Genomic DNA, 576,716 nt, shown 5'->3' with positions numbered 1-576,716 from the left:
CATCCCTGATCTTAAGTTGTACTATAGAGCAACAGTTTTAAAAACTGCATGGTACTGGCATAGAAACTGAATGGTGGATCAATGGAACCGAACAGAGGACCCAGAAATAAACCCACACACTTATGGACACCTGATCTTTGACAAAGATGCCAAAACCATTCAGTGGAAAAAAGATAGCATCTTCAACAAATGGTGCTGGTCCAACTGGATGTCTACATATTGAAAAATGAAAATAGATCCAGACATACCATCCTGCACAAAATCGAAGTCCAAGTGGAACAAAGACTTCAACATAAAACCAGACACATTAAATCGGCTTGAAAAAAAAGCGGGAAATACGCTAGAACTCATTGGTACAGGAGACAACTTCCTGAACAGAACACCAACAGCACAGGCTCTAAGAGCAACAATCAATAAATGGGACCTCATGAAACTGAAAAGCTTCTGCAAAGGAAAGGACACCGTCATCAAAACAAAGCAACCGCCTACAGATTGGGAAAGAATCTTCACCAACCCTGTATCTGACAGAGGATTCATATCCAGTATATATAAAGAACTAAAGAAGCTGAAAAGCAGCAAACCAAGTAATCCACTTAAAAAATGGGGAACAGAGCTAAACAGAGAATTCTCTGTAGAGGAATACCAAATGGCAGAGAAGCACTTAAAGAAATGCTCAACCTCACTAGCCATTAGGGAAGTGCAAATCAAAACAACCCTGAGATTTCACCTTACACCCATGAGAATGGCCAAGATCAAAAACTCAAGTGAAAACACATGCTGGAGAGGTTGTGGAGAAAGGGGAACCCTTCTCCACTGCTGGTGGGAATGTAAACTTGTACAACCACTCTGGAAATCAATCTGGTGCTTTCTCAGACAACTAGGAATAGCGCTTCCTCAAGATCCAGCCATACCATTCCTGGGCATATATCTAAAAGAGGCTCAAGTACACAAAAAGGACATTTGCTCAACCATGTTTGTAGCAGCTTTATTTGTAATAGCCAGAAGCTGGAAAAAACCCAGATGCCCCTCAACTGAAGAATGGATGCAGAAATTGTGGTACATCTACACAATGGAATATTACTCAGCAATGAAAAATAAGGAAATCATGAAATTTGCAGGTAAATGGTGGGACCTGTAAAGGATCATCCTCAGTGAGTTGTTGCAGAAGCAAAAAGACACACACGGTATATACTCACTCATATAGACATACAACATAGGACAAACCCACTAAAACCTGTGCATCTAAAGAAACTAAGCAAGAGAGAGGACCCTAACTAAAATGTCCAATCCCCATCCAGAAAGGCAAAGAGGATGGACATCAGAAGAAGAATAAAACAGGAAACAACCTAGGAACCTACCACAGAGGGCCTCTGAAAGCCTCTGCCCTACAGACTATCAAAGCAGATGCTGAGCCTGATGGGCAACTCTTGGGCAGAGTGAATGGAATTTTAGGTAGGAACTGGGAAATAGTAAGAGCTGGAGAGGACAGGGTCTCCACAAGGAGAGCAACAGAACAAGAAAAGTTGAACACAGGGAACTTCCCAGAGACTCATACTCCAATCAAGGACTATTCATAGAGATAATCCAGAACCCCTGCACAGATGTAGCCCAGGGCAGTTCAGAGTCCAATTGGGTTACATAGTAATGTGAAGAGGGACTGCCTCTGACATAACCTGATTGGCCTGCTCTTTGATCACCTCCCCCTGGGGGGGAGCAGCCTTACCAGGCCATAGTAGAGGACAATGCAGCCACTTTTGATGTGAACTGATGGACTAAGGTCAGAAAGGAGAGGAGAATCTCCCCTATCAGTGGACTTGGGGAGTGGCATGCATGCAGAGGGAGGAGCGAGGGTGAGATCAGGAGGGGAGGAGGGAGGCGCTTATGGGGGGGATGCAGAATGAATAAAGTGTAATTGATGAAAAATTAAAAAAAAGAATAAATGGATACTTCAACAGCAATATATATATATATATAAAGAACCGCTCTGACTGTTTTTCCAGTCCCAGGAAATCTGGCATCCTCCTTATGGTCTCTGTGGGCATCAGGTATGCTCAAGTAGTTCACAGACAGATAGAGACACTTCCAAGGACACATGTGCCCACATGCCATATACATACACAAACAAACACACGCAGAGGAGTGAGGTGAGAGACAGGCAGTAGTAAAAATCAAAGGAATTAGCTCAGAGAGAAGTACAAATAAATAAACAGCTAGAAACTTCACGGTCATTCATTTATTCACTTTATTTCATTGAAATAAAATAAATAAATAAAGTGAATAAATAATAAATAATAAATAAACAAAATAATAAATAAATAAATAAAGTGAAAAGGGGCAAATGGGCTGTGCGCCAAGAGGAAGAGTAAGAGCCAACTTCTTATGCTGTAATGATGAAGTTTCTTCTTTTGTATATGTGATTCCCACCTTGGGAAGGAGGGCAGTCCAGCTTGCCTGGGGTACAGCAGTCCCATGGCTTTACTCCATTTTCTGGCCTGGCTTTGATTCTCACCTCCTTCTTGATTGCAAGGGTGGTCAGGAAACCCTGCATGAATAGGAAAAGGAAAACATGTCAAAGCAAGTGAGCAAGCAAGCAAGCAAAGCAAAAAACAAACAAACATCCAAACCAAACCAAAACAAAACAAAACAACAACAACAAAAAAAAAACATTAGGTTGGGCCCTGCAAAGCAAAGCAAAGCAAATGCTTTATTTGAATGAACGATTATAATTTTTAGGGAACACCATGCTTCCTAATGTTCATCTCCTCAGTGTGCCCTCCTGGACACCTCCTATCCCTCCATGCCCCAACCCTTGGGCAGACAGACAGTGTGCAAGCAGGCTGACGAGGGCCAATTGCACACAAGTATGTACACACAAACCATGCACACTCAAGTTATGAGGATGGAGAGAAGTTGGCCACAGTCAGCATAGCAGACAGGCAATCTAATCTTAAATCAAGAAAAATGATAATGACAGACGTCCATTTTAAAAGAACAATAAATCTATATAACAAATAACAAAACAAAAAAGTAAAAATAAATATGCTCAACCTTTACCTAGACATTCAACATTAGTTTAAAAAAAATCAAAGTGGAGGCAGATCTTGGCTCTGGGACAGCCAAGGAAATATAAAGATGAATGGATAGATAAATAAAGACTGGAGAGATGGCTCACAACCATCTATCATGAGGACTGGTGCCCTCTTCTGCTGGTGCATGCATGCAGACAGACAGACAAACAGACAAGGAAAAGTCGATAGCAGATAGCAGATAGATCTCTTCTGGTCAATTCATTATCTATTTATCCATCCATCCATCTATTTCTTTACTTATCTATCTATTTATTTATCTACTATATATCTATTTATTTATTTAAAAGAGACTACTGGTTGACCTCTTCTCTTGTGTTGAAACAGAGAAAAGTGACCAACTGGCCAGTCTCTTCTATGCTGGTGTGTACATGCAGGCAGACAGACACACAGACAAGGAAAAGTCGGTATTAGAGCTCTCTTGGTCAATTCATTATTTATTTCCTCACCCACCTTTCTTTCTTTCTTTCTTTCTTTCTTTCTTTCTTTCTTTCTTTCTTTCTTTCTTTCCCTCCCTCCCTCCCTCCCTCTCTCTTTCCCTCTCTCTCTCTCTTTCTTTCTCCCTCTCTCTTTCTATAAAAAGGGACAACTGGTCAACCTCCTCTCTTGTGGTGTTGAAACAGAGAGAAGTGACCAACTGGTCGACCTCATCTATGGAAAGAAGACAGAGAGAGAGAGAGAGCGAAAGAGAGAGAGAAGGAACAACTGGTCGACCTTTTTGTATATGATGGTGTGGGTGTTTATGTGTGTGTATCTATGTATGTATTATGTAAATATGTATGTATATGTGTGTATATATATACACATATATATGTATAGTTGGTGAGTTAGGCAGGGACACAGCATTCTCTCTGGCTTAGGATCCAGAGTTCTGCCACAGGGTACAGAGGGCTCGTGGAGAAAAGGCAGGGAAAAAAACAACAAGCTCTGAAGCTCCACAGAGTTGGAGCTGGGCCAGGGCCAGTAGGCCATTTAGCCATGGATACAGCATTCTCTTGGGCTTAGGATAGAGTCTGGGTGATGGGGGAGCTCCAAAAAGAAGCCTGGGTCAACCCAAGTTCCACAGGTAGAAGCCTTCTGGTGTTGTTCCCAATTCAAGAGACCCCCAAAAGACTACCAGGAGTCACGTCCATTGCAAATCACACAAGTATCTTTATTCAAGCTTAAGCTCAGGCCACCCAATCTTCCCTGGCATAGCATGTTAGAAAGTGAGAGCCTGATTCTCGGGGGGTGGGGGACAGAATTTTTAAAGGGAAAAACCACAGGGAGGAATTCCAAGCCTTGGGTGGTACAGGGAAAGGTAAGATTGGGTGGGTTTTCGGGGAGGTTCAGCAAGGGAGGTGACCTTTAGGCTAATTGTTCCAAGCTACCTGGCCAAACTACAAGATATCTAAGACATCTGATAGTCTGCTGGATGGAGGACGCATTAATACTGTGGTATTTGTGACAACCTGTGAAATAGAGGCCTGATTATAGTTATCCATTAACATATTCTGACAACCTTCAGGGTGGAGGGCCAGGTGTCCTTTCACAGAACCCAGAGGTGGGGGCCAAGTCACTCCAAGGACAGTCAACTTAAGATAGAGTCTGAGCAACAAAATGGAGCCACCTCTGCCATCCTTAACTCCTTCACTGGTCCACCTGCCCACGCCTCCCCTGTACCCCTGATTTGGCCTATCACTGGCAAACAGCACCTACCACCCCCAACAGTACTCTCCGAATACAACACTGTACACTCAGATCTTTACGACACACCCTCCAGGACATAGCCTGCTCTCAAGGTCACCCTGCACTCTTGTCACCCTGGCTGGCTCCTAGCAGGCACTTTGCTCTCCTTGAGGTCTACCGGAATAACAGACACACACGTTGCAGAAAACTGTTACCACTAGGTGTCACCCGACAACCATCTCAATTGTCCAAGAAAGCAACAATACAGATTTGCACACACTCAGAGCTCCAGATGGTCCTGCCTATCTCTGGGAGACACACAGGCAAAGCAGAGAGGCATACCTATCACCTGCCTCTCAGGAGTGGCACAAACGGTGGCCGTTGTCCCTCCCAAACATAGCGAAGGAGGGCTGTTCTCGGGTGGACCCCTCCGGCTACAAAACCGGATGTAGGACAGGAAGCTGTGAAAACAAGGCAAATCATTCGCTTCCTCTCTAAGGCTGAGGGAGGCCCCAGAGAAAGCAGAAAGTATGTGACTGACGATTCCTTTAGTGGGGCAGAGGACAGGCACAATTAGGGGAAGGTGACATCCCACCTTCAGGTGGGCGAGGTAAGAGGCGGCCTCAGTTCCATACCACTTAGAAACCTTTTAAAAAACCTTTTAAAAAACAAACACACCAAAGCAAACCACTTCGCCAATCAGGGTTTGTTGCTGCTGTGTTTGTTTCCACTACCGCCGCTCACCATGTTCGTTCTCAGACTAAACACAGAATTAGAACAAATTAAAATAACAGTGAAATGGTTAAAATTCCCGTTTTTGTTTTATCTCCAGGAATTCGCTTTAAATTGTGCTTTGTTTTACACGTTTGCATTTTGGTAAGGAAAAAAAAAAAAAAAAACTAGTTAATTTCATCTCATTTTCAGGAGAGGGTCTCTTTTTGCCCAGGATGACTACTACTTGCGATGTTGCTGGAGATATTCTGATCTTTTTCTTTCCAGCTCCTGGGTGCTGCAATCGCAGGCATGGCCAGCACCCCAAGTTTATGCGGTACTGAAAGGATGGCGCGCAGGGGCTTTTGAAGAACCTTAGGCCAGAGCTTCCCTTTCCCCTCATGTCCCTGGATACCTGAGGCTTACTGGCTACCAGATAAATTTAAACCAAATCTAAAAATGAAGTAAAATCGAATAAGCTAAAAGATACGTGAGCATGGAGTTTGCAAAAAAGCTTTAAAGCGCCAGCATTGGAAAGCAACATGGAAGCAACTTCTCATCACACACACCTAAACCTGACCAACCCTCCACACATCTGCTTAGTTCCAGCTCCTTAGTGCTAGTGGGGTTATAGACATGGGCAGCATTCCGAGTTTATGCAGTACATACAGAGTTGGGAGCACCCTAGCCCAGTACTCTCCACTCTCCCATAAGCCAGGGTCCCATTGATGCCTTCCCTTATTTGTTTGTTTTATCCCAAGTTAATATATATAATCAAATATATGTGTGTATACATGTATATATATTTGGAGGGATAGTTAGGACTGGGGTCTCTTTATGTAGATCTGGAAATCATGGATTTACAGAAGAAAAACATATGGTCAGGGAGACCCTATGGAGCAGCAATGAATTAATCCTTTTAAATTAAATTTTGTTATTTATTTGTAACTAAAACCTAAAATAAAAGGTGATTAACTGTGGTGAAACTCCTTCTGAATGCCAGGCAGACTTAGGATGTAAGTTATTTATTTATTTATTTAGTTCTGGCTTATTTGAGAGGAGGATTTTCTGTGTAGATTTGGTAGGTAGACACAAATACACATACACACACAGAGAGACACAGACAGAAAACAGAGTAAAGAAAAGAGAGAAACAAGGAGAGAGAGAGAGCGAGAGAGAGAGAGAGAGAGGAAGGAAGGAAGGAAAGAAAGAAAGAAAGAAAGAAAGGAAAGAAAGAAAGAAAGAAAGAAAGAAAGAAAGAAAGAAAGAAAGAAAGAGAAAGAGAGAAAGAGAAAGAAACGCATACAGAGGCGGGTAGGAAGGTACACATACACATACATACATACACATACACAGTCGATTACTAAGAAAGGACAACATGAAAAGGAAAGAGAATAGCTCTTGGGTGTAAATTTCCTCTGGTATAAAGAATGAAGATCTATTACATATCCCTCAACAATCTTGATTTTTTTTCCAGCAGCACACTAGTGAAGCGCTCTTACAAACTGTGGTTGAATATGACTCTCTGCTCATTTGGCATGTCCTCAGTGTCTTCTTTCTGTCGTTAAGGATCCCTGAACTTAGAACTCAGTGAATTGCAAAAAAAAAAAAAAAAAAAAAAAAGCCCATCTGTATGTGGAAATAACAGGTCACTGCTTTCTGAGTTCTTTAATATTTTGTGGGTGCATTGGTGTAAAAATAGGCACCTGTATGCTTGAATGTAAGATAGAACATGCAAGTGTTAAAGGCAGGATGTGTAGGTGTCATCTAAACTATGTGTGGGTGTGGATTCAGCAAAGGCAGCTTCATGCCATTCACTTCTCATTATTTCTTTATTTTATTCATGTACTTACTTACTTACATACTTAAGTTTTAGTTATTTGAAACAAGGATTCTCAATAAAGCTTACCATCTGAGACGCAAACTTCACAGATGTACCTGCCTTTAGGGTGCTGGGATTAAAAGAGTGCACCTCCACACCCAGCTTAGCTTACTTTTATTTCCTGATTCCAGGCAGGCCTTTTCTTTTCTTTTCTTTTCTTTTCTTTTCTTTTCTTTTCTTTTCTTTTCTTTTCTTTTCTTTTCTTTTTTTTTTTACTTTTTCTTCTGCTTTTATAGTCTTTATTCTATATTTATTCTTTATTACATATTTAGTTTAATTTTCAAAATCTCTCTCTTTCTCTAATGTGTGCATGTCTGTATATGTGTGTGAGAGAGAGACAGAGGATCTATGTGTGATTTGTGTCTTTCTTTCTCTTCTCCCCTCCCTCCTCTCTATGTGGGGGTGTTCAAATCACAGTTCAAAATGTTTCAGTACCTCTTTGGCCTAGGGTTTGGTTGTTGACCTCATCAAAATGACACCACCATGAGGATGGCAGCCATCATGGCTCATGTGACATACTTTTTAAGGCCTTTTTTTTTGTTCTCTGTTTACTAGCCTTTCTATAGGATCAGAAGTTAAATCCAATTTGTATGTGCAGAACTCTGAGGATGCACTCAAATTCTACACAGTACCCTCTCTACATGAAAAGTAAACCACCATAAATGTTTAACTTCCTGTCTTAAAAAAATAAATTAAAGACACAAAAGGAAAAAGAACTAAGAGAAACTAAGAGAAACCCTTGACTTCACAGGAGAAAAAAAACAAAAACAAAACAGATTTCCAGCACTTGGGAGGCAGAGGCCAGTCAATCTCTGAGTTTGAATCCAGCCTAGTCTACAGAATGATTTCCAGGACAGCCAGGACTACACAAGCACTGCCCTTGCTTGACTGTATAGGGAAGGAATAAAACAAACAAAAAAGGCAGGAAAACAACCACAAGAAAAAAAGGGCAGAAACAGTCCTTATTTTTGTTTCAAGGCCAGACTTGTCTACAGAGCATGTTGCATGACAAAGAAACCCTGTGCCACACTAACTCCAGAGTCTATGTGAGCATAAAAAAAGTGCTATATAAGCATAAAATTATGCTGCTAAGACTAGGAGACACGTTTCCTATGGGAATCTGCTCCCTAGAAGTCACTGGATGTTCCCCCGGGCCATCTACGCCAAAAAGATGTACTCTGAAAATCCTGCTTTCTCAGATGAAGGATTGAATTAATGAGCCTTTTGATTTTTCTCTATGATTCCTGGTACAGCACAACTAACTATTCAAGGAAATATCTTTTTGATAGATTATTAAAAGCTTTAATAAAAATAAAATGGAAGAAAAATAATTTTAAAAGAAGTAATGAATCAGATTTGGTATCAGAAAGCATTATAAGAATAGAAAAAGAAATAATGGGCTCCTTCTTAGGAAAAGATAGCATAAGAAAGTACAGCTGGCTCGAGCATGCCTCCCTTTAGCGTCTTGTTTCTAAGGAAGATTATAACTCTTTAGCAAGACATATGGGAGGATGGTTGACCAAGGTGTATTTAGACTTTAATGTAGAAAAAAAACTTTGGCAGGTATTTGACTTGGCTTGGAGGACTATTACAGCTCCTGACTTTCCCCTTCACTAGTCAGTGATAATGAAACCACAGTTCGAGGTTTTTGTTTCTTGTTTGCAATGATCAGAAAGTTTCTAGGCCAAGATTTCTTGTGGGCATTGCTTTATGCTTAGCTGCACTTTCGAGTTAAAACATAAACTTTGTATCCTTGGTAAAAGTTTGAATGTTCTGGAAAGCATGCCAACTTTAAGGTGCTTCATAAGAAATCACTATAAATTTAGTAGCCTGACTTCAGTAAAATTACAACAGAGTCAAAGCGATCTTGGTGTCGTCTCTGTCTGTCAACTCTCCTGAAACTGTGCCTTCCTGATATCCAAATACTCTGATTCTCCCGCAGACGCAGGGAACCTGATTGGGCTGGTCTGTGGCAACCCTGTCTGAAGAGAAAAAGAAAAATGGAAAATCAAAGCTTGTTTGTTTTTAATTTCTTGTTACTTTATTGTCCGTTTAATTTACTTTTAAAATATAGTTCTCTGTCTCTCTGTCTTTCTATCTCTGTCTCTCTGTCTTTGACAGACACCTACACACACAGAGAGACAGAAAGAGAGATATTATGTAGAAAGTGACTTTGTCTCAAATAAATAAATAACTAGATAGTTAATAACTTAACAAATAAACACATAATAAATAAATTTGGGGGCTCAGTGATTAAGAACACTGTGTGCTCTCCCAAAGGTCCCAGATTCAACTCCCAGCACCCTTATGACTGCCAGTACCTCCAGTTCCAGGTCATCGGACACCCTCACATCAACACACATAAAATAAAAATAGATAAGCAAATAAATTCAAAACAAACTAGAGAAATATCTAAGGCATGAGAAAAAATGTGTAGTGGCAACTACTCAATATAAAAACAGCCAGCACTACAGCAGAACATAGAGAGAGAGACATTGTCTCAAAATCTTGTCTCAACCAAACAGGAAATAAAATTAAAATATAGGCCAGGCACATGACTGTAATCCCAGAATTCAGGGGGTCAGAGGCAAGTGGATCTCTGTGAGTTCCAGGCCAACCTGGTCTACAAAACCAAGGCTACACGGAGAAACCCTATCTCCAAAAAACAAACAACGAAACAGACCAAAAAAAAAAAAAAAAAAAAAAACCAAAACAACAACAACAAAAAAAACCCCACAAACAAATCAATCAATCAACGGATGGATAAATAAATAAAATAAAATAAACATTGAATAAGAGTTTGTCTGTGCTGGTGGTGGCTGTGCAGGCCTGCAGGTAATCTATCTCTATGAAAAAATTCTAACTCTAAATGTGAAACTTACACACTGGAACTATAAGAATACCAGCAGGCAGGTAGGCAGGCAAGCAGGCGGGCAAATCATCAACACTCCCAATAAAAATAATAAAGTCAAAATCAACCAAACAAGAACAATTCAACAACAAGCTAGAGAGAGACAAGAAGGCTAACAGCAAACTCACCACCATTGCACAGACCCAAGGACTGAGATCAAGATCAGGGTTAGGGAGAAGCCACTGCAGCACCACAACAGTAGTAATAACAGTTTAAGAAATGCACATTAAATATAAAAGTACACAAGCAGTGACTCAACACCAATCTATGTAAATCCCCAGTTCCAGAGAAGTCTCCTTTGCTCTTTGACACTGTAAATTTCCTTGTAGGTCTCCCTGTTTCTGCTATATAAAAACAACAGCAACAACAATTTAAAATAATTTGGAGTAGCTCATTACTGTCATGGCAGTACTCAGAAAGAAGTCCTGGAGTCAGGCAGTAAGATAATATGTCTGGAGGTCAGAATGTAAGGATATCAAATGGGTTTTTGAAGTCAGCTCAGAAGTGTTTCTAACTCCAGCTCCAGGAGATATACTACCCTGACACAGACCTACTGCATGTAAAAGAAAAACAAAAAAATAAAAATAAAAATAAAAATAAATGAAATGTGCATTCATAGATAGAAAAAAATAGAAATGAAAAAAAAAAAACCAGAAATACATATTGGCATAACAAAACGAACCTAAGTCAGAGCAGCAATGAAATGATGAATCACTCATCTTAATTTTAATCTTTATTATTTTAATTAAAACATAAAATAAAATTAAAAATACAATTGTGCTGTAACTCTTTCTATATGTATTTACTTTATGTATTTAGTTAGTTTTTGCTTATTTGGGACACGGTTTCTCTGTGTAGCTTTTGATAGAAAGACAAAAAGGCAGACAGTAAAAGTAAGATTAAATAAATATAATTGTGTTTGAAAGTCTTCTGTATGCCAGGCAGACTTATTTTTTGTTTTGGCTTATTTGAGATGGGTTTTCTCTGTGTAGGTTTGGTAGACACACATGCACAGAGGGAGAGAGAGAGGGAAAGAGAGAGGATTGGAAGAAAGAAAGAGAAAGAAAGAGTTCCTAGCTCTACTATCTTGAGTGAACTTTTCTGATTCTCTCTCTCTCTCTCTCTCTATATATATATATATATGTATATATATACATAAAATATTCATAAAATCATATTATATATATATAGTTGGTATTGTTGGTAGTTCTTCGAAAATCTGGTAGAATTCTGGGCTAAAACCGTATGGTCCAAGTCTCTTTTTGGTTGGGGGATTTTGATGACTACTTCTATTTCCTTAGGGGTTATAGGTCTATTTAGATTGTTAGCCTGATCTTGATTTAACTTTGGCAAGTAATATCTATCAAGAAAATAATTAATTTCATTTAGATTTTCCAGTTTTTTGGTATACAGGTTTTGACATATGATCTAATCATTCTTTGGATTTGCTCAGTGTCTGTTGTTATATTCCCCTTTTCATTTCTGATTTTATGAATTTGGATATTCCCCCTCTGTCTTTTAGTTAGTTTGACTAAAGTTTTTGTCTGTTAATTTTGTTGATTCTTTGTATTGTTCTAGTTATTGATTTCAGCCCTGAGTTTAATTATTTCATGCCCTCAACTCCTCTTGTGTGTGCTTGCTTCCTTTTTTTCTTGAGCTTTCAAGGGAGCTGTCAAGTTGCTACTATGAGCTCTTCCACTTTCTTTTTTCTTTTTCTTTATTAATTACACTTTACTCACTTTGTATCCCCCCCTTTGGTTCCCTCCCTCCTCCCTTCCCAATCCCTCTCTTCCTCCACCCTCTGCATGCATGCCCCTCCCCAAGTCCACTGATAGGGGAGGACTTCTTTTCCTTCCTTCTGATCATAGTCAATTAGGTATCATCAGGAGTGGCTGCCTTGTCCTCTTCTGTGGCCTGGTAATGCTGTTTCGCCCTCAGGGGGAGGTAATTAAAGAGCAGGCCAATCAGTTCATGTCAGAGACAGTCCCTGTTGGATACTGAACTGCCATGGGCTACATCTGTGCAGGGGTCTTAGGTTATCTTCATGCATAGTCCTTGGTTGGAATAGAAGTCTCAGGAAAGACCCCTGTGCTCAGATTTTTTGGTTCTGTTGCTCTTCTTAGGGAGTTCTTGTCCTCTCCAGATCTTACTGTTTCCCACTTCTTTCCTAAGATTCCCTGCACTCTGCCCAAAGGTTGCCCATAAGTCTCAGTATCTACATTGATAGTCTGCAGGGTAGAGCTTTTCAGAGGTCCTCTGTGTCAGGCTCCTGACTTGTTCCCTCTTTTCTCCTTCTTCTGATGTCTAGCCTCTTTGCCTTTCTGGGTAGGAATTGAGCATTTTAGCAAGAGTCCTCCCTCTTGATTAGTTTCTTTAGATGTACAGATTTTAGTAGGTTTATCCTATATTATATGTCTATATGAGTGAGTATATACCGTGTGCATCCTTCTGCTGCTGGGATAGCTCACTCAGGATGATCTTTTCCAGATCCCTCCATTTACCTGCAAATTTCATGATTTCCTTGTTTTTTTATTGCTGAGTAATATTCCATTGTGTAGCTATACCACCAATTGTGCATCCATTCCTCCACTGAGGGGCATCCGGGCTGTATCCAGCTTCTGGCTATTACAAATAAGGCTGCTACAAACATGGTTGAGCAAATGTCCTTTTTGTGTACTTGAGAATATTTTGGATATATGCCTAGGAGTGGTATAGCTGGATCTTGGGGAAGCACTATTCCTAGGTGTCTGAGAAAGCGCCAAATTGCTTTCCAGAGTGGTTGTACAAGTTTACATTCCCACCAGCAGTGGAGGAGGGTTCTCCTTTCTCCACAACCTCTCCAGCATGTGTTCTCTCTTGAGTTTTTGATCTTAGCCATTCTGATGGCTGTAAGGTGAAATCTTAGGGTTGTTTTGATTTGCATTTCCCTAATGGCTAATGAGGTTGAGCATTTCTTTAAGTGTTTCTCTGTCATTCGATATTCCTCTGCAGAGAATTCTCTGTTTAGCTCTGTACCCCATTTTTAATTGGATTACTTGATTTGTTGCTGTTTAACTTCTTTATTTCTTTATATATACTGGATATTAGCCCTCTGTCAGATATAGGGTTGGTGAAGATCTTTTCCCAATCTGTACTGTCATTTTGTTCTGAGGATAGTATCCTTTGCTTTACAGAAGCTTTTCAGTTTCATGAGGTCCCATTTATTAATTGTTGCTCTTAGAACCTGTGCTGTTGGTGTTCTGTTCAGGAAATTGTCTCCTGTGCCAATGAGTTCAAGGGTATTCCCCACTTTTTCTTCTAAGCAGTTTAGTTGTCTATTTTTATGTTGAGGTCTTTGATCCACTTGGACTTTAGTTTGGTGCAAGGTGATAAGTATGGATCTATTTCTATTTTTCTACATGTAGACTTCCAGTTAGACCAGCACCATTTTTTGCAGATGCTGTCTTTTTTTCCATTGAGTGGATTTGGCATCTTTGTCAAAAATCAGGTGTCCATAAGTGTGTGGATTTATGTCAGGGTCTTCTATTTGATTCCATTGATCCACCATTCTGTTTCTATGCCAGTACCATGCAGTTTTTAGTATGACTGCTCTATAGTACAGCTTTAGATCAGGGATGGAGATACCTCCTGAAGATCTCTTACTGTAGAGAATTGTTTTAGCAATTTTGGGTTTCTTGCTGTTCCATATGAAGGTGAGAATTTTTCTTTCAAGGTCTGTAAAGAATTGTGTTGGTAGTTTGATGGGAATTGCATTGAATCTGTAGATTGCTTTTGGTAAGATGGCCATTTTTACTATGTTAATCCTGCCAAGCCATGAGCATGGGAGATCTTTCCATCTTCTCATATCTTCTTCCAATTCTTTCTTCAGAGACTGGAAATTTTTTTCATACAAGTCTTTGACTTGCTTGGTTAGGTTCAAACCAATTTACCTTATGTCATTTGTGGCTATTGTGAAAGGTGTTGTTTCCCTAATTTCTTTCTCAGCCCTTTTGTCCTTTGTATATAGGAAGGCTACTGATTTTTTTGAGTTAATTTTGTATCCAGCCACTTTGATGAAGGTGTTTATCAGCTGTAGGAGTTCCCTGGTAGAGTTTTTGGGGTCACTCATGTATACTATCATATCATCTGCAAATAGTGATAATTTGACTTCTTCCTTTCCAATTTGTATCCCCTTGATCTCCTTCAATTGCCTTATTGCTCTAGCTAGGACTTCAAGAACAATGTTGAAAAGATATTGAGGGAGTGGACAACCTTGCCTTGTCCCTGATTTCACTGGGAATGATTTAAGTTTCTCTCCTTTGAGTTTGATGTTGGCTATAGGCTTGCTGTAAATCGCATTTACTATGTTAAGGTATGTGCCTTTTATCCCTGATCTCTCCAATACTTTAAAGATAAATGGATGTTGGATTTTGTCAAATGCCTTTTCAGCATCTAAGGAGATGATCGTGTGGTTTTTCTCCTTCAGTTTGTTTATGTGGTGGATCACATTGATGGATTTCCGTATATTGAACCACCCCTGCATGTCTGGGATGAAGCCTACTTGGTCGTAGTGGATGATGTCTTTGATGTGTTCTTGGATTCAGTTTGCAAGTATTTTGTTGAGCATTTTTGCATCAATGTTCATGAGGGAGATTGGCCTGAAATTCTCTTTCTTTGTTGGGTCTTTGTGAGGTTTAGATACCAGGGTGACTGTAGCTTCATAGAATGAGTTTGGTAGTGTTCCTTCTGTTTCTATTTTGTGGAATAGTTTGAAGAGTATTGGTGTTAGCTCTTCTTTGAAGGTCTGGTAGAATTCAGCGCTGAAACCATCTGGCCCTGGGCTTTTTTTTTTTTTTTTCATGGTAGACTTTTGATGACAGCTTCTATTTCCTTAGGGGATATATGATGATTTAATTGGTTTACCTGGTCTTGATTCAGCTTTGGCATGTAGAATCGGTCAAGAAAATTTTCCATTTCATTTAGATTTTCAAACTTTGTGGCATATAGACTTTGGAAGTAAAACCTAATTATTGTTTGGATATCTTCAGTGTCTGTGGTTATGTCCCCCTTTTTTTGTTTCAGATTTTGTTGATTTGGATAGTTTCTCTCTGCCTTTTAGTTAGTTTGGCTAAGGGTTTGTCTATCTTGTTGATTTTCTCAAAGAACCAGCTCTTGGTTTCATTGATTCTTTGAATTGTTTTATTTGTTTCTAATTTATTGATTTCAGCCCTGAGTTTGATTATTTCCAGCTGTCTATTCCTCTTTGGTGTGTCTGCTTCTTTTTTTTTTCTAGGGCTCTTAAATGAGCAATTACATTGCTTGCATGATATGTTTCGAATTTCTTTTTGAAGGCACTTAGTGCTATGAACTTTCCTCTTAGCACTGCTTTCATTGTGTCCCATAAGTTTGGGTATATTGTGCCTTCATTTTCATTGAATTCTAGGAAGTCTTTAATTTCTTTCTTTCTTTATTCTCTGACCTAGCTGTCATTTAGAAGCAAGTTGTTCAGTTTCCATGTGTGTGTAGGCCTTTTGCTATTTTTGTTATTGAGGTCCAGTTTTAGTCCATGGTGATTAAATAGGATACAAGGGATTATTTCAATCTTCTTGTATCTGTTGAGGCTTGCTTTGTGACCAACTATATTCTCTATTTTGGAGAAGGTTCCATGAGGTGCTAAGAAGAAGGTAAATTCTTTTGAGTTTGGGTGAAAGGTTCTGTAGATGTCTCTGAGGTCCATTTGATTCTTGACCTCTGTCAGAGTTATTGTTTCTTTGTTTAATTTCTGTTTTGTTGACCTGTCCTTTGTTGAGAGTGGGGTGTTGAAGTCTCCCACTATTAATGTGTGGGAGTCTATGCGTGGTTTAAGTTTTATTAAAGTTTCTTTTACAAATGTGGGTGCCCTTGCATTTGGGACATAGATGTTCAGAATTGTGATATCTTCCTGGTGGATTTTTCCCTTGATGTGTATGAAGTGTCCTTCTCTATCTCTTTTGATTGATTTTGGTTGAAAATCTACTTTATTAGATATTAGGATGGCTACTCATGTTTGCTTCTTGGGTTCATTTGCTTTCTTTCCACTTTCTTTATGAAGGCACTTAGTGCTATGAACTGTCCTCTTAGCATTGCTTTCATTGTATCTGATAAGTTTGGATATGTGGATATGTTATTCCTTCATTTTCTTTGAATTATAGAAAGTTTAATTTCTTTCTTTATTTCCTTCCTGACCCAGTGGTCATTAAGTAAAGAGTTGTTCAGTTTCTATGAGTTTGTAGGCATTCTATTGTTTTTTGTTGTTATTGAAGTCTAGCTTTAATCCACAGTGGTCTGATAATAACAAGGTGTTATTTCAATTTGCTTGTATTTGTTGAGGCTTGCTTTGTGTCTGAGTATGTGTTCAGTGTTGGAGAGTGTTCCATGAGGTGCTAAGAAGAAGGTATATTCTTTTATGTTGGGGTGGAATGTTCTTTAGATATCTGTTAGGTCCAATTTACTCATAACTTTGGTTAGTTTCATTATCTCTTTGTTTAGTTTCTGTCTGCATGATCTGTCTCTTGGTGAGAGAGGGGTTTTGAAGTCTGCTACTGTTAACACGAGGTTTGGTATGATTTACACTTTAGCAATGTTTCTTTCACAAATGTGGCTGCCTTTGCATTTGGGTCATATATGTTTCAAATTGAGACATCATCTTGGTCGATTTTTACTTTGATGTGTATGAAGTGCCCTTTCCCATATCTTTTGATTAATTTTGGTTGAAAGTCTATTTTATTAGATATTAGAATAGCTACTCCAGCTTGCTCCTTGTGCCTGTTTCCTTGGAAAAACTTGATTCCAGCCCTTTATTCTCAGATAATGTCTATCATTGTTGCTGAAGTGTGTTTCTTGTATGGAACAGAATGATGGGTCCTCTTTATGCATTCATTCTGTTAGCCTTTGTCCTTCTACTGGGGAGTTGAGGACATTGATGTTGAAAGATATTAATGACAGTGATTTTTAATTCCTGTTATTTTGATATTGGTCGTGGTAGTGTGCCTGTGGTGCCTCCCCTCTTTCAGAGTTGCTGCTGTGGGGTTATTTATTTCCTGTGTTTTCCTTGGTGTGATTAGCCCCCTGTGATTGGAGTTTTCCCTCTAATATCCTCTGTAGGACTAAGTTTGTGGATAAGTATTATTTAATTTTTTTTTGTCTCAGAATATCTTGTTTTCTCCATCTATGGTGATTAAAAATTTTGTTGGGTATAGTGGTCAGGGTTGATAGCTATGGTCTCTTAGTGTATGTAAGATATCTGCCCAAGCCTTCCATGCTTTTAGAGTTTCCAGTGAGAAGTCAGATGTAATTCTGATAGCTCTGCCTTTATATGTAACTTGGCCTTTTCCCCTTGAAGCTTTTAATATTCTTTCTTTGTTCTGTACAATTAGTGTTTTGATTATTATCATATGACTGGAGGATTTTGTTTTCTGGTACAATCTATTCTGTGTTCTGTAGGCTTCTTGTATTTTTATAGGCATTGAGGTTGAGGAAGTTTTTTCTATGATCTTTTTGAAAATATTTTTTGGGTCTTGGAGCTTGGAGTCTTCTTCTTTTATTCCTATTACTCTTAGGTTTGGTCTTTTCATAGTGTCCCAGATTTCTTGTATGTTTTGTGTCAGGAACTTTTTAGATTTAGTATTTTCTTTGACTGATGTATTGATTTCTTCAATTGTATATTTTACACCTGAGATTCTCTCCTTCTTGTATTCTGTGGGTGATGCTTTTATCTGTAGTTCCTATTCTCTTCCCTAGGTTTTCCATTTTTCACGATTACTTCAGATTGTGTTTTCTTTATTATTTCTATTTCCATTTTTAGGTCTTGGACAACTTTTTTCATTTTCTTTACCCATTTGGTTAGATTTTTCTGTATTTCTTTAAGGTATTTATTCAATTCCTTCACCTGTTTGATTGCATTTTGCTGCATTTATTTTCTTCTTTTAAGGCCCAGATCATTTTTATAACCTCGGATTTAAGAATGTTTTCCTGTGCTTCTGGTACGATAGTATCCTCATCTTACTTACTTGCTTACTGTGGTAGGATAGCTGGGTTTTGGAGGTGTTATATGGTCCTGAGTTTTGTTGCTTGTGTACTTGAGCCATTTGGTTGACTCTGATATTAGCAGGCCTAGTGGTTTCTGATGGTAGTGGGTCTCTGGGGTTGTAGGTATAGCTGGTGGTCTCAGATGACCACAGTCCTCTGGTTTTCTTTCTGCTCTCTGGCTTGTGTTGGTCTGCTGCTCCCTGATCCATGCTGGTCTCCTGAGTCATATATCAGGAAGGGTCCAGGAAAACTGCACATGTCCCAAGAACTTGGGTGTGGGCCATACAGGGGAAGTAGATCATGGAGGGCCCTGGGTAGAACTTGCCACTGTTGCTGGTGGACTGTTCCAGGCCAGTGTATGGGGGTGGGGTGGTCTCACCTGCTGCTCCCTTATTCATGCTGGTCTCCAGAGCCACAGATTGGGTGACAAAACTTTCCTATCCATTAAATGATGCAGATTGCATCTCTGCCTTCTAACCTAGGGTTACCAGTAATCCATCTTTCCCTTACCTTAATATGACATTGCCAAATGTCCCGTGGAAGAGATGTGGGAGAATACTACCCTCAGTAGAAACTCACTGGGTAGAAATATCCCCATAACATTTTCAGCTGCAAACACGGAAGTGAACTTGCTAAAATATGCATGCCTATGGACTTTATATTATATTATTTTATAGAGAATCATTTCAATTACTAAAATAATTAGAAAAGATACTTCATTAAAGGATGAAGAAGCCAATTGGAAAAGGTGGAATGTTACATCCCTAGCAGGAGTATGTAGTAGAGAGACAAGTAGGTTTGACTGACACCACTTGGAGTTGCAGAAATTCCACAAGGGTTTGTCAGTTCCCTTCCATGAGACAGGCACTGCTTGAATTAGCAAACACCATGAAAAAAATATCCCATTTCTGTTCTCAAGAGACACACAAGGTAATGAATATTAAAAAACCATATTAACACAATTTTATTGTCATTAATTAAGCTGAGTGTTGTGGTAGAAAGGCTCTCAGTATTTCAGAGACACGTACTTCATCCACAGCATATTCATCAAAGCAACAGAAATACCTTAGTACAAAGGAAAGGTCATGGGGAAAGTGGAACTTTTCAGAAAGCATGCTGAATTTTATTTCTGAGTTACTGTAAAAAGTGAACTGAAATATCGAGAACTGTGGGGCATATCAAGAGGAGAAGAAACTGATATTCTGATTCAAAAGCATTATGAGAAGAATTATGAAAAGGCTGCCAAGTCCTGAACATGCAGACAGAGGTGGAGTCATAAAATTCTATTCTTTTTTTTTTTTTTTTTTTTTGAAACTAAACAACTCTTTACTCAATGAGAGCTGGATCAGGTAAAAAACAAACAAACAAACAAAGTATTTAGAGACTTCCTAAAAGTCAATGAAAATGAAGGCACAACTTACCCAAACTTATGGGACACAATGAAAGCAGTGCTAAGAGGAAAGCTCATAGCACTAAGTGCCTTCAGAAAGAAGTTTCAGACATCTTATACAAGCAACTTAACTGCACACCTAAAAGCCCTAGAAAAAAAGAAGCACACACACACGTTTTATAATATCACTAGTAGAAATAAATACTGTTTTTCTATCATGAGTTACCTATACAATATCAAATTTAATAAAGTTTATGTTTAGAAATTGAATAAAATTTTAATATGCAGATATATGGTGATGGTTCAAGCAGTCTTTGATCACCTTCCCCTGAGGTGATCTTACCAGGCCACAGAAGAAGACAATGCAGCCACTCCTATTGAGACCTGATAGACAAGGATCAGAGGGAAGGGGAGGAAGATTTCCCTTATCAGTGGACTAGGAGAGGGACACAGGTGGGGAGGAGGGAGGATGGGATTGGGAGGGGAGAAGGGAGGGAGGTACAAAATGAATAAACTGTAATTAATAAAAATAAAAAATAAAAACAAAACAACAACAAAATGAAAGAGAGAAAAAGTGAAAGAAATGATACAGTCTGAGGAATCCTTTGAATTTTCAGCCCATCCTCATCTTGGACGAACAATGACTGGTTGCTTGTACATATATCAGTTGATAGATATGCCTAGAATCATCACACAAAGTTCATGGAAGAGGAAACTGCATGCTGTACTGAATACATACACTGAAATTATCTGTTATAACCTGAAATCTTGAAACTTCTACTCTTAATGGTATTCTAAGCATTGAAGTTCAATGGCTCTCATCCATGAGCAGGAGAAATGTATTAAGAGTAAGAAAATCAGCTCAAATTATATGCATCCAAATTAGAATAAAGCAAATGGACAGGACTTGTGTGTGTGTGTGTGTGTGTGTGTGTGTGTGCATGTATGTGGTGTGTGTGTGGTATGAGTATGTATACGTGGGTTGTATGTTTGTGTGTGGGCATGTGTGTGTGTGTGGGATGCACATATGTGTGAATGTTTGTGTGGTATGTGTGCATGTGGTGTGTGTTAAATGCATATTTTCTTATAAATATGAAATCTTTCCACAGGCTCATGTGTTTGAAAACATAGCCCTTAGTTGTTTGTGGATCAGTCAGTTCTGTTTATCTAATAAGGTATACAAAGAAGGGAGACAAAGGGGGGAGCAGAAGAATGAAAAGGAGGAGAAATAGGAAGGTGAGATGGTAAGAGTTGCACAGACACCAGGTATGGTGGTGAAAGCCTTGATTCTCAGCACTTGGGAGACAGAGGCAGATCTCTGAGTGCTATGCCAGTCAGGTCTAGAGAATGAGTTCCAGGACAACCAAGGTTACACAGAGAAACCTTGTCTCACCTTACACCCCCAAAGTTGTGCAAACAGAACACACTTTATAGCTGATCATCACAACATTGAACTAACTGTTTACTCACTTTTTTCAACAATATGTAAGAGAAACAAACGAGACCAAAAGGACCTGAAGTCCACCTTTTCAGTGTTTACTGTGTGTTATCAGAAACTCTCACCTTCACTGTTTGTTGCTGATGCAGCTGTTATGCAGTGCTTCCAGAAGTCTGTTTTGCCTCACTAATGTTCTGCTTCCCTCTATCCAATTTCTTACTCAGTTGCTACTTTGTATCTTTCCTTTCTTTCTCTTTGTTAAAAACAACAAAAAACAAATTCAGATTGGTCTTATGATTTTCTCAGGTCATCTTTTCCTTCCCTCTATTGTAGAAATAACAGAGATCCTCCATGCTTTGCTCTGAGTGCTCCACCCAGCAGACCTAGCTCCATCCTTACAGCAAGAAAGCACACCCTGCTTGGGGGCATCCCTTCTCTTTTTCCCAGATTAGCTTTCTGGCTCTGATCCTCTCTATATGGTTGCACTTTCTTCATTTTCAAAGTTTTTCAACTCAGGGCAAATACAAAGTCCTTACCAAAGCCTATAGTTTCCACGCGATCTGGGCCCTTGCTGTCCCTCTGACTCCCCCTCTGTGCCCGTTCTCTTTTCTGAGCTTGCTCTGGGCACAACAGCCTCCTTGCTTTTTTCCAGTACTTGATAAGCATTCACAGCAGACAACTTCAGCAGATTTAGTTAGTTCACGGTTTCCATTTTTTATGACTTCTCTAAAATATCATATTGAGGAAGACTTCCTTGGTCTTAGTGGTAAAATAACATCCATTCCTTCCTCACTCTCTCTATGCTTTTTTCCTATACCATACATGTATGTAGTATGTGTGCATGCATATATATGTATTTGTGTATGTATGTCTGCATGCATATATATATGTGTGCATATATATGTGTGTGTGTGTGTGTGTGTGTGTGTGTGTGCGCGCGCGAATGTGTGCATGTATGTATGTATGGATGCATGTGTGTGTGTCTGTATGTGTGCTGTTCATTTTGGCAGTCTCTCCATTTTTATCCCATGTCCTTGACGAATTTGGTTACTGCCACATTCGCCTTTTCTAGAGCAGTGCCTAGCAAATGTTATGCAATCAACAGATATATATTGAGCTATTTCTAAGCCTGAAATTCCATAATTTGGAAATAAAGGCCTTTTGGGGAGGGTGTCCATTTATGAGTGGGCTAACTCTAAAGTGTGTCATTTGTTGATCTGAAGCAAGGAAACTGCATATCCCAGTGACTTCATTATCACCCTTTTTATCCAAGTGAGGTGTAAACTTCCAAGTCAAAAAATGAAGTACTACTTCCCTCTGCTGTGAGTAGTTTAAAGCATCTGCTAAAGTATTAAACACAAAGAGCCTGATGTAAACACGCACTTACACAGCTCTTCAGATAGAATGCACCTAAATAGCCTTTTGTAGTTTATGGCTACGTAAATTAATCACTTCACAATTAGGGCATGTGTGTAAACTATGAAATTGAACTTATGTGAGAAATCACTTTGATCCTTAGACAATAAACTATGCTGGACAGCATTCCAGGGTACTATGCAGAATTAGAGTAGTGAGGGAATCATGGCTAAAAAGAATCTGTACACAAATTATCAGAAAAGTTAGCTTGGGGGCCATGAAAACAATAACTTATAGGGCACACTGAGAATGCATGCCAAAAGAGCCCCAGGACCACACATACTGTTGTTAGCAGACTTCCACCTCTACTCCTCACTCCATACCAGCTGTGACGAGCATTTTGACATTTACCCAGAACACTCCACATCTGACTTTCGCATGCACTTTTGTCTGCTTGACAAGGCCTTGCCCTGTAACCTATGCACAGCCAGTTCTCTCATTCAGTCTTTATAATCCGTTGCAAATACCAACTTGACTGAATTTTCCTTGATTCCCTTGATGAGTATACTTCTTCATATGTAAACAGATCTTGATGCATGATTGTCCTCTGCATTAATTTGTCTGTAGTTTTTTATTTCACCTGTGGCAACTCAGAGAGGATAATAGGTATTTCAATTATTGCTGGTCCTCCAGAATCAAGCTTAACATTTCCTTTTAGTGAAGTATATTCTCATAAGTTTATATGAAAAAAAAAATGCATTCTCTGCTTGAATTAGAAAATAGAGCATTATACAGTATATTTTAAACTTCTAGAGATGTGAGAACGCTATCAGATTCTTGTTCAACTAAGATGGAATATACCAGAGAAATTGACACAGACAAGTATAAAACATACTCTTACCCCCAGTACTAGGGATGAAATACATGACCTTATGCTCCTTGGACACTTATTCTCAAGAGAGCCACATTCCCAGCTGGATAACATATGTTCAGCTCAAGTCTTCTTTTGTTTAAGAAAGGTTCAACAGTACAACATGTTTTAAATCACATTTTCTGATGCATATTTCCAGATACCAGGTCCACTAGTATGAGTTTATTTATCCTCATAAAACTCTCCATTAATTGAAAGGAAATAAGTTGTTTTTCATTTTGCTTTCATTCTTTTGTGGGGTTCACAAATGAAAGAATTACAGCACAAGTAAATAGGCTTATTCAGTCACTCACTGTGGTGTAGTTAGACAATAAGCCTTGTATTTTTTATTTTCTTTATAATAAAATTCCCAGTTTTTGTACATCCCAAATAATAGGTAGTGAAAAAAGAGTTCCATTGAAAAACTCAGTGATTCCTTGTTAACCATTGTGATGTCTTAGAGGAAACCAAACACATTTGTTCTGACAGTTTACTATGCTCCTTTCCTTTTTCCTTCTCAACAACGGCCAAATTCTGCTTTTTTTTTTTATTACAGTTCTTTTGATATTTTTCAAATCTTGCTCATCTGATTGCTCTTACTAATAATTATTAATGGGCTCAAGACCATTATTCATTTTTGTAAACCCAAGATCTTGGAAAGTGTTTAGGCTTGTATGTGTTTCCTGTGAGTATGTCTGGCTATAGAAACTTTGGTAATGAAATAGAAATCGCAAAATGTAAGGAGATGTATTCTTTGCTTTTATGTCCATGAAGAACAGCGCTCAACACTCCAGAGCCAGTCTCCTGCCTCAGGTGACATTCCTTAATACCCATGTGCTTCTACATCACAGGAATTAGTGGAGCTACCTTGGAGAAAAAGGTATTGTTGTGTTTGGATGTATAGTTACACACACACACAGACACACACACACACACACACACACACACACCCTTGCCAGGGAAACCTACATACTGGTCCAGCTGGGAAAGGGTGTTCTCGTCATTTCTATTTACATTCTCCTGGCTAGAATCTGGGTGTCCATGGTAGCACCAAAATTTAATTTCTTCCTGCTGTATTTTGTATGTAAGGGAACTAGCCTTTTCCTGGTATACCCATAGAAAAGTGAAATACCAGCAAGCATGATTTCTCAACAAAAGCTATTTAAACAGCTTTGTCAGCATCTATTTTTCTTCACTGTCAGGTGGCTGGTCTGGGAAGTGGTGCACGGATGTTAGTACATGACTGCTTTCTGTTGCTGTCCAAAGAACCTTCAGTCTTCATGTGCTAGAATCCCACCTTTCTGTAATAACTTGATAACTAGTTATTGAATTAAATTTTTTCTTTTAGTATTCTTTGTTTTTGTTTTTCTTTAAATTTTGTATATTAATTACAGTTCATTCACTTTGTATCCTAGCTGTAGCCCCTTCCCTCATTCCCTCCCAATCCCACCCTCCCTCCAGCATCTCCTTCCATGTCCCTCTCCAAGTCCACTGAGAAGGGAGGTCCTCCTCCCCCTCCACCTGACCCTAGCCTATCAGGTCTCATCAGGACAGGCTGCATTGTCTTCCTCTCTGGCCTGGTAAGGCTGCTCCCCACTGAGGGGGAAGTGATCAGAGAGCCAGCCACTGAGTTCATTTCAGAGACAGTGAAAATTAATATTCTTTTTATTTTTTAATTTTTATTATTAGTTACATTTTATTAACTCTGTATCCCAGCTGTATCCCACTCCCTCATTTCCTCCCAATCCACCCCCCCATCTTCTCCCTGCCCCTTTCCAAGTCCACTGATTGGGGAGGACCTCCTTCCCTTTCTTCTGATCCTGTTTTATCAGGTATCTTCAGAACTGGCTGCAAAGTCCTCCCCTGTGGCCTAGCAGGATTGCTCCTCCCTTGGGGTGTGGGGAGGTCAAAGAGCCTGCCATTGAGTTTCTGTCAGAAATAATCTCTGTTCCCCTTACTATGGGAAATCAATTGGTTACTGAGCTACCATGGGCTACATCTGAGCAGAGGTTCTAGGTTATATTCATACATGGTCCTTGAATTAAATTATTAATCTTTGCATTGTTTTCTTCTTTTTTATCCAAATTAACCATAGCACATAGCTCAAGTGCTTAAATATTAATTTGTTAATTTCATTTAGTTATATCTTCTAAAGAGGCATTGGAGTTAATGACTAGAATTAACATTTTTATCCTTCTGACATTTTAGTAAGCCTATTGGGTCATAAATTTTGAGTTTATTGTGATTTTCTGATGGCTTAGGCAAAGAGAAACAAACTAACTAACTAACAAGCAAACAGAAATCCCCCAAACCAACCCCATCAGGTATTTGATGTATCTCAGATTTTTTTTAACCTTCCCTCTTGAAGATCCACATTCTATCAATAACATTTAGATACATTGTGCTTTTACCTTTGAATTTTATTCATGTTTCCCATAGCAGGTAAAATAAAACAACAATTATTTCAAGGGCTAATACTTCTAGGGAGAACTTAATTACTTTTAAGTGGTGAAACTAAATAGAATTTTATATCACAGCTTGGGAATAGGTACTCTAGACTGGGCAGGAATTACATCCCTTTAAATGATCAGAATGAGATGGTCATGTTGGGATATGTTGAGATTGCTTGTGCCACCAGTAATTCTTTTTTTTTAAATCTTGCATAATATTTTATTATGTATTATGTGAAACTGTCCCTAGTGAGATATTAATAAATGTCTTCGCTTCCCAAATAGAGTATTAATGAGAGACCAAAGTAAAGATACTATCAAATTCCAACTGTTGAACCAGTAGGTTTTATCAGGGTTTCTTACAAGAATTTCAGTGAGTCACCAGTAATTCTTAATAGTGTTTCCTGAACCATTAACTATGCTACTGACATAAAGCTGCTGGGATGGTTCCTTTTGGATAAAGCTTTCAAAACCTGCCAATCAGTGATCATTCCTTGACTAACTTTGAAACTCTGACTCAATGTTTTTTAAAAAAACACATTTATTCTTTATAAGCAGATCATTGATTAAAAATAAATCTTCACTATTTGGTGGAATATGGATTTCTTTCTTCCTATACAAAATGATGATGGTGATAATGATGACAAGTGATTCATAGGGTATGATTTAAAGTAGAATATGGGAGTATTTATATATCAGTTTAGATCTTAATACAATATAAAATGGATAGTAAGTCCTGAAATGATGTTCTAGGACAGTAGTGACAAGTGAAATGTATTTATGGTAAGAACGTTTCGAAACACAAGTTCAAATCAATTTATAAAGTTGGGAAGGGAATTTCATTTTCATTTTTAAAATTCCAAGTTAAGATCCCCCAAAATCATTGTTACTGGATTGAAAAGTTTGCTCTTAGATGTACTTTTCCAAATTTAAAATTAAAGTTTCAAAATAAAATTAACTTGAGGATTAGTTAACTTGAAAAATTTCCTGAACTAAAATGTATTACTTACTTTTCTCATTGCTGTTAAAAAATAACTGACAAAAGAGGCTTATGGAGAAAGGGTTTATGTAGACTCATAGCTGAAATGTTTAGTTCATCACAGTGGGGAAGACATGGTAGCAGGAATGGGACACTTCTGGTCACATTGTATCAACAATGTGTTAAGGAACAGTGAGTGGAACCAAGCCCATTTTCTCTTTTTTATTTAGCCTGAGATTCCAGTCCATGGCCTAATGGTACCTACGCCTAGGGTAGGTCTTCACACTCACTTAAGCCAACCTAGAAACTCCTCACCGATGTGCCCAGATGTTTGACTCTAAATCCCCTGACCTTGATAATCAAGATTCACCACACCTATTGTAACTTCAAAAGTCATCAGAATTCATCCTTTCCAGAAAAGGTCAGAGATTAGAATGAGGTACTCTTCAAGTTGAGGCTGTCACATTTCATATCTACTGCTCAAAACACTCATTTATTTTATTGATTATATGCTTGATTAATGGTAGCTGGTACTCCTTACCTAGACCTTGGTGTGTAGCTTGACAATAAAGCATCTGGCTAGCAGGCATAAGACTCTCAGATCAATGCTCAACACCACACATACTCTATACACACACACACACACACACACACAGACACACAAATGCATGTACACTTATACACATATACAACACACATCACTGCACAATCACACACAGATATACACATACACACAGGCACACACACAGACACACATGCACAGGCACACAATATGCATGCACACTCACAAACATACACAGATGAACACACATAGACACACACTCACACATATACATGCTTCACAATGAACAAAGAAAAGGCTGTAAACACTTTTCAACTGTTGTAATATGATGATGAGCCAAGGGGTTTGTGTGCTGAGAAGACCCAGAATGGTTGTTTGGTTGTTGTTTTCAGAAACTGTGACACTAATTCCCATGGTAAAGTGTTTTGTTTTTGTTTTTTTTTCCTTATTCTTTATGGCATACTAATTAAACTTTTCTTAACTGTTCTCCCTACCTACAGAAATAAGATTCAATTGATAATGAATCTTATACAATTTCTCTAAATATTTTCAATGTAACAGTTGTCTGACTTTTTATTTAACTTTAAGGTTTCCTAGATCCTCTTTGAGGATCCATTTGATGCCTTTGTTTCTGCACCAAGTCATTTGACAGGCAACATGGGAGAAAACTAGGCAGGAAAAGGGTGTTTCTCCCATCAGCTCTGGCAGTCATTTTTTAAATGACATTATTCTTTTTTATATTATTTTTTTTTATTTTTAAATAATTTCATACAGTCACTTGTATCCCAGCTGTAGCCCACTCCCTCTTTCTGTCCAATCCTCCCCTCCCTCCCTCATCTCCTCCCTGCCCCCTTCTGAGTCCACTGAGAAGGGGTGTCCTCCTCTCCTTCCATCTGGCCCTAGCTTATCAGGTATCTTCAGGATGGTTGCAATGTCCTTTTCTGTGGCCTAGCAGGGCTACTCCTCCCTCAGGGGGGAGGGGAAACTCATGAGTTCATGTCAGAAGCAATTCCTGTCCCCCTTACTAGGCAACCCACTTGGATACTGAGCTACCATGGGCTATGTCTGAGCAGGGGTTGTAGATTATATCCATGCATGGTCCTTGGTTGGATAAACAGTCCAAGACCCCTGTGCTCGGATATATTTGGACCTTGTGGGGCTCCCTGTTCCCTCTAGGATATACCAATTCCTCCCTTCATATGATTCCCTACATTCTGCCGAAGGCTTGGTTATGGGTCTCAGCATCTGCTTTGATACACTGCTAGGTAGATTCTTTCAGGTGCCTTCTGTGGTAGGCTAGTGTCCTGTTACTTGTTTCTCCTATTTCCAATGTCTTTCTCTTTTGTCTTTCTAGATGAGGAGTGATCATCTTACCCCTGGACCTCTTTCTAGTTTATCTTCTTTAGGTGTACATATTTTAGTATGTTTATCCTATCTTATAGGTCTATATAAGTGAGTATATACCATGTGTGTCTTTCTGCTTTTGGGATAACTCACTCAGGATGATTTTTTCTAGATCCCACCATTTGCCTGCAAAAATTCATGATTTCCTTGTTTTTAATTGCTGAGTAGTATTACATTGGGTAAAAGTACCACAATTTCTGTATCCATTCCTCTGTTGATGGACATCTGGGTTTTTTCCAGGTTTTCGTTATTACAAATAAGGCTGCTACAAATATGGTTGAGCAAATGTCCTTGTTGTGTACTTGAACATCTTTTGGATATATGCCTAGGAGTGGTATAGCTGGATCTTGAAGTAACACTATTCCTAATTATCTGAGAAAGCTCTGGCAGTCATTTTGATCTCTTTTCCCTACTGACTTTTTCTGAAATCTCAGCTGCAAACATTCTCTTCCTTCTTGCATTGCATTTCTCAGAGTATTACTCACTATTTGTCTCAGGAGCCACATTATTTTTAGCAGCTCCATCAGGAGTTTAGCGAGACAGTTTGAACATATGAGACAACTCAAGGAAAAAAAAAAACTTGACTATCTTAGGCTACTTGACTTCTGACATCATAGCTAAGAGGCAAACGGAATCACACACCAATGTGAAGTGTGCATGGTCCAGGTGAGTCCATGTTAGAAGGTCTCTCATAAGCACACAATGAAAAAGACCCCTGTCATTTTTGCTGCAAGGTTATTTCCTCCTTATGAGTTACATGTGCAGAATGGAACATCTTCAGTACAGTGGGTTTTCTTGCACAACTGCCAGGTGTGTGGAGGCGGTAGTAAAAGGAATCTGACTCCCAAAAAGCAGTTTGTCAGAGGGAGTATTACAAAGGCAGAGGAATCTTCCTCTTCCTGCTGAGCTGCTTTGTCTTATAAAATAGAAGCATTTCCACTGGAAGCTGATTCCAACCCACTCCAGGGATTCCCCTCAAACTTGTTATGGAGCAGAAACAGTGTGAGCTAAAGTGATGGAGGGCAATGGGTTACTATTAGCTTTCCTTGGGGATATAAACAATCATTGCCTGTAGCTACAACATGGGGGACACAGCATTCTGAAACCCAGAGGCTACTGCTGCCTGTGTTGGGAAAGGATAGTTTCATGTCCCACATATCTTAATATTACTAGAAAATAACAAATGGCTAAATACTAACAGCCTGGCCACATATTTGTTTCTCTCTCTCTCCCCTCACTTCTTTCTGTCTCCATCTCTCTCTTACACACACATGCACACACACATAATTTCCACATAACAATACTCTTTAATATTTTCTATTCATAAAAAATGATATTTAGTGATGAGTGATCACTTAAGGGAAGCATGAAAAGAGCTCCCTTTAGCACTGTACTTTCCCCTGTTATGTGTTGAAGCCAAGTATTAATAAAGTCTTACTGAGAGGAATGCACTTCATTCTCCACCCATCTCATACCTCTAATAGGTCTGCTGATTCTGAAGCAACCAGTTGCTATACTGTTTTGATACTGTAACCACATGCAAACATTAATATAGAATGAATTTATACCATCCTGTTCATATTTCTTGAACCACAAAAATGACAAGACTATCATCCACCATGGTACCCATCTTGGTTACTGTTCTATTGTTGTGAAGGGAAAACATGACAGAGGCAACTTATAAAAGAAACATTTAATTGGAGATTTGCTTATACTTATAAAGGGTGAATCTATGATCATCATAGTAGGGAGCATGGCAAGAAGGCATGGTGGTGGCGCAGTAGATGAGAGTCCATATATGAGTTACAAACAGAAGGCAGAGAGACTGAGACTAGCCCTGGAATGGGCTCTTGAACCCTCAAAGCTCACTACCATTGATACACCTCCTCCAACAAAGCTACAGTTTCTAATCCTTCTTGAGCCATTCCAACAACTGGGAACCAAACATTCAAATATATGAGCCTACAGAGGCCATTCTCATTCAAACCACCACCGTGCCATACTTGAATATAGACTGTAGAGTCAATAAACTATCATAGAAAGTAGTGAAGGTTATAAATAGAAGACAATGAGGAATTGAGTTGCTCATTACACATCAAGTATTTCTGGTTATAAAGCTCAGTTTATTATTTTTAACCTTATTTTCTTCTTAATTGCTATAAATGATGAGATAAAGAACTCTTGGATGGGTTCAAGGGACGGGTACAGTTGTAGACTGCATGCATCCTGGGTGCAATGCATTTTTAAAGACACGCTAACAATTATTCCACCTAATTAAGGTGTATCAAGCATCTGGGCAAGTCTTTACTGCTGGAGTCTGCAGGCAGAGTCAAACAGTTCTTGAGTGGGGAGTGAGGATTGAAAAAAATAAAAAAGCAACAACACACATGGGATTAAAGAGAGATGCCAGTAGAAACTGTTGTACCAGTGTATTCCACAATCCCTTTCTATAGCCAGAGCAAAGCACCTCAAAATAATGAAGGAGTTCATCAAGAAGTCAATTTTGTTTACCTTGACCACTTGTCTATGTGATTCTCACACAAACAAAAGGAAGTGAACTTGTGTTGGGAGCCACGACTCAGCGGCCTGCTTTGATATTTAAATCTCAGCAGAGAGGTGGCTTTTAGGAGGCCTTTTACTAATGGCAGAGGAGAACTTGCAAGTCCATCTCCTTTTGTTTGTGACAACAGATGGGATAGCTTGTGAGGGTTACACCTCTTCCTCAGGCTCCTTGTGCAAATTAACCTATTGTTCTGAGATGTTTTACTGGCTAAAGTAACTCCTCAAAAAATAAAGTGGTCAGAAGGCTGGAAGCAGAGGAGGAGGCAGAGTCTTGAGACTTGCTGCAGTAGTCTGCCTTTTGCAAAAGCTGTAAGTCTGGACCTTTAAAAAGTTTCCTGTGTGCTGTGTGTTTATTTTATTAATTTTAATCCTCACACCCAACTCAAGAACCGTTCGACTCTGCCCGGCTGGCTCCGGCAAACTTGGAAAAACATCCTGCTCATACCTGTTTCCAGGTAAAGGCCACAGTGAAAAAATGTTTTTCGCAGAGAGCTCAATAACAAAGCAGCCTGACAAATAAGCAGCTCTCCACACTTTCCCATTTTAGAATAAGCTTTCCCCTTAATTAATAGATTGACTCATTGGTTTCTCCCCTGCCTTTGCTTCTTTCTCTATAGGTCTTTAAGAAAAGATGATAGTATCATTACTTTTGCTAATTATTTTAGTAGAAAATGGAAAATGTATTTCATTAAAATCAGGATACTGATAACTTTTTCAGTGTTAAATATTGATGGTAAAATATCTAGACAAGTCACTGAAGACACATGGGAACTGGAAAGTAATGAGAGTGGAGAATTGTTGAAGGTTTCTTTCAAACTGTAGCACAAAAATGAAAATATATTTCAAAATTGAAATGCTTCAATATATGGGCTTGTACAGGTCAGTGTGCATAGGGTGCGTTTTCAAACTTCCCCATTTTGTTCATATGTCTTTTCACTGAAAAATTAAGCTTATATCCATTTCTCTTGCGTATAATTACCTTTTTGACCATTAATTCTATTTTATATTGCTACTAATATCTACTCCTATAAGAATCTATATACAACACTGTAATTTCATGTTAGTATTAACAATTTTTAACTAATTATACAGGCTCTTATTACATAAACACAAAGTGCTTCTTCTGTGCCTGCTAATTTGCTTCTCAAATTAAAAAAGAATCATGTAAGAAACCCAGGATGTAACAGAACCAAATTATCTGGGCACAGGGGTCTTTTCTGAGACTGATACTCCAACTAAGGACCATTCATGGATATAACCTAGGACCCCTGCTTAGATGTAGCCAATGGCAGCTCAGCATCCGAGTGGGTTCCCTAGTAAGGGGAACAGGAACTGTCTCTGACAGGAACTCAGTGGCTAGCTCTTTGACCCCCCTGCCATGGATGGGGGAGCAACCTTGCCAGGCCACAGAGGAGGACAATGCATTCAGTTCTGATGAGACCTGATAAGCTAGGGTCAGATCAAAGGAGAGGAGGACCTCCTCTATCCGTGGATTTGGAGAAGGGCATAGTAAGAGATTAGCAAGGGAGGATGGGATTGGGAGGGAGGGGACTACAGCTGGGATACAAAGTGAATAACCTGTAATTAATATAAAAAATAAAAAATTTATTAAAAATAAAAATAAATTAATCAAAATGAAAAAATTCAAATGTGGCATATGGCAGATATGTTACATTCATGTTTTTAGTTGTTGATACAGAATTATTTTTCTTAGAAGACATATTTTTATTTTATTTTATGTGTAGGAGTATTTGCCTTAATGAGTATATGTGTGTTACATGTTTTCTGGTACCCAAGGAATCCAAAAGAGGTCTCTGGAGTTCTTGGAACTGGAGTTTTGAATGGTTGTATGCTGCAGTATGAGTGCTGGAAACCAAAAACCAGGTCCTCTGCAAGAGATGTATATTCCTTTTTGTCCTCCAACCTTCTTTCTCACCTATCTAGTGTTGGGGATTGGGTTGGAAGGGATTGAATTATTGATGGTTGGGTTGGAAGAGATTGAGGTGGAGAAGGGTGATAGATATAAAGAAGCAAAATAAAATAGCTAAAAAATAAGCCTACATATATTTGAGCTTTATTAGAATGGCTTGCAGGCTGTGGTCTGATCCAGCTAGTCCAACAGTGCCTGTCTCTAGACAGAATGTCTGAGAATTTATTGGTTTTTCAGTTCCCAAGACTGAGGTCTCAGCTAGTCTTCATTGTAGGAAAGAAGTCAGAGGAAGTAGGCTCTAATGCCAGTGAAAGAATGAACTTGCCAATGAGTCAAAGAGCAAAAGCTTCTTCATTCCCTCTTTCACATAAGCAACTGGAAGAAGGTGTGGCTCAGATTTAGGGTGGGTCCTCTGACCTCACATGATCTGAACTTAATATGGGTCTTCCTACCTGAGATGATCCAATTAGTTAAAAATCCCTCACAGCTGTGCACAGTAGCTTGAATTTCTAGTTATTCCATATATAGCCAAGCTGACAATCAAGAAGATCCATCACAAATATTCTCCCAAGAAGTTTACTTAGAAAACACAGTTTGCCTTAAACAAGGTCAGGTCAGATAGCCCCCATTCTCGTGTTTATGGTCAAATGTAACTGGAGTACAAATGATGGACTATGTCCATCATTGTTAAGGGGTAAGAAACTCATTCCATTGTTTGAAATAGAATACACATGAAGCTCAATGAATGTGGGAGCCCTAGGTTGCCAAGAGGTTGCTAAATGTATAGTTAGAAGAGGGTTGAAAGTACATAGTACGTGTAGATGAAGGCCCTAGGTCATTAAGCTATTCCCAATGCTTTCATGCCTCAAAAGCTATGCTTGGAGCTAAGGAGTCCATAGCTTATCATGCATAGGTGGCTTCTGATGTCAAGGAAGAGGACAAGAATGACTAGCAATGCAACACAATGAGGCAGGCTTGTAACAAAGCTTAATGACATCATCAACTGGAAAGAGACTAAAAATGAGTGTTTGGGGAGCCACTTAGTTGTAGGATATTTGCTACATAAAAAAATGAAAGTCTTTAAGTTTTATTCTTAGGTTTGTCATTAAGTGGTCTCAAATATCCCTCCTTCCATTATCTAAACAGGCAGCAATTGTGCTGTATATTTTTTACTTTAATTTTCTGTAGTGTCTTTTGTTGTTGTAAGTACTAATTAAAAGGAATGTTTTAGGATTGGTTCATTCTAATGGGAACCTAAGTATTTTTTTAAATTTACTTCTTTATTTGTGATAATAATATAATTATATAATTTCCCCCTCCCTTTCCCTGACAAGTCCTCCCATATACCATTCTCCCTGCCTCACCACTCTCTCCTTATTTATCATTCACATGATAGATGATATTTAGTTGGCTTCTGGAAATACACAATTACTCTCGAGCAAAACACTCACAAAGGGGGTAGTTATTTTACAAGAAAATCATAGAAAGGTAGTCTCTCTTCATTTCACTATGCAAAAATTTGGCAGACTACAGCCTGGAAGGGAGCCTTCACCAGAATCTCACTGATGTTGGAACTTCCAGTGTAGACTCCCAATTGCCAGCATGTGTAAAAACAAGCTTGCTTATATGTTACCTGGTGAAATGCCGAGGCTCTTACTGAAAACTCAGCAAGCCCAGCAACCAAGTGCAACATGGACAAGAGAATGTAAAGACCCCTTACAAATATTTGGAAATTTTAAGAAAGTTGCTAAAGTTTTCATAGAACTTTAATTGATGTGGCAGTGTTTTTGAATGTTAGAAAAAAAAATAACACAGGGTCCTCTGAGGATATTCTAGTCAAAGAAAGGTTTAAAAGGTTTAGACTCGTAGTAAATCGGAACTAATGCAGAGATACACAATCAGGAGCTGTATAAAGAATGAGAGATTCTGGGATGCTAAGTCCTAAACACGATTCATGGAACCCCCTCCTACTACAATTCAGGGAGCTATGCAGGAGAGGAGGTGGAAAGATTGTAAGAGACAGAGGGAATGGATGACTGCAAGGAAACAGTTTCTTCCAAACTCAACTGATGCACACATAAACTCAGAGATTTTGGCAGTGAGCACAGGGCCAGAAAGGCTCCCATTGCTAGAGACTTCTACCCCTAAACAAGATCTCCAATTGACGTTCACTTGCAAGGAGAATTTAATTTTTTCGAATAGAAGCTCACTGTGTATACTAACAACACTCTCCCAGATAGCCAACACAAACAAACCCAATCTTATTTTTCTGCAAACTTGCTGTTCTATGTTGCTTTGTTTGGGAATTTTTTCTTGTCTTACTATTTTTTGCTTGTATTTTGTATTTTATCATTTCTGATTTTGTGTTTTCATGGGTTTTGGTATGGGTGTGTGTCTATCTGTTGCATTTTGCATTTTTTCTTTTATTTCTTATTCTTGTTTGTTTTTTTTTTTCTAAAGAGAGAGAGAAAGAAAGGGAATAGAGTGGAGTTAGGTGAGTGGAGAGATGGAGAGGGTCTGGGAGGAATTGGGGGAGTGATTAGAATATATAATATAAAAATATTTTCAATACATTATTTTCAACAAAACAAAAAGAAAAAAATTCAAAAATTAAAATTGAAAGGAATGTATTAAATTCTCTTTTCTGACATGCTCATATAACATCTTGCATGCACTTCAACCTTTTCCTATGTAAGAGGAGGCGAGGGTGCTTTTGAGAAAGACATGGAAAGCAATGTGTTTCTACAGGAAGAGTTCTTGTTCAAACACATGCTGTAAAGTAAGGCCATGTATTCTCATGAACCTCCAATAAATTATTTAAGCACACTCAGAAGCTTTTTGCTCTGTTGTTTATGAAGAGATGGAAATCATGTGAGAAAAAAATGTATCCATATACCCAAGAATCAAATGTGATCAAAGAAAAAAATTGAAAGGGGCCAGAGGCAATATTCAGGCACTTGGCCTCTCAGAGATTTCAGTTAATACTAGTATGATTCTAGAGTCTTTTTAAGGATCCTATGTTCTTTTGAAGAATATGAAAATGTGCATCATTGCATTTGTATTTGTTTTAATATTTTCAAATATATTATATTCAAATGTACATTTGGATATCTTTAAATATGTATGTATCTTAAGATAAATATTTAATGGCTTTTGATTCCATCATTAATATTAAAATTAAACATGTTTTGCTATGAATATTGGCTCAGCCCACTGGCAGCCTTTTTCAAGAAAACTGCCTATTCAAATCTGTTGCCACTTTTTTTTCATCCTAAATTTTCTGCCTTTTACTGTTGTTTATGATGGATGCAAGTATTCTGATGGATCACCTAGTTAAAATTATTCAGTATTTGCACATTATATATTTTGATGTGATGGTACTTTTAAGCTTCATGTATTCATATGTTTCTATTATAGCTTTTATTCTGTTTGAAAATTTGTTTCAGTGTGGTGACAATTACTTCTTCATGTTATTATAAAGAACAGAAAGAAATTTTGTAGTGAAAGTTTTGGGTTCTTTTATTTGTCTTTTGTTTTGGTCGCAAATGTCGGATGTGGAGATGTTTTTAGTTCATCATCAATTGAAAACAAACTCTTGAGAGGGCATGTGATCTTGGTCAGATGAAAAGGGACACATGACAGGGTATGTGATGTTTTTCTGGAAGCTTTCTTGTGCAAGGGGCATGGTTTTTTTTATTAATTTATTCATTTTACATCCAAATTGTAGCCTCCTCCCACATCTCCTTCTGGTTCTACCTTCCTGACCACGTAGTTCTCAGAAGCGGGGAGTCCGCTTCCCTTACCAACTTACCCAGACTATCAAGCCTCTTCAGGACTGTCTGCATTGAGGGCATGTTTTTTTAAAGAGCCTGTGTAGACTCTGAGAAGGGATAAATAGAAGCCCACAGACAGGGAGAAAATGCTATCGGATTTGCAAAGGTGCAAATAGCTTCACTGGTCTTCGTTTTTGGACAGTTCACTTCGCAAAGGGAAGCACTTCAGAGAACTTATCATGGCACTCTGGCTGAGTATTGCTGCTTTTGCTGAAGTTGACTTGTGCCAATTCGTTTGCTGATTCTCCTGAATCTTGCCGCTGCTGTTGATTCATGTTGATGTTTGGTGTTGGTCATTTGACTGGACTGCTGGTATCTGGACAATGAAGAATGAAATAGCCCCCTATCTAAAAAAGTTCAAACCCCCTTTCTCTCTGACTTCTGGTTGGTGGGTTGAAAGGGAGGTAGAAGCATTTAAGAAACTTAAATAAAGTAGGTTTTTGGAAATTTTTAGAATTTTTTTTTAAAAATGATTTTTTTTAGAAAAACAGATTTTTTTTAGAAAAAATTGTAACAAAAGCGCTCCCTCCACTCTTTGCTTAATAATGGTTTGTAAGCTGCCAGTCACAGTAATAGCATCCACTTATTAGTGTACAGTTTTGTACACTAATAATAAATAATAAACAGTAGAATGTTTATTCTAAAACATGCACACCATAAACAATTAAACAAGTTCTTATTTATTTTAATAGTAAAAATATAAAAGTTTACATTTATTGTGTCTTATTTATATGTGCCACATTTCTAACAAAATGAATCTAAGTGAAACGAAATACTTAAAATAACTACCTAAGAAATGCTTCAAGACTGCCAGAAGGCATATTATGTAATAAGACAAAAAATAATTATTTTCAAATGTGTTATTTTCCAACCATTCCCTAAATGGTTGATTGTGAAGCTCTGGATCCATGGCAATTATCAGAAGTCTAGAAATGTGGATATTATAGTTTACAGACTTAAAAATAACCAACACACTTTATTTTAATTGTTTATCCATTAGTTATATATCCTGCAAATCTATACTTAATTATTATCACTATGGATTTCTGAGTTAACCAATGCAATACCCATGACTTTCATTATGAAATGTTCTGTGATATTTTTATGTTTTTGAAACAGTTCTTACCTGCTGAGCCATCTTTCCAGCCCTTGAAACAGTTCCTATAATTGAAAAGCTTCAGAACTTATTAACATATTGGTGCTTCTTTTCCTCCTTGGATCCAGGAATTTTCCAACTAAGAGTGGAAAATTTGATACAAGGAGTAAGTGCTAACTGATTTTAAAAGTGCTAACTTTCTTACCTATCTTTCTCCCATATGTATCAAAATCACAGTTTTACTTTATAAGAAAAAAAATTGTCAAGTTAAAATTAAATTTATTATTCTTCATGTTCTTATAATTATTTTCTAAACAAATCATCAGGGAGAGAAACAACAAAAAGAGTCAAATTGATAATCAGAAATTACTGTTGGGGAGGATAGTAGAATCTAAATATTTTATTAGACCTTTCTTTAATCCATTTAGCAAACATTTTCTAATATATACTACTTTCCTATTAGTATGTATTACATTTATACTAATATTCTATTGTATATTTTATATATTTTAATATATATACTAATATATGTTATGATAATGTATACTATTAACATTCCCATTTTAAAGATGAGCTAACTGAGTATAATGGTTAACATTGATTGTCAACTTGACAGGATATAGATTTATCTAAACAACTAATCTTTCAGCACATCTGTGTAGGAATTTCTAGAGTGAGTTAATTGTTGTGTGAAGAGTGGGCAGCATCATTCTTAAGCTATAGTCTGGATTAAAAAAGGAAATTTTGTACCAGCGTTCACCTCTTCTTCCTGAATGTAAATTCAGTGTAACCAGCTGCCACAAAATCCTGCACCATGGCCTTCTCTACCATGCTGGTCTGTATCCTCTTAAACTGTAAGCCAATACAATCCCTTTCACCCTTCTGTTGTTTCTTGTTGGGTATGTTGTAACAGCAAGAGAGGAGAAATGTACTGAAATACAAGAATGCTGTTATATTTCATATTTTTATAAAATCATTGTGGGAGAGGAAAATCTTCTAGCTAGTTAAAAAGACTTCTAAGGCATATTTCCCCTTGTTCTCAGAGGTCAAATTGGTATGTGTGATAAAGTGCTATAATTGATGGCAAGCATCTTGTTAATTTCCTTGGAACATGTCAGTTGGATAGCCTGATCTGTAAAATGCAAGTTAACAGAGTGAAGGCTAATGAGGCCTAAACTTTCAGTTGTTTCTTCATTTACTATCTGCTTAGTTGTCACTGTCAAATAGGGATCCATGCTCAGTGGTGGAGGGCTATATTATTGTATTATTCTTGATGACACATCCTTATCTTGAGCAAATTACTGCTCAATAGAGCCAAATATGGCTATTTTTGTGAACATTGTTAAGTACATTCATCCAGCATCATGCATATGCAGTGCTTTAATAAATACAATGATGTCAAGGGACAAATACTACCCACAGGCAAAGTATTTCCAGAAAAGACTTTAAAATAGCTACTATTTCAGATAAGACTTTCAGAAGGTGTGTTCTTCCATGTCCTCCATCACAGGTCCAGGTGAGATTAGACTCTTGGAATACCTTAGGACACATTAGTAGATATGAGAGAGCCTCTGAGACTGAGTTACTTAAAAATGAAGTAGTTTTCTAGTTTTTAAAGCTGTGATGTCATTTCTGATGAAGCTCTTATCCTACTTCATAACCTCAAGGAACTTAGAGGTAGAGAGATGGCAGGCACACCAATGAGAAAAAGAAGGGGGCCAAATTCACTCAGTGTTTATCCATTCCTTTAAGAAAGGCATTAATTCATTCCTGAGAGTTCTGTCAATATGATCTAATGCCTCTTAATAGGCTTTTCTGAAATCACTACTGGATTGTATTCAAAAACTAATGTTTTAACACATGAAGCTTGGTGCAGGGAATACACTCAAATTATATCATCAGAAACACTGCTGGAAATGGATGCTGTTGAGAGAAATCTTTTCTTCATAATGTAAGTGATCTCCTCTAGGCTGGAAATTGGTAGGAAGAATCTCTACCTTTAAACCCTCTTGTTATTGAGGAAAATTGAAGCAGCATGCAAAGATATAAATAAAATAAAAACAGAAAATGAGAAAAGTGTTTCCCATACATTTTTATGAACACTGACATGAGTCCCCATTTTCCAGATCTTATATTCAGACTCTAAGCAAACAAATTGTTGTGAAGGAAAAACTAACTGGGTTTAAATAAGTATAGGTATTATACTTCTTATTCATTAAAACTTTCCCTAGGACAGGCTAAATTTAAAAAAAAATCACACAACAGAAATCACTTCAAGGCAAAGGTATAAATCTGAATGAAAGGAATATTACTAAGTTGATTTTTCAGATACCTGTTACTATGATTAAATGTGGAAAGACAAATTTTACTAAAAATTGTATGGTATCTATAAAGATCTGTTTGGATTTGGAATATAATGAGCAAAGGCACAACTTTTACAACTTCAAGATATACTAAAACAAACAAACAAACAAAAACCAGATCAATTCTTGAAATACTTTCAATAGAAAAGAAAACACTATCATGAATAAGAGTAGAGAAAACAAACACCCTGTCTTATTTCTGATCTTAGTAAGAATTAATTCTTTGTGTTAGCATGATATTGGCTATAGTTTTGTTAAAATTCCCTCCATCACTACTATCTTCTCCATGACTTTGATCATGAAGGGTGTTGGAATTTTGTCAAAGGCTATTTCTGATTCTAAGAGATAATCATGTGGCTTCTGTTTTTGAGTTCATTTATGCAATTAATTACATTTATTGAATTTTGTATATTGAGTTATCCTTGAATATTTGGAATGAAGTCAGCTTGGTCATGACGCATCATCTTTTTTATGTAATCTTGAATTTTGTTTGAGAGTATTTCATTAAAAGTTTTGAACCTATGTTCTTCATTGATATAAGTCTATAATTTTTGTGTATGTGTGTGTAAAAGTGTGGTACATACATACAATTAAGTTGTTCAGCTGTAAAGAAAAATAAAATGTTTAGGAAAATCAGTGGAATTAAAAATTTTTATACTAAGTGAGGTAATTCAAGAACAGAAAGGCAAACACATATAGAGTTACAAATCATCTATCTATCTATCTATCTATCTATCTATCTATCTATCTATCTATCTATCAGTTTTGCTTAATCTGGAGTATCTGGAGAGAACTGTAAGTGGGAGAGAAAGAACCTTTAATAGTGGGTAAGGATAGTAGAACACACATGTGAAAATACTGGTAGTAGAAAGGTTTAAGATGGGATGAAAGTGGGGAATGGGGTTGAGGGAGTTAGGGGGGAGAGCTAACCAAAAAAAAAAAAAAAAAACAGATGTAGAAGGGAGGCACATTAAAACTTACAACTTTATAAGCTAATTAATGCACATAATTTAAAAAGAGTTTGGGTGGTTACCTTATTCATGAGTAAATAACGTTGATCACCGGAAACCATGGATTATCAAATGAAAATTTTAGTGGCAAGTATGAAACATCTTACTAGAAGTTGTTGACCAGAAATTTTCCAGAGGACAACAAAGCAATACAGATTATGGACATTGCCCTTGATTACCCACCAGAACCATATGGTAAGACTCCATTGTTGAAAACAACACACACGTTAGTTGCAGAATATAAAAGAAACCATGCTGAAACCAAAGTGGAAATTTCCTCCCTGCCAAAGTAGTTTTCATAGTGCCAAAAATTGGTGTGCAAAGAGCTGGCGAGAAAACCCAGTCATCCATCTTTCCTAGATATTAATCTTACATGCTACAATACCACCTTGCCAGGAAAGATGTTCATACAGATGCAGAAGTGGAAGTAGCACATATGTAAGAGCTGGATGGTGACAAGGATAGGTGTTATGCGATCTTGTGGGCATGCATGGTTGTGGCACATACCCATTAACATTAGATCATAGATGGGGAGGTGTTAATGGGTCTGAGCCTGGCCCATGGGAGTTAGTGGCAGAGGATGGTCTGCTATAGTGAATAATGTCATTGGCTTCAGTAATGGAGTAACTGTTGAGTTCCACTGAATAGCTCTAAACCAATATTCATGCAGGCAACATGGCTAAACCCAGAGGTTCCTAAATCAGAAACAAAATAAAAATACCATCATAAACAAAACCCCACAAAAATGGGATGGGAGGAGTGGGTAATGGATGGGGCTGAGAGGAAGATAAACAAGAATAGGAGATGTGATGGGGGTACTGGGAAAGAGAATGGAACTTGGTGGGTGTTCATCTCTGGGACAGGGGAGTTTTCCAGGCATCTATAGGGGTGGGAGGCTCCTAGCAGCAGGTATACAGAGCCTGAACTCACCACCTCCTGTAACAAGGTAGGACCCACACATAAAACTTTGGATCCAAAATTAGACTAGCCTAGAACAAGTTTAAGGATGAAGAAAGAGCAGAGGTTGAGGGTATGGTCAACCAATGACTGGCCCAACTTTCAACCCACCCCATTGGAAAGAGCCAACCCCTGACACTATTAGTGATACTTTGCTATGTTTGCAGACAGGAGCCTGGCTTAATGGTCTTCTGAGAAGCTTCATTCAGCCAGAAGCTGATGGAAACAGATGCAGAGATCCATAGGCCAAGCTCAGGGAGTTTCATATAAGAATTGGGGAAATGATAGAGGGAGAAGGAAGGGGTCAAGAACACCACAAGAAGACATACAAAGTCAAGTAACCTGGACTCATGGGGGCTTACAGAGGTTGAATCACCAACCAAAGAGTATGCATGGAGTGGACCTAGACTCTTTACACATATGTAGCAGATATGTAGCTTGGCCATCATGTGGGTTCCCTAACAATGGAAGTAAGGGCTCTTACTCTGTTGCCTGTTTCTGGATCCCTTCCCCCTAGCTGGGCTGCCTTTTCAGGACTCAGTGGGAGAGGATGTGCTTAGTCCTGCTGTGACTTTAGGTGTTAGGGTGGGTTGGTACCCCTTGGGAATCACCCCTTTTCTGAGAAAAAAGAGAGGGGGTAAGGGGAGAACAAGGCATGAGAATGGAACTAGGAGGAGAGGAGGTAAGGAACTGGGATCAGGCTGTAAAGGGATTAAACAAACAAATAAACAAATAAATAAATGAGCAAATAAATAAGTGAGAAAAGCATAGAAGCTGTATATGATTGGAATATATTATATACATGTATGAAACTGTCAAAGAAGAAATTAATAAAAAGGAAAACATATCGAAACCAGTATAGCACAACATTCATATATATACTATTCAAAGTCAAACACACATATATGTGTATATATATATAGCTATACACACATATATTATTCAAAGTCAAACTTCAGTTTTATTCTTGTTGGCAGATGCGGCTCAAAGAATTCTCTTACCCACAGGATCAGGCAATGGAAGAAGCGGCAAGATATTCTACTTTGTTTTCCTAGGTTCCTAGGCTTGTTCAGAAAATATCTTATATATTCTTGTCTTGTCTCTTCTGGAGAAGCCAGCACATATCCTCATCTTTGAATCATCAAATACAGTACTCTCAGCAATGACATACTGACACACTCAGCTTTGGGGGATAATCACTTGATTCGTTTAGATGGCATTCCTCAGTACTGAGAAATATAGCCAGCAGAAAATGTGAAGTTTTCCTTAATTAAAAAATAGCTGTATATTGTCTCTATTATGTTTAGGTATGTGCCTTGTATCCCTGATCCCTCCAAGACTTTAAACATGAAGGGCTGTTGTATTTTGTCAAATGCTTTTTCACCATCTGAGGAGATGATTCATGTGGTTTTTCTCCTTTAGTTTGTTTATATGGCTTATGACACTGATGGATTTCTGTATATTGAATCACCCCTGCATGCCTTGGGATGAAGCCTACTTGGTCATGGTGGATGATATCTTTTATGTGTTCTTGGATTCTGTTTGCAAGTATTTTATTGAGTAATTTTGCATCAATGTTCATAAGAGAGATATGTCTGATGTTCTCTTTTTTTTGGTAAGGGTTTTTGTGTGGTTTAGGTATCAAGGTGACTGTGGCTTCATAGAATGAGTTTAGTAATGTTCCTTCCATTTCTATTTTGTGGAATAGTTTGAAGAGAATTGGAGCTCTTCTTTGAAGGTCTTGTAGAATTCTGCCCTGAAACCATCTGGCCCTAGGCTTTTTTTTTTTTTTTTTTTTTTTTTTTTTTGAAAGGGAGACTTTTGATGACTGCTTCTATTTCCTTGGGTGATATAGGGCTATTCAATCTAATTACCTGATCTTACTTTAGAAAAACCCAGAATTGCCAAAATGATCCTGTACAACAAATCATCTGGAGGTATCTCCATCCCTGATCTCAAGCAATAGTAATAAAAATTGCATAGTATTGGCATAGAAACAGAATAGTGGATGAATGGAATTGAACAGAAGACCCTGAAATAAACTTGATTTATGACAAAGAAGCCAAAACCATACAATGGAAAAAAGACAGCATCTTCAACAAATGGTGTTGCTCTAACTGGATATCTACATGTAGAAAAATGCAAATAGATCCATATTTATCATCCTGTACAAAACTAAAGTCCAAGTGGATCAAAGACCTCAACATAAAACCAGACACACTAAATAGGTTAGCAGAAAAAGTGGGGAAGAGCCTAGAACTCACTGGCACAGGAGACAGCTTCCTGAACAGAACACCAACAGCACAGGCTCTAAAATCAACAATCAATAACTGGGGCTTCATGAAACTGAAAAGCTTCTGTAAAGCAAAGGACACTGTCATCACAACAAAAAGATAGCCTACAATTGGGAAAGATTCTTCAGCAACTCTATACAGAAGGCTAATATCCAGAATATATAAAGAACTAAAGAAGTTAAACAGCAACAAATCAAGTAATCCAATTAAAAAATGGGTTACAGAGCTAAACAGAGAATTCTCTGTAGAGGAATATTGAATGGCAGAGAAACACTTAAAGAAATGTTCAATGCCCTTAGTCATCAGGGAAATGCAAATCAAAACGACCTTGAGATTTCACCTTACACTCATCAGAATGGCTAAGATCAAAAACTCAAGTGACAGTACATGCTGGAGAGGCTGTAGAAAAAAGAGAACCCTCCTCCATTGCTGGTGGGAATGTAAAATTATACAAACACTTTGGAAATCAGTCTGGCACTTTCTCAGACAGGAATAGTGCTTCCTCAAGATCCAATTATACCACTCCTAGGCATATATCCAAAATATGTTCAAGTACACACAAGGACATTTGCTCAACCATGTTTGTAGCGGCTTTATCTGTAATAGCCAGAAGCTGGAAACAACCCAGATGTCCTTAAACTGAGGAATGGATACAGAAATTGTGTACATTTACACAATGGAATACTACTCAGCAATTAAAACCAAAGAAATCATGAAATTTGCAGGCAAATGGTGGGATCTCGAAAAGATCATCCTGAGTGAGGTTTCCCAGAAACAGAAAGACACACATGATATATACTCATTTATAAGTGGATTTTAGATATATAATATAGGATAAACATACTAAATTCTGTACACCTGAAGAAGCTAAGCAAGAAGAAATACAATATGAATAATCTACACTCAGAAAGGCAAAAAGGACAGAAATTGGAAGAGGGAGAAAACAGGAAGCAGGACAGGAGACTACCACAGAGGGCCTCTGAAAGACTCTACTCAGCAGTGTATCAAAGCAGATGATAACCAAACTTTGGACAGAGTACAGGGAATCTTATGAAAGAAGGGTGATTTAGAAAGATCTGGAGGGGACAGGAGCTCCACAAGGAGAGCAACAGAACCAAAAACTCTGGGCCCAGCGTTCTTTTCTAAGACTGATACTGCAACCATGGACCACACATGGAGATAACCTAGAACCCTTGCTCAGATGTAGCCCATGGCAGCTCAGTCTCCAAGTGGGTACCCTAAGGAGAACAGGGACTGTCTCTGACATGAACTCAGTGGCTGGCTCTTTGATCAACTCTCTCCTGAGTGAGGGAGCAACCTTACCAGGCCACAGAGGAAGACAATGCAGTCAGTCCTGATGAGACCTGATAGGTTAGGATCAGAAGGAAAGGGAGGAGGACTTCCCCTAACAGTAGCATCAAGGAGGGGTATGGGAGGAAATGAAGGCAGGTGGGTTAGGAGGGAATGAGGGAAGGGGCTACAGCTGGGATACAAATTGAATAAACTGTGATTAATATAAAAAAGAAAAAGAAAAAATGGTCTGAACTGAAGGATTCACTTAACCAAGTGGAACTAAATAAAGAGACCACAGTGTGATTATTCCCAGCAGAGTATCAAATTGCAAGTGAATGCAAAGCATTTCAAAGCATGGTTACACCAAGAATCATCTTATGAAATAATATAAAAGGATCGTGTTTCATAAGTAATATCTATGTTGTTAGTTATAGCCTCTTATAATCTCCAGGAAATCCATTTGAATTCTCTACATCTATTTGTTCAAGCATACAAACTTGCCATGTAGCCTAAAACTGACAATTTGTAAAAACTGAGGGTATATCTCTCACAGCCAATGGTAGTGAATTTGTCTTCTAAAATGTTAGAAATATAGTTTACACTGACTTCTACATTTGTGAGTGTTCCCATAAATGAAAATGAATAAATATTGACTAAAATAAAAAGTGTTCTGAAGGGAAGTAGCTTCTTGGAAATGAAAACTTATTAAGGAGAAAACTATTCTCATAAATGTATCTACTCATAGCCACTTTGTCATCCTAATAACCTACACCATGTGTCCTCAGGAAATCCTTTTACTAAGCCCAGGTGAATATAGTACAAGAAATTGATTCATTAACATTTTTTATGCCATTCTGCTTGCTAGTCTTCTTGTTATGAGAGCTTTTCACTTGTTACTTAGAGTTACATGTATACCATACTTGCCATCCTATGATTGTTTCAGTGAAAAAAGAGAGAAGTAAAAATTGAGGAATGGTTCTTTTACAAGGCCTCCATAGAAAGCTCAGATAGAATGGCTTCTGTTATAAGGTAGAAACTAGTAGAGATGTAAATCTCATTTATTGTACCATCAATGGCATGAATCTAAACTCTGTAAAATAAGGCGAATTAAAAGTCACAAATGGTAGATAATAGTGACCAATGCATGTTAGTTCCTTTTGTAATGGAACCCTGTTTCATTGCTTGTTTTCTTTTCATTTTTGTTGGGACATTATCTGTATGCCCTATTTTCTTGGGTGAATTTGTTTTCGTTGGATTTAAGTTTTCCTTCTACTATCTTCTGTAGGGTTGGTTTGCTGTTTAGATATTGCGTAAATTTAGTTTTGTCATGGAATATTTTGTTTTCTCCATCTAGTTGATTGAAAGCTTTGCAGGGTATAGTAGTCTGGGTTGACATTTGTGATCTCTTAGAGTCTCCATGCTACTTTCCCAGGCCCTTCTGGCTTTCATAGTTTCTGATGAGAAGTCCTGTGTGATTCTGATAGGTCTACCTTCATATGTTACTTGGCCTTTTTCCCTTGCTGCTTTTAATATCTTTCTTTGTTCTGTAGATTTAGTGTTTTGACTATGATGTGACGTGACATGTTTCTTTTCTGGTCTAGTCTATTTGGAGTTCTGTAGGCCTCTTGTATATTTATGGACATCTCTTTCTTTAAGTTGGGAAAATTTTCTTCTATGATTTTCTTGAAAATATTTTTGACAAAGAAGCCAAATCCATTCAATTAAAAAAAGATAGCATCTTCAACAAATGGTGCTGGACCAACTGGATGTCTACATGCAGAAAAATGAAAATAGATCCATATTTATCACCCTGCACAAAACTAAAGTCAAAGTGGATCAAGGACCTCAACATAAAACTAGATACTCTAAATCAGTTGGGAAAAAAAGTGGGGAACAGCCTAGAACTCATTGGCACAGGAGACAACTTCCTGAACATAACACCAACAGCAAAGGCTCTAAGAGCAACAATCAATAAATGGGACCTCAGGAAACTGAAAAGTTTCTGTAAAGCAAAGGACACTGTCATCAAAACAAAATGACTGCCTACAGATTGGGAAAGAATCTTCACCAACCCTTTATCTGACAGAGGGCTAATATCCAGTATATATAAAGAACTAAAGAAGCAGAAAAGCAACAAACCAAGTAATCCCATTAAAAAATGGGGAACGGAGCTAAACAGAGAATTCTTGAAAGAGGAACATCGAATGGCAGAGAAACACTTAAAGAAATGCTCAACCTCATTAGCCATTAGGGAAATGCAAATCAAAACGACCCTGAGATTTCACCTTACACCCATCAGAATGGCCAAGATCAAAAACTCAAGTGATAACACATGCTGGAGAGGTTGTGGAGAAAGGGGAACCCTTCTCCATTGCTGGTGGGAATGTAAACTGGTACAACCACTTTGGAAGTCAATCTGGCGCTTTCTTAGACAATTAGGAGTAGTGTTACCTTAAGACCCAGCTATACCACTCCTAGGTATATACCCAAAATTTGCTCAAGTACACAACAAGGACATTTGTTCAACCATGTTTGTAGCAGCTTTATTTGTAATAGCCAGAACTTAGAAACAACCCAGATGTCCATCAACGGAGGAATGGATACAGAAATTGTGGTATTTTTACACAATGGAATACTACTCAGCAATCAAAAAGGAGGAAATCATGAAATTTGCAGGCAAGTGGTGGGATCTAGAAAAGATCATTCTGAGTGAAGTATCCCAAAAGGAGAAAGACAAACATGATATATACTCGCTTATATAGACCTACAAGATATGATAAACATAATGAAATCTACACACCTAAAGAAGATAATCAAGAAAGTGGACACGGGTGAAGATGATCAATCCTCATTTAGAAAGACAAATGGGATGTGCTTTTAAAGTATGACAGGAATCTACCGCAAAAGGCATTTGAAAGACTCTACCTAGCAGTGTTTCAAAGCAGACACTAAGACTCATAACCAAACCCTCGGCAGAGTGCAGGGAATCATATGAAAAAGGGGAGTTAGGATGATATGGAAAGGATAGGAGCTCTACAAGGACCAAATATATCCAGGCACAGGGTCTTTTCTGAGACTGACACTCAACCAAGGACCATCTATGGATATAACCTAGAACTTCTGCTTGGATGTGGCCCATGGTAGCTCAGTAACCAAATAGTTTTCCAAAGTAAGGGGAACAAGGACCATTTCTAACAGGATCTCAAGGTCAGGCTCCTTGACTCCGCCCCACACAGGGGAGGAGCAGTCCTGTTAGGTCACAGAGGAGGACTCTACAGCCAGCCCTGAAGATACCTGATAAAACAGGGTCAAATGAAAGGGGAGGAGGTCCTTCCCTATCAGTGGACTTGGAAAGGGGCAGCGAGGAGGCCAGGGAGGGAGTATGGGGTTGGGGAAGGAATGAGGGAGCGGGATACAGCGGGGACACAGAGTTAACAAAATGTAACTAAAAAGAAAAATAAAATTAAAAAAAAAAGTCACAAATGGAGTTGCTGATGAAACCATGATGTCCTGATATTTGTTGGATGTGTTCTTTTCTTTTCTTTTCTTTTCTTTTCTTTTCTTTTCTTTTCTTTTCTTTTCTTTTCTTTTCTTTTCTTTTCTTTTCCTTTCCTTTTCTTCTCTTCTCTTTTCTTTTTTCTTTTATTAATTACACTTATTCACTTTGTATCCCCCCATAAGCCCCTCCTTCCTCCCCTCCTGGTCCCACTCTCCCTCCCCTTTCTTCATGCAAGCCCCTCTCTAAGTCCACTGATAGAGGAGGTCCTCCTCTCCTTCCTTCTGATCTTAATCTATCAGATCACATTAGGACTGGCTGCATTGTCATCTTCTGTGGCCTGGTAAGGCTGCTCTCCCCTCAGGGGGAGGTGATCAAAGAGCAGGCCAATCAGATTATGTCAGGGGCAGTCCCTATTCCCATTACTATGTAACCCACTTGGACACTAAACTGCCATGGGCTACATCTGTGCAGGGGTTCTAGGTTATCTCCATGCCTGGTACTTGGTTGGAGTATGAGTCTCTGAAAAGACCCCTGTGTTCGAGTTTTCTTGTTCTGTTTCTCTCCTTGTGGGGTTCCTGTCCTCTCCAGATCTTACTATTCCCACTTCTTTCATAAGATTCCTTGCACTCTGCCCAACAGTTGGCCATAAGTCTCAGCATCTGCTTTGATAGTCTGCAGGGCAGAGCCTTTCAGAGACCCTCTGTGACAGGTTCCTAACTTATTTTCTCTTTTTTAATTCTTCTGATGTCCATCCTCTTTGCCATTCGGGATGGGGATTGAACATTTTAGTCAGGGTCCTCTCTCTTGATTAGTTTCATTATATGTACAGATTTTAGTAGGTTTATCCTATATTATATGTTTATATGAGTGAGTATATACTGTGTGTGTCTTTCTGCTTCTGGGACAGCTCACTCAGGATGATCTTTTCCAGTTCCCACCATTTTCCTGCACATTTCATGATCTCCTTATTTTTCATTGCAGAGTAATACTCCATTGTGTAGATGTGCCACAATTTCTGCATCCATTCTTCAGTTGAGGGGCATCTGGGCTGTTTCCAGCTTCTGGCTATGACAAATAAAGCTGCTACAAACATGGTAGAGCAAATACCGACCTCTACCTATCTGCTTATCTGTTACCTTTGCTGTTTGCTCTTGGAGTCTGCACTTCATATTGGGTCCGTCTGTTTCTGAAGTCTAGAGTATTCTTCAGGAAGATGAGAGAGGTTCACTGGTTTGAAAGTGGATGTTGGTGTTTCAGCTGTAGTTAAGGGAGGAAGGTTGCAGGTGCATGTGTGCAAGCATGGGAATGTGCATGGAAGTGTGCATTGAAGGGCAGGGTGCTGGAGCATGTAATGCCTTGAAGGGTAGAGTGTAAGCATAGGTGGAGGTGCTGAGGCCATTTGTAGGAGCAATGCACATGTTTAGGTGTCCTGACTACCTCAGTGGCTCACTGAACTGTCATACTGTCCTCCAGGCATTCAGATCTGTCTGGATTGCACCATCTTGGGGAGTCCACAAGGAGAACAACAAAATAAAAATATCTGGGCCCAGGGTTCTTTCCTGAGATTGATACTCCAACCATGGACCATGCGTGGAGATAACTTAGAACCCCTGCACAGATGTAGCTCATGGCAGTTCAGTCTCCAAGTGGGTTCCCTAGTTTCTGATCTGAACTCAGTGTCTGGCTCTTTGAGTACCCCCCCTGAGGAGGGTGCAGCCTTTCCAGGAGGACAATACAGGCAGTCATGATGAGACCTGATAGGTTAGGGTCAGATGGAGGGGGGAGGACCTCCATTATCAGTGGACTGGGGAAAGGGCATGGATGGAGAAGGGGAGGGGGGTGAGTTTGGGAGGGCATGAGGTGAGGGACTATAGCTGGAATTCAAACTGAAGAGATTGTAATAAATAATAAACAAATAAAAATTAAAAAGTCACAAATGACATTTATATCAGTGCTAGAATAACTTCAAATCTTACATGGAGCACAGCTGTGTTTTTACTATAAGAATAAATAATAAAATAATATAGCATATAAAATGAAAAAGAAAAGTTAGACTGATGGAATTTGTGTATTGGGATCAAAATAGAATAATAAAAGATAATAACTAAAGATAATAACTTAAAATTCAACTATCCCACAAGTCATGTGTTATTGTGTGAATTCTCAATAATATAGTTATTTACCAGTATACAACCTGAAATTACATTTTCTAATTACTTGTTAGAGATAAGTCATAAATACCTATTGTAGAATAGATCTATTTATTGACCAACAGTTGTGTCTAGTTTTATATGGACTTATGTTATTTAATGTCATAAAATAGTAAGTGGTAACTTGCATTATTTGTCTAGCTTCAACATGTACTATTGGTTAATCCACGTTATAGCCTTTGCCATCCAGTTGAGAGGTTCATTATACATTTTTTAGAAATATGTAAATAAAATTTAGGTCTTAATTAACCCCTAATCAGAAGAAAATACTGAATGTCAAGATCAGAATTTTTCCACATTAAAATTTATTTTCTAAAGCATTTGACAAAATCCAACATCCATTCATGTTTAAAATATTGGAGAGATCAGGGATACAAGGCACATATCTAAACATAGTAAAGGCAATATACAGCAAGCCTATAGCCAACATCAGACTAAATGGAGAGAAATTTAAATCAATCCCACTGAAATCAGACTTCCTGACAAGGCAAGGCTGCCCACTCTCTCCATATCTCTTCAACATAGTTCTGGAAGTCCTTGCTAGAGCAATAAGACAGTTGAAGGAGATCAAGGGGATACAAATTGGAAAGGAAGAAGTAAAATTATCACTATTTGCAGACAATATGATAGTATACCTGAGTGATCCCAAAAATTCTACCAGGGAACTCCTACACATAATAAATACCTTCAGCAAAGTGACTGGATACTGAATAAACTAAAAAAAAAATCAGTAGCCCTCTTGTATACAAAAGACAAAAGGGCTGAGAAAGAAATTAGGGAAACAACGCCCTTTACAATAGCCACAAATGACAAAACGTTCCTTGGTGTAACCCTAACCAAGCAAGTCAAAGACTTGTATGAAAAAAATTTCAAGTCTCTGAAGAAAGAATTAGAAGAAGATATGAGAAGATGGAAAGCTCTCCCATGATCATGGCTTGGCAGGATTAGCATAGTAAAAATGGTCATCTTACCAAAAGCAATCTACAGATTGAATGCAATTCCCATCAAAATAACCAACACAATTTTTTACAGACCTTGAAAGAAAAAGTCTCACCTTCATATGGAGCAACAAGTAACACAGAATTGCTAAAAAAATATCCTCTACAGTAAAAGATCTTCAGGAGATATCTCCATCTCTGATCCCAAGCTGTACAATAGAGTAACAATAGTAAAAACTGCTTGGTCCTGATATAGAAACTGACTGGTGGATCAATGGAATCGAATAGAAGACCCAGAAATAAACCCACACACTTATGGACACCTGATCTTTGCCAAAGATGCCAAAAGCACACAATGGAACAAAGATAGCATCTTCAACAAATGGTACTGGTCTAACTGGATATCTACATGTAGAAAAATGCAAATAGATCCATATTTATCACCCTGCACAAAACTAAAGTCCAAGTGGATCAAAGACCTCAACATAAAACCAAACACATTAAATCGGTTAGAAGAAAAAGTGGGGAATACCCTAGAACTCATTGGTACAGGAGACAACTTCCTGAACATAACACCAACAGCACAGGCTCTAAGATCAACAATCAATAAATGGGACCTCATTAAACTGAAAAGCTTCTGTAAAGTAAAGGACACCATCATCAAAACAAAGCGACTGCCTACAGATTGGGAAAGAATCTTCACCAACCCTTTGTCTGACAGAAGGCTAATATCCAGTATATAAATAAAGAACTAAAGAAGCTGAAAAGCAACAAACCAAGAAATCCAATTAAAAAATGAGGAACAGAGCTCAACAGAGAATTCTCGATAAAGGAATATCAAATGTCAGAGAAACACTTAAAGAAATGTTCAACCTAATTAGCCATCAGGGAGATGCAAATCAAAACGATCCTGAGATTTCACCTTACACCCATCAGAATGGCCAAGATGAAAAACTCAAGTGACAACACATGCTGGAGAGGTTGTGGAGAAAGGGGAACCCTCCTCCACTGCTGGTGGGAATGTAAACTTGTACAACCACTCTGGAAAGCAATCTGGCGCTTTCTCAGACAACTAGGAATAGTACTTCCTAAAGATCCAGCCATACCACTCCTAGGCATATATCCAAAGAGGCTCAAGTACATAATAAGGACATTTGCCCAACCATGTTTGTAGCAGCTTTATTTGTAATAGCCAGAAGCTGGAAAAAACCCAGATGCCCCTCAACTGAAGAATGGATGTAGAAATTGTGGTACATCTACATAATGGAATATTACTCAGCAATGAAAAATAAGGAAATTATGAAATTTGCAGGAAAATGGTGGGAAGTGGAAAAAATCATCCTGAGTGAGCTGTCCCAGAAGCAGAAAGACACACATGGTATATACTCACTCATATAAACATATAATAGGATAAACCTACTAAAATCTGTATATCTAAAGAAACTAATCAAGAGGAAGGACCCTGACTAAAATGCTCAATCCCCATCCCGAATGGCAAAGAGGATGGACATCAGAAGAATTAAAAAAGAGAAAATAAGTTAGGAACCTGTCACAGAGGGTCTCTGAAAGGCTCTGCCCTGCAGACTATCAAAGCAGATGCTGAGACTTATGGCCAACTGTTGGGCAGAGTGCAAGGAATCTTATGAAAGAAGTGGGAAATAGTAAAATATGGAGAGGACAGGAACTCCACAAGGAGAACAACAGAATCAAAAACTCTGAGTACAGGGGTCTTTTCAGAGACTCATACTCCAACCAAGTACCATGCATGGAGATAACCTAGAACCCCTACACAGATGTAGCCCATGGCAGTTCAGTGTCCAAGTGGGTTCCATAGTAATGGGAACAGGGACTGCCTCTGACATAAACTGATTGGCCTGCTCTTTGATAACCTCCCCCTGAGGGGGGAGCAACCTTACCAGGCCACAGAAGATGACAATGCAGCCAGTCCTGATGTGATCTGATAGACTAGGATCAGAAGGAAGGAGAGAGGGACCTCCCCTATCAGTGGACTTGGGGAGGGGCATGCATGAAGAAGGAGGAGGGAAGGTGGGATTAGGAGGGGAGGAAGAAAAAGTTTATGGGGGGGATACAAAGTGAATAAAGTGCAATTAATAAAAAAATAAAATAAACAAATAAATTGATTTTCTAATTTTTTTAATGCCATGTAATAAATCATGCATACTATATCATTTGATACCATCTTCTATGTTGGGTAGCTAAGGCTTCATGAGATAGCCATGTTTTTTTATTGCTACAGTTTTTGGAGAAGCAACATAGAGTTCTATTAGGGAAAAACCTTCTATTTTTTTGAAGAAAAGCATAGTGCAAATGTGGAACGAATTCCAACAAGCCAACTCCATTTCCCTGCACACCATGCTCATTAGATAAAAGCACTTTGGTTGAGCTGAGAACTAAAAAATTAAACACTTGGGCAGTGACATGTGCTGCAATGAAAGAATGTGGTGAAATCTGCTGCTTTGATAACATTTACATGCCAATATACATGTCCAAATCTACTTCCAAGTCGCCCTGAGTGTTTCTTCAACCTCATTGTGTTTCTGGGCTTCAAATCTCCACATTCTAATTTCCTGTTTAGACATTGTTCAGCCATCATCTTAAAATCAATGTAACGATACTGAATTATCTTCTATGAGGATGAGTTTATTTTCTTAGTTGTCTCTTTTTGTGGGAGCTGTGCCAGCCACCCCACTAACTACAAACCTCAAACCCTGGCGTTTAAGAGCTTTAACATTGTGGCCCAACCTGTTCCTCTTTCTTTGTAGAAATTATGTACTCTTTTGCTCGACTCCATCCACCCATTCACTGTTTTTTTTTCCAGATTTGTCCTTTACTACCAGCATTTTCCAGAATCTATTGACTCTACTCCTCAACCTTTAAAAGGTCTCTACATACCCATACACCCAGTATTTGCTATGTAGTTTGGGGCTCAACATTATGTAAAAAATAACATCAACAGCAAAAATACTTCATAAATAAGCCAATATGAGTAGCCATCTCTAGCTGAAGTGATCTAATATTTGCTGCAGAAGTGTTATTTTCTCCTGAACCTGAGTTTTTGATCATATGACTCCTCCAGAACACTCCCTTTCTTCACACGTGAAGAATGCTCTTAATGGTTCTTGTAAATTGAAACTCTGCAGCATTGATTCTTCATACTCTGACAATAACACCTTGGCTAAAATATTACTCCTCCTTTATACAGTCCATTCTCCTTTCCCAGGAACAGTTCTGGAGGACTTAGACTAGCAAGCATTTCCAACCATTTGGCTGTAGAGACTGACCTATGAATGGCATAGGAAAAATGCTGGAAAATCTTCTCTGGCAACATCTCTGGAAGTAGTTTCATTACTCTGCAATAGAGACTATCTCAGTCTCTTGAGAATGAGAAATGGAAGCAGGTGTAACTCTTTGCAGCTATTTCTGCAATCTACAACTGTGATGACTAGGCTTAAGCAAAAAGAAGGAGTTAAGAGAAGCTAGGACTTGGGAGACATTAATGAACCAGAGACTATTCTTGCTTAGATTTTTACATTAATAATAATGAAACATTTTTAGTCTGAGTTTTGTTTTTTTTTTTTTCAATGCAGTTTATTCAGGAACCTTGAACAATCATCTGACCCTGGGGAAAGCCAGCCCACAGCTTAAATAGCCTCTGGGTAGCCAACCCCAGCATGCCACGTGGGCAATGCAGATAGGTCCACATACATGGAAGCAAGCCAGATCTTCAGCTTAGCCAAATGTGGAGTTGTTTGTGACAGAGAGCACTCACCATCAGGAAGGTGGAAGGCGGAAACCAGCTCTATCTTTAAGGCACGGCATTACACAGCTCTCTACAGTTCCCTCTTTTTGTTTTAGACGCATCAGGCAAGAGTAGAGTTCTGATCTATGATATTAGAAATAAATTGGGACTTTGTACCGATGTTCATTTAGGTGTCATCCACCCAAAGAGCATCAGACCCGTCTGATACCTTTTTCTCAGAGGCGGGACCTGGGGCATCAACCCGCATGCAATCAGACATGCTCTTCTCTGGGTCGAAAGCGGCTGACCCTGAGTGCAGTGCTTAGCCTTGCATCCTGAGCAAAACATTTTAGCTTTTTATGGTAGCCAACCATGCTTGGGGAGACTGTCCTGCTTCAATGGCTGTAAAGGCCTGAATGATCATGGCTGCATTACACTGTTATGAGACTCTAATCTTGCATATACACCACAGGCAAACCAAGGAGACCAACACCAGAAGGCCTTCTAATGCTCCCATGCCTGCCCATTCCTTCAGATGATTCATGGCTGCAGCAATCAAATGATGACAATCCTGTGGCTAGTCCTGCGTCCACTCTGGTAGAATTTACAGTGATAATGGCCACTCTCAGCTGCTCCATCGTAGTATCGAATTCTCCAGTCCAATTACCTAAAATATAGCTAGACAATTGTTTAAACAGATTTGCAGCACAGGAAAAATTCTCATGTTGTATGCTAGTGACACAAAGTCCAGCATACTTTCATTGACAGCCAAGTTGAGCAATTTGCCATAGGGTATCAATTTGCTCCTGCAGAGGTCAATCCTCTGATTGAACACCATCAAGCTTCCTTTTAGTTGAGCATTAATTCCTTTTTGTACATCTAAAGCATGAGCTACATTGGCTAAAAGATTATTTGGGGTCTGAGCAGTCTGCACAGTCTGACTCATGGCTAATGCCGCGGTGGTAGCTCCAACAGCCACCAATGAGATGGCAGTAACAGTGGCGGCTGTAGTTCCAAGATCCCTTTTCTGTCTGAAGAGAGTCATAGCGTGAGGGGCATCAACGGGCACAGGCACCCAGCGAGGCATGCGAGTAACCAGGGCATACCTAAATTCACTAGCATTCCAGCATTGGGCAAAAAAGCAAGTATCATCACCACAATTACTTGGCTCTATCTGGCTAATAATGAATAAAAATGGGGGATATAAACAAACAGGTTTGGGCTTATAGGAAATATTATGAGAAGCCTTAACCCTCTCGATGGAACATCCTGCATCAGTTCTAGAACTAGCAGTGTTGGTGTCCGAGGTCTGAGTAGGTTCAGGAGACCATTGCCCCCAGGGACAAGACATGCTCCATGTAAATTGACTAACTCCATGTTTTCCTCCACTTTTGAAAGTCATTTAAGGTTCCTAAATTATTTTTTTCCTTTTTTTTTTAATTTTTCATCTATTACACTTTATTCATTCTGGATCCCCCCATAAGCCCCTCCCTCCTCCCCTCCCAATCCCACTCCCTCCTCCCTCTGCATGCATGCCACTCCCCAAGTCCACTGATAGGGGAGGTTCTCCTCTCCTTTCTGATCTTAGTCCATCAGTTCACATCAAAAGTGGCTGCATTGTCCTCTACTATGGCCTGGTAAGGTTGTTCCGCCCCAGGGGGAGGTGATCAAAGAGCAGGCCAATCAGATTATGTCAGAGGCAGTCCCTCTTCACATTACTATGTAACCCAATTGGACTCTGAACTGCCCTGGGCTACATCTGTGCAGGGGTTCTGGGTTATCTCCATGAATAGTCCTTGGTTGGAGTATGAGTCTCTGGGAAGTTCCCTGTGTCCAAATTTTCTTGTTCTGTTGCTCTCCTTGTGGAGACCCTGTCCTCTCCAGTCTGAGTTTAAGTTGTCTTTTTTTTCCAACCCAACACTCCTGAAGTATGTATAATTTAGAAAATCATTAGCATTGCAGTAACAAAATATTTTTAAATAGTGCATGTTGGTTCTTAGGCACAATGATACTATATACTAATAAACTATGTAAGTTTTGTTAATTTTTATTTTTTATTACAAATTCTATCTGATATAGTCTTTTCCATCCCCATTTCCCTCCAGATACTTCTTTACTCATCCAACTTCACTTTATTTCTTTCCCTCAAAACTTTGTAACCTTTATATGTACACAGAAAGTAAAAAAAAAAAATGTGCTTATTACTTTATTGTGATATTTGTTTATTGCAGTGATTTTGAACTGAGCCCATGACATCTCTCAGGTATCACTCTACATTAAATGATAACTTCAACATCAGTATGGCTCTCATAGGTTGAAAATTCAAGATCACACCAATAGACTCACTTTCTAAGCCAGGAGCAACAGACTCAAATTTCTCCTGACGCTAAACTTTATGTTGATCTGCACTGAGCCACATTCCTGGTCTACTTCTGCATACTTCTGCAGATGTATGCTTCATGCTTATGTTAGCTTTCTATTGTAAACCTTGTCAAAAACAATCTTCTTATGAAGGTTTATTTTTGATGGTTTAATGTTTGATGGCACTGGAGGTTTTAATTTGATAAATCAGATTCATTGATTTGAGGTTGTAGTGAGAAAGCACTTCATGGATACCAGTGCAAGAAAAACAATTTAGTCATGGCTGAGGCAACAAAGAAAGGATAAGAAAGGAGGTCCAATATCCCTTTCTAGGGCATCCTCTCATTGATTTGATGATGTTTCACTAGGCTCTATTTGTGAAAAGTACCACCAGCCATAGCCTAAAGAGAAAGACTTTAATGCACAGAGTTCTCAAATAACATCCAAATCATAGCACTGCTCACTTCCATATATCCCTATGCCAGGTGCACTGCAAAAAATGTACTAGCAGCCATACCCATTCACTATACCAAAAGCCAAGGCAACCAGCCTGAGTGAGCCCCAGTGATAAATCTGTGTAAGTACCACAACAGAGATGCCCTTTCCTCTCTTGAGACAATCTGTGAATACAGGAAAAGGTGGCTACTTATTCAGGTGTGTAGACACAAATGTAAAGCCACAAAGATTACTCAGAGAAATGAGGGGATCAAAGAAAATCAACAACAGCTTTCTTAAAATTTAGAGAATTGTAAGTTGCAGTTGACAATAAAAAAAAAAAAAACAACTCACATTAAAGAAGCCCAGTGAACAGGAAGAGAATTGATACAGATTGCTGAATAAAATCAGAAGGTAGTTCTTAAAGAGATAGAGATAGAAAGCGATCATGGAGGTGAAGAAAGCAGCAGCAGCTGAAGCCTCAATAAGTGGAAGTGAACTTGAAGACAGGTCATCTTAAGTTCCTTGAAGAAAGAAATAAACAAAGGAATGAAAAGAGCAAAGCAACACTGTGGGATTAAAGGGATGATCTCAAGTGAAACAATATGAAAAGAGACTATTGACACTAGGGCAAAGAGAAATGGTAAGAAACCTTATTTAAGGAAATGATATCAAAAGACGTTCCAAGTTTATAAGGGGGGACAAACACTTGTATTCATGAATTATTAAGAATTCATATTATTCATGAATAACTGAGACCATCAGGTAGATTCCACACAGACTTTTACTAAGATGAACTGTAATCAAATTCTCAAAAGCCGAAGAGAACTTTGATATAAAGAAAGACTGATATTTGTAGAAACATTCCATAAGGCTATAGGCAGAACTCTCAGCAGAAGCCTTGCAGGTGAAGGGAGCTCTGAATAATCTATAGGTGGATTATGTTTTGGATTGAACTATGGTCCCCAAACTTCATGTGCTAAATTCCTAAGGCCTGATGTGAAGATAGAGATGTTGTTTCTAGGAGGGTCATTAATGTTAAGTGAGCTCACAAGGTGGGCTAATTCAACAGAATTAAGTGACTCATTAAGTTCTGTAGACAGATAGGAACACACACACATGCACACAGAGCCTTGTGAGAACATTATAAGGAAACAACTATTTACAAGACAGGGAGAGAGGCTTCACCAGGATGCCTTAACGATGCCCCAAATATTGGACTTGTATCATCCAGAACTATGAAACAATTTCTGTTACTCAAATCACTTTGCTATGATAGCCTGAGCAGGCTAAGATAAAGAAACATGATAGATGAAAGATGTATGAATAGATGGATTTATAGATTATAGATACAGAGACTGCTGAACAGACAGACATGCAGCATGTCCCACCAAGTCACTCTCTAAGCTCACAGAAAGGCTGTCAGATAGCAGAACTCCAAGAGACTCAGTCACAAAGGACAATGAGACTCCTGAGGTGGCGGTAAATGGAAATTCCAGAGGAAAATTCTGAAAATTTGATCAAGTCATCCACCAAAAGAATTGAAGAAACCATTCCAAGGAGGATGGAATGTCTTATGTGAAATATAGTTATGTGAAGCAAGTGTGCCATCTTCAAAAATCCACAGGTTATTTGCAAAGGTGAGAGAATGGTATTTATGTAGTGAGTAACTATGAAGCAAACAGACTCACATGAGATTAAAGGTCTAGTTCTGTACAAAATAAAACAATCAAAACCCTTCCTTAACCCAAACTCCTTTCTTTTACTCTGTATGCTGTTAATCTCTAAGCCTTATCATCTATTGCTTCCTATTATCTGTTGTTGTGTTCTGTTGTTCTCCTACTTTCTATTCCCATCAGAAATTGTTGTGTACCTTGGCAACACTGTTCTAACTCCTAAGCAAACAATACTTCCTCCATCTGAGTCCTTACTTTGGCCCATATTCAAAGAATGCAATACATTTAATTGAGAATTTTTTCAAAAAGTGTTTGGGCAATTGAAGGGATTATGTTTTTTTTTTTTTTAAAGTGGACTAATCAAAGTGATATAATTTACAAGGGTTTGAATGAAAAGTAAGTTTTAGAGCAGAAGAGGATTTAAGAGGGGTTTTCTTTGCTTGAAAGAATTAAATTTAGCATTAAATGGATTTGATTTAATTACGTTTTAAAAAGTAAGAACCAATGAAATGCATTTTTAAACTTTTATTAATCACACTTTATTCACTTTGTATCCCCCCATAAACTTTTCCCTCCTCCCCTCTTAATCCTTCTTTCCCTCCTCCTTCTTCATGCATGCCCCTCCCCAAGTCCACTGATAGGGGAGGTCCCTCTCTCCTTCCTTCTGATCCTAGTCTATCAGATCACATCAGGACTGGCTGCATTGTCATCTTCTGTGGCCTGGTAAGGCTGCTCCCCCCTCAGGGGGAGGTGATCAAAGAGCAGGCCAATCAGTTTATGTCAGAGGCAGTCCCTGTTCCCATTACTATGGAACCCACTTGGACACTGAACTGCCATGGGCTACATCTGTGTAGGGGTTCTAGGTTATCTCCATGCATGGTACTTGGTTGGAGTATGAGTCTCTGGAAAGACCCCCGTGTTCAAATTTTTTGATTCTGTTGTTCTCCTTGTGGAGCTCCTGTCCTTTCCAGATCTTACTATTTCCCACTTCTTTCATAGGATTCCCTGCACTCTGCCCAACAGTTGGCCATAAATCTCAGAGTCTGCTTTGATAGTCTGCAGGGCAGAGCCTGTCGAGTGCAATTTTGGTTCCACAAAAATGAGACCATTTCTCTAAAACATTTCTTATTTTGTATTCTAAACACCATGGAACAGGTAATTACACTATTATCTTTCAGCAGAAAACAGATATCCCCACACTCTATGCTCTTTTGTTTTGTTGGGGCTGGTCCTTTGGAAACTTTATTTTGCTTTGCTGGCTCTGTTTTGGTTAGGTTCCTATCATAGGGAGCATTAGAAGGACAGCGGACAGTTGCAGGAGGCAGAAAAGCCAATCCCATGTCTGTTTGCTTCCCATCTGGCTGCTTTTGGTTCCTCTAAACATAAGCCAGCCTACTTCACACTGGTCCACACAATGCCTTCATATAGCACAATGTTTCTAAGCCTTCCTAATGCTGTGACTCTTTAATATAGTTCCTAATGATGTGGTAACCTCAACTATAAAGTTATTTTCATTGTTAGTTCATAACTGTACTTTTGCTACTGTTATGAATCATATACAAGATATCTGATATTCGATCCTTGGGAAAGGATCATTAAATCCTCAAAGGATCATGACCTACAGGTTGAGAACTGCTGCTATAGCAGGAAGACAAAGAAATATGCAGAGTAGCCATACCAGAATTAATTAGCCCTATCTCCTCAGAGCACTCTTGGGCACTCTTCTCCAAGTTTATACATTTTACTAATTATAACCTCTGATCCTTTGTGCTCTGAGCACTGTGGGTGCTAGCTGCCTGTTACAATTGGTAACTATGTGACATCTTACACTTTTGTTTTATCCTCTCAGTTACATACTTAATATGTTCACACTTAGTTACCAGTTATTTATGTTAACATCTCATTATTCTAAGAACTAATAATGGGTCATGATTCAACCAACAAGGCAGAACCTTCTACTTATCCATTTATTTTTCATCTATCTATCTATCTATCTATCTATCTATCTATCTATCTATCTATCAGCTATCTGTCTAATTATCTATCACCTTTCTATGTATCCATTTATCTCATTACATATATTATACCAGTGTGTGGGTTTGTATATAAGTTATATATATCCACATATATTTACTTATATGTATATAGTAAATTCATATGTCCATGTATATATGTCTCTTGGAATCTGCAAGAGATTGATTCTAATATTCTTCATCCACCACGAATGTGAAAAAAAAAACTCATGAAGATTCAAAGTCTCTTATATGAAATACACTAATATTACAGATAAAATAGGTTTTTCTGATTCTTTGATTGAATCCCAAGAGATGGAAAGCCAATGTGAATATGAATTGGCTTGTATTATTTTGGGCACTAAGTAGACATGTCCAGAATTTATAGAATATAACAAGAGGAAGGGTAAGTTTGAACATGTGGTAGCAGGCTACAGCTGCTGTCCACAGTTGGGATTTCATTAAGAAAGCCCAACTTGGCTCTTAACATCTTTCAGGGTTTTAAAACAGGCCACACATTCCATTTAGAATAATATATGGTTAAGGTTAGTTGATTATGAACACTAATTATATCTTCAAAATACTTTCACAACAATAGAAGTAATCAATGTTTGGAATAACCAGGGACTTCAGCTTGGTCAAATGTACACACCCAAAGACCTTTACAGTTGATCTCCTCACCTGCCAAAAATTCATATAGACTCTAACCTATATGTTATATACTCTTCACTTTTTCAGACTGAATGGATGTCAAGAAAAAAAAGGACTTGGTGAGTTTCTCATTGTAACTCCCTAAAGAGATTATAAAGCTAGACCACTTGTGGACCTAAAAGTTCTCTAGCTCCTCACTATGTAAACCAGGCTGGCCTCAAACTTGGAGCTCCATTGGCCTCTGCCTTCCAAGTGCTGGGGTTAAAGCACAAGCCACCACCACCTGACTCTAGCTCATTATGTATGCATTTTCCCAAAAAGGACATATTAAAGGGAACTTGCTTATATCCTGCCTCTGAATTCTTGCATTCAACTCTGTCAGTAAATTAGGAGGAATACATGTTAAAGTTGTATGTATGTTAGTAAAAAAACTGCATCATGTCAAGTCCTCTTGACTGGTAAAACTTTGACCATCCAGAGCCTCACTGATTGTGCTCTTTCTGGACCTTTCCAGTTGTCTGTATATGCAACTGTATAAAACATGATACCTATACTCTGACCACTTGCTTTTATTTGAGACAAAATGCTTATTGAGCTCTCTGGCAGGAAGCAACATACTGTTGGTATTTTTGAGGCTCAAATGAGAGAATCCAAAGAGCCGTGCATGTGTACAGTAAAAGACCCATTGCTTCAGGAACATGAACTTATAATTTTACAAAAAGAGTCACAGAGCAGTTCTATTTTCTACGCTCTCATATGTTAACTCATTTTCTATTTCCATTTAGAAAAGCTTTATCATGTCTCTGGATATATTTGCTGAGTTTTCTATTCCAACAGAAATTGTTTTAAAATAGTTTCTTTTAGAAGGCAGATAGAAAGAGATTTATTTATTTATTGTTTATATGCATTTTTAAATTTTATTTTATTTTTCTTATTAGTTACATTTTGTTAACGCTGTATCCCAGCTGTATCCCACTCTCTCATTCCTTCCCCAATCCCACCCTCCTTCCCTCATCTCCTCTCTGCCCCTTTACAAATCCACTGATAGAGAAGGACCTCCTCCCCTTTTCATCTGACCCTGTTTAATCAGGTATTTTCAGGACTGGCTGCAAAGTCCTCCTTTGTGGCCTAACAGGACTGCTCCTCCCTTGGGAGGTGGGGAGATCAAAGAGCCTGCCATTGAGTTCCTGTTAGAAATAGTCCTTGTTCCCCTTACTATGGGAAACCAATTAGTTACTGAGCTACCATGGGCCACATCTGAGCAGAGGTTCTAGGTTATATCCATTCATGGTCTTTGGTTGAGTGTCAGTCTCAGAAAAGAGCCTGTGCCCAGATATGTTTGGTCCTTGTGGAGCTCCTATCCTTTCTACATCATACTAACTCCCCTTCTTTCTTATGATTCCCTGTATTCATTTTGTATCCCAGCTGTAGCCCCTTCCCTCATTCCCTCCCAGTCCCACCCTCCCTTCCTCAAATCCTCCCATACCCCTACCTAAGTCCCTGATAGGGGAGGTCCTCCTTGACTTCCATCTGACCCTAGCCTATCAGGTCTCATCAGAACTGGCTGCATTGTCTTCCTCTGTGGCCTGGTGAGGTTGCTCCCCTGTCAAGAGAGAGATGATCAAAGAGCCAGTCACTGAATTCATGTCAGAGACAGTCCCTGTTTTCTTTACTAGGGTACCTACTTGGAGACTGAGCTGCAATGGGTTGTTTCCAGCTTCTGGCTATTACAAATAAAGCTACTAAAAACATGGTTAAGCAAATGTCCTTGCTGTGTACTTGAGCATATTTTGGATATATGCTTAGGAGTGGTATAGCTGGATCTTGAGGAAGCACTATTCCTAATTGTCTGAGAAAGCACCAGATTGATTTCCAGAGTGGTTGTACAAGTTTACATTCCCACCAGCAGTGGACGAGGGTTCCTCTTTCTCTACAGCTTCTCCAGCTTGTATTATCACTTGAGTTTTTAATCTTAGCCATTCTGATGGGTGTAAGGTGAAATGCCAGGGTTGTTTTGATTTGCATTTCCCTGATGAACTAGGATGCTGAACATTTCTTTAAGTAGCTTTTACAGATCCTATATCCCAAATTGGAGCCCAGAGGCCATAGAGTGAAGTATCCTTCACTCCACCCCACCCTTTACAAATGCTCTGAAAAATAAATGCACTTGGATCCTGTTTGTATGCCATCTGGTCCTCATGCTGAGAAGGCTGTGGTCTCTGGGTATAGACTTGAGAATAATTTCCTGCCTGCTGAGAACATAGTGCTAGGGAATGTGGAATGAGTCTATTTAATATGTTTTTCTGCACATACTGGTCCATTATGTTCTAAGGCATGCTTTTGAAATACCCAACCCAGCAAGCACAGACCAATCTGAAGACAGGATTTGATTCTGACATATAGCTATCTGCATGTTGATTTCCAGGAATGGATATCAGAATGAGAAATGAAGGACATGAGTTTTAACATGCATATAAATTAATTGCCTAAGGACAATATAGGAAGATACCACAGATTTTTGTGACTTAAATAAGAAATTTACTTTCTCATAGTTCTGATACCTAAGAAATCCAAGGGCAACGTGAAATTTGTTTCCTCCTAAGACCCCTCTCTTTTCTTTGCAATGGCTATTTTCTAGCTATGTTTCAGAGTCTTTTCTTTGCAAGCATTTCTGTTGTCTTCCAGGATCCAGACTTCTTCCTATAAAAAGACAAGTCAGATCAGATGAAGCCAATGCAAATGAATTAACTTTAACCTAATCACATCCCCAGAGAATTCCTTTCAAATACAGTTTCGGACATGGAGAGGTAGGACATCATCTTATGAGTTGAGAGGAAGCTGATTTCAACCCCTATCAGTACGCAAATGTGTCAGTATACAGTACTGTGGTAATGAGTTTTTCATTCAATTTTAAGGCAACTTACTAGTAAAAGCTGAGGTATCTTTTCCATTGTATGCAAAGGAAAGATATGCAACAAGAAGTTGACTTGGTTGGGGAAGCAAACTCAAAGTATCAAGGCATTTGGGTAGAGAAATGGTTTCTGAAATTAAAAGATGTCCAAGAAAAGTCAGATTTGGGGGAGTTTCTATTTATGGAAAACAAGGAAATAAAATACATTCCACTTCAATTTCACATTACTCCAGAGAGGTCTTTCTTACAGAAGGTCTTTCTGACCTTCAAGTTTCCATTCAGGAAAAGGTGATCACACTTGAATGAAACCTGGCATGGCTGCTCTAATTTGACTTTCTATAGCAAAAGCTGTCCGTGTTCTCATGTTTTTTTTCTGAGAGGAGTTTCCTTGAGTTAGTGGAGTGACTCATCTTTCATACTTGTAGAAGAACTAGATAGTTTTGGGAATGCACAGTCCTTTAGATCAAGATACTCTAACTGGTAGCAGATGCTTGGAATATGACCGCAATACATCCTGGTAAGAAGCAAAGCACAAAATTTGATACAGAACAACCTTGAGAATTGGGTTGAAGGTGAAACTTTTCTGAAAATGCTGTACTAGGTTAGCTTCTTGTTTTGTTTTGCTTTGTTTTGTTTTTCTCTGCTAAATCACTCTCAGTTACTATTTGACAATATGTGCATAGTAAATTACATGTTTGTTTGCATAACCCTTAAATCCAAGAGCAGATCTGACTTTAGGTACGACTGACATCATTTGAAGCTTCTCTCATTTTTTTTTTGACTTCTCCATGTGCAAGACAATCATAATGAGCTCCACATTTTACAACTTGCCAGTTCATCAACCTCCAGAGAAGTGTGCTGAGACTCTGACTAGCCATGCTCTTATTATCACAATAAAATCTTGGAGCTAGTTCATAAAGAAAAACTGTTTTGAATGGTCCATGATTTGGGAAGTTCTAGTCCAAGATGAAGTAGTGTAATGGAAGTTTTGGTTTCTTTATAAACTCTGTTATGTTATATAAATATGTTTTTGTTTTAATTCCAAGTGTGGATTTTAGTTGGGTGTTAGTTTGTCCACAGCTGATAACTGTCATGTGTGAGGCATGACATTTGGCAGCTGGTAACCGCTGCCATGTGTGGCATGGAGAGGATTGTGGCCTAGGGCTCTGAGGATATGAGAACCCAGAAAGAGAAGGGATAGCATGAGGTGTGTGGAGAGTGGAGTTTGGCGAGACTAGAGACTTATGATGCAGTGGTTTGGAGCAGACAGATAGAGAGAAACACTTCAGGGTGCTGCAAAATGAAGGAGACTACTAGCTGCATTTCCTGTTGATGGAGATTGGTATATCCCCCAAAGACCCATTGACCCTAAACAGCAGGGAGAAGTAAAGGAGTCTGCCCTCCCTTTCCCTACTAACCTTCTCTCTCTTACCTAAGGTTAAAGGCTCGGTGGAAGGGGGATAGAGGCCTAAACACTCCAAATAAAGTAGAGTTCAAAAATGAGCACTACAAAGTAGATTTATTAACTTGAGCCTGTGTTGGATTAAATGAGAGTGGTTCCCTATAGAATCTGTAGACTTGGTCCTCAGTTGGTGAAACTGTTGGAGAATGATTAGGAGGTATGAAGAAGATATCACTAGGGACAGGCTGTGAGGTTTTAAAAAACTCATACCATTTCCAATTAGCTTACTTTTGTGGTTGTAGATCAAGATATGAGCTCTCAGCTATTCCTTAACTCTGTCATAATGGACTCTAAACCTCTGCAACCATAAGCCAATTAGATACTATCTTTTTTTATTTTATTATTTTTTTTTATCAGTTACATTTTATTAACTCTGTATCCCAGCCGTGTCCCGATCCCTCATTCCCTCCCAGTCCCTCCCTCCCTCCCTCATCTCCACCGTGCCCCTTTCCAAGTCCACTGATAGGGGGGACCTCCTCCCCATTCATCTGATCCTGTTTTATCAGGTATCTTCAGGACTGGCTGCAAAGCCCTCCTCTGTGGCCTAACAGGATTGCTCCTCCCTTCGGGGGTGGGGAGACCAAAGAGCCAGTCATTGAGTTCCTGTTAGAAATAGTCCCTGTTCCCCTCACTTTGGGAAACCAATTGGTTACTGAGCTACCACAGGCTACATCTGAGTGGAGGTTCTAGGTTATATCCATACATGGTCCTTGGTTGAATGTCAGTCTCAGAAAAGACCCTGTGCCCAGATATATTTGGTCCTTGTGGAGCGCCTATCCTTTCCCCATCAGACTAACTCCCCTTCTTTCTTATGATTCCCTGTACTCTGCCAAAGGTTTGGTCATGAGTCTTTGCTTTGAAAACACTGCTAGTTAGAGTCTTTCAGATGCGCTCAGTAGACTCCTGTCATACGTTCAATGCACATCCATCTTACCCCATGTCCGCTCAATTGATTATCTTTTTTAGGTGTATAGATTTCATTATGTTTATCATATCTTATAGGTCTATATAAGTGAGTATATCCCATGTTTGTCTTTCTCCTTCTGGGATATTTCACTCAGAATGATCTTTTCTAGATCCCACCATTTGCCTGCAAATTTCATGATTTCCTCCTTTTTGATTGCTGAGTAGTATTCCATTGTGTAAAAATACCACAATTTCTGTACCCATTGCTCTGTTGATGGACATCTGGGTTGTTTCCAGGTTCTGGCTATTACAAATAAAGCTGCTATAAACATGGTTGAGCAAGTTAGATACTATCTTTTATAAGCTGTATTGGTATTGGTGTTATCAGAGCAACTAAGACAAGGTAACTAAGTAACTAAAAACAAGGTTTGGTGAAGATGGCAATTACAGAGAGAGATACCATGGAAAGGCAATGTACTCAATAATGAGTAACTAATATTAGTATGCATTGGTCATCTTGTACCCTTACACATAAAGAATTTCACTATCTTTCTTTATATTTTTGAATAGTGAAATAAGATGTGAGGAAACAAGCCATAAGCAATGTCTTCTGGTCCTGTGTTTGGTATAACAAAGGCTTCCAAGAGGAAAAGAGTGTGTAAGACAGAGTTAGCTTTGACTGCTTTATAAATTCAGTTGTAATTATTACTTCATTGTAAATAACAATAAGCTTGCTTTATTTTTGAGAATGGGGGAGTTGTTAGAAAGACATGGTTAGAGAATTTTGGAAATTGACCTTTTACATTTCTTCTTCACAAAATTGTTGCTGAATTGTGGAGTAGACAGGAGGACACTAAAAGAAGCAGAGTTCTTCTTTCTGCAATTTTCATATGAATTTGGGGTGGTTAAGGATGTGGTCATTAAAAGGAAAAACAAGATTTATTTATTTATTTCTATTATTTTTGCATTATAGTAAAGGCCAATTTTATCATTTCACGCAGACATTTGCTAAGCAATACTAAAACACACATGCATTATTTCTGGTTGAATTCTTAGGTGCCATTTATTCATATCCTGATTGAATGTAAATCTATTCAAATTAAACTGTACATGTTTTTTACATTTAATTATTTGGACTTGTTTTTAAAGGTATTTTTTTAATATCCATGGTTTCTTGTTATTTAGACATACACAAAAGGAAAGAAAGATTTAAATAGTGATGCTAGTTTTACCTTTATTGTCTTATTTTCAGTCTCTGAAAAATCAGTGTTTCATTCTGAAAGTTACTTTAAACTTACAATTTTTTGTATAATATGTTTCTTTTAAGGTTACATCTTTATTACCTTGATAAAAATTATTTTCAGTTCTGAAAAGTTTCTTTTCTTTTCAACTGTTAATGTTATACATTCATTTTAAAATAAAAGGAAACTATCCAGACATACCCGTTAGTGTTCTATGTGAACCAAGACAAACCAAGAGTGAGTGAAAATCTGATTTAATCATTAGTGGTGGAGTTAATGGCTAAATAGACCCTCTTTCTCCCTGTGGTCATGCATGTACCATTGAAAAGTAGAGAAATATTGGTGGTGATTATTTTGGATCCCAGGAGCCATTTTCTCTATCAAGAATAGAAACAGATAAAGCAAAGTTCATTGAAACTGTTTGTGATATGGAACCACACCCAGACATTAAGAAGCATGAATAAGGGGGGCGGAGCCAAGATGGCGACTAGCACACACAGTTTCTGAGCAGCGGGATACCTGATCTTCTGAGTTGGAGAATGGAAGGACCCCCAACCCAGGAAAACCACAGCGAGGCTTTCTGAACAACAGGGAACATTGCAGGAGTTGAAAACTTTGGCCTCCAGTCACCCGGGGACTTGCTTGGGGAAGGAGAGAAACGATCCTTTGTTCTTGAGGCACTCCCTTCCCCCAGACCTCCTTCCTCCTCGGCACAGCGGCACAGCAGACTCATCTTTCTCAGCGCAGACCTAACTGTCTGGGGTATACGGCCGCTGAGACAGAGCTCCAAGCACTTTAGCGGCAAACAAAAGCCAGCAGTACGTGTCCCGGAGTCCCAGATTCGCGCAGCGGCTGCACCATCCTCCCAGGACGCGAATCTGCTAGACACCATACTAGCTCCGCAGGATCGCCATCACTGACGGTACTGCCCGCCCAATCCCACAGTGACAGAGAATACGCTATATACTCACCAAAACCAGGCAGAAACGTCATACAACCTGGACACACCAGGCGCTGGGCTTCCCAAGCTTGGAGAGCACAACGAAGAGATCCCAGGACTTCCCAGAAAGCATTGGGACTAGCAACCCAGTCTCCAGTTACAGCGGGACGTGGCGGCGGAGCAGCACTGAACTGGCGGGGCACCACAGCCCTCCAGTTTAAGACTAACCAGGGCCAAACCAGAGAACAGAGAGCCTGGTTACCCCATCCCTGCTGAAGTGACCACCCTGAAATCTCCAGCTGCAGCAAGACCTCAGAAGCTGGCAGTGACAGCAGCACAGAACTGGCGGAACACATCAAAGAAGCAGGGCCAAACCAGAGAGCAGAGAGCCCCGGATACCACGATCTCGGCCAAGAGACCTGCCTGTAAGTGAGTGCACCCTTGAGAATCTGCAGTTCCCCAGATCCTGGGTCCTTCTAAATCAGAAGCCAGGCATCGAACCCCCCTCCCACCCACATACCCACTTTGGGAAACAGGGGCACTGAGGACATTGAAGTTCCTGCCCTGTGGGCCCGATTGAGGAGTTAAGACAGTTAATGCCAGAAATTGCGTTGCGATCATCATTAGCTCCTGCGACATATACAGTGCAGAGCCCCTCCCACACACTCAAGAGTTCAACATTAGCCATCACTCTGTCCCTCGAGAAACTCATCCACGCACACTTACACACACAGACACACACACACACACACGTGCGCGCGCACACACGCTTTCATTTGCCCCATTTGCACCTGCGTACTTTCCTCCCACAGGTACAGCTAGTCCTCAGCACATGCTGAGAGTGCTCAGCTTCCTGAAGAACTCTCCAGATACCAGAAAGAGACAGCACCAGTCTGATCTGCAGAATCCAAAAACAAACAGGGAAGGTTTCAGATAAGCCAATGGCCAGGGGTAGGCGAAAGAACACTTCCAACATAAATCAGGACATCATGACTTCACCAGCAAACCCCAAAATCGATGGATACTCCAATTCAGCAGAAGCACAGGAAAATGATTTTAAAGCCATGCTTGCCCAATTATTTCAGGCTCATACAGAGGAAATGAACAAGTCTTTCAAAGAGATGGCCAGTCAATTGGAGGCAAAGAAAGAAGAAATAGACAATATCCTTAAAGAAACACAGGCAAACATAGCCAAACAAATAGATACACAAGTAGAGGAAAAATTAGTGGCATATAAGAAGGAAATGAAAAAAGAAATAGAGGCCATCGTAGAGAGACAGGAATCCAAATTCAAACACATGAAAGAAATGGTGCAAGGCATGAAAACAGAATTAGAATCCATAAAGAAAACACAAAATGAGAAAACCCTTGAGCTGGAGAACTTGGAGAAAAGATCAGGAACCACAAAAGTAAGCATCACCAACAGAATACAAGAGATGGAAGAGAGAATCTCTGGAGCTGAAGACACACTTGCAGAAATGGATACTTCTCTCAAAGAAAAAGTAAAATCAGAAAAGTTCCAATCACAAAATATCCAAGAAATCAAGGATGCTATGAAAAGACAAAATCTAAGAATAATAGGAATTCACGAAAAAGAAGACTCCAGACTCCAAGGTCCAGAAAATATTTTCAAGAAAATCATAGAAGAAAATTTTCCCAATTTAAAGAAAGAGATGTCCATAAATATACAAGAGGCCTACAGAACTCCAAATAGACTAGACCAGAAAAGAAACACATCACATCACATCATAGTCAAAACACTAAATCTAAAGAACAAAGAAAAGATATTAAAAGCAGCAAGGGAAAAAGACCAAGTAACATATGACGGTAGACCTATCAGAATCACATCGGACTTCTCATCAGAAACTATGAAAGCCAGAAGGGCCTGGGCAAGTATCATGGAGACTCTAAGAGATCACAAATGTCAACCCAGACTACTATACCCTGCAACGCTTTCAATCAACATAGATGGAGAAAACAAAATATTCCATGACAAAACTAAATTTACACAATATCTACACAGCAAACCATCCCTACAGAAGATACTAGAAGGAAAACTCCAATCCAATGAAAACAAATTCACCCAAGAAAACAGGGCATACAGATAATGTCCCAACAAAAATGAAAAGAAAACAAGCAATGAAACAGGGTTAGATCATCGACTCCATTACAAAAGGAACTAACATGCATTGGTCACTATTATCTATCAATATCAATGGACTCAACTCACCAATAAAAAGACACAGGCTAACAGAATGGTTAAGGAAACAGGATCCAACATTCTGTTGCATCCAAGAAACACACCTATGCAACAAAGACAAACACTACCTCAGAGTAAAGGGCTGGAAAACTGTTTTTCAAACAAATGGTTCCAGAAAACAAGCTGGAGTAGCCATCCTAATAGCTAATAAAATAGACTTTCAACCCAAATTAATCAAAAAAGATAAGGAGGGCCACTATATTCTCATCAAAGGAAAAATCCACCAAGAGGACATGACAATCTTGAATATCTATGCCCCAAATACAAGAGCACCGACATTCGTAAGTGTAACATTAGATCCATATTTATCACCCTGCACAAAACTAAAGTCAAAGTGGATCAAGGACCTCAACATAAAACCAGATACCCTAAATCAATTGGAAAAAAAGTGGGGAACAGCCTAGAACTCATTGGCACAGGAGACAACTTCCTGAACATAACACCAACAGCACAGGCTCTAAGAGCAACAATCAATAAATGGGACCTCATGAAACTGAAAAGTTTCTGTAAAGCAAAGGATACCGTCATCAAAACAAAACTACTGCCTACAGATTGGGAAAGAATCTTCACTAACCCTTTATCTGACAGAGGACTAATATCCAGTATATACAAAGAACTAAAGAAGCTGAAAAGCAGCAATACAAGTAATCCAATTTAAAAATGGGGAACGGAGCTAAACAGAATTCTCGACAGAGGAATATCAAATGGCAGAAAAACACTTAAAGAAATGCTCATCCTCATTAGCCATCAGGGAAATGCAAATCAAAACGACCCTGAGATATCACCTTACACCCATCAGAATGGCCAAAATGAAAAACTCAAGCGATAACACATGCTGGAGAGGTTGTGGAGAAAGGGGAACCCTCCTCCACTGCTGGTGGGAATGTAAACTGGTACAACCACTCTGGAAATCTATCTGGCGCTTTCTAAGACAAATAGGAATAGTGCTTCCTCCAGACCCAGCTATACCACTCCTAGGTATATACCCAAAGTTTGTTCAAGTACACAAAAAGGACACTTGCTCAACCATGTTTATAGCAGCTCTATTTGTAATAGCCAGAACCTGGAAACAACCCAGATGTCCATCAACAGTGGAATGGGTACAAAAATTGTGGTATTTTTATACAATGGAATACTACTCAGCAATCAAAAAGGAGGAAATCATGAAATTTGCAGGCAAATGGTGGGATCTAGAAAAGATCATTCTGAGTGAAATATCCCAGAAGGAGAAAGACAAACATGGGATATACTCACTTATATAGACCTATAAGATATGATAAACATAATGAAATCTATACACCTAAAAAAGATAATCAATTGAGCGGACATGTGGTAAGATGATCAATCCTCATTTAGAAAGACAGATGGGATGTGCATTGAACGTATGACAGGAGTCTACAGAGCGCATCTGAAAGACTCTAACTAGCAGTGTTTTCAAAGCAAAGACTCATGACCAAACCTTTGGCAGAGTACAGGGAATCATAAGAAAGAAGGGGAGTTAGTCTGATGGGGAAAGGATAGGAGCTCCACAAGGACCAAATATATCTGGGCACAGGGTCTTTTCTGAGACTGACATTCAACCAAGGACCATGTATGGATATAACCTAGAACCTCCACTCAGATGTAGCCTGTGGTAGCTCAGTAACCAATTGGTTTCCCAAAGTGAGGGGAACAGGGACTATTTCTAACAGGAACTCAATGACTGGCTCTTTGGTCTCCCCACCCCGAAGGGAGGAGCAGTCCTGTTAGGCCACAGAGGACGCTTTGCAGCCAGTCCTGAAGATACCTGATAAAACAGGATCAGATGAATGGGGAGGAGGTCCCCCCTATCAGTGGACTTGGAAAGGGGCACGGTGGAGATGAGGGAGGGAGGGAGGGACTGGGAGGGAATGAGGGATTGGGACACGGCTGGGATACAGAGTTAATAAAATGTAACTGATAAAAAAAATAAAAAATAAATAAAAAAAGAAAAATAAATAAAAATAAAATAGAATTTTATGAAGTAAAAAAAAAAGAAGCATGAATAAATTGTATTTGTAATACTGCTCAAGTCTCCAAGATAAAGAAAATACAAAATAAAGGTAAATATATTGCCCATAAATAGAACACATTGATTTATAATTGTTAATACACAGAAAAATTCTGAAAGCTCATCAGATCCCTAGCAAAATTGATGACTGTCAGGGAGATTTATAATTTTAAACTTTCAACAGGGTGTTTTTCTTTGTTAGTAAAAATGTCTGTATAAAAAAGCAAAGAGAGTAACATAATTACACTCACATAATCCTCACTACTAATCAACAGTTTTCAGAATTTTCTGTAGTTGCCTCTCATTTTGGTTTCATCATATTTTGTTTTTTGAAGTGCTTTAAATAAATGTTTCACTATACATGTCTAAAATTATGTCAGAATTTACTTGTGAGCACACGTGACATTGTTAGCCTTAACACAGTTGACAAGGACCAATTATTTTCCCTCCATGCCTCCCAATGTTGAGTAAAGCTTTAGTGCCAACATCATGGTATTCATAAGCAGAGCTTCTCAGAGGTAAGTAGTTTAAAGAATGTAAGTCTCTTAAATGTGGTTTGAGCCTATAGTAGAAGAGAGCAGAGAACCCCTGAGCTTCTGTCTGCCAGTTGAGATTACAATAAGATTTTAGGTGTATGAAAATCAGAGCATAACCCCCTTAACATTTGATTTTCTAGCACCTTGGTCTTGAACTTTTTGGACTCCACAACTGTGAAGGTAAATGTTTATTGCTTAAGCCATCTACTCTTTGTTAGGAAGCTTGAACTGACAAGGACAACAAATAGAAACTTTTTATTATTATAAAAGTAAAGTTGTCATGAAATATACAACTCCTTTCTAAATTTCTTCAGTCATTTTAGAAAAAGTCTTTGAAACGCTTCCATTTTTGCTGTAGTTTGCAGTGACTATTGCATTGTGCAATTATTATATTTAAGTGTTTTAATCATAAACAGGGTCCTTCACTTTAGATATTTCAGCCATTAACTTGGGGAAGAAGCACACTTGCTTTTCTATAGAGTGTTACATACTCTGAATTTATCATTGTGCCTGTTCATGGTTTAATTTAATTTGTTTTTCTCTCTCCATGATTTCTGGAAACTGACCTATGCTTGAGTAGATTCAAGTATGTTTACTACTAATATGCTATGTAACTGATATTGGAACATATTACTTTTTCAAAAACTGAATTTATTAAAGGTATGGTTCGGCCAGCTTCATATTAGAATGCCTGGCATTTAAAAATATGCTGAATTTTTTTTTTCAGGAAGTTTCATGATCATGGTTTGGAAAAGTTGAATCTCCTTAACTAAAAGTATGGGGTTAGACAGTAGGGACTTTGAAGGTCTAGAAGTTCCTTTGTCAAAAAATATCAGCCTGAGTTGGGCTATAAGAAGAAAATCCCTAGAAAAATACTACAGTATTTAACACTAACCCATTAAAAATAATTTTTGAGATTATAATTTAATCACATTTATTCCTTCCCTATCCTTCCTTCAAGCCCCTCCCTGCCCACAATGTACTCCTCCCTGCTTTCCTTTATTCATGGCCTCATTTTTTTTTACTCACTGTTATTGCATGCATATATGTATTTGTATGTACATACATGTTCCTAAGATAACCTGTTCTGTCTGTACAATGCTATTTGTACATAGTTTTCATGGAAACCATTTGGACTGGACAACCAATTGGAGTTCTTTTCTATGGGGAAGGCCATCTTTTCTGTCTCCAGATTTACTCAGTTAATTATAGATCCTTGTGTAGGTTACTGTCTCATGCTAAATACTTTTTTTTTTACACCATGGAAACTCTAGTACTTTGTAAATGTTAATGTTTTTTAATTTTCTAGCTTTGTTAAATAAATGATGTTCTTTGAAAATGCATTCACTTAAAATTTTTGTTGTACATAGCAATGGATTTCATAAAGAAAATTTCTTTTAAGTAGATTTGGTATGTTGACCATGTTATGTCCATTTCCACTTCTTTCACTTTGTCCACCTCTATTTTTTTCCTATTAGTCTCCTTCCTCCTCTCAACTTCCATTCTGATATATTTATATATATGAATATACATAAAAATTTAATTACTCAATATATTCATTCAATTATTACTTTACTTATTAATAATTGCTAAATACCCACCCAATGCTAACCATGTGAAACATTGAAAGAGAGATAAAAAAATCTCTATTATTTAATTTCCAACTTAGTGTAATCTAAACAAAATTTAATATCCATACTTGACATACAGAGCCTCAATAAGGTTTCACTATGATGCAAATAAGCATTAGACCTTTCACCTGCCAGCCTGGTATCTTCATCTAGAGTTGAGATAAACATATCAATGTTATGTTGGAACAAGTTATGTGATGTTAGAAAGACAAGATGCTACTGATGTACAGGAGTGAAAAAAATCACTTTTAACTAAGGATTTTAACTAACAAGTTTTTGATTTCGCTAAAACCTCCAGTCTGCACTAAAATGCTGTAAGCAACCAAGCTTCAGATGCTTTATTGTCATGTCCTTAAAAGTGGGTTTTGGGTAGGGTTCACAGAGTTATCCATCATGGATTCCTGAACAAAGTCTTGGTAGGTAGTTTGATCAAACTTGCTTTATTATTACCCTTTTGAAAGTGATTGGGAGACAAGGTCCTCTTTATAATTTATTTTGTTTTTCTACTATATATGGGTAAAGCACTTTCAGTCCCTTTGTCCTGCAGTGTATTTAATGAGAGTTGGCAGGCTGAGTGGGTTTGTGGGAAACAGATATATGTCAGGTCAAGGACATGGTCAGGACACCATTATCCAGGAAAATATCGAAAAAAAATTTGCTCATAAATCTGACTTTAAACTAGCCATTTCTCAATAAAGTAAGTGGAAAGACTAAGATAAAAGGAAGACCCAGAAGTCTATTTTTTGTCTAATTGAGAATTTCTGCATGTTTGATGCAGTCGCCACTGCCAATTTGCCTTCCTGACATAATTATGTGAAGACAGAAGCAAGTACTGCACACAGCAGCTCTGCTTGGAGCCATCACCTGACACTGATTTGTGCAATCAACACCATGTTCTTTATGTTCTTTCTGATGTGAAGGCTGGTAGTATGAAGCAGCTCATGTATTTTAGAGAGGAAGTTTAAAAATATGGTTCAGCTACTTTTTAGCTCTACAGACATAGGCAACCTGTTTGGCTTCTCTGATCCTCATTTTGAATACTAAAAAGGTGTTTAGAAACCTTTAAAGAGACACAGTGGGAACTGTGTGTGATCGTGAAATCTGTACAAGGACTCACAATCCTTTTGCTTAATAATAAGTGTTTTAAAAACTTTTCTTTCATTTTAAAGCTTTTTAATTTGTTATGTCTAGAAATTTTCACTTAAAAGAGTTAAGATAAAATAGTGTAAATTCTTCCTTTTAGCTGATTTTAAAATAGAGGACATAAATGTGTTTTTGTGATAAAAATACATCTTGGGTAACCATAGAGATGGGACCCAGGTAGGAAGTGACAAGAGGCAAACAATGACTTGGCCTAACCTCTTCCTAATAGGCATTGGGTTTCAGATTCTGAATGCAAGCAAGTTCGAAGGCAGAATAAAGAGATGAACTGAAGAAGGAAAACAGTCTGACTGTAGAACAGGAGACAAGAGCATAGGGAAAGAGATTGGAAGAGAGGGAGGTGAAAAGAGGTGAGAAGGGTAGAAAAGAAAGGAAGGGGTAGAGGATACTAAGGATGTTAAGGATGTTGGAGACTCTTGATTGACTTGAGTTCTAAGCCAAAGTTTGTGCCCTTAGTTGAGTTTTGGAATCATCCAAGAAAGTAAATTTTTAAATGATTTCTACCATGCAACGAGGGGTAAGAAAAAACAAGCCAGGGAAATGTCTGACTAAAATACACATGCAATTCCTCCTGAAATTATAATGCAATTTTAAGGTGGAATGGGAGATTCCATGCCCTTAATAAACTCTTAGCTAATGTGGCTTCTGCCGAGCTCAACTCTCTCTTCCTGCCAGGGATGTCAAGTGACACAGAAAGAAACAAAATAATGTGAGCTTCAACATAGTGCTGGAAGTCCCTGCTAGAGCAATAAGACAGTTGAAGGAGATCAAGGGAATACAGATGGGAAAGGAAGAAGTCAAATTATCACTATTTGCAGATGATATGATAGTATACATGAGTGACCCCAAAAACTCTACCAGGGAACTCCTACAGCTGATAAAAACCTTCCGCAAAGTGGCTGGATACAAAATTAACTCAAAAAAAATTAGTAGCACTCCTGTATACAAAAGACAAAAGGGCTGAGAAAGAAATTAGGGAAACAACACCCTTCACAATAGCCACAAATGACAAAAAGTACCTCAGAGTAACCCTAACCAAAGAAGTCAAAGACTTGTATGAAAAAATTTCCAGTCTCTGAAGAAAGAATTAGAAGAAGATATGAGAAGATGGAAAGATCTGCCATGCTCATGGCTTAGCAGGATTAACATAGTAAAAATGGCCATCTTACCAAAAGCAATCTACAGATTTAATGCAATTCCCTCAAATTGCCAACACAATTCTTTACAGACCTGAAAAGAAAAATTCTCAACTTCATATGGAATAACAAGAAACCAAGAATTGCTAAAACAATAAAAGATCTTCTGGAGGTATCTCCATCCCTGATCTCAAGCTGTACTATAGAGCAACAGTTATAAAAACTGCATGGTACTGGCATAGAAACAGAATGGTGGATCAATGGAACTGAACAGAAGACCCAATAATAAACCCACACACTTATGGACACCTGATTTTTGACAAAGATGCCAAAACCATACAATGGAAAAAAGATAGCATCTTCAACAAATGGTGCTGGTCCAACTGGATGTCTACATGTAGAAAAATGCAAATAGATCCATACTTATCACCCTGCACAAAACTGAACTCCAAGTGGATCAAAGACCTCAACATAAAACCAGACACATTAAATCGGCTGGAAAAAAAGTGGGGAATAGCCTAGAACTCATTGGCACAAGAGAGAACTTCCTGAACAAAACCCCAACAGCACAGGCTCTAAGAGCAACAATCAATAAATGGGACCTCATGAAACTGAAAAGCTTCTGTAAAGCAAAGGACACCGTCATCAAAACAAAGCAACTGCCTACAGATTGGGAAAGAATCTTCACCAACCCTTTATCTGACAGAGGACTCATATTCAGTATATATAAAGAACTAAAGAAGCTGAAAAGCAGCAAACCAAGCAATCCACTTAAAAAATGGGGAACAGAGCTAAAAAGAGAACTGTCAGTAGAGGAATATCCAATGGCAGAGAAGCATTTAAAGAAATGCTCAACCTCATTAGCCATTAGGGAAATGCAAATCAAAACAACCCTGAGATTTCACCTTACACCCATGAGAATGGCCAAGATCAAAAACTCAAGTGACAACACACGCTGGAGAGGTTGTGGAGAAAGGGGAACCCTTCTCCACTGCTGGTGGGAATGTAAACTTGTACAACCACTCTGGAAATCAATCTGGTGCTTTCTCAGACAACTAGGAATAGCGCTTCCTCAAGATCCAGCCATACCACTCCTAGGCATATATCCAAAAGAGGCTCAAGTACACAACAAGGACATTTGCTCAACCATGTTTGTAGCAGCTTTATTTGTAATAGCCAGAAGCTGGAAACAGCCCAGATGCCCCTCAACTGAAGAATGGATGCAGAAACTGTGGTACATCTATACAATGGAGTATTACTCAGCAATGAAAAATTAGGAGATCATGAAATTTGCAGTTAAATGGTGGGACCTGGAAAGAATCATCCTGAGTGAGTTGTCCCAGAAGCAAAAAGACACACACGGTATATCCTCACTCATATAAACATACAACATAGGATAATCCCACTAAAATCTGTACATGTAAACATACTAAGCAAAAGAGAAGACCCTTTCTAAAATGTTCAATATCCATCCTGAAAGGCAAAGAGGATGGACATCCGAAGAAAAAGTAAACAGGAAACAACCTAGGAACCTGCTACAGAGGGCCTATGAAAGCCAGAAGAAGAAAACAGGAAACAATCTAGGAACCTGCCACAGAGGGCCTCTGAAAGCCTCTGCTCTGCACACTATCAAAGCAGATGCTGAGCCTGATGGCCAACTGATGGGCAGAGTGAATGGAATTTTATGTATGAAGTGGGAAATAGTAAGAGCGGGAGAGGACAGAAACCCCACAAGGAGAGCAAGAGAACAAGAAAATTTGAACACAGGGAACTTCCCAGAGACTTACACTCCAACCAAGGACTATTCATGGAGATAATCTAGAACCCTGACAATGCAGCCACTTCTGATGAGAACTGATAGACTAAGATCAGAAAGAAGGAGAGGAGGACCTCCCCTATCAGTGGACTTGGGGAGGGGCATGCATGCAGAAGGGGGGGAGGGTGGGACCAAGAGGGGAGGAGAGAGGGTCGTACAGGGGATACAAAATGAATAAAGTGGAATTAATAAAAGTTAAATAAAAAATTTTAAAAATGATTTTTTGTAGTAAAGTATTTTTGAATTTAGTTTCTCTAAGAGTTCTAAAAATTATTTAAATAAACCACTCTTTTTTATTTTAAAATGCAATTATGTTGAAGGGAATTCTAATTGTTGAAAGAGAATGGTCTTAGTCTGGCTACAGACTCAAGGAATCAAATAATAATTAAGAAGGAAGACAATGACACTCAACCAGATAGGGTTGTTGAGAAGTTTTGAGTGATATTATAAATACTAAATATAGTTAGTACAAATTAAATGACATGATTTCTATAACAAATTTGTTACAGTCCTCAAATTGATGCTTCCTTCCTTGTCTGTGACATGAATCTCATGTTAAACACACACATACAAATGAGTATCGCAGAACCCACTTACACACAGGTACTGTTCTGCTGGCCCAGCAGAGGGGGAGCATTGAACTTCACAACTATCAGATCCAACCTTTCTTGTTTAGGTCATTTGTTTCTGTGTCTGTTGTTAGACTTTCCTGTGAATTGACAAGCAGGACACAATACCTGGGGCTCTGTTGGTACTTGTACCTGGTTATCTAATAGATCAAATATGAGTTCCTTTGTAGATAGTAGAAAGCACAAGGAGAATAGAGCTGGAGCACCAATTAAGATGAAAGCCTGCCCTTGTCTATCCTGACACACCATTTTTTCTTTTGAAGTGATAAAATGTGAGTTTGATCAAAGGGTAGGCCAATCAGTTCATGTCAGAGATAGTCCCTGTCCCCATTACTATGGAACCTACTTGGACACTGAACTGCCATAGGCTACCTCTGTGCAGGGGTTCCAGGCCATCTCCATGAGAGGTCGTTGGCTGGAGTATCAGTTTCAGAAAAGACCCCTGTGTCTAGACTTTTAGGATCTGTTGCTGTCCTTGTGGAGCTCTTGTCCTCGAAGCTTTGAGAGTCATGGAGGGCACAGAGCTCTCAACTGTCTCTTCCACATCTTTCACATTCATTTTGAGATAAAAGCCAACTCTTTGTGGATGATATGGCTTGTTTTCTTCTAATTTTATTTGAGAGAGAGAGAGAGAGAGATAAGAAGAGAGAATAATAGTGAATATGTGTGTATAGTTCACCTGTGGGGGTCAGAGAACAATTTTTGGGAGTCAGGTCTCTCCTGCATGGGATCCTATGATCAAACTCATGTCACCAGACTTGGTGGCAAAAGCCTTTTACCCACTGAGCCATCTTGTGTGCCCCAAAAACTTCTGGTACTCCTACTTAAATGCCTTGAGAAGACTTTCCAACAGTTGTCTAGGCAAAGATAGTCTTTTTTAACTTTATTTTTTAATATAAAAAGCAGCAATATTTGCTAAAGAGTTAAATTCACCAACATTTAAGGCTTTATTTTTCACTATTCATTGTAGCTCTGATTTATGATTTCTAAAATGGGAGAAAGTTTTTTTCTTAAACCTTCCATTAACTTAGAATGAGACAGTTTATTTTCATTTTAAATATTTAACTGAGGTCAAGACTCTTCTAGATCTCAGCTTAATAAATGGCTTGAAATGTTATTTTTCATTTTAAATATATGGGGAAATTTTTATAAGCCTTGTTAAACAACTTGAGACAAAATAAAACATTCCCATTTTTATGTATCAGTTTTGCTTTTGAGAAAAAGGAATGTAGATGCTTTTGTTTATAGGTAAACCTACTTTATACACTGTACTCATGATTTTTTTTTGTATCAGTGCTTATCCAATAACTGGACAAAACTGAAGTTTCTTGTCCTGGTTTCTGCTGTATGCTAGCAGAAATGGCAAACAGAAAGATGAGATTCAGGGAAGAGTAAAATCTCTAACAAGTGACTATTTCCCCTTTGGCTTAGCCTCTGCAAATTGAACAAATATTAAGGTGGGTGTACAGGAAAAGGAGAGGTGAATAATATGTACAGTTTCTCAGACTTCAGATTTAGAGATTCAAAACAATGCTGTTTTTGAAGATAGACCATTCCTTACAGCCAACGAATGGGTGAAGTGAAGATAAGGACTTTTGTAAATGACCATTTCAAACACATTGTGCAACTTCACATCTCATATCAACACCTCTTGCCCCAGACTTAGAGAACACCTGATTCATGTGGAATTGTCACAACTGTGACTTCCTGTGAGAATGAAGTAAGTTGCTGATATTTCCTCTTATTCCTCTCTTCCCTCCTTCATTTTTTCCTACTCATCTTTCCATCCCCAATGTAACCTAGGCTATCATGAGTCACAGACTAGATCATATCTCCTTCATTCATTATAGTATGGATCAAAAACATCAAGGATTCACTGCTAGGGATACAGCAAACGTTAAGTCCTCAATAGGTCCTAGAATTCATCATTTAGATGATTAAAAAATGTTGAGACATAAAGAAGTTTCATGATATACCTAAGACCAAAACTGCTAACTCTAAGTGCAGCTGAATATCTTCAGCCTCCATTGCAAAAATCTTTATATATTGAGCCTATGAAATGAGATCGTTCTATTAAAAGCAGGAGTTTATCTTAGTTATAAAAGATAGCTAATTGGCTGAGAGTTTAATGATAATCTGCACAATTGTGGCCTCCAGCTGAGAGTTGCTAGGTAGTTTTTATTAAGAATTTTGGTGACTATTTTTGGATCTCCCATGAAAATTTTCATATTCTTGAGGAGAGAAATAATTTCCTCTGATGTTCCCCCTCTTTCAAACTACAAAGCCTTTTTAATGAATATTGTGGAATTCACAGTGTGCTATTAAATAAAAGTAATCCTTTCTGAAGTTCTAAGTAGACATGTTAGTTTTAGATAGCATAAACATCATTCAAATTTAAAACTATAAGAGGAAATTGTTATTATAAATCTTTATTCAAGTATTTTTTGTGTGTTATCACAAATTACTGAACTATGATATTAAGAAGCTTTCATCTTGAGTTAATATAAGGGAGTAATTCAGCCTATGTAGTCAGAAATTTTTAAGCATAGTTTTTTTTTTTATCATGATGTGTTTTGTATGTGAACAGGGTTTGGAATATTAGGGTAACTTTCCATCTTTGAGGTTCCATTTTCAAATTTCTGAATTGAATCCTATCATCCAGGATGTTGTCATGTCTAAGATAGTGTAAAATGTATATTATTTAGCATGGATTAGATAACAATTGTTAGATAACAATTGTGCCTGGAAAATAGTGTAACAAAAGCAGCAGCTCACTAAATTCAGAATGAGAAACCCAGCAGCAGGGCAACTGTTTCTAGGACTTCTATGGGTGAGAGAAGAACCCCCTGACTAACAAGGACCACAGCTACCACTCAGGTCTATACGCCTGAGGTGAGCAGTGACAATTCCTGAGAAACATTGGCCATTCAGTGACCATACCCAAAAAGGGGGAAGGCCTCCTTCAGAAAAAATCATCTTCATGCCAAGGGGATTCTCCCTACCCCAGTATTCCAGGAAGCACCAGAAACTAACAGCCAACACCTAAAATAGCCCAATGGGTAGAGGTCAGCATAAAAGCTCAACCAAAAAAAGACAGAGCAATATGGCATCTCCAGAACCCAGTCATCCAGGGGCAAGTAGCCCTGGACACCCCAGCATAATTGAAATTCAAGAGGACCTTACATCTATGCTGATGAAGAGGATAGTAGAGGAAACAAATACGATATGTAAAGAATAAGAGGAAGATAAAATCAAACAGATTATGGCCATCTGTAAAGAAATATGGGAAGATGCAGCCAAACAGTTAGTGGCCTTCAGAGAGGAAATTAATTAAATCATTGAAAGATAAAAGAAACAGAGGAGGAATGTTCAAATAAACAGTTAAAGGAACTAAAAGAAAAACAGGAAAATACAATCAGACAGATGAAAGGAATAAACAAAACAACTTAAGATCTGAAGATAGAATTGGAAAAATTAAAGAAAACGCAAATGGAGGAAATTATGGAGAGGAAGAATTTAAGGAGGAAAACAGGAACTACAGAGGTAAGCATAACCAAGACTACAAGAGATGGAAGAAAGAATCTCAGGTGTAGAAGATACAATGGAAGAAATCAATGTATCTGTTAAAGAAAATGATAAATCCAAAAAATTCCTGACACAGACCATCCAAGAAATCTGAGACAATAATAAAAGACAAAACCTAAGAATATAAAAATAAAAAATAAAAAACAAGCAAAAAAAAAAAAACACCTAAGAATAATAGGAATAGAGGAAAAAGAAGATTCCCTCCTTTAAGGCCCAGAAAATATTTTCAACAAAATCATAGAAGTAAATTTCCCCAATTTAAAGGAGAGGCCTATAAGACTAAAAGAGGCCTACAGAACACCTAGTAAATTACAACAGAAAAGAAAATCCTCCTGCCACATAATAATCAAAACAGTAAGTACACAGAACAAAGAAAAAAACATACTAAAAGCTGCAAGGGAAAAAGACCAAGTAACATATAATGGCAAACCCATTAGAATCACACCTGACTTCTCACCAGAGACTATGAAAGCAAGAAGGGCCTGGATGGATATAATGCAGACCATAAGAGAACAGTAAACATGTCTGGTTTTATGTTGAGGTCTTTGATCCACTTGGACTTCAGTTTTGTGCAGGGTGATAAGTATGGATCTATTTTCATTTTTCTACATGTAGACATCCAGTTAGGCCAGCACAATTTGTTGAAGATGCTATCTTTTTTCCATTGTATGTTTTTGGCATCTTTGTCAAAGATCAGGTGTCCATAAGTGTGTGGGTTTATTTCTGGGTCTTCTGTTCAGTTCCATTGATCCACCATTCTGTTTCTATGCCAGTACCATGCAGTTTTTATAACTGTTACTCTATATTACAGCTTGAGATCAGGGATGGACATACCTCCAGAAGATTTTTTATTGTAGAGGATTGTTTTAGCAATTCTTGGTTTCTTGTTATTCCATACGAAGTTGAGAATTTTTCTTTCCAGGTCTGTAAAGAATTGTGTTCGCAATTTGATGGCATTAAATCTGTAGATTGCTTTTGGTAAGATGGCCATTTTTACTATGTTAATCCTGCCAAGCCATAAGCATGGCAGATCTTTCCAGCTTCTCATATCTTCTTCTAATTCTTTCTTCAGAGACTGGAAATTTTTTCATACAAGTCTTTGACTTCTTTGGTTAGGGTTACTCTGAGGTACTTTTTGTCATTTGTGGCTATTGTGAAGGGTGTTGTTTCCCTAATTTCTTTCTCAGCCCTTTTGTCTTTTGTATACAGGAGTGCTACTGATTTTTTTGAGTTAATTTTGTATCCAGCCACTTTGCTGAAGGTATTTGTCAGCTGTAGGATTTCTCTGGTAGAATTTTTGGGGTCACTCATGTATACTATCATATCATCTGCAAATAGTGATAATTTGACTTCTTTTTTCCAATCTGTATTCCCTTGATCTCCTTCAACTGTCTTATTGCTCTAGCAAGGACTTCCAGCACTATGTTGAAGAGATATGGAGAGAGTGGGCAGCCTTGTCTTGTCCCTGATTTCAGTGGGATTGCTTTAAGTTTCTCTCCGTTCAGTTTGATGTTGGCTATAGACTTGCTGTATATCGCCTTTACTATGTTTAGATATGTGCCTTGTATCCATGATGTCTCTAATACTTTAAACATGAATGGATGTTGGATTTTGTCAAATGCTTTTTCAGCATCTAGGGAGATTATCATGTGGTTTTTTTCTTTCATTTTGTTAATATGGTGGATCACATTGATGGATTTCCGTATATTGAACCACCCCTGCATACCTGGGATGAAGCCTACTTGGTCATAGTGGATGATATCTTTGATGTGTTCTTGGATTCGGTTTGCAAGTATTTTGTTAAGTATTTTTGCATCAATGTTCATAAGGGATATTGGCCTGAATTTCTCTTTCTTTGTTGAGTCTTTGTGAGGTTTAGGTACCAAGGTGACTGTGGCTTTATAGAATGAGTTTGGTAATATTCCTTCTGTTTCTATTTTGTGGAATAGTTTGAAGAGAATTGGAGTTAGCTCTTCTTTGAAGGTCTGGTAGAATTCTGCTCTGAAGCCATCTGGTCCTGGGCTTTTTTTGGATGGGAGACTTTTGATGACCGCTTCTATTTCTTTGGGGGATATAGTACAATTTAATTTATTTACCTGGTCCTGATTAAGCTTTGGTAAGTCAAATCTATCAAGAAAATTGTCCATTTCATTTAGATTTTCAAAATTTGTGACATATAGTCTTTTGAAGTAAGTCCCAATGTTTGTTTGGATTTCCTCAGTGTCTGTAGTATGTCCCCCTTTTCATTTCTGATTTTGTTGATTTGGGTGGTGTCTTTCTGCCTTTTAGTTAGCTTGGCTAAGGGTTTGTCGATCTTGCTGATTTTCTCAAAGAACCAGCTCTTGGTTTCATTGATTCTTTGAATTGTTTTATTTGTTTCCAATTGATTGATTTCAGCCCTGAGTTTGATTATTTCCAGCTGTCTACTCTTTCTTGGTGTGTCTGTTTCTTCTTTTTCTAGGGTTTTTAAGTGAGCCATTAAGTTGCTTGAATGAGCTGTCTCGAATTTCTTCTTGAAGGCACTTAGTGCTATGAACCTTCCTCTTAGCACTGCTTTCATTGTGTCCCACAAGTTTGGGTATGTTGTGTCTTCATTTTCATTGAATTCTAGGAAGACTTTAATATCTTTCTTTATTTCTTCCCTGACCCAGCTGTCATTTAGTAACAAGTTGTTCAGTTTCCATGTGTGTGTAGGCTTTTTGCTATTTCTGTTATTGTTGAGGTCAAGCTTTATTCCATGGTGATCAGACAAGATACAAGGGATTATTTCAATCTTCTTGTATCTGTTGGGGCTTGCTTCGTGACCAACTATATGATCTGTTTTGGAGAAGGTTCCATGAGGTGCTGAGAAGAAGGTAAATTCTTTTGTTTTTGGGCGTTAAGTTCTGTAAATGTCTGTTAGGTCCATTTGACTCATGACCTCTGTTAGAGACATTGTTTCTTTGTTTAATTTCTGTTTTGTTGACCTGTCCTTTGTTGAGAGTGGGGTGTTGAAGTCTCCCACTATTAGTGTGTGGGGATCTATATGTGGTTTAAGTTTTATCAATGTTTCTTTACAAATGTGGATACTCTGGTATTTGGGGCATAGATGTTCAGGATTGTGATGTCTTCCTGGTGGAATTTTCCTTTGATGAATATGAAGTGTCCTTCCCCATCTCTTTTTATTAATTTTGGTCGAAAGTCTATTTTATCAGATATTAAAATGGCTACTCCTGCTTGCTTCTTGGGTCCATTTGCTTGGAAAATCGTCTTCCAACCCTTTACCTTCAGGTAATGTCTATCTTTGTGCCTTAGGTGTGTTTCTTGTATGCAACAGATTGCTGGGTTTTGTTTACGTATCCATTCTGTTAATCTGTGTCTTTTTATTGGAGAGTTGAGTCCATTGATGTTGAGAGAGATTAATGCCAGTGGCTGATAGATCCCTTGATTTTGATGTTGGCTGTGTTCATAAGGTTGTGTGCTTGGTTGCTTTTTGTTTTACTGTAGTATGGTTAGTTATTTCCTATGTTTTCTTGAAAAAAGCTAATTTTTTTGGGTTGTATTTTCCCTTCCAGTGTCTTCTGTAATGCTGGATTTGTGTGTAGGTATTGTTGAAATTTGTTTTGTCATTGAATACTTGTTTTCTCCGTCTATGAGGACTGAGAGCTTTGCAGGGTATAGTAGCCTGGGCTAACATCTGTGTTCTCTTAGGGTCTACATGATATCCATCCAGGCCCTTCTGGCTTTCATAGTCTCTGTTGAAAAGTCAGGTGTGATTCTAATGGGTTTGCCATTATATGTTACTTGGCCTTTTTCCCTTGCAGCTTTTAGTATTTTTTTGTTGTTGTTGTTCTGTATACTTACTGTTTTGATTATTATGTGGCGGGAGGATTTTCTTTTCTGGTCAAATTTGTTGGGTGTTTTGTAGGCCTCATATATTCTTATTGGCCTCTCCTTTAACTTGGGGAAATTTTCTTCAATAATTTTGTTGAAAATATTTTCTGGGCCTTGGAGAAGGGAGTCTTCTTTTCCCTCTATACCTATTATTCTTAGGTTTTGTCTTTTCATATTGTCTTGGATTTCTTGGACGGTCTGTGTCAAGAATTTTTTTGGATTTAACATTTTCTTTGACAGATACATCAATTTCTTCCATTGTATCTTTTACACCTGAGATTCTTTCTTCCATCTCTTGTAGTTTGTTGGTTATGCTTACCTCTGTAGTTCCTGTTTTCTTCCCTAGATTTTTCCTCTCCATTATTTCCTCCATTTGTGTTTTCTTTAATTTTTCCAGTTCTATCTTCAGGTCTTGAGTTGTTTTGTTTACTTCCTTCACCTGTCTGATTGTACTTTCCTGTTTTTCTTTTAGTTCCTTCAACTCTGTTTCTTTTATTTCATTCAGTGCTTTAAGCATTTCCTTTCTAAGGGCCATAAACTGTTTGGGTGCAACTTTTTCTATTTCTTAGGGATGGCAATATTCTGTTTGAGTTTATCTTCCTCTATGTCTTTACGAATCTTATTTGTTTCCTGTGTTATCATCTTCATGAGCATACTTGTTAGGTCATCTTCTTGGATTTCAGTTATGCTGGGGTGTCCAGGGCTACTTGCCCCTGGGTAACTTGGTTCTGGAAATGCCATATTGCTCTGTTTTGTTGCTTGAGCATTTACACTGGCCTCTACCCATTGTGCTATCTTCGGTGTTTGGGGTTATTTTCTGGTGGTTCCTGGGGATCCTGTGGTGGAGAGAATCCCCTTTGCAGAAAGCTGGTTTTTCCTGAAGGAAGTCTTCTCAGCTTTTTGGGTATAGTCCCTGGATGGCTGGCATTTTTTTCAGGAGTTGCTGCTGTTCACCTCAAGGATAGAGACCTCAGTGGTAACTGTGGTCTTTGTTAGTTGAGAGGGTTCTCTCACCCAGGGAAGTCCTGAAGACAGCTGCCCTGTTTCTGGTTTTCTTGCTGTAAATTTAATGATCAGCTGCTGTGACCCAGTTGGACATCTGGTGTGCAGCAACTGTTTGTGCCTGTGTCTGGAGCACAGCTGAGTGATGGTGGCTCGGCCCCACTGGTCTGTGAGACTTTTTCCAGGGAAGGACTGGGTGATTTAAGTCATTACAGTTTCCTTCCTTCCCTGTGGATTCTCTGGAGACAGGGACTCCCAGTCTTTTTTTTTTTGCCCTGGGGCACAGCGTTCAGTCTCTGCCAGCTAGCTGGCACGCAGAAACTGCCTGTGTCTGCCTTTCCGGCCTTTGGGAGCCTGGGCGTCTGTCTAAACTGGGTGATTTTCCAGAGTCCTTTTCAGGGTGGGGTTGTCAGCTGAGTGCTCTGAGATCAGACCAGCCGTTTCCCTCCCTGTGTGTTTGCACCAGACAGTAAAACTCAGTCTCTGGTGCCCTGGTGCCCACAGTTCTATCTGAGGCGGCATATCAGGTGCGCAGGCAGGGCTCTGTGTCCCCTGCTCTGGCTCCAGGCTGGCTCCTGGGGCGCTGCGGGCACCGAGTCTTTTCCAGGGGATGTCTGGGTGACCTAAGGTCAGTCCCATTCGTTTCTTGCACCGTTGGGTTATCTCTTGACTGAAAATTCCAGTCTCTGATAGTGTGGTGAGCATGGTTCAGTCTGGGACCATGACCAGAGACACTGGCATGTGGCTCTGGGCTGTGGACCAAGTGCCAGCCGGAACCGGGATCTCTTCCGAGGTTTAGCTGGGTGAGTTAAAAGCTGATTGAATTCCCCACCTTGGGGTATCCTCTCACCTGGGAAACACAATTGCCTGTGTTTTATGGCCACGAGTTCTGATTGCTGGTCACTGTGCCAATCCTGCTGTGCTGCTGGTCAGAATGAGAGTCCTCCCGGCGCCGCCACCTTGCCCCACCTCCAGATGGGAGACTTTTAATGACCACTTCTATTTTCTTAGGGGATATAGGATTATTTAATTGATTTACCTGGTCTTGATTCAGTTTTGGTGAGTGGAATTGATCAAGAAAATTGTCAATTCATTTAGATTTTCAAATTTTGTGGCATATAGGCTTTTGTAGTAAGACCTAATGATTGTTTGGATTTCCTCATTGTCTGTCATTATGTCCCCCTTTTCATTTCTGATTTTGTTGATTTGGATAGTTCGGCTAATGGTTTGTCTATCTTGTTGACTTTCTCAAAGAACCAGCTCTTGGTTTCATTGATTCTTTGAATTGTTTTATTTGTTTCTAATTGATTGATTTCAGCTCTGAGTTTGATTATTTCCAGCCATTTAGTCCTCTTTGGTGTGTCTGCTTCTTTTTTTCAAGGTTTTTAGGTGAGCCATTAAGTCGCTTGCATGAGATGTTTTGAATTTCTTCTTGAAGGCACTCTTAACTTTCCTCTTAGCACTGCTTTCATTGTGTCCCACAAGTTTGGGTATGTTGTGCCTTCATTTTCATTGAATTCTAGGAATACTTTAATATCTTTCCTTATTTCTTCCCTGACCCAGCTGTCAATGAGTAGCAAATTTTTCAGTTTCCATATGTGTGTAGGTTTTTTGTTATTTCTGTTGTCATTGCTATCCAGCTTTAGTCCATGATGGTCATGTAGGATACATGGGATTATTTCAATCTTTTTGTATCTGTTGAGATTTATTTTGTGACCAACTACATGATCTATTTTGGAGAGGGCTCCATGAGGTGTTTAGAAGAAAGTAAATTCTTTTGTGTTTGGGTGAATGTTCTATTGATGTCTGTTAGGTCCATTTGATTCATGACCTCTTTTAGAGTCATTGTTTCTTTGTTTAATTTCTGTTTTGTTGACCTGTCCTTTGTTTAGAGTGGAGTATTGAGGTCTCCCACTATTAATGTGTGGGGATCTATGTGTGGTTTCAGTTTTATTAATGTTTCTTTTACAAATGTGGGTGCTCTTGTATTTGGGGCATAGATGTTAAGAATTGAGGTGTCTTCTTGGTGGAGTTATCCTTTGATGAGTATGAAATGACCTTCCCCATCTCTTTTGATTAATTTTGGTTGAAAATCTATTTTAGTAGATATTAGAATGGCTACTCCTGCTTGCTTCTTGGGCCCATTTGCCTGGAAAACTGTCTTCCAGTCATTTACTCTCAGGTAATATCTATCTTTGTGATTTAGTTGTGTTTCTTGTATGCATCAGATAGTTGGGTCTTGTTTCCATATCCATTCTGTTAGTTTGTGTCTTTTTATTGGAGAGTTGAGTCCATTGGTAGATATAACATTGGTCCATTGGGAGATATAACGTTTTTTTTTTTTTAAATTTAGAGTATTAGCACAATGTTCTGATTAGGGGTCATACTCACAACAACTAAGACAATAAACAATAAAGGTAGAACTCTTTGGCTTCTAGACTAAGCCACAAAACATTGACATAACCACTCAATCAAAGTAGCTAAAAGGAACCCATGAGTGCAATGGACTAATTTTGTTCACTCCCCTTCTAGCAGCCAGAGCACTGAGGGAATGGCAGATAAAAGTATTTCCAGCCTAATGAAAATGCGAAGTTTTCTGATAGTTACAGCTTTCCTTTATGAAATGCAAGATCTCAGTCTCTAGGAATACTTCCCAGGAAGACAAAAATTGCAAAGCATAAACCCTATTGTGATAGACCTCTAGAAAGAAATCTTGAGTAGCAGGGCAGTCATCACACTTCTCTCCCAAAGCTCACTTAGCAACACTTCATATCTGGATCTCTTCAGACACTGCCATGCTGCCCATCTTTGCTTGTGGTGCTTCTGGTTCCTGTGATTTCTTCTCTTTGCTGCTGCACCTGAGTTCTCTTCTTTCATCATCTTCATGGACTAACAGGTGGCTTTGGATATGTCCTGCCCCTGTCCACCTTTTTTTTTAATTTAGTTTTTACAATTTATTCATTATATATCTTGATTTAAGCCCCTGCCCTCAAGTCTTCCCAGTTCCACCCTCCTTTCCCTTCCCCCCATTTCCTTCCCCTAGTCCACTGAAAGGAGGAGTTCTCCTCCTCTGACATCTGCCCATGTCTTATCAAGTCTCATCAGGACTGCCTAGATCCTCTTCCTCCCACAAGGAGACAAACAAAGCTTAAAAATCTGAGCCCAGGATATCCTTCAGAGACTGATGCACCAACCAAGGACCATGCATAGACAGGGCCTACATCCCCTGCTCAGATGTCTGCCTTCTTTTTTGGCACAACAGATGCAGGCAGAAAGCACTGCACTGCAGCCCACACCAGGAAACAAAGGAAGAGATTACAAACAAAGTAGGAACTAATTTTAAATGCTTTCTAGGTTTACTTCCATGTCTACACTCTAGGGTTCCTCTTTGGAAGTGTGTCCTAAGCAAATCAAACTGTTGGGATTATTTGTTACATTAGCCTATTTCTGCTACTGTTATGCTTAGAAAGTCCAGAGAATGAATATACACATTTAATAAATAGAAAATATTTATTATGACACAGCATTATCAAGATTACTTGACAAAAGGCAGTAACAAGCCAAATGAAAACAATTTTACAGGAAGCAAAACACCTCTTATAAGCACATACATTACAGTGAAGATATTTTGCCCTTTAGGTACAGGATATGTAGTGTACATCTCCAGTTCTGAGCAATTATTTGAGCTAATATTCTATTTATTCTGGAAAATTTGTAGTCATGATAAGAATAGGCATTCAGTAATATTTTAATCATTGTTGAAGGTGTTCACCAAATGTCTCAGACCAAAACCCCTGAACAAACTCACCTGTTACAGCATTTGAATAGGAAACATTGCCTTATCTATTTTGGCAAAAAAACAAACACAACAACAAAACCCCCAAATACATACATCCTCATAGTAATGAAGCCTATGCAGGTGTTTCAAGATTAAAAGCATGGTGTTTTGTCCTACTGTTTCCCATCTCTTCAGCATTGAATCACCTGTGTTGTTGTGTTTTCTTTGAGACAGGGTCTCTCTACGTAGGCCTGGAATTCATTGTGCAGACCATGCTGACCTCAGAGTCACAGAGATCCACCTGCCTCTGCCTCCCAAATACTGAGCTTAAAGATATGTACCACTTAGGCCAGCTATGCACCATCTATTGGTTTCTCATTTTGTTTCCTCACAATAAAAACACAGAATCTAACATTTTAATTCTTGAGGCCTTTGCAATAAAGATGCTTAAAAATAATTTTAAAAGGAAAGATAGATGGTCTTGATAAAGAACTCACTAAACTGGGCGGTAGAATATGGGAACACCTAAGAAACACAGCTTTGACATGGGAGTTCATGGTAAATTCTGAGCAAATGATGCTTTGGGGATTCGGAGATTTTAAGTTAATGCCTTTTGGCTGATACATCAGCAGCTTTGACGTGAAGGAAACAAATTAAAGTGACCAAACATAAGGCATAAAAATGTTTAAAGGGATTAGATTCCTTTCACAAATAACAGAAGGAAAAAAAATAACAAGAACAACACCTTTTCTTTTGGGTTCAAAAAGGCAGGGACAAGATGGAGTAATTGGATCACATGTATGTAGATATTACATACTAGTAAATGTGAGGTTCATAAGAAAGAGACACTAGCAAAAATATGAAAATAAAATGCATGAAAATAAAAAATGAGAAAGATTGAGAAGCAGATAGTTGAGACTCTAAGTGGACTTGAGTACACACTGAAAGACCATGAAACTCAAGTAGCTGTGGAAAATAATTTTAAAAATATATCTGAAATATTCTAAATATTGCCCTTTCAACCTTACATTTTAATAACAATGTGCTCAAGTTTATAAAAATGTACTTTTTATTGTCACAACCATTTGGTGACCTTTTTATACAATCCACTTTCAGAGTACTTCATTAATAACATTCTCATATCATAAAATATCTGAAAAAGAAATTCCACTTAGAAGAATTTCCATCACAGCTGCATGTAAGAAACATCAGACCACAGACCCAACCTTCAGAGAGACACTGATGACTGTGATGACGTGAACATCACTGTAACATAAAGATATTTGTACTATATCTGAAAGATGATTTCTCAGTTGCAGCTAGATTGACATTAAATGGCATGAATTTCAAAATCATCTGTATACAAGGAACACAGGAAAACACATTCGATTGCTAGTTCCAGGGACTCCAGTGACAATAGGAAAGAATTTAAACCAATAATAGTTGCTATGAGTACAGCACTAGGTTCAAAGATAGATTTGTTTCCATAGCACATGGGAGAAACAGTGGCACCACATTGTACTTATACTGAATCTTAGGAGTCCAACTGGTTGGTATTATTTGCTACAATAAATGGAAGGTAAAACTTGGCAGAGCGGTTTGTCCTCTTGCTGAAGGCAATGGAAAACCTGGTTGGCACAGCACAAGTGAGTCCACAAAAGGTCTCTGCCACTCCTTGTCATCCTTCTCCTTTCCAAAGTTTTCAATAAACATGTAAAGAATCTGTGAAGCTGATTGTGCTCACCTTGCTCAAGAACCTGTGCACAGACATTGTCTTGCTTCCCTCAGCTCCCCATCCCCCACATAGCACTTCTGATGAAGCTCGTTTTGTTGATAATACTGTTCATACTTTTATCTTCCTAAAAGAAGGAATCACAAAAATTCAAGGTGTTATTGTGCCTCTATAACAGGGTGACTACCAACTGGCATGGCTGAGAAAAGGGACCCTCATAAGGTCAGTTTCTGGGTTTCCCATGGTCCAGAAGTCTGCAGGCTCAACCCAGAAAAGGGCTTTTTAGACAGGAGCTGTTGTCCTATTCTCTCTTTATTCACTCATTAGGAATCTTGTGAGATGAAGTAATGATTCAGCTGGTACCATCACAGGGGATGCTCCTTTTCTAGTTTCTCCAAGAGAATGTGGGCAGATACATATATGCACGATTGAGCAAAAGACGAGATTATTTTTGTTGATTTTATTTTTATGCTTAGTTTTTTTTTTTTTTTCGATAAAAGTTACATACCATATGGAATTGTGCTTTGTCATTATTCCCTTTCTTCCTAGAGTCGGTTTGTGAATAATTTTAGAGTCACAATCCTGGCTGGAATCACTGTTCACTCTTCCTCTTTAAGGTAGCCTCAGCATTCTCTCTCCCCTGCAGACTGTGGTCCTCCATCCCCAGGCTTCTCTGGCTATCTACACATTTCCAGAGGGGTTAACAATCTTGGGCATCTCTGGCTTCTCCATGCATACTTCCCTCCTACCAGCTACAGAGTGGAAGAGCTTTGCTTGTAGTCCCTCAGGATGACAGAGGCGTAGGTCACATTTGGAGGGGTGCAGAGCACGGACTCAGACACAGGGGAGCTGGGCACTGAGCTGCCAGAGGCCACCGAGTCTCGGAAAGGAGAAGGAGGCGTCAGGGCGGGTGAATCCTGCGGGGTCAGCTTGCTGGCTGCAGGCAGCTCCTCCTCCTCTTCCAGTTCATCTTCCTCCGTGTTCCCTTCTCGCTCATACACGAACTCCTGCAGGAGCTTGAACCCCTCGCTGTCATCATCATCGTCCTCCCCTGCAGGGGAGATAGGCTCCTCATGGAAGGTACTCAGCTGCAGGGGCAGCATCTGCAGGTGTTGCGGAGGAGGCGGGGGTGTATACAGAGAGTGAAGCCCGTTCCCATGTGTCCCGGAGCCTGCCAGCATCGCATGGTAGTCCGGAATCCCCGTGCCAAAGTTGGTGACCACGCCTTGCAGCTGGTTCATCAGGGATTTGGGCTGCTGCGGGGACTGCTGAGTGGACTGCTGTTGCTGCTGTGGGAGAGGAGGAGACAAGCTCTTGGGGATGACAGGATCAGCTAGGAACAAAGGTGTCTCCTCTGCCGTCAGGTGTGGTGGCAGAGGTGGCGTGGTGGCCACTGGTGGCCCTCGTTGGTGCACCACCATAGAGGGACTGCTGGGAGGGCTGAACCGAGCCGAAGGCGTGTTGTCCTCTTCCTCCACATTGTAAAGGGTCTTGGTGCTGGCATCTGAGAAGGTCAGGCTTTTGCCAGAACCTTGGTAGCTTTTAGTGAGGGGTTTGATTACGGCCGTTTGGTTGCAGGCCGACTCGTTGGTCTTCACGTGCACAGAGAGGCGCTGCCACACATGCTGTCCCTTGGGCGCCTGTCTTCCACCTGGTTCAGACCATGACACAGACTTGCCATTAGAACTATGAATAAAATAGAGATGGGTTTATTTACATATGGATCCTGCACAGAGGTTAAGAAGCTTCTGAATTCTGCCTATCCCAAAGCGGCACAAGCCAACTGCACCCTCTACCTTCCCAACTTCCTCTTACAGTAAATGAAAAGCTGGCAAACTCTAGCTACCATGGGCTACCTCTGAAGAGGCAGCAAGGACAGTGTACTCATGCCAAGGAAAGAAGCATTGATCCAGGAAACGTTACAGGTGAGAATGCTGTTATGAAAACAGCCATTTTCATAGTTTCACAAAGTATGGCTGCCCCTCACCACCACACAACACACTAATATTGAAACAGTCCCACTAATAGCAGTTAGTGAAATGGTTAATAAATAATAAAAATTCAAATTGCCTTTGACTGAAAGACTGAATCATTATCAAACTAAAGGAAGAAAAAATTGAAACACAAACACGTGCACACAAGCACTGAAGTTTCCCAAAGACAACACAACACAGGGATTTTTTTCTTTGAAAGAAGTTAAGGTCCACATATAAATCTCCTCTCACTGTGCTGTGGGGTGTGTAAACTAGAAACTCTCAGTTGCCCATTTTGATTTGTATTTTCCATTGACCATAGCCATGACATTGGCACAAATGAAGCAAGAACAGATGACCAGGAAAAAAAAATACACATGAGTGGCTGAAGGTTTTCCTAATTTCCCCTTTTCTTTTCTTTTTCTTTTAGTCTTAAAACACTATTCTTGACACATACAATGCATGGCAGTTAACACAAAGGCTCAGATTCTTAGCTGTTAATTATGAGTTTCACCCTAGGAAAACTCAAATAGGAGCATTGGAAAAGAGAGAGACTAGGTCAGGTTAACAAACACAGTGCTCACAGCTTGTATTAATTCTCCTGCCAGCTTTGATGCAAGTGAGTAAAAATTAAAATTCTAAAAAAGCAATGGTCACCAAGACAAAGGACCCTGTGTTGGTCTTTCTCCACTTATCCTTGCTAAAGAAAAATTCTAGAACACCTTCCTCCTTAAACCTTCTCAATTGTTATGACTTGGTTAGTAAGTGACCCTCAAAATCTCATGTACTAAAAATTTGCTTTTTAGAGCAGCAGCACTGAAGAGAAAGAAAATTTTGAAGGTGATTGAATTATGAGACTTCTGACCTCATTAAAGGATGAAGACATTACAAACTCATACCTTTTGGTGGGAAGGGGAGAGGCCTTGCAATTAAAATCAGCCCTTCCTCTTTGCTTCCTGGACACCATTATGTGAGCAGCTTTGATCTGCCATGTGCTCTGTGTCTAGATTCTTCACTTTGGCACAGGCACAGAAATGACAGAGCCAAGTAAACATGGACTGAAATCCTTGAATCCATGAGCTAAAATAAATTATCTATCCTTTCAATTGGTTTTCTCAGACACTTTGCCACAGGAATGTAAGTATAACACATCAACTTTAATCCGCATAAAGCCCTAACAAATCAAACAAGGAGAAAGTTTCCCAGAAAAAGAAAATAAAAAATGTTCTATGTCAGTCAGAAATTCTATTCATTCTGCATATTGTTTCTACATAATTTTTAGCAGATGGTAATACCTAGTCATTGCATTCTGTTAATAAAAGCAGTGTTAATACTTAAGAAATTGTTTTCTTCTGCTTATTTTTTTATGAGTAACAATAAGAACAAAATTGTGACATTAAAAGAAATTGGAAAATGAACATTCTTCTTAGGTGGAGGTGTGAAATAGATTGTCCCACATTGCAGTCTTTAGTTTGAAGGGGGGGGAATAGAAAAAGTATCACTAAGACAATGATTTATTGGATCGTTTTGAAATACAAGAATAAAGGCTTCAAAACTTGCATGTGGTTCTTGGAATATTTATGGTGAGGGTAATGTTTAACATTTCATATTTTATAACCTTGAAAAGTAAAATGAGCATAAGAAGTTGAAATTCATTTTAATCTGATACTATACAAAAAGCTCAAAAACAGCTAAAATGCTGACCTTCTTATTTATGGGAAAAGGTGATTCCCAACAAAACATTGCTCAGTCTTCCCATAAAACTAGCCACAAGGTATCCTTGCATTCTTGGAAAACACTGAGGTAGGGGCTCCACTTGTTCTACTTATCTCACTGAGTACACCATCATCTGTTTTTGTTTTGTTTTGTTTTGTTTTTGTTTTTGTTTTTAACACTGCCCAAGGATCTACCCAGAGCCTCAGCTTGGACCATACCCAATGTTAACAGTATTTTTGATGATCAGGCTTTCAGCTATAATCACAACTTAGCTCTGTTTTAACTGAACACAATTTTTAATTCTTGTGATGGGAGATTTTTCACTATCACTGTTAAAATTAGCAGTGTTCTTTCCCCTCAGAGTCTTGCTCTAAATTATCTAAAAAGTCCTGTTTAATTAGGAAACAGATATAATGCCCCAGGACATTTGGTTGATTATAAAAATTAGACTAACCTTTTTTCCCCCAAGGACAAAATAAATTGCTTTTAAAAAATCAGAGATAGTGGGGGAAATGCATCATGCATAGACACGGCAGCACAGGGTAGTAACTGCTCTTTCAGGATAAGTCACTTCTCATCCATGGTCTACAGACGGTCTAAAGGGTCTATGGATCTTTATACTCACTAAGCAGTGTTTATATATTGAATAAATAAAATTTTATAGGAAAAAATGTACCACTGTTTTTAAATGCTTGTGGTTGGTACTGTAGTAAACTACCATTAAATACAAATGAAACTACATTGTGAGATGTTTTCATTGTGTTCTGTAGTCCAGTAAACACTAATTAAGGTAGTTACAGTCAGGTAAAGGTAGTTAGATTCAGGTAAAGACCCAATCCTGTTGCATGTGTAAAGGGGGCATTCTATATGAAAAGGCTGGAAACTTACTGGTATTCAGAAGAGAAAATACACAAACTTTAGGGTATTGCAAGATAATAAAATACATTCAAAACAGAATAGTTCTGTGAAATAAAAGCTTTAAGTCCAAAGAGATTTAATGCTTTGGGGTTTGGCCACTAGTTTCTTGCTTCTATTTTTTTTTTTACCTTTATTCAATTTCTTAATCTTAAGAAAAAGCTGGGGGTGTAGTTCACAGGTAGTAGAATCCTTGCTTGCCAAGTGTGCAGGAATTCCCAGATCTAATCCCTGCCACTGCATAAACCAGGCATGGTGGTACATACCAGTCATCTCAGCATGAGGGGGTTGAGGCAGGAGAATCAGAAGTTCAAGGGTGATATTCAGCTACATGGCAAATTCCAGGTCACCCTGGGCTCCATGTGACTCTGTCTCAAAAAGAAGAAGAAAAAAAGCAAGCAAAATAATCTGACTTAGAAACCTCTATGTAATGTCTCAAAGCACTCTAACTTTGATGTAACTTTCAAAGATAGACCTCAGGCCCAAAGTAACCTATTTCTTGAACATAAGACGCTGTGGGTCAGGGTTAATTTAGCTTAGGTAGTTAAATATATTTATTAATATTACAGTTACTGGAATGGTTGGTGGTGCAACCAACCTACTTTGAGCCTCTTTGGTTATCAGACTATAAAATAATGGGCCCCCAAAACATAGAGTTGTCCCAGGCTTTTCTCCTTGAGATTAGAGAAGTCTGAAATCTCAAGGGCTACACAACTTCTCAGACAACCTTAAAGGAGAGATTTGGAGCTGAGCCAGTGGTGGGCAGAAGCACACTTTGGTCTGATTGCTTAGCTTTGCATACCTTCTGCTTTCTATTTAAGCCATAACCATAAATTAGTACAAGAATATGGACTTGGGGAGTCCCTTAATCTTTGTCTCTCAATGTGGCATAACCAATTAAATCTCCTTCTCTTTCACTATTAAATTGGCTTTTTTGTTTGGCTTATCTAGAACAAGTAGCTGAACCTGATTTGTTGGGAGCACCAGCTGTGACCTTAAGTCTATAAGAAAAGAGTCAATGGGGGGAAGTTATGTTTCATTTTCCCATATAGAACTGACATGTCTGTGGCTGTGATCCTGGAGTCAACAGGTTGAGGTTTTTGCTTTGATTGTACTTCCATTAGGTCAGTGTCACAATTCCCCAAAATAAAATCCCAATATTTACAACACTTTAGTGCATAGTTGGGAGTGGGTAGTATAAACAGATTAGCATATCGTTGTCGTTCAAAGTGAGCCTGTCTGTTTTATTTGTTTCTGTCCATGGTTTTGTAATGGTTACATCTGTAGAGTATATGTTCTCTGTTACAGAGATCTCTGAAATGATAACAGTGGGTGGAAGCTGGAGATAGGAGGAAAGTATCCTGCAGAAGTGGCCTGAAGTGGAGGCTGACAACCAGGCACGCCTCTGTTCCCAGTTTTAAGAACTTTCAGAGAGCCATAGGCAAGACAAAATCTCCCCACAAAGAAGAAAAGTTCCTCCACAGAATCTGAAGAGCCAAGCACTCATTTTATATACAATGGGAAATAGTATCATTGAGATGTTCCACTGGGTGATGGCACTTGCTGCTAAATCTAAGAACCTGAGAATAAACTCAAATGGTGGAAGGAAAGAACTGGTTCCTATGAGTTGTTGTCTGACTCAGACATATACATACTTCCCCCACACACACCTTTCTTTCTCCATAATCAATCAACTACTAAACCAACACAATGAAATGAGCAAGGAGCATAAGGAAATGCCATGGAGTTCCAGTGGCATGGGTGGGGAGTGGGAGGTGGGAAGGCTCACCAAGAACAGGATTCATGAACCACCAGCACAGGGGTAGCATAGTATCGTCCTGCTGCTGCTGCTTGGAGTCTGGCCCAAGTCTCATGGAGCTGTCCAACCTCTTACTTCTATATGCATCTATTAGCTGGTGTCAGCGTGCAGTCTAGAAGGTGACTCTTCCATATTATTAGGCATAGGAACTATTTAAAATCATTTGAGTTAGGTTTCTGTTCCCCCAGGAAACCCTAAGGTAGTTTTCCATACTGACACTTGTTCCACTATTTGAAAATATTCCAGGAAAAGAATCTGCATATTTAGCATATTCTCTCCACCTTGGAAGGCTCAGAACATAGCTCACCATCACTTGTGATACAGAGAATCTCAAATGTATTTTTGATGAAAGATGGACTCATTATGTGAGAGAGTTTCTGTAGATAGTTAATCTTAAACAGCATTATGAAGTTCTTCCTTCCCCTCCAAATTCTAACCTTAACATCGGTTAGTCACAGAACCATTGTCTGAATGAAATACACAATTTACAAAGTCAAAATATTTGACCCTTATTTAGTAATATTTAGAGGAACAGATTTCTACATCTTCAAACTACATGATACAAGATAAAAGATAACACACACAAACACACATCACTTTGCTTTTCTATAACTTCATGATTTTTTTTAATGAACCAATAAAGTAAACTTTGGATAAAGTTTAATTTTCTTATTGAAGTCAACGAAGCATGGACATCTCTAAAGCTTTGTTCTCAGCATGTGGTCTGCTCTTCTGAGAAAATTACCAAATAATTTTCAAATTAGAAGAGAATCCTGATGATTATTAAACCTTTCCAAGAAAGTTTTAAATGGCCTTTGTTTTTTAATCATTTACAACCTGATAGAAGTTCTTATGTTGATGTTCATATAAGCTATTATGCTATGAGCTGGAAAGCTGGCCTGAAGCACTGTTCTCACAGAAAACCTGAGTTTAGTTTCCAGAACCCACTTGGAGCAGCTCACAACCTTTTGTAACTCCAGGTCCAGGTGAGCCAATACCCTCTTCTGGCCTTCATGGGTATCTGTGTTTATACATATGAACAAACACATATACATATAATCACAAATTATTATAAAATCTTAAAAAGATATTATGCTGGTACCAGATATTGTCCTAATAGTGGTACTCTGAGTACTGCTAGAATCATCTAGGAAACAAAGGTAGGAATACATTGTGTTACTTCTGAACAAAGTTCAAGTCAAACAATTTCTTCTATGTTCCCTTCTGCCAGATTTGGAATTTAATTGCCAGTCACTTGATGCCCTTCGGTCCTCACAGTTTGCCCTGCAGATATAGGGCAGTTGCTTTGTTCTGCCTAGACTCTTCATCAAGGGTAAGAGAGACAGAGACAAACCATAATGATCCAGTTTATTTCTTATGTTAGTTCCTTTGTATGTTCTTTACAAAAAACCAGTGGGAAGTGAAGGTTACAGAAAGAACATTTTCTTATTTACATTTTGCCAGGACAACCATGACTAAAAATATCTGGTCTTAGTCTAAGGAATACATGTTTAAAGCTACTGATCTCTCCATGTTCCTTCCTAGTGTGAAGACAGGAGGCTTGACTAGCCTGTTCTTAAAGTTCTCAAGATCCCACCGGTTAGCTTTGGTGACACATGTATTTTTTTCTTCTTTAATCATCACTAAAGAAGTGTATTTGGGTTTTAATTTTGTTCTTAGAAACTCACCTTTAATATATGAACTGTCAGTTGATTCTCCTCTTTCTTTGGTCTTGCTGTCATGGGAGGACAAACACATCCATCCCTATCAATCCCCTTTGACAGGCAGCCAGCAGCTGTTATAAATTAGGATCTCCTTTCTGTGTCCTTGGTCAGATTCACCCATAATGTAAGAAACATTTAATGCCTTTGGACTTGGAAGAGCTGCAAGGAGGGCATCCAGCTATGGTACTTAGGGGCTTCCAAAATGCCATGTTAAACACACTGGCATGACTAACCCAATGTGTCCTTTCTATGTCTGGGTGATTTGGTGGAGACTGAAGTGTTTGTATACAAGATTCTACAGGGAAGTATAGCAAAACGAAGCTACAGACTTCCTGGTACACTTCACTAAGTAAAGGGAAGAGACACCAAGGCTCCGTTTACCAGCCTCTGCTGCCAGTCAGTAGCAAACACGGGAACAAATTGGGCTCTTCTATCTGAAGAGCTAGTCAAGCCACAGACACCTCATCAGTGGGCTCCCTCCTGCTGCAGGAATGTGTACCTTTGACTCTCCCAGGAGTTTGGAAGGCTGTAAAGGAACAGCTGAGAAAAACCACAGACTCCATGCACAATGAACATGGTCTAGGTGCTTTGTTTAACTTAAAGAGACACTGTCAAGAGCTAAAGGTCAAAAATCAGACCAAACATGCACTATTTTTATCAGACTTGAACATCTGATAAAAATCATATAGAAGGTTGGGAAAATTGTTTTTGCTTGTTTATTTGTAAAATTTGCTTTAAATGGGACTCACAAAACTTTTGTTTGTGTTCCTCAGGGTGTGGGAGACACCCAGAAGAAAGGTTCATGTTGGTACCCACCCTTATACACCCACATTGCGGAACTTTTTCATAAAATTCAGCTATGGTTTTTACTTCAATGAAGACAGGATCATTTCAAATATTTGTCAATAGCAAAAAAAAAAAGAAAAGAAAAAGAAAAGAAAAGAAAAATAAAAAGAAAGGTAAAAGGAAAAGAGAAGAAAAAAAGAAAAGGCTCTGTTTGCCAAGGAGAAGCTGACAAATTTGTTGAGGGAAAGATTCACTTTCGAGCTCATGAGTGGGAGTCACAGACCAAAGTGAATCTTTAAAGCTGGGGACAGTGCTGCAGAAAAAAAAAGCAGAAAAACTAACAGCTTGACAGTGTCCTTTTAAGAACGATGGACAATTGGATAAGACACTCGTGCAAACCACGGCATGTCCATAAGTCCCTCATTCTTGATGGCATGCACCACATTTGGTTCCATGTTAGAAAGTGGAAATACCCAGGAGAGAAAAAGCAAGGGGCAAAACACTACATTTCCATGCAGCTTCTCTTACACATTCACTGCAGTGTGGGGGTTTTCAAAGCTGCACATGTGCCGACGGACACTGGCTGCTGGGCGAGAATTCTGGCTGCCTCTTCCTGAAGAGTGAAAAGAAAAAGCAAGGGGTTAAACAACAGGTGTGCAGCTATGGTGATGACACCACTCAGGAGGTGCCTGCTCCAGGGCAGGGCCTGGCCTGGCTCCTGAATCTTTCTGCTTGTCTCTGCTTTAGGGTCCTGCTTGGAATTTGCAACAGTAGCTGTTTCCTGCTTCTGGGGCTTCTTTCTGAAAATAACATCAGTGAAGTCACTTTTCACATCATGGGTATACCTCTTTTCAACACTCTGTGGATCTCTGCTAGATAGACTCTTTCCCTTTACTGTTTGACTCACTATGTTGGGAGACAGTGGACTGTCATGTAGGTTGTCTTTCTACCACATGTCTCTTAATGGAAGCTCATGAATTTATATCTGAAACCACAGCTTTCCTTTGCACTGTGCATTGTCGACCATTTTATTCCATCATGATGGCTTCATTTATATTCACATTTCTTTCTTGTACTCACAAGATTTGGTATGTAATAGTGGACTATAAAAAGAGCCACCTGTTGAGGTTGGAGGAATATGCCACAAGGCGACAGAAGTGTCATTTCATTCCCTAGATAATGATTCTTTATAAAGCACAGAGGGTGATCTACCCACTATATAATTCTTGGCAAGAGAGAAGAACATCAGCAAGGCTGATGGGGCAGTCATGGGAAGTAGACTAAGGATAAGTGGTTCCCCATAGTACTGAGAAAGGACAGTAACACTTAGAGAGCCCTGGTAGAAATACTTACCATCTTGCTGTCATGTCACACAAGAAGGCTATCTACCTTGGAAAAGACTTTCAGGCATAAGATACAAGTGCTCATTCTTTGCTGTGTGGACAGTGGTAGAGTTTGGGGGAAGTTTCTCACATTAGGAAATTCTATGTGGATTCACTTTTCTGTATGTTTCCCCAATGAACTCACATATGTCTTCTGTTAATTAAGTCTGTATTTGGCCATCTACTCCCATCTTTAGTGATAGCCCTGTAAGAGAGAGAGCCCTGGCAGTTCTTTATTCCATTAAAACAGAAGAGTGGAACCCAGGAAGAGGAAGAAGAGGAAGAAGTAGAAGAATGGAAAGAGGAGAGGGTGCCAAGAACAAATGCTCATGGCTCTTCCAATATTCTAAATCTCTCAGGATGCTGCCTAGCCCAGCAGGTGCTGAGAAGAAAGTCTCTGAGTCTTAAACCTCCATGTAAAATTCTCTATGGTCATTTCTCACCTTCTGGAGGCAAGGATTCTGATTTGAGTTTATGTGATGGGGAAAGATTTTTCTACGCAAAGTTCAATATGATAGAGAAAAAGCAAAAGCCATCAATGAATAGACTGCTGTCAAATCACAAACCATTTGAAAGCCCATGCTGAGCTCTACAATTTTAAATTCTTGTCCAGAAATGGGGAATGGAGACAAGTTGGTGTAAGTTCGTGTTTACTGAGATAACCAATTTATTTTAAAAAAAATTAAACGGAGACCATATTTGCTATAAAGCTTGTTAAACTAAACTAACACTGACATCCACCATGTGAACCTGAAATCACAAATACCATGTAAAAAATGAACAGCATAGAGGGGGAATAAAGAGAAAATCATGCTTGAATATATAAATAAAAGTAGGAAAGAACATTTATCTTGTAAAATAGTGCTAAAACTTTCCTTCCTGAGAAAGAAGCTTTGGAGAGCAGCTAAAAACTTCCTGCATTCATTTGACTTTACAATCAACTCAACTTTGCAGAAATGTCTAGGCATTGCCTGGTTAAATGGTGTGAGACACTAGGGGCCCTGGCAGGACTAGTTTCAGAAGCCCTATACCAACATAGTCCCACACTTGCTGTTTAGTATTCTGGGATCCACCTCTTAAAACCTTTTCAATTTTATTTTAAAATCTGTGTTCTGTAAGGGAAAGGGGATAAGAAAATGGAACATGTCTTAGCACCAACTCACAGATGGTCCCATATCAACAGTCTCCCTACTTTACTTGCATGGATCTTTGGCTATCTGCTCTCTTGTCCTATGGGTCCCAGTCATTTCAGCCTCCCATCCTTGTATATAACAAGGTATCACCATAGGCCTATACTGCAAGGATCTTGAGCACAAGCCCCAGAATAACCAAGGTGTGCTACCATAGCCCCGTGGTATGTATAAGCAGTGAGGAGTATTCTCAATCTCTCTCTCTCTTTCTCTCTGTCTCTCTCTTTTCCTGTATGTCTCTGAACACTGGCACAATTACTACTTAGTTGCCAGGCTATAGGGGAGAATGGCCTCTTACTCATCCTGATTCAGATGCTTCAGATGTCTCTGAAATAGTGGAATACTCTGGGTTCATATCTCTGTCATGGCTCAGGTAGGAAACACATGGAAGAAGGCAGCAAATTACTTTGAGTTTGCCCTGGTACATGAATGGTAGAATTTTGGATCTTGGAGGGTACACATGTAAGTCCCAATAAATATCTGGGATAACATCTGAAATGAGTGGTTTTCACCTGAGAATGTCTTTCTGCACAAGTGAAGATGACATTAAATGGCAACTATAAAACTGAGAGAGAATATGCAGCTGAGAGGTAATAGGTTTGCCTCATATCATAAACACTTTTCCAGTTTTCAAGCCAAGGACTTCATGTTTTAGTTTTGCACTGGACCTTGCAAGTGATGTAGCAAGTCCTGTGCTAGAAATGTATAGCAGCTGTCCTTTGCACAGATGCATTGATTTGTTTACTGGGGCACAATCTGCATTTCTATGGTCCTTAGGGTTGTTGTGATAAAAAGCTCTACGATCACTGTAGCTGGCTCTCTCTTTTGGAGCTATATCTGCATTTACTGAACAGTCTGTGGTTGCTTTTGGGTTTCAGTCAGATTTACAGCTTTACCTAGTAACTGCAAGAATTTCAAAGCCACACTAATTAGCTGTTGAACAATGCAGTTGAGAGGAATGCACTTGAAAGGAATCTTCTTCATGAGCTTGAGGTTTTTGGTCTCTGACTTTCTTTTTGTCTTAAAGTAAGACACTTGGGCTTTGAGTTTATGAAAAGAGTATATACTAAAATTATTGGCCAAGGCTTGGAAACTCTGATGCCTAACTGGCCATTTTACCAGGTACAAAAATACTGAGAGAAGGAGCTTGGCTTTAGTGTATTTTTAGCAATTGGAGAACCACATATTCAAACAACTACAGATTCAGCAAGTCAGAGTAAGAGCTTGGAGGGAAAAGGCAGCATATGGGGGCTTGTCAAATGTAATTCCCAAAGCTGTGCTGGAGTCTTTTGGCACAAACTGTGGATTTAAAGAAACCCCAGAATTTTAGTTAGAAAAATCTTTTGAAAGTACAAGGGATCTCCCTTCTTTCCCTCTATCTTCTTCCCTTTCTTTCTTCTGTCCTTTTTATATTAAGTTTTTCTTTGCCACAGGCCAATGAATGAATTGTTTATAACTCTCTCCATCTGATTCTATTTTCCAAATAATATTTCTTTGTATAGTATCATACATCTCTTTGAGGGTATTTTGCTCCAAATGGTTTTGTTTTATTGTGTTATTTTTATTTATATTGAACAGCCCCTATATTAGTAAATAATTTATCTTTTACATGAATTTGAGAAATTTCAGCAGGTTTTTTTTTTTTTTCAATAAGGGTGAAATGACAATGATCATTGGAACAGGAGTCCAGGGCACTTGATATCTTTAGTGAAGTCATTGTTTCTTTCAAATTTACTTTTATCCAGAAAGGGCTGATGGAATAGTATTTGTAAAAGTAGCTCCAGGAAGCAATGCATTGTTCTAGTGTCAGCCATCACTGAAAGAGAAAGTCCCCACAGGAAAAGCAGACAGTCTCAACCTCAGTGTATTTAGATTATACTAATTCACATGTCTTAAAATTCACCTTCACTTCACTGACTTCAGCCGTCTTTCTTACTCAAGAATTTCAATAGATATAGTACCAACTCAGCTAATTTTATTTTAGGCTGCATCAGTGACATCAAGTGGGTATGTGTCAGGCAAAGGTAAATAGGTAGAGTTGGTTCAGTTGCCCTTGACTGAAACTGCATGTCTGTAGTAGAGTTCAAGGTGAATCTACTTTTAGCAGATAAAGAATGTTCTAGACAATTCTAGATGGTCAGTCTTAAGGATAGATAAGGCTCACCATGGAAATAATGTGGCAGGTGTCCATGAAGAATGATAGCAACTACTTAAGACATGTTAGTAGACTGAGGTCTATTTTTTTGATTGTCACCACCATAGATAAGTGAATTCATGTGTATCTCTGATTGATTTCCAGAGGAAAAACCCATTTTTCCTGTTATCTAAATTTGATATTTATTTCTCTGTGTACACATCTCAGAATGGAGAGTGGAACACTGCATGAATGCATGTAACTTCTGTGAATCTTAATTTCTTCCACTTTTCTTTATAATATAGTGTATTAAACTTTTTAATAAACACAAATGTAGCCTCCCTGTTACAGTCATAAAACATTGCTCCATTACAAAAATCCTTAATTACTAAGATTTTTAAGCTAATAAGAGACTATGGAAGATGATTTAATAAAACGTAATTTATTTACTACCACAGACCAATAACACATTAAAACCCATTTATTTTGGAAACATTAGGGATATGTTAAATATTTCGATATAGTAGTCTACATACTAATCACATTTTTAATGAGAAAATTTGTTTCATTTCATCGCTTAGAACATTTTAAGCTGTCTATAACATTTCTATATATATGTATTAGCAAATAATATGTGAATGTTTTTATTTAGTTGAATTTTGCATGTAGGGCCTCATGCTACATTCTAATTCAACAGTTACCCTTTTCACATGGTATGTGCACACAGAAAACTAATCCATTCACTACTTAAACTAAACTGAATAAATGTAATCCACAACAATATCCATTCTTCTATGAATGTCATTTTGGTTGTTTCCCATATTTTGCTCTTTTGAATGAGTGATTTTCAGCACATCTTCTTGCATATGAATGGCATGTTTTTTTTAGAGCAGGTACCCAGAGGTTGAACCAGTGGGTTGTTTCTTATGTTACCAGTGCTCTCTGAAAAGTGCTGTGTGTTACACTGGTTTGTGAAAACCCATATTGTTATTTCTGATTCTATTTACATTTTAAAAATTACCCCTGATTATGAAAAAAATTAACAAAAGCATAATACTCCTCTTGCTAGTGTCACCTACTGATTTTTAATTAAATTTTTATTTTTTATATTAATTACAGTTTATTTACTTTGTATCCCAGCTGTAGCCCCCTCCTTCATTCCCTCCCAATCCCACCCTTCATCTCTCAACTTCTCCCTGCCCCTCTCTAAGTACACTGATAGGGGAGGTCTTCCTCCCCTTCCATCTGACCCTAGCTTATCAGTTCTCATCAGGATTGGCTGCAATGTCCTCCTCTGTGGCCTAGCAAGTCTGCTCCTCCCACAGGGGGTGGGGAGGTCAAAAAGCTAGCCACAGAATTCATGCCAGCGACAGTCCCTGTTCCCCTTACTAGGTGACCCACTTGGATACTGAGCTGCCGTGGGCTACAGTCGAGCAGGGGTTCTAGGTTATATCATGCATGGTCCTTGGTTGGAGAATCAGTCTCAGACAAGATCCTGTGCCCAGATATATTTGGTCCTTGTGGAGGTACTGTCCTCTCCAGGTTTTACTAACTCCCCCTTCTTTCATATGATTCCCTGCACTCTGCCCAAAGTTTGGCCATGAGTCTCAGCATCTGCTTTGATACACTGCTATCACCTACTGAGTTTAATAGTTGATGATGATCAAAGGAAAGGTCATTTCTTTTATTATGAGATTACAAAGTGTTGACAGAATTCCACCACCATTTAAGTATTTGTCACTTAAATTTCTTTCCTAAAGAAATTTTCCTTATCAGCTATTTGGCTTCTTTAAATTATAGCTTAGACACAAAAGTTCAACACAGATTTATAATCACTTTGCACTCCCTTACCCAGTGGGATGAAACTATGAACCAGAGTAAAAATTTATTTCTCTTAAGAGGTTCTGTCAGACATTTTAATTGTGGTAATGAAAAAGTGACTAATGTGGAGTACTGGTACCAGAGAAGTAAGATCATTGCCTTGACCATAACTATGTCATGTTTTTTGTTAGAACTGGTTTGTGGGAGAAATTTGGAGTGTTTATAGATATGAGCTAGAGACATCCAGAAAGCTGTAAGCCGAGCTTTAGAGGCAGAGAATTTCAAACTACATGCAAGAAAAACATGCAGGTGGCAAAGTTAGTCTATACTAGTAAAATCTTAGGTGGAACAAACATTCAATATGGAGAACTGCATTAGAAATGATTTATACTTAATTTTGTTGAAATGTTTGCCTACATTTTATCTATAATCTTAAAATTTGAAGGAAGTTGAATACTAAAGTAATGGACTAATAAATTTTGTAGAAGAAATTTCAAGAAAGCGTTACTTGTATGCTATGGTTTAGCTATCACTAGCTGCTTTTAACCACATTTATAGTGAAAAAAATTTGGAGCAAATTGAAGAGTGGAAACATTTATAAAAGTGACTATTATCCAGAAAAGTTGTTTTAAAAGTTTCACTCAAAGAGCATGCATTTGTTAAGGATATGAATGTCATTAAAGAAATGCTGGTCTGTCTGCACTAGAGCTATAGAAAACACTGAGGGCATTTCATGAGTTGATGAGAATCTGCTTATCAAAGACTATGTGTAAAACTTAAACCATATTTGGCTTTCCTTTGAAAAGAGAATGTCACTGGATGCTCCACCCAAAAAAAGGACCTAGAAGAAAAATTTTCCAGGTTCCACCTTCCAGACACTTAGAATAAACTAAAGCTCTGGTCCAAGGGGGCTCAGTAACTGCTCAGATGGCAGGAGAACAAGTTTGGTTTTATCTACCTGGTTGTGAAGGCATACACAACCAGTTAGAGAGAATTGTACCAAAGCCCCACAAAAAAAAAAAAAAAAAAAAAAAAAAAAAAAAAAAAAAAACCACAAAAAACCTACAGGGAGAGGCAGTATAGAACAGGGTCAAATTCTCTACAGGTTTTCCACTAAAAGGCTGTGTATGGAACTGTTGGGAAGGTAAAGCATAAGCTAAAGCAGAGACCTAAAATATTGCACATAGTAGAAATGTGTGCTAAGAACAGCTGCAGGCACCAAATGGAAGCATACCAAAAAGATATAGGCCATTAATGGTAAGTCTACAAGGGTGGGATTGTAGAATTCCTTTAACATGTATCATAATATATTCTTCACACACTGGACTTAGAAGTATATGTAGAATTTAATGGTTCCCTTCCTGAGTTTAGTCTTGCTCTTGGCTTATCCTTCTATGCTCCATTTCTCCTTCTTAAATGGAAATGTTTACTCTGTGACATTGTATATCAGAAGCTTGTAACTCTTTTTTTTTTTTTTTTGATTTTCCAGGGGCTCACAGCTAAGAAATTGGTTTGAGACTCAGTAGAAATTACACACTGAAATTTTTGAACAATGTTGAAAGTGTTGAGACTTTGGAGACTGTTAGAGAGTGTAATTTAAATTTATAAAGATAACTTACAAAGAGGGAGAATATTGAAATTTTCAGCTATCACACTAACATTATATTTTTAGCATTATATTTTTATTTTCACTAAGACTTATTTTATGATATTATTTATCTTATGCAGAGGCATACTAATCACAACTTTTGTGTCATCACTGCAAAAAGAACCATTATGCAACTCTCATAACGTTAAGAACATAGTCACCATAGGTCCCAAATAATCATAGTTGCATCAGAGCCTACTGAAAAAGATTAAAGGGAGATATTTAGCCAGTATAATGAGTCTTCAGTTTTTAGAGAAAAGAGAATACCTTGGGGAAAATCAGCTTTTATGCTGAAAACAAAGAGAAAAATGGAATAAAATGAAACCAAAACCACTTGCAGATATTGGGACAATGTCATGACAACCAGAATCCAAGGGATCAAATAAGTCAGAGGAAGAGATTTTCATCAGAAAAGCAGATAATCTTCAAGCTATTTTTACTCTCAGGATATTTCATGATTCTAGGTATAGAACAAAAAAAATAGGGAATTCTGGGAGAAGAACACATACATTCGCATTTAAGTCCCCCAAAGTGGTCCTGGAAGATCCAGAAAGGCATGAAGAAAAGATTGGTAGGGCTTGACAAGTTCTATAAAATTACAATCTACATTCATTTCACTTTAGCTTATCATGGGATGATACATAGAAGAAAAAATGAACCCCTAAGCAAGTACCTGCAATCTCTGACTTACGATGATTTGACTGATGATCTTTTGACTTTATGGCAGTGTGAACACATTATACACTCAGTAGAAACTTTATTTTGAAATTTGAGTTAGGATTATCCTTTATAAATGAGGCCATTGCCAGTATAAATATGGAATTATCTAGTTTGTTTTTCTGTTACATGAAGATACACAAAATCTTTATCCAAGAAGAGCAGCTTCAGTAAAAATCACCAAGCAGCCCTCTCATTTCAAATGTGGAGTCTACAGAACCTTGAGAAATCAGTGTGGTTATAGAAGAAACTGAATGAAGACAGCTTCCTTAAACCATACATAGAAATTAGTCAAGAGGTATTATAGCACAAAAGCTGACTTGCCAAACCTCATAAATAAAACAATGAATGCCCTGAGGACCTGGTAACTGGAAAATATACTTTATACTGGATATAAAAATAATTAACCAACAAAAGAAACATTACCAAACTCATTCTATGAAGCCACAGTCACCTTGATACCTAAACCACACAAAGACCCAACTAAAAAAGAGAATTTCAGACCTATTTCTCTTATGGACATTGATGCAAAAAAATGCTCAATAAAATACTGGCAAACCTAATCCAAGAACATATAAAAGATATCATCCACCATGACCAAGTAGGCTTCATCCCAGGCATACAGGGATGGTTCAATCCATCAATATAATCCACCATACAAACAAACTGAAGGAGAAAAACCACATGATCATCTCCTTAGAAGCCGAAAAAGCACTTGACAAAATCCAACACCCATTCATGTTTAAAGTCTTGGAGAGATCAGGGATACAGGTACATACCTAAACATAGTAAAGGCAATATACAGCAAGCCTATAGCCAACATAAAACTCAATGGAGAAAAACCTAAATCAATCCCACTGAAATCAGGGACAAGACAAGGCTGCCCACTCTCTCCACATCTCTTCAACATAGTTGTGGAAGTCCTTGCTAGAGCAATAAGACAATTAAAGAAGACCAAGGGGATACAAATTAGAAAGGAAGAAGTCAAATTATCACTATTTGCAGATGATATGATAGTATACATGAGTGACCCCCAAAATTCTACCAGGGAACTCCTACAGCTGATAAACACCTTCAGCAAAGTGGCTTGAAACAAAATTAACTCAAAAAATTAGAAGCCTTCCTGTATACCAAACGTTGGGCAGAGTGCAGGGAATCTTATGAAAGAAGGGGGATTTAGAAAGACCTGAAGGGGACAGGAGCTCCACAAGGAGAACAACAGAACCAAAATATCTGGGCACAGGAGTCTTTTCTGAGACTGATACTCCAACCATGGGCTATTCATGGATATAACCTAGAACCCCTGCTCAGATGTAACCCATGTCAGCTCAGTCTCCAAGTGGGTACCCTAGAAAGTGGAACAGGGATTGTCTCTGACATGAACTCAGTGGCTAGCTCTTTGACTGCTTCCCCCTGATTGGGGGAGCAGCCTTGCCAGGCTACAGAGGAGGACAATGCAGCCAGTCCTGATAAGACCTGATAAGGTAGGGTCAGATGAAAGAGGAGGAGGAGGACCTCCCCTATCAGTGGACTTGGAGAGGGGCATGGGAGGACATAATAGAGGGAGGGAGGGAATGAGGGAGGGGACTACAGCTGGGATACAAAGTGAAAAAACTGTAATTAATATAAAAAATAAAATTTAATTAAAAATAATAATTAACCATAAAAGTGATCATTCTAGCTTCATCAAAATTAGTAACTCTCACTCATCAAAAGATATGAACCAATAATATATAGCATCAACTCAGAGACACAGGAAAAATGTATAATATATATTATCATTTGCTTGTTTTGGTATCTGGACTTTTCAATTTTTTTATTAATTTAGTTCATGGCCTTTTACATAAAATACTAATACACATAACATGCATAGATTTTAATCATGGTTGATATGTTTTACATAAACATGTAGCATTTCTATATATTCAACATAAAAACTAATTACAGAAATAATGATTGGGTGGGGTGAAGAAACTGTTCAACAAAACTACAAAGATCTTCACACATGTACGTACAAATGCATACACACAAAATAAATAAATAAATTCATAAAATAAGAATGGTTTTGTCAAACTTAACTGCAGAACTAAAACTAAATGAGATTTAAAATTAAAAATTCTAGTTCATAGTGACTGCACAGTCAGAAAATGTAGATATACTAAAACTTTTATAAAAGGAGAAAACAAAAGTATGTGAGAAAACATTTTCTTTAAAGTCTTATTACTACTGAGTTGGTAGTAATGAAGGCAAGTATTCCAGAACACTTATATGGCTATTGTAAGAATACATAAATATATAATTTTGAGTTAGACTGATCCCTTGTATTCCTATTGTGGTAGAAAGAGAATGTGTTTACAAACATGATACATGTACAGTATCATGATAATACATGAAGTGTCTCTGAATTTCTGGGCTGAATTAGGTGAGAACAAATAGGGTACAAGATACCAATTTTCAGTTGATGCTTAAACATAATTTTCTGTGTTAGAGTAATATGTTTTCATAAAACTATTGCATGTTACTAATAAGTAGAGAGTGGTAAACAGAACATAAATATTACTAGCTCTGCTGTAGAGATAAGACAACAACAACCATCCTAAATTCTTTAAAAAGTAAATGTGAAAGCAAGGCATGCTGCTGTGGCCGCAGTAAGCATCATTCCTGAAGCACTGGGAATCATCCCATTGCCTTCAGCCATCCATATTATATTCTACCCTGTGCCTTTGCATTCTGATTGCTGGACAATAATCTCCCTTTCTCTGCCTGGAAGCTGCTTCTCCACTGGTCAGCTTCCATAATGCCAGAAGCTGCTATGTAGGCACATAGAAGAGAAAGGTCAGCAGTGTTTCTAACCAACTTTTGGCCTTACATGCTATGACGGGTAACCAATTGATTTATGACTGGATCTAAGGCCCAAAGAGTTCATGTCTGGTATTGTGGACCTGGCCAAAGGCTTAGAAGGTTGTAGTCTCTTGAAATGATCCTTCTACTTTCATTCTATAATTGGTCATATTGAGCTGCCTCTTAAAATTTTTTATAGCCATAGACTATAAAAGGTAAATATCTAAGAAATTTACCTTTCAGCAAACAGCAGTTAATGTAGTGACTTATGGCTGGTCAAAGTGCTAAGAACAAGTGATTACTGACTGCTCAACCTTCAATGGGACACCCATACTACTCCATGTACATTATGGAAGAGGTGATGGAAAGAATGCAAAATCCAGATGATAAGTAGGCCCGTTAAACACTGTCTTAATGGGTATGATCTGGCAAGGATACTCATACTCACAGCAGCTGAAGAAGTCTGCTTCAAGGCTGTACAAGACTGATTCTTAGATGAGCAAGAAGTTTAGGGATCCCTATCTTGAGTATCTACTACTGGCAACTGAGGGGATTCTGATGTGCTGTGACCACCGAGATAGTAAAAAACTTCAGATTTATGCCCATGTGAGTAGCACTGGTTAAATCCAGTGAGTCACAGAACAAAACAAAATAACATGAAAGTCTGATGGTAACTTGGTGGCAGAAGGAGAAGGCACTGATATGAATGAGAGGATGGGTAAGAGAAGGTGAGGGGATGAATGTGACCAGAATGTACTTTATACATGTAAGAATTTGTCAAAGAACAAATTAATAAAAACAAGCCCCAGCTTACATAATACTGGCAACATTTCCACACCTTTGGATTAGTTAAATGTCTCACAGTGTTCTGTAACACCGCAACACCTGCACTTCTCCCTGTCATTAACCTTTCAACATGTGATCTCTGGTTAGATATCACTTTCCACATAAGGAAGGGCTAAATCTTTTTTCCCCACCACTGCATTCATTATATTTGTCCTAGTGTCTAGTAGAGAGCGGGCACTTGAAAGTCAACCTTTGGGCAGAGTGCAGGGAATCTTAGGAAAGAAGTGGAAAACAGTAAGATCTGGAGAGGACAGGAACTCCACAAGGAGAGCAACAAAACCAAAAAATCTGAGCACAAGGGTCTTTCCTGAGACTGATATTCCAACCAAGGACTATGCACGGAAATAACCTAAGACCCCTGCACAGATGTAGCCCATGGCAGTTCAGTATCCATGTGTGTTCCATTGTAATAGGAAGAGGGACTCTCTCTGACATGAACTGATTGGCCTGCTCTTTAATTACCTCCCCCTGAGGGGGAAGCAGCATTACCAGGCCACAGAAGAAGACAAGGCAGCCACTCCTGATGAGACCTAATTGACTAGGATCAGAAGGAAGGAAAAGAAGTCCTCCCCTATCAGTGGACTTGGGGAGGGGCATGCATGCAGAGGGTGGAGGAAGGGAGGGATTGGGACAGGAGGAGGGAGAGAACCACAGGGGGGATACAAAGTGAATAAAGTGTAATTAATAAAGAAAACACACACACACACACAAAGTCATTATTGAGTAAATGAGGTGCCATTGTTCCTTTCCAGATTTGAAGGGTGTATATATCCAGCCTCGAAACTATTCTAACATCCTGAGAAAAACTGACTACATCCTGGAACCATTCCTAGATGAACTCTTAGCTCTGCATATTTAGAGGCAGACCAATCTTCCTTGTCAGAAATTGTCCCCAGACCTGTTGCTATGCTTCATATGTATTTGTTCCTCTCAGTGTTTGTGTCCTGAATAATTTGTCGTGTGTGAGAACATTAAGAGGTTATGGAAGCTCTAAGAGGTAGCTCCTCATGGGGAATGATTAGGTCATAGTAGATGCTATGTTAGGGAATGGTGCTGGTCTTTCATATGAGTTGGCTCTTGAGGGAGTGAATTGATATAAAGTAACCTACTCTATGCATATGTCCCATCCTGTACTCACCTAGATCCCTTCCCTTTCCTCTCTTATATTGTGATGAAGTCAAAAAAGCCTTTATCCTAAGCTAGCCAGATGGGGCCTCTCAATCTTGGAATGTGGGCTTTCAAAACTGTGAGCTAAGTAAATATCTTAAATTATAAGTAACCAGCTTCGAGTGTTTTATTATAATTACAGAAAACAAAAATATTGTAATTATTGGAAATATCCTTTCTTGTGTGATGACAGAGGTATGCATGTGTGTACACATGAATCTGTGGACGGGGGCATGTGCACATATAAGATCTAGTTTTGCTGGCAGCTGATTTTTCATAGATCTCAAAGAAAATCTGCATAGAAACTGTTGTTCAATAATCTTTGGTCATCAAAAGATTCCTTTGGGCCTTTGAAATAAAATTATAAATTATAAATATGTTATAAAACTATAAATATATTTGGAGTGAACCTGAATAAATTGTTATTATTTTATCTATTTTATTTTGTTACTTTACTGTTTGACTTTACTGCACATAGTGCAGGCTGGTCTTGAGGCTTGTTTGTAGTGGGGAATGACCTTGAACTCCTGATCCTTCTCTCTCTACTTCTCAGTTGCTGGGATTACAAGAATGAATCACTGCACATAGTTTATATTGTGTTAGAGATAAAACCCAGGGCCTTAGACACGGTAGACAGCACTTTACAAACCCAGATAAATCCTCAACCTCTTGGTTTTCTATTTTATTTAGTTGACATTAATAATAAACTTTTATTTTTGATGGGCAATTTAGGTGGCCTGATTTTACTATGAAGCAAAGAAAAACAAAACAAAACTTCCTTTCTTTCTTCAGTCTGAAGGAACTGGTAGGCATTTTATAGCCTAGAACCCACATAATAAAATTAGCAGTAAGACCTGGTTTTATCTGTGCTTCATCCTGCTCCCCACATCTTACAAACCTGTGCTATGTTCATGCTTGGAAATTTCCATTCCCTTGCATTGCTAGCGTTTTTCTACATGTTATGCAGAATTGTGTAGGCAGAGGGAACTGCATAGCTGGACATGTAACAAAATGCAGTCTAAGGAAGCTTAATATGGCTACTCATAGTCTAACCATGAGCACTGCTAAAACAGAAAATGGAAAGAAGAAGAGAAAATATACACATTCAACCTTTCTACATAGGAGCTCAGTACTCCATGTGTCCCAAAAATATTCTGAATCTCAATGCATGAGCTATTCGGTGTGACTTTTTCATATTCTGCATAAAAAATACACCACTCATATTTGCTTAGGCTGCATTAAGTTGGTGTCTAGAACTTGCATCCACAGAGTTCTAATTAACAAGCCCACAAGCTCTGTCTACCTGAGCCAACACTTCTAATCCTAACGGGACCTTTTTCGTGAGTGCTCAGTTTACAAACTACCCATATTCATGCTTGGTGACTACCTTTACAAACACAATCCCAGGGTTTGCTTCCCCTGTGAGCTGGTAACACTTTATACTGGATGGTAAGGTGAACAGATGGAATGCGAATAACTTCATCATTCTTTATCTGGGCCAAGCATGGACAAGATGCAAAGCTGTGCCAAATAGGGCATCCTTTCTCATACACATCTCATACTGAGTAGCATTTTGTGTCCCCATTTTCAGCATATCTACAGCTTTTCTATTCCATGCAGTGTCCATAGAATGAGTTGGTGGTGATGGTACTCACTTTTTCCAGAACACTCTTTCATTGAAGGTATCATAAGGAATTTTGTATTGAAATATAGACTTCCATCCATCCATATTTTCATGTTAATGTTACTAGATAACAGTCACTGATAGCAATTCTGCTAGACACTGCAGTATACCCTTTGAAGAAATATCCTCATTTAATTCCAGTAACTCTCTTAGATCAGAATAGTTATTGCTCTATTTTCAAAACAAATATGTAGATTTAAAGTAATCTCCTTGACTAAGAGCTTAAAAATAACAAGATTACTCAATGTTAGCTACCAATTTTTTATATTCTCCCAAAATATGAATGATGAAGTTCTGCTTTAATGTGATGTTAAGTGGTAGTTTTCAAAGAGGTAATGAGGTCATGAGGTGAAGCCTCACAAGTAGGATCAAAGCCCTTATAAAAATACAGAAGAGAGTCTGCTTCCCTTTTTCTCTGCCCTCAGTTCTGTGACAGTATGACGAAACAGCCTTATTGGAAACCCAACAATACTGGCATTTCACAATGAGAACTAAATTCTCACTTGTCTATGATACATTTGCTGTGGAAGCCACAGCTAAGATAACATTTAATTCTGTAGTTACCTGTCCACATAAATCACCACATTCTATTTGTTTTTGTTGTGCCTACTTTTATTGTAATGCTGTTACCTCAATAAAGCATAAATTCATGTAGGGCATGCTCCACAGTTTATCTATTTTGTTAAATTCATGAACAAATAAATATATGATTAAAGTATCAGACACAGAAGTTTATGAATGATGAAAATAAATAACTATTTTCTTATTTACAAAGTGAGGTTATAAACATGCCTACCTTGGACCATTATGAGTAATATCATGAGGATATTTCTATATTCATTTTAAGCTACAAGAATTGTTGACAAAAAAGGCTAAAATCTTACATTGGAGAAGCACAATACATCTAAACCACACAAGTTCATTCAAGTTTGAAAGAATTGTAAAAGTGGTATTTATTTAAAAAGGATTATTCTCTGCTTAAAAGTCAAGCATAATGTACTCACTGCCTTATTTTAAAGCTTAACATTTAAGAATTACAATACTTTTAAAGAGTAAGAGATCCTTGTACTCTCATAAAACACTAGAGAAGCCAGAAAGACTGGTCTCTTCAATGAAAAGATATTTTCCTGTCTTTCTCCTGGAATGCTGGGTAGGAATTTGGTTTACAACCTGATGATCCTTTGCTATCTGTAGGGTCAGGCTTTACTGGTATCCCCCAGAACATTAAGTTTGCTTATCCCAGACTTCTGCCCTAAAACTTCAGCAGTTCTTCCAGGCCATAAAACCCATCCTTGTGAGAGATGCCATTTCTATGTCATCTTATACCAGACCAGTCTTGACTCCCATGGGCATTATGTTTATCTCATTTGTTCTCCCTGGACCCTAAATCTTGAACACTGTTTCCAAGTCAATAGTACTCAATTTTATGAAAAAGTCAGATGTTCTTTGTAAAGAATTTCAATGTAAATATGTCTTAAGCTTTGTTATACCCACAGGACTGAGTTAATAGTCATCAGAAAGCTTTTTTTCCAAGATTCCTTTTCTGTCTGAAGAGAGTCATAGAGTGAGGGGCATCAATGGGCACAGGCACCCAGCGAGGCATGCGAGTAACCAGGGCATACTTAAATTCACTAGCATTCCAGCATTGGGCAAAAAAGAAAGTATCATCACCACAATTACTTGGCTCTATCTGGCTAATAAATAAAAATGGGGGATATAAACAAAGAAGTGTGGGCTTATAGGAAATATTATGAGAAGCCTTAACCCCCTCGTTGGAACATCCTGCATCAGTTCTAGAACTAGCAGTGTTGGTGTCCGAGGTCTGAGTAGGTTCAGGAGACCATTGCCCCCAGGGGCAAAACGTGCTCCATGTAAATTGACTAACTCCATGTTTTCCTCCACTTTTGAAAGTCATTTAAGGTTCTGTTGGAGCTACCACCGCAGCATTAGCCATGAGTCATACTGTGCAGACTGCTCAGACCCTGAATAATCTTTTAGCCAATGTAGCTCATGCCTTAGATGTACAAAAAGGAATTAATGCTCCTTTTAAGGAGGCTTGATGGTGTTCAATCAGAGCATTGACCTCGTGCAGGAGCAAATTGATACCCTATGGCAAATCGCTCAATGTGGCTGTCAATGGAAGTATGCTGGACTTTGTGTCACTAGCACAAAGAGAATTTTTCCTGTGCTGCAAATCTGTCTAAACAATTGTCTACCTATATTTTAGGTAATTGGACTGGAGAATTCGATACTACGATGGAGCAGCTGAGAGTGGCCATTGTCACGGTAAATTCTACCAGAGTGGACGCAGGACTAGCCACAGGATTATCATCATGGATTGCTGCAGCCATGAATCATCTGAAGGAATGGGCGGGCATGGGAGCATTAGCAGGCCTTCTGGTGTTGGTCTCCTTTGTTTGCCTGTGGTGTATATGCAAGATTAGAGTCTCATAACAGTGTAATGCAGCCATGATCATTCAGGCCTTTACAGCCATTGAAGCAGGACAGTCTCCCCAAGCATGGGAGCTAAGATGTTATGCTCAGAATGCGAGGCTAAGCACTACACTCAGGGTCAGCCACTTTCGACCCAGAGAAGAGCATGTCTGATTGCATGCGGGTTGATGCCCCAGGTCCCGCCTCTGAGAAAAAGGTATCAGACGGGTCTGATGCTCTTTGGGTGGATGACACCTAAATGAACATCGGTACAAAGTCCCAATTTATTTCTAATAACATAGATCAGACCTCTACTCTTGCCTGATGGGTCTAAAACAAAAAGGGGGAACTGTAGAGAGCTGTGTAATGCCGTGCCTTAAAGATGGAGCTGGTTTCCGCCTTCTACCTTCCCGATGGTGAGTGCTCTCTGTCACAAACAACTCCATATTTGGCTAAGGCTGAAGATCTGGCTTGCTTCCGTGTATGTGGACCTATCTGCATTGCCAACGTGGCACGCTGGGGTTGGCTACCCAGAGGCTATTTAAGCTGTGGGCTGGCTTTCCCCAGGGTCAGATGATTGTTCAAGGTTCCTGAATAAACTGCATTGAAAAAAAAAAAGAAGGAAACAAACCAAAAAAAAAAAAAAGAAAGCTTTTTTCCAAAATTGTGCTGTGCTTTTTTTTATTTTTTTATTTTTTTTTTATCAGTTACATTTTATTAACTCTGTATCCCAGCCGTGTCCCGATCCCTCATTCCCTCCAAGTCCCTCCCTCCCTCCCTCATCTCCACCGTGCCCCTTTCCAAGTCCACTGATAGGGGGGACCTCCTCCCCATTCATCTGATCCTGTTTTATCAGATATCTTCAGGACTGGCTGCAAAGCCCTCCTCTGTGGCCTAACAGGACTGCTCCTCCCTTCGGGGGTGGGGAGACCAAAGAGCCAGTCATTGAGTTCCTGTTAGAAATAGTCCCTGTTCCCCTCATTTTGGGAAACCAATTGGTTACTGAGCTACCACAGGCTACATCTGAGTGGAGGTTCTAGGTTATATCCATACATGGTCCTTGGTTGAATGTCAGTCTCAGAAAGACCCTGTGCCCAGATATATTTGGTCCTTGTGGAGCTCCTATCCTTTCCCCATCAGACTAACTCCCCTTCTTTCTTATGATTCCCTGTACTCTGCCAAAGGTTTGGTCATGAGTCTTTGCTTTGAAAACACTGCTAGTTAGAGTCTTTCAGATGCGCTCAGTAGACTCCTGTCATACGTTCAATGCACATCCCATCTGTCTTTCTAAATGAGGATTGATCATCTTACCACATGTCTGCTCAATTGATTATCTTTTTTAGGTGTATAGATTTCATTATGTTTATCATATCTTATAGGTCTATATAAGTGAGTATATCCCATGTTTGTCTTTCTCCTTCTGGGATATTTCACTCAGAATGATCTTTTCTAGATCCCACCATTTGCCTGCAAATTTCATGATTTCCTCCTTTTTGATTGCTGAGTAGTATTCCATTGTATAAAAATACCACAATTTCTGTACCCATTCCACCGTTGATGGACATCTGGGTTGTTTCCAGGTTCTGGCTATTACAAATAGAGCTGCTATAAACATGGTTGAGCAAGTGTCCTTTTTGTGTACTTGAACAAACTTTGGGTATATACCTAGCAGTGGTATAGCTGGGTCTGGAGGAAGCACTATTCCTATTTGTCTTAGAAAGCGCCAGATAGCTTTCCAGAGTGGTTGTACCAGTTTACATTCCCACCAGCAGTGGAGGAGGGTTCCCCTTTCTCCACAACCTCTCCAGCATGTGTTATCGCTTGAGTTTTTCATCTTGGCCATTCTGAGGGGTGCAAGGTGATATCTCAGGGTCGTTTTGATTTGCATTTCCCTGATGGCTAATGAGGATGAGCATTTCTTTAAGTGTTTTTCTGCCATTTGATATTCCTCTGTCGAGAATTCTCTGTTTAGCTCTGTTCCCCATTTTTTAATTGGTTTACTTGGTTTGCTGCTTTTCAGCTTCTTTAGTTCTTTGTATATACTGGATATTAGTCCTCTGTCAGATAAAGGGTTAGGGAAGATTCTTTCCCAATCTGTAGGCAGTTGTTTTGTTTTGATGACAGTATCCTTTGCTTTACAGAAACTTTTCAGTTTCATGAGGTCCCATTTATTAATTGTTGCTCTTAGAGCCTGTGCTGTTGGTGTTCTGTTCAGGAAGTTGTCTCCTGTGCCAATGAGTTCTAGGCTGTTCCCCACTTTTTTTTCCAATTGATTTAGGGTATCTGGTTTTATGTTGAGGTCCTTGATCCACTTTGACTTTAGTTTTGTGCAGGGTGATAAATTTGGATCTATTTTCATTTTTCTGCATGTAGACATCCAGTTGGTCCAGCACCATTTGTTGAAGATGCTGTCTTTTTTCCATTGAATGGAATTGGCTTCTTTGTCGAATATCGAGTATTCATAGGTGTGTGGATTTATTTCTGGGTCTTCTATGCGGTTCCATTGATCCTCCTTTCTGTTTCTATGCCAATACCATGCAGTTTTTATTACTGTTGCCCTCTAGTACAGCTTGAGATCAGGAATGGAGATACCTCCAGATGATCTGTTGTCGTACAGGATCGTTTTGGAGATTCTGGCTTTTTTGTTTCTCCATATGAAGCTGAGAATCTTTTTTTCAAGGTCTGTAAAGAATTGAGTTGGTATTTTGATGGGAATTGCATTGAATCTGTAGATTGCTTTTGGCAGTATGGCCATTTTCACAATGTTAATCCTACCAATCCATGAGCAGGGGAGATCTTTCCATCTTCTGATATCTTCTTCGATTTCTTTCTTCAGAGACTTGAAGTTTTTCTCAAACAGGTCTTTCACTTGCTTGGTTAGAGTCACCCCAAGGTACTTTATGTTATTAGTGGCTATTGTGAAGGGTGATGTTTCCCTGATTTCTTTCTTTCCCTTTTGTCTTTGGTATACAGGAGGGCTTCTGATTTTTTTGAGTTGATTTTGTATCCTGCCACTTTGCTGAAGCTGTTTATCAGCTGAAGGAGTTCTCTGGTTGAATTATTGGGGTCGCTCATGTATACTATCATATCATCTGCAAATAGTGACACTTTGACCTCTTCCTTTCCGATTTGTATCCCCTTGATCTCCTTTAGTTGTCTTATTGCTCTGGCTAGGACTTCAAGTACTATGTTGAAGATATATGGGGACAATGGACAGCCTTGTCTTGTCCCTGATTTCAGTGGGTTTGATTTAAGTTTCTCTCCATTGAGTTTGATGTTTGTGCTGTGCTTTAATATAGCTAAAATAAAGGACCTGGGGTCAAACTCCAGAAGTTTGGCTCAGCGCCTGCTAACTAAGCTAAGCCGAGTATCATTCTTACCTCACGTGGATCATTTTCCTGCCAGCTTTATGCTTGCAGTGACTCCCATAAAAATAATCTCAGAATATCAAGACTTTTTATCATGAGCCACAATAGGGTATATGTTCATATCAGAGCTGAGATGCTTCTACCATTTCATTACTGTGTCTGTTGGCTCACTGTCATTTTTTTTTTTTAAATCAAAGTAAGACAGAGAAACTAACTGCTGACTACAATGGAGACTTATTGACCTATGACTGAAGACAAATAAGATCCTTGTAGAGAGCTATTTAAATTTGATTTCTGTTGCTGTGATAAAATATCTTGACAAAAGCAACTCAGAGGAGAAAGGGTTTATGTAATCTACCAGTTCCAGGTTGCCGTTCATCATAGCAGGGAAGTTACCTTGGCAGAAGCTTGAGATTTGGTTACATCATATCCCTAACTAGGAACAGAGAGTAATGAACGAAAGCAAGTTTTTACTCCTCCCAAGGCCTGGCCCATGAAATGGTGCTATCCACACTCAGAGTGGGTTATCTCACTCAAATAACCAAATTAAGAAAATCTCTCACATCCCAACTCATTCCAGACAATTCTTCATTGAAACTATCTCCCTTGGTAATTTTATATTGTGTCAAGTCCTCAATCAAACTAACCACTACAGAATATTGTTGAAGGATGTTCTCTTAGTTCCAGTCTAACCAGTACTTCAGTTGGCTCTTCAATTAAACAAAATCAAAACAAAACAACAAAAAATCCATGCAAATATCATAGTAGCATAATAATTAGCTCACATAAGAGTCATGCATTGATATTACTCTTATATCAACTTCATATTTTTCTTGTAGTTATAATTCACTGTTATACACAAGTATGAGTGTAGCAGCTCAGAGGTGTGTGTTGTAACTTTTCAGCTCCATAAACTACCAAACTGGCCCTCAGTTTAATTAGTCTTATGTCAACTTGACGCAAAGTATAGTCACGAGAGAGGAGGGAATGTCAATTAACAAAATGCTTCTTAAATCAGGCTACAGCCCGTAAGGTATTTTCTTAATTAGTGATTGAAGGGAAAGGGCCTAGATCATTGTGGTCCCACCATTGGGTTGGTGGTCTTGGGTTCTATAAGAAAGGATTCTATGAGCAAGCCATGAGGAATAAGCCATTAAGCAGCACCCCTTCATGGTCTCCAGGTTCTTGCTCTACTTGAATTCCTTACCTGATTTCCTCCAGTAATAAACAGTAGCAGTTAAGCCAAATACATCCTTTTCTTTCCAAGTTGCTTTGGTCACTAATTCACCATAATACTAACCCTAACCAGGACAGTTAGTTAACTTCAGTTTATTTATAAAATAACTTGAGATGTTATTCTGACAGTGCTATTAGTATATGTTTTTTTTAAATTATGCCATTTACATAGTAGTTTCACTTTTAGTTAAGTAATGTCAAATAATTATTGCTTTAATAGGAAGCCATACCTAATTTGTGTTTAAATAATCATTTCCATACTAAACTGCCAAAAAGGAGAAAATCTCGGATATCTTTTATATTAGTTTAGGACTAAATATTTTCTGATATGAATAAATATGCAGGACACAGCTAAAGAAAGTAGAGTTACAAAAAGTGAATATACTTTAGTTGGCTTTTTAAAGTTAGGCTATGACTCAAAGACTCAAATGACTCAAAAAAAATGAAAATAAGAACATGTGACTAAACAGCTAAACACAAATGCCAAATTAACTGATTAAACTCTTCCCAATGCTTTTATTTTATTTTTCCAGACTTAGGCACAGCAAGTGTTCAGACCTTCAATTCTATCAGACATATTATTATAACTAAAATTAAAAGTATTTAAATAAATTTGGCAAAATCAACCATGTGCCACAAGCTCCCCCATGTACTGGGAAAGAGGCTGCTAAGAGAATGTCTCTGGACTTGTGACCCCCCAGAACAACTATGCACCAAGTGGAAGATGTTCATTATGGTGTCTGAACAGACTGCTGAACACACTCAATGCACCATAAATGTAGGAACTGCACATCCAGAATGGCAATAAACTCACTCGGTGACACATTAGCTAGAGTTCCCAACCCCTTGTTTAGCTGAAAAACTCTGCCAGATTTTTGTTGCTGCAGAATATATTAGATTGGTGTGTTTTTTGTAAATTTGGAGACAAACCAATTGAGGAAAATGCAATAAAAAAGGTGAAAAAAAAAAAAACACCATAGGCTCCAAGGTTATTGTTATATTTCAAAATTACAGCATTGTGGAGAGTAACAACAGAAGCAAAAGGGAAAAAAGTAAGAAATTTGAGTAATTAAATTACTGTTTTTCACAGAAACTTAGCCCCATATACCCACTGTGGGTCAGCTTATTTGTTTGGAAAATATTGAAGAAGCTACACATTATGATAAGAAAGCTATGAGTTATCATTATTAATTGGAACTAAATTTATCAACATACTACTCTACTAAAGCTTGATAAATTATATCTAATAGACAACTTACTGGAGAAAGCATGTCTTCTATGACTATTAAACGGTAAACTCAGATCACATTGAACTTTCCTTTGAATGACAAATCCCAAATGAATTAATTTCTAAATTCATAATTGGAAAAGAAGGCTTCTCAAATTGTAGGGAAAGCAGTTTGGGTGTGGGAGGCTGGTCCAAATGTACAGTGATTCTGGCTGCTCAGGAAGTGCCAGGTATCACCTACATAATGTGAAAGAACTCTTTTGTATCTTAGGCATAAGGCTCATCACTTACAGTTCTCTTGGACAGTGTTCTTATCCATCCATGGAAAATTATATTCCCAGACCACTGCATGAGACATCTCAATCCCACTGGCTTTCAGAATAACTTTGAAAAATGACACATGACAAAAATTGCTGCCTGTGAATATTCAACTAAAGTGCACATCTTCCAGTGTGTGTGTGAGAGAGAGAGAAAAAGAGAGAGGGGGAGGGAAGGAGGGATAGAGAGGGGAGAGACAGAGAAAGAAAGAAAATGAATGCAGGTCTGTGTTTGTGTATACATGTAAATATGTGTATATGAGTGTGTTTAGCACCATGTACATGTGTATTTAAGGGGCTACTCATACCTGTCAGACCATGTGGGGACCAGAGGGGCAGAGGGACTGCTATGGTGTTTACACTTTATACCCTTGTTGGGGGTCTCTCCCTGAAGTTGGAGCTAGGCTGGCAGCCAGAAAGCCCTAGCTACCATAGTACTTAATACCTTTCTCCATCTGTCAGAGTTCTAGGGTTATAAGAGCTCAGCCATGCCTGTTTTTTGTTTGTTTGTTTGTTTGTTTTTTCAGGTGCTGGGTTTTAACTTCAGGCCTTCATGTTTGTGCAGCAAATGTTCTTACCCACCAAGCTGCTACCTAGGTGCATGGATATCTTCTTTCATACTGTTTCACTTTTCTCACCCCTGCCCTTTCTTAGTGAAACTGCTATAATGCTGTTTCACAACTGTGTACTGTGGCTCATGGTTTATTTTTTTTCCTCGTGTCATGGATCTATAGGTTTGCTGTCACACTAAGAACTCTCTGGAAGTTGTTATTGATGGAACACTGGCTAGAAGAAAAATCATGATAAGGAAAAATTGTGAGTAGGCATCTTTTATGACCAATAACTTATGAAGTTCTTAAAATGAGAAATAAGCACAAATTGTTGGCTTCGTTCTAATGCTGCCAAGTGTTAGGAATGTTTTTATTTGAACTAATGACTATGGATTTCAAAGACTTTTCCCCTAAACACCTGTACATCACAGCCACAAATTATATGGTGTCTGTAAGATGTCTCCAATGTGTGGCTTAAAAAATATGGAACTTAGTGCATATAGATTTTTAGATATACACTAAAAATTTTATACCAATTTAATTCAGGCAAAGACAGGATAAAGGGAATTACTCTAAAAGCTGCATAAATTTGTAGAGGCTCCATTTCTTTAGCTATAGGGGAGAAAAGTGCCATCCATCATTCTTACCTACTAGCTGACTTACGTGGATGTAATAGCTATAAAATGTTGTATCTGATGTAATGGTTGCTATTAACATTCATTTTTAAGAGCCATCCTAAAAAGCAAAAGTAGTCCTGCTCATGGTGAAATTACTACTTAATAGAAAATTCTGTTTTCTTCAGAATTTTAAGTATCCATGTCATTATTTTTAATTATAAATATTGCATGAAATGTGTTTTCATGAACCTCAGCAAGATGGTATGTGAAGAATTTTAACAGAATGAGGGAAGAAAATATAGGAAAATAATTATCATGGAAACTTTATTACCCAGAAGTACCAGAATATAAACATTTGGACTTGATGTTCAAGTTTAGGGCTCCTTATTTATGTTTTGCTTTGTGACAAACAAAACAAAACTAAACAAAAAACCCTATTTTGATCATGATCATGAAGAAGAGACAGGACAATTCATGTGTAACACTGTGAAACACGTTCATCATGATATGTGTTAAAGTTTAATAAATAAGAGGTCTATGATACAGCTGATGCTTCAGGGACATCATAACAGGACATGTTTCATGGTCTATTACAATCCAATTTTGAAGTGACAATCTCCTTAGGGAGCTTAGTGTCTTACCACACACCTCAGATTGCTAAAAGCCTGGTTTCAGAATAAAAATAAATTGGAAGCTGTCTTCAACCATGGTCTAAACATTCATTCAGAACTAGTATTTGCCCCTTTGACCCGGTAAAGGACCGTATTGATTCTCCATAGACTAGGAACCTACACCACAAGAAGGATGCTCCTGTCAGAATTGCAGCCTCTCGAAAAAGCTCTGAGCTCTTGTCAGCATTGCTCGGTGGTGACGCCTGCTATATCAAAGGAATGAAAACAAAACAAAAATAACTTTTAAGTTTATATCCCTATTCTGACAGTGAGATTTGAAAAACTTTGAGTGGAAGAAAACAATAAACAGTTTAGACAAATGGAGGGAGGCTAAAAAGGGGGCGGGGGATGAAGCAGGAGAGGAGGGAGAGACAGAAACAGAAACAGAAAAAAAAAAAACACAGAGAAAGAAACAGAGAGACTGAGAATCCCAGATTGAACGACTCACTTGGCATTTCCTGCCCCAGGCTTCTTTCTCCGGAAAATGTTTAGGAAGGTGTTGGAGCGGCAGGGCAGCTTGCCATCACCAACGTGCATGCGGACTACATCGGAGGTGGTAAAGGCACTGCGGACATTCCTCTCTGGCTTGGCAATAATGATGTACATCTTGGGAGTGAACATGCATCCCAGGGCCACTGTCACACTGAGGCTCACTGCGAAGCAGGTGGTGATGATCTTGTAGTTGCTCCCAAAGTAAATGGGCACAAAAGCCAGCCAGATGATGCAGGTAGTGTACATGGTGAAGGCGATGTATTTGGCCTCGTTGAAGTTGGCGGGCACGTTGCGGGTCTTGAAGGCATAGTAGGTACAGCTCATGATGAGAAGTCCATTGTAGCCCACAGGGGCCACTACACCCAGGTTGCTGGTATTGCAGATAAGGTAGACTTCCTTGATACTTGGGTAGGACAAAATGGGCATGGGAGGCTCCATGATGATCAAGGTCACCACTAGAGTCAGCTGTACACTAATCAGAATGGAGGCTATGATCACCTGAGCCCAAGCGCTCATGAACCTGGGCTTCCGTGTACAGATCTTCTTCTTGCTGCCAGCTAGGATGCGTGCAATACGATTGGTTTTAGTCACTAAAGCAGAGTAGCACATGGCGGAAGAAAGGCCGACCAGGAGGCGCTGGAGGTAGCAGGATGTGGTGGTAGGTTTGGCGATGAGGGTGAAAGGGCACACATAGCCAAGAAAAATGCCAGCCAGAATGATATAGCAGAGTTCCCTACTGGAGGATTTGACCACGGGTGTGTCCCGATACAGCACAAAGATAAGGGTGACAAACAGGGTCACCAGGATGCCCAGGCAAGAAAAGGCGATGGCTATGATAGCTTCTATGTCACTCCACTCCAGGTAACGGACAGGAATGGGTTTACAGCCTGCAAGGAGAAAAACGATTTTAATCAGTCTCTGATTTCTTTTGGGCAATTGTGTAGGTGCTTCCTATGGTCACATCTTTTATGATTTATGGTATCTGTTACAAAATTCTTCCATGTTACTCAGAGATACTCCTTGGCCTTCTGTGGATAATCATATCTCCAACTTAGTCTCATTACAGTCTGATATGACTTAATTGAACTTGAAGGGAAATAATCTTTTCCATCAGGCCCTACATTGTAAGTTGTCACTGCATTGATGAAATTTAATTCTACATTTTTTTAAAAGAGAGGAAGTAAAAATAGCATGATAACAAAATAGAATGTTAATAAGAAGTAAACTCATTAAGTTTTAATAAGTTTTTATAACTTTTAATCTTATAAAGAAATAAGATTTCTTTATTTTATGCAGTCCTTATACATAGCACGTAGGACTCATAGAAAAATCTTAGCTAACCGAGTGTTTTATACATATATAATTTAAATTTTGTAGAAAAATTCACATTTTCTTGTCTACCATACCTTTTTATATTGCTTAACCATCTATGTAATCTTTGGGTCTGCAAGTTGGAGCTTTGAGTTAATAGCCTTAGATTGACATGCCAAAGAATGAAAGTGCTCTCTGCTCCTCTCTGGAGTGCTAGCAATTATGTTTTTATTACCACTTATGTTTTCCCTCTTGGTGGAGAATGAAATTTGTTTTGCATTTCATAGTGAAAATAAATATGTTGTCATGGTTAGGAGACAATTCTTTCTCAAGAATTTATGTTTGGTATGGACTAGTATTTCCCAAAACGGTGATATTGGAATTATCTTAATGATTCCAGAAAAAAAAATCACTGTTTTATAGCCCTAGACAGGGACCCCCCACAGGGACCAGTTTAATTTTCTTCAGTCTATCAACACCAGCCCACCTCAGTGAACATGACTCCTCACATCAACCATTGAGTGTTAGCCCTGAATTCTGATACTCATCTTGCTAGGGAAAAACTCACATCAATTCAGGTGTGCCAATCAACCAACCAACCACAGTCTCACAGGATGTCTTCAGATGGCCACAAGCATATGCTCTGGAAGCTTATTGATCCCTAAACTCAACATTTTTTAACACACTGTAGACCATTTGTGTGTCATCTACTCAGAGAAAACTTATCTCTCAGGAGTAGCCATCTCTTGTGTGTAAAGTTGACAGAAGATTTAGCTTTTCTGTTTTCCCTGGTTTTTTGTTCTTTAATTCATATATAGTTGATTCTCAGAATCCATGAGGAATTGGCTCTTTTCTCCCAATGATATCAAATCTTGGAGAAGCTCAAGTCCTTTGTCTGAGAATACATTTGCATAGAACTATTTGGCCTCAGTACACTCCAGTGGTACCAAATATGTGGATACCTAGTGCTTTATCTTGGATGGCATATTCTTTGTATGTAACCTATAGACTCTCTCATATGTGCTTTCAATCATGCCTAGCTTACTTATAATCCCCAGCATAATGTAAATGCAAGGTAAATAGTTACTGTGCCATATTGTTTAAGAAATCATGAGGAAAATGTCTGGATATGGATATGTCATGTATATCTATACATATACATATGTTATATACTGTATACACACACACACACACACACACACACACACACACACTTGTAATCTTGTAGAACTGACAACTGTAACCAGCATAGAGTTAAAAGTGTACTAGTCACAGTGAAATGCCTTTGCTTCATGCTTCTCCCCTGAGCATGTGGGATGTGTAATACAGAGCTGATAGACACAATGGCTGGCTGACTATCATGAGCCTTAGAGGTGGTTTTTAGGATTTTAAGAAATTTGAAGAACAGAAGACAGGAAAGAATGCAGTGAGTGAACCTATTGGTCACAGCACCTCCAATATTTTTGCAAATGAAGATCTTCAAAGAAATTTTGACTCTGTTAGGCCACAGAGGAGGGCTTTGCAGCCAGTCCTGAAGATACCTGATAAAACAGGATCAGATGAATGGGGAGGAGGTCCCCCCTATCAGTGGACTTGGAAAGGGGCACGGTGGAGATGAGGGAGGGAGGGAGGGACTGGGAGGGAATGAGGGATCGGGACACAGCTGGGATACAGAGTTAATAAAATGTAACTGATAAAAAAAATAATAATAAAATAAAAAAAAGAAATTTTGATGAAATTTCTAGAAACATAAATGATGGAAACACCAAATATAGATTCTTGAAGAGGGAGAATCATTGTCTAAACTACATACCCACTGTTAGCCCAACCAGGTTTTAATGAATAGTTCCAAACCCATAGCCATACAAGGAAAGCTCTGGTTAAGATCAGTGGATCATGAAAACAAGCACACAAGCAAGCAAACAAACAAAAAAGAATGTGAGAAAGGAATTTATAGGAAGGTGTACAGGGCCAGGAAGGCGATGAGAGTGAGAGTCATTAGACTGCACTGTATACAAGTATGAAACTATCAAAGAACAACTTTAACATAATTTCTAAAGATTATTATACATGTCATATTTCTGTATTCTCTACTTGTTGGGTTTCAGAACCAACACAACTGGCTAAGATACTTAGTTAACACATCAAAGCATGTCTAGCCTCCAGGTTCTCCCAGAATCCCTTAGTCCCTAGTTGTTGTAAGGTGTGGTTGCTATTCCCTGAACTTTTCAGCCCAGTGACTGGGCTTCTCCTCCCCCAGAGGCTTCCCTATATAATCCCGACACTTTGGTCTCTCCCTCTCCCTCTTCTTCCCCCTTCCCTCCCCTTCCTTTCCTCTCTCCCCTTCTCTTCTCCTCCCCCTCATCGAGTCCCACTTCCTGTATTTCTCTCTCCCGTCTGTGCTGCCTCTCTCCCCCTTGTCTGCATGGCAATTGCCCTGGTCTGGTTCCTTGGGACTGGTGAACCCACCCTGAAGCTACCCTCAATAAACCTGCCTTTTTTGTTTGTTTGTTTTTACTTTTGCTTCGGTTTGAATTGGCTTATTTTATAGCCAGAGAAAACCTAATTCATTTACAGTTTCCTTTACTGATTTGAAATTATACAAATCTTACTTCATCTTTACTGTTTCTCTTAACAGTAATAGGAATCTATTTGAACTAAGGCTTTTCTACTCAGTCAGCATCTCTAACAAGTTAATGATAGCTAGCAATACTGTTAGTTTAGATCATTTGAGAAATGGTATGCAGGCAAGTCACACTTCACTTTTCTAATATATTTCACAAGTGCAAGGATTTCACGAGTTCACATATCTAAAAAATTTTCAGAAGCTCACAAAACACATTCGTGTAATGTTTTCATTTAAAATAAAAATGTGTACTGCAGCAAAAGACAGGCAGCATGTCACTGCCACCAATTAAGAGAGATCCAGCTCCAAGCTCTTATTCATCCACAGATATGATGCATTGCATTTAGAGTGTGCACTGCTGCTGTGATCTGCCTGATGAACACTAGCTTTGAGACAGCTCAAGTCAGAAAAATCAGTCATGCCTTTCACTGAGGGCTGGCATTGGCTGTCACCAGGGACATTTCAAAGTCTGCCTCTTACAAATTCCAGCTCATATAACATTGTCAAAAGTCAAAGACTAATACAGAGAGTGGCATCCCCACAAAAGACCATAAAATTGTCCAAACTAGCTGTGCATCTGTCCTGAACAGTAAACTGCAGAGTTAAAGCAAAATGTCTTTGTCCTAGAGAAAGACCAGACATTCCTGTGCACTAACAGAGGGCAGTTTAAATAATAAAAACCCATGGCACAGACTCCATGGTGACCACTTTTCCTACTAGCAAGATGCTAGACTCTTCTTAAGCAGAAGTTAGGCTCTTCCATGTCAGTCAAACCCACCCCAAGCCCAGTCACTTATGCCTTGAATACAGTTTGTAAAGATTTGCATTTTCCTCCTTCACTTTCCCTTGTGTCAGACATCTTAGATTTGAGAAGCTCTAGATTTGCCATCTTGAGGAAATTGATGCTATTGTCCAAGTCAGTCATGAAACTTCTGAATGAGGGCATCTCAAGGCTGGAAGAGGGGATATCTCCTGTAACGGTAAGTAGTAATCCACTATACTTTACTCCCACATACAACAGAAGACTTAAAAACAGTTGTTTGTATGGCATCTAGAGCTCTGAAAATAGGGCAGCTTGGCAAATGTCCATGGCCATTCATTCGGAGAGCTAGCGGCAAAATGAACAAGTTAGCCCTCAAGCAGGCTAAAAATTACTCAGTGAACTCAGACAAGTAATAATAACTCTAGTTCCAAGACCAGAGGCTACTTCTCATCTTGAACCAGATATCTCAGAGTTTATAATATCCAAGTGCATTTGCAGGCTAAAATAGAATATCATATTTCCTTCTAACTAGGTCAAATCACACATAACACAGATCAGGAAATAGAGGCGATAATTATTTTGCCCCAATTATCTTAGTGGAATTCTTAACATTTATAACATTATTTCATGATAATATTACCAAAAGAGGCCTTCTTCAGTGTATTTTCTTAATATCAGCTACCTACAAAATGGATATGTACTTATAATTCAATGTACAACTTAAATATTCATTCTATGATTGTTTTCCTTCCAGGAAACAATAGTTGCTTATTGCCCTATATCTATGTGACACAGTACATAGGGATTTGGTTCACTGTTTACATATCTAGTATCATATGATGCTTCTTATGTGTTTACCTCAGTTTCTTCAAACATCTCTGAGCACAAGACAGTTGATAAAGATTCTCTCTTCTCAAAGATCAAGAAGATTTTAACCATGATCTGCCCATGCAGACCTCTCCCCACTGCTGCCTGTTCAGTGACATCATCACCCATGAATTCTACAGTTGTGTCCCACAACTGTAACCACAAATGAACCGGGGACTCTATTTTCTTTCAGCTTCTTGATCTTTGAGGAGAGAGAATATTTACCATCTAGCATTCATATATCATTTTTTAAATGCAATATATACAAAAAGGCATGTAATACTCTTCATTCCAAGCTGTAAGTTCTTCCAAATTTCTTATACCGAATTTTATATTTTTACATACTTTTTGGGATTTGATCATTAAGAAATAAGGTTTTATTGGCAAATAAATATGGTATTTCAGAAAAAAGATAGTTGCTAAGGTATATTGTAGAATCACATGAATAAATAGATAATAGTGTGGAGGTCATGGCGATTGACAAAATAGAGAACTTAAGTAAAGCTAGTTAATTTTTTTTGCTTTTAATGACATTTAGTACAGGGTGCCTTTTTGAGAAGTCCTTATACTATTTGATATTTTAGAACAAATAAACATTATTGCATGACTTTTAATTGGTCCATGAATTATTGAGTCACTGTCAAGTCTTATATCATCATGGAAAAGAATCATGTTTACTAATCATAAGCACTGAAGCATGAAATTTATGTGCAGAATTAAAATGTACATATCCTAGAAGAAAACACAAAAAGCCCAATAGCTTCCAAATGCACTGACTCTGAGAATTCACCAATATTTTCTCAGATCTAGAAAAAAAACATGAAAATGTAAATTACTTATAAATATTGATTTCATTAATGAGAATCTTTAACACATTTAAAGTTGATTTCAGTACATTTCTTACAAACCTTACCTCCAACAACAACAACCATGTCTCAGAGAAAATCACTCTTTGTTCTAACAGAAATCTTACATTAAAAACAAAACAAAACAAACAAACAAACAAAAAAAAACACATCAAAACACCCACTGAAAAACACTGTCATCACTCCTGTAATTATTTACTGATTTTTGGTATTCTTTACTAAAAGAATACCAAAAGAGGTTTTTCTTTTCACTACTACTACTATGGCAACACCAAAACACATTTCCCTTGCTCTGGATTTGATATGGCGCCAAGTAAGTGACAAAAGGGATCTAACTTTCCACTCGTGAGTGAAAAAATAGGCATCAATAACACATAAATATAAATTAGTATGAGAGATGTATGTTCTGAAGATATTGAGGATATGTTTGCAAAATAGTCTGTATATATAACGGAATAGTAGCTGACTGGTGGAGAGACGGGCAGCATGAGCTGTTACAAGGCTCAACTCATTTGAATGTGAAGGTAACCTTGATGTGAATCACATTTAACATGATCAATCTTTAGAAAGGCAATTGTACTAGTATTCATCTAGTATATGGTAATAGAGATTTTTCCCATGTTTTGTCAAGATAAAATCCTAACTAATAAGAAGAATTATTTGATAGTTAGGTAATACACTCACCGTGGGAGAATACAAGAAGTTAAGTATATGACTGGGTTCCATTGTGATGGCTGGGTGTAGTGGTATACCCCTATAATTCCAGAACTCATGTGGGAAGCTGAGATGGGAGGATCTTTATTTCAAAGCCAGTCTGGGCTACCTAGTCAGGGCTGTACAAGGGAAGAAGAGTGTGATTTGGTCTCAAAAAATGGTCAGAAACTATCACAACACACTATATTTTTCTTTTTTTAATGTAAATGTATGTTTTAAAATTTCAGTGTGTGTGTGTGTGTGTGTGTGTGTGTGTGTGTGTGTCTGTAAGATCTAAGTTTTGGCACCAATCACCTTCACCTACTGAAGCAGCTTACCAGCCATTTAACATGTATTTGAAAGTATAAATAGAAGTTCTTTCTCATGTGTGAACTAAGTCCTAATTCATGTGAAAATAGAGCAGCAGGGAAGGATGTAGAAAATTCAAAAGAATGCACAGAAAAACAAAACCCTCTTGTCTCTCAAAGCCAGTATTTCTGACTTCTAAGGACAACCTCAGAAAAGTGTCTGCACTTGGTTTTCTTCTTAGTCAGCTGAGAGCTCGCTCAAATAGCTGGAAGAAGGAGATGGATGTTAGGTCAACTCCAGATCTTTGAGGGACTTGCTTATGAGAGAAAAGTGGATGAGCAGGAAGAACTCACTGTGGAGGAGGAGAAAACTAGAGAGAGACATATGAGTGGCAGTGGAGGCCTGAGTACAAAAGAAGACTAGCATACGTGTGTATGGTATCCAGTCCATACTACCTGAACTGTATGTGACAGCCATTAGGCCCAGCAGGGAAATACATGGATTCATAAGGTGGCTTTTCTTTTGACAACTGCATTGGTCTTCTAATTCTCTAAATTGAACAGACATGGATCTTGACACAGTTATTATGCCCAAATCACCAGGCTCCGAGCCCAAGAATGGTCTTTCCCAATAGGACAGGAAGTAGCTTTGAAAGCACCGATGCAGTTTACTTATACTTATCTGACAAATAATGAAGTTGAGATTCAGAGTTATTAAGTCATTAGATTAAGCTTCAGAGTTGGCAAGGGAAAAAAAAAGACTCAATATTTGCTTGCATGTTCTGCATATCCAGGTAGATAGTCTAAAATTACACACACCCTTTACTTTGTGGCTTCATTTGAATTACTGCTTCCTATGTGGTAGGTAAGCTTCATAAAGTGATATATGTTTTGTCCTTTTCTGCTTTTGTTGTCACTGTTTTGGGGGAATTACCCAGAAATTCTTAGCCTACAACAGCTAGTGTGTTGAAGTGTTTCACCTGTGCTTCTTCTACAAGTTTCATTATATGAGATCTTACGCTTGGGAACTTTGATCCACTTTGGGGTAGTTTCTACTTAAGATGAATGATAGGAGTCATTTTCAATCTTTTCAGCATTCCTAATAGTGCGAGCAGAGGCTGTCTTTGACTCCTTTGGCTGCTTTTGAGACAATTTTCCTCATACTTGGTTGCCCTGTCCAGCCTTATTATGAGGAGAGGTTCTTAGTCTTTATTTATTTTATTTTTAAAATATTAGTTACAGTTTATTAACGTTGTATTCCAGCTGTACCCCACTCCCTCATTCTCTCCCAATTCCCCCTCCCTCCCTCCCTCATCTCCTCCCTGCCCCTTTCCAATACTACAGAGAGAAGGGAGGAGACCTCTCTTCCATCTGACCCTAGCTTCCTAGGTTTCTTCAGGACTGCAATGTCCATCTCTGTGGCCTAGCAAGGCTGCTCCTCCCTTGAAGGGGGAAGGTCAAAGAGCCAGCCACTGAGTACATGTCAGAAATAGTCCCTGTTCCCCTTACTAGGGTACCCACTTGGATACTGAGCTACCCTGGGCTACATCCAAGCAGAGGTTCTAGGTTATATCCATACATGGTCCTTGGTGGGGAATACAGTCTCATAAAAGACCCCTGTGCCCAGATATATTTGGTTATTGTGGACCTCCTGTCCTCTTCACATCTTACTGACTCCCCCTTCTATATGATTCCCTGCACTCTGCCCAAGGTTTGGTTATGAGTCTCAGCATCGGCTTTGATACACTGCTAGGTAGAGTCTTTCAGAGGCCCTCTATGGTGAGCTCCTGTCCTGTTTCTTGTTTTCTCCTACTTCCAATCCCCATCCCATTTGTCTTTATAAGTGAGGATTGATCATCTTACCCCGGGTGCTCTTTCTTGTTTAGCTTCTTTAGGTGTAGAGATTTTAGCATGTTTATCCTGACTTTTAGGCCTAGTATCCACTTATCAGTGGGTATATACCATGTGTGTCTTTCTGCTTCTGGGATACCTCACTCAGGATGATCTTTGCTAGATCCAGCCATTTGCCTACAAATTTCATGATTTCCTTGTTTTTAATTGTTGAGTAGTATTCAATTGTGTAAATGTACCACAATTTCGGTATCCATTCCTCAGTTGAGGGACATCTGGGTTATTTCCAGGTCCTGGCTATTACAAATAAAGCTGCTAAGTAAATGGTTGAACAAATGTCTTTCTTGTGTACTTGAGCATATTTTGGATGTATGCCTAGGAGTGGTATAGCTGGATTTTGAGAAGGTGCTAGTCCTATTTGTCTGAGAAAGCACCAGATTGATTTCCAAAGTGGTTGTACAAGTTTACATTCCCACCAGCAAAACAGGTGTTGTCACTTGAGTTTTTGATCTTAGCCATTCTGAGGGGTTTAAGGTGATATCTCAGGGTAGTTTTGATTTGCATCTCCCTGGTGGCTAAGGACAGTGAACAATTCTTTAGGTGTTTCTCTGCCATTCTATATTCCTCTACAGAGAAGTCTCTGTTTAGCTCTATATCCCATTTTTAACTAGATTACATGGTTTGTTGCTTTTTAACTTCTTTAGTTCTTTATACATTCTGGATATAGGGTTGGTGAAGATCCTTTCCCGATCTGTAGGTAGTCATTTTGTTCTGACAAAAGTGTCCTTTGCTTTACAGAAGCTTTTCAGTTTCATGAGGTCCCACTTATTGATTGTTGATCTTAGAGCCTGGGCTGTTGCTGTTCTATTCAGGAAATTGTCTCTTGTGCCCATGAGTTCTAGGCTCTTTCCCACTTTTTCTTCTAACCGATTTAGTGTGTCTAGTTTTATGTTGAAATCTTTGATCCACTTGGACTTTAGTTTTGTGCAGGATGATAAATATGGATCTATTTGAATTTTTCTGCATGTAGACATCCAGTTGGACCAGCACCATTTGTTGAAGATGCTGTCTTTTTTTCCATTGAATGATTTTTTGACTTCTTTGTCAAAAATCAAATATCCATAGGTGTGTGGATTTATTTCTGGGTCTTCTATTCGGTTCCTTGATCTACCATCCTGTTTCTATGCCAATGTCATGCAGTTTTTATTACTATTGATCTGTAGTACAGCTTGAGATCAGGGATGCAGATACCTCCAGATAAACTGTTGTTGTACAGGATCGTTTTGGAAATTCTGTTTTTTTTGTGTGTGTGTGTGTTTTTCCACATGAAATTGAAAATTTTTCTTTCAAGGTCTGTAAAGAATTGTGTTGGTATTTTGATGGGAATTGCATTGAATCTGTAGATTGATTTTGGCAGGATGGTCATTTTCACTATGTTAACCGTTCAGTTTCATGAGCACGGGAGATCTTTCCATCTTCTGATATCTTCTTCAATTTCTTTCTTCAGAGACTTAAAGTTTTTTTCTTTTTTTTAAATTTTTTATTTTTTATATTAATCACAGGTTATTTACTTTGTATCCCAGCCGTAGCCCCCTCTCTCATTCCCTCCCAATCCCAATCTCCGACCCTCCCTTCTTCATCTCCTTCCTGCCCCTTTCCAAGTCCACTAACTAGGGAGGACCTCCTCCCCCTCCATCTGACCCTAGCTTATCAAGTCTCCTCAGGACTGACTGCAATGTCCTCTTCTGTGGCCTAGCCAAGCTGCTTTTCCCTCATGGGAGGGGAGTGGAAGAGCTCGCTATTGAGTTCATGTCAGAAATAGTCCCTGTTCCCCTTATTAGAGAACTTATTTGGACACTGAGCTACCATGGGCTATATCCGAGCAGGGGTTCTAGGTTATATCCATACATGGTCCTTGGTTGGAGGATCAGTCTCGTGAAAGACCCCTGTGCCCTGGTATATTTGGTCCTTGTGGCACTCCTGTACTCTCCAGGTTTTACTAACTTAAAGAAATGCTCAATGTCCTTCGCCATCAGGGAGATGCAAATCAAAACGACCCTGAGATTTCACCTTACACCCATCAAGTGACAACACATGCTGGAGAGGATGCAGAGAAAGGGGAACCCTCCTCCATTCCTGGTGGGAATGCAAACTTGTACAACCACTTTGGAAATCAATCTGACTCTTTCTCAGACAAATAGGAATAGTGATTCCTCAAGATCCAGCTATACCACTCCTAGGCATATATCCAAAAGATGCTCAAGTACACAACAAGGACATTTGCTCAACCATGTTTATAGCAGCTTTATTCATAATAGCCAGAAAATGGAAACAACCCAGATGCCCCTCAGTTGAGGAATGGATTGTGGTACTTAAAGTTTTTTTTCAATCAGGTCCTTTACTTGCTTGGTTAGAGTCACACCAAGATACTTTATGTTATTAGTGGCTACTGTGAAAGGTGTTGTTTCCTTAATTTCTTTCTTGGCCCTTTTGTCTTTGGTATACAGGAAGGCTTCTAATTTTTTTTTTTTGAGTTAATTTTGTATCCAGCCACTTTGCTGAAGTTGTTTATCAGCTGAAGGAGTTTTCTGGTTGAATTTTTGGAGTCACTCATGTATACTATCATATCATCTGCAACTAGTGATACTTTGACTTCTTCCTTTCCGATTTGTATCCCCTTGATATCCTTTAGTTCTCTTCTTGCTCTAGCTAGGACTTCACGTACTATGTTGAAGTGATATGGAGAGAGTGGGCAGCCTTGCCTTATCCCTGATTTTAGTGGAACTAATTTAAGTTTCTCTCCATTGAGTTGATCTTGGCTATTGGCTTGCTGTATATTGCCTTTACTATGTTTATATAGGTGCCTTGTATTCCTGATATCTCCAAGACTTTAAACATGAATGGGTGTTGGACTTTGTCAAATACTTTTTCAGCATCTAAGAAGATGATCATGTGGTTTTTCTCCTTCAGTTTCTTTATATGGTGGATTACATTGATGGATTTCCGTATATTGAACCATCCCTGCATGCCTGGGATGAAGCCGACTTGGTCATGGTGGATGATATCTTCTATATGTTCTTGGATTCGGTTTGCCAGTATTTTATTAAGTATTTTTGCATCAATGTTCATAAGAGAGATAGGTCTGAAGTTCTCTCTTTTGGTTGGGTCTTTGTATGGTTTAGGTATCAAGGTGATGGTACTTCATAGAATGAGTTTAGTAATGTTATTTTTGTTGGTTAATTATTTTTATGTCCAGTATTAAGTGCTTTTTCCAGTCACCAGGTCCTCAGGGCATTCCTTGTTTTATTTATGAGCTTTGTGAATTTGGCTCCTACCTTTCTCTAATATGTATTCTTAAAAAAAATTCTCTCTTTTCCTGTAAGCCAGCTATAAAAGTGGGTCAGTACTCACTTGACAAAGAAAGCCCTAAAAAATGATTTTAAATAAGAAGTTTAAATGTTCACATTCACCTTAAGGATATCCATGAAACTAGGCCATATAGGGCATTCATATCTAAAAAGAAAACAAATTATTGAAAGAAGTCACTGCCACTTTAAAGGAGTGATGTGTGAGCTGCTCCAGCTGTGTAATGGTGGAGTTGATGGGCATGCCCCTGCCAAAGAGTGGAGCTGGACACATGATCAGTGTTGAATTCTGGTTGTACATGTTTAAAAATGCTGAGAATAGGTTCAAGCTGAAGATTTTAGATTTAGGTTCTCTATACCCCAAACATATCCATGTGAGAAAGCACCCAGGGTGTGCTGCTGAGCAAAAGGAGTGCATGGTGGGCTAACCCATGCATGAGCTTGCCCTTACCCTTACCACATTACAATGATTCTCACTCTACAGGAACTCATTGCTCCTGAGCCCAAAATGGAGGCTGCAAAGAAGAAAACGCTATCTTGGAAGACACCGAGAAAATGAAAAACTTAAGGTGCCAGGACAAACTTGGCAAGTCCAAATATAAGTTACAAATATAAGTCCAAATATAAGTTACAAGCCATTCTTTCATCATTTCCTGTCTATGGCACTCTTTGGTCAAAGTGTCCTTAATTTTCCTCTTATTTCTTTTCATCTTTTGTTCCTCTTCTTTCTAAGCCCTTTTCTATAACGTAGTTTTGTGTGTGTGACCCACTACATTTAATTAAGGTTGCCTTCATGCACATGGGCATTAAGTGTGTTCAAATATGCTAGGTCCCATTCCAAAAACTGAGAACAAGAATATGGAGGTGAGCATTCATTTGTTGGATGGCATTTAAGTATATGAAAACTTTCAAGCTAGCTTTTAGCTAGAGTATTAAAAAAAAAAAGAAAGAACGAGTGTGGTTAATGTAGTTGGTAATCTCAAAAATATATTACAATCTAATTTGCTTTCTTTGGAAAGGGTTTTTGCATTGGGTGATTTCTCATAGTCATTTAAATTTGGCTCTAACAGGACTAACATTTCACAAGGTTGTGCCATTTAAGTATAATTTTAGCTATATGACCTAGTTCTACTTATCTAACCATTTTAAAATCTATATTTGGATAAAACCATGTGTTTTACTTTCACATTTTTCTTCAGAATAAATCAAAAGCAAGAAACTAGCAGCATTATCACCTTTCCTGGAGATTTTCAAAGGCATCCAGGGAGTCATGGGATCGGGGTTTGTGGCTTGGGTTCCGTCACCTTGTGTATACAGTTTTGTTCCTCCAGGCTTCTGCTTCCTCTAAGATGAATGGTCCATACACCAAGCCTGTATTTATTTACATGCTAAGGTTCCTAAGACTTTAGACTTAAAATTTTTGTGGAGCATTTCTTAAAAGTTTCTCTCCTGTGAGTGTATACCAGGGACTATAAAAAAAAACTAAATTATATATATGAACATTGCTTTTTAGAATATATATATAGAGAGAGAATATATACATACATATATATACTACATATATGTATATATATAGTGTGTATGTATGTATGTGCATATATTTACATAATAAGTACATCCCAGCTCCCTTGATTTTATTCCTAAGTAGTTTCTTACATCTAATTCTTTCCCTTCCTTCTCTCTGCAGCTGGTCTAGACATTTCCTTTTGAAATGTCTCATTAGGATGAAGGTGGCTGTCTCCAATGTGCATTCCACATTGCCCCCAGATTCATCTACCTACAAACTGGTTTCATGATGTCATTCCCTACCTTAAAACTCTCCAGTGCTAAAAGCCAAAAGCCAAGGTCTAAGCACAGAGAAGGGCTGAGAGAAATATCACCATGAGTCTTATTTCTCAACACTGTGGTGTCTATCAACCAAGCCCATGTACTTATTCCTTGGTTTGCCCAAGTCTATTATAAGCTTCAACTGTCCTGTGTTTGACTTGCTATCATTCTTTTCATCTTCTTGCTTTCATGAAAAGCTTCTTGTTCTGTATAATCATCTCTTTATATTAATTGTTATACTATAGTTCCTTTCCTTTTCTTTCTTAACAAATTTTAAGCAAAATGAAAGCTAAGATTAGAAGTAGGCCTTGTGGTTCATACCTGTAATCTAAGTATCATATTATCTGTAAGGCAGGACCAGGAGACTAGCCACAAGAACAGTGCCAAGACTGACATACATGACCATGTGCTCATGCATACATGTACACCCACATACACAGGAACACACACACATGCATGCACATGCACACACACATACAAGTGCACATAAATGCCAAAAAAAAGAAGTTAGGATTGTGATTCATTTATGTGTGTATCTTTAGGGATGTAGTGGTAACTTAGATACACACAGAAGATGTCCAGGAAATGTTAGCAAATATAAATTCAGTTGGCTTGAAACGCCTCCAAGTAAAATTTTGAGAAGAAGAAATAGAAAATATATCTGTAACAGAATATCTAACCACATATCAACTCACTTGTGCTTGGATGGAAATGAACTTCATTTTCAATACAGGGCATTTAAACTTCAAAAGTTTGTATGTACTGTCAGGCACAAGCTCTACCAAGTGTGTAGCATAGCAAAAGGCCATGGAGAAAAGCCAGGAGCTAATTCATAAATAACCTCAGAGGGGCAATGCTACAAGAGAGCTGGCTCCTACCTGTCAGGTCTGCATTGGGCCACCACCCAAGGTCACAGGCTCTGCAGGTGAACTCATCTTGCACAAACTCGTTCTCCTTGCAGGCAGTACAGATCCAGCAGCAGCTGACCTCCCCTTTCCGTATGACCTGCAAGACACAGAGGTGTCACTTACTGTGTAGTTGGTTTCCCACACAAGCTTTGGGTGAGGACTTGTCTTCACAGTAACTTTGAAAAATCTGCTGCCTGCTAAAGGGACCCTGGAAGGTTTGAAAACCCCATGAGTTCAGAGATCAGGTCTGGTTGTCAACTCGTTCTGTCCTGAGTTTGGAAGCTGTTTGGTAACATGTTCATACAATGAATTGACAACATTATTTCTGTAGCATTTTTAAGAAATAAGAATTCAAGCATTTTTTAAGAAATAGGAATTCAAACATAATGACACATGCCTTTAATCCCAGCACTCGGGAGGCAGAGGCAAGTGGATCTCTGTGAGTTCAAGTCCAGTCTGGTCTACATAGTGAATTCCAGGACACTCAGAGCTACATAGTGAGACTCCATCTCAAATAAACAAAACAAAATTTAACTTTATCCTTATTTATGTTAACATTTATTAATTACTTTTAAGAGAAAAAAACAATATATTTTTTTTCTCTGAAAGTTTTTCCATTCTTTAAATATACTTAAACAATGCTGTGGGAAAGGGAAAATGGGGCCATAATCGCTGGCTACATCCCAGGTTCGACCCATGCTTTTTCATTTTGTATATTTTGTTGGTTTTCTCTCAATGTGGATGAGTGGCTGGATGAAAGTGAAAGTGGTGAAAGAAGCCACTTGGTGAAAGTGGCTTCTTTCATCAAGATGTCAGAAACAGTATCATTTGATGTTCTTCCTGATAATGTATTGTTAAGTTTTCCAAATTTCTCACCAATGTCTAAGAAGTTTTGACCAGATGCTGGGCATGATGTATGTGAAGGCACAACATGCTGCTTTTCTTCTCTCACTCTCTTTCATTAAGAAATTTTCAACCTTGTCTAGCAAGCAGGTAGTTTTTTACACCCAGTTCTCTCCCTTCTGGACCTTGTCCTTTAACTGGGACTATTTAACCTACCCTTTGACACTTTGATGTCTCCTTTCATCTACAAATGTGTTGGGCCACAATCACCTCTCCTATGATGAATGTATTGAATATATTTGTTATAGAACAAACCTAGAATGCTCTATTTTAGAAGCTGTTTATCTTGTTAATAATTTCTGATTCTTCTTGACCTTTATTCAATTGCATGTATGTTCAATAAGACATCTGCATTTTGGCTGATGAAAACTGGAACAGTTCCCTGACTATGTCAGCTTTGAAACTCACGTCCTAGTCATTTTCTTTGCCTGGACCCTTCAGACTTTTCACATGTGAATTGATGTTCAAATACTCAAGGAAACTCCTGTGCTAAGTCCCAGGACTATTTATTTATTTCCTGCAGAGATCCATCTTACCACTTCACTGTGCTGCAAACTGTGGCTTTCCAAAATCTGATTCTGTCTTCTTGAATTAACAAGATGGTCAAATTCTGTGTTCTGTGTAGCTGAACAACCAGGAGATTGCTTCCAGGCAGGAAGCCTGAGTGGTTTTAGGGTTTTCCTTGCACATTTTTTTTTCACTTCCCTGGCATCAAGGTCAAAAACTATCTACCGATGTTGGAACACATTGGCTTCAAATATTTTATCAAGCTTTTCTATTGTTTATGGCAGAGAGCAGTCTGCACTCTGTTATTTCCTCATGAAGAGTAGAAGTCCTTCGCTAGCACATTAAAAATACCACAAATTCCATATGTAAAGTCAGAATTAAGCTGTAAATATTACCATAATTTAAAATGACAGATACCCCAGCCTTCATAAATCTGAAATTATTTTCTGGCTGAGTTGAAATTTATACCGTCATTTTAGAATAATGAGAAAAGATTAAATGACAGGATATTCCAACCAAATGTAAAACGTTTTTCTTTTCTATTTTACTTTTACATGATGTTTAAGAGTACAGAAAAAATTTAGTGTTTTTTTTTTTTTTTTTTTTTTTTTTTTTTTTAGTGGTTTTATTTCAGATAGCCTCAGAGTAGGTATGGGAATTTTACATTTCAAACAATCATTGTTTTCTAAATGGTAAGTTAAAATTTTAATTAATAAATGAATATTACTTCCTTATTTTAATTAAGCCTATATGTGTGACTGGACTTTTATCTACAGGGGAAAAATAGCATAGCTTTACTGCAGAACAAATGGTCATGTGTAATGAAGAAATATTTGCAGTTCATACCGTGATCAGAACAAGTGAGGATAAGAGGGAACCTCTTCCTTCCTTACCAAAGCCTCCATTCCAAACTCAGAATTTTGACAAAAAGACTATAGAACAACTTAAAGGAAGAAGGTGTGTGTGTGTATGTGTGTGGATGTGGTGGGGTGAGAGAGAAAAAGAGAGGGAACAGACACTCTGAAAGCAATCTGTAAATTTGTAAAGATTTGTACATTCTCTAGTACTTTCTTTGTCTCTGTTAAACATTCCCTCCCTCTCCCCACCTCACAAAAAAATGTTTTTCCTTGATTCTGGACACTCTTCCCTTTACATTTTTAAAGTGGATCACTATTTATGTTTTTATTGTGAACTGTTGAAAATCCAGTGCTTGGAAATTGAAATCTGCACTTAGAGGAAACATGCCAGTTCACATAATAACAGAACTGAACAACATTTGGCCGTGGGATAAGAGCTTGGGGCTGGCTCTCACCCCAGTTTTGCTACATTCTGAATGCAGGAATTGAGAAGGAAGAGACTCAACCCCTCTGCATCTCAGATCCATCACCTATAAAGCAGGGTCAGTAGGGCAACACCTTCTATGGAAGAGTCACTTCAAGAAGTAACTTGTAAGGGATCCATTGTCCTTAGACAAGGACCTGCTGGGTGATTCTAGGTCTTCCACTTCATTCCTTCTTTCTTCCTCCTTCTTTCCTCTAATCTTCTTCCTGCCCATTCTTATTCCTTCAGTTCTCTCTTCCTCTCTTCCTTTGTTCTCACTTGTCTGGGGTAGAATTACAATTAAAGGCTTGTGTAGTGTAGTTTTGTAGTTCAGGAAAACCTGTGAGATCTCTTGCCTACTCTCGTCTGGGTCTACTTGTCAAATAAGAAGTACAAAGAGCAAGAACACAGAAGACAGGGTATCATTTTCCCAGTGTACATGAGCATCTTAGAACAAGGCTCTGAATTCTTTCATTATCCTTCTATTCTAAGAGTGGGAATAGAATTATACTATTTCTCATCTTTGGTTTGCCTCGGCATCCCCTTTTATGTTTATAACCAGTAACTTATATTAAATGCCCTCTATTAAACTGTGTGGCATTATTTATCTTGTCCAGAATTGGCTCTACCAATAAAGCATTGGCATCATAAGATATTATTTTTATTAGTTGTATATCTCTAAAAATAACTAGCAGAAAAATGTGCTTTTAATAGCATCAAAAGAAATTATCATAAAGTTTCATAGATTCTCAGAAAAGAAATCAAATTATTACTTTAGCATCTATGGCATTTTATGTTTAGAAGGGGTTCCTTTTGAAGGCTCTACTCCCCAGTTAATACAAACACATGTACTTCTCAGGCTGACTGTTTTCACGGTGGCTACTGAAAGCTAGATTTCTATTCTACACCTGGTAGGTGGCAAATTAGTGGTGTTAGAATGTAAGTGTTATTATTTGGTAATGTGATTCAGATTTCATTTGTTTCTCCACCTCCCAAAGTATTTATGGGAAAAAAAAACAAATACATCTCCCATCCAGGAGCTACTGAGAGCAGAATATTTTTATCTTGCAGAATGCAGAATATTTCTAAAATTGGCCCCTGAGAGATTTGCATTTATACTGAGTACACTATAATGCCTCAACAATGATTACTGGGATTTCCTATGATAGCATCATATGGATGTAACAGACATGCTTGAAGAAACACTTCAGGATCAAGGCAGACAGATATATGCAAGCAGCCTTGCCTCTAAACTTGGGGAGAAAAAAGGCCTCTCCTCTGGGATGAACAATGGAAATGCACATGCTGTGTGAGCACCCAGTTACAGCCTGCCAATGACAGAATGACAGGAGGTGCTGCACAGGTTTTGGAATGTGGTGATTTCCTGGGGAAAAATGTTTTTCATGCCCATTTTCTCCCCAACTCTGTATCCTGAAAATTAAAACCATTGCATTAGCTGTTCTGTAGTGGTCATCTGTATAGCCAACTCAGTATCACTGAGACTGGGAAAGAGTCAGGATAACATTGTGCTAGGGTATCTCTGTTCTCCCCACATGTGACTTGAGTTATCCAATGTTCTGTTTTGTTTTGTTTTTTTCTCTCTACCTACAAAAACAACTAACTAAACAAACAAAAGATCCCAATGTATACTATGAGAGCCCAATCTCATAGTAAGGTGTCAGTCAGAAGGAAGTTTGATACCTCTGGATCTCAGAGGACATACTCCTAAGTGCCACCAGATGGCCTCATGTGGAAGAGTTCCATCTAGACAGGAAGTCGATGTCCAGTGAGAAGCACCACTGTTGGTAGCAGTTTAGGAGTCACTCTTACACAACTGAAATACCTACATAGCCTGAAACTAACATCATATCTGTATCTTCTTTGCCCTACGCTACCCAGGACATGATCAGAATCCTTTACAAATGTGTTCCACTGAATTAGCCCACGTTCTGTTGCCAAAACCAAATACTAGAAGCTACAGGATCTATAAGCAAAAGAGATTTATTTAGTTCACAGTTTTGATGACTGGAAGTCCAAGATTAAACAGCATGATTTGGTTGCACACGAGGGCTTCTTTGGGCTACAGCACGATGAGGAGAACTGGTTTGCTTGCAGAACAGTCTAAGCTTTGTAACACACTATTGCCATGATAAATCACTGAAGGAGACAAGTGATGAATATTAATCTCTTTTGGGAGTGATATCCCAAATGACTTACTTTCCCATAGGTCCTACCTCTTAAAAGTCCTGCCACCTCTCTGCAAGGTCACCCTGAGGGCTAAGTTTCAGTACAAAAATCTCTGTGGCACACACACAAACTATAATACTCACAAACCAAGTGGCTAACCATGGCCACAGTCATCATAGTAAGAGCACATTAGCACCCAGTCAATCTAGCTGTCATGAGTATAGTTGGTTTCAGTGTAACTTCTTCAGAGAAGGTGCAAGATAATTAAAACTTCACTTTGTCTCAGAACTTAATTATTTCCTTAAAATGGCTACAGCTACCAACAGTTTTTTTTTTTCTCTTTTTTTTTTTCCACCCTAACAACTTCTCTCAGTGGCTTCATGCTCTTTTGTTGTTGTGGTTGTTTTCTTCTTATTATTTTTTTTATTTATTACAATGTATTCATTTTGCATCTCAGCTGTAGAACCTTGCTTGTATCTTCCCAACCCCACTGTCCCTCCCTCCCTCTTCTCCTCCCATGCCCCTTCCCAAGTTCACTGATAACGTAGGTCCTCCTCTTCTTCCATCTGACACTAGCCTATCAGGTCTCATCAGGACTGGCTGCATTGTCTTCCTCTGTGGCCTGGTAAGGCTGACCCCCACACACACTCAGGGGGAAGTGATCAAACAGCCAGCCACTAAGTTCATGTCAGAGACAGCCCCTGTTCCCCTTACTAGGGTACCCACTTGGAGACTGAGTTGACATGGGCTACATCTGAGCAGGGGTTCTAGGTTATCTCCATGCATGGTCCTTGGTTGGAGAATCAGTCTCAGTTGGGCGCAGATTTTTTGGCTCTGTTGCTCTCCTTGTGGAGCTCCAGTCCCTTCCAGGTCTTTCTATCTCCCCATTCTTTCATATGATTCCCTGTAATCTGTCCAAAGTTTGGCTATGAGACTCAGCATCTGCTTTAATACCCTGCTGGGTAGAGTTTTTCAGAGGACCTCTGTGGTAAGCTCCTGTTTTGTTCCTTGTTTTCACCCTCTTCTGATGTCTATCCCATTTGCCTTTCTGAATGAGAATTGAGCATCTTACCCAGGGTCCTCCTTCTTGCTTAGCTTCTTTAGATGTACATATTTTAGTATGTGTATCCTCTGTTATATGTCTAATATCCACTTAAAAGTGAGTATATACCATGTGTGTCTTTCTGGTTCTGGGATACCTCACTCAGGATGATCTTTTCTAGAGCCCACCATTTGCCTACAGATCATTTTCTTGTTTTTAATTGCTGAGTAATATTCCATTGTGTAAATGTACCACAATTTCTGTATCCATTCCTCAGTTGAGAGACATCTGGGTTGTTTCCATGTTCTAGCTATTATGAATAAAGCTACTATGGACAATGTTGAGTAAATGTCCTTGTTGTATACTTGAGCATCTTTTGGATATATGCCTAGGAGTGGTATAGCTGGATGTTCAGGTAGCACTATTCCTAATTGTCTGAGAAAGCACCAGATTGATTTCCAAAGTGGTTGTACAAGTTTACATTCCCACCAACAATGGAGGAGGGTTCTCCTTTCTCCACATCCTCTCTAGCATGTGTTGTCACTTGAGTTTTTGATCTTAGCCATTCTGATGGGTGTAAGATGAAATCTCAGGGTCGTTTTGATTTGCATCTCCCTGATGACTAATGATGTTGAGCATTTCTTTAAGTGTTTCTCAGCCATTCTATATTCCTCCACAGAGAATTCTCTGTTTAGCTCTGTATCCCATTTTTAATTGAATTACTTGATTTTTTGCTGTTTAACTTTTTGAGATATATATATATATATATATATATATATATATACATATATATATATATCCTGGATATTAGTTTTCTGTCAGATATAAGGTTCCAACATTTGTTTATTTTAAAGTCCTGGAGAGATCAGGAATACATGGCACTTTTCTAAACATAGTAAAGACAATATAAAGCCAACATCAAACTAAACAGAGAGAAACAAATCAATTCCACTGAAATCAGGGAAAAGGAAAGACTGCCCACTCTCTCCTTATCTCTTCAACATAATTCTTGAAGTCCTTGTGAGAGCAATAAGACAATTAAAGGAGATCAAGGGGATTCAATTTGGAAAGGAAGAAGTCAAAGTATCACTATTTGCAGATGATATGATAGTATACATGAGTGACCCCAAAAATCCTAACTCCTACATCTGATAAACACCTTCTGCAAAGTGGCTAGATTCAAAATTGACTCAAAAAAAATCAGTAGCCCTCCTGGATACAAAAGACTTCATGCTCTTAGAGGAGCCAAACCTCCTAACTTTTGTAGTAGTTCATATAAAGGCATCTCAATCCTCCACAGAAAAGCTTAGGTTATGCTTCAACCTCAGGAGACATAAGTCTCCTGAGTGCTCTTCTGTATGCTTTGGGCTTCCTCTCCATTTAGGGAGAGGGTTCGAAGCTCCCAGGGAGAGCAAGGCATCATTATAGCACAGAAAGTGGTCCAGAGCTTTACAAGAGATCCACTCCAGCCCCAATTGTGCTGTACAACATCTACGTGACAACTTGTCTGCTCCTTGAGATGAATCACAGCAAATTAGAGCTAGGGAAGACCTATTAGTTTATCTGAGCTTGATGCCTGCCTGCTTACCACCCCTGCCCTATACAACACTGCTGCAATAGCCTGGACCTAAATAAATGTTACCCAGCCTTCTTCCATGACTATCATCCCCAACACATCCAGCAAGAAACCTGGTGTCTAGCATTTTCTACATATGGTATTATCACCAGCTATTCACTTCTTCTTTCCTGAAAGTCCTGGATATAATTAAAGTTGGAGACTCATTTTGTTTAAAAAAATACTTTTTTCAGGAGGACCGAAGTACTTCATAGGGAAAGAGCAATGCTATTCACAGATTCTGTATTGTTTTGGTTTTCCTTCTTCCCAGACTGATTGTTACTTTAGCTATATTCTTGGCATTGTACAGCTTTTCCCTTCTTTAACAATAGCTGGAACTATGACTAAGTGATTTTATTGGCTTTGATTTCCACATTTACTCTTGCTCCTAAGTTTTTAATTTTAAAATAATTGACAAAACATTATATCAAGTTGGGCAACATGGAGGTTTGATATATGTGTGCATTGTGTAATGATTGCCACAGTGAAATTTATTAATACATCCATCACAATCCATGCTGTGCATTAGGTTCCCAGAGCTTTCTTTAGTAATAGATGCCACTATGATTTAGCACAATTACTGGTTTCCACATGTACTTCTGTTTAGATTTTTAATGCAATTATTCATCGCTTTGCTGCCTACAGTATATGTAAGTTCCCAGCCTATCTCTCCTATTAAAATATAAACTTAAACTATTTAAATAATTTACATACTTCCCAATGGAATATCTAGATATCTCAAATCATTGAAATGCCTATATAAATATCTAAAACCCTTGCTTTTCAGTTGTAGCTAAACATAAGGGCAACAATATCCTTTCTGAAGTCTTGCTTTAAAAATATCTGTTTTTCTTCACTACTGCACAGGTGGGGATCTCTTTGTGAATAATGTCTAGTGATGCATTTGTGCCTTACCTTAATCTGACCCTTTAAGCAAGGCTCACTGCACACAGACCGTACCATTCCACTTTTGTTCATCTGGATTTTGTAATCATCGATATTCAGCACGCCTTCATGCCAGGTTCCCACATGGACATAGTCATAGCGGTTAGCTTCAGTGTACTGCAGATTCATGATGTCATATCTACAAAGAAAATAAATGCACAAAACTCTTATTGGATATTTTCCTGATGAAGAAAATAAGTGAAATTTGTAAGTGGATTTTAGTGGGAGAAGAGAGGTCAAAGCTTGGATCATCACATCCCAGCACCAGTGACTGTCATATTCAGTTTATTCTGAATACTTCCTTTGATTCTCTAGAAAATATTTGTATACCATCTGTTTTTTATAAATAACATATTCCTATAATTTTTCTCTGCTTGAACTTCAAAAGGTAATGTTATGTGAGTATAGTTGATCAACTCATTAAAACCATGTAGTGCACCTTAAACAATTAACAATCCATAAGAACATTAATTTCCTTGCAATTTGTTACTTTTACTTTATATTCCCTTTTTATACTCAGTTGCCATTTTCATTACAATGAATATTTTAAATGTAGGAGGTTTTTACAAAGCTTAGAACAATTACTAAGTACAAATACAGCATGGAACCTGAAAAGGTTATCTTTAGTTAGTAAAGAGATTAAGGACTTAATGTGTGTATCATGTGATATGTGTATGTATTATATGTTGTATGTGTGTCATATGTGTGTGCTGCATGCACATAAATGCTAGATTACAGTGGTGCCTATGTGCACTGATAGAGTCTGGAAGATGACATTTGGCATTCTCTTTTAATCTTTACCTTGCTATCTTGTGCTAGGTTTTTTCATTAACTCAGAAGCTCATTATTTTGGCTAGGTTGGTTGACCAGTGAGCTCCCTGGATCTTTCTGTTTCTAAACCCTCAATTTTTGGAGATAGAGTTATGAGTGTTTCTGGTATTCTCTATGTGTGCGAGGAATTTAAACTCAGGTTCTCTTGCTTATTGAGCACTCTTACCAATAAAACCATCTTGTCAGCCAATTTAGTATTTTGTACGTCGACATTTAAAGAGATCTCTTCCCTGACTGAGAGAAACATTTGTGGAACTGAACAACTGGTGTCAGCTATTTCAGTAGCTTCAAATGCTGTACAAAGACAGAGTCGACATCTGAAATCTACTGTAGTATGGATGGCACCAAGTATCTTTCTATTTTTCTTTCTCTCATGAAATAGTTACTGAAGCCAAAATACCTTCTGAATTCCGGAAGACATTTTTCCCCCAGGGCTACAGTGGAAGACAGTTGACAGTATAATGAATAGAACAGAGGACTTGTCATCAGGATGTGTGAGCTGGGCCCTTGTCTCGCATATTAATAGTAAGTTACACTGCTTAGGACTGAATCTCTGCAAGACTTTTCAGGGTCTCATCTGGATTTGGGAAACTAAGACACATCAGAAGCTACTTTAAAATTGGGACACATACATTTATATCTGAATATATACATTTTCCCCAAATTCCTGTGCTGAGACCCTTACTCCAAAGTGACTGAGCAGTGATAAGTTCAGGAGAAAGGAGTCCTCAGGGTTAAAATTCTTGCCTATGCAAAAGCAGCTTTAGGAATCACTCCTGCCTTTCTAGCACAGATGGACACCATTAGAAGGGACCATCCATGAGTAAGAAAGCAGGTCCTTGTCAGACAGCAAACTTTATCTTAGGTTTTCCAGCCTCCTGAATTGGGTCCACCAAATGGCCACTACGGGTCACATGGTACCTTGTAGCCCCACTTTGCATGTGAAGCATTGCCTAAGATTATTAATATTTCTATTCCTAGGAACATGATAACATACTAACTAGTTCTATTACATAAAATACTTGGGAAGATATTGTGTTAGTATAGCCATTCATTTCCAACAATCTCCAGTGTTCATTCCTTTTTATTCTTGCTTTAACATACAGTAGTTTGTCTAAGCTCAGTGCTTGGCTTCTTACTGCATCTGCAGAGGAATTATCTTTTTCAGCTATGCACAGTCCTTAACTCCTGTCTATAACAGGAGTCATCATGGTCCTCTTCATGTTTGGCCCAAGGAACTAGATGTCAATTGATCAGCACAGCTTCCTCTTTCTGAGCAGTCCTCTACCCCTACTACACCCTGATGCCCCTGCTTTATCCATTCTGGAACACTTTTTTCTTTGAAACTTTGTAATTCTCATTCTCATTACTAGAGACATCTGCTGTCTAACTGCCTGAAGTTGGCTTCTAAAATCTACTGGGTGTACCTGGCCTACCTCCTTATCTAGATAATAACTATTCATTTACTGGTATTGTTTCTCCTGTTCTTACTTTGTAAATGTGTGCTGTCACCTGTGGGGTATCTCAAGGCTTCTTCACATGCGGATTCTAACAATAGCAGTTAGAATTTGCTTTCTACAAATAGCAGTTTCCTTAAAATCTGACTTATGGAAAATAAAGGACTTTCCCCTTGGCTAGTGGAGAAAACTTATAGTGTGCCCAGAGCTCGTTATTTATCATTTTGCTGTTCTGGCTTTGGCTAATAATTATTATCCCCCTTGTTGCTGTGGCTTATCAGAATATTTCAGAGTAGCTCTGAGTGAAAGTTAAGTGGCTATTAATTGTGAGCTTGTAACAATCATCTGGGGATTAATGAGCAGTTTATGCCTCCAAAATCTTTCATTTTGAACACTCACTGCAGTGATCCTGTTGTGACTGTTCAATACAAGTCTTTCTCTGTTTTTCTTTTCATTAATTCCTACTCTTTACTCCATATTAGGATATGACACTTCCTTACAAGTATCAATAATGTCATATTTGCAAACTGCCAGATTAAACCATCTTCTCCCTAAAAGTCATTTTCCCAAGACTCTTGTTAGCACCTCCTCATTCACTCTCTCATAATGAAAACTGGTTTATACTTCATTAGCATTTAGAAACAGAAAATTTCACAATATTTTCTTATGAAAACACTTTTTAAAAAAATATTCAAATGAAGGAAGAAAAATAACAACAACAAAATCTAAGAATATCAAAGAAGGAATTCAAGGTTACTAAAAAACAGCTTCCAGTACTGGCACATAAATCATAAATCAGCTTCCCCCATGCCATTTTTTTTAACACCAGTGTTTCTTCCCAGAATGTTGTTGTAGTTTATTTGAAATGTCCTTATGTAAATCATATCCACACAAAATCTTCTCACTGCATTCAGTTTATGTTATGTGATGAATAACTGAAAAAATTACCAGAGGGACCAAGAACATGTGATGTTATGACAGGAGCTAGAAGCCAAAGGGAAGTAGTGAGAAAAAAAAAATTGGACTAAGTTGACCAGTTTCATAGAAGAGCAAATGATTCCTGAAAAAGGATGCAGAGGAAGACACAGAAGTTAAAATGTAATTAGAGATGAAAGAGACAAAAGCTGATAATCTGGATGATGTATAAATAGAAAAAGAGGAAGGAAATGTGCATTTGCTAAGTGTGAAAATGCTCCATCCCTGTGCTAATCAAACATGTGTAAGTTCCTCATGTGTTTTGAAGTTCTGTTATTGCTATATATTATTATTATTGTTGTTGTTGTTGTTGTTTTATTTACTGCTGTTTGGAATTATGAAGGAAAGTTTTACAGGGCAAGCCTGAACCTCTACTAAACCCCATTTCCAGTGCACTCAGTATTACAATAGTGGGATTAGATGGTTGGGTGATCTCTCTTCTAAATCTCAAGCTGTTTTATTCCTCCTGATGCCAATTTCTAAGGTACTTAAGGCCCCACATTCCCTGGCTCTGAATCATCCATTCCACGCAGATTCCAATCACCTAACTGCCATCTTGCATTGAATCCTGTAGTACATGGTTTTAATTGTTGATAAAGACATATCATTTATCCTGTACAAAGCTGTTCGATTTTTATGGGGAGACTCCACTTAGCCCCCATAAGGGATTCTCCACAGGTGGAACTTGACACCTCCATGCAAAGTCTCTCACAGTACTTGTATCATGACACAAAGAAAACTTTCAGCAATTTTGCCTAATTTTAGGATTAGATAAAAAGCAGCATGGTGTGGCAAAGTGATAACAAGCCCCAGATCACACTGCTTCTACCACTTGCTCTCTGTGTGATTCTTAGTAACAGGCTAACTGTGACACTCTTTCATTATGTGTCAGAGAAGGAAATCAATGCACCAAGTCATAAGACATAACTAATCTAATGTTTCATCTTAGCATAAAACATTTGTCCCTTGGAATCTCTAAGTCTATAGAACCACACTATGGAAGATAGCAGGATCTGTGTAATGGAAACACTGGGTATCATCTATGGGTTCAGGGTCTTTTGTCTTCATGCTACAGATTTCAATTCCTTTGCCATTTTTATTATTTCTTTCCTAGGAAATGTGTATGAATGAATGCAGCTAATCTTAACACAGACCATATTCAATATGTACCAGCTATATATGAACTCACTGATGGCATCAAAACAAATGTTACAGAACTGAATGTATGTAAAATGACTCAAATAAAAATTATATATAATATGCATATTATGTATAATTTCCCTTTTCTATTTGCTTAATTTTTTGAAAACTACTATAAATCAAATTCCATTTCCCAGAGCCTCAAGTCTTTCTTCTTTTGAGGCATATAAACAAAAACTTGTTAGCCTGAGAAATAAGGATGTACATATAGGATTTTGTTGTTGTCACATAGTATTAATCTGGTGGAATATGCATGAGGAGAGTGGCATGTGTCCATCAATGTGACTGTTGCTGCCTGGTGCATACAGTGCTTGGCAAGGCTCTGCTATTCAGCTGTAAAGCCTTCATGGAGATCTCAGACATCCTGAGAGAAAGCACAGGTGATTTCTTAGTATGAGAGTAGCTAGCAGGGTGTGGTATTCTTAGAGTTAAAGACTAAGTATTTTGGCCTTTGCAGAAGTGGTATGGTCTTAGTTTCAGCTGTATTTTTTTCTGTCTAGGTGTTATCTTCAACATTCCCAAACCACAGAAATAAACAGAACCCTAGTTGTTGCTCCTGTCGGTTCAGGGGTCACAAAGATAGAGATTCTTTACCTTCCAGGAGCATCTCCCTTCTCATCGAACCACACCTCCTCTCCAGACACACCAACAAAAGAGGATTTGATGAGGAAATCCAGGAGCTTCCTGCCATCAATAGGCTTCATGGCATCACACAGGCCCACATGGCCAGGACACAGAGCATGGTGCATGTTCTGCAGACCGTGTGCCATGGCGTAGATGGCATTGATGACAAACCCCATTTTACTGTCTTGGACGTAGTTCTCTTCTAAGCTCTCATTCCCTGTAACAATAAAAACAGATCACCACCAACGTCACAGCATGAATCTAGTCAGGGCTACCCAATATTCAGTGATTGATGTTTTCAGGGTTTCAGACCCTGAAAGGGATCATGACATTGGCAAAAACAAGGTCACTTTGTAATTATGACCAACTGTAGTATATTCTGTCTGAAAACAATGTTTTTCTCTTTATTTTTCCCTTTATTCCGTAAATATTTTATGTTGTGAAGTAAACAGCATAGAGGTGAAGATAAAGAATTTTCATATAAGTAGATCATCAGGGAACAATGGAAAGAATTCTTTTCACTTTAAATTTTTTTAAAATTTTTTTAATATTAGTTAAAGTTCATTAACTTTGTATCCCAGCTGTATCTTGCTCCCTCATTCCCTCCCAATCCCACCCACCCTCCCTCATCTCCTCCTGCCCCCCTCCAAGTTCACCTGTAAGGAAGAACCCCCTCCACCCTCATCCAATCCTGGTCCATCAGGTATCTTCAGGACTGGCTGAAAAGTCCTTCTCTGTGGCCGAGCAGGGCCGCTCCTCGCTCCCCCCCACACAGGGGGGGGGAGTCAAAGAGCCAGCCATTGAGTTCATGTCAGAAACAGTCCCTGTTCCCCTTACCAGGGTACCCACTTGGACAATGAGCCACCATGGGCTACATCTGAGCAGAGGTTCTAGGTTATTTTCATACAATGGAATACTACTCAGCAATTAAAAACAAGGAAATCATGAAATTTGCAGGCAAATGGTGGAACCTAGGAAAGATTATCCTCAGTGAGGTATCCCAAAAGCAGAAAGACATACAGGGTATATACTCACTCATAAGTGGATACTAGACATATAACATAGGATAAACAAACTAAAATCTGTACACCCGAGGAAGCTAATCAGGAAGGAGGACTCTGGTTAAGAATGGAGATGCTCAATCTCCATTCAGAAAGGCAAAGAGGATGGACATTGGAGAAGGGAGAGAGGGCCTCTGAAAAGCTCTACCCTGCAGGCTGAGACTCATAGCCAAACTTTGGGCAGAGTACAGGGAATCTTATAAAAAAAAGTGGAGATAGTAAGACCTGGAAAGGACAGGAGCTCCACAAGGACAGTGACAGATCCTAAAATTCTGGGCACACGGTTCTTTTCTGAAACTGATACTCCAGCCAAGGACCACTCATAGGGATGGCCTGGAACCCCTGTACCGAGGTAGCCTATGGCAGTTCAGTATCCAAGTGGCCTACATAGTAATGGGGACAGGGATTGTCTCTGACAGGAACTGATTGGCCTGCCCTTTGATCACCTCCCTCTGAGGGGGGAGCAGCCTTACCAGGCCACAGAAGAAGACAATGCAGCCACTCCTGATGAGTCCTGATAGACTGGGGTCAGATGGAAGGAGAGGAGGACCTCCGTTTTCAGTGGACTGGGAGAGGGACACAGGTGGGGAAGAGGGAGGGTGGGATTGGGAGGGGAGGAGGGAGGAAGGTACAGGGGGGATACAAAGTGAATAAACTGTAATTAATAAAAATAAAAATAATTAAATAAAAAACACAAAATTAAAAAAAGGAACAGTAAAGAATTGTGGCTTTGATGTTGAATTTGGAATGAAAATAAAAAATGTCTAGAGCTCTATTTAAAGAATGGTTTATTTAGATGAACTTGTAAACTGAGGTAGATACTTGTGTATCAGTCCTGAGAGTGAGGTGCAAATTATGGAATCAATTTGAATCCATCTTCCAGATTTACTTGTCAGGTCAGTGTTTGGAGTGAGATTTGCTAAAGTACTGTTTGTCAGACTGGAAGAAAAATTTCAAGAGGAAAACAAGAGTAAGAAAGGCCAAGAAGACATTTGAAAAATCAAACCACACAAAATCAATGCACAATGATATACTAAACAGAAAGCAGAAACACTCCTTGAAAAAGTTGCCAAGGCTTTGAAGTAAAATGAGTGAAGTCTTTTGGTATCTGCAGGAAGACCTGTGCTAACCCAGTGATTGTCTAGCAATACTTCATTCATCAGCACCAAGGCAGAATCTATTCCTGGATGTCTGTGAAATCAGTGCTCTCCTTTTTATCTTTATTTAGGGCAATCATATAACTTTTCCAAAATGGGTCATATTTTCAGGATGAAAGTGAGTGAGGATCATAATTGTTCCTGAATGGAAATGTGAACAAGGCAAGCTGGGGAAACTGATGCACATTCTAAAGACTGCGACCTCCAACTGTACCTATTTACTGATTGTAATATGGGTAGGATTTATGTATATACATAGGTAAATATAAGCATATGTATACTATACAGTCAGTAGAACACTTTCACTAATTTTACATTTATGTAATTTTAATGACAGGTATATAATGATATAATAGTTACTGATTTTGCATTTATGTTATAATAACATTCAGCAAATGAGGTAGACATCAACCTTCCCACTTTATGGGTGAAAAAGAATCAGGGTGTAATATGGATTCAATGCTTTTCCTTTTTAAGTTACACTCAGTGGCTACATGATGCAGATACAGGAGTTTACACAGCAGGCAAGAGGCCTGTGTACAATATCATTTCAAGTCCAGTTTAGTGTGTGTCCTTTGGGTTATTCCAGATGTGCACAGATGTCTCACTAGTGAGTAGTCCTGACCTTGATCCACTAGCACAGAGAACCCCAGCCTGATAGTATTTGTCATAGAGAGACCTAGGCACTTTGACAATGTTTCTAAGCAATTATCGTAAGGTAAATTAGCCAAGCTCTTCCAAATTACTTGCTAGCACACACACAGGGCTCCCTAATTTTTCTAGTAATCTGGCTCTGAACATGAAAGGGCAGTTGCAATCAATGAGAACTCTTTCCAGCTTCTATCCTAGTCTCAACTCTATTGGTTCCCATATAGTGAGCAAATATTTAGACTGTAAAACATTTGCTTTGTCACAGCAACTGCCCTAGATCATATTGCACAGATGTATTATCTGGGATACAAAGTAAATAAACTGTAATTAATATAAAAAATAAAAATTAAAAATTATGGTGTGTTTACATATCCTGAAGATCAGGTAATACCATTCCATTGAACTTGGGACTCTGTGTCTCTCTAAAGAGAAGAAACAGGGCAACCCTGCAGCTTCTTTGCTTTCACAATTGATAGGGCCCAGAACAACACCAGAGTTGCAAACCACAACCCCTGGAGTAAAATCTTTGCAGATTTGCAGTAAGTACTTGGCAGCTAATTGTAGAGACTGAGCAGATTATAGAGGGCTGGTGGCTTTTGTTGAGTGTGGGAAGTTGTAGTTAACCAACTCCTTCATCAACAAATGGCTGCCCTGGAACCATTTAAACGTAGACTTAATGACTTAAATAGTGTGACAAACAATGGCTTTTGCTAAAACATAAGCTCTTTGGGAAACATTCTACTAATCTGTCACTGATTTACTTTTGTTTATTTGTTTTTGTCTTTTTAAAATTATTTGTTTTATAACTTTTTTACTTTATATCCCAATTGTAGCTCCCTCCCTTGTCTCTTCCCCCCTATTCCCCTTCCCTAGTCCACAGAAAGGGGAAACCTTTTTCCTCTACTATCTGACCATAGCCTATCAAGTCTCATCAGAACTGCCTGCATCCTCTTCCTCTGTAGCCTGACATAGCCTCTCTCCCAGGGGAAGGTGATCAAAGAGTGAGCAACATAGCCTATGTCAGAGACAGCCCGTGCTCACCTTACCAGGGAACCCACATATAGACTGAGTTGCCTATGGCTACATCTGAGCTGGAGGTCTGGCTCCTCTCCATACATGGTCCTTGGTTGGTTACTGCTTTACTTTTGGTGAACAGTTTTGCTAACTAATATTCATGTGACATTGGCATTCTAAATCTAGAGTGGCTTTTGACCAACACAATACAGTATTTATAAAGTGATTGATCCTTATACATAAAAAATAAATGGGATATATTAATACATTCATATACTTTAGGGTTTTTCCCCCTGTAATTCATAAGTGAGGTGCATGAAACAGAAGCACAGAAGGCTGCCATTTACTGAAGAGGTTTTGATATATAAACACAGGGCATGTGGATTAGTACACGCCTGTGACATCTGGGAGTAAGCTATATTGTGACTTTTTATTTTAGATTGACTGCTAGAGGAGACTATTTGCTGATGTTTTACATTGATATTATAGTAGATTTATCAGTCTAGGTAAACAATGACATCACCTTGTCCCCATATCACAACTCACGGGATTTCTTGAAATCCAAATTCCCTTTTCTGTGATGTCTCCTAACAACATCTCTTGAACAAATCAAATCTGGAATACCCAAGGGCCTAATAAAAACTCATTGCTAGTAAGATTTAGTCAATAACTGTCACAGAAATTAAAAGAGTAGCTTCTAGAATCAATATTGTCAAGAATACGTAGACAAATAGCTCTTAGCAGAAACTATCAATAAAAGACATGCAGGGTCTAGACTTCATGCAAATCGATTTAGATATGCCAACAGGATCAGGCTGTGAGGAGAATATTTACACAATCGAGAAAGCCAAATATAATTCTATATTAGGAAGGATCACCTTGAGAGGTCATGAGGCTGATCCAAAGCTGTTCAAATTATACTCAGAAAAGGAATGTAAGCAATATTCTACTCTAGTAGAAAATTGCTTCTCATGGGATATGCATTAACAAATCTGAAATAGCTGCCCACACATATAACAAGGTTAAACAAACAAATAAATAAATGGCAGATGTTATAAGCACAGTGTATCACTGGTATAATGGGAGGTTATAGAAAAGCAAACAATACAGTTAGAATAAATCATGTAACATGAGACTAGATCTGGAGATATCAACATGAATTTAACATAGGCTAATCAGTTTATAGATAAATGTCTAAATGTGGTTTTAAATACTTTAAAATTCTTATGTACCTGTGTGTTTCTGTGTCTAGGTATAAGTACCTACAGAAGCCAGAAGAGGTTGTCCAGTCCTCTGGAACTAAAGATGCAGCTGATTGGGGGCAACCTGCTATGGTTGTTGGGAACTGAAGCCTGGTCCTCTGTGAGAGTAGCAAAAATACTTAACCCCCAAGCCCTATGCATGGCTGTATACATTCCCTAGTTATGCACACTAAAGAATAAGGAGTTGGAGGGGCGGCTGGAGAGATATATCCGTAGGTAAGAGCACTGGCAACAATTCCAGAGGACCTGGGTTTGATTCTTAGCACTCACTTGGTGGCTCACAACCATCTGTAACTTCAGCTCCATGGCATCCTACACTCCCTTCTCTCCTCCGCAATCATCAGGCACACACATGGTACACAGACATACGTGCAGACCAAACTCCTAAAACAAAACTTTAAATACTTTTTAGAAGAGTTACATAGAAATGGATAGTAAATATACATAGTGAGCCTGGGGATCTTGTAGTCTCCACAAGTGGAAAATCTCAAAACAACACAATAAAAGACTTCCAGTGGCCAAACCCAAAGCAATTGGAACAACCAAACCATCAATTTTATATGATCCAAGTTATATGATTCAAGAATATGATCCAAGTTATAAAATAACTGATCATACTGATACAAAGTGTCAATAAAGATAAATGGGGAGAAAATAAAACTCTTCCATACACGATGCTTGCAAATAATGTGGTTTGTTTTCTTTTTCCTCAGCAAGGTGAAACATGACTCTGTACTGCCTAATGTGGCATGCAATTAGTGAACTGCTTCCATAGGTTCCGGCAAGAGAAAGGCTTTAGGTAAATTCATGGTAGACAGGTTTGGTAAACACAACCTTAACTTTACCCACATGATCAGTGCTGGCCCAGTGTGTGCTAGACTCTTTGGTAAGTGTTTGTCTTCTACCAGTCACAGAGTTGAACTGTCAGGCACATATCAGCTAAGGCCAAATTTAGGGGTGTTCTATTAAACAAATACCTAAGTGCTACTCTTAAAAATGGTCATGGTCATTATACGAAATGTTTAAGAACTGTTTCAAACAAAGAGGGAGCTCAAAAAGACAGGCGAAAAGGAATAGGATGTAATATTCTAAATGGAATTCTGAGGTGGAAAATAAAAGAAAGGGAAAGTTGGCAAAATCTAAGAGGGTTTGAAGTTTAAGTGATAATAATGTAATGATGTTGATTTTGTTGAAACTGTGTCAAATGTCAGGCAGAAACAACAGAAAAGGTAGGAGCCAGCTCTGTGAGCTTATAACACTTTCTTTGCAGCTTTTCTTTAAAAGGACTTTTTTTAAAAATGCCAGTTTCTTATGTGTCCGGAGCCAACTCCAGTGGCCTGCTTTGATATTTAAATCTCAGCAGAGAGATGGCTTTTAGGAGGCCTTTACTAATGGCAGAGGAAAACTTGCAAGTCCATCTCCTTTTGTTTGTGACAGCAGGTGGGACAGCTTGTGAGGGTCACACCTGTTCCTCAGACTCCTTGTGCAAATTAACCTATTGTTCTTAGATGTTTTACTGGCTGAAAGTAACTCCTCAAAAAATAAAGTGGTCAGAAGGCTGGAGGCAGAGGAGGAGGCAGAGACTTGAGACTTGCTGCTGGCACTGCTTGCTGTAGCAGCCTGCCTTTTGCTGTGGCTGTCGAGTCTAGACCTTTAAAAAGTTTCCAGTGTGCTGTGTGTTTATTTTATTAATTTTAATCCTCACTCCCAACTCAAGAACCATTCGACTCTGCTTGTGGCTCCGGCAGATTTGCGTCCGGACATGGGACTTGAGATACAGGGATTCAGTGAAGGACACCGCAGTGTTTGTCAAGCTCGCGTTAAGTAGAAGGGGTGCGGTGAGTAAATCCCAGAATAAAAATGGGACAAGGCATTAGCCTAGCGTTTTCTTTATGTAACTTAATTAAAAGTAGTCTGTATAAGCAGCAGGAAACTGAGAAAGCTAAACTTTCAGGTTCAGAGAGAAGGAAGTTAGAAAGATGGCAAGCTTCAAGAGAAAATGTTATTATACCATCAGCTCCTCCAGAGGAATTGTATTGCCCTTCTGATGACAATAATTTCTTGCTAGAAGGAGACTTTGAGGAAGACTTGCAACCTAATGAGGTTGCAGAGTTGGAGGAAGAACCAGATCAGCACGTTATGCATGTTAAAAAGTGTAAGCCTTGGCAAAAAGAAATTAAAAGACTGGTGTATGGCTTGGAGGAAATAAACAAAAAAAAAAATGGAGAATTAACTACTAAGGAAAATGAGGCTCAATCTCCCACTCCAACTCCATCATTGGTGGAAGGCTTAGGCCCTCCTCCTGGGAATACTACAGTTTCAATGGTCCAGAAGACAAGGGGACCTTTCCCTTTGTCCACTGTACAAACATCTGTATCTGCTTTACAAGCTTCTTTAGAAGAAGCCAGGCAGAATGGAGAAGACGTATCTGAGGTTTATAGTTTTCCAGTTTTGGAGCAACCTGATGGACACGGTAATATGGTGAGAGTCCATGCTCCTATACCTTTTAAACAGATAAGAGAATTAAAATCTGCATGCTCCCAATATGGACCTACAGTGCCTTTCACCCTGGCTCTGCTGGAATCCATGTCTACTGAAGCTCTCTGTCCAGGGGACTGGAAACAGTTAGCAAGAGCATGCTTACCAGGAGGAGATAATTTATTATGGAAGTCAGATTTTGCAGAGCATTGTCAAGCTACAGCTGAACTTATTCGAGCCCAGTAAATTCCTATAACTTATGACATGCTTGCTGGAGAAGGAATCTACAGGGAAATAGGACAGCAATTGGATTTTGATGTGGCCGTTTATTCTCAGGTCAATACTGCTGCCCGGAGGGCCTAGAATAAGTTTACACAAGCAGGTAGACAGGTGGAGGATTTGTCTAAAATCTGTCAGGGACATGATAAGTTATTTCAAGATTTTGTGGTAAGATTAATGCAAGCAGCAAACAGACTTATAAGTGATAAAAAGTCTGGATTGTTATTAGTGAAACAATTGGCTTATGAGAATGCTAACAGTGCTTGCCAAGCAGCCTTGAGACCTGTTAGAAAGAAAGGAGAAAATAGGGAAAAGGCCAAGGATTGGGGTACTAAGTTACAGACAATAGTACTAATCCAAATAATTAGGTTAATAACAGCTAAAATTCAAAGCTCTCTGGCTGCAAGGTATTTGTCAGCTCTTTCTGGTAAGGGCCCACCAATTTATTGAAACTTCAACTAAAATAACTAACTGGGCTTTGTTTGTTACAGTGTAAATTGGCTAAGACCCCATTTAAAATTAACAACAGGAGAACTAAAACCACTTTTTGACATTTTAAAAGGAGAGGCTAATCCTTTGTCAAAAAGGGAACTTACCAAAAAGCTCGTGATGCTTTGCAAAAGATAGAATTAGTTATTGAAAAGCAGCATGTTCAATATATTGATTATTCAAAAGAATGGGGCACATATATTTTGGCTACTGTTCATACTCCAACTGCTGTATTGTGGCAAGAAGGACCATTATTATGGTTGCACCTGCCTGTGTCTCCTGTTCAAGTTCTGACACCATATTATGAAGCAGTGGCTAGTTTAGTTTTAATGGCTCGCACAGAATCTCGTAAATATTTTGGTAGAGAGCCCTCCTTAATCGGAGTCCCTTTTACCAAACAACAAGTAGATTGGTTATTTCAAAATGTAGATTGTTGGGCGATAGCTTTTGCTCATTACTTAGGACATACTGATAATCATTATCCAAAAGATAAATTACTTCAATTTGTCAATGAGCATGCTTTTGTATTTCCTAAAATAATTAAACAAAAGCCATTACCTCAAGTTCCAACAGTATCATACACTGATGGATCTTCAAATGGAAAAGCTGTTTATGTACTAGAAGGACAAACTTTTGTTTTGCAAACATTGCCAGCCTCAGCTCAAGTTGTAGAATTATGAGCTGTTGCTGCAGTCTTTAAAAATTTGGTTTCTACCTCTTTCAACTTGTATACTGATAGCCATTATATAGCTAAAGCTTTACAAGTCCTAGAGACTGTAACATATGTTAATACAGCTAATAAACAAATACAAGTTCTATTTAGAGAGATTCAACAAAGTATTTGGAGCCATGTGCAGCCTTGTTACATAGGGCATATTAGAGCTCATTCAGGGCTTCCTGGACCTTTAACTTTAGGAAATGATTTGGTAGATCTAGCCACACATTTGGTTGGATTAACTAAACAAGAATTGGCTCAAAATTCTCTTGCATTACATCATCAAAATAGCAAGAGCTTAAGAAAACAATTTAATATTACTAGAGAAGCTGCTAGACAAATTGTAAGATCATGTTCCTCTTGCCCTGAACATTTTAATGTACCTCATTATGGTGTCAATCCTAGAGGTTTGACTCCCAATCATTTGTGGCAAATGGATGTAACTCATGTCCCAGAATTTGGGAAACTAAAATATGTTCATGTAACAATAGACACTTTTTCAGGATTTATCATGGCAACTCCCTTAACAGGGGAAGCCACCAAACATATTATAAGTCATTGCTTGAAGTGTTTTGCTGCAATTGATATTCCTTCCATTATAAAAACTGACAATGGATCGGGATATACAAGTCTAGCTTTTCAGCGTTTTTGTGTACAAATTAATATAAGTCATAAAACTGGCATTCCATGTAATCCCCAAAGCCAAAAAATTATGGAACAAGCCCATGGATCTCTTAATAACCAATTGGAAAAAATAAAAAAGGGGGGAGTCATATCCCCAAATATTAATCATGCTCTCTTTATTTTAAATTTTTTAAATGTGGATACACAAGGCTGTTCTGTGGCGGATCGATTGTGGCATCCTAATACCAAAGATAATTTTGCCCAAGTAAAATGGAAAGATCCAATTACTGGATTATGACAGGGCCCCGACCCTGTATTAATATGGGGAAGAGGGCATGTCTGTGTTTTTCCACAGGACGCAGAGGGAGCCAGGTGGATCCAGAGAGGCTGGTACGGTTTGCAGTTGTTCCCCAGAAAGATGTTCCCGCTGCAGACAACCGTAAACTCTGCCCTGACCTAGACTGAAAAGCTGCGTTAGACCTAAGCTCCTGACCTGCCTTTGTTTCATTCTGCTTCTGGGAGAAGACATCATGAAGAAAAACCTCTTATATAATAAACTAGACTTGACTGTTTAGTTAATAAGGACAAACCTCAACAAAATCAAAAAAGAACTAACTGTGAAACTTTAATCTGGCTCTGGTTTTCAGCAGAGCAAAACAGACTTGCTTCAGGAACTATTGGGAGGCCCTGTAACTGCCTACGTAAATGCTCCTTTTGTTTTGCTGTTTGGAGATGTTAAGCTTTCAAATGGTTCTGTTTGCTCGACAGCCTTTTACTATGGTTCCTCTAACTGTTTCTCAGACTTGGTAATTTACAAAGGGAGTCACCTGCTAGTCACTTTTGGAGTGTTACTTTGGACTTGGCTTGTGATAGGAGACCACTCCTATCAGTGACAACTAAAATCTGCCTGAAGGCCTTTTGGTGTGTCAAAGCTGAGCTGATCTGCACAAGATCATATCACAGTGTCCACCCTAGCAGAGGTTGGTAGTCGGAGACGGGTAAGTTTTCTCTGGGGTGTATGAAAATTCATGTACAAATATTGACTGAAAAATGGGGACATGAATAAAAAATATATACCTTTTGAGAGAAACAACCTAAGACAGGCACAATCTTCTGCTCTATAACTCTTAAGTTATGGCAAAATTTAAAAATATAAAAAAGGAGGACATGTCAGGAGCTGACTCCAGCGGCCTGCTTTGATATTTAAATCCCAGCGGAGAGATGGTTTTTAGGAGGCCTTTACTAATGGCAGAGGAAAACTTGCAAGTCCATCTCCTTTTGTTTGTGACAGCAAGTGAGATAGCTTATGAGGGTCACACCTGTTCCTCAGGCTCCTTGTGCAAATTAACCTATTGTTCTTAGATGTTTTACTGGCTGAAAGTAACTCCTCAAAAAATAAAGTGGTCAGAAGGCAGAGGAGGAGGCAGAGACTTGAGACTTGCTGCTGGCACTGCTTGCAGCAGCAGGCTGCCTTTTGCTGTGGCTGTCGAGTCTAGACCTTTAAAAAGTTTCCAGTGTGCTGTGTGTTTATTTTATTAATTTTAATCCTCACTCCCAACTCAAGAACCGTTCGACTCTGCTGGCTGGCTCCGGCACTTATGTGTCTAAGAATTAGCGTCTTATCTCAGTCCAGCAACAGAGATAGCATTCTCCAATGCTCTGTGGTAGGAACTTAAGTGGTTTTAAAATGTTATCTAATTCATCTCATAAGAACTGATAGAATAAATGACATTGGTAAACTCAGTCTCCACCCTGCCATCTTGTCCTAGTTTTTCCCACCACCCCTTTCAGCTTTTCCTTCTAGTTCATTTCCTTTTCTTTGTTAATCCTGCCAACCCCACAGAACCACTCTCTATCAGGAACCTCCAGCGGCCACACTAGCCTGGAATTCAGGTAACTGACCTTCATTGTCTTCTTTCCTATCCTCTATTCCAGTCTCACCAAATGCTTTAATCTCAGTCTAGCAAAAGCCTGTGTACAGGACTCTGTTTCTCACCTACCTCTATCTGCTAGGGACTAGGGATTGCAGACCCAGAGTCTCTCTAATTCCTTTTTGTTGCCCCTGTCATCCTTTCTTTCTAATCTGTCTTCTTTCGTTTGTGACACCAGGTGATCCACTTAAACACTATCTACCAGGGATCCCACAACCATAACACTTGGCTGGAAACACAGAGTGAGGAGTGAACAACAGCAACCAAAGAAGGAAACACCACTCAATAAAGATGAGACCAGATAGCTTTGCCAAAAAACACTTCAATCACCATAAACCCACATGCCTGGATCCAATTGCAATAGCACAAATATGAACAACTAAGACAGTAAACCTCCTCAAGAAGTCAGTAATCTATGGCCATAGGCCCCAAGGAAAGTAATGTAGCTGAAGCAAAAGACAGGGAATGGGTCTTACTTCCCTGGGATTAATGATGAAAATCAGAGGTCTTGTGAGCCAAATAAGTTTTCCAAGGTCTCACAAATGGATAGTCTTACTAGTTGCTTCATTAATACCCAGCCTATCTGATTTCAGAACTGTCCATCCTAAGTGCCTCATTCCCCTCTCTCTTGGCTTGTTGCAGCCACAAAGCATATTATACTTGGCAATACGTGGAAAGACATGACATTTGTCACCGTAAACAAGTAGTTGGTGTACAAAATGAAATTTGTCCTATATTTTAGACCATATGAAACTTAAGAAACCATCTATACATTTCATCTCAGGATGAGGTTGTCATGATTTGATTCCCATAAATTATATATCTATAGAGATAAGACTATTTTCATGCCCATTGTATATAGGTACTCTATTAATTTCTATGTAAAGTTAAGGTTAATGCTGCAAAACAAGAATAATTTGAAAAGAAACTCAACATGAAGAATCAGTTTTCTTCATTCTATGAGCCTTGGACTAACCTAGCCACAAGATGCTTATAAATTTATTTTCCAAGGCTTGGTGGGAGTTCCCAGACTGCCATGTGTGTTCCTGCTGAATGTAGCTGTCCATGTGCTTGAAAAACCTTCTGTTTTAAAAACACATATCCACAGAAGGCTAACTGAACAATAAAATTAATCAAGTGTTCTTTGGACATTTATACAACCAAGCTGTTAATAATTTGGGGGCTAAATGGACAGAAAATTCCTTGAAGAAGTTCTAGGGCATCACAATGGGCCCCCCAAGCATTTTTCCACACTTCATTAATGGAATGAAAATAAGCTATCTACAAACTGACCTTACTTAAGATTACCAAAAACTCAAAAGGTGTTCATCAAGCAAATGAAATTTAGCATCACTGAGTCAATATTTCTGCTGATTGGGGTCCTTTTTCTTTTCTTCCTTCTTTCCTTCCTTTTTTCATTCCTTCCTCTCTTCCTCTCTCCTCCCTCTCTTTCTTCCTTCCATCTCCTCTTTCTTTCTTTCTTTCTTTCTTTCTTTCTTTCTTTCTTCCCTTTTGCTTTCCTCCTTCCCTTCCTTTTTTCCTTCCTTTCTTCTTCCCTTACTTTTTTCCTTCCATCCATTTTTCTTCCTTCCTTCCTTCCTTCCTTCCTTCCTTCCTTCCTTCCTTCCTTCCTTCCTTCCTTCCCTCCTTCCCTCCTTCCCAGTGCTTTGTGGAAATGCTAATTTCTGACATGCCATGTGGTCACCTGTTTAGAATAATGTCTCCATCACAGGATGCTATCTTGTGGAATAGATACATTCATGTTCTTATTACATCATGTCAGTCTTTATCCTGCTGTCTTCTAGGTAGTCTTAGGAAGAGAAATTCACAAAATGGTCAAGGGCTACTTTGTTTACATGTATTCTCTTTTCACTTTGGCAAAGGTAAACTTGTTCCAATATAATAAGAAAACCTTTTTTTTTAAATTATATTTTATGTACTTTGTATCTCCCCTCTAGTTCCCTCCCTCCTCCCCTCCCAATTCCTTCTTTTCTCCCCCTTATCCACACACTCCCCTCCCAAAGTCCACTGGTAGGGGAGGGTTTCTTTTTCTTCCTTCTGATCCTACTCTATCAGGTCTCATCAGGAGTGGCTGCATTGTCTTCCTCTGTGGCCTGGTAAGGCTGCTCCCCCCTCAGGGGGAGGTGATCAAAGAGCAGGCCAATCAGTTCATGTCAGAAGCAGTCCCTGTTCCCATTACTATGGAACCCACTTGGACATTGAACTGCCATGGGTTACATCTGTGCAGGGGTTCTAGGTTATCTCCAAGCATGGTACTTGGTTGGAGTATGAGTCTCAGGACTCCTAGGCATATATCCAAAAGAGGCTCAAGTACACAATAAGGACATTTGCTCAACCATGTTTGTAGCACCTTTATTTGTAATAGCCAGGAGCTGGAAACAACCCAGATGCCCCTCAACTGAAGAATGGATACAGACATTGTGGGTACATCTACACAATGGAATATTACTCAGCAATGAAAAACAAGGAAATCATGAAATTTGCAGGTAAATGGTGGGATCTGGAAAGGATCATCCTGAGTGAGCTATCCCAGAAGCAGAAAGACACACATGGTATATACTTACTCATTTAGACATATAATATAGGATAAACCTATATTATATGTACACCTAAAGAAACTAATGAAGAGAGAGGACTCTGGCTAAAATGTTCAATCCCCACCCTGAAAGGCAAAGAGGATGGACACAGGAAGAAGGAGAAAAGAGGGAACAAGTCAGGAGCCTGACACAGAGGACCTCTGAAAAGCTCTGCCTTGCAGACTATCAAAGCAAATGTTGAGACTTTTGGGCAATCTTTGGGCAGAATGCAGGGAATCTTATGAAAGAAGTGGGAAATAATAGTTAGATCTGGAGAGGACAGAAGGTCTACAAGGAGAGCAACAGAACCAAGAAAACCATTTTTAATTATGGTATATATTAAACAGGAGTCCTTTCCCGATAGCTACAAATGCACTCATTTGAATCCCAAAACCAGACACATAAGATTCTGTAGAGAATGAAGAGAGTAAAGGAAGCTGATTATTAAATTTCAAAAATGAGAAATCAAAGTTAGTGATAGGAAGGCAGGTATGAAATAATCAATCGCAGATACCAGTAACTTATCATCCTACTTCCAGGTTTAAAATAGACTGATAATGGATTTATCTTACTATGTATATGTTTTCTTGCATGTGACTTGAGTTAAACAGGTATGTGCAGGTATTCAAGGCACTGTGCTGTCTGGGGATTTGGTGCTCTACAACTTCCTCCAAGTGAACTTACAGAGGAAGAGGAAACCTCATTAGCACTGGCACTCTGAGCTGTCTAAACATTGTGGCTGAGGTTAGTGAAAAGGCCCTGGTCCAACCTCTCTGATTTCTTACATAACTACAAACCAAATAGGAGCAGAGACAACTTGTATCCTTAGCTGTCAATAATAAGGACCTTACAGAAATAATTTCTACCAAGCATGTGTCTCTCATCAGGAATATTTTGAAAGGAAATGCAGAGAAAGTGGTGGTAAATATGGCAGTGACACACTGATCAACAATGACAGGCTTTACTAGCTGTGAGGTCAATAGAATATCCATTAGAATCCTCTTCTCAGAGGATAAACTTGGCATTGATTTCCCAGCTCTTCCCTGAACACTCACAGTACTGTAAAGTATAATTGGCAAGCTTTCCTCTGGTCTTATATGCAAGTGGATGACAATAACCAGGCATGCTTGCAGCGCTCATGAGAGTTAAAACACCATGCAAGAGGAAAGGCCTACTCTATGAGCAAAGGATATTATGGTGTAGTGCGTGTTTCTATTGTCCTGGATTCCTGTGGTTTGTTGTTATCCTGGTACCAGGAATAGAAGGTCAGAATAGCTTGAATACAAAGGGGAAAGATATTCTGTGAGTCATTTTGAGATGAGAACTCTTTCTTCTAATTCTAGTGACAACAGTAAAACCTACCACTGTAAGGTCATAGTGGACACTGCCTGTCTTGATATGTGTGGTTTGAATTGTTGTAGAAGTTACTCAAATAACCACCTCCTACTATCTCAGTTGTTCTTCTGCAGAATAACTGACTGCTCAGGAGTAGAAATGATGATCTAATTGAGCATGGTTATTACTGATGGTTACTACAGCATATTTCATAACATTCTAATAAAACCTAATATGATTACTATAAGCTATCATTTGAGATTGATGATTAAAGCTGTAATAGAAAATGAAGTCTCTGTTTAATATACTAGTCAAATTAGGAGCTCTTCATGTCTGTAGGGATAATAATAAGGAGCTGTATAAAAATGGGGAAAATGGAAAATGGGAAATTTTGGCAATTCTTTCAGTCTAAGTAGTAGGAGCTGCTTGGCAATAAAATGTAGACAGATCCAAAACCACAGGAAATATGAGATGAACATGGAAGATCTGTGTTTTAATGAGTGGGGTTAGTAGAGGCAACAATAACAAAGATCGTTATTCATTGAATTCTGCATAGTGGGTCAGCAAACCTTGGGTTTTAAGCAGTAGGTGAAAGAGAACTCCTGACATCTTCAGCACAGGGCTTTCAGGACACTTTGTTACACTTTCACTTGTCTTCAAACCCTGTCTCCTGAATGTGCCTGGCTGCCATGATTATAGCAGCTATGCTGACAACTGTGACACTTTAAAAATTTTTTTTATTAATTAGAGTTTATTCACTTTGCATCCCAGCTGCAGCCCCACTCCCACCCCCTCCCATTTCCACCCTACTTCCCTCCACCTCTTCCATACCCCTCCCCCAGTCCAATGACAGGGTAGGTCCTCCCTCCTTCCTTCCAACCCCAGTCCATCAGGTCTCATCAGGACCGGCTTCTCTGTCTTTCTTTGTGGACTGGCAAGGCTGCTCTCCTCTCAGGTGGAGGTGATCAAAGAGCCAGCCCATGAGTTCATGTCAAAGAAGGTCCCTGTTCCCACTACCAGGGAAACTCCCTTGGACACTGAGCTGCCACGGGCTGCTTCTGTGCAGGGGTTCTAAGTTATCTCCATGCATGGTCTTTGTTTGGAGTATCAGTCTCACAAAAGACCACTGTGTCCAGATTTTTTGGTTCTGTGCTCTCCTTGTGGAGCATCTATTCCCTCCAAGTCCCTCTGTCTCCCCCTTCCTCCACAAAATTCCCTGCACTCTGCAAAAAGTTTGGCTATGGATCTCACCATGAAGATGGCAACTAGCATGCACAGTTTCTGAGCTGCAGAATAGCTGAATGCCTGAGTTGTTGAGTGGAAGGACTTCTGAAGCCAGGAAAATGAGAGTGAGGCTTTCTAAAGGACAGGGAACATCACAGGAGGTGAGAACTTTGGTCTCGGTTCACCCGTGGACTTGTTTGGGGAAGGAGAGAAATGATCCTTTGATCTCCTGGCACTCCCCTTTCTTAGACATCCCTCCTCCTTGGCACAGCCGGCTCACTGAGATTCTCAGCTCAGAGATCACTGCCTGGGGTCTACAGTGGCTGAGGCGGCACCCCTAGCCCCTTAGCAGCAACTGCCAGTTGTACCTGTCTTGGAGTACCAGATCCAGGGCACCATCCTCCCAGGGTCCCAGGTCTTCTGGCAGCCAGACTAACTCCACAGGGTCTCTCAGCCACTGACTGTACGGCCCGCCCAAACCCTTGGTGACAAATAATATGCTATATAACTTCCAAAGTGCAGCAGACCCACCATACAAGCCAGGAACACCAGGCCTCCCAGGCCTGGAGAGCACAGTGCGGGGCCCCCAGAACTTCCCAGAAGGTATCTAGACCAGCATCCCACTCTCCAGCTGCGGCTGGACTTCCTAACCTAGCGGCTGCGGAGTGCGTCGGTCCTCCTGCATAATACCAAGCAGGGCCAAACCAGAGAGCAGAGAGCCTGGATAGCCCGATCCTTGCTGACGTGACCTACTTGAGAGTGAGTGTGCCCTTGAGTGTCTACAGAGCCCCAGATACAGGGTCCTCCTAAACTAGAAGCAAGGAATCAGACCCCTCCCACTCACATACCCACTGTAGGAAACAGAGGGTCATTTGGGATATTGAAGCCCCTATTCCGTGGGTCCAACTAAGGAATTAAGGTGGATAACGCTGGAAATTGTACTGTGACCATCACCAGTGCCTGCTACGTATACAGTGCATACACAAATAACCCCCTAGAAGCCTCCAAGGCAGAATCCCTCCCACACATTCAAGGGTTCAACAGTCTCTATCACTCTGTCCTTCATGGCACACTTCCAAACACACATGCACACACCTGCACACACGCGCCTGCACTTGCCCATTTGGGCCTGCATACTTTCCTCCCACAGGTACAGCTAGTGTGCCAATGCACACAATGAGGTCACGGAACCACTCTCTGCTTCCTGAAGAACTCTCCAAATGCCAGAGAGAGATAATACCAATCTGAACTGCAGAATCCAGAAACAAACAGGGAAGGCTTCAGATAAGCCAATGTCCAGGGGTAGGTTAAAGAACATATCCAACATAAATCAGGACATCATGGCTTCACCAGCAACCCCCAAAACTGATCGACAATCCAGTTCATTAGAAGCACAGGAAAATGACCTTAAAGCTATTCTTACCCAATTATTTGAGGCTCATAAATAGGAAACAAACAAAGCTCTCAGAGCAATAGCCATGCAAAATCAGACAGTTAAAGAGGAAATGAACAAATCTAACAAAGATTTGGCCAGTCAATTGGAGGCAAAGAAAGAGGAAATGAACAAAATTCCTAAAGAAACACAGGCAAATATAGCCAAACAAATAGAGGCACAAGTAGAGATACAATTAGTGGCATATAGAAAGGAAATGAACAAAAAAATAGACCACCAAAGAGACACAAATCCACGATGATGAAGGAAATGGTGCAAGGCATGAAAACAGAATTAGAATCAATAAAGAAAACACAAACTGAGAAAACCTTGGAGAACTTAGAAAAAAGAACAGGAACCAAAAAGGTAAGCATCACCAACAGAATACAAGAAATGGAAGAGAGACTCTCTGGTGCTGAACATATACTCGAAGAAATTGATACTTTCTCAAAGAAAAAGTAATATCAGAAAAGTGCCAAACACAAAATATTTGAGAAATCAAAGACACCATGAAAAGACAAAAATCTAAGAATAGTAGGAATTGATGAAAAAGAAGACTCCAGGATCCAAGGTCCAGAAAATATTTTCAAGAAAATTATAGAAGAAAATTTTCCCAACTTAAAGAAAGAGATGTCCATAAATATAGAAGAGACCTACAGAACACCAAATAGACTAGACCAGAAAAGAAACACATCATGTCATATCATAGTCAAAACACTAAATCTACAGAACAAAGAAAATATATTAAAAGCAGCAAGGGAAAAATGCCAAGTAACAAATAAAAGTAAACCTATCATAATCATACTGGACTTCTCATCAGAAACCTTGAAAGCCAGAAGGGCCTGGACAAATGTCATGCAGACTCTAAGAGACCACAGATGCGAACCCAGACTACTATACCCTGCAAAGCTTTCAATCAACATAGATGGAGAAAACAAAACATTCCATGACAAAACTAAATTAATGCAATATCTACACAGCAAACCATTCCTACAGAAGATACTAGAAGGAAAACTCCAATCCAATGAAAACAACTTGACCCAAGAAAACATAGCATACAGATAATATCCCAACAAAAATTAAAAGAAAACAAGCAATGAAACACAGTAAGACCACCAATTCCACAATAAAAGGAACTAATGTTCATTGGCCACTATTATCTATCAGCATCAATGAAAAGACACAGACTAACAGAATGGGTGCAGAAACAGGATCCAACATTCTGCTGCATCCAAGAAACACACCTCTGCAACAAAGATAAACACTACCTCAGAGTAAAGGGCTGGATAAATGTCTTTCAAGCAAACAAACCCAGCAAACAAGGTGGGGTCGCTATCTTAATATCTAATAAAATAGACGTTCAACCAACATTAATAAAAAAAAAATGAGGAGTGACACTACATTCTAATCAAAAGAAAAATCCACCAAGAGGACATCACAATTCTGAACATCTATGCAACAAATACAAGAGTGCCTACATTCATAAATGAAACATTATTAAAACTTAAATCACACATCGATCCCAACACCTTAATAGTGGAAGACTTCAACACCCCATTTTCACCAAGGGACAGAACATCTAGACAGAAACCAAATAGGGAAATAAAGGCACATATAGAGGTCCTAAACCAAATTGACCTAATAGATGTCTATAGAACTTTCCACCCAAACTCAAAAGAGTATACCTTCTTTTCAGCACCTCATGGAACCTTCTCCAAAATAGACCATATATTTGGTCATAAAGAAAGCCTCAATAGATACAAGAAGATTGAAATAATCCCCTGTATTCTATCTGACCACCATGGACTAAAGCTGGACCTCAACAACAATGGAATTAGAAAAAAGGCTATGAGCAATCAAAACTGAACAACTTGCTGCTCAATGACTGCTGGGTTAATGAAGAAATAAAGAAAGAAATTAAAGACTTCCTAGAATTCAATGAAAATGAAGGTACAACATACCCTAATTTATGTGACACAATGAAAGCAGTGCTCAGAGGAAAATTCATAGCACTAAGTGCTTTCAAGAAGAAATTTTTGACATCTCATATAAGTGGCTTAACGGCCCAATTGAAAGCCCTAGAAAAAAAAGAAGCAAGTACACCCAAGAGGAGCAGGTGGCTGGAAATACTCAAATTCAGGGCAGAAATCAATCAATTAGAAACAAATAAAACTATTAAAAGAATCAATAAAACCAAGAGGTGGTTCTTTGAGAAAATCAACAAGATAGACAAACTTTAGCCAAACTAACTAAAAGGCAGAGAGAAACTATCCAAATCAGCAAAATCAGAAATGAAAAGGGGGACATAACTACAGACACTGAGGAAATCCAAACAATCATTAGGTCATACTACAAAAGCCTATATGCCATAAAATTTGAAAATCTAAAAGAAATGGACAATTTTTTTGATAGATTCCACCTACCAAAATTAAGATCAGGTAGAAAGATTGAATAGTCCTATATCCCCCACGGAAATAGAAGCAGTTATCAACAGTCTCCCTTCCAAAAAACTCACTGGGCCAGATGGATTCAGTGCAGGATTCTACCAGACCATCAAAGAAGTGCTAACTTCAATTCTCTCCAAACTATTACACAAAATAGAAACAGAAGGAATGTTACCAAACTCATTCTATGAAGCCAGTCACCTTGACATCTAAACCACAGAAAGATACAACAAAAAAAGAGAACTTCAGACCTATGTCTCTTATGAACATTGATGCAAAAATACTCAATAAAATCTTGCAAACTGAATCCAAGAACACATAAAAGATATCATCCACCATGAACAAGGAGACTTCATCCCAGGCATGCAAGAGTGGTTCAACATAAGAAAACAATCAATGTAATCCAGCACATAAAAAAAACGGAAGGAAAAAAAAAACCCATGATCATCTCCGTAGATGCCAAAAAAGCATTTGACAAAGTCCAACACCCATTCATGTTTAAAGTCTTGGAGAGATTAGGGATACAATGCACATACCTAAACATAGTAAAGGCAATATACAGCAAGACAATAGCCAACATCAAACTAAACAGAGAGAAACTTAAATAAATGCCACTCAGGGAGAAGGCAAGGCTGCCCACTCTCTCCATGTCTCTTCAACATCCTATTAGAAGTCCTAGCTAAAGCAATAAGATAACTAAAGGAGATCAAGAGGATACAAATCAGAAAGGAAGAGATCAAAGTGTCACTATTTACAGATGATATGATAGTATACATGAGTGACCCCAAAAATTCAACCAGGGAACTCCTTCAGCTGACAAACACCTTCAGCAAAGTGGCAGGATACAAAATCAACTCAAAAAAGTCACAAGCCCTCCTGTATACCAAACACAAAAGGGAAAGAAAGAAATCAGGGAAACAACACCCTTCACAATAGGCACTAATAACATAAAGTACCTTGCTGTGACCCTAACCAACAAAGGGAAAGACCTGTTAGAAAAAAACTTTAAGTCTCTGAAGAAAGAAATTGAAGAAGATATCAGAATATGGAAAGATCTCCCGTGCTCATGAATTGGTAGGATTAACATTGTGAAAATGGCCATCCTGCCAAAAGCAATCTACAGATTCAATGCAATTCCCATCAAAATATCAACTCAGTTCTTTACAGACCTTGAAACAAAGAGTCTCAGCTTCATATGGACAAACAAAAAACCCAGAATCTCCAAAATGTTCAACTGGAGGTATGTCCATACTTGATCTCAAGCTGTACTACAGAGCAATAGTAATAAAAAAAAAATGCATGGTATTGGCATAAAAACAGAAAGGAGGATCAATGGAACCAAATAGAAGACCCAGAAATAAACCCACACACCTATTAATACTTGATTTTTGACAAAGAAGCCAAAACCATTCAATGGAAAAAAGACAGCATCTTCAACAAATGGTGCTGGTCCAATTCGATGTCTAAATACAGAAAAATGAAAATAGATACATTTTTCTTACCCTGCACAAAACTAAAGTCCAAGTGGATCAAAGACCTCAACATAAACCAGATACTCTAAATCTGTTAGAAGAAAAGTGGGGAATGTCCTAGAGCTCATTGGCAAAGGAGACAACTTCCTGAACAGAACACCAACAGCACAGGCTCTAAGATCAACAGTCAATAAATGGGAGCTCATGAAGTGGAAAAGCTTTTGTAAAGCAAAAGAAACTTTTGTCAGAACAAAACAACAGCCTGTAGACTGGGAAAGAATCTTCACCAACACTATATCTGACAGAGGGTTGATATCCAGAGTATGTAAACAACTAAAGTAGTTAAAAAGCAATAAATCAAAGAGCAGGCCAATCAGATTATGTCAGAGGCAGTCCCTCTTCCCATTACTGTGTAACCCACTTGGACACTAAACTGCCATGGGCTACATCTGTGCAGGGGCTCTAGGTTATCTCCATGCATGGTACTTGGTTGGAGTATGAGTCTCTGAGAAGAACCCTGTGTTCAAATTTCTGGTTCTTTTGCTCTCCTTGTGGAATTCCTGTCCTCTCCAGACCTTACTATTTCCCACTTCTTACATAAGATTCCTTGCACACTGCCCAACAGTTGGCCATGATCACCTCCCACTGAGTGGGGAGCAGACTTAGCAGGCCACAGGACATGACAATGCAGCCTCTCCAGGTGAGATCTGATAGACTAAGATCAGAAGAAAGGAGAGGAGGACCTCCCCTATGAGTGGACTTGGGGAGGGGCATGCATGAAGAGGAGGGAGGAAGGGTAGGTTTGGGAGGGGAGGAAGGAGGGGCTTATGGGGGGATACAAAGTGAGTAAAGTATAATTAATAAAAAATTAAAAATAAATAAAAACAAATAAATAAATAAGCAATAAATCAAGTAATCTAATTAAGAAATGGGATAAAGAGCTAAACAGAGAATTCTCTGTAGAGGAATATAGAATGGCAGAGAAACACTTAAAGAGATGCTCAACATCCTGAGCCATCAGGCAGATGCAAATCAAAATGACCCTGAGATTTCACCTGACACCCATCAGAATGGCTAAGTTCAAAAATTCAAGTGACAACACATACTGGAGCGGATGTGGAGAAAGAGGAACCCTATTCCCTTGCTGGTAGGAATGTAAACTTGTACAACCACTTTGGAAATCAATCTGGTGCTTTCTCAGACAATTAGGAATAGTGCTACCTCAACATCCAGCTAGATATACCACTCCTAGGCATATATCCAAAAGATGTTCAAGTACACATCAAGGACATTTGCTTAACCATGTTCATAGCAGCTTTATTTGTAATAACCAGAACCTGAAAACAACCCAGATGTCCCTCAGTTGAGGTATGGATACAGAAATTGTGGTACATTTACAAAATGGAATACTACTCAGCAATTAAAAACAAAGAAATCATGAAATTTGCAGGCAAATGGTGGGATGCAGAAATTATCATGCTGAGAGATGTATCCCAGAAACAGAAAGACACACATGGTATATACTCACTTATAAGTGGATATTAGACATATAATATAGAATATTCATACTAAAATTTGTATATCTAAGAAGTCGATCAAGAGGGAGGACCCTGGTAAAATGCTCAATCTTCATTCAGAAAGGCAACTGTGACACTTTATGTCTTAGGTACTCACTGGGTTCTGAGGGAGAGACTGAATAGTGAAGCTGAAGCTCAAATTTTTCTACCAGTTGGAGATTAGGCTCAAACCACATTCAAAATTCCAACAGGATGGGGCAGTGCACTATTGTTAGTTGTTGTTAGTTATTGTTGCTAGATACTTAATGATTATAGTCCATTGTGGTATGCAATGAATGGTAGTAAAAGTGGTGTTAGTTATAGCTGTAGGAGCATGGAGCGGCTAGTTAAATCTGTCAGCAGTCAGGAAGCAGAAAGAGGTGAATGCTGCTCTCTACTTTTTCTACCTTTCATTTTTGAGTCTGGGACCCTCGCCATGTGATGCTCATATTCAAGATGGCTCTTCTCTCTTCAGTCACTAACACATCTAAAAGTGTGTCTCTTAGATGATGTTAAATTCAGTCAGGTTAGCAACTCAAATTAGCAATCACAGCCCCATAAGTATCCATTAGATAAAAACTTCTTAGACAGGAGTATCATCAACCTTAGTCCTTTGAACACTAATTGGACCAGTCCTGCATTTAGGAAACTTTGTGTTTAGGGTAGATTAGGTCTGATGCTCTTTGGGTGGATGACACCTAAACGAACATCGGTACAAAGTCCCAATTTATTTCTAGTATCAGAGATCAGACCTCTACTCTTGCCTGATGCATCTAAAACAAAAAGGGGAAACTGTAGAGAGCTGCGGAATGCTATGCCTTAAAGATGGAGCTGGTTTCCGCCTTCCACCTTCCCGATGGTGAGTGCTCTCTGTCACGAACAATTCCACGTTTGGCTAAGGCTGAGGATCTGGCTTGCTTCCATGTATGTGGACCTATCTGCATTGCCCACGTGGCATGCCTGGTTTGGCTACCCAGAGGCTATTTAAGCTGTGGGCTGGCTTTCCCAGGGTCCGAGGATTGTTCAAGGTTCCTGAATAAACTGCATTGAAAAAAAAAAAAGAAAAAACATACCAAACACAGCCCAATAACACGGATTCATTATGCTTTATAATTTATGAAATATCTGTCATATTGGACTTTAGGAATATAGGAGGTTAATATTTTGCAGTTTTACATGAATATTTATGTCAGACAGATATTGTTTCTTTGGATCAATTCACTGAAGTAAAGTTACTCAATTAAAATATTCTCTTAGAGTAGTGCTTCTCAAACTTCCTAATGTTGTGACCTTTTGATATAGTTCCTCATGTTGTGGTAACCCCCAACCATAAAATTATATTCATTGCTATTTCATAACTGTAACTTTGATCCCATTATAAATCATAATGTCAATATCTATGTTTCCTGATGCTTGAGGTGATGCTCTCAAAAGGTCATAGACTACCCAAAGGTGTCGTGACCCTCAGGTTGATAAGCATTGCTTCATTGTCATAGCATATTGAAAGATTTCTTCTAGGAATACAAGTTCATTCTTACTTCCTTCAGCTAAACATCTGATCTACTTCATCGCATCTTGGCAAATATTAGATCCTACACTTTTGCTTACTATAGGCCTATTTGATATGTGAACAATTATTAATGTTTTTGCCTTTTTGTTATTAGGAGTGACCTCTTTTTTCCTTTCTGGTATATTTATACTGTTGACTGTTCCCTCACTATTTTGAAATTAATATTGATAAAAGTTATTATGGTAGAATATTTTAAGTAGGTATTTTTTTTTTGCTTTTGTTAATCCTACTGTAAGTAAACACAAAATGTTTGTGATTTATCAAAGCATGTCAATAAGCTATATCTCACAAACAGGAACTTCTTGGCAGAAAGCAGCTGGGAGTAATGCATCTGGATTTCTGCTATGACATGCAGAGCTTAAGTTCCTTGTGAAAGCAAAGCCATGAGCAGGCAGCAATCCCAGGAACTAGAAAGCTGGCTTAATATTTTTACCCATTTCTGTGTTTAGTTTAGGGTTTTTGTTTACTTTTTTAGTAACTATTTTACCAACATCTCTCTCAAGTGAAATCTTTTTTTAAATAAAGAATTAATGTTATTAGTTTACCAAACATGTTATAACACTTTATAGACTCTTCTTCCATCCCAAGAAGTGATGGAAAAGCTACACACATGTCTACACCTGGTGTTGACCAGGGTAATCGCCTTTTTAATGGGCAAGCTCCAGAGAGTAAACAACTGTTTAAACCAAACTTTGTAAGAAAGCAGAGTTCTATAAAAGCTATTAAGAAGAAATGCATGCATAGAAGATGTATAAAGACATGGATTAGGACTGAATTATTATGACACTGTGCTTTAGAATCAAAATAGAAGCCTGATCATGCCTAGGAAAAGGGTAAAGATGAGAGGACAAGACTAAACGTTTCAAAGGTGTTGGCCCTTAGCTGTAGAGACAGGGTGGGTATGATTGGATCCTTGTTCCTATTACCTTTACCTGATGCATTCTAGGTGGCAGAATATTATTGAGAGTAAGCAACAGCTGCCACTTCTGTCCCCCAGCTCATTTCTCATAAAATAAAACAGAAATTGCTTAGTTTATTCCCCAGCTCAATTCTGTCTCCTTCCTTCTTTTTTGAGAGCACACTTCAATAACCCAGTAGGCAATGGATCCAGCTTGCAGCTTCTCCATAAAACTTTAAAAGGATGGTGTAGAAACTGCCACATTTGGTCCATAAACTCAGCTTTCTAACACTTTGCCCAACTTTCCTTTTCCACAACATTTCTCAATGACTGTCATCACATACTTCTCACTGGACCAAGAGTCACATTCTTACTTGTTGGGAGTAAGGAGAATTTGTTGACAGAAGTCATGTGAGCAGGCACATGAAAAAAGAGGGACATGGGAGTTGATTGACTGCTGAATCAGAAGTTGATACTGAATGCAGAGGTAGCACAATAGAGTGCAAATAAATGACATCTAGGCAGTAAACACAACTTTCTCTGCAAGAAATTTAGAGCACAAAGACTCACCTTTGTTAGCTCATGTCACTTCTTTGACACTTTGGGCTTCTACTTATAAAATGGTCATAGTAAGACTTCCACTCAAGTGGAGAGAGAAAAACAATGAGGCAGAGGCTTCAAACCAAGTGGAAGAAAGAGCATGGCAGAAGCACAAGTTATTACACTATTAGGACTTTCCTGGCTGACTTTCAAATCCACAGCTAACTCTTGAAGTCTTCCAATATTCATGAAGTTATAATGAAGTTCAAGAGGCCACAGACTTCATTTGCAAAATGTCAGTCAATGAAGGAGATCTTGTATTCCACTTTTAAATTATTTCTAAGTGAAGGAAGATAGGATCTGTAAGACTACTCACCACTATCTATGAGAATCATATTTAACAACGAGACAGCAAAAAAGTGGACAATTTTTTCTTATTAAATTTTACCTGAATTCAAAAGGAAAAGACTCAAATGAAGAGAAATTATTTAGATAAGTTCATGTAAGAATAAGGTCTGTCCATACGTCACCAGAAACAAAGGGACCGTCCTGAACAGGGAGAAAATGAGATTGTCAAGACAGAAGCCTCAAGCTTATAGTGATTTATCAGTAGAAAACAAGGGATCAAGACACACTAATAATAACCTGTGAAGATGTAGATGATAATCAATCAGATTTCCATCCAGTGTATAAACTCCACACAGTGTACCTGCTGCCTTGCAAGACTCCAAACTTCACTGATAACAAGCTGTTGAGAATTATATATGGAGAAAGAATTTTGATTCTGCTTAGTGTATCTATATTGACTATTGCAGCTGCAAGTCAGCCATAAATTCTGCCCTCAGTTTTCTCACACATACCAGGAGAATGTGGTAGTAGAATCATTTTTTCTAGATACTGGATGACTTAGTTTATCTCATACCTGGGTTATACGACCACATACATACGATAAGCCTTCTTAGGGCCAGGTTCTTTATCTTATAAAAGGATTTTATGTTTAAGGTAGGGCTACAACTCTCCCAGTTTGGATTCTATGTTCAGACATAAATTCAAAATAGGCCATCTACCACTTAGTAAGGGAGACATTTCATTCCCCCAAGTTAAGGCCCTACAAATTGGTAAAGAGAAGTCAAGAGCCCTACTCTTCCTGGTCACTGGTATTCACCTTTTTTCCATATATCTTACAATAAGACTGTTAATTAAGTTCAGGTCTAACTTTTTTCTACATCTTTGCCACTGTTGATTTTCTCAGAGAAATACTAATTAGCAGCAAATGGCTGAAGGCAAAAAGAACAAAAATCAGCCTGAAGAATAAAATAAGGATGTTACAGTAATCACGTCTGACATACTTCTCAATTTATCTGTTTTGATTTAAGAAAAACTGATACTGAACAAGAAAAGAATTCAAGACTTTACCTGAGCTATGCAAAGGAAAATATGTTACTAAGGATAAAATGGGCAAACTTACTTCCTACAGAATTTGACTTATTTCCTGTCCTGGAAGTGACCTCTTGTATATCAGTGTTCATCCTTCTATCATATGTATGGAGAAGAGCTATCCCCATCTCAGGAACAATACTTTCTCTGTGTCTCTTTCCAGGGATACAAAGCTTTGCTTATTAGATGACAACAGACAATTCTGCATTTACATTTCCCTATGTAACTGCCAGAAAATGAAGTCAAATCTGCTCAAGCACTTTGGGATTTAATTACAGTATTTATTTATATGTATGTAGAATACATGTGCAAGTGAACGTTTCCATGTTTATGGATGCAGCATGTGCATGTGTACATGCCTGAGGAAGTGACATCAGCTGTCCAGCTCTCCAGTCTGTGCTTGCATGTATGTGTGTGTGTGAGAGAGAGAGAGTGAGAGAAGAGAGTGAGTGCCTGTGCATGTGTATGTTAATGCAGGGTCTCTCACTGAATTTGCAGCTCACAGATTCTGGCTAGTTTAGCTAGTTAGCTCGTTCCATGTATCCTTAGACAGGTGGCCGCCACACTTTCAAGGTTTGATTTGAGATACAGGGATCTGAACGCCAGTGTTCATACTTGTGGCAAGCACTTTACCCCCTGATTCATCTTCTCAAACTTTCAAATCTGTTTTAAATTCCTTTCTTGACCATTGTCTCAAATGACATGTAAAGATGAGGGCTAATGAAGAAGAGTTATTAATAAACAATCTCCACATGAGGGTTACTCGTGTTATGATAGAATCAAAAAAGGAAGCACCTATACAAAGCACATAAAGTTAGTGTCATTTAAGCACCAAGAACAGCCCCTCTGAAAGGTTACACTCATCCACATCAGATGAAAGCAGCCACCTACTCCATTTCTTTGGAATAGGAAAGCTCCTTTTGGGGCAGCAGTATGCTCTGGAAATGGAATCAGTCTGGGAATAGATTCCTCCCCAGACTGGTAAGATACTAAATAAACTTTAGCTGTCCCATGCTGGGCTGCACCTCATGACCCACAAAGCCATTACATAACCAAGGGTGTTATTTCAAGCTTCTAACTTTGCCATGATATGCTTAGGCAGTGGTAGAAAAGTAGCACATCCCTCACTAGCTAATCTGCATGGGGCATGAATTTTTAGACAGCCCCAGAAGGCAGATAAGAGGCTATCCTAAAGGCAATTGGAATTCATACTTCATGGAATCTGAACCATAGTGCCCTTGGGGCACTTTCCTCCAATAGATAAGAAATAAAGCGATGGCAAGTATCGAGTATATTGTCTCTATTCAAGTCTAGTGAGTCATTCTGATTTTCATGGTATTTCATAATCTACAAGCTGCTTTTCCTAACCAGCCAGCTGACCTTAAGGCCATCCGTCAAAGGCATTTTTTCACCAGACTATGATTTTTTACAAACTCCAAGTTATAAAAAGAAAGCAAATATTCCACTGAGGATAACAGCAGGATAACCATGCAGTCTGTACACTTGGGAAAGAGGTGAGATACAGAGATAATAAAAAATGAATGTCTGAAGCAGAAAGATACACATGGCATATACTCACTTATAAGTAGGTACTAGACATAATATAGGATAAACATACTAAAATCTGTACACTTAAAGAAGCTAAGCAAGAAGGAGGATCCTAGGTAAGATGATCCATCCTCACTCAGAAAGACAAATGGAATGGATATTTGAAGAAGGAGAAAGTGGGAAACAGGACAGGAGTCTACCACAGAGGGCCTCTGAAAGACTCTACCCAGCAGTATATCAAAGCAGAAGCTGAGACTCATAACCAAACTTTGGGCAGAGTGCAGGGAATCTTATGAGAGAAGGGAGAGATAGTAAGACATGGAGAGGACAGGAGCTCCACAAAGAGAGAAACAGAACTGAAATATCTGGGGTCTTTTCTGAGGCTGATACTCCAACCAAGGTCCATTCATGGATATAACCTAGAACGCCTGTAGCCCATGGCAGCTCAAGTGGGTAACCTAGTAAGGGAAACAGGGACTGCCTTTGACATGAACTCAGTGGCTGGCTCTTTGACCACCCACGCCCTGCCTCTGATGGGGGAGCAGCCTTGTCAGGCCACAGAGGAGGACATTGTAGGCAGTCCTGAAAAGACCTGATAAGCTAAGGTCAGATGGAAGGGAGGAGGACTTCCCTTATCAGTGGACTTGGAAAGGGGCAGGGGAGGAGATGAGGGAGGAAGGGTAGGATTGGAAGGGGATGAGGAAAGGGACTACAGCTGGGATACAAAGTGAATAAACTGTGTAATTAATATAAAAATAAAAATTTAATTAAAAAACAAATGTCACGTTTATTTATTTGTTTGTTTTTGTTTGTTTGTTTAATTACTGTTTGCTGGTTAAGACAGAGTCTCTCTATGTAGATCTGGCTGGCTTGGAACTTGCTACATAGATCAGGCTAGTCTCAAACTCAGATATTTATCTGCCTCCACCTCACAAACACTGCAATTAAAGTGTGTGCTACCAAAATGGCTCATCCTAGGAAATGCCATTTTTAAGCCCAAGTTAAAATTCAAGTTTTCTTTCATGTTATTGGACCAATAATATTGCTATAACATAGCAAAATCTACACTATGAGGTATGATAAGTAACAACAAATTTTCTAAGTGATGGACATGTAGGAGAATCATCACTTTTTGTGACTATTGTAGTATTAGTAGAAAACAGCTACTAAACTTTTAAATCAGTTATCTGGAGGAACTTTCTATTTTGTCTTTTGCCTTATTGTACAAGCTAAATAAAATGTCAATTAACAACATCTATTCAGGAAAAATGATAGCCAGTGCTCCACGAATCTTCTAAGTCTTTTCATCTGTCCTGGAACTCTCAGGCATGCTCAGGGTTCCTCTAGCTGCTTGACAATGACTCCTACATTGGCAAGCTCCTTACGATTCAAGAAACTTGTTCCTGCCAGCTTTGGTCAACTAAAATTTTAGTTGATTTATTTTTATAAGAATTTTCCCCTCAGAGCTAACATAAATCTTTAACCCAGGTATGTTAAGCCAGTTCTTAAGAACTCCAGAGAAATTATTTGTGAGAAATCAGAAAAAAAAATAGGCATAAAATTTTCAGACTGGTCATCTTGGGTACCTTGTTGCTTTGCCTCTATCTCTGAACACTCTCTCCAATGTACCAGAATCATGTCATTGCCATCCCTGCATCCTCATTTCACAGCAATACATTTTCATCAAGAAGGAAGGGCATCACAGGATATTAATCACTTGAGATCCCCCAAATCTCACAAAACGTGAGCTCATTCTTCAGAGTATTGAACTCTACTCTGTATTGAAGCTATATGATCTATTCAAGGAATTCTGAGGCAGTTAACTTTGGCCAGAGACATCAAAAAATGTTCAATGCCACCAATAACTTATACTTTCAATACACACACGCACACACACATATACACAAAAATACACACACATTCTTGTCATTTTATCTGGGAATGATAGGATAAAAGCTATAGCATACATTCCTAACCTTTAAGGTTCTCAACCTTCCTAATGCTGCAACCCTTTAATACAGTTTCTCATTTTGTGGTGACTCCCAACCATAGATTTTTTTGGGCGTTACTTTATAGATGTAATTTTGTTACTGCTATGAATTGTAATGTAAATATCTGTGTTTTCCAATGGTCTTAGGCAACCCTTGTGAAAGGACCATTTTATTCCCAAAAGGTTTGTGACTCACAGTTTGAAAACCACTGCAAGTTTAAGTAAATTAGGATCTGAGAGAGAAGTCTGTCACTGGCTGATGGATGTTTAGGCTTTTCTTGGGGAAAGACCAAAGATGACAGTAAGTAATAGGTAGGGAACCAATGGTAACAAGTGGTCCAAATGTGAAAAGAAAGAGAGTTTTGGTTGGGAGAACAAATATAAAACCAATGACATGGCATTTACCTACAGATGGAGAGATGAGAGTGCCCCATGGCCTACCAGAGTCAAGAATAAATAAGGGTCAGAGCAGTAGCATTTTGAAGGTATAGAATCTTTTTTCCTCAGGTAAAGCATTGAATGAAGTTTGGAACAGATTTTCTGTCTTCTCCGAAGCACAATAGTTTCTTGAACTGAGTCTGAGAATATTTTTTTGGTATGAGATGATAAAAAACAAACAACAACAACAAAAACCTATGAAAGGGGAGTGAGAGACAGAGATATTAAGCAACTTATACATACATCATGAGAATGTGTGTGTATGTTTTCCTTCACATATCTCTCTTGTAGAGAGGGACATGGGTCTCTCATGCACCGTGGGGAAAAAAAATACCTCATTTTGTTTTGTCAGTCATCATAGGTGGAACAAGGAAGTAGAACATCTCCATACGGACAAGTTTGCTGTGTCAGGAGCCCTTTTCCATGTGGTCTTCCAAGAAGATGGAAGAACTTACTCGAGATTTTCTCAAAGCCTCTAAGCAAAGAAAATTTCAGTAGTGAAGACTTGAGAACCTCAATACAGAATTAGCTGATTGCTTACTTGTAGCATGACCAGAAAGTAGGGGTACATTGTTGACAAATCCTCTGACCCTGGGAATTCTGAATCTCCCATTCACTCCCTTAAAAATTAATATAACGGCACTCAATCAAGGAAAAGGGGAACTTCTTTCAGTATTTTGCAAAGAATTTCTAAAGAACATTTCTATACAGAGATTCTGCTGGTCCAGTCTTAAATTCAAAATGAAAAAAAAATGTAACCATGTATTATAAACTTATATGGTTCTCTATCTTTCGCATAAAGAGCTACCAAAATAATTCTGGTTACATCTGGTTAAACTGCAGTATTTCTCGGTAATACTAGGGGCTTCTTCCCTAAGGGAACTTCTCTCTAGTTGCTTGACCATGGCCTTTGCATTAGTCATTATTCAGTGAAGTTTTAGTGGGAGAAACACAGGTCTTGTTTGCTTGTTTTTCTTTCTTTCTTTCTTTCTTTCTTTCTTTCTTTCTTTCTTTCTTTCTTTCTTTCTTTTTTTCTTTCTTGGCACAATTGGCCATGTTCATTTCTCCTCACCACAACTATCAAGATTCCAGATACAATCTTTCTATGTTTGGCATCCAGAACACACAGGACACAGAGAAGATTTTGTAACCAAGATATAATAAATACATAGCAGAAGTAAAACCTGTTATGTATTATTCTAAGACATTAAGAGTTATTATTTATTGCAGCATATACTACATGAACACATACATATATAGTATATACTATATTGTAATATATACTGTCCTAATTCAGAAATTGCTCCTAAAGGTGGAGGGGATCCTTTAATGATGCAACCAACCATGAAACATAAAATATAGAAATGAGTAGCAAATGATAAGCTATGCAATTATAAAATGGTCTGCAACATTGTCACCTGCTAAAACTTGATGATAGACACTTTGTCAAAAGAGTTTGCATGATTAGGCAAGGAATTCAGAAGGTTAAATATACAGAAATGAAGATGAAATTGATTCTTATTTCTATCTGGAGAAGATTACACCTACAAGCTTTTGTGCTACAAACAAAAATCCAATCCACCATCCCTTAAACCCCTAAAAAAGACAGTAAGTATTCAGGTCTATAGCTCAGACTAAGAAAACATATTTTTTTTTGTTACAATCCAAGAAATTATTAATTTGGCATCCATAAATCTCTGAGGTGAAGTAAGCAGTTAAGAAAAAAAGGAACCTGTGACATTTATTAGAAATTAAGCTCAATGCAACTAAAATTAAGGCTACAAAGAGAAGCACATCTATAAGGAATTTTAAGCATGACTAATAAACTAGTTAAAAAGAAACTACATAATTTGACAATTTTAGTAAGAAAATTAGGAACCTAAAATCTAATAGTCTAAACTAAAAATGACAGCGACAACTCAAGATTTAACATTCTTCTGGTTTTCTAACTGTCTGGGACTAGAAAAAATGTAAGAAAGCCAGACCAGAAAAATAGCCTCTAACAGCTCATCACATGGAGCTGAAGAAGATGATAGAAAATAGGGAGCCTTCCTGAGATTAAACACAGGAGCCACATGAATAATGAACTGAAGATGATATAGCTTCACTTTCAGAGAAATACAATAAAAATAACTTCTGGGTTTTTTTTTTTTTTTTTTTTTTTTTTTTTTTCAAGACAGGGTTTCTATTTGTAGCTCCAGCTGTCCTGGAACTCACTCTGTAGACTAAGCTGACCTCTGCCTCTTGAATGCTGGTATTAAAGGCTTGCACTACCATCTTCCAGTAGAAATAAATTTTAAAGCCCCATCCCTAACTCATACTCTCATATGCTGGCAACATAGGTGGGTCTACAGCTCAAGAGGCCAATAGAAAATAGTCAATAGAAACTGGAACAACCAAATGCAGATTAGCAGAACAGTGTTTGCTTAATGTGTATAAGGCTTTGGGTTTAAGCCCTAACAACACAAACAAAAAAAATAGTTTAGAGAATCCAATCTTTGCTCTGTCTAGACATTTTGTCTAGACACCTAGGATAAAACGAACATCCCTCAAAGACAGCCACAGCCTCACCCCTGAATATGCAGAAAAATTAGATTACACAGTAAATGGGACTTTAGAATGACACAATTAATCTCCTGAGACAGGAATTCTGAAAAGCCAGAAAATGTTCCCTGCCCATGTTCACAGAAAGGTGTGACTAAGAAAGAAAGTCAGATTAATGTGACATTCCTCTCTTTGAATGTGAAACAGGACTGCAAACCCAGGAATGCAGGTGGCTGCCAGAGAAAGCAAGGTAACAGATTCCCACCTAGGTACTTCATCACAAAATGCATTCTTTAGACCACTGAGTTTGCAGTCAATTTCTTAATATTCATATTACAAAAATAATTACCATCTCTACTAACTGTCCAAAGTAGACATAGAAAACATGATGTTTGGCAGTGACTTACTAGATTGGGAATTCCAATATGCAAAACAAGCCTGCCTAACAATGAACACAGCCAAAAGGAAAGGTTGTCTCAGTATCTGCAATGGTGAAGCTCTTGTCAGCTAACACAGTAGCTACAGCCAGAACCAAAACACTAGCAAAGCATTCAACTTGGATAGAAGTGTCCAGATTTTTAAGTGTATTTAAAAAGTGCTAAGTAGCTTTAGCAGAGATAAAGCTCAAGAACAGAGACAAGGCAATTACCCTACTCCCTGCCACCCTGACTCTAAATCATCACCTAGACTCCATCATCTATAAAACGTCCCACAGCCTCCCCAAACATCAGTCCCATCCATTGACACATGTTCCAAATTCATGAGTCTGTGAAAGCCATTTTGCATCCAAATCATTGCAGGGTGAATTTGATGAGCAGCTCCTGATGTATACAAATGATGCTTCAGTTCTTTACTGTGAAAGAGAGGGAGACACTACACCGTAAGTCTAACTGGCGCACTTATTACTCAGGGCCACCTTCCACTCCTCAGAGGAGAAAAGCAACCCATGGTACTAGATCTTTCAGAAAGCAACCGCTGGAGAATTTATTGCTTTGGAATCTATTTAGGATAGAGATGTGGAAATCTTGATTCCACAGAGTCCATAAAGACTCATGTTAGATTGCTACTAGGATCAAAGAGTTGGCTTATAATAATAGACATAAAATATTCTCCTCACCCTTAACAGCAGTCTCCATGTAGCAAAAATAATGGAACAGTGGGACTAAGTAAGATATGGTCCAGAATTGTCATGGATATATATATATATAATTTTATTTTTTATATTTTTGAATATTTGAAAGTCACCCATCTTCCCTATGAAAATCCTTTGAGGTTTCTTTTACCCAATCATCTATCTCCATCATAAAGGAAAGGACCAGAAGAGCATGAAAAGAAATTAAACATGTACCTACCATTTAATCCAGCCATTCCAGTCATCAATATTTTAAAACTTTTTTTTACTTGTCATTATTCTGTATACACATGTGAGCATGCATGTCATGGTGCATGTATGGAAGATAAAGGATAACTTTGTAGGATTGATTCTTTCCTTCCTCCTTACATGCATTCCAAGAATGGAACTCAGGATGTCTGGTTTACATAGCCAGAGCCTTTACCTGCTGAGCCATCCTGCCAGTCCATGGCTTTTCTATTTCTAAAAATTAACCCAAGAGAATAAAAGCATATGCCTGAGATTACACATCTGTTTACATACACTTTAAGTAAAATAACGCGAAATGGTAAACAACCCAAATTCGCATTACTAGATGACTAGATAAATGATGATCAACACAAGCAAAAGGACACTCAGCAAATACAGTAATTATTAATATACACGAGGTAATGATGATTCCCAAAGCAATTGTGCTGAAGAAACAAATGCAGACAGGAAGGCTTATGCAATGTACAATTATATTGCCTTAATAAAATTGAAAATCAGAATAAAAGAACAAAAATGGCAGGACTCAAATAGCCATACCCATCCTGAGAGAATTATCACTTCTTATTTATTTCTTACTTCTGTGGTGGTGGGGAATGAACCTAGGGCCTGAAGCATATCAGGCAAGGACTTTATCACTGAGCTATGTCTCTGGTTACATCTTATAGTGTCTGCAATTAGGACTTTAGTTCACATTAATTTCAACAGCAGCAGACAAGTAGAAGACATTAAATAATTTATGTTGTGAGAATCAGATGTAGCCCATGGCAGTTCAGTGTCCAAGTGGGTTCCATAGTAATGGGAAGAGGCACTGCCTCTGACATAAACTGATTGGCCTGCTCTTTGATTACCTCCCCCTGAGAATTATCACACCTTACATTCTATAGGGCAGTTGCCTCATGTGCAGCCATCTGAGACTATGATAAATATATACTAGCCAATCATGCTAGAAATCTTTAGAACAGCCATGGCTTTTAAACATGAGAACTCCTACCCTCTAAATTGTTCATAACACATTCTGGACTACATGAGATAGTATTCTAGTTTATGAATATGTAACTTGTTTATTAAGAAGAATAATTAACCTAGTTAACAAATCTATTTGTGGTTTTAGCCAAATTCTGCCAATAATTGTGGTGTGTGGACCTTAGTCAGTCTCTAGGTAACTAGCTGTAGAAATGTGCGAGTGTGCACTAGTGTACCCAAGAATACACAACTGTGAATTTAAGTTCCTGGAAAAGATAAAATAAGAATTCACTGTGGCAATATATAATTTTCACATTTATCCCTCAAGTCTGTGTAGTTGTGTAAACTGAATGGAAGGCTGAAGCACAGCTCATCAGTAAAGCTCTTGCCCAGCAAGCGTGAGACGCTGGGTTCCATCCCCAGCCCTGTAAACATAGACAAGTCAATAATAAACAGATATTTTAAAAACCATCATATCCATACATTAACTTTTATGATTTGGGGGTAACAAAACATGTATGTTTCTTTAAGTTAATCATCAAGAGACAATAAATCATGCACATGGAAAGGACATATGTGAGGGTGAGAGGATTTGCTAGGGCAGAAGGGTGATAAAGTGAAGTAAGAATAATTAGGATGTATTATATGCATGTATGGAATTGTGAAAGAGTAATTATATTAAATAAAAATCTAACATGGAATAAAGTATAAACTGACACCAGATAACTTGAATAGTCCAAGGAGAACTTGTCTCATTGTTGTGTGAGCCAGCTCAACCTCTCTGGGGTTGTAGCTCAATAGAAAAAGAAGTTTGGAAGGTTGGCAGTTGACTTTGGACAACATTCAGATCACCAACTGGCCTATCAATGTCACTGAGTTTTATGTAAGGATCTCCCAGAAAAAAAATCTGCAACCTGGGCTCCCATAATAAAATTACATCTCTGTAGCCACATACACTAATACTTAGAGTTCTCTATTGTGACAGACATATCCGTGTCAAGGTAAAAGCCTGAGCTTGCTTAATTAGCACAGCAGGAAGCGACATCTACACACATGCACACACTCTTCTTGACTGTGCTTAGAAACCTTTATTAAGCACTATTTCAAATTTTGCAATGTAAACAGAGTTTGCATACATTAGATTGCTGATTTGAAGACGAAGGGTATTGAACTAAGGCTGAGTAATTTGGAAATCACTGAGACTAATTAAAAAGTGCTTTATGCAAAGTCCACATCACTGCTTAATTAGTTGACTACACCAAGGGATTTGAAGATGTGTTGGAAAAGCACTAACATAACCTAACTTCTGAAATGTTAATGATTTCGAGGACAGTGGAAAGAGTGACATTATTCAAGTCAGTCATTCTCATGCAGCAAGCAACTTCACCACAGAAGGGATTTGTATCACATTTGCAGTGGTGGATACTTGCAAGCAGGGATCTGGGCTAGAATGTACCTGTGAATGAATTACACTTCTGTTAATCGATGGATGACCTAACTTATCCACAGAATCTCAGGTTCAACAACTGTAAAATAATAATAATAATATCTACTGCACATGGATGCTTAGCGAATTGAATGAAATAATGCTTTCCAAGGAAATAATAAACCTGAAAATACAGTTGTCTCCTGCTCACCTCAAGGGAATAGATTAAGGACAACCCCCTCTAGACACACTAGAGCCTAAGGATAGTCAGGTCTTTTTTATATAAGATGGAGGAAATTTGCAATATAAAATAAGCATATCCTCCTATATGTTAATATTAAGTCTCCAGATTAGCTATAATGTTGAAAACAGTTTACATTCTATGATAGAGTTGCATGGTTAAGGATAATTACAAGGGAGAAATCTGTATATAGTATTGATGCAACATTTCTCAAGTAGTTTCATCCCACATTTGGTTGAATGTGCAAATGTGGAACCCATGAGTAGAGGAGTTGACTGTATTTACACAAATCCAAGTTTTAGTGCTTAGTGTCATGTCTAACCAGAGCAAGACAGCAATATTGATCATCTCACAGAAATACAGAACATTAACTATATTCAAAGGTAGGAAAACTAGAAAAAACAAACATATAATTCTCAATCACCTATACACTGTGCTAAAAGACATTTACTTTTCATTACTATAGATGCTCTTACATATATATTTTTTTCTGATTTTAAAAACAATGCACTACCAGGTGTGGTGGCACACACCATTAGTCCCAGAATTAAAGAGACAGAGGCAGGTGGATCTCTGTGAGGTTGAGGCCAGTCTGGTCCGTATAATTACATAATGAATTCCAGGCCAGTTAGAAGTACATAGTAACCCTGGCTCAAAAATTTAAAAAAAAAAAGAAGGGAAAGTAAAAAAAAATGCTTGTAATATTTATCTAATGTAGTTTGTCTACCCACTAATAATTACTGTTAAATTTTTTGAATATTTTAATCTTTTAATTTAATTTTAAGTCATATACTTGTTATATATATTGTATTTCTCACTCTTTCTGTATATTTGAAGTTCTGGAACATCAAAAAAATAAGCAAAATGCTTTGGTGAAATAACAAAAAAATCTTTCAAATGCAAACTTTTTCTTTTTTTTTTTTAAGAATAATCTTTTTTTTATTTTATTTTATTTTATTTTATTTTTTTTTATCAGTTACATTTTATTAACTCTGTATCCCAGCCGTGTCCCGATCCCTCATTCCCTCCCAGTCCCTCCCTCCCTCCCTCCCTCATCTCCACCGTGCCCCTTTCCAAGTCCACTGATGGGGGGGACCTCCTCCCCATTCATCTGATCCTGTTTTATCAGGTATCTTCAGGACTGGCTGCAAAGCCCTCCTCTGTGGCCTAACAGGACTGCTCTTCCCTTCGGGGGTGGGGAGGAAAGAAGGGGAGTTAGTCTGATGGGGAAAGGATAGGAGCTCCACAAGGACCAAATATATCTGGGCACAGGGTCTTTTCTGAGACTGACATTCAACCAAGGACCATGTATGGATATAACCTAGAACCTCCACTCAGATGTAGCCTGTGGTAGCTCAGTAACCAATTGGTTTCCCAAAGTGAGGGGAACAGGGACTATTTCTAACAGGAAATGCAAACTTTTTCATTTTAGAAACTTTTCTTGAGTTTTGTTTCCAGAAGTAGAACTAATTTTCCAGAAGATCACTCAGAAGATATGAGAATTTCTTAAGCTTTTGAAAATAAAATGTTTCAATAAAGTGTAATTAATAAAATAAAATTAAATTAAAAAAAGTTTCAAAAGTCAACTCCCAGCAGCACTGCATGAGATACTCAGTGTTTTTTTCAGTTTTGATTGCATTGTGACAATCACAGTGTGTTCAGTATCTTGCATTAAGCAGGATTACACTTCCTATGCTTTTGATATTGCAGCTTGGCTTCATAACCCCCATTTAATACCTCTGTAATATTCTTTCCCATAATTATTTAGGCATTCTTATCTTATTGTTAGACATTTAGGATGCTTCTACTTTTTCTTATTAAAAAAAAAGAAGACAGGGATTTTCTTGGCTGTTTCTCTTACTGTTTTTAGATTGTTCCTTTATAATAGATTCCTAAACATGTAATTACTAACCTAAAAGCATTAAAAGATTGGGCTCTCTTAGAAACACATATTATAATTATGAGTTAGGGCAATGCATTAATTAAGTGCATAAGTTTACTGGACCCACTAAGTCCTCAGCCTCTTTTTATTTTTATTATTTTTTAAGTAATTAATTTATTTTTTATTTTATTTTTATTAATTACAGTTTATTCACTTTATATTCCAACTGTAGCATCCTCCCCTATCTCCTCCCAATCCCATTCTCCCTCCCTCTTCTTCTCCTATGCCCCTCTCCCGGTCCAATGATAGGGTAGGTCCTCCTCCCCTTTCATTTTACCCTAGCCTATCAGGTTTTATCAGTACTGGCTGCATTGTCTTCCTCTGTGGATTAATAAGGCTGCTCTACCTTCAGGTGGAGGTGATCAAAGAGCTAGCCCATGAGTTCATGTCAGAGATGGTCCCTGTTCCTATTATTGGGGAACCTCTTGGACTCAGCCTTTTTTTAAGTCTACTCCATTTATAGTCATAACTTTGTTTCTTTTTCTCTTTCATTTTCATTCCTACCAATTGGAAACAAATGAGAACAACAGTTTTTAATTTAGTGTACATTTGTATTTGTCTATTGTCCAAGGTATAATGAAATAATTTGGTGATGTTTATGACTTAAATTTGTGACTTGTATGGTATTGATGGCTACTTCTGTGCTACAATACAATTGTCCCCTCCAAATACACATTGAATTTTAATTATAACTGATGGTGTTAAGAAAATGGACCTTTTAGATTTTCAGACCAGGTGTTGGCATGCCTTTAATCCCAGCACTGGAAAGGCAGAGGCAGAAGGATCTCTATGAGTTCAAGGCCAGCCAAAGCTATACAGAGAAACCTTGACTCAAAAAAATAAAGAAGATAGTGAAAGAAAAGCCGGAAACAGCCCAGATGCCCCTCAACTGAAGAATGGATACAGAAACTGTGGTACATCTATACAATGGAGTATTACTCAACAATGAAAAATAAGGAAATCATGAAATTTGCAGGTAAATGGTGGGACCTGGAAAGGATCATCCTGAGTGAGTTGTCCCAAAAGCAAAAAGACACACACAGTATATACTCACTCATATAGACATACAACATAGGATAAACCACTAAAATCTGCGCATCTAAATAAACTAAGCAAGAGAGAGGACCCTAACTAAAACAGTCAATCCTCATCCTGAAAGGCAAAGAGGATGGACATCAGCAGAAGAAGTAAACAGGAAACAACCTAGGAACCTTCTACAGAGGGCTTCTGAAAGCCAGAAGAAGAAAACAGGAAACAAACTAGGAACCTACCACAGAGGGTGTCTGAAAGCCTCTGCCCTACAGACTATCAAAGCAGATGCTGAACCTGATGGTCAACTGTTGGGCAGAGTGAATGGAATTTTATGTAAGAACTGGGAAATAGTAAGAGCTGGAGAGGACAGGGTCTCCACAAGGAGAGCAACAGAACAAGGAAATTTGAACACAGGGAACTTCCCAGAGACTCATACTCCAACCAAGGACTATTCATGGAGATAACCTAGAACCCGTGCACAGATGTAGCCCGTGGCAGTTCAGTGTCCAAGTGGGTTACATAGTAATGGGAAGAGGGACTGCCTCTGACATAATCTGATTGGCCTGCTCCTTGATCACCTCCCCCTGGGGGGGGGGAGCAGCTTTACCAGGCCACAGTAGAGGACAATGCAGCCACTTTTGATGTGAACTGATAGACTAAGATCAGAAAGGAGAGGAGAACCTCCCCTATCAGTGGACTTGGGGAGTGGCATGCATGCAGAAAGGGGAGGGAGGGTGGGATCGGGAGGGGAGGAGGGAGGGGCTTATGGGGGGATAAAAAATGAATAAAGTGTAATTAATAAAAAAACAAAAAAAACAAAAAAAAAGAAAAGCAAAAGGAAGGAAGAAAGAAACAGAAAAAGAGAGAGGGAGAGAGAAACTGGATCTTCAGGAGACTTTAAGAAAAGGTTATTGCCTATATTGCAAAAGAGGGTTGATAAAAGGCATTAAGGCCAGCCTTCTTGTTCCTTACACCATGCACAGGGTGATGTAGCTCACAGGGAGGAATTGGATGTACTACTTGTAGACTTCCAGCCTCTAGAACAATGAAAAAATGAACATTGCTCACTGGAAATTTGCACCATTTCTAGTATTCTATAGCAAAAAAACCCAACAAAAACAGCATATTTTTTATCTGGTAAGCTAGCATTTCAAGACTCCTGGCAAGAAGAGTTGCACCATAGTGGCTTGGAGACTGTCATTAGTTTTTTACACTGTACTATTTTAAATAATAAGTTTGCTTTATTATTAGTTTGTCAATTTTGTAGAGTTTCCACTTTGGGCTAACTTGTCATGTAATGAAGATCAGAGAAAACTATCCAAATTCACTTTCATCCACATTAGTGTGGTCTATGAGCTGTGAGAGGTCCTAATTTACTTTTGTCCATTGTGTCCTAAGGTATAACATCTCTTTTTCCTTTTTGGAAGTTTGGCCCAAATTCACAATCCTGAAGATGAACCAAAGCTGACTGTCAATCAGGGTTGAAAATATTATGTCTGTCCATTGCTGCTCTACATCTGTTCTTGGAAACAAGCTGGCTTAGAATTCATGCTAGAATTTTGGTGGTCCTACCACCCCAGTTTTTCTCTACTTCTTAAATCTCAACTGACCTTAAACATATTATTTCCAAGCTCAACCTTCTTGGGCCTTAACCTACTCCCATCACGCTTCTTGGAACCCTGTTTCCACAGTATGAAGTGAGCTAAACCCTCCTCCAGAAAAGACACAGCATTTATCAGAAGGAGGCAAGTTCTCTGTTGAAAATCTCTGAGATCAGCCAATCTGCAGTCTACTCCAGCCTAGGGACATGAGCCATGTCCAATCCAGAGCAACAAAACCTCTCAAGTGACCCCTAGAATTACAAACTAAACAAATTATCATTATTTGGGCCATCAAGTCTTAGTGGTGGCTTGTTATGAAGGTGTACTATAATAGCAGATAACTGAAGAACATTCTCTATAACTTTGAAGTCTATGACCCAGACAAAACAATAGTTTAATTCAATTAAGGACAGAACTCCCCAGCCTAGGGAACAAGTCTGTGCATTTTTTTCTCTTGAGAGGAATGATACAATATTACACAGGAATCTCACAGAACAAAGTCAAATATTTGTATAGTTCCTGCTGTAAAGAGGATTTTTTTTTTCATCTAAGACAGTGAAGCCACACTACTTAGGAATTCTGGTATGCACAGAAGTGAAGTTGAGAATGGAACCCATTTACAGTCAATTTACAGTCAATTGTGTTAATTGGGCAATGCTAAGATCTATGGGGTTTGTTGTTTTGTGGAAATGTATATCAAAGTTTAGCTGGAAGAATAAAATTTCTCTGGCCTTGTGTGTGTATATAGATACTGTAATTTCTCAAATGTTATTGTCACATAGAGATGAAGCTCTGACAATAATTTCATGCAATAAGCACATAATTCATTTGCTGCCTATTTCCTATTTTTGCTAGCATTGTTAATTTGTCCTTTTAGGATTTTTGTTATTTTAAAATTGTGTGTATGTGTGTGTGCTTGCAAGAGCTGGAGTTACAAATGGGTCCTTTACAAGAACAATATGCTCTCTAAACTGCTCCAGTTTCCTAAGATTTATTTTTTATATTTCTGTGAATTTATGTGAGTATATGCACATGCACATTCTGATGCGCATACCTGTTCTTTTTGTTCATTTGTATAGAGGCCAAAAGAGGGTAGTAGGTGTCTTATCTCATCATTTCTACCTATTTCTATCCAGGCAGGGTCTCCTTTAATTAGGTTGGAAGCCATCAAACTTTAGTGATCTCACTGTCTTACCCCACTCAGAGCTTGAGTTGTGATCATTTGTAGGGGTACCCAGTTTGTAATTTGAATTCTGGAATTTGAACTTTGGTCTTCACAATTGCAGAAAAAGTGTCTTAACTGCTGAGTGTCAAGCCTCAATTTGTCTTTGTTTTTGTTTTTTTTTTTTTTGTTTTTTTTTTTTTTTTTTTGAGACACAGTTTTTCTGTATATCTCTTGTTCTGTAACTCATTTGCAGACCAGAATGGCCTCAAACTCACAGAGATTCACCTGCTTCTGCCTTGCAAGCACTGAGATTAAAGGTGTGTGATTTGTCTTATTTTTAAGACAGTGTCTCACTATGTAGCCCAAGCTGGCTTTAAACTCTCAATCTTTCTGCCTCAGATTCCTGAATGCTGGAATTAGAAGCCTGAGCCTTTATGGTAGGTTCCTTCTTGACACAGTTAATTAGCACTATCAAATGTAACAGCCACATGTGCCCTAAACATGCTTAAATTAAAATTAACTAAATGCAAATGAAACTAATTTTTTGTTCCTCTGTCTCACAGTCATTGTTATGTGTCAATAACCACATGTGGCTAGAAGCAACCCTTAGTGAACACCAAAGAAAGAGAAGATTTCCACTACTGTATAAAGCTCTACTTCTCAGTACTGTTCTATACCGTGTTCTAGTCTACTAACACGATAAATGCAAATTTAATTTTCTTCCTAGTTATTTTAAAGTAATTCACAAGTTAGTATTTTGTATGACTTGTTGAATACTCTAACTGAAGTTGACAACTACAAGTCTATCCACTTTTTTGTATGTTTTTTAAATTAATTAATTTATTTAATTGTGTATTACAATTTATTCACTTTGTATCCTAGCTGTATCCCCCTCCCTCTATAACTATGATTTTATTTTCTTAATAATGTTTATTTTTTTATATTAATCATAGGTTATTTACTTTGTATCCCAGCAGTAGCTCCCTCCTAATCCTACCCTCCCTCCCTCATCTCCTCTCTGCCCCTTTCCACAGAGGAGGACATGTCAGCCAGACCTGAAGATAGCTGATAAGCTAGGGTCAGATGGAAGGGGAAGAGGACCTCCCCTATCAGTGGACTTGGAAAGGGTTCAGGGAGTCGATCTACTTTTATTGTGTGATCCCAAACTGACAGATTCCTGTCATTTCTGAAGGTCTTGTTCAGCGATATCCAGCTCCTCAAAGTAGAATCTGTTGGCAGTCTGTCAGCCAATCTCTTTAGCTCATTCAGGATCAACTCAGAAGTGATTCTCCATGTTCTCCCCATTGCTGTGGTCTAGTCCCCATACTCTCAGCTGCACTGTCAGGACCTTCTCAGTAATTCCTTTTGTTGGGTCCTTCTCTCTTTCCTCCATGCTTGTCTCATTGGTTCCAACAACCTGGGCTTTGCTGCTGTCCTACCAGGCTAGTGTTTGTTCTTATTTTCATGTGTTCTTCCTTCTTCTAGGGAAGTTCGTGCCTAATGGTAACACAGGTGACACCCCCCACTTTCACATCTGTAGCTGTCTTCCCAGTGAAGGATTTTCTGCACGTCCTTTCTAAATTGTAATTCTCCTATTCCATTGGTTCTTACCTTTGCCATAGCTCATATGATCACACCCTTCCTCTGCTGCTGCTGAGCTCCTCCTTCTCTACTGTTGTTCCTTCTCCACCTTCCTCCTCAGTCTCTTCTTCAGTCTAACTTCTTAAATTAAGTTGTAAAGCCCTTCCATGTAGTAGGTATTTACTAAACATTTATTAATTGAAAGAAATATATTTTATATTAAAATAATAGTCTTCAGCCTTTCTTTTAAAGACAAGAAGAACATTTCCATAACTTAAGAAAATATAAGTTAAATGATTCTTTAGTTAGGAATAGCCTAAGCATTCAGAGATTCAAGACCTGTCTTCGTGGATGTTAAAAAGTAAGTAAGTAAGAAAGCATTTCTTGTAACAGTGAAAGGTAATACAGCATTAGGTGCCAATTAAAAAGATTCAGGCACTGTTCTAATTGAGAGACATGGGCACTAATTCTATTGTTTCTGTTTACTACAGAAAAGTACTGCCACTGGTCATTCTAAATATCTTGGGTTTGTAAATTAGGACGTGCTGAGACAATTTACAGGACTTCTGGAGTTATTACCCTCCATGAGTCTATTTTAGAAAAAAGAAAAGTCAAACGTTAGACCTGCCTTACTCTTTATATATCACCATTATAAAATGTTCTTACACCAAATATAAGCATTTATTAAAAATAGACTATTCCATGTAAGAAATATAGTTGTTAGCCTGTCTTGTAAAAACTCATTGTATTGGGTTATTTATCTGTTTCACTTTGATTTATCCCAAGAGAATACATGCTTACAGGTTATGCCTCATAGATGATACCCTTTTGTCTCCAATTGCTTTTATATACAAATTCTATACATGCATGTGATATGAATAATTAATTTCTGTGCTGTTCTAATTATCTGCTAGCCTAAACCCAGAAAACCCACACCTTTGTTAGGCAATAAAAACATGAGGCCATTAGTCGAGTACAATCCATCATTGTGGGAAAATCCTTATGCTATATCAGCTTGGTATCAACAATTGACTTGGAATGGCACTATGACAGGGCAGAGACAATTTATTTGCTTCTGCCTCATAGACCATACTGGACAATGACAGGAGGCAGCAATGTCCTTATGCAATAATGATAATTCCTGTAATAGTTGAAGTGATATGGAATGTAAGTTAAGTAATTCCTAGGGTCCACCAAGCCCTACAGGAAAGACATGCTACCCTTCCTGCTGTCTTGAGTGAGCAGTGCTCAAGCAGCAGCCTTCTAGCTGTAAGCTACCATCTCACTGACATACAAAATCTTGGCTCCTGTGGCCACAAACATCATATTGGTTGTGTAGCCTGAGATCATGTCACCCACACCTCTCCTGACCCATTTTAGAGCAGTCACAGAGGAAAGGACCAAATAAATGTCGCATATATGTGCCTGTGGCTACCATCACCTACACGTGCAAAAACATCTCTTCTCTCTAGCTCAAATACTGGATGTCTGATTGTTCTGTTTGCTTGTCATTTACTTTATTAGCTCTTTCTGTGGAGACCAGCCTTCTTAATGTACATGAACATAAATTTATGGTGGGAGGGGAATATATACATTCATTTTATTTAAGCTATCTTATAAGCTAAGCTTTTATTTTTCCCCATTTAGATACTGTTCCCTTAACAGCTTGTTACTTTATCAACAGTTACCTGTGCAGATTTTTTTGAAGTTGGGGTTTTCTAAGAGATGTCCAGGTAGGCGACACTGGAAGCGATGTTGCCAGAATTCAGGGAACCAAGGGTTTCTCGTGTTGGTGTCCAGCCTCAGTTTTAGGAAGTAGTCATCAAATGACCTAACCTCTGGAGACTGGAGCTTTATCGTGATTCCTCCATTGGCTTCAACTTCATAGCCTTCAATAACTTCATCTCTGTCTGCCCAGCCGTCACTAAAACAATATAGGGATCAGGGTAAAGAAAGAAGACAATGTCTCACAAATGTGTTAAAAAAATATCAACAAGCAAAGCTACCCAGAGAAGTTAAAGTCTAATTTAAGGCACTATAACCACCTGTTAATGGGGGTCCCCTTTATGAGGAAGGAGCAAGCTATGGAAAGAAAACCTCCTGTTTATCTATCTGCAAAGGAAAAAGTATGATAACAATGATGATATTATCAGAAGCTACAGATAAAGTTCACTGAGCCATTCTTAGAAGATTTTGTTAATCACTTTCATGAACAGATGAAATAATTTTCAGAAATTACACAAAGTTTTGTTGGGTCCAGGCAATCTGGCTCCCATCTCTAGTTCTCCTAATGCTAAATAATAAAAACATCTCATAATCACTGTCCACACCAGATACAATAAAGCCCAAGTGTTCTGGTTCTTCATAAGAAGTATGCAGTGCATGAGGAGAACCCTGCAGGTGATCTTCTCAGTGAAACAAACTGTGAAGAGGTGAGAATGAAAAATCAGAAAGATTTACATTTAACTTATGGCCTTACCAAAAAACAAGCCAAAAAATTGTTAAAAAATTATAACAATTGTAATGTTTTCTGTCTAGTACCTCATCTTGGGGTTAACCCATGGAAGCTGACCCCATGTCAGCTATAGCAAATGGATATGACCCATTTTATAAAATTAAAAAAATTAAAATTTATTCATGTAACAATTAATACCTGTACAGGATTTATTTTTGCTACCTTGCATTCTAGAGAAGCTGCACGCCTTATTATAGATCATTGTGTGGCTGCATTCGCTGTTCTTGGCATGCCACGCCAAATTAAGACTGATAATGGAACAGCTTATACCAATAAGCCCTTTCAATTTTTTTGTAAAAAATTAAATATTAAGCATGTAACAGGTATTCCTTATAATCCTATGGGCTAAGTCATGGTTAAACGTGCCCACGCCACCATTAAGGTATATTTACAAAAGACAAAAAAGGGAGAATTATGTCCTCCTTGTTCATCCAGAGCTCAATTTAAATTTTTTAACTTTGGACAAACATGGCAAATCTGCAGTTAAACATTTTTGGCACCCTAAAACCTCCATGGTTAAATGGAGGGACCCCTTGAATAATACATGTCATGGACCCGACCGCATTTTAATTTGGGGACGAGGATATGTTTGTGGGTTTTTTTGCAGGTTAAAGATGCTGCTTGATGGCTGCCAGAGAGACTGGTGCAACAAGTGGATTACTTCAAGGAACAAGATCATTCTCCAAGTGACGATATTGCTGATCCTACTGCAGCTGATTCATCCAGTGAAGGCTAAACTACACTTTTAGGCCTTAGTACCCAATCCCCCTCTTGTTCTCCCTGTACATGTTAGCACACCTTTGTTTGGCTGGTCTGGTACTATTCATCTTTGTTATTGCCAGATGTGTCCACTTAGCTCAACAGCGCCAAGCTAGATTTAATGCCATTGAAACAGCAGCATGCTATGACTCCCTCGCCCCAGGTAAGGGCTTGGCTTGCCCAGCTCAAACGTCAGCTTTAACATCTCCTTTTCTGTGTGATGGGTCAGTTAGTTAATGATGGGTTCTGGGTGATCGGATATTTATCAACCTAAGACAAGGAAATCCCCCTATAAGCGGGATTCTCCCATGATGGGAAGATATTTATCAGGAATCACCCCCACCTAAGACAGGCACGGCCCCTTTGTTTTAATTCGAAAGGGAGGAATTGTGCCTGCCTTTTTGGAGTTAATGGCACATTTGGAGTTAATGGCATCTGAGCAGCGGAATTCAGCCTCTCGGCTTTGGCTATTTTCCAAAGTCCAGTTTCTCATAAACTGACCTTGGTGGTCCTACAGTGGACTGCTCTGACCCTAAGAAACTCTGTGCACCCATAGTAACCAGACAGCAGGCTCTGTGTAACCTTGAGTGAGCTCTCCTATGTTTTAACCAAGTAAAGCTCCTACATGAGAAATTGCTTGTACTTTTTTGCCTAGTTAAGTGTTAACCTGATGTCCATTAAATTGACACCTGGATCAGCATGTAGACTTGGTGTCCTTCTCTGTGTCGCCCTCTCTCTCTCTCTCTCTCTCTCTCTCTCTCTCGCTCTCTCTCTCTCTCTCTCTCTCCCAGCCCTCTCTCAGGTGGTATTCAGGTGTCACTGCTGGCCGGTGACAAAGTTGTACATCTTTGCCATTTGAAAAAATAATCCTGCAGGTTTAACAACCCTGGTCTTGCTGGAGATCTGTAGGTGCAAGGATCTTTGTGTGCTGTGTTCCCAACAAATGCAATTTCAATATTATAATCAAAACATTACAAGAGATTGTATGTTGTGAAGTAACAGATTAATTTAGCAGTGTTTGCTCCTGGGAAATTATTCTCATTGGCTTCCACAGAAGTGCCCAGAATATTTTCTCAGTGCTTTCCCCAAATAATAACATCTATGGAAAACCATCTCACTTTCAAATATAAAAGTCATCCTATTCACTAAGTGGAAGCCACTGATGTTTCATCTACAGGGTTGGGTTTTTAAAGTGTGCTCATCTTCTAGGACATTCTCATCTTCCATGAGTATCTAGAAAATTCAAGTGTTCATATGAGCTAGGCTAAGATAGTGTCACTGAAATATGGTACCAAGAGCTGAGCACACCATAAGATGTCCCTTTTAATTGATTAATTAACTTTACATCCCAATTGTAACTTCCCCTTCCTCCTCTCTTCTGAGTTCCTCTCCTTCCCTAACCCTCCCATGTACCCCCTGCCTTTCTCTCAGAGAAGGGGAGACCTCTCATGGATATAAACCTGCCTTGGCATATCAAGATGTAGCAGGACTGTGTGCATTTTCTTCTATTGAGGGTAGACAAGGCAGTTCAGTTAAGGGAACAGGATCCAAAGACAGGCAACAGAGTCATAGACAGACTATGTGCTCTTGCTGTTAGAGGTCCCACATGAGGAACAAGCTGTATATCTGTTACATAAGTGTAGGGAGCCTAGGTATGTCCCATGGATGCTTTTTAGTTGGTGGTTCAGTTTCTGTGAGCCCCTATGGGCCCAGGTTAGTTGATTTTTATAGGTTTTTCTTGTAATGTCCTTGACCTCTCTGGCTCTTTCAATCCCTCTTCTCCTTCTTCTATAAGATTATCCAAGCTCTGCCTAATGTTTGACTGTGGGTCTCTGTTTCCATAAGCTGCTGGGTGAAGCCTGTCAGATGTCAGTTATGGTAGGCTGTATGCAAGTATAGAAAAATATTAATAGTATCGGGTGGGCACTTATAGCATGGACTCAAGTTGGGCCAGTCATTCATTGGCTATTTTCTCACTTCCTGCTCCCTCTTTATCATTTACCCTTTAGTAAGCACAAATAAATTGTGAGTTGATGGCTTTGTGGCTGGATTGTTATCCTCATCCCTCCACTGAAAGTCTTGCCAAGTTACAGGAGGTGACTATTTCTTTTTTTTATTATTTTTCTTTATTAATTACACTTTATTCACTTTGTATCCCCCCCATGGTTCCCTCCTTCCTCCCGTCCCAATCCCTCCCTTCCTCCACCCTTTGCATGCATGCCCCTCCCCAAGTTCACCTATAGGGGAGGACCTCTTTTCCTTCCTTCTAATCCTAGTCAATTAGGTCTCATCAGGAGTGGCTGAGTTGTCTTCTGTGGCCTCCTAATGCTGCTTCCCCCTCAGGGGGAGGTAATTAAAGAGCAGGCCAATCAGTTCATGTCAGAGACAGTCCCTGTTCCTATTACAATGGAACCCACTTGGATACTGAACTGCCATGGGCTATATCTGTGCAGGGGTCTTAGGTTATATCCATGCATGATCCTTGGTTGGAATAGCAGTCTCAGGAAAGACCCCTGTGCTCAGATTTTTTGGTTTTGTTGCTCTCCTTGTGGAGTTCCTGTCCTCTCCAGATCTTACTGTTTCCCATTTCTTTCCTAAGATTCCCTGCACTCTGCCCAAAGGTTGCCCATAAGTCTCAGCATCTGCATTGATAGTCTGCAGGACAGAGCCTTTCAGAGGTCCTATGTAAGGCTCCTGACTTGTTCCCTCTTTTCTCCTTCTTCTGATGTCCAGCCTCTTTGCCTTTCTGGATAGGAATTGAGCAAGAGGTGACTATTTCATGTTCTATATCTCCTGTTGCTAGGAGTCTTAGCTAGGTTCACCCTTATAGATTCTAGGAGTTCCCATTATTCTATACTTGTAGCTTGTCCCAGAGGTACTCCCCTACCACTAATTCCAGTTTTCGCTCCCTCTATCTGCCACATACTTAATCCCTTCTGTTCCAAGTCCCACCCCCTCTCACACCCAGTTCCCTCCCCCATCTACTTCAGATGTCTATTTTATTTTCCTTTCTGAGTTATATTCAAACACTCTCCCTTGAGCCATCCTTGTTACTTAGCTTTTTTGTGTCTATGGATTGTAGCATGCTTATCCTGTACTTTATGGCTAAAATCCACTTATAAGTGAGTATATACCATGTTGGTTTTTCTGGGTCTGGATTATCTCACTCAAGATAATCTTTTCTAGTTCCATACATTTGCCTGTAAATTTCATAATGTTATTGTTTTTAATAAGTAATATTAATAAGTAATGAGTAATATTCCACTGTATATATGTGCCATATTTTATCCATTCTTTATTTGAGGGACATTTAGGTTATTTCCAGTTTCTGGCTCTTACAAATATAGCTTCTATGAACATACCTGAGCAAGTGTCCTTGTGGAACATCTTTAGGGTTTATGCTCAGGAGTGGTATAGCTGTGTTTTGAGGTAGAAATATTACCAGTTTTCTGAGAAATTGCCAAATTGTTTTGCAAATTGGTTGTACAAGTTTTCACTCCCACCAGCAATGGAGGAGTGTTCTCAGTACTCCATATCATTGCCAGCATGAGCTGTCTGATAGGTGTAAGATGAAATATCAGAGCTGTTTTGATTTGCATTTTTTGATGAGACATCAAGCATTTCTTTAAGTGCTTCTTGGCCATTAGAGATTCCTCTGTTGAGAATTCTCTTTATCTCTGTATTCCATTTTTTAACCGGACTGTTTGGTTTGTTGCTGTTTAATTTATTGAGTTCTTTATATATTTCAGATATCAGCCCTCTGTTAAATCTAAGATTGGTAAAGATCTGTTCCCAATTTATAGGCTGCCATTTGTACTATTGATGGTATCCTTTGTCTTGCAGAAACTTTTCAGTTTTTTTCATGAGGTCCTATTTATTGTTTAATTTGTTTATCTTAGTTTGTTTATTGTTTAGCTTAGTGTTCAGGAAATTGTCTCCTGTGCTGATGTAGTCAAGGTTCTTCCCCACTTCCTCTTCTACCAGATTTAGTGTATCTGGTTTTATGCTGAAGTCTTTAAGACATTTGGATTTAAGTTTTGTGCAAGATGATAAATGTAGATCTATTTTACTTCTTCTACATGCAGAAATCCAGTTAGACCAGCACCATTTGCTGAAGATACTTTCTTTGTTCCATTGTATAGTTTTGGCTTCTTTGTCAAAAATCAAGTGTCAGTAGGTTTTGTTTGTGTGTGTTTACTTCTGTGTCTTCAATTTTACTTTATTGATTAACCAGTGATTTTTCTATGCCAATATCATGCAGTTTTTATTACTATTGCTCTGTACAATAGCTTGAAGTCAGGGATGGAGGTTTCTCCAGAAGTTCTTTTATTGTACAGTAATGTTTTAGCTATTTTGAGTTTTTTGGTTTTCCATATGAAATTGAGAATTGTTCCTTCAAGGTTTGTAAAGACTTGTATTGGAATTTTTATAAGAATTTCATTGAGAAAAAGCGGGGGCAAGATGGCGGCACCAGGAGGACTCTCATTCTGAGCAGCAGCACAGCAGGATCAGCACAGTGACCAGCAATCAGAACTCTCGGCCATAAAACACAGTCATTGTGTTTCCCAGGTGAGAGGATACCCCACGGTGGGGGATTCAATCAGCTTTTAACTAACCCGGCTAAACCTCAGAAGAGATCCAGTTCTGCCAGACGCTTGGCTGCTGGCCGCCAGCCCCAGCCCCAGCGCAGAGCCACAAGCCAGTGTCTCTGGTCATGGTCCCAGACTGAACCCTGTGCACCACACTATCAGAGACTGGAATTTTCAGTTGAGAGATAACCCCAGGGTACAGGAAACGATTGGGACCGGCCTTAGGTCACCCAGACATCTCCTGGAAAAGACTCGGGCGGGTTCCACGAGCACCCCAAGAGCCAGCCCGGAGCAAGAGCCAGGGACCCAGGTTCCGGCACAGAGCCCTGCCTGCCTGCGCGCCTGATTCGCCGCCAGACATAGAAACGGCGGGTCTGATCTCAGAGCACTCAGCTCACCCTCAACCTGAAAAGGTCCCCGGAAAATTACCCATCTTAGGGAGGCAATCAGGCTCCCAAAAGCCGCAAAGGCAGACACAGGCAGTTTCTGCGCACCAGACAGCTGGCAGAGACTGAGCCGCCACCACACAGCTGTGCTCCAGGCACAGGCAGTTACTGCGGCCAGCCAGCTGGCGGACACTGAGCAGTGTGCACCAGGGCAAAAAAAGACACTGGGAGTCCGTGTCTCCAGAGAATCCACGGGGAAGGAAGGAAACTACTGACCTAAATCACCCATTCCTTCCCTAGAAAAAGTCTAGCAGTCTAGTGGGGCCGAGGCGCCAGCACTCAGCTGTGCTCCAGACACAGGCACAAACAGTTGAGGCACGCCTGATATCCAACTGGGTCATAGCAGCTGATCATTAAATCTACAACAAGAAACCCAGAAACAGGGCAGCTGCCCTCAGGACTTCCCTGGGTGAGATGAGAACCCTCTCGACTAACAAAGACCACAGTTACCACTCAGGTCTATATTCCTGAGGTGAGCAACTCCTGAAAAAACACCAGCCATCCAGGGACTATACCCAAAAAGCTGAGAAGACATCCTTCAGGAAAAACCAGCTTTCTGCAAAGGGGATTCTCTCCACCACAGGATCCCCAGGAACTACCAGAAAATAACCCCAAACACCTAAGATAACACAATGGGTAGAGGCCAGCGTAAAAGCTCAAGCAACAAAAGACAGAGCAATATGGCATCTCCAGAACCCAGTTACCCAGGGGCAAGTAGCCCTGGATACCCCACCATAACTGAAATCCAAGAAGATGACCTAACAAGTATGCTCATGAAGATGATAACAGAGGAAACAAATAAGATTCGTAAAGATATAGAGGAAGATAAACTCAAACAGAATATTGCCATCCGTAAAGAAATAGAGGAAGCTGCAACCAAACAGTTTATGGCCTTTAGAAAGGAAATGCTTAAAACACTGAATGAAATGAAAGAAACAGAGTTGAAGGAACTAAAAGAAAAACAGGAAAGTACAATCAGACAGGTGAAGGAAGTAAACAAAACAACTCAAGACCTGAAGATAGAATTGGAAAAATTAAAGAAAACACAAATGGAAGAAATAATGGAAAGGAAGAATCTAGGGAAGAAAACAGGAACTACAGAGATAAGCATAACCAACAGACTACAAGAGATGGAAGAAAGAATCTCAGGTGTAGAAGATACAATGGAAGAAATCGATGTATCTGTCAAAGAAAATGTTAAATCCGAAAAATTCCTGACACAGACCGTCCAAGAAATGCAAGACAATATGAAAAGACAAAACCTAAGAATAATAGGTATAGAGGAAAAAGAAGATTCCCTGCTCCAAGGCCCAGAAAATATTTTCAACAAAATCATTGAAGAAAATTTCCCCAAGCTAAAGGAGAGGCCAATTAGAATACATGAGGCCTACAGAACACCCAACAAATTTGACCAGAAAAGAAAATCCTCCCGCCACATAATAACCAAAACAGTAAGTATACAGAACAAAGAAAAAATACTAAAAGCTGCAAGGGAAAAAGGCCAAGTAACATATAATGGCAAACCCATTAGAATCACACCTGACTTTTCAACAGAGACTATGAAAGCCAGAAGGGCCTGGACGGATATCATGCAGACCCTAAGAGAACACAGATGTCAGCCAAGGCTACTATACCCCGCAAAACTCTCAGTTCTCATAGATGGAGAAAACAAGATATTCAATGACAAAAACAAATTTCAACAATACCTACAAACAAATCCAGCATTACAGAAGACACTGGAAGGGAAAATACAACCCAAGAAAGCTAGCTACATTCAAGAAAACACAGGAAATAAATAACCTCACTTCAGTAAAACAAAAAGCAACCAAGCACACAACAGTATGACCACAGCCAACATCAAAATCAAGGGATCTAGCAGCCACTGGTCATTAATCTCTCTCAACATCAATGGACTCAACTCTCCAATAAAAAGACACAGATTAACAGAATGGATACATAAACTAAACCCAGCAATCTGTTGCATACAAGAAACACACCTAAGACACAAAGATAGACATTAACTGAGGGTAAAGGTTTGGAAGACGAATTTCCAAGCAAACGGACCCAAGAAGCAAGCAGGAATAGCCATTCTAATATCTGATAAAATAGACTTTCAACCAAAATTAATCAAAAGAGATGGGGAAGGACACTTCATACTCATCAAGGGAAAATTCCACCAGGAAGACATCACAATCCTGAACATCTATGCCCCAAATACAAGGGCACCCACATTTGTGAAAGAAACATTGATAAAATTTAAAGCACATATAGATCCCCACACATTAATAGTGGGAGACTTCAACACCCCACTCTCAACAAAGGACAGGTCAACAAAACAGAAATTAAACAAAGAAACAATGTCTCTGACAGAGGTCATGAATCAAATGGACCTAACAGACATTTACAGAACTTTACACCCAAAAACAAAAGAATTTACCTTCTTCTCAGCACCTCATGGAACCTTCTCCAAAATAGACCATATAGTGGGTCACAAAGCAGCCTCAACAGATACAAGAAGATTGAAATAATCCCATGTATCTTGTCTGATCACCATGGAATAAAGCTGGACCTCAACAATAACAGAAATAACAAAAAGCCTACACACACATGGAAACTGAACAACTTGTTACTAAATGACAGCTGGGTCAGGGAAGAAATAAAGAAAGAAATTAAAGTCTTTCTAGAAATCAATGAAAATGAAGACACAACATACCCGAAATTGTGGGACACAATGAAAGCAGTGCTAAGAGGAAAGTTCATAGCACTAAGTGCCTTCAAGAAGAAATTCGAGACAGCTCATTCAAGCACCCTAATGGCTCACTTAAAAACCCTAGAAAAAGAAGAAGCAGACACACCGAGAAGGAGTAGACCGCTGGAAATAATCAAACTCAGGGCTGAAATCAATCAATTGGAAACAAATAAAACAATTCAAAGAATCAATGAAACCAAGAGCTGGTTCTTTGAGAAAATCAACAAGATCAACAAACCCTTAGCCAGGCTAACTAAACGGCAGAGAGACACCACCCAAATCAACAAAATCAGAAATGAAAAGGGGGATATAACTACAGCCACTGAGGAAATCCAAACAATCATTAGGACTTACTTCAAAAGTCTATATGCCACAAAATTTGAAAATCTAAATGAAATGGACAATTTTCTTGATCGATTTGACTTACCAAAGCTGAATCAGGACCAGGTAAATCAACTAAATAGTCCTATATCCCCCAAAGAAATACAAGCAGTCATCAAAAGTCTCCCATCCAAAAAAAGCCCAGGACCAGATGGCTTCAGCGCAGAATTCTACCAGACCTTCAAAGAAGAGCTAACACCAATTCTCTTCAAACTATTCCACAAAATAGAAACAGAAGGAATATTACCAAATTCATTCTATGAAGCCACAGTCACGTTGGTACCTAAACCTCACAAAGACTCAACAAAGAAAGAGAATTTCCGGCCAATCTCCCTTATGAACATTGATGCAAAAATACTTAATAAAATACTTGCAAACCGAATCCAAGAACACATCAAAGATATTATCCACTATGACCAAGTAGGCTTCATCCCAGGTATGCAGGGGTGGTTCAATACACGGAAATCCATCAATGTGATCCACCATATTAACAAAATGAAAGAAAAAATCCACATGATAATCTCCCTAGATGCTGAAAAAGCCTTTGACAAAATCCAACATCCATTCATGTTCAAAGTATTGGAGAGATCAGGGATACAAGGCACATATCTAAACATAGTAAAGGCGATATACAGCAAGCCTATAGCCAACATCAAACTGAATGGAGAGAAACTTAAAGCAATCCCACTGAAATCAGGGACAAGACAAGGCTGCCCACTCTCTCCATATCTCTTCAACATAGTACTGGAAGTCCTTGCTAGAGCAATAAGACAGTTGAAGGAGATCAAGAGGATACAAATTGGAAAGGAAGAAGTCAAATTATCACTATTTGCAGATGATATGATAGTATACGTGAGTGACCCCAAAAACTCTACCAGGGAACTCCTACAGCTAATAAACACCTTCAGCAAAGTGGCCGGATACAAAATTAACTCAAAAAAATCAGTAGCCCTCCTGTATACAAAAGACAAAAGGGCTGAGAAAGAAATTAGGGAAACAACACCCTTCACAATAGCCGCAAATGACATAAGGTACCTCGGAGTAACCCTAACCAAGGAAGTCAAAGACTTGTATGAAAAAAATTTCAAATCTCTGAAGAAAGAATTAGAAGAAGATATGAGAAGATGGAAAGATCTGCCATGCTCATGGCTTGGCAAGATTAACATAGTAAAAATGGCCATCTTACCAAAAGCAATCTACAGATTCAATGCAATGCCCATCAAATTACCAACACAATTCTTTACAGACCTGGAAAGAAAAATTCTCAACTTCATGTGGAATAACAAGAAACCCAGAATTGCTAAAACAATCCTCTACAATAAAAGATCTTCCGGAGGTATCTCCATCCCTGATCTTAAGTTATACTATAGAGCAACAGTTTTAAAAACTGCATGGTACTGGCATAGAAACAGAATGGTGGATCAATGGAACCGAACAGAGGACCCAGAAATAAACCCATACACTTATGGACACCTGATCTTTGACAAAGACGCCAAAACCATACAATGGAAAAAATATAGAATCTTCAACAAATGGTGCTGGTCTAACTGGATGTCTACATGTAGAAAAATGCAAATAGATCCATACTTATCACCCTGCACAAAACTGAAGTCCAAGTGGATCAAAGACCTCAACATAAAACCAGACACATTAAATCAGCTTGAAAAAAAAGTGGGAAATACCCTAGAACTCATTGGTACAGGGGAAAACTTCCTGAACAGAACACCAACAGCAAGGCTCTAAGAGCAACAGTCAATAAATGGGACCTCATGAAATTGAAAAGATTCTGCAAAGCAAAGGACACCGTCATCAAAACAAAGCGACCACCTACAGATTGGGAAAGAATCTTCACCAACCCTTTATCTGACAGAGGACTCATATCCAGTATATATAAAGAACTAAAGAAGCTGAAAAGCAGCAAACCAAGTAATCCACTTAAAAAATGGGGAACAGAGCTAAACAGAGAATTCTCTAGAGAGGAATACCGAATGGCAGAGAAGCACTTAAAGAAATGCTCAACCTCACTAGCCATTAGGGAAATGCAAATCAAAACAACCCTGAGATTTCACCTTACACCCATGAGAATGGCCAAGATCAAAAACTCAAGTGACAACACATGCTGGAGAGGTTGTGGAGAAAGGGGAACCCTTCTTCACTGCTGGTGGGAATGTAAACTTGTACAACCACTCTGGAAATCAATCTGGCGCTTTCTTAGACAACTAGGAATAGCGCTTCCTCAAGATCCAGCCATACCACTACTGGGCATATATCCAAGAGAGGCTCAAGTACACAAAAAGGACATTTGCCCAACCATGTTTGTAGCAGCTTTATTTGTAATAGCCAGAAGCTGGAAACAACCCAGATGCCCCTCAACTGAAGAATGGATGCAGAAATTGTGGTACATCTACACAATGGAATATTACTCAGCAATCAAAAATAAGGAAATCATGAAATTCGCAGGTAAATGGTGGGATCTGGAAAGGATCATCCTGAGTGAGTTGTCCCAGAAGCAAAAAGACACACATGGTATATACTCACTCATATAGACATACAACATAGGACAAACCCACTAAAACCTGTGCATCTAAAGAAACTAAGCAAGAGAGAGGACCCTAACTAAAATGTCCAATCCCCATCCGGAAAGGCAAAGAGGATGGACATCAGAAGAAGAAGAAAACAGGAAACAACCTAGGAACCTACCACAGAGGGCCTCTGAAAGCCTCTGCCCTTCAGACTATCAAAGCAGATGCTGAGCCTGATGGGCAACTGTTGGGCAGAGTGAATGGAATTTTAGGTAAGAACTGGGAAATAGTAAGAGCTGGAGAGGACAGGGTCTCCACAAGGAGAGCAACAGAACAGGAAAATTTGAACACAGGGAACTTCCCAGAGACTCATACTCCAACCAAGGACTATTCATGGAGATAACCCAGAATCCCTGCACAGATGTAGCCCAGGGCAGTTCAGAGTCCAATTGCGTTACATAGTAATGTGAAGAGGGACTGCCTCTGACATAATCTGATTGGCCTGCTCTTTGATCACCTCCCTCTGGGGGGGGGGGAGCAGCCTTACCAGGCCATAGTAGAGGACAATGCAGCCACTTTTGATGTGAACTGACAGACTAAGATCAGAAAGGAAAGGAAAACCTCCCCTATTAGTGGACTTGGGGAGTGGCATGCAAGCAGAGGGAGGAGAGAGGGTGGGATTGGGAGGGGAGGAGGGAGGGGCTTATGGGGGGATGCAGAATGAATAAAGTGTAATTGATGAAAAATTTTAAAAAAAGGGAAAAAATAATTTAAGAACCTTAAATGACTTTCAAAAGTGGAGGAAAACATGGAGTTAGTCAATTGGCATGGAGCACGTCTCGCCCCTGGGGGCAATGGTCTCCTGAACCTACTCAGACCTCGGACACCACCACTGCTAGTTCTAGAACTGCTGCAGGATGTTCCAACGAGGGGGTTAAGGCTTCTCATAATATTTCCTATAAGCCCACACCTGTTTGTCTATATCCCCCATTTTTATTCATTATTAGCCAGATAGAGCCAAGTAATTGTGGTGATGATACTTGCTTTTTTGCCCAATGCTGGAATGCTAGTAAATTTAGGTATGCCCTGGTTTTTCGCATGCCTCACTGCGTGCCTGTGCCCGTTGATGCCCCTCACGCTATGACTCTCTTCAGACAGAAAAGGGATCTTGGAACTACAGCCACCATTGTTACTACCATCTCATTGGAGGCTGTTGGAGCTACCACCGGGGCATTAGCCATGAGTCATACTGGGCAGACTGCTCAGACCCTGAACAATCATTTAGCCAACGTAGCTCATGCCTTAGTTGTACATAAAGGAATTAATGCTCAACTAAAAGGAAGCTTGATGGTGTTCAATCAGAGGATTGACCTCGTGCAGGAGCAAATTGATACCCTATGGCAAATCGCTCAACTTGGCTGTCAATGAAAATATGCTGGACTTTGAGTCACTAGCATATAACATGAGAATTTTTCCTGTGCTGCAAATCTGTCTAAACAATTGTCGAGCTATATTTTAGGTAATTGGACTGGAGAATTCGATACTACGATGGAGCAGCTGAGAGTGGCCATTGTCACAGTAAATTCTACCAGAGTGGACGCAGGACTAGCCACAGGATTATCATCATGGATTGCTGCAGCCATGAATCATCTGAAGGAATGGGCGGGCATGGGAGCGTTAGCAGGCCTTCTGGTGTTGGTCTTCTTGGTTTGCCTGTGGTGTATATGCAAGATTAGAGTCTCACAACAGTGTGATGCAGCCTTGATCATTCCGGCCTTTACAGCCATTGAAGCAGGACATTCTCCCCAAGCATGGTTGGATACCATAAAAAGCTAAAATGTTACGCTCAGGATGCGAGGCTAAGCACTGCACTCAGGGTCAGCCGCTTTGGACCCAGAGAAGAGCATGTCTGGTTGCATGCGGGTTGATGCCCCAGGTCCCGTACATCGGACGGGTCTGATGCTCTTTGGGTGGATGACACCTAAAGGAACATCGGTACAAAGTCCCAATTTACTTCTAATATCAGAGATCAGACCTCTACTCTTGCCTGATGCGTCTAAAACAAAAAGGGGGAACTGTAGAGAGCTGCGGAATGCTATGCCTTAAAGATGGAGCTGGTTTCCGCTTTCCACCTTCCCGATGGTGAGTGCTCTTTGTCATGAACAATTCCACATTTGGCTAAGGCTGAGGATCTGGCTTGCTTCCATGTATGTGGACCTATCTGCATTGCCCACGTGGCACACCTGGGTTGGCTACCCAGAGGCTATTTAAGCTGTGAGCTGGCTTTCCCCAGGGTCCGAGGATTGTTCAAGGTTTCTGAATAAACTGCATTGAAAAAAAAAACAAAACAAAGAATGTAAAGCATCTTGGAGACTTAAAAAAAAGAATTTCATTGAATCTGTAGATTGATTCTCATAAGATGACCATTACAAAAAACGTGTACTTAATTCAAGATTATTATGATATGTGAAAAACACTGAACTCAACTGGATAGAAATAAAAGAAAGTAGGTTTTTAAGTGCCAAGAGAAACACTGGGAAAATACTGTAGGGCAGCAATGGGAGGTTAGTCTTGATGACTAAGCCATCTGGGTTTGTTTATTTTCACTTACATAAATTAGTTTATAACTTCTCATAGAAACTGGGAAGCAAAGTTCTACATACATTTCAAAAAGATCCTCTCAGACCCAGAAAGAAGGATATCCTAAGGTTATAAAAACTGGCAAGCAGTTGAGAGATTTATATCTCAAAGAGGCAACAAAATAATGTACAAGTTTACCAAAGTAAATGTGTGGCTAAAGGAAGTCGGGACATGCCACAGCGCTTAGTAAATCTAATGGGCATGTTATGACCATTTTGGCCATAGAGTAGATATGTCCCTAAACACACAGACACACAGTGTGGCTCCCTGAAGTTAATAAAATGTAATGATATAGTCTCTGCTACAGAAAGTGTCTTGTATGATTTTAAGGGAGCTGGGCTCAATGCATTTAACTGAAGACAGCTCACCCTTAATACCTGGAAAATGTGTTATCTCCTTCACTGAGCTAATTGGTTCAGTTCCTCTCTAGAGCTTCCTAGTAAACCACTGTGAGCTAAGTTTTCTACAGATCTAGTTGTGATAGAGAATAGGACAGAAAATCTGTTGCTGAATTTAAGGAACCTTAATAAAACCTTTGGTTGTATCCTAACCAAACCAGAGCATGTCAACATGTTTCTAACACCACAAGGGGAGATACTTCCTAGCCCTGCACACACTTCTTTCTTTTAGGTGCATTTACATCATGGTCATCATGATGCTTGTCTTTAGCTGAGAAGAAGATACATTATTTCTTGCCTACTTTATTATCACAAATTTATGTTATATATTTAAAGGTAATTTAAATAAAAAGGTTTAAATATAAAACCACATATTTAACAAGAATTACAAATCCTATGAGGTTAAGAATTACAAATCCTATGAAGTTAAGCATCACCATGAAGGGCAGCTTGGGAGAGCAGTATGGTATGCCTGTGTGTGTGTGTGTGTGTGTGTGTGTGTGTGTGTGTGTGTGTTAGAGAGAGAGAGAGAGAGAGAGAGAGAGAGAGAGAGAGAGAGAGAGTGGTGTGTTAATCTGATTGGCCTGCTCTATGATCACCTCTCCCTGAGGGGCGAGCAGCCTTACCAGGCCACAGAAGATGACAATGCAGCCACTCCTGATGTGATCTGATAGACTAAGATCAGAAGGAAGGAGAAGAGGACCTCCCCTATCAGTGGACTTGGGGAAGGGCATGCGTGAAGAAAGGGGAGGGAAGGTGGGATCCGGAGGAGAGGAGGGAGGCACTTATGGGAAGATACAAAGTGAATAAAGTGTAATTAACAATAAAATAAATAAATAAATGAGTGGGTGTGTATGAATATGTGTCTGTGTGTCTCTCTGTGTGTGGGTGTGGGTGTGTGTCTATATGTGTGTCTTTGTGTATCTATATTTCTCTCTTTTTTATGTGTGTGTTAGTATGTGACTGTATATGTATCTCTCTTTCTGTGTATGTTTGTGTGTCTATATATGAGTCTATGTCTCTATGAGTGTGTTTATATGTTTGTGAGTGTATGTCTCCCTGTGTGGGGGGTGTGGACTTCTGTAAGAAGGTTATTACTGACCTAAGGAGTCAGCATTAGTCAGATAAAGAGTGAGGAGAGAGGCCAGTGTTATCTGGAAGAGACAATCTGCGCAGCTGGAGTAAGCGAGTGTGGCATACAGATGACTGTGGCATACAGATGACTTATTCACCTTTCTTTTCGCTCAGTCTACTAGAAAAGTCATACTCTTTAAATGTACATTTAATTAATTGTCTGCTGGAAATAAATGCAAATCATGAAGAAAGGCAATAGGAATACATTAAATTCATACTAATAATTCATATTTACATCTTCACTACATCCACAACATCAAAAGATTTGAACCATATTTCATGTCATGTTCAAAAGCAGAGCAAATTGAAACCAGTTAGACTTTCCAGGACTTCTATCTAGAGTTAAGATTTGAATTCAAGGAGAAGATCCAAGATGGCAATGCCAATCATGCACTGTATCTAATCAGTAGGACAGCAGTGATTGCAGAGCAACCTACAAACCAAAATGTGGGCCCCCAAACAGTAGCACTTGTGTTTCCCAGATGAGAAGAGAATCTGTGGTAAGGGAAATAAGCAGATCCAACCTCAGGTCATCCAGAAAAGTTCCTGGGATCCTGTTGGCTCTTCATTTCATCTCTAGCCACTCTCATACATCCTGTGAATACCTTCTGGGTACCAGGGCAAGGCTCTAACCTCAGGCCTCCTGTCACCTGGGAGCTACAGAAATAACCCAAGACACTGCTCCAAAGCTTAATCCATCTCCCTAGGGAGACCAACCAGACCTCTGGCTCACAGATTCTCCAAGATGGCTATGCTCAGCAAGCACTGTGTCTGAGCAGTGTCTGGGATGCTCCAGCTCATTAACCTCAGAGCAAGAAAGACAGTGGCAGAGCAGCTGTCTCTGGGACTTTTGCTTGTGAGAGGAGAGCTGTTGGGCTCCTGAGGAATTCAGTTGGTACACAAGATCATACATCTGAGAAGAACTGAGATGTTCCAAAGCTCAACCCATCTCCCTAGGGAGATCAACCAGATCTCTGGACTTTAAGGTTCTCAAAAAAAAAAAAAAAAAAAAAAAAAAAAAGGTAAAGAAATTAAACAAATCATTAAAGAAATTATTTAAAGAAATGCAGGCAATCAAACAAACAGGTGAAGGAAATCAATAAAATGGTTCAAGATCTGAAGATGGAAGTAGAAATAATAAGGATAACACATACTGCAATTCAAGGTGTGCACCACCACTCCTGGAAATGGAGAACTTAAAGAAGAAAACAGAAACTACAGTGGTAAGTATCCTACATTTTTGATCACGAGTTGAAGATTTTCACCCTTCCAAAAATTACAGCTGGTGTTATATTCAAGAGGTCATAAAATAAAAGCAAAAGAGAATGTAGTAGCAAAGCCTTTCAGACAAGATTACTGGTTGGATATCAATTTAAGTGGTAAATGGTTGGAGTATTATATGTGAGCTTAAATCTGCTACCAATAATGTACAAGGAACTTTTGTTGTTGTTGACCAAAAAAAAAAAAAAATCCAAAACCAACCGACCAAACAAACAAATAAAAACAAAACAAACAGGGTCTCATTAAGCAGCCTTCACTGACCTGGAACTTACTACTAGGCCAGCCTTGACCTCATAGAGATCTATGTGCCTCTTCTGCAATTCAAGGTGTGCACCACCACTCCTAGCACATATAAAAAAATTAATAAAACAGTTTATTTAGAAACACTGGTAAGTCTTCATTTTCATACTTTAAACTATTTTATCTGTATATTCCTTGCCAAATACACTTGCAAGGTACACAGAAGGTTAAGGTAAATTTCCTATTTAGTTGTGTTAGGATTTTGGGTGACAACATTTCTTGGTGGATTATCTATGAAGTATGTTTTAATAGGAAGCCAGCAGCATGTTTTCTGTTGTGGATTGTACTTGATCTGAGATGACTTCTATCACCTGGTCACCCCTGAAGTGTTGGGAGTGCATTCAGCCTGCTGGGAGAGGTGATGACACTGTTGCAGACATCGCTGGACTCTACAAGGCACATTTACAGCCTCTGGCAGCTTCTGTATCAACTGCTTCCTAATGAGTTTCTTTTCCTATCTGGGATCTGAAAATAAGAGTACACCATGGAGGAACAGGGCAATTGTCTAAAAGAAAACTCAATTCCTTAAGGATTTCTCAAAAAACTACAAGAATTCCCGGGGGGGGGGGTGTTTGTTTTCAGTTATTTGATGTGTACATGTGTGTGTCTGCATGTCCATGTGTATGTGTTTGCATGTGAATCCTGGAAAGTGACATTAAAAGTCTTCCTTTGTCTACTAACTTATTTTTTGAACTGTGGTCTCTCACTGGAACATAACAGTTTGAATATGCTAGCCAGCCAGTGAGCTCCAGGAAGCCTCAGTGCTGGGATTGCAGGCACCTGGCTCTTCTTACATGGGTGCTGGAGATCAAACTAAGGTCCTCATGCTAGTTTGGCAAGCACTTTACTGACTGAGACATCTCCCCAGCCCCCCTCCACTCTCAAAATTTTTATTCAGCAATTCTTCAATATGTTATTCTCTTCCCACCAAACCATCATCCTCTTCCCTGTGAAATTTCATGTTTAAAACGTGAATAATTAGCCAGGTTTGGTGGTGCACACCTGTAATCCCAGAACTTGGGGAGGCAAAGGCAGTTGATTCTCTGTGAGTTCAAGGACAGTCTGGTATACAAAGTGAGTCCAGCAAAGACTGCACAGAGAAATCTTTTCTTGATAAACAACAAAAAAACTTGAAAAATTATATTATTTCTTCTACCAAACAAATCCTGAAAAATGCTGTTTCTTCAAAGTCTATTAGCAACTTCATACAAGTTTCACAGATATTACTTTTGCAAGAAATGAATACTAAACAATGAAATTTATAAAACATATCAATGTTCTTTAAATATGCAAATATTTTAGATAATATATTTTGTGAATTTCAATTTTTATGGCAAACAAATTATTAAAGTGTTATTAATTCAAGAAACTGTATTCTTGAATTAATAAAATTAATAAAATTATAACTACTTTAAAATATTCTAAGGATTTTAGGCCAGGGTCTCTCACTGAACCTACAGCTTGTTAATTTAGCTATGAAAACCAGAAGAACAGGATAAAACAGTATCATCAGAACACATCTAGGAGTGAGAAGATACCTCAGTCAGCAAAGTGAGAGCTCCAGAAACCATGAAAAAAAAAAAAAAAGCTGGGAGTAGTGATACAGGCTTGCAGTCCCAGAACTGGAGAGATGGAGACAGAAGAATCCATGGAGCTTGCTGACTAAACATCCAGCCTACTTAGCAAATTCCAGGCCAATAAGAGACTCTGTCTAAGAAAAAAATTAGGTGAAATACTAGGTGAATCTGAGGAAAAACATAATTGTTCTCTAGCCTACATATACATACACACATACACGTGCACACATGCGCGCAAGCACATACACTGCACATACAAACAAACATAAGAGTCTATAATTTACAATACGAAGCATATTCATAGAGGGTGAAGAAATGTATCATCATGTAATTTATGTGAGGTGTTGGAAAATAAAATAAAATAAGTTTGATCATTTAGACTGTTGTAAGTCACTAGAGTTTTATCAAAATAAATACATTCACCCATTCATTGAACAAAAAAATAAGATCTACTTTTATTTTTACATTTACTGCTTAGATGTTTCCAGATCTTGACTCAAGAAAATAAGGTGAGAAGCATCTCTTCCACCTACTTGATTTGCTAAGATGAGCTGCAAGTCTGTCAACACCAATGTGGTCAAATATCCCATCTAAAAACACTGGAGAAGTCAGAACTATTAGGAGAACAGCATGGAATACATCTCCCTCCACACCATGCCTAAATGAATGTTAAAAGTCCTTAAGGTGAGGTCCCCAGTGGACTTGGGGAGGGGCATGCTTGAAGAAGGGGGAGAAAGGGTGGGATCAGGAAGGGAGGACGGAGGGGCTTATGGAGGGATACAAAGTGAATAAAGTGTAATTAATAAAAATTAAAAAAAAATTTAAAAAGTTCTTAAGGTGAGAAAATAACCATCCAAAAGACTTCAAAGGACTGGCATGTGGATAGCACAGACTCCAGGGCTAGGAACAGTAAGTATTCTCAGAATAGAAAACTTTATATTTCTGTGTAGTCTTCTCTGAATACTGAGGAAAACTTGCTCCTTAGCTCAATCCTGCTTGACAAAGCCAAAAAAACAAGATTAAAACAGGGTCAAAGAAGTCTAACTCCCTTCTAGAACTATTTTAAGAAACGTGGATGTCCCAGTGCCCAAAGACATAGCATATCTTGGATCAAATGAAAACCATCAGATATTTATCTCCATGTGCAGGACAGCAGGGGAAGAAATAGGAAGGTGATAATTCTAAAGAATGACTACATTGTAATGTAGGTCAAGTAGAGGGTTCCAGACTCATGTGATGGGATGACAAAGGGTATATTTTAGATTGATGAAAGCTCTGAGTAGTCAGGAGGCAACTTTGAAAGAGAAAACACTAGACCTTGGTAAGTCCTGAGCACTCATAGGAGATTCCCGTAGCACAAGATGGGCTTCGCAGTATCTCAGAATATGGTTTCCAGGTTTTCATGGTGAGGCACATGGGATGTCACCCTGAGCTGTCTCATAGTGAGATGTTTCTGCCCTTATAATGACATAGAAATAGCCTTCTGTTTGCAGTGCTATCTGGGCTTCAATTGACACTGTCACGTGTAAAAGAAGCATGTGAACATGCATGGAGGCATGGATGATGGGCAGCATGGGTGACAATAGGCCAGGGGGGTTGAAGATGAAAGAAGAGAGTAAATGAACTATGGCTGAGTTGTGAGAGTACCCAGCATCTTCCTGACTGTAGCTGGACAGGACCATTGTGGGATCTGATGAAAACCTCACCGGAGTGTTAGGCAACAGGGACACGTTTTTAAAAGTTACAACAGAAACTAACTTTTGCTTATAGGTGACTTGTATGAGGAAGGGAAGAAGAAAGGAAAGGATTGAGGGAGGGGAGGAGGTGGGAGAAAGGAATGGATGAGGGTGGTGGAAAGAAGGACTAAGCTAGAGCTTATCAAGTCTACATTTCAGGGAAGTCAGCATTTATCACAAAGGACTGATTTTCAAGGGCCACTTTTTAATGCTCTTAGATGGCAATAAGCATGTCAGCATCTCTTTAAGTTCTTTGTAAAACAGATTTATTTTTCTGACTTGAACAAAAGGTCAAAGCACATCAATTTGTAGGTTTCTAAAAGCAAATCCAATGGTTTAGTAACTTCATTAATGAATTCCCCTAACAGACACAGTACAGCTTATTCTAACCTCACATTTCTAGGTCCTACTGTTAAAAGAAAGAAAATTTCCTTACCAGTTTGGGGTCAATAGTCATATGGCTTGTTAACACATTCTAAAAGGCCAAGTGAGTTCAGTTTTTTTTGTCATTTGAAGTAATTTTTTTTTAATTATTCAAGTTTCTTAGACACTGGTCAAATAAATTTATATTGTGGTTTCTCTTAATATGGTAACACAAAAATAAAAAATTAAATATAATTAAGAACCAACAAGTGGTGCTTAGAGGCTAGAAACAGTGAGAAATCAAGACTAAATATGAGAGGATTCACCAAAAGTCCAAGCTTTTATGTCTCCTGACCTCTATAGGTTCCTGTATGGCACACATTATTTCACACAGGCACACACATACACATACACACAAATCTTGTAAAAAATTGTTCAGAGCCCTCATATGAAAGAGAGTGTGAGATGACAGATATGTACATTATGCACATTAAACACTTAATCACAATGTGTGTGTGTAGATATATGTGCGCTATATATATGTACCATAGTATGATGGTGGACCCCAAACATATACAATTATACAATAATTGTTTGTCAATTAAAGCCTACAAAGATGTACAAGGTCCCAATTTATTTCTAAGATCAGAGATCAGACCTCTACTCTTGCCTGATGCGTCTAAAACAAAAAGGGGGAACTGTAGAGAGCTGCGGAATGCTGTGCCTTAAAGATGGAGCTGGTTTCCGCCTTCCACCTTCCCGATGGTGAGTGCTCTCTGTCACGAACAACTCCACATTTGGCTAAGGCCGAGGATCTGGCTTGCTTCCATGTATGTGGACCTATCTGCATTTCCCCCCTGGCACGCCTGGGTTGGCTACCCAGAGGCTATTTAAGCTGTGGGCTGGCTTTCCCCGGGGTCCGAGGATTGTTCAATGTTCCCTGAATAAACTGCATTGAAAAAAAAAAAACCTACAAAGAAAAACCTACTGTCATGCATGAATGCACACATGTACATGCGCTCGCATGTGCATATATACACACAAGCAGAGTAAACTAACAACATTCACAAAATGATTAAACTTTGTTTTAAAAAGTCTTACTATGTATTTTCTGAATGAAGACTGAGCATCTTACTCAGAGTCCTCCTTCTTAATTAGCTTCATTAGATGTACAGATCCTATATTATATGTCAAGTATCAACTTATAAGTGAGTATATATCATGTGTGTCTTTCTGCTCCTGGGATACCTCACTCAGGATGATCTTTTCTAGATCCCACCAATTGCCTGCAAATTTCATGATTTCCTTGTTTTCAATTGCTGAGTAATATTCCATTATGTAATCTGTATCCATTCCTCAACTGAGAGGCATATAGGTTGTTTTCAGCTTCTGGCTATTACAAATAAAGCTACTACAAACATGGTTGAGCAAATGTCCTTGTTGTATACTTCAGCATCTTTTGGATATATGCCTAGGAGTGGTATAGTTGGGTCTTGAGGAAGCACTATTCCTAATTGTCTGAGAAAATGCCAGATATTTCTGAAGTGGTTGTACAAGTATACATTCCCACCAGCAATGGAGGAGGGTTCCCCTTTCTCCACATCCTCTCCAGTATGTGTTGTCACTTGAGTTTTTTAACTTAGCCATTCTGATAGATGTAAGGGGAAATCTCAGGGTTGTTCTGATTTGCATCTCCCTGATGACTAAGGACAGTGAGCATTTCTATAAGAATTTCTCTGCCATTCGATGTTCCTCTATCAAGAATTCTCTGTTTAGCTCTGTACCCTATTTTTTAATTTGGTTACTTGATTTGTTGCTCTTTACCTTCTTAAGTTCTTTACATATTCTGGATATTAGCCCTCTGTGAGATATAGGGTTGGTAAAGATCCTTTTTCAGTCTGTAGGCTGTCGTTTTGTTCTGGCTACAGTGTCCTTTGCTTTACAGAAGCTTTCCAGTTTCATGAGGTCCCATTTATTGATTATTGATCTTAGAGCCTGTGCTGTTGGTGTTCTGTTCAGGAAGTTGTCTCCTGTGCTAATGAGTTCTAGGCTCTACCCCACTTTTTATTCTAACAGGTTTAGTTTGTCTGGTTTTATATAGAGATCTTTGATCCACTTGGATTTTAGTTTTGTGCAGGGTGATAAATATGGATCTATTTGCATTTTTCTACATGTAGATATTCAGTTAGGCCAGCACCATTTGTTGAAGATGTTGTCTTTTTTCCATTGTGTGGTTTTGGCATGTTTGTCAAAAATCAGGTGTCCATAATTGTGTGGGTTTATTTTAGGGTCTCTATTCAATCCCATTGATCCACCATTCTTTTTCTATGCCAGTAGCATGGAGTTTTTATTACTATTGCTCTGTAGTACAGCTTGAGATCAGGGATGGAGATACCGCCAGAAGATCTTTTACTGTAGAGAATTGTTTTAGCAATTCTGGGTTTCTTGTTATTCCAAATGAAGTTGAGAATTGTTCATTCAAGGTCTGTAAAGAATTGTGTTGGTAATTTGATGGGAATTGCGTTGAATCTGTAGATTGCTTTTGGTAAATTTTTCCTATGTTAATCCTGCCAAGCCATGAGCATGGGAGATCTTTCTATCTTCTTATTTCTTCCTCTATTTCTTTCTTCAGAGACTGAAAGTTTTTTTCATACCAGTCTTTGACTTACTTAGTTAGAGTTATACCAAGCTACTTTATATCTTTTGTGGTTATTGTTAAAGGTGTTGTTTCCCTAATTTCTTTCTCTGCCCTTTTGTTTTTTGTATACAGGAGGACTTCTGATTTTTTTTTTAATTAATTTTGTATTCAGCCACTTTGCTGAAGGTGTTTATCAGCTGAAGGAGTTCTCCAGTAGAAAATTTAAGGTCACTCATGTGTCCTATCATATCATCTGCAAATAGCGATGCTTTGACTCCTTGCTTTCTGATTTGTATCCCCTTGATCTCTTTTAGACTTGTGGATCAATGTAATCTAATCAAAGATCCAGAAATAAACCCATACACCTAAGGATACTTGATGAAAAAAGCCAAAACCATACACTGGAAAAAAAGATAGCATCTTCAACAATTGGTGCTGGTCTAACTGGATGTCTAATTGCAGAAAAATGCAAATAGATCCATATCTATCACCATGCACAAAAATAAAGTCCATGTGTATCAAAGAACTTAACATAAAACCAGACACACTAAATTTGTTGGTAGTGCCTTGAACTCATTGGCACAGGAGAAAACTTCCTGAACAGAACACCGATAGCACAGGCTGTAAGATCTATAATCAATAAATGAGACCTCATATTACTGAAAAGCTTCTGTAAAGCAGAGGACACTTTGCCTTACAGAACAAAACAACAGCTTACAGACTGGGGAAAGATCTTCACCAAGCCTACATCTGACAGGGCTAATATCCAGATTATATAAAGAACTTAAGAAGTTAAATATCCACAAACCAACTAATCTAATTTAAAAAATGGGGTGCAGAGCTAAACAAAGAAGTCTCAACAGAGAAATATCAAATCCAGTGAAACACTTAAAGAAATAATCAACATTTTCAGTCATCAGGAAAATAAAATCAAAATGACCTGAGATTTCACCTTAAACCCATCATAATGGCTAAGATCAAAAACTCAATTGACAACACATGCATAAGAGGTTGTGGACAAAGGGGAACCCTACTCCATTACTGGTGGGAATGTAAACTTGTACAATCACTTTGAAAATTAATCTGACACTTTCTCAGTAAATTAGGAATAGTGTTACCTCAAGATCCATGTATCAGAAAGATGCTCAAGCACACAACAATAACATTTGCCAACTATGTTCATAGCAGCACTTAGGAGGTTATCTATTACCAGAAATGTTTATGTTGAAAAGAGAAGAAAGCTTTAAAAAAAAATGAACTAAAACGTAAGATGCTAGAGTCATCCATAGTGAATCCGTACCTGAGTGAGTGAGAGGGAGCTGAAGATCACAAGTTTGCAGCCAGGTAACATTATCTAGTGAGACCCTATGACCCAACCCTCCAAGAAGTGATAAGTTAAAAATGATCAGCAAAGCTTGAAAAAAAATCTTCTTAAAAAACATGAAAATTATAAAATTCATAACTCTCTGAGATTGTCAGTGCAGATGAAATGGAAAGCACAAATGTGAATCATTTAGAATAAAATTAAAATATAAATTAAGATTCATATGAAATTCAAAATACAATTAGGAATTCTATGAAAGATTTACAGTGGTACCAATTTAACCCTAAACAGACAATTTCCTAGAAAACCTTTTTAACAAACCTGACTCAAGATTCAAGTCTCTGAATAATCTGAATAATCTCATACATCTAATTATAATGAACACAGCATCTTAAAATTACTTGTTTTTCCCTTAAAAACTACTATATTTTCCAGATGGTTTTGTAAGTCTTCAAAGAACAAAAAATCACTATCTTCTATAATCTCACCCAGAAATGTTTTGAAGTAAATACTCTCTGATTCATTTCATGAGGCTAGTATAGCATACGAAAATCTGAAAATTCATTCCAATATTGCATATGGACTAATTGCAAACATTAGTAATTATAAAATCAAATTCCAGAAGACATTGAAAGATGTCTTCTTTCAATGTCACAAAACGGACATCATAACCATATTGAAGTAACTATGTCAAAAATTTGCTTTTCCAGCTTTATTTGTAATAGCTAGAACCTGGAAACAACCCAGATGTCCATCAACGGAGGAATGGATACAGAAATTGTGGTATTTTTACATAATGGAATACTACTCAGCAATCAAAAAGGAGGAAATCATGAAATTTGCAGGCAAATGGTGGCATCTAGAAAAGATCATTCTGAGTGAAATATCCCAGAAGGAGAAAGACAAACATGGTATATACTCGCTTATATAGACCTATAAGATATGGTAAACATAATGAAATCTATACACCTATAAAAGATAATCAAGAGAGCGGACATGGGATAAGATGATCAATCCTCATTTAGAAAGACAGATGGGATGTGCATTGAACGTATGACAGGAGTCTACTGAAGGCATCCGAAAGACTCTAACTAGTAGTGTTTTCAGAGCAGATAAAAAGACTCATAACCAAACCTTCGGCAGAGTACAGGGAATCATATGAAAAAAGAGGAGTTAGTATGATGGGGAAAGGATAGGAGTTCCACAAGGACAAAATGTATCTGGGCACAGGGTCTTTTCTGAGACTGACATTCAACTAAGGACCATGTATGGATATAACCTAGAACCTATGCTCGGAGGTAGCCCGTGGTAGCTCAGTAATCAATTGGTTTCCCATCGTAAGGGGAACAAGGACTATTTCTAACAGGAACTCAATGGCTGGCTCTTTGACCTCCCCACCCCCCAGGGGAGAAGCAGTCCTGTTAGGCCACAGAGGAGGACTTTGCAGCCAGTCCTGTAGATACCTGATAAAACAGGATCAGATGAATGGGGAGGAGCCCCCCCCATCAGTGGCCTTGGAAAGGGGCAGGGTGGAGATGAGGGAGGGAGGGTGGGATTGGGAGAGAATGAGGGAGTGGGATACAGCTGGGATATAGAGTTAATAAAATGTAACTGATAAGAAAAAAATAAAATTAAAAAAAAACAAAAAAATTGCTTTTCACTGATGGCAGGTTGACTTCATTAAGAAACTAATAAAAGTTAAGTCCTCTGTAGTCACCACCTCAGGCTAATGTTAAATTACCAAAACAACACCCTCATTCTCCTTTTCTTTTGTTAGAGAAGTCACTTTTGTATTTTAATTAGTCTGATCAAACATTTTTAACATGCCAGAATGCACTGGCAGCATTTAGAATATCCACTATGTTGGTAATTTCGACCTCTGCCTAAATACAAACTGTTTTCATTATAAGATATAAGATTATATTATAGGATATAAGATAAGTCTCCTTTCTATTCAGCAGGGATACCCTTTTGCCCTCCCTACTCCAGTCCTTTACTACACCAGAACTGCAGTGTAATAAAATATTTGAGTTTTTAAAAAATTGTTTGGGTGTTTCAGACTCCATAGGCCTCTGAGCCCTGGTTGATTGGCTCTGATTGTCTTCTTGTGGAGCTTCTGTCACCTCTAGGTCCATTGACTCCCTATGTTTTGCCCAGTGTTTGGCTGTGAGTCTCGGTATCTGTTCTAGCTATTGCCGGGTGGAGCCTCTGAGAGGATAACTCTGGAAGGCTCCTGTCGGCAAGCATCACAGAATATCGTTAATAGTAATAGGAGTTGGCTTTCTTCTAGATTGAGGAAATGCCCATCCAATGCTAGGCCCAACCCTAAGACCCACACCATGGAAGAAAGCCAACTCCTATCACTATTAATGTGCTGCATATTTTTTAAAAGCAGTAATTTCTACATGGATTATTATGAAATAAAATTGTTGATTAAATATGAAAAAAAATGTAGAAGCTCTTCATCATGCAGAGTCAATTATTCAGCCACAATTAATTTTATGTGAAAATGAGTAAGTATATCTACATCATTATTATGCAAATTTGCTTTTTTGTCTTTAATGGCTGATAAAATTATGTGTATAATATGCCAGAGAATTGTTTTCAAATAAATTTGTTTTAAAATTGTTATCACTAAATGTTTTTTTTCTAAACTTGTTTTGTATAGTTGTATACTTGGGGTCATGTAAAAATTTATGTGAGAGGGATCAAAGAGACCCAGGATAGAAAAAAAAATGTTTTAAATGATTCCTAATGATATTCTGCTATACTCACGAGATTGGTGCCTAGCCCAGTCATCATCAGGAGGCTTCCTCCGGCAGCTGATGGGAGCAGATGCAGAGAACCACAGCCAAACATTAAGCAGAGAGAGTCCAAATTGTACACTTCCATTTGGTCCCTCCCCTTGGAGCTCTGGGAACTCCATGGAAGAGGGAGAGAAAGAATTGTAGGAGCCATAGGGATTGAGAACACCAAGAGGACACAGCCCATAAAATTAACTAAGCAGGGCTCATAGGGGTTCACAAAGACTGAAGCACAATGACAGTGCCTGCATGGGTCTGAATCAGGTCCTCTGCATTGATTCTTTTGTGGGACTCCTAAAAGAGTGAGTGGGTGTGTCTCTGCTTCTTTTGCTTGCTTTTGGGACCCATTTCCTCCTACTGGATTACCTTGCCCAGCCCCGATATGAGGGTTTGTGCCTTGTCTTACTGTATCTTGTTATTCATGTTCTGTTGCTATCCCTGGGATATCTGCCTGCTCTTTTCTGAAGGAAAATGGAGGAGGAGTGGATCTGGGGAAAAAGGGAGGGGGATGTGAGGGGACCTTGGTAGAGTGGAGGGAAGAAAAATGGTGGTTGGGATGTAGTATATGAAAAAAAACTTAAGCAGTTAGAGATAGAGAAAAAATTCTATATTAAAAAAAAAGATAGGAATCAGAAATTAGGAAGCCCTGATATGTGCATTATCAATCAGAGTCAGGGTTAACCTATAATTAACTCAAAAGTTCATAAAGAGAGATAAATAAATGACATTACAGCCATATGAATAAATGAGAAGACCGGAAAGGATCACCCTGAGTGAGCTGTTCCAGAAGCAGAAAGACACACACGGTATATACTCACTCATATAGACATGTAATATAGGATAAATCTACTAAAATCTGTACATCTAAAGAAACTAACCAAGAGAGAGGACCCTGAGTAAAATGATCAATCCCCATCCCAAAAGGCAAAGAGGAAGGACATCAGAAGAAGAAAACAGGAAACAAGCTAGAAACCCGCCACGGAGGGCCTCTAAAAGGCTCTGCCCTGCAGACTATCAAAGCAGACTCTGAGACTTATAGCCAACTGTTGGGCAATGTGCATGGAATCTTATGTAAGAAGTAGGAAATAGTAAGATCTGGAGAGGACAGGAACTCCACAAGAAGAGCAACAGAACCAGAAATTTGAACATAGGGGTCTTCCCAGAGACTCATACTCCAACCAAGTACTATGCATGAAGATAACCTAGAACCCCTGCACAAATGTAGCCCATGGCAGTTCAGTGTCCAAGTGGGTTATATAGTAATGGGAAGAGGGACTGCCTCTGACATAATCTGATTGGCCTGCTCTTTGATCACCTCCCCCTGAGGGGAGAGCAGGCTTATCAGGCCACAGAAGATGACAATGCAGCCACTCGTGATGAGATATGATAGACTAAGATCAGAAGGAAGGAGAGGAGGACCTCTCCTATCAGTGGACTTGAGGAGGGGCATGTGTGAAGAAGGGGGTGGGAGGGGCTTACGGGGGATACAAAGTGAATAAAGTGTAATTAATAAAAATCTTTAAAAAAAGATAGGAATCAGAAATTATGAAGCCCTGATACATACATTATCAATCAATGTCAGGGTTAACCTATAATTAACTCAAAATTTCATAAAGAGAGATAAATAAATGACATTACAGCCATATAAATAAATGAGAAAACTGTTTTGTTTAACAAGAATGAATCTCATACACATAGGCTGACTTAAATAGATATTAAATAAACTATAATATTTAAGTCACACAGTTACAAGGTGACACTTCAAAGATTTTTGAAATCTTCTAAATTTTCTTTCTTCTAAAAAATCTTTCTAAGATTTTTGAATCTTTTAAAGTGATTCTGAAAAATTTCCTAAAAATCAGAAGTAGACATGCTCACCCACATCTATATGCACAGGAAAGGAAGGATTGAAGTACTCAAAGGCAAATTGACTGATGATAAGACAGAAGGATGGAGGATGTCTGTCACTTCAAATTAAGCAACATTGACCTAATCTACTGTGTCTTATAAAGTTAATATAATAAATCATATTCCAAATAAAGAACCAAAATTATATTGTATGCACCTAAGAAACTATTTCAGAAAGCATGAAAATAAAAGATACATAGGAGTATACCTGAGAAATAAAAATAAGCCAGCTAATATAATTTTAACATAAAATTCAAGCAACTTAAGGCAAAAGCCAATCTTAAATTCAGGTAATTTAATAACTTTAACTCCATGTGTAACAATAATTCCCCTTTGTTGTGTAATACTACTCATTCACAGGTTAGAGTTATTAAGACATAATAATGAGAAGACCGGAAAGGATCACCCTGAATGAGCTTTCCCAGAAGCAGAAAGACACACACGGTATATACTCACTCATATAGACATGTAATATAGGATAAACCTACTAAAATCTGTACATCTAAAGACACTAACCAAGAGAGAAGACCCTGAGTAAAATGATCAATCCCCATCCCAAAAGACATAATATATAAAATCCCTATCTTTGAGATTTTAGCTTACCCACCTCAGTCTAACCTTTGATATATAACAATTCACACTGATACCATATAAAAATGATTTCATCCATCTTAATATTTTCAAACGTTTCCAGCTAACACCACATCACCTCAGAGTCCAAAATTCCACCTAAATTTCATCAGCTTTTTTGTTTTTGGGTTTCATCATCCCAATCTGAACCATGTATGAGTGTGACCAGAATTGGTTCTACATCTGGCAGCCTGTAAAATTAGATGACAAATTATCTGGTCACAAACAATTATTGGGTCATGAATGAGGTTACATAGATGTCCCATTATTCTGAAAGAAAAATGCAAGAAAGAAAAAACAAAAACAAAAACCTGAAAGAAAACCAAAACATATAAACATACAAACCAGTTGCAGCCAAGTGAAAGGTGAAAAGGGTGAAACATCAGAGCCTCAGGAAGAGGAGTGATTCTTTGATTGCGGACTCCGTTCTCTGGCTCTGTGGGTCATATCTTCTCTTGGATGTAGTATAGTAGCATGTGTCTACAAATGGACACTTTGCTCAGGCCTTGTACTGCCTGCTTAATTTTGTGATGCTTTTGCTTCAGCCGAAGCTCTCTTTGTCCCTTTCAGCAAAGCTGCCAGTATTTCATGGTTTGCCAGATGCCCTTAAGAACCTCATAAGTGCTGGGCAGTAGTGAAGCACACCTTTTATCCCAACACTTGGGAGGCAGAGGCAGGCAGATTTCTGTGAGTTCGAGGCCAGCGTGGTCTACAGAGATAGTTCCAGGACAACCAAAGCTACACAAAGAGAAACCCTGTCTTGAACCAACAAAAAGCAAACAAACAAAACAAACCTCATAGGTTTCATGTGAGTTCAGGAAATTGATCTCATTAGACAACATGTTCTTCAACAGGTCTTATATAATTCACTATGTGCTTATAGATTCTATGTGGATGGCTAAGACACCAACACAGTTTATTTCAGTCTCTTCAAAGAGTTCCCTGTGGCTGGTAGGTTGAACTTTTAATCCTGCTCATGCATTTTGTATATATATATATACAAAAATTGTATATATATATATATGTATATATATATATATACACAATTATATATATAAATATATATATGTATATATATATATACATATATATATATATATATATATATATATATATATAATCTGGGCTTGCTGAACTTTTCCCAAATCATGTAGTCTTATCTAGTAGCTCTTTAATTCATCTCCTTCATTTCACATTCTAATGTAAGTTCTAAAACAAAACAAGCAAAAAGCAAATATACAAGCACAACAACAAAAAAACTAAGATAAGCCTTTCACAATATGCTTAGAAATCAAGAAATATTCAACTTCATAACGTAAAAAAAATTGTCTTGCTAATAACTTCAAGGCACAACACAACTAAGTTTTCAGGCATTATTATGCCTGAAACATAGGACCTGAAACAAGGACCCTCTCCCTTCAGTTTCAATAACAGGATCCTCATCTACTTTGGGCCCTTACTAGCAATATTTAATGTCTGTCTAACCCCCTCCAATTGTCTGTCCAAAACTTGGGACATTCCTTAGGACAACAGATATGCTCTCTATATGCTCCTTGCTGCCTTTTGGTCCCTCACTAGCACAGGACACTGCCTCCACATTCTTACCAGTGCCCTGTTAGAGACAAACTAGGCTACTGTCCTTTTTTATATCCTCCAGCTTCTGTCCATTGCTCAAATACAAGGTCACCCAGTCATTGTATGTGTATGTTATATGAGTGTCTCACTTTCCAACAGGAGAAGTCTTACTAAATTTCCTGTTCATAAATTTGATGGCTAAAGCCAACACATGTGTATTAGATTATACATCTGGAAATGATGCATTGAAAATATGTCTCAGTGGTCTAAAACCAAGGTGGTCAGAGTGTTGTGTTCTTTCAGAAGGTTAAATGACAGAATCCATTTCTTCCTTCTCCTGGATTCTGCAGGTAATCTGCATCTGGAATTTCACTGTATTTTTTTCATTTACAAAGTCAGAAACTGTATCATTCTGAATTATCCTTCCACCATCACAGAGGCACACTGACCTTGTCTCTGTCTTATTAGACAATACAGCTGTCCAGCTCAGAAAATCCAGAATAACTTCCTCTCTTCAACATTCTAATTTTAAGTATATTTGCAAAGTCCTTTATACATTTCAGAAAGGTAACATATTTATAGGTTCCAGTAATGAGAAAATATGTCTTTAGGGCTGTCATTATTCTACCTAGAGCAGAGAGTGACAATTCTATATCAATAGTTCTTAATCTATGGGTTGTGACACCAAAGGGGTCACATATAGGATATCCTGCATAGCAGATATTTCTATTATGATTGATAACAGTAACAGCATTACAGTTTTAAAGTATGAACAGAATAACTTTATGGTTGGGGGTCAGCACAACACAAGGAACTGTATTAAAGGGTCATAGCATTAGGAAGGTTGAGAGCTACCAATGAGGGTATGCAGCTCTTTGGAATGTATGCAATGTAGAAAGAAATGACAGCATGAATAAGAAAAATATTTAGAAAGGAAATATGTAGAGAGGAATCAGTAAGCAAATATACAAGCACAACAACAACAAAACAAAAAAATGTATTAAAGCCATTTTATAATTAACTGAAGTGAAAAGAGTAGGTAGCAAAAGGCCCAAGCAAACTTCTTCCATTGCTATGGGAGAGGAAAGCCACCAGTAGGATGGGTCACTAGGCTGCTTTCAAAACACCAAACTAAAATTATTAGGAAACCCAAAATTTTCCTCTCTTAGACAATAGTTAATAGCTTTCTGATCAAATTATAGTTATCATGTTGATTACTTGAGCAAAAATTTTTCTTAAAACTTTGGAAGCTCTCATCTTGTTTCCTAACCTGAGAGATTGGATGACCTGTCTACATGAAGTAAATATATTCCTGACACAGACCATCTAAGAAATTCAAGATAACATAAAAAGACAAAACCTAAGAATAATAGGAATAGAGGAAAAAGAAGATTCCCTGCTCCAAGGCTCAGAAAATGTTTTCAACAAAATCATTGAAGAAAATTTCCCCAACTTAAAGGAGAGGCCAATAAGAATACAAGAGGCCTACAAACACCTAATAAATTAGACCAGAAAAGAAAATCGTCCCACCACATAATAAGCAAAATAGTAAGTATACAGAACAAAGAAAAAATACTAAAAGTTGCAAGAGAAAAAGGCCAAGTAATATATAATGGCAAACACATTAGAATCACACCTGACTTTTCAACAGAGACTATGAAAGCCAGAAGGGCCTGGACGGATATCATGCAGACCCTAAGATAACACAGATGTCAGCCCAGGCTACTATGACCCGCAAAACTCTCAGTCCTCATAGACAGAGAAAACAAGATATTCAATGACAAAAACAAATTTCAACAATACCTACACACAAATCCAGAGTTACCGAAGACAGTAAAAGGGAAAACACAACCCAAGAAATCTAGCTACTTTCAAGAAAACACAGGAAATAATTAACAACAAAAAACAACCAAGCACACAACCTTATGACCGCAGCCAACATCAAAATCAAAGGATCTAACAGCCACTGGTCATTAATCTCTCTCAACATCAATGGACTCAATTCTCCAATAAAAAGACACAAATTAACAGAATGGATGGGTAAACATAACCCAGCAATCTGTTGCATACAGGAAACACACCTAAGTCACAAAAATAGACATTACCTGAGGGTAAAAGGTTGGAAGACAGCTTTCCAAGCAAATGGATCCAAAAAGCAAGCAGGAGTAGCCCTTCTAATATCTGATAAAATAGACTTTCAACCAAAATTAATAAAAAGAGATGGGGAAGGACACTTCAAACTCATCAAAGGAAAATTCCACCAGGAAGACATGACAACCCTGAACATCTATGCCCCAAATACAAGGGCATCCACATTTGTAAAAGAAATATTGATAAAACTTAAACCACATATAGATCCCCACACATTAATAGTGGGAGACTTCAACACCCCAGTCTCAACAAAGGACAGGTCAACAAAACAGAAATTAAACAAAGAAACAATGTCTCTAACAGAGGTCATGAATCAAATGGACCTAACAGACATTTCAACACCCCAGTCTCAACAAAGGACAGGTCAACAGAACAGAAATTAAACAAAGAAACAATGTCTCTAACAGAGGTCATGAATCAAATGGACCTAACGGACAGTTACAGAACCTTACACCCAAACACAAAAGATTTTACCTTCTTCTCAGCACCTCATGGAACCTTCTGCAAAATAGACCATATAGTTGGTCACAAAATGAGCCTCAACAGATACAAGAAGATTGAAATAATCCCTTGTATCCTGTCTGATCACTATGGAATAAAGCTGGACCTCAACAACAGCAGAAACAGCAAAAAGCCTACACACACATGGAAACTGAATAACTTGCTACTAAATGACAGGGGGGTCAGGGAAGAAATAAAGAAAGAAATTAAAGTCTTCCTAGAACTCAATGAAAATGAAGAAACAACATACACAAACTTGTGGAAATAATCAAACGGCTGGAAATAATCAAATTCAGGGCTGAAATCAATCAATTAGAAACAAATAACACAATTCAAATAATCAATGAAGCCAAGAGCTACTTCTTGGAGAAAATCAATAAGATAGACAAACCCTTAGCCAAGCTAACTAAAAGGCAGAGAGACACCATCCAAATCGACAAAATCAGGAATGAAAAGGGGAACATAACTACAGACACTGAGGAAATGCAAACAATCATTAAGACTTACTTCAAAAGCCTATATGCCACAAATTTGAAAATCTAAATTAAATGGACAATTTTCGTGATCAATTCAACTTACCAAAGCTGAACAGGACCAGGTAAATCAATTAAGTAGTCCTATATCCCTCAAGGAAATAGAAGCGGTCATCAAAAGTCTCCCATCCAAAAAAACCCCAGGACCAGATGATTTTAGTGCAGAATTCTACCAGACCTTCAAAGAAGAGCTAACTGCAGCTCTCTTCAAACTATTCAACAAAATAGAAACAGAAGGAACATTACCAAACTCATTCTATGAAGCCACAGTCACCTTGGTACCTAAATCTCTCAAAGACCCAACAAAGAAAGAGAATTTCAGGCCAATCTCCCTTATGAACATTGATGCAAAAATACTCAACAAAATATTTGCAAACCGAATACATAAACACATCAAAGATACCATCCACTATGACCAAGTAGGCTTCATCCCAGGTATGCAGGGGTGGTTCAGTATACAGAAATCCATCGATATGATCCACCATATTAACAAACTGAAAGAAAAAAAACCACACGATAATCTCCCTAGATGCTGAAAAAGCATTTGACAAAATCCAACATCCTTTTATGTTTAAAGTATTGGAGAGATCAGGGATACAACGCACAACCTTAAACATAGTAAAGGCAATATACAGCAAACCTATAACTAATATCAAACTCAATGGAGAGAAACTTAAAGCAATCCCACTGAAATCAGGGACAAGACAAGTCTGCCCACTCTCTCCAAATCTCTTAAAGATAGTTCTGGAGCTCCTTGCTAGAGCAATAAGACAGTTGAAGGAGATCAATGGGATACAAATTGGAAAGGAAGAACTTAAATTATCACTATTTGCAGATGATATGATAGTAAAATGAGTGACCCTAAAAACTCTGCCAGGGAACTACAGATTCAGTGCAATTCCCATCAAATTACCAACACAATTCTTTACAGACCTGGAAAGAAAAATTCTCAACTTTATACGGAATAACAAGAAACCCAGAATTGCTAAAACAGTCCTCTACAATAAAAGATCTTCTGGAGGCATCTCCATTCCTGATCTTAAGCTGTACTATGGAGCAACAGTTATAAAAACTGCATGGTACTAGCATAGAAACAGAATGGTGGATCAATGGAACTGAACAGAAGACCCAGAAATAAACCCACACACTTATGGACACCTGATCTTTGACAAAGATGCCAAAACCATACAATGGAAAAAAGATAACATCTTCAACAAATGCTGTTGGTCTAACTGGATGTCTACATGTAGAAAAAATGCAAATAGATCCATACTTATCACCTAGCACAAAACTGAAGTCCAAGTGGATCGTAGACCTCAACAAAAACCAGACACATTAAACTGGTTAGAAAAAAAATTGGAGAATACCCTTAAACTCATTGGCACAGGAGACAACTTCATGAACAGAACACCAGCAGCGTAGGCTCTAAGAGCAACAGTCAATAAATGAAACCTCATGAAACTGAAAACCTTCTGTAAAGCAAAGGACACCATCATCAAAACAAAACGACTGTCTACAGATTGGGAAAGAATCTTCACCAACCCTTTATCTGACAGAGAGCTAATATCCAGTATACATAAGGAAATAACAAAGCTGAAAAGCAGCAAACCAAGTAATCCAATTAAAAAATGGGGAACAGAGCTGAACAGAGAACTCTCTGTAAAATATCGAATGGCAGAGAAACACTTAAAGAAATGCTCAACGTCATTAGCCATTAGGGAAATTCAAATCAAACGACCCTGAGATTTCGCCTTACACCCATCAGAATGGCCAAGATCAAAAACTCAAGTGACAACACATGCTGAAGTGGTTGTGGAGAAAGGTGAATGTAAACTTGTACAATAACTCTGGAAATCAATCTGGCGCTTTCTCAGACAACTAGGAATAGCGCTTCCTCAAGATCCAGCCATACCCCTGCTAGGCATATATCCAAAAGATTCTTAAGTACACAATAAGGACATTTGCTCAACCATGTTTGTAGCAGCTTTATTTGTAATAGCCAGAAGCTGGAAACAGCCCAGATGCCCCTCAACTGAAGAATCGATACAGAAATTGTGGTACATCTACACAATGGAGTATTACTCTGCAATGAAAAATAAGAAAATCATTAAATTTGCCGGTAAGTGGTGGGACCTGGAAAGGATCATCCTGAGTGAGTTGTCCCAGAAGCAGAAAGACACACATGGTATATACTCACTCATATAGACATGTAATATAGGATAAACCTACTAAAATCTGTACATCTAAAGAAACTAATCAAGAGAGAGGACCCTGACTAAAATGCTCAATTCCCATCCCAGAAGGCAAAGAGGATGGACATCAGAAGAAGATAACAGGAAACAACCTAGGGACCTGCCACAAAGGGCCTTTGAAAGGCTCTGTACTGCAGACTATCAAAGCAGCCGCTGAGACTTATGGCCAACTGTTGGGCAGAGTGCATAGGATCTTATGCAACAAAGTGGGAAATCGTAAGATCTGGAGAGGACAGGAACCCCACAAGGAGAGCAACAGAACCAGAAAATTTGAACACAGGGGTCTTTCCAGAGACTCATACTCCAACCAAGAACTATTCATGGAGATAACCTAGAACCCTGACAATGCAACCACTTCTGAAGAGAACTGATAGACTAAGATCAGAAAGAAGGAGAGGAGGACCTCCCCTATTAGTGGACTTGGGGAGGGGCATGCATGCAGAAAGGGGGGGAGGGTGGGCCTGGGACAGGAGGAGGGAGGGGCTTATAGGGGATACAAAATGAATAAAGTGTAATTAATAAAAGTTAAATAAAAAATTAAAAACAAAACAAAACAAAAAAAAGACAAAAACAAAAACAAAAAATTTCTCTGGGTGCTTGAACAGAGGAAAAGAGTAATCCCACAAGAACACAATGAACTATATTTTTTCACATTGGATGAGGTGGTGGAACTAACATCTGACCATCCTCATTTCACTTGATCCCAAAGATTTACTCCTTAATAAGGAAGAGCTGAGGAAAAATTTTCCAATGTCCACATGCCTATGAGGCACAATTCATCTTCAGAGCTTCTCTTTGTATCACTGATAAGATAAAACATGGTTTATCTTTTTCATTTTAGAATCCGAGACAAAAGGCACAGGGTTTTGAACAGACAATTTCTTTTTTTTAATTAAATTTTAATTTTTTTACATTAATTACATTTTATTCACTTTGTATCCCAGATGTACCCCCTCCCACATTCCCTTCCAATTCCACTCTACCTCCCTCATCGCCTCCCATGCCCTTCTCCAAGTCCACTGATAGGGGAGGTCCTCCAACCCTTCCATCTGACCCTAGCTTTTCAGGTCTCATAAGGACTAGCTGCAGTGTCCTCCTCTGTGGCCTTGCAAGGCTGCTCCCCCTCAGAGGGGGTGGTCAAAGAGCCAGCCACTGAATTCATGTCAGAGACAGTCCTTGGGTACCTTACTAGTGTACCCACTTGGATACTGAGCTGCCATGGGCTACGTCTGAGCAGGGGTTCTAGGTTATATCCATGAATAGTTCTCAGAAAAGACCCCCATTCTAGGTTATATCCAGGAATGGTACTTGGTTGGAGTATCAGACCCAGAAAAGACCCCTGTGCCCAGATATTTTGCTTCTGTAGCTCTCCTTGGGGAGCTCTTGTCTTCTCCAGGTCTTACTAACTCCCGTTTCTTTCATATGATTTCCTGCACTCTGCCCAATGTTTAGTTATGAGTCTCAGCATCTGCTTTCATACACTGCTAGGTAGAGTCTTTCAGAGGCCCTCCTGTCCTGTTTTCTGTTTTCTCCTTTTTCCAATGTATATCCCATTTGTCTTTCTGAGGGAGGATTGATCATCTTACCCAGGGTCCTCCTTCTTGCTTAGCTTCTTTAGGTGTACAGATTTTAGTATGTTTATCCTATCTTATATGTCTAAGTGAGTATAGGTCTTATAAGTGAGTATATATCATGTGTGTCTTTCTGCTTCTGGGATACCTCACTCATGATAATCTTTTCTAGTTCCCACCATTTGCCTGCAAATCCCATGACTTCCTTGTTTTTAATTGCAGAGTAGTATTCCATTGTGTAGATGTACCACAACTTCTGTATCCATTCCTCAACTGAGGGACATCTGGGTTGTTTCCAGGTTCTGGCTATTACAAATAAATCTGCTATGAACATGGCTGAACAAATGTCCTTGTTGTGTCCTTTTGCATAGTTTGGATATATACCTAGGAGTGGAATAGCTGGGTCTTGAGGAAGCGCTATGCCTAATTGTCTGAGAAAGCACCAGATTGATTTCCAAAGTGGTTGTACAAGTATACATTCCCACCAGCAATGGAGGAGGGTTCCCCTTTTCCACAACCTCTCCAGCATGTGTTGTCATTTGAGTTTTTGATCTTAGCCATTCTGAGGGATGTAAGGTGATCTCAGGGTTGTTCTGATTTGCATCTCCCTGATGGCTAAGGACAGTGAGCATTTCTTTAAGTGTTTTTCTGCCATTCTGTATTCCTCTATCGAGAATTCTCTGTTTAGTTCTGTACCCCATTTTTAATTGGATTAGTTGATTTATTGCTTTTTAACTTCTTTAGTTCTTTACTTATTCTGGATATTAGCCCTCTTTCAGATATGGGGTTGGTGAAGATCCTTTCCAAGTCTGTAGGCTGTCGTTTTGTTTTGACAACAGTGTCCTTTGCTTTACAAAAGCTTTTCAGTTTCATGAGGTCCCATTTATTGATTGTTGATCTTAGAGCCTGTTCTGTTCAGGAAGTTGTTTCCTGTGCCAATGAGTTCTAGGCTTTTCCCAACTTTTTATTCTAACAGGTTTAGTGTGTCTGGTTTTATAGAGAGATCTTTGATCCACTTGGATTTTAGTTTTGTGCAGGGTGATAAATATGGATCTATTTGCATTTTTCTACATGTAGCCATTCAGTTAGACCAGCACCATTCATTGACAATACTGTCTTTTTTCACTGTATGGTTTTGGCTTCTATATAAAAAATAAAATATCTGTATGGGGGGGATTTATTTTCTGGGTCTTCTATTCAGCTCCATTGATCCACCATTCTGTTTCTATGCTAGTGCCATGTGGTTTTTATTACTATTGCTCTGTAGTACAGCTTGAGATCAGGGATGGAGACACCTCCAGATGATCTGTTGTTGTACAGGACTGTTTTGGCAATTATGGATTTTTTTGTTTTTCCATATGAGGTTGAGAATTGTTCATTCAAGGTCTGTAAAGAATTGTGTTGGTATTTTGATGGGCATTGCACTAGATCTGTAGATTGCTTTTGGCAGGATGGCCAAAAGCATGTCACTACGTTAATCCTTCCCATCCATGAGTATGGGAGATCTTTCCATCTTCTGATATCTTCTTTAATTTTTTTTTCAGAGACTTGTAGTTTTTTTCAAACACCAAGGTACTTTATGTTATTAGTGGCTATTGTGAAGGGTGTTGTTTCCCTAATTTCTTTCTCAGCACTTTTGTCTTTGGTATATGGGAGGGCTTCTTATTTTTGTTTTCTTTTGTTTTTAAAGGTTGTTTTTATTATTTTTTAATTTTTATTTTATTTTTATTGATTACAGTTTACTCACTTTGTATCCCAGCTGTAGCCCCTTCCCCATCCCCTCCCAATCTGACCCTCCCTCTCTCTTCTTCTTCTATGCCCCTCCCCCAGTCCTGCATCCAGCCAATTTGCTGAAGGTGTTTATCAGCTGAAGGAATTCTCTGGTTGAATTTTTGGGGTCAGTCATGTATACTATCATATCATCTGCAAATAGTGATACTTTGACTTTTTCCTTTCCAATTTGTATCCCCTTGATCTCCTTTAGTTTTCTTATTGCTCTAGCTAGGACTTCAAGTTCTATGTTGAAGAGATATGGAGAGAGTGGGTAGCCTTGCCTTTGTCCCTGATTTCAGTGGGACTGATTTAAGTTTCTGTCTTTTTAGTTTGATGTTGGCTGTGGGCTTGCTGTATATTGGAACAGACACTTTTATAAGATACTTGTCTATAGATTAAAAACATGTGCTCATAGCCTGAGAAGAATGGTGACGCTGGGTGACATTTAAAAAACAAATAAATGAAAATAAATAAATGAATAACAGATGTGTCACTGTCCACTTCTGGATCACTATCATTAAAACATCATTTCCTTGTTAGCTATCAAGAAGAGATGAGGCAAGATGACAGCTTTCTCGGGCCATTTATCCAAGTGTTCTTGGGCACGTCTTCCTCATGACCTGTGGCCTGACTTTTGATGCTACATTGCCCACCCTATAGCATGAACAAAGTCTAGGCATTCAATCCCCAAGATTCATGGCAAAAGGCCATAGTCAGAATACTAGCATTCAATGAACCTTGGACGATCAAAGCCACAGTACTTGAAATGATGATGATCTATTTGAAATTTTCAAAGGAAATTATCCTGAGATACCAGATGTTTCTGAGCCTATTCTATGTTATTACATATGAGGCCAGAGATTGAAGAAGCTTGTGACTCCTGACTTTTCCAGGGCTACACTGTTCCATGTTATCTGGTAGAATTTCAGATATCCTTCTCTCCAGCTTTTGGATTTTTTGAGCAAATTTCATAAGTTATTGGTACCTTGATAAAATTGGAATAACTATAGTATATGCCTTTTCAGGGTTATAAACACATGAAAAATTGATACAGGCCTGTCAGAGAGAGCACACAGTTTGGATGAACTATTATCATTTTCTGTTAGTTTTTTTTTCTAAGTATACATGACAAAAACATGTAAATACTACCAGCCAATCATTGACTTTGCATTGTAAGGTGGTGATGACCAGTGAAGGCCTTTCCTTGAAGAAGTATTTGGTAAAAATTCTTGTCTTACATGCCCTTTTTTCTCAGGAATACTGTGACTTTCCTAGTTAACAAACATTTTCAATAGCATAAAACCTAGTCATACATAGATTTACTTTCCTTAAGGAAGTGCTTCAACAGCATCTTTGGACTTCTTCACAGGAATGTTTTTTACATTCCTTAATCATAAGAAATTGTGTCCTTTTCAACCAGTGGCTTTAAACTACTGTAATTTATCACATATCTTTGGATACATGGACTTGGTTGACTCCTGTTGCTCCGGGATGTGATGCTTCAAGGTAGAGTTGCTGTGCATTAGATTCAGGTCTGATTTGTACATCCTGGACCTGGTCTGAGGAAACAGCTGTTTCTGAGAGGATGATAGGTTAGTGACAATGCTTGTCTGGACAAAGCCAAGCAGACAAGCATTCTTCACATCTCTTCTTGTGTTGGCTTCAATAGTCTTTCTCTGCCTTCTGCAGATAGTATGGTTGAACTTCAAGTCAAAGAATAGGGGTGACACAGAACTTCTGGAGAAGAGGGCATAAGTAAATTCTTTTTACCAGTGACATAATTTATCAGTGTTATCGTGTTATCATGTGTTATGTGGCCTGTAGTATTGCAACTCACCATTGGGTGCAAACAGTTACACTGTTTGAGAGCTAATATTTCCTGTCCTTTTTTGTTGTTGTTGTTGTTGTCACACAATTAACTCAATCTAGTTCAAGTTTTCTGACAAGAAATAAAATTTTTAGCAAGGGAAATGTAATTATATATCATGAACTCTGGCCTGGAATAGTGCTCAAATCCATAAATATTTTCTGAATTAATAAATGGAATATTAAGAGGGACATTTTGCACTAATTGTCTGACTTTTGCATGAGGGAGGGAGTAGAAGGAAAAGTATTCAGTCTCTAATTCTTTTCTAATGAATTCCTTCCTTTTTAAACAATTTGGCATCTGTTAGTCATGTATAATCTAGGTCATTGGTGCAATAGCCAGTCAAAAAGTGAGATAAAAAATGAGGGAAGTTTACTGAGAAAAAGTAAAGTGGAGAAATTAAAATGCAACAATGAGACTGTTTGGGGTAATATAAATAAAAACGTCACAAGGAAAGTGATTTCTTAGTTGGAACATATATGATCTGAAGTGAAAATTACAGAGATAGCTTTGAAATTTTGAGGTGCACAACCATAGTCACAAAATGGCCTGCTTGAGCCACAGGGTGGGCAATGTTCTCATCTCTGATCCTAGAATTAAAACCTGTTTAATTTTTTCTTCTTTGATTTTCCTTTTCCTCCCTGCTCTTCTATTTCTCTCTCTCTCACTCTTTCTCTTTCAAGACAGGATCTTGGGTAGCCCAAGTTGTATGCCAATTCTTTACTAGGTAACTAAGGATTACCTTGAACTTGTGATACTCAATCACAGCCCAAGTGCCAGGATTATAGACATGCAATCAAAGCCAATTCATATGGAACTGAGATAGAACCTTAGACTTCATGCATGCTAGGCAAATCTTCCACTAAGTAAGCCAGATATTTAGGTCCCACATTTCTTTTTTTTTTGTATTTTTTTATTTATTCTTTATTAAATACACTTTATTCACTTTGTATCCCCCCTGGGTACCCTCCCTCCTCCTGTCCCAATTCCTCCCTTCCTCCACCCTCTGCATGTATGCCCCTCCCCAAGTCCACTGATAGAGGAGGTCTTCTTTTCCTTCCTTCTGATCCTAGTAAATTAGATCTCAGGAGTGTCTGCATTGTCTTCTTCTTTTTTTTTTTTTCAATGCAGTTTATTCAGGAACCTTGAACAATCATCTGACCCTGGGGAGAGCCAGCCCACAGCTTAAATAGCCTCTGGGTAGCCAACCCCAGCGTGCCACGTGGGCAATGCAGATAGGTCCACATACATGGAAGCAAGCCAGATCTTCGGCCTTAGCCAAATGTGGAATTGTTCGCGATGGAGAGCACTCACCATCGGGAAGGTGGAAGGGGGAAACCAGCTCCATCTTTAAGGCGCAGCATTCCGCAGCTCTCTACAGTTCCCCCTTTTTGTTTTAGACACATCAGGCAAAAATGGCTTTTAGTATGTTGTACAGAAGTCACCCAGATTTGTAATTATTGGCAGCCTATTAGAACTTGAGCTGCTGTAGCAAAAATATAGTGCTGTAGTGTTTACATCATTCTCGAGATTCAATCAGACTTCCATTCAATACTAGGTTGCCAACGCAATGAAGGCATGAATGCAAGCTTTCTATGACAACTGGTGATAGTCTAGGACCAAGACAGGATCAAATTCCTTAAACTGTGCTTAAATGGGTCAGAGTCATGAAGAGATTCTGAGAAAAAGCTATGGTTTGAAAATAGGCCATGTGTATTTTCTTTCATGATACAGTTATTTTGACTTCCTCTTGCCATTTTCATTCTTTATTATTATATAAATCAGAAACATGTGAAAGTGTTCAATATGCACCAAACATAGCATACAATAAGGAACTGGTGTATACTGCCCCTTGAAATTACAGTAATAATAATGTAAATTTTATTGAGGCACTTTAAACTTTTTCAAATTGCTTTTATACACATTATGATATTTCCTCTTTTGATGACTAGAGTAAAATAACATTTCTAATAACTGTAATTTTCTTACACCTGACTTAACAATGTTGGGAAAGGCAGACATTTCACGCGTCAAAATATCATAACTAGGACTTAGAGCAGAAGTCCTGGACATTACCAAGCATTGAGGTCATTAAAAATTTGAGGTGATCTGAAAGACTAAGATCAGAAGGAAGGAGAAAAGGGCCTCCCCTATCAGTGGACTTAAGGAGGGGCATGCATGAGGAAAGGGGAGGGAGGGTGGGATCTAGAGGGGAGGAGGGAGGGGCTTATGGGGGAATACAAAATGAACAAAATGTAATTAATAGTAAAAAAAAAATTATATCTTAAAAAATAAAAACAAGTGACAACACATGCTGGGGACGATGTGGAGAAACGGGAACAAAAAAAATTGGGGGATATAAATACCCAAAATGCAAAATAGTTTGTCAAATATCAGATGCTTCTGGGGGGCAGAGCTGGTACTGGGACCCAGTCCAGAGGCCCTGCTTACCCAGTCTCCACTGCATTAATCATTAGAACCCCTTAGAACTTGGTTTATAATGAAGTTAATACATTTAATATAATACATTTAAGTTTATAATGAATTGCAAGCAAAGAAAAAAAGACGGGGAATGGTGCTAATGAGAAAATAATTCTTTCCAAGGACTTTTAATTATTTTTTCAAATATTTGAACATTATTTAGAAATATAGGTCAACTCTTGCTTCTGAACTAAACAATCTACAGTCAAAGAACCAAACTTTATTAATATAAAGTTACATCCGAAGTGCAAGAAAATGTAGGTTAAAAAGCCATAAAAATAAAGAAAAATAAATAAATTTTAAAAAACAAAGTGACTAAATTGTAATTAATAAAAAATAAGTTAATTAAAAATATATAAATAAATCCTAAGAGGCTGGATGGAGTTAGTGGTTACAGGCACTTTTGCAACCGTGGAGACCTGAGTTCGGATCCTAACATACATGTAAGAAGCCAGACATGGTCTCCCATGCCTGTAACTCTAATGCCATGGGAGAAAGATACAGAAGGATCAGTGGGGCTTACTGGTTGTCTGCCTAGCCAAACAGGGTAATCTCCAGGTTTATTTTGTAGAGATCCTACCTCAAAGATATAGGGTCAAGAGTGAGAAAGGGATCACTGACATCTTCCTCCGGTTCATGATCATGCACACATGTACATACATCTCACATGTATGCATGTGTGTGCATACACACATATAAAATAAATCTTAAAATATTACAGAAGTAATAGATAAAATTAAGAGAGTGAGATTCAATATTAAACAATTATACCTCCAAGTGAAAAAAGTTAAGGGATTCTGGGACAAAGATTTTCCATATCTATAAAGAGATACAACTGTTAACCCAATAAGACTGGCAAGAGAACCCATGCAATGCTATGACGTAATGGTTCTCCTGTGTGAGCTTCTCATGGTCAGCAACATTTGAACTACACAGATACATGTAACCACTACTGTCAAGCATTGGGTCACTGAGCTAAGGGGATCACATAGAGCAGCTGTACATTCACCTCAGCTGTCCTCCAGCATCATTATCCAAATTGCAGCAGTGAGTGGTTGAACTCAGAGAGATGGAGTCTTGGTGACAGTAAATAAAATTCAAAGTCTAAGGTATGAGACCCTGCAGAATCTGCAGAGTGGGGGAGCATGAACAGGAAAGCTACATAAAGAGGGAAACTCCTAAGCCTATAAAGAATTCCATCTGATTCCCTGGTTGAGAATTAACACACACATACACACAAAAATGCACAAGCATTCAAGAACTGAAAGAAAACAGCCAGGAAATCTGAGCTGAGTAGAGATTCTAGAACCCACACAGTATGGTAAGATCATTGCACTCATTCATCATTCAGTGACTCTAAGTACTGAGCTAAGACTTTCCCACAGGCACACTAATATTATAGACTCTACTGTACAAACATCAAACTTGATGGGACAGTTCAGAGTCAAAACTACCATAATAAAATATGTAAGTTTTTAATAATTATTCTTAACCATATATATATATATCTTATTACAATAATAATATTCTATTAATTCATTTTAGAATTTCATACTATACATTTTGAGTATATGATCATATTCACTCTCCCATTTCTTCCTTCAACTCCTCCCAGATCCACCCCCCAACTCTCCTGCCACTTCATGTTCTCTTCATTTTTTATTTCAGTAGAGAATATCTCACAGCAGATTTCTTGGTCCTCTGGCTGGTAGGCTCTTCCCTCATCACTCTTCTATTGTTTATCTGAGCCTCAAATAAGGGGTTGTATTGTAAATGTATTAGTTGGAGACAGACACTCCGATGTCAGCTGATCTCTGTGTTTTGACCAGTTGTGGATTTCTGTAGTGATTTCAATCTGCTGCAAAAAGAAACCTTTTAGATGAAGGGGTAAGGAAAAACTCTTATTATTTTAAATGAGAGATTCATGTTCTTCTAAATGCTGAAAGCATTTACAGTTTTCCAGACAGATATCATTCATTGTGTCCCACTTTTCCTTTCAATTTAAAATTATTGATAATAAGTTCTGACAAAAAAATCCTTTGAAATAATTAACATAAAATGTATAGATGAGGCACTACTTTAATCTGTTGTTATTGGCTCACTTAGAGTTAAAACTTGGGACTCTGGGCCTCCTAGCAGTACACAATAAAAGAAGTAAGTGACAGTAAAGACCAGAGAAAGGAGATTTAGTCAATGGCTACACTGTGAAGAGTAATGAAGATGTCCTGTGACCCCCAGTCAGCTAGTAACATGAGGTTTAGGTTTAAAGGTAGGGTTGAAAGTATACATAATTAAGCAACCCTGTCCCATTCTTTAGTGACTCACTATTGTTTGGGCTTTAATTGGTCCTGCAAATGGTCTACTAAGTTATTAGAACTCTATGAAATAGCTTCTTCTCTGGGAGGCATGAGGGCCTTGACATTTCCCTTCTCCCAGCTTGTCTTTTCTAGGTAAATTTTAATTCTTTGGATTCCATCATGTCAATAGTCTGATAGCACTGGTATATCTTTTAAAAAATATCATCTCTGGGAAGTTTAAACTATATTAATAATATGAAAAGATTGAATTCCTTTTTACAGTAATATTACTAATATAAATAAAATACAAATCATATAGGAAGTAAAACAAAGATTGTGTTACATAATATTGAGGCTACAAAATAATTAGACAAACTAATCTTGTAGTTCTTCACATTTGTATGATGATCTTGATGAAAAAAAAATACTTAGATGTTAGAACTTTAATTCTAGTGGCTCCAGGATGGAAGGGGAGGAAAGATAAGGGGATTCATCCACTAATAGCTGAGAATTACATCAACAAAGTACAGTTCCATATTTTGAAAGCATATTGACACCTGACTTTGATCCCAGCACTGATGACAAGACACCCTTGTTCTGTCTCCATAGAAGCTTTCCAGTCTACTTCTTCTAGCCAAACCAGCACAACAACAACAAAAATGCTTCTCTTTATTTAAAGACTCCCCACCTGCAACCCCAAAGTACTCTTAGCTACAAAGCACTCTACAGTTGAGACAGATTGCAGACTTGAGAAATCATGCTTTCTTTTCCTCAGTTTTCATTATTAAAATACCCTTGGACTCTGGGGCCCACAAACATATTTTACTGCTGCCTGGTATCCTTGCTGGTAACTGGGAGTTTACACCTGGGTTGACCCTTTTCTAACCAGAATTTGTAGTAGTTCACATATCCTATTGTTTCGGACAACTTCAGGCTCAGGAGTTTTGGTTTATTACATCACCAAGACTCCAGGAGATGAAGTGAGTTTCTTAAATTCAGTGTTGATGAATACAGAATTATTCAAGTAGGTTCACTTGATACTTATTCAAAGGTCCTTTCTCTGTAATGCTAGTACACAGTAAACATCACAAATAACAGGATTAAAGGAATGTTGATGTAGCTCTAGGCTGTAACATTATTGTAAGAGTAAAAAGAAATAGAATCAGTTGTCAGTGTTTTTCCTATGAAGAGCTTGGAGCCAATCTTGAAAAATTTATGCATAAGATGAAATTAAATATTATTGCACAAAATCCCTATGTCTCAGGAATATAGAGGGGTAGATTCTCTGCAATATTCTTTGGAAGGAACTTTCATAGATTGATTTTAATGAAAATATCCCACTGTCTGGATAATTTGTATTTCAGGGGTAGAAACTTTAAAATATTTTAACAGTAACTGAATTTAGAACAGCAGTATAGAATATTTTTTAAAAATAGTGAAAGATTATTTTCCACAAGTTTTCACTTGGTCAAAAGATGTCTCAGTGGTATGCCTGTTTGGCTTCTTATTTAAGTGGCCAAAATTAAACCAAACAGAAAGGAAAAACACCCCAGCTCATATGCAAATCTCAAGCAAAAGTGACACTGAGCTTGTTTATTGTGTTGACATAAAGTAAGAGAGACTCTAAATTTGCTGCAAAAAAAGGACTACACAGACCGACTCTATAATGCATGTTTTATTCGTATGCATCTGCATAATTGTATATTTTTGAAGACCATTTTAACAAAAGATAAAGGATTGAATTTCATTACCAGGAACACACAACAAATACTTAAATATGCTAACATTCAAATCTCAGTGAAGTCACATTTATCCCCGGTTTCCTTACAATTGCCTTTTCATTCAACTACTTACAATAACCTTCTAATAATTACCCATCTTTAAAAAAGAGAAAGAAAACAAATCCTTCTAAAACATTGAATCTAAGCCTTTGTGCCATTTAGCACCCTCCACTAAAGGAGACATTTCACAATTCCCCTCCAATTTAAAGAGGAGCCCTTTCTAGGTCTCCATCATGGAAAATCAAAATAGCCATCTTGTGACTACCATTAAATTCACTGAAAACAATGCATCAGAAGCTGGAGACACACAGAGTTTGGAAGGATGCAAACCAAATGTGTGGGTGTCTCTGCTCTTTGTCTCCGTGGTCAGATTTCAAAACACAACTGTGGTTTTTAAAAGACACAAAGAACAGTAACACAACAAAGCAATTTAAGATGTGATCACAGGCACTTTTGCTTTGAATCTGAGGAACACCATTCTTTCTCACATAATGACTCCAACTAGGATTTCATCTCCTTAATGCACCCCCATCCTTCCTCACGTCTTCCTCATGAACTTTCACCCCAGTTGCTGAAGACTCTCTACCTTAAAAGGCCCCTAATATTAGAAAGCTGTGTACTATTCATAGGATTTGAAAATGCCCTTATTAATTAAATTATAAAAGGACCAAGAAAACTACATTTGACTTCACAAAATCTTATGACAACCATATGCATCAAATCGAGGCCATTTTTTTTCTATCATGCAAAGACCTACCCTTTTTTTCTGAAAGCCATTTATTGTTTTCATTAAATCTCAAATATTGGTGACTCCCATGATATAATCTGAGAAATTTTATGACAGCCCTGTTGTGCTAATTAGCTTTCCATTGCTAATTTTTTAAGTGTACATAAATCAACTTATAAAGAGAAAAGGTAGGCTGAGGTCATAGTTGTGCAGATTCCAGATCACAGCAGGTTGGTCCATAGACAAGGGACTATAGCAAGGCAGTGCACCACAGCAGGGACCCATGATGAAGGAAAGGAAGCAGTTTTCTTTCTTGAACAGTGGTGAGGAAGGAAAAGAAAAGGAGGTAAGATTCTCTCTAAGTGCCACAAGCTTGGACCCATGCCTCTTTGAGGAACATTTAAGAACTGTACAGTGGGAAATGTTCATATTTTCATAGTGAAAGTATTTATGACTCCCCCTATTGCTCCAGTACACTATGTCCATGTTCTTTTACATTTACAAGGCACCCATAAGGCTCAGTTTCTGGCCCCAATATCCCCTTTATCTTGATTAGGTTTATATCAGTTTAGCACAAGCAAGAATCATTTGGAAAGAGGGACTCTCAACTAAGAAACTGCTCCCCAAAGATTTTCCTGTGAGCAAATTTGTAGTGCATCTTGTTGAATAAGGGTCCCTCCCAATTCATTGGGGGGGGGGGTAGTACCACTCATAGACAGATAATCTTGGATGGTATAGTAAAGCAGCCAGAGCAATCCATGAAGAGCAAGCCAATAGGGTTGCTCCTAATAAGAGTTAGGGTTAGGGTTAGGGTTAGGGTTAGGATTCTTTCATGGCTACTGCTTCAGTTCCTGCCTCCAGGCTCCTGCACTGAGTTCATGTCCTGACTTCCCTAGATGATGGACTACAAGCTCAAGCTCAGAAGAGAAAACAGAGATGCTTCTTGTGGGTTCAGACACAATTTTGGAAGGCTATCGTTACTTATGGAACACAGGAATGAGAAGATTCAAAAGTCAACACTAAACAAGAATTGCTAATTTTTCAGAACTCCAGCTATGAGCAGGAAGATTGTGTCAATGATGAATAAATTGTAAAAACAAACAAACAAATACATATATATATATATGTATGTATTAAAAAAAAAGCTGCACACTGTTAATGAAATAGAAGAGCAGATTTCCAACTTGAGAATTTTATGCCTCCTTTGTCTCTGGAAGACACGTTTTTCTAATGAGTGATTTGACTCTTCAGTCACAGGCGACAGAGTCTGAACTATGAGATTCACTTGAAAACCCCCACTCAGTAGATCATTCTCCCACACAGAGAAAATTGGGTTGCTCACTTGGACAGCCACTCTTTTTTTCCACAAACAAGGTCAGCAATTTTTAGGTGGCAAATTGCCTACATTTGAGAAAACATAATACTATGCTTACAGAACTTAATGACCAGCAAACCTCAGAGATTTTGAAATTGGATTTCACTGAGACAAACTTTCAAAGGGAACACCTGTCTATCAGGAGCTTTTCTGAACCCTTAGTCCTCCACCTCCTTTCCAGGACTGCCTAAGTGGTACCTTTTTCTCTTCTCCCGCAACTTCTAACAGGCTACTTTCTGAGCCCCAGCAATCCATTCTACTTCACTACTCACAGTCAGGGTCTAGGCATGAGGCCAGGCAGTCCTGGGTATCTGTTGGACTTCCCTAATTTTTTAAAGAGGAAAGTGTATTTTTTAATGAGCACATATTAAGCCCCAGAAACTAAAGAAACTTGTAAGTCTGTGTTCCAAAATGGAGTTAATGAAACCACGCTTGTAGGTTCAATTTGCTTCTGGTTTGGGGAAGTGTAATTTTTCTTGGTTAGAGACTGACTAGCAAGGGTCACATGGGAGAAGAAAGAAAAAGGTGTGGGTACAAGGAGGAATGAGACCTCTTGCTGTGTTTTCAGAGAATAATACATTGGTGTGTGTGCACACATGAGCGTGCTAGCATATGTACCTGAGTTGTGTGTGTGTGTGTATGTGTGTGTTTGTGAGAAAGAGAGAGAAAGAGAGAGGTGTGTGCATAGCAATAGATTTTTTTTCCTGGCATGTTCTGGAATTCTCTCCTTCAAATATTAATTAGGGAGAGAAATTATTGAAAGGCAACATTTCTTTCCAATGTTATTCTTAAAATATTGACATAATGTAGAAGGTTCTTTCTACAAAGTTTTAATGAAAGGCTTTAAAGACTCTAGATGAGGAAAACACATTTACTGACTTCAGTGCTGTTTCAGTTATTTTTAGAATATTTTGAGCATCCACCCTGCCTTTTTTCTCAAAAAAAAAAAAAAAGTTCAATCCGAGTCTGTTTTCAGAGAAACATCTGCTATGAATTCCACATTCTTCCACTTCCTCTTTTCCTTTTTTGATTTTTAAACATTCTTGAGGGCAATTTGCTATGGTTTGGATAAGAAATGTCCCCCACTCTTCTACCCAGCAAAGCCTCAATATGTTGGGTCTAATCATTTATAGGTGTCTGGATTCAGAAGTTTCTGATCTAACTAAAATAGTATTGTCTTGATGAACTTGTAATACAATGGCAGCTTAGAAAGGTGGTTGAAAATAGGAAGCAGGGCCTAGTAGATGTATCACATGTCAGGCCCCCTTTCAGCCTGTCTCTTTATTTTCATGCCACCATTAGGTGAGCAGCATTCAGTGCTACATTTTCCTCCCATCATGCTCTTCTGTCCTGTTGCAAACCCAGAGTACAGAGCAAGTCAAAGAGAGGCTGAGACCTCTGCTACTGTAACCCTAAAGAAATCTTTCCTCTCAAGTAATTCCCTGTATATAGTATCTATGTCACAGCAAAAAAAGAAGTGAGTAAAACAGGATCATTGTTCAGGAATAATATTTATAACTAACAAATTTCATTGACAAATTAAAAAGTAAAACCATTATTTTCCACAGGAAGAGCTTTTCAATGTCATTTTATTTCTACAGATTGTATTCCCTTCATTTTTCTTTCACTTTTTTTCATATCAAAACAGGCTTGTTTTCCTATACTACTTTAACTTAGTTTAGCTAGGAATTAATAAATAAGCATTTACCAGGCACACACTAGTATCAAATATTACTTGTCAGTTTGTTTTGTTACTATGCTGGCCATTTTCTTTTGAAACTTTAACTATCTAGTACCCAGCTTTTGTAATCTGTGAGTCATATGATCTCTGTTGTCTCTTTCTCTTAGTTTTAAAATCTTATGATAAAATAGTATATTCTCCCAGGGAGACATCAACAAACATTTCTAGCCCAGACAGGACAGCAACAGGCCAAAGTAACCATTCTGTCCACATCCATTTTGGTAAACTAATGAGTTTGTTGAAACTACTTACATGAACATGAGGGACTCAATAGCTGTTTACATCACCAGAAAGTCTCAGTACAATGTGGGCAATGTCTCAGGAATGCTGCATCACAGCAGCTCGAAATGTTAACAGCTCTGTTTATATGAACTCAGACCTAGCTGACATTGCAATTGTTTTGTTCTTTGTGTAGTCGTGACTGGAGTTGTGGGATGAGGCATTCTGTGGGTCACTCCAGCAGTTCTGATCCATGATAATGACGGTTATATTATACCCAGAATAGCATTTCAGTGAGAAGTAAATGAACTATGAAGCACACATTCACTTCAGAACCATAAAAGAACTTGAAAATATCAGTTAGAAGCATCAAATGATGAGTTGATCACTGTGCTTTGTGCAACAGTGATGTGCCTGATTCTCCTCATCATAATCTAAGCCTGAACTAGGGAGATATTTATTTTATAGATAGCTTAATAGAATATATTTTATATTAGTTAATTAATGCATTAGTTACCATGACAAAAAATCTTACAAAAGCAATTTAAAGGGTAAATGTTGTATTTGTCAATTAATATTTACTATTGATATATCTTTTAGTAAAGTTGCAGTTAATCCTAAACAGCTGTTTAACCAAATCACCACACAGAGACTAGGATTTATTTAATTAACCTAGAACACAATGCTGGGCAATAGCAACTCCATCCTAAACCTCCAAGCCTGCATAGTTTCATACCATTCAGATTCATCCATTATACTTGCTTTTAGTGATATCTTAGATCTGGTTCATTTCTCCACATCATCCTTCAGCTTCTGCTCTCTCAGCTTCTCTCCTTCTGCTTCTTCTCCTCCTCCCTCCCACTCCTTCCTGTCCTCCTCTTCCTTCCTCTCCTCCCACTCTGAACCAGGATGTCCCACCCTATCCTCTCCATTGCTCAACATTGTGGCTGGTTGTTTTAATTGACATTTTAGAGAACAAATGGTGGCATGTTTACAGAAACTTGAGACAGGTGATGCTTAGAGTAAGTATCACAATGCAATATCTGGATTAAAACCAGATAGTTGGGGAGAGAAATCAGCATTTGAATGAACAAGGGTAAGGTGTATACATTCTAAAAGAACATTATACCAACAAGAAAAGAATTTATTTTAGCTCACACTTCCCAGTACAGTCTATCTTGCCAGGAAAGTCATGGTGTCCAGAGTTTGAGGAAATTGATCATAATCCAGGAAACATTTTCAGGAAACATAGAAAGGCAGATGTCCATACTCATGTCACCTTCTCTTTTTCATGTGGTTTATGACCCCACCCTGTGGAATGGTACCACCTACATTCAGGCTGGGTCTTCTCATTTCAATGAACCTAATCTAGATAATTTCTAACAGATATTACCAGAGGCTAATCTAGAAAATTCTTCACAGATGTGCTTGCAGGCTAACTTAATCTAGAAAGTCCCCCACAGTCATGAATGGGAGTTTATCTTCTAGATAATACTAGACCTGTAAAATTGACACTATCAACCATCACAAGAACTAGCACTTTCTGGATGGTTGATGTAGATATGGAACAAGAAGGCTGTATAGAAGTGTGTTTATATTCTTTAAGACATTTTTGTACTTCATATTGTAAAAAGGATTCTGTACATAGAAAACTTAAATAGCTCAGGAGTACACTGTTAATGGTTTGTTTGCTACAAGTTAATCTTTGACCTGGGCAACACATTGAGAGGAGTGTGAAGCTCAGTGTCCTTGGGAGTATGTGAACAAAGAGATGGAGATGAGGGAAAATTGGGAAACAAAAATGAAGGAAGCACCAACATTGCACAATGTGAAACAAGGCTGACCATGACCAGGGGAATGACACTAAACTTTGGAATAATGGCTCTCTTTGTTCTAGTTTCCTGTAAGAGATTATAGCTGGAGATAAGTAGAGGAAGGTGGATATTTGGGAATGCTGACCTCCTAAGCTCCTAGCTCTCTGACTAATGCACAGATTGAAGATTTAATTCCTGTCTGTGCTCCTTGGCATTTATTGTGACAGGTGACATGAACTCTGCTAATCTCTGCTATTCTGGTTACAACATGCTTTATTCTCTCTCTCTCACTTTTCCTCTCGCTCTCTCTGTTTTCTATTCTTATTGATGGTGAATGCCTTTTATAAATTCAAGAACAAAAATGACTTAGAACTCTAATGAAATCTGAGGTCAAATAACATTATAGTATTTTTCAGTCTCCTGTTTGTTACTCCCTCAGATGTCTCAGGGCACCCTCATTAATAATCATAAACATGTCTGTAGACTACAGTGGTAGTGACAGTCTACACAGTGATATTTCAGATTTTAACTGCAGCTGTGTGTTTCCTGGGTACTTCAGAATAAACTTATTTCTACATTTATTTTTAGGGCTCCAGTCTTAGTACAAACAAAGACAATATAATTTACTAATACTATGAAATGTACATGTGAGAGTAAAACTTGATTGGATCTAGAATCGCATAGAAGACAAATCTCTTCTAGATTGTGTCAACTGGAATAAGATGTTCCTAAGTGTGGGTGTCACTATTCCAGGGTCTAGTGTCTAAGACTACAGGAAGAGTAGACAACAACATCCATCTCTCTCCTGCTCCTCATGTAAACTTCTGTGATCAGCTACTTCTGCTCCTGTCACCTTGCCATTTCTGCCACAGCAGGCAGTAACCACAAATATAAAATAAGCAGACAGCGCACTGTGGACCCAGGTATAAGCTTCCTTCCTCATAATGCTTTTTTTTTTTCTAATATTTTCTCACAGCAGGGGGGAAGGGAACTAAGACAGCATCACACCATTTAAAAGTTGTATACAATGGAACAGATAAAATATTTTGTGAAATAATTCTAGAGGCTATGCCAAATAAAATCACAGATTGCATTTAACTGAGACTGGTTAGAGGAATTTAAAAAACTGAAAGGTGAATAAGAATATTTTAGAAAATTATTATAATTACTAATTATAGATGCACTGTTAGAAATGGTGTTTCACATTTGGGCCTATTAAATAAATTATTAAACTGATCTGTATAACAGTTAAAATTTGAGAGCTCCAAGGTTTGTTTGTCTGGGTTGACATCTAAGCCTTCAATTCCTAGCATACTTACACTCTCTAAGCCTCATAGGTGATGTATAGAAAGTACTTGCCAATGAGCAAATGTACTAATTTTTGTGTTATCATCCCTACTTTGCTCATTTTGAAAGATAGTGAGAAGAGATAGCTGTGTTCATTTACATGTAATAAAGAAATACAATTTGGTTATGCTTCTGAGTCAATGCTAATTTTGCTGTGTATCCCAAAGCAATTCTGTCCTTATTTTAGATAAGCAGAGCACAGTACATGGTTAAAACCTTCCAATTTAAAGTTTTATAGATACTGAGAGAGCATCCTCATAGACTGCTTTAAACACTGAGCATAACACTGCTCTCATTGCAAGGATCTAGACTGGCTGCTGCATGTGGGTGCCTTCAAGTGCTGGTGTTAAAATATATTTAAGGTTTTACAATGATGACACTTGATTTCTGTAATGCATCAGTTCTCAACCTGTGTGAGCTGAACAATTCTTTCACATGGTTTGCATATCAGATATTTATTTTATGATTCATAACAGTAGCAAAATTATAGTTATGAAATAGTAATGAAATAATTTCACAGATGGGGATCATCTCAACATGAGGAAGTGTATTAAAGGGTCATAGCATTAGAGAGGTTCAGAACTACTGGTCTAATGAGAGTCATTTGTTGGTTCAAATAAATGTATTTAAACATTTTTCCAAGGATTGGTTTTCATCCTAAGAAGTACTAAAAACAGCTCCCAAGATTTTTATCATCCCTATCATCTGGGATGACTATAAGCAAGTCTCCTCATGACTGAACATGACAGGGGCTCCTGAGAAAATTTCAAAACTTGCAATCATGATTTCAGTTTTTAACATCTGACACTCACCCAGATCTTCAGGCCAATCATAGGGATAGTTATTGAAGATTATAAGCACTATTTGAAAACATTCTACATTGTCTATTTTGGTTATTTAAATGGCATAAAATTAACCTATTACACTTTATGGCAACATGCTGATCTCATGCATGTTTCCCAGAAAACATGATGAAAAACATGATCTATCGGTGTGTTCTGAGAGTTCATTTTAAAAACACAGACCTTAGTTCCAGTACATCTAAGACATGACAGGGCTAGATTATAAATTTAATCATGGTATCAGTCAGGCACGTTCAACATTCAACCAGTGTACATTGATTCCCTGCTTTGAAGATCTAGCCAGGAGGTATGGATAAAAAAAAAAAAAAAAAAAAAAAAAAAAAAAAAAAAAAAAAAGTAGCTCCTCAGACTCATAAACTCAATCAACAAAGAACACACTTACAAACAAATATAAATATACACACGTGCACAATTTCACACATATATACACATCACAGATGTCTGTGCACTGAATAAGACAGAACATAGTGAGTTGTAATAGAGAAATGACCCAAGTTCTAGGGGGTCAAATAAAAAAAGCATAATTTATACATGTCTTTGTAGAGTAGCCTGTGGGATAAGCCTTGATGGTTGGCATGATTTTAATAGATTCCTATTTTTTGCATAAATTTCCACAATGGAATTTTCAGTTTGGACATTTTTTTCTTAAGATAGTTAAGATGCCTATTATTATCTGATAAATAGCACACCTAAGTGATGAGACCAGCACAAGTTTACTTGAAAGACAGTTCACAGAAGTTTGCATATAGAAGTCCTCAGCAGGGACTGGAAAGATGGCTCAGTGGTTAAGAGTATTTACTGCTCTTGCAGAGAACTAACTTCAGTCTTCAGCATCCACATGGTAGCTCACACACATCTATGCCTCCAGATCAAGGGAATCATAAGTCTTACCTGGCCTCTGTGGACCTGTATGCACATTGTGCAGGCAAAACAGTCATTAAGAAATAAATGTCCTCTGAAGATACAAAGGCACAGAAACTGAGGCAGCATGCACAGGTCTGCATCAAATGAGACTCCAGAACGGAAAGGAAAAGGGGACATGTGCCCCATTCCTAGCCCAGTAGTCTCCAACAATAGCCACTTGCAAAAGAAAATTTAGTTTTCTCCAAAGAAGTTTCATGGGAGAAACAAACTATTTTAAGATCAGGCTGCATGCCCAGCAGTAGAGCCAAAAGAAAATGACCTCCACATCTTTGGAGATTCCTTGACTTATAATGTCACATAAGGGGTTCTTTTTAAAAATTTTATCTTATTTTTTATTTTATTATATAAACATGTATTTTTTATAAATATATTGTATGTACTATGTAAACATGTCACATTTTATTATATAAATATATATTATATTTTATTATATATTTTTTTCTTTTACCTTCCAGGTCTTTTATATATATATTATGACTTCCAGTTTAGTATTTTAAGGGATTCCTGCATGTGCAAATGAGTGAGTCTCTGTTTTTTTGTGCCTGTTCTTATAGTTTTGGTTGTAAGCCTAGCCTTTAATGGCTGAGCCACCTCTACAGCCCTTTTTGTGCCTTTTCTTGGGCTCTTTTTCTTCTGTTGGTTGTTTTGTCTAAATATGATGTTAGTTTTTGCTTTACCATTCTTAATCTTATTTTATTATCCCTTAGAAGACCCTTTGTTTTCTAATGAGAGACAGACCCCTGTGGATTTGGATGGAAGGGAATTTAGGGATGAACTGGGAAAATTAGAGGGAGGAGATATCATAATCAAGATATATGTAAGAGAAATCTATTTTCAATAAAAGAAAAAAAGTTTAAAAACTAGAAAAAGAAAAAAAAGTTCTCATTAGTGCCCCTTCCCCAGAGTAAGACCAGAACAATAAAAACCATTAAATGTGGCTAAAGTACTTTCTTTACATCTTTATATGCTTGTTGATTTATTGTTTAATGAATATTTCTACCATTTCAATGCACTGTATGTTCTATTGAGCATTGTCTATTTGAGCCAGCTTGGAATCTCTTGCAAAAATAAATTTCAGTGGAGTCATAATCTTATTTGGTTGTTCTATTGCTAATTGATTATTAATTGCGAATTGATACAGAAGAAAACACCCCAATGTAGGCTGTACCAATAAGAAAGAAAGCTAAGCATGAGCCTCAGAGCCAGCCAGCAAGCAGACTTCCTCCATGGTTTCTGCTTCAAATCCCTGTCTGTTTTCATTCAGTGATGAACCGTGACCTGAAAGTGTAAACCAAATAAGCCTTTCTTCTCAGGCCTCTAAGCTACTTTTGGTTAGGGTTTTTTAGCACAGCAACAGGAATGAAACTGAAACTAGAGAGCTGTATGATGTGCTGAGGCCACAATGCCAAATAGGCTGTGTGCAGCCTGCATCCCACAGATAGACTGTTAAAATTTCTGGCACACAGTGGGGTTGGTGTCAAAGCCATTTCTTCCCACCTGCAACCTCTCTGCATTTCGCCAATGTTCTCAAGAATTTCACAAGAATTTTATAAATGACATAAATTTAGTGCAACACTGCACCACGTACGGGCCCTAAAATAAACCCAGAGGCAGGGAGGTGAAGAATACAATAGAATACATAGGATGGGGGCTGAGTATTAAAGGGGCTTAGAAATAAAATGGAAGAGAAGTGGAATAAGGAGAAAGAAATAATGAATTTATGATAAAGAAAAGCAAAGAGCCTCAAAAAGACTCCACAGGCACAGCTGGCTGACTGTCTTTGTGATCACAGTCTTTTAAATTAAGTTTGAAGTATCCCAAAAGGCATAGCTCATCGATTTGTGCATAGGTACATGTCAAAACATGGCAAATATTTTATGGAATGAATGGAAGAGAAGAGAAGCCAGGGCATTCTAAAGTATGGAGAAGCTGATTTTCAAAGAAAATCTTGGATGAACCGTACTCATGTCAATGACTCAGGCATGTGTTGAAGCCAGTATTCCAATGAGACCTTTAATCTTTAATTTCCTTACATGTTTTGAAACCTTAAATTAACTTCTCCAACATGAGAGTTACTCAAAAGATTATAACAATAGTGTTTTGCAGCCTGGCATGGTGGAAAATGACTAGGATCTCAGCACTCGGGCTGTCCTCAGGTGGATTGCTGTGAGTTCGAGGCCAGCCTGGTCTACAAAGCAAGTCCAGGACAGCCAAGGCCACACAGAGAAACCTTGTCTTGAAAATAAAAACAAAACAAAACAAAAAACCAACCAAACAAAAGAAAACAATACCTTGATGTTGCTATTAAAACACAAGATGCCATCCAGAGGAAAATTACAGTAACTAAAGAAAAACTGGGTGGAAAGAGTGTTCTATAGGCAGCTTTGATGTATGTGCTGATTGTTTAATGTGTCCATTTGACTGGGACATGGGATGCCCAGACTAAACATTACATCTCAGTTTGACTTCAAGGATGTTTCTAGATGAGACTAACACTAAGATCAATGAGTTCTAAAGCAAATGGCAGCCCCACTGTGGACATAACCACAGAGGAACTGAACAAAACAAAAGATGTAGGAATGGAAATTAAGCTTCCTGTCTGACTGCTTGAATTAAGTCATGTGTCTTCTCCTAACTGGGCAGGAGCTTAGGATGTCACTCCTCTCAGCATATATACGGTAGGTCATGGTAGTAGTCAATTCCATAATTATATGAGCTAGTTCCTTAAAGTAAACCAGATATAAAGGGAGATGATAGATAGATAGATAGATAGATAGATAGATAGATAGATAGATAGATAGATATAAATATATGACAGATATGCAGACAAATAGATGACAGATAGATAGAAATAGTTGATAGATAGATGATACATAAATAGATAGACAGATGACAGATAAATAGACAGAGCTATTCCCAGTTGGTCTTATTTAAATAAAAAAACCCTAATTAACTTACTATATTACTTGTTAATTTCCATTTGAGTCATAAAATACCTAGTAAAACCTACTATCCATAGCTTTTTGTGATCATGTCTTATGCTCAATTTTCATTAGACACTGTTGAGTTTGAAAAGAAGGAAAAGTTGCATTTCTTGCTGTAATACATGTTATGATTATACTCTGTAAAGAGATAAATAATACTATTTTTAATATAAAAATGCCACATATGCTTATTATATATATTTCAGAACAATTTAAATGTGTGACAAAAGAATGAAAGAAATTATATTGTATGAGATAATAAAAACAATTTACTGACAGATAACAACAGAAATGATCATAAAATACTATTAGAAATTTGAAAGTAAGTGAAAAAAAATAATACAAATTGAAGCCAAAATTCTACATGAGAACAATCCCACCTGAAAGCAAAGACATTGTGAATTTGTCTCTAGGAAGAACACAAACAATTGAATGTAAGATGGATTATACTGGGCAGAACCTGGAATTTTGAAACTAATGTATTAAGAAAAAGAAAAATAAGTATTAAAGTTTGGGAGTTGTAACTGTTCTCTGTTCATTTTTCTCTGTTCACCAGGGCAACTGAAATCTGGTAGAGTAGGGAAATGAAAGCACAAAAGTGTTGAAGAGCATGGCATTATGGCAGAATGCACTTCCTGACTGAAAAGTCTAGCATTACTTACTCTAAAATGTTTAGCATATCAATAGAATAGAGAGGAAAGATTATGAAGTTAGACTCCTCATTGGTACTTTTTTTAAAATTTTTTATTTAACTTTTATTAATTACACTTTATTCATTTTGTATACCCTATAAGCCCCTCACTGCTCCCCTCCCGGTCCCACCCCTGCCCCTTTTTGAATGCATGCCCCTCCCCAAATCCACAGATAGGGGAGGTCCTCCTCTCCTTCTTTCTGATCTTAGTCTATCAGTTCTCATCAGAAATGGCTGCATTGTCAGGGTTCTAGGTTATCTCCATGGATAGTCCTTGGTTGGAGTATGAGTATCTGGGAAGTTCCCTGTGTTCAAATTTTCTTGCTCTGTTGCTCTCCTTGTGGAGTTCCTGTCCTCTCCACCTCTTACTGTTTTCCACTTCTTACATAAAATTCCATTCACTCTGCCCGTCAGTTGTCCATCAGGCTCAGCATCTGCTTTGCCAGTCTGCAGGGCAGAGGCTTTCAGAGGCCCTCTGTGGTAGGTTCCTAGGTTGTTTCCTGTTTTCTTCTTCTGGCTTTCAGAGGCCCTCTGTAGAAGGTTCCTAGGTTGTTTTCTGTTTTCTTTTTCTTCTGATGTCCATCCTCTTTGCCTTCCAGGATGGGGATTGAACATTTTAGTTAGGGTCCTCTCTTTTGCTTAGTTTGTTTAGACTACAGATTTTAGTGGCTTTATTCTATGTTGTATGTTTATATGAGTGAGTATATACCATGTGTGTCTTTTTGCTTCTGAGACAACTCACTCAGGATGATCCTTTACAGGTCCCACCATTTACCAGCAAATTTCATGATTTCCTTATTTTTCATTGCTGAGTAATACTCCATTGTATAGATGTACCACAGTTTCTGCATCAATTCTTCAGTTGAGGGGCATCTTGGCTGTTTCCAGCTTCTGGATATTACAAATAAAGCTGCTACAAACATGGTTGAGCAAATGTCTTTTTGTGTACTTGAGCCTCTTTTGGGTATATGCCTAGGAGTAGTATGGCTAGATCTTGAAGAAGCGCTATTCCTAGTTGTCTGAGAAAGCGCCAGATTGCTTTCCAGAGTGGTTGTACAAGTTTACATTCCCACCAGCAGTGGAGAAGGGTTCCCCTTTCTCCACAACCTCTCCAGCATGTGTTGTCACTTGAGTTTTTGATCTTGGCCATTCTAATGGGTGTAAGGTGAAATCTCAGGGTTGTTTTGATTTGCATTTCTCTAATGGCTGATGAGGTTGAGCATTTCTTTAAGTGCTTCTCTGCCATTTGGTATTCCTCTACAGAGAATTCTCTGTTTAGCTCTGTTCCCCATTTTTTAAGTGGATTACTTGGTTTACTGCTTTTCAGCTTCTTTAGTTCTTCATATATACTGGATATGAGTCCTCTGTCAGATAAAGGGTTGGTGAAGATTCTTTCCCAATCTGTAGGCAGTCGCTTTGTTTGGATGATGGTGTCCTTTGCTTTACATAAGCTTTTCAATTTCATGAGGTCCCATTTATTGATTGTTGTTCTTAGAGCCTGTGCTGTTGGTGTTCTGTTCAGGAAGTTTTCTCCTGTACCAATGAGTTCTAGGGTATTCGCCACTTTTTTTCCTAGCCAATGTAATGTTTCTGATTTTATGTTGAGGTCTTTGATCCACTTGGACTTCAGTTTTGTGCAGGGTGATAAGTATGGAACTATTTGCATTTTCCTACATATAGACATCCAGTTGGACCAGCACCATTTGTTGAAGATGCTATATTTTTTCCATTGTATGGTTTTGGCATCTTTTTCAAAGATCAGGTGTCCATAAGTGTGTGGGTTTATTTTTGGGTCTTATGTTCAGTTCCATTGATCCACCATTCTGTTTCTATGCCAGTACCATGCAGTTTTTAAAACTGTTGCTCTATAGTACAACTTAAGATCAGGGATGGAGATACCTCCGGAGGATCTTTTATTGTAGAGGATTGTTTTAGCAATTCTGGGTTTCTTGTTATTCCATAGGAAGTTGAGAATTTTTCTTTCCAGGTCTGTAAAGAATTGTGTTGGCAATTTGATGGGAATTGCATTAAATCTGTAGATTGCTTTTGGTAAGATGGCCATTTTTACTATGTTAATCCTGCCAAACCATGAGCATGGGAGAGTTTTCCATCTTCTCATATCTTCTTCTAATTCTTTCTTCAGAGACTTGAAATTTTTTTCATACAGGTCTTTGACTTGCTTGGTTAGGGTTACACCAAGGTACTGTATATCATATGTGGGTATTGTGAAGGGTGTTGTTTCCCTAATTTTTTTCTCAGCCCTTTTGTCTTTTGTATACAGGAGTGCTACTGATTTTTTTGAGTTAATTTTGTATCCAGGCACTTTGATGAAGGTGTTTATCAGCTGTAGGAGTTCCCTGGTAGAATTTTTGGGGTAACTCATATATACTATCATATCATCTGCAAATAGTGATAATTTGAATTCTTCCTTTCCAATCTGTATTCCCTTGATCTCCTTCAACTGTCTTATTGCTCTAGCAAGGACTTCCAGCACTATGTTGAAGAGATATGGAGAGAGTGGGCAGCCTTGTCTTGTCCCTGATTTCAGTGGGATTGCTTTAAGTTTCTCTCCGTTCAGTTTGATGTTGGCTATAGGCTTGCTGTATATCACCTTTACTATGTTTAGATAGGTGCCTTGTATCCTTGATCTCTCCAATACTTTAAACATAAATGGATGTTGGATTTTGTCAAATGCTTTTTCAGCATCTAGGGAGATTATCATGTGGTTTTTTTCTTTCAGTTTGTTAATATGGTGGATGATATTGATGGATTTCTGTATACTGAACCACCCCTGCATACCTGGGATGAAGCCTACTTGGTCATAGTGGATAATATCTTTGATGTGTTCTTGTATTGGGTTTGCGAGTATTTTGTTAAGTATTTTTGCATCAATGTTCATAAGGGAGATTGGCATGAAATTCTCTTTCTTGGTTGAGTCTTTGTAAGGTTTAGGTCCCAAGCTGACTGTGGCTTCATAGAATGAGTTTGGTAATATTACTTCTGTTTCTATTTTGTGGAATAGTTTGAAGAGAATTGGAGTTAGCTCTTCTTTGAACGTCTGGTAGAATTCTGGGCTGAAACCATCTGGTCCTGGGCTTTTTTTGGATGGGAGACTTTTGATGACTGCTTGTATTTCTTTGGGGGATATAGGACTATTTAATTGATTTACCTGGTCCTGATTCAGCTTTGGTAAGTCAAATTGGTAAGAAAATTGTTCATTTAGATTGTCAAATTTTGTGGCATATAGACTTTTGAGGTAAGTCCTAATGATTGTTTGGATTTCCTCAGTGTCTGTAGTTATATCCCCCTTTTCATTTCTGATTTTGTTGATTTGGGTGGTGTCTCTCTGCCTTTTAGTTAGCTTGGCTAAGGGTTTGTCAATCTTGTTGATTTTCTCAAAGAACCAGCTCTTGGTTTCATTGATTCTTTGAATTGTGTTATTTGTTTCTAATTGATTGATTTCAGCCCTAAGTTTGATTATTTCCAGCTGTCTACTCTTTTTGGTGTGTCTGCTTCTTCTTTTTCTAGGGTTTTTAAGTGGGCCATTAAGTTGCTTGAATGAGCTGTCTAAAATTTCTTCTTAAAGCCACTTAGTGTTATGACCTTTCCTCTTAGCACTGCTTTCATTGTGTCCCACAAGTTTGGGTATGTTGTGTCTTCATTTTCATTGAGTTCTAGGAAGACTTTAATTTCTTTCTTTATTTCTTCCCTGACCCACCTGTCATTTAGTAGCAAGTTATTCAGTTTCCATGTGTGTGTAGGCTTTTTGCTGTTTCTGCTGTTGTTGAGGTCCAGCTTTATTCCATAGTGATCAAACAGGATACAAGGGATTATTTCAATCTTCTTGTATCTGCTGAGGCTCATTTTGTGACCAACTATATGGTCTATTTTGGAGAAGGTTCCATGAGGTGCTGAGAAGAAGGTAAAATCTTTTGTGTTTGGGTGTAAGGTTCTGTAACTGTCCGTTAGGTCCATTTGATTCATGACCTCTGTCAGAGACATTGTTTCTTTGTTTAATTTCTGTTTTGTTGACCTGTCCTTTGTTGAGAGTGGGGTGTTGAAGTCTCCCACTATTAATGTGTGGGGATCTATATGTGGTTTAAATTTTATCAATGTTTCTTTTACAAATGTGGGTGCTCTTGTATTTGGGGCAAAGATGTTCCAGGATTGTGATGTCTTCCTGGTGGAATTTTCCCTTGATGTGTATGAAGTGTCCTTCCCCATCTCTTTTGATTAATTTTGGTTGAAAGTCTATTTTATCAGATATTAGAAGGGCTACTCCTGCTTGCTTCTTGCATCCATTTGCTTGGAAATTCGTCTTCCAACCTTTTACCCTCAGGTAATGTCTATCTTTGTGACTTAGGTGTGCTTCTTGTATGCAACAGATTGCTGGGTTTTGTTTACATATCCATTCTGTTAATCTGTGTCTTTTTACTGGAGAGTTGAGTCCATTGATGTTGAGAGAGATTAATGACCAGTGGCTGTTAGATCCTTTGATTTTGATGTTGGCTGCGGTCGTAAGGTTGTGTGCTTGGTTGCTTTTTGTTTTACTGTAGTAAGGTTAATTATTTCCTGTGTTTTCTTGACAGAGCTAATTTTCTTGGTTTGTATTTTCCCTTCCAGTGTCTTTTGTAATTCTGGATTTGTACGTTGGTATTGTTGAAATTTGTTTTTGTCATTGAATATCTTGTTTTCTCTGCCTATGACCACTGAGAGTTTTGCAGGGTATAGTAGCCTGGGCTGACATCTGTGTTCTCTTAGGGTCTACATGATATCTGTCCAGGACCTTCTAGCTTTCATAGTCTCTGTTGAAAAGTCAGGTGTGATTCTAATGGGTTTGCCATTATATGTTACTTGGCCTTTTTCCCTTGCAGCTTTTAGTATTTTTTCTTTGTTTTGTATACTTACTGTTTTGATTATTATGTGGCGGGAGGATTTTCCTTTCTGGTCAAATTTGTTGGGTGTTCTGTAGGCCTCATGTATTCTTACTGGCTTCTCCTTTAATTTGGGGAAATTTTCTTCAATGATTTTGTTGAAAATATTTTCTGGGCCTTGGAGAAGGGAGTCTTCTTTTTCCTCTATACCTATTATTCTTAGGTTTTGTCTTTTCATATTGTCTTGGATTTCTTGGACGGTCTGTGTCAGGAATTTTTTGGATTTAACATTTTCTTTGACAGATACATCAATTTCTTCTATTGTATCTTCTACACCTGAGATTCTTTCTTCCATCTCTTGTAGTCTGTTGGTTATGCTTACCTCTGTGGTCCCTGTTTTCTTCCCTAAATTCTTCTCTATTATTTCCTCCATTTGTGTTTTCTTTCATTTTTCCAGTTCTATCTTCATGTCTTGAGTTGTTTTGTTTACTTCATTCACCTGTTTGATTGTATTTTCCTCTTTTTCTTTTAGTTCCTTCAACTCTGTTTCTTTTATTTCTTTCAGTGATTTAATTATTTCTTCTCTGAAGGCTGCAAACTTTTTGACTGCATCTTCCCGTATTTCTTTATGGATGGCCATAATCTGCTTGTCTTTAACTTCCTTCATTTCTTTACGGATAGCCATGATCTATTTAGTTTTATCTTTCTCTAATTCTTTACGTATTTTATTTGTTTCCTCTATCATCCTCTTCATCAGCATAGATGTAAGGTCAGCTTCTTGATTTTCTATTATGCTGCATTGTCCAGGGTTGTTCGCCCCTGGATGGCTGGGTTCTGGAGATGCCATATTGCTCTGTCTTTTGTTGGTTGAGCTTTTACGCTGACCTCTACCCATTGGGCTGTTTTAGGTGTTGGCTATTAGTTTCTGTGCTTCCTGGAGTCCTGAGGTAGGGAGAATCCCCTTGGCCGGAAGATGATTTTTCCTGAAGGAGTCCTCCTCTGCTTTTTGGTTATGGTCACTGTATGGCCAGTGTTTCTCAGGAATTGCCACTGCTCACCTCAGGTATATAGCCCTGAGTAGTATCTGTGGTCTTTTTAGGCAGGGGGGCTCTCCTCTTACCCATAGAAGTTCTCAAGACAGCTGCCCCACGGCTGGGTTTCTCGTTATAAATTTAGTGAGCTGCTGCTGTTCTTACAGTTTTCCTGGTACAGTCCTCTTGAAGAACCTGCTGATTCCCTAGATGTGGGGTTTTCTCCCAACAGGGAAACTTAGTCTGTTATCCTGGGGCACACAGTTCTGTCTGGGAAAGTGAGAGGAGCGCCCAGCAAGTCTCTGGGCCAGAGGCTGAGTGCTCTGCTCTGGGCCTGGAGAATGTGCACCTAGGTTGAGTTGGCACCTGGGGGAGCCGCTCTGGTCTGGAGGCTGGGTGCCTCAGTCTGGACTGGAAGTTGTGTGTCTCTGTCTTGGATGTCGGCTGCAGGCACTGCTCAGGTCTGGACGCTGTGGGTGCAGCCCTCTTGAAGGACCAGGGATTCCCACAGTTTTGTCAGTCTAGCTAGGTATAACTGGTTGATGCTTGGCACAGTATCTGAGGGCTGCAGTAACGGCTCTCTGGCCTTTGTAGGTCTTGAGATGCAGCTGTGTGCCCCAGTGCCCTAGGGGTACTGAATAATGGCAGCTGAGCACAGCGCTCCTGCCTGCATTAGAAAGCTAGAGCGTAGAGTCTGCGTGGATCCAGAAAGTCTTTTGGTGCTGGGTGTCCTGAGTGTTAGACCTGATGATCCCCCCTCCCCCCGCTGGGGGTTTCCTCCTGCCATGTACACTCAGTTTTTGCTTTGGGGATGGTCGTTCTGTCTGGGGTGGGGGCGAGTAGAACCCACAGGCACAGACGCCCGCCTGTGGCTCCTCCTTTCTGGCTGTTGGGAGCCTGGGCATCTGCCTAAACTGCGTAATTTTCCTGAGACCTTTTCGGGGTGGTGGTATCAGCTGAGTGCTCTGAGATCAGACCAGCCGTTTCCCTCCCTGTGGGTTTGCACCTGACAGTGAAACTCAGTCTCTGGTGCCCTGGTGCCCTGGTGCCCTGGGGCCCACAGTTCTATCTGAGGCAGCGAATCAGGTGCGCAGGCAGGGCTCTGTGCAGGCTCCTGGGTCCCCGGCTCTGGCTTCGGGCTGGCTCCTAGGGTGCCTTCAGAACCCGAGTCTTTTCCAGGGGATGTCTGGGTGATCTAAGGTTGGTCCCAATCGTTTCCTGCTCTGTGGAGTTATCTCTCGACTGGAAAATCCAGTCTGTGATGTTGTGGGCCCACAGTTCAGTCTGGGACAGTGACCAGATCACACTGGCTTATAGCTCTGGGCTGGCGACCAAGCGCCTGGTGGAACTAGGATCTCTTCCACAGTTTAGCCGGGTGAGTTAAAGCTGATTGAATCCTCTCACCTGGGAAACACAATCACTTGTGTTTTATGGCCACAAGTTCTGATTGGTGGTCACTGTGCCGATCCTGCTGTGCTGCTACTCAGAATGAGAGTCCTCCTGGTGCCACCATCTTGCCCTGCCCTCCGGTACTTTTTTTTATAATTTTTATTTTTTATATTAATTACAGGTTATTTACGTTGTATCCCAGATTTAGTCCCCTCACTCATTCCCTCCCAACCCAACCCTCCATCCCTCTTCTCTTCCCTGCCCCTCTCTAAGTCCACTGGTATCAGAGGTCCTCCTCCCCTTCCATCTGACCCTAGTTTACCAGGTCTCATCAGGACTGGCTGCAATGTCCTCCTCTGTGGCCTAGCAAGGCTACTCCTCCCTCAGGAGGGAGGAGTCAAAGAGCCAGCCACTGAGTTCATGTCAGAATCAGTTCCCTTTCCCCTTACTAGGGTAACCACTTGGATGCTGAGCTGCCATGGGCTACATCTAAGCAGGGGTTCTAAGTTATATCCATGAATGGTTCTTGGTTGGAGGGTCAGTTTCAGAAAAGACTCCTGTGCCCAGATATATTTTGTCTTTGTGGAACTCCTGCTGGGAGCAAAAGCTATCTACTGAAGCCAAAGTTAAAGCTATCTAGTGGAGCCAAAGCTATCTACTGAAGCCTAAGTCAATTAGTGAGTCAAAGCTATGTAGTGGAGACAAAAGATGTTTACTAGGCCAAAGCCAAATAGTGAGCAAAGGTCATTTAGTGGAGACCTAAATCTTTTTAGTGAAAGTTATCTAGGACCCTAACTCATGGGTGATAGACTATGAGGACATCTGTTTGTTAGAACATCCGTGAGAAAACATCCCTATGGTATCTTGCAGGTACCCTATTTAACACATGAAAGCACTCTTCCTGTCTCCTGCAGCAGCTAATTACCTTCCCCCTTTTCCTGCCTTCTCCCTATATAAGTTGGGTAAAAATTTCTAATAAATGAAGCCTTGATCAGACAAACAGACTTGGCTTCCTTCCTTGCACTTCTTGTCTCTTCCCTTAGGAACCCATGTTGAAGTCCCACGGGTCGAGGCAAGCTCCTGTCCTCTCCACGTCTTACTAATTCCCCCTTCTTTCCTATGATTCCCTGCATTCTACCAAAGGTTTGGTTATGAGTCTCAGAATCTGCTTTGATACACTGCTAGGTAGAGTCTTTCAGTGGCCCTCTATGGTAGGCTCCTGTCCTGTTTCTTGTTTTCTCCTTCTTCCAATGTCTATCCCATTTGTCTTTCTGAGTGAGGATTGATCATCTTACCCTGGAGCTTCTTCTACCAACAAAATCAAAGGTGGAGAAAGGGACAGAGCAGGTGGAGAACTTGGGTAGTAGAGTGGAGTAGTCCTTGCCTAGAAGTAGTATTCCCCTGCTGTTCTGAAACAGTGACTGCTAGGTCCCTATCTTACATGTCCATCTTATTGAACTCGAAACATCCATATCATGAAATTATGGGCAGATACCTTTCCCAGTAAAGTTATTTATTTGAAATTGTGATCTTAATTAGCACCCAGATGCTTATACAGAATGTAAAACTATTCTACTGTATTCAAGAAGGGAAGTGCAGTTCCATAGTCTTGCTGGGTCGGCAGTCATTTTGTAGCCTGCACTTAACCACGTCTTCTTCCATCTAAACATCTTTTATTCCCTTAAAAACTCTATGGCCCAAAAGGCTTTGTTCTTTAGAAAAATGCTATTAACATTGTGACATTAAACCAGTAAAATTCCTTGATTATTTAAGCCACAGTGCATAATTCTATTTGATAGGACAATGGGAGGATAATACCGGGCATGGGGGGGGGGAGATGGTCTAAGAAGGTGTCACATATATGTATAGTGTGCATGCAATTTCTAATAACCTAATTGTAAGAAAGTATTTTAGTATTTTGCAATGCTTCCTTGAGTCATAAAATCCATCTAGTGTGCCACTAGCATTTATCTCTTTAAAAATAAAAGGGATAAAATAGAACAAAATGCTATTCAGTGCAAGTAGGAATAAGTTTTATTAAAAGTTTTTTTTCTTTGTTCTGTATACATACATACACTAGTTCACATATTTGAACCCCACCCTATGATTTAATATGTGAATCAAAAGCCTTTGCTTTGATGGACCATTTTCAAGTCCCCACTCTCACCATTGTGCCTAGCATCTGCTTTCACAGCAGCTTGATTTCCCTTGGAGCCATTGTTTTTTTTGAGTGAGTAGCACCTAGCTGGGATGAAAATCCCATGTCTTCCTTCCCAACATGGAAGATGGGAGGGGGCTTCAGTCAGAATATATAATGTAAAAAGTAAAATTAAAAATAAAAAGTAAACCAAAAACATATTTTCAATCTCATATTTTCTTCTGAGACTTTGATTCAAGATTAGCAGCACAAGCAAGAAAACACACATCTCACCCTTTAAGTGAAGTAAATAGATCAATTTATTTAAGCTGTGAGATCATGTCTATGGTTGTGGCTGCTGTAGGGTTTTCTTCATCCATCAGTTTAACAACAATATTATTATTCCTGGTTTCCTTCTTTTAAATCTCTTTTTTTCTTCATTACACTCAGAATCAAAGAAACTCAACTTACACTTTTTTTTTTTACTCAAACTCTGTGATGTATGGTTTTCTTTTTCAATTTTGTTAGCAAGAAAAACGAGATTCATGGTGGCCTGATAATTTTGCCAAATGTGATGTCACAGATGAACAATTTAGACTGTTCTTCCACTGAACAATGCACACCAGGCTGGCAATGGCAGACAGCCACATACTTCACATGCAAAATACTTGCATGCTGAGGATTTGTCAGAAAATTCTTCTTATTTTTTGAAGGAATCAAAATCAATACTTTCTATTAAATTCAAAAGGAGTTTCAATAGTCTTGAGATTTCACAGAAGGCTTTAAGGTTGTGCATGTTGAAAAGAAATATGGTTTATACTGTTTTGCTGATATTTTCATTCTCCTAAAATTACATCACCCCTTGCCAATAAACTAGAGTTCTGGAACTCTTAAATTCTACCAAATGAAGGTAAGAATGTTAGGAGAAAGCATCTCCCTGCCAAATATATTAATATCAAGAAAAAAATGGATGGGGTAATTTAGTTGGACATTTTAGCAACAAAAAATCAACACCAGCATCATAAATTTCAGCTTAGCATATCCACATGCACACATTCACATCTATACAGATACCCATAAATACACACATATGCACTATAATACATACATACACACTATATATACATACACATAAATACATACATGTGCACACACATACACATGTATGTATAAGTATATATACATGCATGTATATATACACAGGCATACACATACAGACATGAACAGACACACCTACGCAACACAAGTATAAACACACATACATATATACACAAACAAAAATATCCAGCTTTGTAAAGGAAAAATAGTAGGAAAATGCATAACTTACAAATATGTATATACATTATATATATTTGCTCTCATCCTCATGCCTGAATCCAAACCTAAGACTGCATAAGTAAGATGTCTTTCCCGTCATGTAGCACTTGGAAACAACTGAGATAGAATCTCTGCTTCAAGCCTGAGGTATTTTCCAACCAACACCTACCATATATATACTGCTAGTTTGTTCCTCACTTCATGTATTTAAATGTGAGAGCCCAAAGAGTTAGGAGGGAAAAAAAACATACAGCCCCCTTATATCCAGGTCTGCCCAATTGTGAGTTCTAACACTGATATTTGAAAGCAGAATTAAGGCTGCAACAAAAGCAGAAAAATATCTCAGGGTCAGAATTGCACAATAAATAGGGATTGGGAAGGGAACATTATACAGAGTAAGCTTTAGGGATTTGTAGCAATTAAAATCCAGTAAGAGAAAAAAAAAAGACTAACAAGCATGAAGTTGGAATAAGTATGCTTGCTGATGAGTGAGATGAAGAAGGCAATATTGTAATATATCCATATGGTTTCATTGCAGGCATTTTCCTCTCAGAAATCATTTAAATAGTCCTATTTGGAAAGAGACAGATGGCCCTCAGAGTTTCCACTTAGGCTTATTTTATGTTCTCTCAAGGACTTTGCTCCTGAGCCTGAAAATTAGGGAAACCTGAACCAGTACTTAATCAATAAAGGAGCTGTTTCTGGACTGAAATCCAAAGGTTTAGAAACCCAAAGCTCTTGAAAACAGTCATGATAAATCATGCCGTCTGTCTCTTTAAAACTGACAAACAATGGGAAATGATGGTCCTTTCACTAGGCTTCATGTAATTTCTTAGGCTTTATCTATCCCAATATCTCAATAATGAGTTCTTTAACTCTGTTGGCAACATTAGTATTATGCCACCAGACCTGTATGGGAAAAGCTTGAGAAGAGCAATCAGAGTGTAATCCTTGGAACCAGGCTGTCTGGGTTCCATTCTTTCCTTCTCTGTAATTCAGTTTCTTCCCTCAGGAAAGGAGAAAGTTCTATTCTGTATAGTATTATATCAATTAAATAATAAAATGGCCAAACAATATCTACAATACTCTAAGAACTCAGTGAAAATACTAAATATATAGCAAACAGAAAAATTCTAGTGAAGCCAGAATATTTGTAGATTGGCATACATTCATCATGTCCAACAATGGACAAATATACTGAGTCATTTGTATATCTTCGCTCTCTCATATTGATGAGCGACTCAGTTCCCCTATCTTGGCAGTCAGTTTTTTCTTAATCATTGCACTTCATGTCATTCAGGAAGCCAACTCTCAACATTCACAAGGTGTTGTAGGCCAGGAACCACTGCAATCGAATGGATAACTACTACAGAAGGCAAGATAACAATGAAGGGATGAAAGTGAGGAGGAAATGAACATTTCCTTTCTGGTCTGTCAGAAGAGCTAATGCTTCACTAGAATGCAGCATCTTTTCCTTCTCACTTCTGAAGTCCCAGCATTGAATGTCAGCTTTCTACAAATAAACATAGTCTAAGTTCTTTCACTCTCTGTAATGCCTCTCTAAAACCAGGATAAATCCTTAAAAATGGATTTAGTCTATATAATTATACTATATGATAATATATAAGATATTATCATTTATTATATCTAAGAATTCTATTAATGTTATGTTACATACTGTTTGAATAAATATTTACTTCTTTAGCTGATTTAGCATTGATTCCTCTGAAGCAGCAGGCTAAGCTACTTATTTTTAGAATTGTTTCATTGGCACTGTCCTTAAAACTGCTTTGCCTCCCCATGTTCTGTGAAGCTTTATTACAGCAATCTGGGGCTTACATCCTTGTCAGATATGAGTGGACCAATAGGTGGGCCTGTTGTTTTGGGGATGTAGCATGCAGTCTCCCTCGCGGAGGATCTAGAATTAAGACTGAGAGAAAGAGATCTCTTCCCACCAGGAGGCTTAGCCTAGCTCATGTAACTGTGGTTTCTGTGGAGGGCAGTGTGTTCTTCCATGTGAACTAAAAAAAAAAAAAAAGCTAGCTCACAAAGAGAGGGGGAATTATTTTGCCAAGGGAGAAATGGGCAAACAGCCTGTTAACTCCTATTGATAGTTAAGTTTCTACTACACGTTATCTTTCTGATTTCTCTATGAATCTTTCTCCTTATCAGGAATTGTTTTTTTTTCCTCCTAGGTTATGAAGAAGCAAGTTTATGTACATTGTAACCTTCATCAAAGGAGAACAGAGATTAAGGGACCATCATGTTCAAGATTCCTATTAGAGGTATTGGAAATACAACATGAAGCATGTTGCACTTCATGTAATCCAGGAAATAACAGATAAACTGTGATAGAGCATGGCAAACTCCTCACCCTCATTAAGAAACCAGTATAATTAGTTGTATATGTGGCTATACATACAACAGAGTTCACCTAGTTCCTCAGCACAGTTTCTCTGTGTTGTATACACACACCATCCTCTGGATCTGAAACTCCGTCTTCTGTAGTTATTCTATAGAAGCATCCTCTTCATCTACCTGGCATGCTCTATAAATGCCCCTCATTCCAACATAGTTAAAGAGTTCTACCAGCTTCCAGCCCAAAGTCTCTGTAACTGAAGTTCATGTCTGCTAGACCTTGCCCACTCCTGGTAGTGTCACTTGAGTAACAAGCATAGTACTGTGTATTCATCGTCAAGTTACCAAGAGCTCCCTAAAATATCCTTCCTAGTGACTGAGAAATTATAGACTTCAAGAAGAAAGAGCCTTTCTTGTTTATTTGTTGTTGATGCTAACAATGATGTAGTAATTATGAACATTACTTACTTTATCCTTGTTTTGTAAATGAGGGTCATACAGAACATGATTCCGTGAACTACCTATCATCTTTTGTTAGAATGGATATGCGTTCACAAGTCACATCTTCTGAAGACACCAAAATCAGAAATTTGTAAATGGCAAGATGGCAGGTGCCTCTTGTCAAATTTATGCCTACAATTGCAGTGTTTTAAGAAAAACTTTGCTCTTTAGAGTTTACTCGGTTGTAGCTTACTTTTAAGTATAATGATTAATTATCATATGAGCATGAATATTGAGATGATGAAATTTAGGCACTTGTGGGAAATGGCTCTATTCATTCTGTATTTAGGATAGGAGACAAGGCTGGAATACCTAGGCATGCTTTATAGTCTCATTAATTACATGAACCCAAGAAAAACCCATTCAGATGTTCTTGACATGAAGAACTACCTACTTCAATCTTTTCATCGATTTTGGTAGCAGTATAAATAATAATTCTTGAAAGTACTTCATGGCATATAGATTATCAATTTTTTCACCATATTGTTTATTTTCAAAAATTTTGGATTTTAGTTAACATCACCATTTACTTTGGAACAACTTCATGAACCTACAGATCACTTTTATTTTAAACCTACAGAAAAAAAGAAATACAAATAATTTTTGGTTGTTGCTACAGTCCCTACTCTCCCAATTGTTTGACACCCACTGCTTGTCTATTTATACTCTTGTACCTCACCACAAATAAAATTATGATTGTTATTTTAGACTACCTTTTGAAATAATTAAATGTATGTTTACAACAGTTTGTTTGCTTGCACATATCAGAAAAGTTAATGCACAAACAAGGAAATTGTAAATGGTGACAGTTAACCTTAAGAACAAAAGAATAATTTATCACATTGACAAACAGCAAAGCCCTCTCTAGCTGTTAATAATTCTTAATGAAGAGAGCATCTAACAATTAGGAAAGTAAATCAGGTTGAGGACAAAAGAGGCAAAACAAATACATTAGTAAATTTTGCAGCTACTCTGCTACACCCACGCCAGTGTCACCATAGTAGCATAAGCTACAGGGTGGGGGATATGATTTCCCCGGAAATAAGCCCCCTGGAAGGTCCCTGGCAAACTCATCCCACTTGGAAAAGAGACGTGTTCTGAGATTTCTACGCTTCTTCAGTTGTGGCTCTGGGGCTGGAATAATGAATTCTTTGATCTTTCTCTGTGACACCTGAAACAGCACAACTAACTTTATAAAGAAATTTATTATTAGTAGATTGTTAAAGGCTTTAATATAAATAATAAGTTTAAGAAAGGTAATGAATTAGATTTAATATTAATAGGCATTAAGAGTAGTAAAATAATAATAGGCTCCTTCTTAAGAAATAATAGCATGAGAGGTGCAGCTAGCGGGAGTTTCCCCCTCCCTTCAGTGCCTTGTTCCTAGGGAAGATCATAAATCTTTAGGAGGACTTAAGGGAGGATGGTTGACAAAGGTGTGTTTAGACTTTGGCAGGCATCTGACTTAGCTCCTGACTTTCCTCTTCACTGGTTAGCAATAATGAAACTATATTTGAGGTTTCTTTTCCTTTGTTTGCTCTGATCAAAAAGTTTTTAGGCCAAGATTTCTTGTGGGCACTGCTTTATGTTTGACTGCATTTTGAGTTAAAATGTAAACTTTGTATTCTTGGTAAAAAGTCTAAATGTTCTGGAAAGTATGCCAATTTTAAGGTGCCTTTTGTATAAAAATACTAGCTTGATTTCAGTAAAGTTGCAGCAGAGTCAAAACCATCAAGGTGTCTCTGTCAATTCTTCACCGAAACTGTGTCTTCCTGTCCAAAGCCTTGTTCTCCCGCGGACGACGGGAGCCCGACTGGGCCGGTCCGTGGCATACTCTCCTTTAAGTTGTCAGTAATAACTGAAACACACTTAGAGGTTTTTGAACCTTGCTGATGGCCACAGATGACAAGAATGATGAGTGAACTTGTGGCTGGCTATAATTTAGGTTCTGCTTCCATTTGTCAAACTGAGTAAATAAATGAGAACACACTAATGAGGTCCACTGAAGGACCTTGTTAGAAAATAAAAATTTGCTGAGGCTTTATCAAAAGACAAAAATAAAAATTTGTTAGAGCCAGAGTTGGTAGACAACTTCAAAGAAACATCATTTTCCAGATACAATAAGGTTGATCCCCAAATGAACTCACAAAGACTGCAACGAAATGCAAACAATCTTTACAGTCTCAACACACACATAATCCTAGCACAGTGTTGGGTAAGTAGGCATGAAGTCCCACCCCTAGAGAAAAAACTATTTACAAATGATAGTTCCTGGTAGAAAGAAAAATCATTTTCACCAATAAAGCGACATTGGATATGTCAGTCTTACTTTAGGCTAGGCATTGCTCAGGAGAAGTTGACCAACACAGATTGGATTCCACATTTTTATGTATGTTTGTTTGTTGTTTTGTTTTGAGAAAAAAAACATGAAGTTGGCTGGGGAGGGAGGTGGGGAAGATCTAGGAGGAGATGGGAGAAGGAAAGAATATGATCAAAATATATTGCATAAAATTCTCAAATCATAAATAAAATATTGTCTTGAAAGTTCTATTAAATTGGCTAGCTATAAGTAGAACAAATATTTCCATGAGAATTTACTGTAGTTAGTCTGATTTCCAAGCTACAAAAATTCTAACTAATCAATAAAGCAGTTGAAATAGAAGGAAAGATATCCTTTGCCATTCAACCTAAGAACTTTCGTCTTCTTTTTAATGATGAGAATGTTCTGTAGAGATCCACAATATACAAAGGTTAGATATTTCTACTAAACGTATAGAGATTTATTAAGTAACCTTTTATGAGGAAAGAGACAGTTCATACAGTACATTTTGTAAGTTAAAGCAGAACTTTTCATCATTTTAGGTAGTCTATTAAACTTGGCCTGAAAGTGTTGTAGGAAGGCAAAGTAAGACAGGTCCAAGAACAGTCAAGAGAGATGCTTCTGTTAATACTGTGGTTTCCCTGGAAAAGCCTATCCCAGTAACTAAATGAAATCTCAATTAGGAATTGAGCCTGAGGATTTCCCCAAAGCTTCCAGTTCTTATCCCACCTCTTTAAAATATTTCACGTAATCCATATAAGATAAGTACATTTGCTTTACTGGAAAGAACCCATTTCTAAAACTCATTATGATAATTAAATTCATCTCTGGCATTCAATATGCCTTTTAAAAAAGATTCCCATATTAATTAAAATCTGGATTAAGGAATGGTTTATGTCTACTTTCTGTGTATTACCTGACTAAAGGCCAAGGCTAATTCTTGGAACCCATGGGTCACAGAGTAGTAACTTAAGTGAAATAAATAGTACTATAAGTTGTCTCCAGAGACAAATATGATAATTTGACTCTACAGTTTTCTCTTCACTGCATTAAGCAACTCCTGTCTCTCAGATGGAAACATCTAAATGATTCTCATGCTGTAAAAATATTTGTAAATAGAGAAGGGGAGATATTCTGTTTTCAGATATGAGAGCATTGTAACAAAATGCTGGCAAGATAGATGGGTCTATAGTAGTGGCTAGCAACAGTTTATGCCCTGTTGTTATCCCATATCTTGGTCCATTTCTACTGCTATGATAGAAAACCTGGGATGTATTGGCACCTGGTTCAAGAGGTTGGCATTGGTATATGCTCAGCATCTCATGAGAGACTATTTACTATATCATTCATGATGGAAGATGGAAAGATGAGAGAGCAGGAATGAGATGGACAAGCTCAATCTTATAACAAATTTACTCTTATAATAATGAACATGCTGCTTTAATAATAATACTACCTCTAAGGGCTTTCTGCTCTCCTTCATCTTACCACTAGCAGCTGAGACATATTCAAAGGGTTTCTGGATGGCTACAAGAGAGAATTAGTAATGAATTCATGGTTTTGCCCTCATAACCTAATGACCCCTCTCCCAACAATGGCACATTAGGGATAGTTTACAATGTATAAACTTTAGGGGAGACACTCAGATTATGACATTCTTAACCTCCCAGTCAAATCTTTTTACTTGCAAAGTACTTCTGTTCAGGCCCCAAAGGTCTTAACCTGCTTTGGTGTCAACTCAAAGATCTGAGGTCCAGACTCAATAGATACTATTGAGACTTAACACACACTTCTACCCAGCTGTGAGCTCATAAAGGCAAAAGTTATGTCCTTCCAAATACAGTAATGGAAGAAACATGGTAGATAGTCTCATTTAAGAGAAAATAGTCCCAGGTAAGTCTAGAACTCACAGAAATATAACACTCTTAAATACTCTCCCTTAACTCTGTTCCACAATCTGAGCAAATATTAAAGGATGACAGACCCTCAATACTCCAGAAAGCCCAACCCTAAGGGTTTTATAAGCTCAGTCCACATAACAGTACTCATGGGGTGGATTTTTATGTCTAGACTAGAGATCTATGTTGATAGTACTACAACTCTGAGATTTCTGCGATGATCTGATTCACATGGTTTCATGGGTTTTTTCACTACCAATGATTCTCTGTGACATCTCTGACCCCCTCATTTCTTCCAGAATTGCCTTCATTGAGGCTATCTGCACTGACTTCACACCTAGATAAAGTGTCTTCCGGGATCTCAAGTTTCAGTGACAGTCTTTGAGATCTTTGTACACTGCTATGACCCACAGCTCATGCCTTCTCTGTACCTGCAGAGTGAGTACCAGGCAGATGCAATTAAGATCTATTGCTTGTATCGTCCAGATCAGCAAGCATGCACCAGAGGTAGGTTCACTTGAGCCAGGACTGGAATGCCTGAGAAAAACTGTGCTAGAATGCAAGAAGCAGATATTTGAGGTGGTTCCAAGGCCAAGAATGCTGTGATCCTCTGGTCTTGTGTTCAAGGGTTTCACTTGTACTGAACCTCTGTCTCTGAAGTTGCTGCAAGATAATTTCCCATTGTCTTGATAAGAAGCACCTGGCTTCCTTATAGCCAAACTAATCTTTTCAGCAAACAGTTGCTTGTCTACAGTTTTGATTTATGTTTCTGAAAACAATTTTTCTCACTTTATGTGGCCAGGTCGCAAGTTTTCTACAATGTTTGTTTTGTTTCCAGTCATTGTGCAAATAGATTTTTTTTTGGCTGCTTTTCACACAACTACCATATTCCAGTCATGATACCCCCTCAGTCTCCTACAAAGTCACTATCAGGTACTACAAAATTCCTCCTGAGGAGTTCTGCTGGCCGGAGTCTTCTCTAGTTGTTAGTTCTAACATCCCGGTTATTCAACAACCCAGACTTTTCATCACTGGGCCAAAAGAAAAAATTAACAAAGTCTTTACCAGCTGCAGCTATTCAGTAGGCTTTGTAAAATGACTGAATAAAATGCCTACTTCATTGATTGGAAATGGAGATATCAATGCTGAATTTGAGCCAGTACAAAGAAATGTAACACAGATGAATGGGAGACTGAGTTAGGATAAGTTATTAAAAAACAGTGCTGCATGCCGTTTGGGAATTAGATGTGATTTGGAGATGAACTGAGATGTGGATATTAAAACAGTTGGAGAACCCAGGAAACTCAAAGAAGGATGCCAGGTGAGGCAGGTGCCAAGAGAGGCCTACTTGCAGGGATATGGTTCACTTGAAGTGCTGAAAGAGTGTTAAATTATACTTCATACGTATTTAAGTTGTTATAAGCAATAGAAAATGAATTGAATAGAAGAGAAATTATGAAAGAACACCAACACTTTAAATCACTATCAGTCCTATTTTGAAAACACTTTATCTCTCAGTCTTCCCATTAGGCTAGAGCTCCTCAAACGTAAAGTCATTTTTTAGTTTCCTGAAGACAAATTCAGAAAGGTGAAACAAATTTAAGGTACCTTATATGTGTCATGTGTGGTGGAGATCAGCATCCATGGAAGTTCCCCCTTGCATTTAAATGGATTCTTTGTTGCATAAGAATTATCCTTTTTTCTCTAAACATCTCAATCTTGTAATGAGAAGCAGGTGTCCTTTGCTTTTCTTAGATGGATAAATTATAAAACAAAGAGGTGAACAGAAGGCTCAGGAAAAGCAGGCAGCTGCTGAGGCAGGAGTGGGTTAGGGTTATTATATGTCCCTAGCTTGATTTCCCTCCAGAATCTCTTCCAATATAGGGGCTGTGTGCTGATGTGACTGATGCCTTTTGTCCATAGTTAAGTTCAGATTTCCTTGCCTAAGAAGATCCATTTTAGAGCAGAGTTAGCAGGTGTGCATATGAACCCTTACAATGAAGACCATACTGTGAAGAGTATCAGTAATTTAGGGGTGATTTATGTTCAAATAATTTGGTGTTTTGAAGACATCTTGCATATGAAGTTAAACCTCATAAACTACAAACTTGATAATTGCCTAGACATTGACTCTCTTGCCTTCCAGATCATTCTCCATCCTTCATTCTAATTTTGGTCCCAGGATTGACCTATAGCAATCCTCTGATACATCCTTTGTCTTAGCTGACATGATTACTAGAAAGAAGTCACCAAATGAGGAAAGAAAATTCTATATTAGCTCCCTTTCTGCCAGACAACAGTTTGGTCTGAGGGCATGTTGTAGCCACTGAATTATCTACACCTGGATGTTTTGGATGTCATAAGACATCTAGTGGGAACTGGGAATAAATCTCAGGTCTTCTTGAAGAATAACTGGCACCCTTAACCAGTGAGCTATCTTTGCAGTCATTCTCCCACAATATTTTTCATGGTGAGAAAAATCTGAATGTCAATGAACCAAAACTCTACTGACACTATGTATGCAACTGAGAGAAAATGGTTGGCTAAGAGTAGCAACGGCCAGTACCAGTCTCCCCTAAGCACAGTTCTAGGTGCACAGCACATGTCATCCTATTCAACCACCACAGTAGTCATTCCCAAAGAGTAAATATTACTGTCTATACCACACAGATCATGAGGACGGGACACTGAAGCCAAAAAGCCCATCTCAGGTGACTCCTGAGATGATTCTTGTCCCAGAAACTTACAGTCTTCACTGCACTGGGAATGTTTTCTCTGAGAGAGAGAGAGAGAGAGAGAGAGAGAGAGAGAGACAGAGACAGAGACAGAGACAGAGAGACAAAGAGACAGAGAGACAGAGAGACAGAGAGAGACAGAGACAGAAACAGAGACAGAGACAGAGAGAGTAGCATCCTGGGTGTGGAGTGTTAGATATCAATAAGGTTCTCTGCTATAGAATAAGTAAATTGCAATGCCTGCCTCCAAAGAAGCTTAATAGAGAGATAGGTGCTAAACCTGATACTTAGACCATGAGCCACGAAGTTCCTTGGCACAGGAATACACAGTAGATATGCCCCTGCATATTACTATAGAGTAGTAATGCCACAACCACACCCTCCAATCTTAATAGGAACATCTCAGGCCCCACAGATACCCTTCATGAAAAGGAGTGGGTCGATTTTATCTACATATGAATATAGACAATTCAGTCCATCTGAGTTGTCAATGCAGTTGCTTGGCAACAGCCCTTACAGTTGTGTTGTTTGCTCAGAAATGAGAAGCACTGAAACTTTCTTTTTTAAAACAAAAGAATATTAATCACAGCAATGATGGGGGTGGTTACATATGTCTGTATAATATTTACTTAATGCATACTTTGTAATCAAAATTTGGAGGACTTTGTAAAGGTTAGAAGGTTGAGAGAGAAACTTATGTCTACAGGTTCTATCCATCATTATGGGAAGGTCCAACAGTCTGATGTTAATTTTATCAACTGAATGTACATTTATTGAGCACATATTTTATGTTCACTCTTTTGCAAGATATTTTGTGAGAACTGTGGAGAAACAAGATTATATAGGAGCAAACGAGCATAAAATATGTTCAATGTATAGCCCCCATGTTTTAGATGTTTTGTCAAATCCCCACAGTCATTCACTTAACTTCATCATAAATAAATCTTCCAAGCATACATGCAACAACATAAGAAAGCAATGGGCAGCCCCAGGAAGTAAATTTTCTGCCTCCTAAGAAGGATAATTAAAGACATAAAATTCATTCAAACCTACCTCTATCACATACTACTACCTCTCAGTATCAATCATTGAAATCTGCCACTGAAGAGTAGCTATATTTTTTCTTGGTTAAAAAAATATTAGGTCAAGAAACAAAAACAACAAAACTTCATATCAACATCTTCTTTCAAGACCCAGATCCAAAGAGGGAGGCAGATATTTTATTCTCCACTGAAATAAAATATGACAGCAAATTTGTTCCACAGCATTGAAACCTTTTGAAGAGAGAAAAGTGAATTAAATATAAAATGCCTAACAAATGTAATGCAAATAAATGTCCATTTAAAAATATTGCTCTCATCTTATGCTTGTTATAAAGATCATGTCAATTGAAAAGCCTTAACCATCTTTCATTTATTTATCAGCTGAAAATGCCAAGATATTAGTAAAACTGAAAGGTAGAAAATAGTCTTGGAAATCTGAACAATGTTTCCTGTTATGTTTGTCATTTTGTTCATTACTGAGCAGACAGATGGGATCTAACTTGTCACAGCAAGCTTTAAAAAATATAAGTTCTATGCAGGAAATAATGGTGTCAAAGCCAAAGGACTGCTGTACCCATCAGTCACTATCTGTGATTTGTAACCAGGGGTCACGGCAATAAATCATGCCTGGAAAGGAAAAGTGTCAGGTTGAAAATAATTTGTGGGGTGTTTTTTGGACATGAATTTCAGTGCTCAGGACAGCTCACTTGTATCTGATAAAACAATGGGAATGGCATAAGCCCTGAACACCCAATCATGTGCCACCACATCAGCACAGTTTTGTGTGCCTTTGAAGATAAAGTTGCTACCGTGCAGTCGTGCTTTGTTTCATTTCATTACCCTAGGCACCAATAAATGTTTTTATTGCTGATCTCTAACATATCAGGTATGAGAGGAGAGAGTCCTTGGTTTATCTGAATTTCACTTTTCTAGAGAAGCAGGGAGATATTTAAAAGAATATTTAACAATTCCCTATAATTTTATCTTGGATGTATGTTATAGCATTGTTTCTTGATATGAACCAAAACAAAATAAACTATGACATAGAGTTGTATGAAAGCTAGAATTTGATATTGGTAACTTTTAGCAAAGGACTTTTGCATTGAGGACTTACAGAAATGAAAGTCTCACTTATCGAAAGTGTCATGCATTCCAGCTTCTGCTTGAGATGTAGAGCTGAAAGCACAGTCATTTCCATCCTTAAGAAACACACTTAGACAGAGAAAAATTTGCAAGATCAAAATATTTGCTGATTCCGTAAGAAAGATGAATCATAGAGAAAACAGCCTGAAATTGAAGACAGAACAAGTCAAGAGAAAAAATCACATTAGCCTTTAATGTCTTGAAGTGTATGTAAGATTCTCAAAGCCATATAAGAAAAGAACAATTATACTACAACATGTGAGCTTATTAAAGATGGAATGTGTGTTAATGTGACAATAATGTCATATTATGTGGCAGTTGGAAAAAACACAAAGAACCTTGCATACAGTTTCAGACTTTTTACAAAACTTCTAGATACTACCACACTGTGAGCAAGAATCCTCATAAAGTCCTCCTAAAGTTCATAAGGTCTAGAAAGAAATATAGGCTCTCAGGGCAGTGATGAGGAAAGGCACAGAATCCTGTCTGTATCCTTCTCCCTACATTCCCTGTGAAACAGAACCTTTTAGTCTCAAGGGGACTGAAGAAAATATCTTTAAGATACAAGTAAAGTCACAATGGAGTTGAGGGAAATTGTCAAAGCAAAATCCTCTAAACCTAAGAGAGGGATAGAGATGCATAATATAGGGCCTGGGAGATGGTCCAGAACATAAAATGCTTGCTCCAAAATGTGAGGACCAGTATTCAGAATCCCAGAATCCATGTAAAAGCTGGCAATCATGATGGCCATCTATAATCATGGCACTTGGGAGGCAGAGACAAAAAATACTGAACAAATAATACCTGATACCTAGCTAACTAGCTAGACTGTAGAATTGGTGAATACCAGGTTCAGTGAGAGACCCTGCATCAATAAATCAATCAGGGAATGAGCGCAAAAGAAAGCAAACACTTCAAATGCACACAAAACTTTCTAGAGCAATAGGACTACATTCTAGACAACAACAAAAGTGTTGTTAATGTTTTAAATGTCTAATAATGTTTTCAAAAGTAAAAGTAGATGGAGTATGCTTTTGGATTATACATTAACTAAACTAAAAGATATCCAAGAAAATCCACAAATAGTTTCAAAATTAAATAACGCCCTTTCTATTAATTCAGAAGGAGGTGGAAGAGATTCAGAGGTTAAGAGTACTTGTTGCTCTTACAAAGGAGTACAATTTATTGACCAGATTCCACATGACAGCTCACAGCTTTCTTTAATTCCAGTTCTAAGAGGTCTGGTGATCTCTTTGGGCACCAGACATTCATGTGGTATACAAACAAACATGTAGGCAAAACATTCATACACATAAAATAAAAAATAATAATTCTTTTTAAAAAACTTCTCATTAGTGAAAGAAAATCAAAGTAATATGGAGAAATAGTAATATGGGGAAATAGTTGAAACACAATAATGCACCAAAATAATTAGGACAGAGGGTTATGTGGAAGATGATACTCAGTAATTAATTCTCAGGGGAAAATGTCATGATATGTGGTATTTGCTAGATTTTACAATATAAATATCCTTATCATGGTTGACATTACAGAAGATTGAGTGGGATTTGAGCAAAGATAATAATATTATCTCTCAGGAGTAAAAAATTATCACAGCACTATGTATAGTTAAAACAATGTATGTAAAGAGTAATCATAATAGTTATGTTCATATTAGAAAAGATATCAATCTGATCATTTAATATTGTGACAGATATAATATAGCAAGAACAGTTTGTACTCAAGAAATCAATGAAATTGAGGGTGTAAAAAGTATCGAGAAAATAAATTAAGCTACAAGGTGCCTCTTAAAAAAAACACAAAGTAACTGATAAACAGGAAATCACACTAAGAAGAAGAGAAAAAAGAAATTCAAATTGCCACTATGGGAAGAAATAAGGAACAATAACTGCAAGATGGTTGCCTACCGGTGCCCACGAGCATCTCTCTACAACAAAGAACCCAGATAGAGAGCAAAGAAAATCTATTTTACAGAAGTGATTAAGGTACTAGCAGAGTGGTAGGAATGTAACAGATATTGTGGAACATGGAAAACACTATTTATAGAGTTCCCAGCAGTCACAACTGAGAAAGACTCATCATCCCAGTTTGAACACCATCTCACGTCCCCTGCTGACTAGGTCACTGATTCACTGCAGACAGTGCTCATGGCTTAAACAGGCTACCTAGAACCCCATACTAAAGTGTCCATCTGGAATCAATGTGCAAGGCACATCTAATGAATACCTTAGAACACACTGCTAGTAGAAAGCCTTTTATGCTGAAAGACACCCTGTAAAATTCACAGTGGCAACTGACCCACCCACTATACAAATACAGTTTAGATGCTCTGTAAAATTCATAGTAGAAACTGACTCACTAGCTACACAAATACAGTATAGATAACCTGTAAAATTCATAGTGGCAACCCACTCAGTATCCACCCAAATACAGTAAAGACATCCTGTAAGACTCAAAGTAGCAGCTAACCCACCCACTATACAAATACAGTTTACATGTCCTGTAAAATTGATAGTGACAACTGACCTAACAGCTATACAAATATAGTATAGACACCCTGTAAAATTCAAAGTGGCAACCAACCCACCATACACAGAACTACAGTGTAAGTACCTTGTAACATTCACAGTGCAAGATGCCAACCACATACAGAAATGATGTGTAGACTTTCTACAACATCTACAGTGGCAACTGATGAACCATATACACAAACAGTGTAGGGGCACAAAGTTTAGAAACTTAATGGGAAACAAGAAAATACAGAGTCAATGACATTAAGAAAGCAATGCATGTTATTGGTGAAAATTTCAACAAAGAAATGGAGATTAGTTAAAAAAAAAGAAAAAAAAAGGAGAACCAGTTAAAAATCTTAAGTAGTGGAAGGAAGGGAAGGATTGGGACAGGAAGGGGAGGGAACCACAAGGGGGATACAAAGTGAATAAAGTGCAATTAATAAAGAATTAAAAAAAATAAACAGCAAAAAAGCAAAAGCAACCTTAAATATACTGACAATATTAAAATTAAAAAAACTTAAGTAGTTTAATAAGTGAAACTTTTGAGGTTTCAACAACAGACACAGCAGAAAGAAGAAAGAGTTTCTAAGACTGGACATGAATCTTTTTTGAGATAACTTAAACTGAAAAAAGGAAACCCTTTTTTAATTTTTATTTTGTATATTAATTACAGTTTATTGGTTTATTATCACAAGTGTAGCCCCCTCCCTCATTCATTTCCAATCTCACCCTCCCTCATTTCCTCCCATGCTCCTCTCCAAGTCCACTGATAGGGGAGGTCCTCCTTTCCTTCCATCTGACCCTAGTCTATCAGGTCTCATCAGGACTGGCTACGTTGTCCTCCTCTGTGGTCTGTCAACTTTTTGTTTTTAATTTTTATTAATTATACTTTATTTAATTTGTATCCCCCATAAACCTTTCTCTCCTCCCCTCTAAACCCCTCCTTCCCTCCCCCTTCTTCACAGATGCCCCTCAATTAAGTACCATGCATGGAGATAACCTAGAATCCCTGCACAGATGTAGCCCATGGCAGTTCAGTGTCCAAGTGGCTTCCATAGCAATGGGAACAGGGACTGCCCCTGACATGAACTGATTGGCCTGCTCCTTGATCACCTCCCCCTGAGGGGGGAGCAGCCTTACCAGGCCACAGATGACAATGCAGTCACTCCTAAAGAAACCCTTTTAAACTCAGGTTGTACTTAACCAAGCAGTCCTTCTTTTCTCAGAAGGAAAGAGATGAATGAAGCCTTGGAAGGTCTAACCAATTAAGTAATTGATGAGAATGTTCTAAATCTTGAAAAAGATATTCAGGTCCAAGAAAACTCAAATCGTAAACATAAAAGGATTTTCTTTGGGGTCTAGCAAGTTAAGTTGTTAACAGTACAAGATAGAGAAGATTCCTTAAATGCAAGGCAAAGGAATCAGTTAAACTGACAGTAAAGTTCTCTTAGAAACCTTAAAGATTGGGAGAAATAGCAGAGCAAAGTGAAAGTCTTAAAAGAAAAAAAAATAGAATTTTTCTACACCAAAAAGCCTATCCTTCAGAAGTGAAGGAGAAAGGAAACTTTCAAGACAAGCAGACTCTAAGGAAATCATCTCAAGGTGAGGCTATAGAAATGCTAAAGGACTTGGCGAGGGGGGCATGGGAGGAGATAAGGGAGAAAAGGAGGGTTGGGAAGGGAGGGGGCTACAGCGGGAATACAAAGTGAATAAACTGTAATAAATAAATAAATAAATAAATTTTAAAAAGAAAAAATAATGCTGAAAGTAAGCAATCTCTAGAAAGAAAAAGATGGTAACTTCCAAGGACTGTAGGAGCCAGTGGGGTTGCTGATACCAGGAGAATATATAAGAATCAGAATAAGATAAGCAGAATCAGATAAGCAGGGCTCATAGAGAATAACAGAGACTGAAGCAACAAGCACAGAGTCTAGGAGAGTCTGAGCTAGGTCCTCTGAGTATATGTCTTGGTTGTGTAGCTTGGTATTCTTGTGGAACTTCTGGCAGTGGGAGTGGGGAGTGTCTCTGAAACTTTTGCCTGCCATTGGGACCCTTTTCCTCCTACTGAGTTTGTTAGATCTATTAACAAAAAATAAGGCTGGCAAGCGATCTTCTATGCAAGAGGTTTATTAGTTGGATATTAAGGGAAGGGGGAAGGGAGAGCAGGACATGATGGGGAAAAGGAGGGGGGTGCCCCAAAAGAGAGAGAGAGAAGAGTGAGAGTAAGAGAGAGTAAGAGAGAGAGTAAGTGAGAGACCACTTGTCCCTTTAAGCAGCAAGGTAAGCACGCCTTCCAAGTGTGGCCACCTGGCCAGCAACACATGATGACACCATAAGTTGCTAGGTAACCCAGAAGCAGGTTGTGTTCCAAAATACTAACAGAGTTGCCTTGTCCAGCTTTGGTATGAGGATTTGTGCCTCATCTCATTGTAACTTGTTATGCCATGTTTGGCTAACATCCCTAGGAGGCCTGCTCTTTTCTGAATGAAAACAAAGGAGTGGATCTAGGATAGAGGGTGTGGGGGTCAGGGCCTGGTGAAAGGAGGGGAAATTGCAGTTACACACAATTAATCAACTATTTTAAAAAGAAAACACATATTTATTTATACAATACTAAGTCATCACTTATTGATAGCAGGCTTGAGTTTGCAGTTTTTACATCCTTATATTAAATGATATGATGATCTAAATGGATTTCAGAAAGAGACTAAAACAATAACAAGTTTTAATAAAGTCAAAAGGTTGAAATCATAGGATACATCTTTTCTAGTAAAATAAGAATAAAACTTATTCAATTAAGAACTTGAACAATGCAAAAGTATGTTCCATCAAAAAAAATTTTTCATGAATGAGTAGTGGATACATGGAGAAATTGCAATGAAAAACTGCAAGTTTCTTAAAACAAATGGAAATGAAAATACAGTTTACTTGAAAACTATGAGAAACCCCAAAAGCAATACTCAAGGGAGTTTCTACCCAGCCTTATATCAGAGAAAGAGGAAGAAACAGGATGGGAGGAGGATACAGATTAGAAAGAAATTATACACATTATACCCATATCTCTTACACAAAATTAAATTCAAGGAGATCCAAGATGGCAGCAACCAGCCCGCACTGTATCTGAGTGACACAGGATCCAAAACTTTGAAATTGGTGAGTGGAGCGGCAGCTAAAGCCAGAACATTGACATTGAGGCTTCCTGGGCAAGAGAGGACAACCCATGAGCTGAGACCTTTTGGATCCAGGTCACTGGCAGACGTCTCCAGGGACTGAAAGTGGCAAACATTCAACCTCTTTGCATTTTACCTTGATGGGCCTCCCTCTTTCCTCCTTGGCAGAGGGCCATAGTTCCTGCAGCATCAAGTCTGGCTCAGTAAATGAGACAGCAGTGGCAGGCAGAAGTACAGGCTTCCAGGGCCTCCCAGTGTGTGACTGTACCAGCATCCCAGGTCTGCAGTGGTGGCAGCAGGGTGGCAGCTAACCCTGACAGGAGCCTCCATGCTCCGTGACTGAGACAATTGAAGTGGCTATCCCAAGTAACAGTCTCCCAGCCCAGCACACAAACAGTAGACACCACTGAGCTGACTGATCTCCTACACTCTTATTAGCCCCTGCAGGCCCAAATCTGAGAGTAGAGAAGAGGGGGAACCCCTGTGCTTTCCGATTAGGCCTGCTACAGAGTGAGTGCATCTTCAAGTGAATGCATACAGAACCGCAGATCCAGGGTCCCTCTATGCTAGCAGCCAGACATCAGAACCTTCCGACCCACAGTCTCATTGTGGGCAACACAGGGATTCTTGGGAAAGTATTCTCAACATTGAAGCCCTGTTCTGTGGGTCTACCAGTGGAGTAGAGGCAAAAAATTCCTGGAGTCCAGACAGATCTGAATACCAGGAGGGCAGTACACAGGCCTGTAGGCCACTGAGGAATTCAGGGACCCTGCACATGCTCATTGTACTCACGAACAGTGTCAGCACTCACACCCCCTCCTACACATAAGCCCCATATTCCAGGCATCCACATGCTCTAGTATCCTGTCCTTCAAGGCACACTTCCACTCACATGCCCTTGCTTGCTCACCCACACTAATGCACTTGTAACCGTCCTCCCTTAGCTACAGCTGAAACAGCAACACACACTATCAAACCAGTGGAACTCTCTCATCTTCCTGAAGAATACTCTAGACACCAGAGAAAGACAGACCCAATCTGAAGGACAGACTCCAGGAACAAACAATGAAGATTATGGATAAGCAGATACCAAGAGGTCGGCATAAGAACACATCCAACAAAAATCAGGATATTATGGCTTCATCAGCAACCCCCAAAATAAATGGATATTTCAATTCATCAGAAACACAGGAAAATGATTTTAAATCTCTGCTTATCCAGTTATTAGAGGCACAAAAAGAGGAAATAAACAAATCTCTCAAAAAAATAGCCACACAAATGAAGGCAAATAAAGAGGAAATGAACAAAGATCTCAGAGAAATACAGGCAAATATAGCCAAACAAATAGAGGCACAATTAGTGGCATATAGACAGAAAATGAATGAAAAAATAGAGGCCATCATGGAAAGACAGGAATCCACATTCAAACAGATGAAGGAAAGGGTGCAAGACATGAAAACAGAATTAGAATCAATAAAGAAACACAAACAGAGAAAACCCTGGAGCAGGAGGACTTGGAGAAAAGATCAGGATCCACAAAGGTAAGCATCACCTTATGAGAGATGATGAGATGGAAGAGAGATGAGAGAATATGAGAGATGGAAGAGAGAATCTCAGATGCTGAAGATACACTTGCAGAAACTGATACATCTTTCAAAGAAAATGTAAAATCAGGAAAGTTCCAAACACAAATCATCCAAGAAATCAAGGATGCCATGAAAAGACAAAATCTAAGAATAATAGGAATAAATGAAAAAGAGGTTTCAAAGATTCCAGGCTCCAAGGTACAGAAAATATTTTCAAGAAAATCAAAGAAGAAAATGTTCCCAAGTTAAAGAAAGAGATGTCCATAAACATACAAGAGGCCTACAGAACAACAAATTGTCTAGACCAGAAAAGAAACTCCTTACATCACATCATAGTCAAAATACTATAGCTATAGAACAAAGAAAATATATTAAAAGCAGCAAGGGAAAAAAAGCCAAGTAACATATAACAGTAGACCTATCAGAATCACACCAGACATCTCAACAGAAACTAAGCCCAAAGGGCCTGGGCAGATGTCATGCAGACTTTATGGGAACACAGATGCCAACCCAGATTACTATATCCAGCAAAGCTTTCAATCAACATAGATGGAGAAAACAAAATATTCCGTGACAAAACTAAAACAATATCTACACAGCAACCCAGCCCTACAGAAGATACTTGAAGGAAAACTCCAATCCAATGAAATCAACTACATTCAAGAAAACACAGGATATAGACAAATTCACAACAAAAATTAAAACAAGCAATGAAACCAACCACATTAACACCAACAACTTCACAATAAAAGAAACTAAGGTTTATTGGTCACTATTATCTATCAACATCAATGTACTCAACTCTCTAATAAAAAGACACAGACTAACAGAATGGTTGCGAACACAGGATCATATCTAATAAAATAGACTTTCAACCAAAATTAATGCAAAAAGATGAGAAGGGTCACTTCATTTTCGTCAAAGGAAAAATCCACCAGGAGGATATCACAATTCTGAACATCTATGCCCCAAATACAATAGCACCTACATTTGTAAATGAAACATTATTAAAACTTAAATCACACATCCGATTCCCAACACCTTAATAGTGGGAAACTTCAACACTCCACTCACACCAAGAGATAATCTAGATAATCTAGAAGGATAATCTAGACAGAAGCTAAATAGGGAAATAATAACACTTACATAGGTCCTAAATCAAATAGATGTCTACAGAACTTTTCACCCCAAATCAAAAGGTACCTCTTGGAACATTTTCCAAAATAGACCATATAGTTGGTCACAAAGCAAGCCTCAACAGATACATGAAGATTGAAATATTCCCTTGCAACCTATCTGAACTCTATGAACTAAAGCTGGACTTCAACATCAACAACAATATCAAAAAGCCTACACATACATGGAAACTGAACAACACACTACTCAGTGATAGCTGGATGAGGGAAGAAATGAAGAAAGAAATTAAAGACTTCCTTGAATTCAATGAAAATGAAGGTACACCATTCTCAGACTTATGGGACACAATGAAATCAGTGCTAAGAGGAAAATTCATAGCACTATGTGCCTTCAAGAAGAAATTTGAAACATTTCATACAAGCAACTTAATGGCTCACCTAAAAGCCCTAGAAAAAAAGAAGCAGACACACACAAGGGGAGTAGATGGCTGGAAATAATCAAACTCAGGGCTGAAATCAATAAATTAGAATCAAATGAAGCAATTCAAAGAATCAATTAAACCAAGAGGTGGTTCTTTAAGAAAATCAACAAGATAGACAAACCCGTAGCCAAACTAACTAAAAGGCAAAGAGACACTATCCAAATCAAGAAAATCTTGAATGAAAAGGGAGACATGACAAACACTGAAGAAATCCAAGCAATCATACAAAAGACTATATGCCACAAAATTTGAAAATCTAAATGAAATAGACAATTTTCTTGATATATTCCATTTACCAAAATTAAATCAAGATCAGATAATTAGATTGAATAGTGTATATGCCCAAGGAATTAGAGGCAGTCATCAAAAGTCTCCCTTCCACAAAAAGCTCAGGACCAGATGGTTTCAGTGCAGAATTCTACCAGACCTTCAAAGAAGAGCTAACTCCAATTCTCTTTAAACTATTCCACAAAATAGAAATAGAAGGAACATTACCAAACTCATTCTATGAAGCCACAGTCACCTTGATACCTAAACCATAAAAAGACCCAACAAAAAAAGAGAACTTCAGACCTATCTCTTTTACCAACATTGATGCAAAAATACTCAATAAAGTACTTGCAAACCGAATGCAAAACACATCAAAGATATCATCTACCATGACCAAATAGGGTTCATCCCAGGCATGGGTTGATATACAGAACCATGATATACAGATGGTTCAATATACGGAAATCCATCAATGCAATCCACCATAAAGAAACTGAAGGAGAAAAACCACATTATCATCTCCTTAGATGCTGAAAAAGCATTTGCACAAAATCCAACACCCATTCATGTTTAGTTTTGGAGAGATCAAGGATACAAGGCGCATACCTAAACAAAGTAAGGACAATATATAGCATACCTATAGCCAACATTAAACTCAATGGAGAGAAACTTAAATCAATTTTGCTGAAACCAGGGACAAAGCAAGGCTGCCCACTCTCTCCATATCTCTTCAACATAATACTTGAAGTCCTAGATAGATCAATAAGACCATTAAAAGAGATCAAAGGGATAAAAATCAGAAAGAACAAAGCCAAAGTATCACTATTCCCAGATAGTATACATAAGCAACCAAAAAAATTCAACCAGAGAACTCCTTCAGCTGATAAACACCTTCAACAAAGTGGCTGGATACAAAAATAACTCAAAAAAAAAAAAAAAGAAAAGAAAAAGAAATCAGAAGCCTTCCTGTATGTCAAAGTCAAAAGGGCCAAGAAAGAAATTAGGGAAACAATACCCTTCACAATAGCCACTAATAGCATAAAGTACCTTGCTGTGACTCTAACCAAGCAAATGAAAAATCTGTTTGAAAAAAATTTCAAGTCTCTGAAGAAAGAAATTGAAGAAGGTATCAGAAGATGGAAAGATCTCCTGTGCTCATGGATCAGTAAGATTAATATAGTGAGAATGGACATCCTGCCAAAAGCAATCTACAGATTCAGTGCAATTCACATCAAATTACCAACTCAGTTCTTTACAGACCTTCAAAGATTCTCAGGTTCATATGGAGAAACAAAAAACCCAGAATCTCCAAAACTATCCTGTACAACAACAGATCATCTGGAGTTATTTCCATCCCTGATCTCAAGCTGTACTACAGAGCAATAGTAATTAAAAATGCATGGTATTGGCATAGAAACAGAAAAGAGGATCAATGAAATTGAATAGAAGACCCTGAAATAAACCCACACACCTATGAATAGTTGATTTTTGACAAAGAAGCCAAAACCATACAATGGAAAACAAAGAGCATCTTCAACAAATGGTACTGGTCCAACTGGATGTCTACATGCAGAAATATGAAAATAGATCCATTTTTATCACCCTGCACAAAACTAAAGTCCAAGTGGATCAAAGACCTTAACATAAAACCAGACACACTAAATCTATTAGAAGAATAAGTGGGGAAGAGCCTAGAACTAATTGGCACAGGAGACAACTTCTTGAATAGAACAAGCTCTAAGATCATCAGTAAATGGGAACTCATGAAACTGAAAAGTTTCTATAAAGCAAAGGACACTGTCATCAGAACAAAACAGCAGCCTGTCAACTGGGATAGAATCATTACCAATCCTATGTCTGACAGAGGGCTAATATCCAGAATATATAAAAACTCAAGAAGTTAAAAAGCAGAGGGGCAAGATGGCAGCGCCAGGAGGACTCTCATTCTGAGCAGCAGCACAGCAGGATCAGCACAGTGACCAGCAATCAGAACTCGCGACCATAAAACACAGTCATTGTGTTTCCCAGGTGAGAGGATACCCCACGGTGGGGAATTCAATCAGCTTTTAACTCACCCGGCTAAACCTCGGAAGAGATCCCGGTTCGGCCAGACGCTTGGCTGCTGGCCACCAGCCCCAGCCCCAGCGCAGAGCCACAAGCCAGTGTCTCTGGTCATGGTCCCAGACTGAACCTTGTGCACCACACTATCAGAGACTGGAATTTTCAGTTGAGAGATAACCCCAGGGTACAGGAAACGATTGGGACCGGCCTTAGGTCACCCAGACATCCCTTGGAAAAGACTCAGGCGGGTTCCACGAGCACCCCAGGAGCCAGCCCAGAGCCAGAGCCGGGGACCCAGGTTCCGGCACAGAACCCTGCCTGCCTGCGCGCCTGATTCGCCGCCGGACATAGAAATGGCGGGTCTGATCTCAGAGCACTCAGCTCACCCCCAACCTGAAAAGGTCCCCGGAAAATTACCCATCTGAGGGAGGCACTCAGGCTCCCAAAAGCTGCAAAGGCAGACACAGGCAGTTTCTGCGCACCAGACAGCTGGCAGAGACTGAGCCGCCACCACACAGCTGTGCTCCAGGCACAGGCAGTTACTGCGGCCAGCCAGCTGGCGGACACTGAGCAGTGTGCACCAGGGCAAAAAAAGACACTGGGAGTCCGTGTCTCCAGAGAATCCACGGGGAAGGAAGGAAACTACTGACCTAAATCACCCAATCCTTCCCTAGAAAAAGTCTAGCAGTCTAGTGGGGCCGAGGCGCCAGCACTCAGCTGTACTCCAGACACAGGCACAAACAGTTGAGGCGCGCCTTATGTCCAACTGGGTCACAGCAGCTGATCATTAAATTTACAACAAGAAACCCAGAAACAGGGCAGCTGCCCTCAGGACTTCCCTGGGTGAGAGGAGAACCCTCTCGACTAACAAAGACCACAGTTACCACTCAGGTCTATATCCCTGAGGTGAGCAACTCCTGAAAAAACACCAGCCATCCAGGGACTATACCCAAAAAGCTGAGAAGACATCCTTCAGGAAAAACCAGCTTTCTGCAAAGGGGATTCTCTCCACCACAGGATCCCCAGGAACCACCAGAAAATAACCCCAAACACCTAAGATAACACAATGGGTAGAGGCCAGCGTAAAAGCTCAAGCAACAAAAGACAGAGCAATATGGCATCTCCAGAACCCAGTTACCCAGGGGCAAGTAGCCCTGGATACCCCACCATAACTGAAATCCAAGAAGATGACCTAACAAGTATGCTCATGAAGATGATAACAGAGGAAACAAATAAGATTCGTAAAGACATAGAGGAAGATAAACTCAAACAGAATATTGCCATCCATAAAGAAATAGAGGAAGCTGCAACCAAACAGTTTATGGCCTTTAGAAAGGAAATGCTTAAAACACTGAATGAAATGAAAGAAACAGAGTTGAAGGAACTAAAAGAAAAACAGGAAAGTACAATCAGACAGGTGAAGGAAGTAAACAAAACAACTCAAGACCTGAAGATAGAATTGGAAAAATTAAAGAAAACACAAATGGAAGAAATAATGGAAAGGAAGAATCTAGGGAAGAAAACAGGAACTACAGAGATAAGCATAACCAACAGACTACAAGAGATGGAAGAAAGAATCTCAGGTGTAGAAGATACAATGGAAGAAATCGATATATCTGTCAAAGAAAATGTTAAATCCGAAAAATTCCTGACACAGACCGTCCAAGAAATGCAAGACAATATGAAAAGACAAAACCTAAGAATAATAGGTATAGAGGAAAAAGAAGACTCCCTTCTCCAAGGCCCAGAAAATATTTTCAACAAAATCATTGAAGAAAATTTCCCCAAGCTAAAGGAGAGGCCAATTAGAATACATGAGGCCTACAGAACACCCAACAAATTTGACCAGAAAAGAAAATCCTCCCGCCACATAATAATCAAAACAGTAAGTATACAAAACAAAGAAAAAATACTAAAAGCTGCAAGGGAAAAAGGCCAAGTAACATATAACGGCAAACCCATTAGAATCACACCTGACTTTTCAACAGAGACTATGAAAGCCAGAAGGGCCTGGACGGATATCATGCAGACCCTAAGAGAACACAGATGTCAGCCAAGGCTACTATACCCCGCAAAACTCTCAGTCCTCATAGATGGAGAAAACAAGATATTCAATGACAAAAACAAATTTCAACAATACCAACAAACAAATCCAGCATTACAGAAGACACTGGAAGGGAAAATACAACCCAAGAAAGCTAGCTACATTCAAGAAAACACAGGAAATAAATAACCTCACTTCAGTAAAACAAAAAGCAACCAAGCACACAACCTGATGACCACAGCCAACATCAAAATCAAGAGATCTAACAGCCACTGGTCATTAATCTCTCTCAACATCAATGGACTCAACTCTCCAATAAAAAGACACAGATTAACAGAATGGATACGTAAACTAAACCCAGCAGTCTGTTGCATACAAGAAACACACCTAAGACACAAAGACAGACATTACCTGAGGGTAAAGGGTTGGAAGACGAATTTCCAAGCAAACGGACCCAAGAAGCAAGCAGGAATAGCCATTCTAATATCTGATAAAATAGACTTTCAACCAAAATTAATCAAAAGAGATGGGGAAGGACACTTCATACTCATCAAGGGAAAATTCCACCAGGAAGACATCACAATCCTGAACATCTATACCCCAAATACAAGGGCACCCACATTTGTGAAAGAAACATTGATAAAATTTAAAGCACATATAGATCCCCACACATTAATAGTGGGAGACTTCAACACCCCAACTCAACAAAGGACAGGTCAACAAAACAGAAATTAAACAAAGAAACAATGTCTCTGACAGAGGTCATGAATCAAATGGACCTAAAAGACATTTACAGAACTTTACACCCAAACACAAAAGAATTTACCTTCTTCTCAGCACCTCATGGAACCTTCTCCAAAATAGACCATATAGTGGGTCACAAAGCAAGCCTCAACAGATACAAGAAGATTGAAATAATCCCATGTATCTTGTCTGATCACCATGGAATAAAGCTGGACCTCAACAATAACAGAAATAACAAAAAGCCTACACACACATGGAAACTGAACAACTTGTTACTAAATGACAGCTGGGTAAGGGAAGAAATAAAGAAAGAAATTAAAGTCTTTCTAGAAATCAATGAAAATGAAGACACAACATACCCGAACTTGTGGGACACAGTGAAAGCAGTGCTAAGAGGAAAGTTCATAGCACTAAGTGCCTCCAAGAAGAAATTCGAGACAGCTCATTCAAGCACCCTAATGGCTCACTTAAAAACCCTAGAAAAAGAAGAAGCAGACACACCAAGAAGGAGTAGACGGCTGGAAATAATCAAACTCAGGGCTGAAATCAATCAATTGGAAACAAATAAAACAATTCAAAGAATCAATGAAACCAAGAGCTGGTTCTTTGAGAAAATCAACAAGATCGACGAACCCGTAGCCAGGCTAACTAAAAGGCAGAGAGACACCACCCAAATCAACAAAATCAGAAATGAAAAGGGGGATATAACTACAGACACTGAGGAAATCCAAACAATCATTAGGACTTACTTCAAAAGTCTATATGCCACAAAATTTGAAAATCTAAATGAAATGGACAATTTTCTTGATCGATTTGACTTACCAAAGCTGAATCAGGACCAGGTAAATCAACTAAATAGTCCTATATCCCCCAAAGAAATAGAAGCGGTCATTAAAAGTCTCCCATCCAAAAAAAGCCCAGGACCAGATGGCTTCAGCGCAGAATTCTACCAGACCTTCAAAGAAGAGCTAACACCAATTCTCTTCAAACTATTCCACAAAATAGAAACAGAAGGAATATTACCAAATTCATTCTATGAAGCCACAGTCTTGTTGGTACCTAAACTTCACAAAGACTCAACAAAGAAAGAGAATTTCCGGCCAATCTCCCTTATGAACATTGATGCAAAAATACTTAATAAAATACTTGCAAACCGAATCCAAGAACACATCAAAGATATTATCCACTATGACCAAGTAGGCTTCATCCCAGGTATGCAGGGGTGGTTCAATATACAGAAATCCATCAATGTGATCCACCATATTAACAAACTGAAAGAAAAAAACCCCATGATAATCTCCCTATATGCTGAAAAAGCCTTTGACAAAATCCAACATCCATTCATGTTCAAAGTATTGGAGAGATCAGGGATACAAGGCACATATCTAAACATAGTAAAGGCGACATACAGCAAGCCTATAGCCAACATCAAACTGAACAGAGAGAAACTTAAAGCAATCCCACTGAAATCAGGGACAAGACAAGTCTGCCCACTCTCTCCATATCTCTTCAACATAGTGCTGGAAGTCCTTGCTAGAGCAATAAGACAGTTGAAGGAGATCAAGGGGATACAAATTGGAAAGGAAGAAGTCAAATTATCACTATTTGCAGATGATATGATAGTATACGTGAGTGACACCATAAACTCTACCAGGGAACTCCTACAGCTGATAAACACCTTCAGCAAACTGGCCGGATACAAAATTAACTCAAAAAAATCAGTAGCCCTCCTGTATACAAAAGACAAAAGGGCTGAGAAAGAAATTAGGGAAACAACACCCTTCACAATAGCCTCAAATGACATAAGGTACCTCGGAGTAACCCTAACCAAGGAAGACAAAGACTTGTATGAAAAAAATTTCAAATCTCTGAAGAAAGAATTAGAAGAAGATATGAGAAGATGGAAAGATCTGCCATGCTCATGGCTTGGCAAGATTAACATAGTAAAAATGGCCATCTTACCAAAAGCAATCTACAGATTCAATGCAATGCCCATCAAATTACCAACACAATTCTTTACAGACCTGGAAAGAAAAATTCTCAACTTCATCTGGAATAACAAGAAACCCAGAATTGCTAAAACAATACTCTACAATAAAAGATCCTCCGGAGGTATCTCCATCCCTGATCTTAAGTTGTACTATAGAGCAACAGTTTTAAAAACTTCATGGTACTGGCATAGAAACAGAATGGTGGATCAATGGAACCGAACAGAGGACCCAGAAATAAACCCACACACTTATGGACACCTGATCTTTGACAAAGATGCCAAAACCATACAATGGAAAAAAGATAGCATCTTCAACAAGTGGTGCTGGTCTAACTGGATGTCTACATGTAGAAAAATGCAAATAGATCCATACTTATCACCCTGCACAAAACTGAAGTCCAAGTGGATCAAAGACCTCAACATAAAACCAGACACATTAAATCGGCTTGAAAAAAAAGTGGGAAATACCCTAGAATTCATTGGTACAGGGAAAACTTCCTGAACAGAACACCAACAGCACAGGCTCTAAGAGCAACAGTCAATAAATGGGACCTCATGAAACTGAAAAGCTTCTGCAAAGCAAAGGACACCGTCATCAAAATAAAGCGACCACCTAGAGACTGGGAAAGAATCTTCACCAACCCTTTATCTGACAGAGGACTCATATCCAGTATATATAAAGAACTAAAGAAGCTGAAAAGCAGCAAACCAAGTAATCCACTTAAAAAATGGGGAACAGAGCTACACAGAGAATTCTCTGGAGAGGAATATGGAATGGCAGAGAAGCACTTAAAGAAATGCTCAACCTCACTAGCCATTAGGGAAATGCAAATCAAAACAACCCTGAGATTTCACCTTACACCCATTAGAATGGCCAAGATCAAAAACTCAAGTGACAACACATGCTGGAGAGGTTGTGGAGAAAGGGGAACCCTTCTCCACTGCTGGTGGGAATGTAAACTTGTACAACCACTCTGGAAAGCAATCTGGCGCTTTCTCAGACAACTAGGAATAGTGCTTCTTCAAGATCTAGCCATACCACTACTGGGCATATATCCAAAAGAGGCTCAAGTACACAAAAAGGACATTTGCTCAACCATGTTTGTAGCAGCTTTATTTGTAATAGCCAGAAGCTGGAAACAACCCAGATGCCCCTCAACTGAAGAATGGATGCAGAAATTGTGGTACATCTACACAATGGAATATTACTCAGCAATCAAAAATAAGGAAATCATGAAATTCGTAGGTAAATGGTGGGATCTGGAAAGGATCATTCTGAGTGAGTTGTCCCAGAAGCAAAAAGACACACATGGTATATACTCACTCATATAGACAAACAACATAGGACAAACCCACTAAAACCTGTGCATCTAAAGAAACTAAGCAAGAGAGAGGACCCTAACTAAAATGTCCAATCCCCATCCGGAAAGGCAAAGGGGATGGACATCAGAAGAAGAACAAAACAGGAAACAACCTAGGAACCTACCACAGAGGGCCTCTGAAAGCCTCTGCCCTTCAGACTATCAAAGCAGATGCTGAGCCTGATGGGCAACTGTTGGGCAGAGTGAATGGAACTTTAGGTAAGAACTGGGAAATAGTTAGAGCTGGAGAGGACAGGGTCTCCACAAGGAGAGCAATAGAACAGGAAAATTTGAACACAGGGAACTTCCCAGAGACTCATACTCCAACCAAGGACTATTCATGGAGATAACCCAGAACCCCTGCACAGATGTAGCCCAGGGCAGTTCAGAGTCCAATTGGGTTACATAGTAATGTGAAGAGGGACTGCCTCTGACATAATCTGATTGGCCTGATCTTTGATCACCTCCCTCTCGGGGGGAGCAGCCTTACCAGGCCATAGTAGAGGACAATGCAGCCACTTTTGATGTGAACTGACAGACTAAGATCAGAAAGGAGAGGAGAACCTCCCCTATTAGCGGACTTGGGGAGTGGCATGCAAGCAGAGGGAGGAGGGAGGGTGGGATTGGGAGGGGAGGAGGGAGGGTCTTATGGGGGGATGCAGAATGAATAAAGTGTAATCGATGAAAAATTTTAAAAAAAAGGGAAAAAATAATTTAAGAACCTTAAATGACTTTCAAATGTGGAGGAAAACATGGAATTAGTCAATTGGCATGGAGCACATCTCGCCCCTGGGGGCAATGGTCTCCTGAACCTACTCAGACCTCAGACACCACCACTGCTAGTTCTAGAACTGACGCAGGATGTTCCAACGAGGGGATTAAGGCTTCTCATAATATTTCCTATAAGCCCACACCTGTTTGTCTATATCCCCCATTTTTATTCATTATTAGCCAGATAGAGCCAAGTAATTGTGGTGATGATACTTGCTTTTTTGCCCAATGCTGGAATGCTAGTAAATTTAGGTATGCCCTGGTTACTCGCATGCCTCACTGGGTGCCTGTGCCCATTGATGCCCCTCACGCTATGACTCTCTTCAGACAGAAAAGGGATCTTGGAACTACAGCCACCATTGTTACTACCATCTCATTGGAGGCTGTTGGAGCTACCACCGGGGCATTAGCCATGAGTCATACTGGGAAGACTGCTCAGACCTTGAACAATCATTTAGCCAACGTAGCTCATGCCTTAGTTGTACATAAAGGAATTAATGCTCAACTAAAAGGAAGCTTGATGGTGTTCAATCAGAGGATTGACCTCGTGCAGGAACAAATTGATAACCTATGGCAAATCGCTCAACTTGGCTGTCAATGAAAATATGCTGGACTTTGAGTCACTAGCATATAACATGAGAATTTTTCCTGTGCTGCAAGTCTGTCTAAACAATTGTCTAGCTATATTTTAGGTAATTGGACTGGAGAATTCAATACTACGATGGAGCAGCTGAGAGTGGCCATTGTCACAGTAAATTCTACCAGAGTGGACGCAGTACTAGCCACAGGATTATCATCATGGATTGCTGCAGCCATGAATCATCTGAAGGAATGGGCGGGCATGGGAGCGTTAGCAGGCCTTCTGGTGTTGGTCTCCTTGGTTTGCCTGTGGCATATATGCAAGATTAGAGTCTCACAACAGTGTGATGCAGCCTTGATCATTCAGGCCTTTACCAGCCATTGAAGCAGGACATTCTCCCCAAGCATGGTTGGATACCATAAAAAGCTAAAATGTTACGCTCAGGATGCGAGGCTAAGCATTGCACTCAGGGTCAGCCGCTTTGGACCTAGAGAAGAGCATGTCTGATTGCATGCGGGTTGATGCCCCAGGTCCTGCCTCTGAGAAAAAGGTATCGGACGGGTCTGATGCTCTTTGGGTGGATGACACCTAAAGGAACATCGGTACAAAGTCCCAATTTACTTCTAATATCAGAGATCAGACCTCTACTCTTGCCTGATGCGTCTAAAACAAAAAGGGGGAACTGTAGAGAGCTGCGGAATGCTATGCCTTAAAGATGGAGCTGGTTTCTGCCTTCCACCTTCCCGATGGTGAGTGCTCTCTGTCATGAACAATTCTACATTTGGCTAAGGCTGAGGATCTGGCTTGCTTCCATGTATGTGGACCTATCTGCATTGCCCCCGTGGCACGCCTGGGTTGGCTACCCAGAGGCTATTTAAGTTGTGGGCTGGCTTTCCCCAGGGTCAGATGATTTTTCAAGGTTTCTGAATAAACTTCATTGAAAAAAAAAAGTTAAAAAGCAGCATCTCAAGTAATCCAATTAAAAAATGGGGTACAGAGCTAAACAGAGAATTCTCTGTAGAGGAATATCCAATGGCAGAGAAACAGTTAAAGAAATGATCACTGTCCTTAGTCATCAGGGAAATGCAAATCAAAATGACAATGAGATTTCACCTTAGACCCATCAGAATGGGTAAGATCAAAACCTCAAGTGTCAAAACATGCTGGAGAGGATGTGGAGAAAGGGGAACCCTCCTCCACTCCACTTGTACAACCACTTTGGAAATCAATCTGGCACTTTTTCAGACAATTAGGAATAGTGCTTCCTTAAGACCCAGCTATACCACTCCTAAGCATATATCCAAAAGATGTTCAAGTATACAACAAGGACATTTGCTCAACCATGTTTGTAGCAGCTTTATTCATAATAGCCAGAAACTGGAAACAATCCAGATGTCCTTCAACTGAGGAATGGATACAGAAATTGTGTTACTTTTACACAATGGAATACTACTCAGCAATTAAAAAAAAAAAAAAAAGGAAATCATGAAACTTGCAGGCAAATGGTGGGATCTAGAAAAGATCATTCTGAGTGAGGTACCCCAGGAGCAGAAAGACACACGTTATATTCTCACTTATATAATCCCGTAAGATAGGATAAATATTCTATAATATGTTCACCTAAAGAAGATAAACAAGAAAAAGGACCTGGGGATAAGATGATCAGTCCTCACTTAGAAAGACAAATGGGATAGCATTGGATGTAGGAACAAGACAGGAGCCTACCACAGAGGGCCTCTGAAAGACTCTACCTAGCAGAGTATCAAAGCAGATGCTGAGACTCATAATCAAACCTTCAGTGGAGTGCAGGGAATCATATGATAAAAGGGGGAGTTAGTATGAGTGGGAGAATACAGGAGCTCCACAAGAACAAAAATATATCAGGGCACGGGGGTCTTCTATGAGACTGTTTCTCCAACCAAAGACCATATTGGTAGCTCAATATCCAAGTGGGTTTCCCTAGTAAGGGGAACAGGGTCTATTTCTGACATGAACTCAGTGACTGGCTCCTTTACCTCCCCCACCCCCTGAGAGAGGAACAGCCTTGCTAGGCCACAAAGGAGGACATTAGAGCCAGTCCTGAAGATACTTGATAAGCTAGGGTCAGATGGAAGGGGAGGAGGAACTCCCCCAGCAGTGGACTTGGAAAGGAACAGGGAGGAGATGAGGGAGGGAGGGTAGGATTGGGAGGGAATGAGGAAGGGAAGTATGGTTGGGATACAAAGTAAATAACCTGTGATTAATATTAAAATAAAAATTAATAAAAACACATAATGATTAAAAGAAAAAAATGCTCACTGTCCTTAGTCATCAGGGAAATGCAAATCAAAACGACCATAAGATTTCATCTTACACCCATCAGAATGGCTAAGATCAAAACCTCCTGTGTCAATACATGTGTCAATACATGCTGGAGAGGATGTGGAGAAAGGCAACCCTCCTCCACTGCTGGTGGGAATGTAAACTTGTACAACTACTTTGGAAAACAATTTGGTGCTTTCTCAGACAATTAGGAATAGTGCTACCTCAACTTCCAGCTATACCCCTCCTAGGCACATATCCAAAATATGCTCAAGTACATACAATGACATTTGCTAAATCATGTTTATTTTTAATAGCCAGAACCTGGAAACAATCCAGATGTCCCTCAACTGAGGAATGGATACAGAAATTGTGGTACATTTACACAATGGAAGACTACTAAGTAACTAAAAACAAGAAAATAAATCATGAAATTTGCAGGCCAATGGATGGAACTAGAAAAGTTCATCCTGAGTGAGGTATGGCAGAAGCAGAAAGACACCCATGGTATATACTCATTTAAAAGTGGACATTAGACATATAATATAGAATAAACATACTGAAATCTGTATACCTAAAGAAGCTAAGCAAGAAGGACCCTGGATAAAATGATCAATCCTCCCTCAGAAAGGCAAACGGAATGGACATTGGAAGAAGGTGTAAACAGGGACAGGACAGAAGCCTACCACGGAAGGCCTCTGAAAGATTCTACCCAGCAGTGTATCAAAGCAGATGCTGAGGCTCATAACCAAACTTTGGGCAGAGTGCTGGGAATCTTATGAAAGAATGGGGAGATAATAAGACCTGGAGGAACAGAAACTCCACAAGGATAGCAACAGAACAAAAAATACTATGCACAGGGATCTTTTCTGAGACTGATACTTCAACCAAGGATCATTCATGGAGATAACCTAGAACTCAAGCACAGATGTAGCTCATGTAGGTCAGTATCCAAATGGGTTCCCTAGTAATAGGAACAGGGGCTGTCTTCGACATGAACTCAGTGCCTGGCTCCGTGACCACCTCCCCCTGATGGCGGAGCAGACTTACCAGGCCACAGAGGAGGACAATGCAGCCATTCCTGATGAGAATGGATAGGCTAGAGTCATATGGAAAGGGAGGAGGATCTCCCCTGTCAGTGGGCTTTGAGATAGGCATGGGAGGAAATGAGTGATAGAAGGTGGGTTTGGGAGGGAATGAAGAAGGGGGCTAAAACTGGGATACAAAGTGAATGAACTGTAATTAATATAAAAATAAAAAATAATCCAATTCAAAATGGAACAAAAACTTAAATATGGAATTACAGAACTATGATAAAATATATAAGAAATGCATAATCATCTGGGAAAGATTTTGTTCATGTCTCTAAAGACACAAGAAAAAAAAGCTGAATAGACAAATGGGCTTATAAAAAACTAAAAAAAAAAAAAACTTCCTATCAAAGAAAATTATTAAAAGACTAAAGACATAGTCTAAATAATGGGAGTGATATTTTCTAAATACTCATCTAACTAGTTTTTAATTTTTAGGATCTATAAACTATTACATTTTAAACTATATAAAATTTGTACTGCAAAAACAAGTTTTTTTCTCCAATGGATGTCATTGGATGCTATTAATGCCTAGTCAAAAAGAAAATATAGTCTAAAACAATAAAATGAGTAACCCACATACCTATTTATCCAAAAAGAATGTGCCAATGAGTAACAACTATGTAAAAAAATATTAAACATCAGGAAAATGTGGATCAAAACTATGAGACATTGTTTTACCCCAGGTATAGTGGTGGTTATCATCCAAACAAGATACAAAATAACAAATCCAACAACAATTAAGAGAGAGGAGAATTCTGCACACTTGCTGGGACCATACTTTACAGTAGCCACTGTGGAAACCATTATGGATTTTCTTCACAGAGTAAAAGGAGCTCTTTCATTGACCCAGCATTCTCACCACAGGATGAACACTCAAAGGCATTTCACTTAAGTCAGTATGTCAAAGTGATATCTGCTGTACTCACATGCTTAATCTAAGACGTAATATAGAGCCTAGATACAAAAATCCATGTAAGTGTCCATTGCTGTATGGATGGATAAAGAAAATATTGTGGCCATAGATGATGGGATATTAGTCATCAAAGTATAAAAGTTGGTCTTTTGCAGCATCACATATTGAAGTGGAAGACATTATGTTAAACAAGTCAGACAAAGAAAGACACATACCACATTGTTTTACTTACATGAAAGGCCAAAATGTTCATTTTAAAGAAATAGATAATCATAGTTATCAGAGTCTTGAAATGAGGTAAGGAAGAAAGGCAACATGCCCTGTGGTAATGGGGATAACGATAGGAAGAAGAATGTTTACTGTTCCATGGCATAATGTAATTTTAAATGACAGAAATTAATTAAATATACAGTATATTATAAACTCTACAAATACTGATTAAAATAAAGGGTGTTATATGTAACATCATAATCAGAAAACCTATAAGTAAACAATTTTCCAGAGTGACATTGTTATGGCCTCAGCTCTGTTCCTCTTAAATTTATATATTGAACTCCTAGTCCCCATATTTAGACATAGGATCAGAAGTGACCTTAATCTCTAAAGGTATATAGTAGTAATTCAATATACTTAGTGTGCTTTATAGGGAAAGAATACTTGGACACAACCAAAAGAATGGAATGATGACCATCTGAGAAAGGGTGAAGATAACTATGTAAAAGCCAAGGAAAGAGGCCTCAGAAAAAAATGAGCTAATGAACATCTTTGATAAGAGACTTTAAGTTGTGAAAAATTTTATTTCTGTTTAATCCATGAAGCTATGTCATTTTGCTCCAGCATGTCCAGCAAGCTAATACAGACTCAATCTATTAAAACTCATTCAATGGATAACATGAGTTGTCCACTGCTAGTAAAGAAATTTGATTTGTAATCAGTGATCTTCCTGTAAAGAAAACTCCAGCCTCAAATGACTTCGTCAGTGAAGTCTCCCCATGTAGGTAAGAAATAGCACCAGTTCTATTCTATTCTTCAAGAATACACAAGAGCAAGGATTAGTTCTTGCCTCACTTTATGGGACCCAAAACAGGTAAGCCATTGCAAGAAACAAAACTACTTAGCCAACTCCTTCATGAATACAAACACAAAACTTCAATAGCTCAAGGAAATATAATCCAGTATATTTTAAGAAGCACAATATAGCCTATCCAATGAGGGGTGTAATGTGAAAATTCAAACTGAGTATTCCAATACTTAGTAATGTAACCTACAATGTCAGCTAAAAAAAGGAAATATTTGATTATTTTCATAGATCCAGAAAAAGCTTTTAATGAAACTCAAGACTGACACATACAAAGAACTCTAAGAAACTAGGTAAAATAGAGAGAATCAAGTTGATAGAAGCATATGACATTACCATAATGAAGATAGTTAAGATCCTTATAGTTTATATATGAAATATCCCTCAGGAGCTCATGTGGTGAAGGTTTAGTTTCTGTTGTTCAGAGGGTCATTGCATCAGGAGGATTTTGGCTTCATTAACTGTCTACCAGTGGATTCACACTTTTATGGCACTAGTCTAAATAGTGAAGGCTCTGCAAGGGGAGCCAAAGAGTTCTCTGTGTTCTGCCTATCTGTGTTTGCCCACTTCTACTCCTGATATACAGTGACATTTCCCCTTTCTACATAACTCTGGAATTCCCAGAATGTCATTGTAGTAGGAGTCCATCAGTATGTAAGCTTTTCATATTGACTTCCATCACTCAGAAATATATGTAAAAGTTTCCTCCATGTCTCTTCATGGTTTGACAGATCATTTATTTTATTCATTTAATCACTCATTTTATAATGAATAATAGTTTTCTGTTTGGAAATACACAGTTTATCTAGTCACATATGAAAGAAATCTTGCTTTGTATTCAGATTTTTAAAATTGTGCATAAAACTACTGTAAACAACCATGAGCAAGTTTTGTGTGGCTCTGTCTTGTGTGGCTCTGAATAAACACCAAAAAAAAAAAAAAATGGGCAGCCACAATGTATTTAGTCTCAGTGTCTGTATTAGTTTTCACCTCTACAGCAACACCTGAGCTTTGCCGCTGCTCCCAACAGCCTTCCCTGTCAGTGTCTCATTGGGCATCTGTATACTCTGTAAGAAGGTGAATGAGACTCATCTTTGTTTTAATTTTCTTTTTCCTGGTGACATATAATACAAAACTTCTATATGCTCATTTGTCATCAACGGAGTCTGTCTCTGTCTAGATTTTGGGTCTATATTATACTAAAGTTGCTTTCCTACTGTCAAGTATTTTGACATTTTGCTTATTTACTATAATAGCGTTTTACCAAATGTTCTTTGTAAAATTTTAACTTATTTTTATTTTTTATATTAATTACAGTTTATTCACTTTGTATCCCAGCTGTAACCCTCTCCCTCATTCCCTCCTAATCCCACCCTCTCTCTCTCATCTAAATGTGTCTTTTTAAAATATCCTCCCTCCCCCTGTCTGCATTGTCTTCTCACACCATTAAATTTTTTTATTTTATTTTAATTGTAGGAGCTGAGCAGGAAACAATTTATGTACATTGCTAAGTACAGGGTACAAACACTTTTCACTAGACCTGATAAAATACAGCAAAACTTCATGCTGGTGTGGGAGGGTGTGCTGGTGAGATTACTCATTGTATAGAAAGCTTGCCATGCAAGCATAGGGCCCAAGCTCAGATACCCAGCGTCGACATGGGAGCCGGATGCAGCAGTTTCCTCCAGTAATCCCAGTGCTGTGAAAAGGGGACAGACAGGTAGATCTCTGGAGTTTTCTGGTCTTTCAAATCAGTGAGTGACAGACTGAGCAAGAGACTCTGTCTCAGAACAATAAGGTGGGAAGATAAAGAGGAAGACAACTGACATTGATCTTTGGCCTTCACACACATGTGCACACACAAATATACACTCAACCAACACACACACACAAATGAATTTCACTGTAAACATTGCCACAACTCTTCCAAAGGATCCATTTCATTTATTTATTCATGAGGACAACTAATATACTGCCTTGAATTGTAAAGTATCATGAGATAGAAGAGTTCAGCATCTCAGGTAAGAGTTAAGAGCATGTCAGTCCATACTCAAATTCCATATTTATTTAATCATATGAATAGAGCAAACCCTATTGTGAATATTTAATGAATTTATTAATGAAATATTTATAGTTTTTCACACCAGCTAATAAGTTACAAATTTCTAAGCCTACGTTATCTGAGTAGCATTTTTTGGGAGCTATATCCTATTATTTGGAAGCTTGTAACCTGTGTGTGTGTGTTTGTGTGCATATGAATTCTTTGTTTGTTCAAAGGCAAACTTAGGCAACTAGTGGGTAAAACCAAATAGGACCTTACTTACTCTGAAATGTTCCAAGAGAAATTCACTTCGTTATTCTCTCCTCTTCCTGACTGTTCCATTCTTCTCTGTATCTCTTTAGCCAACAGGGAGCTTCTTTGAATGCTTGGACACCAGAGAGTCTCAGAAGCCACTGAACTAATTAAAATCCACATGAAGCACACTTTCAATTATATGAACAGACACTGATGCCCAAAGGTGCTAACCACTATGGACTGTCAGAACTTCATTTGTGACTCAATTCTTTCCAGGGACTTTCTATGTACATGCCATATATTTCCAGGGTGCAGCTGTAACATGTCCAGGTTCACATAATACTGAATAATACTGAATCAGACTGAGTTTTAAAGGCCATCAACAGAATCTGACCTATTGTGTTTAATTGAAAGAAATTTCATTAAAAATTATTGTATTGTTGAGATATTAACAAAAGACTTTAGAAACAAGCCTCAAAAATAATAAAGGAATAAAGGAAGGTCCATTTAAGACTCTGCCTCTACATTCATCTGATGACATTTCTTTGCCACATTTTTCTCTGTGTTTAAAGTAGGAGTGTCATTGAACAAAGCACTGGCTTCAGACAAGAGAGCTCCATGCCAGGGCAGACCTAACTGTCAAGGGGAGGAAATAGGAGTGCTGTGTGTCAGCAAATCCGATCAAGATAGCAAAATACTTTCAGAGAAGCACACCAATGCAAAATACCAACAACATAAATTATACTAAATTCAATTATAACATTTAAAATTGATTTAAAATTGGCTATGATACTGTAGAAAGTTTTGTCAACATCAATTGACATAATGTTGTATTTTGTATACGAAATATTTTTTAAATTGTTCTCATAAAATATACATTTAGACTTATGATTTATCAAAATAGTAGCATACTTGCCTTGTATGTACAAAGCCTTGAGTTCAATTCTTATTCTCATAAAAATACACAAAAATTGTATAATTTCATCATTATATAGTACTGTCATAAGAACATAAACTTTCTAATAGCAAAATTTAAAGCAATTTAAAAGTAAAGTACTGTTACTAAAATGTACTTAACATGGATAAGCCTATAATAATAGTAACATACACAATTTACAAAAATAATATACAGTCCTACAAAAATTTATTGTTTTCCAATTTCTAAATAGTTCATCCATTTTCTGGATTGGCAGACAAAAATTAAAATGAAGATAGCTATATCACTGCTCAGGAGTTAAAAACTTGAACTGTTTCTGCAAAGGACCTGAGTTCAGTTTCCAGCACCCACTTCAGATAGCTAAAAACTGACTTTAACTCCAGTTCCAGCATATTAAACTTGAAATCTAGTAAATAACACCAAACATCCACTTAGTCTGAGATGTTCCAGGTGAAAGTCAGTTCTTTATAATCTGCAAGTGTATGTGCACTCATGTGTGCTTGCATGTGTGCATGTGAGTGCATATATGCTTATGTGTGAGGTGTACATACACAGAGCTTCTAGAGATGAAGCTACTGTGAATATGTCATAGTAGAGTATGAGACTGACACATAGCAATAAACATTAGAGGTTTTCATACATGATGTAACTAAATGAAAAGATAAACTGAAGCAGTCACAAGAATCAAGACTTTATATGCCTGGTAGACCATTTGTTTAGTATCAGTAATCTCAAGAAAGCCTTTGGTGCAGTAAAGTTTGGATCAAGTTCTAATACAATTTTCCTATATTGTCACCTGTGTCCTTGAGTAGCAACTGTTATTACATCATTGAAGTTTGAGAAGTAAGCAACTCCCTGAACAATTAGCAATCTACTCCAGTCAAAATAGAAGGTATATATATAATGTAAGAAGAACTAGATATTAGCTTGGGTTTCAACCAACTCTTGACATGAGTTAGCAAATACTGAGGATTAAAATTTTTGTATAATTGACCACAAAAAAGAAAAATGTCAGAGAAAATTTTTATAAGTGCTTCAATTCATGGCCTCATTTCACAGAAAAAAAAAATAAAGAAAAAAGAAAAGAAAAAAAATTTTCCAATTGAGAAGTACAGTTATCTGTAGTCTGATACTATATAAATGCCTTGTACAACTGAATGAATTGCCTTGCAAAAATAAATGTTCATTGACACCAAAATAAATGACAGTGTATAATTCCATTATGAAGTAACTTCTTAGTACAATGTTGTCCATAGATAATATACTTCAATTACTTCAGCTACTATATCTTTTTTCAGATACCATCTAACTGAAATTGACTCCAGTGAAGCATTATAGGTTGATAGCATATTAAGAATTCATGGATTTGTCCATAGTGCTAATTGGATTTCCAACAACTCGGCTAAGGTGTCATAGTTCCTGATTGTTGGAGTGAAAGTTAAAGATGGATTTGGATACAGCTCATCATATACAAGGCCCTAGATTTGATCTCTAGCAACACACACATACATACATACATGCACAAACACACACACACACACACATAAACAAACAAACAAATGAGATACTATACTGGTAGATTCAAACCATTATGATTTTTAGAGTTTTTTTTTTAGGTTTTTCCCTGCTTTTTAATTTTTTAATTAATTTATTTTTATAATTACAGTTTATTCATTTTGTACCCCAGCTATAGCCCCCTCCATCAACCCCTCCCAACCCCACCCTCACTTCTTCATCTCCTCCCTGCCCCTCTCCAAGTCCACTGATAGAGGAGGTCCTCCTCCACTTTCATCAGACCCTAGCCTATCAGGTCTCATCAGGACTGGCTTTTTGTATTGTCTTTCTCTGTGGCCTGGTAATGCTGTTCCTCCCTCAGGGGGAGGTGATCAGAGAACCAGCCACTCAGTTCATGTCAGAGACAACCCCTCTTCCAATTACTAGGGTACCCACTTGGAGACTGAGCTGCCATGGGCTACATCTGTGCAGGTGTTCTGGGTTATGTACATGCGTGGTACTTGTTTGGCATATCAGTCTCAGAAAAACCCCTGTGCCCGGATTTTTTGGTTCTGTTGTTCTCCTTGTGACACTCCTGTCCCCTCCAGGTCTTTCTAAATCCTCCCTCTTTCAGAAAATTCCCTGCACTCTGCCCAAAGTTTGGCTATGACTCTCAGCATCTGCTTTGATTCCCTGCTGGGTAGAGTCTCTCAGAGACCCTCTGTGGTAGGCTCCTGTCCTGTTCCGTTTCTCACTCTTCTGATGTCTGTCCCATTTTCCTTTCTGAATGAGGATTAATCATCTTATCCAGGGTCCTCCTTCTTACTTAGCTTCTTTAGGTATACAGGTTTTAGTATGTTTATCCTATATTATATGTCTAATATCCACTTTTAAATGAGTATATACCATGTGTGTCTTTCTGCTTCTGGCATACCTCACTCAGGATGATCTTTTCTAGTTCCACCATTTGCCTGCAAGTTTCATGATTTCCTTTTTTTTTAATTGCTGAGTAGTCTTCTATTCTGCAAATGTACCACAATTTCTGTATCCATTCCTCAGTTGAGGGACATCTGGGTTGTTTCCAGGTTTTGGTCATTACAGCTAAAGCTGCTTTGAGCATGGTTTAGCAAATGTCCTTGTATACTTGAACATCTTTTGGATATATGCCTAGGAGTGGTATGCGGGATCTTGAAGTAGCACTATTCCTAATTGTCTGAGAAAGTACCAGATTGGTTTCCAAAGTGGTTGTACAAGTTTACATTTCCACCTGCAGTGGAGGAGGGTTCCCCTTTCTCCACATCCTCTCCAGCATGTTTTGACACTTGAGGTTTTGATCTTACCCATTCTGATGGATCTAAGGTGAAATCTCATTGTCATTTTGATTTGCATTTCCCTGATGACTAAGGGCAGTGAGCATTTCTTTAACTGTTTCTCTGCCATTGGATATTCCTCTACAGAGAATTCTCTGTTTAGCTCTGTACCTCATTTTTTAATTGGATTACTTGAGATGCTGCTTTTTAACTTCTTGAGTTTTTTATGTATTCTGGATATTAGCCCTCTGTCAGATATAGGATTGGTAACGATTCTATCCCAGTTGACAGGCTGCTGTTTTGTTCTGATGACAGTGTCCTTTGCTTTATAGAAACTTTTCAGTTTCATGAGGTCTCATTTACTGATTGTTGATCTTAGAGCCTGTTCTGTTCAGGAAGTTGTCTCCTGTGCCAATTAGTTCTAGGCTCTTCCCCACTTTTTCTTCTAATAGATTTAGTGTGTCTGGTTTTATGTTGAGGTCTTTGATCCACTTGGACTTTAGTTTTGTGCAGGGTGATAAAAATGGATCTATTTTCATATTTCTGCATGTAGACATCCAGTTGGACCAGTACCATTTGTTGAAGATGCTCTTTGTTTTCCATTGTATGGTTTTGGCTTCTTTGTTAAAAATCAAGTATCAAGTGTATTGGTTTATTTCAGGGTCTTCTATTTGATTCCATTGATCCACCATTCTGTTTCCATGCCAGTGCCATGCATTTTTTTATTACTATTGTTCTGTAGTACAGCTTGGGATTGGGGATGAAGATACCTCCAGACAATATGCTGTTTTACAGGATTGTTTTAGAAATTCTGGATTTTTTGTTTTTTCCATATGAAATTGAGAATTGTTCTTTCTAGTTCTGTAAATAATTATGTTGGTATATTGATGGGAATTGCATTGAATCTGTTGATTACTTTTGGCAGGATGGCCATTTTCACTCTGTTAACCCTACCAATCCATGAGCATGGGAGATCTTTCCATCTTCTGATATGTTCTTCAGTTGCTTTCTTCAGAGACTTGAAGTTGTTATGTTTTTTTTTTGTTTGTTTGTTTTGTTTGTTTTTTTAATGATGCCACAGCATGAGTTTGGAAGTCAGAGAACAATTTCTAGGAGTAATTTATCTCTGTTTACCATGTGGAACACTGAGATCTGTCTGAGGTCCTTACTCTTGATGATAAGTACCTATACCTACTGAGTCACCCTGGTGACACAGACTAATTATAAAAACTCATAGACTATAAATCATGAGGTCATGTAAATTGTAAATGGTATTTATGACAACAAGGTATCCATGTGAACTCTTTCCCAGATCTCACTTCAACAATAATGCAGGCACGCTTCGGTCTCTGTGTGGTTTTTCTGCTATATGTAATACTGATATGTTTTTGTATATACATGAGAATATATCTTCACATATTTAGTAAAGGAATGTCATACCAACAACACTTTGGAACCTATTTAAATTTTCTTTCTACTGGAGAGTGCATTGTTCTTGTTTTGATCACCTGTAAGTCCTACAGATTAAATCTGTCCTACACATTTAAGAAGGTCCATTCATTCAATCGGTGTTGAGTAATATTGCTGCCAAAGCTTTATTCTATTAATATAGGAATAAAATTGATATAATACTAAGATGAATTAAACCTTTTTCTCACAAAAGTCTCTGGAGGGCTCTTTGTGTGTACCTTCAGAATATGTTCTTTCAATGCTTGAGTTTTCTTTTTCCTCAGGGTTCATGTCACGACTTGACGGTACAGTCTTGAAGTGATAAACTGCCATAGAAAATGCTATGGCTGAGTCTACAGGTAAGTAGAGAGAGGAGCCAGGACATTTGTCCAGAAAAAGCAGCAAAGTTAGCTTAGAATCATGGATGAGCATGTCACAAGTTCCACCAGAGAACTTTAAATCATGGTTGTGAAATTAAAACAGCAAGGGCAGATCAACTTCATAGAAAATAATTGATAAGAAAACAAATATAGTATTCTCCTTCATTAAGAATGCCTAGGTCCCTTGGTGGTGATAATGAGCACCCAATTATATCCCCAGTATTGGTATTGCTAGCAACAAACAAATAATGTTCTGTATCATTATAGATGCTTTTATTTGCCAGCAATAAGAATATCCTAAACCCTTCCTACAGAACAAGTACTTTGCTCAGACAGCTGGAAATTCCAAATGGACAGGCTCTGATGTGTTCCTGCAGCACATCAAAGAGACCATAAAACACTTGCTTCTTTTTGTCTCCTTTCTGTTTCTTATAGTGTGATTATAATTTTAAGTTGGCTTCTGGGATTTCTGTAGACTTGCTAAAACTGACTACACCTATGTTTTCCCCCATTCTTGTTCATCATGAAAAGAGACTGCCCTTCTGAAAGATGGGAAGCATACTTTGCTCCAAAGTCCCCAGGAAATATAATCTTTCACTTCATTGGCCAAAGTTTTATTTTATTTTCTTACCCCAGAGTCAAGTAAGAAGCTGCGATAGCATTTCACTAATTGGCTTAAAAAAAAACAGGACTTGCCCTTGATGCACTTGAGACTCTGGATAGAATCTTAACTACAGAGTCATCCTACAAAGGGAGTTATTGTTGTTGCTATGTTTTAGAGATGGCATCTTACTGTGTAGTCCAGGCTGTCCTTGATCTCCTGCCTCAGCCTCCTGAGTACTGAGATCACAAGCACATGTGGTCACCACATGCCATTATCAAAGGATTATGTCAAGGTTACCACAAGATTTCTTGAAGCAAATAAAAATAAAGTGTACACCATACAAGATGCAAGACAGAAATCTTTTTAAGTCATTCAGACAAAAGAAACAAATTCAATTGCTTACTTATACCTGACATCCATTTATACTGATTGATACATTACATAGCTTAAAACTGTCATTCATCCATATCTGAATATAATCTTTTAATTAATTATCTTGAGAATTTTATACACACATACAATGTAATTTTGTTCATATTCTCCCTACTCTTCCTCATAACTCCTCCTAGATCCAACCCCTATCTCCTATCTTATCCAAATATTATATTGTTTTTATTATTCCAATTTGTGCTGCCTATGTACTTCAGGGTGTGAGACTACACAATGGAGTACAGTATCCACTTGTTCTAGTCTGTGCAAATAACTTTACATTTTCATGAGAGTCTAACTACTCTAATATATCATCTAAAAACACAGAGTTCAAGTACAGATGTTTTTCATTACATGGTTTTCATTTTTCTATTAAGGGAGCTAATTTATTATTAGAATACAATTTGTTTTTTTAGAAAGTGGATATTAATGACTACTATACGTGGACCTTAAAATGTTAAATTTTTTAATTAACATTCCAAGCAAACAAATATAAATACTAAAGAATGCCAAAATAAGGCACAGTCCATGTAAGGATTTTTAAAGACTTGTTAAAAGTGGTTCTCTCTCTCTCTCTCTCTCTCTCTCTCACTCTCTCTCTCTCTCACACACACACACACACACACACACCAGGAGTTGTATATAGTGGGAGATTCAGCAATAGAAGGCTGAGCACCAGAAAGAATACTTCCCTGAATATTGGGCACTTTCAGATTTTTCTCTTAAATTAGTAAGTGGCTTCAGGTAGCTGGAGGAAAGTTTGATGTATGTCTCTGGGTCCTGTTAGAGTGTCTGAGGCATCAACAGGTAAAAAGCTGCAGCTGACTGTTAGAGAGGACAATAAAAGGTCTATACTCCCACTCAGGATGACTCAAAGGCACTGGGAATTCTGTGGCTTACATGTGAGCATGAAAATGAGAAAACAAGGCTGGGGCTTTCTTTCCTTTCCTTTTCTCATTTATAATTTATTTGTGTGTGTGTATGTATGTGTGTGTTACTAAGATGGGTTATGTGGGATTTATTTAGCTAGAATTGTGCTTAGGTTTTCAAACATCATTAAGGTAATTTTTCATTAAGTTATATTTACAAAAGTTGTTTGCTATACTTTTTCAAAGAGTTAATTTTGCCATTTCAGCCAATGCCTCACCCCTCTCTGATATTTAATTATAGACCAATCATATTTAATGGATTTTAAAAACTCATTATAGTAAAGCACTTGGAAAAATGTTATACGTACCCAACAATTAGATGATTCAATGTTTACTTGTATTAGCAATTTGTAATAGAGTGGTTGAATTCTAGCTTTTGTTGGCTGATGACGTTATATCTGGGTCAGTGAGGTTTCTATGGGAACACAGCTGGATTTTTAGAAGACAAAACTATTCATAAACAATGAAGATATTGTTTTTTTTTTTTTAGCAAACCTTAAAACAGATTTCACATTATGTTAGGAAGTTACCTTTTCAGTTTATCCCACAGAAGCAATGCTAAAACTACATCGGAATGATATATGTTATCTTCAATGTATGTAAATGAAACTTTGATGTTAAACATGGATGACAATTGATATACTACATATAAAGACTATGATAATATGTATAATATATTAAAAATTACAATTGTAAGCCTAGAAACAAAGGAGACTGCAGTATGGTGTTTCTAAGTGGTAAATAGAACATGTCAGAAAGGAGTATCTTCTCTGAAGCTAAAGAGGGTTATGCTAAGACAAAACATAATATACCATGGATTCTGGTGTCTTAACACTCTTCTCAGGCAAGACATAGAAATATAATCTACAGATTCAATGTGATTCCCATCAAATTACCAACACAATTTCTTTTTTTTACAGACCTGGAAAGAAAAATTCTCAACTTCGTATGGAATAACAAGAAACCCAGAAATGCTAAAACAATCATCTACAATAAAAGATCTTCTGGAGGTATCTCCATCCCTGATCTTAAGTTGTACTATAGAGCAACAGTTTTAAAAACTGCATGGTACTGGCATAGAAACAGAATGGTGGATTAATGGAATCGAACAGAGGACCCAGAAATAAACCCACACACTTATGGACACCTGATCTTTGACAAAGATGCCAAAACCATACAATGGAAAAAAAGATAGCATCTTCAACAAATGGTGCTGGTCCAACTGGATGTCTACATATAGAAAAATGAAAATAGATCCATACTTATCACCCTGCACCAAACTGAAGTCCAAGTGGATCAAAGACCTCAACATAAAACCAGACACATTAAATCAGCTGGAAAAAAAAGTGGGGAATACCCTAGAACTCATTGGTACAAGAGAAAACTTCCTGAACAGAACACCAACAGCACAGGCTCTAAGAGCAGCAATCAATAAATGGGACCTCATGAAACTGAAAAGCTTCTGCAAAGCAAAGGACACCGTCACCAAAACAAAGCGACCACCTACAGATTGGGAAAGAATCTTCACCAACCCTTTATCTGATAGAGGACTCATATCCAGTATATATAAAGAACTAAAGAAGCTGAAAAGCAGCAAACCAAGTAATCCACTTAAAAAATGGGGAACAGAGCTAAACAGAGAATTCTCAACAGAAGAATATCGAATGGCAGAGAAGCACTTAAAGAAATGCTCAACCTCATTAGCCATTAGGGAATGAGATTTCACCTTACACCCATCAGAATGGCCAAGATCAAAAACTCAAGTGACAACACATGCTGGAGAGGTTGTGGAGAAAGGGGAACCCTTCTCCACTGCTGGTGGGAATGTAAACTTGTACAACCACTCTGGAAATCAATCTGGCACTTTCTCAGACAAATAGGAATAGCAATTCCTCAAGATCCAGCCATACCACTACTGGGCATATATCCAAAAGAGGCTCAAATACACAAAAAGGACATTTGCTCAACCATATTTGTAGCAGCTTTATTTGTAATAGCCAGAAGCTGGAAACAACCCAGATGCCCCTCAACTGAAGAATGGATGCAGAAATTGTGGTACATCTATACAATGGAATATTACTCAGCAATGAAAAATAAGGAAATTATGAAATTTGCAGGTAAATGGTGGGACCTGGAAAGGATCATCCTGAGTGAGTTGTCCCATAAGCAAAAAGACACACACAGTACATACTCACTCATATAGACATACAACATAGGACAAACCCACTAAAATCTGTGCATCTAAAGAAACTAAGCAAGAGAGAGGACCCCACCTAAAACGGTCAATCCCCATCCAGAAAGGCAAAGAGGATGGACATCAGAAGAAGAACAAAACAGGAAACAACCTAGGAACCTACCACAGAGGGCCTCTGAAAGCCTCTGCCCTACAGACTATTAAAACAGATGCTGAGCCTGATGGGCAACTGTTGGGCAGAGTGAATGGAATTTTATGTAAGAACTGGGAAATAGTTAAGAGCTGGAGAGGACAGGGTCTCCACAAAGAGAGCAACAAAACAAGAAAATTTGAACACAGGGAACTTCCCAGAGACTCATACTCCAACCAAGGACTATTCATGGAGATAACCTAGAACCCCTGCACAGATGTAGCCCATGGCAGTTCAGTCTCCAAGTGGGTTACATAGTAATGTGAAGAGGGACTGCCTCTGACATAATCTGACTCGCCCGGTCTTTGATCACCCCTGGGGGGGGAGCAGCCTTACCAGGCCATAGTAGAGGACAATGCAGCACTTTTGATGTGAACTAATGGACTAAGATCAGAAAGGAGAGGAGAACCTCCCCTATCAGTGGACTTGGGGAGTGGCATGCAAGCAGAAAGGGGAGGGAGGGTAGGATCGGGAGGGGAGGAGGGAGGGGCTTATGGGGGGATGCAGAATGAATAAAGTGTAATTGATGAAAAATTAAAAAAAAAAGAAAAGAAAAGATAATTTAAGAACCTTAAATGACTTCCAAAAGTGGAGGTTACATGGAGTTAGTCAATTTACATGGAGCACATCTCGTCCCTGGGGGCAATGGTCTCCTGAACCTACTTCAGATCTCGGACACCACCACTGCTAGTTCTAGAACTGATGCAGGATGTTCCAACGAGGGGGTTAAGGCTTCTCCTAATATTTCCTATAAATCCACACCTGTTTGTTTATATCCCCCATTTTTATTCATTGTTAGCCAGACATAGCCAAGTAATTGTGGTAATGATACTTGCTTTTTTGTCCAATGCTGGAATGCTAGTGAATTTAGGTATGCCCTGGTTACTCGCATGCCTCGCTGGGTTCCTGTGCCCATTGATGCCCCTCACGCTATGACTCTCTTCAGACAGAAAAGGGATCTTGGAACTACAGCCGCCATTGTTACTGCCATCTCATTGGCAGCTGTTGGAGCTACCACCGCGGCATTAACCATGAGTCATAATGTGCAGACTGCTCAGACCCCAAATAATCTTTTAGCCAATGTAGCTCATGCTTTAGATGTACAAAAAGGAATTAATGCTCAACTAAAAGGAGGCTTGATGGTGTTTTATCAGAGGATTGACCTTGTGCAGGAGCAAATTGATAACCTATGGCAAAACGCTCAACTTGGCTGTCAATGGAAGTATGCTGGACTTTGTGTCACTAGTATACAATATGAGAATTTTTCCCGTGCTGCAAATCTGTCTAAACAATTGTCTAGCTATATTTTAGGTAATTGGACTGGAGAATTCGATACTACGATGGAACAGCTGAGAGTGGCCATTATCACGGTAAATTCTACCAGAGTGGACGCAGGACTAGCCACAGGATTATCATCATGGATTGCTGTAGCCATGAATCATCTGAAGGAATGGGCGGGCATGGGAGCGTTAGCAGGCCTTCTGGTGTTGGTCTCCTTGGTTTGCCTGTGGTGTATATGCAAGATTAGAGTCTCACAACAGTGTAATGCAGCCATGATCATTCAGGCCTTTACAGCCATTGAAACAGGACAGTCTCCCCAAGCATGGTAGGCTACCATAAAAAGCTAAAATGTTAAGCTCAGGATGCGAGGCTAAGCACTGCACTCAGGGTCAGCCACTTTCGACCCAGAGAAGAGCATGTCTGATTGCATGCGGGTTGATGCCCCAGGTCCCGCCTCTGAGAAAAAGGTATCGGACGGGTCTGATGCTCTTTGGGTGGATGACACCTAAAGGAACATCGGTACAAAGTCCCAATTTACTTCTAATATCAGAGATCAGACCTCTACTCTTGCCTGATGCGTCTAAAACAAAAAGGGGGAACTGTAGAGAGCTGCGGAATGCTATGCCTTAAAGATGGAGCTGGTTTCTGCCTTCCACCTTCCCGATGGTGAGTGCTCTCTGTCACAAACAACTCCATATTTGGCTAAGGCTGAGGATCTGGCTTGCTTCCATGTATGTGGACCTATCTGCATTGCCCATGTGGCACGCTGGGGTTGGCTACCCAGAGGCTATTTAAGCTGTGGCCTGGCTTTCCCCAGGGTCAGAAGATTGTTCAAGGTTCTTGAATAAACTGCATTGAGAAAAAAAAAGAAATATAATCTAGGTGGTAATGGTGATTTATAGAATTTATCCATCTTCCTTCAAGCCTCAAAAATGGAGTTTCTCAAGGATTTTGTTGTTGTTGTTGAAAACGGCTCCTTCTCTTTGTCCCAAGACTATGGGCTGAAGCTTGCAAGACAAAGATGGAGCTTATAGATGAGAAACCTGTGGCTGATCATACCTTTATCTTACCTCGTCATGCCCAGCCTAGTGTTCAGGAAACACCGTGCCTTTTTTTTTTTTTTCGGAACACATTCTCCCCCCGAAAAAGGATTTGTCAAGCTCTAGAATAAAATCTAGAACATAAATATAACTTTTTTCTGAAGGTGAGTGCTCTTTTTAACCTTCTACGTTAGAGGTTAGTCAGGCAAGAGAAGATAGGAGAGTGAACGAAAGTGCAGGTTACCCATGGCTGAAGAAAAATACTGCCTCCTGGAGAAGATCTGTATCTTCCTGAACCAACATTACCTTAGCCAGGTGGTAAAGATATACTAAGTTCTTAGGATGTCCAAAGGCAGAAAATAAATGCCTTTCTGATGTTCACATTTTGTTCTGCAGTCCAGTATGTGTAGTTCTCCCATCTAAATTTTATAAATTACCATTACCACCTGTCCTTCCTCAGAACACTGTCAGCACACTAGAATCCTTGAGATGTTTGTATTTTTACATGGTTTGTGATACAATAAAAAAAAATACAAAGAAGGGTGTTTTATGGTACACAAAACTGAGATTAAATTCAATGCTCATTGTATATAAAGTCTTATGGAAACATAGTCTTGTTTATTTGTTCACACGTGATCTATAGCTGTGCTTACACAGCAACAATAGTTTCACAGTTGCATCACTGACAATATGGTCCATGGAGACCCAAATATCCAGTGTCTTGTCTGGTTTGTCTGGTTTTAATGATTCAGAGCTGTTTTCACAAATAATGCATGCTCAGATGGAACTTGTTCAAATGGCACTAGCAACAGTTTCAATGATTTTCTAGTATATCCCAAGCTATTCCATGGCTTCAGCACTTTTTTAATAAGATGCAAGTCTTTATATTTTCTCTACCATCTATGTTCATCTTATTACACCACTCCGTGTGCTACCCATTGTACCTATAGCAACTTCTCATTTCAACTCCAATCTGCCTGCTGTTATCCAAGCATCATCTAATTCAGATATTTTTCCTTAATACCCTTTTGTATGCACTCATATATTTCCCTTTTATATGCACTCATTTTTATTAATAGGACTTTTGATTTTGTAATTTTTTGTTTTATCTATTTAAAAACATTTCATACAATATAATTGATCATATTCTTTCTCCTGCCCAAACTCTTCCCAGATCCTGCCCAAACTCTGACCTACCCAGCTTCATGTTGCTTACCTTCTCTCTATATCTGTCTCTCTGTCTGACTTTCTCAAAAAAAATTAAGAAAGAAAATCAAAACAAAGAGAAAACAAAGCAAAACAAAACAAAACAAAAAGTACACAAAATATGGAGTCCATTTTGTATGGTCCAGCTACTTTAGGCATGCAGCTTGTCCAGGAGAGCTGTTGATCTCTCCAGTGTCACTCCACTGGGAAAAAAAAAAAAAAGATGTTCCCTTTTCCAGAATGTAGGTGTCAATTGAAAATAGCTTCTTCATGGGGGATGGAACTTTGAGTCCATCTCTGTGCTGGAATTTTGTCTGATTTTAAATCTGTATCGGTCTTATGAATGATGTCATAGTCTCTCTGATTTCATCTGTTGTGTCTGGAAGCCTGTTGTATCTGGAAATTTTTTTTTTCTTTAAGTCACCCACCACCTCTGGCCCTTACAATCTGACTTCTTCCTCTTCCATATGAATCCTTGAACCTTGAAAGGAGAGATTCGATTGAGACTTCAGGGCTGAGTGCTAAAAAGTCCCTGACTCATGCACATTGTCCAGTTGTGCAAGATTTGCAGCTGGGTAATATTGATGATCACTTTGATCCTCTGGTACCATTCAAAGTGCCTTCTAACACTAAGAATGCTAGTGACACATCTAAAGCATAAAAGCTAACACTCACACATCAAGAAAATGCAGTTTCCTGAGAATCTGTTACTTCACTAAAGATGATTATTTCTAGCTTCATTCATTTACCTGAAAATTTTATCTTATTTAATAGTTGAAGACTATTCCATTGTATAGCAGTACATTTTTATTTTCCATTGATCAGCTGATAGACATCTGGGCTGTTTCCAATTACTGGTTATTATCAACATGAACTCACACTTTGCCCTTTCTCTTTGCTGTAATTTTGTGGGCATATGGACAATACCCATTTTTTTTTTCATCATCATTTTCAACAACTGGCGCACAATAGGAACACAATATGTGCTTAGGGAAGAAAGAAGAGAAGAGAAGGAGAGTAAAAGTAAGGAAAAGTTTGTGTTTTAATGAAGATACTTAGTGGATTGTTTAGATGTTTCTGAATTGCTTCTAAAATAACCTAATCTCTAGATTTTGAATTTTAAAAAATCAGACTAAGCAATAATTTTGAACTTTGACACTCTAAACTGTTGGGAAGTAGAGGAAGTTACACTCATTTACAAAGGTAAGTGCTTTCCAGAACAATGCTTCCGTAAAAAAAAAAAAAAAAAAAGGATAACTTGATAGTCTTTCTGAAAGCTCGTTAAAATTCTGCATTGTGAAAAAGTCTCTTAGAATCAAAATTAATTTTTGCTCAGAACCTGATATTACACATTGAGCTAATCATGCATCACATTTCAGATGAGCTAATTCAAAATGAATTGAATAATTTATTGAAGTAACTCTTTCTGTAGTGTCTTTCTAATCTTAATATGGTTATTTGAATCTCATTAGCTCCTGACTTATAGATGATATTATTTTAATGTATTAATTGGGTTAAAGATGTGACTCAGTAGTATAGAACTTGGCTTTCCTCAAATTTCAGACTCAGAAGCACAATAATAAATAAATAAATAAATAAATAAATTATTGTACTCAATATTTTTAATTATTTTTCTACATGTGGTAAGACTTAACACATTCAAATACAGATGTTAAATAAATGACCTACCCATAGTGCACATACAGCCTTTTACATCTATGGTCTTCTATGCACATATACCTTTTGAAACTTTCTCTGTTCATAATATTTGAGATACATACTCCAGAATAGACCCACAAGGACATTTCTTTGCACTCATACAAATCAACAAGAATAGCCTTCATTTTTATTGGAACTATTTATAATCAAAATATAATTTATTGAAATAAAGAGAAATGAAGAGGTTACAAATGCTTGCTTTTACCCACCCCTGATACCACTTACTACCACAGCATTAATTATAATTCTCCTTAACTTTCAATTATAATTTTCACTATTTGTTTCACTAAGATTTGGCAAGATATTCATTTACCTATTCTGAGCATATACACAATCTTCATGTTGGGTTATATATTGACATTTCTTATTCTTGTAATTTTTAAGATGAGCCACCTTCTATCAGTTGATTCTGTGATCCATTAATGGTCTGTCTCATATTTTGTACATTGCCTACAGGCGGTCCCAGAGATAAATCACTATAACCTGCATTTCATTCATTCTTCTCTTTGCACAGCTGTTCTTCTCTTCACATGAAACGTAGAAGATTCTACCTGTGACTTCCATGTATTGATCTCAGCCCCTGGTGGCTTTATCAAAGCCTCTTCTCATAGGCTTAGACAAGTTTTCTCATAGCAGCTGCTTAGATGCTAACAAACTCCCTTTATCCTCACATATTGAAAATATTCCCATGGGCAGAAACTTAGTTAATAAAATGCCTTCTACTGAAAAAAATTTAAATCTTTTTACCCAGATGCTGATTTTAATGTTATTTCTTAAGACAGATGTATTTGATCACATCGTTTCAAACTTTGAATGAGAAATTAGTGCAAAGAAAAATCTAAAGCTTTTAAAAATAACCAGAGCTTTGAGTAATCAAGGAATTTACAGGAGAATGAAGTAAAAAATTCAGTTCTAATATATAACATAATTTGGGTCTTCAGCAATGGAGAGAAAGCAAGCAAATTTTGAATAGATGACTCTAACTCTTCACTAAAGGAATAAGAGAACAGATTTAACTCTGAAGTAGCCATGACTCCTTTATTCTAATACTTTATTCTAACACTTCTAGCAAGATACAATACAAACCTTATATAAAGTATGCCTCCTTTTCTTGCTTCAACTTGTGCTTAAGTATAAAGTTTTTGTTAGCAAGGCTCTACAATGAATATGTAGCATCATGTGAAATGGCAGGATATTACATTGGAACTGGGATGTATCCACAGGTATTGATGTTTTGTTGGTATGCCTCACTACCAATACAATTTAAGTGAGCCCTGGATCTTTGTAAAAAAAATTTAAATTCATGGTCCTTGGTTGGAGTATCAGTCTCAGAAAATATCCCTATGCCCAGAGGTTTCTGTTCTGTTGCTCTCCTTGTGGAGCTCCTGTCCACTCCAGGTCTTTCTATCTCTCCTTTCTTTCATAAGATTCCCTGCACTCTGCCCAAAGTTTGGCTATGACTCTCAGCATCTGCTTTGATTCCCTGCTGGGTAAAGTCTTTCAGAGGCCCTCTGTGGTAGGCTCCTGTCCTGTTCCATTTTTTTTCCCTCTTCCCATGTCTACCCCTTTTGTTTTTCTGAATGAGGATTGAACATCTTACCCACGGTCCTCCTTCTTGCTTAGCTTCTTTAGGTGTACAGATTTTAGTATGTTTATCTTGATTTATATGTCTAATATCCCCTGTACAAATGTTGCTCATGGCAGCTGAGTCTCCAAGTGGGTTCCCTAGTAAGGGGAGCAGGGACTGTCCCTGACATGAACTCAGTGGCTGGATCTTTGATCACCTCCCCCTTGGTAGGTTTAGTTTTGCCAGGCCAAGAAGATGATGCAGCCAGTGCTGATGAAACCTGATAGGCTAGAATCACATAGAAGGGGAGGAGGTCCTCCCCTATCAGGGAACTAGGGAAAGGGCATAGGGGGGAAAAGGGAGAGTGAGTAGGCCTGGGAGGAGATGAGGGAGGGAGCTTCAGTGGGGACACAAAGTGAATAAATTGTAATAAATAAATAGATAAATAATACTAAATTAAAAAAAGAAAAGCCAAAAAATTTAATTTGTTCTTTTTTTTTATTCATTTATCACATCCCAACTGCAGCTTCCCCTTCCTCTTCTTCTCTCAGTGCCCCCTCTGTGACATAAACACAATTCACTCTCCCTCCTGCTATCTACTCCTCCTACCATTTCTCTTCAGAAAAAGACAGGCCTCCTAAAAATATCAACCAAACTTGGCATATCAAGTTGCAGTACCACTACGCACCTACCCTTTTAATAAGGCTGGAACAGGCAACCCAGTCAGAGGAAAAGTGGGCCTGGATCTTTTAAGGTTCATCCTGTAGATTTATTCATGTTTTATTCATAAAAACCTAATTTATTTATGCCTTTCCTTTTGATTTTAAGTGATTCTGTCAGAATGTTGCAACCACCTCATCAACATATAAATCATTTATGATTTCACAAAGTTTCTTTCATAAACTTAAAACTCAGGGCTCAGGAATCAAGACAAGGCACTTGTTTCAGAGAACATCTTTATTGTTCTCTGAACATCATAGTGGCAGCATTATTTATTTAAACTTTTATTAATTGCACTTTATTCATTTTGTATCCCCCCATGAACCCCTCCCTCCCCTCCCAATCCCACCCTCCCTCCCCCTTCTGCACCCATGGCCTTCCCCAAGTCCACTGATAGGAGAGGTCCTCCTCTTCTTCTTTCTGATCTTAGTCTATCAGTTCTCATTTGAATTGGCTGCATTGTCATCTTCTGTGGCCTGGTATGGCTGCTCCCCCCTCAGGGGGAGGCAATCAAAGAGCAGGCCAATCAGATTATGTCAGAGGCAGTCCCTCTTCCCATTACTATGTAACCCACATGGACGCTGAACTGCCATGGGCTGCATCTATGCAGGGGTTCTAGGTTAGCTCCATGAATAGTCCTTGGTTGGAGTATGAGTCTCTGGGAAATTCCCTGTGTTCAAATTTTCTTGTTCTGTTGCTCTGCTTGTGGAGATCCTGTCCTCTCCAGCTCTTACTATTCCCACTTCTTACATAAGATTCCATTCACTCTGCCTAATAGTTGGCCATCAGGCTCAGCAACTATTTTGATAGTCTGCAGGGCAGAGGCTTTCAGAGGCCCCCTGTGGCAGGATCCTAGGTTGTTTCCTGTTTTTTTCTGACTTTCAGAGGCCCTCTGTAGCAGGTTCCTAGGTTGTTTCTTGTTTTCTTCTTCTGATATCCATCTTCTTTGCCTTTCAGGATGGGGATTGAGCATTTTAGTCAGGGTCCTCTCTCTTGGTTAGTTTCTTTAGATGTACAGATTTTAGTGGGTTTATCCTATGTTGTATGTCTATATGAGTGAGTATATACTGTGTGTGTCTTTTTGCTTCTGGGACCACTCACTCAAAATGGTCCTTTCCAGGTCCCACCATTTACCTGCAAATTTCATAATTTCCTTATTTTTCATTGCTGAGTAATACTCCATTGTATAGATGTACCACAATTTCTGTATCCATTCTTCAGTTGAGGGGCATCTGGGTTGTTTCCAGCTTCTGGCTATTACAAATAAAGCTGCTATAATCATGGTTGAGCAAATTTTCTCATTTCTTCATTTTTCTACATGAAGACATCCAGTTTGACCAGCACCATTTGTTGAAGATGCTATCTTTTTTCCATTGTATGGTTTTGGCATCTTTGTCAAAGATCAAGTGTCCATAAGTGTGTGGGTTTATTTCTGGGACCTCTGTTCGGTTCCATTGATCCACTATTCTGTTTCTATTCTGTTTCCAGTACCATGCAGTTATTAAAACTGTTGCTCTATAGTACAACTTAAGATCAGGGATGGAGATACCTCCAGAAGATCTTTTATTGTAGAGGATTGTTTTAGCAATTCTGGGTTTCTTGTTATTCCATATGAAGTTGAGAATTTTTCTTTCCAGGTCTGTAAAGAATTGAGTTGGTATTTTGATGGGAATTGCATTGATTCTGTTGATTGCTTTTGGCAGTATGGCCATTTTCACAATGTTAATCCTAACAATCCATGAGCACGGGAGATCTTTCCATCTTCTGATATCTTCTTTGATTTCTTTCTTCAAAGACTTGAAGTTTTTCTCAAACAGGTCTTTCACTTGCTTGGTTACAGTCACACCAAGGTACTTTATGTTATTAGTGGCTATTTTGAAGGGTGTTGTTTCTATAATTTCTTTCTCAGCCCTTTTGTCTTTTGTATACAGGAGGGCTACTGAGTTTTTTGAGTTAATTTTGTATTTGCTGAAGGTGTTTATCAGCTGTAAGAGTTCTCTGGTACAGTTTTAGGGGTCACTCACGTATACTATCATATCATCTGCAAATAGTGATAATTTGACTTCTTCCTTTCCAATTTGTATCCCATTGATCACCTTCAACTGTCTTATTGCACTAGCAAGGACTTCCAGAACTATGTTGAAGAGATATAGAGAGAGTGGGCAGCCTTGTCTTGTGCCTGATTTCAGTGGTACTCCTTTAAGTTTCTCTGTGCTCAGTTTGATGTTGGCTATAGCTTGCCTTTACTAGGTTTAGATATGTGCCTTGTATCCCTGATCCCTCCAATACTTTAAATATGAATGAATGTTGGATTTTGTCAAATGCTTTTTCAGCATCTAGGGAGATGATCATGTGTTTTTTTTTTTCTTTCAGTTTGTTAATATGGTGTATCACATTGATGGATTTCAATATATTAAACCAACCCTGCATGCCTGGGATGAAGCCTACTTGGTCATAGTGGATGATATCTTGGATGTGTTCTTGTATTCGGTTTGCAAGTATTTTGTTGAGTATTTTTGCGTCAATGTTCATAAGGGAAAATGGCCTGAAATTCTCTTTTTTGTTTGGTATTTGTGAGGTTTAGGTAACAAGGTGACTGTGGCTTCATAGAATGAGTTTAGTAATGTTCCTTCTGTTTCTATTTTGTGGAAAAGTTTGAAGAGAACTGGAGTTAGCTCTTCTTTGAAGTTTTGGTAGAATTCTGCGCTGAAACCATCTGATCGTGGGCTTTTTTGCATGAGAGACTTTTGATGACCGCTTCTATTTCCTTGGGGGATATAGAACTATTTGATTGTTTTACCTGGTCCTGATTCAGCTTTGGTATGTGGAATTGATCAAGAAAATTGTCCATTTCATTTAAATTTTCAAATTTTGTTACATACAGACTTTTGAAGTAAGTCCTAATGATTGTTTGGATTTCCTCAGTCTGTAGTTATGTTCCCATTTTCATTTCTGATTTTCTTGATTTGGATGTTGTCTCTCTGCCTTTTAGTTAGCTTGGCTAAGGGTTTGTTAATCTTGTTGATCTTCTCAAAGAACCAGTTCTTGGTTTCATTGATTCTTTGAATTGTTTTATTTTTTTCTAATTGATTGATTTCAGCCCTGAGTTTGATTATTTCTAGCCGTCTATTCCTTTTTGGTGTGTCTGCTTTCGATTCTATTGATTGCTTTTGGCAGTATGGCCATTTTCACAATGTTAATCCTACCAATTAAGTGAGCCATTAAGTTGCTTGAATGAGCTGTCTCGAATTTCTTCTTGAAGGCACTTAGTGCTATGAACTTTCCTCTTAGCACTGCTTTCATTGTGTCCCAAAGGTTTGGCTATATTGTGTCTTCATTTTCATTGAGTTCTAGGAAGACTTTAATTTCTTTCTTTATTTCTTCCCTGACCCAGCTGTCATTTAGTAGCAAGTTGTTCAGTTTCCATATGTGTGTATGCTTTTTGCTATTTCTGTTGTTGTTGAGGTCCAGCTTTATTCCATAGTGATCATACAGGATACAAGGGATTATTTCAATCTTCTTGTATCTGTTGAGGTTGTCTTTGTGACCAACTATATGGTCTATTTTGGAGAAGGTTCCATGAGCTGCTGAGAAGAAGGTAAATTCTTTTGTGTTTGGGTGTAAGGTTCTGTAAATACATGTTAGGTCCATTTGATTCATGACTTCTGTCAAACACATTGTTTCTTTGTTTAATTTCTATTTTGTTGACCCGTCCTTTATTGAGAGTGGGGTGTTGAAGTCTCCCACTATTAATGTGTAGGGATCTATGTGTGGTTGAAGTTTTATCAATGTTTCTTTCACAAATGTGGGTGCCCTTGTATTTGGGGCATAGATGTTCAGGATTGTGATGTCTTCTTGGTGGAATTTTCTCTTGATGAGTATGAAATGTCCTTCCCTATTACTTTTTATTAATTTTGATTGAAAGTCTATTTTTTCAGATATTAGAATGGCTACTCCTGCTTGCTTCTTGCATCTATTTGCTTGGAAAGCAATCTCCCAACCCTTTACCCTCAGGTAATGTCTATCTTTGTGACTTAGCTGTGTTTCTTGTATGCAACAGATTGCTGGATTTTGTTTATGCATCCATTCTGTTAGTGTGTATCTTTTTATTGGAGAATTGAGTGCATTGATGTTGAGAGAGATTAATGACCAGTGGCTGTTAGATTCTTTGAATTCGATGTTGGCTGTGATCATATGGTTGTGTGTTTTGTTGCTTTTTGTTTTACTGTAGTGAGGTTAGTTATTTCCTGTGTTTTCTTGAAAGTCCTAGTTTTCTTGGGTTGTATTTTCCCTTGTGGTGTATTCTGTAACTCTGGATTTGTGTGTAGATATTGTTGAAATTTGTTTTTGTCATTGAATATCTTGTTTTCTCCATCTATGAGGACTGAGAGTGTTGCTGGGTATAGTAGCCTGGGCTGACATTTGTGTTCTCTTAGGGTCTGCATGATATCCATCCATGCCCTTCTGGCTTTCATAGTCTCTGTTGAAAAATCAGCTGTGATTCCAATGGGTTTGCCATTATATGTTACTTGGCCTTTTTCTCTTGCAGCTTTTAATATTTTTTCTTTGTTCTGTATACTTACTGTTTTGATTATAATGTGGTGGTAGGATTTTCTTTTCTTGTGCAATTCATTGGGTGTTCTGTAGGCCTCTTGTATTCTCATTGCCTCTCCTTTATGTTGGGGAAATTTTCTTCAATGATTTTGTTGAAAATATTTTCTGGGTCTTCCAAGATGTTGGTGGCTAGTGTGCAGCTTAGCTGAAGGGGAGAGGACCCACAACACAGAAATTGGTGAGTGAAGGTGTTTTTCAACCCAGAATAGAGTTATCTAGACTTCCATGAAGAAAGAGACTAACCATGATCTGAGTCCATCTAGAATCAGGTCACAGCAGACTCCTCTTGGAGGAGACACCTGGAGAGGTGATCCCCAGGCACTTCCCGGCACCCAAAACCCTACTCCCTCTTTGGAGGAGGCAGGAGACCTCCAGAAGAATCTGCCACAGACCATACTGTCTGTACCCCAGCCCCAGCAAGAGCTGCAACTCCCATTAAAAAAAAAAAAAGAAAAAAAAAAACTGAGATCAGGGCTGAGAAAACCCAATCCTTTCAGGCACTCTGCTGAGAACCAGAACGCCACCATAACCCTACCGTAGCAGAGCAGAAGGATAGAGAGGTGCACAGCAGCTTCACAGTGCCTGGACCCCAGTGCTGCCGGCTGCTCCTCGTAAACAAACTTCAGCTTGGGATCTGGGACTGTGGTCATCCCACATGTCCTGAGACTCTCCCGGGTCCAGTGCAATAAGGTCTAGCACCAAGTCCTAACACTGGTGGGCCCCCAACCCCTGGCAGAGAAACCCCAGCTCAGGATCAGTACTGAGAATTCCCAACCCCTTCTGGCACTCCACTGAGAGTGCCACCATAGCTTGCCCTAGCAGAGGGGAAGGTCAGAGGGGAAGGACAGAGAGGCAGCCTGCCACAGAACAGAGCACCTCTCCAGCTCACCCAGCGGCCCCGGGCAGAGAAACCCAAGCTCTGGATCTGAGGACACTGAACCATACCTGGTACTCTCTCAGAATCAGCAAACATAGGTTCTATCACCAGGCTGTTTCTGGCAGAGAGATCTGGGCCCGGGATCTGGCAGTGAGAACACTCAACCTAACTCTTTCCCGTGCTACCCCGGGACCAGTCAACATAACCCCTCCTGGCAGAGGGAAAGGACAAAGAGGCAGCACACAGGAAAGGTGGACACCGAGTCCTGTGGACACCGAGTCCTGCGGCCACAGTGCCACAGAGCTGACTGTTAGTCTACCCGTGCATTTCCCACAGCAGGACCAAATCAGAGAGTAGAGAACAAGGGGAACGCCTGTGCATTCCAACTGGTCCTGAAAGAGAGTGAGTGAGCCTTCTAGGGAGAGCTTGCCCCAGACCCAGGGCCTCTCCACTGAAGCAACCAGATGAGATCCCTGCCACCCACACCCCTAGTGTGGGCATCATAGGGATTCTTGGGATAGCGAGAAGCCTCTGCCTGGTGGGTCCACCAGTGTAATCCAGGCAAACAATCCCTGGATCTCAGACAGAACTGCATAAGAGTGACCTGCACACCACTGCAATAGTCAGAGAATCCACCCATGCACACTGCACCCGCTAAAAGCACATGCGAATAGCGCCAGCATCATATTCCTTACTTAGGCAAAACTGAAACCACAACGCACACTCCCAAACCAGTGAACCTCTCTCATCTTCCTAAAAAAACAGTCCAGAAAACAGAAAGAGACGATCATATCCCGAACTACAACCTCGAGAAACAAACAGTGAGGGCTATAAATAACCAGATGCCTAGAGGCAGACTTAAGAACACACCCACAAAAATCAGGACATAATGATCTCACCAGCAACCCCACAAAACAATGGACACTTCAATTCACTAGATATACAAGAAAACGACCTCAAAAGTATGTTTCTCCAGCTATTAGAGGCCTATAAAGATGAAATGAACAAAGCCCTCAGAGAAATAGCCAAAGAAATCGAGACGAACAAAGAGGAAACAAATAGAACTCTCAGAGAAATGACCACAAAAACTGAGGCAAAGAAGAAATGAACAAAGCTCTCAAAGAAATGTCCACACAAATGAAGGCAAATAAAGAAGAAATAAACAAAGCTCTCATAGAAATACAGGCAATTATAGCCAAAGAAGTAGAGGCACAATTAGTGATACATAGAGAGGAAACGGACAAAAATATAGAAGCTGTCATTGAAAAGCAGGACTCCACATTCAAACAGATGAGGGAAATGGTGCAAGACATGAAAACAGAATTAGAATCAATAAAGAAAACACAAATAGAGAAAAACCTGGAGCTGGAGAACATAGAGAAAAGATCAGGAACTACAAAGGCAAGCATCACCAACAGAATACAAGAGATGGAAGAATCTCAGGAGCCGAAGATACACTTGCAGAAATTGACACGTCTCTCAAAGAAAAAATCAAATCAGAAAAGTTCCAAACACAAAAATCCAAGAAATCAAGGACACCATGAAAAGACAAAATCTAAGAATAATAAGAGTAGAAGAAAAAGAAGATATCAGGCTCAAAAGTCTGGGAAATATTTTCAAGAAAATTATAGAAGAAAATTTTCCCAACTTAAAGAAGGATATGTCCATAAACATACAAGAGGCCTACAGAACACCAAGTAGACTAGACCAGAAAAGAAATTATTCACGTCACATCGTAGTCAAAACATTGAACCTACAGAACAAAGAAAAAATTCTAAAAGCAGCAAGGGAAAAAGGCCAAGTAACATGAAGGTAGACCTATCAGAATCACACCAGATTTCTCAAAAGAAACTATGAAAGCCAGAAGGGCCTGGACAGAAATCATACAGTCCTTAAGGGAGCACAGATTCCAACACAGACTACTGTACCCAGCAAAACTTTCAATCAACATAGACGGAGAATTCAAAATATTCCATGACAAAACCAAATTTAAACAATATCTACATAGTAACCCAGCTCTACAGAAGTTACTAGAAGGGAAACTCCAAACCAAAGAAAACAACTACATCTAAGGAAACAGAGGAAATAGATAACTACACAACAACAACAACAACAACAAAACCAAAAGAATACAAGCAATGAAACTCAGTGACACCACCAAATCCACATCAAAAGTAAGTAACAATTGTTGGTCACTAGTATCTATCAACATCAACGGACGACTCAACTCCCCAATAAAAAGACACAGACTAACAGAATGGTTGAGGAAACAGGATCCAACATTCTGTTGCATCCAAGAAACACACCTATGCAACAAAGATAAACACTACCTCAGAGTAAAGGGCTGGAAAAATGTTTTCCAAGCAAATGGTTCCAGAAAACAAGCTGGAGTAGCCATCCTAATATCTAATAAAATAGACTTTCAACCCAAGTTAATCAAAAAAGATAAGGAGGGCCACTATAGTCTCATCAAAGGAAAAATCCACCAAGAGGACATCACAATTTTGAATATCTATACCCCAAATACAAGAGCACCTACATTCATAAATGAAACAATATTAAAGCTTAAATCACACATTGATCTAAATACCTTAATAGTGGGAGACTTTAACACTCCATTCTCACCAAGGGACAGATCAACTAGACAGAAAACAAATAGGGAAATAAAAACATTTACAGAGTCCCTAAATCAAATGGACCTAATAGATGTCTACAGATCTTTTCACCCAAACTCAAAAGAGTATACCTTCTTTTCAGCACCACATGGAACCTTCTCCAAAATAGACCATATAGTTGGTCATAAAGCAAGCCTCAACAGATACAAAAAGATTGAAATAATCCCTTGTATACTATCTGACCACCATGGACTAAAGCTGAACTTCAACAACAACAGAAATAACAAAAAGCCGACACACACATGGAAACTGAACAACTTGTTACTCAATGACAACTGGGTTAAGGAAGAAATAAAGAAATTAAAGACTTTCTAGAATTCAATGAAAATGAAGGCACAACATACCCAAACTTGTGGGACACAATGAAAGCAGTGCTCAGAGGAAAGTTCATAGCACTAAGTGCCTTCAAGAAGAAATTCAAGACAGCTCATTCAGATGGGATGTGCATTGAACGTATGACAGGAGTCTACTGAAGGCATCTGAAAGACCCTAACTAGCAGTGTTTTCAAAGCAGATACAAAGACTCATAACCAAACCTTCGGCAGAGTACAGGGAATCATATGAAAGAAGGGGAGTTAGTATGATGGGGAAAGGATAGGAACTCCACAAGGACCAAATATATCTGGGCACAGGGTCTTTTCTGAGACTGACATTCAGCCAAGGACCATGTATGGATATAACCTAGAACCTCCACTCAGATGTAGCCCGTGGTAGCTCAGTAACCAATTGGTTTCCCATAGTAAGGGGAACAAGGACTATTTCTAACAGGAACTCAATGGCTGGCTCTTTGACCTCCCTACCCACCAAGGGAGGAGCAGTCCTGTTAGGCCACAGAGGAGGACTTTGCAGCCAGTCCTGAAGATACCTGATAAAACAGGATTAGATGAATGGGAAGGAGGTCCCCCCCCCATCAGTGGACTTGGAAAGGGGCACAGTGGAGATGAGGGAGGGAGGGTGTGATTGGGAGGGAATGAGGGAGTGGGATACAGCTGGGATACAGAGTTAATAAAATGTAACTGATAAAAAAATAAAATTAAAGAAAAGAAAGAAAATATTTTCTGGGCCTTGGAGCAGGGAATCTTTTTTTTCCTCTATTCCTATTATTCTTAGGTTTTGTCTTTTGATATCTTGAATTTCTTGGATGGTCTGTGTCAGGAATTTTTTAGATTTAACATTTTCTTTGACAGATACATCTATTTCTTCCATTGTATCTTCCACACCTGAGATTCTTTCTTCCATTTCTTGTAGCCTGTTGGTTATGCTAACCTCTGTAGTTCCTGCTTTTTTCCATAAGTTCTTTTTCTCCACAATTTCTTCCATTTGTGGTTTTTTTTTTTTTTTAATTTTTCCAATTCTTTCTTCAGATCTTGAGCTGTTTTGTTGATTTCCTTCATCTGTCTGGCTGTATTTTCCTGTTTTTTCATCAATTCCTTCAGCTGTTTGTTTAAACAATCCTCTGTTTCTTTTATTTCATTCAGTGATTTAAGCATTTCCTCTCTAAAGGCCACAAACTGTTTGGCTGCAGCTTCCTCTAATTCTTTACGTATTTTATTTGTTTCCTCTGTTATCTTCTTCATGATCATAGATGTTAGTCATCTTCTTGAATTTCAATTATGCTGGAGTGTCTACGGCTATTTGTCCCTGGATAACTGGGTTCTGGAGATGCCATATTGCTCTGGCTTTTGTTGGTTTTACTTTTACACTGTCCTCTACCCATTGGGTTATCTTAGGTGTTTGAAGTTAGTTTCTGGTGGTTCCTGGAATCCTGTGGTGGAGAGAATCCCTTTGGCAGGAAGATGTTTTTTCCTGAAGGAAGCCTTCTCAGCTTTATGGGTATAGTCACTGGATGGCCGGTGTTTTTCAGGAGTTGCTACAGCTCACCTCAGGCATAGAGACCTGGGTGGTAACTGTGGTCCTTATTAGTTGAGAGGGCTCTCCTCTCACTGGGAGAAGTCCTGGAGACAGCTGCCCTGCTTTTGGGTTTCTTGCTGTAAATTTAGTGATCAGCTGCTGTAACCTGTGTGTCCCGTGGTTTGGTCGGTTTTGATAGGGATAACTGGCATCTGGGGGTTGATCTCAGGGTTCCCGGTCTTCTTTAGGTCTGAGGTTGGGGCTCTGTGCCCCAGTACCCAAGGGGTAATCTTTGGCAGATAAGTACTGCTCTCCTGGTAACAGCAGGCTATCTGGGGCACAGCAGGTCTCTGGGTTGTGCCAGCCTGTGGGACCTTTTCCGGGGATATACTAGGTGACCTAAGTCTGTCCCCTTTGCTTTGTTCCTTGTTCCTTGTTCCTTGTGAGGGTTTCTCCAGGCAGTGACTCCAAGACTCTGGCATTCTGGGGCACACAGTTCTGTCTGTAAGGAGTAGTTGGTACAAAGCAGGCCTCTGGGCTGGCGGTGCTTGCACCCACCTGCTAGTCTGCGGGAGTTGGGTTCCCAACCACTCTGTGCTCCCCACTTGAGCCCTGATCAGTGATTGCGGTGCACACTTGCCAGTCTTCGAAACTTTCCCCAGGCAAAGCCTAGGTGACCCAAGACAGCATGGTTTCCTTCCTTCCCTGTGGGGCCCTCTCCGGACAGGGATTCTCAGGCTCTGTTGCACTGGGGCGTGCAGCTCATCTGTACTGGTGAGCTGGGCATGCAGCGGCTCTCCATGCAGTGGCGGGAGCTCAGTTGTGATGGTGGAGGGTACCCGAGGTCAGTGAAACCTTCCAGGGAAAGACTGGGTGACCCGTGACCAGTCTCACAACTTTCCTTCCCCATGGGTTTTCTTGCGACTGGGACTCCCAGTCCTCTGGTGTTTTTGTGCCCACCCATCAGCCTGAGAAAGTGATCTCGACACGTAGGCGTGTGGCTCTGGTCCTGCAACCAAGTGCCTGAACAACCTGGGATCTCTTCAGGGTTCTGGCTGGGTGGCCTGAGTGTGGAACCGACTGATTCCCACACCATGGGGGTTTCCTCTCACCTGGGAAACATGATCACTGTTATTTTAGGGCCCAGAGTTCAGTCTCTTGATTGCTGTATGGAGAGTGTTGTCCTGTTCCTCAGACACAGTATTCTCCTGGCGCCCATCTTGCCCCGCCCCCTGTATTATTTATTTTTTAAGTAATTTTCTGCTTCAAATATATTTTCACACACCCAGGATTTTCATCCCAAGAAATATGAAAGAAGTTTATGAACTGAAACCTTCTTTCTAAAAAATCTTCCCAGATCTGAAATTAGTCTCCATGACTGGAAAATCATGCTCAGTTCACTATAATCCTTCTGTCTATTTACTGAACAGCCATGGTGAGAAAGGATTTAGTTTGGATGGGTAAGGAATAAGGTTGGAAAGGTATTCCTCTTCACACTCTAGATGGGGAAACAGATCACAAATGTCTGATAGGCTGGTGGTTTTTTCCACCTTGAAAGACAATAATACCACCTGACTCAATTGGCTATTGTGATAACTGACAAGGTGTATTGAAACTAAATGAGATATACATTGCAAAATATACATGATGAAAAGAATTTTGCTTTCCAAAACACCTATTTACCTTGCAAGGCTTATTGTTCATTTAAAGTCAACATCTTCAAAAAGCTTTCACTCTACAGACATTCTAGTCTTTATGCTCCCAAACACATTTGACTTGTGTTTATTAATGCTTTTGTTTTATGTTAAAATTAAGAACATATCTGTATTAAAATATATTATGGAGCCTTTAAAAGTAGAGAGTAAGCCATGTGCATGCCTGTAATTCCAGCACTTGGGGAGGCAGAGTCAGGATGATCTCTGAGTGTGAGGCCAACCTGGTCTACAAAGCAGGTCCAGAACAGCCAAGGCTACACAGAGAAACCCGGTTTCAAACAAACAAAAAAGATTAGAGAGTGGAAGGGAAGATAACTCAAAATTTAAGTGTCCCTGCTCTTCTTGCAAAGGACCTGAGTTCAATTCCCAACACTACAGTAGTTAACTCACAAATACCTGGAACTCCAGTTCTAGGGTATCTGATTCCTTCTCTGGCTTCTGCAAGCACTGAACTCACATGAGTTTTTGTTTCTCTCTCTCTCTCTCTCTCTCTCTCTCTCTCTCTCTGTATGTGTATGACTATCCAATTACCTAGTTATTTGGAAAATTGGCTTAAAATGTAGTAGATCAGGGGTTTTTGTTGTGCCTGGGTTAAGATTTGATTCATGTCTTCACATGTGCATGTACATACACATGAGAGAGAGAGAATTAAGTATAAAATAGAATAAAAAAAATAAAGGCTGGAGAGATGGCTCAGTGGTTAAGTGCACTTGCTGCTCTTGCTGAAGAACTAAGTTTGGTTCTCATAGTTTAAAATCACCTATAACTCCAGTTTTAGGGGATCCAATGCCTTTTTCTGTCATTTGTGGGCACTAGACACACATGTGGTGCACAGACATACATGCTAGCAAAATACTTATACTTATAAAAATAAATACAAATTTATTTTAGAAGATGAAGACTGTGACTCAGGAAATATCACACCATAGCCTGCATCATAATACCTGGTACATTCGTAGGCATTAGGGTTTGTGTGTGTGTGTGTGTGTGTGTGTGTGTGTGTGTGTGTGTGTGTGACACTGTGGCCCTCTCCTGCATTAAGATTCCATGTTTGTTTTTGTTTTTTTGTTTTTGTTTTTGAATTGTGTGTGTGTGTGTGTATGTGTGTGTGTGCGCACGTGTGTGTGTGTTTTCTTGATTGGACAAATGAATGATTCTCTTTTTGGAGTTATGTATCTCTTACTTTAAATGTTATAAAAATTTAATTGTGATCTTTTATTGAAACTCAATCTTACCTAGTTATTTAGAAAGTTGGCTTAAAATGTGGTAGATCAGAGTGTTTGTTGCAGCTGTGTGAAGATTTATGACTCATGTCTTTATCTGTCATCAGAACAATGTGACCAGGTGATAGGCTGTATTATACATGCTTCTGCAGTTTTGGGTCACAACAGAGAACTAAATGCTGGGTTGTCTTAGTCTTAAAAAAAGGCATTCAGAAACAAATGAAATACAAGTATAAACTTGTTAATAGATGGCCAACCATGAAAGCTTCCAGTTCTTTGTTTTCATTTGGAAGATTTATGAGGTAAACCTCAGCACTGAAAGTGACCATCATATAGATTAACTTTTGGACCAGAGACCATCAAGGCATTTTTTAATTTAAATAACAGCCAAAGGAGGAGCAGCTCATCCCAGAATCTTGAAAACACATACCCTGACCATACTCTTCCTGTGACTCCAATCAAAAACTCTGTGCCAACCAAGCCACTCTGCAGTAGCCACACTAAAGCAAGAACACACACAGGGCTTAGTCTATCATAGCAGGTGTCACAATCGATGAAAATCTATCCATCTACTTATGTTTTTACTTTGTGGCTCATTTGCACTCTTCAACGATAAGAATCTGCACATCTAAACATCTGCTGTCTTCTCAACTAAGTGCAGATTCCAGAAGGATGCCTGTGTCTGGTTCATTTTTTTTAAAATCTGTGTTTAAGAAGAGGACCTAATGCATAACAAAAAAAGTACCTTATAAATAATGATACATGCTAGGTAAGTCATTTGTGTCTGAAAAATATAGACTTCCTCAGCAGTAACTTTTGTCCTACCTTTCCCATCCTACATATTTCAGGCAGAGCCTTAAAATGTAACAAGTCACTTCTCTGACCATCACATTGCATGGAAATGATGGCATCCAACCAGTAATGCATCTTTCGAAATCTTCTCCACAGCAATAACTAGACTTGAGTGTGGGGGGCAGCTCAGGAGTATACAAGTCAATCATCTGTGAATGGAGACAAGCTCCCATTATGTTAATCACTGACCTTCCCAGCCACACCTCCCATTAATACCAGGTCCCTTTATGCTGTTAAATTGTCTAGCCAGCTTTCATAAAGTTCTCAAAGAGAACTGGGCAGCTGAAGTATAACTCTCCATCAGAGGACAGAGAATACCGAACTTCAGGTCAAGCTGTTGACATGGCAACAAAAGCACTTACCATTCAAACAAAATGACAAAGATTTGAAGTGGCATTATAAAAATACTGTTCTCAATGCAGCAGCCTGCTATGTTTTCCTGCCACAAAATTATCCTACTCTGTCTGGGTTTCTAAACAACTGTGTTTATGTTTTATTGAAAAGAAAATGTAAAATGAAAGAAAAATTATGTGAGCAGTAAAGTTCTTGGCGTGACGTATGTATTTTTACTCTCATCTCTAGGTTTGATGAATTCTACCCCCCAAATATGGCTAATGGTATGAGTACATTTTTCATGGGTATGTTCTCAATGAAAGGCACTAGAGTCAGACTTACGAAACACCTTTAAAATAAACTATTCTTTTTCCTAGCACAATTAGGTGATAAAGGTTTTTCCTTATGTAGTTATTAAAATCACACATTAAGGAATACCCATAATATTATTCATACTTTTTTTTAAAAAAAGGCTAATGCTTATATGAATAACATTACAATAAGATTTAACAAGCAAGAACACAAAATTATAACAGATCTGTACCATTGCTTTCATGTATTTGTTGCTTATGTAAATGCAAGCTTGTGGGTACAGTTGTCAATTTATCCATTAGATAATTGGCTCTTAGCCAAACAACTCTTTGTTTCATTTATAAATGTATCATATGCTTTCCTTCCTCTCTCACTGGACCCAAGATGGCTTAGGCTATGTCAGTCTAATTTAATCGTACCTCCTTGTATATCGTAAAGAAAATTACACATAGCGGTTAATAAGTAATGTAAGATGAATAAATGAGAGAATAAATAAATAGATACATGTCTATCCTATTCCATTCCAAGCACTTAACTAGGCAGTAGGCTATATTGCCACATTAAATATAAACAGCCACTACCATTTCTGATTCCTTTTCTCTAACCTATTGTCTCTGTTATAAAATTTCTAAAGTAAAACACTTTCTTCTGCCTGTTTTCATTATTTCCAAGTCTTTTGTGGCTTTGAAATTTCCATAGTGAAAGTCTAAATTCATTAATGTAGCTCACTGGGACTTGAAAGGCTTAGCTTAGTTTGCCTTTTCAGTCTCCTCTGTGGATATTCCTGCACTTTCATCTTGAGTTCATGCTTTTCTCAGATGCCAAGGTTCTCTCACCTCTTGGGCCTTCTGCATGTGTTTCCTCCTTCCCATTATTCCTCACCCCCACCTGTTCTAACCTAAGTGCACCTTAGTTTACCTCAGAGCTCCTCTAGGAAAAGTGAGAGAAGCAAACAACTCATACCCTTAGTATCTTCTTCCATAGAAGTCTCTACTTCTCTTTCTGTAACACTAATTACCCTGACCTAAATATAAAATTAGGTTCTGTAAGGTTTTATCCTTTGCCTGTGTAGGCTTATGCCATTGTATTTAGTCCCCACTTTAGAGGGAATAGAAACAATTTTATTGTTTGAATGTCAGTTTATGAAACTCAAAGAATTCTTTGAGTTTTAGAAATAGCTCAGTCAGTAAGTCACTCACTGTGAAAGTATGCGGATCTGAATTCAATCTCCAGAACTCAATCAAGAGAGCTGAGCATGTTGGGTCATGTTTGTGATCCCAGTATGGAGGAGGTGGAAAAAGGCAGATCCTTGGCCATCTAGTCTTGCCTAATCACCAATTTTCAAGCCCACAAGAGACACTGTCTAATAGAAAAAGTGGGTGGTACCTAATTAAACTCAAGATTGTCCTGTGACTTTCACATGTACATGCACACAAGTGTGCTGGTAGTCCCCACATGTGCACCTGCACACACATGAATATGCATACACATGTACATATGTCATTCTCCTATTATGAATAGAAAAATAACTTAATGAATGAGTAGATGAAAACATAAAAACTACACTTATCCACTTTACAAGTTACCTAGAAACTCTACTGAAAGTGAAGAAAACTCATTTGGAAGCACATCTGCCGAAAGGGTACACTGTTTGGTGTCATATGGCATGACTGCCTACAGGGTACACACTGTTGAGTATATGAATTGGGTTTTGTGAAACTTATCCATTATGTATAACATTTTAATGGAAAAATCTTCCCCTTGTCATTGCACCAAATAACTAACTCAGTGAAAGGATGGGTTTTGTTTTTGTTTTTGTTTTTTTCTTGGTTTCCTATAGAAACTAAAAAAAGATGCTATCGGAAAGGAGAAAGACAAGTCCTCCAAATCAGAGCTATTTACTGATCTTTGTGACATGAAGGATTTTTGTCTGGTTTATGGAATTCTCAGATTTCACCCAGATATTAAACATACCTGAGCACCCACCAATTAACTATGAGCTACCCTGCAATTAAATGCCAATGCTGGAGCATCTTCAAGGTCATATAAGGTTGGAAATGCACTCACAAACTGTCTTTGAAACAAGTCATTGGATGATATTAATTCTCTGCTAACTATGTAGATCTAATAAATGCTGATATGCTGCAATGGTCTTTTGGTGTGTCAACTTACCTAGGCTATGACACTGCCATTAATGAGAACTAACACATTTCAATGCATTAAAATTACATTAAAGTCCATGATCTTCAAGTAAGAGAATTAGTTTAGATAACCAGATGGGTCTGTTCCCATCAGTTTAAAATTCTTAAATCAGAACTAAGGTTTTTCTGATGGAGGAGTAATGGGTAACAACTATGGGTAACAACTTTAATATCCTGTTCTAGGAATTCTTGACTGACTAAGCGAGCACTGAAACTCTGTAATTCTTTCTAAAGAATTTGTTAATATGAATATATCCTTATGACTGATCCTTGACTGATGTTTATGTTACCTTCTGAGTTCTTACAGAAATTCCTAGACCTAGGCTAATTAGTATGAAAATTGATTTGTTGAAGATAGCTATAGAACTAATATTTAAGAAAAGGTTAAAAACAAGCAGATTCAAAGAGCTGTAATTCAAGTGTTCACTAGCAAATAGTTATTTATTGTGTATGTTCTCAGCTTAAAAAAGTTAAAAATTTCCATGAATGTTTTTGAATGTATAATTAGAAATAACTGAGGAAATCTTATGGGGCTTAAGAAATCTTAATAGACGCATCAGGCAAGAGTAGAGGTCTGATCTCTGATATTAGAAATAAATTGGGACTTTGTACTGATGTTCATTTAGGTGTCATCCACCCAAAGAGCATCAGACCCGTCTGATACCTTTTTCTCAGAGGCGGGACCTGTAGAGAGCTACGGAATGCTATGCCTTAAAGATGGAGCTGGTTTCCCGCCTTCCACCTTCCCGATGGTGAGTGCTCTCTGTCACGAACAATTCCACATTTGGCTAAGGCTGAGGATCTGGCTTGCTTCCATGTATGTGGACCTATCTGCATTGCCCACGTGGCACGCCTGGGTTGGCTACCCAGAGGCTATTTAAGCTGTGGGCTGGCTTTCCCCAGGGTCCGAGGATTGTTCAAGGTTCCTGAATAAACTGCATTGAAAAAAAAAAAAAGAAATCTTAATAGGTTCTATTCTAGCCACTTGACACACTACACTACTCTGCAACTAAATGGAACTCTAATGGATATCATACAATAAAACAGTCTCCTGATAATAAAACTGATCTTATTTTAGAATATTTTAAACTAACAGATATATGTTATTCAACTAAGAGACCCAGGAAAACATCATGTATGGAAATATTTAATTTTGTGTCTTTATACAGATTGCCTACTATAGTGGTGGGGTTTTGAATATATACCTATGATAACATACAGAGTAATGAGATTTATTGTGGAATTTTTATATTCTTATTCATTCTTTTCTGTCCCCCACTGTCCCATTCACCTGATCTCTAATTCCTGCTGGTCAAAAATACTAGGATGGATATACTATTAGTATGGATATGCCCATTTTCCCCTGCCCCTACTCCCGCTATATCTTTCCCTCTCATCCTCACCTTTACAGTTTCATTACCTATACACAACTTTCTTATGAGAAAGAAATAATCACCAGAGTAAAGAGAGAGTCCAGATTAGAAAACTTGTCAACCACCTATCAGAGGAGATTATAAAACAAAACAAAACAAACAAAAAAACCCAAAAAAACAAAAAACAAAACAAAACAAAAGGGAGAGGGGTTTCCTTTCCTTTCCTAACATCAAAAATTGGGTTGTCATTCAGGTCTCATACAAGTCAGCAAATGCTAATGACCAAGTGTCAGAACTGTCAACTTCTGCCAAGAGAATAGATAAAAACTCTGTTGACTAGAGGTATACCAAATGGTCACTATTTTTTAATTAAATTTTTATTTTTTACATTAATTACATTTTATTCTCTTTGCATCCCAGCTGTAGCCCCCTCTTTCATTCCCTCCCAATCCTAGTGTCCCTGCCTCATCTCCTCCCAAGTTCACATATAGGGAAGGTCTACCTCCCATTCCATCTGACCCTAGCTTATCAGGGCTCATTGGGACTGGCTGCAATGTCCTCCTCTGTGTCCTGACAAGGCTGCTCCCCCCTCAGAGTGGGGTGGTCAAAGAGCCAGTCACTGAGTTCATGTCAGAGACAGTCCCTGTTCCCCTTACTAGAGAAACCCACTTGGACACTGAGCTGCCATGGGCTACATCTGAGGAGGGGTTCTAGGTTATATCAATGAATGGTTCTTGGTTGGAGTAACAGTCTCAGAAAACACCCCCGAGCCCAGATATTTTGGTTCTGTTGCTCTCCTTGTGGAACTCCTGTACACTCCAGGTATTATTAACTACCTCTTCTTTTATATGATTCCCTGCACTCTGTCCATGACTGTCAGCATCTCCTTTGATTCCCCGCTGAGTAGAGTCTTTCAGAGGCCCTCTGTGGTAGACACCTATCCTGTTTCTTGTTTTCTCCTTCTTCCAATGTCCTTCCCTTCCTTTTTTCTAAGTGATGATTGATCCTCATACCCCTGGTCCTCCTTCTTGTTTAGCTTCTTTTTTTGAGATTTATTTAAATACTGAGCCTGATGGCCAACTGACAGGCAGAGTGAATGGAATTTTATGTAAGAAGTGGGAAATAGTAAGAGCTTGAGAGGACAGGAACTCCACAAGGAGAACAACAGAACAAGAAAATTTGAACACAGGGAACTTCCCAGAGACTCATACTCCAACCAAGGACTATTCATGGAGATAACCTAGAACCCTGACAAGGCAGCCATTTCTGATAAGAACTGATAAACTAAGATCAGAAAGAAGGAAAGGAGGACCTTCCCTATCAGTGGACTTGGGGAGGGGCATGCATGCAGAAAGGGGGGAGGGTGGGACCGGGAGGGGAGGAGGGAGGGACATATGGGGGGATACAAAATGAATAAAGTGTAATTAATAAAAATTAAAAAAATGTAAAAAAAACATTTTTTCACCTTAAAAAAAAGATTTATTTATTTATTTATTTATTATGTATACAATATTCTGCCTGTATGTGTGCCTGCACACCAGAAGGGGGGACCAGATCTCATTACAGATGGCTATGAGCCACCAAGTGGTTACTAGGAATTGAACTCAAGACCTTTGGAAGAACAGGCAGTGTTCTTAACCACTGAGCCATCTCTCCAGCCCCTTGTTTAGCTTCTTTAGGTGTACAGATTTTAGTATGTTTATCCTATCTTACAGGTCTCATATCCGCTTATAAGTGAGTATATACTGTGTATGTCTTTCTGCTTCTGGGATGCCTTACTCAGGATGATCTTTTCTAGCTCCCTCCATTTGCTGCGAATTTCATGATTTCCTTGTTTTTTATTTATTTTTTTATTAATTACACAAAATTCATTTTGTATCCCCCATAAGCCCCTCCCTCCTCCCCTCCTGATACCACCCTCTCTCTCCTTTCTGCATGCATGCCCCTCCCCAAATCCACTGATAGGGGAGGTTCTCCTCTCCTTTCTGATCTTAGTCTATCAGTTCACATCAGAAGTGGCTGCATTGTCATCTTCTGTGGCCTGGTAAGGCTGCTCCCCACTCAGGGGGAGGTGATCAAAGAGCAGGCCAATCAGATTATGTCAGAAGCAGTCCCTCTTCCCATTACTATGTAACCCACTTGGACACTGAACTGCCATGGGCTACATCTGTGCAGGGGTTCTAGGTTATCTCCATGAATAGTCCTTGGTTGGAGTATGAGTCTCTGGGAAGTTCCCTGTGTTCAAATTTTCTTGTTCTGTTGCTCTCCTTGGCTTGCTGCTTTTCAGTTTCTTTAGTTCTTTATATATACTGGATATGAGTCCTGTATCAGATAAAGGGTTGGTGAAGATTCTTTCCCAATCTGTAGACAGTTGCTTTGTTTTGATGACGGTGTCCTTTGCTTTGCAGAAGCTTTTCAGTTTCAGGAGGTCCCATTTATTGATTGTTGCTCTTAGAGCCTGTGCTGTTGGTGTTCTGTTCAGGAAGTTTTCTCCTGTACCAATGAGTTCTAGTACAGGAACTCATGTGGAGACCCTGTCCTCTCCAGCTCTTACTATTTCCCACTTCTTACATAAAATTCCTTTCACTCTGCCCAACAGGTGCCCATCAAGCTCAGCATCTGCTTTGATAGTCTGTAGGGCAGAGGCTTTCAGAGGCCCTCTGTGGTAGGTTCCTAGTTTGTTTCCTGTTTTCTTCTTCTGGCTTTCAGAAGCCCTCTGTAGAAGGTTCCTAGGTTGTTTCCTGTTTTCTTTTTCTTCCGATATCCATCCTCTTTGCCTTAGTTAGGGTCCTCTCTCTTGCTTATTTTGTTTAGATGCACAGATTTTAGTGGGTTTGTCCTATGTTGTATGTCTATATGAGTGAGTATATACTGTGTGTGTCTTTTTGCTTTTGGGACAACTCACTCAGGATGATCCTTTCCATGTCTCACCATTTACCTGCAAATTTCATGATTTCGTTATTTTTCATTGCTGAATAATATTCCATTGTATAGATGTACCACAATTTCTGCATCCATTCTTCAGTTGAGGGGCATCTGGGTTGTTTCCAGCTTCTGGCTATTACAAATAAAGCTCCTACAAACATGATTGAGCAAATGTCCTTTTTGTGTACTTGAGCCTCTTTTGGATATATGCCCAGGAGTGGTATGGCTGGATCTTGGGGAAGCTCTATTCCTAGTTGTCTGAGAAAGCTCCAGATAGATTTCCAGAGTGGTTGTACAAGTTTACATTCCCACCAGCAGTGGAGAAGGGTTCCCCTTTCGCCACAACCTCTCCAGCATGTGTTGTCACTTGAGTTTTTGATCTTGGCCATTCTGATGGGTGTAAGGTGAAATCTCAGGGTTGTTTTGATTTGCATTTCCCTAATGGCTAATGTATGGAATAACAAGAAACCCAGAATTGCTAAAACAATCCTCTACAATAAAAGATCTTCTGGAGGTATCTCCATCCCTGATCTCAAGCTGTACTATAGAGCAACAGTTATAAAAACTGCATGGTACTGGCATAGAAACAGAATGGTGGATCAATGGAACTGAACAGAGGACCCAGAAATAAACCCACACACTTATGGACACCTGATCTTTGACAAAGATGCCAAAACCATACAATGGAAAAAAGATAGCATCTTCAACAAATGGTGCTGGTCCAACTGGATGTCTACATGTAGAAAAATGAAAATAGATCCATACTTATCACCCTGCACCAAACTGAAGTCCAAGTGGATCAAAGACCTCAACATAAAACCAGACATATTAAATCGGCTAGAAAAAAAATGGGGAATACCCTAGAACTCATTGGTACAGGAGAAAACTTCCTGAACAGAACACCAACAGCACAGGCTCTAAGAGCAACAATCAATAAATGGGACCTCCTGAAACTGAAAAGCTTCTGCAAAGCAAAGGACACCGTCATAAAAACAAAGCAACTGCCTACAGATTGGGAAAGAATCTTCACCAACCCTTTATCTGACAGAGGACTCATATCCAGTATATATAAAGAACTAAAGAAGCTGAAAAGCAGCAAACCAAGTAATCCACTTAAAAAATGGGGAACAGAGCTAAACAGAGAACTCTCTGTAGAGGAATATCGAATGGCAGAGAAGCCCTTAAAGAAATGCTCAACCCCATTAGCCATTAGGGAAATGCAAATCAAAACAACCCTGAGATTTCCTTGTTTTTAATTGCTGAGTAGTATTCCATTGTGTAAATGTACCACAATTTCTGTATCCATTCCTCAACTGAGGAACATCTGGGTTGTTTCCAGGTTCTGGCTATTACAAATAAAGCTGCTATGAACATGGATGAAAAATTTTCCTTGTTGTGTCCTTTTGCATTTTTTGCATACATGCTTAGGCATGGTGTAGCTGGACCTAGAGGAAACACTATTCTTAATTGTCTGAGAAAGCACCAGATTGATTTCCAAAGTAGTTGTACAAGTTTACATTCCCACCAGGAATGGAGGAGGGTTCCCCTTTCTCCACAACCTCTCCAGCATGGGTTGTTGTCACTTGAATTTTTGATCTTAGCCATTCTGATGGGTGTAAGGTGAAATCTCAGGATTGTTTTGATTTGCATTTCCCTGATGGCTAAGGACATTGAGCATTTCTGTGTTTCTTTGCAATTCTATATTCCTCTACAGAGAATTCTCTGTTTAGCTCCATACCCCATTATTTAATTCGATTACTAGGTTCGTTGTTTTTAAACTTCTTTAGTTCTTTATATATTCTGGATATTAGCTCTATGTCAGATATGGGGTTGGTGAAGGTTCTTTCCCAATCTGTAAGCTGTTGATTTGTTCTGACGACAGTGTCTTTTGCTGTACAGAAGCTTTTCAGTTTCATGAGGCCCCATTTATTGATTGTTGCTCTTAGAGCTTGTGCTGTTTGTTTTCTGTTCAGGAAGTTGTCTCCTGTGTTAACGAGGTCAAAGATCTTCCCCACTTTATTCTAACAGATTTAGTGTGTCTGGTTTATGTTGAGGTCTTTGATCCACTTGGATTTTAGTTTTGTGCAGGGTGATAAATATGGATCTATTTGCATTTTTCTGCATGTAGACATCCAGTTAGACGTTTGTTGAAGATGCTGTCTTTTTTTCCAATGAATGGTTTTGGCTTCTTTGTCAAAAATCAAGTATCTCTAGGTGTGTGGTTTTATTTCTTGGTCCTCTTCTCAGTTCCATTGATCCACTAATCAGTTTCTATGCCAGTACCGTGCAGTTTTTATTACTATTGCTCTGTAGTACAGCTTGAGATCAGGGATGGAGATACCACCAGAAGATCTTTTACTGTAGAGAATTGTTTTAACAATTCTGGGTTTCTTGTTATTCCAAACGAAGTTGAGAATTTTTCTTTCAAGGTTTGTAAAGAATTGTGTTGGTATTTTGATGAGAACTGTATTGAATCTGTAGATTGATTTTTGCAGGATGGTCATTTTCACTAATATTAATCCTACTGTTCCATGAGCACAGGAGATCTTTCCATATTCTGATATCTTCTTCAATTTCTTTCTTCAGAGACTAGAAGTTTTTTCCAAGAAAGTCTTTCCTATGCTTGGTTAGAGTCATCCCAAGGTACTTTAAGAAGTACCTTGCGAAGGATGTCATTTCCCTGATTTCTCTCTCGGCCCTTTTTTCTTTGGTATACAGGAGGACTTCTGATTTTTTCGAGTTAATTTTGTATCCAGCCGCTTTGCTGAAGGTGTTTATCAGCTGAAGGAGCTCTCTGGTTGAATTTTTGAGGTTGCTCATGTATACTATCATATCATCTGCAAATAGTGATACTTTGACTTCTTCCTTTCCGATTTGTATCCCTTTGATCTTCTTAAGTTGTCTTATTGCTCTAGCTAGGCCTTAAAGTATCACGTTGAAGAGATATGGAGAGAGTGGGCAGCCTTGCCTTGTATTTTCTAAGAGTGCCGGGGATAGTTGATTCTGTAAAATGCTGTTACAATTTGCACAAAGTGTTTTTTCCACTTCCCTACATGACTCAGAAGATTAACACTGATTGAAGTTGAATGCTGATGGAACTGAAGGCCTGCAGATGATGAATTTTAAATAAGTTGTAATCACTTCATGTTGAGAAGCCATTTTTCTGATAGAGTCCTATCAGAGGGGTGGTCAGAGGGGCTTGCACTCATTTCACCCCGTGTGCCTGGTTTCCCACCAGCTTAAAAGGATCCTTTCCTTTCTACCAGGAGTCTCCATTCTTCAGTGCACACATGCCTGCAGGACACTGCAGGAGCCAGACAAGGCCTTCTCAGTGCTGTGCAAGCAACCCCTGCATTTGACAGACTGCTGAGAAATCAGACTATTTTTAATTTGGAGAAATGTCTATTCAGAACCCAGAACACATTCTCTAGCACTGGGGTAGGAGGAGAGTTCAGCATGTTTGGTAAAAGGAAATTAACTTCAACAGCACAGACAAGGGTGGGCCCCTGGGACTTTTTCAAACTATTTCTTCTCTCTTTCCACCCACCGCCTACTCCCTTCTCTCCTCCTATTACTCCTTCAACAATACAGCCACTTCCTAAGTTATAGCAACAAAGAGCAGCAGTATTTCTGCTGACCCTGGTCCCAGCACTCGATTACCCTGTGTTACTGCAGCAGTGTTCAGCATAGAAAGAATGAGTTTTAGAATTGTTATTATTTTCATTATAGTCTTATCCTATTTTTTCATGTGCTTCATGCTGTGTTGAGCACTTAACATCTATTCTATAGTTTAATAGTCTAAAGTTATTATTATCCATACTTCATAGATTTCTTAGAACTCTGCAGATATGAAATTCAAGATAAGAGACTTAGAAATGAAGAGTACAAGACAAACTACCTATCCTCTTTGACTCTCCCTACCCTGCACCTTCCTCTATATTTCCACACGTGTCAGCCCTTTCCTTTTCATTTCTTCTCAAACCAATTCAACTCAAGCTTCTCCAAGTCACTGAAATATTCACAAATACAAGAACTAGGGGAACCTCTATGATTTTGCAACTGAAGTTTATATATTTACCTAGCCCTGTCTTTAAGGGTCACAGAACATTCAGGAAATGAAGCGCTGCTGTTCTCATTGAGAAACGGCAATGCTTTACTACTTCTGGGTTATTTAAAACACAACCACAATACCACTATTCCATAAGAGTAACAGGACCTGATTCTAGAACTTGAACCTCAGCCTCTACATCCCTAAACTCTGGCCCAGTATATCCTAACACTCTGATAAAATATTTTGAGCAAAATATCCACCACCTATCAACACACTAAAACTCAAATCGCTAAATCCAAAGGAATGACAAGTGGATTGATAGTAAACTACGTCCTATTAGATCCCAGTTCATACTTAAATGACAATGTCTCATTTGTGAATTCTCTTCCATGGATAAAATACACCCTTGCGGGGCTGGGGAGATGGCTCAGTGGTTAAGAGCACTGTCTGCACTCCAAAGGACCCCGGTTCAATTCCCAGCAGCCACATGGCAGCTCACAACTGTCTGTGATTCCAATTCCAAGGGATCTGACACCTTCATACTAATGCACATAAAACTGAACACCAAGTCACTTTTCAAGGTTATTCATTAATATGACTGTATTATTCAAGTCACTAGAATCCAATGGGAATTACAGCCATGAATTCTACTCAGCTTTTAACTGTTCATTAGTCTGAAGATACTCTGATGACATGAATCATGACAAGTTCTAAGGATAAAAAAGGACAAAAGTCAGAGTCTGAGTGTGAAAAAAAGAGGTCTGTGGTGGGTCAGAGAAAAGAAGGAGAAAATTATCAAATGCTGACTAGAATAACAGCTCTGCTATATTAATGTCTGCTATGTGTAAAAAACTGAGTTGAACCTCACTTTTGCAATAATGCTTTGTGGAAATCATTATAGCATTAATTTTTAATGCATAATGAATCACTTCATGTGGACCCATGTTCACTAAAGGTTTTAGTTAGGACTTAATCCCATGTGTCTTTGACAACAAATTCCTTTTTACTCCCTCTCCAGCCAAAAGAAGTTGTCCTCCTGTGTTTAGAGTTACCTGTGCATTCTGGAAGAGTGTTAGAGGCATTTGATGGGGTCAATCATTTATGCAGTACTTTTTTTTTTCCTTGTTTTTTTTTTCTTTTTTTTTTGTGGAGGGTGGAAGGCAGGAGGGGAAAAGATGGGAAATGAGAAGTAGGAAAAACATTTTTAAATAATAAGGAAAAAATATGATATGATCCTGCCATTGACAGTATAAATATATCAGGCCTGAAATTATCCCCGCACCCCCTTCAGAGGCAGTGTCTTTGAAAAAAGTGAAGGACCAGTAAAGATGATCTGGGAAAGAGGAGTCAGATTGCCCTTCCCTATCAGATGTCAATTTCAGGCCTGTCATCTTCAATTTGATATTGGCACTACCTCCTACTTCTCTGCCCACTACTACAATTCATCCCTCTGCCCTACACTCAACAGCTGATGGGCATCCAGTAATGAGCAGTGGTACTATTCTTCAATTTGTTTCTTCAGGCAGAGCCATGCTTCATGCTATATCAGACAACCCTTGTCTTTCAAACGATACTGTCTGGACTTCAAAAATTCTATGTCTTGGTCCATTTCCTCTTGCTATGACAAAATATGTTGTGAGTTATTAGTATTTATTATTGATTTATCTTTTAGTTATGTAGTTGGTTTACTCAAATCACTACACAGAGACTGGGATTTATTTAATTAACCTAGAGCACAATGCTGGCAATAGTTATTCCATCCTAAACCTCCAACCCCACATAGTTTCAGACTTCAGCCATTATACTTGCTTTTAGTCATATCTTAGATCCTGTCCATCTCTCCACATGGTTCCAAGACCTCTCCTGCCCATCTCTGTCCTCTCTTACTCACTTCCTTCTCTTCCCCTTTTGATCAGGATGTCCCACCCTATTCTCACCATTGCACAGCATTGGGGCTGGTTGTTTAATTGAAAATAGAGAGAACAAATGGTGGCATGTTTATACAAACTTCAGACAGGTGATGCCTAGAATAAGCATCACAATGCAATGTCTGGATTGAAACCAGATAGTGGGGTAGAGAAATCAGCATTTGAATGAACAAGGGTGCATTCCACAAGAATATTATACCAACAAAAATACTTGAGAATGGGCAATGTATAATGACAATGGTTTGTTCATCTCCTCCCTTTGGGGGCTTAAAGTCTAAACTCATGCAGGTCTATCTTGTATAGACTTTGGTTAGGACTTCTTGGCTACACAAAAATACAGCAGAAAACTAAAAAGGAAAGTGGTCACATGCAAAAGTAGGAGATTACAACACACACTGGAAGACAGACAGATTCAGAGTACAATATCTCTTTTTATAACAACCAGCTTATGTAGAAACTAGCCAGAGTCCCATGAGAAACAGAAACTCTTCTGAGGGCAATGGTGTGAGTAACCTAATCCTTTTCCACTAACCTAAACTGCTTTCAAGGCTCTGTTACCTTCCAGATTCACCACAAGGAAGACAAACCTTCCTCGCAGACACTCTAAGGTAATACTCAAACTGTATCAAATTACAGATTTCTATACCATCATGAATCAGAGAATATGGCAGAATAGCCCACAGATGGATCTTGCTCCTGCTTTCACAGAAGAGCCTACTGATAACTTTGTATGTCCTATACATTTGTCATGGAGGATGCAGTAGGAGGATCAAGCATGTGGCTATACATAACTGTTGTAACTATGGTGGATTCCCAGGTTTATGTTAATGCAAAGGTCATATAGTACTCTTTTTGTAGCTTATAAATCCATGTGACCTGAGACAGGATTGAATAGAAAGAGCTACAGCTAACTTTTAAAAAGATAAAAAGAAAGATGTAACAGGGCATTCGTAAGTATATTCGGTTTTCAAGTGCATCTGCACTTAATTCCTTGGGAAGAAGAATATATACATTGTTATGTGGGCCATTCAGCTTAGACTAACTTAATAAAAAACAAAGTTTATTTAATTTCTTGCTTGAGAACCCATCAACCTTCTGCCACTTCTGCCATACAACTTCTGCCATATTGCTTCACCCTTTTAATACTTTAACAGATCAACTAGACATTAGCGGGGTTGCTTCTTAAATGTACCTGCTGTATTAAAAAAAAAAGATGAAAAATGAAAAAGGCATAATGTTTCTTGTAACATTAATACACCCTTTAAAATAAATGTTGTATGCTGAAGGAATTAAAAATTAAATATTAATTGAAAAGATGAGAGAAAGAAATTAGCTTTGTAGATTAAAAGGGAACTATAACTCAGTGACCTTCTTATCATGTTTAACAAAATGCTTGGATATTAGAAATATCCCTTGCCTTAAAAGATGCTCAACTGAACCACGATATCCTGGACTCGTTTTTCATATTACTTCAAACTTTCATAATTAGAAATCACTTTAATTCTGAAAATCAGAATCACTTCAATTTTTTAATTAATTTATATTTTTATTAATTATAGTTTAATCACTTTGTATCCCAGTTGTGAGCTCCCTCCATCATCCCCTCCCAACTCCACCCTCCCTCCTTCATCTTCTCCTATGTCCCTAACCAAGTCCACTGATAGGGGAGGCCCCTTCCCCCTCCCTCTGACCCCAGCCTATCAGGTCTCATCAGAATTGGCTGCATTGTCTTCCTCTGTAGCCTGGTAAGGGTGAGGTGGTGATCAAAGAGCCAACCACTGAGTTCATGTCAGAGACAGTCCCTGTTCCCATTGCTAGGTACCTACTTGGAGACTGAGCTGCCATGGGCTATATCTGTGCAGGGTTATCTAGGTTATCACCATGTATGGTCCTTCGCTGGAGTATCAGTCTTAGAAAAGAACCCTGGGCCCCGAGTTTTTGGTTCTGTTACTCTCCTTGTAGAGTTCCTGTCCCCTCCAGGTCTTTCTATTTCTCCCTTCTTTCATAAGATTCCCAGTACTCTGCCCAAAGTTTGGCTATGAGTCTCACCCTCTGCTTTGATATACTGATGAGAAGAGTCTTTCAGAGGCCCTCTGTGGCAGGCTCCTGTCTTTTTCCCTGTTTTCTCCCTCTTCTGATGTCATCCCATTTGCCTTTCTGAGTGAGGATTAATCATCTTACCCAGGGTCCCCTTCTTGCTTATCTTCTTTAGGTATATAGTTTTTGTTAATTTATCCTAGATTATATGTCTAATATCCAGTTATAAGTGAGTATATATCATAAATGTAGAAGTTTTCTGTATGTTTGCTCATCCACTAACAAAATATTACATGACATAACATTGTGGAGCCCAATTCCTTGTCACAAGTTAAAATGCAAGGACCTTACAAAATCAGTGGCCTTGTCCCCCCAGGCTCTGAGGACATATCTAAAGGCATCACATGTTCTTCAAAGGCAGACTCTCCAGATTACTGAAATCAGGATCCCACTGCAGCTTTTCTTCTCTGTTTCTGTCACATATCAATGCAGACCAAAGCCAATGTGCTTTTCTTTTTGTGATGGTGAGTGTTCCCAGTAAGTTCTAAATTGCTTCAAAGTTTGATGTATTATTTTCTTAATTGGACTTCCACTTTAAAATTATCTTTTAGTTGGCCATGGTGTAGCACACCTTTAATCCCCACATTCAGCAGACAGAGGCAGACAGGTCTCTGTGAGTTCAAGGGCAGCCCAGTCTACATAGAGTTACAGATCCAGCAAGGAGACTCAGTCTCGAAAAACTAGAATAGCCAATCAAAAAGACCCTATCTTTTGCTTTTGCTTTCTATTTACCAAACTTTCATAATAAACATTCAAATCAAATCTGAAATATTTCTTTTTTTTTTCCCTTTTGTCATTAAGTTGCTCAGGGTGGCTTTGATCTCCCAATCATCTTTCTTCAGATGTTTGAGTACTGAGATTGCAGGGCTCTACCACTATGCCTAATGCATTGTTTCTTAATTATCACAAAATTAATATTATTTATTATGAATGTGATGCTGTCAACTGGGATATACATAGTCTAGTACAGATAATGGCCTGTTTGATGGGAACTATACAAAGTTACACATCTTGTAGAAAGAAGATGAGTCCTATCCAAATGACTTTATACAACTCTGTGTGTTATTTTTCCAATAAGAATATGTATATTAAGGAAATCAAGTATGTTTATTTTCCTGTGGTAATACGTATTTTCTTTGCTAATTCTGAGAGGTCAGGAAATTTGGATAAATTGTTTAAAGACCTTTATCAATAATAATTTTTTAAAAAGTTGTGCTAGAGCCTTGTTGCCATTTCCTTATTAAAGCCCTGGTAAGCAGTTTATATCTGCATATCTTTCATCACTCCTGCATCATCAGCCAGTTACCAAAATAAGGGACCTGTGAAGTTCCTGCAGTCACTTTATAAATTAACACATGCATAACGCCACAGAGAAGGCTATCAGCTTGACAGTATCTATTAACACTTCTTTGAAAGCTGTAGGTGCATGCAATTAGCACTCAATAAGAACATTATTCTCTAAAATAACATAAAATCTACCTTGTTAAAGAATAAGGAAATTCATTCTGATTAAAAGTTTGGTATCTGATCACCGCCCCCCCCCCCCAGGGGAGAGCAGCCTTACCAGGCCACAGAAGATGACAATGCAGCCATTCCTGATGAGATCTGGTAGACTAAGATAAGAAGGAAGGAGAGGAGGACCTCCTCTATCAGTGGACTTGGGGAGGGGCATGCGTGAAGAAGGGGGAGGGAGGATGGGGCTGGGAGGGGAGGAGGGAGGACCTTATGGGGGGATACAAAGTGAATAAACTGTAATTAATAAAAATAAATAAGTTTGGTATTAATAGGGATTAAAAAATACTTCCTTTTTGGTCTGAAAGAATTTGTTTTTATCCACACAAGATTTGGCATAGGATGATCAATATTCTAGCACCTGCTACATAAAGAATTCATATTAAAAAATTAAATTTTTGTAAGCTTTTAGATGGTTTTCTATCTTGCTTGTGGAATTCAAATTCTCCTTTATAAAAAGGAGAAAGTTAAATAAAGCATATGTTGGGCTTTAACGCAGGGTCACACAGTATTTGGAGAGGATCCACTGGCTTACAAGCCTTACAAAGGTGGAGAGAGTGGTCTGTCCACCAAAGAATCAACACTCTCATCTCATTATAAAGCTGTCCCTAGTATGTGGTCACCTACCAAATGAATGTGAGTCTTATGGCTTCTTGAATCTATGTGTGCCTTTTGGTTAAGTTCTAGTCAATGGGATCTAAGAAAGAGGTCTGTGCCACCCTGCATGCAGTTCCTCTGTCTGCTAGTTGGAAACAGATGAGCTCAACCCAGTGGTGAAAAAGCGACAAGTTGAAAAAAAAAAAAAAAAAGAGTGAACACCCATAGAGACAGCTATATGAATCCCAGTACCACACAGTTATACAACAAGAACCATACTCCTTTGTATTAAACTGCTAAAGTCCATGGATTTTTAAAGTAGCTAGTATTATCTAAATAACCAAAATGCTATAAAATGAAATTGCAGAGAAAAATCTCTTAAATGATTTTTAAAAATAAATTTACATGTGCTAATTCAGCTCTATTAACAATCCTTAACCTGGGAATTTCCTTATCTTAAATCAAAAGGAAATATTGGTGCCCACAAAAGAAAATGGCTTGTGTGAAAGCATCCAACTAACCAGCTGGACAGACCAAAAGATGAGCCAGGCCCCTTAATTATTTCAGTCGGAATTCATGTTAAAGCCAGCAGAGTGTACATCTGAAGCTAGCCTGGGTTAACATGTTACAGGCTCCTGCAAACATTTGAAATTCACATTCAAATACAAATAATATCTGAATGCATTTAACAGAATTTTGACTGCACCCCTGAGCAAGCTGTGCTAGGTAATTTCTATTGCTTGGGATCTCATGAATATCCCTGTAGGGCAGGTATTAGAATGACTGTTTCTGCTGCTGAGAGAGCTGCAGCTTCAGAGAAGTAAAGAAAAGTGTTAAGGGTACCCCTGCTAAAAAGAGTCTGCATGGCCTCAAGCCACCCTGGCTTCAGACTTCCTCAACTCTATCCCAATCATCTCCTAATTCATCAGTTAGTATACTGAAAAGCCGTGGCTGTTTAAAATGAACATATATTTTAAAGCAGTACATAGCTGTACATTTTATCTTGTTCATATGGAATGGAGACTATACATAGAGTTTTGCACATGAAATCTGTGGCACAAAGTTGTACTCAGAGAATCAATGTCTGTGCACATGCTCACATGCAAGTGCACCTTCTTAATATCAGTGTCCAGCTTGTTTGAGTCATCCCAGCTCTGAATGAACAGTCCTTCATTAACAACAACTTGCTAGATGCATTTCAGCATTAGCTTCCAAAGGCTACTTGCAGTCTCAAAAACAGGAATGCTCACCAGGCAGCACAGCAGCGAGAGCAGAGCCCCCAGAGCTGGATGCTTGGGCACAACTTCTCAACATGAGTATTTTTCTGAGATTTGGCAAATCATATGGTTCTTTTTAAAATGTGAGTGTGTGTGTGTGTGTGTGTGTGTGCATGTGTGTGTGCACTCGACTGCACATCACTACACACACATGCATGGAGGTAACCAAAGAACCAGCAGAGGACATCACATCACCAGGAGCTAGAGTTACAAGTGATTGTGAGCTGCCCAATGTGGATACTGGGAACCAAACCTGGATCCTCAGCAAGAGCAGTGAGTGCTCTAAAGCACTAAGTCACCCTCTTGCCCCCAAATCACATAATTCTAAGTTTCCATTTTACCATTTGTAAACTGTGTAAATGACTCCCTGTTTCAAATGTAGTGTTACAAATAAATTCTAGAGAAGCTAATGTGAACTGAACTTTTGCATCTACCTCTGATTCAGATTTTAGAACTATAATACATAACATAACATTATTTGGATATGTGGTCTTTGAGAAACATTTACAAGACATTACATTATTTCTTCACAGGGTTGGAGCCTTATGAGCAGGATTGGTTGCTCTAGAAGAAAATATAGAGAGGTTATTTCTTGCTTCATAATACGAAGTCATAAGATGGTGATCTCCAGTCCAAGAAGGGCACTATTAGTAGGCACCATATTGGCCCAAACATTGACCTTGGACTTGTTCTACTCAGAATTAAGTATCTGTTCAAACCACACAGTCAACAGGCTGGAAGATAGTTTAGAGGCTATAGTCCTCAGCATATATACTATAGCTTCTAGCTTAGTAATTTTATTGGCCTCCTGAGTATGAGAACCAGTGGATCTCTGATTCTTGTGCCTGCTCTTAGGACTCTTTTTCTTCTCTTAGATTGCCTTGTCCAAATTTGATATGATGGTTTTTGCTTTATCGTATTATATTGTATATTGTCATGTTCAGTTATCACTTAGAAGGCTGCTCTTTTCTAATGAACAGGAGTAGATCTAGAGGGTGAAGGTGGGGAAGAAATAGGAGGAGTAGAGGGAGGGATTCCTTATATTTAGGATATATTGTATGGGAAAAGAATCTATTTTCAATAAAAGGAAGAAAAAGAACACTTGCTGTGAAGGCATGGAGAAATGAATCTAAATCCGTGGCAAACACATTAAAAAATTAGGCATGGCTACATGGGCCTGCAAACTCAGTACTGAGAAGCAGAGACAGGTGGATTCTGAAAGCTCACTGGCAGACAGCTTAGCCAAAATGGAGAATTTCCTCTTCAGTGAGGAACTTTTCTCAAGGGATTAAGTCAATAACTACAATAGAAAGATAACTCAATGCCTTTTGTCTCCAGATGCCCAAGTTTGTGTACCTTCACATCCAGATGTGTCTATTACACACCATAGGCAAGCACCCCCCCACACACAGGGAGAGAAAAAGAGATGAACAATCATATACACATGTTCACACACATACTAATTAATAAATAAGCAAACCATCTGATTTATGATATTTTTAAGAATCCTGAGCTGACATACATAGAAACTTTGAAATTTTCTGTCATGTGGTAATCTGCTGTATATACATTTGTTTAAAAGAATAATAAAAAAATGAGAGCATACTACTGAACAACAACTATGGAAAACAATAAGACCCAAAAACATCAAACAAAGCATGATCTGTGCTGCTGAAGTGATTTATATCAGTACCTTAAATATATACCACAAATGTGAAGTTGACTTTTTTTATTTTTTATTAATTACACTTTATTCATTTTGTATCCCCCCATGAGCCCCTCACTCCTCCCCTACTGATCCCACCCTCTCTCCCCTTTCTGCATGCATGCCCCTTCACAAGTCCACTGATAGGGGAGATTCTCCTCTCCTTTCTGATCTTAGTCTATCAGTTCACATCAAAAGTGGCTGCATTGTCATCTTCTGTGGCCTGGTAAGGCTGCTCCCCACTCAGGGGGAGGTGATCAAAGAACAGTCTAATCAGATTATGTCAGAGGCAGTCCCTCTTCCCATTACTATGTAACCCACTTGGACACTGAACTGCCATGGGCTACATCTGTGCAGGGGTTCTAGGTTATCTCCATGAATAGTCCTTGGTTGGAGTATGAGTCTCTGGGAAGTTCCCTATGTTCAAATTTTCTTGTTCTGTTGCTCTCTTTGTGGAGACCCTGTCCTCTCCAGCTCTTACTATTTCCCACTTCTTACATAAAATTCCATTCACTCTACCTGACATTGGCCATCAGGCTCAGCATCTGCTTTGATAGTCTGCAGGGCAGAGGCTTTCAGAGGCCCTCTGTGGTAGGTTCCTAGTTTGTTTCCTGTTTTCTTCTTCTGGCTTTCAGAGGCCCTCTGTAGCAGGTTCCAAGGTTGTTTCCTGTTTTCTTTTTCTTCTGATGTCCATCCTCTTTGCCTTTCAGGATAGGTTTTGAGTGTTTTAGTTAGGGTCCTCTCTCTTGCTTAGTTTCTTTACATGCACAGATTTTAGTGGGTTTATCCTATGTTGTATATCTATATGAGTGAGTATATGCTGTGTGTGTCTTTTTGCTTCTGGGACCACTCACTCAGGATGATCCTTTCCAAGTCTCACCATTTACCTGCAATTTCATGATTTCCTTATTTTTCATTGCTATACTCCATTGTATAGATGTACCACAATTTCTGCATCCATTCTTCAGTTGAGGAGCATCTGGGTTGTTTCCAGCTTCTGGCTATTACAAATAAAGCTGCTACAAACATGGTTGAGCAAATGTCCTTTTTGTGTACTTGAGCCTCTTTTGGATATATGCCCAGGAGTGGTATGGCTGGATCTTGAGCTATTCCTAGTTGTCTGAGAAAGCGCTGGATTGATTTCCAGAGTGGTTGTACAAGTTTACATTCCCACCAACAGTGGAGAAGTGTTCCCCTTTCTCTACAACCTCTCTAGCATGTGTTGTCACTTGAGTGTTTGATCTTGGCCATTATGATGGGTGTAAGGTGAAATCTCAGGGTTGTTTTGATTTCCATTTCCCTAATGGCTAATGGGGTTGAGCATTTCTTTAAGGGCTTCTCTGCCATTTGAAATTCCTCTACAGAGAGTTTAGCTCTGTTCCCTATTTTTTAAGTGGATTACTTGGTTTGCTGCTTTTCAGCTTCTTTAGTTCTTTATATATACTGGATATGAGTCCTCTGGGAGATAAAGGGTTCATGAAGATTCTTTCCCAATCTGTAGGTAGTCGCTTTGTTTTGATGACTATGTCCTTTGCTTTAAAGAAGCTTTTCAGTTTCATGAGGTCCCATTTATTGATTGCTGCTCTTAGAGCCTGTGCTGTTGGTGTTCTGTTCAGGAAGTTTTCTCCTGTACCAATGAGTTCTAGGGTATTCCCAACTTTTTTTTCTAGCCAATTTAATATGTCTGGTTTTATGTTGAGGTCTTTGATCCACTTGGACTTCAGTTTGGTGCAGGGTGATAAGTATGGATCTATTTGCATTTTTCTACATGTAGACATCCAGTTGGACCAGCACCATTTGTTGAAGATGCTATCTTTTTTCCATTGTATGGTTTTGGCATCTTTGTCAAAGATCAGGTGTCCATAAGTGTGTGGGTTTTTTTCTGGGTCCTCTGTTCGATTCCATTGATCCACCATTCTGTTTCTATGCCAGTACCACGCAGTTTTTAAAACTGTTGCTTTATAGTACAATTTAAGATCAGGGATGGAGATACCTCCAGAAGATCTTTTATTGTAGTGGATTGTTTTAGCAATTCTGGGTTTGTTGTTATTCCATATAAATTTGAGAATTTTTCTTTCCAATTCTGTAAAGAATTGTTTTGGTAATTTGATGGGAATTGCATTGAATCTGTAGATTGCTTTTGGTAAGATGGCTATTTTTACTATGTTAATCCTGCCAAGCCATGAGCATGGGAGATCTTTCCATCTTCTGATATCTTCTTCTAATTCTTTCTTCAGAGACTTGAAATTTTTTTCATACAAGTCTTTGACTTCTTTGGTTAGGGTTACTCCAAGGTACCTTATGTCATTTGTGGCTATTGTGAAGGGTGTTGTTTCCCTAATTTCTTTCTCAGCCCTTTTGTCTTTTGTATACAGGAGGGCTACTGATTTTTTTGAGTTAATTTTGTATCCGGCCACTTTGCTGAAGGTGTTTATTAGCTGTAGGAGTTCCCTGGTAGAGTTTTTGGGGTCACTCAGGTATACTATCATATCATCTGCAAATAGTGATAATTTGAATTCTTCCTTTCCAATTTGTATCACCTTGATGTCCTTCAACTGTCCTATTGCTGTAGCAAGGACTTCCAGATCTATGTTGAAGAGATATGGAGAGAGTGGGCAGCCTTGTCTTGTCCCTGATTTCAGTGGGATTGCTTTAAGTTTCTCTCCATTCAGTTTGATGTTGGCTATAGGCTTGCTGTATATCGCCTTTACTATATTTAGATATGTGCCTTGTATCCCTGATCTCTCCAATACTTTAAACATGAATGGATGTTGGATTTTGTCAAATGCTTTTTCAGCATCTAGGGAGATTATCATGTGGTTTTTTTCTTTCAGTTTGTTAATATGGTGTATCACATTGATGGATTTCCATATATTGAACCACCCCTGCATACCTGGGATGAAGCCTACTTGGTCATGGTGGATGATAACTTTGATGTGTTCTTGTATTTGGTTTGTGAGTATTTTGTTGAGTATTTTTGCATCAATGTTCATAAGGGAGATTGGCCTGAAGTTCTCTTTTTTGTTGGGTCTTTGTGAGGCTTAGGTACCAAGGTGACTGTGGCTTCATAGAATGATTGTGGTAATGTTCCTTCTGTTTCTATTTTGTGGAATAGTTTGAAGAGAACTGGAGTTAGCTCTTTTTTGAATGTCTGGTAGAATTCTGCACTGCAACAGATCATCAGCTAGACATGATTTACAAGGAAAATCCACAATCACATAAGCTTAGAAATTCAAGACCTTGAAATGTACTGCTTAGTTTTGTTGTAAAAATATAGACTATAACTAACCCTGTTTCTACCAAGACATTTCCCACGAGCACCTAAGAGCCAATGAAAGAGCACTTCAAGGAAACAAATGCAAGGCACAGGCCGTTCAGATCAGCAACTCCGACTTTACACTCAACATCAACTTGATGACCATGTTCTTGAACTTCTTTGTAATCTGAGGCTCTTTTTACCCAAATTGTCCCCCTTATCCTGTCCTTTGCATATTTGGAGTTTGCACTAAGGTCTCAAGACTATGTATTTTCTCCCAATTACTCACCATTTATTCATAGAGAGCTTTTCAATGCCATGACAAAATGCCTTACATGAGTTATACTTTCTTACTTTGGTTGTAACCCCCATAAGGCTCACATTACTAAATGCAGAAGGTCACAAAAATTAGCAACAATAAAATTTCTGAATCCATAACTAACAAAAATGGATTCAGATTCAAACATAGAAAATAAACAAAATGTTTCCAGCAGCACTCACCTGTGATGTAACTCATAACCTCACTGCAGCCTTAGTTCCTAACATACAGCAAGTGTACTTTGCAACATCCCTGAATGCTCTGTGAAATACTTTGTCTAGATTCAAGATTTTGAATTCTTAGAGAGATAGTTCAATAGTTAATGCACTGGGTATTCTTCCATAAGACATAAATTTAATTCCCAGCACCCACATGTAATTCACTGAGGATTTATTACCCTCTTCTGGCTTTCATGGGCATTTAATCCATGAGGTACACAGACATGCACTTAAGTACACACAAATAAATATTTTAAGGTTATGCTGTGAACTGCAGAATTTTTATTGTACATTCAGTTTTCTTTTATAGAAACAAAACAGTGTAGTTACAGAAGACATTAAAATTGTCTGACCACCACTTCTTAGCTTATAGGTTTCTATTCAGTATATTTTTGCGTTATATTATGTTATGGTGTTTGATTTTGAAAATGTATTTTGAGCTGGTTTGATTAAAATTCATTCAATAATTTTTAGCTTTGGATTAGAACACAATATCCAACAATCTTGAAGTACTCTTAGACATACTTTCGTAATTTTCTACTATGTGTTATATGAAGCAGTTCTCGCAGTATTGATGATTATAAAAGCAAAATATGTATCAATTATGAAAAATGTTAAAGATGCTATTCTTTAAATGTCCTATTTTATCAAATATTTAGTCTAGAGTTTTTATGTGAAAGAAACAAGAACACACATTTCATTAAAAGGCACATTTGTTTCCATCTTTAATATTTATGATAAATATATACACATTCCAACATATTGTTTTAAAGTAAATTTCTCTATAATTCATTATCAGTAGCTGTTTGATTTACACACACATTTTGTATAGCTATATACCTGGGACTGCACAAAATTTGTCAGGTGAAAAGTGGTTGCTGGTGGAAAAAAAATTTAAAACATAATATAAACAAATTAGCATATGAATATCTTTTCTTTTATGGATCATAATTTGATAGTTTATATCCATAATTGTTTGAATTAACTGCTAAAGGCCTGAGGCAAGGCTCACTCTACCAGAGAGTGTGGCATTTAAACTTCTTTCAGTAAGGCTCCATCTTCTAGTTTCTACCACTTTCTAGCAATGACATCTAACTATGAATACATCAATGGATATTAGATCAGGATCCAATCACTTAAAAAATCCCATCATCTGGCAATCAAGTCTTCAGAACATGACTGTTGGGGGATGTCTCATATTCAACCATTACACCCACCACCTCCTCCAGAATTCTTTCATCTTGTCTTATCTTAGCATTTACCTATTCAGAATCTGAATTACAACAACGGGTTCAGGAATGGGAGAAAACAGATAGAAAGATGGACTTTTTATATGGATGAATAACTTCCAAGAAGATAAATATCCACTCATCTCTGCCAAGAGTGTGAGTCATGATGGATCCCTGTAAGAGGGTAATATCTCAATAACTACAGGTTTAATATGGTAATCTAGGAGAAATAGAATATGTAGATTCATGGACTGTGGTAAAGATTATGGTAGTGATCTCTAGAAGGATAAGGAGTCACCTTGTTAATGCTAAGCTGAATGGACATTCTGCAGAAAGATAATGAGAAACTAGGAGCCATGATAAGCAGCAGTCTTAGAGTAAAATGAGTAAAAGAGAAACACAATCTCTCACCAACAAACAAATATTCCTTCAATGAAGGCAGATAAGTGACAAAACAAAACCCAGATGCTATGATTATTGAGCTCTGTCAATATTCCAAAGATTAACCAAACTAAGGCCATCACTGGGAAAACATGGGGCCCTGAAACACAGGTGAAGACACATGGATAAATACCTCTGGGTGTTGGCTTTGCAAATCCTCTTGGCTTTAAAACTTATGTTTAAGTTTTAAACTCACTTTTTCTTAGAATGGGCTTATATTTCCCTTATACATAAAATTGTATGAAGACCTACTTCCACATTGCAACTGCTTCTTGTCAAGTAGGCAATAAATCCAAACACAAATGTGCTAGGAGCATCCAGGGTCTAAAGAGAGGGAGAACAAGGGTGCATGAAAGCATCTGCAGGAATTAGCTAATGCATTGGCAGGAACCTGAGAATCACTTCTGAGGTTGAATTTTAAGGTTGGTTGATTGACAGGTTCCTAATTTAGGTTAAAAAAGAAAGAATTCATTTTCTTGAGTATAGAGAGAGGATTTAACTCTTTGACAAGAGTGTCAGGGATAAGAAGAAACATGCTTTCGAAAAACTCTTAAAAGTCCGTAAAACAAAATCAACTCAAAAAAATCAGAAGCCCTCCTGTATAACAAAGACAAAAGGGCTGAGAAAGAAATCAGAGAAACAACAGCCTTCACAATAGCCACTAATAACATAAAGTACCTTGGGGTGACTCTGACCAAGCAAATGAAAGACCTGTTTGAAGTCTCTGAAGAAAAATATTGAAGAAGACATCAGAAGATGGAAAGATCTCCTGTGCTCATGGATCGGTAGGATTAACATAGTGAAAATGGCCATCTTGCCAAAAGCAATCTACAGATTCAATGCAATTCCCATCAAAATACCAACTCAATTCTTTATAGATCTTGAAAGAAAGATTCTCAGCTTCATATGGAAAAACAAAAAAACTCAGAATCTCCAAAACTATCCTATGCAACAACAGATGATCTGGAGTTAACTCCACCCCCAAGCTCAAGCTGTACTATAGAGCAATAGTAATAAAAACTGCATGGTGTTGGCATAGAAACAGAAAGGAGGATCAATGGAACCGAATAGAAGACTCACACACCTATGAATACTTGATTTTTGACAAAGAAGCCAAAACCATTCAATGGAAAAAATACAGCAACTTCAACAAATGGTGCTGGTCTAACTGGATGCAGAAAAAATGAAAATAGATCCATATTTATCACCCTGCACAAAACTAAAGTCCAAGTGGATCAAAGATCTCAACGTAAAACCAGTTACTCTAAATCAGTTAGAAGAAAAAGTGGGGAAGAGCCTAGAACTCATTATGTATGTATGTATGTATGTGTAACTCATCCAGTATGATGTGGAGAGGATAGGAGTTCCACAAGGACTAAATATATCTGGGCACAGGGGTCTTTTCTGAGACTGATACTTCACCAAGGACCATGTATGGATATAACCTAGAACCTCTGGTTGGATGTAGCCATGGTAGCTCAGTAACCAATTGGTTTTTACCCTAGTAAGGGGAACAGGGACTATTTCTGACAGGAACTCAATGGCAGGCTCTTTGACCTTCCCACCCCCCAAGGGAGGAGCAGCCTTGCCAGGCCACAGAGGAGGACTTTGCATCCAGTCCTAAAGATATCTGATAAAACAGGGTCAGATGAAAGCGGAGAAGGTCTTCCCTAATCAGTGGACTTGGAAAGGGGCAGATGAGGGAAGAAGGGAGGGAGAAAGAAGAGATGAGGGAGGGAGGGAGGGATTGGGAGGGAATGAGGGAGTGGGATACAGCTGGGATACAGAGTTAATAAAATGTAAATAATAATAAAAAATTTTTAAAAGTCCAGAAAAAAGCAATAGCCAATACTGAGTGAATTATATGAGCTTGGGTTAGCCTTGAAAATTGCAAAGGAAGGAATAAAGAGTCTGAAGAAAGTGCGCAACGAGTGATGGACATATGCACAGTCAGGCAACACACTAATCAGTGATGCCCCTTAAGAAGCCAAGTAGACACATAAACATCAAAAACACATCACAAGAGGATCAGTAATATCATAGAACTGGTCAGTGGTGGCACTCATCTATTGACCAAATCTTAAAAGGAAGTACATATAAGAGCTTGCCAGTATTCATATGGATGACATTGCCCTAAATGACAAATCTCATCAGAGTTTGCTTTATCTACATTGTGATTCATGACAGTAGCAAAATTATAGTTATAAAGTACCAATAAAATAATGTTATGGTTGGGGGTCACCACATGATGAGGAACTGTATTAAAGGAATGCAGCATTAGGAAAGTACAGAACCACTGACTTAACATGATATCTATCTTCTACCAATGTTGAAGTATATATCATAGCATATTGCTAACTATTGGAATTATGTTATATAGTAGATATAAAAGTCTGTGAGGAAGTAAGGTGTGACAGGTGGGCTGGGTATCCTGGTATGTTCATGAGTTGGGGTGATTACCTTGGTTTGTACATGCTGGATACCTTGCTATTCACAAGTGATGATTTGGGGACTGTTCATGTCACAGTTTTCAGGGATCACATTCTATGTTGGCATCTGACTCTCCGAATTCTACAAAATTAGTAGCACCATAATCCCCTTTGAGCAGCACAAAACTCAGTAGTATTTCAAAGATTATGAAGTGCATATGTAAGAGAGCTTTGTTTTTCTTTCTTTAATTACGTGTTTCCAAAACACATTTTACCTCAGTGTCTTTTCACAGTAGCCTAGTGCACTTCCTTACCCTGTCAAGACTACTTTCCTCAGTAGCATCTCACTCTGGGCAGAGTTAGCTTGTCACCTCAGTCAGACTCAGGTTCCTGTTTTTTATGATCTGCTTCCTTTGAGGTCTATGTTCCCCCATGTTGTATTTCTTAAATGCACTACCAGGTGGGAATCCTCTCCTACCTCCAATAGACAACTTAATCTGTCTCTTTACTTACCATCTTCTACTATAAAACAGCTTGTGGGTGTGTGCACATTTCTCCAACTAGGCTATGATTTTCAAGGGTAGGGACTTACTTTGCTTAGTTTCTGTGCTTTACTCTATCTTTCACAGGATTAACAGTGAAACACAAAAAGATGCTTAATGAACTGGTAGCAAGGTTATGACACAATACTATCTCTCCCTTCACAAGTATTATCTATGTATGACACCATGGTTCTTAAAGACCCATGTACATCAGACTCATCTGAGAGATTATAGCATGAATGTTTAGGCCCCGATGAAGGCATGATTCAGTGGTTCACAGCAGATACCAAGAATTTCCATTTTCAACAAAGCCCCAGCTCACACTGAAGATGCCATCTAAAGAATAACATGTTGAAAAACAGCTGAACAAAATGGTGAAAACAATCTCTTCAGTCAACCGTGAAATAGTAGCTATATTTACTCAGCCTTATGATATGTAAGAAATGAACATCGGTACAAAGTCCCAATTTACTTCTAATATCAGAGATCAGACCTCTACTCTTGCCTGATGCGTCTAAAACAAAAAGGGGGAACTGTAGAGAGCTGTGGAATGCTATGCCTTAAAGATGGAGCTGGTTTCCACCTTCCACCTTCCCGATAGTGAGTGCTCTCTGTCATGAACAATTCCACATTTGGCTAAGGCTGAGGATCTGGCTTGCTTCCATGTATGTGGACCTATCTGCATTGCCCCCGTGGCACGCCTGGGTTGGCTACCCAGAGGCTATTTAAGCTGTGGGCTGGCTTTCCCCGGGGTCCGAGGATTGTTCAATGTTCCTGAATAAACTGCATTGAAAAAAAAAAAAAGATTTCAGGTGATATTCAAAACTAAAATCAATTAATTATCTTTAAAGATTCAATTTCTCATGAAACCACTCATTTGTTTTTGTCTAAATGTAAAAAAACTAGTCTTATTTCTTCCATCAGTCCTGTGTGATTATGTGATTAATTATCCCAGTTAGAATATTTTTGCCCAGAAAAACACTACACTGAAACAAATGTTAGGAATGTAGGGCCATCTCAGAAAAATCAAGACACATGTATGGTTCCAACCTTTTTTTCTAGTACCTTTTTTTCTTGAATAAAATTAGGTTATTATCCAGCCACTGTCACTTCCATTATGTTGATTTTATTATTTTGAGAAGCAAGCAGATAAATATACAGTCTTATATTTAAAATTTTATTAAAGCCTCTCTTCCTCGCTGCAGAACTATATTTACTTATTATATTATTATGTATCTTCCTTTTTATTGGGAATCCTCTGGAAATTAAGCAACAAAGCACAGAAATCCAATAAAAACAAAATATCAGCTTTACTGATAGCTTAATATTGTATCTGAGAATTTAGTTTGTACCTTAAAACAAGCTCAGAGAAAACATGGTCTTTATAATTCTCCTGAAATGAGCATATTCCTATGCAGTGCCAGGCCTTCAAAGGGGAAGAGAAGATCTTGGGTTGCAGTAATGCTAAGTAGAAAGAACAATTTACAGATTACCAAGTCTAGAGATTTCCTCCTCAGTGGTAGTTATAGCCAAGTAGAGGTTCACACAGTTCCCTTCTAATGGCTGTGAACTTTCATTTCACATGGCCTTATTTATATCCTTCCGTTATTGTTATTACATGTCAATAATCATTTCACCCATTATTATAGCTACACTCACAGTAAGGTAATTTACTACATAATAATAATATTGTTATTATGTAGAATGTGTTAAAAGGATGAAATAAAGGGGTATCAATGTTTACAGTAGTGGTTGGCATGTTACATTATGTGCCTGTTGCTTTTTCCAGTTACTCTTCTTTGTGACTTATATATAGCAATCTATTTGTGTCTCATGAAGATTGTATGTAACCTGACGCACACTCAGGGAACATCCTAGCAACTACACAGTTACTAAGAGTCAAAGTCTGTACTTAACCTAAATCACCAGGTATAGGGTTTAAGTTCTTGACTTCCAAGTGATAATAGTTTGTGATGAGATGCCCACCCTCCAACCACACACAGCCAAGTAGGGCACTTACATCAGAAACAAAGAAGTTCATGCAGGTAGGCAGTACCTAGTACAAGACTTTAAGCAATTTCAAGGTACATCTGTGTGGTTTAACTAACCAATGTATAAATTCTTCTAGTACAGAATTGCATCTGTGTTGGGTGTCAAAGAAATCCTGGAACCTCTTCACTGGTGTGCTGGAAAATCAAGTGAGATATTCAGTAGTGAAATGTGGGAAGAAAAAAATAATGGAAGAATGTAGAAGCTCTTCTTTTAAAACTTTAAGGGTGGAAATTTCAAATGACAGCCCTGATGTTTGCTTTCAAATAGCGATCTAGTTAAGGAAACATAAGGTAGAACAATTAGTTGAATTTTAAGTTATACATTTAGAGGCTCACCATAAATTGGAAAGGAAAATGGTAGTTCATACTCTGATTCCATAAAGGGAAGTAGGTGTGTCTGTAAAGCTGGCAAAGCAAGATAGCATGGTGTTTGTGCATGTTTCCAATGCCACAATGAGTCAAGGGTGCAAGTTGAAAATATATGAATGTAGACAAAGAATATGTGGACAGAGATGTAGAAGAGAAGCCCATACTGTTAACAATTATGTGAACATATGCTTAAACCATTAGAAATAAGAGCTATGAAAATAAAACCTAGACAGAATAGAATATCCGGAGGACAAAATAATCAAAATCATGGCCAAAATTAATTGGCCAATTATATAGAGACTGACTTCCCATACACTGCTGGTGGGAAGGTGAGCCATCTCAGGTATGTGAGAAAAAAAAAAACAATCTGGTGGTGGTTCATGAAAATCAAGAATGTGCATGCTCTATGACCCAGTAATTGTAATCCTAGAGCCAACTCTTGAAAATCCCAAAGGCAACAGAAATGTTCATTATAGCAATAATGTGGAATCTACCCAGGTCTCTGCTGGTAGATAAATGGAGTTTAAAGTGTAGCAGAAACACATTAGTTGAAAGCAGCATAGATATACAAACTGGAATAGACTCTTAAAACATGGTGTTGAAGGGAAAAAAGAAAAAACAGAAACACATATTACATAATAACATATTAAACCTTATACATTTAGTAGTCTATCACTTGGGGAATTGATCTTCATTCTATCAAAATGTTCTTTAGAAACATAATCGATATCGAGATGAGCTCTTCAAAGGCACCAAGTTTAACATATGTAACTCCTTTCATTATACTTTCTAATACAGATCATTAAGTGTAAGTCATCTCCCATTAATGGACCAAAACACAGTTTGAAAAGTATTGTTTTCTGAAGAGTTGAGAAAAATGCTTTGAGAATAGGAAAGTAAAAGAGGAAAAGAGAGAATAAGCAACTTTGGTGGTGAGCATTATTTTAATCACTTACTGACATCCTGCTTTTTTCATTTGTTAAGAACTGTGATGAACACTTTAACCTATTTACCTCTTTAAAAATTTTTCTTTATTATTATTATTATTATTATTATTTATTACAATCTATTCACTTTGTATCCCAGCTGTAGTCCCCTCCCTTGTCTCCTCCTGGTATTACCCTCCCTTTCTTTCTGCCCACCCATGTCCATCCCCTAGTCCCCTAATACAGGAGGTCCTCTTCCCCTTCTAGCTGACTCTAGCCTATCAGGTCTCATCAGGACTGTCTGGATCCTCTTTTTCTGTAGCCTATTAGGGCCAACTCACCAGGGAGAGGTGATCAAATAGCCAGCCACTGAGTCCATGTCAGAGACAGCCTCTGCTCACTTTACTAGGAAACCTACTTGGAGACTGAGTTGCTCATGGGCTACATCTGAGCAGGGGGTCTAGGTCCACTCCATGAATGGTCTTTGGTTGATTCATCAGCCTCTACAGGACCTCCTCAACCCAGAATTTTTTGTCTCTGTTGTTCTCTGTGTGGAGCTACTGTCAGCTCCAGGTCTTTCTATCTCCCTTTCTCCCGTAAGATTCCCTGCACTCTGCCCAAAGTTCAGCTATGAGTCTCAGCATCTGCTTCAATACCCTGGTAGGTAGAATCTTTCAGATAAACCCTGTAGAAGGCTCCTGTCCTATTCCCTGTCTTCTGCTTCTGATGTCTATCTTGTTTGACCTTCTGAATGAGTTAATCCTTAGATAAATTGACATCTAAACACCTAAACATTCTGTCCTATATCAAGTGTCAGCTAAGCTAAATAGCCAGAATTCTAACTCAGGTATGTAGATTTTAATGCCCTTCTGTAATCAAGATAACTTTTTTTTCAATGCACATCCTATTGTTATTCTATAGTTAGTATTCTGAAATCTGTTTACATGAGTTTGTAAAATGTGTGTTTTTACTTTTCAACTTACTGTCATGCAGTTTGTGATGTATGTGTCTCAAAATGTTACAATAAGCACTCATTTTCAAAAGAGCATGGCAAAAAATTCTGCAGGTTTCACCTTTTTTTTCTTTTTTTAAATTTTTTATTTAACTTTTATTAATTACACTTTATTCATTTTGTATCCCCCCCATAAGCCCCTCCCTCCTCCTCTCCAGGTCCCACCCTTCCCCCACCTTTCTGCATGCATGCCCCTCCCAAAGTCCTCTGATAGGTGAGGTCCTCCTCTCCTTCTTTCTGATCTTAGTCTATCAGTTCTCATCAGAAGTGGCTGCATTGTCAGGGTTCTAGGTTATCTCCATGAATAGACCTTGGTTGGAATATGACTCTCTGGGAAGTTCCCTGTATTCAAATTTTCCTGTTCTGTTGCTCTCCTTGTGGAGTTCCTGTCCTCTCCAGATCTTACTATTTCCCACTTCTTTTTTTTTTTTTTCAATGCAGTTTATTCAGGAACATTGAACAATCCTCGGACCCCAGGGAAAGCCAGCCCACAGCTTAAATAGCCTCTGGGTAGCCAACCCAGGCGTGCCACGGGGGCAATGCAGATAGGTCCACATACATGGAAGCAAGCCAGATCCTCGGCCTTAGCCAAATGGGCATGGGAGTGTTAGCAGGCCTTCTCGTGTTGGTCTCCTTGGTTTGCCAGTGGTATATATGCAAGATTAGAGTCTCACAACAGTGTGATGCAGCCATGATCATTCAGGCCTTTACAGCCATTGAAGCAGGACATTCTCCCCAAGCATGGTTGGATACCATAAAAAGCTAAAATGATACACTCAGGATGCGAGGCTAAATACTGCACTCAGGGTCAGCCGCTTTGGACCCAGAGAAGAGCATGTCTGATTGCATGCGGGTTGATGCCCCAGGTCCCGCCTCTGAGAAAAAGGTATCAGACGGGTCTGATGCTCTTTGGGTGGATGACACCTAAATGAACATCTGTACAAAGTCCCAATTTATTTCTAATATCAGAGATCAGATCTCTACTCTTGCCTGATGCGTCTAAAACAAAAAGGGGGAACTGTAGAGAGCTGCGGAATGCTATGCCTTAAAGATGGAGCTGGTTTCCGCCTTCCACCTTCCTGATGGTGAGTGCTCTCTGTCACGAACATCACCTTTTAATACAGTAAGAGGATGTTCATATTTAGAGATCAGGGGCCATAAATTTCCCTTATTCTGCAAGTTAAACAGCATTATGTAGGAAGAGTCTGGAAGTAATGTGGCTGTCTGATTACTTGATCTGATTTTAGGAAAATTGATAGAATACAATTAATCTGTGCTCATTCCCTTTTACTGACTTCTTTGTGATAAATAACACTTCTTCAACTTGTTTGTATGTTGAGTGTTCCCTCTTTAAGCACAGAGAGAAAATATTTTTCTTTTTATTCAATACAAAAGCTTGTCAACATTAATCTGTCACAGTCCAGAGATTGACTGACAGGAAAGAATAAATGGTTACAGGTTGATTTTAGTTTCAGCATGAGAGAAAAGAGAAAATGGATCCAACTAAAGGGGCAGAGAGATTGAAGAAAACAAAGAGAGATGGAAAAAGCAAGAAAGATAACACTAAAACAAAATACAAGTTTAAAAATTGAGCCAGAAAATAAAAAGAGAGAATTCGACATTTCATTCCTCCAATTTAAACAAAAGCCATACAATTTGGTTTCAATGTGAGGGGCCTAAAAGGACAAGAATGTGACATTGAACTCAAATCCACTCTGAGTAACAGAGCAAAGGTGGTTCTAAAGGATAGTCTCTGTTTAAACTGGAAATAAAAGAAGTAATAGAACTGAATACAAAGGATGTAGGACAAATAAAATCATTCTGTAAGCTCTGGAGCTCATTAATGTCCAAGCCTCTGTTCCAGATACTATAATGAATGCATGAGAAACAAACCCAAATACAATCTGATTCTACCTCTAGGAACATAAGTCTTATTAGTACACTATTGTCCAAAGATCAACATAACATACTCTGGCAATTCTATGGCAGTGAACCCATGATATTCTATGCAAGACGTCATGGAAAGGGTTGATACCCATCCATGTGGCAATGAAAGAGGTTGTGAGGCAGAATGAACTGATGATTGATCGCCTTCTCAAAGAGGAGCAGATTTAGACAAATGTTGGTTAGCAGGCTCTCTACCCAGCAGAAATGAAGTAAAAGGAGAGGAGAGGGTGGGGGCAGGTCCTCAGACTCTGGGCAATCGTGGCGAAATATTGCAGAGACATGATGAGTTCCTTCTTAAGGGACCATGACTAGAGTGTTGAGAAGCCAGGGCTCCATCACAAAGACTTTAAGCAACCTTAAATATTTAAATCATGGAGTAGCATGTCTCAATAGACCAATGTAATGAGTAAATAGAATAGACAAGATTGGGGAAATAGCATTGCAATTCCCAAGGCAAGAAAATCACTTAGGCTGTGGCAAAAATCTAAATAAAAGTCTTGAGATAAAGTGGTGAGGACATAAGAAAGGACAAAGACATTACAAGTTGAAGATGTAAAGATGCTAAACATGGTAACCTAGTATAGAAACATATTTAAGTGTCCGTGTGCAACCTTCACCTTTGGGCAGTAGTGTGAGCACCACTCTCTATGAGTTAGGACTCAAAGTGTAATTATGGAATAATGACAAGAAACAGGGACTGCAAATATTCAGTGCAGGCACACATAACATTTTTTTCAGAAAAGTGTTCTTAATCTATATCTAGTTGAATATGAAAATTTAAAACCCAGATACACAGATCCAATAACATGTGTATGTTGTGTTCTTGTGAGAGAGGTAAAAATATAAATACACATAATACTTAGATGTCATATATATGCATATATATGTATATGAATAACAGGGCACATATATGCGAATGACATATGAGTGGCAGGTGGCTTAGATAAAAGATAAAATTAGTATTAGAGCTATTAAGGTTTGTGGGCAATAAAACATGATCCATTGCATTTAAGGAGGTATGGACATAGACAACAAAGTAAAACAGATGGGACTTTTCTTAAACCTACCCCACCTCACACTTCTCAGAAAAGAATATAATTTAAGTGCTCATTTCTGATATCTCACCATTTCCAAAAATTCTAATATGATTCTGGAATATAAGGGAAAAGGATTATTCCAAGCATTTAAATGCTGACGCGAATGTTCTTGCTGCTCACAGATTATCTCATTCTCAATTTCTCCACATCCCTACACCTATATTTCATAGTTCCCTCCTGTATCCTCTGTGCTGAATCCTAGTTTCTTTAATTAGCAAAGGTCATATTTTGTTCCTTTTCTAGTCTACAGTTCACTTTAATATCGCCTTTTCCTATTCGCTATGACTACTCTTTTTAATTTTTTTTTTATTTTAAGAACACAGTGATCATTACATGGCCTCTTTGTTTTTGTTCCATTATCTGAAGTTCCAAGAGAGAAATTTCTTCCAAATGTGTGTTGCCTGATTCTGTGGTGTGATATTTTATTCTGTGTTTTCTGTTTTTTCCTCATGAGCTCATTGGTAGTGAAATGTCTTCCTCTAAAAGTCTGAGGCACCTGGGTTGTTTGTTACATAATTGTTTTGAATTTGGGTTTTTTTTTTTATTTCATTCATCTATCAATGTAGAGCAGTGGGAAGAATACTGTGGAGAGTTTGAAAGGTGATAGAAGAAGGTATGGTAAATAAAGGGTAAGGAGTGGGTCAACCAAAGCAAATGATGTTTGAAGAAGCCTTATGAAATCTTCTAGTTTCTAAGATAATTACAGATATTTTAAAGGAGTCTGAACAGCTATACCCAGCTAGGTATATAACCAAAGTTTGCTCAAGTACACAAAAGGGATAGTTGCTCAACCATGTTTATAGCAGCTTTATTTGTAATAGCCAGAACCTGGAAACAACCCAGATGTCCATCAACGGAGGAATGGCAACAGAAATTGTGGTATTTTTACACAATGGAATACTACTCAGCAATCAAAAAGGAGGAAATCATGAAATTTGCAGGCAAGTGGTGGGATCTAGAAAAGATCATTTTGAGTGAAATATCCCAGAAGGAGAAAGACAAACACGGTATATACTCACTTATATAGACCTATAAGATATGGGTTTTGGTTTTGATTTTGATTTTTGTTTTGTTTCCTACACTCTGAGGATGTATGCTGATTCTTTTTTTTCTTTTCTTTTTAGTTACATTTTGTTAACTCTGTGTCCCAGCTGTATCCCACTCCCTCATTCCCTCCCCAACCCCACACTCCCTCCCTGGTCTCCTCCCTGCCCCTTTCCAAGTCCACTGATAGGGGAGGACCTCCTCCCCTTTCATTTGACCCTGTTTTATCAGGTATCTTCAGGTCTGGCTGTAGAGTCCTCCTCTGTGGCCTAACAGGACTGTTCCTCCCCTGGGGGGGGGGGGGAGTCAAGGAGCCTGACCTTGAGATCCTGTTAGAAATAGTCCTTGTTCCCCTTACTTTGGGAAATTCCTTGGTTACTGAGCTACCACGGGCCACATCCAAGCAGAAGTTCAAGGTTATATCCATAGATGGTCCTTGGTTGAGTGTCAGTCTCAGAAAAGACCCTGTGCCCAGATATATTTGGTCCTTGTAGAGCTCCTATCCTTTCCATATCATACTAACTCCCCTTTTTTCATATAATTCCCTGCACTCTGCCGAGGGTTTGGTTATGAGTCTTAGTGTCTGCTTTGAAACACTAGGTAACATCTAGTGTCTGCTAGGTAGTCTTTCAAATGCCTTTTGTGGTAGATTCCTGTCATAAATTCAATGAATATCCCATTTTTCTTTCTAAATGAGGATTGATCATCTTCACCCATGTCCACTTTCTTGATTATCTTCTTTAGGTGTGTAGATTTCATTATGTTTATCATATTTTGTAGGTCTATATAAGCGAGTATATACCATGTTTGTCTTTCTCCTTCTGGGATACTTCACTCAGAATGATCTTTTCTAGATCCCACCACTTGCCTGCAAATTTCATGATTTCCTCCTTTTTGATTGATGAGTAGTATTCCATTGTGTAAAAATACCACAATTTCTGTATCCATTCCTCCGTTGATGGACATCTGGGTTCAATGGATTATTTTCTTGACAGATTCCATCTACCAAAATTAAGTCCAGTTAGTGCTGCCCGCGTGGTTACAGCGCAGGGTCATCCACCTGGAACATGCAAAATCTCCTCCATGAAGAATGACTGCCCCTCTTTCAGCAACTACTGACCCAAACTCTTCAGTAAGGGGTGGGGCCTGGAGCTCATTATCTCACCTATGCCATGATTTCACTGGCTTTGTATTGTGCAGGTAACCATATGACTACACTTCTTATCAAGGTTTAGCTTTAAAACTGCTACTTTCTCTCTCTTGTTCCTTCTCTCTCTCTCCCCTTCTCCCCTCTCTCCTTTTCTATCCTCCCTTTCTCCCACTTCTCTCTTCTCCTTCCCTGCCTTCTCTTTCTCCCCACTCTGTGTTTATGTGTGTGTGTGTGTGTATGTGTGTGTGTGTGTGTGTATTTGTGGTATGTGTGCATATGTTGGAGATACACCCAAGTATATGAATATGGCTGTAATGACTAAAAAGTATCTTTTCTTTGGCTGGGAAGTCTGACAGCCCCTATTCTAGGGCTCCAGGCTAATTACAGGAAATATCTTTACTAAAATTATCATTAAAAAAGTACAATAATTTCTGTATCCATTCTTCAGTTGAGGGGCATCTGGGTTGTTTCCAGCTTCTGGCTATTACAAATAAAGCTGCTACAAACATGGTTGAGCAAATGTCCTCCTTGTGTACTTGAGCCTCTTTTGGATATATGCCTAGGAGTGGTATAGCTGGATCTTGAGGAACCACTATTCCTAGTTGTCTGAGAAAACGCTAAATGGATTTCCAGAGTGATTGTACAAGTTTACCTTCCCACCAGCAGTGGAGGAAGGTTCCACTTCTCCAGCATGTGTTCTCACTTGAGCTTTTAATCTTGGCCATTCTGATGGGTGTAAGGTGAAATCTCAGGGTCGTTTTGATTTACATTTCCCTGATGTCTGCATTTCCTTAAGTGTTTCTCTGCCATTCGATAGTCCTCTATAGAGAATTCTCTGTTTAGCTCTGTTTCCCATTTTTTAATTGAATTACTTGATTTGCTGCTTTTCAAATTCTTTAGTTCTTTATATATATTGGATACTAGCCCTCTGTCAGATAGAGGGTTGGTGAAGATTCTTTCCCAATCTGTAGGCAGTCGTTTTGTTTTGATGATGGTGTCCTTTGATTTACAGAAGCTTTTCAGTTTCATGAGGTCCCATTTATTGATTGTTGCTCTTAGAGCCTGTGCTGTTGGTGTTCTATTCAGGAAGTTGTCTACTGTACCAATGAATTCTAGGGTCTTCCCACATTTTCTTCTAACCGATTTAATGTGTCTGGTTTTATGTTGAGGTCATCTACACAATGAAATATTACTCCGCAATGAAAAGCAAGGAAATCATGAAATTTGTAGGTAAATGGTGGGAACTGGAAAGGATCATCCTGAGTGAGCTATCCCAGAAGCAAAAAGACACACACTGTATATACTCACTCATATAGACATATACTATAGGTTAAACCTACTACAATCTGTATACCTAAGAAACTAATCTAGAGGGAGGATTCTGGTTAAAACACTCAATCCCCATTGTGAAAGGCAAAGAGAATAGACATCAGAAGAAGAAAAAAATGGGAAACATGTTAGGAGCCTCCCGCAGAAGGCCTCTGAAAGGCTCTGCCCTGCAGACTATCAAAGCAGTTGTTGAGACTTATGGCCAAATTTTGGGCAGAGTGCATGGAATCTTATGAAAGAAGTGGGAAATAGATGTGGAGAGGACAGGAGGTCCACAAGGAGAGCAACAGAACCAGAAAATTTGAAAACAGGGTTCTTTCCTGAGACTCATACTTCAACCAAGTAGCATGCATGGAGATAACCTAGAACCCCTGCACAGATGTAGCCCATGACAGTTCAGTGTCCAAGTGGGTTCCATAGTAATGGGAACAGGGACTGCTTCTGACATGAATTGATTGGTCTGCTCTTTGATCACCTCCCCCTGAAGGGGGAGCACCTTACCAGGGCACAGAGGAAGACAATGCAGCCACTCCTGATGAGATCTAACAGACTAGGATCAGAAGGAAGAAAAAGAAACCCTCCCCTACCAGTGGACTTGGGGAGGGGCATACATGGAGAAGGGGGAGAAAGAGAGAGATTGGGAGGGGAGGAGAGAGGGAACTAGAGGGGAATTCAAAGTAAATAAACTGTAATTAAAAATAAAATAAAAAATTTTAAAAAATGCAATAAATATTTAAACCTGTGACTGGCTCCTATCTGCAAACTTAGCAGAGTATCATTCATAATGTCAGGGCTGGCACTCTCCCATAGGGTGGGTCTTTGGTTGGACTAGGCATTGGTTGGGTATTTCCTCAATCTCTGCTCTATGTATCTTTAGAATTGTCCTCTGAGAGACTCTCTCCAGCAGCACCAGAAAACAGACACTGAGACTCACAGACAAATATTGGGCAAGTCTTGTAGAAAAGTGAGAAGAAAAAGAAAAGGACCTGGTGGTGACAGGAGCTCCAACTAACTATGGGGCTTGATGAAATATAAGCATTAACCAAAGACCATGCGTGAACTGGCCCTAGGTCCTCTACAGTGATGTAGCAGATGGGCAGCTTAGGCCTCATATGAGTCCTCTAGTAAGGGAAATGGGGAATGCATTGGACATGGACTCATTTGCCAGCTTTTTGATCACTTTACCCTGGCAGGACTGCTTTGCCAGGCAGCAGGGGAAGAACACATGCTCAGTCCTGATGCAAATTTGGGTGGGAAAGGGAGCTCTCCTTTTCTGAGGTGAGGGGGAATGGGAGAGGGAGGGAAGGTAGAGCTTGGAGTAGGGAGGGATGGGGGCTACAATCAGGATGTTATGTGAATAATTAACTAAATAAATTTTTAAAAATAAAATAAAATGTTTAAATACTTCATATATTTACATGAGCTGTGTACTCTACCGTGTGTGTGTGTGTGTGTGTGTGTGTGTGTGTGTGTGTGTATTTCATCCTTAGGCATCACATGATTACTTGTGTATATACTTTTCAGAAACCTAGTTTCTTGTGAGAAATTTGAACAAGACATTAACTGAGGTTATTTGAGGCATAGATCAATGATGGTCCTCTACTAATATATAGTTTCCTTCACTTTTTTAAGCTCATGAAAATGGAATATTGTGGAAAGTTACAGAGCTATCTAGGTGTGAGCATGTCCAGACTAAGTAGTGCCTGAAAGTCATGAGAATACATGAAAGAGGCAATTCCACATCATTTTTTTTTATCAGTTACATTTTATTAACTCTGTATCCCAGCCATGTCCCGATCCCTCATTCCCTCCCAGTCCCTCCCTCCCTCCCTCATCTCCACCGTGCCCCTTTCCAAGTCCACTGATGGGGGGGACCTCCTCCCCATTCATCTGATCCTGTTTTATCAGGTGTCTTCAGGACTGGCTGCAAAGCCCTCCTCTGTGGCCTAACAGGACTGCTCCTCCCTTCAGGGGTGGGGAGGCCAAAGAGCCAGTCATTGAGTTCCTGTTAGAAATAGTCCTTGTTCCCCTCACTTTGGGAAACCAATTGGTTACTGAGCTACCACAGGCTACATCTGAGTGGAGGTTCTAGGTTATATCTATACATGGTCCTTGGTTGAATGTCAGTCTCAGAAAAGACCCTGTGCCCAGATATATTTGGTCCTTGTGGAGCTCCTATCCTTTCCCCATCAGACTAACTCCCCTTCTTTCTTGTGATTCCCTGTACTCTGCCAAAGGTTTGGTCATGAGTCTTTGCTTTGAAAACACTGCTAGTTAGAGTCTTTCAGATGCGCTCAGTAGACTCCTGTCATACGTTCAATGCACATCCCATCTGTCTTTCTAAACGAGGAATGATCATCTTGCCCCATGTCTACTCAATTGATTATCTTTTTTAGGTGTATAGATTTCATTATGTTTATCATATCTTATAGGTCTATATAAGTGAGTATATCCCATCCACATCATCTTTTAAAAAGAAAAAATTACAATGTTTTCCTGCTGTAGATGCAATGGAAATCTGGTACAGATGCATGGACTGACAAAAGAAAGTCACATGTCTGGATCCCAGAGACAACTGAGTAGCCTAATTGTTTACATTATCTTACCAGGCACAGTCATCGTCCAGCTTTGGACCATTTACTGAAAGTGAGAGAGAATCAAGCTTCTATTTTATTTAAAACATGAAGTTCTGAACTTATTATGTACTGATTCATTGTCTTATTTAAGTAGGTAAATAACCAAATAGGCTTGTTACCTCTATTTATTCTTTCGAGAATCTCCTATAAAGTTTCTCACTAATCTACAACATAGGCTTGTATCAGGATAACCATGCCATAGGCTTGTATCAGGATAACCATGCCATGTTATCAGGTAGTTAACAATGGTTTAGAAAGATTTCAATTAGTAAATATGAGAATAGGTAGAAGTGGGCTGGATCCCACAACACTTGCATGATCTATTTCATATGACTGAAGCATGAAATATTGGTGACAAGAGTGAACTGAGTCTGAGGGGAGTCAATGCTGTTTCAATTGATATACTATACCTGAAAACAGTGTATTATTAGTTATTGTATGAAAGATAAAATTAAATTAAGAGGTTGAAGGCCATGATGAAGTTCTATCATGATTAAGACGAGTCATTTCTTCATGTTAAGAGCACAAGCATAGCTGAAACTCCACATCACAAGTACATATAGAATCTTAAAAAGCTGAGATGTTTGTCCTCATGCTGATCCATTATAGCAATATATATAGAAGTAAAATCTAGCTTAAAAATAGTTAGTCTAATCTTCATTCCTTCATATATATAAATATATATTTATTTAGTGAATAAGTGACTGAAACCGGAATCTGATTATGAATCAAAATCACAGATTTGTCAGGAGATAAGACTAAGCCACTATCTCTAGTCCTATAAATGGCATCTCTCCAATTCTAAGGTTTAAGGAGAATCTTAAGAATTTAAAAATACATTATTTGGCATATTAAATCATCTCATTACTTGATAACTACATCTCTTTGTACAAACTGAAGATGTACTTGCATAGGCTATGGAAAGAGGAGAATAAGAAGTTGTAAGGTTAAGCTTAATAATAGAATTCTATTCATAGGTATCTTCAGGGAGAGAATAGTCAGGGTGTGCTTGCTAAGATAAAAGAGCATTTTAGATATGGGAATGCCTGTGGCACACTGAAAAGGGGAGAAAATGGTTATTCTCTTACAGATGCAGAGAAATCCTGAATGCTAGTAAAAGAAATCCGGATTTTATTCTATAAGTAACAGGGAACCAAAGTCATTCATGACTTGAACTGATATGAACAAAAAATATTAAGAATTTTTTGAAAGATCAATTCAACACAGTGGGGGAGCAGAATGCATTTGAAAGAAAAGATGCCCCAGAGAAATAATTCCAGCGGAAAAGTTGATTTTTTTCAACTCAACTCTTTGGTGAGATATAGGGAGTTGAGATTCCTGTCCATCCTGTGACTTATAGTAATCAAGAGAAAACTTGATCCATTCTGAGATACTTTGAATGAATGGTAATTATGTACAGGGAAAAGCATGATGAGTTTTTGTTTTACAAAGAAGGCCTGCTAATTTGCTCACTAACTGTTCTCATCTGAGGTCATTTTATTAACAAACAAAGAGGTAAATGATGAGTAAGTAGACAGTTCTCCTACTAGATCACAAATGATGCCATTTTGTTTGGTTGTCAACTAGATGTTGAAAATAAGTTCACAAAAGCATTTTCTTTTAGAGCCTTTGGGCAGAGTGCCAGAATCCTTATGGAAGAAGAGGGAGATAGAAAGACCTGGAGGGAACAGGAACTCCACAAAGAGAACAACAGAGCCAAAGTACCTGGGCTCAGGGGGTCCTATGGAGACCTCTACTCCAGTTAAGTATCATGCATGGAGAGGACCTAGACTCCCTGTTAAAAGGAAGCCCATTGGCTGCTCAGTTTTCAAGTGAGCTCCCTAGTAAAGGGCACAAAGGCTGTCTTTGACATGAACTCAGTGGCTGGCTCTCTGATCATCTCCCCCTTGGGGGTACAGCCTTGCCAGGCCACAGAGGAAGATGATGCAGCTAGCCTTGATAAGACCCCATAAGTTGGGGTCAAATAGAAGGGGAGGAGGTCCTCCTCTATCGGAAGACTAGGGAAAGGGCATAGAGGGAGAAGAGGAAGGGTGGGTGGGACTGGGAAGAAATAAGAAAGGGGCTGCAGTGGGGATACAAAGTGAATAAATTGTAATAAATAAATATATAAATAAAATGAAATTTAAAAAAGCAAAATAAAAGAATATATAGCCATTTTGTATAGTTGATGCAGTTCTTTCCCTCCTCCAATTATGAATATAAATCATATTTCAGTTATATTAACTGCTTCAGGACAAGAATTATTTTTTTATTTTGTTCAGTAAGGATGCCTTTATTTATCTGCTGTTTGTTTCACGACTGTGTGGCATAGTTCTCTTAAAAGAATATGGTATTTTGATCTGTACAGATTAATAAAATCCTAATGTTGTCTCTGCAAATGCACATCTTATACAATAATAAAAGGAGAAACAGAAAATCAGGAACACATTTTAGTTGACCAAAATCCTCATGGTGTCACTTGGGTTATAAATGTCTTTTTGCAGACAATAGAATACCTTCTATTTCCATCATTAATATACATTATTATTCTTTTTTTATTTTTTCATTATTCTTGAGGCAGAATCTTAATTAATTTTACAATAGGTTCATATTTTTTCCTGAAATTTAGTAGGCATTATACAAGTAATTCATCATGGTTAGTTGATTAAAATATTCTAACTCTAAAATATTTGAATAATAAAATCATATCCAGAGGTTACTTGTGCAAAAGATAATACGCACAGAGATACTGCCTTCTAGATTGAAAACACAGTAAATCTTTAATGGAAACTGAATGGATTGGGGTCATAATTAATATCAATAATCAATATTTCTGGCTCTTGTAGGCATATTGCAGATCCCTTTTACAAGTGTGACATGATCCTGTGACCTCTTTTATTAAGTAGAATATGATTGTGATTGACATTTATTATTTCTGACAACAGCCCTCAAAATTCTCCTCTGTCTTCCATGACATACAGTAATGCTTTAAACAAGTCTCCCTCATTTCCATTTTCCCCTGAAGCCAATGTATAAAGTGCATGTAGTTTCCATAGGCTTAAAATAATCATGAATGTTTTAATTAATATGGTCATTTGTATGAGAAAAAGAAGGGGATAAAACAAGAACATTTTTTAACTATATAATGTGTATTGGCTTAGCAACTAATATGTGTGGAAACAACTGTTATAAGTTGAGCAGTGGGGAAACATCTGGGAAAGTTGTCACCTGTCATAACTTGATATGCAAATGGCACACCCAGTGAACTCCAAACTCTCAAAAAAGGAGTTAGAGAAATAATATGTGACATGTACTAGCAACTATTTGCTTAGAAAAATATACTGGAGTTGAACTCAAAGTGGAAAAGAAATATTTCTTACTCCAAAATAAAATTCACAGTCCTTGAGGAGCAAAGATCAAGTTAAACTCAATTGTGCAGGCAAAAATCCAACTAAAGGAGCATCTCATTACTAGAAAGAACTTGATGTTTATGATACCTTATTGTGAGTTTAAACTAAAGAAAAGGTGTATATCCTAGCCCAGCTAGCTAAAAGTATCTACAAGGCAATGTTTAGAGTTGTATGAGCAAAAAAGTTTAAAATAGAGATGTATTTGTCCTAAGAGCCATGCTTTATAAGGAGCAGTGGTTGAAATTCCAAACACGATGTGTAGATTGGGATCAGATAGATAAGACACCAGAAAAATACTATAACAAACTACCAGGTTGGAGTGAAAGAGGAAACCATTGATTGAGGTTTAAATCAGTCCTGGAAATACCAGATATGTCTAAGAAGAAAACAGACCCAGAAATCCTTTGGGCCTGAAAAGAAGCTGTATTTTCCACTTCTCATTTTTCACAGGTGCCCACAAAAGCAAACAGAAGAGAAAAATCTTCCAGAGAAGTACAAATAACAAATAACAAGGGAGCTGTTCCTAGGAAGGGCAACAGGGTCTGTGTAAGAAGTAGAATGCTTTCTCTACAGAAAAGTAAAATTGCTCTGATCCAGACAAGCAATTGCCACAGGACTTCCATGGTTCCAAACAATATTCATTGACATTGTCCTGTTCCATTTTGGTTAGTGTACAATGATTGATGAAAGGAAGTTAACTAACATTTTAACTTCCTGTATCTCTATGTTGTATATACTCAGATAAGCTGGACATTGTAAGAAACTGTGGTGCATGAGATTTATTCTGTTACATAAGAATTATGAACATAATGTGAACATATTTGATCAAAGATGTATTTGTCTTTAATGTTTTCATGAGTAATGGATAATTTTGAAGATGTCTCCTCCATTTGGGTATATAGTAGCACTGTGGCTCCTTTACATAAAATAAAACTTCCCATGGAATGGTGTTGTGTGGTCAATTTTTAATATAAGCATCCCAACCAGCACCTCCCTTTTCTGTTTCCATGACAACCAATGATCTTACAGATCATAAAAATCTCCATCAGGCAATTACTCTTGATGAGGACAACATTAAACAGAGAACCTATGAACAGGAGATCATATATAATATAAGGAATAAATGCACTTTTATTTCTAAGCCATTTTGATGTTAAGGTTTACTATGACATCATGTAGTCCATCTGAATGAATGGGTTATATAACTGTAGGTAACAAGAAGTTTGTTTGCAACAAAACTCAATAAAAGCTTGGTTAATATAAATGAATGCATATGGACATTAGAGTGTTAGGTATCAAAACTCAATCAAGAAAAATTCAGTTTATTTGAGTCTCAACACAATACAATTGATATAATTCTCGCATGGGTAGTTGAAAGACAGAAAAGAGGTGTTAGGGCACAAATGCAAGATTTCTCAGTCAACAGAACAATAGACTATCTCAGAAAGTCATGAATTTTCCATCCAGCAAAAACAAAAATAGAATAAATATGTTTAGAAAATCAAAGGAAAATGACCTTTACTTTTTTTCCTGATTTAAAAAAGATGGGAACAAAATCATCTCTCCTCCTGTCCCTTGAAACTCATTTCAAACAAAATTGGTGGGAGCTAAGTGCCAACACTGTACTCAAGATTTCTGATAATTCTGCTCAACAATTTTATCTTCTGTCAAGTGCTTTTGTATGACCAAGGTGACCCATTTTAATATTAAGTCTTGGCTAAAGCCAGCATGTTCCAGGACCTACATTTACTGTGCTTTGGGGTTCCCAGTGGGGCGAAGACCTATTTAATTGACCACTCCAATTGTGACTTACAGGTCATGGCCTTATTATCACTCTTCCCAAGACACATCCTCTCATTTTTTCATCAGTCTTTCTATCCTTATAGACACTGCATAAAATGTATCGTTAGACTTATTTAGAATATAAGTAAGCAAAAGAAGACAGGACAGACATTGGAATCACCCATATCAGGAATCAGACTCAGGAGAGAAATGTACAGCAATTAGCATTAGTCAGCTAAGACATACAAATTTAAATAAGGATCCCATAATTTCTTCAGAAAGGCACAAAAAACAAGATCATAAAGAGAGGCATAGGAAAGGATCATGAAGATCATTGATCTTGGGTCATCAAAAGACAGGAACTAAAATTTAAAGAGGCCATTAAGGGCATGAAGCTGTGCAAGTAGCTATTCTAAGACAAGCTACAACCATTTTTCTGGTCACTAGCTAATATTCATATATCCTCTCTACTTCAGAGCACTCCTGAGAGGTAGGACAGAAATCAGTAGTTGTTTCCCAAACCCATCTCCCTTCCTTATATAACAGATAATAGTTATGTTCATGGCCACTTAGAAAATGGGCAAAGTTTTCAGTGACCCATGAGAATTAGTGTGGCATTTTAGCAAATTCCTTGTCAATATTATATGACAAATAACTCATTGTAATTGGCTGTGTATAGATCAGCAGTAGAGCCTTTGCCTAGCATGGGCAAGGACCTGGGTTTTATATACCTCTGTAAAGAAGAAAAAGGAGAAGGAGAAGGAGAATAAGGAGGAAAGGAGTAGAAGGAGGATGAGAAGGGAGAATTTGTTTTCTTCTTTTATCTTTCAATAACTAGAACATTGGAAATATGGCGAAGTACTATCGATCCCTGATGATAAAGAATACCAGGTGGACCAGAAACTGAAACAAACCAAAGTCTTTAGTACCTTTGGAGTAGACTTCCTCACTGGCCTGTAAGTGCTTATATCCAGGTTATAGTTTCTAATTATTAGGTGGTTGATTGGATGTTTGGTTGGTTGGTTAGTTGCTTAATTTGTGAGACAGAGTCTTAATCTGTATCCTGGGCTAGCTTGGAGAGGATATATACATATATATATATATATATATATATATATATATATATATATCACAGGTTGTCTTCAATACCACAAAGTCTTCCTGTCTCAGCTTTTCAAGTGCCATAATATCAGGCATGTGCCTGTATACCTGGATATCATTTTTCTTTAGTAGGAATTAGACTCAAACCCCAACTAGTAGGGCAAAGCAAATACCTTTATTACTAGTTTTATGAGAAAATGCTGATATGTACTTTACCTAGGATACCTACTTGGTCATTGGTTAGTTCCTTTCTTCCAAGAAAGACATAGAATGGAATGATTTACTGGTTAAATAGTACATATGACTTGATGCATGCTATGAACTACTGAGTCTCAATTTAGCAAAGAAAAAAAATGAATTGGAAATATTCAATACAAAATATGGTTCTCTATTTTGGTAACCTAAAAGTCTCTTAAGAAAGTCACCTATATGAATAACTCAAATGTTTAAAAGATATTATGTTAGATCTGCTGAATACTTAAAGAACATAAAAGGATAGACTATTGTTAACACTACAGTTCTTCTCCTAACAGAAGATGCAAATGAATAATTTTTGAAATCTATTTCCAATTCAGGCAAGCTTACATGTGCAGCTGTAACCAACTTAGGGAGAACATAGAGATGAAATTAGCTAATTTCCTGCAATCAAGACAAATTTAAAGGGAGGATTAATTTTACCCACCTGTCATGTGGGAATTCTCCTAAGTAGAGCTCTAGAAGTCATCTTCTCAGGGAGAAACACTCAGAGAGGAGGCAACACTGTCATCATCAAAGTTGTTGTTTTTCTTGCATATTAATGAAATACATAAATTTGCAAATCCTATGCAGCCAACCTTCATGGCTTATAAGAACCGATTGTCAATGCATATCCTAAAATGAGCTGTGAATTAAAATATTCCAATTCAGAAGTGTAAAACTAATCAATAATTCTCACATCATGTCCAATCAGATTTCTTTGTTTTCGGTAAAATTACAATTTATGGGGTAAAGTGTAATAATCTACAATACATTAAAACTTTATTTTATCTAATCTTTGGAAATTTCATACATGTATATAAACTATGTTGATCAAAATGATGATCATAACATATTTGAGGTCTAAAGCAAATTCTTTTCAATCACTATCTTTTTAAATTGATAAATATTTTATTTTTATTAACTAATGTTGTTCTTTGACAGTTTTATATGCATATATAATGCTTTCTGTTAGCTCTCACTTTGATGTTATAATGTTCTTTTGGAATGTATACAATTTACCCTGGTTCATTCAAATGCTGATTTCTCTACCCCACTATCTGGTTTCAATCCAGACATTTCATTGTGATGCTTAATATAAGCATCACCTGTCTCAAGTTTGTGTAAACATGCCACCATTTGTTCTCTATATTGTCAATTAAACAACCAACCAGCCAGTGCTGTACAATGGAGAATATAGGGTGGGACATCCTGGTCCCGAGAGTGGGGGAGAAGCGAGTGGGAAGAGGAGAAGAGAGAATCTGTGGGAGAGGTATTGGAACAACGTGGAGAGATGTACTGGATCTAAGATATGACTAAAAACAAATATAATGGGTGAAATCTGAATAGTAGGAAACTATGTAGGCTTGAAGACTTAATTAAATAAATCCCAGCTTCTGTGTGGTGATTTTGGTATACAGCTCGTTTAGGAATATCCACTGCTTAACTAAAAGATATATAAAGAAATAAAGAAATAAATAAAAGATAAGTAAATATTAATACCCACAACACACTTCTACTCTTTCTCATTTTCTTCCCTCTCCCCATTTATCTTTCTCCATCTTCTAACGATCTCCAAACCACTTTTATCTCTCTTTTTTTATCTGTTTGTGTCCTGAGTTTGACTAGGACTATCTATGAGGCCCTCTATCTAGAGCCTAGTGGACCTATCAGTGAGTACATAACCAAAGACAGCAGCTTCTCCTCTTGAAGACTCCATCAGTAGCCCTTAGTTAAGCAGTAAGTGGCAGGTTCCCAAGAACCACTCCCCCATCCATGAGGAACTGTTGACTGGATTGTCTTGTGCAGGCCCAGTACAAGTGATCACAGCTGCTGTGGGTTTGTGATTACATTTGTTGTGTCATGTCTAGACAAAGAGATTTTACTTCCTTCTTCCTTTCTTCTATCTCTCATTCTTTCCTTCTTTCCATGTCCTCTTCTACAGTGTCCTTGAGTATTTTATTGCTGAGCCCTCATTCATCACTTATTTTCAGCATCATGCATAATAGCCTTGTGTCTCTGCATTCACCAGCATTCACTGTAAACAGAAACTTTACTGATTAGGGTTGAGAGTGTCCTTTTTCTAAGCATAGACATTTAGAAGGCACAATTGTCTATTTAGCTGAACACATGTTCAGCTGAACACTAATTTTTCTTATGCAGCCTATAACCTCCTAAGTTATAATTTTATTACATTCACTGGACCAAGTATAGGACCCCTACTGTGGACTGAGCCCAAATCTAATCAGAGAGTATTTAGTTTTCCCGTGATAGTCATGCCACTATTGCACATAGTAGAACATATTGACTGGCAGGTTGTAATTCATATAGTTTGTTGCTTGGTTAAGATCCTTAATGTCCTTTCTCAACCAGCAGCCTCAATAGTATCTTCTAGCCAGCAGAGAGAAGGTTTCCAGCTCAATTCCAGCTTAACTCTTTCATACCTTACAACCATGACATGTGGTATCTTCAGCAATATGGTCTTATCATGTAGCTCTGATGGACAAAAGAGCACAAGGGCAAGAATCTTCATTAGTTTTTTTTTGGGGGGGAAGTCTATTGAGTCTCCCTGACCAACAGCTCCCACAGAGGGTCCATACCTGTCCCTGGAACTGTTTAGTATGTTTTCCTTTAAGTTTTCACTTTATTATTGTTAAACCCCAGTAGCTGAATTACTGTCTCTTCCAAAGACAATCTTATGTATATTCTTATGGGTTATATTCTTACCCTCCATATTTTAGTTAACAAAGCCCTGATGAAAAGTTATCACTGAGGGGAGGGGGAAGAGGGAGGCCCCAGTAAAAGTGGAATGTATATGACTGAAAAAATTATCACATATTGATTTTCACTGTAGATTATTCTGAACAAAACTGTAGCTATGAACCTTTCTCATCTGATACTAAATTGACATTCAGTTTTCAGCACTTTTTGGCAAAAAAGAAAAATGGCAAAACAATTCATTTGAAGCTATCCCTTGAGTCAATCTATGATTTTTCTAATATTCTCCCACAACTCAATTTTAACTAACTTTCTTATTTTCAAGTTACCAAGCAAAATACATGAAGTGACTACTATATATGAAGTGCTATAGACACATAATCAGAACATGAGTGTAATCACAGCAGTGTGAACTTTTCAACACAGTGATGAGTTAAGAATAGACACCTCCTTTTTGCATTTTATTTTCTCACTTTAAAACTGGGAACTATTTTGCGATTTTTTTTCATAATCTTGGATATGTTCATATGTTAAGATGATGACATAAGACATATTTTGTTTAGTGAATTGAAGTTACCATACAGTCTTTATTATTCAGTGCCTCAGACACTTCATTTCCCACCACCACCATTACTCTTTGGCAAGTTTGTGGATTTTTTGTTCTGTTTTGGTTTTTTTTTAAGAGATGGCAAGTTATGTGTGAACATTTCAAGTTTCTTAACCTCCCTCTAAACTCATTCTGTATTCACTGCAATCTCTCGCTACAGTGCATTTGCTATCCATGAGCACCACATGTCTATTTATGTACCTAAGGTGTATTATTGCAAGTTTTCCTTGGTTGATGGATAATGAAGAGTACCATCATTGTCTTGATTTAAAAGCTTTTCAACAGATTACAATTATTCATTTCATAATCCTATGAGTTACCATATTGAGGGTTCTTATAGTTTAAATGCAGTTTACTTTTTATCAAAACTCGTTGAGTTTTGGTCCTCAATATAACAATATTGAGAGTTTATAGGGTCTTCATAAAACATTAGAGTCATGCAAAGAGGTCTTCATGAATAAATGAATCTTCAGAGACTGTGTAAATTCACTCAATGGTAAATTAGTTCTCCCAGGAGTATATTATTCTTATTACAGCAAAATATCATCAAGAAATCCCAAATCCCTTCCTCATGTGCTCTTTCTGCACAAAAAAACAAGTCACCTTTTATTTATGTGCTATGACATGCTATAGCGTGAGCTCCTAATCAGAAGTTAAACAGATGCTGACATACAACTGGACATCATTGGCAAGCAAAAACAAGCTTTGTTTTCTTTATAAATTACTTAGAGTTGGGTATTTGGTGCTAGCAGCAGAAAAATGATGCAATGTTAACTATGAGAACTGAAATGATTCAATAATGACCTATGGAACTGGGTAACGAGCAGAGGTTGGAAAAGTTTAAAGTAGATTAGGATAATTTAAGCATGCTTTAAAATGATCATTAAAAGTGAAACAGAAGCTGGCCTGATGACTCAGGGGATAAGCTTAATTACCCGGACTCTCAATGGAAGAAGATAACTGATCATGAAAGCTGTTCTGCTTCATCCCCATGTCCATCCCCTCACATATACATATATGCATATTATACACACACACACACACACATACATTGTGATGCTAGTGAAAACTAAGAAAACCGAGAGATTTGAGTATTCTGTGATAGTAAAGAGCAAGGCTAAAGCAAGATTCCTGCAGCTAACCTGGGGCCATGTTTCCTGATTTTGTGTCAAGATGTAACTGAGATGATTCCCTTTCAAAATGTTCATCAGAAGTGCATTCTTTTTCAACACTCAATTGAACTACTTCAGGTCACATATTAGAGAAACATCATCTCATAAAAAAACAATTTTAAACCTAGGGTACAGTGTATTAAAAGAACAATTAGGCTGTGGGATGGACATAGTAAATAAAAAATGCTAATAAAATTCCTATGGGGTAAAAAGACAGAACCTAATAAAGTTGAGGTTAATAACATTTGGATGCTACATTCCATTTTGACTCCAATGAGGGAAAATTTTTAAAATGTCAAAAACCATTTGTGGCAGAAACAGAGAAAGCTGTTGGTCTTCCCTCAGATGTAATAGGAGACACTATGAACGAGTGTATGTTACCTTATATTTGCTTTCATGAAAACTCTAAGTGTTCATTTTCTTCACGTACAAGCTTATCAGTTCTGTTTTGGAAAGAAAGACCCTTTTAAGCCTAGTCTCATGATATAAAATAAGTGAAGGCTACTTTCCCCTTATCTGATTAACTTAAATAAACCACTTTCATGATCAACCAAAGTAAATTAACACTTCACTGGAAAACCTGAATGGCTAATATGAGCCTCAATAAAATCTACCAAAATGCTTACTTTACTGGATCCTATGGAGCAGATTATCCAAGACTGAATACACCATGTAAAGTAAATACATTCTAGCACAATATTTGAAACATCATTTATAATGTAATAAATGTCAGAAAAAACATAGTCTACCATAAATCTCCTCAAAAATTCTTATAAGATCAAAGACTAAAGACAAGAAAGAATGAGGATTTTAGTTCTAACCATGGGAATGTTTGTGGTTGCGCATAATTTTCTCAGTGTGCAGGTGAGTGAGAAAACTGTTTAGTCTACTGGCATTGCCAAATCCTTTCCCCGGAGGCTCAGCTGGGATCAGAAGGCCACCCCTCTGAAAGTCCATCCATGCCTTTTGCCATCCAGCATGACTAATGCCCTTCAGACCTTGGGAACTGACTTAGCTCTGCTATCTTATGTCTGGAACACGCTGGTAGGTATTAGTTACATGTACATGAAAATTGGTTTTACTTTCTTTAGTATACTTTATTGTTTTAATCTATACATTTGAAACTCTCAAACAGTGTATAATGTGTAGGCCATTTCATGACTGAAACATTACTTTCAGTATTAGTCTGAATCTACTGTTCTTCATAAGACCCTCTTCAATACCTACTTTCACTCCTATATCACCAATCTTACAACATTCCATTGGCCGGTCAATGACTTTGAATTGAATTTCAGGATTTACTTCAGCAGTGCTGAAAGATAATGTAAACAACAAAACAGTGGCAAGTTTATTCTGGAGTATACAGTCCTAACCATGAGTTTGTCTGCACAGACATTTGATAGCTAAGAAGACCGTACATAAGAAAATAAATAATTTTTAATATATAAGAGTAAGATTAAGTAATATACCAGCCTGAGCTATGTAACACCTTCACTCCAGGTAAAAATGTAATGAGGAAAACCTGAATGAAATAGACATATTAAGACTAATTATCAGAATTTATTTGTTAATGGTGACAAATATACCCTACTAATATAAAATACTGGTAACAAGGGACAGTGGTGCTGAATGTGGTTAGACTCTCTGCACTGTACTTTTGTAGCCTTTTCCTCCAAAACACTATTCCAAGAAGTAAAGCATAGGAGAGTAACACACAAAAGAAGAGCTCCATGGACCTATTACAAAATACAATCTCTACAGTACTATAAGGAATGCTTTAATTCCTTGTTCCATAAGGAATCATAAGGACAGGGTGTTCTCATTTTACAGTTTTTTTCATGTCTCTAATACTGCTTTAAATACATTTTTTTCAATAAAAGATAAAGGTCAAAAATATATTTAATGAGGAAAGTCATGAAATAGTTCAGTAATTGTAGAGCTGTCATGTAAATAGCAAAAAGAATTAATAATAAAGGGAATTCAGTTTTTCAATGTATCACATAGAAGAAATCCAACAAATGTATCAGTGTCCTGTGATTTGATATGTACAATGGTAAGCATTAACTACTAATTTGACAAAATCTAGAGTCACCTTGGAGAAGAGCTTCTTTGCCTACCATTAGGGGATTTCTTAAGTTAACTGATATGTGAAGACCCATGTTAGTTGTGATTGAGACTATTCCCTGGGCAGGCAATTCTGGACTGTATAAATGGAGAACCAGAACACTGCAGAAGTAAACATACATTCACTCTCTGTTTCATGATTATGAATGTAATGTAACTTCAAGCTTTTGCTGCTTTATCTTCCCCATCATGGCAGATTGTTCCACGAACTGTCAGAATAAACACTTTTCTTCTTTAAATTGCATTTGCCAGCATAATTTATAATAATAGCAAAGACAGTGTGGTAAAAACATGTGAGGGAATGAGGGTGTATGCCATGGTAGGGCAATTGCCTAGTATGTGTGAGGCGCTGGGTTTCATTCCCAGCACCAGAAAGAATATAAAATTATTAATTGAAGAATATTAGTCCTATGTGTATATGCATAAATGTAAACATTGTGTAACACAAAAACTAAAGAACACAAAAACTAAAGAACACAAAAACTAAAGAACGCCACTTTAAATCCAGGTTAAGTAGTGCCCTGGAGAAGACATTAAAGAAAACCTGCGTAGGTTATCCCAGAGGAGCTGAGCAGAAAGAAAATTAAAAGAATCTAAAGATTTTACTATTATAAAATGAACCCAGCCTGTTATAATTTATTGTAGTCTACTGTGAATTGTCAGGTCTGGGAACGTGTGTCAGGTCTTGTTACTCAACTGGCTTGAGATTAGAAAAGCAAATATTGGAGCCACATTCTAAGGTCACTGGTTCTGCTGCTTCCTCTCCTGGCACTCTACTAGGGAAGATACAGAGTAAAGCTTGATGCTTAGTGTTTATAAAAGAAAAGAAGTGCACATTGAGTCCAGCCAGTAATACATGACAGTGCTTATGGGTAAGATGTGTTATTCTAATAACCTGTACTTAAAGCCAGTTATCTCCATAAAGCCAACAGGCTCTAATAGCCCTAATGCAGGAGGAGCTAAGATAATACCACCTTGTAGAAAGATAGCTCTCCAAAGTGTCAGCAAATGGAGAAGCTGGGGCTAGAATAATAATATTTATGATATTACGGCTGCTAGTCAAAATAATTCTATTAGAATAATTTTATGTAATTCAAGAAATATAAAAAATGCAATCATCTCTTCTTAGAGCTTATTGTTAACTAATTATGTTAATATACAATAGATACAATCACATTGTTACTTAGAAAATCTGGAAGAATTACAGTATTTAATTTAACTTAAATGGAAACTTGCAGAATTTTTTCAATCAATTTTGAAATATTCCTTCTAGAGATGATGGAGCCAATTGAAGTAATCAAAATTTAGACAAAATCTCTCAGTCTCTCTCGGTAGTTGATTTATCAACAAATTCTGAGATGCTCATGCGGAGACGCTCCAGTTACATGTGTTCATCAGGGCTGGAAAGATGCTGCTCTGTAAGGTCTAACCACAGTAACAGCACATTGTGACCTGGTCACAAATACCCACATATTATCGAACATATTACTGCTTTCCAGATATGGTTAGATAATTCTTTATCTTTAGTTTTATCATATAAAATATACAAAGATCTTTTACTGACTCTAATAGAAATCTGTTTTCTTGTTGAATAACTGCAGTTGTCAACATAATTAAGCACTTTGACACATTGTTTTATATTAAGGGTGCACTATTTTTAAAAACAGCATCTACGGATTTTGTAAATACACATACAAAAACCATATCTTTATCATGTTTTTATCTGGTCCTTTCAAAATAACTTTCAAGTAGAATAAGTAGTATATAACACATTTTAAGCTTCCTTTATAAGTAAGCAAATGGGGTTAGAGCTTTTTCTAAAGGTGAAACCTAAATGTCTTAACAAACTAAAGTTTAGTGGCTTTGAGAAATGTGACCATTGTATTTTTAAACTATAAAAGAACCAATCCTCTTTCATTCACAGAAAAGGCCTCAGGACTTTCTTAGCCCACTAAAGAGACCATTTGATCTGTACATATATAAATATCTCTATCTCCTCTTTCTTTCATAAAGAATCCCTGAACTCTGCCCAAAGTTTGGCTATGAGTCTCAGCATCTGCTTTGATACCCTACTGGGTAGAGTCTTTCAGAGGCCTTCTGTAAATAGGCCCCTGTCCTGTTCCCTGTTTTCTCCCTCTTCTGATGTCTATCCCATTTGCCTTTCTGAATGAGGATTGATCATCTCTCCCAGGGTCCTCTTTCTTACACAGCTTGTTTAGGTGTACATATTTTAGTATGTTATCCTATCTAATATCCATTATATATGTCTAATATCCATATTATAGGTCTAATATTATAAGTGAGTACATACCATGTGTGCCTTTCTACTTCTTGTATACCAGGACAGGAGATCCACAAGGAGAGCCAACAGAACCAAAAAATCTGGGCACCAGGGTCTTTTCTGAGACTGGTACTCCAACCAAGGACCATGCATGGAGATAACCTAGAACCCCTGCACAGATGTAGCCCTGGGCAACCCAATCTCCAAGTGAATACCTTAGTAATAGAAACAGGGACTGTCTCTGACATGAACTCAGGGGCTGGCTCTTTGATCACCTCCCCTTGAGAGGGGAGCAGCCTTACCAGGCCACAAAGGAAGACAATGCAGTCAGTCCTGACGAGGCCAGATAAGCTAGGGTCAGAGGGAAGGGGAGGAGGACCTCCCCATCAGTGAACTTGGGGAGGGGCATGGGAAGAGGTGGGGGAGGGAAAGTAGAGTTGGAAGGATATGAGGGAAGGGGCTACATCTGGGAAACAAAGTAAATAAACTGTGATTAACAAAAAATAAATAAATTTTAAAAAGAAAAAATTTTACTTGATTTAAAAAAACAAAAATTATATAAGAGATGGGAAGAAGATATTTTGAATTTGAGAGTTGGGTTCTGGAATTGTAATTTTGTGTATTGTATTCTATATTTTGGCAATTTATCATTTTGAAGGAAAACTTAAATCAAGCTATATAAAGAAAATTGCTCCAGTTTTGAACATATTTTCTTGAGTTCTGTGGTAATATAGTAAATGTAGTAGAGAAGCACCCATATTGGTAAATTCAGAGTAGATGACTTTACAGAAAGTAGAAAGTGTAGTGAGTACCTATTTAAAATGTCAGAAAACTCACGTTACTAATCACATGTACTGATGGCCTACGATGGTGTCATTGCAAACGTTTTATTCTGATACTGGCTTTAATGTAATTAGAAAAACAGCTTTAAAAACTAAAAAAGTTAAAAGGTCAAGTCTGTTATCTTTAAAATGTTGACCACAATTTTAAGTAAAATACTACTACCGGGTGTTTGGGTAAGGAGGCTGTTCTATTCTTCAGAATGCAGGAGAGGAGATGCAGGAGGGAGGGTGGGACTTGAAGGAAAGGAGGGAGGCGCCAATGACAGATGTAAATTGAATTAATTAATAAAACATTAATTAATAAAAAATTAATTTGTGTGTGTGACACAAATGCTACTACAATAGAAACCATGACATCACAGCGGCATCCTTCTAAGTCTCCCTTAGTTGTGCAGTCTCCTCACCTTTAATCTCTGGACTCAAAGACTTAGTGTGAAGAGCAAAAAATAGGGAAAGCAATAAAAATACCTGCAGAAGTAAGGTCAGAAAAAGAGAATGAGTTTTCCCTACTCCCTTGCTCAGAAATGTCAGTGACCCCACAAAAGGACCCAGGCTACTAGAAGTTAGAACTTCTAGTAGGAAGAACCTGAGATGTAGCAATAGCTCAGTGAGTGATTTAGAAGCCAGCTCACTGTCCCCAAGCCATGCCTCTCAGTATAAGACCTTGGATGGATGAAAACTATTTGCATTTCATAAGTCCTTCTTTACAGAATGTGAAGCTCAGCAAACACCTTCCTCTCTTTGCAGAAAGGCTTAGAGATGGAAGTGCAAACCATCCCAATGTGGTGATGAGAAACACAGCTAATGAACTCCCAGTTATCTGTCAGCAGTCACAAGCTTCATTACATGACTTTATAGCAATCACTGACATTTTTCCCCAAATGGATTTAGTTACCAAAATCAGTCCATTGACTTAATGATTTTCATTATTCTTCTTTAGAAAACATGGCAGCAAGAAAGAAATACTCTTCAGTATTTCTTTCCTGAAACACAGTTTTGCAATTCCAGCTTCCTTGCACTTTTTAAGCTTGGTTTGCAATCCCAGTAGACAATGATGAGTAAATTTTAATAACTATTAAATGTGCTATATTTGGTGAGTATGGAAGGGAAAATATGTTTCCTTATTAGGAAAAAATCAAACCCAGAAACATTTTAGATAATGCTCCTTACTTATTATTAGCATTTCCACAAATTTTTGAAGCTGAACTTATATTTGGGGAGAGGGTGGATTGCTTAGGTAATTTCTAGTGAATATGTCCCTGCAAAGGGAGAATGACTACTAGGCAGAAAAAAAAGCATAGAAATGACTAAGCTGACCAAAATGACAACAACAAAACAAAACAAAGGCCCTGCTCTGGAGTGTGGTTGACATACTCAGTGTCACTCCATTAGAAAAAAAAACAATAGTTCCTCCCCCAGCAGGTCCCAATTGCTAATAACTTCTTGATTAGGGTAGGACTTTGTGTTCACTTCCCAATCTCAGTGTTCTGATTTTGTCTATTTGGAACCTGTGAAGGTTCTGTGGATGCTGCCACATGCATGATGTCACATTTGTAAGATCATATATGTTTCAATCATACTGTGTCTAAGAAGATGCTGTTTTCTTGAGGCCAGCTACCACCTCTGGCATTATCATCATGATGATGCTCATCATCATCATTATTATTATTTTACAATTTATTCAGTTTGTATCCTGCTTGTAGCCTCCTCCCTCATCTCCTCTTGGTTCTACCCTCCTTTCCTCTTCCCCTATCTCTTTCCCTAGTATACTTAAAAGGAGGAATTCTCTTCCCCTATTATCTGACCCTAGTGGTGGCATGCTCTTTCATTACCTCTGGCTTTTACAGTCTTTCTTCCTGCTCTTCAGCGTATATTTTTGAACCTTGAAAGGAGGGGTTTGATAAAGATAGAGTACTCTGAAGTCTTTCACTCCCTGTATATTGTCTAGTTGTGATTCTCTTTATTAATTAGCATGGGCTGAGGGATGCTGTCCTCTATGACTACAGGATTATGTCTTGAGGAGTTGTTTTATTACTATGGAATTTGTGGTGGTATTTTTTTATGTGTATGCATTTTTTATTTTGTTTTGAAGTATTGCCTTATTGATTATTTGTTTTAAGTTTGTTTAGGATTTTGGTGGGGTTTTAATGTATTTTATGTTTTAGAGGGGTTTTTTGAGAGAGAGGAAAAAAACATGAAGTTTTGTGGGCAGGGAGGTAGGGTGTATCCAAAAGGAATTGAAGGGAGGAAAATAATATAATTAAAATATATTGAATAAAATTTTATAATATTTTAAATGATTAAATGAGACTCTGTAAGACATGTTTTATTTCATTGATTGATGTTTCAAAACTGTGTAAAAACCCCAATTTATTGCCAGGTGGAAATCAAGGGTTCTAGGTTAGAGAGACAGCTCAGTTGGAGTGCTTTCCTAGCATGCTCAGAGCTCTGGGTTAATTTGAACACTGCACAAGCTAGGCCTGGTGGCACACACCTGTCATCTTAGCACTTGGGAGGTGGGGTCATCCTCAAATAAACAGTGAAGTTGAGGCAAACCTTGACTGTATGAGATCCAAAAGGCAGGGAGAAAAGGTAGAAGGTGAGAAGAGGGAGATTGGCAGAAATGCAGCGAGGAAGAATGGTTCTCTATCTTATAAACATGGAATATACCTGATGATGTAACTCTAAGTAGAATTCCAGTTTAATATATCACAGGAAAGTGCAGATTTTGTGTTATCATCAAACTTCCCAGAGATTTTTTTCATAAAACCCTGAAGTAATCTTCCAGTAGAAAATGATTAGTTGTCCCTTCTCTCTAGAACAGTCAAAGCAATGATTCTTAACTGTTGCACTGTTCATGCTCAAATAGGAGAGTTGTGGCTGAGGGTTGTCAAAGGCCAAGAGTTTCCAATAGGAAGAATTCTACTACAGAGCATTCTTTTCTGATTAAGCTCAGAAAAGCTCACCACTGAAGCTCAGGTAAACTCTCATCCCACGATCCCCTCACCATTTTAGATAAAAAGAAGCACAGTTGCTTCTCTGTTTTAAAATCCAGTCCTAGTTAGAGTCTTTCAGATGCGCTCAGTAGACTCCTGTCATACGTTCAATGCACATCCCATCTGTCTTTCTAAACAAGGATTGATCATCTTAACCCATGTCCGCTCAATTGATTATCTTTTTTAGGTGTATAGATTTCATTATGTTTATCATATCTTATAGGTCTATATAAGTGAGTATATCCCATGTTTGTCTTTCTCCTTCTGGGATATTTCACTCAGAATGATCTTTTCTAGATCCCACCATTTGCCTGCAAATTTCATGATTTCCTCCTTTTTGATTGCTGAGTAGTATTCCATTGTATAAAAATACCACAATCTCTAACTAGCAGTGTTTTCAAAGCAAAGACTCATGACCAAACCTTTGGCAGAGTACAGGGAATCATAAGAAAGAAGGGGAGTTAGTCTGATGGGGAAAGGATAGGAGCTCCACAAGGACCAAATATATCTGGGCACAGGGTCTTTTCTGAGACTGACATTCAACCAAGGACCATGTATGGATATAACCTAGAACATCCACTCAGATGTAGCCTGTGGTAGCTCAGTAACCAATTGGTTTCCCAAAGTGAGGGGAACAAGGACTATTTCTAACAGGAACTCAATGACTGGCTCTTTGGTCTCCCCACCCCCGAAGGGAGGAGCAGTCCTGTTAGGCCACAGAGGAGGGCTTTGCAGCTAGTCCTGAAGATACCTGATAAAACAGGATCAGATGAATGGGGAGGAGGTCCCCCCATCAGTGGACTTGGAAAGGGGCACGGTGGAGATGAGGGAGGGAGGGAGGGACTGGGAGGGAATGAGGGATCGGGACACGGCTGGGATACAGAGTTAATAAAATGTAACTGATAAAAAAATTAAAAAATTATTTAAAAAAAATAAAATAAAATAAAATATAGTCCTTACTCTTTCTTTAATGGTCTAGTATTCCCAACTGATTTGTTAGACAGTATTTGTCCAAAAATATGAAGATATAGAGTATTATACACTAAAATATTTGAGCTCAAATAACATTACAGCAAATACAATGTCATAAAGTAGTTCTAGAAATGCAATGAAAACCTGTTAATTACAAACTACAAACCATTCTTCCAGACTCACACTTTACCCTTGTGGAAATGCCATGCCCTGTCCCTTCCCACACTAGGCTTTCCGGTTTAAGTATGACCTTAATTATCACATCTTAAACAATTTTGAAATTTCTCTTCTATTTACCTTTCCTTTAACCTTTCATCTCTCTGATCTCTCTCATATTTCCACCAGATATTTACTTAACATTGCTTTTCTTGTGAGGAACTCACTACCCACATACTTTCTGGCATACCACTCAAAACAATGGCCAGCCAAAGATATCCATGCACTCCTCAATAGAATATGAAAACACACTAATTTTCATAACAGAAGGGAGACAAAATGGCAGATAGAATCAAAGCTTCTAGCTTTACATTAAGGAAATGGGCCTGCATTATTTAAATGTGTCAAAAATAAACACAATGGTAGAGAAAATCATAGTGAAGAGTGAGGTAATTCTGTTGGCCTTAGAAGATGAAGGAAGACTAGAATAAGTAATAGAATGTGGGCAGACTGTAGAAATAGGAAAAGACTGCTAGTACCTTAAATTTAAGTCAGTGATCTACATCAGAATTCTGATATCAGGGCTTGATATTAAAGTCTGTGTGCCCTACATCATCAAAGAATTACAAATATGCATATACAGGCCTAGAGTAAGACACATAGACAACAAGCCAAAAAGTCCATGTGATCATGTAGTGATGGTCTCTAGGATACACAGTAGAAAAAGAAAGGAATATAACTAGATGGTTGTCAAATAGGCAAATAGATAGATTACATTATAGGTAGATTATTGAATGATTGGGAATAGATTATTTGTTTTAATGAAGAGCTATTTTGACAGGGAAAAGCAGCCCTTCCAACAAAATGTTCTGCACCAATTAATCACTGAAAAAAAACCTCACTCTTATCTCACAGCATAAAAAGTTAGCTCCTAATGAATCATAGCTAATATGAAATAAAAATTACACAAATGCATAAAAATGCAGATGGACAGAGTATGAACCACAAAAGAAGAATTTGGTAACTATGCTTTATTGACACTAAGTTTCATCTTCTAAAATACCACTAACAGAATCTAAGTTTCAGATACAAGGAAAATTTGCTAAGCATATTATGAATATGATTCCAGCTCAGAAGTGATCAAGAACTTTCACAACACCACAACAATAACACAAACAACTGATAATGAAATCGACATGGCTGTAAATAAGAGACATCACCCACAAATGTATTAAAATGGCAAATAAGTAAATAAAAGTATTCATACTATTAGTCATTAGGAAAATGCAAATTAAAACCACAAAGAGATGCCACTGTACACCCACTGGAATAGCTAAAAGTGAAAATCCTATTTTGGTGAAACTGTGCAGGATTTAGAGTTCTCTCACATTGCTGCTGGAATTGCAAAATCTTTCAGTGACTCTGGAAACCAGTAAGGTCATTTGTTATTAGGTAACTTCTAAGATTAAAAGCATCACACATTTATGACCCATAAGCTCTTTTCTATATATGTCTTAAAAAGAAATAAAGTACTAAGACTACAAAAGAGTTGTCTGTGAATGTTCATAACAGTATTATTTATAACAGCTAAAGTTATATTGAGACAATATAAATACCTGTCATTTGGCAAATATTTATGCAAATGGGCACATCAATGCCACTAGAATCTTTGAAATGAAGACGGAATTAGCAGTGGAATTTTATCTGAAAAAAATGTTTTGATAATTAAGTAAGAGTGTGATTAATGCAGAGATTCATGACTGCTTGGGATGCCCAGAATACAGGATTAAAGAGGACACAAACAGAAAGTAAATTAAGGCTGATACCAATGTCATTTAAACAAAGCAAACATAACCTGACACACAGTATAAGTTACTGAGTACAAACACATAAGCTGTTGTGTTTAAGCTAATGTTCAAATCTAGGCTCTTTCTCTCTGTGTGTATTGAGAAATTATTTTAATTCTTCATGCAGCAACATATAGGTAAGATTCATCCCCTCACATGATTATGATAATTAAGTGAATTGATACACATAATGTATGTAGAATGTCTGGCATTCATAGTATTGTCATCATTAAAATAATCACTGTAGATATGGTGATTATCTTCAAATAATAATTTGGTACTTCCAAGAAGACATTATTCTTTTGCACAATGACTATCATCACCAAACTTACTTAGCTTACTTAATGGGAATGCCATGCCTATTGGTTTAGAGTCATGGTAGCCTGTGAGCCTGCAAACTGGATCCAGGACCACAGGTGAAAACTATGAACTCATCAAATGAGTTCTGGGTTTATCAAGGTGACCAATGTAGACAATGTAGACAGAACAACCCCAATTCATGACTAAGATTAGATGAAATGAGTCCATAAATACATTCCTATTGATCACAGCTATATCAAACTATCTTAGTATATTATAAAGTCTAAGACTGCTGTCCAGTTCTATCTATTTACCTGCAAGTTTCATCACTTCCTTGTTTTTAAGAGCTGAGTAGTAATCCATTGTGTAAATGTACCACATTTTCTTTATACATTCTTTAATTGAGGGACATCTGGGTTGTTTCAAGTTTCTAGATATGAGAAATAAAGCTGCTATGGACATAGTTGAGCAAATGTCCTTGTTGTATGATGGAGCATTTTTTGGATATATGTTTAGGAGTGATATAGCTGGGTCTTGAGGTAGAGCTATTCCCAATTTCCTGAGAAACCTCCATATTGATTTCCAAAGTAGATATACAAGTTTACACTCCCCAGGAGCAATAAAGGAATGTTCTTTTTTCTTTACATCCTCATCAGCATATGCTGTCACTTGAGGTTTTTTTGTTTTTAATTGTAGCCATTCTGACAGGTGTAAGATAGAGTGGGTTTGATTTGCATTTCCCTGTTGTCTAATGACATTGAGCATTTCTTTAAGTACTTCTCAGCCATTCAAGATTCCTCCATTGAGAATTCTCTGATCCTAAGTGAGGGAACCCAGACCCAGAAAGGCATAGATGATATGTTCTCACTTATAAGTAGATATTAGCCATATAGCACAGGATAACCCATCTATAAATTCACAGATCCCCCCCCAAAAAAAAAACAAACTAGTAACAAGGAAGGTCCAAGGAAGATGTGTAAATTTCACTCAGAAGAGAAAATAAAATAGAATAGGCAGCAGAAGTATTTGAGAGACAGAACAGGATAGGAGATGGAGTATGGAGGGAAACAAGAGTGGGGAACTGAGGGTGGGGAAAGAGTGGGGGCAGGAAGACAGAGGATTACAGAGAAGAGAAACAGTGGGAGGTGGCATTTTTGAGACAAGCTGGAGACCTGCAACAATGTAGACTCCAGGGAGGATATGGGAGTGACTCTAGCTGAGATTCCCTAGTAGCAGGGGTCATGAGACTAAAGAGGCCACTCTGTAACTAGACAGGACTGCTAATGCAGGGAGAATACCAACCCACCAATAAAACTTCTACCCTAAATTTACCTTGCCTACAAGATGTTCAGGAACAAAGATAGAGCTGAGATGGAGGGAATGACCAACCAATCCCTGGCCCAACCTGAGACTCACCCAATGGAAGAGAGCCCACACCTGACATTAACAACAACATTCTTCTATGCTTGCAGACAGGAACCTAGTATAGCTGTCTTCTGAGAGGCTCCACCCAGCCAAACACTGAAAAAGATGCTGAAACTCATGGCCAAAGCACAGGAACCCTTCTGGAAGTGTTGGGAGGACACAGAGTGGACAGGAGCTTTACAAGAAGATCAACTGACCCAACTAATCAGGGCCCAGAAGGGCTTGATGAGACTGAAACACCAACGAAGGCCCATGAATGGACTGGATCCAGGCCCCCTACATATACATATACATGATAGGCAACTTGGTCTTCATGTGGGTTCCCTAGCTGTTTTTGACATAGACTCTGTTGTATGCTTTTCTATCACTTCCTCCTGGTGGGACTGCGAGAGGATATGCTTAGTTGTGAGACAACTTGAAATGCTGGGGTGGATTAGTGAGGGTTCCCCTTTCCTGAGGACTAGGGAAGAGAGGAGTGGGGGATGGAAAGAGGGTGGGACTAGGAAGAAAAGAGAATGGGGCAACGCTTGGGATCGAAAATGAACAACTAAATAAATAAGTTAAAAGTTTATATATATATATATATATATGCAAATATATACACATATGCCAAAAAAATAAATAAAGTCTAAGACTGTAAAAATACCTGAGGAGGATCTATAATTAAGTCTTCCATTTTTTTTCAGAAAAAAAAAATGGTCTTGGGGTGAAGCACTGAGTAACCAAAGTCACACCAGCACTTCATGGCAGAGCTAATACTTTGTGTCCATGGTTTATATGTTTTGTTTTTCTATTATTTCACATTATTGTTACAAAAAATTTATTAACTTTAAGAAATTTCTTTTAAAGTTAACTTTATAACTTTATAAAGTTATTTTTATAACTGTGATCAACAATATTGTTCTGCCTGCAAGATATGGTAGGGCAATGGTGCCACAAAGTTTGTGAGATTAGCCAACAAATATCTGATTTGACTTACAGACTACTCCACAAGATGGAACCAACCCATAGCTAATATTTCTTGGGTGATCAAGAACCTGGACTGGCTAGCCCAGGAACTTAGGGTAAAACCAAATACTACAGTTCTACAGGAAAACAAACAGACAAACAAACAAAATGACTCATAATGATATTCTTGCATCCTCATAGATCAGTCTTTCTAAGCTATCATTAGAGAAGCTTCCTCCTGTAAGGGAACAAATACAGGCATCCACAGCCAGACAGTATGCAGAGTGTAAGAGACTTAAAAATACTCAGACTTTAATGGGATTCGGTCAAATCCCTCCCCTCAGGACTCAGGCAATCTGGAGGAAGAGGAGGCAGAAGCAGTATAAAACCCAGAGGGGAAGGAGGACACCAAGAATGAAGCCCTCTCAATCACCTGACCAAAACTCAGATGAACTCACAGAGATCAGGAGAGTATACAAATGACCTACAGGCCCTTTGCCTATGTATCATAGCTTCCTGTTTACTGTTGTTATGGGACTCCTCACTGTGTGAATGAGTGGGTGTCTGATTCTATCTTGGACTGCATTTCTTCTGTTTGTATTGCACAATGATATATTAGTTCTTGTTTTATTTTATTATCATCCCTTAGAAGCCTACATGTTTTCTAATGAGAAATAGAAAAAGAGTAGATTCAGATGAGAGAAGAGCTGGGGATGAACTTGGAAGAGTAGAGAGAAGGAAAATCATAATCTAGATACATTATGTGAAAAAATATTTTCATTAAAAGGAAAAAAAAGAAATTATATACTAGGGTATCAAAACAAATGTTGAGACTCATAGCCAAACTTTGGGCAGAGTGCAGGGAATCTTATGAAAGAAGGAGGAGATAAAAAGACCTGGAGGGGACAGGAGTGCCACAAGGAGATCAACAGAACCAAAAACTCTGGGCATGGGGTCTTTTCTGAGACTGATATTCTAACCAAGGACCATGCATGGAGACAAGCTAGAACCCCTCCACAGATGGCATCTCATTGTCAAAGTGGGTTCCATAGTAATGAGAACAGGGATTGTCTCTGACATGAACTCAGTGGCTGATTCTTTGATCACCTACCCCTGAGGAAGACAGGCCACAGAAGAAGACAATGTAGCCAGTCCTGATAAGGCCTCATAGGCTGGGATCAAATAGAAGGAGAGAAGGACCTTTCCTATCAGTGGACTTGGAGAGGGGCATGGAAGGAAATAAGGGAGGGAGGGTGGGATTGAGAGTGAATGATGGAGGGGGATACAGCTGGGATAAAAAGTGAATAAACTATAATTAATATTAATTTTTTAAAAATCTTAAAAAAGAAACTATACTCTGAATTTAAATTTTTGATCTTGTCCCAAAATAGCCACAAATGTATAACAATCTTCTCATGATATCACAGCCACAGCTCCCAGTCAACCATGTGATATCAAGGGTACAAGCAACATTCTACAGAGCTAATGTCACTTTACAGGTCACCAAGCTGTAAAGTGTTGGTTTCAATGACAATGGCTCCCAGAGGCTCATATTTGGTTCCCAGTTGATGAAACTGTTTGGCAGAGATTAGGAGGTATGGCCTTGTTGAAGAAGGTAAGTCAGGAGTGTTAGCTTTGAGGTTTCAAAAGCCTACATCATTCTCATTTTCTCTCTTTTTCTCTCTCTAGTGTTTGTGTATCAGGCATAAGTTCTCAGCTACTGTTTCAGTGCCATATTTACCCACCTTCTTCCATGCTACCTACCATGATGATTATGGACTCTGCTCCTCTCTGGAACCTATACTCCCAGTTAGTTCCTTTCTTTTATATTTGTTTTGTTCCTGGTATCTCTTCAGAGAAATAGAAAGTAACTAAGACAGTGTATTTAATGGAATCCAGGCTTAGAGATTTTTAGTTCATAATTGACTTACTATGATTTAAGATCTTTGCTAGGTTATAGAACACCTGCTTAAGCACTTAAGAACTACATTGATCACAATGGTAGGACTGGAGATTTTTGTATAGACTTTGTTAAGTGGATATTAACCTTATAATATAGAATAACATACTAAAATCTACACACCTAAAGATGCTAAACAACAAGAAGGACCCTAGGGGAGGATGCTTAACTCTCATTCAGAATGGCAAACAGGATAGACACCAGAAGCAGTAGAGGAGAGGGAACAGGATGGGAGCCTCCTAGAGAACTCCTCTGAAAGGCTCCACCCAACAGGGGACTGAAGCAGATGCTGAAATTCACAGCCAAACTTTGGGCAGAGGGAAAGGAGTTTTATGGAATAAGTGGGGAATTGAAGGACCCAGAAGGGACAGGAGCTCCACAAGGAGAACAACAAAGCTAAAAACTTTGAACCCAGGAGGCCCTGCAGAGACTGATGCACCAACTAAGGATCATCCATTGAGAAGAACTAGATCCCTGCTCAGATGTAACCCATAGACAGCTCAGTCTCTATGTGGGTTCCTGAATAAGAGGAACAGGGGCTGCCTCTGTCATGAATTCAGTTGCCTGCTCTTTGGTCACTTCCCCTTGGCAATGTGGCCTTACTAGGCGACAGAGGAAGAAGATCCAGGAATTTCTCCTGAGACTTGACAAGCTATGGGCAGATGGCAGGGTTGGAGGGCTCCCCTTTCAGCGGCCTAGGAGAAGTGGATAGGGGGAAGGGAGAGGAAGGCTGTGACTGGGAGGAGATTAGGGAAGAGCTACAATCAGGATATAAAATGAATAAATTGTAGAAAGAAAAAATAGAGAGAAAGAGAGAGACTAGAATGTATTTTAAGGTGTTGTTCACAACATGTAAAGACTGGTCTCACCTGACTTAAAATTTTTCAGATTGTTCTGCCTTCTACCATAAGAACGTCTGGCCAAGAGTGAAGAGGCAATTAGGTGAGTATTGTGCTAGGGAAAGTGAAAGATAACAGCACCTTGGAGGAAGATAGTAGTAACAGAAGTCAAGAAATCCTGAACATGACTTGGTAGTAGTGATGGTAAATATTGCTAATACATTGTGAAGTGTATTCCTAATATACAGGAAATGATAGCCATGGAAAGGAAGGCTGTAGATCATCATTCAGGAAATTCTACTTATACGTAATGAAATATCTCCTGCTGCAAACTACACTAAGGCTTATTTGTCTTTTGCTAATGAAAAGAGGCATATTACCTCCAGTAAATGTTCTTATTTCCTCAGATGATGGGATGAGTTGAGAGCCATACCCAAGTTTTACTAATACACAGCTTGGGCTGAGCCCAGAATGTTTCTTTCTCTGTTCTAGCTCTCCTTAGGCCTATGCCTCAAAGCTTCTGTACCCCAGACAAGCTAATTTTCTGTAAGCCCAGACCTTGAAGGCTTCAGTTTCTAGCCTCTGTCTGCTAATCTAGGCCTAGAATGTTTATAGCCTCTGATGCTTACTGTTGAGTAAATACATCCTTTCTTGTTCTTTCTGAACTCTGGCTGGTTGGTTCAACTCAGCTGTCTGACTCAAACGCCTCTACAAGCTGACTGATTCAATCCAGCTTCTCTTGGCATCTCACTGAATTGCTCTGCTTGGAGACATTGCTCAACTCCATGAACTGAACTGTGCTGACTGCACTGACTGTACAAATTAAATTCAACTACACTGTACCAAACTAAACTCTTTTCCTTGTCCTGTTCTCATAAGAATTCAATGTATACTATCTCTGATTCATTCTATCAAATCTTTCTCTGATATGTCAGTTTGACTGCCGCTCAATTAAACACTTTCAAACATACCTGCTTCCTTCTATAAACTAATCTTACTTTCATTGTTTGGGATTAAAAGTGTGTATTAAGGGCATGTCTGTATTCCAGCCTGACTATACAATAATCCAAGTCATGTCTGCATTCCAGCTGGATCACATAGACCTAGAAGATCTTTACACGTGATCCCCTGCAAGAGCAGCCATGTTGCTGGATTAAAATTCCTCTTCAGCCTTCTGTACAATGTTCTCTTGTGAGCCTGGCAGCAGCCCAGGAAAGTAAATGAACTGAGGAAAGTAAATTAACCCTATAAAGAATGGTTCTTGCCTATCAAAGTTGTCCACTGAGAGGTTCCACCCAGTAAGAGTTCAAAAATGATACTGAGACTCACAGCCAAACATTAGCAAAGCATAGGGAGTCTAGTGGAAAAGAATGGAGAAGGATAAATGAACCTACAGGTAACAAGAGCTTCACAAGAGGACCAACAGGGCCAACTAACCAGGGCCCAGAGTGGCTATGGTATATGCAGTACCAAGCAAGGACCATGCATGAACTAGACCTAGGTTCTGTATGTATATGTAACCAATAGGCAGATCAGGCTTCATGTGGGGCCAGTCTTAAGAAGAGTGGGGGGTACCACTGACATGGACTATGTTTCCTGCTTTCTGATCACTTCCCCTTGATTAGACTGCCCTACCACCCCACAGGCAAAGAAGATGGACTCAATCTTCATGGAACAAGATGAGCTGGAGTGTGTGAGTATGGGGGCTTCCCTATTCAGGGGAGAGAGAAAGTGGGAGTGAGGGTAGGGCTGAGAGGAGAAGAGGGAGAGGCCTAATAACCAAGATGTACATTAAACAAACAGATTAATTAATAATAATAATAATAATAATAATAATAATAATAAAAGAATGGCTCCTGACTTTGTATCCTGAGAGGAGAGTATACCTCTTAGCAATTGGAAGTCACGGATGCCATTCTGAACATGTCTGCTAGAAGAAGGAGCTGAGCTCACTCAGTGTCTACTGGCAGCACTCCAGAAAGAACTCATCCTCTGAAAGAGTACCTGGCTACCTGAAGGGAAGGCTGATCTTAAGTGTGTATAAGATTGTAGTCAAAGTTGTTTCTTGCTCAGTTCTTGATAGACTCATACCTGGAACTTAAAGGAGTAATGAAAAAAATTATTTTTAAAAAATTGTTTTCTTCAAAACCTGCTAAGAGACAGAAATAAAAGCCACCACCAACTTGACAGACCCTCATGGAAGGCAGCCCAGAAAGGAAGAGATGCTTTGTCTTATTTTGGCAGTGTGGTACAGTTTTGGCATGGCAAGGAATACATGTCTCAGTAGCAGTAACCACTGATACAGAAAAGACTGTTCTCAGGAATGAGTGCTTATTTTGACAACAGATCCTCAGGGTGTATCAGAAGAACCCACTGGATTGGGGACATGTAGACAGTGAGAAAAATGAAAGAAATACCAAGACAAGTTGCTGAGTTCTTCATGAGAAAGTGCACATGAGACTCTTGGAAATGCTTACATAAGCTTAGTTTCCTTATTAGCAGACCAAGTTAAAGCCAGAAAAGTTTTAGGTGTCATTTCATCACCTTTCCCAGTTTTTAAATAATAGTGAGAGAATGGATTTACACTGCAGTTACTGCAAATTTTGGATCATCATACTTCATAATCAGTTAGTTTGCATACCCCAAAGCTCACATCTGCCACATCTGCTCAAGATTTCTTAAACTAGGATAGATTACCTCCAAAATGTTAAGGGAAATAAATTGAGTGTTGTTGCTTTTAAAATAATAAAAAGCAAACTTTTTAAAGTAAACACTTTTCTATATTTTAAAAACATGCATTTTATAAAGTAAGTGAAGAGTGACTATCTGGGTGCCATCTGTCCTGGTGCATATAATAAGAACAGCATTTTGAGTAACACTTAGAAATGCTGCTTACATGCTTTATCTCCTAAATAAAACAGCAACCTTCTTCAAATGCATCTTCTTAAAGGGCCCGCATTCTTATGAATGTTTTAAGTGGTGTCATACACTGCATGGCACTGAAGATGTGAAGGTAACTCTGAGTATATGTGTGTGTGCCAATCTTACCCAAATTCAGTAATTCTCAGGTTTTGAATCACAATATGACCTGGTCACTATGGTTCCACATTCTTGAGAGTGTCTCAATGTCTCTTTATTTGTTAGTTTGTATTTCTATCCTACCTGCTCCTGAAAAGCCAATGAAGTGTCCTACGTTGCTAATTCCAGCTGGCAGTGAGAGTGGCCACACACTCACCACAGTCATCACCACAGTCACAGGGCAGAAGAGTCCACTGAATATGACAATGCTGCTGCTGCTGCTGCTGCTACTGTTCCCCTGCTTCTAAGAGAAGGGGCTACCACTTGAGGTCATTTTGTAGTAGCCACATGCAGGAGGAAGAAGGGGCACCAAAATCTGAAGAAGTGTGGGTGTGCTGAGGAAAGATGCATCTTCCTGAGGTACAATCAGTGTGTGGGGGGGAACAACAAAAGAAAAACAGCAGTTTCTTCATCCAATATTAAGAAGATGCCAAATAAGCAAGGGATCCATTAGGTCAAAATCCCTTTGAAAAGCATAAAAGATGCTGGGAACAGGTACCCACACAAGTCCATATCCTCCAAAAAAGAGAAAAGAGAGGTTAGGTTGAATCCATATCAAGACGTCTGCAGAAATCACACTGAGATACTGTAAAATATACCCCACACACACATACAAGACAATATGACATACAAGACATATATAAGACATATACAAGAGAATATAAGACATATATATAAGACATATACAAGACAATATGTCATACAAGACATATATGACAAGAGATTATATCATCATAAAGTCAGAGTGTCTTCATGTCCATTTAGCCAAGTGTTTGAATTTCAGATCTTAACTTCTATGTTCTGTTTCTGTTGCTGCTCTCCAATCACTAATACTAGGGCTCTGTGCCGAGTGTCATTTACTCGGGAGGTGTAGGAAGTCAAAACAATGGACAGTTTACCAGGGCGAGTAGACTTTCGTTTCTCTTTCTAAAATAGTCTAACCAGCTTGTTATCAGCCATGCTGCTCTGAGCCTCTTTCTGTCCAAAACACAGCATCAGGTCTGCCCTGGGTGAAGATGGACACAGTACACAACTCTGCACTGCGTGTGCCCCTCGCTTCCAGGCAAGATGCTTAGTACAAAGAATTCATGTACGTACCAACTATGTGGGGAAAGGGAGAGAGAGAGAAAAAGAGAGAAAGATGTAGGGAAGGGAGGGAGAGAGAGTTTGAGATTACCTTCCAATGAGTGAGAACTCTCCCACAACGCCCAGGCGGCGCATGGCACTCAGGAGGCCCCGCACAGTCATGCCCTCACAGAAGCAGACCACAACCCTGGCCTTGGGAAGCCGCTCCCGTAGCTTGCGCAGAAGCCGGTCAAAGCTCTTCTCTCCAGCATTGCTGTAGATTTTGTCCGAATGTGCGATGCAGAGGCCTTCCTGGGCAGCCAGCTCTTTGAAAGCATCCATTCCACTCTCGCCGTAATTCCCTGTTCAGAATCAATCAGTGGTTCACAGTGTTAGCCACAGCCCTGCTAACTGGAATAAGGGTTTGTTGGTCTGAGGGGCAGAGGGGCAAGACATTGCCAAACAATCTGTAAGTGTAACTGGGCTGAAAGGAGACCTCGGTGGAAAGCAATCAACTATAGCCAACAACCAACTCTCTGAAAGCCAACAGAACTTACATGAGCTAGGCATCCACAACTGAAGACCTTTTGTGAAATGAAGGATTGTTTCCCTATTTTATAGCCATGATTAATAATGTCTGTCCCATATTCTAACCACATGGGAGAATTGAGCCCATTTGGAATATGGAGGCTAACTAGCTTCATCTGGATTCTAAGTCAAAACACAGACACCTGATACAAAGCCCTGCATTCCACCACCACCTTATCAGCTGAGATCGTCATTTCAGATTCAAGAACACAGGAAAAAAGTTAATAATCAATCCATTTGCTGACTACAACCTCTATAAATCTTTCCTCATTGACACTCATGTCTTCTGTCACTCTTCCTGATTGCAAATCTTAAGTGCTTAAGGACAAAGTCAATCCCTGCTCAAGGTCAACAGTTCCCATCACCTCTTGTCTATTCTACTATGCCAACTGAAAGATAACAGTTCTTGGATTATAATTGACTAAAATTACTATTTCATTCACTAGGCCAACAGCTTTGCTTCTTAATCTCCTATTCTCTCTTCTGTATTTTTAATTAAGATTTTGCATTTTATTGGTATGTTAAAAGTTTGCATACATTTAATATTTAAGCTTCATAAAGTTGGACATGCATATATCTACCATCTCAAAACTATATCTCATCAAAGTATTTTCTTGTTAGTGCACATCCTGTTGTCATACTCCTGGTCTTCATTTTAGTCAGCAACTTGCGGCTTTAAGAGCCACATTCTCTCATATAAAGTCCTTTATATTCCTGACTCTTGAGACACAGCACTCTCCAAACCCCATATTATTAAAAAGCCTTTCTCTGGTTCATTTGCTTCACTTTGCACCTCTTCTCATCTTCTGCAAGTTTTTATTCTAGGAGTCCATTGGGGAAACTCTCTATTCATTTACACTTCTATCCCAGGTACTCCTTTCAGTGATGTGCCCTCAAGTAGTATCTGAATGTGACTGTTTAGTCCTGTATTTGTAGGCCATTGGAGTAAAAGACTAGAACATTCATTTGCCTACCTGCTGTATCTATTTGTGGACTTATCAGACAGCATATTAAGATAATATCTTTCCCTTTCCTACTTTGCAAACATGCTTCTTTATTAGAAGTTCCTGCCTGCAGCACCAAGTCTGTTTTTCTTGCAGATCCATTTCTATAGCCCTTGTCTCCAGAACATTCTTAATTTAGTTTCTTTGTTCTGTTTCAGTTTCTTCTATCCTAAACCATGTCTTAGGCTGTGTTTCCGTAGGGGGGGGGGGGGAAACTGAGATAAAGATTCTTGTTCATTGCTGAGTTGTAGTCCATTATGTAAAATGTACCACAATTTCTGTAACCATTCCTCAACTGAGGAACTTCTAGGTTGTTACCAGATTCTGGATATTATAAATAAAGTTGCTATGAACAAAGTTGAGCAAATGTCCTTGTTGTATACTCAAGAATATTTTGAATATATGTCAAGGAGTGTTATAGCTGGACTTTAGGGTAGCACTATTCCTAATTTTCTGAGAAAGTGCCAGATTGATTTCCAAAGTTGTTATACAAGTTTATATTCCCACCATTTATGTCCTCCTCATTCATCCAGAGCTCAATTTAAATTTTTTAACTTTGGATAAACATGGCAAATCTGCAGCTAAACATTTTTGGCACCCTAAAACCTCCATGGTTAAATGGAGGGACCTCTTGAATAATACATGACATGGACCCGACCCCATTTTAATTTGGGGACGAGGATATGTTTGTGTTTTTTTGCAGGTTAAAGATGCTGCACTATGGCTGCCAGAGAGACTGGTGCAACAAGTGGATTACTTCAAGGAACAAGATCATTCTCCAAGTGACGATATTGCTGATCCTGCTGCAGCTGATTCATCCAGTGAAGGCTAAATTATACTTTTAGGCCTTAGTACCCAATCCCTCTCTTGTTCTCCCTGTACATGTTAGCACACCTTTGTTTGGCTGGTCTGGTACTATTCATCTTTGTTATTGCCAGATGTGTCCACTTAGCTCAACAGTGCCAACCTAGATTTAATGCCATTGAAACAGCAGCATGCTGTGAATCCCTCGCCCCAGGTAAGGGCTTGGCTTGCCCAGCTCAATCGTCAGCTTTAACCTCTCCTTTCTGGTGTGATGGGCCCCGTTAGTCAATGACGGGTTCTGGGTGATCGGATATTTATCAACCTAAGACACAGAAATCCCCCTATAAGCAGGATTCTCCCATGATGGATAAGTTATTTATTGGCAATCACCCCCACCTAAGACAGGCACAGTCCCTTTGTTTTAATTCAAAAGGGAGGAATTGTGGCAGCCCATTTGGAGTTATTTGCAAATTGGAATACGCATCTGTGCAGTGGAACTTGGCCTTTAGGCCCCAGTTACTATCTAAGCTTGGAGGCTAAAAGATTGACCCTGGCAATTTCACAAGAAGGTTCTGACCGGGAGAACTATAGTAAATTCCTTGCTACCATGGTAACCAGACAGCAGACTCTGTGTAACCTTGGGTGAGCTCTCCTATGTTTTGACCAAGTAAAGCTCTTACGTGAGAAACTGCTTGTACTTTTCTGCCTACTTAAGTGTAAACCTGATGTCTATTAAATTGACACTTTGATCAGCATGTCGACTTGGTGTCCTTCTCTGTGTCTCCCAGTCTCTCTCTCTCCAGCCCTCTCTCAGGTGGTATTCAGGTGTCACTGCTGGTCAGTGACACACCATCTCTACATCCTCTCCAGCATGTATTGTCACTTGAGTTTTTTATCTTAGCCATTCTGACAGGTGTAAGGTGGAATCTCAGGGTCATTTTGATTTGCATCTCCCTAATGAGTAAGGATATTTGAGCATTTCTTTAAGTGTTTCTCTGCCATTCTATATTCTTCTACAGAGAATTCCTGGAGAGGACCTAGACCCCCTGCTCAGATGTATTTCATTGGCACCTCAGTCTCCAGGTGGGTTCCCTAGTAAGGGGAGCAGGATCTGTCTCTGGCATGGACTTAGTGGCAGGCTCTTTGATAACTTCCCCTTGGTTAGGGCAGCCTTGCTAGGCCACAAAGGAAGAAGATGCAGTCAGTCCTTATGAGACCTGATAGGTTAGGGTTAGATAGTAGGGGAGGAAGACCTCCCCTATCAGTTAACTAGGGGAGGTGCATAAGGGGAGAAAAAGGGAAGGAAGGTAGGACTTGGAGGAAATGATGGAGGGGGCTACCACCAGGATACAAAGTAAATAAATTATAATCTATAATAAATAATAAATAAATAAATAAGAAAAAAATCCTGTTTAAGGAATACATAAAGGGCAAGAGGTGCAGAGACGCAAAGGATAGGAGACAAGTGCTAACTAAGTAGAAAACTTGTCTCCTCTAACAAGTAATAATTAATAATATTAATAGTGAGTATTAACAAAGCATATATGTTCTCATAAGAGGTGACAGAGAACCTTAATCCACAAGTTCAATCTCACCTTTGAGCAAGGGAATTCTTGTCATTCTTTCACTAAATATAGTTCCCAAAGAGGAGAACTCATAACCAATATTAATAGATGACACTCACTCATACTGTAACTGTCAAATAGAGATAGATCAGTGCACCAAAGAAAAGGCATCAGGGAGAGACACCAAGAGTATCTTCTTCAGCAAGGTACTATCAGCTCTTAAGACTGCTTTGGCCTCATGATTAGATTCTTTTCTTCCATTCTTGCTCCCAGCAGTTCACCCAGTACTCTGTCAAGGTGTGAATCACACCACGCTGCTCCTTTACAGGAAGCTCCAATTGCATTCCAAGATGCCTGGAATGAAACTAAAGGCTCACCAGGACTACCAGGCTATACCCAGTCTGTTCCTTCCATCTTCTGCAATCTATCTCCTACTTTTTCTCTCTCTCACCCTCCTTACATAATCAAATATAATATCTACATGGGTCAATTCATTCTGTAGGGAGCTTGTTCCAAGTTTTTATTTATATGATCTTGTTTAGACCACAATTTTGTTGTGTTTTGTTAAGATGAGCTTTCATTACATGACTCTGGTTGATTTGGAACTACAATGTAGGCAACCATGGCCACCTTGCTCTTTCTGGGATGCTCCAAACCCATCCATTCTCTGCACTAGCCCTTTTCCAACATCTGAACATGCTTCTAGCAGATAATCAGTGTCAATTATATTGCAATATTCATCCTGTGTTGCCTAAATTAGCTTAAATTACCCTCCCAGTACTCCCTGGTCATGCTCATTACTTTAATCCCAATACCTGTACCTTGCTTTTGTTTTATTTTCCCAAGAACATGAGCTACACAAAAATATCTCCATCTAACATGCTCTGTGATGTATATTTTGTACTTATAATGGTTTTATATATTTAAATTCACTACTATGAACTTCACTAAAGAGCATAGGACAGACCAATTAAGAAATATACAAGGATATCAACAAGAAATTTAAAATAAACTGACACTGAGTAGCAAGCTTACAAAATCTTATTACTATCAAAATGGTGCTATTAAAATAAGACAATTTTTAAACTATCAAGAGGCCAGGATTTCATTAATAGTATTCAGTATTGTCAGTATGGTTATACATGCCTTAATCTTAGCACTCAGAAGGCAGAGAATTTCTATGAGTTCAAGTGCAGTTTTGGTATACATAGCAAGTTCCAGGACATCCAGAGCTATAGAGTCTTCAAAAATAAAAAGCAACAACAAAATTAATAATAATAATAATAAATAATATTAATATTGAGTATTAGCAAAACATGTGTACCTTCAGTCCAGGAGAATGTGACCAAAATATTTTAAGTTGGTCAATGATGGCTCATGCCTTTAATTCCAACAGAGGCAGGTGTATCTCTCAGTTTGAGGCATCCAGGGCTACAAAGAGAAACCCTGAAATTTTGTCTCAAAAAACAAACAAGCAATGTGTGTGTGTGTGTGTGCATGTGCGTATATATTACAAAATTTGGCCATATTTTCAAACAAAAAATAGGGTGTTGGGTAAACACAAGAATTATTTAATAAAATGAAATAATTTATCCAAGAAAGGTCTTTGAATTTTAACAATTGCGAAAGTGTCACAACCACTGTTGCCCTGTATATTTAAAGCAAAGTAACTGTCTTTTGTCCTTTTTCATAAGATTTTTATGATCAAATTATGCGTTTGCCCTCTAACAACGGCAGTATTCTACCAAATCCAGTCTAGAAAAGTCCAAATGGAAAAACTAACACAACACAAGAACACCACATCCCTGGCCTGTGGAAACATGTCACAGCAAAACAAGAAGCACTGGCTGATTATAAGAGAGTGAGCCAACAAATTCCTTATTCATCTGTAAGAGAGGGCATAAGGAAGGAAGTTAGATGCCACTTGTTCTTAGTAAATACAGGCTTGGAAATCCACAACACACTATGAATAGACTCAGCAAAAGTCACAGCTAGTCTGTCAGAAGATGGCATTACATGACAAACAATCTTACTGCTGAGGAGCCAACCCTTGGGCTTCCATCCCCAAAATTATTTTAGTACTTCATCAAAACAAGTGACCAAGTGTTCTTTGCATGAGAATAAGAACATTTTTATGTTTTAAATCTAGTAATGGCTATGGACATGCTTAGTTCAAACTCCTCTCTTTATAAACACCAAGAGTGAAATTTCTCAAGGATATGAAGCCTGCTTATAAAAAAATAAATGCTTGTGTGGTGATTTGAATAAGATGGCTCCCACAGGTCCCCATATATTTAAATGCTTAGTCAACAGGGAGTGGAACTCTTTGATGGGATTAGAAGGATTAGGAGGTGTGGTCTTATCTGAGGAAGTGTGTCTCTGGGCTTTGAAGTTTCAAAAGCTCAAGGCAGGCCCAATCCATATTCTCTCTCTCTCCCTTCCTCCCTGTCTCTGCTTATAAATCAGAATGTAGTTCTTAACTACCTCTACAGCAGCACTTCTGTACTGTACAGCACTAACTGTCATGTTCTCCGCCATGATGATAATGGACTAAACCTTTGAAACTAAGCAAGCCCCCAATTAAATGTTTTCTTTTATAAGAGTTGCCTTGGCTGTGGTGTCTCTTTACAGCAATAAAACACTAAGTCAGTTGTTAACCTGTCATGACTCCTAGTTTTCTTTTTAGTGTTTCTCCCTCTCTCTCTTTCTATATATGTATGTATATGTGTGTAGACATATATATGTCTACACACATATATATTGCATTAAATTTTATATATGATATATGTGACATATAAAATTATGTAATTTGATGTGTGTTTTCATAATCAAATATAATATCTACATGGGTCAATTCATTCTGTAGGGAGCTTGTTCCAATTTTTTATTTATATGATCTTGTTTAGACCACAATTTTGTTGTGTTTTGTTAAGATGAGCTTTCATTACATGACTCTGGTTGATTTGGAACTACAATGTAGGCAAGCTGGCTGAAATTCACAGACATCCTTTTATCTCTGCCTCCCTGATGCTAAAATTAAAGGTGTACACCACATAATCTACACGATTATTTATTATATAAATTTACGGAGAGCTAAGAGTTATTCATTGGTCTGTGTTTAAAGTGCCTAGTTCTCTCATGATGTCTAGACATCTTCAAACTTTCATACAAATTTACATAGATACAATAGTAAATTTTTCTTTTACAAATTTTCATAGTTTAAAAATTATACTCAAAAAAGTATCTTATTGGTTTCTTAAGAACCCACTCATACTTGTTAGCCTATTAAAGACTAGATGCAAATGACATTAAAAAGCAAAGAAAAATCACTTCCCATTGAGCTTAAATTGTGTTACTTTCAGTTACAATCACCTGAAAAAAAAAATGGCGTGAGAAGGACAAGCACAAGGATGCCATCCAAATGCCAATGACTAAAAATCAGGAAAATGCATAAAGTATGCCATACTTGTTCTAACTTTTAAAATATGAGCATAGTTTTCATAGAAGTGAAAAGAGATGGGTTACATCATTGAACTGTGGCCAGGCCATGAATTCTGCCAGACTAAAATGCACTCAGCCAAATATACCACCATTCTGCCCTGAAGCATCCCCTTGCCTTTCTAGGTATCACAGGATTTTTTTAGATACTTTTCTGGATCCAGTCATCAAGAAAAGTTGTAAATATGTAAAAATAATTTATACTAAAAGGTTTACTTGAATTTATACTAAAAAGTTTATTTTGAATACTTGGGGCTAGTAAATGCTGTATGTTTTGTTTTCATCCTATTAGTGAGCATTTTATTGAACCTTCAACTTTAAAAGTGTCTGTTCTTCCCTTTAATGGTTGCCAAGAAATACTATATACTGTCTTATCCTTCAATCTGTATGTATTGACTTTTTCTAATACTGGGATAAACAGCTACTTTATCCACTGCAGCAAACATATGTAAGCTACATGCCCCCTTTTACCAATGCAGGCTCAGAAGCTCAAGCATATTAGGTAGTTTTCCCAGGGCAACTGTTCATCTAGGCTTTAACACTTGACATGCTCTTGCTCATACCTACCATGTTATGTGGTTCCCTACATGAACTCACAATTGGCTATGGAAGTATAGCATAGGTGCACAAAATACAGCACTAAGCTCAGCGTGAGATATATATATATATATATATATATATATATATATATATATATAATCACTTTAATAGATTTGGGGATAAATGAGCAGGAATAGCTAGAGAAAACCTCTTGGGAAAAGTAGGGGTGAAATTAGTGTTATGAAAGGAGGAAGGTGGCTGTGATTGGGGGGGGAGTAAAGTAAATAAATATTTTTTAAAAGAACATATAGGTTAGCAACAGAACTAGAAAATTTGAACACAGGGAACTTCCCAGAGACTCATACTCCAACGAAGGACTATTCATGGAGATAACCTAGAACCCTGACAATGCAGCCACTTCTGATGAGAATTGATAGACTAAGATCAGAAAGAAGGAGAGGAGGACCTCCCCTATCAGTGGACTTGGGGAGGGACATGCATACAGAAAAGGGGGGGTAGGATGGGGCCGGGAGGGGAGGAGGGAGGGGCTTATGGGTGGATAAAAATGAATAAAGTGTAATTAATAAAAGTTAAATAAAAAAATTTTAAAAAAAGAACATATAGGTTAAGGACTAACATTTCAGGAAGATGGAAATTAATGTGAAGCTACAAAAAGTATTTCTAGAGGCATCAAGGAATTGCTCTGGAGCAGACAGTTCATGATAGATTATAGAATGATGTCCTGTGACACCCTCTAGTGAGTGAGACATCTAGCATAAGATTACAGGATAAAAACTTGCTATATGTTGCTACAGCATAACAGATTTTATGACAGACTTTGTTCCTGTTACAGTGCTGTCTAAAACCTAGAGAGTAAAAGACAAGGGGAACAGTGGCCCATAAAACAGAAAATTTATATCAGAAAGTACTAATCTCTGTCTCAGCTATGAGACAAATAGTTACAGAGTAAAACAAAATGTGCTATAAACTACGCATACAATCAGCTGATAACAGCTTTTAGGGAGGGCACAGGACTCACTATGAAATCCTAATTATTGAACAACGAAAGAAGATAATATGATTGGGCAGCATTATCTACACAATAGCCACATTAGGAAAAGTATTGACAAAGGGCATAAACATTAGAACTATGCAAAGAAGCATCTAACTCTGGATTTTCTAAAGTACATATGATTTTAAAGCAGTTAGATATGATATTGTGTGCCAATATTTTTAATATTGCCCTTGAATAGATGAGCTTACCCACTTCTACCACTTTAAAATAATTTTCTTTCTATTCAAATGCTATTTGTCTCGAGACATACTAAGCAAATACAATACAATAAAGTCCCATTTTAAAAAGAATTATAATAAGGAATTGATTTCAGAGTGCATTCTAGAAATCCACTGTTGAGCATCCATCACTATCAGGAAATTCTTCCTTTTAATCTAAATTTCATATAATAAAAGTCCAAATTCATTTTGGTTTCATTCTCTATGGAGACAGGTATCAGCTGGGTAGATGTGAGTGGTCAAACCCTCTAGAAGTCACCATTCAGCTTTTTTATTCCCTAGTAGAAAAGTGACCTCTGTTACTTCAACCTTTCCTTGGACCTTGGAGTTCATTTGGTTCCCTAGCAAACATGCTGTTTCCTTTGCCTCCGTCCAAACACCTGCAGAGCCCTCCAATGAATCAACATCCTGAGTCCGGTCATCAGTGAGTGAGTCACCTTCTGCCTTAGGACTTTCAGGTGACAGCATGTATAGAAACTGATACTCAAGGTCATTGAAAGAACAATCTCAAACAGGGCAGTCCTAAAAATTCAGAGCTTTTGCCAGCAATTTCCAAGCCACTGTTTGGAAAGGTGCAGAGAACATTGAAAAGATGTATCACAGTGTGGCTGCTTTCTTTATGGAATGGGACATGATCAAGGACAAGTTATCCTTGGCTTTGTGCTCTTCTATGTCCTCACTGTCCTTTATACAGTGGTTAAGAGGATGAGTCTGGAGGCAGATCAACCTGTTTCAATCCTCTTTACTGGGAAGTGGATAACCTTAGTGAATTTTCCTTTAGAAGCCCTGGTTGGCTTTTGAATAAAATGGAGGTTATAATATACATAGCCATATTATATATTCATGAGTATATTAGGTAGTGTGTAGTAATGAATGTAAATTTTCTAGAACACAGGAAATTGATGGGAGGTTGGAGAGGTAGTTCAGCACTTAAGAGCACATCATACACTGTTTTTGGTGAAGACCTGAGTCCCCAGTGTTCAGCACCTACTTCAGGCAGCTCACAACCACTTGTAACTCCAGCTTCAGGGGACCCAGCATACTCTACTGACCTCCGGGAACCTGCATTCATGTGTATGTACCCACACAAAGGCACAAACATAAACATAACTAAAAATGTAAGTCTTTTTCAAAAAGAAAGAAAAATTCAAGTATATCTCACCATGTCTCTCTACAGTTGTAGAATCTAAAAATACAGTATAATGTTAACATTGACCCAAGGGTTTCAGAATTGTTGATTTCCATGATCCTATTTATAAAATGCAATTTCATTGTTGTTTCTAGCTGCAGGAATTGACTTTGTGCTCATCTCATGTGCCTGGTTGTCCCTTGAAATTTTCCCTAGCACATTTTAATGCCCTTGTCTCACTTTGGGGCATTTGACGTTTGCATTTTAAAAATGCATTTAAATTCTGTTTGTCTACACTGAGTCTGTCACTGAATCTTCAAGTGATTTCAAGAAGCCATCAAGCCTCACAGTGAGTGTTAGAGTCTTACACAGAGGCCTGATGTATTGCCTCTGCAACTTCAGGTGATTGTGAAAAAGAAATTAAGAGAAAGAAAAATGTAGGGAGGGCAAAAATACAAAAGAATCATCATTCTTATTGTGAAGGGAAGCATGTTTTCTGTTTGGCAGATTCCACACAGAGGGACTTTGTTTTAATGGGCAGCTTTTACCACATCAGTCTGCTTTCCTTATGTCCATGGTATCCATAAACATAATGCTGCATCCAGCAGCAGGTTTTACAAACATGCTCTAAAATGCATCACCCACACATTCATAAATACACACAGTGAAACTATATAAACTGTTTAATAATCCTTAACATTGGAAAGAGTTCATGTCACGCTAAGCAAACTATTCCTACTCTTTAGTGAAAGTTTTGATACCAATGTTTTACATCATTGCAATTATATCTTAATATCCTTTGGCTCAGAAAATAATTTCATTATCATCAAGTTACTTAGCTCCTTATCACCGTATATAATTGGTAGTAATAATAAACAAAAACAAATAAAAAGGTTGTCAACAATAGCAGATTGTTTAAATAAGCATTATGTACATCAAAGCAGTATCTACAAATTCTACAAAATGTAGAATTGTACTAAGTAAAACGGAAAATATTTATCCCATGTTGCCACATTGTAAAAAAGGGTTGAAACATTTTGTGCAATACAAAACCCATTAGAACTTTATGTACATACAGAAGATTTGAAGAATATATAAAACATTAGCTGGATTTTTATATGATAGGATTGTGCATAGTTGTGTTTTATCTGTGTTACATAATTTATAATTATTATAAATTTATAATAATTATAATAAATAATTTTATACTAGTAATAAATAATTTATAATAATAAATAATTATAAATATTATTTATATTATAATATTATAAATATATTGGCAAGAAAATAACTTTTAAATTGAAATATACAGAAGTGGAAACTGAAAACTATGTCTAGCCCAGCAGAAATAATACAGGGTATTATAGAAAATTCTGTAAAAGAGAAATTAACCTCTTATGCCTAGATAACAACTTTTATTCTTAAAGAAAATGTAACTAATACTATTATTACCCTTAAGTAAAGTTAGCTATAGGCTATGTGGTACTTTCTGCCATATCTACACACCTGGATTAAATTAGCAATTTTTTTTGGAATCCTGGTATGCCTTCTTTATATTTAAAAGCTCCTTATCTAACTGTCTGTTCATCTGTCTATCTATCTGTCTGTCTATCTATCTATCTATCTCACCATTTCTGTATCTGTCTCTAGTATTTTAATGTTTATCTTTGTTGTTTTTATCTATCTCCCTCTTTTCTGTAGATTTCCTATGTCTAGGCTGCTTGCCTGGTTATATATTCCCTCTATGGCTTTCCCATATAAGGAAGTAGCTTAGTTGAGGACAAGTTGCTTGTCTCACTAAAATTAAACCCTCCTTGAATTGAATCAGCATGAACACTATTTAATTATCATTCTGCCTCAATACAATTTTCTTTTCTTCATAAAGGAAATATAGCTAATATTAGTGAGACCATCTTTAATAAAAGTTAGCCATAGCCTACTTCTTGCCATATCTGCATATCTGAATTGAATTAATAGATTTCTTGTTTGAAATCACAGTAAGTTTATTGGGATGAATTGAGACTATAGGGGCATATGAATGTATTAATTTCATCAGAGAAACCAGGCCCTGGTCTTATCAGACACAGCAGAGCAAGCAAAGGGCAGAACTCCCTCTCCTGGACCATATAAAGTGCTAAATAATGAGGACTGGAATGAACAACACTGCCTCACAGTGTGGGTCAAGGACTGAATCCTGACTGTCTCTGGACCTGAAGCTGGGACTAATCCCCCATCTTGACATGGGCGATGCAAGAGCCTATGCTCTGTCTATCATATGGCTTACCTCTCCATACTTTTTCTATTGTGGCCCAAGTCTTTTTGTCTGTGCAGCCAATTACAGCTTTGTTCTCAATCTTGACTTTAAAGCAACAGCTTCTTCTGAGAGACTGATTTGAATTTCTTCTCTCATCAGCACACTTCTATTTGCATCTACCATCCCACTTCTGAAACCACTAGAATGCTACTGTAGCCCATTTAGCTTGTATTTATTCTGTAACCCACAGACAGGGGGTTGATAGTTGTTATTACTAAATAAGACTGGAATACTATGAGAATACATAAGAACTTGCGTTGGCCTCATCAAGATTTCTTACATAAATAGGATTATCTAACAAATCACTGCCATTGAAGCCTCTGCCTGCCTAGAGAAGGAAATAAAAGAAACAGGGGATTGTTTAAACAAACAGCTGAAGGAATTGAAGGAAAAACAGGAAAATACAGTCAGACAGGTGAAGGAAATCAACAAAACAGCTCAAGATCTGAAGATAGAATTGAAAAAATTAAAGAAAACACAAATGGAGGAAATTGTGGAGAGAAGGAACTTAGGGAAGAAAACAGGAACTACGGAGGGTAGCATAACCAATAGACTACAAGAGATGGAAGAAAGAATCTCATGTGTGGAAGATACAATGGAAGAAATAGATGTATCTGTGAAAGAAAATGTTAAATCTAAAAAATTCCTGACACAGACCGTCCAAGAAATTCAAGACAATATAAAAGACACAACCTAAGAATAATAGGAATAGAGGGAAAAAAAAAGATTCCCTGCTCCAAGGCCCAGAAAATATTTTCAACAAAATCATTGAAGAAAATTTCCCCAACTTAAATAAGAGGCCAATAAGTATGCAAGAGGTCTACAGAACACCTAATAAATTAGACCAGAAAAGAAAATTCTCCCACCACATAATAATCAAAACTGTAAGTATACAGAACAAAGAAAAATACTAAAAGCTGCAAGGGAAAAAGGCCAAGTAACATATAATGGCAAACCCATTAGAATCACACCTGACTTTTCAACAGAGACTATGAAAGCCAGAAGGGCCTGGACAGATATCATGCAGACCCTAAGAGAACATACATGTCAGCCCAGGCTACTATGCCCTGCAAAACTCTCAGTCCTTATAGATGGAGAAAACAAGATATTCAATGACAAAAACAAATTTCAACAATACCTACACACAAATCCAGAGTTACAGAAGACACCACAAGGGAAAATACAACCCAAGAAAACTAGGACTTTCAAGAAAACACAGGAAATAATTAACCTCACTAAAATAAAACAAAAAGCAACCAAGCATACAACCTTATGACTGCAGCCAACATAAAAATAAAAGGATCAAACACCTACTGGTCATTAATCTCTCTCAACATCAATGGACTCAACTCTTCAATGAAAAGACACAGACAAACAGAATGGATGCGGAAACAAAACCCAGCAATCTTTGCATACAAGAAACACACCTAAGTCACAAAGATAGATATTACCTGAGGGTAAAGGGTTGGAAGACTTCTTTCCAAGCAAATGGACCCAAGAAGCAAGCAGGAGTAGCCATTCTAATATCTGATAAAATTAACTTACAACCAAAATTAATAAAAAGAGATGGGGAAGGACACTTCATACTCATCAAGGGAAAATTCCACCAGGAAGACATCACAATCCTGAACATCTATACCCCAAATACAAGCGACACCCACATTTGTAAAAGAAACATTGATAAAACTTAAACCACATATGGATTCCCACACATTAATAGTGGGAGACTTCAACACCCCACTCTAAACAAAGGACAGGTCAACAAACAAAAAAAAATTAAACAAAGAAACAATGTGTCTGACAGGAGTCATGAATCAAATGGACCTAACATATTTACAGAACCTTACACCCAAACACAAAAGAATTTACCTTCTTCTCAGCACCTCATGGAGCCTTTTCCACAATAGACCATATAGTTGGCCACAAAGCAAGCCTCAACAGATACAAGAAGATTGAAATAATCCCTTGTGTATTGTCTGATCACCATGGAATAAAGCTGGACCTCAACAACAACAGAAATAGCAAAAAGCCTACACACACATGGAAACTGAACAACTTGCTACTAAATGACAGCTGGGTCAGGGAGGAAATAAAGAAAGAAATTAAAGACTTCCTTTCTAGGAACTCAATGAAAATGAAGACACAACATACCCAAATTTGTGGGAAACAATGAAAGCAGTGCTAAGAGGAAAGCTCATAGCACTAAGTGCCTTCAAGAAGAAATTCGAGACAGCACATTCAAGAAACTTAATTGTTCACTTAAAAACCCTAGAAAAAGAAGAAGCAGACACACCAAAGAAGAGTAGACAGCTGGAAATAATAAAACTCAGGGCTGAAATCAATCAATTAGAAAAAAAAAATAAAACAATTCAAAGAATCAATGAAACCAAGAGCTGGTTCTTTGAGAAAATCAACAAGATCGACAAACCCTTAGCCAAGCCAACTAAAAGTCAGAGAGATACCACCCAAATCAACAAAATCAGAAATGAAAAGGGGTACATAACTACAGACACCGAGGAAATCCAAACAATCATTAGGACTTACTTCAAAAGTATATATGCCACAAAATTTGAAAATGTAAATGAAATGGACAATTTTCGTGATCGATTCGACTTACCAAAGCTGAATCAGGACCAGGTAAATCAATTAAATACTCCTATATCCCCCAAGGAAAGAGAAGAGGTCATCGAAAGTCTCCCATCCAAAAAAAAAAAAAAAAAAAACCCCAGGACCAGATGGTTTCAGCGCAGAATTCTACCAAAACTTCAAAGAAGAGCTAACTCCAATTCTCTTCAAACTATTCCACAAAATAGAAACAGAAGGAACACGACCAAACTCATTCTATGAAGCCACAGTCACCTTGGTACGTAAACCTCACAAAGACCCAACAAAGAAAGAGAATTTCAGGCTAATCTTCCTTATGAACATTGATGCAAAAATACTCAACAAATACTTGCAAACCAAATACAAGAACACATCAAAGATATCATCTACTGTGACCAAGTAAGCTTCATCCCAGGCATGCAAGGGTGGTTCAATATATGGAAATCCATCAATGTTATCCAACAAATTGAAAGAAAAAAAACACATGATAATCTCCCTAGATACTGAAAAAGCTTTGACAAAATCCAACATCCATTCATGTTTAAAGTACTAGAGATCAGGGATATAATGCACATACTTAAACACAGTAAAGGTGATATACAACAAACCTATATCCAACATCAAACTGAACGGAGAGAAACTTAAAGCAATCCCACTAAAATCAAGGACAAGACAAGGCTGCCCACTCTCTCCATATCTCTTCAACATAGTTCTGCATGTCCTTGCTAGAGCAATAAGACAGTTGAAGGAGATCAAAGGGATACAAATTGGAAAGGAAGAAGTCAAATTATCACTATTTGCAGATGATATAATAGTATACCTGAATGACCCCAAAAACTCTACCAGGGAATTCCTACAGCTGATAAACACCTTCAGCAAAGTGGCTGAATACAAAATTAACTCAAAAAACTCAATAGCCCTCCTATAAAAGACAAAATGGCTGAGAAAGAAATTAGGGAAACAACATCCTTCACAATAGCCACAAATGACATAAAGTACCTTTGTGTAACTCTAACCAAGCAATTCAAAGACTTGTATGAAAAAGAATTTCAAGTCCCTGAAGAAAGAATTAGAAGAAGATATTAGAAGATGGAAAGATCTATCATGCTCATGGTTTGGCAAGATTAACATAGTAAAAATGGCCATCTTACCAAAAGCAACCTATAGATTCAATGCAATTTCCATCAAATTACCAACACAATTCTTTACGGACCTTGAAAGAAAAATTCTCACCTTCATATGGAATAACAAGAATCCCAGAATTGCTAAAACAATCCTCTACAATAAAAGATCTTCTGGAGGTATCTCCATCCCTGATCTTAAGTTGTACTATAGAGCAACAGTAATAAAAACTCCATGTTACTGTCATAGAAACAGAATAGTGGATCAATGGAACTGAACAGAGGACCCAGAAATAAACCCACACACTTTGGACACCTGATCTTTGACAAAGATGCCAAAACCATACAATGGAGAAAAAATAGCATCCTCAACAAATGGTGCTGGTCAAACTGGATGTCTACATGTAGAAAAATGAAAATAGAACCATACTTATCACCCTGCACAAAACTGAAGTCCAAGTGGATCAAAGACTTCAACATAAAACCAAACACATTAAATCGGTTAGAAAAAAAAGTGGGGAATACTCTTGAACTCATTGGCACAGGAGACAACTTTCTGAACAGAACACCAACAGCACAGGCTCTAAGAGCAACAATCAATAAATGGGACCTCATGAAACTGAAAAGCTTCTGTAAAGCAAAGGACACCATCATCAAAACAAAGCGACCGCCTACAGATTGGGAAAGAATCTTCACCAACCCTTTATCTGACAGAGGACTCATATCCAGTATATATAAAGAACTAAAGAAGCTGAAAAGCAGCAAACCAAGTAATCCCATTAAAAAATAAGGAACAGAGCTAAACAGAGAACTCTCTGTAGAGGAATGTCAAATGGCAGAGAAGCACTTAAAGAAATGCTCAACCCCATTAGCCATTAGGGAAATGCAAATTAAAACGACCCTGAGATTTCACCTTATACTCATCAGAATGGCCAAGATGAAAAACTCAAGTGATAACACATGCTGGAGAGGTTGTGGAGAAAGGGGAACCCTCCTCCACTGCTGGTGGGAATGCAAACTCGTACAACCACTCTGGAAATCAATCTGGCATTTTCTCAGACAAGTAGGAATAGCACTTCCTCAAGATCCAGGTATACCACTCCTACGCATATATCCAAAAGAGGCTCAAGTACACAATAAGAACATTTCCTCAACCATGTTTGTAGCAGCTTTATTTGTAATAGCCAGAAGCTGGAAACAGCCCAGATGCTCCTTAACTGAAGAACGGATGCAGAAATTGTGGTACATCTACACAATCGAGTATTATTCTCCAATGAAAAATAAGGAAATCATGAAATTTGCAGGTAAATGGTGGGACCTGGAAAGGATCATCCTGAGTAAGCTGTCCTAAAAGCAGAAAGACACACACAGTATATACTCAGTCATATAGACATATAACATAGGATAAACCTACTAAAACCTGTACACGTAAATAAACTAATCATGAGAGAAGACCCTGACTAAAATGGTCAGTCCCCATCCCAAACGGCAAAGAGGATGGACATCAGAAGAAGAAGAAAACAGGAAACAACCTAGGAACCTGCCACAGAGGACCTCTGAAAGGCTCTGCCCTGCAGACTATCAAAGCAGATGCTGAGATTTATGGCCAACTGTTGGGCAACATGCAGGGAATCTTATGTAAGAAGTGAGAAATAGTAAGATCTGGAGAGGACATTAACCCTACAAGGAGAGCAACAGAACCAGAAAATTTGAACACAGTGTTTTTTCCTAGACTCATACTTCAACCAAGTAGCATGCATGGAGATAATCTAGAACCCCTGCACAGATGTAGCCCATGGTAGTTTGGTGTCTAGTGGGTTACTAATAGTGGGTTCCCTACATAGTAATCGGAAGAGAGACTGCCTCTGACATAAACTGATTGGCCTGCTCTTTGATCACCTCCCCCTAAGGGGGGAGCAGTCTTATCAGGCCACAGAAGATGACAGTGCAGCCATTCCTGATGTGATATCTGATAGACTAAGATCAGAGGAAGGAGAGGAGGAGCTCCCTTATCAGTGGACTTGGGGAGGGGCATGCATGAAGAAGGGAGAGGGAGGATGGGACTGGGAGGGAAAAAGGGTGGGCCTTTTGGTGGTACAAAGTGAATTAACTGTAATTAATAAAAATAAATAAATTTAATAAATAAATAATGCAAATAAAAAAAATAAAAATTAATTTTAACTTCTTTTAAAAAAAGAAAACAAGTCTTATGTCTTGAAGAAAAACTTGATAATATTTGAGTGTATTGTACATGCTATGACTTTTTCTTGTCTGGATTTCTTGAACAATAGAGCATAGCAATTTGTATCACATTTATATAATATTAAATATTAGAAGTAATCCACTATTTATTTTATTCTTGCTTTTTCTTCAGAGATGGCTTCATTGTGCAGCATGGGCTTGTCTTGAATTTGTGATCCTCCTGCCTGGGTCTCCTTAATATAAATATGTAGTACCTAGAGATAATTGAAAGTATATAGGAAGATGTGCATCAGTTCTGAGGAAACATGACTAGAGTCTGAGTGATTCTTTGTACACACCGAGAAATAACTATACATGACATTTCACAGTAAAGGGTCCAGAAAAGAGTCAAAAGTAGAAAATGCTTCTTACTAGCTGTATCCTTGAGCCATTTGTTATTTAATCTTCTTAGCTCACATTAAAATGTAAAATTCATACTAGGAGATCCTTCAGGTTCCTGATAGCATAACATTTGGTAACTCTAGAGCAACATGAATCAGTGCTCTTTCATAATCTTGAGCATCATGTCAAAACATTTTCCAGATTCTCAGTTCTCAGAGTAGACATCTGCTTAACAGATTTTTCCCCAACAGCTTTCTTCCTCCCGATCTGATTTCTCTTACGAGTGTAGTACTGTATGGGAAGAGAAAGCACTTGCTGTGGAACCATTTAAGATCTCTCTTTCCTGCAGATCATACATTTTCACCAATGCTTACAGGTATACAGGCACTGGGAGGCAGGGAAGGAGACACCACCCTCCAAAGCAAATGAGAAGTAAGGAAATAAGGCCATGGACAGAACAAGGTCATTAGGTGAGGCTGAACTAATAGCAAGACAGACTGGCCTGCATCATGGGACTGCTTCTCAGGCTCCAGCTGCTCTTTTATTTGTCTAAGTATCTACTTTTAGCTCAATAGAATTAGCCTAGTTCTGTTACTAAGTTCTTGTTTTCATTCTATGTAATCTCACTTTTTAATGTTTCTTACAGCACCAGTGGAAAATGCTGCTTCATGAAATACATTCAACCTTTGGTCAAGGGGAAATTCAGTTCTGAAGTGAATATTATTTTTAATTCAAATGACATAAGAGCATATGATGATAAATGTAGTAAATTAAAAAAAATAATAAACCAGTAGAGTTGATCCTATGAAACCTAAGCAGGACTTATATCTGCCTCACAGTAGCAGATTGATTCTGACAATCTGCTAATTCATGGCCTTTCAGGGCTCCAGTTCCTTAGACTGCACAGAGAGGGGGCCAGCATGAATAATCTCAAGTCCGTGCTAAAGATCTGAAAGTCTAGTCTGGTTTATGTATCAGGTGGGGATGGCTCATGTCATCCTGCCTTGCATTACAGAGCCTAGGCTGACTTTAGTTTCACCTTCTTTTTTATGCTGTGCTGAAAAGCTTCTCTCACTACTCCTATCCTCATAGACTAAATACTTTCTTTAGGAGAGGTCACATACTAAAATGGTGAGAAGCAGGCATTTACTGGCTTACTATCTGTGAAATTTGGAGCAAGTCAGTTACTTTCTATGGCCTTTGGTTCCCTTATCTTGAAATGGGAATCAATGATAGTATCCATATTCTAAGATAGAATCCATATTTTAAGAATAAATTCAGTAATTTTAATGTATGTAAATATTGATATATGATTGTTTTCATTTTTATAATTTTATTATTTGTTTGATATGACTTGATGCAAAAATTAATATTTGCATTCATCAAAAAATAGCATTTACATGCATTAGTAGTATCTAAAAGTTTATTATTCATAGTAACATACAAAAGCTTGATATTATTTTTTTATATAACATCTTTAACTGTAGTACCATGTTCTAACTGAAGCCTTTTACATCCTTAAATTCCTCTAACATATGGATACAATTGAAGCATAGACTGAATAAGAGAGTATGGCCTGAGGAATCAGTTTCCGGAATCCAGAGACTTAGTCAGAACACTCCATAGAATCTTATACATGACAAGAATGGGCACAGATGAGTCTGATAGGTTAGGAAAAGGAGGAGTGATTGGCTTTATCTGCAAGTAACAGTGAGTACAGCCGAGTGAGTGAAGTTTCAAGAATACAACCAAGGAAATGTCAGTGGGCATCTGATTTAATCCCCAGCCAAAGCATTTGGAACAAGCCTTGAAGATGCTGCTGCTGGAATTGCTGGCAAACGATCACTTCAGGCAAGACACTTCTTTCACCTCCCTCTGAAACTCTAGCACTAATAAGACATTACTGTTCTTTTTCTCCTGAAAAGAAAATGGTCCTGGAGAGGAAACACATTAACCTTCAACCCTTTAATAAGATTTGGTTTCCTGGTACTTTCTGAAAGCAGCAGACAGCTGATGACATCATGAGGCCCTGGTGATGAGGTTAAGAGAGTCCTTCATTAAAGGCAGAATTTGTCAAGTCCCCAGCACAACTGATTCCTGGGTAATTTTCCTTGGTATTTACAAATGACCCCTGATGGTGAATGATGCATTGAGTCTATAGTTTTACATCTTCATACCTCATTTGGGTAATAGGACTCCTACCAGAGAAGGAACTAGACATGGGAGACTAGAAACTTCCATGAAAACACAAGAAATGAAGATGTAAATAAATGAGATTAAAAAAAAAGAAGTGATCACAAAGAGCTTGAAGTGGAACCCATCCTCCACAGTCTTTTCTGTTAGTTTTCATTGCTATGACAAAAATACCAGCAAGCACAACTTAAGGGAGAAAGGACTTATTTGGCCCACACATTCAAGGACTCCAGTCTATGGTAACTTGACCACATTGTTTCTGGACCTATGTGAGGAGGGAGTAGAGCATCATGGGAGGAAACATGTGGTAGAAAAAATGACTCACCTCACAGCAGCCAGGAAAGGGAGAGAGCGTGTTAGGGAGACCCAGGACAAGATATAGTCTGGAGGTGGATTACAAACCAACTAATGTACAAGAACCGTGTACTATATGGTAACGCAGACTTCTTTAAAGTCCTCTGAAAGAGTAACTACAGATGTATACAAGGTAAGGAAGTGCAAGCTACAGAGGGAGTAGCCAAATGAGAAGGATAAAAACTGATTTGCCAAAAGAAGACAAATGAATCTTTTAAAGAATTTTTTTGTTTGATTGTCTGAAGCTGGCTTCAAACTCACTACATAGCTGAGGATGACTTTGAACTTCTGATCCTCTAGCTAGGGACTGTAGGAATATACCACCACACCCAGTTTGTATTGTGTTGGAGGTTAGCACAGGGTCTTATCCATGTTACTTAGTGAGCACTCTATCAACTAAGATATATCTTTGGTCTGCATCGATGGCTTAAAAAAAATCTGGATTTTTTGATTGTAGAGGATCATAAAGTAAGAGGGTCAAAACTATATTTTTACTCTAAGTCTTCTCTCTGGACTTTGTTTAACATGGGATTAGTTACTGAACATTGCAATTAAAATAAAACAAGAGAAAAAATATTAGAATTATTGATAGTATTATTTACTCTAAATAGGCACATATATAATACATGAATGTAACACATGTAAAAAGCACATTGTCTTCAATAGAACTTAATTTAGATGTCTTTTATTTGTCCATTAATGATAAAACTATATTCATATTCTTACTTTCCTATAACCTCACTGAATAAGTTACCCATTCAACAAGAATCTACCTGTTAATCATCCTTTCACCCAAGTTGAAGCTTCGCTGTGGCCTCCTCCATTCCAGCTTTTTGCTCTCCAGTTTATTTCATACCAAGTACTGCTTACCTTAAATATAACTGATCAGTCCTCTTCCTTCTCACTTTTCTTTGATGTTTCCCTAATGAAATGATGTCTTTCATCACTAAAAATACTTCACCTTATTAGCCTTTTCTCATGCTTCTCGTTTATACAATCATTTTGGACTTTGCTTCCAAATGTGGTAAGTCCTTTTCCTAATGGAGACCTCAGTGGTTGGCTTTCCTCTGCCTTCTCCAGGGTTCAGCTTCTCAAGCCTTTCTTCACTCATGGGATTTTTGTAAACTGCCCTATATAAAGTGGGCCTGCTATATGCTAAATAGTGGCCCATCTCCACCCTGTGTTTATTTCCTTCATAGAACTTGTGATTCCATATGGATTCATGTGTAATCATTTATTCCATGTATATTTGCCTAATGCCTGCATATTCAAAAAGTAAGAACTGTATCTAAACATGTTTTGCCCATCACAGCCAATATAGTGCCTCAGTTATGTATTAAAACAGTAACTTGCGATGGATAAATGAACTCAGTCATAGATAACTGTTGATGATTTGAAACAGCAGTTACATGATCAGTCTCTCTGTAAACATTTTGTCCTATGGTAGTAAGATTAAATATTCATCCTGTTTATTAAGGGTAATTGGCTATAGAACTTTTGATAGATGCCAAAATCTAGATGTTCAGTTTCTATAAAAGGAATCATGTTTGTTTGTAAATTATACACATTTTCTTCAATACTGGTATATGAGCAAAATTATAATATACTGTCCAAAAAAGAAGAAAAAGATGTCTTCTCATGTCCAAGTACAGGACTAAGGTATGTTCATGTGCGTGCACTCATGCATGCATGTAGTGGGAAATGAACTCAGGGCTCCACGTGGGCTTTACTCTGCCACTGAGTTATACCCCCTATTCTTATGTCTCTTTACTTTGGAAGCTAAGATGCTTTGGATAAGATGTTCAATCCCCATTCAGAAAGGCAAAGAAGATGGACATCGGAGGAGGGAGAAAACAGGGAACAGGACAGGAGACTACTACAGAGGGCCTCTGAAAGACTCTACCTAGCAGGGTATTGAGGCAGAAGCTGAGACTCATAACCAAACTTTGGGCAGAATACAGGGAATCTTATGAAAGAAATGGGAGATATTAAGACCTGGAGAGGACAGGAGCTCCACAAGTGCAGAGACAGATCCTAAAAGTCTGGGTACAGGGGTCTTTTCTGAAACGGATATAGTTTCATTAAGTTTCCCAGAGTGATGTTAAACTTGTAGCTCAGGCATGCTTCAAGAGTGTTATACTCCTGCTTCAGCCTCCAAGCTGGTTAAGATATCATTTCTTTTGAATATTTTGAATGCATGTTTAGTTGGGTCAGTGCACATGTTACCCTTGGATGCAGAGTTGAATGGATTGAATTTATGAACTTCTGTATCTCTCCCCTTTGGCAGTCTCTAAAGAAGCAGTGTATGCATGTAGACACTCTATATCTCATTAAAAATTATGTAACTGGGAAGATGGTTTGGTGGACAAGGTGCTTGATTATATAAGAATGAAGACTTGAGTTTGAATACCTAGAACCCATGTAAAGTCAGGCACAGTAGTCACACCTGTGGTCACAGAGCACCTTCAGAAATATGAGAAGTTCAGATAAACTTGTCTTGAGCCACTGTTGAATGGAGTAATCAATGAAATGAACATCGTTGCAGTGTTCAGCTCTGAGCTGATTGAGCGGGCACTTACTGAAGCAAGCAGTATCTAGATCTCTTGACTCCTGAAGCATTAAGCAATGTCCCAATGGTTATTGTGAAAATGACTCTCAAAGACAAAACAATAACCCTTGGAAAGTGAGGACATTCTAATTTATTATTGTTAATTGGATGAAATACATCAAAACTTAATCTGTGATGGTATATCATGCTGAAGTTACTCTGAGGAGAATCACTTCACACAGGAATTTGAGCATGCACAGAGTAGTCTGGTATGTATATTGCTTCCTTCCTGTAATTACAAGGAACTTCAAAGAACTATTCCATCACTTGCAGCATTCTGTATAACAATGTCACAAACAAGCTGCAGTCAACATCCAAATAATGAGCTAGTCAAACATCAAGTGTCACCTCCCTTGGATTTAGTTGCCTGCTTTCTTAGGTTTCTTCTGGAGAAATTAATGATTTAACATAGAAAATAATACTATAAAGACGGGCATGGAGATCCATGTTCAAAGTCAGCTTGAGTTATATACCATGACCCTACACCTTCCTCGTGAAAGAAAATGAAGGAGGAAGAGGAAGATTTTATTTAATAACCCATGGCTTTGTGAGTTCTTCCAGCCAGGCACAGCATCCTCCTTCAAATTTTTCATACACCCATGAACAGTATATTATATTATATTGTTATTGGTAATGAATGTAAAGATTTGTGGCAGAGGAAAGTATTGAGAATAAGTAATAGATAAGCAGTCAGTGATAAAAACATATTTCTGCCATCCCTCAAAGTCCCAGAAAACATTACAGAAGATGGGGCAGAAAGAATATAGGAACCAGAAAAAAGCAAGACATCTGCAAGCTATCACTTCCTGAACAAGACTCAGCCATTGCAATCATTACAGCACCTGCAGATATCTGCACAAGGTCTAAACAAGAATGGACCTGTCAACAGTTGGTCAAGAATGGAGAAAGAACTTAAGAAGATCATTCCTGGCCCTCACTGCTGGATTATTTGATAGATTCAGGGGAAAGAGAAACTGCCTTCTCTTGTGTAGCCATTGTGACTCCATCAGACTCCTAGATAGTTCCAGTCCAATGGTTACACAGACATCCCTGTTAAACTAAATGGCCACAAAGGAAGACCCAAAATCATGACTCTGGGAAAGAGCATGATAGTGATGAGGGTGATGATAAGGATTGGAAGGAGATAACTGGGGAGAAAGTAATTAGAATATATTATATACTTGTATAAAGTTGTTCAAAAACAAAACTAGACAATAAAAATGAAATCAAACCAGCTAACTAATCCTAAGCATCACCATGCACCCTCTCCTAGCTATCTGCACTACCCCATGTACCTTTCTCAAGGAAGTTTATTTCATGTTTGTGTTCAAAAAGCTCATAGATATTTGTAACTTAAAACACTGACTTATTGAACTCATTAAAATGTGATTTGTCTTTTTCAAAAGAAGGAAGGATGAAAGAAAGATTAAAGGAAGAAGGGAAGGAACAAAGAAAGGAAGGAAGAAGAGGAAGAGGGGAAGGGAGGATATACAGAGAGATAGAGGAATGAAGGGATAAAGGAACAAATAGGAAAGAAGGAAAGAAGGCAAGACCATAAGCAAGGAGCAAAGGCAGAATGAAGAAAAACATAGAAATTAAAGCCAGACCCTCAGGAAATAGTTGGACTAAACTCAAGCGTGTTGACATTAAGTCTCCTGAGATGCAGCAATGTTTAGATGAGACTGGTAGCTGAGAGTTACCTGATTATCTTACCATACATAGGAAGCATCATGTTGAGAACCCAACACTAGATGTTTTCTTCTTGACAACACATTTGAAATCTTGGAGTCTGACAAATGAAAATGTCTAGGCTGTGAGGGACATGCCTGCTTTCTCAGTGATTGGGATAAACAAACAAACAAAAAAACAACAAGAAAATAATAAACTTGATTCTATGACTAGGTGATCCATTTGAGGTCCAAGCTCATAGGCTGACCCATGGGTTTTGAGCTTTTCACCTACATCCCAGGAAGAAGTCTAACCAATCTTCACCACACAAAATACCAAGAGCAACTTGGGCCCATTTGTGGCAGAAGAAACCTTAGAAACAAAGAAATCCTAACATTACCATACAGAGATATAGTTGGGGCCTTTAACAATCACCAGCATGTGACCCCTCATCTCCACAGACTACCTTGGATCTCCTGAGAACTGTCTTAGATTCACTCCAAGGTAAGTTGGAACTGCCTGCCATTGCTATCTTCCCAGGTTGCCCTGTACAGCCCCTCACCATGAAGCATGGGGTTTTTATCAGGGAAGGGGGTTCTAGCTTTGTCCTGTATAAAGCCACTCACAGAAAGCTTTACCTCTATACTGATTGGTATTTCTTTAGAAATGAAATTGATTTCCCTGACACAAACGCAGCGTCCTACACATTCAGGACTATTTTGTGTTATTCAGTCAAAAAGCTACATAGTCTCCCTAACAAGTCTCTGAGACTCAAGCCAGTCAGTTCTGAGGACTGCTTCCTAAGCAAAACAAGCTCTGCGGTGTGGGGACACCGCCTTCTGTTCTTCTTCCTGCACGGCCCACATATTGCTGTTTGGTTAAACATTAACAGATTCAGAAAGAGAAAAAATTCAGTAAAACTGCCCAAATATTTAACCACCAAAATGAACTTGGAATCTTTCACCCCAAGTCTCTCGTTCAGGGCTAAATAGATCAAATTCTAGGACTCTTACATGTACCTGAAAACATCAATGTAAAATAGTCTAAATCAAAAATTATTTCTCAACCTTGAGAGTTTGCTAAATAACATATCTAAAGACTCATGAAATACAAATGTGAGACTCTAATCTTGCATATACACCACAGGCAAACCAAAGAGACCAACACCAGAAGGCGTGCTAACGCTCCCATGCCCGCCAATTCCTTCAGATGATTCATGGCTGCAGCAATCCATGATGATAATCCTGTGGCTAGTCCTGTGTCCACTTTGGTAGAATTTACCGTAACAATGGCCACTCTCAGCTGCTCCATCATAGTATCATTCTTCAGTCCAATTACCTAAAATATAGCTAGACAATTGTTTAGACAGATTTGCAGCACGGGAAAAATTCTCATATTGTATGCTAGTGACACAAAGTCCAGCATACTTCTATTGACAGCCAAGTTGAGCGATTTGCCATAGGGTATCAATTTGCTCCTGCACAAGGTCAATCCTCTGATTGAACACCATAAAGCCTCCTTTTAGTTGAGCATTAATTCCTTTTTGTACATCTAAAGCATGAGCTACATTGGCTAAAAGATTATTTAGGGTCTGAGCAGTCTGCATAGATTCATGGTTAATGCCGCGGTGGTAGCTCCAACAGCCGTCAATGAGATGGCAGTAACAATGGCGGCTGTAGTTCCAAGATCCCTTTTCTGTCTGAAGAGAGTCATAGCGTGAGGGGCATCAACGGGCACAGGCACCCAGCGAGGCATGCGAGTAACCAGGGCATACCTAAATTCACTAGCATTCCGGCATTGGGCAAAAAAGCAAGTATCATTACCACAATTACTTGGCTCTATCTGGCTAATAATGAATAAAAATGGGGGTTATAAACAAACAGGTGTGGACTTATAGGAAATATTATGAGAAGCCTTAATCCCCTCGTTGGAACATCCTGCATCAGTTCTAGAACTAGCAGTGGTGGTGTCCGAGGTCTGAGTAGGTTCAGGAGACCATTGCCCCCAGGGGTGAGACGTGCTCCATGTAAATTGACTAACTCCATGTTTTCCTCCACTTTTGAAAGTCATTTAAGGTTCTTAAATTATCTTTTCTTTTTTTTTTAAATTTTTCATCAATTACACTTTATTCATTCTGCATCCCCCCATCGGAGAGAGGCATGCATGCAGAAAGGGGGGAGGGTGGGACCAGGAGGGGAGGAGGGAGGGGCTTATGGGGGGATACAAAAGGAATAAAGTGTAATTAATAAAAGTTAAATAAAAAATTAAAAAAAAAGAAATACAAATGTGAGCTGTACCAAATACCATCAAAGGATTTTTACAGTTTTCACATTCTTGATGCCATAATTTAAACACATGGCTGCATGAGGATGCTAAGATGAGGACATGGAATGATCAGAGAAAATGAAATCAAGATGGTTCTGAGCTTTTCTCTTGTAAAATACCAAAACTTGATCACTTGTACTTGTGTTATTACAATACTGCACCCAACCACACACAATGACTGTGTCTGAAATCAGTATCAACGGCCTGAAAACTTCTTTTTCTCTTTTAAAAACACTTAAGTTTGCATGATATTCACGATGTTCTTGTTTAGTCCCGAGAACAAGTCTTCAGTGAAGGAATAAAAGCAAGGACTCTATGAAAATAGGTTCAAATCTCAACTGTACCCTTATTCTTTAAGTTACATTTCTTTCATCTGGAAAATACATAGATGACAATACTGCCTACCCCACAGTGTTGTAGTGATTTGTTAAATGAATTAGTATGAGGTTACAGGTCTCAAAGCCCTTCGGATAGATTAAGTACTCTTGATGAACACCTACTCTGATTATCCCCATGGCAGATGGCATTTTATTTACAGATGGCCACAGTAATATATCCCATCACACATATTCTTCCTACAATGTGACATTATCATTCTTCCATAGGAGACAACAGTCTGTGCTTCTTCCTTTCAAACCACAATAGAACTGTGACTATGGCCAAAGTGACCCTGGATAACTTTGAAGATGAGTCACAAACTGGTAACAGCTTTGGCTCGCACAACTATGAACTTGCCTTTGATGGCTTACTATTGTGCCAGGAGGAAGCTAAGAAGCACAAGCAAAGGCATGTGGGGACACTGTAGCCACCATCTGAGGTCCACACAGCTTGCCAGCATCAGCCATCAGACAGGTAAATTCGTAAGCTCAGTGAATGACAAGTGATGGTGCCACTAACCATCATAATTTAAGCTAGCTTATTTTCTCCAAAGAGAACAACCCAGCTGCCCTCACTGAACCCCAGTAAAAATGAACATAGCTTATTTCAAGCCAGTGACAATGGGAGCAGTTTGTTCCAATCTGGATATATGAATAGACAAGCAGAAAGATGCATTATCAGATTGCAGATGAGAAAACAAACACATAATTAAAATCTTTCCAAAAATCACACAGTTAATGAGAAGTAGCAATACAACCCAGATGCAGATATTTGGATTCTAACTCACATGCTCTTTCCATAACCTAATTTTGAAAATTTTTCTTGATAAGAATAATCTTCTTGTCTAAGAAGCTGCCTGACTTGTAGTCCTACTGTAAGTTTATTACATTATGTCTCTGATCTTTGAGTGAGGTGTTCCATCTAACCTTACCCAACACACACTTCAGGGGCAAGTTATAGGTTTACAAGAGCATCTGTGGCTCCTGCCCCACATCTTTGAGACATATCCTTGGATGCTGAAACAAACAGTTAAGTTCTTAGATCTGTCAACCTCTCTTTTGACTACCAGCTTGCAATGTCTGTTTTCACCTCTGACTCTAAACTAATCATGTATTTAACATAATCACTGAGAGGTCTATCACCTGAAGCTTCAGACAGACAGTAGACTCATTGCATAATTGGTCGTAATCTTCAAGACCATCTTATTTTATATATGCCCATCCTCAGAATTTTTTCTATAGATAAGTATCATCACCCCTCCATATGTACAGTTCTATACTCAAAAATAGAGCCAATTATAAATTAAAGATATTTTTAAATATGTGTCAATAGAAAACACATATGAATATTTTCCATATTGTAATTCCATTAACAGTACAGAATAACAACTATTTACATAATGTTTACACTATGGGAATAATTATACACTTGAGATATAGAGTAGATAAAGGAAATATAGATAAAAGGCTGTGTACAACTCCCTCAAGTTGTCCTGTGGTCTCCACATGTATATCATAGCATATAAACATTCACACAGAGATAGATAGATAGATAGATAGATAGATAGATAGATAGATAGATAGATAGATTGAGAGATAAGTGTGATTTAAAAATCTGAACTTGAGAGAGCTAAGGTAAATACTCTGGTCCATTAAATTAAATCATGAATTTATTTCCATGTTATGTCTTTACTTCTGTTGTTTCCTTAAAGAACCAGGTGACAAAAAAAAAAGATTCACCACTAATTAGCAGTCTATGTGAATGAGAGAAACACATATTCAAGTATGGCAAGTAGCAACTCAGAACAGAAGCCCTTTTCATCTCAGAATTCAAAAATAAGTTTAAGGTAAAATTGCTATAGCCTCATAATACTTTAGAATATAGACATATTCTCTTAATTTACTGATCATGCTTTCATTCTAAGAATAAAATAGTGACTGTGAAAAATAATGAAAGGAAAAGAGGAGAGCAATTACTAGTGGTGAAGGGAGAGAGAATTGAGAAGAAAGAAAAGAGGTAGAAAGGGGGAGAGAGAAAATTACTAAAATTCTCTAAATACCAGTCACACCTCTTCCCTTACAGATTTAAAAATGTCTAAAGATATCCAGAAAACCTTGCTTACAATAGCTGAATTAATGTACAACATTTCCTATAAATATCTAATTGCCCCAAATAAATAAATCAGTTAAAAATGAAATTAAATGTTCCATGGGGCTCCTGTCCTCTCCCAGCCATATTAACGCCACTTTTTATTGTATGACTCCTTGCACTCTGCCAAAGGTTTGGTTATGAGTCTCCGCATCTGCTCTGATACACTGCTAGGTAGAGTCTTTCAGAGGCCCTCTGCAGTAGGCTTCTGTCCTGTTACTTGTTTTCTCCTATTTCCCTTGTCCATCCCATTTGTCTTTCTAAGTGAGGATTGATCATCTTACTCTGACTCCTCTTTCTTGTTTATTGTCTTTAGGTGCACATATTTTAGTATGTTTATCCTATCCTATAGGTCTACTTAAGTGAGTATATATTGTGTGTGTCTTTCTGCTCCTGGGGTACCTCATTCAGGATGATGTACGAATATAACCTAGAACCCTTGCTAGGATGTAACCCATGGTAGCTCAGTAACCAAGTGGGTTTCCCTAGTAAGGGGAATAGGAACTATTTCTGACATGAACTCAATGACTGGCTCCTTTACCTCCCCCACCCCCAAGGGAGGAACAGTGTTGCTAGGCCACAGAGGAGGACATGGCAGCCAGTCCGAAAGATACCTGATAAGCTAGGGTCAGATGGAAGGGGAGGAGGACCTCCCCTAGCAGTGGACTTGGAAACACGCAGGGAGAAGATGAGGGAGGAAGGGTGGGATTGGAAAGGAATGAGGGAGGGGGCTATGGCTGGGATACAAAGTAAATAACCTGTGATTAATATAAAAAATAAAAATTAATAACTAAAAAATGTTCCATGGGTAGTGATGGCAAACATACATTTTTGCCTACTGCTTCTTTTTTAGATAATGTAATAACAGTGTCTAGTTCCAGGTTCCATTACTTAGCATGTGACCATTACTGAAGAAAGTGAACACTAACTTGGGCCATTCTCAAAGATCAGACTTATGTGGACTGATAGCCAGTTAACAGCAGTGCAGGACTGACAGGCAGTTGCAACAGTAAAGGACAGGTCTTCATAAAGAATTGTTTCTAAGGGCTAGTAAGTTCTCTCATTCAGCTGATAAAGTGAGAGAACTTACCACCCTTAATGATAATAATAATAAGGACCTGAGTCTGATACCCAGAAAGTATGTCTTTCTTTTTTTAAGTAGATGTAGTAATTTGTACTTAAAATCTCAGAGATGGAGATACAGAGACAGGAGAATCCCCAGGCTCATGGACAAGCCAGCCTAGTGGGTAAATTCCAGGCCAATAGACAGCACCAGAGGAAAGACACCCAAGATTGGCCTCTGACTTCTGACCTCCATAAATACAAATATGCCTATACATACACCAGAAAGCACATGTCCCCACAAAAAATAATGCTTTGAGTCACTTAAGTGACATCACTAATATTAGATAATTAACAGTTTGCTGACATCACTAATCATTTTTCTCTTGTTTAAATACTAAGCTAAGTTATTTTTAATCTCTTACTTCAATAAAACTAATCAGTTTTTCTCTGCCAGAGTCCTTTTGTAGTTATTTTGTGGATAATTTGAAGAAAACGTGCTGGGTTTTTATAACCACAGATGATCGCAGACAAATTGTGAGAAATATGAGATGGCATTCAACCTTAATAAAAATGTCCCAGGTCCCATTTCTATTTGTGTATATTATCCTCTTATACTGGGGGTGGGGATGTTTTATTTTTTGAGAAATGTTTATTCTAGCATTGGCTAATCCTTTTTCCAAAGAACTAGACAGACTTGAAATTTAGATTATAGAGATAATTATTCCCAAGAAGTGATACAGACACACATGCACACATAAACACATGTGCACATAAGCACACACCCACTCATGTGTAATATAGACACAAATAAACTTTTGCTGATGCATTTCAATGGATTTTGAATCCTAGGCAAGTTGTCAATAAGTGATTCATGTGAAAAAGAATAGTGGATTTAGACACCATCTTTCTCCAAGATCAATGTTAATATTTAATATCCTTTTAAAAACATGCATTAGGAAATTTTACATTGAACACTAGTCTTGAAATAGACTGTAAAACCAACCACAAAACTTAGTATTCTGTGTTATGCTATGAAGTCTTTAATGTCCAGTTTTGGTTTTTTTGTTTTTGTTTTGTTGTTGTTGTTGTTTTGGTTTTTGTTTGTTTGTTTGTTTGTTTGTTTTTTAAGAAGAACTTCTGGGCTGGGCAGATGACTCAATGTCTGCCACATGAGCATGAGAGCCTGAGCTTGGATCCTCAGGAAAGAGAGAAAGTGAGGCAGGGGGCCAGGTATCTATAACCTCAGTACTGAGGAGGGAAGAGACAGGAGGGTTATTGGAGTTCACTGAAGAGCCAACTGGCCCAACCCAATGTGCTCTGCATTCAGAGAGACATGACACATTCTGACTCAAATATAAAGTGAAGACAAATGAAAGAACATACCTAGTGTTAATATATGTGGCCTACACACTTACATGTGCACATGTGTACACACATGTACATATGCACACACATACCATATGTACATGTGCATACAACACACACACACACACACACACACACACACACACACACACATCCCAGGGTGTCTTTGCTAAATTTTACACTGTTTAAAGCTCAATTGCTAATTAAGAAAGTTGAGAAGTTTGGTTTTTTAATCTGTGAAATGGGAAAAATGTTGAATTTATATGGTTAAAATGATGTGGAAGACTACTAAGGATGTGGCTGTACTTAGAACTTGATATTTCTGAAACAATAATTCAAAGAGTGAACAAGCAATGTGTGTTGTAATAGAAACTGATGATTCCTAGGAAGAAACTAGCTTTCATGGCTAACACTAAAACCTGAGTTTTTATTTAATGAGAACTCAGTGATATAGGTGAGAATTGACCAAGAGATCCTTACATACTTTATTGGGGTCAATGAGACAGTGACATCTGTGGTGTTCTGGACCACTCCAAGCCTTTTGTGAATAAATAATCTCTGAATCCAGTAGGCTCTCCAGTTCTTCTGAAGGAACACCTGCTGGTCACAAATGTGCATCTCTCCTCATAGAGTTCCAGTGTAAGCAGCCTCTCAAGGCCTGGGATGTAGCTCAACTGGTAATGTACTTGAGTAGCGTGATCTTCTTTGTGTTGTAAATGGGGTGTGGGGGTGCACATCCATAATAGAAGCACTTGCAAAACAGAGGTGGAAGGATCAGAATTTCAAGATCCTCCTTAACTACATAATGAGTTTGAGGCCAACCAGAATTGAATATAGAATGGAGTCGGTTACTATGTGTAAACAAGCACTTCAGGGCTTATGAGATGGTCCAACAGGTATAGGTGCCTGCTGCTACCCCAAAAGCTAGAATTTGATTCCCAGGACCCACATAGTAGAAAGAGAAAACCCACGCCCTCAAGTTGTCCTCACTTCTCCATACAAATTGTGGCATGCTCTTATATGCATTCATGCACATGCACACCCAAACTACATATATGTAAAAAAACTGTATAAATATTACTGAGAAGTAAATAAATTTTAGTAGAATCACCTACCATAAATAATATATGGGTACTGTGAACAAAAGGGAAGCTTAGAACTTAAGTCCTTAACTTTTAGCAAATGGAAAATAAATAAATGTGCTAAAGCTTTGTGTGTGTGTGTGCCTATCTGTCTGACTGTCTGTCTGTGTGTGTACATGTGTGTGTGTGTCTGCCTGCATGCTTGCCTGTCTATCAGTCTGTCTGACTGTCTGACTGTGTGTGTACGTGTGTGTGTGTCTGCCTGCCTGCTTGCCTGTCTATCAGTCTGTCTGTACACATCTCTGTATGTGTGTCTGTCTGTGTGTACACATTTGTGCATGTGTCTGTCTGTGTGTGTGCACATGTGTGTATGTATGGTATGTGTGAGTCTGCCTGTCTCTGTGTGCATATGTGTGTATATGTAGTATACTTGTGTGTCTGTGTTGCACAAGTGTGAATGTGTGGTATGTGTGTGCCTGTGTGTGTACACATGTGTGTATGCATGGTATGTGTGTATGTATATGTGTGTGTACGTGTGGTGTGTAGGCACACAAATGCACATAGGAAAGTGTTATGAAGTCTGTAAGTGTTCACTTTTGAAACTAGCAGAGAAATAATTATTTTTGTATAAATATATTCACTAAAAAAGTAAAGAAGAAACACTAAAATCATTTTTGAAGTAGAGAATAAAAACACATAATCAATTTGATCAAAAAGATTAAAAATTAAAAATAAAGAAAATGGTCTCTCCGCCCCTTCCCCCCGGTGCCCAGATATTTTGGTACAGGTGGAGCTCCTGTCCTCTCCAGGTCTTACTATCTCCCCCTTCTTTCATTAGATTCCCTGCACTCTGCTCAAAGTTTGGCTATGAGTCTCAGAATCTGCTTTGATACTCTGCTGGGTAGAATCTTTCAGAAGCCCTTTGTGGTAGGCTTATGTTCTGTTCCTTGTCTTCTCCTACTTCCAATGTCTATCCTGTTTGCCCTTCTGAGTGAGATTTCAGCCTCTTCCCTAGGGTCCTCCTTGATGTTTAGATTCTTTAGAGACTGATACTTCAACCAAGGACCACACATGGAGAGGGCCTAGACCCCCTGCACAGAGGAAGCCCATAGGCAGTTCAGTGTTCAAGTGGGTTCCCTACTAAGGGGAACAGGGGCTGTCTCTAACATGAACTCTGTGGCTGGCTCTTTGGTCACCTTCCCAGAGGACATGAGGAGGGGAGGGCAGCCTGACCAGGCCACAGAGGCACACAATGCAGCCAGTCTGGATGAGATCTGATAGGCTAGGGTCAGATGAAAGGGGCAGAGAACTTCCCCTATCAGTGGACTAGGGAAGGGGCATGGGAGGAGAAGAAGGAGGGAGGGTGGGATTGGGAGGAGATGAAGGAGGGGACTACAGCAGGGATACAAAGTAAATAAGTAAGTAAGTAAGTAAATAAATAAATAAATAGAAAAAATTAAGAAAATGAAAACTCTTACAATAAAAGGCACGATGTTATAAATATATATGTGTGTGATCACTATAAAAATAAATTACTTTTAAGCTTTATTAATAAATATACAATTATACACAAGTTACTAAACAAAATAAAAAGCAACAATAAAAAAATGAGGGAATTAGAGAGGTGGCCCAGTGGTTAAGGCTGCATACTCCTTTTTTTAGAGAGCCGGAATTCAGTCTCTAGCACCTATATTATACAGCTCCTAGTGGCTTCAGGGACTCAGACACCCTCTCCTGGCCTCTGTGATCACTGTGTTCTATTCATGAACAGAAACCCTCACAAATATATATACATAATTTAAAATGGTAATATAAAAGCAGCAGAAGAAGCTGAACAAGTGTAACAGCTAGACATAGCAAAGGACTATGAGGAAACTGTCTTCTTGAAACAGCAGAGCAGCAGTACATAGGAAATCAGAGTTGTGATACTATAGTAATACAATTAAGTAGCAAGCCTGTTTTTACTACTTTTGTACAGTAAACATTTTCACCATGTTTATAATGGTAATTATCCACCATTCTGAGGGCTCATATATTCTACTAAATAGAATATACTAATTTCATAAATTTTCCATAGCAATTGTTTATGTTGTTTTATTTTATTGTTTAATCATGGTATCAGTGAGTCTGCTCATGAATATAATTTCCTTATATTTCCAGTTATCTCCTCAGAAAATAGAACTCCTGGAGAAAGGTTATATACATTTTTGTATTTTTAACATATGTGTCAGATTTCTAATTATTGGAAAAGTAATTATAGCATCAATGTACAAGAATATTAGTTTCAAACTCCACAACTTAAGTATTCATTACTCAATAGGTAATTTAATAGAATAAACAATCATAATTATACAGCAATTTCAGAACAATATTCCTCACCCAATCCCTGTTTTTAAAAAGTCAGACATCTTGTCCAAATTTTTGAGCTAGAACAATTTAGCAGTAGATCACATAAATCTAGGGGTTAAGTATACATCCTCTCACTCTGCCCTTTTTGTTTCAATATATTGTTAAGGTTTATGCTACTTATTTGAGAGGGCCCCTTTTTTATCCAAAAATTACTATCTTAATAGAAAAAAGGAGGTTTAGGAGGAGCATATGGCTTGTGAGATATAGCAAAAGATTATCCAGCATAGGGTGTCTCTCAATTTAGGAAGAAGTAGACAGTTGATTGTTTGAAGCTGTGTCCCAGACCAGCCCTGACTCATGAGAAATGGTGATAGGTGAGAGAAGTCATTATTTTTATTTCCATAAACCCTTACTTTGAAACACGTAATTTGTTTCACTGTCATGAATAAGCATTGTTGCAAAACTTGAAGAGAAAAATTGTCAACATTCTCGACATTAAAGCATCACTGACATTACCTGATGACCTTCAATGAAAAGCTACAAAGAATGTTGTACTGTCCCACACACATTTAAAAAGGGGAAAAGTAAAACTATGCTCATTTGTACCCCACCTAGTTTTGAAGTTTTCCATCTTTAAAGTAATCCATACATAAGGTTTCTTCTGGAGGACCTAAATTTATGTGACATAAATACAGAGTGTAGTCAGCATAAATTAAGGCCCGATTAGTACTCTATCCTCTCCTACAGCACTCAAATTGGAAATCCTAGGCGTTAAATATAGTATAATTACTGTCATAAGTGAGATGTCAAGAGGTTTATAAGTTAGAGCAGGGAATCATTAAGCAATAGTGCAAATATAATGCCTTCAAATATTCATTCCACTTACTATTTTTCTGTTGGGGGTCTCCTCAAGGTTTTGGCACTATGCAGGAAGGAGCATATACTACCAAACACAATCTTTCCCTAAACCTAGAGTTCCCATTTCAGTGGGTGACAAACCTTGAGACAAAAACAGCATACCAAAAGTTTAAGAATGCTTTTTATTCATTACCACTGTGTTTCTGTTACTGTTGAGTTTAATTTGGTGTTTTTAGCAGAAAGAAATACAGAGCTCAAAATCTGTGGGAAATGAAAGAATACTTTCATTAAATAATGAATTGCTTTAACTTTTTTACTAGTTGTAGCCTCTCATTGATTTTTTCTAAAATAAGCTAGGTGGCTGAAATGAAATGTTTTAAAAAGTGTATTGAAGCTAGAGCTAGCATACCTGTTCATCATCTGAAGGTGACTTTCTATGAAGAAAACAGGAAGAAACTACAAAAAAAGGGCCACCAGTTTAGGGGAGAAATAAATTGGCTTGGGTTTGTAGTTGCATAAAACCCAAGAGGCACATCTAATTGCAAACAGCAGACAATTTAAAAAAAAACAGTGCATGTCCCCAAGTGAGTGATCTGAATGTAAATGTGCGAAGAATAGATGCAAAAATCTTTCCACTTCTTATACATAGAAGCAGTGACAAATGGCTGCTGGCAAGCTGGTCCTAGGGAGGAATCCTTTTCCATGGAGTCCAGAGAGAGAGGTCTTGATCCCCACCTCTCTTCTGTCCAAAGAAAAATGATGCATTCTGGGAAGTGCAGAAAAATACAAATGCATGGCATTTCCAAAAACATAAGCTTCAGGGTCTGAGTAACAGTGTGTAACTCACAAGTAACTCACTACCTCTGCTTCTCTGTAAAGTAGATGGCATGGCAAAGAAAAAGGAAAAAGAACTTTGCTGAAGATCCTGCCTTTCCCAAATGCTAAATAGATGCTTTGTCCCTTTATATTCGTGTTGTTCTTTTCTTCTTCTTCTTCTTCTCCTTCTCCCTTCTCCCTTCTCCTTCCTCTGCCTCTGCCTCTTCTTCTTCTTCTTCTTCTTCTTCTTCTTCTTCTTCTTCTTCTTCTTCTTCTTCTTCTTCCTCCTCCTCCTCCTCCTCCTCCTCCTCCTCCTCCTCCTCCTCCTCCTCCTCCTCCTCCTCTTCTCCTTTTTGGATAATCACAAAAAGCCAATATTTTCCAAAATGGAAATTAAATATAGATTGAGCTACAAATTATGCAGACTTAAAGACTCCACTGTGTACTAGCTGCCATTACAGAACTTATCAGACGGCCTCGAGTGTGTGAGGAGAGGGAAATGGGCAGAACTAGGTAATCAGCTAGATTGCTTAGAACACAAGTCATCCGCTTGGAAAGGACTGTTTCCCAGTGGCATGCCAGGCTGACACCCACACAGAACAAACTGTATCAAGTCTGTGTCACAGTGTGCCATACAGACCCTAAACGAGGAGCTTACAGTGTAGCTATAACAAAATCTGTAACGAGAGAATATGTTGAGCATTAAAGTACCATCACACATTGTACTAAGTGATTTTTATGTTAATCTATTCATGTGAGCCTTGTTGTGCTCCCCCTTGACTTCTTACTAAAGTTAAATAAAGCCCAAACCCCTTTCCACCACCCCCAGGAGCAAACTGACCATTAGCAGTTTTGTGACCAAGAACTTCTTCACTTTCCCTCTGCCACTCTAGTTGTCTTTCTGTTCTTCAAATAAGCTGTGATCTGGACATCAGTTTTGCTGCCTGAACATCACCCAAGTCTTTACAGGACCATGTGATTGACACATCCAGTCAGGTTCCAGGTGAAACATCGTCTTCCTCAGAGGTGCCACCCAGGACCTTCCTGTCTCATCTGCAAGCTTTTTACCGTCAACACTCAGCTTGCTTGAATCACTGACTTTGCCTTCCTTGTCTGGCTTCCTCACAGTCTTCCTTTCATCCTGCCTGTTTATGTTAGCTCTTGGTATACAGCAAGCATTCAAGAAATATTTCTAAAAGAACGTTAAATTCTCACATTACGATGAGTTAACCAGAACCCAAGGTCATAAAAGCAGGTCAAGAGTAGAGAAGGATTGAACCCAGGGCCAGGTAGCTCTGGAGCTCATGCTTTTTCCTGTGTTTTTACATATTATTTGTATAATCATACAAAAGTAGTGAGAAAACACGAAATAAATAGAAGAAATGTCAACTACTTATTGTTTAAAAAAAAAAGCTAGACTGCCTTTATTGAGGACAGATTTTAAGAAGAAGGGAGACTAAGAAGTCTTAGGAAAATGGGTCACCTTGTTATTAGTCCAGAGAAGGGACTTAGCAAACACAAAGAGAAACAAACTGCATGCCATCTCTGCAGCATAGGGAGACCATGGTGACAGAAAGTAATGAAAGTGTATTGAACTTCAAATAATTACATTGAGACTTCAGTAAGTTATTTATTAGTTAGATGGGTTTGCAAACTTATACATTCTCTGATTCTGAAGTATGAAAATTAATGGAAACAGTATGATGTGTGTGTGCTTGTATGTGTGCATGTGTGTGTGCGTGTGTGTGTTTATGCATGTTATATATACATATATATACAGATAGGTAGATGATAGATAGATAGATAGATAGATGTAAAGGTATAAATGTATAAAAGATATAAATGTATAAATGGATGATAGGAAGGTAGATCATGAAAATATATAGGCATATATAAATAGATGACTAATACATAGATAAATGGATGGTGGAAAGAGAGAGAAAGACAGACTTAAAAGCACATAGGAAAATGATGTAAATCTTTCAAAAGCTAAACCCACCTTTTGCATTGTGAGAGCTGATTGAAAATAGATAGCAAAAAATCTTAAGTACAGTCAGTCAATTAATTGAAAAGTTCCATAAATGCTAACTTTTTAAAAACAGACCCAACAACTAAAAAGATATGAGACAGGCTAACAATAGAAAAACACCCCAGAGATGAATAAAGTGTTCCCTCAGGCCAGCTCAAGTCTTGCTTTAAAACTTCAACCCTCAAATGGTAGAGATGGAAAAGGCTGATATTTCTGTTTAAGCTATAGATAGATATAGATACTGAGTATCTATGTTCCTCAAAACTAACTGCCACATGCACTGACACCTATTGTTCTGTGACATAAATATAATTAAGAAGTGATTAAAGGAAGACATCAACAGCCACTCAGAAAGTCAGTGAATTCTTGAAAGAGCCCAGGATTTTTGAAACAAATGAAATTCATTTTCAGGCTTGAAGGGATGGAAATTCTATGAGAATCACCTTCTCAGGCCAGGAACAAAGCTGAAGGGACCAAGAGGAAGATTTTCTTTAGGGTGCAGTGTGTTCAGCCTGGCCATATCCTGGTGTTATTTTTTAAAGCCTGAAAGCTTTAAAAAACTGAAAGCTTGCAGGTTAGTAAAAGAATATTAAATGGAAAACATGCCTGCAATGGAGAAGCAGAAAGAAGCAGTATGTGTTTAGAAAAGAATGCTACAATGTTTTCATTAGACATTTCTATTTACTTTTTATATTCCTATATTTTTCTCACACAAATATCCACAGTATTTATATAAATATCCTTAGAAAGAAAATATAGGATCATGTTAAGTATTTCCAAATCTCCTGCAAAGGGGAATAGAAAGGATGATACCAGGCCACCATCCTGTAAAAGGGATAGAACACATCCTAAGTCTGCTGTCTACACATTTGTCCTCATGTAGGGAAGAGCCACTGAGATCAGGAAGAGTAGAAAGCACCTGTGATAATATTATTAAATGCTACCCACAAGTCATAAAGCAAGTTTGCATCCCCTGGAAGTACAGAAGCAATAAAGTAAGAAAGTTCAGAAGTCGTTTCCTTAGACTATCAGCTACTGAGAGGCTACTCTGTGCATATCATCTGCTAAGTACATGATTTGAAAGTAGCTCGGCTTGTTGTAAATATATTAGTTCTATATACACAGAACTACACAAGGTCAATTAGACTTGAGAGAATTGAGAACTATGAATGATGAAAGATGCTCTACAGTGGCTAAACTCAAAGATTTCACTGATGGTCTCTGAGAAGTCCTCAGCTCTGAGATATGTAGCCATCCTTAAGACAAAGTTCTCACTTGGGGATGTAACCTAAGGAAAGTATCAAGAGTTAAAGAAAAAAACTGTTAACACGAGCTAGATTGACAGATTTTGCTCTGCATCATAAAATATGTCACATGGGACACTACTTCGCAGAGGGTAATCTTGCTATAAGAAGAACAAGGGCAGACTATAAATAAACTCCACAAAGGCCAAAAAAATATATGGGACTTTATCCTGGGCTCACCACCAAAGGAGCCAGAGATTCCTTTTCTCACCGTCCCTCTGTGACCAGACTAAGAGTCCTTGTCACTCACAACCTTTTTTTGGAGGGTTCAGTAACAAGCCAACTCAAATGTGTTCACATTGCAATAGATGTAGCTCACCTTCCATCTCAGAATAAGGCTTACAATAAGCTACATTTAAAGAGAACATCCATCAGCCAAGTCACTTTCCAATGACATTATACAAGAGAGGTGATTTTTTTTTTCTAAATAAATATTATCACCCTATAGCAGAATGCAAATAACATTTAACCATTTATTACTGTATCTTTATAAAACCAGGACGTAGGAAAAATAATGTCTGCATACAGAACACTCTGTATGGGCACAAAGTCCTGAAGTAATCAAGCCCCTGGAGCCTGCTCAGAATTGTTATAGCAAGACTTGACCTATGAAAAAAACAGGTTGAACATCCATAACCAAATCCTGAAACCCTTCAAAATTCTACACTTTATTTCATGCGATGGGTCACAGCTAAAACTCAAGCATGGTAAAAATATAAATCACTTTAAAATTATGTGTATAAGACACACATGAAACATAAAAGAGTTTCATGTTCATAATTGAATACCAAACCAAAGACATCTCATAGTGCATGTAAAAATATTCCAGATCTTCATGCCATCTGAAACCAGAAATACTGGTCTGAAGCATTAAGTAACACATATTTCATGTGTTCTGGAGCAGTGTTTATAGTGGGGTAGTCAGGCTTTCCAATGACTTTGAGACATGGGTGCTAACCAGTCTCCCAGGAGTTATAATTTTGTGCTATTGAATGTGACTCAACTCAAAAAGGAGGCAATTTAACGTGGTCTACACATGTCTGGTTTAAGGGAGCTAAAACATGTTGCGTTTTGTTATCTCAAAGATATCACAGAATATGAATACTATGCTAAAAGTAAAATTACTAACATAGCAAAGATTCCACTCCCATGAAAGAAAGAGATCAACAGCATGCATTTGTTCTGCTTCTTCCTACAGTTTTCTTGTGTTCTTTTACAAGTAGTCCCTTACAACTGTAAATTTCTAAGAGTCATTCACTGGGGTCAGAACAACTACAAGCCAAGCATTGAAAAGCCTGGATTTTAAAAGGCATTTGCTTGCCATAGTGACCTTTTAGCTGCTGCTTATGGTACCTTCTTTGATTATCCATAATATATGCCTGTCTGCATCTATGTTAGAAATTTTAAGTGAATACTTTTACTTCAGAAGTAATGCTACTTTATGACTTCTACAATGCCATCTTCTTTCTTCCTTTTCCCCATAATTCTGTGGAAGAGATGATCCCCATGCCCACATTCTGTTGTTTCAGTTCCTCAACCCAGGATGATCAGGTTCCCACCAAATAACACTCTTATCAAAAATTCTCATTGAAGACACCTAAACTCTGGAATCAATCATTCTAATTGCTTAGCTTTGTAGCCCTAGTTATTGTGAGATATAAATTATATCACACACAAAGTTTAAAACCAGAAATCGATAAACCAACTATCTGACTCTAGGAAAATGCTTATGAAGCATCACTCCAGTCAACAATTTTTCATGCAGACCCTTGCATGGCCACTTCAGATCACCTCTCTTTACAAACTCAACTACTCCTGATGACTGCTGGTTTACCATCTTTAAATCGATGCTACCTAAGCAGGCATTGCTAAGCACTTCGCTTCATTGGAACTGTCTTTGGAGTTTATCTAATGTTTCCAATTGAGCTATCCTATTGTGAAATTGATTGCTTTCTGTTGCAGGAACCTGTCTGTACTTTGTTGGTTTTGGTCCTGTGAGTTTCTATTTCTGAATAGGCCATCATGTGTTTGCCTGTTATGCTATAGATGTACAAGCTTCGCTGGGTAAATAACACTGTGCCTCTGGGAAATTCTCTTTCCTTCAGCACATATCTGCTAACCCCAACACCCCCCCTACTACCCCACGGCTGTTTTTTTGTTTTTGTTTTCAGTGACTTCTATTTATTGCTCTTTCTCCATGCTCTCCATTGGAGTCATTGGTGTCCTTTTAGTACCTTCTGCTCTTCACCTACATATTTCACAAGGCACAAGCTTCATCTCTAGCTCAGGACTCAAAGAAATTCACTAAGACACGTTTTAGTACTTAGTGCTTTTCCTTAGCTGTGTTTCCTTACCGGGCAGCTAATATAGGTATCTTCCAGGTAACCTACCTCCCATTTCTCCATTCCCTTCTGTCTTTTTTTTCTTTAAGTCTTTTAAAATTTTTATTTATTCTTTTTTTAATTAAATTTTTATTTTTTATATTTATTACAGTTTAGTTACTTTGTATCCCCGATGTAGCCCCCTCCCTCATTTCCTCCCAATCCCACCCTCCCTTCCTCATCTCCTCCCTGCCTCTCTCTAAGTCCACTGATAAGGGAGGTCCTCCTCCCCTTCCATCCGACCCTAGCTTATCAGAACTGGCTGCAATGTCTTCCTCTGTGGAGGCAAGCCTGTTTCACCCTCCGAAGGGGTGGTGGTGGTGTTATTCACTTTACATCTGGTTGTAGCCTCATCCCTCCTCCTCTCCCAGACCCACCCTCCTCTCACCCACTCCCTCCTTCCTTCTCCTCCCTCACTTATTCCTCCAAAAAGGGGAGCTCTCTTTCCCATTGAGAGACCAAAAGATAAATTAGCAGCTATTATTAAGACCTGAAGTTTATCAGGGATTGGGACACGGCTGGGATACAGAGTTAATAAAATGTAACTGATAAAAAAAAAAAAAAAAAAACCTGGAGCGATGGTTCAGTAGTTAACATCACACACTGTTCTGGCAGAGGACCTGAGTTTGATACCTAGCATCTACATCAGGCAGCTCAGAGCTGCCTGTAAATCCAGTTCTAGGTGATCTGATACCCCTCTGTCCTCCTCCTTCACGCACACACACACATACACACAAACACACATGCATATACACATGCGTAATAATTAAAAATTTTAAATCTGTTTAAAAAATAAAAATGACATACCAAATAAAAAAAAAAAAAGACCTGAAGTAGGTGGGTGGAGAAGTCCAGTAATGCCCTGAGGGGCGGGACCGCCTTACTGCATTCTTTCCCCACCCACCAGAGATAACAGTTGCTAGGAAACTGGCCCATCCCCCTAGGGAGGGACACCAGGTTATTATGGTCTGGGGATCTTCCTATAGCCAATCAATTAAAAATGTAGCATGTTGACCAATAGATGCTTGCCAGGCAGGAATTGCCCCTCCCTTGGGCATGCTGGGAGGGACCAGAATCTATATATCACCCAACTAACCTAGGCTCAGCGCACTTAGCTCCCACCGCTTTGGCGGTGGGGGTGTGTGGGCCCAAACTGCAGCTTGTAATTTACAATAAAAAGAACCTCATGTATTTACAGTGGAGTCTAGTTATTCCTGGTCTTTTGGGGTTCGTGAACTGGGCAGAACACCATCTACCCCAGCTCATCAAGTTGCATCAGGACTGCATATGTCCTCTTCCTCTGTGTTCTGCCAAGGCAGTCCCCCCAAGGAGGAAGTGACCAAAAAGCTAGTGAGTCCTTATCCTATGCAGTCTCCACTTTCCTTAAGAGAGGACCCACTTGAAACCTAAGCTGCCCATCTGCAACATCTTTGTTTGTTGGGGGCCAAGGTCCACTTTGTACATGGTCCTTGTTGATACTTCCATCTCAGCAAACCCTCTGGGCCCTGGTTAGTTGGCTCTGTTGGTCTTCTTGTGGAGCTACTGTCACCTCCAGGTCTTTTTTAACCCTTTACTCCAACTTTTCCACAAGACTTCCTACACATTGACCAACGCTTGGCAGTGAGTCTCAGCATTTGTTCTGAGGCACTGCTAGATAGAGTCTCTCAGAGGACAACACTGACAGGCTCCTGTCTGCAAGCTTAGCAGAGTATTTTTCATTGTGTCAGGCAGAGGTTGGGTATTCCCTCAATCTCTGCTCTATTTGCTCTATCATTATCCCTGCACATATGCCTTTCATGTTCTGCTTACCAGCCTGAAATTCTTTCTAGATTTCTTCTTTAGTCTCCCAATACTGTTTCCTGCCATTAAATGTTCAGGGATATCTGGGTAATTTTCAAACTCTCCTGTCTGCATGCCCAAGGCACAGTGTACAGTACTCTTCCACAGTACTTACAATATTCCTTTATAACTGTTCATTTGTGTCTGTCTTCCCAGAAAACAAGAATCCTATCTTAATCATTTCTGTATCCCTGAGATCACTTGATGAGCAAATGTTGCCAAATGAAAGACTGTTTACTTGGTGAGCTTTGTGAGTTTCCTGTGGGAGCAGAAAGCCAGCAGGCATTTCCATTCATGCTATGTCTCTTGGCAAAGGAGCATCCAACTTTATGTGGTGGGTGCTGCAGAGAAAATGCCCTAGAAACAAACTCGGTTCTTTTTCTAGAGATTAGCATGAAGGATGTTTACTACTGAGATCTCCCAAACCAAGGCTATAGAAGGGAGCTGAAAAAAAAAGAAAGAATCAAGATTTGACAGAGGAAGTCAAGCTGTGATGTGGATGCTTTGGATGCCTTAGCTGACACCACAAGGAATTCTGAGGACATATTTACTGAGGCAAAATGAGAACTACCCCAGACCTGCTTCAGAAGGCCAGCTTGACCTCTCTGAAGACAATAACTCCTGAAAGGCTGAAAGGTAGAGCAAATGCCATGGCATCTTCACATCATAAAACAGAACCCAGTGGTCCAGGAGTTACTTTACATGAGGCTGTAGCTCAATTCCTGGTAAGAAAGAAAGAAAGAAGACAGGAAGGAAGGAAGGAAAGAAAGAAAAGGAAGAAAGAAAGAAAGAAAGAAAGAAAGAAAGAAAGAAAGAAAGAAAGAAATAAAAAAAGGAAGGAAGGTAGAAAGAGGGAGGGAGGGAGGGGGGAGGGAAGGGAGGAAGAAAGAAAGAGAGAGAGAGAGAAAGAAGAAAGAAAGAAAGAAAGAAAGAAAGAAAGAAAGATTTCATAAGCCACTTTCCTAAGGGATGAATATCTGCCAGGATTTTCTGTGTCTCTAAATACAGCTGCATCATGGTGAAGAAAATTATTCATTTCAACATGTTTGGTGTAAAAGTTTTTGTTCTAACTTTGCAACCTTAGTTTTTACCCCTCTAGCTTGAGACACATCTCAAGAAGACCTCACAGAAGCTACACAGAGACTCCTGCCATGAGGATATCATGAGACTTTATTTGGAAGGACTGAGGTGACAACATCTCAATATTTAACTGTTCCCAAGTTGATTTCAATGAAGTACATAGTTCAGTATTTCCAGCCACATATTTTTGTGAAAATTGCAAAGAGAAATTAGGAAAATCTCTACTAAGTTCCAAAGCATTTGCATACCAATTCTTCAACTCTATTTCCTATAATTATTTATGCATTGAAAAAATTTAGAAAATGGATATATATGTCCCTTTCTTAGACAATATCAAAATGATGAACCATCTTGCCTCCATCATAGGCATAAAAGCCATCTTATAGTAAAGACAAACTAAGTTCATTAATATTTGTGATTAAATCTCCAATTCTCAAGGATTGTGTTATGCCTTACCTGTAACCTTAACTACAAATGGTTCTGTACTGACTTTTCCGGAAATTGCAACCATTCCTTTATATCAGAAAGTTGTTTACAACCATCATCAACTTTACCTTAGTTTCAAAAGGTTATATGATCACCTATGACTACCTTGTTATGCCTATCTGTTGTTATGATTACCATGTTATGCTCACCTTGCAACCTTGTCTATATTTCAGGAGGCCATTATGGCTAACTTGTTATACATATGTTCTGCTCCTTTGTCCCAGCCAAATTTCCCATTAGGAAACACCCAACCTCTGAGCTATAAAAACCTTGTTTTCTACTTGTTCAATACTAGCCTGTTGAACACTGTCTTAGCAGGAGGCAGTATGTTCACATAAATAAAGAAGCCTACTTTAAGTAACTGCATGCTTCAATTAATTTGGCCATGATGATTTGCATCAGTGGTCTTTCTTCTCAAATTTTTGGCATTAACAATCAGGCATTAAACTGAAATGATTACTTTTTTTGCCATGAGAAAATAGTCAATCTGCCTTGAAAGATAGAAGATACAATTAAATTATTCCTTCTATAACAGTTCATCAAATCACAACATATTAAGTATATAGTTGGGTTTAAAATGAAAGCACTAGGGAACAATTAAAAACAGAGAAGAATTAAAAACATATAGATGCTCTAGCAGAAGAGGCATATAAGGCTGGCATGATAGAGTTCTGCAGCTGCCAGGTTTCTAGAATGATTCAATGGAAGAATGTTGGTGTTTTTTTTTTTCTGCATTCTCTCATTTATTTTTTTTTTCAATGCAGTTTATTCAGGAACCTTGAACAATCATCTGACCCTGGGGAAAGCCAGCCCACAGCATAAATAGCCTCTGGGTAGCCAACCCCAGCGTGCCACGTGGGCAATGCAGATAGGTCCACATACATGGAAGCAAGCCAGATCCTCAGCCTTAGCCAAATGTGGAATTGTTCGTGACAGAGAGCACCCACCATCGGGAAGGTGGAAGGCGGAAACCAGCTCCATCTTTAAGGCACAGCATTCCGCAGCTCTCTACAGTTCCCCCTTTTTGTTTTAGACGCATCAGGCAAGAGTAGAGGTCTGATCTCTGATATTAGAAATAAATTGGGACTTTGTACTGATGTTCATTTAGGTGTCATCCACCCAAAGAGCATCAGACCCATCCGATACCTTTTTCTCAGAGGCGGGACCTGGGGCATCAACCCGCATGCAATCAGACATGCTCTTCTCTGGGTCGAAGGCGGCTGACCCTGAGTGCAGTGCTTAGCCTCGCATCCTGAGCATAACATTTTAGCTTTTTATGGTAGCCAACCATGCTTGGGGAGACTGTCCTGCTTCAATGGCTGTAAAGGCCTGAATGGTCATGGCTGCATTACGCTGTTGTGAGACTCTAATCTTGCATATAAAGATTAGATGCAAACCAACACCAGAAGGCCTGCTAACGCTCCCATGCCCGCCCATTTCTTCAGATGATTCATGGCTGCAGCAATCCATGATGATAATCCTGTGGCTAGTCCTGCGTCCACTCTGGTAGAATTTACTGTGACAATGGCCACTCTCAGCTGCTCCATTGTCGTATCGAATTCTCCAGTCCAATTACCTACAATATAGCTCGTCAATTGTTTAGACAGATTTGCAGCACAGGAAAAATTCTGTTATATGCTAGTGACTCAAAGTCCAGCATATTTTCATTGACAGCCAAGTTGAGCGATTTGCCATAGGGTATCAATTTGCTCCTGCACGAGGTCAATCCTCTGATTGAACACCATCAAGCTTCCTTTTAGTTGAGCATTAATTCCTTTTTGTACAACTAAGGCATGAGCTACATTGGCTAAAAGATTATTCAGGGTCTGAGCAGTCTGCACAGTATGACTCATGGCTAATGCCCCGGTGGTAGCTCCAACAGCCGTCAATGAGATGGCAGTAACAATGGTGGCTGTAGTTCCAAGATCCCTTTTCTGTCTGAAGAGAGTCATAGCGTGAGGGGCATCAACGGGCACAGGCACCCAGCGAGGCATGCAAGTAACCAGGGCATACCTAAATTTACTAGCATTCCAGCATTGGGCAAAAAAGCAAGTATCATTACCACAATTACTTGGCTCTATCTGGCTAATAATGAATAAAAATGGGGGATATAAACAAACAGGGGTGGGCTTATAGGAAATATTATGAGAAGCCTTAACCCCTCGTTGGATCATCCTGCATCAGTTCTAGAACTAGCAGTGGTGGTGTCCGAGGTCTGAGTAGGTTCAGGAGACCATTGCCCCCAGGGGTGAGACGTGCTCCATGCCAATTGACTAACTCCATGTTTTCCTCCACTTTTGAAAGTCATTTAAGGTTCTTAAATTATTTTTTCCCTTTTTTTAAAATTTTTCATCAATTACACTTTATTCATTCTGCATCCCCCCATAAGCCCCTCCCTCCTCCCCTCCCAATCCCACCCTCCCTCCTCCCAAGGACAATGCAGCCACTTTTGATGTGAACTGATAGACTAAGATCAGAAAGGAGAGGAGAACCTCCCCTATCAGTGGACTTGGGGAGTGGCATGCAAGCAGAGGGAATGTTGGTGCTTTTAACCAGGATAAAATATGCAGAAGGAGAAATAGGGTTGTAAGAAAAGAAGCAGGAACTCAGTTTTGCAACTGTATAGCTGAGGTATGCAGATTCCATTCAACGAAGACAGAAGTTGGTTTTAAATATCCCAACCTGCTGAGAAACGGGCTAAAAACACAACCCAGCAGATGTGAAATACAGACTCATTGATGCATTCACTCGCCACTCAATAGATGTTAAGAGAGGCTCATACTTAAGTCCCAGATGGAAAGAAGTTGGTGGAGAGAATGGCAGCTATATAATCACACAGGCAGGGATAGGGAGAGTGAGAAGATTGGTGAGAGGACCTTAGGGGGTACTAGATTGAAGACATGGACCATGAAGGAAAAAAAAAAAAAAAACAAGATTATGAAGAAAAGGTCTGTATGGACAGAAAGAGAGCCGTAGATGAATAAGTGTCCAGAAATTAATATTTCACAGGATTTAGGTTAGTGCAGTAATCATCTGTAGAAGTTAGCATGATCTTGGACAAAAATTGAATAACGTCATATCTAGTTTGAAAAACAGGAGATACCAAGTGCTATCCCTTGAGTATACTCTTAGATACTGTTGATTTATCAATGATATAGTTAAAGGTTATAATTACTGTTGATCTTATTGATGCTATTATTAACAATGTCTTATAATTCAGAGTAGCAACATAAGAACTTTGAAAAAGTGCATTCCGGCTTTAATCATCAGGAGTCCCACTTTCAGAGCAGATATAACATAGTGATGAGAAAAACAAAAATCATGGCAGACTAAGAAAGGGTTGACTTTGGATAGAGAGGAAGAAGTTAAAGAGTTGGCTATTGATTCTAATTATCTGGCATAAAATGTAAGAAAGGAAAAGTAGATAGAGAGTTATTAGGTTTTTTAAACAGCACTATGTTTATAATGATGATCTAAGTTGGGGAAAATAAAAAAGATATAAGTGTCCCAGAAGCAGAAAGACACACATGGTATATACGCACTTATAAGTGGATCCTAGATTTAAAAGACAGGATAAATATACTACAATGTTTACAAACATAAAGTTGCTAAACAAGAAGGACTCGGGTAAGATGATCAATCCTCACTTAGAAAGACAAATGGGATGGACATTGGAAGTAGGAGAAAACAAGAAACAGGACAGGAGCCTATCATAGAGGGCCTCTGTAAGACTCTACCTAGCAGTGTATCAAAGCAGATTCTGAGACTCATAACCAAACCTTGGAGAAAGTGCAGGGAATCATATAAAAGAAAGGGGAAAGGACATGAGCTCCACAAGGACCTAATATATCTGGGCACAGGGTTCTTTTCTGAGACTGATTCTCCAACCAAGGACCAAAAACAGATATAACCTAGAACCCCTGCACGGATAAAGCCCATGACAGCTCAGTATCCAAGTGGGTTACCCTAGTAAGGGGAACAGGGACTGTCTCTGACATGAATTCAGTGGCTGGCTCTTTGACCTTCCTCCACTCCCCATAAGGGAGGAGCAGCCTTGCTAGGCCACAAAGGAAGATATTGCAGCCAATCCTGAAGAAACCTGAAAAGCTAGGGTCAGATGGAAGGGGAGGAGAACCTCCTCTATCAGTGGACTCAGAGAGGGGAAGGGAGGAGATGAGGGAGAGAGGGATTAGGAGGGAATGAGAGAGGGGGGCTACATCTGGGATACAAAGTAACTAAACTGTAATTAATATAAAAATTAAAAATTTAATTAAAAAAAGAAATAATAAGCAAAGTCTTAGCAGGCTCAGGTTAAGAGGAATATTAAGAACATTGTCAAAATATTAAGAACCTCAGAACATTGTCAGTAAAGCACATAAGATGACTATGGAATACTTTTTAAATAGCACTGAATAGCATGACAGAAAAATTCAAAAGGCTGAACTACATAAAGACAAATTAAAAAATTCATAAATATAACTGTTTATCCTGAACTTAATGTACACAACCAATGAACTCTAAATTATCAATAGGCTATTTCAATATGTACATCATTTAGCACTCAAGAAAATGTCCAACAGTGCTTGATTCTGCAGCACATATACTGAAATTGGAACAATACAGAGAAAATTAGCATGGCCCGTGCACAAGGATGACATGCAAATTCATGAAGCGTTCCATATTTTTCAATTCTCCAATAAAAAGACACAGACTAAAAGAATGGATGTGGAAACAAAACCCAGCAATCCTTTGAATACAAGAAAGACACCTAAGGCAGAAAGATAGATATTACCTGAGGGTAAAGTGTTGGAAGACAGCTCCCCAAGCAAATGGACCCAAGAATCAAGCAGGAATAGCCATTCTAATATCTGATAAAATAGACTTTCAACCAAAATTAATAAAAAGAGATGGGGAAGGACACTTCATACTCATCAAGGGAAAATTCCACCAGGAAGACATGACAATCCTGAACATCTATGCCCCAGATACAAGTGCACCCACATTTGTAAAAGAAACATTGATAAAACTTAAACCACATATAGATCCCCACACATTAATAGTGGGAGACTTCAACACCCCACTCTCAACAAAGGACAGGTCAACAAAACAGAAATTAAACAAAGAAACAATGTCTCTGACAGAGGTCATGAATCAAATGGACCTAACAGACAGTTATAGAACCTTACACCCAAACACAAAAGAATTTACCTTCTTCTCAGCACCTCATGGAACCTTCTCCAAAATAGACCATATAGTTGGCCACAAAGCAAGCCTCAACAAGAAAATTGAAATAATCCCTTGTATCCTGTCTGATCACCAAGGAATAAAGCTGGACTTCAACAACAACAGAAATAGCAAAAAGCCTACACACACATGGAAACTGAACAACTTGCTACTAAATGACAGCTGGGTCAGGGAGGAAATAAAGAAAGAAATTAAAGTTTTCCTAGAACTCAATGAAAATGAAGACACAACATACCCAAATTTGTGGGACACAATGAAAGCAGTGCTAAGAGGAAAGCTCATAGCACTAAGTGCCTTCAAGAAGAAATTCAAGACAGCTCATTCAAGCAACTTAATGGTTCACTTAAAAACACTAGAAAAAGAAGAAGCAGACACAGCAAAAACAAGTAGACGCCTAGAAATAATCAAACTCAGGGCTGGAATCAATCAATTAGAAACAAATAAAACAGTTCAAAGAATCAATGAAACCAAGAGCTAGTTCTTTGAGAAAATCAACAAGATCAACAAACTCTTAGCCAAGCTAACTAAAAGGCAGAGAGACAACATCCAAATCAACAAAATCAGAAATGAAAAGGGGGATATAACTACAGACACTGAGAAAATCCAAACAATCTTTAGGACTTACTTGAAAAGTCTATATGCCTCAAAATTTGAAAATCTAAATAAAATGGACAATTCTTGTGATCGATTTGACTTGCCAAAACTGAATCAGAAAGGACCAAGTAAATCAATTAAATAGTCCTATATCCCCCAAGGAAATAGAAGTGGTCACCAAAATTCTCCATTCCAAAAAAAGCCTAGGACGAGATGGTTTCCGTGCAGAATTCTACAAGACCTTCAAAGAATAGCTAACTCCAGTTCTCTTCAAACTATTCCACCAAATAGAAACAGAAGGAACACTACCAAACTCATTCTATGAAGCCACAGTCACCTTGGTACATAAACCTGACAAAGACCCAACAAAGAAAGAGAATTTCAGGCCAATCTTCCTTATGAACATTGACACAAAAATACTCAACAAAATACTCGCAAACTGAACACAAGAACACATCAAAGATATCATCCACTATGAGCAAGTAGGCTTCATCCCAGGTATGCAGGGGTGGTTCAATATACGGAAATCCATCAATGTGATCCACCATATAAAAAAACTGAAAGAAAAAAAAAAAAAACATGATGATCTCCCTAGATGCTGAAAAAGCATTTGACAAAATCCAACATCCATTCATATTTAAAGTATTGGAGAGATCAGGGATACAAGGAACATATCTAAACATAGTAAGGGCGATATACAGCAAGCCTATAGCCAACATCAAACTGAACGGAGAGAAACTTAAAGCAATCCTGCTGAAATCAGGGACAAGACAATGCTGCCCCTTCTCTCCATATCACTTCAACATAGTGCTGGAAGTCCTTGCTAGAGCAATAAGACAGTTGAAGGTGATCAAGGGGATACAAATAGGAAAGGAAGATGTTAAATTATCACTGTTTGCAGATGATATGATAATATACCTGAGTGACCCCAAAAACTCTACCAGGGAACTCGTTACAGCTGATAAAAACCTTCAGCAAAGTGGCCAGATACAAAATTAAGTCAAAAAAATCAGTAGCCCTTCTGTATACAAAAGACAAAAGGGCTGAGAAAGAAATTGGGGAAACAATACCCTTCACAATAGCCACAAATGACATAAGGTACCTTGGAGTATCCCTAACCAAGCAAGTCAAGGACTTATATGAAAAAAATTTCAAATCCCTGAAGAAAGAATTAGAAGAAGATATGAGAAGATGGAAAGATCTCCCATGCTCATGGCTTGGCAGGATTAACATAGTAAAAATGGCCATCTTACCAAAAGCAATCTACAGATTCAATGCAATTCCCATAAAATTACCAACACAATTCTTTACAGACCTGGAAAGAAAAATTCTCAACTTCATATGGAATAACAAGAAACCCAGAATTGCTAAAACAATCCTCAACAATAAAAGATCTTCTGGCGGTATTCCATCCCTGATCTTAAGTTGTACTGTAGAGCAACAGTCTTAAAAACTGCTTGGTACTGGCATAGAAACAGAATGGTGGATCAATGGAACCAAACAGAGGACCCAGAAATAAACCCACACACTTATAGACACCTGATCTTTGACAAAGATGCCAAAACCATACAATGGAAAAAAGATAGCATCTTCAACAAATTCTGCTGGTCTAACTGGATGTCTACATGTAGAAAAATGAAAATAGATCCACATTTATCACCCTGCACAAAACTGAAGTCCAAGTGGATCAAAGACTTCAACATAAAACCAGACACATTAAATTGGCTAGAAAAAAAAAGTGGGAAATACCCTAGAACTCATTGGTACAGGGGAAAACTTCCTGAACAGAACACTAACAGCACAGGCTCTAAGAGCAACAATCAATAAATGGGACCTCATGAAACTGAAAAGCTTCTGTAACGCAAAGGACACCATCATCAAAACAAAGCGACTGCCTACAGATTGGGAAAGAATCTTCACCAACCCTTTATCTGACAGAGGACTAATATCCAGTATATATAAAGAACTAAAGAAGCAGAAAAGCCACAAACCAAGTAATCCCATTAAAAAATGGGGAACGGAGCTAAACAGAGAATTCTTGAAAGAGGAACATCGAATGGCAGAGAAACACTTAAAGAAATGCTCAACCTCATTAGCCATTAGGGAAATGCAAATCAAAACAACCCTGAGATTTCACCTTACACCCATCAGAATGGCCAAGATGAAAAACTCAAGTGATAACACATGCTGGAGAGGTTGTGGAGAAAGGGGAACCCTCCTCCATTGCTGGTGGTAATGTAAACTGGTACAACCACTTTGGAAGTCAATCTGGCGCTTTCTCAGACAATTAGGAGTAGTGCTACCTCAAGACCCAGCTATACCACTCCTAGGTATATACCCAAATTTTGCTCAAGTACACAACAAGGACAATTGTTCAACCATGTTTGTAGCAGCTTTATTTGTAATAGCCAGAGCTTGGAAACAACCCAGATGTCCATCAATGGAGGAATGGATACAGAAATTGTGGTATTTTTACACAATGGAATACTACTCAGCAATCAAAAAGGAGGAAATCATGAAATTTGCAGGCAAGTGGTGGGATCTAGAAAAGATCATTCTGAGTGAAGTATCCCAGAAGGAGAAAGACAAACATGGTATATACTCGCTTATATAGACCTACAAGATATGATAAACATAATGAAATCTACACACCTAAAGAAGATAATCAAGAAAGTGGACACAGGTGAAGATGATCAATCCTCATTTAGAAAGACAAATGGGGTGTGCATTGAACGTATGACAGGAGTCTACCGCAGAAGGCATCTGAAAAACTCTACCTAGCAGTATTTCAAAGCAGATACTAAGACTCATAACCAAACCCTCGGCAGAGTGCAGGGAATCATATGAAAGAAGGAGAGTTAGTATGATATGGAAAGGATAGGAGCTCTACAAGGACCAAATATACCTGGGCACAAGGTCTTTTCTGAGACTGACACTCAACCAAGGACCATCTATGGATATAACCTAGAACATTTTCTTGGATGTGGCCCGTGGTAGCTAAGTATCCAAGTAGTTTTCCAAAGTAAGGGGAACAAGGACTATTTCTAACAGGATCTCAAGGGCAGGCTCTTTGGTCTCCCCTCCCCCCAGGGGAGGAGCAGTCCTGTTAGGCCACAGAGGAGGACTCTACAGTCAGCCCTGAAGATAACTGATAAAACAGGGTCAAATCAGTGGACTTGGAAAGGGGCAGGGAGGAGACCAGGGAGGGAGTGTGGGGTTGGGGAGGGAATGAGGGAGCGGGATACAACTGGGACACAGAGTTAACAAAATGTAACTAATAAGAAATATAAAATTAAAAAAAAAAAACTCAAGAAGCTGAAAAGCAGCAAACCAAGTAATCCAATTAAAAAATGGGGAACAGAGCTAAACAGAGAACTGTCTGTACAGGAATATCTATTGAATGGCAGAGAAACACTTAAAGAAATGTTCAATGTTATTAGCCATTAGGGAAATGCAAATCAAAACAACCCTGAGATTTCACCTTACACCCATCAGATTGGCCAAGATGAAAAACTAAAGTGACATCACATGCTAGAGAGGTTGTGGAGAAAGGGGAACCCTCCGCCACTGCTGGTGGGAATGCAAACTTGTACAACTACTCTGGAAATCAATCTGGCACTTTCTCAGACAACTAGGAATAGTGATTCTTCAAGATCCAGCCATACCACTCCTAGGCATATATCCAAAAGAGGATCAAGTACACAATAAGGACATTTGCTCAACCATGTTTGTAGCAGCTTTATTTGTAATAGCCAGAAGCAGGAAACAGCCCAGATGCCCCTCAACTGAAGAATGGATACAGAAATTCTGGTACATCTACACAATGGAGTATTACTCAGCAATGAAAAATAAGGAAATCATGAAATTTGCAGGTAAATGGTGGGACCTGGAAAGGATCATCCTGAGTGAGCTGTCCCAGAAGCAAAAAGACACACACGGTATATACTCACTTACATACAACATAAGATAAACCTACTAAAACCTGTACATCTAAAGAAATTAAGCAAGAGAGAGGACCCTGACTAAAATGCTCAATCCCCATCCTGAAAAGCAAAGAGGACGGACAACAGAAGAAGAAGAAAACAGGAAACAACCTAGGAACCTGCCATAGAGGGCCTCTGAAAGACTCTGCCCTGAAGACTATCAAAACAGATGCTGAGCCTGATTAACAACTGCTGGGTAGAGTGCATGGAATTTTATGTAAGAAGTTCGAAATAGCAAGAGCTGGAAAGTACAGGACCCCACAAGGAGAGCAACAGAACAAGAAAATTTGAACACAGGGAACTTCCCAGAGACTCATACTCCAACCAAGGACTATTCATGGAGATAACCTAGAACCCCTGCAGAGATATAACCCATGGCAGTTTAGTGTCCAAGTGGATAACATAGTAATGGGAAGAGGGACTCTCTCTGACATAATCTGATTGGCCTGCTCTTTGATCACCTCCCCCTGAGGGGGGACCAACCTTACCAGGCCACAGATGATGACAATGCAGCCACTTCTGATGAGAACTGATAGACTAAGATCAGAAGGAAGGAGAGAAGGACCTCCCCTATCCATGGACTTGGGGAGGGAGGGTGGGACTGGGAGGGGAGGAGGGAGGGGCTTATGGGAGGATACAAAATGTATAAAGTGTAATTAATTAAAAAAATGCAAAAAAAAAAAACCCTAAATGTCCAACATACCTACAGGGTGACGTGATGGCAATAATTTACCAAATTCCCAGGTGTATGAGGTATAAAAATAAGATTAGACACCACATATAGGGAATTTTGATGGTAGAAATAGGATTTGATTCCAAAGGAATATAACTGATATCTAGAAATAACACATATAGGAAGACCTTTCTATGTAACAAGTTACACTCCAGAGAAATAGAAAGACACGTTCTAATCACTGGAATTGTATTAAAATGCATTATGTATCCATACATAAATTTCACCTTCAGATCAACTAAAAGTTGAAATGTTTAGTGGTTAAATTTATATTTTTAAGGCAATGTCTCACTACATGAACCACGTTGCCTTTGAACTTGTTATGTATCCCAGCTTAGGTATAAAGTAAGAATCCTCATTCCTCATTCTCCTACCTATTCAGATTGCAAACACATGAAATCACCCACAATTTCAATTTTTTTTTCACAATTTCAAATTTTTAAGGAAAGGAGTATAAGAGGCATAAAGAGATGGCTCAGTGGTTAAGAGCACTTGCTGCTCTTACAGAAAACTTGGGCTCAGTTCCCAGTACCTGTTTCACAACTCATATCCAACTGTAACTTTTGTTCCAGGGGATCTGACATCCTCTTCTGAGCTCCATGGTCACTGCATGTATGTGTTGCATGTACCTACACACTGACAAAACACCCTTACATGTAAAAATTCAAAATAAACAAATAAAAAAGATTATAAATGAAAATCTTCATGATCTAGGGATTGGGGCAATGTGGAAAAAAATCACTCATTATAAGAGAAAAAATAATTTATACTACAAGCAAGAAATGCAAGTATTAATAGTATACTGGTTAGTTTTATGTCAGCATGACATAAGCTAAAGTCCTATCTGGGAAGAGAGAATCCTCATTGAGAAAATGTCTCCATTATATTGGTCTATATGCACATCTATAGTGCATTTTTTTGGCTGGTGATTGATGAGAGTGGGCCCAGTCCATTTGGGGTGGTACCATCTCTGGGCAAATGGTTCTGAGTGGTATAGGAAAACAAACTGAGCAGGCCAAGAGGGACAAACCAGTAAGCAGCACTCCTCCATGGACTCTGCATCACTTCCTACCTCCAGGTTCCTGCCTTGAATTCTTGCCCTGAATTTCCTGGTTGATGGACTACAAGGTATAATGTGAAATAAACCTTTTTCTATACAAGTTTTTATTTTTTACTATGGTGTTTTATCATAGCAATAGAAACCCTAAGACATTTACATTCATCCTAAGACCTCATTTAAACAAAAAGATTCAAAGATAATAACTAGTGAAAAAAGTATTGAAAACTGTATTCAGTTTCAGCACATGTCGGTCAGGAGAAATATAAGCAAATAAAGAGAAATAAACAGGTATAAACATTTAGAAGGTCATTGATGTATTTTGGCTAAACAATAGTAGTAGATTTTTCCTTGGTAATGATGGCTTATGACCTCTTATCTCTGGAGTTTCAACTGAATTTGTAGTATCAAGTGTGATTTCCATTTCATGGAGTAAACTTTTAAATTCAATCAGAATAGTTAGTTGTCTCCATAACAATTGTGCCATTATTGCACCACTGGACATATCTGGTGATTGGTATTATAGTTTATAGGGTATATACTAGATAATACCACTAATACATTTTCTTGCCCAGCAGCCTGAATAGTATGTGCTAGCATTATGAAAGCTGACCAGCAAGGAGAAAGCTTCAAGATTAGCCCTGACTTGATTTATCTATATCTAATAACTCAAGGTATGTAAAGGCAGTGCAACATTTTAAATGAATGTGCAAACCAAATTCACATTCAGATATGTGAATGACTTTTACTACTCTAAAATTAAGAGAGGTAAAGGAACCAAAGAATAAATGTATTATAATACATCTGCATAAAGCTAGAAATTAAAAAAAAACATTGTTTAGGGATGTGTATTTACCTGAAAAAATTAAAAGATGAGCAAGAATATTGCTCATCTGTCGAAGGCAAGATAGTGTATGCTCTCAGGAAAGGAGGCAGTAACACATGGGGAGGCAGGTTTGCTTTAAGGGTTTTATGTAAAATGTTCTCTATCTGTGCAGTCAAATCAGTTAGAAATTGGTGAATAACTAGGAAAATGACATATGATCAATCAATCACCCAATTTAGTTCAAATGATCTATGTGAAATGTACAATACATAAACCAAAGATGTTGTAAATACTAATGCAGTGAATAGTACACTATAGGAATATTTAATTCAGATTGTTTTATCAAATAGATTGTCATTTGCATAAGACCCAGATCTGTCCCTTAGTGGGGATATTCTTGCTGTGCTCAAGTGTTATAAAGCTAGAACATTGGGTTTATAAAGGAATATAAAGAGGGAAGCTATCTCATAGGCAACCAGGAAAGTGACTTGGTCCATTTTTATAATAAAATATCTAAGACTATAATTTATAAGAAGTTGAGATTTATTTGGCTCATGGAGCTGAAATGTTCAAGAATATGGCAAGATCCTTAATGTTGCTTCATAGAGTGAGACAAAAGGGCAACACCAAATGGGCAAGAGGAAGCTGAATTTACTCTCACAACAATTGAACCACTTTTAAATAAAACAAGGTCCATTCATAAGGACAAAGCCCTTACTACTGTAAGGTTAAGAGAGGTAAAGGAACCAAAGAATAAATGCAGTATAGTACATCTGTATTAAGTTGAAAATTAGAAAAATAACATTTTGTTTAGGGAAGTATATTTCCCTGAAAAAAAATTAAAAGATGAGCTAGAATATTGCCACGATAAAAGGCAATATAGTATAAGCTCTCAAAAAAAGGAGGCGGGAACACATGGGAACCCGATATAGCCCTTAGCCAGCTATATCCCCCACTCTGTTGCATTGAATGTAAGGTCCTAAAACACAAATATGGAATACATATTCAAGATATAGCAAAATTAGTCCTTCCTAACATGGGGAAAGTCTTAGATTTTATAGAATAATGAATAAATTTGGATTTAACATGAGAGCAAACAATAGACCCAGAACAGTTTGAAAATTTTTTTCAGAATGATGAGGCTTTGTGAATTCTCTTGTCTTCAGATTTCCTCACCCACATTTACTTGGTCTGTAGATGCCTCCTAACCTATACAAAGTCCTTATGCTATCTTACATCTTTACATATTTGTTCTACTCATGAAACTAAATTTTTTCTATTGAAATCTTTGGAATCATCAGAAAGTGAACTCATTTAGTCAAAATGTAAATTTAAGAAAACATAGCTGTATACGTGCATGTGTGTGTGTTTATGTGCTGTGTTCTTGCATATATGTGTGTGTGTTCACATATAGTGTGCTGTATGTGCATGTAGAGAGGTCAACATCAGCTGTCCTTCCTCAGTTTCTCTCCACATTATTTTTAAGACAGGATCTCTCACTTGAACCTCACCAATCTGGCTATGCTATGTAGCTGATGAACTTCCGGGATTCTACACCTCTGCACAAGCTCAAGCACTGGGCTTAGACACGTGGCACTATGTCACACTTCTCTCATGAGTACAGAGGATCTGAACTTGAGTCCTCATATTTGTTTGGTGGGAACCTTACCAGCTGAGCCATCTCCTTAGCCCAGATAAGTAACATTTTTAAATGAAAGTTTAGTTTACAGAGGTATGTGTCTGCAAGTTGTAAAAAATAAAAAAAAAAAGAGTGGAATTTCTCCATTAAGCAACACTCTCTATGAAAAGTAGCATAACGTCCCACAGCATGTCTGTGTTTTAATTCCTAAGTAAAGTTTAAGTATTTACAATAGCAAGTTTTTAAAGTATACTGTTTACTGTTGTAGGTTATATAATGTAATATAATTATTCTCTGGCTCAGAAAAAAAATATGAATATTTTTAAGTAAGCAACATGTTGTGAATAAAAGTAAATGCACAGACTGTTTTCACACCAGATATCATCTGGTTCATATACTAAAGCCCAAATGCATCTCAGCAGATAGCATAAAATGTTACTTAACACTATAACAAATTATCTTTTCCATGAGAGTAAAAACTCTCTTGGCTAAAAAGGTATGTGATCAGTTTTATTGCTTGAACATGATGCTATGATGAATTACCAACTCTTTCTTCTATTAAAGAATCGGATCAGTATCTCTCCTCAGTAATTTGTAGGGAGCCAGGGGTTGTCTATACGGTGATGGATCACATGTGGGCAGGTGGATAAACAAAGAGTTTAGAGAAGAAAGAAACTTTTTATGCTTATAATTTAATTAATTCCAAAGCAACAGGACTCTGCACATACAAAGTATGTGAACTAAATAGACACTGGACTGTATATAGCTGACCAGCATTTGGAATTGTACCCACCCACCTATTCCAGTAGCTAATGATTACAGCTAACATGTATGATTCAGAAAGTCTCTTTCTCTATTGAGACTCAATTTGATCCACAGAAAATTAGGTAAAAATTAATTGGCTAAATTCCAGATGTCTCTCTCTCCCCTGAATCCATAAAAGCAAATGAATTTTAAGATAATGATGACAGAGGACAAAGAACAACAGTATCACAGATGTAGATGTATTCCTGAACTGACCAAAGTGTATACATTGAACATGTACAATTTTATATACCAACTGTGTCCTCATAAAATTGAACAAAACAAAAGACACATGAGAGTACGATTTAGGCAAAGGCAAATGGAATCTGAACAACTCTAGCTTTTAGTCGATACTCAGTCTAATTATCTTAAAGTAGTAGGCTTCATGAACTAGTAATAAAACTGAGTATTAGGATCAGAATATTGCCAGAGATAGAGGAAATCAGAGACACTGGAGCAGCATAAAATGGAGACAACCACCTCTGGGGGGAAAGAGCTGATCATCACAGGCCAGAAGGACACTTGCTGGGGACAGCACAGAGAACTAAAAGTCCTGTAAGCTATGATCCCTCTAATCTTAGTGCAAGAGATGTTACCTTAAACTGTCACATCAGAATCCAGGCTGCTTCCTTTCATTAACCTCATGGAAGAACTGAAACTCATCATTCATCAAAAACTTTTTTAAAACCCTACTCTGGATGACACATTATGGACATCCTACCAGACATTCAAATATGACTAGAAAAAATAGACCTTAACACTGAAGAACAAAAGAGAAACATGGTAACCACCTGGCAACTGGTGAGGTGAGCCCCCACAGCACAGATAAAATAGATGAAACTTTTTGAGGAAATACAATTATTTTTTAGCATTGAAAAGTAAGTATATGAGATTAATGATAAGTCTATGAAGGAGAGATAAAGCAGCAAGGGGCATTGGGAGAGATACTTACATGACCTTCCATCCCCAAAAGATCCACAGTGCCACAGAAATGTGCACAGATAGCTTGAAAATATGCCTTAAAGTGTCATTTTATTTTCTTTTTTGGTGGTAGTGATGATGGTGGTGGTGCATGCACATGTGTGCACTCTGTGTGTACATTCTACAATTATACAACACATGAATTTGATCACAGTACATTATATATGTATAATATCTTTTGTAACAAAACCTAGCCTTTTATAAAATTAATATATACTAATGAAAACAAAAATAAATGTAAATCAATTTTTAAAAAGCTCGATTTTCCCACCTTTCTGACTTACATGTTTAGTGAAACATGAGCCAGTGGGACTCATCCTCCCATCCAGAGAAGGTAAACCAGAACAGGAGTTCAAGCTGAACACAAAACCAGGGCTGTATTGTGATTGTCTTTTAGGAATCCCAGCAAGTTTTGATTCATTATCTGAAATGTTCATAGTAATACTAAATTTGATAAAGACATTGTAGTCTTAGGTGAGAAAGCTCTTGTTTATGGATAATGGTTCAAGGTGTTGATTCTTGTAACACATAGACATTTACTATCATGCTGGCCTAATAGTATTTCTAACACGCGAGTGTTTATTGAATAATATATGAGTTTCTGACCATCCAACTCAAAGAGCAGCTATTCCCTTTGATTAGGCATGAAGAATTACCAAAGGAATTCTTTGATAGAAGCTCATACATAATTTCAACCTATTGCTATATAATGAAACAAGTTTCCTTAGGGTTCCCTCTTTTAATGATGCAAGCACATCTTCTGAGATTTGAGTTTAGTCTCAGTTTATGTTGATTATGCTTCTGTTCCCATATAAGTAACTGTAGAATGAAATGAAGCTCCAATTCTTTGCTTTCATGAGTGCATGCCATTTGGAACAGCATATGGAATGATCTAAGTGTCTCCTTAAAAATTCAGGACTCCTGGCATTACCTAACTCATAAAATGTAGTATGGGAAAAAAATATCAGCAATATGCCTAGTGGCCATTATGAAAGAATAGTATTGTGAATGATTTCAGATGCTAATAGCATACAAATGCCAAGTATCCACAAGTATGACAGGAAAAAAGTAGACTTGTAAGGCCTTGGGTCTATTTAATATAGTGGCAATAAACAAAGGCTATGTCCCTGGCATAGAATGTTGGCTGATTATTACCTGAAAAGAACAGGCCTACCCAATCAGGAAAAGAGATAATCATTACACATTTTTTACTCCAAGAATTCACCTTTCCTCAGTAGTTAAGCATAATACTCTCATGCTTTGTGTGGACCTGTTACTAGAAAGAGAAACCTCAGTGTGATATCTATAAAGGATTTTAGATAACAGAAATGTACAGCACAGAATGCTTTTGACTAGGGTATGTTTCAAAGGATGCTTCCTTGGATGTTCGGCTCCCTGGATGATCCACCATATACATAAATGCTTTGAGTCTACATAGAGCCAACCAATATTCTTAGAGCCACCGTGGAATTAACTGCATGCACAACCAACACAATGAGGACAGTTCTGAGACTGTGGGGGAAGCACAGAAGAGAGGCAGTGAAGGGTTGACTATTGGTCAAGTTCAATTCCCAGTTTAGGGAGCATATTCAGGAGATGGTGTGTGGCTACCATAGGTTAAACAAAGCTCTCTAAGTTATCAATAGTGATAAAAATGGAGATGTTTTTCTCATCATTCTCATCTGTTTGAATTCCTGCCTTGCTTTTTGTGGTTTGTGGGGTTTAGCTTTTTAATGTTTTTGTGTGTTTGCTTGTTTATTTGCTTTTCTTGGATTTTCTTCCATGCTCTGGAAGAATTTTATTACCATTTCTCTCTAGCTCCTAATTTGCAAGTTCTTGGGCCAGAAATGTGAACAGCATATAGTAGAGCAGACTGGAAGCCTTGAGTCCAAGGCCATATGGATTGAACTTTATTGCTTTTCTGTGGCTTTATTGCCACTCTGTGGCTGTTTCTTAATTGTTGAGGGAATTTGAGGCTTAGTAATCATGGTCTCTGTAGTTCTCTGTGGCTGAATTTTACCTGACTTATTCCAGTAAAACTGTGACTTAAAGCAGGCCATTGGGATAGGGATGAAATCACAGGTTAAAGTAATTACTTGTTCCGCAGTTAAGAGCCAGTGTCTGGGGTACATCAGGCTTGGCTGATTCTGTTTGTATCTATGCAGACTCACCTTCACAGTGCACAAACTACTGTAACAGCACATAGAGTTCTATTAAGATGAGTCATATGCCAGGCATAGGTAAATAGGCTAACAATGCTACAACATGTTATATACCTTCACATATTCTGAAAAGATTATAAAGGAAATTATGTAGAATCTAATATATTAATTTCATCAAGACTGTTTATAAGCTTTAAAAAAAATCATGCTAAATCCAATGGCTTCAACAAAGTTAGGACTCGCTATTGAAATAGAAAAATTGACTTTGGCTTTCAGAGATTTCATCCTTACATACAAAGAAGGCTACACGCTGTAAGCCTCAGCAAGGAGCAGAATCCTATGGGGAGGGGTAACAAAAGAAAGTCAAGGAGGGTCATACTAGTAGTTGCATTCAGTCTGAGGTAGGAGATTCATTTGAGTCATGGAGTTGGAGACCAGCTTGGGCAATGATGCAACAGGAAACACACACACACTCAGAGAGAGAGAGAGAGAGAGAGAGAGAGAGAGAGAGAGAGAGAGAGAGAGAGAGAGATGTCTGCACACTCTTGGATAAAGAGGACATTATAAATGCCTTGCCAGAAGTAGATTTTTATTAAGCACTTGTGGAAGACCAAGAAAGGGCTGCACTAGCTCACTCAATACATGTCCGTTTAATACTGGAACAAGGCAAAAGGATAATGAACAACAGTAATGCACCCAAGGTCTTCAAACAGGGTGTTTTTCTCAGAAGAGTGTTGAAATCTGAGTGCCTAGGCTAGAAAGAAATTAAAAATAAAATAAGAACCTGAATTTATCTTCCACTTAAAGATGGGCTTAGAGAGGAAGAGATGTTTTAGAAGTTAGTATCTGAAAATGTATAACAAGCCTATTGCAATGTAATAGAGAAAAAGGATCAGGAGCTCAGAAAGCAATCTGGAAGGCTTCACTGGAAGAACTATGATCCAGAAAGCTGCCGAGAAGAACAATCCTGAAAACACATATAAAGAGTGCATAGGTACACAGATGAAACTAGCAGAGACTTAGCATCAAAGATTTGAACAGTTTCTGAGGCTTATAAAAGTATTAGAGAAATCTTAAGAAAAATAATACATATATCATATTCAATGATACATTTGTAACTATTATTATATAAAACTATTATATTAACTACCAAATTCTATATAATAATTATTATGAGTATATATTATATTTGAGGTCTTTATTATGCTATATATGTGTTCTAAAGACACAAACCTGAGACATGTATGTTATGTGGACACTTGGTAATGACCAAGAAAGAACTACTGTAAAGGGAAAGTATATTAGACAAGGATAACTTGGATTCACACAGTTCTAATGCAAGAATTCATCCTGATCTAGGTTCATAAATTTAAATACGGGTATGAGCAAAGATATAATACATAAAGAACACAAGTGTCCATAACTGAAAGGGGAGAGAAAGAAGCCAGTCACACCTAGCAAGCTCTTCATAAGCATGGAGGAATCAAGAGACGTCAGCATGTGTACCATTAGTCTGAAAGAAATCACTAGACAATAACAAGCTAGAGACCTCAGAATAGATTCAATTGAAAGTCATGGCAAAATTTTATCTCTATCTGCCTATCCTTTTTCTCTCTCTCTGTCTGTCTACCCATCCATCCATATATATATATATATATATATCCATATATATATAATATATATATTATCTGCCTATCCATCTATCTATTTATCCATCTGTCTATCTATCTATCTATGCATCCATCTATCTATCTATCTATCTATCTATCTATCTATCCATCCATCACAATAAACGGAGGTCTTTTCCCATAAAGATCTGAAATGGAAAAAAAAATAAAGGTTTAGGCATTGAAATACTTGCTTGTAATCCTATCACTCTGAAAAATTAAAGAGGAAAATTTTAAGCCTAGGTCACCCTGGAATGCATAGGAAGAATTTGCTCAAAAGAAAAAAATATACAGACAGAAAGGAATCAAATAATTAAGAATCATCAAATATAAAGACTACTTAGGTTTTGTTTGTCAAGGATTATTTACAAAATTCAAAACTATAATTGAACACAGAAAAATTTTAATACTTTTAAAGTAGAGAGACTACCACACAACCATAAAACAGCATATTTCATATTTTATTAAAGTTAAGAGATTATAATTCTAAACATTTTGTAAAGAAGGAAAGTGTAACAAAATACAGAGCACATTAATATCTGTTGTCCACTGAAGTGTAAGATTATATATTTTGGTTGTGAACAAAAAGAAAACCTCCTAATAGTAACTTAGAAAATAAATAAAAAAATCCAGAGTAAACAGAGCTAGAACAAATAGATAAAATAAAATTGATGTGAATGAGAAAAGATAGGAGCAAAATAAAAACAAAAATCTGACTCTTACAAAGATGAGCACAGTTGATATACTCTGTGCACACATCAATAAGGAACGAAAAATGACAGTAAATATCCAAGGCTCAAAAGGCTAGTGCAGTTCAGCAGAGTGGATGAGCTGCTGACAGCAATGTAAATGAACACTACATGTGACCCTATAGCAGCACTGAAGACTTCAAGTGAGCTGTTACAGTCTTTTCTCACCTGTAGTGAAAAAAAGTGTTGTTCAAACAAAACAGATACATACATCATCCAAGGTTTTCCGAAAATGCAGGTTCTGACTCATTAGGTCATTAGCTGAGATATTTACAATGGTCTCTAATGAACTCTCAGAGGGTATAGAACCTCTAGTTATGGGATCTCATTTTGAGTAGCAAAGGTTTAAGTTGCTTTGACATGCTTTGGTACTAAAGAGTACAATGATGGATTCAGCGCGATCTGTCCTTAGCAGATTTCACAAATCACTTCTCAGTGACTTTCATGGTAATATGTTTATTATTATCTGTTTTCTAACTTTTGGGGTGGTTAATCAGGCAATTGATATTTTGATGGTACTATGGGAGGATGTAAAGATGATCTTTAATTATGCCAAATACAAAAAGAAAGTCCAAATAGATTAAAAACTTAAAATTATTGGCATCTTGGAAGGGGCCCAAAAGCAGAAAATAAATCTTAAAAATTAGACATTATTATAAACTATCTACAAGCTTCAATCCACAAAACCAGAGGTGAAGTATAGAGTGAGGGGCTAGTGGGGATGAGATAGATCTCCCTAGGAAAGGGAAATGGAACAAAGAGTTATAGATGGATAGGAGAACTGCAATGAGAAGATCAAGAAGGAGAAAAAGAAAGTGATATAGGAGAAACAGCTAAAGTTATGGACCATTTAAGGGGTAGTATGGAAACCTAATACAATAGGAGTTTCATAAAATATATACATATATGAACGTGATCTGAGTGAAATCACCAAATAATGTGGGAGACAGAGCCCCAACTGGCAATCTCTTTTGACCAAATTGTAGAGGAATTTTAATCCACCAACATGGATGTAGGATCACAGCCAAAGACCTTCTAGGTCTTTGTCATCCAGCTTGAATGACACACCTTTAATTCCTCTGGCTGGAGTACAGACACTCCTTTAGTATATACTGTTAATTCCAAACAATGAAGTGTAATTGAGGGGCAGACAAAGTGATAAATCAGAGAAAGATTTGACAAAGGTAGGATATGCCCAACTCTCAGGAGAACAGACAGGAAAGAGAAACTATTTAAAATCAGCATAGAAAGAGCACTTAATGCCAAGCCAGCAAAGAGTCACTAGAATATCTAGACAGTTGTAACAGACTGGGTTATATATAATAAAAGAGTCATGAGAATGTCATCCCCTCCCCTTTACTGTATTGTGTGTCTTAAAAGCTACCAATCAAGGATGATTCACACAGAGGTACGAATACCAAGGATTGCTGAGATGGGACTATAACTCAGGATAAATATAATTGAGTCTATTATTCCGCTAGCAACTATGCCACCATTATAAAGAATGAGTTAGGGTTATGTCACTTGATTTGCCAGGATGTTCAATGATATAACTGAATAAGCAAAGCAAATGCAGCAAATAAAAATAATAGGATCTTAAATTAATAAACATATTACTTTCCACACTTAGAGATTCTTAAGGCCTCAGCCTACAGAAAAAAGCAGTAGCACTTGGCTCAAAGAAAGGCAGAATAGAGGACAATGTAAAACAATTGTCAAGAACTGGTTTCATAGCCAGAGACACAGGTAGAAGACTGAGGCAGTACATGGCTCATGCCAGATAGACTTTCTCCTGCTTATGCTAAGTGCATGTTGTCAGACTAACATCAAAATTAGTGACATGTCACAGCTGAATTTTAATTTAAAGTCCCTTGTGTTTGGACCACTGGCATCTTTGTAAGACTTGAAACAAAACTGCCTCTGTCTAGCTTCCTTAAATCGGTCAAGGAATTCTATTCCTCTTTGTGCTAGACAGCAGGAATGGGATTCTGCATTAGCTTAAACTCTGTATTCTGGAGGCAGTTTGCCTCAGAGTACAATTTTTTGTTTTTGGGAATATTAATAGTTTCAATACTGTTTTTGAACTTGAAGTACATTAGTATATACTATATACATAAACATATAACAAAAATGAAATTCAGCAGTAAAAGAATAAAACAAAACTACAATCAATACCATTTATAAAACAAGAAAAATGTATGAGCAGATTTATACTAAAGAGAGTATATGCATCAAGAGAATATTGAAAATATATCCAACATTGCTTGAAATAGGTTAAAAACAATTCAGAACCCCAGTGAGTTATTTGTCCACATATTTTAATAGTTGAACTAAAAAACATGCATAACTTCAAGAAATGGTGATGGTGCAGGGAAAAATGTATCTCTCATTAATTCCTGGCATAAATGAATGATTTTATAGCTTCTCTGAAAAATGGTTTTGCAGCTATTAAAAAATATTAAAGGTACACTTACCAAGTAATGTGTCAATAGTATCTCTGGGTATTTATCCAAAAGAAATGGAAAGTCCACCCATAAATGTTCATAACATCTTTATATTTAACAATCTCAACCTGGATGCAAACTGAATGCCCTTCAAAATGAAATTCTTGATACTGGAAGCAGATTGACTGCACTGCAAGAGCAAGAATATCTAGTAACAAATTCACATTTCCAAATGTCATGAACTATATAATTGCATTGTTGTCACAGTCTACAACAAGAACATAGGGTTAGAACAGACTAGTGGGATCCAGGAGCTACGTAGAGGTCAAGAGGTTGACCACGAAGAGGTAGCAGAGGAATCTCCATGATGGTAGGTCTCTAATAGTTAACTAGTGGCTATGCAAATGTTCAAAAATGTGACAGAATGACAGAATTTCACACACACACACAAAGAGAGAGGCAATCTTTTTTTTTTTAAGCACATTGGTCACAGAGGGTGACTAAAAGAAGGGTATACAGTATCCATTCTTCCTTTGAGGGACATTTAGGTTGTTTCCAGATTCTGGCTATTACGAATAGTGCTACTACAAACATGGTTGAGCAAGTGTCCTTGTTGTATACTTGAGCATATTTTGGATATGGAGTGGTATAGCTGAAACCTGAGGTAGCACTATTTCTAATTTTCTGAGAAAGAGCCAGATTGATTTCCAAAGTGATTGTACAAGTTTACATTCCCACCAGCAGTGGAGGAGGGTTCCCCTTTTTCCATATCCTCTCCAGCATGTGCTGTCATTTGAATTTTTGATCTTAGCCATTCTGATGGCTGTAAGGTGAAATCTCAGAGTTGTTTTGATTTGCAAATCCCTAATGACTAAGGGCATTGAACATTTCTTTAAGTGTTCCCCTGCCATTCGATATTCTTCTATTGATAATTCTCTGTTTAACTCTGTTCCCCATTTTTTAATTGGATTACTTGGTTTGTTGGTGTTTAACTTCTTAAGTTATATTCTGGATATTAGCCCTATGTCAGATATAGGGTTGCTGAAGATCCTTTCCCAATCTGTGGGCTCTTGTTTTGTTCTAATGACAGTGTCCTTTGCTTTACAGAAGCTTTTCAGTTTCATGAGGTTCCATTTATTGATTGTTGATTTTAGAGCTTCTGCTGTTGGTGTTTAGAAATTGTTGTACATTTACACAATGGAATACTACTCAGCTTTTAAATACCAGGAAATGATGAAATTTGCAGCCAAATGGTGGGGACTAGAAAAATCATCTTAAATGAGGTAACCCAGAAGCAGAAAGACATGCATGGTATGTACTCATTCATAAGTGGTTATAAGACATATAATATAGGATAAACATACTAAAATCTATAGTCCTAAAGAAGCTAAACAACAAGGAAGACCCTAGATAAGATGCTCAATCCTCATTCAGAAGGGCAAATGTGATAGACATTGGGAGCAGGAGAATACAGGGAACAGGATAAGAACCTACTGCAGAAAGACTACTTACTGATGGAGGTATCAAAGCAAAGGCTAAGACTCATAGCCAAACTTTGGACAGAGTCCATGGAATTTTATGAAAGAACAGGGAGATAGAAAATCTTGGAGGGGACAGGAGCTCCAAAAGGAGACCAACAGAGCCAAAAAATAATGGGCCTGATACCCCAACTAAGGACCATGCATACAGTACCTAAAACCCCTGCTCAAAATAGCCCATAGATTCAGTCTCCAAATGGGTTCCCTAGTAAGAGGTGCAGGAGTTGTATCTGGCATAAACTCAGGGGTAGGGTCTCTAATCACCTCCCCCTGGGGGATGCAGCATTGCCAGGCCACAGAGGAAGACAATGCAGCCAATCCTGATGAGACCTGGTAGGCTAGGATTAGATAGAAGTGGAGGAAAACCTTCCCTATCAGTAAACTGGGAGAGGGGCATAGGGAGAAAAGGAGAGTGTGGGATTGGGAGAAAAGGAGGGAGGGAGTCACAGTCAAGATACAAAGTGAAAAAAAATTGTAATAAAAAAATAAATAAACAAAGTTATAACAAAAAAGAAGGGTACACTGCCACAGAGGACCTATGAAAGGCTCTGCCCTGCAGACTATCAAAGCAGATGCTGAGACTTATGGCCAACTTCTGAGCAGAGTGCAGGAATTTTTTGAAAGAAGTGGGAAACAGTAAGATCTGGAGAGGACAGGAACTCCACAAGGAGAGCAACAGAACCAAAATATCTGAGCACAGGGGTCTTTCCTGAGACTGATACTCCAACCTAGAACGCCTGCACAAATGTAGCCCATGCCAGTTCAGTATCCAAGTGGGTTCCATAGTAATAGGAACAGGGACTGTCTCTGACATGAACTGATTGGCCTGCTCTTTGATCACTTCCTCCTGAGGGGGGGAGCGGCCTTACCAGGCCACAGAAGAAGACAATGCAGCCACTCCTGATGAAACCTAATAAACTAGGATCAGAAGGAAGGAGAGGGGGACCTCCCCTATCAGTGGACTTGGGGAGGGGCTTGCATGAAGAGGGTGGAGGAAGGGAGGGATTGGGACAGGGGGAGGGAGGGAACCACAAAGGGGATACAAAGTGAATAAAGTGTAATAAATAAAGAATTAAAAAAAATTAAAAAAGAAGGGTACACAGGTCCTATTCATACTACTTCTTGAAACTGCATTCAAACCTGCACTTGTATCCAAATTAATGTTTTTTTTAATTGTTGTCCAAAAGATGCTCATGAAGAGTTCTCTTTTTTATTTTAATTTTTTTATTTTTTACTATTAATTACACTTTATTCATTTTGTGTTCCCCCATAAGCCCCTCCCTCCTCCCCTCCAGATCCCACCCTCCTTCCCCCTTCCTCATGCATGCCCCTCCCCAAGTCCACTGATAGGGGAGGTCCTCTTCTTCTTCCTTCTGATCTTAGTCTATCAGATCACCTCAGGAGTAGCTGCATTGTCATCTTCTGTGGCCTGGTAAGGCTGCTCCCCCCTCAGGGGGAGGTGATCAAAGAGCAGGCCAATCAGATCATGTCAGAGGCAGTCCCTCTTCCCATTACTATGTAACCCACTTGGACACTGAACTATCAAATCTGTGCAGGGGTTCTAGGTTATCTCCATGAATAGTCCTGGGTTGGAGTATGAGTCTCTGGGAAGTTTCCTGTGTTCAAGTTTTCTGGTTCTGTTGCTCTCCTTGTGTGGTTCCCCTCCTCTCCATCTCTTACTATTTTCCACTTCTTACATAAAATTCCATGCACTCTGCCCAACAGTTGGCCATAAGTCTCAGCGTCTGCTTTGATTTTCTGCAGGGCAGAGGCTTTCAGAGGCCCTCTGTGTCAGGGTCTTAGGTTGTTTTCTGTTTTCTTCTTCTAATGTCCAGCCTCTTTGCATTTCAGGATGGGGATTGAGCATTTTAGTCAGGGTCCTCTCTCTTGCTTAGTTTCTTTAGATGTACAGTTTTTAGTAGGTGTATACTATGTTATGTCTATAGGAGTGAGTATATACCATGTGTGTCTTTCTGTTTCTGGGACAGCTCACTCAGGATGATCCTTTCCAGGTCCCACCATTTACCTGCAAATTTCATGATTTCCTTATTTTTCATTGCTGAGTAATATTCCATTATGTAGATGTACCACAATTTCTGCATCCATTCTTCAGTTGAGGGGCATCTGGGCTGTTTCCAGCTTCTGGCTATTACAAATAAAGCTGCTACAAACATGGTTGAGCAAATGTCCTTATTGTGTACTTGATCCTCTTTTGGATATATGCCTAGGAGTGGTATGGCTGGGTCTTGAGGAAACGCTATTCCTAGTTGTCTGAGAAAGTGCCAGATTGATTTCCAGAGTGGTTGTACAAGTTTACATTCCCACCAGCCGTGAAGGAGGGTTCCCCTTTCTCCACAACCTCTCCAGCGTGTGTTATCACTTGAGTTTTTCATCTTGGCCATTCTGATGGGTATCATGAACAGTTCTTAATTTTCTCTTGGCTATGAAAAAGATGTTTCCATGTGAGACTAAACAGGAAGAGAAACTAGTTGAAAGAATTTTTGAAAATTGAGTTATTTAGGTTTTAATATAAAGATGTTGGAACTTATGATTCAAGGGTTATTTTTAAGTAATTTTGCATGTGAAATGAACCTGAAGGAGGTAGATACTGAACTTTAAAAGCTAAGTGAGAATGGGAAAAGAGGAATGGGGCGGGAGCGAGGGTAAGCTAGCCAAAACTAAGTATGTATTAAAAAGCCTCAGGAAAAACCATTATTTTGTAGCTAATTAAAAGTATAGTATTTTGTTTGTTTGTTTGTTTGTTTGTTTGTTTAAAAATAAACAAACAGAAGTGGAGAGTGTTTTCCCCAGGAGGCATGGCTTATGAAAAAAAAAATCATGATGTCAAGCACAAGCTACCTGTCTATGAGTTGTTGTTCAGGAAGTCTTCAGAGGCCCCCAAAATAACACAAGCAATTGCCATTGCTCTTGGTTGCCCACCATAAGACCCTGTTGTTTAAGATACAATAGACATTGGTTGCAACACATAAAAAAGCAAATGTGGTATTTATGCAAGATTAGAGTCTCACAACAGTGTGATGCAGCCATGATCATTCAGGCCTTTACAGCCATTGAAGCAGGACATTCTCCCCAAGCATGGTTGGATACCATAAAAAGCTAAAATGATACGCTCAGGATGCGAGGCTAAGCACTGCACTCAGGGTCAGCCGCTTTGGACCCAGAGAAGAGCATGTCTGATTGCATGCGGGTTGATGCCCCAGGTCCCGCCTCTGAGAAAAAGGTATCGGACTGGTCTGATGCTCTTTGGGTGGATGACACCTAAATGAACATCTGTACAAAGTCCCAATTTATTTCTAATATCAGAGATCAGACCTCTACTCTTGCCTGATGCGTCTAAAACAAAAAGGGGGAACTGTAGAGAGCTGCGGAAGGCTATGCCTTAAAGATGGAGCTGGTTTCTGCCTTCCACCTTCCCGATGGTGAGTGCTCTCTGTCACGAACAACTCCACATTTGGCTAAGGCTGAGGATCTGGCTTGCTTCTATGTATGTGGACCTATCTGCATTGCCCCCGTGGCACGCCTGGGTTGGCTACCCAGAGGCTATTTAAGCTGTGGGCTGGCTTTCCCCGGGGTCCGAGGATTGTTCAATGTTCCTGAATAAACTGCATTGAAAAAAAAACAAAAAAAACAACAACAACAAAAAAAAACAAAGTGAATAAACTGTAATTAATAAAAAATAAAAAATAAAAAAAGGAACAGACGAAAAAAAAAAAAAAAAAAAAAAAAAAAGCAAATGGGAAATGGCCTTGAAACTCTCCTGCCCCATTCCTCTTTTCTCATTCTCTCCTGCTGGCTAGTTTCCTAGTGCCAAAGGTGCTATGTAGGCTGTTGGAAAGAAAAGTTGTCAATTAATTTTTCTGAGCAGTATCTCCACATTTTACATCAAAGTGTCATTCTCTTCTATGGGGTATACAATACAAGATATTATCTAAGAAATCTCAGGCCCTTATTTCTCAAAGAGAATAAATGTATAACCCTTGGATCAAAGTAAATGCTGGCAGGCTTCTGGGGTGCTTAAGTCAGAATGCAGACACGGGGAATGAAGGAAGAGGGCTGAGAGTCTGGTAAAGCACTTGTCTTCATGCATGATGTCTCTGCTCTATCCCCAATATTTAAAAAAATAAAGGCATATACATGGCTACCACTGATGAAAATACAAAGCTTTTTCTCTTCTCTTTATGAAATATAAAATATTCTACTTTCTTCTATTTCTTTTTATTTAGGTACAGAAATTGTGACACACAGAAGAGAAATTAAAATAAACCTTTTATTTTATAAGGTTTCTAACTGGAATTTAGCAAAGGGTCTAGTTACTTAGAAACCTAGTAGGTACATTCACTCAAACATAGTAGCCCTTCAAAAGATTTCAAAACAGCTATGACAAATCAAAACACATGAACCTCACCTTCACTTACTTAGAAGAGAATAGATGGGCTGGAGTAGTGCAACAGCAAAGCACTTTAATAGCATGTCTGAGTTAGAGACAGATGATAATATATGATTAGCAGATATGTACAGAAACAACATACGCAATTTCAAATCAGGTTTTCTGTGCATTTTTCTTTGGGTTAATAGTTTTTTCCTTGTCTTTTAATTTTACTTATTATATCTAAGCAGGCATGGTTATAACGACCAGCTTTTCTCCTCTGCCATTGCTTTAATGTCTAGAAAACCACCTTTCTGTCTAGGGAATCTAATTTGCACTTACATATTATTCCAATTGTTCTATGGTTTTAAAAAGAAAAGTATCTCTTAAACACTTTAGTGTATGTATGGTTAAGTGAAGTAGTGTACTTGCTTCTATGTAAAAAAAAAAAAAGTAATCATTTGACTGCTTTTTCTGATACACACTTTTGCAAAATTCTCATCAAAACCTCAAGAGTTTGTGGGCTTATATAGGGAGGAAAAAAAAACAAGAAATGACAGGTATTTAAGATTACTAACAACTGACTATAATAAAAATTTAAGTGAGTCTATGGTATTGATGGCTAATAGGTATATGTAAAGCAGGTCAGAAATATTGAGTTAACAAAGAATACAACACAAAACATGAAAGGGGTAGGTTGGATCAGTCTAAAAACTGATCCATATCATCACTATATTCAAAGAGCTCCACTGGGTTGTAGAAAGAAAAGAGAGGTAAGGGACTATCCTGTAGAATCTGTGCACTAGTAAAAAAAATAAAAATTAAAAAAAGCAGCCCCATAAATTATTCCTCACATGCTATAGATATATAAGATATTAACAGGACATTTTAAAGGATGAGCCTAACCTATAGTGGGAGAAGGTGTCTATGGAAGTGAACTCTAACCTAAGGTCTGAAACAGCATCTAAGTGAAGGGGAACACTGACTTCAAGAAAAGCCTGGCGAGTAGAACTTTTCTCTGACTTGACCACAGAGAACAAGATGGGTTCAAGAAATTAATCCAGGTCATGATTGGCTGTGACTAAAGCCAGGGTTCTGAAGTTCTTCTAAGGGTAATAAAAGGAATGCATTGTTGTAGGTTGGTCCAGTTGCTTTATCCTTCTACCCACCTCACTTCCAGTGTGCAGACAAGATATTTTTGTGTCTTTGTGTGGTTGAATCATTCTTGACCTGTCAAATACAGGCTTTGCCCTACGTTCTACCTTGTCTTTTCATCTGTGCTACTTATTGCATGTATCTTATCCTTCACTATTAACAAGTCCACTGAAGAGCTTTTTGTCTCTGAGATGTTTCAGTGCTGTTCACTACCACTCTGCACCAATCAGGAGGATAAATTTGTACTCTGTTCTTCAAGAAGACATGTTGCTTTTCTTCATCTTTCCCCTTTTCCTCCCATTTAACTTTTAGATGGCTTTTTCACTCACTAACTACTGCAAAATCTGCATATATCACACACAAGGTATAGATGGTTTTTTGCTTTGCAAATAAAATCTGTCTCTGTAGCTGCACACTGCTCAACCTGTGTGCTCCTGCAAAACTGGGAATGATGGTGGTGGTTTTGTGTTCTTAAAGTCACATGACATGCTTATGAAACAAAATATAAGAGTAGGATAGTGTACAGAGCCTGAAGTACCAACCAAGGACCACTCATGGACTGATGGGGCTCCCTGCACGATGTAGCCAACGGACAGCTCAGGCTTTAAGTGGGTCCCCTATAAAGGGGCTTGTCTCTGACATGGACTCTGTTGCTTGCTTTTCAATCACTTCCCCTTGGCAGGGCTGCCTCACCAGGCCATAGGGGAAGAAGATGCACTTAGTCTTGATATCACTTGCTTTGCTAGTGTGGGTTGGTAGGGAGGCTCCTCTTATAAAGGGGGAGGGGCAGGGGGAAGAAGGAAGGAAGGTGGGACTGGGAGGAGAGAAGAGAGGGCTCTACAGTCAGGATGTAAACTGAATAAATATAAATAAATAAATAAATAGGAAAAAAAGAAAATGTTTTAGCCATACTTTTTCCTGAGGAGATTTGTGTGTGAGAGAGACAGAGGGAGAGAGAGGGGGGAAAGAGAGAGAGGAAGAAGAAAGAGAGAGAGAAAGATGTTTAGTTTTAATTACTGTAAAATCTCAATTCTAACAACAAATAAGGTAATTTTGCCCCGTGGTTCACTCAAGTACATTAAACCTAGTTTGATTCATCTTTACATTCCAAGCCAGTGTGATCACAGCTGCCTCCTCTTCATTTCTCCCTTCATATCTCTGTTTTAGAATTTTGGGGCTAACAATTCTTCCCACTAGAGACCAGCACAGCCCAGCATGCCGGTCTTTGCATATATGCTGAACAGCTTAGATCTTTCTTTCAGTTAACAATGTTTTTCACAGCTGCTTTATCAAAAGTGAGTTTTATTCATCAAGGTCTTTCAGACCTCCATTAAAAACAGAGTACAGAGAAAGCATTTCTGAAATGGCACAGGAAAAGCATTGAGCAACAAAAATCGTGCATTTCATCTTGTATCACATCAGCTGATCTCCACCTGAATAATAATGAAGAGGTTTAAGCTGTGATCTTGCTCTAAACAGGAGGAAGCATTCCCAGCCAGTATAAAAAACTGCTGACAATGCATGCCTATGGCTCTCATAGCACAGAAGGAAGGAGTGGAAAATCTTTTTCCTAATAATGTTCATTTGCTTATGTTTTGTTTTGTGTGTCAACTAAACTTGCATCTGTTTTGTCAGAGGATGCAAAGCAGAACTCAATGCCACATTTTTATGCAGCACACCTCTGCGAGGCTGTTTCTATTCCCTTCCCTGAGCTAGACTGTCTATATTTCATCCTTTTGCTAGAATGTCTACATCTCCCTCCTTCTGTTAGACTGTGTATATTCCCATTCTTCTCTAGGCTACCTACATTCCCATCCTCTGTTAGACTGTCTATATTCCCATCCACCTGCTAGACTGTGTGTATTCCCATCCCTCTGCTGGAAAGTCTATATTCCCATCCATCTGTATCAGTCTCCTCCTGTGTTCAGTTGTCTGTTTCTTCACTCCTGACCAATGTCGTTATATCTGAGAAGATGAAAGGCAGACCCTAGTTTCCTATGGAGGGGGAAAGAAGCTTGTGCCATACATTACCCTCAAACACTGTTAAGTGTTATTAACACTATATGGAGGCCCCCAGGAGGAGAGAGATAGGGTTAACATGCCTGGTTGGTCCAGAGGTTTGCTGGTACAGAAGAGTACCTTCTTCTAATTTGCACACATAGTCTCTGGAAAAAGCTGGCATCTCTGGCATATCTCTCCACTGAATTCCCACCTTTTATTTAAAAATAACTAGAAATGTCTACCCCAACAGTATACAGAATGGTACCTTAAACATCGCAATAAATGTTCTCATCCAGCTTTCACTTGCTCTTCTGGAGGTCTTCCTCAGATCACTTGCTGCAATTCCATCCTGCCAGTTATTCATCCCTGAAACCCTGGCATTATCCTTGGCTCACACCCACATTGAATCCTTATATATTTAAAATATGTCCAGACCTCATGCAACATCTTTCACCACCTTCACCTCCATCACCTGATGCAGTATGATTTTCTTCCACCTGTAATATTACAGTTGTATTTAATCAGTTTCTGCTCATCCTTCTTTTTTTTTAACTCATTTTTAACAGCTGGCTTGTAGCATATAATTCAAATTTGCAAAACCTTCTATTTATTCCATGTTTAAAAAGTAATGTCCCACCAATAGCCCACAAAGCCCCAAACCAGCTGCCAGCTGTGTCATCTCTAACATTACCTTTCTTTGACTCCTCTTTCTACCATTAGGTACCATAAAAGTGGTTTCCTTGATGTTCCCTAATCAGGATCTGTCCCTAGGGTCTTAGAAATAGTCCCTGTGCTTTCCACACTTATGTTAATATGGCTTGAATTGTGTTCCCCACAAAGTTATGTTGATAGCCTAACTCTATATGTAGTTCAAGCTGGTATCAAACTCTTTGCAGTCTCAGGACCTGAGGCTTCTTGTTGTATAGCAGCACATCTATTACCTGCAAATATGGCCTTAATTGGAAATATTAGCATCTTAGTAGATCACGTCAATTTAATAGGAGCTCATCTCCTTAGAAGCTTGAAAAAGATGTGAAGACAGCATCTTTAAAAATTTGGCAAAGATCATGGCTCTGCCAACAAGTTGATTTCATATATCAACTTCCTACCATGTATGAAACTATTGTGTTAAGATACTCGGTGGCACTTTAAAAAAAAGTGTGTGTGTGTGTGTGTGTGTGTGTGTGTGTGTGCCATGATGAATGTATGAAGGTCAATGAACAACTTTGAAATATCCATTCTTAACTCATTTGTGAGTTTCAGAGATCACACTCAGGTTATCAGCCTTATGCAGCAAATATTTTTGCCTTCTGAGCCACCTCATAGGCCTGTTTATGCCACTCTGTTATGGAGATCCAGGGACGCTGATAGACTCATTTCTGATAATTTGCAGGGATGATACCTTTTAAATGCATAGTGCCATCACCTTATTTAGAGCACAAACTATTACTGTTGTCCATCACCATCATCCCACTCTACAGTTTCATGCTTAGCTTCTATCATATGACATAACTTAAGAGTTATTGTTTTTTATCACCCCTTTCCAGAGGATATGAGCTAAGCGCTGAGAATTGCTGTCATTAACAGCAGAGCACAGTGCCAGGAGAACAGTGATCAGTGGGTAGTTGTTGTAAACATGAGGAAAGATGACTGTGGCTCCTGAGTGTGGCCCTGGGCTTTCTCATATTGAAGCATACCATAAGATTGCTCTGTTAAAGTCATCTAGGTCATTGTTTAATGGAGTAAGTCAAGTACCCCTTTAATTGTTTACATTAGGCTACCATCTTATACTTCTTCCACACAGAACAGTATCAAGGATCCTCTAAAGCACTGTGAAATTGGAAGCCAATTAGAGGATGCATGATTACAGTATTCACAGGGCAGTATACAAATGCTAGAAAAATGGAGCTTTTTAATTTTATCTACTTATTTGCTAATTAGACTTTTTGTTTTGCTTTCTTTTTTTCCTTTTTGAGATGGGGTTTCACACTGTAGCTCAGGCCAGCCTAAAACTCTTTATGTAGTCCAAGCCGGCTTCAAACTCTGCAGCCCTGGTACATCAGCCTCTATGATGCATAGTAATTTTCTCCAAAGCTCACTAAAACTCAGGAAGTTTTCAAATGAAAACTATATTCCCATTCACCTGCTAGACTGTGTGTATTCCCATCCCTCTACTAGAAAGTCTATATTCCCATCCATCTGTATCAGTCTCCTCCTGTGTTCAGTTGTCTGTTTCTTCACTCCTGACCAATGTCGTTGTATCTGAGAAGTACAGATACAACGACACTAGATACAAAGATACTAGAATCTTCCTAGTATACACTAGGACTGGGGTAGTAGCACTGAAAAAGAAGAAATAACTACCAGGACTTGAGACGACGTATAATCTAATCATAAGCCAATGGCTGTAGATTCGAAAGAACAGCAAACTTTCTGCGGGTATTTGGTATGGCAAAATACCCGCAGGCTGAGTGCACACAGTAGCAGCCAAGCACTTTCAACCTCTACATGAAAGAAGCAGGTAGCTTGCAAGGCTACTAGGCAGAACCCTAGAAATGGTACAACACTAGCTTTTAAAAAAATAAAGGGTGTGAAATGGTTTCTCCTTAAATTTAAGACTCTGGAAGTAAAAACTCAGAAGTCTCAGGAAGTCACTTAAACTAATCAGATGTACAAGACCTTTTCCTTCCCAAGATTAGATAAGCACTAAGGACTGCTGAGGAGACTCGAACCAGAAGAACTGCCTAGAAGAGACTTCAGTCTAGAGTTGTCTGCAGTATACTCTACAGTTCCAGATTTTGTGAGTCATCACCTATGCTGGGGTGATTGTCCCTTCTCCTGCAAGTAATCTGTCACCCATAATTAATCCCAAGGAATTCACTGCTTCACCAAGGTGACCATTGCTGTTAAATTCCCTTTGATCTATTGTGGATTCCCTAAAGGTAAATAGGTGTCTGTTATAAAACCCTGAAAAGAAATTATAATACACTAATATACTGGAGCTACAGGTATAGCCACCATGCCCAACTCAGGTACCCATTTTAATGATGAAAGAAAAAATGTAGAGCAGCTATAGAAAGAAAAAATATAGTTTCTACAAAAAAATTCTCATATTTGACAATATTACTGGATTTCTGCAGGTTATCATGGCCTAATCATATATAATTTAGACAGGTATTCAAGCTTTCTACTTGTCAGAGAACTACAGTTTGAGGTCATTAAGCCACTAAATGAAAATAAATAGGTCTTACAAGTTTGGTATTTGTGTCATAGTTGTTACCTTAACTATACCTTAATTATTACTTATCAGAAAGAGAAGTAAAAGTAATTACAGCCCAAAGTGAAAGGGGCTGTAATTTTAAGCAATTTAAAAAAAGGGCTATAACACAATATTACTTTCATATAAACCACTAGAATCAAACAACTTACTAATAAAGAAGTTTGCTGACTGTACTCACACCAAAGAAAAATACAACCCAGAGAACAGGAAAAAAAATGATGGTTTAGTCATTAAAAGGCTCCAAAGAAGTGGTTTTCAACCTGTGGGTCTTAACTGCTTTGGTGGTCAAACAACTTTTTCACAGGAGTAGCCTAACAGATATCCTGTATATCAGGTATTTACAGTACAATTCATAACAGTAGTCAAATTTCAGTTATGAAGTAGCAGCTAAAATAATTTTATGATTGGAATCACCACAACATAATGAAGGGTCTCAACATTGGGAAGGTTGACAACCACTGTTCCAAGGGAAGCCAGGCATAGTGACTCATACTTGAGAATCCCAACATGAGGAAGACTGAAACAGGAGACAGGAGGCTCATTGTAATTTGAGGTCAGTCTACAATACACAATGAAGCATGCCCCTCCCACCCCAAACAAACAATAAAAAGCTTCTGGGCATGGAGGAATAGCTCAGTACTAGAATCTTCCTAGTATACACTAGGACTGGGGTAGTAGCACTGAAAAAGAAGAAATAACTACCAGGACTTGAGACGACGTATAATCTAATTATAAGCCAATGGCTGTAGATTCGAAAGAACAGCAAACTTTCTGGTATGGCAAAATACCCGCAGGCTGAGTGCACACAGTAGCAGCCAAGCACTCTCAACCTCTACATGAAAGAAGCAGGTAGCTTGCAAGGCTACTAGGCAGAACCCTAGAAATGGTACAACACTAGCTTTTACAAAATAAAGGGTGTGAAATCGTTTCTCCTTAAATTTCACCCTAGAATGGACAAACAAGGATCTATGAGTTTCCATATGGATGCTATCTCAGGATGATGTTGGCAAAGCAGAATTTTCATCTTTCTATTTCAGCACCTGATCCAAATCTCAAAGGATGAAGAGCCTCCAATCAATCCTGAACCTTGGAAGTTTTTATAGATTTTCTCTTATAGATTATATTAACTATTATGATGCTATATAGCATCAATATTTAAAGGCAATATTGGGTATTTTCTCCTCGCACTCAAGGACACCTTCACATATAAGTGCTCATTTTCATGACTGGTTACTTTTGCTATCCACCTGTTTATTTGTTTTTTCCATAAGACTCAACTCATGAAGATGGCGACTAGCACACACAGTTTCTGAGCAGTGGAATACCTAAACTTCTGAGTTGGTGAATGGAAGGACCTCTAACCCAGGAAAACAACGGTGAGGCTTTCTAAACAACAGGGAACATCCCAGGAGGTGAAAACTTTGGTCCCGGGTCACCCTGGGACTTGTTTGGGGAAGGAGATGTCCTTTGATCTCAAGGCACTCCCCTCCCCCAGACCTCCCTCCTCCTCGGCACAGCAGACTGGTCTTTCTCAGTGCAGACCTAACTGCCTGGGGTCTACAGCCACTGAGGCGGAGCTTCAAGCCCTTTAACAGTAAAGGCCAGCAGTATGTGTCCCTGAGTCCCAGATTCGCGCAGCGGCTGCACCATCCTCCCAGGGCACGAGTCTGCTAGACACCCTACTAGCTCCACAAGATCGCCATCACTGACAGTAAAGCTCGCCCAAACCCACAGTGACAGAGAATACGCTATATACTCACCAAAACCAAGCAGAAACAGCATACAAGCTAGACACACCAGGCGCTGGGCCTCCCAAGCTTGGAGATCACAGTGAAGAGACCCCAGGACTTCCCAGAAAGCAATGAGACTAACAACCCAGTCTCCAGTTACAGCGGGACTTTCTAACCTGGTGGCGGAGTAGCACTGAGCTGGCAGGCACAACAGCCCTCCAGTTTAAGACTAACCAGGGCCAAACCAGAAAACAGAGAGGCTGGTTACCCCGACCCCTACTGACGTGACCACCCTGAAATCTCCAGCTGCAGCAAGACCTCATAACCTGGCAGTGACAGCAGCACAGAACTGGCGGAGCACATCAAAGAAGCAGGGCCAAACCAGAGAGCAGAGAGCCCAGATATCCCGATTTCTGCCAAGGGACCTGCCTGTAAGTGAGTGCACCCTTGAGAATCTGCAGATCCCCAGATCCTGGGTCCTTCTAAAACAGAAGCCAGGCATCGAACCCCCTCCCACCCACATACCCACTTTGGGAAACAGAGGGACACTAGGGACATTGAAGTTCCTGCTCTGTGAGTCTAATTGAGGAGTTAAGACAGTTAATGCCAGAAATTGTGCTGCAATCATCACTAGCGCCTGTGACATATACAGTGCAGAGCCCCTCCCACACACTCAAGGGTTCAACATTAGCCATCACTCTGTCCCTCAAGACATACGTCCACGCACACTTACACACACACACACACACACACACACACACATGCTCGCGTGCACGCTTGCATTTGCCCCATTTGCACCTGCGTACTTTTCTCCCGCAGGTATAGCTAGTCCTCAGCACACGCTGAGAATTCTCAGCTTCCTGAAGAACTCTCCAGATGCCAGAGAGAGACAGTACCAGTCTGATCTGCAGAATCCAAAAACAAACAGGGAAGGTTTCAGATAAGCCAATGGCCAGAGGTAGGCGAAAGAACACTTTCAACATAAATCAGGACATCATGACTTCACCAGCAAACCCCAAAATCAATGGATACTCCAAATCATCAGAACACAGGAAAATGATTTTAAAGCCATGCTTGCCCAATTATTTGAGGCTCATAAGGAGGAAATGAACAAATATTTCAAAGAGTTGGCCAGTCAATTGGAGGTAAAGAAAGAAGAAATAGACAAAATCCTTAAAGAAACACAGGCAAACATAGCCAAACAAATAGATACACAAGTAGAGGAAAAATTAGTGGCATATAAGAAGGAAATGAAAAAAGAAATAGAGGCCATCGTAGAGAGACAGGAATCCAAATTCAAACACATGAAAGAAATGATGCAAGGCATGGAAACAGAATTAGAATCAATAAAGAAAACACAAAATGAGAAAATCCTTGAGCTGGAGAACTTGGAGAAAAGAGCAGGAACCACAAAAGTAAGCATCACCAACAGAATACAAGAGATGGAAGAGAGAATCTCTGGAGCTGAAGACACACTTGCAGAAATTGATACTTCTCTCAAAGAAAAAGTAAAATCAGAAAAGTTCCAATCACAAAATATCTAAGAAATCAAGGATGCTTTGAAAAGACAAAATCTAAGAATAATAGGAATTCATGAAAAAGAAGACTCCAGGCTCCAAGGTCCAGAAAATATTTTCAAGAAAATCATAGAAGAAAATTTTCCCAACTTAAAGAAAGAGATGTCCATAAATATACAAGAGGCCTACAGAACTCCAAATAGACTAGACCTGGAAAGAAACACATCACGTCACATCATAGTCAAAACACTAAATCTACAGAACAAAGAAAAAATATTAAAAGCAGCAAGGGAAAAAGGCCAAGTAACATATGAAAGTAGACCTATCAGAATCACACCGGACTTCTCATCAGAAATTATGAAAGCCAGAAGGGCCTGGGCAAGTATCATGGAGACTCTAAGAGATCACAAATGTCAACCCAGACTACTATACCCTGCAAAGCTTTCAATCAACATAGATGGAGAAAACAAAATTTTCCATGACAAAACTAAATTTACGCAATATCTACACAGCAAACCAACCCTACAGAAGATACTAGAAGGAAAACTCCAATCCAATGAAAACAAATTCACCCAAGAAAACAGGGAATATAGATAATATCCCAACAAAAATGAAAAGAAAACAAGCAATGAAACAGGGTTAGATCACCGACTCCATTACAAAAGGAACTAACATGCATTGGTCACTATTATCTATCAATATCAATGGACTCAACTCACCAATAAAAAGACACAGGCTAACAGAAGGGTTACGAAAACAGGATCCAACATTCTGTTGCATCCAAGAAACACACCTATGTAACAAAGATAAACACTACCTCAGAGTAAAGGGCTGGAAAACTGTTTTTCAAGCAAATGGTTCCAGAAAACAAGATGGAGTAGCCATCCTAATATCTAATAAAATAGACTTTCAACCCAAGTTAATCAAAAAAGATAAGGAGGGCCACTATATTCTCATCAAAGGAAAAATCCACGAAGAGGACATCACAATCTTGAATATCTATGCCCCAAATACAAGAGCACCAACATTCGTAAATGAAACATTATTAAAGCTTAAATCATACATTGATCCTAATACCTTAATAGTGGGAGACTTCAACACTCCACTCTCACCAAGGGACAGATCAGCTAGACAGACACCAAATAGGGAAATAAAAGCACTCACAGAATCCCTAAATCAAATGGACCTAATAAACCTCTACAGATCATTTCACCCAAACTCAAAAGAGTACACCTTCTTTTCAGCACCGCATGGAACCTTCTCCAAAATAAACCATAGAGTTGGTCACAAAGCAAGCCTCAACAGATACAAAAGGATTGAAATAATCCCTTGTATACTATCTGACCACCATGGACTAAAGCTAGACATCAACAACAACAGAAACAACAAAAAGCCAACATGCACATGGAAACTGAACAACTTACTACTCAATGACAGCTGGGTTAAGGAAGAAATAAAGAAAGAAATTAAAGACTTCCTAGAATTCAATGAAAATGAAGGCACAACATACCCAAATTTATGGGACACATTGAAAGCAGTGCTCAGAGGAAAATTTATAGCACTAAGTGCCTGCAAGAAGAAATTCGTAACATCACATACAAACAACTTAATGGCCCAACTAAAAAACCTAGAAAAAAAAGAAGCAGATACACCCAAGAGGAGCAGACGGCTGGAAATAATCAAACTCAGGGCTGAAATCAATTAACTAGAAACAAATAAAACTATCCAAAGAATCAATGAAACAAAAAGCTGGTTCTTTGAGAAAATCAACAAGCTAGACAAACCCTTAGCCAAACTACCTAAAAAGCAGAGAGAAACTATCCAAATCAGCAAAATCAGAAATGAAAATGGGGACATAACCACAGACACTGAGGAAATCCAAACAATTATTAGGTCATACTACAAAAGCCTATATGCCACAAAATTTGAAAATCTAAATGAAATGGATAATTTTCTTGAAAGATTCCATCTACCAAAACTAAGTCAAGATCAGGTAGAAAGACTGAATAGCCCTATATCTCCCAAGGAAATCGAAGCAGTCATTAACAGTCTCCCCTCCAAAAAAAAGCCCTGGGCCAGATGGCTTCAGCACAGAATTCTACAAGACCTTCAAAGAAGTGCTAACTCCAATTCTCCTCAAGCTATTCCACAAAATAGAAACAGAAGGAACACTAACAAACTCATTCTATGAAGCCACAGTCACCTTGATACCTAAACCACACAAAGATCCAACAAAAAAAGAGAACTTCAGACCTATCTCTCTTATGAACATTGACGCAAAAATACTCAATAAAATACTTGCAAACCAAATACAAGAACACATCAAAGATACATTCCACCATGACCAAGTAGGCTTCATCCCAGGCATGCAAGGGTGGCTCAACATACAGAAATCCATCAATGTAATCCACCACATAAACAAACTGAAGGAGAAAAACCACATGATCATCTCCTTAGATGCTGAAAAAGCATTTGACAAAGTCCACACCCATTCATGTTTAAAGTCTTGGAGAGATCAGGGATACAAGGCACATACCTAAAGATAGTAAAGGCAATATACAGCAAGCCTATAGCTAACATCAAACTCAATGGAGAGAAACTTAAATCAATCCCACTGAAATCAGGGACAAGACAAGGCTGCCCATTGTCTCCATATCTCTTCAACATAGTACTTGAAGTCCTAGCCAGAACAATAAGACAACTAAAGGCAATCAAGGGGATACAAATCGGAAAGGAAGAGGTCAAAGTGTCACTATTTGCAGATGATATGATAGTATACATGAGCGACCCCAAAAATTCAACCAGAGAACTCCTTCAGCTGATAAACACCTTCAGCAAAGTGGCAGGATACAAAATCAACTCAAAAAAATTAGAAGCCCTCCTGTATACCAAAGACAAAAGGGAAAGAAAGAAATCAGGGAAACAACACCCTTCACAATAGCCACTAATAACATAAAGTACTTTGGTGTGACTCTAACCAAGCAAGTGAAAGACCTGTTTGAGAAAAACTTCAAGTCTCTGAAGAAAGAAATCATAGAAAATATCAGAAGATGGAAAGATCTCCCGTGCTCATGGATTGGTAGGATTAACATTGTGAAAATGGCCATACTGCCAAAAGCAATCTACAGATTCAATGCAATTCCCATCAAAATACCACCTCAATTCTTTACAGACCTTGAAAAACAGAATCTCAGCTTCATATGGAGAAACAAAAAACCCAGAATCTCCAAAATGATCCTGTACAACAACAGATCATCTGGAGGTATCTCCATCCCTGATCTCAAGCTGTACTACAGGGCAACAGTAATAAAAACTGCATGGTATTGGCATAGAAACAGAAAGGAGGATCAATGGAACTACATAGAAGACCCAGAAATAAACCCACACACCTATGAATACTTTATATTTGACAAAGAAGCCAAATCCATTCAATGGAAAAAACAGCATCTTCAACAAATGGTGCTGGACCAACTGGATGTCTACATGCAGAAAAATGAAAATAGATCCATATTTATCACCCTGCACAAAACTAAAGTCAAAGTGGATCAAGGACCTCAATGTAAAACCAGATACTCTAAATCAGTTGAAAAAAAAGTGGGGAACAGCCTAAACTCATTGGCACAGGAGACAACTTCCTGAACACAACACCAACAGCACAGGCTCTAAGAGCAACAATCAATAAATGGGAACTCATGAAACTGAAAAGCTTCTGTAAAGCAAAGGACACTGTCATCAAAACAAAATGACAGCCTCCAGATTGGGAAAGAATCTTCACCAACCCTTTATCTGACAGAGGACTCATATCCAGTATATATAAAGAACTAAAGAAGCAGAAAAGCAACAAACCAAGTAATCCCATTAAAAAATGGGGAACGGAGCTAAACAGAGAATTCTCGAAGAGGAACATCGAATAGCAGAGAAACACTTAAAGTAATGTTCAGCCTCATTAGCCATTAGGGAAATGCAAATCAAAACAACCCTGAGATTTCACCTTACACCCATCAGAATGGCCAAGATGAAAAACTCAAGTGATAACACATGCTGGAGAGGTTGTGGAGAAAGGGGAACCCTCCTCCATTGCTGGTGGGAATGTAAACTGGTACAACCACTTTGGAAGTCAATCTGGTGCTTTCTCAGACAATTAGGAGTAGTGCTACCTCAAGACCCAGCTATACCACTCCTAGGTATATACCCAAAATTTGCTCAAGTACACAACAAGGACATTTGTTCAACCATGTTTGTAGCAGCTTTATTTGTAATAGCCAGAACTTGGAAACAACCCAGATGTCCATCAATGGAGGAATGGATACAGAAATTGTGGTATTTTTACACAATGGAATACTACTCAGCAATCAAAAAGGAGGAAATCATGAAATTTGCAGGCAAGTGGTGGGATCTAGAAAAGATCATTCTGAGTGAAGTATCCCAGAAGGAGAAAGACAAACATGGTATATACTCGCTTATATAGATCTACAAGATATGATAAACATAATGAAATCTACACACCTAAAGAAGATAATCAAGAAAGTGGACACAGGTGAAGATGATCAATCCTCATTTAGAAAGACAAATGGGATGTGCATTGAACGTATGACAGGAGTCTACCGCAGAAGGCATCTGAAAGACTCTACCTAGCAGTGTTTCAAAGCAGACACTAAGACTCATAACCAAACCCTCGGCAGAGTGCAGAGAATCATATGAAAAAAGGGGAGTTAGTATGATATGGAAAGGATAGGAGCTCTACAAGGACCAAATATATCCAGGCACAGGGTCTTTTCTGAGACTGACACTCAACCAAGGACCATCTATGGATATAACCTAGAACTTCTGCTTGGATGTGGCCCGTGGTAGCTCAGTAACCAAATAGTTTTCCAAAGTAAGGGGAACAAGGACTATTTCTAACAGGATCTCAAGGTCAGGCTCCTTGACTCCCCGCCCCACCCCACCCCCCAGCAGAGGAGCAGTCCTGTTAGGTCACAGAGGAGGACTCTACAGCCAGCCCTGAAGATACCTGATAAAACAGGGTCAAATGAAAGGGGAGGAGGTCCTCCCCTATCAGTGGACTTGGAAAGGGGCAGGGAGGAGATCAGGGAGCGAGTGTGGGGTTGGGGAGGGAATGAGGGAGCGGGATACAGCGGGGACACAGAGTTAACAAAATGTAACTAAAAAGAAAAATAAAATTAAAAAAAGAAAGAAAATGCCACAATGAAAAAAAAAAAGACTCAACTCACAAGTTTCATTTTCAAGTACAAGTGCATGTAGTTTTGTTGCTACAGCTGCTTTTCCCATTGCCTCCTCAATGTATATGCTGTGTTCTTATGGCAAATAAAATTATCATTAAAGATATTTCTAAGGCTTTTCATCAGCAGAAGCTTGGCAGACAGAATCTACAGTGACACGTCTTACTTTGATTATGCGTGTTAGATTTCTGCCTATCATTGTGTGATTTATTACATGTCCATTATTATTTAAAGTTGGCAAAGTACATTAAAGTGTGCATTCTGCTTTGACCTCACTACATAAGTGGCCAAGTACTATCTACAAAGTACAAGTTTAAAACATAGTTTAATAACTTGCCCATATGTATAGTTAATAAATAGTAGAGGCATTTGAACCTCCCTCAGTTCCATATTTTCCCACACCATGCTCTAATCAAAGGCTCAAGCTTAGCCTGGTATAAGAATGTCTGCAGATGTCCCTTTCTTGACATTCAGTGTGTTCTGGCTGACACTGGAAATCTTTGCTCTCTTAAACTTTAGCATTGGACCCTCATTCCCAGCCAACAAACACAGGTTTACACGTGCTAATAAATTCATCACCTTCTCTGCAGCTTTGTCAGTTGTTCCTTAGTCTCTCAAATCAAAGTGAAAAAAAAAAAAACCTTCTAGTTGTAGTAGGCAGACCTTGACAGGTGCAATTATGCCTATTATAATAATAGAGTCATATGGGTATGTAATTAACCCATAATAATAATTACCTGAAAGAATGGTAATGCCTAAAATAACAAACATCTCAATATTCTAAGACAAGTAAAACCATTAGGCACACTTTCCTGTTCAAGGAAACAACAGACAATTTGGTAGACACTCACATACAGATGACCCAGAACCTCATGAGCCCTTAGTAAATGCCTGCTGGTATATAGTCAAGTGCCTTTAGAGATTCACAGAGTACCTGTATATCTTGTCCATCTCTTCTATGATCCCTTAAGTGGTTGCTGTCTTTTACTTTAAAATTAATTCTTTGATCACTGTGAGTTCTTTATCTAAATGCCTCAAACATTTAAAAAAAAAAAACTTCAATAAAGATTCCTATCTGGCATGTATGTCATGGTAGTATGTGTCATGTGACCTCCAATTTAATACTCTGATCAGTATTGCATACATTAAATACACACAATTTTCTAAAAAGAATTACTGACTTACTCAGAGCAAAAAGAAATAGGTTTTGCTTTCTATTTACTTTTGATGTTATATGATTTTTTTACACTTTTTAAAATTTTTTATTTATATTTTTACTTAACTATAGTTTATTCACTTTGTTTTCCACCTGTAGCTGCTTCCCTCCTCCCTTCTCAGTTCCACCTTCCCTCCTTCTTCTCCACCCATGCTCCTTCCCCAGTCCACTGATAGGGGAGGTCTCCCTCCCCTTCCTTCTGATCCTAGTCTATCAGTCAGGAGTAGATGCATTGTCTTCCTCTGTGGCCTGGTAAGATTGCTCCCCACTCAGGGGAAGGTGATCAAAGAGCAGGCCAATCAGTTCATGTGAGAGACAGTCCCTGTTCCCATTATTAGGGAACCCACTTGGACACTAAACTTCCAGGGCTACTTCTGTGCAGGGGTTCTAGGCTATCTCCATGAAGAGCAGATGCTGAGACTTATTGCCAAACTTTGGGCAGAGCACAGGACATCTTATTTTAAAAAAAAAAGTGGATAAGATCTGGAGAGGACAGGAGCTCCACAAGGAGAGCAACAGAACCAAAAATTCTGGGCACAGGGGTCTTCTCTGAGACTGGATATTTTCTTTAACAGAAGCTTTTACTATGAAAAGAAACACTATCCATCAGTTGTACTTTTAATATATCAGTCTCGGGTTTCTGAGCATTTAGTGTGGGGCATCATATAGTATGTAAGTATGAGGAACTATCACAATATTACCATTTTTCCACCCTTATGTATCAGGAAATGTTATCCCTCAGGCCCTGATATAGGAGGCTGGGAAAGACAGTTCAGAGAAGAAAAAGACAAATGAGAAGAAAAGCTCCTAGTGATTACCAAGGTTCAGGATATATACTTATCTGGTAGAAAACGGAAAAATGGAAAGTACAAGACCACCCTTCATTTAGGTAGTCAGAATCAAGGATTATGTTTAGCAAAAGGACGAATGGTTTAAACAAGTTAAGATATTGATCACTGTATTCTCTTCATGAGTAATTGTGTAGTTGATAATGCATTATACCCCCAAGATCCCTTCATTAGCACCAATGGATTTATTCTCCAGCTACCAGGTTCCCAGCTGTCAGTCTTCCTTCAAAATTGTTTTCCCCACAAGAGCAAGGTCATGCTAACTTCTGGGGCAGACTGTATCTAACGTTTTGCCAACACAGTGATATAAAAGGCAAGATTCCTACCCTAAAGAAAAAAAAATATTTTTTGGTCTTTGGCTTTTTGTTTTGGTTTCGTTGGGGGGGGGGTGATTTTTGGTGTTGTTTTTGTTTTGTTTTGTTTTGTTTTGTTTTGTTTTGTTTTGTTTTGTTTCAGACAGAGTTTCTCTGTGCAGTCCTGAGTGTCCTGGAACTCACTCTGGAAACCCTGCTGGCTTTGAGCTCAGAAATCTACCTGCCTCTGATTCCTGAGTGCTGGGATTAAAGGCATGTGCCACCACTGCCAAGCAACCTAACAAAATTTAACTTTGATGCACATCAAAATATTAACGTTTGGGGCTTGCTGGTGGTTTGACCATGTTTTTGTTGTGAGTGTAGCACAGACCATCCTGTTTCTTCCCCATATGTGTTTATCCCAAGAACACTTCTCACCAGCTAAACTCTACCTCAGGTCAGCTTCCTGGGACTCAAAATAACTTAAAAAAAAATAACAGATTTTAGTACTGCTTCTTGTCTCTTAAAGAAGCTATGCTACTTTTCTCACAGAAGTGTTGCTTTTAGTGATCACATATTTTAGGAAAAATGCAAGGATCAAGTCAAACTCCAGAGCTTCCAAGGGAATGAGGGTATATACTTAGAAGTAAACATGAGGTTATGTGGCCTCCACAGTTCTAGTAATGTGAAATATATCTATCTGTAACTTAATTTCCTACTTATAATCTTTTCTTCTTCTAGAAATCCAGCAAAGAATAACACACAGAAATAGCTTGAAGTGATGGTAGGGCACCATACAAAAGAGAGAAATGGACAGAAGTTACCCAAGAATGCTATAGAACCCTGCATTTCATGAACAGGAAAAAAACTGTGCGCAAGTGACCTGAGACCAATAACCACATGGACAGAGTCAAATAATCACATGGACAGTTATATTGTCAATGGAATGACTACTACTTGATGCAAAGAAGCAAACCAAGTGAAAATAATAACATCATGAACACAGAAAATGACTTGCAGCTTTGTAAGAGAAATCTAGATAAACCAAAAGCAACTGATTCCTCAGCCCTCTAAGACTAATCATTACAAAGTAACTCCGTGAATTAAAAGTTTATATCAAACCCTGTCTTGTAGAATCATAGCTGTTACAAATTATTTTGTTTAAGTCAAATGCTCAGACCTTGAATTACATGGGATGAGTTTTTAATATTTGTACTGCAAGGTCCCAAGCCATGAAATCTTTCCAGATAGCTAGAAGGTCATTTGAACTAGAGTATATTCTTAAGTGACTAATAAGGGTAGAATTTTGCTGCTAAGAATTAAAAAGAAACATGAAGCAGAACTTTTTAACAGGTAGGTATGAAACAAAACTTAGAGTGGTATTGCTACTTAATACTTATACATCATTGTATAAGTATTGAATTAACTTGATGGAGACTCTACTTATCTACCTGGACTAAGTAGTAGAGTTCACATCCTATAAGTCTGTTCCCTGGAGAAACCTTCATTTTTAAAACTACAAGACTAGAAATCAGACTCCAATACCATGTGTGAGACAGCACAATTCAATAAGAAAGTCATAAGCTGCACAACTGGAATATATAGGCAGAGGGCCTAGGTCAGTCCCATGCAGGTTCTTTGATTGTCTGTTCAGTTTCTGTGAGCCCCTGCGAGCCCAGGTTCTTGCTTTGTCCTTGATCTCTCTGGACCTGCCATCCTTCCTCCTCTTCTGCAGAATTTGCAAGCTGCACGTGATGTTTGACTGTGGGTCTCTGCTTCTGTTTCCATCAGGGGCTGGGTGAAACCTGACTCTCTAATGACAATTGGGCTAGGTATCGTGGTCTCTTTGTGGAACTCCTAATAGTGGGAACAGGGGCTGTCTCTGACTGTTGCCTGTCTATGGGACTCTTACTGGGTTGCCTCATCTAGCCTCAATAGGAGAGAAGCTAAGGCTTCTAGGTGCTTAGTCTTACTACAACTTGATATGCCATGGCTGTTTGATATCCACGGAAGGCCTGCCCTTTTATGAAGAGAAATGGAGGAAGAGTAAATGAGGAGGGAGGGACTGCTGGGAGGACAGGAGGGAGGGTACACTGCAATTAGGATGTAATATATATAATGTATGTATATATATATAATATAATATAAATATATACATATATATGAATGAAAGGCATAAGCTGGGAGTTCCTGATAGGAATGAAACTTGTTGTTCCTGCTTTTGAGTTAGTACCTTATCTAGAGTGCTCAGCTATGAATCTCATCATCCCCTTCATAAATCTCATGCAATATGCACACTTAAAATCAAGATGATTCTGTGCATTCAGTGAAATTGTATGGATTAAGTGCTCATAATGCCCATTCATTCCTAATAGATTCCCTCACTTCTGTTCTTTTTGCTTTCAGCTTGATCACAGCTTTAGAAAAATCTAAAGGCATTACATTTTTTTCTTGTGATCTTCGTTAAAGAATAAGTTTTCCAAAGAGAAAATTTAACTCTGAAGCATGGAATGAAGGTAGTCCTTGCTGAGATTACAAGCTCCTTACAGATAGAATCTAGGTCAGGTTCATTGTCATGTCCTCAAAGACATACAAAGACTACACATAACAGATAGATGTTTCCCTTTGGTTTTGGAAAGTTTTCAAAGTAGAAAACCATGCAAAAAGATGAGCTTTGAGAATGATGGAGTAAATCCCAGTAAAACCAAGTCCTTTTCCTCTTCAGCTACATGAACTGGGCCAAACTACTTAAACTCCAGAGCTCAATTTTCCCCTTCTGAGGAGGACTGTTTGTCTACATGCTTGTTTCCAGAATGGTTCAACAGAATCCAGACCCACCCTAATATGCATGACACCACTCCATGGGCTGGGATCATGAGAAAGAAAAAAAGAAAGGGCTTGATCACCAACATTTATTGTTTTCTGCTTCTTTATAGTGAATATAATGTGCCCTGCTGTCAAGCCTTCTCTGACATGCCAAGGGTACATGGTCTGTACCTTTCAACTGTGAGCCACAATAAACCTTCCTACCTTAAGTTACTTTGTCATGTATTTTTCACAGCAACATGAAAAGTAAACAATGTAAGCTACTGGGGAGGGATGATGTACAAATAGAAGATAGATAGAGGATAGATAGATAGATAGATAGATAGATGAAAGATAGACAAACAGATGATAGATAGAATGTTTAAAATCTTTCATTATATGAAAATGTTAGCACTTTAAAATCAACTTGGAATTATTGTTTCAATTTAAACACTGTAAAGGTAGCAATAAACTGAATTTATGTATTTTACTTGAACAATCCCACTGCATTCTGCCTGAGAAGAAGAAAAGTGCATGGGAGAGCTCAAAACTGGCCCCTGAGCATCTGCATATGTGCTCCAGTTAAAACACCTTTTGGACATATAAGAGCCTTACCTTCATCTTATTAAAAAAAATAAAATAAAAATAAAAAGCTGGTGTTCCTATTATGAAAGTTCCATCTACAGTTAGTCATTCATAAAAATATTCCAAAGGTTCCACTTATAAAAGTTATTTTTAGAACATTAAGAACAAACATCATTAGTGTACTTTGAGAATCACCAATCAGAAGGCTCCAGTTTGTAACGGAGATTTATATAACACTCAAGACTAAGGACCAGGTTAAGAAACGGAAGAATGGCAATTATTGCAAAAGACTTACCATTGCTGAGCATAGGTCATCATAGTTGCCAGGAAACCATAAAAACATTGTTGAGTCCTTTTCTGAATATGCTCCTTCAGGGGTTCTACAGTAATTTTTAAAAAATTCATGTATTTCAAAATTTTGTATGTGATTTTGATGTTTAGAGTTCATTGACATAGAATAATCTGAAATTGGGTAGTCAAAGACCACTAGGAATTTGAACCTTCATAAGAAACATTAAATACTAGTAAGAAGTTGGCAGGCGAACTGAAAAGACGGCTCGGTCACTAAAGGCTACCCTAACTGTTGGTATAATGTTCTTTTAAAATGTGTACACCTTACCCTTGTTCATTCAAATGCTGATTTCTCCCCCCCCCCACCACTCTCTGGTTTCAATCCTAAACATCTTGTCTCAACTTGGTGTAAACTTCCAAATAAAGCAACTAGACATGATGTTGAACTGGGAGGAGCCAGAGGACAGGAAATGAGTGGGAGGAGAAAGGGCTGGAGGAGAGCTTGGAGACAGAGCTGGAGGAGAGATCTTGGAGGACGTGAATCATGAACCAGACATAAGATTTCACAAAAAGCAAGTATAAGGAAGGAAATCTAAATGCTAGGAAACTATTAGGGCTTGGAGGCTTAGGATGGAGTAACTATTGCCGAGCATTGTGTTCTAAGTTAACTAAATAAACCCAGTCTCTGTGTGATGATTTGGGTATACAGCTGTTTAGGAATAATAGCAGCATTACTAGAAGATAAACCAATAGAAAATATTAATAACCGCTTACAACAACTAACAAGCAAGAAGATGAAAAAGTAGTAGGAGTACATTGATCAAGAAGCAGAAAAACTAACATAGCCAACTTGAAACCAAATTTAATATTGAATTTTTGAAAACAAACATTGAATATGTGAGTCACATCTTCAAACTTTAGGTTTTTTGATGTGATTGTCATTGATACTCAAGAATTATTGAGAAAAATAAGTTTTTTGTTTTTGTTTGTTGTTGTTTTGATGAGGAAGAACTATTGGGTTAAATCTGCATTTCATTCAGGAAAGTAATTATAATCACAAGACGGCCAAGCTTCTCGTTGATGTTCACAACTGCACAGTCCATCTTCAATCCACAGTACAGACAATCCACTTCTTAGATCACTCTCAGCTAGGTGAGCTTTAATTTACATTTACACATTGTAGAAATCATTTTTTTCCGCAATGGATCATTTAATAATCCTTTAATTATCTGTTCTAATATAGTGCCTGTGGCCTAAATTTTAATTTCAAATCCATTTACTTCATGACTTAAGCAAATTAGTTGGTTGTTTTTCTGATTCTTGCAAAAGATTTTCATTTTAACTTCAAAAGGAGATTATAGAAAAAAATGTAGAAGGAAAGTATGCAAGTCATTTCATTAGATACATCATAAAGTAAAAAATGACTTAGAAATGTAATGGTGCTTATTTACATATTCTATTGAGTCCTACCAATTGCTGGCAATAACCAATTGCATTGTAGGTAAATTGTGGAGCTCCACTTAAAATGCAAAATACTGTGCTATTTCACCCCTTCAAGTTCTGAAATAGCATAGGAATTAAGCAAAACGAAATAAGTGAAGAGGAAAATTCATGTCACTTTCCTATTACTTGAATGTAAATTTTTTATTCATTTTCATTTTGTTATAATAAAGACTTACAGGACTTGGGGGACTGACCTAATAGCCCTTGAAAATTATTAGAAGTGTAGTTTATGGGATTCTCTAAGTACTTAATCTTCATGCCTTCTTTTTATTTTATTATTAAAGAATTTTAAAATGAGGCATATATAGCAGAACACACATATAATCTTATCATTCAGGAGGCTGGGACAAGCAGATCCTGAATTCAAGACTGGCCTGGGCTACATGGTGAATTATTTACTATGTCACAAAACGTATATACCTTCTGCAGTTACTGGTGCTGTTTTTGTGCCCTCTTCTCCAATGCAGACTTAGCACCCCTCTTGTGACAAGGCAGCTGAGAACACTCAGGCACTCACAGTGGTGGACGAAAAAGCCAAGCAAGCCAAAACAAGAATCTAGACTGCAAACAAAGATCATGTTAATGTGAAGGTGGGGGACAGATGGTTAGGTGGTGCAGTTAAGGGGCACACATCAATAAAAGCCTATTGTAAGTATCCGAGTTTGCCATCGACGAAGATCAGATTCTAATTCTGCAGCAGCCAACCAATGAAACAGACACACCTGCACAGTTGGAAGTGGACGTGTTCCAGCAGCAGAGAGGAGGTGTCTAAGGAAAAGGAACCTGCTGCTTCACTCCAGAATTTAGATAAAGAACACGTTCTCCAATAGAAAGCTGAAATTTGGTTCCAGCACATTTTGACTATCACATTTTGATTATCATTCTCTTCCCCTAATCCTTGATTGTACTTATATAAGGAAAATGGAGTGTTTGCAGAAGCATATTGTGTGTGTGTGGGGGGGGAGTCAATACTCTGTTTTGTTTGGTGTCAAATGAAATGGTATGGTGGAAAAGTACTGGTTCTGTGAAAATAGACTGTTTCTCCATTATTAGCACATTCACTCAACCTTTATTTTATATCCCAGTAAATTATCTTTCTCTGTCATTGTTTTAACAACAAAACCCAAAATAAAAATCTTTGTATTTCTTGTTCAATTTGATAATTTTAATGTTTTTTTATTTATCCTTGAAAATTAAGTAATGATTTTTTTAATTTAGCTGAATGTCACTGTTATATACTGGGCAATTTGTTTTAAGGGGGGATAAATTAGTATTGAGAAAAAAAATGAATCTTAGATAGTCTTCCGTCTTGGTTACTTTCTGATTGATGTGAATAAAACACCAAGACCAAGGCAGCTTATAAAAGAAGGCATTTTATTTTTACAGTTAATGATTTCTGAGGGTGAGCTCAGGACCCTTAAGGAGCACAGCAGACAAACAGGCAGGCATGGGTTTGGAGCAGTAGCTGCCGGCATCTAGAGACACAACCATTAGATAAAGAGAGCTAATTAATGGCTTTTTAAACCTCAAATCTGGGGAGTGACACACCTATTCCAACAAGGCCACACCTCCAACTGGAAACCAAGCATTCAAACTTAGGAGCCTATGAAGGCCATTATCATTTAAACTACCACATTTTCCTTTCAAGTCCACCATCTTGTTATGCAAATGAGCTACTTGTTTAAAAATGCAAAGTAAAGAAAACAAAATTTGGATTTCTTTTTTCAAATAAGGAAAATCTAAATGCAGCCCCTATTCTGTGGTTTTGCTTTTACAAAAATAAAACTGTGGCAAATCAGTTTACTATAATCTACTTTAAAGCCATAGTGAATGATTAACGATTATAAATTACTTTGCTGAAGCACACACTGATAATTTAACTCTTTTCAGCCTGATAATTTTTACAATTACTTTGTTAAATTATCTCATTTCATTCAAATAAATTTTAAACTTTCAAAAAGAATTTTTGTAAGTTCAGTGACTGACTCTTCATACTGTAGTCAAACTTTAACCAACATGAAGACAAAGATCCCCTTATAATGATAGTGGTTAGAGCATGTCTGACATGTAACATAAATTTAGTTTGTGTTCTGCTTGCTTTCCTGGGAAGTTAAAAGCATGTGTCATATGGAATAAAATAACTAGTAATAAAAAGACACATGGCCAATATACCAACTCACAGGCATCTGTGTATGAGGAATTCACCTGTTCTCATCACTGATGAGAATTTTTAATTATTTTCTTAATCCAAAAACAATTATTAAGTTCAATTTTCCCTCTGTGAAATTCATAATGGCAGAAGAAGATGAGCAATAAGAGAAACTCACTGGCTCTGTTAAGATTGTCAGCTGATGTGAGATTTGAGAGTGTTTCTCAACTCTCCACCCTCAGTAAACACAGATTAGCCAGGATTAGGCTGCATTTATAAAAGACACACACACACACACACACACACACACACAAAAGCAGGCTATAGAGTAATCAACTGTGGAATGATCATTGAAAAATTAAAATACCAACATTTCAATTAGAAGTTTGGAGACTATCATCCAGCCTTTATATACAGAACAAGTCCTGAGAGATTGAGATTGAGGTAATTTCCTAAAATCCCACACATCTCTGGAAAGCACAATTTTACAGTACTTGCTGTTTTCTCTCAGTGTCTAGTAAGTTTGTCATTTTTTTTTATTTTAATTTGGTTTTATGTTTATCTTGTGTGTATGGGTGTTTTGCTGCATAAGTATGTGCCCATGTTGTCCGATCCCCTGGAGCTGGACTTAAAGTTTTAAGCCACTGTATGGGAGGTGGGAATTTAACCTGGGTCTTCTGAAAGAGCAGCAAGTGCTTTTAGTCACTGAGCCCTCTCTCCAACTTTCCATTTTCTTTTTAAAACAGTTTTAGAGGTCTGTTGATAAGCCTTCATCGGCATATATCTCATAGCCTTACAAGACAGTTCCTTCAATTTCAGGGTTTTATTTGAATGTAAGACTGTCTTTCTATAACTTCTGTGTATATGCTATACATTTGATCTCTTCAACCAAATGGAAAAAGACTTGCACAAAATTATTCTGATGATGAAGACAACTGCTAGGGACAACTATCTCAGTGATAATTTGATGGCATCATGGAGAGTCATCACCAAAATCCTTTTTGAAAGTTTAAACTTTATTTAAATTTATTTTTATTTTATAAAATTTATTCCTACCTCCATATTCCTGCCTTGAGTTTCTGCTCTGATGTATTAGTATTTTGGAACACAACCTGCTCCTGGGTTACCCAGCAACTTATGATGTCATCCTGTGTCACAGGCCAGGTGGCCACACCTGGAAGGCGTGGTTACCTTGGCCCTTAAAGGGCTGACTCCGACACATGCTCTCTCTCTCTCTCTCTCTCAGAGTGCTTCCTTTCCCTTTCTTTCTCTCTCCCCACCATGTCCTGTCTTCCCCCTTCCCTCCATACCCACTTAATAAACCTCTTGCAGAGAAGATCAGTTAACCAGCATCATGCTTTTTTAATAACATTGGTGCGTTGGCTAGGATAGGGCTCTCCTAGCAAAGTTAGGAACCCTTTCGGACTTCGGTCAGGATGGTTACAACCGATTTTCTCTGCTCTATGCCCAAATACTGAGCCCCAGTGTAAAGCCACTGTATGGGAGGTGGGAATTGAACCTGGATCTTCTGAAAGAGCAGCGAGTGCTTTTAGTCACTGAGCCCTCTCTCCAGCTTTCCATTTTCTTGCTCCTATATGCGGGCCCCCTGGGGCCATGGCCACGAAGCCGCACAGCTGGTCCTCCCTGGTTTCCCCGGCTGCTTCCACTCTCCCCAGGCTTGGGTCCCTGTCCTGCAGCTGGTGCCCATGCTCCAATCCGGCACCATGGCCGGGCGCTCTGAGAGTCAACAGCTCCAAAGGGCAGCCTTGCCCTGGTTTGGATCTCTGTGCTGTCTGCAATGGCTGTGGAGTGGAGTGCTTAGTAAGAGAGTAGGCACTCTACCCGGGTCCCCTGGGGGGAGGCAAGCCAAAAGGGACCGTGTGTGTTTGCTATTCCGATGCCAAGCCTGGGAGATTCACGCTGCACTAAAATCAACTTTAAAGCCTTGGCAGGCTGTTTTGGGTAGGATAGTAACCAGCACAATTGGGAAACTTTTAAATCTCCCGTGGGATTTTAAAATCTCACGAGATTTCCGAAGCCATGTTGGTCTTGGGAGGAAGTGGGCAAAACTATAGCTTAACCATTCACTTAACATGCCTCAGCGCCATCTTAGGTTTGGGCAAAGAGGTTCCCCCCCCCCCCCCACCTGCCCAGCAGCTGAGGAAGAATTGAGCTTTGCCCCCACCAAGCTGCTTTTCTTTTCCCTACTTGCTTTTTTCTAAGAGGCTTTTCCCAAGCTTTAAAAAAAAAAAAAAAAAACTTTTCTTCCTGATTTCTGTACACTTTCCTCTTTACTCTTATATTTTAAATTCCTTACCTAATGCTTTATATAATCTCCTCATTGGGTTTACATTTATAAGTCTTAATCATAATTAACTGTTTATCTTATCTTTTAGACTAGGCCACAACAACGAGCCTCATTTCAAGTTGGTATGGATTTTTATAAAAATTCAAAGGTACATTTTAGTATCTTAGGATTCAACCCTGCTTCAAAATAAATTTTATATAATAATAAAATTTCAAAGTTATAAATATCTATTCAAATTAGGTTGTTTATGTGTTGCTCAAATATAATTTTAAAATTGCTTTATACTGTTCTGCTCAGGGGTTTATTATTATGTACAAGTTGTTTACCAATATTCTAAATTAAGATCTATTAATTTAATATATATATATATATTTATATTAAAACTGGGTCAATTTGCTGTATCTCTGCTATCAAAAGGTTAATATAAGCTTGGTCTTGTTCTCTTAAAATGATGTTTTTAATCTGTAGTATAGCCTTAGACTAATATAAGCTATAAAGTTTTATATACTAAATCATACAAAAACTCTTACGCTCTCACTTTAATAAGTTATATTCATGACTTTTAAGATTCTAACTTAGCAAGGACAAAACCTAAAGTCCTAATATTTAATGGTTAACAAATGTAAGTTAATAGTCATCTCATAGATACATATTTATAGTGCTACAGATGCAAACATAGTCTCACTGCAATTTTTAATAAACACCTGAGGATGGTCCTTGAGTCACCATATAAGAGTTGGTAAAAATAGTAAGAGCAGTCCCTCCTGCCACTAGACCTTAGCTGCGTTCCCAGAGTGCAGGCGTTCACACAAAAAGAGGCAAAAGGTTTGCATAGCCAAAAGTCCGTTCTGCCAGGTGACATTTTCAAATGCAGCCAAATGGATGCTGGTCCCACTGCTGATGCAACATGCTAAAGCTGGCTTCTGGCAAACTGGCCTTTGGAAGTCAAAATGCTCCCAATCAGGCTTGTCCTCTGTGCCCAGCCATGGAGGTTCAACCAGCACAACAGCCACAGACACTTCCACCCTTTTAGCTCATTGGCCTGGCAGGGGACAAATGGCTCCTTTTCTCAGCAACTTTCACAACTCTTTCCCAGCACTGAGCATGATGAGGTCCCACAGACATATTGCCAAATTCTGTGTTGGGAGACTTCATGTGCTTTCCCAGTTCTCTTTATATGCAGGAGACCAGGCCTAAAGCCTAAGTCCTAGAGCTGCTATTTTCCAGCCTAGACATAGTCCAGACTCAAGAAACAAGCCCAAATGAAACATTTTACCATCCCTTTAGCTAAAGGACAATAAATGTTCATAACAGTTTCAACTATGTCTCATAGTAAATAACTAAATACAAAGGTCCCTCTCAAAAAACATATTTGAGAGATGTCTTAAGGTTAATAAGTACAAGTTATACATGTTTGAGAGTCTAAAAATGTGTCTAAGGTTGGTAATGCAACTTATAAATGTTTGAGGGTCTAAAAAATGTTTTAAGGTTGGTAAATGCAAGTTATAAAGGTTACAAGGTCTAAGGTGATTTAATGTATCTTAAATAGGTAAAAAGGCTTAATATTTCCTCCTATTGTTATGCTACTGTTGTAGTGACTGTCCAGAGTTTTGACCTTTATCAATAGGGCTCTAATTTATTAATCTAACTCTGATACAAAAACATTCCACTATACCATGTACTATTATGGTTCGAAGCTCAAGATTGTAAGCCTCCATAATGTGTATGCTTATACTAAAAGTTAAGATCAAGTGAGTTTCCCTTTTACTTCATAAAAGGCTTTTGCCTTTTCAGATCTCACCTTAAAAAATACTTATGCTATTAACACAAATATGTATGTCTACTGTCTTTTTCTACAATGCAGAGTACAATTGTGATACTAACATGTCTAAAGTTTTATCTCCTTCTTAAAAGTAACTCTTGTAAGCTGCAGAAATTCCACCTAAATCTACCTCTCAGGTCAGTTGGACTCCAGATAAGTACTGTACTTATTGCCTATCTCAAAAGGTGGGACTCCTCCCCTTTCCCTGGTTTTGGGACTTCCTTTCCTGGCTACGAGACTGCTATTTACTGCATGCAACACTGGCTGGATTGGTGAGTTCTCCTTATTGACCAGCCACTAGATTGGTGAGTTCACACCATTTTCTCAGCATAAATGCCACTCTTGATAGGGGAAGCTTGACCGCAGAGCTCTGGCAACTTCGTACTATCTTTTGAGACAGAGGGACCCCCCCCCCCAGCTGTAGCCTTAACTGTCTAGTTTTGACCCTCTATGCTGACCTCCATTTTAGGGCCCCACTCTCCCTTGAGCAGTACGTCCCCCCTCGCACACAGTTCCTTCTTCCCCCTCTCTTGCTTGCTCACAGGAAGGCCTAGCACTAGGTGAACCGTTGTACCCTGGCTGTGCCCCACTGGGCACCTGTGCCCTGGTCTTTGGCCAAAAGCTGATGAACTATTGGACCAGGTAGGACCCTTCTTGCTCGAGTCACACCTTGCCATTGGGATGCCTCTGGAAGGTCACTAACTTCTCTGCCCCCAATGGGAGACACCCAGATGCCCGCCCCTCCAGATAGGATGTCCTCTGGAGAATTTTAAGCTTCTACACCTAGGCCTCTGAGTTTACACGCTTCTGTAACCAAACCTGGCCTCTGAAAGACAGATCGAAAACAAAGCCTTCTTTAAATATTCCCAGTAATTGGGTAAAGTCCCCGAGGTAGACAGAGGTTCCCATATTCAAGCCTCATCGATCCAAACCTTCTATTCCTGTTTGCTCTCCCAAAAGCTTTCAGTGTACACCTGCAGGATTTTCTCCATAACCTACTCAACTTTATCTTTTGCCTATATATATGTTTCAGTGTCCTGCCAGACACAGATGTTTCCTATAGCCACAACAGCACCAAAGCAGCTACAGGTGTTCAACTCTGACCTCACAGACTTCCAACAAGCTGGACCTGCACCTTCCCTCCCAGCCATGGATGTTTTCACAGACCCTGGAAAGCATCAAAACAGCCTATTCTTCCTGGACTTGGCCAACATTTCAGCCTTTTGACCTCCCTACAGTGCCCCCAGTGTCAGCAGAAAGTATCTATGCCCATTATTCACTTCTCACTAACAATAGTCTGAAATGGTTTGCTTCAGGACCGGGACAGGCGGCTACAGGTTCTCCCAGCATTCCACAGTCCCTACCTGCTGCCTTGCATGGCTGGCAACTCTCTCTGTTGACAACCCTCTACCCTAAACTTTCCAGGGCAGAGGCTTCCCTTACTCTTGACCTTGCAATCTCACCATTTTGTTGCTACAATTCTTCTCTCTCTTAACCCCTTGCATGACAACCAAGAGCTGCTTCCAATGAGCCTAAATTCATATACTTTAACTTACCTTATAAAAAGCAGTCCAAGCTCCCATTTTTAATTATAGAAAAAGGGAAGAATGTTAGTATTTTGGAATACAACCTTCTCCTGGGTTACCCAGCAACTTATGGTGTCATCATGTGTCACAGGCCAGGTGGCCACACCTGTAAGGCGTGGTTACCTTGCCCCTTAAAGAGCCGACCCCAACACGTGGTCTCACTCTCTCTCTCTTTCTCTCTCACTCTCATCTTACTTTCTCTCTCTCTCTCTCTTTCATGCTCTCTCTCTCTTGGAGCACCCCCCTTTCCCTTTCTTTCTCTCTCCCCACCATGTCCTGTCCCCTTCCCTCCATACCCACTTAATAAACCTCTTGCAGAGAAGATCGGTTGACCAGCCTCATGCTTTTTTAATAACATGTTGTCCCTTTGTGACATATCCATGTCTTTCCTTCCCAAATTGCTTTGGTCATGGTGTTTTATAACAGCAATAGACTCACTAAGACACTGTGCATACATGAGAGCCAAAACTCAAATTTTTAAAACCCACACAAAAAGCTGCACATGGCTGCTTGTAACCTCAGCCCTAGGAGCACAGGCCAGCAGATCCCTGGAGCTTACTGACCAGTCAGTCTAGCCAAAATGGCAAGTTTCTAGTTAACTGAGAGACCCTGTCTCAAGACAAGAAGGTAGAAAACACCAGAAATCTTTCTCTGAATATTTATGAGCATATTCTCCCTCACACTAGAGAAAGAGATGTTCAGGGAGGACAGGAGAGTCAGAGAGAACATAACTATTGTGTTTTTTAATCCATTAAAGTCCATTTAAGATTACCCTGTATGAACAAGTTATCTTAACCTCCTTTCACCTAGCATATTCTATTCTTTATCTTGGGAGTTTTATTCTATGATATAAAGTAGTAGACTCTGCTTGTCCCCTTGGTCACTGTACGAAAGGTGCCAAGTCCAAGAGTGAGATAATAAAGACCTTCTTTGACCAAATAACCTTTTCACTAAAATATTTTACTTGCACTAAACATCCAGCGATAGTGGGAACAAATTCTAAGACAATGCATTGTACACACGTTACTATCTCATTTGATTGCCATTTAATTAGTCTAAGAGACAAATATAATTCCTGTCCCCATTTTACAGATAAGAACATAGAAGCACAAACTGGCTAAAAAATTGTTCAGCAGGATGTCATCACAGGCACTGTGTTCTTTAACCCTAGAAGCACCCAACCAAATCTTTTTAGGATAAAATACAGCCAGATGAGCCCAGGACAGAACTGGACCATTTTTTTTTTTTCTCGAAACCAACTTTAAAATATAGCATACTCCAATATCAAAGAAAATTTGGAATCTTTTTCTCGCAGAGATTATGTTTGAAATGTTCTCTCCTTTATTTGAAGAAGTTATTTGGAGACAAAAAAAAGTTTAAAACTGACACAGACTTAAAGAGTGGTTCAGCACCTTGGCAAAGTATAAATCATGATCAAAACTTTACAGTCTTAAATATATCTTAAACATTTGCAAACATCTTCCACAAGATAAAACTGTACAGATTGGCTCATAATACTTAGGTATTAACATTTGTTAAATATAAGAATTGCAAAACAAAATTATGTGACTTTTGGGCTTATCTACTATGAGAAAGAAAAGATTTTCAAAGGAACAATATTATGCTTTTTTTGGTGAGTGAAAAACTTGTGAAGGACGTGTATCTCAATGTTATATATTGAAAATCAGGAAAAACATCACATTTTAATAAAAATACAAATTTAGTTACAAATATCATGTATTTGACTATTTTTGAAAATGCAGAAATCATGGATAGAATATTAGAAAATTTCAGAAGTTAGTATTAACTCTTTTATGAGTCTAAAGTGTTTATCAAAATATTTTAGATTGAACTAAAATAAAACATCTAAATAGACAATTTAGGATGAAAGTCATGTGAAAACTCATCACTGAATACAATATTATGAAAAACACAGATATAGGAATCCAATATTGATCCCATCTTCAATAAATGCAAGAAAGTGTTTCTGTGTGTGTGTGTGTGTGTGTGTGTGTGTGTGCATGTATGTTGTGCGAGGGGGGAGCATTCAGACACATTTTGCACACATACACCACTGCAGAAACTCCTGTGGAAGAAGAATTCTTAGGAAAGACTTGTCAATTTTCAACTATTTACAATTTTTTTAAGAGTTTTCCATTTGAAATTTTATAACCTGGGTTATTTTATTTCTTTATTTTCCCCCTTCCTTCAGTGGGAAGAAGGATTGTGAATCAGCATGTTAATCTTGGCAATTAATATGTTTTCAGAGATCTAAGCTAATTTGCACACAAATTTAGGTGAAATTGTAATTATGCAAATATGAATCAAGGAAAAATGTAATGCATATGAATCTAAAAATAATGCATAAATAGTTTCTGAATTAGTTTATATTCCGTGACATCACACCTCTTAATTGGCATAGAGAATAGGTTGCCTGTAGTTGAGTGTGAAATATATTTAAATATTATTAACCCCTACCCCATTAAAGCAGTATTGGCAAGGATCCCACTGTGGTGTGTGGAGCTGTTCTTGACCTTGGCATAGAACAGAAGAAGTTCAATAAGTATCCACAGTGTTTACAGGTGGAAACATACCACACAGCCTAAGATGCATGAGTACCAGATAAAGATGTAACTTCAGAAAGCAAATGGCCTCATCCCATGTATAGAACTCAATAAACTAAATGATTATAAGGTAGAAAAACAAGCAAGATAAATATGATTTTTAAAGCATTGAGTATACAGTTACTTAAACAAAAATATTAAGTCAGGAAAAGGGTCTTTTCCTAAACTATTATTAAAATGTTAATGATAATATCTGAATTGACAAGATAGTAAGTCTGAAGACGAATTAAAACCAAGAAAATGATCTTCTGAAAAGAAGTGATCTTCTGGAATCCAGTCAATACCTCTTTATGGTCACAATGACAGGACAGAATTACGAAAGTGTAGCTGGCTATCAAAAGCCTCTATGTGATCATTTTAACAACTTACCCTTCACCTGTAAACTGTTTTCTTATGGCCAGGAGGAAGTGTGCTAAGGGACTGCTCTCTGAACACAGCCCTGGGAGCTGACCAGCTCTGACCTACCTCTAGATAGAGAGGAAACAGAAATGGCACACAGGAAAATGATAATTTATAAAGGTAAAAGAAGAAACCTCGTTTTTCAGGATGAGTTGGTTAATTTTGATTGGGAATGTTAATTAGGGGCCCTTTATTGCTAGACATAAGTACTTTGATAACTGGTGGTCAGCCTCAGGTGAAGGAAGTGCTCAAATGAAGGAATAGACCTTGGGGCTAGCTTTAGGAATGTAATCTAATGATTTTTAGCCAGGTAGTGAGAATCAAGAAGGGCAAGGCCTGCCGGAGCCATCTTTGCCATGCTTGGACTGGCTAGAGTTCATTAAATAAGGAAGGAATTTTATTCTGTCCAGTTAGAGAATAACCTACAATGACTAAATCACAGATATGAAACTCATTGGAAAGTTACAGGGATGTTTATTTTAAAAAAATGTTTTAAAGCTATTTAGTGATGACACCGTGGGGGTCTTCAATCTAAACACATATAAATTAAGGAGCTGAGAGAAGCAGGGGCTAGGGAGAAAGAAAGAGGGAAATTAGATACACTATTTTTCATAAAGTTTCAGTTTGAGGGAATGGGCATAGCCCTTTTTCTGTGACATTCTAAGTGTGATCTCACATACCCAGGGGCACTAATGAATTAAGGTGCTGAGATATAGCTGATGGCCAAAGAAGAGACAGTGTAAGAGAACTGGGAGGCCATTTTCATGTCCCTAAGAGTTGTGGCTGCAGTGTACTTATAATATGTCACTAAGAAGTGCACTACCATGTTGGCTCATAGGGCTGTGAGTCTGCAAAAATCTTACATAACTATTTGCTATCTTGTCTTTCTCACAACAATCTCATGGGATATTTTGTTAAGCGACATCTCTATAAATGGGGAAATGGAAATTCAGAAAGATAGATGTTTTCAAGTTTTCCTAGCTACTTATCAGCGAAGACAGACTCTTAGGTGGCTTATATGTTGTCCCAATATAATAGACCTAGTTTCTAATTTAACTCCTAAGATGTATGGATGGATAGATAAATAGTATTTAACTCAACTAAAGCTCATATTGAAAGTGACTACATAAAATTCCATTCACTCTGCCCAACAGTTGGCCATCAGGCTCAGCCTCTGCTTTGATAGTCTGCAGGGCAGAGGCTTTCAGAGGCCCTCTGTGGTAGGTTCCTAGTTTGTTTCCTGTTTTCTTCTTCTTCTGATGTCCATCTTCTTTGCCTTTCAGGATGGGGATTGAGCATTTTAGTTAGGGTCTTCTCTCTTGCTTAATTTCTCTAGATGCACAGATTTTAGTGGGTTTGTCTTATGTTGTATATCTATATGAGTGAGTATATACCGTGTGTGTCTTTTTGCTTCTGGGACAGCTCACTCAGGATGATCCTTTCCAGGTCCCACCATTTACCTGCAAATTTCATTATTTCCTTATTTTTCATTGCTGAGTAATACTCCATTGTATAGATGTACCACATTTTCTGCATCCATTCTTCAGTTGAGGGGCAACTGGGTTGTTTTCAGCTTCTGGCTATTATAAATAAAGCTGCTACAAACATGGTTGAGCAAATGTCCTTTTTGTGTACTTGAGCCTCTTTTGGATATATGCCCAGTAGTGGTATGGCTGGATCTTGAGGAAGCACTATTCCTAGTTGTCTGAGAAAGCGCCAGATTGATTTCCAAAGTGGTTGTACAAGTTTACATTCCCACCAGCAATGGAGGAGGGTTCCCCTTTCTCCACAACCTCTCCAGCATGTGTTGTCACTTGAGTTTTTGATCTTGGCCAATCTGATGGGTGTAAGGTGAAATCTCAGGGTTGTTTTGATTTGCATTTCCCTAATGTCTAATGAGGTTGAGAATTTCTTTAAGTGCTTCTCTGCCATTCGATATTCCTCTTTTGAGAATTCTCTGTTTAGCTCTGTTCCCCATTTTTTAAGTGGATTACTTGGTTTGTTGCTTTTCAGCTTGTTTAGGTTTTTATATATACTGGATATGAGTCCTCTGTCAGATAAAGGGTTGGTGAAGATTCTTTCCCAATCTGTAGGCAGTCACTTTGTTTTAATGACAGTGTCCTTTGCTTTACAGAAGCTTTTCAGTTTCATGAGGTCCCATTTATTGATTGTTACTCTTAGAGCCTGTGCTGTTGGTGTTATGTTCAAGAAGTTTTCTCCTGTACCAATGAGTTCTAGGGTATTCCCCACTTTTTTTTCTAGCTGATTTAATGTGTCTGGTTTTATGTTGAGGTCTTTGATCCACTTGGACTTCAGTTTTGTGCAGGGTGATAAGTATGGATCTATTTTCATTTTTCTATATGTACACATCCAGTTGGACCAGCACCATTTGTTGAAGATGCTATCTTTTTCCATTGTATGGTTTTGGCGTCTTTGTCAAAGATCAGGTGTCTATAAGTGTGTGGGTTTATTTCTGGGTCCTCTGTTCGATTCCATTGATCCACCGTTCTGTTTCTATGCCAATACCATGTAGTTTTTAAAACTGTTGCTCTATAGTACAACTTAAGATCAGGGATGGAGATACCTCCAGAAATCTTTTATTGTAGAGAATTGTTTTAGCAATTCTTGGTTTCTTGTTATTCCATATGAAGTTTAGAATTTTTCTTTCCAGGTCTGTAAAGAATTGTGTTGGTAATTTGATGGGAATTGCATTGAATCTGTAGATTGCTTTTGGTAGGATGGCCATTTTTACTATGTTAATCCTGCCAAGCCATGAGCATGGGAGATCTTTCCATCATCTCATATCTTCTTCTAATTCTTTCTTCAGAGACTTGAAAAAATTTTTTTTCATAAAAGTCTTTGACTTCCTTGGCTAGGGTTACTCCGAGGTACCTTATGTCATTTGTGGCTATTGTGAAGGGTGTTGTTTCCCTAATTTCTTTCTCAGCCCTTTTGTCTTTATGTAAGAAGTGGGAAATAGTAAGAGCTGGAGAGGACAGGAACTCCAAAAGGAGAGCAACAGAACAAGAAAATTTGAACACAGGGAACTTCCCAGAGACTTCAACTCCAACCAAGGACTATTCATGGAGATAACCTAGAACCCCTGCACAGATGCAGCCCATGGCAGTTCAGTGTCCAAGTGGGTTACCTAGTAATGAGAAAAGGGTCTGCCTCTGACATAATCTGATTGGCCTGCTCTTTGATCACCTCCCCCTAAGGGGGGAGCAGCCTTACCAGGCCACAGAAGAGGACAACGCAGCCACTTTTAGAACTGATATACTAAGATCAGAAAGGAGAGGAGAACCTCCCATATCAGTGGACTTGGGGAGGGGCATGCCTGCAGAAGGGGAGAAAGGGTGGGTTCTGGAGGGGAGGAGGGAGGGACTTATGGGAGGATACAAAATGAATAAAGTGTAATTACTAAAAAAAGAAAGTGACTACAAAGGCAATACACTGTTCTTTTCTGTATGTGGGTATGTCTGTGGCTATGTGTGCACGGGTATATGCATGTTTGCAAATGTGTGAGGGTGTACACATGCATGTGTATACATATTTTTAGAGGCCCAAAATTGGTGTTGGGTGTCTTACTTGATCTCTCTTCACCTTCTTATTTGAGGCAGAGTCTCCAGCTGTACTCAGCCCTGTGTGATTTGGCCAAACTAGATAGTTTGTCCTCAAGGATCCCCTGCCCCTGCCTCTGATGTACTGGAATTCCAAGCAGCTACCACCATATCTCTCTGTCTTTTATGTGAATGCTGGAATCTGAACTCCAATCCCAATGCTTGCCAGTCAAACACTTTATCCAATAAGTGACATACCCAGCCAACAATATACTATATTTATTTCTGGCTCCAAAGATTTCTGTGGCACAGTGTCATTCGGTATCATCATCTATGCTCCTCCATGATTCAGGACTGTGTATTCAGTGCTCTAGGTACAGTGAGTTTCCATGCATTCACAAACTCCAATGTACTTATAAGAAGGAGACAATTCACTAAGATATCACAAGCAAGTCCTGCTTCTGTAGGAGAGACAGACGAGAAAATGCGACAAGGACACTGTGTTTTCAGAGCTGCATCTGTTCACAGTTGCTCAGTGATGGCTTTTTATTAGCATTTACTACAGCAGAAGCCATCCAAGTGCTGCAACTCTGCTGAAAATTTACTTAGACCAGAGACAAGTTGCCAGGATTTTCTCTGGTCAGTTTCAACAAATGTTCATAAACAGTCTCAAAGAGGCCAGCAGTAGGCAGATTTCAAATATTGGGGATGGGAGCAAATCACATAGTTCATAGTGAAAACAAGAAAGCTAATTAACTGAAGATGAGTTACCATTCTTTATGCAAATCACAGATTCTGTGAAAGCAGAAGAGATATCAAATGATGTGTTATTTGTCCCATATCCCCAATTTTTAAAAAAGTAGGAAAGACGTGAACAAAAAAATGAAGCCCCATAATAACTTCTGGTTTTGTTAGACTTCAGGGTTCCTGGCTCTCAGGGTTGTCTCTAAACACCTGACTTCCTAAGGCAGTGGTATCAAGCTATAACCAGAGCTGTTAGTCTTTATTCGCTAGTAGCTATCCAAGCATTGTGGTGCATGAGTCTAATCCCAGCACTTGAAAGGACAAGGATGATGGTTTAGGACCAACCTGGACTACATAAGAAGTTCCATTAGCCTGGTCCACATATTATTATTTTATTCTATCTCAAAATAATTAATTAAAAAAAGTCAACTAATTGCTGAAGGGTAAATATGGAGACATTTCCTACTGAAGTTTTCTCTTTCTATGTTTTCTTGAAATAAGAGATTTTGGCAATAGTGAGCAGGCTTTCTCCCCTAGCCACAGTGGGATGCAGATGTTGCTGACACCTCCTGGCTAAGTTCTCTTTGCCTGACCCCTGTGTTATTATTTGTGTGTCTCTGCCTTAGAGCTACCCCAACACAAGTTTTTTTTTCTTTTTTTTTTAGAAAAATAAATGTAAAATATAACTAATTGTACAGAAGAATGCTATGTCCCAAATCATAGTGACTCTCCATTATGCCCCAAACCTGAGAAATAGGAGCTCTGACCTCATTCAACCAAATTCTTATAAATATTGAGTATGTTAATACCAAGCAAATCAATTGAAGAGTTTTCTTGCTGACTGGTTGGAATCTAACTGCTTCTCTTCAAATGAATGTAATTGTTGCCTAAATTCAATTATTATATCATTTTATTTAATCAACTGGCATATATGAATACAAGCCACTAATGCTCACTAAATATAGTGAGTGGACATTTTTAATACCCCTGGCAATCTGCTTTCTACTTCCCCAAGTTATTTCACTACAATTATGTTCTCTTTTTGTGGACGATCATTTTTTATTTCATTTTATTTACAAATGCAGAACCAAAGATTATCCATCTTTACAGCTGCTGAGGAAAATTATTTCTTGCTCCACAAGCTGCCCACATGCTGTCAGAAAATAAACACTCTTCAGCTTTAAATTCTGTTCCCATGGACCCATGAGCACACCACTCAGGGATAGATTGGATTTGTACCCAATTTCCAATCTAAAACAAACAAACAAAAAACATGATTAAGTTTAAAAAGCTAGGAATCATAGCTTTACAATCATTGTAGGGCACAGGACTTATTATTTTTAAGACTGGGTGCCCTGTGAATGCTTACTGGGATATTTGCCACATTTTAGCTGCTGAAACATCTCAGCATCCATTCTAGAGACCAATCTTTCTCATCTGCCAATTATTAATCAGATATTGTGTTAGAATTGAGAGACTCATACTAAATACAACCAGTCTTATTAACCAAACGTCAACTTCCTCAAAAGATTTGACTTGATTTTTCAAGTAGTTGCACATATGTATGTTCATTTAAAACTTTTTAAGATAGCTGATATGTAGTGTGATGATTTGTACTACTTGTCAATATCTATAATCCCCTCAGAAATGAGCCTGTGGGCATGCCTGTGAGGGAGTTTCCAGGTTAGATGAACTGTCTAGAATACAGGGTTGGGATAGAAAGACCCATTTTAACCATGAGCTTTTTATTTAGCATGTTGAACATGAGCTTTTTGTTCTTTGCTTTCCCACCTGCTGACATATTTGACCAGCTTTCTCAGACTTTCGCCATGACTTCCCTCCTCGAGAGAATGTAGCCTAAAACTGTGAGACAAAATAAAATCCCCCCTCCCAAGAGTTGCTATTGTCAGGTAGTCTGTCATGGACCTAACTAGTTCCCAGATACAACATGCCCAAGATAGGCAGGCTCCTATCAGACCTAACACAAATATGTTCTTTCTGATTCCTATTGTCAAATTGGCTCTCCTCATCCACCATTGTCACTACTGTCACCACCACCCCCACACACACACACAGCCTCCCTCACACCATCTCTGCTGTGGCAAGACTAATACTGATCTAGAGGATCCTCTGTTTCAACTCCCTGACCCCCATTAGTCCTGGGAGATATAGATACACCATTCTTTTGGCAATTGATTTTGACCTATCTTTTTCTTAAAACAAGGAAGATCTGAGAGGTCACTCCAACTAAAAAAAAAAAAAAACAAAAAACAAAAAACAAAAAAACAAAAAACAATTCAATTCCTGACTTTTTTATATCCTTTAAAGCCATACTATAAATTTTAAAAAATTCTTTCTCAAAAAATTTTCTCTTCAAATTCTGGGCAGCATCAGCAACATATCTCTCCACTCAGACACAAGTTCACAAGAATGAACAACCAGTTCTCTACAGTGTCCTATGCTGCTAACCTAGGATCCTTGGTGGAGTGTGTGAATTCATTTTTAATTTTCCTTGTATCTCTTGAGATATAGCTTTATTGTACATAGCCATCTTTATATTGTACCTCTGTGTATGAGAAATTGCCCAGTACCAGTTTAAGTATGTCCCCAAATGTTCATCTAATGTATAATGTGAAAAATGGATTTTTATTTCTCCAAACACAAAACAATTAGGACCCAACATTCTATATGGAGCATATGCAAAAATGGACCTCGATAAATTATTTTACAATTGACAGATGCTGTGGGAGAAAATATGAGTTATAACCATTGAAACCTGGCAGAAAGACAGGGCTTGCTAATTCCACAGAAAGAAAAAAATCTGTTATATAATTATTGTGCCTGTTATATAATTAACTCTATTCCATTCCTGCTCAATCTGAAAATAAGAGAGAGATAAAGTATGACGTCTCCTTCTCATCTCATCCCCCAGTCATTCACACAATATTAATGAAAAAAAGACTCAAAAACTTATTGCTTAGTAGAAATTCCACAGCCATTTGAGTAGAAGAAAGCCCATGCTTTCATTTAACAGTTAATCAGAGCAAATTAAGCATCCCAAAGTGCTTTACAATGTACAAGACAAGTTATCAGCAGCCTGACAAATCATTATTATCTGAAATTCATGGGAATATCAGAATTCTGTAACTTCTTTCTCTCAACTTAAATAGGATTTAAAAAGTCTATATTAAGAAGCATGTCCTACTCATTTTTTATCCCTCACACTCAATAATGGTTGAATTTAATTAAATGTCAAGAAATACACCTTTAGTTTGTTGAGATTTAGTTCAAAGACTTCATCCTGTAGAGCTAAGCAAAAAATAGAGGATTTTATTCTGAAAATCCGATAAAATATCTTCTCCATATATTATATAGAACTCCCAAACCATGCAGTTAAAAGTGAGGCAAATTCATATATTAATAATGTTGGGTGCACAACAGTTTCCCAAAGAAGAGAAGGGGTCAGGGATGAGATGTCTAGTTCCTGGATACCACCCTTGCTAAATTAGCCAATATCCCCAGATATTTCTAATTGAATGTGTATTAAAATCACTAGAGGTGATGAAAGGGCCCTGGTCTGGAACTCTGTTCTGATATTCACTACATACTCTGTAACTGCATAACCTTGAGTTATGCAGATTTAAGCCATCCTTTATTCATCTTATGATTTATAACAAATCAGCTATTATTCTACCTTGGTTTCAGTGTCTACATCTATAAAATAAGTCATGAGAATGAATTATCAGCCTCTCATTTCACACTGTAATCCACTGTGTGATTGTTCCACCCACATTTGTCATCAGTGACATTATAGAAAATAATGAGTGTCCTTTAAACTTCCCACTGAATCAACTTCAACAAATCTATATTGAAAAGCATAAGTGACCATGTATAGCAGAAGACCCTAGCTCCAGGATCATTATACAAACCTGAGTCTTATTTCTTGTAGCTCAAATTTTCAGTGTTGTTAGAGATTGTTCATAAAAGATTGAGTGGGAAATTTGAATTTGCTTAATCCATTTTGGTCTCAAGTTTCTCAACTAAAAAGCTATGTATAAAAATTTACTTTGTAACCTGGGGGTATGAATAAAGCTTCATCTTTGTTGTTGTTAAATATTTTTCAAATTAATTTATTTTTTTATTAATTGCAGTTTATTCACTTTGTATCCCAACCGTAGACCCCTCCCTCATGCCCTCCCAATCCCACCCTCCTAACCTCATCTCCTTCCATGGCCCCCCAAGTCCACTGATAGGGGAGGATCTCCTCCCCTTCCTTCTGACCCTAGTCTATCAGGTCTCATCAGTACTGTATGCATTGTCTTTCTCTGTGGCCTGGTAAGGCTGCTACCCACTCAGGGGGAGGTGATCAAAGAGCCAGCCACTGATCTCATGTCAGAGACAGTCCCTGTTCCCATTACTAGGGAAACCACTTGAACACTGAGCTGCCATGGGCTACATATATGCAGGGGTTCTAGGTTATTTCCATGCATGGTCCTTAGTTGGAGTATCACTCTCAGAAAAGACCCCTGTGGCCAGAGTTTTTGGCTCTCTTGGTCACTTGTGGAACTCTTGGCCCCTCCAGGTCTTTCTTTTTTTCCCTTCTTTCATAAGATTCCCTGCACTCTGCCCAAAGTTTGGCCATGAGTCTCAGCATCTGCTTTGATACCCTGCGGGGTGGAGTCTCTCTGAGGTCCTCTGTGGTAGGTTCCTGTCCTATTACTGTTTGTACAAGTTTACATTCCCACCAGCAATGGAGGAGGGTTCCCTTTTTCCATATCCTCCATGGCATGTGTTGTCACTTGAATTCTTGATCTTAGCCATTCTGATGGGGGTGAGGTGAGATCTCAGGGTCATTTTTATTTGCATTTCCCTGATGACTAAGGACATTGTGTATTTCTTAAGTGTTTCTCTGCCATTCTGTATTTCTCTATTGAGAATTCTCTGTTTAGCTCTGTACCCCATTTTTAATTGGATTACTTGATTTGTTGCTGTTTAACTTCTTTAGTTCTTTATGTATTCTGGATATTAGCCCTCTGTCAGATATAGGTTTGGTGAAGATCCTTTCCCAGTCTGTGGGCTGTCATTTTGTTCTGATGATAGTATCCTTTGATAACACTTCATCTTGAAGTTAATTGTTAAGAACTGAATTGAGAAGGACTTCATTACTGAATCCAGAAGAAAAGATGCTACAGTTCAGTCATCCAGGCTTAACCACTGTTTACTATTCCTGCTATATACGTAAACTGCCATGTAGTGAGTGTGCTGTATGTGGGGTTGGATGTGTTGTATGGATGTATGTTTGTGTGCATATGTTATGTACCCATGCACACGGAAGCCAGAGGTCAATGTCAACTGTTTTTCTCAGTCATTCTTCATCTTATTGTTTGAGACAGGGTCTTTAACTGAACCTGGAGCTCACCAATTCAGCAAGGCTAGCTGGGTAATGAGCTCCAGGGTTTATCATGTATTTACCTCTTCTAAACTAGGATTATAGATGTGTGCCATTATCTCCAGCCTTCTACTCAGGATCTCATGGTTGTATGACAAGAATTTTACTGACTGAGCCATCTCCCCACCCCTGAAACTTCTGGCTTAATCATTCAAAAATGTTCCTGTTATATGTCTTTGGGCTGTCAGTTAGTGATCTAGGCTCTAGGGATACAGCAGGGTCCAGTTGGTAGATGAAACAATACCAACAAAAAGTAAAGTAATACAGAAATAATATCCCCATGGTTGGATTAAATGGCATAAAGTAAAGAATAATGCACTATAAGTATGGGGGTTTGATTAGGAACAGTCCCCATACACTCGTGTATTTAAATATTTGACTCATAGGGAGTAACACTATTAGGAGGTGTAGCCTTGTTGGAGTACATGTGGCCTTATTGGAGCAAGTATGTCACTGTAGGGGCAGGTTTTGAGGTCTCAAGCTCTGCTCAGTATGACACACAGTCTTTTGCTGTCTGCAGATCAATATGTAAAACTCTGAGCTCTTTCTCTAATACTATGCCTGCTTGCATGCTGCCATGTTTCTCTCCATGAGGATAATGGACTAAACCTCCGAAATTCTAAGCCAGTCCATGTTAAATGTGTTCTTTATAAGAGTTGTCATGATCATAGTGTCTCTTCACATCAATAGAAACGCTAAGACAACAGTGTTGTTAGTGATGAGGGAAGAGAAATAGTTTGATAAGGAAGGGTGTCTTAAGGAAATAGTGTTTGGGTAGGATATAGGAAGAGTGAGAAAAGAGATAACTTAAGACTAAAGACCTTTAAAAATGCAATATGGAAACATAGTCTCATAGACTAACCCCTGCCCCAAACCATACAGGCTATTGATCCATACATTGCTCTTGATCACCATCTAGAGTGCCATAGTAAGACCCTATTGACAAAGACACCACATATCTGAGTCACGGGGTGTGTTGAAATCAAATTGTTACCAACCTGAAAGCTTTATTCCCACTGACTAGCTTTAAAAGTACTGGGAGTTTCTATGGCTGTTACCTTGGAAGAAAAGTCATTGTCAGTCTTACTATGAACCCATATATTACTGCCCTAACAAAATATGCCCACTGGTGTTAGAAGAAGTGGCATGAATGTTAAGGGAGAAACCAAACACTTTCTGGTTGGGTTTAAAGATTATTCCATAAAGTAAATCCCAATGTCTGGTACCATTAACTGGACCCAAAACCCCGTGGCTGACTAGGTCTAGTTATTCTCCCCTAGGGAGAACCTGGTACTAATAGTTGCCTAAATAACAATGAACTGGGCCCTTATTTCTTATTGTTGTTATACCTGTACATTAGTGAAGCTTTCCACTCTCATCAAAGAAGTCTTTTTTAAATAGATGGTAAACGAAAATTAAGAAATTGTGAAGTATTTAGCTTAAAATGAGACATCTATATCACGTTCCTTCTCCTCAAGGGTTAGGGACAAGAAAGGGGTGGTGAAAAGATTGTAAAAGCCAGATACAGTGGATGCCCACAGTGAAACAGTATTTGCTGGGCATATAGCTGTACATATGAACTCACAATGAATGAACAACATGCACAACACAAGGTCAAGTCAGCTAAACTTGCAGTGTGGATGGGGGATGGGCTCAGAAAGAAAACATTGGCACTGATGGTTACTGGGAGAGGAGGTATCTCTTTCTTTGGGGATATGAGAGCTGGGAAGCTACTGATGCTACAGTAAATGGTTCCACACTGATGTTCATTTATACAGCACTAAGTGAAAAGAGAAAGAGAGAGAAGTTGGAAGGGAAAGGGAGTGAGGAGAGGAACTAGAAGGGAGGGAGTGAATATAGACTGGATCTAAATATATAAAATACATGAATGGATATTTTTAAACTGATAAAGAAAATGCATTTTGCATAAAGTCTATATGAAAATAAGCATTCTGTCACAATTGAACCAGAGGAAAGTGGACCCCAGCTGAAGTACACAGTCAGAACTGAGGCCTCATGAAAGTTTTCCCTCATGGATTCAGGCTATGTGAGGTCAGTAGAGGATACTTTTTACATTTGCAATGCTAGTCCAGCTGTCTCTTTCTTACTCACCCAACCCAGAAACTTCTGTGCTGCTTGGGCTTTGTCAACTTCATATAACCTAGAGTCGCGTGTGATCAGAGAACATCAGCTAAGAAGTTGCTTCTATCAGGTTGTTCTCTGGGCATATATGTAGGGCATTTCTTTTAATTAATGATTGATGGGAGGTGGCCTAGTCCACTGAGGGTGGTGGCACTTCTAGGCAAATAGTCATGGACATATATAACAAAGCAATCTAAGCAAGCCGTTGGGAGCAAGTCAGTAATCCCCCCATAGTCTCTATTTCAGTTCCTGATCCAACCAGGTTCCTGCCTTGAGCTCCTGCCTTGGCATCCCTAGATGATGGGATAGACTGTAACCTGTAAGCCAGAGAAACCTTTTCCTCTCCAAGGTGCTTTTGGTTGTGGCATTTATCACAGCAGTGGACCCTAACTAGAACACCCTCTTAAGCAACTGAACACAGCTGGCTTTCCAGGCTTTATCAGAGTTCCAGAAGCTTGGGCCAGGCATCTTTGGGTTTTTAAGTCCCTAAGAAGATTCTGGTATACAATCAAAAGCAAATCTAAGCAAAAATTGAGAATTTACAATGGAAACTAGTGAGAAGCTGAACTTAAGGCCCAGAGAGGCTCAGAAAGGGGAATTCAGTACATATGTTGGTGAAAGCTTAGGTACAGAAATTATTCCCAAATATCTAATCCTTTTTCCCTAAAACAGCAATATCTTTCTCTCCTAGCCTTACAAATCTGTGAAGCACTTCCCATATCATGATAGTGCAATTAATTTCAACTAGCATTTGTAGTTTGTATTTGAAGTCTGGAATTGTTAGCTGCTTCAAGAGCCACATGAAAGGTAATATATATGTATATGTATATATATATATATATATATATATATATATATATATATACTCGAAGACAGTTATAACAAGGACTGAAAATATCTACGTTTCTTTGGCCTGGTAATCTTAATGATATTATCTCAGCCTACCCATCCCTATGGCAACTTTGTGCAAAGCAGAAGCCATTGATGTATGAAACCAAGCAGATTACATAAGGGTGCTTAGAAAAGAATAGTGATGATGTTTAAAGATGATGGTCACAGACCTTCAGGAAATGCTATACATGTCTTCATAGTTAAAACCAAACAAAAATTAGGAGATAATGATAACCTTTGGTGTCCTTCAACTGTCCAATAATATCGGCTTTCCTTCTCAGGAACCACCCTTAAAAGGTAATTCTGACACAACAGTTTATCATCTTAATAGCTTCATTTTCCAAGGGCATTGTCTTTTAACAGGAGCATATTACTAAAATTCCTTTTGAGAGGGAGATGCAAGCAATGGCTACCCCTTCTACAGTTCCAATAACAAAACAAGGCATGAATCCACCAAAGTTCACACTGGGGAACCAACAAATTTATTGACCTTTCTCACAGAGAGTTCATGAAGGGTTACTTGTAAGGGTATGGATACTTCTACTATAGGATACCCACTGAAAACTCTTGACTCAGAAGGGATGGGGGTTCCTTATAGCCACATAGGTGGAGCCCCTCTTCTCATCTTCTAAGCCTGTATGCTCTAGCCTTTCTCTGAGGTCATGTGCAATTAAGATACATCTACATGCAACAGGTAGTATGAAGTGGCTGGATACTCAGCTGAGGGTCTCATAAACCTCCCTCCCCCACACCATAATGGGGTATAAACAGTCAACAACACCAGATAAGATTAGCTTTTGCAATAGACACAGCTGAACATCCCAAGAGGACAGTTACTTGGCTTGAGTGACAGTCACTTACAACATACCCACAAGTTTTCTCAATGAAAAACTGTTGCAATGGGGAGCAGATAAATACCTTGGGTTATATAGAAAACTTTCTATAGGAAATCTTCCAATTGAGATTATTTTCCATGTGAAATCTTTTTTTCTCACTGGTGATAACCTCTGTGTTGGTTTGAGAGAGCCACAACAAAAAGGAATGTCACCAACATAGAATACTTGGGCACCTCCCTATGTATATTCAATACATGCCACCCATCTTGTTTTATCACACTAGAAACACATACAGTCATACAGTATGGTGGCTCTCACTTATAATCCCATGTATAATTGAGGATACTGAGACAGGAGGATTGTCATGAGTTCAAGACCAGCAGGGTCTGCATAGTAGTTTTAGACTAGCCTTGTGACACAGTGTGAGACCCAGTCTCAAAACAAGTGGTCTCAAAACAAGCTGAGAAAAAAAAGTCCTGATATTAGAAATAAATTGGGACTTTGTACCGATGTTCATTTAGGTGTCATCCACCCAAAGAGCATCAGACCCGTCCGATACCTTTTTCTCAGAGGCGGGACCTGGGGCATCAACCCGCATGCAATCAGAGATCAGACCTCTACTCTTGCCTGATGCGTCTAAAATAAAAAGGGGGAACTGTAGAGAGCTGCAGAATGCTATGCCTTAAAGATGGAGCTGGTTTCCGCCTTCCACCTTCCCGATGGTGAGTGCTCTCTGTCACGAACAATTCCACATTTGGCTAAGGCTGAGGATCTGGCTTGCTTCCATGTATGTGGACCTATCTGCATTGCCCACATGGCACGCCTGGGTTGGCTACCCAGAGGCTATTTATGCTGTGGGCTGGCTTTCCCCAGGGTCCGAGGATTGTTCAAGGTTCCTGAATAAACTGCATTGAAAAAAAAAAAAAAACAAACATGCAAGTACTGTCTAAATTTTTACCATCAAAACTTTACTTCATTGGTAGCTCAGACTCATTTTCAAGTGTAATTTTTGTAAGTTATTTAGTCTAAATTTTAATTTGCTAAAATAAATCAATATATAACTTAGAAAAAAAAGTCCTATTATAATTCTCAATTTATAGACATACGGAATAAGTTTAGAAATATTGAATTGTTTTTCTAAAGCCTTAGAACCCAAACATGAAAGAGTAGGATTAGAGTCCATGTCTGATTGACTCCCCAAAGCTCACTTCACTCCCTAAATCCTCTCCTCTATACCCAGCACTTTGCCATGTGTCTGCCTGACTTGTAGCTATAAAGAACTAGAAACTAACAGGCCACTGGCACTGAGATGAACTGACATCATTGTTAGAACCCTCCCAAGAAGGGACAGTCATGGATGCTCTGTTATGAAGCCATAATTCTGTTTCTCTTCTCACAGAATCATAGGTTCTTAGATATTTGGCTTTATTTAGTTTAATCAAATCAGCCCAACACTCCAGTTCCTCCTACAACCAGTGGGGGATTCCATTGCCTTAGGCCTGCATGAGCACAAAGAGCACTGAAGAGAGCTGGTCTGAATATGAATTAGCAGTCCACTGGAAAATATCTGTCAGGGAACTGGCTCACATAACTAAAGAAGTCCTGGGGTATGCTCACTGAAATCTGAAGAACCAGGGAAGAATTAATATGTCAGTTCAGCCCAAGGACCTCAGAAACAGGAGGGCTGCACTCTGAGACAAAAGACTTAAGAAGCTAATGGGCTGGTACAAGTCCCAGAACTCCATGTCAGGGGATGAGCAAGAGAAGGGTACTCCTGCTGCATAACAGGAGTGAAGTCATCTTTCTTCTGCCTTTCAACAGTTTGGATGGAGCTTGCCCACTGTGGGTGAGCATGAATCTTCCTTACTTGCCCACTGATCAAACTGCAGTTTCTTCCGGAAGCACTCTCATAAACAAACCTGGAAATAACACCTTATGAGCTATCTAGGCATTCTTAAATCCAGGGTACAAGTTAGCACCCAGAGTCACTCTTATCAGTAATAGATATCTGAGGGAAGCCACCATGTGTGAGCAGAAAATGAAGGCCTTTGGGTAAGGGAGGGGAAGATGAAGTGTCAATTGCACCTCTAAGACCAGCTGTGTTTGTGGTGGTTAGGTTTCTTTGCTTCTTAGACAACTTCCTGAACAGAACACCAACAGCACAGGCTCTAAGAGCAACAATCAATAAATGAAAAGCTTCTGTAAAGCAAAGGACACTGTCATCAAAACAAAATGACAGCCTCCAGATTGGGAAAGAATCTTCACCAACCCTTTAACTGACAGAGGACTCATATCCAGTATATATAAAGAACTAAAGAAGCAGAAAAGCAACAAACCAAGTAATCCCATTAAAAAATGGGGAACGGAGCTAAACAAAGAATTCCTGAAAGAGGAACATCGAATGGCAGAGAAACACTTAAAGAAATGCTCAACCTCATTAGCCATTAGGGAAATGCAAATCAAAACAACCCTGAGATTTCACCTTACACCCATCAGAATGGCCAAGATGAAAAACTCAAGTGATAACACATGCTGGAGAGGTTGTGGAGAAAGAGGAACCCTCCTCCATTGCTGGTGGGAATGTAAACTGGTACAACCACTTTGGAAGTCAATCTGGTGCTTTCTCAGACAATTAGGAGTAGTGCTACCTCAAGACCCAGCTATACCACTCCTAGGTATATACCCAAATTTTGCTCAAGTACACAACAAGGACATTTGTTCAACCATGTTTGTAGCAGCTTTATTTGTAATAGCCAGAACTTGGAAACAACCCAGATGTCCATCAATGGAGGAATGGATACAGAAATTGTGGTATTTTTACACAATGGAATACTACTCAGCAATCAAAAAGGAGGAAATCATGAAATTTGCAGGCAAGTGGTGGGATCTAGAAAAGATCATTCTGAGTGAAGTATCCCAGAAGGAGAAAGACAAACATGGTATATACTCGCTTATATAGACCTACAAGATATGATAAACATAATGAAATCTACACACCTAAAGAAGATAATCAAGAAAATGGACACAGGTGAAGATGATCAATCCTCATTTAGAAAGACAAATGGGATGTGCATTGAACGTATGACAGGAGTCTACCGCAGAAGGCATCTGAAAGACTCTACCTAGCAGTGTTTCAAAGCAGACACTAAGACTCATAACCAAACCCTCGGCAGAGTGCAGGGAATCATATGAAAAAAGGGGAGTTTAGTATGTATGGAAAGGATAGGAGCTCTACAAGGACCAAATATATCCAGGCACAGGGTCTTTTCTGAGACTAACACTCAACCAAGGACCATCTATGGATATAACCTAGAACTTCTGCTTGGATGTGGCCTGTGGTAGCTCAGTAACCAAGTAGTTTTCCAAAGTAAGGGGAACAAGGACTATTTCTAACAGGATCTCAAGGTCAGGCTCCTTGACTTCCCCCCCCCCTTCCAGGGGAGGAGCAGTCCTGTTAGGCCACAGAGGAGGACTCTACAGCCAGCCCTGAAGATACCTGATAAAACAGGGTCAAATGAAAGGGGAGGAGGTCCTCCCCTATCAGTGGACTTGGAAAGGGGCAGGGAGGAGATCAGGGAGGGAGTGTGGGGTTGGGGAGGGAATGACGGAGCGGGATACAGCGGGGACACAGAGTTAACAAAATGTAACTAAAAAGAAAAATAAAATTAAAAAAAAAAGAGTAGCTTTACATTGTAGTAACCAGATTTTTATTACAGTCCTAGGGTTACTATTACAAAGTGCCACATAGTGAGGGGGAAAAAAACAAAACAAAACAAAACAAAACATAAAAGCACTATACCATCTCACAGGCTAAATGTCTGAACTTGACAGAACTGATTTCTTCTTCCCGAGGCAGGAAAGGTCTCTTTTATGCCTTTCCTCTACTTGTTAGCAATTTTGACATTTCCTTTCTAAAGTTTCTTCACATGAATATCTGCCTTCTTCATAGAGTGTTCACTCTGTGTGTACATGTATCTATCAGGGTTCAAACCTTCCCCCTTCCATAAGTATTTCCAACTCATTGGATTGGCCCTACGCTAACAACCTTAACTTCATTATTTTTGCAAAATGCTTTACTTTAAAACAAAGTGACATGTATTAGAACACCAGTGCTTTTGGAGGGGGGTAGGGCATAGCTAACCCATAAGTGGAGCAGATGGCAAAACAAGAACCATAGTTAGAATACTTTAGGAAAGAGTATATTCTAATACAAGCTTTTATTTTTCATTTAACCACACAAAAATGTAAGGAAAATGTTTTTAAGCTCTTTAGGACCAGACATGTGCCCAAATGGTGATATTATGGAACAAAACACAACACATATACTATTGCCTAAATGTAGAGCATGCTCAGCTTTTCAATGGTCTTGCAAAGAAAAAATAGCAAGTCACATGCTTTCAAAAACCTTGGGCAGACCAAATGTGCATCCTTTGGTTATTCATCCAACAAACATTAACAAAGCACTTTGGGGGACCTTCTGTCTTGTTAGAACAAACAAAGATATGGAGAAAATCTAAAATAAGGTGCGTTGTACAAGATGTTTTGTCTGCTCATAAAGAAATATAGTTTTTGTTGTATATGCCAGAAAATTTGATGAAGCCAGGTCTCTAACAGTTGTTCCTGACTCTGCATGCTACTATAGGAGTGGCACAAAAGATGACTTTATCTTCCGAGGTCCATCCCATTTGCCTTTCTGAATGAGGATTGAGCATCTTACCCAGAGTCCTCCTTCTTGCTTAGCTTCTTTAGGTGTACAGATTTTAGTATGTTTATCCCATATTACATGTCTAATATCCACTTATAAATGAGTATATACCATGTGTGTCTTTCTGCTTCTAGGATAGCTCACTCAGGATGATCTTTTCTAGTTCCCAGCATTTGCCTGCAAATTTCATGATTTCATTGTTTTTAATTGCTGAGTTGTATTCCATTGTGTAAATGTACCATGGTTTCTGTATCCATTCCTCAATTGAGGGACATCTGGGTTGTTTCCAGATTGAAGGCCTCTGAAAGACTCTACCCATCAGGGTATTAAAGCAGATGCTGAGACTCATAGCCAAACTTTGGGCAGAATGCAAGAAATCTTATGAAAGACGGGGAAGACAGAATGACCTGGAGGGGACAGGAACTCCACAAGGAGAGCAACAGAACCAAAAAAAATCTGGGACCAGGGGTTTTTCCTGAGAGTGATACTCAACCAAGGACCATGCATGGAGATAACCTAGAACCCCTGCACAGATGTAGCCCATGGCAGCTCAGTGTCCAAGTGGTTTCCCTAGTAATGGGAACAGGGACTGTCTCTGACATGAAATCAGTGGCTGGCTCTTTGATATCCACCCCCCTCCCCATGAGAGGGGAGGCAGCCTTACCAGGCCACAGAGAAAGACAATGCAGACAGTCCTGATGAGACCCTATAGGCTAGGGTCAAATGGAAGGGGAGGAGGACCTCCCCTATCAGTGGACTGGGGAAGAGGCAGGGGAGGAGAAGAAGGAGAGAGGGAGGGCGGGATTGGGAAGAGACTAGGGAGGGGGCTACAGCTGGGATACAAAGTGAAAAAATTGTAATAAAAAAAATTTTTAAAGATGACTTTAACATGTCACCATGGGAACATCACAGTTAGGTGTTGGGTGGAATTAAGCCTGTCACATGCCATCTTTTACATCAGAGAAAACATTTTCATTCGAGTGCCTTCTGTGAATTTACAACCATTCTTCTGGACGATTGGGCCCTGATAATATAGAGAATAATCTCTCATTTAATTCATATCAGACTGAATTCTACCCATTTTTGATGCCATGGAGAAATACACTGCAAGAGACAGAGAATACAACCTCCCCACATGCACAAGTGTGACAGAGTTATCCGTGTGTGATGCCAGAGGGGACAGCAGCTTTGGGTGACAGGTGGCACGCCTCTCTGCCAAGGAGAAGGCGTTGCTCCTGGCAGTCTTTTAATCTGAGCCATGTGACCTAAGTAGTGGCATTTTACAGCTGAGAAGGCAGCTTGTGATATGCCTTTTTCTTCATGGAGAGGCGAGCCACATGTCCACAGAGTCTGCAGCTCAAGCTGCAAACTCACGCAATGCTCTCGCCTGGATCTGTCTCATGATCAAATATGTATGTTATGCTGGAAATATAAATGGACTGCATGGTTAATGACATTTTGCTAGGCAAGCCCAAGCAAAGAAGGTAGTTTCTTTGCAAAAGAGTAATTTTCTGGTACGGGGGAAGGGAGAAAAAAAAAAAATCAAGCAGTCTCTGTTTAACAGACTTTGACAGAAATTTGCAAAATGTTGACTACATAGAAGGCCAAATCACACGGAGGTTCTGAGCACTCGGACATCTGGGTTCACTTTTCAGTCAGTTATTCTGCGATTCCATTCTAGTACCTCTTACAGCCAAAAAATTAAAAAGTGCATCATTTCCTGTGTACCTGCTAGCACTTCATTAAGCATTCAGTCACATGGTTTCACTCATAAACAATTCCATTTCCATCTGCCTCTGCATCTGCAAGATTAGCTTTGATCTAAGACCCCATCCTAAAATGCTACTTATTCCAAGAGAATTCTTAGGGGCAACGAGCCTGCCTCTCCGTGGACTTCTCCACCTTCTCAAAGATGTGATAATGTAAGATTGCTTTTATTTCCTTCTTCCTCACTCTTCTGTCATCTTTCTCCTCTCTCCTTCCTGACCAAAAAATTAGCAAGGATGATGGTGTGCTCATTAAACCTGAAGCACAGATAACATTATTAGAATAGAACAAAATGCATGCATAACTTATTGTAGATATTTACCTGTTACCAAATGTTATTGAAATCTGTGTAGCTGGATTCATTTTCTAGACTTGTTGCCCTGCACACCACATGATGTTCAGTAGGAAGTGTGCTTATAGAATAAACTGCTGAACTGGGTGGCTGATTGACATGAAGCTGAGACTTGCCCTTTAAGCCAACCTACAGAGACTAAGCTTAGAGGAAAGTCAGAGAGTAGGCAGAACATATGAAGAGATAAAGGCAAAGTGATGAAGAGAGGCTCCAGGGACTGTAAAGAGCAACAGCAAGCTACAACAAAAGGCTTGCCTACTATATGCAACCTCTAACAAGCCACCTAATATCTAAGTTTCCAAACCAGAGACTTTGAAATCATATCTCTTTCAGCACAAAACCTGTCATTTTAAATAAATGCTGAACAGTGGCAGTTGCTTATAACATCCTGGAAAATGCAGAGGTTAGAAATCAATTATTAAAGAAAATGAGGAAATTATAATTAAGCTGTATTAGAATGGGATACAACTCACTCTGCTTGATACAAGCTTCATGGTACTTACCAGTTCTCATAGGAAAGACAGAAGTAGGGCATGGCTCCCTCTTTATAGGTGAGAAAGAAGATTGAAAGGAGTGAACTGGCTGGCCTAAGCCATGAGGATATTAGTTGGAGAAGCGGATATGACACCCAGTCCTGCCATACTGTACACCCACATCGCTCACTGACACCAACTCTAAGTTACACAAGGTACCACATACCAACCTTAATACAAAGAAAAAAAATAGAGCACCCAAGGATTTTCATTGAATAAATGTGGTGAATTTCATATAATTATGAAAAAGGCTAAAGATAAATGTTATGTTGAGAAGAATCTACCCGCAAAATATGAAACTAATTGAAATTTTGTTTGTTGAATTACACTTTTATAAAGAAAAAATTAAGAGAAAAATAATACAAATAGAATGCAATAAGAAAAAAAATTCTTCCAAAGTTTCTGGGTTTTGAAAACTGAGTTAGCAATCTGGCATCTCATTGCATTCTTCTTTACACTGTCAGGCAAGAAGAATCTAAGTGAAGCCATGGGATCTTTGATTTCATAAAAATCTTTACTAAAGTAGAAAGTCATTGGAAACTAGACTCTCCTGACTTAACCCGGATGAACACTTATTAAGTGTATACAAGGCACTGCTCTAACTTTGGGAATACCAGTGAACAAAACCAAGCTAAGTTTACACTTGGGGCAGTTCACACCTGACAAGGAATGATATTCTACTTCAGGGAATAATATCCTCCCGAGAAAAGATTTTTGTACATTCAGAAATTTGAATACCTACATGGTCACATGCAGCAGTTATTTGCATTAGCTGATGAATATTTTTCAAAACATTTAATGTAAAAAAATGAATAGGTAAATAATGTTAATAGGTACATTATTAAAGACATTTTCTGTTTATTTCAGAGACAAGGGGCAGCAGATATTATGGCATTTGACACAGATGACTCTGAAAGAAATTATTCATAAATGTGTAGGATAGCCAAGGGGATTCTCCCTACCTCAGGACTCCAGAAAGCACAGAAACTAAGAACCAACACCTAAAACAGCCCAATGGGTAGAGATCAGCATAAAAGCTCAACCAACAAAAGACAGAGCAATATGGCATCTCCAGAACCCAGCCATCCAGGGGCGAACAGCCCTGGACAACACAGCATAATACAAAATCAAGAAGATGACCTAACATCTATGCTGATGAAGAGGATAATAGAGGAAACAAATAAAATAAGTAAAGAATTAGAGGAAGATAAAAACAAACAGATCATGGCTATCCGTAAAGAAATGGAGGAAATTAAAGACAAGCAGATTATGGCCATCCATGAAGAAATACGGGAAGATGCAGCCAGTTTGCGGCCTTCAGAGAAGAAATAATTAAATCACTGAAAGAAGTAAAAGAAACAGAGTTGAAGGAACTAAAAGAAAAAGAGGAAAATACAATCAAACAGGTGAAGGAAGTAAACAAAACAAATAAAGACCTGAAGATAGAACTGGAAAAATTAAAGAAAACACAAATGGAGGAAATAATGGAGAGGAAGAATCTAGGGAAGAAAACAGGAACTACAGAGGTAAGCATAACCAACAGACTACAAGAGATGGAAGAAAGAATCTCAGGTGTAGAAGATACAATGGAAGAAATTGATGTATCAGTCAAAGAAAATGTTAAATCCAAAAAATTCCTGACACAGACTGTCCAAGAAATCCAAAACAGTATGAAAAGACAAAACCTAAGAATAATAGGTATAGAGGAAAAAGAAGACTCCCTTCTCCAAGGCCCAGAAAATATTTTCAACAAAATCATTAAAGAAAATTTCCCCAAGTTAAAGGAGAAGCGAATAAGAACACATGAGGCCTACAGAACACCCAACAAATTTGACCAGAAAAGAAAATCCTCCCATCACATAATAATCAAAACAGTAAGTATACAGAACAAAGAAAAAATACTAAAAGCTGCAAGGGAAAAAGGCCAAGTAACATATAATGGCAAACCCATTAGAATCACACCTGACTTTTCAACAGAGACTATGAAAGCCAGAAGGGCCTGGACAGATATCATGCAGACCCTAAGAGAACACAGATGTCAGCCCAGGCTACTATACCCCACAAAACTCTCAGTCCTCATAGACAGAGAAAACAAGATATTCAATTACAAAAACAAATTTCAACAATACCTACATACAAATCCAGCATTACAGAAGACACTGGAAGGGAAAATACAACCCAAGAAAATTAGCTTCTGTCAAGAAAACACAGAAAATAATTAACCTTACTACAGTAAAAGAAAAAGCAACCAAGCACACAACCTTATGACCACAGCCAACATCAAAATCAATGGATCTAACAGCCACTGGTCATTAATCTCTCTCAACATCAATAGACTCAAATCTCCAGTAAAAAGAAACATATTAACAGAATGGATACATAAACAAAACCCAGCAATCTGTTGCATACAAGAAACACACCTAAGACACAAAGATAGACATTACCGGAGGGTAAAAGGTTGGAAGATGACTTTCCAAGCAAATGGACCCAAGAAACAAGCAGGAGTAGCCATTCTAATATCTGATAAAATAGACTTTCAACCAAAATTAATCAAAAGAGATGGGGAAGGACACTTCATACTCATCAAGGGAAAATTCCACCAGGACGACATCACAATCCTGAACATCTATGCCCCAAATACAAGAGCACCCACATTTGTAAAAGAAACATTGATAAAATTTAAACCACATATAGATCCCCACACATTGATAGTGGGAGACTTCAACACCCCACTCTCATCAAAGGACAGGTCAACAAAACAGAAATTAAACAAAGAAACAATATCTCTGATAGAGGTCATGAATCAAATGGACCTCACAGACATTTACAGAACCTTACACCCAAACACAAAAGCATTTACCTTCTTCTCAGCACTTCATGGAACTTTCTCCAAAATAGACCATATAGTTGGTCACAAAGCAAGCCTCAACAGATACAAGAAGATTGAAATAATCCCTTGTATCTTGTCTGATCACCATGGAATAAAGTTGGACTTCAACAACAACAGAAATAGCAAAAAGCCTACACACACATGGAAACTGAACAACTTGTTGCTAAATGACAGCTGGGTCAGGGAAGAAATAAAGAAAGAAATTAAAGTCTTCCTAGAACTCAATGAAAATGAAGACACAACATACCCAAACTTGTGGGACACAATGAAAGCAGTGCTAAGAGGAAAGTTCATAGCACTAAGTGCCTTCAAGAAGAAATTCGAGACTCTAATCTTGCATATAAACCACAGGCAAACCAAGGAGACCAACACCAGAAGGCCTGCTAACGCTCCCATGCCCGCCCATTCCTTCAGATGATTCATGGCTGCAGCAATCCATGGTGATAATCCTGTGGCTAGTCCTGCGTCCACTCTGGTAGAATTTACTGTGGTAATGGCCACTCTCAGCTGCTCCATCGTAGTATCGAATTCTCCAGTCCAATTACCTAAAATATAGCTAGACAATTGTTTAGATAGATTTGCAGCACAGGAAAAATTCTCATGTTGTATGCTAGTGACACAAAGTCCAGCATACTTTCATTGACAGCCAAGTTGAGCCATTTGCCATAGGGTATCAATTTGCTCCTGCACGAGGTCAATCCTCTGATTGAACACCATCAAGCCTCCTTTTAGTTTAGCATTAATTCCTTCTTGTACATCTAAGGCATGAGCTACATTGGCTAAAAGATTATTCAGGGTCTGAGCAGTCTGCACAGTATGACTCATGGCTAATGCCACGGTGGTAGCTCCAACAGCCGCCAATGAGATGGCAGTAACAGTGGCGGCTGTAGTTCCAAGATCCCTTTTCTGTCTGAAGAGAGTCATAGCGTGAGGGGCATCAACGGGCACAGGCACCTAGCGAGGCATGCAAGTAACCAGGGCATACCTAAATTCACTAGCATTCCAGCATTGGGCAAAAAAGCAAGTATCATCACCACAATTACTTGGCTCTATCTGGCTAATAATGAATAAAAATGGGGGATATAAACAAACAGGTTTGGGCTTATAGAGTCTCACAACAGCGTAATGCAGCCGTGATCATTCAGGCCTTTACAGCCATTGAAGCAGGACAGTCTCCCCAAGCATAGTTGGCTACCATAAAAAGCTAAAATGTTATGCTCAGGATGCGAGGCTAAGCACTGCACTCAGGGTCAGCCACTTTTGACCCAAAGAAGAGCAAGTCTGATTGCATGCAGGTTGATGCCCCAGGTCCCGCCTCTGAGAAAAAGGTATCAGACGGGTCTGATGCTCTTTGGGTGGATGACACCTAAATGAACATCAGTACAAAGTCCCAATTTATTTCTAATATCAGAAATCAGACCTCTACTCTTGCCTGATGCGTCTAAAACAAAAAGGGGGAACTGTAGAGAGCTGCGTAATGCCACGCCTTAAAGATGGAGCTGGTTTCCGCCTTCCACCTTCCCGATGGTGAGTGCTCTCTGTCACAAACAACTCCACATCTGGCTAAGGCTGAGGATCTGGCTTGCTTCCATGTATGTGGACCTATCTGCATTGCCCATGTGGCATGCTGGGGTTGGCTACCCAGAGGCTATTTAAGCTGTGGGCTGGCTTTCCCCGGGGTCCGATGATTGTTCAAGGTTCCTGAATAAACTGCATTGAAAAAAAAAAAGAAGAAATTCGAGACAGTGCATTCAAGCAACTTAATGGCCCACTTAAAAACCCTAGAAAAAGAAGAAGCAGACACACCAAAAAGGAGTAGAAGGCTGGAAATAATCAAACGCAGGGCTGAAATCAATCAATTAGAAACAAATAAAACAATTCAAAGAATCAATGAAACCAAGAGCTGGTTCTTTGAGAAAATCAACAAGATTGACAAACCCTTAGCCAAGCTAACTAAAAGGCAGAGAGACACCACCCAAATCAACAAAATCAGAAATGAAAAGGGGGACATAACTACAGACACTGAGGAAATCCAAACAATCATTAGGACTTACTTCAAAAGTCTATATGCCACAAAATTTGAAAATCTAAATGAAATGGACCATTTTCTTGATCGATTTGACTTAGCAAAGCTGAATCAGGACCAGGTAAATCAATTAAATAGTCCTATATCCCTCAAAGAAATAGAAGCGGTCATCAAAAGTCTCCCATCCAAAAAAAGCCCAGGACCTGATGGCTTCAGCGCAGAATTCTACCAGACCTTCAAAGAAGAGCTGACTCCAATTCTTTTCAAACTATTCCACAAAATAGAAACAGAAGGAACATTACCAAACTCATTCTATGAAGCCACAGTCACCTTGATACCTAAACCTCACAAAGACTCAACAAAGAAAGAGAATTTCAGGCCAATCTCCGTTATGAACGTTGATGCAAAAATACTTAACAAAATACTCGCAAACCGAATCCAAGAACATATCAAAGATATTATCCACTATGACCAAGTAGGCTTCATCCCAGGTATGAAGGGGTGGTTCAATATACAGAAATCCATCAATGTGATCCACCATATTAACAAACTGAAAGAAAAAATACAATGAAGCTGGAGCTGATGGCAAGAACATCAGGTGTAAGCAGTCTACAAGGATGGTTCATGTGAGTTTTAAATACCCATGAGTTTAATAAAACATCTAAATTACTACTGGCTATACCAGCAATGAATATCATGGTCTTAGGAGTATAATTTATATCAATGTGTGGCCCTAGTTTTCTCATTTGAAACATTAAAATGTTTTCTGAAATCTACTTGAAAATCTGTGTTTTTAACTATAAATTTTATTTCATCTTCAGGTTCTAGGTTTGCTTGTATCCAGATACCATTAACTGGTCTCTTGTACTTACTTGCTCAGCACTGGTGAACTGAGAAAAAATTCATGTCTCTTGTAACAAAGTTTAACAAAGGCAACTCAATGGAAGATATGTTTGTCAGCTCCTTGTTCTACAAAATACTTCTGTAAAGTCATTAATGTAACATTAAGCATTATTCTTAGTTTACAAATAAAACTGGAATTCAATTCCCCATAGACCTTTGGGTATCTATTTCAGAATGTGATCAAATGTATTTCTTTTAAATCCAATGGCCTATAACTACTCATTTATTTATAATTTTTTAATAGTTTAAGACTCTTTAGAATAATAATAGTGGTAATAATAATTACAGTTGCTATTTTTTATTGTTATTTTAAGTTTTGGTCTTAACACCCAGAAAAGTATATGATTTCATAGTTGGCTCATGTGTTCGTTAGTGAATTTCAGTTGAAATAAAGGGATTGTTTAGACTTTGAGTCAGTGACTTCTGGACACTATGGGACTCTGACATTAAAAGAAAAAAAAAAAGCTGCTCTTTAGTAACCAAAAAAAAAAAATCCTCAAATTATTTTGTTGCACTTGACAATTAAGCCTTTTATTTATTTTTACTTATTTAAGGATTTGGTATTATTAACCATGTTACCCTGAAACAGTAGTATATTGGTTGTGAAGTTAGCAAAAGAGAAGTGCCTAAAATCAATACATGAGCATATTTTTAGCATCAGGTTTCTCTTAAATCAATAATTTCTTTTTATAGAAAACATTACTATTGCATTTGGTATAAAAGTACCACCAGGTCAAGAAAGCAAATGTTCTTGTATGAATAAAAATAATATTCTAAGTAAGTTAAAATTTAAAGTGTAGATATTTATAAAGGATTGTTAAGGGTATATAAAATAAGCAAATATTTTTACAGAAATTTAAAATCTGATGCTAACTCTCAGATGGGTGAGAGGGAGATGATTTTGACAAGGCATTATATCCTGCCTTCAATCTAGTTTTTCAATTACAGTTTCTATGAAAATTGAAAACCTTGGTGAAATGCTGCTTTCAATGTAAAAGTCAGAATAATGTGAACCTCTGGTTGTAGAAACTACAACATCAATTAATATTCAAGACAATTTCCCATAGGCATGCACACAGGTCCATCTAATCTAGGCAATGCTTTAGTAGAAGCTTTTTACTTAGGATTCTAGGCTCTGTCAAGTTGACAGAAAGCTAGTACTTAGAAGATAGGTTTGATAAATACAGCCAATATAAAAGAAAACAAAGCTAAACATTCAAAGGTTTCAACCCAGGACTGTTTAGAGTAAAAATTAATGTGTTTATCAACTATATCCAGACACAAAGTAACACTTGATATATACTTTGTGTATTTGAATATTTTGTATATTCAAAGAAAATATCTAGTTCACTTTCTCTAATAGAAATTTAGAAACAATGTAGCATAATTTGCAAAAATCACCTTGTAAAACATTAAATACAAAGGTTTGGATTTAAAGAAACTAATGCACAAGCATAAAATATATAGAAGAATGACCTAGATTAAAACTACATGGTTGCAAATACTTTTAGTAAGTCACAAATTTAGTACATCTCTGTCTTTCTTTTCCACATTTTCTCTTGCTAACAAGTGATTCAAGTCAGAAGTCTTTGAATCAGGCTGAATTTGGCTTGGTCATGCTTTTCTTGATAAACTTTTACATGGCAAGATCCTTGTTACTTGTCCTTCATATCCATAAAGACTCAAAGAATCCAAGAATAATCTTCCTCTATGCTTTTAGTTCCTGGTCCAGACTTACCACTCCAAGTAGTTACACCTGTTATTTTCCTTGTCATGGACTTTGAATACTGTATCTACTTTTTACAAGTGTTATATTCCTAAATGAAATCTGAACCAAAATTCCATTGTCTCCAGCTAATAATTATACCAAAAAGTATTTTCTTTCAGTGTTTCTTAAACATTTATAAACTTGTGTTTACAAAGGTCTAAGCTTCAATGACTAGTGTTTCCCTGTTGATTATTTCACATGTGGTCAACTCCACCCTCTTTAGACTATAAAGTACTTGGTAACTGAGGCCTCCTTCAGAAATCCTACAGTTTTTATGCAGCTAATGTTCACATGTAGTTGAATATTTGTTGTGATGGCTCTTCATTTAAACTACACAGTTATTTATGTACCTGGCAGGTCACACTGTTTGGAATGGAAAGTCCTACCCTCAGGGCAATTTACAACAGCTTAAGTGAATTCAGACAGTATCCAGGAAGTAGTTTACTGATGAAGAGACACAAGACTTCACACTACAAGTTTCAGTGTATATTATTACCACCTGGCGACAAAGAACTGGGATGGTTAGGTGAATCAATGTCCCAGAATGTACTTCCAGGTTACAGAAGCAGGTGTAAGAAAAATAACATTACATTTAAAAAAAAAAAAACATCACACATATCTATTCTTGAATATAATACTAGTAATAGTGACACAAATTAATGATGTTAAAGGATAGAAGGAAGCAGGATCTGACTATAGGTAATAGCACAAAATTTTAAGAGATCCTAAGATATTAATTTGTATAAGATCTGCTTTAAATCAGCAATAAGTGTGAGGAAAGATAGAACAGGTGAATTGTTGAGGAAAATTAAATGATGAGAGGATTCTGTAGTGATAAATTTTACGTAGGAGTCTGACTTGTCTCAAATGACTCTTAATCAGCAAGGAAGAAATATTAGGAATTTCAAGGAATCAGTTTCAGGTGTTTTGAAAATGCACTAAGAGTCATGTGTAGTTCTGCTTCTGAAATTAACTCCTAAATCATCTTTTTAGAATACTTACCACAATTAGACAGTCTAGATCTTGAAATAGATTGCAATCAAGACAATAAAGGAAAGACACTGGAAAACAGACAGGAACTGTGACAGTAGATATACTCAAGTAGAAGTTAGCATATGTAATTTTGTGAGAAAAGAACATTCTTACTTTATGTATTTATGACCTAGAAAGATTTCCCTCTGAAACTGTGAGATTTTTAATTGTTGTGTCAAATTAAAAAGTGTTTCTAAAAAATAAAAAAATCAAATATTGAAAAGAAGCCCTTAAACAGTTGATTGCATACAAAATACATGTCAGTGTAACACAACAGTGACACTCAACTGGGCAAGAAGTCTCCTTAAGGTGGAAATTTGCAGAATGGAACACCCTCATTAAAGTTGTCACTTTTCAGACTGTCTGAGGAAACACTAATAACAAAAGTCTGAAAGCAACTGAAAACAAATCAGGCCCTAAAGAAAACTTGTTAATGGTACAAACACAAAGAGTACCTTAATAAACTTTCTCAAAGCTTTGAATCGAATCACCTGGAATTGTTACTTTTAAAAGGGGGTACTGGCATAGAAACAGACTGGTGGATCAACGGAATCGAATAGAAGACCCTGACATAAATCCACACACTTATGGACACCTGATTTTTAACAAAGATGCCAAATCCATTCAATGGAAAAAAGACAGCATCTTCAACATATGGTGCTGGTCTAACTGCAAGTCTACATGTAGAAAAATGCAAATAGATCCATACTTATCACCCTGCACAAAACTAAAGTCCAAGTGGATCAAAGACCTCAACATAAAACTAGACACACTAAACCGCTAAGAAGAAAAAGTGGGGAATACCCTTGAACTCATTGGCACAGGAGACAACTTCCTGAACAGAACACCAACAGCACAGGCTCTAAGAGCAACCATCAATAAATGGGACCTCATGAAACTGAAAGCTTCTGTAAAGCAAAGGATACTCTCCTCAGAACAAAACGACACTCTATAGATTAGGAAAAGATCTTCACCAACCCTATATCTGACAGAGGACTCATATCCAGTATATATAAAGAACTAAAGAAGTTAAACAACAAAAAAATCAAGTAATCCAATTAAAAAATGGGGTACAGAGCTAAACAGAGAATTCTCTGCAGAGGAATACTGAATGGCAGAGAAACACTTAAAGAAATGCTCAACCTCATTAGCCATCAGGGAAATGCAAATCAAAACAACCCGAAGATTTCACCTTACACCCATCAGAATGGCTAAGATCAAAAATTCAAGAAAGAACACATGCTGTAGAGGTTGTGGAGAAAGGGGAACCCTCCTCCATTGCTGGTGGGAATGTAAACTGGTACAACCACTCTGGAAAGCAATCTGGCGCTTTCTCAGACAACTATGAATAGCGCTTCCTCAAGATCCAGCTATACCACTCCTAGGCATATATCCAAAAGATTCTCAAGTACACAATAAGGACATTTGCTCAACCATGTTTGTAGCAGCCTTATTTGTTATAGTCAGAAGCTGGAAACAGCCCAGATGCCCCTCAGTGGAGGAATGGGTGCACAAGTTGTGGTATATCTATACAATGGAGTATTACTCAGCAATAAAAAACAAGGAAATCATGAAATTTGCAGGTAAATGGTAGGATCTGGAAAAGATCATCCTGAGTGAGCTATCCCAGCAGCAGAGGGATGCACACGTTATATACTCACTCATATAGACATATAATATAGGATAAACCTATTAAAATCTGTACACCTAAAGAAACTAATCAAGAGGGAGGACTCTTGCTAAAATGCTCTATTCCTACCCAGAAAGGCTAAGAGGCTGGACATCAGAAGAAGGAGAAAAGAGGGAACAAGTCAGGAGCCTGACACAGAGGACCTCTGAAAAGCTCTGCCCTGCAGACTATCAATGTAGATGCTGAGACTTATGGGCAACCTTGGGCAGAGTGCAGGGAATCTTAGGAAAGAAGTGGGAAACAGTAAGATCTGGAGAGGACAGGAACTTCATAAGGAGAGCAACAGAACCAAAAAATCTGAGCACAGGGGTCTTTCCTGAGACTGCTATTCCAACCAAGAACTATGTATGAAGATAACCTAAGACCCCTGCACAGATGTAGCCCTTCGCAGTTCAGTATCCAAGTGGGTTCCATTATGATAGGAACAGGGGCTGTCTCTGACATGAACTGATTGGCCTGTTCTTTAATTACCTCCCCCTGAGGGGGAAGCAGCATTACCAGGCTACAGAAGAGAACAATGCAGCCACTCCTGATGAGACCTAATTGACTAGGATCAGAAGTAAGGAAAAGAAGTCCACGCCTCTCAGTGGACTTGGGGAGGGGCATGCATGCAGAGGGTGGAGGAGGGGAGGGATTGGGATGGGAGGAGAGAGGGAACCAAGGGGGGAGGGGAAGATACAAAGTGAGTAAAGTGTAATTAATAAAGAAAAATAAAATAATTTTTTTTTTAAAAGTTGGTTTGTACAAGCTTCTGAAATGATTGGTTTGACTTTTGCCTAGCAATCTTTGTTTCATCAGAAAAATGGAATAAAAAAATCCTTTGCTGAGATGGTCTTCTTAGAAGTGGCTATTTTAGTACTCCCTGCATCATATATTTAAAGACACACATTTCTTGTGACTGTCTTCGGTGGATTTGAATTTTACTAGTACATAAACAGAGGTCTACTGCTTCAATATCCCTTTTCCTCTAAAGTCTCACAGGGTTCAGGAAGCAATCAATAACCATTTCTGCAGCTTCTACTGAAGGGACTTTCAGCTGTACTCTCATGTCAGTTAGATTGGCAGTTATCATAGAGTTCAGTACAAACAATGGAAGCTTGAAAGCCATGTAAAAGAATGTAACTTCTAAATTCCAATAGTGAAAAACAAAAGTGAAAATATCTCAAAGCTTATTTCAATGCAAAATAAAGTAATAAATTAATATAAAACAACTGGAACAATGAGCGCACACCCCATCCTATAATTTTTAATTATCAGAATTGATTTTAGACATTCAGGTACACTAGTGTGCCTGTTTCTGATGTGAACTCTACTAGGTTTGTTCCTGATTTAAAAGAAAGAAAGGAAGAAAGAAAGAAAGAAAGAAGGAAGGAAGGAAGGAAGGAAGGAAGGAAGGAAGGAAAGAAAGAAAGAAAAAAAGAAAGAAAGAAAGAAAGAAGGAAAGAAAGAAAGAAAGAGTACTAAATTGACTAGTGAGGTTGGAAAGGAGAGGTGAGGTGAAGGTCACTGGAGGCTCCAGGATGTCTAAGTTCCAAACTGATATATTAATACTAGCAGTCTCCCTTACTAAATAGTGTCCAGATGGCAGAGATAGCCCTGGTATGTGGTCTTCACAGCTTAATAAGAAACTGTCACCAGTATGTGACCCCATCAGTCTGAAAGCAGCAAAATTACTATGTAAACCAAGGAAATACAACCACAGTCCCTGAGAAGCAGAGGGCATAGCTTCGGGAAAAATAAAATTTTAGGTGGTGCTCACCTGAAGGAGCTCACACAAAATGTTTTCAGAGATAGAAGAAAATAAAAGCAATTTGGTTTTCACAGGTAATACATGTGTTGTAAAAAGAGAAACCATTTCCCATTAAAAAGAAGAAAGATAGTATATCTAAGTGACAAAGTAAAGGTGTGATCTGTGATAAAATAAACACCAAAGTTAGCTCTAAAAATGCTCTGTGATCAAGATGTAGCCTGGAATTAATTATGGTATGGAGAACACCGACCTTGCCATTCAGTATCAATAGAATGTAGAAAGAAACAAAGCTACCCAAGATGATACATAGGTGAAACCAAGATAGGTACTTCCATAACAAAACTAGCAAATCCAAGTCCAACTCATTTCCAAATCATGGTCCGCTTGTCATGATTATCGGTCATGCAACATAATGCTTTTGGAAACCAGATTTAAAAGAGGAGGATCTTCTATTGCCTTTCTTGCCCAAGTAAAGCATAATAAAATATGGAAGGTAAAGGTACGATAAAAATGATGATTGTCACTCCCTCTGAAGAAATAACTTATATTTCTGATATTGGTAACCAGTTACTAAGGTCAATAGAGCTAGAAATATTAAATATTCAAGTGAAACACATTCAGTTTGGATTTTGTTATTCCTTGTTTATCTATCTTTCCAGTGTTGATATTTCACACATTTTAACTTGTGTTTAACAAAGGTTCTACCTAGGCACTAGAAGAAACTACAGTGCTCAAATGTAGTAAGTTAGCATTAAGCCTTAAAATGTAAAGAATTAACTGCTGAATTTAAAGCTGTGGTTTAAAGAACAAGGAGTTTGTGTTCAAAAGAGGTCTAAAATCAAAGATTCAGAAACAAGAATCAAGAACTATCAAGGCCTTTATTTCTTTTGACCATCAGCAATGTCTGAAATCTTGTGTAAATCTACACTGCTTTGGTTCATTTGAAAACACTGTTCCTTTACCAATCAAAGGATCTATTTATATTAACTAAAGCCTACAACCACTTTAGTAACTGAATATTGGGCATTTTTCAATGAAACCATGTCTTTGTCCTTTCGTTTGCAGTTTGCTTTTATGAAATATGAATGCAATATTTTCCAATCCCTTGTGCATGTCAAATAAATACTTGTGAATTGTTGCCTTAGAAGTTAATTTATAGCCATATGCTCAGTTTTCTTATCAACCCTCTAAGGAAGTTAGAATCAATGACCTAAAAAAAATCTCATTTTATCAAAAAATCCATATAAGCTTTGGCAAACATAGTATAGAAAATAGTTTATGTAAGAAGTCTCCAAGAATTCACATCTATAATATTCTGAAGAAAAAAAAATCAAATCTTTACCCTCAGGTCAAACTAAATCATTTTTAAAAGGCATTTTAAATCTAATATCTGTTGTCCTTTTGTCGTTGATTTATAATTGGTTTCTCTTTAAATTCTAAAGAACAAGGTCATAATGTTGAAGGCTATAAACCTAAACTCTACTCCAAGATATTCTCAATTCCATTCCTTCTAAACATAAGGTGATATGGGTGTAGGAGGTGTTGGTTTTGGCACACAAAGAAAGGGGAAATAAACAAATGGTTTAAAATATTTATTTATGTATGTAAGGTATTCCAGAATTTAAGATGTGCCTTTCTGATATCCTGGAGAAGATTAATAAAGGCCTTATTCCTGGGGAAGTTTTGTGTGTATGACTAGGAGCACCAGAGGACAATGGAGCATACATTCAGCTGTCTAAGACAAAATAAAACTTACAAGCTCACATTTCAAATCCACAGTAGAAGACAGGGAGTAGGGTATGCATGTGTCTGAATTACTCACTTTGATTAGCCTGTTAACCTTGGGAAACCACTGACGACTCACTGAAGGGAAATATGGTACCTTTACCTTGGACCGAGATAACCCTACCAAATAAAAACACAGACTACGAAGGAAAACCACCTTAAGATCTGTAAGTTAAATCTTCATCTGGACACAGCTGCATGCAGTTTCCATATCTTTTCTACTCCTCCTACCTCCAGAAACACACTGGAATATGGTTTTACTACCCTGTAATTAGTTAGGGAGGAAGATCAAAAGCAATGCCTAGGTGGGATGCACTAAGAAGGGTAAAGCCAGCCTCCTGCTGTGCTAGAAATAAACAGACACTACAAACACTATGCTCCTGGACACAAACCGTACAATTCCTTGGCTCTCTTGGTAGTTTTCTTTCCAAAATATAGTGCCTACCTTCTGTGTGGACTGCGGAGACATAGGTCCAATTGTAACGTTTGACTATGTCAAGCATTGCCCTTGCCTGCAAAGTGTCAGAAGGAACCACCCTGAGGAAGTATTTGTACAAAGTTTTGTCGCTCAGGTCTATACTCGTGGCAGAATAGGCGATCTGTGGGATGTCAAACAGCTGGAGAAGATTCTGGACTTGAATGGCCACAGAGCTGGAGCCAGGGCCGATTACTCCAGCAATAGGCTTCTTATTCCTGCCTGGGGGGAGGGTCTGGCCATCAGGCAGGCAGCGGTTCAGCCCATCCTTCTCATCTCGGATGGAAATCAGGGAGTCCCTGATGAACTCGATGCTCTGTTCCAGAGCCACTGAAGAGTGCCAGCAGGAGTCCCGGATTTCACTGCCCAGAGTGATGTTGGGCAGGAGTACCGGGTCCGCGTTTATCTTATCCAACGTGTGGAACATGGCCTCCACCCTCTGGATACCATACTGTTCTCTGATCTCCCCACACTTCCTTTCGGGTACCTTCTCTGCTGGAGGCTGGTGATGGACTGAAAAGAGGGCTCCAATGATGACATCTCCGTCCATTCTCGCAACGGAGCGCTGAGACGAGGCACCTGCCAGCAGTACTTTTCTGTCTGGAATTCTGGGCAAAATGGACATCTCCAAAAATATTGCCGGGAAGAAAACCAAAAGGAGCCGGACCATTGTGTCAGAGACGCGATCCACCACGGGCCAGCCGTGTTCCCACGCCGGTCCCACCTTCAGGTTCCCAGTGCGAACCACCCAGATGTCCGCTGCTACCTTTCGCTGCTTTGTGCCTTCAGCTGGTTCAACGCTTTCTCTGCCTTCACCACTGTTTTTCTCCCCTCTGCTTCCTCTTGCTGGTCCTCCACGACCGCTCCCACACCCTGGGGGCGTTCTTAGAGAAAATCAAGTCGCGGTTTTTCACTGGTGCCTGAAGGTGTGTAGATCAGGTGTGCAACGCGCGGCTTGTTAGTGGCGGTGAGCTGGACCCTGATGATGAAAGAGGGAAGTCAAGGCCCAATTACCGGAGGTTTTTTTTATTTAAACCTGGGGTCTGTGATGCTAAATATTGTCCCGTCCGCTTCACCTCAACACATCTTCAAAAACAGGGAGGCAGCTCTGGTCAGCGATGAAAGTGTTGTGTCCTGCCTGCTCACTAAGACACACAGGGTCCTGAGAAACCTGCTGACCTGTCCCCTCCTCCAGCCTCAGGGTCCCTCTCTGTTCCTCTAAACCTACCAAGCTTTCTCGGGTGATGGGGGTAGCAGGGGGCGGGAAAAGAGAAGAGGGAGGAGCTAAGTTCTTCAACCTAAGAGAACTTTCCTGGATTTGAAAAGACCAACTTTTTCCCCAGAAGAAAATTTGGGAACTCTTTGCAAGGTAGAAGCGTTGTTTTTAAAAATCAACGCAAACAATGGAAGCACCATTTACTTTAATACTTAAGGATTGAAAAGACCCTGACACACAATTTTAGTAGTAAATGTAAATGTGACAGCTTGTGAAAAAGCCGTATTAGTTACTAAGGCAACGCCTGGTAGTCTCCATGTGTTGGGGTTTGCTATGTTGCACAACCCCCTCCCCCCAAGAAATGAGGCTTACTGTAGATATTCAGGGAGAAGTGCAATAGGTAACTTGTTTTTCGAGATGGGATTGGAAAGCAGAGGATATTCTGCATCCGCCTGTGTATCAGAACCTATGGAGCCTTGCGTGGCTATAAGAAATGAAAGGTAGCTAGGAATGTGCGTTTGGCACAGCAGCCTGAGCCACCCCGAGGTCAGAACCCTGGACAGCGCTCACAGCTAGAGAAGACACCTTTCCTAGCAGCGCCTGGAAATCCTTGATTCCCTCCCCCATCTCCTTCCTTTGCATCCTTCTCACATACACACAAGCGCGCGCGCGCGCACACACACACACACACACACACACACACACACACACACACACATCCTTTCTATCGACTTCCTAACATCTCTCCATCCTCATTCTCATCGCCTGGCTGTTCTGCAGGTTTATACTCCAATCCAACTGCTTCGGGGTTGAGTCACCTGCGGGGCTTAAGTTGGCTCCCTCTTTGGTCCCTTCTGATCCCTTTCTCAAGGTGAGAGCCAAGATGAAAAGAAGGCTGTGGAGGCAAGCGGGGAGCGAAAGCGCAGGAGGCAAGGCACAAAGGGGAGGAAATCAAGCCAGGCGCCCACGGCTCCTCACTGCTTCTCAGACATGCAGGACTCAAAGAGATAAACCGGAGATGCTCCTGGATTCAGAAGAAAATCCGATTAGAACAGTACCTTCCTCTGGGGGTAGGCTTAACCTTGGGAAGACATCCGCTCGCCCAAGCCAGTTTGGGGTTTGTACTCAAGACCTACCTGAGTCCCTGAGTCCCGGTATACAGAGCTGTTGGTCCCCAGGTCAGAGGACTGCAGCTGCCCTCGGTTCGCAGACACCTCAGCTCCAATCCAGACTGTGCCAGGATGAGATCTGGGCTGTACACTAGTGCCCTCTTTCTTCAGCACTATTTTACCGCAAGGGGGAAAAAACGGGGGGAGGGAAGCAAAGTTGAAAGGAAAAAAAAAAAGCAGGTCACCCAAGGTTTGTCTAATTGTCTAATATCTGATGTATAAAATCCAGTCATTTGATAGAGGAGCAGGAGAAGCTAGAGAATGCAGGAGCTGTAATTTTCTCCGGCACTGTACTATCTGAGAGGACTTAGAGGCTACCAGGCACATGGATATTTATTAATATCTGACCAGAAGAGTGAGAGGCTTCTAAGCTGGTTTGGGGATTATTTTCTTTGCATTTATCTCAGATACTCACACATTTTTTCTATCTGAAATTAAGGTCCAGAGTTAAAAAATAATATGTGCAATGTGTGTATATATCTATCTAGGAGGAAGCCTCTGTGGGCAGGTTGCAAAGACAATGGGAAGAGATTTCATGGGGTGAGACAAGAAGAAGGAGGAACATACACATCCTAAAACAGGATAAGCCAAATGTAGAGGGCCAAGCCACGCCTACCTTTTTCAGGTCAAGATGTATCTAAATTGAGAAGGAGAGGTCACATGAAAACACTGGAGTGAAAAACACTTACCCAAATTCCTCCCAGACTGCCAGCACCTTCCCGACAGGTCTTACTGGAGGAAAGCTGGAAGTTAAATCAAGTTCCTCTGGGGGCAGGGTGGCTGAACAGAATGTATCCTGGCTTATTCAGAGGACAAAACCAAATAACATGGAACCTTTCCACTCTTAGGTAAAGCTCTTTGGAGCAGAAATCAGCCTATATGGGGCCCTTGTTCACCTCATCTTAATATTGGGGAAGCTAATATTATCATGTCAGGACCAAGGGGATGAGCCATATGGAACTATGCATATCTTCAACTGTGTGTTCTGTCAGAGGTTGGGAAGAGAAATGCCTCCAGTCAAGAACAGAAGGTCTTCCTGTTCTGGTTTTTGTTTTTTATTTCCCTTAAATGTCAGACATTTCTTAACTGTTTTCTTAGGCAACCTAAAAAGGGTTTCCCTGCCCCTTTTCCCAAAAGGAATGGGAGAAGGATGCAATCTATAGAATAAAAGGTGTCAGTTCTCAGTTCTGGGGAATACACACACACATTTACTCAGGGGAAAGAGGAACACATAAGTTTCAGTTTTTTCATACAAGGCAAACTAGCGCTCTGAATTTTCAAAAGAGCAGGCTAAAGGTATTAATGTTCTCTCACTTCCTGTAACAGATATTTGAGCTTAAATTTTAGATCTTGCCATTATAGCTCCATAATCTCTAAACATGATTTTTCCTGCTTTTTTCTGTTATAATATTCCATGTATAAATTAATAACAGTGTGTACATACTTGGTAGTTTTATGTCAACTTGACACATGCTAGTCATCAGAGAAGAAGGAGCCTCAGTTGAGAAAATGCCTTTGTAAGACTGGGCTGTTTGCAAGCCTGTAAAGCACTTTCTTAGTTTAGTGATTGGTGTGAGAGGTCCCAGACCATTGGAGGTGGTGTCATCCCTGGGCTGATAGTCTTGGGTTCTTTAAGAAAGCAGGCTGACCTCTCCAGATCTTACTTTGATCACCTCCCCCTGAGGGGGGACCAGCCTTACCAGGCCACAGAAGATGACAATGCAGACACTCTTGATGAGATCTGATAGACTAAGATCAGAAGGAAGGAGAGGAGGACCTCCCCTACCAGTGGACTTGGGGAGGGGCCTGCATGAAGAAGGGGGAAGGAGAGTGGGACTGGGAGGGGAGGAGGGAAGGGCTTATGGGAGGATACAAAGTGAATAAAATGTAATTAATAAAAGTTAAAAAAAAAAAAGAAAGCAGGGTGAGCAAATCATGAAGAACAGCCAGGAGGCAGTGTTCCTACCTGGCCTCCTCATCAGCTGCTACCTCCAGGTTCCTTCCCTGCTTAAGTTCCTGTCCTGGCTTCTTTTGATGGTAAACTATGGTGTGGAAGCATAAGCTTGAATAAACCCTTTCCTCCCCAAGATGCTTTGGCCATAGTGTTTTTTAATACAGTACTAACTCTAAAGAAGACACTAAGGTTTCTCCCAAAATCAAAGAAAGCAATGTTCCTGAAGTTCACAATCACCTTCAGTATGTGTTCCTTGAAGCTCAAGGTCCTTGATGTAACAAGGACCTTGTATTTCTATCCTTTATAATTCTGTCTACCACTAAAGAAATAATTAAAAGTTGAAATTTAATGCTTTTTCACATTTTTTATATACTAAATCAAAACTACACATTTGAGGAAGAAAGATGAACTTGGAAACCATCTTCCTTCATATCTCACACACACACACAATACATATATACATATATAATACACATATATAATATATATACATACATATAATATACACAGATATAATGCATACATATGTAGTATATAGTTTTAAGATTAAAAATTAATTTCAATTGCAGTATCTTGAAATTATCAATTGTTTTCTTTTGCACTACCTTTTATATTAAATAATTTTCAAAAGCAAAATACTAATAAAATTATCTTACACTGTTAACAAATCACAGATTAAATATAAATATAATATACTGCCTTATCCATTTGCTAAAGGTACATGAATTGAAAAGTACTAAGGGTAGTAATATTTACTCAATACTGATAGGGCAGCATATTACACTTAATACATGATTTGTTAGTAGTGTACAAAAAATGTCATCATTATTTTGCTTTGGAACTCTATTTAATGAAAGATGTGGTAGTAGTGACCAAACAAAAAAAGTATCTGAAATTAGGGCATTTGTCTTGTCTTATCATATATGTTTTGTCATGTTTGAAAGTCTGCTCTTGGAGGCCTGCTCCTTCTGAAGGAAAATGAAGGGGGAGTGGATCTGGAGAGGAAAACTGAGGGGGGGGAGTTGGGAGGAGTAGAGGAAGGGGAAACTCTAGTTGGGATGTATTCTATAACAGAAGAACCTATTCACAATAAAAATAATAAGAAGAGTAGCTGATACATAGCCTCAGGTAGATCTCAGGACTCCTCACAGTTTTTAGCCAGGAGTTTCAGAGTTGGGTGGCTGAGCAAAAAGGATTGCTATTAGTTTGAGGTCAGCTTGGCTACACAGGGAGTTAAAGACCTGCCTAGGATCTGTACCGAGTAATACTCAGGATACTAGTTACTTCTCTGTAGCTAGGTATAAAAAGAAAAGTGTATTTGGGCTTATGGTTTCAGAGAGGTGAGAGGCCATCATAGAAGAAGGCATGGCAGCAGGCAGTGGATATGGAAGCAGGAGCAGAAAGAAGGGGGTTAACATTTTTCACATTTCAGCTACAAGCATGAAGCAGAAAGAGCAAACTAGAAAGAAAATGAGGCTATATAATCTCAAAGCCCTCCCCCAGTGACAAACTTCCTCTAGCAAGGCCATACCTCCTAAAACCTCCCTGTTGTGGTTTGAATAAGAATGGCCCTCTTAGGCTCTTGTTTTTGAATGTTTAGTCATCAGAGTAGTACTATTGAGGAGGGTTGGAAAGATTAGGATCTGTGACTTTGTTGGACTCTCTATAGTCTCTCTCTGTCTCTGGCTGGCTGGCTCTCTCTCTCTCTCTCTCTCTCTCTCTCTCTCTCTCTCTCCCCATTTCTTTTCTTCTCTTCTTGTGGACTAGGATGTAGCTCTCAATTACTCTTCCAGTGCCAGGCTTGTTGCCATGCTTCGTGCCATCATGATGATGGACTAACCTTCTGAAACTGCAAGCAAAACCCCAGTTAAATGTTTTCTTTTGTTTTCTGTGGTCATGCTGTCTCTTTACAGATACTCTCAAACAGTGCCATCAACAGAGACCAAGCGTTCAAATACCTGAGCCTTTGGTAGATATTTGTCATTCAAACCACCACATCCTATCTCAAAAAAAAACAAAAAAACAAAAATTAGTCCATATGCTGCTGTAAAAAATAAATACAACATAATATATGGTAAAAAAAAAACATGAATATATGGTAACAAAGCAAATATTATCCACAAAAATTACTTCCTGTTTTCTTATAAGTACATGTATAATTATTATTGAATTCTTTCATAAAAGATATTATATAGGAATAAGTCTAGATTATAAGTAAAAGATGT

General features: G+C 38.6%; 1 protein-coding gene and 1 non-coding gene across 7 annotated transcripts; one reads left to right on the top strand and one right to left on the bottom strand.

Moving 5' to 3' along the window:
- Nucleotides 1-96,759: 96,759 nt before the first annotated feature.
- Nucleotides 96,760-573,012, bottom strand: Grm1 (glutamate metabotropic receptor 1). 6 transcript variants are annotated; one of them, XM_060380290.1, is made up of 10 exons: nt 572,505-573,010; nt 570,123-571,131; nt 425,436-425,685; nt 208,275-208,510; nt 160,539-160,785; nt 155,452-155,620; nt 146,933-147,059; nt 131,534-132,464; nt 105,763-105,847; nt 97,824-97,952 (listed from the first exon to the last, which is right to left on the bottom strand). In XM_060380290.1, the coding sequence occupies exons 2-9, from the start codon at nt 570,820-570,822 to the stop codon at nt 105,787-105,789; spliced, it is 2,721 nt and encodes a 906-aa protein (XP_060236273.1). In that variant the 5' UTR covers nt 570,823-571,131; nt 572,505-573,010; the 3' UTR covers nt 97,824-97,952; nt 105,763-105,786. The 6 variants fall into 6 exon arrangements, with proteins under 6 accessions (XP_060236271.1, XP_060236268.1, XP_060236269.1 ...); XM_060380289.1 differs by having other exon boundaries at nt 97,848-97,987; nt 572,505-573,008; XM_060380288.1 differs by lacking the exon at nt 131,534-132,464 and having other exon boundaries at nt 96,760-97,987; nt 572,505-572,993.
- On the top strand, nt 477,274-477,380 carry LOC132653445 (U6 spliceosomal RNA). The gene has a single exon (XR_009591184.1). It is a non-coding gene; the product is annotated as a U6 spliceosomal RNA (small nuclear RNA).
- Nucleotides 573,013-576,716: the final 3,704 nt, after the last annotated feature.

Source organism: Meriones unguiculatus, chromosome 3 (assembly GCF_030254825.1).
Source record: "Meriones unguiculatus strain TT.TT164.6M chromosome 3, Bangor_MerUng_6.1, whole genome shotgun sequence".
Classification (NCBI taxonomy): Eukaryota; Metazoa; Chordata; class Mammalia; order Rodentia; family Muridae; genus Meriones; species Meriones unguiculatus.
This window is presented reverse-complemented; position numbering and strand designations above follow the sequence as displayed.

Excerpts from the sequence above, each read along its gene's own strand:
- Grm1 (XM_060380285.1), bottom strand. The coding sequence starts at position 570,822 with ATGGTCCGGCTCCTTTTGGTTTTCTTCCCGGCAATATTTTTGGAGATG. Across the intron at positions 425,686-570,122 it reads CTCCGCAGTCCACACAGAAG|GGAATTACGGCGAGAGTGGA; the intron begins GTAGGCACTATA and ends GATTCTGAACAG. Across the intron at positions 155,621-160,538 it reads AAGGGAGATGCTCCTGGAAG|ATATGACATCATGAATCTGC; the intron begins GTAAAGAATCTC and ends TTTTCTTTGTAG.